At 39.2% G+C, this 576,716-nt stretch overlaps 1 protein-coding gene and 2 pseudogenes across 2 annotated transcripts; 2 read left to right on the forward strand and 1 right to left on the reverse strand.

Moving 5' to 3' along the window:
• Positions 1-90,244: 90,244 nt before the first annotated feature.
• LOC149168705 (UPF0613 protein PB24D3.06c-like) lies at positions 90,245-418,101 on the forward strand. Of its 2 annotated transcripts, XM_089428383.1 has the most exons (9): positions 90,249-90,626; positions 91,275-91,351; positions 133,235-133,340; positions 222,387-222,479; positions 222,573-222,638; positions 243,939-244,084; positions 316,869-316,977; positions 417,578-417,642; positions 417,801-418,101. In XM_089428383.1, exons 1-9 carry the CDS (start codon positions 90,345-90,347, stop codon positions 417,946-417,948), a joined length of 1,092 nt encoding a protein of 363 aa, XP_089284509.1. In that variant the 5' UTR covers positions 90,249-90,344; the 3' UTR covers positions 417,949-418,101. The 2 variants fall into 2 exon arrangements, with proteins under 2 accessions (XP_089284510.1, XP_089284509.1); XM_089428384.1 differs by lacking the exons at positions 222,387-222,479; positions 222,573-222,638 and having other exon boundaries at positions 90,245-90,626.
• Positions 139,010-139,701, forward strand: LOC149168706 (uncharacterized; annotated as a pseudogene).
• LOC149168707 (THO complex subunit 5B-like) lies at positions 273,613-289,093 on the reverse strand (annotated as a pseudogene).
• Positions 418,102-576,716: the final 158,615 nt, after the last annotated feature.

Here is a 576,716-nt window from a genome sequence, read left to right on the forward strand (position 1 = left end):
CTACAACATATTTCAGTCATACGGTTTGCTCCTAACACTCATATGTGTGGGGGCAATCTGTTATCACCAAAAAATGATCACCAAGCCATTTCTAACTAGGTGGATCGAAATACACCATGTGGATTTAATTTTACCATAGTAAAATCACTTTCACTATGGAAAATAATTTAGTAATAATTTAGTAAACCACCTTTATTAAATTATTTTATGATTTAAATAAAAAACCCCATGAGAATAATTAGATAAATTATTATTTATTTAATTTTCTCTAGGAATTATTATTAAATCATTATTCCTTTTCGCATTTGATTGAATTCCTTAGGAATATTTAAATAAATCATTATTTATTTGAATTTCCTTATTTATGTTATTAGAATAATTATTAAATCACTATTTAATAATTATTTTGATTTCAAAATTTTCTTGTTTCTCGCGAAATAATTAATAAATCATTTTATTTGTTAATTATTTCTAAATAAAGGAATTTAACCATTTTAAATTCATTTTCCCTCTCCAATAAATATAATAAAGTATTCCAAGTAGTTAGATCTGAATTTGGTCAATAATATTTTATTATTCTCCATTTTCGAGATTAACTCCATACTTTGCTATATAAAGGAGGGTTTTTCATCCATTCTTCACCATGATCATTATCATCGTCAACACTATCGTCATTTTCTTGAGCTCCCATTTGAGTTCTTCATCCTTGTTTGGGTTTTTTCACACAATTGAGAGAGGGAATTTTATTTCTGAAACATCAATGATATCAAAGGACCCATCCCACGAAAGGGGACTTACAAACCAATCTGTAAATCTCCTTCACTAGGTGTTATCAATAAACATTTATTCATTCAAAATTGTCTTTCCAATTGGGTTATTATTCTGGATACATTATTTTGCTGCTATTTGTTTTGGACCTTGTTTTCTTTTACTGCAGATTTCCCATTTGTATTGCAGATCTAGAATGACAGTAGCCATCAAATTGATGTTCGGGTCACTTGTCACCTAGTGACTTAAATGAGGATTTTTGGTAAACCTTTGAGGAATTTTCACACTAACACTATCATTCATCATTAAATTATGAAACTATCAAATGAAATGATGTGGTGATTCTAAGTTGAAAATGAAGTTGTAATTGTGGAAAAAAATGCAAAGTAAGAAAACGAACACTAATATTTTGATTATATAGTAAATTTTTGAAACTTAATCTGAATTTTTGCAAAGACTAGATTTCACTAGTACGCAACCTGAAGAATATACGTATAATGTCAACTCATTTATAACAACAATTTAGTTGAATGTATAACTTTTAAGCCCATGTGAAGGGTCTTACAATAAACACACTAATACATTAAAAAATGAGCTATCCTAGAGAAATACTCACGCCAAGGAAGAAATCCAACATAAAAATGCATTATCTAGTTAATATCACAATACAAATCTCTAACCACGTTCTCCATATAGAGTTTGTTGTGCTTTTTCATGAGCCAAACAATTACGTTACAGAGGCTCCTTACATATTCAACTTACTTTGTTTTTCTTTCTCACCTTAATCCTTAAGCACAAGGTCACATAGAAAAATCCACTTCATATGTATTTTGAAAATGCATGGATCGTACTCTACCCAAATTATGTTCCCTATGTTTTCCTTGTTAGAAATATGTTGTCATTGGTGGAAATATATGGCAAAAGATGTCAAATATGGAAAAGGAGGATGCAGGTGTTTAGGATCACGCACAAGAAGAAGAATGAAGATCATCACTAGTGGAGAGTGGTGTAGATACTTTTGAAGGAATTTTTAGTGCAAAATATCACTTGAATATCATATGGAACCCAAGTATATGGATAGAGCCCTAAAATATATTTCCGGTGGTATGTGGAAGGCTAGAAATGGCCTCCTGGATCAAAATTTAGAGCTAGTCAAAGCCAAGGGACCCCAAGTCAAATTTTGCAGAGCTAAAGTGGTTGGAGGTCCTTTTGGTGCATGCTAAGTTTGGTAGCATTTCCAAACGTAGTAGAGTCATTAGTGGAGAAAACGAACTAGGGATCGAGCAAATGTAGCAGACAATGTAGCAACGAAGAGCATGCTGATTGGCTCAAGGCGAAGCCCCCATAAAAATTGACCCCGACAGAGACAGCTCGGTTGTTATATCCCGAAGAAACCTTAAGCAACACAAAGGAGGATTGGTGGGATGATGCAAGTAGAGTTTAAACAACGTGCAAGATCATGGGTAGATTAGGTGCCACATGTCCCCTAGAGAAATTACAAGGGATTCAGAGCTCGACCATTAATGTGTAAGGGTGTCGAGCAATGGGTTTTCTTGCCCAGACCATTGATCAACAGATCAACAGCGAAGCTTAACTGCACACCCCCTCTCTAAAACCATAAACATCCTATGGGGGGTGCACAAAAACACAAATGGCTTTTGTGAGCAACTAAATATGTCGTCGGGTGGATGTGGTGAAATGAGTTGTTATTAGCTCACGATGGTGCCCACCTGACAACTCGGCCCCACAATTGTAGCCCGACGATACTACCCTCACAAATTTTAAAGAGTGCAAAAAGGATAAGAGGTAGCGCAGTGTTAAAGAAATGGTCGGTACCAAAAAAAATTTATACAGGAAATCAGTCACAAAACTAAGCCTCAGAACCTTTTCTCTCTACTCTCTGACAACAGACGCGTGGTAGCATATTATTTGTCAAAGATGATGTCAACACTAGGCCAATAAGAGATGGACATGTGGCAGGTGTTTTTGGCCTTTTTAGGGGGCAGAGTGAGCCATTTCTGGTAGACATGTGTCACCAGTCAGATAACAACATGTGGCTTATGTGACATCAGCATGACACCATCCCACTAGCAGGGCCCCGAAGGTTTGAACGGGGCGCACTGAATGTTGAATTTCCATGACCTCAGGTCTAGGTTAGAGTCTTAAAATCACTGACGCTACCAAACCAAGAATCTCAACCATAAAATACTTTACACAGCAGAAATATAAAGCAGTAAATCACATATGCACAGAACATAGACAACTTTTTAATTTTTCAACCCAACTTTTTTATATTAACAACATATAATACAACAGTCTAGGGCTCTCGTACCAGGGATAATGGCCCTCATACATCCACTAGTACAAGACAAGATACTGTTGAAAATAGCAACAAGAAATGATAAAAATAGAATTAGAAGTTCCAATTTTAATTTGTCCTTGAATTAAAATTGTGAATTTAATTCGAATTTAGTCTCACGAGCTGCTTGGAAATAATTAATTAATTCATTATGGATTAATTAGTTGGAGAAATTCAAGCTAGAAGTCTTTTTGAAGTCATGCAACAATTATCCCTTAAATTAAGGAGATTATCCCTTAATTAAGGAGATAAGATTGAGTTATATTTGAGTTGTAATTAGTTAGCTCAGTTACTGAGTTAAGTCCAGTTAAATTAGTTCCAAACTATTTGAGGAACTAATTGTGAGTTATCAGTAAATTGATGCATGCATGCACTTAACCAGTGTACTCCAGATAACTAAAGATTCCCTCATCAGAAACTCATGCATGTCTGTTCTGAGAAAGACCCAGTTGAGCTAAATGTCAAGGACAATTTTCTATCAATTGCATGTGTTTTCCTATAAAGGAAAATCATGCATGTAGTCAAGGTAAGGTTCCTTTAGGATTGCGTAGTTCTGATAGTGCGTTAGAGCAGGGTGTGAGAGCAGTGTTACACTGGGTGAAGGAGATCATCCCAGAGGTAACTGCGCAAGGAAATAGGAGCTTGGAGGGCAGAGAGGAAGGCTTGTGAGAAGCCAGGTTTGCCTGTGAGCATCCAGGAGGATTCTACTGAGAACTGGCTAGTTGTGAGAGCTAAGGCTTTGTATAATTCTGATATATTTCCACCTTGTATGATAAACAGATAGTGGGGTTTTTAGCTGAGGCTTTTCCCTGAGTATTTTATGTGTTTCGTGTGCATTGATTCTTGTTCTTCTGGTTATATGTGTTCAACTTGATCTTGCTCAATATTTTAGCTTCCGCAAAGCAAATTGATAGTAGAAGTAGATTATAGCATTTTGCTTTGGTATATTGCATTATCGGGTTAATCTACAGTCAGATTTTCTACATAGTCTTAGAGTGAGATTTGTAGAGAATTTGTAGAATTTCTACATGTTATCAGAGCTAGCTGATCGATGGAGATATTTCTACATGGTATCAAAGCCAAGTTTATCGGAGCTATGAAAAGTATACGAAGAAGAGAATTCAAAGTTTGAAGTTCGAGGTTGTAGGTGCAAATCGAATTCATATCATACTTCAAGGTTGGCCAATGGCATTCAATGGCTTGAGACTCGAGCATGCCTTGGAAGGTAGCTCGAATTACATAGCATGCAAAGATCACATGGAGGCTCTATTAGAAGACAACGACTTGAAGGATTTCATTGATCAAGATATCCCAAGCCAGGTTCAACTAATGCACAAGAGTTTGTTGAGTGGAAGAAGTGTGTGGCGAGGGTGAGACGGATCATCCTTGAGGGAGTTCGAGACCATATTGTCTCGAGTCTCCACAGGAAGGATACTCCATATTCAATGTGGAAGACATTGAAGGACCTCTACCAAAACAGTAGCGACCAAAGGAAATTGGCGCTCAAGGATAAGCTTCGAAGAATCAAGATGGAGAACGGCGATACTAGTTCCACATATCTAAACAAGCTCACCACTTGCAGAGATGAGCTTGGAAGTGTGGGAATAACTATTGCCGATGATGATATGGTGAGCCTCGCTCTCCTTGGCCTTCCAAAGAGCTGGAATAGCTACCAGGACTCTGTGAATGGAAGGGAAAAACTGTCGGATTGGGAACGACTGTGGTCGAATCTCATGCAAGGGGAGATCAGGAGGAGCACTCGAGATGGTTTTTCATCCAAGAATGATGAAGAAGAAAATCTGGCTTTAGCAAGTAAGGCAAGGAAATGGAAGGGGAAGGCTTCCCATTCCAAATCGAATTCTTCTCATGGAGGGAAGAAGGGTGACAAGTCTAAAGTGATATGCTTTAATTGTCACGAGATGGGTCATTATGCAACTAATTTCCCATCGAAGAAGTCGAAGAACTGATCCTCGAATGGATCGGAAGGTGAGGCATTAGCCTCTCAGTTCGAGACTTTACCCTCATCGCATGCATGGTGTCATCGATGATGGGTTGTGTTTGGTATCTTGATAGTGGAGCTCCTATCACCTTGACAGATGTGAAATTTGTGCCTGGACTAAAGAAGAACTTGGTATCGGTTGCGATGTTGGAGGACAAAGGCTACAATGTTGTCTTCAGTAAAGGAAAGGTGTTTCTTAGACACATCACCATGAGACAGGTGAAACAGATTGCTTCACGAGTCAAGAACCTGTATGCTCTTGACGTTCAAGATGCATGCAAAGCCTTGAGGAGCAAGGCAAATGTTAGAGACTTGGTGGTTGATAGGGAGAGTAAATTACCTCTCAACATGCAATCCCATAAGAAGTCTCAGACGATTGTGGAGGAGCCACAATTGGAGAAGTGGGCAGAGGGATCACATGCAGCCATGCCTCTAGGTGTGAGGTGGGGCGATGTGAAGTGATAGTCTCAGAAGGCTGAAATTGGGCAGGATCCATTGAGATTTTTTATCTCATGGATCGTACCTTGCTACGGGAGCCCAAAGTACATAGTAGTGGGAGGAATTAGTGGGATTGATGTAGTCAGAGATCAAAGTGACAGAGGCTAGAGCAGTCAGATACTGAAGAGCGCGGAGAAGGATTGACAACAATGCAGAAAGGCAGAGTCAACCTAAGCGCAAAGTTTTCAGTTGACAGAAGCAATAGCAGTCAGAGACTTTGATGACAGATGCATCATACTGATTCAGGTTGGATGTTTTTTTGTTTCTAGAGTTGTTTGAGCAACAACACTAGAGAGAAGTGTCGCATGCATAACATTCCAAAGGTTCACAATCGAGATCAAGTTGAATTCCTTTATTGTTGAGAGGGAGTGTTGAAAATAGCAACAAGAAATGATAAAAATAGAATCCAGAAATTCCAATTTTAATTTTTCGTTGAATTAAAATTGTGAATTAAATTCGAATTTAGTCTCACGAGCTGCTTGGAAATAATTAATTAATTCATTATGGATTAATTAGTTGGAGAAATTCAAGTTAGAACTCTTTCTGAAGTCATGCAACAGTTATCCCTTAAATTAAGGAGATTATCCCTTAATTAAGGAGATAAGATTGAGTTATATTTGAGTTGTAATTAGTTAGCTCAGTTTACTGAGTTATGTCTAGTTAAATTAGTTCCATACTATTTGAGGAACTAATTGTGAGTTATCAGTAAGTTGATGCATGCATGCACTCAACGAGTGTACTCCAGATAATTGAAGACTCCCTCATCAGAAACTCATGCATGTATGTTCTAAGAAAGACCCAGTTGAGCTAAATGCCAAGGACAGTGTACTATCAATTGCATGTGTTTTCCTATAAAGGAAAATCATGCATGCAGTCAAGGTAAGGTTCCTTGAGGATTGTGCAATTCTGACAGTGTGTTAGAGCAGTGTGTGAGAGCAGTGTTACACTGGGTGAAGGAGATCATCCCAGAGGTAACTACGCAAGGAAATAGGAGCTTGGAGGGTAGAGAGGAAGGCTTGTGAGAAGCCAAGTTTGCCTGTGAGCATCCAGGAGGATTGTACTGAGAGCTGGATAGCTGTGAGAGCTAAGGCTTTGTATAATTTTGATGTATTTCCACCTTGTATGATAATACAGATAGTGGGGTTTTTAGCTGAGGCTTTCCCCTGAGTATTTTATGTGTTTCATGTGCATTGATTCTTCTTCTTATGGTTATATGTGTTCAGCTTGATCTTGCTCAATCTTTAAGCTTCTACAAAGCAAATTGATAGTAGAAGTAGATTATAGTATTTTTCTTTGGTATATTTCATTATCGGGTTAATCTACAGTCAGATTTTCTACATAGTATTAGAGTGAGATTTGTAGAGAATTTGCAGAATTTCTACATGGTATCAGAGCTAGCTGATCTATAGAGAAATTTCAATAGATACTTTGACCATCTGGCTGTAGAATCTAACAAATCCTCTTGGTCATACCATGTACCTACTCGATCCTTCGGCTCCCAATCTGCAGCTCCTACCTCTATCAATGCTCCATGTCCATATGGCCACTGAATCTTGGCTACCCAATCTGCTCTTTAGTTTTACCTTCGTCCATCAAGGGCACAAATCATCGAGACTCCTGTTGAGTTGTTCACAGCTCCACTTGTGAACAACTCTCAATCTGCCCACTGCTTCTCCTCAGCTACTTAGGGAATTTAACCCACTATGGTCTTCCTGTGTTGCACCGATGACGACCAACATAGGGCACAAACGACTGCCACCTATCATTTCGAGATGTTCATCTCCCACAATGAACATGGGCTAGGAGGATTTTCCATCATCTGCTGCAGAAGTACTTATCCACACGCAAGTCTCGAACTACTCAAACCTACTCCTGGTTTATCAGAACCTTGAGATCATCAACAACTGCTAGGGTAGCAGTCGCCTTTGTCGATCAAGGTGCTGCACTTTTGGCTCGAACATGGACACTAACACACTGTCCTCCGGAAAACCATAAGTGTCCAATCTCGTCCACACTTGTTCTTCTCTCACGTTGCCCTCCAACAGTCAACGAGAGACCAAGTCCACGTTGTAGCATCTGCTCCTAGTTAGGGAATCCCCAAACCTAGGAGACCCTTGCACACGGCTACCCACAAACTTCATCAATCTGCCATGTGTCCTCACCTAGGACACCATCAATCCATCGTACATGAGTCGATCTGCAACAACACTTGTTGTTGTCCTCTTTCCTCTCAATCTAATGTTGCTGCAGTCACCTTGGCTTCTTGGTAGGCCTCCCAACAATCCATGTGGGATCAACCAAACAACTCCTAAGGACTCCTACAAGCATCCCACAAACTTATCCAAGCAATGATCAGTCCATTTACCCAATGCACCTCTTAGCATGTTGTTGCACAAATTTTATTGTGGGATCTATCACTTGGACATCTAATAACCAGATTTGCCCTCTCTATGGACTCCCACAACCTGCCTTTCTCTGATCCAAATCTGGTCAAAGACATGACCCAATACACCTTCTCAAAATTTTGTTGTCCTCCATGTTGCATTGTTGTCACTGCATCACTGGTTAGGGCATCACCCTATTCTCCTCCACACAGTCAACAAAACTGCCCTCTAAAACTGCGGTTATCAAAGGGAGAGGTCCTCCACTCCTACACTGTCCCTTTGTGCATTGTTTCACCAAAACGCAGCACCATAGGATGGCCTTGTTATTGGCTATGGCTTGCGGCCTAGCACAACAAAGGTTGTAACTTTCAGTCTCCTTCCAAACGTTCACCCACAACCCTCAAAACAAAAGTCCCTTGCTCCTTTCAGTTGTGGCCTTCTCTGCCCTACAATTACACCCAAGCCAACCTTTAAACATGCCCTTAGACAGCTCCAAAACTACCTCCCTGTCACCTACATCAAACGACCTTCACCACAGGAATACCCATTATATCTTCAGGTTTCTCCACGTTGTCTTGTGCTCCCTTTTTTTGTGGCTTAGGCTTTTGAAATCCCTACACTGAATCCACACTTGAAACAAGCCCTAAACGGATCTGTCTAACATACAGACCTCCCTTAGAAATACGTTGTCCCTACAACCCTTTTCACGTTGTCTAGGGTAGCCTCATAAACGTTGTTCCAAGCCTTCTTCCCCACGTTGATTTCAAACCCTTCTTAAGATGTATTTCACACAAAATGGATGCTCAAAATGAGATCTCACCTCTCCTATATATAGCCTTTCAAGGCCTCCACGAAAACAACTATAGGCCTACCTGAGCTATGCATTTGTATAGTGAGCCTACCTGGGTATGCTTTTGGTGGGCCTACCTGGGTATGCATTAGGGGGACAGAATCTTCACCAAGTCTTCCCAAGAACCTATAGGGGTGGATTCCTTCATAGTGGTGGGCGGCTCCCATATGTGATGGTTCGTTCCCCATAGATAGTGGAACAAACAAGTCTAATTATGATTTACTTCAAGTTGGCCTACTTGAAAAATCCATAATTACCATGTCAAATTCAAAATTCATTTTCTCCCAAACGCCAACTCGGATTCAGACGATTTTCGATGCGTTGGAATCATATTTCCGAGCACTATCATCCTCATCCATCACATGACATGAAATCATCATGGTTTTGTCCCAAAACACGATGGGTATCAAAACCCCCAAGCTTGGTCCTCAAGCCCACAAGAGCATTTGTGGCGCTTTGACCTCCAACCCCCCAATGCTAGGGCTTGGAGTACCTTCCAAGATACACAAAATATCAACACTCCCTCTTAGCGAGGGAGGTACTTCCAAGACTAGGAAGTAATCCGGAGACAACACTATCCCATGTGGCATCCATCACGGCAGCATACCCTGTTGATGAATATAACAATCTCGGTAGTGCCTCTGCCTCGTCATATCTGAACCTGAAGATCTCGATCCTCCATATGGATTCTCCCTCTAAGGCTAGACTCCCTCTAAGTTCCCATATTTGCAAGCACTCGTCCTCCTGGATCAAATGCCACTCATGCAAATCCTGCCAATCTCAGATATGCAACATCGCGATCCTATGAAGACTCTAGCTTGCCAATATCCAATCCATCACATGAAGCCATCTCGATCAACCCGATCTTGTCGATGCCAAAGAAACCCTCGAGTTGTCCCAAATATCCATGGCACATCAATAGAATCCATGATTAGCAATCTTCCCTAGAACAAACTGTTGTTCACTAGGCTCACCACCAATCCACCAAAACTCCCAGCCAATCTCGCTGCTAAGCCAGTCAAGACCACATCTCCATGTCTTCAACTGGACCCTCTAATCCATGATATAGACACCCACAACTCCCTCTAATTTTCTTCATTGTGCACACTCAGATTCATTGTCCTCCAAAGTAGCTCAGATATGCTCTGATATCATGTTGAATTTCCACAACCTTGGGTCTAGGTTAGAGTCTTAAAATCATTGACGTTACCAAACCAAGAATCTCAACCATAAACTACTTTCCACAACGGAAATATAAAGCAGTAAATCACATATGCATAGAACATAGATAACTTTTTAATTTTTCAACCCAACTTTGTTATATCAACAACATATAATACAATAGTCTAGGGCTCCCGTACTAGGGATAATGGCCCTCATATATCCACTAGTACAAGACAAGATACTCTAACCATTTGGTTGTAGAATTTAACAGCTCTGCACTTTATATTATAACAACGCTCTCTTTGTGCAAACACTTCATCTCTTTCTGTATAGGCCCTCTCTCGCACACCCACTATGGACTTATCCTGTCCGCCTGCTCTCCTCTATCTCCTCCTCTATCAGATTTGTATGACCTCTTATGTGCCCTGATGATGTGGAATTCCTCGAACCCATCCAAATGATAGGTTGTGACTAAGGCAAGCCAAATGGAAAGGTTTTGAAATCCTGTTCCCTACCAACAACCAACATGAAGCTGCTGCATGGACTGCCCCATGGACACTTTAGAGAGTTCAATGCATAGCTTCACTTCCACTCATAAGTTCCTCCTCTTTATTTAAAATAATGTATACAACACAAATTAGAGCTTATTCACTTATAATTTCTTCACTGACACTCAGCAGGAGGGGGACCTAGCTTTACTTACGCTTAGATCCAGTCGTACCATGTACCTGCCCGGTCCTTCGGCTCCCGATCTGCAACTCCTGCCTCTATCAATGCTCCAAGTCCATCTGGTCACTGCATCTTGGCTATCAAAACTGCTCTCTAGTTGTCCCTTCATCCATCAAGGGCACAACTCAACGAGACTCCTGTCGAGTTGTTCACAACTTCACTTGTGAAAAACTCTCAATCTGCCCACTCTTGCTCCTCAACTACTTAGGTATTTCAGCCCATTATGGTCTTCCTGCACTGCACCGATGACGGTCAACATAGGGCACAGAGGACTGCCACATATCACTATGAGATGTCCATCTCCCACAATGAACATAGGCTAGGAGGATTGTCCATCATCTACTGGAGAATTCCTTCTCCACACACAAGTCTCAGACTACTCAACCCTGCTCCTGGTTGATCAAACCCTTGAGCTCATCAACAACTGCCAGGCCAGCAGTCACCTTTGTCCATCAAGGTGTTGCACTTTGAGCTCCAACATGGGGACTAACACATTGTCCTCCGACAGACCATAAGTCTCCAATCTCGTCCACACTTGGTCTTCTCTCACGCTGCCCTCCAACAATCCACGAGAGACCAAGTCTACGTTGTAGCATCTAGCCCTAGTTACAACATCCCCACACTTGGGAGTCCCTTACACACAGCTGCCCACAAACTTCATCAATTTGCCATGTGTCCTCACCTAGGACACCATCAATCCATCGTACATGGGTCGATCTGCAACAACACTTGTTGTTGTCTTCCTGCCTCTCGATCTAATGTAGCTGCAATCACCTTGGCTGCTTGGTAGGCCTCCCAACAGTCCATGTGGGATCCACCAAATAGCTCCTAAGGCCTCCTACAAGCGACCCATAAACTTATCCAAGCAATGATCAATCCTTTGACCCAATGCACCTCTCAGCACGTTGCGGCACAAATGTTGTTGTGGGATCTATCACTAGGGCATCTAATCACTAGATCTGCCCTCTATCTTGACTCCCACAAGCTGATTTTCCCTGATCCAAATATGGTCAAAGACTTGACCCAATACACCTTCAAAATGTTGTTGTCCTCCATGTTGCACTGCTGTCACTGCATCACTGGTTAAGGCATCACCATATTCTCCTCCACATAGTTAACAAAATAGCCCTCTAAAATTGCGGTTATCCAAGGGAGAGGTCCTCCACTCCTACGTTGTCCATTTGTGCATTGTTTCACCCAAACGCAACACCAAAGGATGGCCTTGATGTTGGCTATGGCTTGCGGCCTAGCACAACAACTATTGTAACTTTTAGTCTCCCTCCAAACATTCAACAACAACCCACAAAACAACAGTCCCTTGCTCCTTTCAATTATGGCCTTCTCTGCCCTGCAAACACACCCAAGACAACCCTTAAACATGCCCTTAGATAGCCCCAAAACTACCTCACTCTCACCTACAACAACGACCTCCACCACAAGAATACCCACTCTGTCTTCAGCGTTCTCCATGTTGTCTTGTGCTCCCTTTTACTGCGGCTTAGGCTTCTACAATCCCTGCACTGAATCCACACTTGGAACAGGCCCTAAATGGATCTATCTAACCTACAGACCTCCCTTAGAAATACGTTGTCCCTACATCCCTTTACACGTTGTCAAAAGTAGCCTCATAAACATTGTTCCAAGCCTTCTTCCCCACACTTATTTCAGAGCCCTTCTTAAGATGTATTGCACACAAAATGGATGCTCAAAATGAGACCTCACGTCTCCTGTATATAGCATTTCAAGGCCTCCACTAAAACAACTTGAATGGACACGTCTAATTGTGATTTACTTCAAGTCGGCCTACTTGAAAAATCCATAATTACCATGTCAACTTCAAAATTCATTTTCTCCCAAACAACAACTCGAATTTGGATGATTTTCGATGCGTTGGAATCATATTTCCAAGAACTATTAGCCTCATCCATCACATGCTGTGAAATCATGATGGTTTTGTCCCAAAACATGATGTGTGCCAAAACCCCCAAGCTTGGTCCTCAAGCCCACAAGACCATTTGTGGTGCTTTTACCTCCAACCCTCGAATGCTAGGGCTTGGAGTACATCCCAAGCTACACAAAAAATCAACACTGAAGAAAAGGAAATCTTAATTGGCATCGGGGGGACGTGGTTGTATTAAAGCCAACTCAATCTAGGAAGATTTTTTATTGGTGAGAAGTGCAGCGAATGAACCCCATCAAGACAACTCAAATCATAAGGAAAACCTCGGTGAATTCTAAAGGTTCACAGAAGGAAAGGGTCGGGACAATAAAGTCAGGACACATTGGCACTCACAGCAGGCCGTCACGACCAATGAGAAGCAAAGCGGGCGGAACCCACTTATAACTCATCTCGCTAAATGGAGCCCAAAAAATTTAAGAGGGTGAAAAACAAAAGCATCGGGATTTAGGGCACGTGATAGAGCCGAGAGAAAAAAAAATGGCCAACAATTGATGATTTCATTAAGTCACGAAAAGAATGTTCGAGACATGGTTTTGTGGTGAATTTATGTGTTGTTGAGACTGAGGATGCAAAGGTAGTTTGTAGTGTTAAATTAGACCTGAGGGCTTAAAGCGCAAGGGGTCTCGGAGAGGTGTATTTGGCAGTGTCTTTTTATATATAAAAAAATGTTTGGCTCGCTGAGCATATATGTAGTGTTAAATAAGTCAGAGGCTATGTTTAAAGCCTTTGGACTTGTGGATGAATAAGTCAACAACTTGATTTTTTCATTTAGCGAAACGCTTTGTATTTTACTGGAGCGCTAAAGGCAAAGGCATTTGGGCCATGCTTAATGCTAAAATCATGAAACAAGATGAAAACTTTTTGGAGTTTGGAAGTTAAGCCAAACATAATAGTAGGGCGCAAAATCTTGAAATCAAATGCATGAACGAGTTGGCAATAGTTAAGAGACATATTTATCAGTTTGGATAAATCTAGAGATTCACCAAAAATAGAAAGTCCTAGCTAAAGCTTGTTAAGAGCCAAAACAACCAAATCAATAGAAAAACTCAGAGTTTGAGTTTAGAACAACAAAATTAGAGTCTGAAACTTGAAGAGCACATCTAAAAGACTAAAATTAACAAGACAAAATCAAATATTAGATACTCATGCAAAGGTTATGCTCAAATTGAAGGACTGGATTTTGATCAAACTTTTGCTCATGTTGCAAGATTAGAGGCATTCATAATGTTTTTAACATTTTCCTGTTTTAAGAAATTCAAAACATATCAAATGGATGTCAAATTTGCCTTTCTAAATGGAGAATTACAAGAAGAAGTTTACATAGAACAACTAGATGGTTTTTAGCTCATAGAGAAGCCTGATTATGTTTGCAAGCTTAAGAAGGCCTTTTATAGTCTCAGGCAAGCCCCTAGGGCATGGTACTCCAAGCTAGACAACTACCTGCTCAAGTGTGGATTCAAAAGAGGTGCATATGAAAAAATTTATATGTCAAAGCAAAGGATGGAAAACTCATAGTGGTGGTTATATATGTTGATGACATTATTCTTTCCAGTGACTCTCACTTATTAAGATGCCAATTTGCAACAGATATGAAGGTTGAGTTCGAGATGTCTATGCTTGGATAACTTACATATTTCCTTGGATTGCAGATTGCGCAAACCCCCAAAGGGATTTTCATTTCACGAAGGAAATATCTCAAGGAAGTGTTGAATAAGTTTGGCATGGAGGAATTCTCTTTAGTGAGCACACCAATGGTTACATGCTACAAGCTTAGTAAGACTAATGAATCACCTAAATTTGATCAAAATCTATACAAATCCATTATTTGTAGGCTATTATATTTTACAGCTTCAATAGCAGACATAATTTAGGTCGTCGGTATTGTCGGAAGATTTCAAGCAACCCCCACATAGAGCCATCTACTAGCTTCGAAGAGGATTCTCACTTATCTCAGAGGAACAATGATTTATGGCCTGTGTACCCCAGAGGTAAATATTTTTCACAAAATGTTTATACTAATGTTCGTTGGGTAGGTGATGTAGATGATCAAAAGAGAACTAGTGGTGGTGCTTTCTTTCTCGAAGAATGTCTAGTTTCATGGTTGAGCAACAAAAAATATTCTATCTCTTTATCTACAACTAAAGTAGATTATATTGCAACAAATTCTTGTTGCACTCAAATATTGTGGATAGAGAAAACCTTCCAAGATGTACACGTTTTTTATTATCAACCTACATCAATTATTTGTGACAACAAAGTGCCATCAGCATGTCGGTTCTGATTATATTATGACCCCTTAAACTCCTATATATAGAAAGGAGGTCTTCTCATTTGTATCATCGAAGAATTGTTCATTTGTGTAATGTAAAGGAGGTTGCCCCCCTCGAAGAGGCTTATTTCTAAGGCGTTGATCTATCTTTTCTATCTTTTGTGAGTTGGTTTCATAACATTTGGTATCAGAGCTTTGGATTTTAGGGTTTCGCTGCTCCAAACAGGTCATTGTGGAATTTTCACTATAACCTTTTTTTTTTCTTTTTTTTTGGTGACGTTTTAGAAGCTAAAAAAAACACCCATTTGAGACAAAATCTTGTTGAACCTTGGGTCCAAGTTTCAGATCTTGTATCGCTATATTTTTGGAGATACGATCTGAGAAAGTTAGGGTTTTTGCAAGCCCCAGAATTTCATCTAAAATAGGTCATCGTGGAATTTTCGCTATAACGTTTTCACTACGAAGTTTCAAAAGTTAAAAAAAAAAAACCATTTGAGAAGAAATCAGTCTGAACCTCGGGTCCAAATTTCAGATCTTGTCTCGCTATATTTTCGGATATATGATTTGAGGAAGTTAGGGTTTTTGCAAACTCCCAAATTACATCCTAAACAAGTGACCTTGGGAAAATCGTCATAACTTTCTCTCTGTTCATCAGATTGAAATTTCGTAAGAAGTTACAGAAAGAGGACGGACTGTATTTGGTTGGGGTATAATTTTCAGAACCTAAGGTTGAAATAGTGACACGTGGCATGTCATACAATTTCACTCTACTGAACTAGTCTATAATTAGGTCATCGCGGGAGATTGAGAATAAATCTTTCTTCGGGAATCCAATTGTGATTAGACTTGCAGAGTTAAAAAGAGAACTCAGAGGGCTATTACAAATCGAAGTTTTAGAACTTAAAGATCCTAAATTACAAAGTTACAGTCGTTTCAATATCGAGCTCCTAAATCAAGAAAAAGTGAGATGAGGAAGTTTGATGGCAAGGATCTAGTAAATTGGATGCTATAGATGGAGAAATATTTTGATCTACATGATGTACCACTGTTACAAAAAGTACTTATTGCATCTAATTATTTATAACCAAATCAATTTTCATGGTATAAAGGGCTTTGTTCTCGTAAACCAGTTGTCACGTGGTCAATTTTCACAGAGGAAATGATAGCGCATTATGAAGATACAAAGAGAAACACCTTCTTTAGCCAATTGATAAATCTCAGAAAAAAGGGTTCAATGGAAGAGCACATTGAGGACTTTCAAAAATTGAATACAAGGGTAAATGATATTCTAGAGAAGCAAAAGATAAATGGTTTTATCTATGCCATGGAAGCTGATATCGATGGTACGGAAGCATATTGGAAGAAAGGCATAGAATATTTGAAGAAAGACATTGAAGGTTTGAAGGAAGGTGGGACAAAGCTGCTACAAGAAAGGTCTCTTGATGATGAAAAGGATCAAGAAATGTCAAAAGAAGAGGATTTACACCGGGAATAAACCCTAGAGAAAGAACAAATGAATATGACCATATCTTATACTACGATGGCAGGAATTACCACTCCTCAAACTCTCAAGATAGAAGGACATATCAAGAAGAATAAGGTTCAAGCAGTGAAATATCAGGAAGAAAAGTATCAAGAAACATCAAAAGAAAAGGATACTCAACAAGAACCAACCCCATAGAAAAAAGAAATAAATCCAACCATATCATGTAATGCATTGGTTGGAATTACCACTCCTCAAACTATAAAAATAGAAGGAAATATAAAGAAGAAAAATGTAATAGTATTGATTGATTCGGGTAGTACCCATACTTTTATTCATTGTAAGATAGCCAAGGAATTGAATTGCTTCCTATATCCAGCACCAGAGTGTCAAGTGACGGTTGTAAGTGGAGGAACCATAAATTGCTCTAGAAAGTGCCATAATATCAAGCTATCCATGGGAGAATATGTATTGAATAGCCCAATGCTTTCCATTGCAATGGGTGGTGCTGATGTTGTACTAGGAGTCCAATGGCTACAATCCTTGGGTACAATAGCTTTTAATTTTCATGAAATTTTCTTCGGAAGGAAAAGAAGTTGAATTAAGGGGTATCATAGGGAAATGAGGAAAGATAATCAGTGCTAATGGAATGAAAAATCTTCTAAAGAATGAACAACGAGGCATAATTGCACAATTATGTTCGCTAATGGTTCCCACATCAAAATCATCTATTTCTTCAGATCTCCACAAAGTCTTGGACAATCATTCCAAGGTATTTGAGACTCCCAAAGGTCTCCCACGTATTCGCGATGATGATCATGCTATTCATTTGATTCCAGGAAGTGTTCCTCCAAACATCATGCCTTATAGATATCCATATGCCCAAAGGAGTTAAATTGAACATATGGTTGCAGAAATGGTAGAGGTTGGTATAATTATCCAACCAAATTTGATAAACAAAGCAAGGGATGAATGGAATAATGGCAAAGTAGGGTGGGAACTGATTCAAAAGTTGCCGAAGATCCTAGTTCCAACAATATTTCCAGAACTTGACAAGGAAGGAAAAATCATATTGGAACTTGAAGCATTCACAGAACCGAGGAGTTGACAGCTACGAAATCGATCAATTTCAGAGTATCTCATCAAGTGGAAGAACTTACCGCTAAAGATTCCATAGGGAAGGATGATAATTTTATACAGAAGCATCCATAACTACTCAAGCGTTGAGGACAACACTTTTTGAAGGACAGGGGCATGTTAGGTCCCTATACTACTAGTGTAACCCCTTATTATTATTAGTGCAACCCCCTTATTATATTGTTGTGCCCATGTAGTACCCATATTGCTATTATTGTGCCCCATAGAAGCCCACTATTTTTATTGTTGCACCCTTACATTATTATTTTTATGTCATCTCTGATTGTATTATGACCACTTAGACTCCTATATATAGAAAGGAGGTCTTGTCATTTGTATCATCTAAGAATTGTTCATTTGTGTAATTTAAAGGAGGTTGCCCCCTCGAAGAGGCTTATTTCTAAGGCGTTGATCTATCTTTTCTATCTTTTTGTGAGTTGGTTTCATAACAGAATATTCCAATCAAATATCATTTCTTGAGAGAGCAAGTTTTCAGTCAGATTGTGAAGCTGGAGTATGTCCCTACCAAAGAACAGGTTGTTGGTATTTCACCAAACCTCTCCCTAGAGAACAATTTGAGTACTTGAGGTAAATATTAGGGTTTGTTCCTCTTGCCTCCCTCCACTATATCTTCCTTGAAGAGGAAGAAAGGTAGCTGGTATGCCTTCAACATATTAGATGGAGCTACCAGGTCCACGGGATCAACAAGAGAAGGGAAGATTGTTGACAGGGGGAGTAAGGTTACACGAGTCTTTGCCATTGATTTCAAAGAGGGAGATATCTTAGTGATAAAATAAAAGTAAGGAGAAGTCATGATGCATAATTAACAAAACCATAGCAGCATTAGTACAACACAAGATAAGTGCATCTCAGGGAGGGCAATAGTCAAAGGAGTGATATGCATCCAAAGGCCAGATTTGGAACAATCATAGTTGGTATGTCTTCATGAGGATGCTTTGTTTTATCATAGTGCTGTGATCGATGCCAAAGGGGGGGAATGTTATGTTTTCATTAATAGCAATAGATGGAAAAATATGTCAAGGATGGATAAGGAGGACACAGGTGTTCAGGATCAGGCACAAGAAGAAGAATGAAGATAACCACTAGCTAAGAGTGATGTATATACTTTTGAAGGAATTTCTAGTGTAGCAGATTACTTCAAGAGTAGATGGAACCCAAGTAGATGGATAGAGCTCTAAAATATATTTCCAATGGTATGTGGAAGTCCAAAAATGGCCTCTTAGATCAAAAGTTAGTACTAGTCAAAGCTAAGGGACCCCAAGTCAAAATTTGCAGAGCTAAAGTGGTTGGAGGACCTTTTGGTGCATGTTAAGTTTGGAAGCATTTCTAAGCATGGTGCATTCATTAGCGGAGTAGATAAACTAAGGACTGGGAAAACGTAGCATATAGCGTGGAAGTGGAGAGCACCTTGTTTAGCTCAAGGTGGAGCCCCCATAAGAACTAAGCCCAACGGAGGTAGCCCAACTGTTATACGTTGAAGAAACCTTAAGGAGCACAAAGGAGGATCAACGAGATGACACAAGCAGATTTTAAACAACAACCAAGATCGTGGGTGGATCAGGTGCAAGGTGTCCCCATAGGCACATCAGAGAAACTACGTTGGGGTTCAGAGCTCAACCATTAATGTGTAGGGGGGCCACTGTAACACTCTCCTCCCACACCTACCCAAGATTACAGGTCCATCAGGGTAAATATGTGATGAAGAGTTACTATGATATGATTCCACCTCCTAAATCACCTTAAGGAAGTGGAACCGACTAACCAACACTTTACAGGCCTCCCTTAGGTGCTATAGAAACCCCAGGAGCTAATCAACCACTCTAGGTGCCGAACCCATGAGTTAATTTGGACTCTCACTGAAATAGACCCCTAGTCGCTCCCATGATAATTCGTCCAAGTGATTGTAACCCTCCAGTCACTCCCATAGTAAGGACTCATGTGACTGCAACCTTTTTTAGGTAGTTCTTTGCCAGTAACCCCAAATTTAGAGCCACTTTTTCAAGGCTAGGACTCAGGCCTCTGCCCAGAACTTCATGAAACTTCCAAAAATGATAAATAACATTGAAATAAGGCTACTAATGAAAAAACTTGAACAAGGACTTAACCTGACCCCTTCTAGCCATGATAGGCATTCCGTTAAACAAATCGTAAACATGTAATGTACAAGTCATATAAACACATCTCAACATAGGGACCACATACTTATCTAATATTTTCCAAGAAGGTCTAATTCCCTCTCATAATAGTTGCATTATCATATATTAGGTCATACATTCATTATTCATTCATTTACTAATAAAACCATGATGAGAGCCATGACTAATATTTGTCATAAAACCATGCTTATAACCAGCAAATCAACAATGAAAGTATAACCATTATAACCACATAATAATAAACACATTTACACATAATACACAAGAGGAAAAAAATATCTTATTAAAATATGAAAAATGCAAGTAGGTCAGGGACTTTCACGTACCACTCGACCATAGATTGGGCTAAATCAAATCTTTCTCTCAATCAATCACCCCCGTGCCATATTCTAAGCATGAATGTGGGACTTACAACAAAACAACCATCGCTTCCTTAAGCTTTACCGCAATCCACCAAGGGATTCCTAGGCCCAAGCCCTGATTTATACAACAAGGCTTTACTGCAATCCACCAAGGGATTACTAGGCCCAAGCCATGATTTATACAACAAGGATTTATCGCAATCCCGCCAAGGGGTTCCTAGGCCCAAACAAGAAACATACACTAACAGGATTTACCACAATCCCACCACATATTTGTCCAAGGATCACTAGGCCTATACAAGAATGGATGCCTCTGGATCTCTCCACCTAAACCATGAGGAATTTGTCTGTCTGCACCCTCTATGCTTTACTGTATATCCCGCAATTCACCAGTTGAGGATTCCTAGGCCCAATCAATGTATACACAATCAAGATTTATCGCAATCCCACCACCACCAATCCAGGGATTCCTAGGCCTTGTGTTTCCTCCTGAGACAACCCCACTCAGTTTTGAAACCATCCGATAATCCAACTTAACCAAGTAAGAGAAATCCCATCACACTATGGCTATCAAGAAATGGCAAGGAAAGGAACAAGTTAAAAGAAAGAAGCCTCTCAATAAACAAAATGCAATGACCTCCTCACAGCCTCAAGAGACCAATGAAGCAGCCCCTGTACCTCCAATAAATACTGCCCCTCCAGTTATTACTTCCTCAAATCCATTTGAACCTTTGGGAGAAGACTTGCCCTCTCCAAGATCCCCTCCACCATCCAATGCATTAGCTCTCATCTCCTCCCCCATCCAAATCCCATCCCCTCCTTCACCCTCTATAGACCAAATCCAAACTAGAAACAAAGCAAAAGAAAACACCCAAGTATGGGATCAGCCAAAAAAAGTGGGAAGGAAATCTAATAAAGAAATAAGGGATGAGGCAACAGCAAAGGAAATGGCCATAGGAACACAACAACCAATGGATTCTTTCCTTGGTAAGCAGACGAGAAGCAGCGAAAAATATCAGCACAAAGAAAAGGGAGGGACACACCATAAAAATAGTAAGTAATGATTACGGTCTCTTGGAATAGTAGGGGTCTTGGAACCGCCTTTAAAATCAACGCAGTCAGGGATATAATAAAACAGGAGCAGCCAGACATCTTTATGATCCAAGAGACCAAAGTAAGCAAGCAAGAATTTCAAAAAATGATTCAAAAACAAAAATACTTTGAAGGAACAGCTAAAGATTCTAATGGAGCCTCAGATGGAATATGCACAATGTGGAACAAAAGGAAATGGGATCTGGTCAACCAAAAAATTAGTAATCATTGGGTAAGAATAGATATGAAAAATAACAGTAAAAAGGAGGGGTATTGCATCATAAACATTTACTCCCCCAACCACTACAGAGTCAAAGAACAATGTTGGAAGTCAGTGAAAGAAGTAGCAGCAGAAAGGCAAAGAGGTAAACTAATTTTGGGAGGAGACTTAAATCTAATTAGAAATATAGACGAGAAGCTGGGAGGTAAATACTATAATGATCCATCAAGAGCAGTGCTGGAAGAAATCATTGAAGAACAAAAATTACTTGACATTGCCCCAAGTAATGGAAAGTACACCTGGAGCAACAAAAGAACAGGAAAACACAACATAAAGGAAAGACTAGATAGAATTCTGATTCATGAAAATATAGCAGCTGTTAGCGCTCGAATTTGCCTCAGTCTGAGGAAGGCGAAACTCAAGGCAACATCAAACCAAGCTCAGCCTCCTAGCTAGCCCTACGAGGACAGGAGAGGGCTCTCTCCGGGTCTATCTCGGCAAAAGGTCTTCAAAGGGGCTGAGATGACCGATATGAATACTGATTTTAGGCTAGTAAATTGATAAAGATAGTTTGATTTAAGATTTTTAGGGTTTTGTTGGAAAACAGGGAAAGGCAATTTTGGGTGTGGGGATGTGACACAGTTTTTGCAGAGGTCTTTTTGGGGCAAGGTAGGCAATCGTCCTGATGTCTTTAAAGGAATTGAATGGATAGATATGACTGGTGAGGAGCTAAGGAGAGCGAGAAACTTTCAGGAGTTCTCCTTAAACAGATGAAAACATAGATATTAAACAAACTTAAAGGCAGAGCATACAGATTATGAATTCTACCTCAACACTTCATTTGTTTAATTTTCAGAAGAGAATAGTAGGAAAATTATACACATAAAAAACTTACAAGTACATGAGAGAAACACACCATCAACACAAATAACCACAAGAATCCCAAATAGTGCTGCAAAACCCTGGTCTTTCCTTTGCCAAAATTGCAGAGATACAATGTGTAATACAGTCTAAGCTTATCCCTCCAGAGTCCAACCATGAAAATGACTAAGAAGATACATAATATAGGCAAGCTAACACATTTCCTTGCCTTTAGGGGTCGAGCTCATCATCCTAGGAGCTGTTTCAACTAATTCTAAACAAAGCACTACAATCTAGGCAATCAAAACAACTTGCCTCTATAAGCTAGGAAACCAATTCATTCATTAATTTTTTGCTATTTTATGAATGAATATTCTAGAATAGGTAAATAAGTGTCATGTCAACATGAAAATACATTAATTACATCAAATAGGGTGAAAAATCCCATCAAAAGTCAAAACTGGTCAAATAGCTGCGTTTTCCTGTGCTGAAGATGAAAAACTTAGAAAATACCCTGATGCGTAGTGCGCCAAAACCCTACGCGTAGCGTGCCTTTCAGCTCACTTTTGGGTCACTTCCCGACATGAAAATTGGGCTCAGGTGGGCTTGTTGGAAAGGTATGGATGTCTACTTTCCAACCCAAGTGGAATTTTCCAATTTGGTGCCCATTTGCCCCTCCAAAAATGCATTCTCCCAAGACTGCTACCTGTGTGTCCAAAAAGGGGCAGTGAGGTCATTTTTTGCATGTTTTTTGACCTTTTGGGGACCCAAAACTTGATGAAATGCCTAGGGTATCCAGATCTCAAAAGGAGTCAAAGAGATTAACCACTCCCTCTTTACAGACGACACCCTCCTCATTGGGGGAGCTTCTGACATCATAGCAAAATGTTTTAAAAAAGTTTTAGATGACTTTCTCCATGTTTCAGGAGGACTCCTAAACAACAAAAAATGCGAAATTTACAGCTGGAACGTCTGAATAAACACAATGCAGAGAATATCCCATATAATGGAAATACCGGTACAATTAAAATGGAGCCATTTTATATACCTGGGATTACCATTAGCAAAAGAAGTGGTCAAATCAGAAGTTTGGAATAAGCATGTGGAAAAAATGAGGGGGAAAATTCAGAGTTGGGGAATGATGTGGCTCAACCTTGCAGGAAGAACAATAATGATAAAGGCCCTCCTTTCAGCTCTGCCAATATACCAGTATGCCATAATAATGGCTCCGGCAAGTGCCCACAAACAAATGGAATTAATTATCAGAAGTTTTCTCTGGCAAGGAGGAAAACAAGAAAATAAAAAATTCAACTTAGTTAGATGGGAACATGTAACTCTCCCTTTAGAGAAAGGAGGAATTGCAATCTGGATACCAGGATTGATGAATAGTGCACTTGGGATTAAATTAGTTTGGAGAATGATAAATGGCAAAGAACAGTGGTGGGGAAAAGCTTTGACAAGAAAATATTTAAACTGCCAAAGGACAAAAATCCTCACTGAAATAATTCCAGATTGGCCTTGTACACAGGTTTGGAAATTGGTTAAAAAGATCATTCCACATATAAGAGATCAAATTTCCAAAAGTCCTGGGAATGGAAAAACAATTTCAATATGGGATGATAGAATAATGGGAGAAAATCCACTAAGACAACAACAAAATCTAAGAGGATTAAAAGATTGGATGGAGGAGACAAGCCTAAACACTTTATATTCAATTTCTGAATGGGAACAAAATATCTGGACAAATTGGAGAGTGTCGGCACTACCTCCAAGGTTGAGAAGCCAATGGGAAGAACTGAAAACTCTTTTAGCAGAGCAACGCCTATAAAGAAAGAGGATCAAGATGAGTTTATTTGGGATCCAACTGGAGGAAATTATACAGTGAAATCAGGTTACAATTATCTTCAAAATTACAACAGTCATGAGGATTGGAATCTCTGGACAGCAGTATGGAAAAATGAGTGTTTGCCTAAAATTAAATTCTTTACTTGGTCTCTGCTGAAAGGCAAAATTCTCACTGCGGAAAACTTAAAAAGAAAGGCTTTCAAGGACCCTCCAAATGTGTCATGGGCCAAAGGGAAGAGGAAAATATTTAGCACTTGTTTATGCATTGCACTATGGCAAGAGAATGTTGGAAGTAGTTAATAAGTCCAATCGAATTAAGCATAGACATCACAATGCATCTGTCAATTCTCCACAAAAATTGGGTCCAAAGCTACTACTATACCAAGAAGAAAAAGGCAGTAATAAATAGAATTTTGAAATGTCTTCCCTCTATACTCTGTTGGCAACTATGGCTAGCTAGAAACAAGTGCATCTTTAATGGACAAAAGCCAAGCATAAGGACAATTACATCGAAAACTTGGGGACAAGTTTCGGAAATAATAAGTATAAATGGAGCAATAAGAATCGATCAAAATAGCCCGCAACAAGAAGAAAGAGAATGGTATAGCAAAGCTCTACTTGAAGACAAATATGGAGTTTACAAAAAAAATAAACAAAGGCATGACAAAAAACGGAAACTTCGTCTGAATGACATGGAAATGGCAAAGTGGATCAAAGAACATAAAAAGTACATATTATTTTTTGACGGAGCCTCCAAGAATAATCCAGGCAGAGCAGGGGCAGACAGCCTAATCCTAGACCCAAATGGTAAGAGAATAACAACATACGAATGGGGCCTAGGAAAGATGACAAATAATAGGGCAGAAGCATATAGTTTGCTAATAGGCACTAAGATTTAAAAAAAAAAAAAAAAAAAAAAAAAAAAAAAAAAAAAAAAAGAGAGAGATAAAAGATCCAATAATAATTGGGGACTCTACAATCATCATAGCAGCGATGGAAGCAGAGAAGGAATTCAAAAGTTTAGCATTAAACAAAATAAGACAGAGAATCATATCAAACACAAAAAACATGGGGAAAATAGCTTATAAGCATGTATTAAGAACTCAAAACAAGGATGCAGATTCAATAGCCAACAAGGCAGTGGAAAGACAAGTGGGAAATGTGAAAGAAAACAACAAAATCTATGAAGAAAACATCCCTTAATTTGTTCTCCTTTGAGGACTGGTTCGAAAATCATATAAGGACACATAACATCAAATCATTAAGCAGAGAGAAGGAAGCTAGCAGCAATGAGCAGGAGATTCCCTTACAGTTGTCAGTTTATATAATCAAGTATTATCCTTCTCGTTCAAAGATGAGGATCCAAATAATTCCCAAAAGGACTCATCGTGATCTGAATCAAGCCAACAATTGTCCTCGTGCGCTGAATAAAGTAGGTAAAGGTCATATCGGGCACAATCAAAACAAAGGAAGCATCGATTGCCATCCTCATTGGGTAGTGGACATCTGTGCTGTTATGGGGGAAAAAATCGTGAAGGAAACCCACAGTAATAGGTTTATGCATTGCACAAACAGTTATAAATTGAAGTATCAGCAAAGGCATTCTCAGCACTTGGGAAATCAGTGGGAGAGTGTCATAGTAGGAAACATAAGAGATAATAGAATAGAGTGCAGAAGTAGAGAGTTTCACGAGTCTAAGCGAAACAGAGTCCAGCGAAGCCTTGCAGTCGGAGATCCTAGAGCAAATTGCGAGTTGGGCAAAAGCAATAATAGCCAAACTCAGACCCAAGGTAACAACATTGTATTATTTCTCAGTTGTCATTCACAGCATCATCTTCATTTTGGTTTTAGAACTGATAAAAGTTTTAGTGTTGTCTTGTTGCATGATAATCAGTATTATAGACTCCTCCTAAGCTGCATTCCGATTTCATCTGATCCCCTCCATCTTCACATCATCCTCAGCATCAAAATCCAGCTCTTAGACCCTGAGATCAAAATCCTCTCCCCACTAAGTTTACATAAGCAGAATCAGTTTCAAGGTAATAACATCATTTTATGTCTCTGTTATCATACACAGCTCCATCCTCTTTCCAACTTTAGGATTGATAAAAATTATAATGTTGTATCGTTGCTTGACTATCGGCCTCATAGACTCCATTTGAGCCTCATTCCGACTCCATTTGATTCCATCCATCCTCGCTTCACCCTCAACAACAAAACTCAGCTCTTAGATCCAGAGTCCATAATCCTCTCTCCTCTAATTTTACATAAGCAGAACAACAATTCACTCTGTAATTGTAAGTGGGAGTTGCAATATAAGCAGCACTACAGGACCAACAAAGATTCCAAGTAGATAGTTCAAAGAGTTCATACAGAAGCCAAAAGAAGCAGAAACAAAAGAAGTAACCAACTCAAGCACAAAGATCCTTCTCCAAGCAAAAGCAATCCAGTTGAAAGACCACACCAGAAAGGAAATATGTCTTTCAATCCGCTTGAAAAAGTTGAAAAGAACGAGAGTTGTCCGATGTGTCGGGCTAATATATTTATGATAGGTCGCTTCATCCAAACTCTAAAAGATCTGCGATCCGAGATGAATATTATAAATGTCAACAAGAAAAGTGAAATAGACAAGAAAAGAGAAGAAATAGAAGAACTGAAGGATAAGTGTAAGCACTTGGAAGAGAATCAAAGTCAACAGGGAGAGACTTCCTCAAGGTACAACAAGAAAAGAGGTCAGCAGCCAGAAGAGTCAGTGAACCAATTTTGGTGAACATCATGCAATCATCTAACTATGCTTTGTAAATTCTATTTGTTACTTGGTCAGTTTGTTAGACAATATGTTTTCATAAATCTCCAGAATCTTAGAATCAAGGTCTCAAAGGTTGAGGTAGGGACTATGCTCCCATTTTGCGCCTCTTGAGAACCAGTTGTTCCCAGAATGTAATAGGACTTAGCTCCTTTCTTTTTTGTAATACAAAAGTAATTGAACTTGTTAAAAAAAAGAAATGGCAAGGAAAGGTTGAAAACCATTGTCACACCTGACAAAACCCATGCCAATGACAATAAGAGAACCAAATGCACACATGCATATACCATGCATGCCAAAACTAGCAAGAAGATCTTACATTCAACTCGAACCCTGCAAGTAATCTCATTGTAGTTGCTTGATCCAACTCTTCCTTGCTCGATCTTTGCTTCCCTTTGCCTTCTTTGTCCTTCCTTAGCTCCCTTCCTCCAATGTTAGAGTGCTTCAAGAATGCACTAAGTGTGCAAAATTATGAGAGAGTAGAGAGAATAGAGAGAGAGCTCCAAATCTGAATTGACAAAAGGTTGTGAACTAATCCTCATAAGCCCTTTTATTATTGAGGCTCGCAGCCTATATTTTCTTCAATTCACATTATTTTTCATTCATTTTCCTCCTCACACGAAACTTGTGACCTTTCACCTTCCTTTTCTCCTAATTTCCTTTATTTTCATAAATAAAATGTCAATTAATGCCTTTTTTCCTTTCCAAAGACTTTGCCATTGCCTTTACCAATTTCCTTTAGCCATAATAAACCAAATGAACACCCACTAGGATGTTTTGCCCAACATTCAGCTTGGAATATGTGTCCCATGACCTTGGTCTTATTTTTCCTTTATTAACTTTATCACATGGGATTTTAACCTGGGGTTGTTACAGCTGCACAATGGGTTGTTTTGCCCAAACCGTCGATCAAAAGATCAATAGTGGAGGTTAACTATGCACTCCCCCCCCCCTCTAAAACCACAAACAACCTAAGGGGGGCGTGCAAAACCACAAATGGTTTTTGTGAGCAATGAAAAAGGTGGTCAAGAAGATGTGACCCGATAACAACAGTGGAAAGACTTTTTATTGGCTCACGACGGAGCCCACTTGACATCTCAGCCTAACGGTTGTATCCCAGTGGTAGTACCCTAACAAATTTCAAAGAGCGCAAAAAGGATGAGAGTCGGGCTACGTGGCAAGGCAACGCAGTGTTAAAGAAATGGTCGAGACCCAAATTTTTTATAAAGCAAAGCAGTTGCAAAACCAAGCCTTTGGACCTTTTCTCTCTCCTCTCTAACAACAAATAGGTGGCAGCATATTATTCATCATAGATGACATCAACACCACCTAATAAGAGGTGGACATGTCGTAAGTGTTTTTGGCCTTTTTTTGGGGTCGAGTGGGCCATTTTAAATAAGTCAAAGGTGATGTTTAAAGCCTTTGGGATTATGGATGAATGAGTTGGCAACTTGATTTTGTCGTTTAGTGGAACACTTTGTCATTTAACGAAGCGCTAAAGACAAAGGCGTTTGGGCGATGCTTAATGCTAAAAGCATGAAATGAGTCAGAAACTTCTGGAGTTTGGTAGTTAAGCCAAACATAACCGCATAGCACTAAAGCTTGAAATCAAATGCATGAATGATTTGGCAGTAGTTAAGACACAAATTTAGTAGTTTGGATAAATTTAGAGATTCGCCAAAAATAGAAAGTCCCAGCTAAATCATGTTAAGAGATAGAATAGTCGAATCAGCGGAATAACTTAGAGTTTGAAACTTGGAGACCACATCTAGAAGACTAAAATGAACAAGACAAAAGCAAAAAATAGAGACTCATGAAAAGATTCAAAGTGAATTTAACTAAAATTTGATGGCAAAAATATCAATCCAAATTCTTTACAAGAAAAATTGATTGAAGACTTTCGACAAGAGTTTGGGTTCAAGACTTGGTGGTGAAGTGAGGTGTTGGTGTATTTCTCAGTAATCGCTGATTGTTGAAGGTGGTGTTGGACAAATTGTTTATTTTGTAAGTAGAGGTGGCATTCATGATTCTACTTTGAAAATGGATGAAAGATGAACCATTGATGTCAAGTAAGTTGTAGCTTATAGATTAGGGGTTGGTGCTCCTTCCAGTAGGTGCTGGTAATTATTCGAGGATGTATCTCCATTCAGTTGTAGCTTCCTGCTAGTTGTAGCTAGAGAAATTTGTAACAACAAGTTGTAGCTTGCCTTGTGGAGGAATTGAAAAGCATTTTGAAGATTTTGTTTGTTCTTTGTGTTACTGATATTATTTCATGAAGTGCTCATGTGAATGAATTGTTTATGGTGTTCTAATATCATTGCATAAGTGAAAGAAAGTTTTTAAATTGTTAAAATTTCTACAATATTGATTCAACCCCCCCCCCCCCCCCCCCCCACCACCAGTATTGTCCTTGTTTCCAACATTCCTCACTTATATTGTAATGTGATTTAGATAATTGACCAAGTATGTTCAACAATATCAACTCCTTAAAAACCTTGTTTATTAAAGCTATTAAGGATTTAGAATAATGTTTTCCTCGAAAGTAGAATTTACACTAAATTTCCTTAATTTACTCTAGAAAGAAGAACTAAAGCCCTATTTCAATAGTGTTTTGAGATGATAAAAACATTGATCACTCAATGCTAACACAGATTCCAATTGATGCTAGAGTGGTCCTTCTACCCATGGGGCATCCAATTAAGCTATAATGGTGCTATTATATATGTTATTCTACATATTCCATTTGTGTTGGGGAAGACACCTATATATGTAACTCACTATGTATCTCTCTCTCACACACACACGTACACATACAAACACACACACACACACACATTTAATAAGCCATAAATTCCTCATGCATACTCCATTTCATACTTATTTAGCTCACTAGAAATATATTGACAAGAACTAATCCTTTGTGTATTCAATTATGTTGACCAATGATTCATTAAGGGAAAATAATCTAATTTGTGTTACTGTTAGGATTATTTATCTTCAAAACAATAAGGTCAGTCCTTTGGATCAAATGCTAAGTTTGGTTAAATAATAAATAAAAGATGAAATTGTTAAGTACTAGTCCACATACTTGTAATGTGTGTAGCTCCAAGCTAAGTCATGTCATGAATTTTTTGGTCTTTAATACTAACTAAACGTACCCAAATCACGGTGTACATCAAGAACTCATGTTCTTAAACAAATATTTGAATTCTAATATTGTTTACACGGTTCAAGAAGCATGCAACAAAAAAAGGCTCTTTCAACCCACAAGAAAACAAATATGCCTTAACAAGGACCACATTCATTGCTAGTGCATAAAAATCATATATATAACACATTAAATGGTAAATAAGCATAGAGTAAAGAGAGCATGAATATAATTAACATATAACGCTTATCTTTGCCAAATATTCCACTTGACCATAGACTATTTTGCTTTAAATTTCTTAGCAATAAGACACTTGCAAGTTGAGGTTATGAATCCATGAGGATGGGCACCTAGGATTACTCTACTCTCACACAAGCAATCAACAATTTGATTCTATCATAGTTTACAAAACACACGATAATTTCATTTTATCACATTTTACTCAACCAATCAAATGGCCACCTCAACTTCTATATCTCTTTCCCCTTCAATCTAAACAACCAAAGGAAATAAATTCCCTTCTCTACGAAGTAGTCCCTTAGTCTATTCCATTTCCCTGCAGGGTTCCAGTGCTATCGGTTAGGAAATCTCATTGTTGGAAGCTCCAAATATTCTCAACCATGGACAATTTCCTCAACAATGTCAATGTATCAATGCACTCAGGCATCCTCACATGCTAGACAACAACTAATCTTAGCACTTAGCCAATTGATAATTACTCTCTTCTATAGAATTATTCTCTCCAATAATCAATGGAAATAATGAATGAGTAATTCCCCTGACCATCCCAAACTAGGACTAATCTATGAATGCTCCCAATGTGCCATATGGCATCCCCAATAAGAAGATCATGTAACTCATTTTATCAACTATTTCAAATACAGGTTTAATAAAATATGATAAACTTTGGCCTAACCTTTCTAGCTACTCCCCTCTCTCCTATAATCATAACCCCCTGTAACTCTTGTTCTTGTCTATAGGTATATGATCTTGTAATTTTATTAATAATAATCACAAACTATTACTTTTCTAGGTTATCTAGCCTTTCATCATATACAAGCATACATTAATCATTTAGGGATCAAAACTAGGGTTTATATTCCCTTCCCTCTTATTTTGGCATTATCCTTAGTGCACATCAACATGCAAGTGTACATATACATTTTTTTTATAAAAAAAATTCAAAAATAATTGTGGGTATGCCTCTCGCATTGCATCTTCCAACTCCCATGTTGCTTTTTTAGCGATGTAGCTAGTCCAATGGACTTTTATTCACGCAATGGTTTTGTTCCAAAGCACCATGACCTTCCTATCCAATACAAAGACTAGGTATACCCAGAATTTTCTTTCTAGCTCCACATAAATCAAAGTCCAATCATTTACATGGTTAGAATCATGCACATTTTTTTTCAACAAAGACACACAAAGCACATTACGCACATTCATGGAAGCAGGTGTAAGCATGTATGCAAATGGTCCTATCCTATACAATTTTTTAAATGGACCACAAAATATGGTTGCTAGTTTAATACAACTACCTAGGTTCAATGAGCCTTTTTTTGCTTCACTTTCAAAAATACATGCTCTCCCTATTTAAATTGCCTATATGTCATGTTGTTATCTAGATATATTTTCTATCTATTTTCTATAGCCTTTAAATTGTTTAATTTTAACTATGTACTCTTCCATCTCCTTGATCAATTCTAGCCCAACTACTACTATATTTGTTGGATTGTTCCCACTCACTCGAGTATTACATTTTTTGCCATACAAAGCTTCAAATAGGTTCATCTTTAGCAATGCTTGATACCCATTGTTCTAGGAAAACTCAACCAAATACAGATAATATTTCCACTCGGGTGGCTTATCCATCACATACATTCTTAACATGTCCTTAATAACTTGGTTGACTCTTTTTGTTTACCCATTTGTTTGTAGATGGTATGTTGTTTTAAAATTCATATTTGTATTGAATCTCTTAAACAATCCTCTCCCAAAGTTTGAAGTAAACTTTAGATCTCTCTCTGAAATAATTGCCTTAGGTATTCCATGCAACCTAGCCATTTCCTTCATGTATATTTATGAATTATTAGTTGCATTATAACATAGTTTCATTAGAATAAAATGGGCAACATTTTTCAATTTATCGACCACCACCATTATTGAATCATGTTACCCTATTGTCATAAAAAACATAATAATAAAATCAATGGCTACCACTTTCCATTTCCACATAAAAATTGGCAATGGCTAAAGTGTCTATTTTCCACCTTCATTCTTTAAAATTCCATACACCTAACAATATAATCAACTACATCATTTTTCATCTCTAGCCAATAATATTGACTTCTTATTACTCCAATGGTTTTCCAATGACCTAGATATCACACATATAGAATGATATGCATTTCCTTTAACATTAGCTTCCTCAAATTTTTGGAATTAGAAACATACACTTTATTTTTATACATAAGTATTCCATCCTCTTTCAACTAGTACGCTTTAAATTTCTAGTGTACAATTTCCGAGTGTAAGTTATCTTTTACTTGTAGATAATGTTGATTTGTAACAATGGCCTCTAAATTCTTCCCAACCGCCAATTGTAGTGAGTCCTCAAAATACGACGAAAGCAATCACTATATATCTGCAGAGAGATGATGTCACCATGAAAAGCAGCACTTCAACATACAAGCTCCATTTTTTTTCATCAAGCTCATGGAATTTGCAAACCAATTCCATCCATTGCAATAGAATAGAGTTGCCCTAGCCCTATCTTTATTATCTACGTCACCTTGAAGATGGGAATATATTATCAATTTTGTCGGGTCCACGGCCTTGAAAGATTTGGTGTTTCACCCTTTGGGTGTGCAGCCTCCTCGCCTATGTCGGTCCTTACCAATATCTATCTATTCATTAAATTAGTTGGTTTTCTTGCCAATGCCTGAAATGGCTTCAATGGCCATTTGAATGTGATTTTACATCACCTTTCCAATTGTCAATGTGTCTATTATCAGTGATCGTAGGCCATGGCCAAGAGTTGCAAAAGGATTTTTACATGAGATGAACTAAGACAAACTTAGTCGCTATTTCCGCCGAGGGTTTTGGGAGATGGGAATGGGGTTTCAACTCTGAGATTGTGATTGTGGCGAGCTTGACTAGAGCAGTGACAATTTTGCATTGTTTCCATATCTAAAGGAATTTCTAAGCATAATTTTTGGTTAAATTTAAGTTTATAATTTTAAAGTTTTTGGAGATACAACATTGTGTTTTTAATGTGCAAATAGGTTACCCAACTTAATATTAAAATATTTTTTATATTTTAGTTTCGAGAATATATATATATATATATATATATAAATAATATGTTATTAATGAATTATAAATAATATAATTATTTTATATTAATTTAGATTCATTTTAACTTCGGATCTATCAAACACCGCGAGGGATCAAATTTCTCGAGGTGCAAACTTTTCCTCAAGTTCTACACTCAAAAAAAGAGATTTGCGCCTTGAGAGATTTGATCCCTCTCGATGCTTGATAAATCCAGAGTTAAAATGGATCTAGGCTAGTATTTTAGTTTTTTATTTTATTTTATTTTTAATTTATATAATTTTTTACTGAGTCAAAATGTTTACATTACACAACACAACCTTACAACATCTTGTTCATATTGGGTTAGAGAATGCCCCTAAGAAAAATAAGATTTAATGTAAATAGGTAAATATGTTGTTTTTATATTCTTATTTAATTTATAGCTTAAATAAATAAATAAATTCAAATTCAATTATTTATTATTTTATTTGGTATCCCAGAGAAACATAGTAGCATGTGTGACAGGTGGCTACCAATAAACCTCTGGGGTCTACGGCCTATCCTCCTCTTCGTAAATGGGATCACAATTAGGGGGATTTGAACCTTGAATCTCTTAGTTTTCTCATGACTCACATTACTTTGATCACCAATTAAGCTGCTCTGCTAGCACCAAAATCAATTATTTATCATCCAAAAAAAATAAAATCCAAAATTTATAATCAAACAATATTTTTTGCGCAGAGAAGTGCATTCTACAGCCCAGTATAAGAGCAATGTGTGATACCGTCTATGTTGAACGTCGAGTTGACACGTGTCCCACTTAAAATAAAAATAAAATATAATTTAAATAAAAAACAATGCCGAATATAATAAAACAACAAAAATAAATATGCATGTTTAGTTAGTTTTAATTAAAACCATTATAAAACATCAATAATCTCAACCTAAGTATGGTCACTAGATTTGTTCTTGATATTACAACCCAATGTGGTAAAAATATTTCACTCGCTCTTAGTCATAAATAAAATGTTTTGATGTCCACATGACGTAATATAATTTCATATCAACTTTAAAAAAAGAGAAGCAAAAAAATGTGTGAGTAAGATATTTAAGTCTTATATTTTTGAAAGATATTTCAACGCAGAATTTAAACAAGGGCTAAATAGTAGCTATTACATGTCCCTTAACTTAAATATAACTTAATAAAACAAAAAATAACAAAGACAAAAATTTAGTCTAAAAAATAAAACAACTAATAAAATATTGTATTGTTGAATGCCATCACCAAAAATTAAGAAATATGATTAACTAATATTGTTTATATTAAAATAAATATATTTATATGTGTGTGTGTTTTATTTTTATTATATATATATATATATATATATATAATTGTCTATAATTAAATTTATTAAAATATATTTTTAATATAATAACAAGTCAATATAAATTGAAAATATGGTGAAAAAATATAATTCATGAAAATAGAAATAATAGAAAAATAAAAATAAAAAATAAAAAAGTCAAATAAAAATTAAATAAAACAAAAAATTAGTAACTAATAGAAATGGAAGTTACTAAACAATCCATAATAAGACCTCAACCAATCACCTTACAAATAAATAAATTTAATAATAACAAAAATTGAATTTTTAATGTTAAACTATGGATAAATGTCATAAATTTTTGGTCAAAGGCAAAACTGAAAGATCTATGTTAAGTAATTTATGTCATAATCAACTTCATATATATATATATATATATATATATTTGTTGTATATAATAAAATATCCAAGATTCAAAGAAAAAATAATTAAAAGTTAAATATATATATATATATATATATAAAGAATAATAAGAGGGAGATGTGTAATTAGAGTCAAAATTTTAGTATGTCCAACAAAATCTCCCATAGGGCAAATTTTTTTTGACTCCAGAAAATTGTAATACCTTCAAAATGACACTAGAGAGGCTCTTTGAGAAGGAGAAAATCACAATTCACGGCCTTCATAGTCATGAATTAACACATTCAATTCAACACACACTTGCAGAGTGCAAAAGAGCAAAAATTAAGAACTCTAAAACAAATTGTTTTCTGGTTAACGCTTGGTTTGACGAGGAATGCACAAAGGCAAGGAGAATATGGAAAGAGTCAAAAAACGATAACATAAATCTCAAAGCTTACAAGTAGTTATTAAGCAAGAAAAAAGTTGATTTCATAGTTTCAAGGAGCGAAAAACTAATCTTCCTTAGGAAAAATAATCTCAAATTATTTTGGAATGAGCTCCAACCGAGAAACATACAAACTAGAAATAGTATTACAGCTTCTAAATGGTTTAACTATGCAAGACAACTCTATGAGCAGGATCCCAAGGTTGACCCTCCCCCCTTGGTCAACACTGATACTGAACTCTTCACGGTGCAAGAGGTAGAGATGGGTATCAAGAAGTTGGGTGTTGGAAAAGCAAAAAACTTAGCTGAACTCCAAGCAAAATATGTAAAGTGGGGCTCAAAGATCCTTACACCTCACATTACAAAAAATTTCAACAACATCATACAACAGGGGCTCCCCACAGATTGGACAACTAGTCTCGCAATACCTCTTTTCAAGAGCGGTGACATCATTAATCCCTCCAATTATAGGACCATCAAGATAAACCCTTTGTTTGCAAAGCTATTTGGAAGCATGCTAGAAAATAAAATTAGCAAGTGAGCAGAAGAAAGAGATAAGCGTGCTAAAGGGAAAGCAGGTTTTAGACCTAAACATTCCACAGTTGATGATTGTATAAATTTAAGGCACATCATTGAAAAAGTTTGGGAGAGAAAGGAAGAAATCTTTTGTTGCTTTGTTGATTTCAGAAAAGCGTTAGACATGGTTCCTAGGGATAAGCTTTGGCACGGAATGGAGGAACTTGGGGTTCCTAAACATTTGAGAGTAGTTGTGCATAGGCTGTATGAAGAAGTGAAAGTCAAAATTAGAACTTCAACAGTCATTTCTGAAAGTTTTGGAAGCGATATCGGGGTCAAGCAAGGTTGCCTACTATCTCCTACGCTTTTTGGTTTATATGTCGACAAGCTTGAGGAGTGGTTAAATTCGCAAGGGAGTGATGGTATTTATTTGAGAAAGTTTGTTATAAGGCTTCTTTTGTATGCAAATGACCTTATTTTGATTGCTAAATTGACTCTTGGTTTGCAAGAGCACTTACTATTTCTTGAGCATTTTTGTAGTAGTGTGGGGATGCAAGTCGATATCAACAAAACCAAAGTAGTGGTTTTCTCTAAAAAAATAAATCATAACTAGCATAAGTTCTACTTTTAAGGCAACATTTTGGAAGAAGTTGTGGATTACAAATACCTCGGAATTGACTTCAACAAAAATTTAAGTTGGGATGGTTGTAGAAAGAAAAGAACTTTGGGGGTTTGGAAATCATTTTATGCTTTTCAAAATAGGTGTAGAGAGGCAGAGTTATGGGACTGGAAAACCACTCAAACTCTTTTTGGGCTTTTATTAATTATGGTGATTCTCTATGGTTGTGAACTATGGGCCAATAGTACATCCGACATGTAGTGGAGACAAATTGAGAAAATTCAGAAGCGTTTGGTTACAAATAAATTCAAGATTAAAAGTGCAGTTCTTTATGTTATCTTGTTAAGTGAAACAGGGGTTGCTCCTATTGAAGCAATTGTTATGGTGCGAGTCATAAGGTATTTTAAAAAAATTGAGCAAATAGAAGATGGTAGATGGCCTAAGGTTGTCTTTAATTAAAAAATTGGATGCGGCAAAATAACAAATGGTTTAGTAAATTGGGTATTTGTTTGAACATGTGTCCCATAAACAACAAAGAGATAAAATCTTTTGTTATGGATAAGTTCCACCAACGTACTTGGGATAAGGAGCTAGGAGGAAAGAAAAAGTATTATATTGAAATGTTTAATCTAACTCATAGTCATCAACCAAAAGCATACATAGAGGTCAATATCTCTTGGAGAGCCAAAATTCGTATTGGTCAGTTAAGGACTAATTCTCATCAACTCTGTTCTGAAACAAAACGCTGGAAAAGGCCAAAAGAAGTGTGGGAGGAAAGAGTATGCATTTTTTGTTCTTCTGGAAAAGTGGAAACAAAAAAGCATTTCATTTTAGAATGTGAGGCCTTCAAAGACAATAAGGAAAGTTACACATATATGCTGGCAGCTAGCTCTTGGGATAATCTATTTAGCGAGGGGTTTATCGAGAAGATAGAAGCATTTATTGTGAAGCTTCATAGAAAATGGATTGAATACATCAAGTAGATGAAGAAGCAATCTGTCCTAGGCTATCTTTAGCCTCGTGGACGTCAAAATAATTTCTTTATTTATTTCTTTCAATTCTTAATATAAAATTAATATGTGCACACTAAAAATATTTATAATAATAACAAATTTAAGCTTTATGCTTTTCAAAAATATTTCAACACAAGATTTAAATAAATTATTTGAAGGTCTATGTTAACAAATTTATGTTGATATCAACTTCATATATATTTATATATAAAAGGAAAATGTTAAAAAAAAAAAATATTATATATAATGAAATATTCAATGTCCAAAGAAAATAATAATTGAAAGTTAAAAAAGTAAAATATGAAATATGAAATACTCCCCAATAAAAATAATAAGAGGGAGATGTGTAATCATTCAATTCTTAATATAAAATTAATATATGACATTTAAAAATATTCATAATAATAAAAATTTCAATGGGGATCATCAATAAAATATTTTAATATGCAAGATTAAGTAGAGTTGACATATACTTAAAATATATTAATAACAAAAAAAAAACAATTTTAATGTGGATAATGAGTCCATGCATAAAATGTCTCAATGCACATGTTATGTTAAATATTATAATGTCAACTATGTTTTTTTATATATTATTTATTATTATTATTTTTTGTATATATCACATTAATATATGGTTAAAACATTTAAAGTAGTCTCACTATTTTACATTTTGGTCCTTTTTTAGGTATATTTTTTTTTGTCAATTTTCCCTCAAATCCAACAAATATCTTTTGGACTTACAAATTTAAGCTATGTACTCTATATAACATTCAGAATTACAATTTAAATAATGAAAAATTACATATCAGGATATTTGATCCCTCTCGGCATTTGATATATCTGCGATTAAGATGGATCTATATTGGTCTATATATAGAAAGAGAAAACCACTACAAATTTAATTGGGATATATCAAGGGATGGGAGGGATGCATTTTTTATTTTCAAAATTTGCAATCTAAAAGAGGTTTGTACCTTAAGAAATTTGATCCCTCTGGGCACATGTTAGATCTGTGCTTAAGATGGATATATAATGGTTCTAAATGAATCATCGTATAACATGATTTACAAAATATGTTTTCCAGTAGTATTCATTTGCATCCATGGGGATGGTTTTCTATTCACTATGTGACATTCTCAATAATATTCTCGGGGGTACTTCCCAACAGGCAGCCTAAGTAAGTGTTCCTTCTAGGGTCTCGGAAGATGTCATGACTTAAATATATATTTGCTACTAGTAAGGTGATTTCATGGAATTGATTTAATCTAGTGATGTGAAGGATTCGTGGGCACTGACCCACCATTGTTATAATTCACATCATGTATCACACACACACACAAATATATATATATATATATATATATAATTTAGGAAACCATAACATAAATTATTTTACTTCCATTAAGAGGTCCTAGGGTCAATCCCTATTAGAAAAATGTGACTTTTACTTTGTCACTATGTAAAGGGGTGGTGGAGAGTGCCTTCCTCCTTCTTCACATGTTTGTCATTGCTCCAAAGTCATCATATTCATAACTTCATTAGTTTAGGGAATCTAGTGTGACATACAATTTAGTTGAATGACTACTTTTTGCTTATTATTTTTTCAACTTTGCCTACAACATATACCTAGTCTCTAATGGGAAGTATTCACACCAACACAAGCAAAAGCACATGTAAATTACAATTGACAAACCATACAAATGGAGATTTTAACAATTTTGTTCTAACCATCACCTATCTATCTTTCTACCTCTGTGTTTACTTATCAATCTTTTGATCCCCTCACCAACACACTACACAACTTCGATGATTTATATGAAGAAATCTGCCATTAATGCAATGCTTGCTTGTCGTTGGCAAAAGTTAATTCTAGATGTCAATGGCCTTTTCCATGTCATGGCGAAAGAAAAGGAAGCTAGAGCCTTTTACTTCAAATCCATGGTTAAGATTACCAATCACCCCTCATCATCCTACACCTGTCCTCTGCTCTTTTTGGTTTTATTTTTTTGTTCTTTCAAGCATTTTTATACTTTTCAATATTGATCTCTATCCTACAACCACCATAGCTTTTAAGCTTTTCCCCTCTTAGGGGTCAAAGTTCTCATCCTCATCTCTTTAAAACACATGCCATATAGGTAGATAAAACCACATAGCACAATAATAATGGATCTTTAAACTCACCATAACTTAGCTTCGTTTCTTCCATTTCCTCAATCATACACAACATTTTGATCCATGCATAAATTCCTATTAGGCACTATGCATAATTTTTCATCATCTACTTTCTACTTTAAGACATTACTTCTAATGTGGTATTACTTTAGAGGCAAAAGAGTCCATCTTATTTTTATGTAATCATTTGTTTTTGTAGAATGAATAACTATACCACTAATCAACTTGGGAATTTTGGTTCGACCCATGTTTTTAGAGTGCCTACAAAGTTGATTGTCAATTCCTCATCTTAGTGTTATTTGTATCTTATCATGGTTGGTTTAGGTCCACTGCAATGGTGAGTTCCAAGTATTGAGTGCATTTTAGGGGTTTATCTCTTAAAGATTTTTTATAAGACCTGGTTGTTGTTGCTAATATTATAGACTTAAACTTCCTCGGATGCAGGTGCTTATACTGCTAATTAAGGTGATGGGACAGGGGTGCGGCAAGGCTGGACGACACCTGCCTGCCCAGCACCACCTGGTTTATAGCCGGACGCGACTTCAACAGAGGTATGGGAGTTCAATTAGTTTCACGTCTTGGGGCGCTGATATGCATAGCCTGTACTCTGATCTTTCCATCACTTCCGCATGCTTTGGCCCGAGCTGGGCATCGGCTCTATTCAATGCTAGAGTAATGGCGGGGGCAATCCAAGGAAAGGCGGTTGATGTTAAATTTAGGCACAGCTATGGACTCGTTTGGAAGCCCCTGGTGCATAGCTGGTCTGGCAAAGTTGTGTTATGGTATGCTGCTTGGTTATGCTTGGCTAATTCTGCGTCGTGCCCTCCGCCTGCTCCCAATTTGCTTTTCTTTCCCCCCTCAGATTACCCTGGTGCTCTCTTTGTTTCTCATCCCATCATGGTTCGACAACGTTTGATTAGTAGAAGGGGCGGCTCATGGGGTGGGAGCTCTCGGCATCAGGTCAGGAGGCGAAGCACCTCGGGCTCTCCGTCTTCCTTGGCGGAAAATCCCCGCTATCCCAATACTAGAAGCGGTCGTGGTAGAGCAGGCCTTCACTCTGCTCCCTTCCCTCTGCCCCTTCATCACACCCCCCATACCACGCAATTCCACTTCAGAAGCACTCTCAATAAACCGATCATCACCGCTACCATTTCCATCTCCTTTTCTGAGGAAGCGGAGCAGAGTATCCCGATGACCTTCCCCGTGGACGAGATGCACAGAGCTGGACCGAGTCAAAACAAAGTTGGACCGAGTCGGAACAGAGATAAGGAAGACGAGCATGAAGGGCACGGTGGGCGGCCCAAACGGAATGGGAAGGCCGTTGTTGGGAGCCTGCAAGAGGATTCAGAACCATAGCATGCCATGCAAGCCATGGAGGGGCACATGATGGACGGGTCAGACCCGCAGCTAGACGCAGGTAGCAGAGAAGGCGAGCAACAGGACAGGGGCCAAACTAAGCCAGACAACCCAGATGATTGGGGTTGCCCGATAGTGGAGGAACCTGCCATGGAGGATTTCATCACCAGAGTCACCAATGCTAGGTGGCACTTCATCTAACTTTTGGTTTTTCTTCCTCTTTTTTGTCCACGTAGGAGCTCCAAGGAGGATGAATTGTTGGTTTTATGTGGGTTTATTGGCACTCTTCAGAAAACTATGGAAAATTTTCAGTGATGTCTTCTTTTTTGTATCTCCCTCACTATCAGACTGGTTTCCCCTCTGTTGGGGCAGTCCTAGATCTAGTTCTTCGGCAAGCTGAGATAGGTTGTATTCCTTCACAGCGAGAACCCCTCTGTAAATATCTTTTTATTTTCTTTTAATATATTAAACTTACTTAGCAAAAAAATATATTATAGACTTAAACTATTTCTTTTAAAATCCAACATGTGCGGATTGATTGGTGAATTTATTGTAATTTTAGTTGTAGAATAATATGTTATAATATTTTGGTTGGAATGTGGTTTAGGGATAGCTCAGGTTTGATTTTTAGGAGATTCACACAGATCTACTGGAGAAAAAGGAGAGTTTCTACCAAGAAAATGTATGGATAAGATTGTAAAAGATCAAGTCCTTTAACATTATGGTATGTCTTATTGGAACCTCTCTGTTTATTTCATTCTAGTTAGGAACTCTTATGAAGAATGAGATGTTAATTTTTGTAGTATTTAGTTTATGGGAATTGTTATGTTATACAATAGTTTTTTTTCAATTGTTCACATGATGACTTGTTCTTGTCTAGAGGGGTGGCTTAATTAAAGAGAATATGTAGTATGCTTGACTTGCAGAAAAGATCAAAAGTGTGAATAATGCCAGAGATACCACATAAAATAGCACGATGAGATGATAGAAAATGAAAATATTATATTAAGATCTGCAGTAATATTGTTCACTTGCCTCTTCGATGGGGAAACCTCTAGTAGAGCATAGCTCAATTACACAACACAAGACAAGATTTCCCTTATGATCTTACACTATAGATAGTTTCATGAGATCCAAAACCCTAACTACTCATGGTCCCTTCAATAATGCGGGTTAACCACTTTATTTATTAGCTATGGCCCGTTATAACTAATTGTGGTCCTTTTTTTTTATAATGTGTGTTGAAAATAACAACAAGAAATGTTAAAAATAACATCAAGAAAAATCCTAATTTAATTTGTCCTTGAATTAAATTCGGAATTAAATTGTAATTCTATTCGCATAGCAACTTGTAGCAATTAACTATGTTAAGTAATTTATGTCATTATCAACTTCATATATATATATATATATATATGTGTGTGTGTGTGTGTGTTGCATATAATAAAATATCCAAGTTTCATTTAAAAAAAAAAAATTAAACATTGAAAAATAAAATGAAAAGTAATATAAAAATAATAATAAGAGGGAGATATGTAATTCATTCAATTCTTAATATAAAATTAATATGAGAAATTTAAAACTATTTATAATAATAACAAATTTAAGTTTTATACTTTTCAAAAATATTTCAACACAAGATTTAAATAATTATTTGAAAATCAATGTTAACAAATTTATGTTGATATCAACTTCATATATATTTATATATATAAGGAAAATGTTAAAATAATATATTTTAATATTATATATAATGAAATATTCAATGTCCAAAGAAAAAAAATTGAAGTTAAAAAAATAAAATAAAAAAATATGAAGTACTCCCTAATAAAAATAATAAGAGGGAGATGTTTAATCATTCAATTCTTAACATAAAATTAATATATGATATTTAAAATTATTCATAATAATAAAATTTTCAATGTGGATCATCAATAGAATATTTTAATATGCAGGTTTAAGTAACATTGACATATACTTAAAAATATATTAATAACAAAAAAAAACAATTTTAATGTGGATAATGTCTCAATGCACATGATATGTCAAATATTTTAATGTCAACTATGTATATATTATTTATTAATTTTTTTTGTATATATCATATAAAAAATTTGAAAAAAAAAGTTTTATGATTAAAACATTTAAAGTAGTTCACTATTTTACATTTTGGTCATTTTTTAAATATATTTTTTTTTGTCAATTTTCCCTCAAATCCAACAAATATTTTTTGGACTTACAAGTTTAAGTTATGTACTCTATATAACATTCAAAATTACAATTTAAATAATGAAAAATTACAGATCGAGATATTTGATCCCTTTCGGCACTTGGTAAATTTGCGATTAAGATGGATCTATATTGGTATCTATATAGAAAGAGAGAACCACTACAAAATTAATTGGGATATATCAAGGGATGGGAGGGATGCAATTTTTATTTTTAAATTTTGCAATCTAAAAGAGGTTTGCACATGAAGAGATTTGATCCCTCTCGGCGCATGTTAGATTTGTACTTAAGATGGATCTATACTGGTTCTAAATGAATCATCATATAACATAATTTATGAAATATGTTTTCCAATAGTATTCATCTGCATCCATGGGGATGGTTTTCTTTTCACTATGTGACATTCTCAATAATATTCTCGAGGGTAGTTCCCAACAAGTGGCCTAAGCAAGTGTTCCTCCTAATGTCTCGAAAGATGCCATGACTTAAATATATCTTTGCTACTAGTAAGGTGATTTCATGGAATTAGTTTAATCTAGTGATGTGAAGGATTCGTGGGCCCTGACCCACCATTGTTAAATTCACATCATGTATCTCTCTCTCTCACACACACACACACACACACATATATATATATATTATTTAGGAAACCATAACATAAATTATTTTACTGCCATTAAGAGGTCCTAGGGTCAATCCCTATTATAAAAAAGTGAGTTTTGTTTTGTCACTATGTAAAGGGGTGGTGGAGAGTGCCTTCCTCCTTCTTTACATGTTTGTCATTGCTCCAAAGTCATCATCTTCATAACTTCATTATTTTGGGGGATCCAGTGTGACATGCAATTTATTTGAATGACTACTTTTTTCTTATTATTTTTTCAAATTTACTTACAACATATACCTAGTCTCTAATGGTAAGTATTCACACCAACACAAGCAAAAGCACATGTAAATTACAATTGAAAAACCATATAAATGGAGATTTTAACAACTTTGTTCTAACGATCACCTATCTATATTTCTACCTCTATGTTTACTTATCAATCTTTTGATCCCCTCACCAACCCACTACACAACTTCGACGATTTATATGAAGAAATATGTCATTAATGCAATGCTTGCTTGTAGTTGGAAAAAGTTAATTCTAGATGTCAATGGCCTTTTCCATGTCGTGGCGAAAGAAAAGGAAGCTAGAGCCTTTTATTTCAAATCCATGGTTAAGATTACCAATCACCCCTCATTATCCTACACATGTCCTCTGCTCTTTTTGGTTTTCATTTTTTGTTCTTTCAAGCATTTTTATACTTTTCAATATTGATCTCTATCCTACAACCACCATAGCTTTTAAGCTTTTCCCCTCTTAGTGGTCAAAGTTCTCATCCTCATCTCTTTAAAACACATGCCATATAGGTAGATAAAACCACATAGCACAATAATAATGGATCTTTAAACTCACCATAACTTAGCTTCACTTCTTCCATTTCCTCAATCATACACAACATTTTGATCCATGCATAAATTCCTATTAGGCACTATGCATAATTTTTCATCATCTACTTTCTACTTTAAGACATTACTTCTAATGTGGTATTAAGAGTCCATCTTATTTTTATGTAATCATTTGTTTTTGTAGAATGAATAACTATACCACTAATCAACTTGGGAATTTTGGTTTGGCCCTTGTTTTTGGAGTACCTACTAAGTTGATTGGCAATTCCTCATCTTGGTGTTATTTGTATCTTGTCATGGTTGGTTTAGTCCCACTGCAATGGTGAGTTCCAAGTATTGAGTGCATTTTAGGGGTTTATCTCTTAAAGCTTTTTAATAAGACCTAGTTATTAATGCATGTTGTTGCTAATATTATAGACTTAAACTATTTCTTTTAAAATCCAGCATGTGCGGATTGATAGGTGAATTTATTGTAATTTTAGTTGTAGCATAATATGTTATAATATTTTGGTTGGAATGTGGTTTAGGGATAGCTCAGGTTTGATTTTTAGGAGATTCGCACAGCTCTACTGGAAAAAAAGGAGAGTTTCTGCCAAGAAAATGTATGGATAAGATTGTAAAAGATCAAGTCCTTTAACATTATGGTATGTCTTATTGGAACCTTTCTGTTTATTTCATTCTAGTTAGGAACTCTTATGGAGAATGAGATGTTAATTTTTTTATTGTAGTATTTAGTTTATGGGAATTGTTATGTTATACAATAGTTTTTATTCAATTGTTCACATGATGACTTGTTCTTATCTAGAGGGGTGGCTTATTTAAAGAGAATATGTAGTATGCTGGACTTGCAGAAAAGATCAAAAGTGTGAATAATGCCAGAGAAACCACATAAAATAACACGATGAGATGATAGAAAATGAAAATATTATATTAAGATCTACAGTAATATTGTTCACGTGCCTCTTCGATGGGGCAACCTCTAGTAGAGCATAGCTCAATTATGCAACACAAGACAAGATTTCCCTTACGATTTTACATTATAGATAATTTCATGAGATCCAAAACCCTAACTACTCATGGTCCCTTGAATAATGCGGGTTAACCACTTTATTTATTAGCTATGGCCCGTTATAACTAATTGTGGTCCCTTTTTTATAATGTGTGTTGAAAATAGCAAAAAAAAATGTTAAAAATAACATCAAGAAAAATCCTACTTTAATTTGTCCTTGAATTAAAGTGTAATTCTATTTGCATAGCAGCTTGTAGCAATTAACTATGTTAAGTAATTTATGTCATTATTAACTTCATATATATATATATATATATATATATATATATATATATATATATATATGTTGTATGTAATAAAATATCCAAGTTAAAAAAAAATAAAAATAAAAAAAATAAAAAAATAAAAAATAAAAATAAATAAACGTTGAAAAATAAAATGAAAAGTAATATAGAAATAATAGTAAGAGGGAGGTGTGTAATTCATTCAATTCTTAATATAAAATTAATATGTGAAATTTAAAAATATCTATAATAATAACAAATTTAAGCTTTATACTTTTCAAAAATATTTTAACACAAGATTTAAATAATTATTTGAAGATCAATGTTAATAAATTTATGTTGATATCAACTTCATATATATTTATATATAAAAGGAAAATGTTAAAATAATATATTTTAATATTATATATAATGAAATATTCAATGTCCAAAGAAGAAGAAAAAAATTGAAGTTAAAAATAAAAAATAAAAGAAAAAATATGAAGTACTCCATAATAAAAACAATAAGAGGGAGATGTGTAATCATTCAATTCTTAACATAAAATTAATATATGATATTTAAAATTATTCATAATAATAAAAATTTCAATGTGGATCATCAATAAAATATTTTAATATGCAGGTTTAAGTAACATTGGCATATACTTAAAAATATATTAATAACAAAAAATGCAATTTTAATGTGAATAGTGTAGTCCATGGATAAAATGTCTCAATGCACATATTATGTGAAATATTTTAATGTCAACTGTGTATATGTTATTTATTATTTATATTTTTTTGTATATATCATATAAAAAAATTGAAAAAAAAAAGTTTTATAATTAAAACATTTAAAGTAGTCTCACTATTTTACATTTTGGTCATTTTTTAGGTATAATTTTTTTTGTCAATTTTCCCTCAAATCCAACAAATATTTTTTGGACTTACAAGTTTAAGTTATGTACTCTATATAACATTCAAAATTACAATTTAAATAATGAAAAATTACATATCTAGATATTTGATCTCTCTCGCCACTTGGTAAATTTGCGATTAAGATGGATCTATATTGGTATATATATAGAAAGAGAGAACCACTACAAAATTAATTGGGATATATCAAGCGATGGGAGGGATGCATTTTTTATTTTCAAAATTTGCAATCTAAAAGAGGTTTGCACGTGAAGAGATTTGATCCCTCTCGGCGCATGTTAGATTTGTACTTAAAATGCATCTATATTGGTTCTAAATGAATCTTCATATAACATAATTTATGAAATATGTTTTCCAATAGTATTCATTTGCATCCATGGGGATGGTTTTCTTTTCACTATGTGACATTCTCAATAATATTCTCGAGGGTAGTTCCCAACAAGTGGCCTAAGCAAGTGTTCCTCCTAAGGTCTCGGAAGATGCCATGACTTAAATATATCTTTGCTACTAGTAAGGTGATTTCATGGAATTGGTTTAATCTAGTGATGTGAAGGATTCGTGGGCCCCGACCCACCATTGTTATAATTCACATCATGTATCTCACACACACACACATATATATATATATATTATTTAGGAAACCATAACATAAATTATTTTACTGCCATTAAGAGGTCCTAGGGTCAATCCCTATTAGAAAAATGTGAGTTTTGTTTTGTCACTATGTAAAGGGGTGGTGGAGAGTGCCTTCCTCCTTCTTTACATGTTTGTCATTGCTCCAAAGTCATCATCTTCATAACTTCATTATTTTGGGGGATCCAATGTGATATACAATTTAGTTGAATGACTACTTTTTTCTTATTATTTTTCAAATCTACTTACAACATATACCTAGTCTCTAATGGTAAGTATTCACACCAACACAAGCAAAAGCATATGTAAATTACAATTGACAAACCCTACAAATGGAGATTTTAACAACTTTTTTCTAACCATGACCTATCTATCTTTCTACCTTTGTGTTTACTTATCAATCTTTTGATCCCCTCACCAACCCACTACACAACTTCGACAATTTCTATGAAGAACTCTGTTGAGCTAATTTATGTTCTTAAATTAACACAAGTATTTAATATCAATCCGGGTTGTTTTATTCTTGGAGGCAAACCACTATTTGTGAAGATCTAATATAATCAATGCTTGAAAGATAAATGATTACAAACTAAGAAGAACTATATCTTAAAAACTCTTGATTCAATCAGCTTAAAAGAGGTAACATTGGAAGAGTTCTTGACTCAAGAAATCTACTTCCACCTCAAGTATTACTTCAATGAATTAGAGATTACAATCAAAGACTCAAGATGCATAAATCATACATGAAAAAGGCTCTTAACTTAAGAGACACTCAAAGCTTTCCATAGTAACTCATTCATCTCAAGATATAAATCTAAATGAAAACAAACCACTTGCATGTAAATGAAAGAGACTAATTCTAATTCACCATTTCATAGAGAGAATGCCCAACTTGAACATTTGTTTCCCAACTCAATTAGATGATGAATAAACCATTAACAAATGAAATCAATCACTATTCATAACCATGATACAATCTGAAATAAGACTTTGAAAAACTAAAGCTATCATCAACCAGATTTGCAATGAAATAAAACTAGTCTAACTTGGAAGTGTACTTAGCTTGGAGTGGGGGCCCTCCACCCTTGCCTTGCACACTTATGATGAAGATATCAGAAGCTTTAGATCAGCAAAACATCCATGTATTGATCAGCAAAATGAAAGTAACACAAGTCTCCAACTTAAGTCTTCAAACCAAAAATATTACAGCATAAAAGTATCATATGTCAAGTGTGTTGAGCCATCAAAGTGTGGCTCTTAAATAAGGAGTTCATGAAACCAACTGATCTAAAATCACTCTAACAATCATATCTACTTTAGTCCACCTATCCAAGTCGAATCCACCTTCCTCATCCCAAGAAATATGACTAATATCTTGGAATCCCAAAACAGCCCTATTTAGATGGGATTTCTGGATGACTAGTCATGATTGACTAGCTCCAAAAAGGCATAATAAAGCTCGATCTGGTTGAACCAAGCATAGGTGGCTTGGTCCTAGTTCCCAAGCTTCCATTCATGCATCCCATTCGTGCTAAGGTGGCCTGCATCCATATCAACCATAAAGTGATTACGGGAATTTCTGAAATTGCCAAAATTGCACTTAAAATCAAACTTTTATAAAAACTCTAGAAATTGACAAATTAAAGTTAAATACCTGATTATACTTCAAATATTCATTAAAATGAGATGGATGAAGTGAAAATGAAGGATAAATGGATAGTTAGATAAGTTTCTCAAAGCAAAATAAGATCAAAACTGAAGCCCAACATCTCTCCCATGCTTATGATCAAGCATGTCCCCATGCTTGCTTGCTCCTCTTGGACCTTCTGCCCTCTGAAGTAGATGTTGTACCTGTATCTGTTTCCCTGTTCACACAATCAAATTCTGATTCCTGTTTGGCCTTTAACATTGCTGCTTTAACCTTCTGCTTTTCATATTTAGCTTTCCACATGTTTTTATCTTTTAACCATTGGAATGCCTGTTTGGAAAGCAATTCATTTCCTTTTTCAACCTGCTTATCTCTTCTTGTAATTGTTCATTTGTTTTCATTAACTTTGCATTATCCTTTTTCTGTGCCTTATTCTCTGATTTTAATTGCCTCTCAACAATTTTGCTTATTTCTAGCTCATCTGATAAGTCTTGGATCTTGGCCAAATTAAGTTCCTTTTCAAAATCCTGGGTGGTTTTCATCAATGATTCTCCTGCATCATTATCAAATATGGAATCTCTTTCAAGGGGTTCTTGTGCTATATCCTGTTCTTCTGGTTTTCTAGGAGAATAAGCCTCTACTTCTTTAACCTCTGCTGTCTTTCCTCTGCACAAACTCTGTTTCAATTCCCTGTTTAAGGCAAACAACACCTGAATATCTTCTATCAATACATTGTTCTCTGTTTGTTTTTGAAAATTAAATACACATGCAGCAATAACCATGTTTCCTTGACTCAAATTAACATGTGTTACTGTGTATTTAAAAAAACTTGAAAATTTTTGCTCTCGGCTTCTCAACAAATTCTTCAAAAACATTCTCTGCCTATTCACAATGGAAAAAAATGATTGTGTATTGCACAAATTGCTTTCGGCCTCTCAAGAAATTCTCAACACATTCTCGGCCTCATCCTTCTCATCATTTTTTTATAAAAATATGACTGTATAATGTGCAAAGAGTTATAAGCCTAGAGGACTAATCACATGCGCTCTGTCAATTTTTTTTTAAATTCAGACTATAAAACTCTCGGCCTCAAGACACAACAATGCAAATTTTGGCATTCAACTCAGTTCTGCAGTCAATATAGCATATATGCAGGCAATCCCACGCATTTCAATGGCACAAATATATTAAAATTTTAATACATAGGCACACAGTGAAGCATGAATACATTTGACTTGTTTTGAATATGCACCCTACAGCATTCCTATGTTTTTATTTGACAATCCTCTCGGCATATACCAATGCGCACTCGGTTTACAGCCCATACACATATAACAGCACTTCAACAATCTGATTTAATGCATTTCACAACACATATGACAACACTCGGCACTTTAATGCGTCCTCTGTTCTGAGCAAACATGTATCCATATGCATATAACAAACATTCCATGATTTATGCGTTCTATGTTGGCAGCCAATGACAGTTGCGCACAGCAAACTCGTATTAACCATGCACATGACAGAGACTTGGCTCGCGGCAAACAAATAAATGCAACAATGGTTTAACATACAGTGCTCATAAATATATCAACCCTCGTGCTCAGCATTCAAACTACCTCTCCGCGTTGGATGCATTAGATTCCTTATTTTCCTCTATCGTGTTATGCATGCAACATGTAACTTTAAATGCTGGCCGATTACCAGAAACTTATCTAGGGAAATTTTTATGTGAATGAAATGAAATGGAATATGAATAGGGAATGTAGGGTATATACTGGGAATGAATATCAATGAATATTTGCAGATCCTAACTTCAATTAAATCAAAACTAGAAGTTTCTAAAAAAAAATTGAATTTCAAGCACAAAATGGCTATGAATATACTCCCTTGAATGCTGTTTGTACAGGTGGAATGTTGAATGTTGTTTGTTCAGGTGGAATGGAATCCAAAATGTTGTGGATAGTAGACTTTTATTACTGCTCCTTGTTCACTATGCTCTGCTTCTTGAATTGTTCAGGTCCCTTTGAATAATGTTTTCATTTCAGGTCCCTCTGCAATGCTTCTGGTATATTGTGTCGGTTCTGTTCTAGTTCTGCTGCAACAAGTTTGCTTCAGGTCCCACTGCAATATTATTTTATCTCAGGTCCCTCTGCAAATGCTTCTGGAATAATTTGATCTGCTGCAACTAAGTTTGCTTCAGGTCCAAAGTGATCAACATAATACCTTAGCTGTGACAGCTAAAAGCTTGCTACAAGACTCTCCCTTGTTGAATGTTTGACTTGTCCTCAAGTCAATTGTGGAAAGGTCCTGCATTGAAATGATGTGAGAATAGTAAAACAAGAATAGTGAATTCATAGAGTCCAGGTTTCCCTGGTTTTCCCCTATGAATTCAAGTTTGCATGGTGCCAGTTGCCTGGTTTTCACCAGCAAACCAATTATTTTTTATGTTTTGTTTTTTTTCATATATGTTTTTCTCCCTTTTTTTATGTTTTTTTTTTTTTTTTTATATATTTTTTTATTTTTCCGAACTGGAAGATGGCAGAGCCATAATTTCCAGTCCTGATTCTTCTACCAGTTGTTTCATGAATGTCTCTTTACTAATAGGCTGATGATAAACTTTCAGCCTATGACCATTTACAACACATGAGGTGGGGTGTAATGGAGTTGGGAAGTATGAAAAGCTTATGGAAATAGGTTATATTGAAGTCATAATGTAGTAGTCAGGTTGGACTTCAACATGCTTGGTCATGGAGCTTAACATACAATATGGATGATGAACAAATCATGAACAATATGAATTCAATATGAAAGGCTTCTTGGAGATTGATGTGACTTGACATGGTACTAAACTTGACTGCTTCTTCTAATGATTGTCTTCATGTCTTTTTGCTTTGATCTCGATCATTTTGTAGGGTTTGTTGATGTTGTTGGTCAATATTGAAGAGCAAGCTTCAAGAGTTTGAGTTTCATTCAACATCAGGTGAATTTTCACTTTGCTTTGACTTGAACATTTGTATTCATATTCTGGAATATGAATTTGACTTTGAAAATTACTTCATCCATGGAGTTCACTCCTTCATTCTTTCTATGACCTGCAAAACATAGCACTTGCCTGCAATTCAACATTAGATGATGGAGGAAGAGAGGTGTATAGTCTCTCTTCTTCCAGTAAACATGTAAATCATTACAAGCATTGCTTAGAAAACAAGTCCAAATATGATAGACAAACATAATGCATTTATTTACCGCTTTGAGGAATGGTGGCCAGCCTAGACCTCCTATCGGTATTTTGTTTACAAAATATTTGTTTGATATCCAATTAGAGTGATTCCAAAGCCAAGTTGAAGTGAATTCATATGGCTACCTCCTGTATAAACAGGTTTTCAAAATTGTTTAAAATGATATGGTAAATATTATAAGGAGTGCCATGTTTGATAGAGCTGCTTGTTAATTTTTAACTAGACCAACAGTCACTATTTGAAGCGTAACTTCTTCGATAAAGATCAGATCAATGTGATTCCACTTGGAGATTAATTTAAATTCATTTTTGTATTTCCAGTAGAAACAGGTTTTAAAAATTCTTAGGCTTTTATCACAAAATTGGTGACGAACAGGCCTAGGAGGCAGAGTTTTACTATGTTGGTGTGAAGACATACAGTCACTAAATGTGGCATAACGTTTTCATTTCACCTCCAAATGGGATGATTCAAATTGTGTCTTAAACTAGACTTGAAGATATATCTCCCATATAAACAGGTTTTGAAAAGAAGATGATTTGGTATGTCAAATATGCCAATGAACAGTCAAGACTTAGAATTGTCACCATGCAGATTTTTCGACAAGCAGTTAGTATTTCAAGAATAACTTTTTCATATGATACCTGATTGAAGTGATTCAAATTGATTTGGAAACTAGATTCAAAGGGCTATCATACCTATGAATTTCAGATAAAAATGTTTCCATTAGACACTTCAAATATAGGCTGTACTAACTCTGTTTTCAACATTTCACTTGAGACTTAGTTTTGATTTTGATCACATTTTTATTTATGATATGAATTGAGAACTTCAAAATGGATTTCAAAACTATATTTCAAGAGATATGTAAATAAACCATGATTTCAAAATGAGCCTATATGGTTACCCAAAATAGGCTTGGTCTTACTGCATTTTGCCATGTAGTCCTTTCAAATGAATATTGAACAATGATTTGAAGAAATTGTTTGAAACAAATTTATTATGGAAGTCTTATTGCGAATTTATTCCACTTGTTTCTTTATTCTATTCTATCATATTCTATTTTAGAAAACTAATTCATTCTCTCAAGTATAAGAGAATTTCCAGTGCATCCATTTTCGTAACAAGATCATAAGTAAATTCATATCCAAATTTGAAAAATATACTTTAGTGAAATTTTGGACATGAAAATTTATTTGATCATAAAGATTTGATGAGAAAGAATGTTCAAGAATGGAGTAGTGTTGTAGCCTATTCTTTAACATCATCTTTTAGATCTTGTTGTTGAAAATGGATTTTATAGTTATTTTTTTTTTTTTTTTTTTTGATTTTATGTTTTTGTTGGGGGTTTTTTTTGATAAATCTACCTTGAGGATCTCTAACTCTAGGCATAAAGAAACATAATTAAAGAAATGAAATGTAACTAATGTTTTTGTGTATTTTGGATTTTATCTCCCTATTGACTATGCCGATATTTGCCTCCCCGGCAACGGCGCCAAAATGTTGAGCTAATTTATGTTCTTAAATTAACACAAGTATTTAATATCAATCCGGGTTGTTTTATTCTTGGAGGCAAACCACTATTTGTGAAGATCTAATATAATCAATGCTTGAAAGATAAATGATTACAAACTAAGAAGAACTATATCTTAAAAACTCTTGATTCAATCAGCTTAAAAGAGGTAACATTGGAAGAGTTCTTGACTCAAGAAATCTACTTCCACCTCAAGTATTACTTCAATGAATTAGAGATTACAATCAAAGACTCAAGATGCATAAATCATACATGAAAAAGGCTCTTAACTTAAGAGACACTCAAAGCTTTCCATAGTAACTCATTCATCTCAAGATATAAATCTAAATGAAAACAAACCACTTGCATGTAAATGAAAGAGACTAATTCTAATTCACCATTTCATAGAGAGAATGCCCAACTTGAACATTTGTTTCCCAACTCAATTAGATGATGAATAAACCATTAACAAATGAAATCAATCACTATTCATAACCATGATACAATCTGAAATAAGACTTTGAAAAACTAAAGCTATCATCAACCAGATTTGCAATGAAATAAAACTAGTCTAACTTGGAAGTGTACTTAGCTTGGAGTGGGGGCCCTCCACCCTTGCCTTGCACACTTATGATGAAGATATCAGAAGCTTTAGATCAGCAAAACATCCATGTATTGATCAGCAAAATGAAAGTAACACAAGTCTCCAACTTAAGTCTTCAAACCAAAAATATTACAGCATAAAAGTATCATATGTCAAGTGTGTTGAGCCATCAAAGTGTGGCTCTTAAATAAGGAGTTCATGAAACCAACTGATCTAAAATCACTCTAACAATCATATCTACTTTAGTCCACCTATCCAAGTCGAATCCACCTTCCTCATCCCAAGAAATATGACTAATATCTTGGAATCCCAAAACAGCCCTATTTAGATGGGATTTCTGGATGACTAGTCATGATTGACTAGCTCCAAAAAGGCATAATAAAGCTCGATCTGGTTGAACCAAGCATAGGTGGCTTGGTCCTAGTTCCCAAGCTTTCCATTCATGCATCCCATTCGTGCTAAGGTGGCCTGCATCCATATCAACCATAAAGTGATTACGGGAATTTCTGAAATTGCCAAAATTGCACTTAAAATCAAACTTTTATAAAAACTCTAGAAATTGACAAATTAAAGTTAAATACCTGATTATACTTCAAATATTCATTAAAATGAGATGGATGAAGTGAAAATGAAGGATAAATGGATAGTTAGATAAGTTTCTCAAAGCAAAATAAGATCAAAACTGAAGCCCAACAAACTCTGCCATTAATGCAATGGCTTCTTTTAGTTGGCAAAAGTTAATTCTAGATGTCAATGGCCTTTTTCATGCCATGGAGAAAGAAAAAGGAAGCTATAGCCTTTTATTTCAAACCCATGGTTAAGATTACCAAGCACCCCTCATCATCCTACACATGCCCTCTACTCTTTTTGGTTTTATTTTCTTGTTCTTTCAAGTGTTTTTATACTTTTCAATATTGATCTCTATCCTACAACCACCATATCTTTTAAGCTTTTTCCCTCATGCCTTAGGGATCAAAGTGCTTATCCTCACCTCTTTAAAACCCATGTGATATAGGTAGAGAAAACCACATAGCACAACAAGAATGGATCTTTAAACTCACCACAACTTAACTTCACTTCTTCCATTTCCTCAATCATACGCAACATTTTGATCCGTGCATAAATTCCTATTCGGCACTATGCATAATTTTTCATCATCTACTTTCTACTTTAAGACATTATTTCTAATGTTGTATTACATTAGGGACAAAAGGTTCCATCTTATTTTTATGTAATCATTTGTTTTTGTAGAATGAATAACGATAACACTAATCAACTTGGGAATTTTGGTCCGGCCCATTTTTTTGGAGTGCCTACTAAGTTGATTGGAAATTCCTCATCTATTGGTGTTATTTGTATCTTGTCATGGTTGGTTTAGGCCCACTATAATGGTGAGTTCCAAATAGTGAGTGTATTTTAGGGGTTTATCTCTTAAAGCTATTTTGTAAGACATGCTTATTAATGTATGTTGTTACTAATATTGTAGACTTAAACTATTTCTTTTAAAATTCAACATGTGTGGATTGAGAGGTGCATTTATATTAATTTTAGTTGTAGCATAATATGTTATAATATTTTGGTTGGAGTTTGGTTTAGGGATAACTCAGGTTTGATTTTTAAGAGATTCACTCGTCTCTACTAAAAAAAAGATCTACTAAGAAAAGGTATGGATAAGATTGTAAAAGATCAAGTCCTTTAACATTTTGGTATATCTTATTGGAACCTTTATGTTTATTTCATTCTAGTTAGGAACTCTTGTGGAGAATGAGATGTTAATATTTTATTGTAGTATTTAGTTTATGGTAATTGTTATGTTATACAATAGTTTTTATTCAATTGTTCACATGATGGTTTGTTCTTGTCTAGAGGGGTGGCTTAATTAAAGAGAATATGTAGTATGCTTGACCTGCAGAAAATATCAAAAGTGTGAAATATGCCAGAGATTCCACAAAAAATAACATGATGAGATGATAGAAAATGAAAATATTATATTAAGACCTGCAGTAATATTTTTCACTTGCCTCTTCGATGAGGCAACCTCCAGTAGAGCATAGCTCAATTACACAACACAAGACAAGATTTCCCTTACGATCTTACACTATATATAGTTTCATGAGATCCAAAACCCTAACTACTCATGGTCCCTTGAATAATGCGGTCTAACCACTTTATTTACTAGCTATGGCCCGTTATAACTAATTGTGGTCCCTTTTTTATAACGTGTGTTGAAAATAGCAACAAGAAAAGTTAAAAATAACATAAAGAAAAATCCTAATTTAATTTGTCCTTTAATTAAATTGTAATTCTATTCTCATAGCAACTTGTAGAAGTTAACTAAGTTATGTTGACTTAGTTGGCTCAGTAAATTTGAGTTGGAAGTCTATCTAGTGTCATGTAGAGTGATCCCTAAATTTTCGGGGCCGAGGTTGAGTTCTTATTGAGTTGTAATTATTTAATTCAGTTTAACTGAGATAAATTCAGTTAAACAAGTTCTAACTGTTGGAGGAACTAGTGAGTGGTCAAGCGAATTAAATTGGATTTAATTCAAATGTTGTGATCAATCAGATAACTGATAATTCACTTATAAATAACTCATGCATGTCAGTTTTAAGAAAGGACTAGTTGAGATTAGAGTTCAGGGACAATGTACTATGAGTTGTATAATTTTCCGAGTTGTACAGATGGTGCATGTAATCAATATAAGGGCTATGATGGATTACACAGTTGTGGTGAGGTATTTTCCCAATTAAATATGGGTTAATTCCCTTAGGGATGCGCAAGGAAAGGGGCTTGACAGGTAACAGATTTGGCGAAGTGTTGGCTTGAGTTGGTTTGTGAAGCAGTGAGATAGTTTGTACTTGTGTAGAGATTGTTCGGGTTGAAAAAGCATTGTTTTTTATTTCAGATATTCTGGTTAATGCAATATAGATAGTTGAGGTTATGAGCAGTTGCTTTCCCCTGAAAAAAATACTATGTTATGTGCGATTGAAATTTTTCCTTTTCTGCTTCGTGATTTCATCGATCAATTTTTGTTTTCGCTAATGAGTAGAGTAGATTCATGTCTTTTGTTTTAGCATATCCCTTAAGAAGTTTGAATCTACAGTAAAAATCTACATGGTATCAGAGAAGGAATTTTTTGGGCGGCGAGTTTGCGGAACATATATGATTTTTTTGTGAATTTTTTTCTTTCAAGAAAAAAATAGACTATCTGGATTCCTTGCGAAAAAATACCCAAATTCAAAAAAAAAATTGCTTGAATCAGAGTTCGGATGAGGGAGATATCACCAATTTAAAATCGGCTTTTTTTTCATAAAATTTTGTGACGGCGACACAATTAAAGCACGGATATGAGTTTCCAGAGTGCTCAGAGGATGTGATATTTAACAAAGGGAAGGTTTTCCTTAGACACATTGTCATGATATAGATGAAACAAATCAGTGTGCGAGTCAAGAACCATATGCTCTCGAGGTCGAAGATGCATGCAAAGCTTTGAGGAGCAAGGCAAAGGTTGGAGACTTGGTCGTTGAGAGGAAGCATGAATTACCTCTCAACATGCAACCTCAGAAGCGGGCTCAACAAGTTGTGGATCAACCAAAATTGTAGAAGTAGAGAGGAGACCGAGTGTAGACATCCACGTGAGCAGAAAACTCCAATGGGGGGAATTTTGTGCCAAGTGGGCAAAGGGAGAACATGCAACCATACCTCCAAGTGTGAGGTGGGGCGATATGAAACCTTAGCCTAAGAGTTTCAAACAATGGGCAGGATCTATTGATGTGTTTTTTTTATCTCATGGATCATTACCTTACCACGGGGCCCCATAGTATTCAATAGCAGGAGGATCAATGTCAGTTAGATATTGAGGAGTGCAAAGCAGTGTTGACAACAAAGCAGGAGGCTTAGTAGCAAAGTCAACAGCAACACAGTTTTCTGAGTAGACATTTGCAGACACAATTGATTCAGTTTATTTTGTTTAGATGCTTTTTGTTGTAGATGTTGCAGTAGCAACAACAATAGTGACAAGTGTTGCATGCAAAACATTCCAAAGGTACCAGATCGAGATAGAGTTGAATTCCTTTCTTGTTGAGAGGGAGTGTTGAAAATAACAACAAGAAATGTTAAAAATTACATCAAAAAAGTCCTAATTTAATTTATCCTTGAATTAAATTAGGAATTAAATTGTAATTCTATTTTGTCATGTCCCTTCTCAAACACATTTGTAATAGGGTGTCTCTACACATTTTTGCACATTTTTGGCTAAGGAAAAGGACCCAACACTTTCGACTTAGGGACTAAGAAGAAATTTCGGTTTAATTTGGTTGCTAGTGGAAGGTGGGGGCCACCCATGTGGGAATTCGAACTAGGCCATTCGAATGGCTTGGAGGGAATTCGAAAGGTTGAATGGAGGGGCCCACAGGAGGCAAGGAAGGCCCATGAAGACAAAAGGAGGAGGAGGCTCTCATTTTCATTATTCATTCACCTTGCAAATCAGATTTACTTGATTGTTCGCTTAGCTGCTTAGCTGAGTCAACTAGTTGTTCAACCACGAATCTCTCAAGCGAGAGATTCAACCTTACCTTTGGGGGATCTTGAGTGCCCGCCCTAGGAAGGCAATTTCATCAGCGTTTTCAGGAGATTCGGGAGTTTTCTACAGCACCATCATTCAGCCACACATAGGAAATGCGTATTTCTAGGCCACTAAGAGAATATGCAGAAGGAGATTGGTCCACAGTAGATCAGCCATTTGCCAGGAGAGCCAAGGAATCTAATGGACAACATTAGGACAACATTTCTTGAGATTTTTAGAGCCAAAGAAGTCAGCAACCCAGCAGTTCGAATTCCAGGCCTGGGAGATAGTGCAGAGGGCTAGTCCAGCAATTTTGTGGGACTTGGGGGTAAGTGCTACAGCTCGGAAACTCATCTGGGAAGTCAGGAGAATTGTATGAGGGATCAACCCAGTATTTTTGGATGCTTCCCAGGATGTTTTACAGTCAGAATCCAGTAGACCGAGTTTTGCAATTGCAGCTGAAGTTGGGCTCCTTGGGGGTTGAATTTCAGAAGTTTGAACCAGCTAAATTCCTTTGTGGGTTTTTTTGGGTTTATGCCAAGGAGTCAGGAACTCGAATCTCATAATTTTCTGAGCACGGGAAGTGGTGTTTCCAGCCATTCGAAGTAAGAAAAAATAGTAGTTTTTTGGGCAACGCATTGTAGATTGGTGCAGCAGCTGTAGCAGCCTTCATTTCAGCTATTGCTCACCTGGGTTTGGTCATGCTTGTCCATTGAGACAAGCCCAGGTGCACCATTCTATTTACTATTGTATTTTTCTCTTTTAGAAGTAATAAAATGGCTTAGCAATTCCTTATTTCTAGCATTTCCATGGGTGTTTAATGTCTATTTCGTTTTTCTATTTGCTGAACTAATTGTATGCTCATATATCACTTGTATTCCTACTTACAAAATTTACTATGGTATCAGATCCTAGTTCTTTCCTCAACTATGGAAATTTTCTCCTATGAGAGAAGTGGGCCAACAGAGTATCACATACATAAGGCAGAGGTACCATAGTGAAGAAAGAGAGCTAGAGATTACTCCAGACACAGAGGATAGAGGGAAAGTAATGGTATAAGAGGAGGACATGGTGGAACCCAAGAGCAGGGAAGAGATGGCTTTCAACAATCTCCTGAGGACTTTGAATGACTTAGCCAAAGGCGAGAAAGAGATGTTGGAGGAGATAAAGCTACACAACAGAGAGAGGACCACTCCTAGAGTGTTTCTATTTGGGGAAACTTCTGGAGCCTCCCAGCCATTCGATCACCCCTCACTAGCAGCACAACACCCATCGGCTAGTGGGCCCACTCGAGCCACACTGCCCTCTTTCGTACCAGTGGCACAAATCAAACCAGCATGGGGTGAAGACCCCACATAGATGGGAGATCATTTCAGAGTGTGGAAATCTATGGATGCATACTTCAGGGAAGCACTCTCTTTCAGATATTTCTGCAAGCTCAAGCAGAGTGAGAAGAGTAAGGGCTACGGAGGACAGGGTACACAGAACTATGAGATGCAGAGGACCATAGGGAGAATGTACTTCCCTACATTTGGTGGCACTGCCAAGTCCTCTGCTAGGGCTTGGGTTGAGAAGATAGACACCTACTTCTAGCTCAACTGGATGACAAAACAAGAAGCCATCAAGATGGCCACATTGCACATGGAGGGGGAATCCCATGACTGGTGGTTTCGTGGCTTGGCCACCCTAGGGCATGTGAATGTGGCTTCTTATGAGGATTTCACCAGGAGGGTGGTGGAACGTTTTGACCAGAGGGATTTGGATGCCCATTTTAGGGAGTTGACCTAACTGCACCAGACAGGAAATCCAAAGTAGTACATTTCAGAGTTTTTGCAAGTGCCAGTGGTGGTTCCAGATCTATCATAGGCTAGAAGGGTATACACCTTCATTGAGGGCTTACTTGAGCCCCTGCATGGACTGGTGAAGTCACGCAGACACTCCACGCTAGAGGAGGCAGTTTTGTGCACCAGAGATCTACAAGGGGCCATCCCCAAGACTAGAGCGCCATTTCCTGCACGAACCCCTTTTCCATAGAAGGGGATTGACACTAGACCTCCACCTCAGAGGACCACACAGGGGCAGGGGCAGCTGGATGATAAGACATGGAAGTACCTCATGAGGAGGAAGTTGTGCTTCACATGCACGGAGCCCTAGGCACCAGCAATGCACCACCCGCAAAACACATTATATTGAGGTATTTTGAGACAATGACCAGGAGGATGAGTTGGAGCAGGAGTGTGGTGTGGGAAATGGTGACAGTTTGGAAGATAGGTGGTCGCCACCACCACCTCCACATGGAGGGGCACCCTTTGCCCCATCCAAGGGAGTCCTTGCTTCTTTATGCGGGGTCCCCAAATTCTTGACATTAAGGATCAGAGGCACCATACAAGGGCAGCAGGTGGCAACCCTAGTTGACAGTGGGGCTGCCCACAACTTCATAGATGCCTAGTTGGTTTAGAGGATGGGCCTCACCACGACTGAGTTTGAGGGCTTTTCAGTCCTAGTACCAGGTGACCGTACCATGAAGTGCACTTGGTATGTGTTTGCTTCAATAGTAGTTATGGGGAACTACTCGACGATAGATCACTTCTTTGTGGTTGATGTGCTAGACACCAACATAGTGATGGGTGTCCAGTGGTTGTACTCCCTTGGGCGAGTCACTACGGACTGGAAGAAACTAGAGATGGAGTTTACCGGGCCGGATGGCAAACCAATAATTCTTAGAGGCATGCATTCCTATCCACCTCAGACAATCTCAACCCATAGGATGGAGGCAGATCTGCGACATGGGGACATCGCATGGGCAATGGAGCTAAGGATTTCGGAGGTTGGGGGACAGGCCCAACCACCACCACTAGACATACATGCCTTGTTGGACATATACACAATGGTGTTTGGGGACATTCCACCAGGGTAGCCGCTAGACAGGGGATTCGAGCACACTATTGAGTTGGATCCAGGTGTGCAGGAAGTGATCACTACCCCTAATAGGCATCATAACGCCTATAAGTATGAGATTGAGAGGGCCATTCAGAAGCTGTTGGCATTGGGCCATATCAGGCCAAGTTCCAGTCCCTTCACTTCTTCAGTAGTACTGGTGAAGAAGAAGGAGGGGACCTTACCATGTACGTTGACTACTGGGCCCTCAACCGGAAAATGCTGAAGAATAGGTACCCCGTCCCCTACATAGATGAGTTAATGGATGATCTTAGAGGAGCTAAGTACTTCTCTAAGATCGATCTGAGTTTGGGGTACCACCAAATCAGGGTGAGGGATCAAGACATACCTAAGACAACTTTCCGATGCCACTGTGGTCACTTTGAGTTCATGGTCATGCCATTTGGGCCGACTAATGCTCCGACTACCTTCCAATCATGCATGAACCATGTCTTTTAGAGACAGTTGAGGAGGTTTTTGTTGGTTTTATCCAATGATATTTTGATTTATAGTCGGACATGAGAGGAGCATCTCCATCACTTGGAGGAGGTGTTGTGTATTCTGGAGGAGCATGAGTTTTATGCCAAACTATCCAAGTGCGAGTTTGACTTGACAAATATGCTCTACTTAGGGCATATCATTGATGTTGATGGGGTGAAGGTCCATGAGGAGAAGATACGGGCTATCCCTAACTGGCCGGTGCCCCAAGATGTGACAACGTAAGGGGTTTCTTAGGAATCTAAACCTATTACAAGAAGTTTGTCAAGGGGTTTTCACAGCTTGCAACACCCTTCACATATTTGACCAAGAGAGGGGCTTTCACATGGACTGATGGAGCATAGGTAGCCTTTGATTGCCTCAAGGAGGTGATGAGCAGTTGCCAAGTCTTGGCACTTCCAGATTTTTCCCAGACCTTCACTGTCGAGTGTGATGCATCTAGGGAGGGAGTTGGAGCAGTTCTATCACAAAATGGGCATCCCATTACTTTCGAGAGTCGGAAGCTCCTACCACATGAGCAGTCATATTCCATATATGACAAATAGATGTTGGCCATCATGCATGCATTGGCCAAATTTCAACAGTACTTGGTAGGTAATAGGTTTAGGGTGAAGACTGATCACAATAGTCTTCGTCACTTCATGGGGTAGCATGGCCTCAATGACAGGCAACAGAGATGGGTCAATAAGGTGCAGGCCTATGAATTCGATATAGAGTATGTGCAGGGAAAGCACAATGTGGTAATTGATGCTCTATCTTGGAGACCTATTGGTCTATCACTCATGAGCATATGCCATGATTGGAAGGCTTAACTACTGGTGGAGTACTCCAAGGATAGGAGGGCATGCAAGATCTTGGAGGATACCCACACAGATGCGCGCTACCGAGTGATGGATGAGGTCATCTATTACAAGGGGTGCATTTTTCTGGTGCCCAACTCACAGTTGAGGGAGAGAGTGCTCCAAACAACACATGACTTGCCACTATCCGAGCACCAGGTGTTCCAGAAGACATATATGGCAGTTAGGGAGAGATTCACATGGAAGGGCCTCAAGGGGGACGTGATGAAGCACGTACAGGAGTGTGAGGCATGTCAACAAAACAAGGGGGAGGTGATTCACCCTTCAGGATTTCTACAATTGCTTCTCATCCCCAAGGGGAAATGGGAAAGCATATCTATGGATTTCATCACAAGGCTCCCCACAGTGCAGGGCAAGGACTGCATTTATGTAGTGGTTGACCGGTTGACCAAATATGCCCACTTTTTCACCATCCCCACTAGGTATTCAACTGCAAAGGTTGTAGATTTGTTCTTAGGGAGATCTTCCGGTTGCACGGGATTCCTAAGAACATTGTGAGTGACAAGGACAACAGGTTCATGGAAGGTTTTTGGCAGGAGCTTTTCAGATTGGTCAGTACCGAGCTCACTCCTAGCATGAGCTACCACCCCCAAACAGATGGCTTGACAGAGAGAGTGAATCAGTGGCTGGAGGGGTATTTGAGGAACTACGTGACAGGAACATAGAGGGCTTGGATCTAGTGGCTTCATTTGGGCGAGTACTGCTACAACACCACCCACCACATGTCCATTGGTATGACTCATTTCCATGCTTTATATGGATATGATGTAGTATCTTTTGTTGATGTTGTTTTTGGAGGCAGTCGGGCCCCAAAGGCTAAATATTGGATCCAAGAGAGCCAATACATCCTCAAGGCTCTCAAGGATAACTTGGTGACAACACAGAACTAGCAGAAGGTGTATGCAGACCGGCACCAGATAGAGAGGCATTTCAAGGAGGGGGACTTGGTGTATCTCCGGATACAACCGTACATTCAGTCCACACTGAAGCAGAAGGGGGCCGAGAAGCTACAACCACACTTCTATGGGCCATACCAGGTGATCAGACGAGTTGGGGAGGTAGCCTATGAGCTGGAGCTGCCTCCGGGGAGCAAGATTCACAATCTATTTCATGTCTCGTGCCTTAAGAAGGTGTTGGGGCAATAGGTGATAGCAACATCAGAGTTACCCCCACTGGACGATGAGGGACACTTGTTTTTGGAGCCTAAGACCATCTTGGAGAGGAGGTAGAGGAAGTTGAGGAGCAAGACCATCAGGGAGGTCTTGGTATGCTGGAAGAACTTGCTGGATGAGGATGCCACCGAGGACGATGAGCACATTTTGGACATCCAGCTCTGAGGTTGCTTGAGGGAAAGAAACACTGAGAGGGGAGGATTGTCATGTCCATTCTCAAATGCATTTTTAACAGGGTGTCTCTACACATTTTTTCACATTTTTGGCTAAGGAAAAGGACCCAACAGTTTCGACTTAGGGACTTGGGAGAAATTTCGGTTTAATTTGGTTGCTAGTGGAAGGTGGGGGCCACCCATGTGGAATTAGAACTAGGCCATTCAAATGGATTGGAGGGAATTCGAAAGGTTAAGTGGAGGGGCCCACACGAGGCAAGGAAGGCCCATGAAGACAAAAGGAGGATGAGGCTCTCATTTGCATCATTCATTCACCTTGCAAATTGAATTTACTTGATTGTTCGCTCAGTTGCTTAATCAAGTCAACTGGTTGTTTAGCCACAAATCTCTCAAGAGGGAGATCCAACCTTACCTTCGGGGGACCTTGAGTGCCTACCCTAGGAAGGCAGTTCCATCAACATTTTCAGGAGATCCGGGAGTTTGCTACAGCACCATCATTTAACCACACACAGGAAAGGCATATTTCTGGGCCACCAAGAGAATATGCAGAAGGAGATTGAGCCACAATAGATCAGCCATTTGCCAGGAGAGCCAAGGAATCTGAAGGACAACATTAAGCCAACATTTCGTGAGAGTATAGGAGCCAAAGAAGCCAGCAACCCAACAGTTCGAATTTCAGGCCTGGGAGACAACGCAAAGGGCTAGTCTAGCAATTTCGTGGGACTTGGGGGCAAGTCTTACAGCTCAGAAACTCATCCGAGAAGTCAAGAGAACTGTAGGAGGGACCAGCCTAGCATTTTTGGACACTTTCCAGGATATTTGACAATCACAATCCAGTAGGTCGAGTTTTGCAGTTGCAGCTAAAGTTGGGCTCCTTGGGGGTCGAATTTCAGAAGTTTAAACTAGCTAAATTCTTTTGTGGGTTTTTCTGGGTTTATGCAAAGGAGTTAGGAGATCGAATCTCATAATTTCCTGAGCAAGAGAACCGGTGTTTCTAGCCATTCGAAGTCAGCAAAAAGAGCAGTTTTCTGGGCAGCGTAGAGCAGATTAGTGCAACAGTTGTAGCAGCCTTCAGTTCAACTATTGCTCACCTGGGTTTGGTCATGCTTGTCCCTTGAGACAAGCCTAGGTGCAATATTGTATTTTGATCTTCTAGATGTAATAGAATGGCTCAGAAGTTCCTTATTTCCAGCATTTCCATGGGTTTTTAATGTCTATTTCATTTTTATATTTGTTGAATTGATTGTATGCTCATATATCACTTATATTCCTACATATGAACATTACATATTCTCATAGCAGCTTGTAGCAGTTAACTAAGTTTGACTTAGTTGGCTCAGTAAATTCGAGTTGGAAGCCTATATAGAGTCATGTAGAGTGATCCCTAAATTTTAGGGGCCTAGGTTGAGTTCTTATTGAGTTGTAATTATTTAATTCAGTTTAACTGAGTTAAATTTAGTTAAACTAGTTCTAACTGTTGGAGGAACTAGTGAGTGATCAAGTGAGTTAAATTGGATTTAATTCACATGCAGTGATCAACCAGATAACTCATAATTCACTCATAAATAACTCATGCATGTCAATTTTGAGAAAGACCTAGCTGAGATTAGAGTTCAGGGACAATGTACTATCATTTGTATAATTTTCCGAGTTGTACAGATGGTACATGCAATCGATAGAAGGCCTATGATGGTTTGCATAGTTGGGGTGAGGTATTTTCCCAATTAAATGTGGGTTAATTCCCTTTGGGATTGCGCAAGGAAGCAGAGGCTTTGCAGGCAGCAAATTTGTCTAAGTGTTGGCTTGAGCTGGTTTGTGAAGCAGTGCGATAGTTTGTACTTGTGCAGAGATTGTTCAAGTTGAACAAGCATTGTGTTTTCTTCTCAAATCTTCTGGTTAATGCAATATAGATAGTTGGGGTTTGAGCAATTTCTTTCCCCCAAAAAAATAAAAAATAACAAAAATAAATAAATAAATATAAAATATAAATAAATAAAATAAAATAAAAAATATTGTGTTATGTGCGATTGAAATTCTTCCTTTTCTGCTTCGCGATTTCATTGATCAAAATTTGTTTCTGCTGATGAGTAGAGTAAATTCATGTATTTTGTTTTAGTATATCACAATAAGCAGATTGAATCTACAGTAAAAATCTACAATGTGGGTCAACAACTTACAATCATCATTAATGCAGTTAACCTCTTAAGGGATTTAATTATTAAAATAACTAATCATGACTCTTACGAGGCCTATTAAATTAATAAAGGGGTTAGGGTCGGACCCTAACATGCCCTCCCACTTCAAAAGTGGCATTGTCCTCAAGGTTGGAGTTGCGGAAATTTTTGGAGAATAGTTGTTGGTTCCCATGTCGCATCTTCTAGTAAGGTGTATTTCCACTGGATGAGGACTTCCTTGATAGTGTGAAAATAAAGATGTAATTCCCATGAATCCAGGACTCGTTCTGATTAGAGCTAAATATAACCTTCCTCATCCAATTCAAGCAGTATGGTATGGACCTTGCAATTATTCTTCGTGACTTTCTTGGGATAAGAGACATGGAAGATGGGGTGGATTTTTGAAGTGACCAACAGGGCCAATTTGTAGATAATGAAGCTAATACATTGAATCACCTGATAAGGCCCATAAAATTTTGGAGCTAATTTTTGGAAGCCTTTTTATTTGAGAGACGTTTGCTTATAAGGATGGATTCAAAGAAACACTTCGTCACCCACTTGAAAAGACCTTTCTGAGCAATGTTGGTCAGCATGTTGCTTCATCCAGATTTGCGCTTGATGGAGTTGATCCTTTAGAAGAGCAAGAGTGGCAACTCAGTTCAGAAGCATCTTATCAACTGCCCGTGCTTTGGAAGATAAGTTGGCGTAGGTGAGAGTTGGCCATACACCACCTCATACGGTGTCATATTGGTTGCCTCATGATAATTAGTATTTTACCACCATTCTGCTAAAGGTAACCACTGCACCCATTGATGTTGTATGTCTTAAACAAAGCACCGCGGGTAGGTTTCCAAAAATTTGTTGACCGCTTCCGTTTGACCATCAATCTGCAGGTGATATGTTGTACTCATTTGCAGTTGCGTGCCATGTAGCTTGAACAACTCTTGCCAAAAAAAATTAGTGAAGGTGGGATCACAATCAGACACAATAGAAGTAGGCATGCCATGCGGTTTGAAAATTTGATCCATGAAAACTCAAGCCACCAAAGCGGGAGTGAACGGGTGTGATAAGGCACAAAAATGGCCAAATTTGAAGAGTCAATCCACCATCACCATGATGGCTGACTTTTTTCCTGATTTAGGGAGACCTGTAATGAAATCCATGGAGACATTTGTCCATATAGAAGCAGGTAGAAACAAGGGTTGTAAGGTTCTTGGTGTCTTCATTGTTTCCCTTTTGTTGTGTTGGTAGACGTCACATTGACCTACAAATATAAGAATGTCCTATTTCACCTCTTCCCAAAAGAAAGAGTGACATGCATGAGCATAAGTCTTCTAAAAGCTTGAATGTCCTGTGATGGGTGAGGAGTGTAGCTTCGCTAGGATGTGTGGTTTGAGAGTGGAGTTAGGGGAGAGAACCACATGATCCTTATATCGAATAATATCTTCTTGCCAAGTGTAACCTGCTAGGGGGTTAGGATCCACTTGTAACCTTTGGATTAGTTGGGAAATAGATGGATGGGAAAACCATTCATTCTGTGCTCCTTGATCCAAGATGGTATGGGCAAGGATAGGGATAAGAGGGTGTCATCCTCCTCAAATTGTCATGACAAGGCATCGACCACAACATTTTCTCGACCCTTCTTATATAATATCTCATAGCCATAACCTAACATTTCGGTAAGCCATTTATTTTGTTGCAGAGAGGATAAGTGTTGCTCCAAAAAATACCCCAGACTATGATGGTAATTTCAGATATGGAAACGTTGTCCAAGCAAGAATGGTCACCGAGTGTCTATTGCATGTACGATGGCCACCATTTATTTCTCATAAGTAGATTGACCCAAATTCTTGTCACTTAATTATTGGCCTGTGAAATCTATTCGTCAACCTTCTTGCATTAATATTTCTCCAATGTCGGTCCCTGAGGCATCACATTCGATCGCAAAGGGTTTAGTAAAATATAGGAGGGCCAAAACCAAGGTGTAATACATGGCTTGTTTGAGATCCAAGAAGCCTTGTTGAGCTGCTTTTGTCCAGAGGAATGCATTTTTCTTAATAATATTCATCAAGAGTCTCGCAATTCTTCTATAATTTCTCACAAATTTGCAATAGTATTCTGAGAGGCCCAAAACCCCCACAAACTTTTCAAAGTTTGAGGTTGTGGCAAATATTGTATTGCTTGAATATTTTTTGGATCCACCCATACTCCTTTGCGGCCCACAATGTGTTCGAAGTACTCCAACTCTTCCATTCCAAAAGAACACTTGGACAATTTGACAAATAATTTAGTATCGTTCAAAAGTTGCAATACTTGGTCAACATGTTGAATATGTATTTCCCATGTTTTGTTGTAGATGAGTATATCATAAAAAAGACCAAGACAAAATTTATGAGATATGGCTTGAGAAGGTGATTCATGAGACTTTTAAAGGTGGATGAGGCATTACGACCAAAGGGCATAACAAACAAATCATAGTGACCTTCATGGGTTCCGAAAGCTATCTTGGGAATGTTTGGTACTTTCATTTTGATTTGGTGATATCCCGAACACAAATCCAATTTGGTAAAGAATTGGGCGGCATGGAGTTCATCAAGGATATCATCGACTACTAGAATAGGAAACTTATCCTTGATTGTGAGCTTGTTGAAGGCCCTGAAGTTGGGACACATGTGTCAATGATAACCTTTGTTTAAGACCATGACCAATGGGTATGAATAAGGGCTAATGTTGGGATGAATAATGCCTACTTCCCATAGCTCCCTAATAATCTTTTCAATCTCATTCATTTGTGCGAATGGATACCTATAGGTGCAAACATTTGGCAATTGGTTACCCGAAATCAAAGGGATGCTATGATCATGCTCACCCTGAGAACGTGGTAGCTCCTTAGGTTTTTCAAACACCAGTTGGTAGTCAATCAACACCTTTTTCAGATCTGAATGGATTTTGGCAGGGCATGGTTCAATGGCTTTGATTGCATTGAATTGAGAAACTACCCTATGGTGTTCCTTTTTTAAAAGCTTCTCCATTCTATGCGAGCTAATAATAGTAGGAGCACCTGCCTGGAGCCCTCGGAGTGTAAGTGTGTCCATTATGTTTGAAGATCATATGTAGCTCTTGGAGGTCCATGGTAATGGGGCCTAGTGTTCAAATCCATTATGCTCTGCGGATGATGTCACAACCTCCCATTTCAATGGAAAACATGTGTGTTTTAAGGTGACCGCCCCCCATATAGAGCTTTATGTTCTCGCAACGTCCTTCGCATTCCATGGTCCCCAAATCAGCTCTAAGGACCTAAAAATTGGATATTGCCCTCACAAAAAAATACACGGCCTCAACAACCGTTTATGGATGAAATTATTCATGTTTCCAATATTAATCGACACCATGACATGGAGATGAATAAAGCATTAATAAAGCATGCCATTGTGAAATTATTCATGCTACCATTGATCGATGCTTAATAAAGCCTCTTACTTTAAGCATTGGTGGAGATGAAATGCCCGCTAATGCATGGAGTGAGATATTGGGTTCATCAGTTGTTGTTGTTGTAATATCTATTGGAGTATCTCAGGGTTTCGCTGCGTCCTCCCCAGATAATTTAGTGGGTTGGGCCTCACCATCTGGGCTATTTTCAACTACGTCAATCTAAAAGAACTTTGGTTCCTTGCATTTGTGGCCTGGTGATTTTTTTCATCACAATAGTAACACAGTGCTTGTCTTCTCCTTTCGGCCATTTCCATTTGTGACACCTTTTTCACCTTAAGGATTTCGATGCAGCCACTAGTGGAACATTCCTTTGATGTGAATGAAGGTCGTCTGGATTGGGAAATAATAATAGTTTATGCATCTAAAGCTTTGTGGCAAGCTTCCAACCAAGTAGTCGACTGATGCATTCTAACATTTTCCTAGACGGCTTCCTTGAGGCCATTGATGAAACATGCTATATAGAAGGCATCCCTTAGGCCCTCGATCTAAATGGCCATTTATTCAAATGTCATGATGTAGTCTCGTACTATACCCATTTGTTTGATATTCATGAGGTGACCCTGAAAGTGAAAGTCCCTTTCAAAATGGGCACAAATAGCTTTAGAGAACATATTCAAAGTTAGCATTCATGCGTAGCATTTTTTATGCCATTGCCACCACTACCAACGTTCTTGGTCCAAGTAAAGAGCTTCCACATGTAGTTTGGTTTCATCATCCTAAATATTGTTGAGTTGAAAATATTGTTCCCATTTGTGCTACCCATATTGTCGGATTAGAACAGTTAAATTTGTGCATGTAAATCTTGGATGTTTTATTGCTAGAATATTGGTAACCCCCATGGAAATGATGATACCCCTCATATCGATGGTGGATAGATTCTCATTCCATGTGAGCATTGATATGGTTCCCCTCCCCCATGGGGTCTTTATCCTTGATGAGTTAATGTATGGGTTCCAGGGCCTTTGCAATTTCATCTACGACTTTGGTAGTGATGCTTGCTTCTAGGTCTTACACTTTTTTCTCGAGGTTTTCCATAGCTTGGGCCTTATTAGTTACCATACAATTGTCCAGGTTAGAATTTTGGGTTACTTAAAATTATTACAGCTACAATGGTTGCGAGATAAAGAGTTTACTGATGTAGATCACTTAAAAGCACTTCGGAAAAAATTGCGACCACGGGAAAAATGTAAGCTTACTGGGGGATGGTATCACTACGATCATCTCATCATCATGAATCCTATGGGCTAAGTCTCTTGCAAGAAGAATTTTGGGACCACAATAGCTTTTTCTTTTCTTACTTTGATAGGAGTATTACTCCTAGCTTATCATTACTACGGCGAACGAAATACCAAAATCTCGATATTGCAAAATGTGTAGGAATTTAGTGGTCCCAACTAATCAATATTGTGGCGACAGAAACTCTGACTACTGGAAAATGCAAAATGTGTAAGAATTTGGTTGCCCCAACTGATTAATATTGCGATAGAAAAAACCCCAACTTCCGAATACTTTAAAATGTGACAACGAATAACAAGAAGTAAAGGAACTATAGCAGTAAGGAGTGTTAGGTGCAACAAATCATGATATACAGTAGGGATCCAATAATAGTACTCGACCAAATATTTTAGAGCGCTAATTAAGGAAGATCGACCATGCCCTTAACGTACTATCTGACTACCCTTGGTACGTGCAAGTAATATCCCCGAGTGTTGTTCTCGGTGTACTATAGTAGCAAAATGGTTGATAGTTTATCTAAGTTTGGTTTCAGGGTAACCTTAGGGGAATTTCGATATACTAGAGGCATGTGGAAAAGCAATCTGTGTACATGAGTTATCTAATGCACTACTACTTGAAGGGGTACCAACAAGGGTCACAAGGGAGTCAAACAGATGTGACCACCTCTTGTAGTTCCTATGTGTATGCTTTCCCAACCACATGTTGATGTGTGTAACAATAAAGCTCTATAGTTTAAAGACGTTGGAGCGCGTCTCAAGCCTAAATTATTTTTTGCTAAAATGGGTGGTGCGACTGGCCCGAGAAAGTGTTATGATACCACTTGTAGTATGCTTGACCTGCATAAAATATCATAAGCGTGAAATATGCTATAGATACCACGGAAAATAACATGATGAGATGATAGAAAATAGAAATATTCTATTAAGATCTATAAAAATATTGTTCACTTGCATGTTTAAGGGGGCAACCTCCAGTAGAGCAAAGCTCAATTACACAACACAAGACAAGACTTCCCTTACTACCTTCGAGTATATAGTTTCATAAAATACAAAACCCTTACTACTCGTGGTTCCTTGCATAATTTAGGTTAACCATTTTATTTGTTAGCTATGGCCCATTATAACTAATTATGGTCCATTTTTTTATAATGTGGATCAGCCACTTACAATAATCATTAATGTGGTTAACCGGTTACGAACTTTATTTATTAAACTAATTAATCATGACTCTTACAGGGCCTATTACATTAATAAATGGGTTAGGGTTGGACCCTAACAAAATACTTGTTTATGGCTTAAGTTAATGCTAATGTTTTTAGTGAAAAAAAGAAGAAGCTTTCAATAGTATACTTGCAGTTTCTACTTAGCTACAAAACATAAAAGCAAAAATATATATGACCTCATATTTGAATAAATAGACTTGAGAAATTAAATGAGTTATATATTGTTTTTGCAAAAACAATGATATTGATTAAGGTTTTATTGTTTAAAATATATTCAATGTAAATGAAAAACTAAGAAAATATGAACACTATCGGACATCATTTAAACAAGAGGTGATATGATATTATCATAGAAATTGTTTTTTATTGCTTGTAAAATTGACATGTATATTGTATCAAAATGAAAGAGTTATGCTACAAATCTAAATGGTAAACAAAGATTTCATCCTATCCCAAAATATCTTGTCCACTCCGCAATTTTAATTTTCAATAAAATTAAAAAGAAAAAACCAAATACAAAAAGACAAAAGAGGTAGAACTAGGTTGAATGAACATTTGGTGTCTCATATGAAGTATGTAATATGGCAAAAACTAAGTGGTGTATTATAGGCAATCTCTTTTTGTTAAACAAATAGTATTATAGTATTGTCTACTAAGCCTCGATGATGAAAAGAGACTTGACATATGAATAGGTTGTTTTAGTTTCCCTAGGGTCATAAGTTAATATTTGTTTTCAAGTTAGTTATGTAAAATGTGTATTTTAAGAGACTAATCAACATAATTTTTGTCACTCAAGAACAATTGACATTTACCATCTTTAATTGGAAATCCCCTTCCATTTATATGTTCGAAAATGTAACTAGTTTCGGTCTTCATAATTGTCATTGTACTCATGTCATAATGTATATATTATGTTACAAGCAAAAGAAGAAAGAAACATATTATTTTTAAGCATGGGTTTCATGCTTCATTTTGTTGGTCCACTAGGTCAAGCATGCATTTCATCCTCCTAGGGTTTGTCAAGTCAAAATAATATTTTTCTAAAGTCAAGAAGTCTTTATCATTTGTATAAGACCCTATTGGGCAATTTGTAACATGTGAAATATACTATGTTTGAGTCTAGAAAGTCAATAGTTACCTTTAAGACCAAGTCAACCTTGCCAGAGAAAGTCAATCCAGTTTGAAGCTATTCAACCTCCACAAAAACATATATATAGAAGTTGTTTGACCTCATTTGGACACACTTCTGTAGTTGAATCTCAAGCAAGAAAGAAGAAGAAGAAGAAGCGAAGTGTTGAAAAATTGTAAATAGGTTTAGTCTTCATTATGATATAATTGTAATAATGACATTGCATATTCTTTATAAAGAAAGAGAAATTATATTTTATTTTGAATATGGGTTTCATACTCAAGTTTGAGTAAAAAGCATGTTCTTCGTGCTTTTAGGTCTTCTAGGTCTTTCTAGACCTTTATAGGATAAAAAATAATCATAGCCCCATTTGGACTCCTTGTAATGAAGAAAAATATTTATTTTTTCATGTAAAATCCATGGATAATCCCAAGACCAAGTCGGCCCAAGAGCAAGGACAAGTTGGCCTAAGGGAGGGCTATTTGACCCTCAAGAAAGGTTATAAATAGAAGGGAGCTCAAGCTAATTTGCAAACTCATCTCAAGCTAGTTCAATCTGCAATAGAGAAGGTGAAGAAGATTCGTTGGAGAACAAAGAAGATGTGCAAAAGTCGAAGTTTTTCAAGGGTTATCTTTATCTCTCTATCTCGCTGGAGTTTGTGAAGCTGCTAGCTACAAGAAGCCGAAATTCTGAAGTAGTTGCAAGTGGCCGAAGTTATAGGGCCGAAATTCTGTAGGTGGGGTCAAAGTTGCAGTCGCAGCATCAAAGTACTGGACGCTATCTCCAGGAAGATCTTACTGGGGGCTGACTTGGGTCTTGGAGGGTTTGTTGTCTTGGGTCTTTGGGTCTTGGAAGTCTGTTTTGTAAGCACATTCTAAAAAAGAAGAGAAGTATTTTCTAGGTTTTCCCCTTGGAGGGGTTTTGCCCTGGTTTGGAGCCTATATCTTGTGTACTCTGTCTCTTTGTGATCTTCTTGTTTTTTTTTAATTGCTTGATGAATAGAATTAAACAAGTAATAAGAGATCATCTAACATAATAAGTAATAATCAAGCTAAAGAAAACAAGTTATAATATGCAAGCCTCCAAATTTTCCGACATGGTATCAGAGCTAAGGTACAAGAAGGAGACTGAAGATCACATCTTTGTTGGTACTATGAAAAGGGTTATAAGGAAGGGTTTTAGGATTGTTGAAAATATTTCTATCTCTATGAAGAATAACATATCGAATATCATCTCCAAACTTGCAAAAGAAGTAACAGATGGAAGCTTGTTCTGCACTTTATCCAACACATTCAAGGACGAGAATGTATGGGTTATTGACAGTGGTGCCTCCAGACATATGACGAGAGAATGCAATCAACTCCAAACCCTATCTAAGGGAATATCATCTCACTCTATCGAACTTGGAGATGACAAGTGTTATCCAGTGAAAGGCATTGGGCCTACATTGCTAGAGCTCGAGTCAGGTGGAAACCCTCACCTCAACAACATCTTATATGTTCCAGGTTTGAAAAAAAATATAATTTCTATTTCTTGTCTAGAGGATAAGGGTAATAGAGTTGCTTTTGTTGATGGCAAGGTTTTGGTTTGGGATAAGAGCTCTAGTATTAATGAATCAAGGGTGATTTGGGTTCATGATGGAACATTATATAGACTCTATACAGCTCTAGCTCAAGCTCGGTTCACCTAGAAGTGAGTCCTTTTGAACTATGACATAGAAGGTATGGGCACCTTTGTTATAAGATTTTTCAAACTATGAGTCAAATGGTCAATGGAATCCCCGAAATAAAGGATGATCATGAAGGAACCTGTAAGGGATGTGCTCTATGCAAGAATGTGAAGAAACCATTTGCAAGTAGTGGAACCAGATCTAAAGAAATTTTGGACCTCATACACTTAGATGTATGTAGACCTATGGCAGTAAAGTCTCTTGGTAGGCCTCTGTATTATGTAACCTTCATTCAATGATTGCTCAAGAAAGACTTGGCTATACCTTCTCAAGAACAAGGATAAGGTATTTGATAAGTTTAAGGAATTCAAGAATGAAGCAGAAAATCTAACCGAGAGAAAGATCAAAATTCTAAGGTCATATAATGGTGGAGAATACACCTCCAAAGAATTAATAGCTTTTTGCAAGGAAGCATGAATCAAGAGGGAGCTCATTGTTCCCTATAATCTTGAACATAATGGTGTGGCAGAAAGGAAGAATTGTACTATTGAAGAATGTGTCAAAGCTATGTTGCACGATTAGGATATTCCTTAATTCCTATGGGGTGAGGCATGTATGGAAATTGTTTACTCGCAGAATCAAAGTCCTCACAGGATCCTCAACAACATGACTTTGAAAGAAGCATTTATAATAAATAAGCCAAGTTTGGATCATCTCTGTATATTTGGGTATCCTATTTATATTCATGTACCCAAGGATAAAAGGAAGAACTTATATCCTACTAATCTAAGGGGCATCTTTGTTGGGTATAATGATTCATCTAAAGCATACATAATCTATATTAAGGAGGATCATCGAATTGAGGTAAGTAGAGATGCCATCTTTGATGAAAACATAACTTACATGAAATTGAAGGATGTTCCAATTGACTCTGATGAAGAAGAAGTTCCTACCTTTGAGGATGTCTCTAGGGACAATGATGGTCAAGAACCGAGAACTACTCAAGAAGATGTTGAAGGTCCTTGTAAGCCTATACAACAAGTATTTTTTCTAGAAAATCGGAAGAGGCATGTTTGGTTGAAAACTACTCTTCAAGAGGCAGAAGAACATACAACATCAAGGACATCTAGGGAAATAAAGAGACCAAACAAGTATTATGGATACGCTGCATACATGAAAATTTTGATTGAGGTAGAACCTCCTCCTATGAGGATGCAACTAAGCATCAAGGATGGAGGAACGCAATGTAGGAAGAATAGCAGTCCATAATGAATAACTATGTATGGGAGATTGTCCCTAGGCCTAGTGACAAATCAATAGTCACTTCAAAATGTGTTTATAAGATAAAGAACTTTGCTGATGGGATCATAAAAAAATACAAAGCAAGGTTTGTAGCAAGGGGCTTCTCACATAAATAAGGGATTGATTATGAGAAAACCTTTACTCCCACAACTCAGTATACAACAATAAGATCACTTATTTCATTGGTTGCTTCTATGGGTTGGGACATTCATCAAATGGATGTCAAGACAACTTTCACGAATGGGACCATTGATGAGGAGGTCTACATTAAGCAACCTTAAGGATTTAAAATAAACCATAGGGAAATTCATGTTTGTAGGTTGAAGAAGGCTTTATATGGCTTAAATAAATGACCAAGAGCATGGTAGGCAAGAATGGATGCATAGCTCTTGAGACTTGGATTTACGAAGAGTACCGTAGATCCTAACCTATGTATCAAGGTGGTCTAGGATGAGCTAGTTATAATACTCTTGTATGTGGATGATCTACTAGTTACAGGTGTAGAGAATCATATTCTGGAATGCAAGAAGCAATTAGAAACATAATTCAATATGAAGGACCTTGGGATTATGCACTATTATTTGGGAATAGAAGTATGGAAAAAACCAGGAGAGATATATCTTGTCAAGGTAAGTATGTGATCGAGATGATTTAAAAATATGGCATGATGGATTACAAGCCCATGATGACTCCTATGATTTCAAATTTGAAAATGTTAAGGAGTTCACAATCTAGTCTGGTAGATCTGACTTGCTACAGACAATTGATTGGGTCCTTGATGTACTTGGTGAATACCAGGTTGAACATTTGTTTTGCAGTAAATGTCCTCAATTAGTTTTAAATGTAGCCAAAACATGATCATTGGATTGCAACTAAGCATATCCTAAGGTACTTGCATGGGACTATACATCACTGCCTAAGGTATACTCGGAATGAAATCCAACTTATAGGATATACAAATTCAGATTGGGGTGGCAGTGAGACAGATAGAAGAAGCACAACAAGAGGATGTTTCAACCTTGGATCTTCCATGGTTTCATGGGTGAGCGTAAATAAGGATATGGTTTCTTTGAGTAGTGATGGAGCTTAATATGTTACTGCAAGTAAGGTCTGTCGGGAAGCAGTTTGGCTCAAGAAGTTACTATTAGTCTTATTTGAAGGTTCGATTAGCCTTAGATGGATACATTGTGATAATTAGATTTTCACAAGACTGACGAATGACCTGGTGTTACATGCAAAGACAAAACATATAAGCAACAAGTACCACTACATCAAAATCTTTGTACAAGATGGGCTCGTAGAGCTACATTATCTACCTATAGATGAATAGGTAACTGACATATTTACCAAAGTGTTACCAAAAAAGAAGCTTGAGTACTTGAGAGGCAAGCTTGGTTTGGTGGATATCTCTTTCCTGGTTGAGAGAGAGTGGTATCGGATAATTATTATCTTTATGGGTCAGGCACTAGACTAGGACTAATAGTCGTAAGTCTTAGTGAAGGCCATAAAGAGAGAATGGAGTTCGAAGGATTGGGTAAGCATCTAGATTGAAACTTCTTATGGACTGGGGAATTTACTTTGAGGATGAGGTATGGAACCCAAGATAAGAGCAGTTGAAGATACCAATATTCTTTGAGGATCCAAGTTTGGGAATCCAAGATAAGGATAGTCCTAAAAGGACATACCTTGTGGACATACAAATGGGGTATGTACCTTGGGAGGTAGTGTGGCAGCTCACATAAAGCCACCCAACATAATGCTCATAATTAAAGATGATCTTGTCTAGTGAAGGCCTTCAAGGAAAATGTTGGTTATGATATGAAGATGCTTGAAAAAAGATGGCTTATCAATCCGACTCTTCTTATGAGAATGATTCAAGATTGAGATTCATTGTACCATGAATACCTTCCTAGTTAAAAGGGAGTGTTGAAAAATTGTAACTAGGTTCAGTCATCATTATGTTGTAATTGTAATCATGACATTGTATATTCTTTATAAAGAAAGAAAAATGAAAGAAAGAGAAATTATATTTTATTTTGAGTATGGGTTTCATACTCAAGTTTGATTCAAAAGCATGTTCTTCATGCTTTTAGGTATTCTAAGCCTTTCTAGGATAAAGTATAATATTGTTCATGTGTCATAGTCCCGTTTGGACACATTGTAATGAAGAAAACTATTTATTTTTTCATGTAAAAGCCATGGATAATCCCAAGACCAAGTTGTCATAAACTAATTAACGGAGCAATGAAATACACAAAATATTACAGAAAGATAAATACAAAAAAGCACAGAACACGAGAGACATATGTATACGTAGTTAACCCAATTTGGGCTACGTCCACAGAGAAACAACCAGTCCTTCCTTTTTATATTATCCAACAAAATGAAGAGATACAACCTAAAATAGATCCGTCGTAATTTCCTCTTCGCTCTCATACAGTCTCCTCTCTCTTTCTCACTCATAATAATAATACACATCCACAATACAATTCCCTCATATAAACCGAGGGGTTTCCTTCTAGGGAAAAAAAACCTAAATTAAACATAACTTCTACTATCAGATCATCTGCCTAATGAACTGTCTAGATTGACTACGAAATTACAATATTTTACAAGGCAATTTTCCATCTATTTTTAGCTTTGGGGGTGCTTCCCTTGAATCCTTGCCAAAGGGGGGGCTCCCAACATGCAACCACCCCCCTAGACCCCCCAGGAAACAATAGTGGGGGGGCAAGCCCCCCCACACCCCCCCTTTGGTGATTGGGATCCAAACATGACTAAAAGAAAACCTATGAATCAAGAAGATAATCAGACTCCACATCCAACACAAGTCAGCCCAAGAGAAAGGACAATTCGCCCTAAGGGAGGGTTATTCGACCCTCAAGAAAGGTTGTAAATAGAAGGGAGATCAACCTCATCTAAGCACTCATCTCAAGCTAGTTCAATTTGCAATAATGAAGGTGAAGAAGAGTAGCTGGAGGAAGAAGAAGATAAGCAAGAGTTGACGATTGTCAAGGGTTATCTTTCTCTCTCTATCTTGGTCGGGTTTGTGAAGTTGTCAGCTACAAGAAGCCGAAATTATGAAGCAGTTGCAGGGGGCCAAAGTTGCAGGGCTGAAATTTTGTAGCTAGGGTCGAAGTTGTAGTAGCAGTGTAGTAGTATTGAAGTACTAGAAGTTGTCTCAAGGAAGATCTTGTTGGGGGTTGAGTTGGGTCTTGGAGGGTTTGTTGGCTTAGGTATTTGGGTCTTGGAAATCTATTTTTTTAAGAAAATTCTAAAAATGAAGAGAAGCATTTTCTAGGTTTTCCCCTTGGAGGGGTTTTTCCCTGGCTTGGAGCCTATGTCTTGTGTACTCTTTCTCTTTGTGATCTTGTTTTTGTTAATTGCTTGATGAACAAAATTGAAGAAGTAATAAGAGAACATCTAACATCACAAATAATTATCAAGCTAAGGAAAATAAGCTATAATATGCAAGTCTCCAAAATTTCCAACACAAAGATAAAAGAGAAGAAGGCATCTAAAGAAGAAACCGAACTTCTGATTTTTGTACATATTTATGTTCACATGTGCGAGGAAATCTAGGGCTTCTGCAATTGCAAGGGGCTGAAGTTGCAGGTTCAAATTTCATAAATGAAGTAGAGGATCGAAATATGTGATTAGAGAGGTTTGAAGAAGGTTTGACTTTCGTTGACTTGCTTGAGGGAAGATCTATTTGAAGGTTGACATGTACAAAAGGCTAGCATTTATGTTGTTTCTAAATGTCAAACTTGTAGATCTGAAGTAGAAGACCGAAATTTTGAAGTAGAGCATATTGGAAGAGGTTTGACCTTTGTTCACTTGGTCAATCTTTGACTTGCATAAAAGTGATTCTTGGAGGGCTAAATTGGTGGTTGGAGGAGGTCTTGACTTTCATCTTGGGGGCTCGGATTTTAATTTGAATTAATTATATAAGAAGAGAAGAGATTCATTTTGGGTTTTCCCCTTGGAGGGGATTTGTTGTGGCTTGGAGCTTACTTCTTTTTTTCCACTGGAAAAATCCGTAAAATTTCATTAATATGAAAAATTACATATGTAGATGCTTTTGCGCATATGCCATGTTCACTGTATATCTATACATTTTACAAAAAGTTGCCAAAATTGCATGTTATGATGTTCGGTTATACCGCACAGAGTGTTTCTATAATGCCTTTCAGGCATCCTTCAGTCTGTTATCAAAAAAGAATTGTACAAAACACTGTCATGTATAAAGCTGCTGCCATATTCCTGTATAATTAAGTAGGGTGTAGACCCGCTGTGGGGTAACCCGGGTCTATATAAGGGCGATGATAAAAATTTTTGTTCCTGTTGGTCTAGAGTCTCGGTGATCTCCCATACTCCTCGTTCCATCAGCGCGGCCTCCTTGGACAATTTATCAGCTTCCTTGTTATGTTCCCTGTAGATGTGTGAAACAGAGATATGATTAAATGCCTCCTTGAGCTGAAGAACTTCATCAAGAATGTTTCTGAGTGTGTGCATGTGACATGTAGATATATCATTGAACCAATTTATAATAATCTGTGAGTCCCCGAATATGTTGATGCTGGTGCATTGATGACTTAATGCAAAGTGTAGTAGGTGGCGCAATGTAATGAGTTCAGCGAAGTTGTTTGTTCCAGCACCCAGACCCGCTTTTATTTGATAAGAGTGTTTATCAGTTAAGTGCAGAATGAAACCACCCCCGCAGCTTTGTACATTGGCAGCTCCGTCAAAATAAGCCCAAGGTGTACCCTGGTCAATGTTGGGGGGAGGATTTGGCCTTCGGTTTTTTGGGGGAGGCGGATCCGGAAGCTCTTTAAATGCAGAGATAATACCAGCCTCGATGAGAGGCCATTGGATTTCCTTGTCTTCGAAAATCACACAATTTCTAGCTTTCCAAATGGACCAATTTACTATGATGGGCAAGTTTGCAGCCTTCGAGCCCTTGTGTCTCTTGTCCCATTCGATCCAAGCGTTTAATGGGTCAGTTCCGCTCCAATCCCCTGAATAGTGAATAAAAGATTTTAAGTTATTCCACACGAGCTGTACAGTACTACATCGCAGGAAAAGGTGCTCTGTGGATTCGGTATCGGCTTTGCACAGTGCACATCTCGTCGGTCCATATTGAGCTCGACGCATGAGATGTTCCTTGGAGCTTACTTCTTGTGCCTATTGTCTTTGTTGTTTATGCTCTTGATAATTGTTTGATGAAAAGATATAATAAATAACAATAAGAAGATAACTAAATTTCACAAACAACTATTAAGGATAAGGATAATTGGAATAAATAGCTTCCCTACTAGATTCTTGAACATGGTTTCAGAGCTAAGGTTAAGAAATAAAAGGCAACTTGAATATCATCTTGTTGACATAAGAAGGGATTGCTTGTCAAGGGGAATGTAAAAAGACACAAGGAAATAATAAGAAGACCTATTAACCTATAAGGAAGATCAATACATCAAGCTTTCATTGAAGACCTCATTTTTGCAGAAATTCCTTGTAGATTCAAACTGCTAATTGTAATTTACTAAAACAACAGACTTGAATCTAATCTACTCATTAGTGGAAACAATTAAACGATCGCAAAATCACAAAGAATACAAGAGCAATAATTAAATCAACACATTACATAATGATTTCCTTAGGAAATCCATAGCTAAAAACACTCGCTATATGTATATTGCATTAGTAAAAAATAATGAGAAGATTACAATGCTTTACTCAAGCCCGAGCAACCTCTACACTACCTCTATCTGTCTCACAACTTCGTAGACAAGCTCTGGTCAATATTTAACCAAATTTTAGCTTTCCCGAGTCCCTATTTCCTTGCGTTTTATCCTTGGGAATTAGCCCCTATTAATTAGGTAAATTCCTCAATATGAATTGCGCAATCCTCAAGGCCTTCCTTTGACTGTATGCACCACCTGTATAATTCAAATGATTATACAATTGATAGTACATTGTCCCTGAAATCCAATCTCAATTGGGTAACTCTCAGATATGACATGCAGGAGTTATTTATGACTGAATCACCAGTTAACTGGTTAAACACATGAAGCGGCACCCCACTGTTTGACCTCCTACTAGTTTCTCCATCAGTTGGAACTAGTTTAACTGACTTTAACTCAGTTAGGTTGAATTAATTAATTACAACTCAAAATAAAATCAACCAGGGCTCCTATAAAGTAGGAGACACTCTACATGACTCAAGTTAGACCTTCAACTCGAATTAACTGAGCCAACTAAGTCAAATTAACTTAGTTAACTTGTACAAATTGTCTTGTGATGTGGAATTACAATTTTATTCCTATAATTCAAGGACAAAATTAAATTAGGATTTTATTGTTGCATTTTCAATAATCATATGAAGAAGGATCAAGCTCTCATTGAAGGAAGGAAGAATAATCTCTTGTTGAAGGCTCTCTAGTACACTCCATCATCTTGAAGAAAAGGAAGCATCAAATAATATTGGGATCATCATCCACTCTTTGAAGTTGTTTGAAGACACTATTGTTGAAGGCATCCTAGAAGTCATCATTATAGGGCACCTTTGAAGTCTCTTTGAAGGCCTTGAAAGCACCAAGATAGTCAGAGACAAATGACTACATTTTGCAAGGAAATCAACTAGCTAATTGGGTCCACAAACTTCCTAACATGGAAGAAGAGGATTGATTTGGTGCTCACAAAAATTGAGGTCATGGAATATGTTCTTGGTGAAGTAACTCAACCAAACAAGGAGAAGACTCAAGAATTAGCAAGATACAAGAAGGGAGAAGTTAGGGCACAAAGGATTCTTATTTAATCCATAAAATATCAGCGCATTCCCTTTGTTGTTGATTTGAAGTCATCTAAAGCAATCTATGATAGATTGGTGAGGTTGTACTTTATAAGTACATCAAGTCAAAATATATCCTTGAGGAATCAACTATATAGAATAAGCAAGTCAAAGGATGAATACATGACCACTTATCTTATGAAGATCTCACAAATAAGGGACCAGTTGCAAGGGTTTCTGGAAGTAGTTTCCGATTCAAAAATGAATACTTGTGTATTAAATGCTTTACCACCTGATTGGAACAATTTTGCAACCAATGTCTACTCAAGAAAGGATACTACTCCTTTTGATGAACTATGGGCTCAATGTGTCTTGGAAGAAACAATATTGAAGGCAAATGATGACACCGGATCAATTGAGAAGTCTCAAGCCTTTGTTGTAAAATCCAAGAAGAAGAAGAAATGGAAGTTTGGAAAGTCCAAAGGAAAATAAGATATGTCCAATATTTAATGCTTTAGATCCAATGAGTGTGTACATTTTAAGAGGGATTGTCCAAATAAGAAAAACAACTAAAGAAAGGAAAGGAGTGAAGCTCATATAATGAAAGAAAAGGGAGAACTTGAGAAGAAGCTGAAAGGAGAAGATCCCAAGGATCTTTACTATTGAAGGGAGCTCCATCTCTATCAGGTTCATTTGTAATTTGTCTTTCTTTTATTAGAAAGTAGAAAGTAGAGTAGCATACACCATTGCATTCTCTAGAAGAGTCTTGGTTTTTGTAAAGCATGACATCATAGAAAGAAGCATATGATAGTAGAGGAATTAGAATCTACACGATCAAATTGATTTGAAAGGAATCATCTAGCTTACAAGAATGAAAATATTGACCATATTGCACATTATAGTTCATTCAGCATTTTCTAACATAATGTTAGAGGTAGTCATCTTGCAAAGAAGGATCATCAAGATACTCCAATAAGAACCGTCATTTAGGAAGGTTCTTGGAAGAAGCATTATGACTGGTATATATTCCATCTAGTATGGAAACAATAATCTTGTAGGATGAAAGTATGTAGATGGTCGAGTTGCAGTTTGAAAGCATAATTAAGTCCTTCTCCTCTTAAAGGAAAGCTTATTTTCAATAAGATTGGAAGTAAGCTCATTCAAAGAAAGTATGGCTAAATGGTTGTATGGAAAAAAAGGTATGAATGTTTTTAAGTAACTCTTATCTAAGGTAGAGTTCATATTTACAAACATCTTGCAAAAGGAGTTGGTTATAAAAACGTGCTCAGTACGTCTTCCATATGGTCACTCGATGCTTGGAAGTAGAAGTGTGGCATACTTTGGAATCGTTAAGGATCAAGACTCTTCCACAAGATGACATGACTTAGACATGATGATATTGATCAACATTGAATATGGTTTCATGAAGAAAGAAAGAGAACTCCAAGGAAGAAGAAAAAGTAGCTTATTGGCTAGTTTGTTCCATGGGCACTTTGATCACAAGTGATTAGCATGGAGAAGGATCTTTGGTAAAAGATGAAGATAGACCATGTGAAAGGATGTTTATCTTGGAAGTAAGAAGAATTTGAAGAGGCCATCATATTGAGGTAATTTTGATACTGATGTCTTGGTTTTGGTTGTCTGGTCAATATATGTTTTGCTACTTGGAAGGAAATTGTAAAAAAGAATAATTGCAATTGAGATAAATATATCTACAACTGTTCATTTTGAATTGAATTCAATCAATACATGGATTGAGTGGATGGTTTTGGTAATCCTTGAAGGATTGTATGGTCAAGATGTTTACATCACCTTGGGAATAATATGTAGCGGTACAAAGAGATAACCCAATGTTCATATGAACGATGAAGATCACATTCATGCATGAAGGAAGCTATGGTTAAGTTCTACTTTGATTGGCTAAGTATAATGCCTTTGACGATGACTAGAGGAAAGTGATATGAAAGGTTGATGACCCGAATCCTGTCACAGTTTGGCTCCAGTACATTCAGGAAGATGAAAGCTCAATTTCATGAAGATACGAAGAAGAGGAGGAGCCATGTAGCTACTTAAAGATATCCATGAAGGACTAGTAGCTGATATATTGATGAAGACACACTAGAAAAATTCCCAATTGAAAGGAAGTAAAAGAATCTCCTCTATGCTTTAGAGGGAGTAAGGATCTATTTCCCAATCGAGAGGGAATCAGGATCTCCTCTCTAGGTTGAGAGGGAGTGATGTTAAAGACATCATATTCTCCTTGTGTCATGCACTAGACTAGGACTAACAACTACAAGTCTTAGTGAAGGCACTAGGAAGGAGAACAGAGGATTGGATAAGCATCTAAGATTGATACTCCTTAAGGATAGGGAATCTGAGATGGGAAGTAGACTGACACTCTTTGAGGATTGAACAGGTATCCAAGACAAGAATAGTCAAAGAGGACCGATATTCTTTGAGGATTGGGAATCGAAGACAAGAATAGTCCTAGAAGGACATACCTAGTGAACATCCAGATGTGGTATGTACCTTAAGAAGTAGTGTGGTGTCTCACGTAAAGCCTCCCAACATTATGCTCTAATATAAATAAAGCTTGTCAAGTTAAGGCTTTACTATGTTGACAATGTTGGTTAAGATGTTGATGCTTAAAGATGGATTACCAATCCATCTCTTCTTATGAAAACTCTTTAATTTGAGAAAATCCTTGTACCGATGGTACAATTATGAATACCTCCCTAGTTAAGAGGGAGTGTTGGAAAATGTAACTAGTTTCGGTCTTCATAATTGTCATTGTACTCATGTCATAATGTATATTTTATGTTACAAGCAAAAGAAGAAAGACAAATATTATTTTTAAGCATTGGTTTCATGCTTCATTTTGTTGGTCAACTAGGTTAAGCATGCATTTCATGCTCCTCGGGCTTGTCAAGTTAAAAGAATATTTTTCTAGAGTAAATAGAGTCTTTATCATTTGTATAAGACTCGATTGGGAAATTTGTAACATGTAAAAGATATTATGTTTGAGTCTAGAAAGTCAAAAGTGACCTCCAATACCAAGTCGACCTTGCCAGGGAAAGTCAGCTTGGTTTGAGGCTATTCGACCTCCACAAAAGCATATATATAGAAGATGCTTGACCTCATTTGGATGCACTTCTTTAGTTTGATCTCAAGCAATAAAGAAGAAGAAGATGGAGCAAAGATCCAGGAGAAGAAGGCACCTTAAGAAGAAACTAGAATTTTGATTTTTGTACATATTTATGCTCACACGTGCGAGAAAATCTAGGTTTATGCAATTGCAAGGGGCCATAGTTGTAGGTTCGAATTTCAAACTTGAAGTAGAGGACTGACATATGCGATTAGAGAAGTTTGAAGAAGGTTTGAATTTCGTTGACTTTGAATACCTTGACTTGCTTGAGGGAAGATCTCTTGGAAGTTTGAAACATACAAAAGGCTAGGGTTTCTATTGTTTCTAAGGGCTAAAGTTGCAGATATGAAGTAGAAGGCCAAAATTCTGAAGTAGAGAAGATTATAAGAGATTTGACCTTTGTTGACTTGGTCAATATTTGATTTGCATAAGATTTATTCTTGGAGGGTTGAATTAGTGGTTGGAGGAGGTCGTGACTTTGGTCTCAGGGTCTTAGAATTCTCATTTGAACTGATTCTATAAGAAGAGAAGAAATTCTTTCCGGGTTTTCTCCTTGGATGGGTTTTGCCCTGGCTTGGAGCTTACTTCTTGTGTCTATTGTTTTTATTGTTTATGCTCTTGATAATTGTTTGATGAAAATATATAATAAAGAACAATAAGAAGATAACTAAAGTTCACAAGCAATTATTAGGGATAAGGAGAATTGGAATAAATAGCTCGCCTACTAGCTTCTCCAACATTATACATACTTGCCTACCTTCCTATCTCTACACATGATTCCTCTCTAACGAAAGACTTTCTTGCCTTTGTCCATTGACTTATTGTAGTGGGTTGTAACTCCAATTTTGGGAGATTATAAAACATCAATATGATATTAATTTTTCCAAGGTTTGATTTTGAACATTAATAAAAATCCCATGCATGTACTACTACTACCCACAAAATTACTATATATATATATATATATATATATATATATGAAGTCTCACTAATCATAACCTTGGTACTTTCCTATTCTCATAACTAATGGATCGACATTGATGACTATGTGCACCAAGGCCATTCGATTAATTAAAATATTCCACAACATATGATTTCTTCTTGCTTGGTTAGGTTAGTCATCTATGTTCACATTTTATCTTTGAGCAACTAACTAGATGACACGTGACTTGTTGAGTTTCCCCAACAATGTCAATCAACAAGTTCATTTACAACATCAAATGTTAATTTTGCACCCATAATTATATCAATGCTAAATGCAAACCCTTTGAGACTTTTCCCATTATTTTATTTGTTTCTTCAATGTGTTTTTTAAGACTTACTATATTAAAGATCATATATTAGATGTGGGAAATATTAGACATGAACTCAATATTTGCGAATCATTCTCAATCAATTCATCTCAAGTGTGTAGAGGCTCTTCAACAATCTAAACTACTTGGAAATATATCTTTATGAAATGTATAACGACAAACACATCCATGTTAAAATAGAATGAAATGGAATGATGGGAAGACAACTTAACAAAATGAAACTAAAGAGTACTTTACATTGTATATTTCTTAAATGATTTTTTTTTGATAACTTGGCCATGGATACACAGATGTAGATAGAGCAAGTTTGATATTTTCATGCTATCAATATTTTACACATTAGAAGATTGGCTTTAAAATGATGTAGATTGTTGCTTTATGGCCTTAGGATTAGTCGAAGATGCTTAGACGCTATCTTACATTGAAGAGTTCGAGTATTAAATTATATTTAATTGGAGGGGAATCCTCTAACAATCACATCAATATTAAATGAATTTTAGTGTGAACATAATTTTTTATGTCAATTCAAACTTGAGGTATTATAGCACTGTCATTAAATTTTTACAAGTAATGTTATTGTGCTTGTGGCTTCTGGAGAGGTTAATTTGTCATTCAAGACAGGACAACTCAAACGACCATTAATTATAGCACATGTTCGGGTGAGCAACATTTTCTTTGATTTTTGTGTACTCTAGCCTATTGATCCCACCTCACCATTTTTGTGCACTCTCCAATTGAGTTGCAGTGGTCACCCATTAAAATATCCCAATACAAAACAATCACCCTCAATTCCCTTTTAATTCAATATGTCTCCCAAAATACATCCATTTATGATTAACATATTGAATCCTATTTTTTAAGGTACTAGACATAAGAAACAAATGGAGACATGGAACGGATCCATTATTGCTTGTTCTTAATTGTTCACCAATCATCCAAATAAACACCTTTTATCTTTAAGCATTGTGATCACAAAAATAATTCGGCATTTTCTTTCCCTCGCTTTAATGTATGCTAGTTTAAAAAATATGTTATAATTTTATTTTATTTAATTAATTAATTTATTTTTTAAAATCTCAGCAATGTGAGATGTATAATGAAATATGTGTTTTGATGCTTATCATAGATTGATACCTATCAACATTATTAGCTATTTAATTTATATGACTTTGCTAGTTATCTCTCACAATGTAAAGTTCAACATATCACTAATCCAATTGATGCTACAACTAGCCTAGATCCATCTTAAATTTGGATCTACCAAGTGCCGAGAAAGATCAAGTTTGGAGTTAAGATGGATTTAGGCTAGTATTATTGCATTCCATAATGAATTTCCTCAAACTTTTAAATATCATTCGTCATAACAAATACCATGAACTTGTAAAACATGATAATTTTATAGTTAAAATTATTATTATTATTTTATAATTTTAATTATCTGTATCTATATATTAATTATTATTTTTTTAAAAATTTAACCAAATTAAAATGTTTATATTGACATTACAATATCCCTATTACATTGAAACACTTATCGGCACAATGATCATTGCTACCATTACACTTCCACTTGTACAATGGCAATGATCATTGCTACCATTACACTTCCACTTGTACAATGGTAATGGCTTAGTTTTGTTTTTTGAGTTTAATAGAATACTTTTGGTTACTTTTATAATTGTGCAAACTAATAACACACTTTAGCCTGACTTAATTTGAGTGGAGTAAGTGGAGTCATGAACCTTTGGTGCCTAAAACATTAGTTGCAGCTCATACAATTTCGTATCCGGCTCCTTTCACCAAGTTGTAACAATGTAGAAATGGACAATTTCTCAAATTTTGATTAAAAGACATATACTGAGACGAGGATGTTGAGTACCGGTTGCTGTACATTGCTCCCGAATTCAATTCCCCGGACGAATAGCACATTAGAGCAACTATCCACACCCATTCCAACTCGCTATATTCGCGTTAAGAAGAATAGTTGGGGTGGTTGGTGGATCTCAAACCTTCGGACACAAAGCGGAAGCAATCACAGGACTGCGTTCAAGACAAAGAACAGCAGCAGTGGAAGGATGCGTCCCCCTTCCTCTCAACCCGCCCTGCGCCTCAGCGGCATACTTTTCAAGTATGGCACAAAGTCTGCCCAGGTACGTCCCAGTCTGCTAAGATCTGGAGCTTTCGGATCCCGATTGACGATTGATATTCACTATTACCATCAATATAACCTACGCCTTATTACAAATTACAATAAAGCGAAAACCTATGCCTGCTATCTGCCTACTAAACGGCTTATAATTCATCGTAAGTTGTTCAGTCCACTCTATTATCAGATTTTGACTGACAGTTAAATCAATTAGAAAATGACTCACTCTGATAGGCCATTTCCAATCAGAGGGGAATTTGAAGAATAAATGAATTTCAAGGATATTTATTCTTTTGAGGAAGATGCACCGTGAATGAAAGTGAATTATTTTCGGTTCCTTCAACATCTTGTTATATTTACGCTTTTGCATTGATTCTTGCCTAAAAAGTTGCAAGATGAATACTACACTGAAGAATCGCCTGACCCCCTAGCCTTATTTTTCATCTCGATATATGTTTGGTTGATATCCCAACGTTTATACTATTGTTATGTTGAGACTCACTGTTAAGTTTTGAAAAGATTGAATGTATGTTTTCTTTGGAGTGGATTGATGTTAACTTAACTGTACCATTGATTAATCTATGGTCAGTAAAATTCATGTATGGTCAAGTAATTTCAGGGAAGGTTAACACAATAATTTGACTGTGTGCAGGTTGCTTTCAGAACTGGTGATTTCAAGCAGCAAGTCATTTTTATTGGGGGTCTCACTGATGGCCTTTTGGCAACAGAGTATGTCGTTCATTCATTCGTACATGCATGCATGCATTTATTTTCTAATAAATGCTTGACACACGTACTTCTGGTGTGTTTCTTTGCATCCAATCCTTTCCTTCTTGGTTCTCTTTTGAGATTGTAATGTGTTGTGTGCACACTAAGAATCCCATCGATCATAAACAACTACTGAGGATTGGGAAAACGTTGAGAACAAAGAAATGAGGTATAATGAATGAGCGGCAATCTAGTGTTCAAGAATTTTGGTAACAGGCAGCCCTCAGCTTGCACGACCTGGTAGCTTCCTCTTCAGTGCCAGCATGCCACAACGTGCCAAATACGCAAAGTGATGAAACTAAGGGAATGAAGATCTCGACTGAATGAAATCGGCTGCCACTTACTGTTGTATAACCCCTATCTACACTTATTTAATCTAAACTGAAATCTCATTAATTTACAAAAACTGTACGACACCCTGGGCAGCTGGATCATCCTTTTTGGCCAGTTATATTCGAGTTCACAGTGTATAGTGACCTATCTACATTACCCAAAGTTTCAAATTTATCCTTTTCATTACTGATGCATACCAAAATTAAAACCATTTTCTTTGAATCTGGGGAGGTACTGTGTGCTGAACAAGGTTTTTCCATCTACCACAGCAGAGGAGTACCAGTTTACCTAAAAAAAAATCCCCCAAACTGCACATGCTAACAAAGTTCGAAAATAGGGAAATTGCTCTCCTATTACCGCTAAGTGCAAAGTATGCTTAGTTGGGGCTGAGACTGTTTCCACTGGGTCAAACTGCAAGTCAATCTTCATCATCACTACCAATATTAAGGTCGTCTTCTTTATTAGTGCCATCACTGCTGTTCATCACCAGTGAGTCCTCCGTGGACTCAATGGATCTCCCACAAGTATTGCACAATTGATATACATGGTAGTCGGGTATTGCCTCATCTTCTGAATCCCTTCCATTCCATTCTTTCGAACTTGTAAAAACTAGCCTGTTTGCCAACTCAGCTGTTCGGGTGGTTATCAGACTTGCCATGGACTCATGTGGGGAGTGGATCTCCAAATGCAGGCCCTCCGTCTGGTCCAAGCACCTGCTGAATTGGTGGAAAACAGCTAAAGCCTCTTCTTTTGTGGGGTTGACAACATAGAGTGAGTGTCTTCATGGAGGCATGCTTAAAAGAATTGTCTGAAGGAAGTGACAACGAAGGCGCTGAGGAGGAATGAGCAGAGAGTTTGAGTCAGACGCCATGAAGAGGAGGGACGAGGAAGAAATAAATGAGTTGCATCATTGTGGGTAGCTAAGAGATTGATGAGGCTTAGTCTAGTGAACATGTGTTAACATGTATTATATTTGTACTTTTCTGTTTTGTACTTAGTCCTATCTCTTTTGGGTAACTTAATCTAAATTGATCAGTCATCCACTTTATTGTATTTTATTGGAGACATGGTCAAATTTGATCACTCTGCCACAATTTTGTACTTATATATATAGTACTAGTACTACAAATGAGTGTACAGCATGTGTATGGTTCTGACAATCTCCTTTAATACTCTCTGATATTCTCTTGTGTGCGAGTATTAGCATTATTGGCATTGTGCTCATATCGAGACTGATGTAAAGGAGAAATTCACTATTACCCAAAATAATTCAAATCTCCTTTTGGAGATTTGCCCCAGCATTAGCTAGAGAGTTTGCTTCAGCATTGAACTTTTGAAGGCCCTCAAAACACAATGGAAAGAGATCCTTCCAAAAGACAAGGCCAATTTTTCAGCTTTGGAAATAATCCTGGAGAGTTTGATTCTCCACAGAGCTAAATCCCCCAACCATTATGTTGATGATTGGCTTTGAATCACTGTTCATTTATATCTATTTTATGTCCAATAAAAATGCCAACTCTAGGCACTTGTAAAGCCTGCACTTTTCTGTGTTATTGATAGTGCTGTGCCCCTATCCTAGGAAAATTGGACTTTGATTTCTCCATCAGGGTTTTAGACAAACCCCTTGCCATGGACTTTGGATTCCTCTTTTCTGTCTTGTTACCCACCAAAATCAGTAATCCCATAGGAGAGCTTTTCTCCTACATTTGACAGTGTTGGTTGATGTATCTTGGATAGGTGTTCTAGCCTTAGGTGGTGTTAGTGAGGCTAGGAACACAAGAACAGAAAATGTCTCCAAGCCCAAGTTATTCTTTTGAACGATAATGTCTTAATTAAATTAATTAATAAGTTTTAATTAATTTCCTTAGTTTTAACTTAGGGAAATAGATTAATTAATTAGTAATAATTGAGACATGGTTAATTTTCCTTTAGAGACTTTTAGAAATTTTTTTAAGTGATCTTAGCCATCAATTAGATCATTTCAGATCTAGATCTTGGCCGTTGATTTCTCAACGAGAGATTATAAAGGAAATTGATGGGCAACCTTGGAGATCAATGATCATGGTTATTGAGGTTTGACACCAGCGAGGGTTTCAACAGTAGTTGAAGCAACGAATATTTTCCAGGGTTTTCGTTCATTAGTATTTTTCCAGTTTTCGATTTCCAAAGGAGGATTTTTCCTAGATTTCTTTTGTAGACACGAAGGCCGAGTTATTGAGGCCATGAGGATTCTAGGAGGGCCGTGTTTTCTTTGAGGCGGGCCGATATTTCTTGTAGAGGCCTATTTTCCAGGAGGAGGCCGTACGAGATTGTCAGGAGGAGGTCGCACAAAATTGCTAGGAGGGTTGTACAAGTTGCTAGAAGAGCCGAGAGGTTGATTCCGTCTAGGTCTTGAGCATCAGAGGGTCCAAGAGCTGCACATGTGGGGCCCTACAAGCCGTATTTGCTAGTGTGAGGCTGTGTCGGGTTGCAGATACAGGCCGTGAGCCTTCCATGGGTTACAACAACTTGTGGAGGTGAAGAAATATTTTGCCAAAGCTTTGTCGAGGTTTGGTAAGCAATATTGTAATATTTATCAATTGCAGAATTTGCCGAAGATAATAATAAAAGCATCAGATCTGAAGAACTGGTTTTCCCTTCGGGTCCCCAGGGATGTTTTGCCAAAGATATTGGTTTCCATTTTGTGATTGGTTTTCTCAAAGTTATTGCAGTTTATTTTTGGTGAATATTGCAATTGTGTTTTTATTCAATATTCGAGTAAAATAATTTTGCTTATAATTGAATACATTGGATAATTATTGATTGATTGCAATAAGTGATATTTTTATCGATTTTTCACATGCTATCAGATTTGAAGAACTAAGGTTTACTGAAGTAGATCAATGCAGGTGTGTGGAAGAGGAAAGCTAAGGGTTTAATACCTAGATCAATTTCTTTAGTTTGATCCAAATTTACTTGGAAAGAATTTTACCAGTGTTATTTTCTGTAGGAGAGGCCAAGATTTTCAGTTACACAGGGAGGTTTCTGAAGGGTTGTGTTGCCTAGATCTAGCTACGCGTGTGGGGTGTTGAGGGCCAAAATACTCTAGGAGGTTCGAGGGAGGAGGTTGAGTCATTTTAAGGCCGAGACTTCTAGAGGCAAGGTCGTGAGGCCACTTTGCCAGCCAAAGGCCACACTTGAGGACCGTATTGTTTTCCAGAAGAGCTGAAAATTCTTAGAGAAGCTGAGATCACTTGCAGAGGGAGGCTGTGAGGTTTTCCAGGTACTTTTGTTAGCTGGTAAAACTTAAAAGAGATATTTACTTTTCTTTCTAGGGCTTTAGTAATGGCTTTAATAGGATTAAGGGGTCATGATAGGTTGGATGGCACATCTAACTTTGGTGTCTAAAAAATCCGGTGCCTTCTTATTTTGGAAGAGCATGGGCTGAAGGAGTTTTCTATCGCACATATTATTGTACCAACAAATCCTATCGTGTTGCATGAGTATCAGAAAGATGATGCCAAGGCTAGGTGTATTATTCTAGATGGGGTCAAGGACCACATTGTTCCACATTTGACAGAAGAATATACATCCAAGAAGATGTGGGATGCCATCAACAAACTTTTTCAAGATAAAATATGAATTGGAAAATGATCCTAAGAGAGAAGCTCATAAGCACCAAGCAAAATAAGGGAGAGAACGTTGTTAGTTATTTCACCCGCATCAAGAGTGTCAGAGATGAGCTAGTAGCCATTGGAGAGAAGGTCGATGATGAAGAGCTTGTGAGAACAACCCTAAATGGGTTTCAGAAGTAGTGGGATGTTTTCGTGCAAGTGGTTAGTGGAAGATTTGATTTTCCTAGTTGGGACTGCTTATGGAATGACTTCACACAGGAGGAGCTTCGACTGAGCCTTGTGAAAGGCAACAATGGTACTAGCAGCAGTTTCAAGCAAAAGGGAGATGAAAATGAGAATGTTTCTCTTGTGAGCAAGGGAAAAGCGAAGAAGGGATCTAGTAAAGGATCCAACTCCAAGGAGGAAAAGAAGGACATGTCGAAGATCAAGTGTTATGGTTGTCATGAGTTTGGCCATTATCGCAACAATTGCTCGCATAAGAAGAAAGGTGATAAGAAGGGCGAGAAGCAGACGGTGACAGTCGTAGATGAACTTTCTAGACAGATAGAGGATGAGTTTGCACTCATCGCTTGCAGCAACAGTCTGGGAGAGTTGTGGCACCATGAAATGGGCCATAGGGTACTCAAGGTGACAGGTGTTCTAGATGTGAGCATAGAGCATGATGGTGTACAACATTGAACACCTTCCTTGCTAAGAGGGAGTGTTGGTTGATGCAGCTCGAATGAGTGTTCTAGCCTTAGGTGGTGTCAGTGACACTAGGAACACAAGAGCATAAAATATATCCAAGCCCAAGTTATTCTTTTGAACGATAATGTCTTATTTAAATTATTAATCAGTTTAATTATTTTCCTAAGTTTTAACTTAGGGAAATAGATAAATTAATAGTAATAATTGAGACATGGTCGATTTTCCTTTAGAGACTTCTGGAAAAGTCTCTAAGTGATCTTAGCCATCGATTAGATCATTTCAGATTAGATCTTGGCTGTTGATTTCTCAACGAGAGATTATAAAGGAAATTGATCGACAACCTTGAAGATCAATGATCATGGTTATTGAGGTTTGACACTAGCGAGGGTTTCAACAACAGTTGAAGCAGTGAATATTTTCCGGGGTTTTCTTTCATTAATATTTTTCCATTTATGTCTTAGTGAATCACGCGCTCAACAGCCGAACCCGAGCTTGCGCTGACCTAGCCGCCGCTGCCGCTGTAGATCCATCTCTCGGCAGCCTCTTGCTGTTGATGCCAACCAGACCATGCAACCCTCTGAGGAGGGAGATCCTCACTCTTCCACGCAGACAGGGAATGAAGAAAATGCAGAAGCTTTCGCATCTTTAATCGCAGAGAATGGAGCTCCAAGGAACAGGCCATCAGTCAATAAATTTGTCAAGAAACTTGAAAGTATCCCAGAGATTTCCCTCCCTCCAGCACTTCCAAGAAGAGCAACCATCTCTTTGGCAGAACACGGACTTGTTGGGCAGTTCACAGGGCTATGCCCTTCACCCAAATCAGTGCAAAAATGGGTGGAAAGAAACTGGAATGCAACCACACAGGGGAAGATAGCAATACGATTCTATGGAAGGGGTTACTATACCTTTCTCTTTGAAACAAAGGAGGACAGAGATCTGATATTTAGAAACGGACCTTACTTCATGGACTCCAGAGGTTTATACCTGAACAGGTGGACACCAGATTTTGATCCGGAGATGGATGTCCCAAACGCAGTGCCTGTGTGGGTCAGGCTCCCACATCTTCCTCTTCATTGTTGGGGAGACGAATCTGTAAAGGCTATAGGAAACGCAGTGGGCAAATATATTGACAGATGTGAGCCAAAAGACAACATGCACGCGTGCGCAAGAATTTGTGTGGAAGTAGGTCTCAGGAAAGGCCTCCCAGAGGCAATAAAGATCAAGGTCGACCAGTGGACACACATTTAGTAGCTGGACTACGAGAAAATACCATTTAAATGCAAGGTATGTCACGAGTATGGTCATTTTGCAAATAGGTGTCTTAAAAAAATAGAAAATGAAAATGTAGAAGAGCAAGAACCTACATGGGAACAAGTGAAAAGGAAAAAACCTACCAATAAGTAGACTGCGTCAAACACTTATCAGTCCCAGACTCCCATGAAGCAAATGAAACAACCTCCCAGCCTCCAACAAAGGTTACTCCTCCTGATCACACAACTCCGAATCCTTTTGAGCCATTAGAAGACTCCTTTGATCTGCCTTCTCCCAGATCCTTACCCTCTCCCAGATCCCCACCCTCAAACCCTATAGCTATCATAACCATCCCCAACCCAATATCCTCCCCTCCTCCTCCCTCAGTGGACCGCATTCTAATTAGAAACAAAGCCAAAGAAATCCCCCAAGCCTGGGATCAGCAAAAAAAAGTGGGAAGGAAATCCAATAAAGAAATCAGAGATGAGGCAGTAGCTAAAGAAATGGCCCTAGGAACGCAACAGCCAATGGATTCATTCCTTGGGAAACAAACAGGAAGTCATGAAAAAACTCAGCAAAGAGGAAAGGGAGGACCACACCAACACAACAATAAATAATGATAGTGGTCTCTTGGAATTGTCGCGGCCTTGGCACCTCCTTTAAAATCAATGTAGCTAGAGACATTTTAGCCAAGGAACAACCAGATATATATATGATCCAAGAGACCAAACTAAACAAGCAAGAAAGTCAAAAAATGATTCAAAAACTAAAAAATTATGAAGAAGTAGCGTTAGAAGCCACATGAGCATCAGGAGGAATCAACACCATTTGGGACAAAAGAAAATGGGAATTAATGACCCACAAAACCAGTAGACACTGGATTCGAACAGAGTTGAAGAATCTCAATACAAAAGAACAATATAGCATTATAAATGTGTACTCTCCAAATCACTATAGAGAGAAAGAACAATGCTGGAAATCAATTAAAGAAGAAATAGCAGAGAGACAAAGTGGGCACTTAATCCTGGGAGGGGATTTAAATCTGATAAGGAACACAAAAGAAAAATTTGGCGGAACCTTCCACAATGATCCGTCAAGAGAAGCTCTTGAAGGAATAATAGAAGATTACAAATTAATAGACATTCCGCCAAGCAATGGCAAATACACTTGGAACAACAAAAGAATTGGAAAAAACAACATAAAAGAAAGGTTGGACAGAATTCTTATTCATGAAAGCATAGCAGTTGCTTACACTCTTGTGAAAAGTAAAATTGTTCACAACTCAGCTTCAGATCACAAGCTGGTGGTGCTAACATTGGGAAAGCTGGAAAATCAAGGACCCCTTCCCTTCAGATATAATCCAATTTGGGATAGCAAGGAAGATTTTGGCAAACAAATAAAGGACAGCTGGAAAAAAAGTGTCACAGGATCTCCCCAATATGTTTGGGAAACTAAGCTAAAGAATCTAAGGTTGCACTTAAAAAACTGGGCAAGAGAAAATGATCTCCGAGACAAAGCTAGGAAGATCGAATTGCAAAAAAAGATGGATAGTCTTTGCAAGGAAAAAGAGAACAAGGAAGAAAGTAAGGAAGAACAAATACAAGATAAGGAAATATATAAGCAAAATAAGCAACAAGAAGAGGAAAGCAGACTAAAATCAAGATGTCTCTGGCTAAATTCCGGAGACAAAAATACAACCTTGTTCCACAATACAATGAAAATAAGGAGGTCAAAAAATCAGATAGAATAGATTCAAGTAAATGGTCAAGAAATAAAAGGAGTAGAAGCAGTAAAAAACACAGCACATAAACACTTCAAAGAACTCCTCTCAACAAGTGACCAGCAGGCAGCTAATGAAGAAATTTTGTAGCATATAAAAAAAAAGTGATTAGCAAAACTGGGAATTAGATAAAGAAATTACTGAGGAAGAAGTCAGAGAAGCTGTGTGGAATCTCCACCCTGATAAGGCACCAGGTCCAGATGGGTTTACAATAGCCTTTTACAGACAACATTGGGAAATTATCAAAAAAGACCTAATGAGAATGCTCAAAAATGCTTTCCAAAAAAAAAGATTGGAGGAAATACAAAATCCTCCTTCCTAGCCCTCATTCCCAAAGAACCCAATCCTACAACTTTTAACAGATATAGGCCAATCTCCCTGTGCAACTCGTCTTATAAGATTCTTACCAAAATTCTAGCAAACAGAATGAAGAAATTACTTCCGGAAATAATCTCAGAAAACCAAGGAGGATTTGTCCCCAAGAGGCAAATCACAGACAATGTGATAATTGTACAGGAGGCTATCCACAACAGTATCCAAAGAAAAGAGAGAGGAATGATTGTTAAGTTAGATATGGCTAATGCTTTTGATAGAGTTAACCATAACTTTCTTGCAGCAGCTCTCAAAAGGTTTGGCTTCTCAACAAACTTCATAGAGATTATCCAGGCATGTATATCAAATCCTTGGATAGCTCCTTTAATCAATGGTTGGCCCAGTAAATTTTTCCAAAGCACTCGAGGGCTGAGGCAAGGTTGTCCGCTTTCTCCATTCTTGTACATCATCATGGTTGAATCGCTGAGTGCTATGCTGGAAAATCAGAGAAAAGAGAAAAAAATAACAGGGATCCAAATATTGAGAGGAGTCAAAGATATAAACCATTCTCTCTTTGCAGATGATACCCTTCTCATAGGCGGGGCATCCTGCATTATAGCAAAACGATTCAAAAAAGTCTTGGATGAATTTCTTCTAGCTTCAGGAGGAATCTTAAACAACTCCAAATGCAGAATATACTGCTGGAACACCCCAACAAAAACAATGCAACGTATCTCACAAATACTGGAAATACCTTTACAAATAAATTGGAGCCACTTCAATTATCTTGGGATGCCCTTAGCAAAGGAAGTGGTAAAATCAGAAGTCTGGAACAAGCAAGTAGAGAAAATTAAGGGAAAAATTCAGAATTGGGGAGTGACGTGGCTCAACCTGGCAGGAAGAGTGACACTGATTAAAGCACTTCTCTCGGCCTTGCCTATATATCAGTATGCCATCATTATGGCTTCGGCAAGCGCCCACAAGCAAATGGAACTGATAATTAGAAGCTTTTAAGGAATTTAGACTTCTGTGATCCATAACATTGTATAGATAATCTTCGGCAAAATCACATAACCAATCTTTTGTCGACGCGTTTCGAACCAACCAGTGTGGTTCATCGTCAGGACAAGTTGAAGAACCAATCCGGATTAGCTGATTAAATAGAGTGTGCAGAGACTCCAACGGCTATATTCCAACAGCTAATTTGACCTAAGGATCCCGGTCAAACCACTAATTTAACTAATAACATTTCTATAAATAGCTAAAACAGTTAAATTTGTTAATTAAATCTAAGATTAAAATCATTTAATAATATGAGTATTGAATAATATCCATGTTTATTATTTAAATATAATGGTCATATATTTATTAGATGCTTATCTATACAATTAGAAGCTTTCTCTGGCAAGGAGGAAAGCAAGATAATAAAAAATTCAGCCTTGTTAAATGGGAGCAAGTTACTCTTCCCTATGAAAAAGGAGGTATAGCAATACGTCTGCCAGGACTAATGAACATTGCTCTAGGGACAAAAATTATCTGGAGAATGATAAATGGGAATGGCCACTGGTGGTCAAAAGTACTAACAATGAAATACTTAAATTGTCATAGAACAAAGCTGCTCACTGAAACTATTCCAGACAGGCCATGCACCCAAATCTGGAAATTGGTAAAAAGGATAATTCCTCTCATTAGAGATCAAATATCCAAAAATCCAGGGAATGGCAAAACAATTTCTATCTGGGAGGATAGAATAATGGGGAAAAATCCCTTAAATCAACAACAAAACTTAAGGGGACTTCAGAGATGGATGGAAGAGCAAAGTTTTAACACTCTTTATTCTATCTCGGATTGGGATCAGAATAACTGGGTAAGATGGAAAAAGCTGGCAACACCACCAAGACTAAAAAGTAAGTGGGAAATTTTAAAAGCCCATCTGGCAGGGGCCGCCCCCATCAACATAGAAGAGCAGGATGACTTTGTTTGGGATCCAAATGGAGGGGATTACACAGTGAAATCGGGGTACAACCTCCTCCAAAAACTCCACAATCAAAATGACTGGAGCCTTTGGAAGGCAGCTTGGAATTCAGAGAGTCTGCCCAAAATTAAAGTCTTCACATGGACACTTCTCAAAGGTAAAATTCTTACCTCTGAAAATTTAAAAAAAAAAGGAATACAAGGGCCCTCAAAATGTGTCATGTGTCAAAAGGAGGAAGAATCAATCCAACACCTCTTCATTAACTGTATGGTGGCGAGAGAGTGCTGGAAATAGGCAACAAGTCCTTTGGAAATAAACATAAATCCAACAATTCAGTTGACAACTCTTCATAAAAATTGGGATAAAAGCTACCCATATACAAAGGAAAAAAAGGCAACAATAAATAGGATATGGAAATGCCTCCAGGGAAAAATCCCGCCAAGGGGAAAACTTAGAAAAATGCTTCTCTTCTTACATAGAATTTGCTCACAAAGAGACTTCCAAGACCCAAAGACCAAAACCAACAAACCTTCCAAGCCCAAAGTCAACCCCTAGTAAGATCTCCTTTCAGGGAACTTCTAGAACTTCGAGACTGCAACATTGACCCCTGCAACTGCTTCACAGAAATTTGGCCCTGCAACTTTGACCTCTTGCGACTCGCAGCTTCACTTGACAACTTCACAAACCCTAGAAAAGAGAAAGAAAGATTATCTTCAAACTTCAACTTCTGCTCCTCTCCTTGGTCCTCCCAGCGACTCTTCTTCACCTTCGCTATTGCAGATCGAACTTGTGCTTGATGAGTGTCCAAATGGGTCAAACTTCTCTCCTTTATATAACCTTTCTTGAGGGTCGAATTCCCCTCCTTTAGGCCGACTTGATCTGCTCCTTGGGTCGACTTGGTCTTGGGCTTATAAGTGGATTTTTCTTGATAAAATAAATATTTTCCTTCATTACAACGAGTCCAAATGGGACTATGTCACATGAAAAAATTGATTCTTTATCCTAGAAAGACCTAGAAAACTCGAAGGCATGAAGAACACGCTTTTGACTCAAACTTTAGTATGAAACCCATGCTCATTATTACAATTAGGTCATTATGAAGACCAAACCTAGTTACAATTTTCAACACTCCCTCTTAACTAGGGAGGTATTCATAATCTATTAGTATACATGGTACAAGGAATCTCAATCTTGAAGCATTCTCATAAGAGTCGGATTGATAAGCCATCTTTGTCAACCATTTATATCATAACCAACATTATCCTTGAAGGCCTTAACTAGACAAACTCATCCTTATTCGAGAGCATTGTGCTGGGACGCTTTATGTGAGTTGCCACAATACTTCTAAGGCACATACCCCATTTGGATGTCCACAAGGTATGTCTTTTTAGGACTATTCTTATCTTGGATTCCCAACCCTGGATCCTCAAATAATATTGGTCCTCTTCGATTACTCTTATCTTGGATGCCCTACCTCATCATCAAAGAGTATCGGTCAATAACTTCTTTTTTTGGATTCTACAATCCATAAGAAGTTCCAATCTAAGATGCTTATCCAATCCTTCAGAGTTCATTCTTTCTTTATGGCCTTCACCAAGACTTATGGATGTTAGTCCTAGTCTAGTGCCTGACCCATAAAGACAAGAACTGTACAAAATCACTCCCTCTCAATTAGGGAAGAGATGTCTACCAAACCAAGCTTGTTTCTCAGATACTCTAGCTTCTTCCTTGGTAATGTTGTTGTAAGTAAATCTGCTACCTATTCATCAGTAGGTATATAGTGCATCTCTACGATCCCGTCTCGTACCAGGCTTCTGATGTAGTGGTACTTGTTGTTTATATGCTTCGTCCTAGAATGAAACACTGGGTCTTCTGTCAATCTGATACAACTTTCATTGTCACAGTGTATATGTGTAGCGTTAATTGGTCCTTCAAACAGATCTGATAATAACTTCTCGATCCAAACAACTTCCCGACAGACTTCACTTGCAACAACATACTCGACTTCAACACTACTTAAAGCAACTGTGTCCTGCTTTTTGCTCATCCATGAGACCATGGAGGATCCAAGGCTGAAGCATCCACCTGTCTCACTGCCACTCCAATTCAAATCTGTATATCCCACAAGTTGGATTTCATTCCCTTTATACCGAAGGCAGTGATGTATAGTTCCACGCAAATATCTTAGGATATGCTTGGCTGCTATCCAATGATCATGATTTGGCTCCATTTGAAACTGACTGAGGACATTTACTGCAAAACAAATGTTTGGTCTTGTATTTACTAGATACATCAAGGACCCAATCAATTGTTTGTAGCAAGTAGGATCCACTAGACTAGATTCTGAACTCCTCAACTTCTTTAAATTGGTAATCATAGGAGTCATCATAGGCTTGCTATCCATCATGCCAAACTTTTGAAGAATCTTGATCACATATTTACCTTGACCAATATATATCTCACCTGGCTTTTGCCAAACTTCCAGTCCCAAGTAATAATGCATAATTCCAAAATCTTTCATATCGAACTCGGCTACTAATTGCCATAGTTTTAAAACTCAAATTCGAATTTGGAATCGGCTGAGGGTCGACTTGGAATTGGACTGGGTATCGACTTGACCTAGTTGATTTCAATTATTCGATCTTTGTAAAAAATACATGAATTTATTTATTTATTTTTTTTTTTTTTTTATGAAAAAATATATTTTTAAAGATTTTCATTCATGTTTCCAAACTCAAAGCATTAGAATATAGAGAGAAGACCATATGATCAAAGTATGCTCATGAATATATCTATTATATCAAAATGGCACCCAGTGCACTGTCCAATACGTGTAATATATAGAGATCAGAACAAAAGCACATAACCAAGGAGGCTCTAAATGGCCTCTACAACAAAACATCACTAGTCACTACTGCTAGAGAAGCGAACATCATCTAGCTCAGACTCTGAATCGGAGTTAGACGGGGAAACCCATGGCTCCTCCTCTTCATCAGGATCTCCAAATGTAACTGTAGAAGTAATAGCACTAGCAGTAGTGAGAAAACCAACTCCAACTCTTCAAAAACACCTCACAAATGCTCATACAAATGCAATGAGATAACTGTGATGAAATGTGAGGGGGTTGGTGTGAAAATTTCAAATTGGAATCCTATTGTAGCAATTGGTATTATTTCTTCTAATGGTTAATTAATTTAACAATTTATCTGCTACGACATATATCAAAATAAACACACTGCAACCTTCACAAATAAAATTTTGCGGAAAAATAAAACGCTGGAAGCTTAGAAATGATAGCACACATAATATTAACACAATTATTTTTGGACAAAAGTCCCTGGAAAAACCCAACTTGGGAAAACCGGTGCAACAACTGAGGGTTTTATTATTAAGCAGCAGTGAGAAGTTCTGAGTACAACTGGATGTCGAAAATTTGGCAATCCTACAGAGAAAAATACTGGCAAAAATCTAGTGAAGAATTTCCTCACCCCCTAGGCAAACCTCGACACAACTTTCCTTCAGAAACTCGACCCTCTGACCCTCTGTGTCAGCCTTTGTGTTGCTCTGCGTAGTCTACTTGACGTCAAGCCTCTCACTGGTCTCTGATGAAGTCGTTCTTCCCTTTGTTGACTGGAAAAATGCTACTCCGACACTCTGGGATTCCTTCCCAACTTTTTGGAACTGAAGACGTCTTTCCCTCTCAGCAAATTGAACTTGCCTCTAGAAGCCACTACGTAGCCCTTGCATCAGCTTCTTTGTGGCTTTTCTGCCTCTTTGCAAATGCACTCACTAGATTTGGAATATTTCCCCCAGCCTTACTGTCTCTGCCCCTCACACACTGCTTCAATCTCTAGCTCTCTCCGGCAACTAACTGCTGCTACTCTAGAAATCAATCTGCCAAGAAATTGAACTGCACAAGTGTCTTCTCCAACACCACATCGACCTCGTCTTATAATCCTCTGTTGGAGCACCAACGACTAAGATTAAAACATAATCGATGGCTAGGATCATCTTTAGATCGATCCGTGTGAGTTTCTAGATGATTCTTGCCTTGAATTAATTACTACTGATTAATTAACAATATTCCCTAAGTTTAGACTTAGGAAATATTTAAAAACTGGTTAATAATCTAATTAAGTCATTTCTAGGTGGAATTTCCAAAAATGAATTTTGGGTTTTGGAGATCTCATGTATTCTAGACTCTCTACCAAATTTCGTGGCTAGAACACATTCGATGCTACAAAAACTAACACTCCCTCTTAGCGAGAAATGTGTTCTAGTGCTGCACCCCCTGCCACAACACCCTGTTTCTGCATCATCTCTTGTCACGCTGTTGATGTCTGGCCATACTTCCCCCCAACCACTGCGCAACTCTAATATATGTTGCATATGTGTTGCTGCTGACCTTGTTGTACTGCTGACAACACTGCAACTCGCTCTCCTTTGTTGCTGCTGCAACTGCAACATCTGCAACTGAAAAGCATCCAAAATACTGAATCAATTGCGTTTAGTATGATGCATCTGTGTCCCGAGTCTTTGATTGGAGATAGCCTTTGCACTATCTCTGAAGAATCTTTGTTGCTGCTGAGTTTGCACTATGCCAACTGCACTGCTGCCAACTCTGCATTGCGCTCCCCAACATCTAACTGCTACTAGTTTCTGCAATTGTCACTCGGTCTCTGACTGCATCAACTGCCACTGATCCATCCTGCTACTAAATACTGTGGGCCCTCATAGCCAGGTAATGATCCATGAGGTGGAATCCTCAAGGATCCTGCCCAACTGTAGCACTCTAGGGCTACAACACCAAGTCACCCCACCTCACTCCTGGAGGTATATTGACAAACATAGCGAAGTCTTCCTCCAGCGTGGAGGAAATCCTATTGATCTCTGCTGAAGCTGCCTGCTGGTCTTGCTTCTCCTCCTTGTCCTTCTTCCTGAGAGGACATTGGGTACTGTAGTGACTGAGCTCACCACACCTGAAGCACTTGACCTTTGACAAGTCCTTCTTCTTTCTCTGCTCCCCCTGACCCTGACTAGGACCATTTGATGAGAGGGCCACATTCTCCTCCTCCTTAACCGTCTTCGATCCGCTGATGCTGCCACTGATGAAGCTCTTTAACAAAGCTCGTCTCGACTCTCAACTTCTCTTGCTGCAAATCGACCCACATTATCTCCCAGTCTGGTAGCCTATCTCTGCCCAATATGCTTTGGACAAAAACCTGCCAATCCTTTGAGACACTATTTTGTGCCAATCGCACTAGCTCCGAGGATTGAGGTGCTACCCCAACAGTTGACAACTGGTCTCAAACCTCTTGAATTCTGGTAAAGTAGGGGTCTATGCCTTCCCCTTTCGTCATCCGGACGAGTCTCAACTTCTCCTCTAGGTACATATTCCGTTGCTCAGAAGGACGTTGGCATAATGTGGAGAGAGCATCCCACATCTGTTTGGCAGTAATCTTTGCCAACTGTATGTGAGACAATATAATTCCGGATTCCAAGTTAACCGCTTCGCTCGCGCCATCTCTTTCTTATATTCTTTCTGCTGATCTGCATCCTGAGGAACCGGCACTACAACATCAATGTAGGCTTTAAGGCCATATTCATTTAGAAGGAAGGACACCCTTGCCTTCCAGATGATGTAGTTGGAAGCTCCATCCAACCTGTCCTGATTGTGAAGCCCTGCAGTAGCCATCTCAATGAACTGTCGAAAACTTCCTCTTTCCTTTTGCTTAGCTGTTGTTCTGCTACTTGCACTCCCTTCTAGAGTGAGAATATTTGCTTACAACTACTGTCGATCTGCAAGGAATATCGAACTTCTTGAGGCTAGAAGTTCCTGGAGGAAAATTTTCCCTCTGTGTGGTATTCTCTCTTCCACCTCGACGCTGGTTTTGCTTCAGCGTACTGCTGCAAAAACCCCTGCGTCCAGCTAGATATCTGCCCAACGAAAGCACTGAGCTGCTCCCTCTGCCTCTAGAATCACTCGATCTGGAAGGATCGAATTTTTCTGCCCCTCACTTAGAAAAAACGAACCTCCTCAAGCAACTTGGCCTCCTGGCAAAAATACTGCGCTGCCCTTGGGAATTTCGGCCTGCTACCCTTGCTAAGCAACGAAATTCCTTTCCTTCATTTCTGAGCTCTCCAGCTGATCAACTGTGCTTTGATACCATGTGAAAATTCCAAACTGGAATCCTATTGCAGCAACTGGTATTATTTCTCCTAATTGTTAATTAATTTAACAATTTATCTGCTATGACAAATATCAAAGTAAAAACACTGCAACCTTCACAAATAAAATTCAGCGGAAAATTAAAACGCAGGAAGCTGAGAAATGCTAGCGCACACATAAAATTAACACAATTATTTTTGGACAAAAGTCCCTGGAAAAACCCAACTCGGGAAAACCGGTGCAGCAACTGAGGGTTTTATTATTAAGCAACAGTGAGAAATTTTGAGTACAACTGGATGCCAAAATCTGGCAATCCTACAGAGAAAAATACTAGCAAAAATCTAGTGAGAAATTTCCTCAACCCACAGGCAAACCCCGACACAACTTACCTTCAGAAACTCGACCCTCTGACCCTCTGCGTTGCTCTACATAGTCTGCTTGACATCAAGCCTCTGACTAGTCTCTGATGAAGTCGCTCTGCCCTCTGCTGACTGGAAAAATGCTTCTCCGACACTCTGGGACTCCTTCCCGGCCTCTGGAATTGAAAACATCTTTCCCTCTCAGCAAATCAAACTTGTCTCTAGAAGCTACTCGCAACCCTTGCGTTAGCTTCTCAGTGGCTCTTCTGCCTCTCTACAAATGCACTCACTGGATCTGGAATACTTCCTTCGGCCTCACTGTCTCTGCCCCTCACACATTGGTTCGATCTCTAACTCTCTCCGACAACTCACTGCTGCTACTCTGGAAATCGATCTACCAAGAAATCGAATTGCTTAAGTGTCTTCTCCATCACCGCATTGACCTCTTCGTATAATCCTCTGTTGGAGCACCAACGGCCAAGATTAAAACATAATCGATGGCTAGGATCATCTTTGGATCGATCCGTGTGAGTTTCTAGATGATTCTCTCTTTGACTTAATTAATACTGATTAATTAACCATATTCCCTAAGTTTAGACATAGGAAATATTTTAAAAATTAGTTAATAATCTAATTAAGTGATTTCTAGGCAGAATTTCCAGAAACGATTTTTGGGTTTTGGAGATCTCATGTATTCTAGCCTCTCCACCAAATTTCGTGGATAGAACACATCTGATGCTACAAAAACTAACAGTTGGGTCACTTTTATTGGCTTGGGGGAGGGGTAGAGGCAGTTAGAAAAAGAAAAACCAAGAAAAAACTCAATTTGAAGTCCACTTTGTTGCCCTTTTTCCCCGTGGCCCAGGTTGGCCGGTCCGTTACCACACCGGTGGAGTCGGTCACGTGTCGGTGACCGGCTTGGCTGGTTCGGTGACAGATCGACTGCTTGGCCGTTTTTTCTACTGAGCTAGCCCGGGCAGGGGTATGACTCGGTCAACCAGGCCGATTCTGATTTGGACTAGCTTGGTTTTAAAACTATGCTAACTGCTTCTTGCATTCCTGAATTCGATGCTCTACTCCTATAACAAGCAGATCATCCACATACAAGAGTATGATAACTAGTTCACGTTGGACCTCCCTGATGTATAAGTTAGGATCTGCAGTACTCTTGGTAAAACCAAATCTCAATAGGTATGCATCCATTCTTGCATACCAAGCTCTAGGTGCTTGCTTTAGGCCATATAGAGCTTTCTTCAACCTGCAAACATGAGTCTCTCTCTGATTTATTTCAAATCCTTGAGGCTGCTCAATGTAAACCTCCTCATCAATAGTCCCATTCAGAAACATTGTCTTAACATCCATTAGATGAATGTTCCATCCCATAGTAGCAACCAAAGAAAAACAATCTTATTGTTGTATATCTTGCTATGGGAGTAAAGGTTTCTTCATAATCAATTCCTTCTTTATGTGAGAAGCCTCTTGCTACAAACCTTGCTTTGTATTTATCAATACTCCCATCCGCTGTGTGCTTTATCTTGTAAATCCACTTTGAAGTGACTATAGATTTGTCACTTGGCCTAGGGACAATTTCCCAGACATTGTTCTTCATGATTCACTGGTATTCTTCCTGCATAGCATTCCTCCATTCTTGATGCTTAGCTACATCTTCATAGGAGGAAGGTTTTGCTTCAATAAGCTTTGTCATGTATGCAACATACCCTAAATACCTTTTTGGTCTTTTACTTTCTCTGGAGGTCCCTGATGCTGTATGTCCTTCTGCTTCTTGAAGAGTAGTCTTCAACCAAGTAGGCCTCTTCCAATTTTTTGGAATAATTACTTGTTGTATAGGTTCACAAGGACCTTCAACATTCTCTTGAGTAGATGCTTGAACTTGACCACTATTGTCCCTAGAGATATCCTCAAAGATAGGTAACTTTTCTTCATCAGAGTCAACCAGAACATCCTTTAATTTCTTGTAAGCTATGCTTTCATCAAAGATGACATCCTTGCTTACTTCAATTCAACGATCCTCCTTAATATAGATTCTATATGCCTTTGATGAAGCACTATACCCGACAAAGATGCCCTTTAGACTGGTAGGATCTAAATTCTTTCTCTTGTCCTTGGGTATATGAATATACATAGGACACTTAAATATTCGAAGATAATCCACACTCGGCTTCTTTCCTGTAAACGCTTCTTTTGGAGTTACGTTGTTAAGAATTCTATGAGGACTTCAGTTCTGCAAGTAAACAACTGTCATACATGCCTCTCCCCATAGAAATTGAGGGAGATCTTGATCATGTAGCTGGGCCTTTACACATTCTTCAATTGTTCTATTCTTCCTTTCAGCCATGCCATTCTGTTAAGGATTATAGGGAACAATAAGACCCCTCTTAATCCCCGCTTCCTTGCATAAAGCTATTAGTTCTTTGGAGGTGTATTCTCCACCATTATCTGACCTCAGAGTTTTGATCTTTCTCTCGGTTAGGTTCTCTACTTCATTCTTGAACTCTTGAAACTTTTCAAATACCTCGTCCTTATTCTTGAGGAGGTATAGCCAAGTCTTCCTTGAGAAATCATCAATGAAAGTTATATAATACTGATACCCACCAAGAGACTTGACTACCATAGGTCCACATACATCTGAGTGTATGAGATCTAAAACTTCCTTAGATCTAGTATCACATCTTGCAAATTGTTTCTTTACGTTCTTTCCTAGAGCACACCCCTTACAGGTCCCTTCATGTTCCTCCTTCAATTCGGGGATGCCATTGACCATTTGACTTAGAGATGGTAAAATCTTATAATGAAGGTGTCCATACCTTCTATGCCTTAGTTCGAAAGGACTCACATCCAAGTCGACTAGGGCTTGAGATAGAGGTGTAAAGAGTGTACAATGCTTCCTCACGAATCCCAGTCACCCTAGCTTTGTTGATACTAGAGCCCTTACCCCAAACCAAAACTTTGCCATCAACAAAAGCAATTCTATCACCCTTATCCTCTAGACAAGAAATAGAAAGTAAGTTTTTCCTCAAACCTGGAACGTATAGAATATTATTGAGGTGAATGCTTCCACTAGACTCGAGCTCCAACGAAGTAGATTTAATGCCTTTCACTAGATAACTTTTGTTGTCTCCAAGTTCGATTGAGTGAGGGGAGTTTCCCTTAGATAGGGTTTGGAGTTGACTGCATTCTCCTGTTATGTGTTTGGAGGCACCACTGTTAGTGACCCATACATTCTCGTCCTTGAAAGTGTCGGATAAAGCAGAGAACAAACTTCTATCTACTACTTCCTTCACAATCTTGGAGATGATCTTGAACATGTAATCTTTGATAGATGTAGAGAGATTCTAAGAAACTTGAAACGCTTCTTCAAGACCCTTGTCATGATGCCAACTATAATGTGATCTTCAGTCTCCTTCTTGAACCTTAGCTCTGATACCATGTTGGAAAATCTGGAGACTTGTAGATTATAATGTATTTTCCTTATCTTGATAATTACTTGTGATGTTAGTTGGCCTTTTATTACTTCTTTAGTTATGTTCATCAAGCAATTACCAAAAGCAATGAAAATCACAAAGAGACAAAGTACACAGGATATAGGCTCCAATCCAAGGGAAAACCCAAAAAAATGCTTCTCTTCTTATATAGAATCTACTTACAAAGAGACTCCCAAGTCCCAAAGACCAAAACCAACAAACCCTCCAAGCCCCAAGTCAGCCCCCAACAAGATTTCCTTTCAGGCAGCTTCCAAAACTTCAAGACTGCAACTACTTCACAAAAATTCGGCCATGCAACTTCAGCCTCCTGCAACTGGCAACTTCACTTGACAACTTCATAAACCCTAGAAATGAGACAAAGAAAGATTACCTTCAAACTTTGACTTTTGCTTCTCTCCTTCGTCCTCCCAACTACTCTTCTTCACCTTCACTTTTATAGATCGAATTTGTGCTTGATGAGTGTCCAAATGGGTCGAACTTCACTCCTTTATATAACCTTTCTTGAGTTTAGAATTCCCCTCCTTTAGGCCGACTTGATCTGCTCCTTGGGCCAACTTGGTCTTAGGCTTATAAGTGGCTTTTTCTTGATAAAATAAATATTTTCCTTTATTACAATGAGTCCGGATGGTACTAAGACACAAGCCAAAAGTTATTCTTTATCCTAAAAAGAATTAGAAAACCTAAAAGCATGAAGAACATGATTTTGACTCAAACTTGAGTATGAAACCCATACTCCAAAAATAAAATATATATTTTTTTCTTTCTTTATAAAGAATATACAATGTCATGATTACAATTAGGTCATTATGAAGACCGAACCTAGTTCAATTTTCAACACCCTTTCGTCTCTTTTCTTCTCCTAAAATTTTCGGCCCCTCTCCTTTAGACGACTAGCTAGGGCATCCTGCAAATTGCACTAGAGGAGGAATTTTGGGAATTTGCTTCGATGGGACTCTTCCTTTGTGTTTTCTCTAGAGGATATCAAAATTTGGTTGAGTTCCCATGGTGGATTCTTCATAAATCTTGATGCCCTGAGTGTGCCCCAGAAGAGTAACCTAACTTGAATCTATTGGATTCTTGGCTTTCTTGAGGGTCATGTGAACAACCCTAAGAGACCCTTTCCTATGTCTTGCCTTGACCTACTAAATACTTTGGAGGAATTTCCTCCCACATATATCCGAAAACCCTAGGTCTAATGTAAGCCCTAAATTAAGTCTCTCAAGGATAACGAAAGCCTATTTAAGGTGTCCAATAATCTTACGAAGCTTCTTGAGAGGTCCTATATCATCTTGGAAGTCTTCACCTTACGCATACTCATCACCATTGAAAAATCTCAAATCTCTTAGGGTTTAGTGGAATAAAACGTAAGAGACCCTTTCCTCTGTCTTGCATCGACCTAGTAAATACTTTGGAGGAATTTCCTCCCACGTATATCCGAAAACCCTAGGTCTAGCGTAAGCCCTAAATTAAATCTCTCAAGGATAACAAAAGCCTATTTAAGATGTCCAATCATCTTACGAAGCTTCTTGAGAGGTCCTGTATCATCTTGGAAGTCTTCACCTTAGGCATACACATCACCATTGAAAATTCTCAAACCCTAAGTCTAGATTTTCCTCTTAGGTCTTTCTTGGAGAGCCTTTAGCTTCATTGAAGCATTGGGCCATTATTGAGTCTCTCCTTGAATGGGCCTTGGGAATCACTTCATACCTTGTCATTAACCATATGATCACAAGTGATTTCCTTCATAACGAGACTCCTCCCATCGGTGAAAATCTGTAAAGGGAAGGGGCCATTAACTAAGGCGATAGTGGGTCTTTGTCCCATTGTTGTCACTTGGTCTAGAAAGTGCCCCTTAGGTTTCTCTTCCTAAGGGCCCTGCTAGATTGTGTGGCAATAATACCAAAATAAGATATTTGTCGAGTCATAAGTCCTGATAGGATGATACAAAATCACATCAAAACAAAATTAAGTTTTTATCATGAGATTAGTCATGGCAATGAAAACAATGGGTTTCCCCTTGTTTGCTTGATGGGAAATGGTCATAGTATCCTTAGAGCTCAATCCCCTTAGTAATTATTGCAAAATGAGGTTAAAAAACCTAAGAAAATATTTTAAGGTTGTTGGATCTTAGCAAGGCAATTATTTCTGCCTTCTTGCAATAAATAAGGAAGTTATTGTGATAATTTAAAAAATTGAATTTATTGTGATAAATACTGATGATATTATCGTTGAGTTGGATTTAGTGTAACACTGAATAAATATCCATAAAATAACAACCATATGGTCAAATACACAAGCATCCAAGGCATCCTCTCCAAGAAGCCAACCAAACTCATGGGAACATGTGCCAAAAGAGGTTTATAACTGTTTTGTCTGAGGGAGACCTCGAACCATGGGCTAGGGTGTATATCCATGTGCATGCAACTCCAAGTCATCAGCGAACCCCATAGAATAATGTGGGTGCTCTAGTAAAGTGTGCAATAAGGGTAACATTTCTCACATCTAGATCTCATTGGAGGTGCGACCTAGTATCAAGTGCATAGGTGATGGCCCAAAATCCCAAGATAATCATAACGCCTCCTCAAGCTGTTAAGAACAAAGTTTGTATACACTCTGATACCAATGTTATGAACAAAATTCATAAACGCAGTAGAATACTTTAGAAGATTTGAAATATATAAATATCCATGATAGGAATATACTATATAAGAATGTATAGAAGATATGAGATGATATGATTACAACTGAGAGTCTCATTTATATACTTAGGTAGGTACCTATTAATGAATGGTCATGTCCTTAGAGACATGATTCTTCAATACTAATTATTAGTTAATTAATCATTATTCATTATTATTATTTATATCATTTATATTATTTTTATATATTTTTTGTTCATAACATTGCCTTTCTCTTTGAAAAGCTTTGCCCTCAAAGCTTATTGCTGACAAGGCATGTCATCTGTTTCTTGTCTTGTAATTTGTTCGCGTCTTTTACTAATTCTTGGAGTTGTCATCTTTGTTGATACAAAATGTTAGGATCCTTTGAGTGATAAATAAAATTGTCGAATTGAAAAGGGATTTGACTATCCTAAATGAATCTGTTGCGGAATCTTGCGATTGCTGGAAAATTGTGATGAATTATTATTGTTATTACAGGATTGGATTGTGCAAACTTCAGTATTCTTTGGAGCATAAATTTGTTGTTTATGTTTTGAGTGAGACAAATTTGTAGATTGATTGTGATATCTGTTCTTGTGATTCAGATGTAGATAAGGAATTCTTTTGGTTTGTCTTTCCTTTATCATGTGTGTGGCAATATTCCGATTTACTTCAGGTACTGATGTTGTTGAGTTGGTTACAAAATCTTCACTTGGAATTTTCATCATCTGAACTTCAACAACTAAGTGTGTTCTTTTTCAACTGGCTTGTCTTCTTCTTGAGTTGTGATATTCACTGGATCGGTATTCATTCCTTTCTCTTCAACTTGAATTTCTACATTTGAAGATTTCAATGCTTCCTTCTCAATAAGGTGTTGTACCTTGTTTTCCAATGACTTCTTGTCCTTCTTAAGCTTCTTAATTTGCGTTAGTAATTTTTCACTAGTCTTTAATCTGAGAAACTTCTTTATTTTTGTCAGCGGTGATTTTGTCGACTTCTCTTTGCATATTTTGTAATGCTTTTTTACCTTCTTGAAAAATTACTTTTGAAATATCTTGTATGATACTTGCCTAAGCGCTTCTGAATTCATCCAATTGGTATAGGGCAAGTAGGGAAACACATCCATAAGTAAGGTAGAAGGAAGGGGTTGTTTAATGCCATCAATGCTATGCCATTCATTCTAGCTGTAACACCGTACCTTGCTTTCCTAACGTCAAGCAAGCAATAAATTCATTTGACTTATTGGGTGGGGGGGCGTTGGTCGAGCCGATGGCGGCCAGTCGAGCATGCTTACGCATCCTACCGGTTCAATTTACTTATTTGGTGGCCCCTCTCAAATAAGTAACTAAAGAGCAACTAAAGTTTCAATTTACTTATTGGGCTCTCAAATAAGTCAAAAAAAGGGCCCTTACTTCTTAGGGGTCACTCACTATTCATATGGTGAGGGCCTGCTTACGCATCCTCTCCTCTCCTCTCCCTCTCCTCTCCTTATCAGTCGAGCCCCCTAAAGGGTCCTCTCCCTATGGTCGAGCCTGCTTACGCATCCTTAACAGTCGAGTACCTAAAGGTCCTTGGGGTCGAGTACCTAAAGGTCCTCTCCTCTCCCTAATGGTCGAGCCCCCTAAAGGGTCCTCTCCCTATGGTCGAGCCTGCTTACGCATCCTTAACAGTCGAGCCTGCTTACGCATCCTTATTAGTCGAGCCCCCTAAAGGGTGCGTTAGCACACTCGACTGTCAAGGCCGCCATCGCCCTATATTATTTAGGGGCGGAGCCACTCACTATTCCGATGGTGAGGCCCGGAGGGGCTCGACTGTTAAGGAGAGGGGTCACTCACTATTCATATGGTGAGGGTCCTCTCCCTTTTGGTCGAGTCTGCTTACGCATCCTTAACAGTCGAGCACCTAAAGGTGATGGCGGCCTTAACAGTCGAGCCTGCTTACGCATCCTCTCCCTATGGTCGAGCACCTAAAGGTCCTCTCCCTATGGTCGAGCCTGCTTACGCATCCTTAACAGTCAAGCTGCTTACGCATCCTCTCCCTCTCCCTCTCCTTAACAATCGAGCACCTAAAGGTCCTTATGGTCGAGTACCTAAAGGTCCTATGGTCGAGCACCTCTCCTCTCCCTTGGGGTCGAGTACCTAAAGGTGATGGCGGCCTTAACAGTCGAGCCTGCTTACGCATCCTCTCCCTCTTGGTCGAGCACCTAAAGGTCCTTATGGTCGAGTACCTAAAGGTCCTCGACCATAGGTCAAGAGTTCGACAGGCTCACCCTCATCCATATGATGGATGAGCGATAAATCCCTCACCCTGCCGGGGGCATCCTACTCATTTTGCCCCACGAGGAGGCGGAGGTTTCCCTCACCCATATGAATTCATTCGTCCCTCTCCTCTCCTTATCAGTCGAGCCCCCTAAAGGGTCCTTATAGTCGAGCGTTCGTTCCTCTCCTTATCAGTCGAGTCACTAACGTACCTGTTGATGCGGGCAGTAGCGGAAGGAAGGGCGGGTTGGTAGCGCTCAATGACTAGGCTCCTAAGACTCCTCCCCGATCTCTTCTTGGAAGCAAGGCTCTTTCTTTCTGTCAACCAGGGCTTCAATCTTTCTTTCTTTCTTTCTTTCTTTACATAGACGGAAACTTCATCACGGAATTACATATATAATGAATGAATGCATAATGACATATATAATTCAATGTAGACCGATTCACTTACTCGATCTATCTCTCTTTTCTTTCGGTAACTAGGCAGCCTTGAGCAATATATAAATCCCCCCAAAGAAATCAATATCATTATATATGTCATTAGGCTTCAATGTAACATCTTGTAGTGTTATTTTTTTTTTCTTTTTGTGTGAAAATGTCAAAAACTTCTTCGTATTTAAGATGAAGGACCCTAGAGTTTCCATCTAGGATGAACTCAAAATAATGTCACCTTGATAGCTCCATAGGGATCGAACTGAGAATTCCATATAAATGTATAATCCCCAATGTTTAATTGTAAATTGGTTATGTCATATTGTTTTTTATCCCAACTATCTAATTTTTTGATTACATTTGACTCGAGAATCATCAATTGGTTAGTAAGGTTAGGGTTTATATAATTTTTTTCTTTGGCGGGAGAGATAGAAATAGTAATATCTTTTCCTAAAAGAGTTCCCTTAATTCTAAACAACATTGGAGAATATATGGATGAGGTTTCTAAAAATCTTCCACTGTTAATCTCCATTTTACTTTTTTGGGTATGAGCTTAGGGTTTAATAATAATCCTTTTAATCCCTTGCTTTTTCCTGGCTTCTTTGTTAGAGTTCACTTTTTTTTAATCACTCTTTCATATCTTTATTCAACCTCTTTTATTTTAATCTAAGTGACATGACACGAGGACATGAGACACGAAGGACATGTAAATACGAGTATTCAACACGAGACGCAACGACCTCGAAAACAGGACACAAGGGACATATTCTATATATATATATATATATATATTAGAAAAATATTGAAATATCGTGCCTGATCCATATTTTTTAGAAATTAGAACATCTATAGAGATGAATCATGATGATATCTATTTAGTATTTAGTAATTTACTAGTTAGTTTATTAATTTACTACATCAGTGATATTCACAGTTCAATGTTCATTGTTCATGTTATTAACAATTGTTCAAGCACATAAGAAACTACTAACTAGAAATTTAGAGATATCATGATTGATAAAATAAAACTAGAAATTTAGAAGAACTTGTGAACTGCGCTCTCAATGTGAAGTTGTGAGCACTGAGCTCGAATCCGACGAAATTCCTCACACTGCATAGCAAATTCGATTTCGGTGACAAAGGATGACAAGAAACCCAAAAATAAATCGTGTCGCGGGTTTTAAATGTCACTTTTCATGGGACACGTGTCATAACAGCCAAAAACGTTAGGGCATGTTTTCTCCATGTCCAAAACACGTGTCTTGATTGGAAGACACGAAAAAAATGTCTTCGACATGTTTTAGGGCACGTTTCGTGTTTGACATGTGAAATACGGGACACGAGACCTTGAGGGACGTGTCCTGTGACTTAGATATTAATCAATAATAAGATCTTTAAACTTTTTTTTTAATATATATATATATATATATATATATATATATATTGTATTCTCATAAACTAAAGGACACGACTTTGTGAAATGCTATGTGAGAGAAATGAAGACTAACAAAAAGAAATGCGTCCGTAGAGTAGAAGGGAGCAACAATAGTATCAGGTTACAAAGATATGGAAAAATCTTTATTTCCTCTCTTAGTATAATGCTCGATTGCTGCTAACGAATGGAAAGGAATCATGGCAGTAGGCATTATGAATTGCGAACGTCATGGAACAAAAGAGTGAGAGCAAATTTAGCGCAGAGGAAGGTGATAGGTTTAGCGTGAAGGAAGATTTGTTGATCGACCATGGCTGTAGTGACCTGTCCGAGGCAGTGACTGTGAAAATTTCAAGTATGAAATCCTATTGCAACAACTGGAATTAATTCTTCTAATTGTTAATTAATTTAACAATTTATTTTCTACGACAAATATCAAATAAATCACATTGCAACCTTCACAAATAAAACTGCCGAAAAAAATAGCATTGGAAACTGAGAAAAGCTAGCACACACACAAAAAAAAAAATTAACACAGTTATTTTTGGACAAATATCCCCGGAAAAACCCAACGTGGGAAAATTGGTGCAACAACTTAGGGTTTTATATTATTAAGCAACAGTGAAATCTAAGTACATTCTATGGATGCCCAACTGGCAATCCAAACAACAAGTATCTGATAGAAAATAATTAGAGAGAAAATTCTCTCCTCCACAAGCAGTCCCAACGCTGCCTCACACGTGTGGCTCAATTTTGGCCTCTTAGCAAGCTGTCTTGCTTGTCTCTACTGCTGGAAGTGACTCTCCGTCCCTCTGGAAGGCTTTCTTCACCCTGGAAGCTGAATCGACTTCCTCCACAACCAAATCAAATTGCTTTGCTTAAGCAATTGCGCAGTCCTTGCACTACTTTTTCGTGGATTACTTTTGTCACTTGTTGCTGCCTCTCTGGATCTAGAAAACTTCCTCCAAATCACTGTCCCTGCCCCTCACTGTCTCTTCTTCTATCTCTGGCTCTCTGGAAACTATGACTGCTCTCTGGAAATAGATCTGCCAAGGAAATCGAACTGCTCAATTGTCTTCTTCAAGTGCCCATCGACGACTTCTTATAATCTTTTGTTGGAGCACCAACAACCAAGATTAGTTCTTAATCAAGGGCCCAAATTAATTCCTAATCGATCTGTGTGAGTTTCTATAGAATTCTCACCTTGACTTAATTAATTCTGATTAATTAACCATTTTTCCTAAGTTTAGACTTAAGAAACATTAAAAAATAGGTTAATAATCTAACTAAGTCATCTATAGGTGGAATTTCCTAAAACAATTTATGGGTTATGGAGATCTCATTGTATTCTAGCCTCTACACCAAGTTTCGTGACTAGAACACATCCGATGCTACAAAAACTAACACTCCCTCTTAGCGAGGACTATGTTCTAGTGTTGCACACCTTGCCACAACAATCTGTCTTTGTACCATCCTCTATCATGCTGCTGATGTCTGGCCACTGTGATTGCCTGCCACTGTGATTGCCTGCCACTGCCCACCAACCATTGCGCAACTTTGATGCTGTATCTGTGCTGCTGCTAACCTTGCTGTACTGTTGCCAACACTACATCTGCACTACAACTCCCTCTCATTTGTTGTTGCTGCAACTGCAACAACCGCAACTGAGAAGTATCCAAAATATGGAATCAACTGTGTTTAGTATGATGCATCCGTTTCTCGAGTTCTGATTGCTACTAGTTTCTGCACTGCCATTGAAGAATCTGCGTTGCTGTTGACTCTACACTGTTGCCAACTTTGCACTGTGCTCCTCAGTATCTGACTGCTACTAGTCTGCAACTGTCAATTGCCACTAATCCATCCTGCTACTGAATACTATTGGCCCTCGTAGCTAGGTAATGACCCATGAGGTGGACTCCTCAAGGACCCTACCCATCTCTATAGCTCTCTGGGGCTACAACACCAAATCACACCACCTCACTCCTGGAGGTATATCTGCGAACATAGCAAACTCTTCCTCTAACCTAGAGGAAAGCTTGTCTATTTTTGCGGATGCTGTTGCCTGGTCCCGCTTCTCCAACTTGTCCTTCCTTAGAGGACACTACGTAATGTAGTGACTGAGCTCACCACATTTGAAGCACTTGACCTTTGACAAATCCTTCTTCTTCTTCTTCTTCTCCCCCTGCCCCTGACTGGGACCTTTAGATGCTAGGGCTACATTCTCCTCCTCACTCTTCGGCCCCTTGCTGCTACTGCTACTGATGGTACTCTTTAACAAAGCCCACCTCAACTCCTCCTGCTGCAAATTGGCCCACATTCTGTCCCATCTTGGCAAAGTGTCTCTGCCCTATATGCTTTGGACAAACACTTTCCAGTCCTCCGAGAAACTATTTAGTGCCAATCGTACAAGCTGTGTGGGTTGGGGCACCTCCCCAAAGGTTGTTAGCTGATCTCGAACCTCCTGAATCCTTGTGAGGAAGGGATCTATGCCTTCACCCTTCTGCATCTTGATGCTCCTGAGCTTCTCATGGAGAAACATCTTTCGCTGCTCGGAAGAACCCTAATATAGTGTGGAGAGAGCATCCCACATCTCTTTGGCAATACCTTTGCCAGCTATGTGTGAGACTATATGATCTCGGACTCCATCCAAGATCAACCGCTTCGCCTTTGTCATTTATTTTCTGTACTCCTTGAGCTGATTGACATCCTGGGGAACTTCCACCACATTATCTATGTAGGCTTTCATGCCATATTCATCTAGAAGGAAGGACATCCTAGCCTTCCAGATGACATAGTTGGAAGCTCCATCCAACCTATATTGATCTCTAAGCCCAACTCTAGCCATCTCTGGTCAAGTCGAAAACTCCCTCTTTCCCTCTGCTTGGCTGTTGCTCTGCTACTCACACTCCCTTCAGGAATGCGCAGATCAGCTAACTTCTACTGCCAATCTGCCTCGAAAAATCGAACTTCTAAAACTCGAAGTTCCCTGAGAGAAATTTTCCTTTGCCGTGTGTGCTTTTCTCTTCCACCTGACGCTGGTTTTGTTGTTGCAAAAACCCTCTGCGTCCAACCAAGGGATCTGCTTAGCGTAAATCTAAGTTGCTGCTGCTCCCTCTAACTGCTAGAGTCACTATTCTGGGCAACTCGACCTCTCTGCAATCCTGTAACTGAAAAATCCAACTGTTGCCCAACAATTCGATCTATTTGTCTGAATATTGTGTAGTACCAAAGAATTTCGGCTTGTTGCTTCCACTAAACAACGAAATTCCCTTCTTCGCTTCTGACCTTCCTGGATGATCACTCATGCTCTGATACCATGTGAGAATTTCTTCTATCACAACAAATGGAAATTATTTTCCTAAGTGTTAATTTAATTAACAATTTATTTGCAATTTGCTACGACAAATACCAAATAATTCACACTGTTATTTTCACAAATAAAACTGTGTGTAGTGGCCGTATTAAATTAAGAGCCATTACTGAACTGTGAAACTGTAAAGATTGCTGAAACTGTCTGAAATGGTATTAATAGATTTGACGAAGTACTTACCTGGTCTGCTACGGCTGTTGCGATGAGGATGCTGCAGAACTTCTCCAGCGCTCTCGTTACCGAATGACCAAAAACCACCCAGCCAAACCGAGTATACCTAGATACTCAATCCAGTATGCTTCTCAACCGATGCATACCGTTCCCCCGTGCCCAGAGACTTCGAAACAAGTAAGGCTCAATAGTTCTGAATTATAAGCAGTATGGATAAATTTCCTCTCCTTCTTCCTTCAACAACACTCTCCTTCTTCCTTCAATAGCACCCGGTTCAGTTTTTCCCACTTACAGCAAATACAACCTTCCCCATCCACAGGCAAAGAACACCCAGTCCCCCTTTGAAATCCTCCTTCCTCCCTTTAAATAGCAGAGGTCCCTCCCTCTCTACGCATCTGTTCACCGCCTTTATGAAAGGATAAGATTTTTGTTAGGCGGTGATTGCTTTGTCATGATTTTTGCTTTTAATTGAATCAGATCCTCACAACATCGAATGGTGTCACTTTAATTATGACAGTTGGTACTTTAATTTTTTAAATAGTATAAGACCATGATGATTTTAAATATTACATATTATTTTATGTTTTATAAAATATCAAGTTTAATCATAAGGTTTATGGGTTTAGTTTTATTAGTATACATTTTGGGTTATATGTAAACATATGAATAAACTCAACTATATTTCTTACTGAGTGTATATTTCTTCTATTTACGAGAATTAGGTATTTAATTAACACCTTTGATAATTAATTCATTTATCTTATATTTAGACATTCTCCATGAATAGTCGATATATATATACTAGTGCAATGTATATGATGCATGCATATGTAGCTATCATATGTATGCCTCACATGCATGCTAATATTGCTATGTTGTTCGTGATTTGAGATGGGTTGTTACATACACCCCTCCTTCAAAAGAATTTCGTCCCGAAGTTAAGGGTTTATAAAGTATATTGATAATTCCTTTAGGGTATGTAAGGATTGTATTATGTGATTGAATTTTCATTTATGATCGTGAGGACACTTTAAAATTTGTGATTTTGAACGTTGATAGATTTCTAATTTTAATGGTCATGCCTTGCCCAAACCCGGTTCCCAAGCTATTCTAAAATCATCCTATCCTTCCTAATCTCTTCCGCTCCCATCCTATCCGTCCTCTACTGGAGTATGCCATGGCGTCAGCTATACTGACCTAACCATGCATAAACTCTAAGGATGGCAGCGTCGACTATATCGACCTGATTTCCCAGTAGGCATCCGGCAATCATCATCACACGTCTAGGGGAGCGTGACTCGCACAATCCTCCCATGACTCCAGGTTTTAGAGGATAAACGGTGGGCAACACCTCCACCCCTCCCAGTAGAATTAGGGTTAATACCCCATCATGGAATCTCTTTGAGCCTTAATTGTTTTGAAGTTTCTGTCATCACGTGGTCATTTTGGTAACGGATTTTATCTGCAATCATAAACACTTGTCCATGCATTTATAACATGTGCATTAATATTTTCAAAACACGTAGCTTATGTATATTTCATACATGTCATCTAAAGTATAACATACTTTGCCATAATCTATTCATGTCATTAGCTTTCATATTAAAATATAATCATTCTTTCGTGTATTGTTTGTGCATAAAACTCATGACTTTAGATTGCTAACTAACACTTGATATTTGATCTTACGAGCACATATCGTTATGTTTCAAACATTCATTGATCTGTATGTGTTTGCTCCAGTAACAACTAGCTGGGTTATTGTCTTACTTGGTAACAAAATGCATCATATGGATAGTTATTAGCAAAGACAAATCTCAATTCCTTCCTTTTAACAATAATGTCATTTGTTGTGCTCTTTTATATATAAATTGTTTGAAATACCTAGCTCAAAGTATGGTATGCAACACATTTGGGGAACATATTTTGTACTCAACATTTCCTTTAACAATAATACACCGAACACTGCTCTATGTTTAAATGGTAGTACTCTTTCAATACCTTAGCCCTATAGGTTGAATTGATGCTCATGGAACCTTTGCTTAGGTTGTATTCATCACTTATAAGAATTGCTAAATTAGGTCTGAATGTTGCGTAGCATCCGTTCCTATTGACTGTTTCACTACCAAGGAGTTGATATTCATGCCAAGTGAACTACTGTTTCCAGATCTTTTGCCAGCGCACATTCCAGGGTCCGAACTTAAGTTCTATGCATTATACCAGTTATTTATATGCCTCTATATGAATGAGTTAATGGCTGTTTGCAATTCTGAGTTAGTTCCTCATCACATGGTGTTTAATAGCAGTGTATTCCTTGTTGAATAATTGTGAATGGTATATATAACCGCTTGAGCTCAATTGTCTGGTTCTGTTATCATTTAACTGGAAATATAGTGGAAAAACTGTTCACCTACAGCTAACAGATAACAACTGATGTGCAAAAAGGGATCACTGTAACCTTCACACAAACTCAGAAATTTATCAGAAATTAAGAGAATATACAGGAGGGAATCCTACATCTTTTACTGTGGTATTGTGATAATAATATGGCTAAATTATGTATAACAGCTGGGGTAATTTTTGAGTAAGGAAGATATTATATGTGACTCTTTAGAGGTCTCATTTGAATGTTATTTGTCCACTGTATATATATATTTTCTGAAGTAAAAACTATTAAGAAAACACCTACAGAAGTTTTCATACAAACTTGAAGAAAGGTCTCATAGAAGAACTTTATACAAACTCAATTATCAAAGAGGAATATCTACGTGGTTGACAGGTACAGAGGAGTGAGTCCCCTAGTAATTATAAAGGAGGATGACTAAACATTTAAAATGAATATCTAGAAGATTGTAAGAATATAAACATCATTACCAATTGTTTGTTATAGGAGCATAAATAATAATAAAAACGAATCCATCCAAGCAAAATTTACAATTACAAGAGACTAATAATAATTAAAAGCATAATATCAAAATATTCAAGAAAGTACTTATCTCTAGAGAATACGTCAACTCCTTTTCGTTCAACTCTTCAAGGAGTTAATCTCGTCCATATTATCATCAGCAGGAAGCCCATATCATCAAGGAATTCACAACATCAAGGAGTCCATATCATTATCGACCTTGTCCACATCATTCAAAATGCAAGATACTTATCTTTTGAGCTCCTTCTTAACCTTTAGATTTCTTACATCCAACAGTTATAGGGATCTTTTTTTTTTGTTGCTGTTAGAAGGCATGACTTCATCAAATTCCACGAAAACAGATGATAGTTTCAACATTTAGCTTAACACACCTATGTGAAGGCTTCTCATTTTAAGATATATACCAAACTTGCAACCTTGACCATTTTTCAATGTCTTTTAAAGACTTTAAGATGGAGTTGTCTATAATGCAACTTTTTGAAGATTCCGGTGACGGAATCCGGCGGAAGAAATTAAGGTCAAATCTTGATTTCTTGCAGTTAAAATGGTTTTTTAACTGCATATTTGGATTCAGCACTCTGAAAAACCCCTGGGACGCATTCATTGTGCAGAAATTAGCTATCAAACTTGCGATTCCAATAATTCCGGCCGGATTTCGACCGGAAAAATCCGCCGGAAAAGCTTTCAAAAAGTCGCGTTATAGACAACTGCCTTTAAGATTATGTGTCTCAGACTTGTAGCTAGCTTACTGTGGCAGACTTAAATATCTTGCAACTTTTGTCCTTCCATAGAAATAACACAGGGACTTGGCCTTTCTCTTCTTTGAAGTCGAGACTCTTGCCAGTGATGTTCTTCTTTCCGAATAGGTCATTTATTATTTACTTACATCTCAAACCTTAAGGATTATCCATATTTATGTCTACAATAACATATAGAAGTCTTTCATTAAGATCTAAGATTATCAAGGGTTAATACAACCTCAATTTTTATCAAATCTGTGGAACCTCAATGTTCATCAAATCTGTGGACCAATCCTTCCTCCACAATAGAGTCTTGACATCGGATATACTTTTGAGAGAATTCAGTTCCCATATTTGGTTCAATCTTAGTATTGACCATCCATAGTTCTTCAAATATCTTTACAGCTTGAAACATAAGCCTCTTCCTCATTCCTTTGGTCAGCTCCTTGCAGTGCATCCAAAAGATTTAGTGGATATATCAGTCCATGACATAATATCTTTCAAAGTTCTGAAAGAAAAATGTTAGATGTTTCGTTTATAATGTACATCGGTAACATACCTGTCATACTTCAACCTGACTATTACATTTAAGGGGGGGTCATATGTATCTATATCCCGAATATATTACTTGGATATGGATTAAATCCATAAAAGAAGGGTTGTTTTGGTTGCTGGACAGATGTGCTGTGCTATCTAAGAAGAAATGTGAGTTCTCACCAAAATTCCTTTCCTTGGTTGAATAATGTTGCAGAAACACAGATCAAACACAAAACTTGCCATGCCCAAGAATGCGGGAGCTAGCAGAGTCCGTCCTGACACTCTGAGAAAAGCACAGTCTGATGTTAGGAAGGGACACACTTCAGTACCTGGGCCAGCAAGGCAAGGCCCCTCCAACATACCTGTATGTCCAGGTGATCCACAAAAGATTGAAGATGGAGATAAAGATGTCTTTGATTATAAGGCTTATGTCTGATAACAAGCACTCAGAACATAAGGTGCATGAACAGAGTTATGAAGTCCCAGAGGAGAACCAATTACTAGAGCATTCTGTTAATTCAGCAGGTAATTCTTTGGAGAATGCACAACTAAAAGATACGACAGCTTTAAGACACCATGTTTCAGACAGTTGTATGGGAGGCTTCTCCATTGTTAACCATGAATCAGAGGTTTTAAATCAGTCAATTTTAGGTTCACCCTTCACTCAGGTTCCAAAATTTAAATGGGGAATCTGGATGAATATGAGTTGGAACAAACTCAGACCATGGGAACAGACAGTCAACCACATAAGCCTCAAAATTCAGAAGATAGGCCTATAACTGAGGATAATATGCCTTTAGCTAGGAGTGCTGTCTGTGTTATTAACAAGGATAATAGTTCAGTTATGCAGGGTAATTCAAGAGTTACTGACGATAAGCAAGAATTTGAGATTAGTGATGCACCTTCTAGTGATTCAGAAATATCCAAAAGATTCAAAAGAAGATGATTTCACAGTATTTTCAGCCAACATAATTGGAGGATCTGAAAGTTGTGTAAAACAGCTCGATCATAAATCTAGTAATGTTGAAGATTTTTGTAAGGTACAAGAGGAGGGTTCTATAGATAATGCATCAGTAAAACGTGAGGGGTGTGGGAACCAATTATTGATCCTGGATGAAGCTGAAGGAACCCCTATTCAGGAGACCTCTCTTAGCTGCATACAAAATCATCATAATTCTTTGGAACAACTATGCCAAACAAGGTGTTTATTGCAGGTGAATATATTCAAGAATCTGGTTCTTCTATAGATAATTGTGAAGGTAAGGAATATTCTTCTGAAAAATCATGTAGAACAGAGTTTATTACTGTTACAAGAGATACTGCACAATCAAAGGAGGAGCTAGAAGTGATTGAAAGTATAACTGGTGAGAGGTTTAATAAGGATATGAGGATGGCTGCAAAACATGTTGATAAATGCATATGAGAAAGAAGAGGCAGGAGAAAGCAAAGAAAGATTCAGGCGACGGCTTTGGTGCTTTCTTTTGAAAATTTGAATAGAGCCATCGATGAAGTTTATTTCTAGAGTATGCAGATGTAGTCTACTCCCATTGAATACAGATCCTGCACTTATGTTCGCAAAACTCAAAAATCCTTGAACAAATTCATTTAATGGGGATGATGGTTGGCTCTTCGCTTTGTAGAACATCTGGCGCCCTAGTGGGCGGGGCTGAGACACGTGTGGAGCCTTCTCTTCCAGGTGATGCTCGGCGAAGCAGCTGGCCATTCTCACAGTGATGCACCTTCTATATTACATTATATCAAATGATTTTATAAGTTTGCCAATTGCATGTATACCTATTCAGAATAGGCTTGGCTTTATATTTATGACCGATTCATGTCCTTGATAAAGCAATATAACATCCAGATTCCTATGAATGAATTAAGAATGAGACTCTAGAAAATAATCATATATATATTTCCGTATGTTGGAAAATATCATGGGAAGAAATATCATACTTACTTGATAGCGTGATCTGGCCACCCCTTAAACAGTTGTTTTCTATCACCAAACCAAGGCTCCTCATACGAAATAAGAAAAATAAAAATTTGGACACCCAAATAATATGTCAACTTCCACATGGATTCCGTGTATTTTGTAATCTTCAGTTGCTTAATTTTCGTCAGCTTTAGCGTCAAAGTTTCCCTACGTAAAACCTTCCCATCTCCAAATCGCCTCCATCGAACACCACTAGAAGAAGCTCTGCCTCACTGAATTACCATCTCTTATCTATCCCTTGTATTGCCAACTCTCTGTGCTGGTAAGAATTGCTTGAAACGCAAACACATTTCCCATTTGAAACCCTCGAAAGTGTTAATACCACATCGCCGATGGATTCTGATCGGTGAAAATTCCTGAGCGAAGATTGAATTAGGGCCTGCAGTGCGCAGATACAGGGCGGGGCGTATATCTTAAAACGCGCGACATTAAAACTCACAATGCTGTTTGTTGAAATCGATTAATAGGATAATCTGGGATGCAATTGAGAACATCAATTAAGTTATTTCTATAACGACCTGGATTCCTCTACCATCGCATTGACGCAAAGATTGCGCGAATGGATTCAAACAGATATGGCTGCAATTAAATCCATTCTTTTCCCCTTTTGGCGTATATCCCGCGGTATGAACGAAAATGTTAAGTTTGAGAATGCGTACAAACGGGGCTTGGAGCACGATCTTGATCCGGGCAGTACGTCGACATTTCCAACTACGCCCTCAGATTTGACTGAGCGTTCGCCATGGCCGGTCGGAAGTCGGGAAGGTTATTAATAATCATCCGCTAAATATATGCATCGTGCAGCGGTGGCAGGGATTTGGATCCCCAGTTCTACCTCGAAATCGGTGAAAGCAATAAACAAAACAATAGTACCTATCTTATCCTTTAGAAACATTGCTCGACAACAACACAATATCACAGGGATCGGTTTCGGGGATTTTTGAATTAGGCGGAATTACAGGGATTCCACTGGCATAAGGGTCTGTTTTGGGCATTCGTTTTGTTCTCCGCGTGAAGCGTTCGGAACCACTGTAAAACGCCGTAGAGGCTCACGCGTCTAGGGTTTTGTGGTAACACACAGCGCTGGTAAAGATTGCTGGTCCAAGAACGCATTAAATCACAGCAGAATTGAATCACAAGGTGTACAAAAGCGTAGGGCCTGGGAGGTCCCGAAGGGTTTGAACACACGCTCTGATACCATATGTACTGGCCGTATTAAATTAAGAGCCATTACTGAACTGTGAAACTGTAAAGATTGCTGAAACTGTCTGAAATGGTATTAATAGATTTGACGAAGTACTTACCTGGTCTGCTACGGCTGTTGCGATGAGGATGCTGCAGAACTTCTCCAGCGCTCTCGTTACCGAATGACCAAAAACCACCCAGCCAAACCGAGTATACCTAGATACTCAATCTAGTATGCTTCTCAACCGATGCATACCGTTCCCCCGTGCCCAGAGACTTCGAAACAAGTAAGGCTCAATAGTTCCGAATTATAAGCAGTATGGATAAATTTCCTCTCCTTCTTCCTTCAACAGCACTCTCCTTCTTCCTTCAACAACACCCGGTTCAGTTTTTCCCACTTACAGCAAATACAACCTTCCCCATCCACAGGCAAAGAACACCCAGCCCCCCTTTGAAATCCTCCTTCCTCCCTTTAAATAGCAGAGGTCCCTCCCTCTCTACGCATCTGTTCACCGCCTTTATGAAAGGATAAGATTTTTGTTAGGCGGTGATTGCTTTGTCATGATTTTTGCTTTTAATTGAATCAGATCCTCACAACATCGAATGGTGTCACTTTAATTATGACAGTTGGTACTTTAATTTTTTAAATAGTATAAGACCATGATGATTTTAAATATTACATATTATTTTATGTTTTATAAAATATCAAGTTTAATCATAAGGTTTATGGGTTTAGTTTTATTAGTATACATTTTGGGTTATATGTAAACATATGAATAAACTCAACTATATTTCTTACTGAGTGTATATTTCTTCTATTTACGAGAATTAGGTATTTAATTAACACCTTTGATAATTAATTCATTTATCTTATATTTAGACATTCTCCATGAATAGTCGATATATAGTCGATATATATATACTAGTGCAATGTATATGATGCATGCATATGTAGCTATCATATGTATGCCTCACATGCATGCTAATATTGCTATGTTGTTCGTGATTTGAGATGGGTTGTTACACTGTGCAAGAAAATAGCATTGGAAACTAAGAAAATCTAGCACACACAAAAAAAAATAACACAGTTATTTTTGGACAAATGTCCTCGGAAAAACCTAACTTAAGAAAATTGGTGCAACAGTTGAGGGTTTTATATTATTAAGCAACAATAAAATCTGAGTACATTCTATGGATTCTCAACTGGCAATCCAAACAACGAGTATTTGATAGAAAATAATTAGAGAGAAAATTCTCTCCTCCACAAGCAATCTTGACACTGGCTCCTCCAGAAAAAATTGGCTGTCCAAACCCCTGCATAGGCCCTTTGCGCAGTTCGGCCGCTGCCTCTCACATGTGTGGCTCAGTTTCAGCCTCTGAGCAAGCCATCTTGCCTGTCTCTACTGCTGGAAGTGACTATCCAACCCTCTGGAAGACTTTCCTGGCCTCTAGAAGTTGAATCGACTTCCTAAACCAAATCGAACTGCTCTGCTTCAGCTACTGCTCAGTCCTTGCGAAGCTTCTGCGTGGATTACTTCTATCACTTGCTGTTGCCTCTCCGGATTTGGAAAACTTCCTCCGGATCACTGCTCCTGTCCCTGCCCCTCACTTTCTCTGCTTCTATCTCTAGCTCTCCGACAACTGCTGCTGCTCTCTGGAAATAGATCTGCCAAGGAAATTGATCTACTCAATTGTCTTCTACAAGTGCCCATCGACTTCTTCTTATAATATTTTGTTGGAGCACCAACGACCAAGATTAGATCTTAATCAAGGGTCCAGATTAATTCCCAGTCGATCCGTGTGAGTTTCTAGATAATTCTCACATTGGCTTAACTAATTCTAATTAATTAACCAATTGTCCTAAGTTTAGACTTAGGAAACATTAAAAAATAGGTTAATAATTTAATTAAGTCATCTCTAGGTGGAATTTCCAGAAATGATTTATGGGTTATGGAGATCTCATGTATTCTTGCCTCTCCACCAAGTTTCGTGACTAGAACGTATCCGATGCTACAAAAACTAACAGTGGCTGGATCGTTGGTGGCAGCTGCAGGCGGAATTGGGCGCTGTGGATTGCAACTGTGGCTGCAGAAAGGCTGTTTGTGCAACTGAGAGCGTAATAGAGGGCAACGACGACGGCTACAACGGAAGGGTATCGACGACTGCGGGCAGTTGGACCCTGTTTGATGTGCGTGTCGTTGTTTTTTTTATTGTTTGTAACTTTGTTGTTTTATTATTATTTATTTATTTATTAATGTTTTTTTTTCAAATTTTTACCCCTTTTTTTAATATAATTGTTTTAAATATTATATATATTTAATAATATTTATTTTTGTGTTTTTTTTCAAATATGTTTTTTTTTTCTATATATAATATTTCTTTTTTTTCAATTTTTTTTAATATATATTTCTCCCTTTTTAAAAATATTTTTTATCACTTTCTTTTAACTCTTTTTTTTTTATAATTTTTTTTTCCAATATTTTTTACGTTTTTATTTTTTTTATAATTTTGTGGCCAAAGCGTGACAGAGAATTGGAGAACCTTTAATTACTTGTATGGCTAAAAGCCTTAATCACTTGATAACGAACTGGACAAATACTTGATGGCCAAAGGCCAGATCAGACTGGCTTTGTATAGCGGGTGAGTGGCCAGAGGATCGAACAACCTTGATACTAATGTTACGAACAAAGTTTGTATATGCTCTGATACCAATGTTATGAACAAAGTTCATAAATGCAATAGAATACTTTAGAAGATCTGAAATATATTAATATCCATGATAGGAATATATTATATAAGAATGTATAGAAGATATGAGATGATATGATTACAACCGAGGGTCCCATTTATATACATAGGTAGGTAACCATTCGCGGATGGTTATGTCCTTAGAGACATGACTCTTCAATACTAATTATTAGTTAATTAATCATTATTTATTATTTTTCTTTATATCATTTGCATTATTTTTATATATTTTTTGTTCATAACACAAGCCATGAAGCATCGCATGAACCAATGTGCAAATACCATTGACATGTAACAAAACCATGGGTGCCCAGGTGGAACAACCTAGAACAATGTGCAATGTAAAATCCCCATGTCTCGAAATATGTAGAAGATGTCAAGCAAGATGGGCGCTCCACCTCCTGAAGAGGTCAACCTCTAGGAGAATGCCAAGTCATCATCAAAATATCAATACTTTCTAGGGCTCTAATATACCAAGCCAAAGTAACATGCCACATCGTCACTCTAGCCACTGGAATAGCCGCCCTCCTATGAACGTGTGCACAAGAGGGAGTGCTCTATCGAATAATAAGTAAAGCAAGTAAAAATGGACGACTCTCCTAAATACACCTTAGTGCCCACTGAAGTCGTCAACAAATAAACTGTCACAACGGAAATGTTGAGAATGTGTGCACAAGCAAATGCCCCTTAGTAAGCTAATAATGCTCTATCTAACAATGCTGCTTCTGTCTGTCATATGCAAGGATAAATGCCAATTGAATAAACACCAATATCTGTGCCATCAAATAGCAAGACATGACCCAAAGCCATCATACTCCAGCACTGCCTGCTTAGGCAGGGTCCTCAATCTAGATCAAAATCCTCATGCTATATGAGTGGTAACGCTCATGGTTTTGTAATAATTTTATATTTGTAAAAATGCCACTTTAATATCATAAGGGCCTAATGAGTTTATAAGTGACTTAAGTCTTCTGTGAGGGTTTTTGCATCATTATTGTTATAAACAGGGGTTTCCCCCAATCATATATTTCTCAGATCTCGCTATCAATACAATCAGCCAAGGTATTGCTTTGGATTTATAGGTGCAATCCATCAGTGGGTTTCTGTTTTTGTTTCAGTTTTTCCTTTAGTTGTAGTTTTAGTTCAATACCAGGTATTGGATCTCTATAAAGGGCCCTTTGGTCAAATATACAATCTATCATTTTATTGATTGCATATGGTAAACAGCAAATCTCATAGAGCTACTGTGACCACTGAATTTTCAAATCTACAGTTTTTTATTTGGTTTTAATGTTTTAGTCAAGCCATTCCTTTCTTGTGTGATAATTAGGCATCACGTCTAATTTGTTTATATTTTAATAGTTGATTATTCCTAAATGGTGGATGGGTGTTTTTCCATATTGTAGGTATCTGCAGCCTTTATCAATGGCATTAGAGGCTGAGAAATGGTCCTTAGTACAGCCTTTGTTATCATCATCTTATTCAGGATATGGCACCTCAAGTCTGAAACAAGTATAGTTCTCTTTTTCCTTCAGTCCACTTAAGAATGAGAGGTTGGGCTCGTGATGGCCAGTTAATTGTGTACAATATAAAGAATTTTACTTTGTTTTGTGGACATGTGGTGATGCTTGTAGCAATTTGCTGATAGAATGGTGTTTGGTTTTATTAGTTGGCTAATACGTTCTTGAGATAACAATGATTTCTAATGTTTTATTTGATTTTGTTAAGATACCCTTGTAACTAGTGTTTTGGAGTCCAGATCAGTGTTGCACACATCGCGATCGGGATTTAATCGGCGCCGGGAAAAAAGCGGAAAAAATCGTTAAAATCGGGAAAAAATCGGAAAAAAGCGGGAAAAAATCGTTTGGCACAAAAATATTCATTTTTTTTCAATTTTTTTCAATTTTTTTAATATCTAAACCATCTACAACATAAAATAAATACATTGACACATAAATATGATAAAAAAACTAATATATAAGATGTTTAATATCATTTCTAGCGCTAAAATCACACATAACATTGAATCATGTCCTGAATAGTAAGTCCTGAGTCCCAAGTCCAACTCAGCCTCAAAATATCAACAAAAAATATGATAATGTATCTCATCATGTCATAATGTCATATACAATAAAATGAAAGTCTAATCCTATTGATTTCCTCTGCCCCTCTTGCAAGAAAATGGCACAACTTTCTCTTTCCCTCTAGATGTAGAAGCTGGTGCCTGTGGTGGTGGAAATGGCAGTGGAGTCTGACGTGCTCTAGAAGCTGAAGAACTAGTAGTAGCAGCTATAGGAGGCTGAGGTGGACGGAGACCACGTCCTCTACTGGTGGTAGTGGTAGCCCGGGTAGCCCGGGTAGGCGGTGTCACCTCCTCCTCCTGCTCCTCCAACTCCTCCTCCTCCTGCTCCTGCTCCTCCTGCTCCTCCTCCTCCTCCTCCCCCCCTCCTCCTCCCCCTCATCCTGCACTAACCAATCCTCAGTGGGATCCATGAGAGGCCTCTCGGTCTCAACCCTCCATTCAGCAGTGGTGTCAATCCCATCCAATGAGATGGCTTCCGTATCAGGTGTCTTCTCTAGTTGTTTCACCCACAATCGAAGATTGTAGTAGACATAGACCATGTCATTAAGTCTATGGGACTCCAACCTGTACAAAGTTCATGAAATAATAAATTAATAATTAATAATTAATATTATAAAAAAAATATTGTTTAAAACTTTAATGAATTCAAAAATTTATTTGGAAATTTGCAATATTTTAAATGTTTAAGTGTTAACCTATTGCGCTTCTTGTTGTGTATTTTTTCAAATACACTCCAATTGCGCTCACATCCCGAGGAGCTGCATGTTTGGCTGAGGATGCGTATGGCAAGATTTTGCAAAAGGGTACTCTGCCACCATACATCTTCCACCATGCGTCTACAACAAAATTACAAATAAAATTTTAAATAAACATAAGAAAAAAATGGAATTTGAAGAAACAATGAAATTTGAAACAAAGTTACAAAGTACATACTACAAACTAAAAAATACCTGGCATTTTAACCGTCCTATCAATGACAGCCATATCAAAGCCAAATAAGCCACCTGACAACTTATATTGCTCAATTTGTCTAGAGATCTCCATACGTTCTTCTGAAGATCTCACCATCTTCTGGACACAGGTTAATAATCCTTCCACGACCTCAACATCAAAATTAAACCCACATGCATAAGAAAATGCAGGGTTCAGGAAAAGCCCAGCAGCATGAATGGGACGATGGAGTGTGTTGTTCCATCGCTCATCAATGACCTTCCATAGAAGGAGTTGTCTCTGGAACCCATCATCTCCCTTGTCATCATAGTAGGACCGAATGGCTTCTTTGGCCCTGTCCATGGCTTCATACAAATAGCCCATTGCGGGCTTCTCACCATCTACCAACCGAAGAACCTTTACCAAAGGTTCAGTGACAGCGCACACCTCCTGCACTCCCGCCCAGAAGTCTTCTTGGTATGAAACAAGTCTGCAGACGGCCTCTCCTTCTGGTTTGCGGCTCATTGGCGAAGAACGCCACTCCTCTGAAACAAACATTCTCTTCAAATCCCACATAGAATTCAAGAGGGATTGAAGAGATATGAAACTCGTCGCAAACCGTGTAATGGCGGGGCGCACCAACTCTTTGTTGTTGGTGCATTTTCTCATCAAGCTAAGCACAGATGTGTGATTGTAAATAAATTTTGTGATGGTTTTTGATGAGTCAACAGCCTCTTTGACAAAGGGAATTTTCCCTATGTCCTCTAACATCAAATCAATACAATGGGCAGCACAAGGTGTCCAAAATAAAGTAGGATGCCTGTCCATAAGCATTCTACCAGCAGCAACATAATTTGCAGCGTTGTCCGTTATGACTTGGACAACATTTTCTGCACCCACCTCCAAAATAAACACATCCAGCAAATCACATAAATTTTTTGCATCTTTGATTTGATGAGTTGCATCAACAGATTTGATAAACATAGTCCCCAAGGGACAACTAACCAAGAAGTTTATAAGGTTCTCCCCTTTTGGTCAGTCCAACCATCTGACATAACAGTGCATCCTGTTTGTGCCCATGATGCCCTAAAATCCTCCAATCTTTGGGTGCAGTCACGCTTTTCATCTTGAAGAAGCCGGCCTCTGAAATCATGAAGAGAAGGGAGTTTGTACCCCGGGCCAACACTGGCAACAGCATCAAGAGTAGGTTGGAAAAATGGATTATTCCTTATAATGCTGAAAGGAATATCACTCCAGAGGAGAAATTTTGTCATCAACTTGTCAGCTTTTTCTTTTTCAGTTCTTTTCATCATTGAACCGATAGTTGGTTGTGAACCAGGTGTGGTTCGAGGAACAAAATATGATGATGCAGCAAACGGATTGACTGACGCTGCAGTAGAACCTGTGCCACTTGGCCCACTTCCTTCAACTGACCTTTTTAGTTGCCTTTTGAGTTCTTCTTTGGCGTCTCTAGTGTGCTCTAATTCTCCCAATGCTCTCATGGCTTTTTGGATAATTTCAGCATTTGTCTTTAGACAGGGCCCCACATCACGTCCAGGGATTTGTGCAAGGTGGAACTTCAACCTGTACACCCCCCCGAATATTTCCTTTCCACACAACTTGCAATACAAGTTTTGTCTATCATTCGGAGTTTTAGGGTCACCATATTCCCAGAAAGGATCCAATTTCCTTGGCATGTTTGTTTTTGAATTTTGAATTTGCAAACCTATGGAAAAATAAGGATTAGGAAATAGGAATTTAGGATTACATAAATGATAATAGTAAATACAAATTACAATTTAGCATTTGCAAAATTACAAGCTAATTATTTCCAAAATCCCAATTTCTAAACCCAAGTCACCCAACCAAATGCCAAAAAACAATGAAAAATAAAAAAAAATAAACAATGTTTAAAGAAAATGAGAAAATAAAAATCAAAAATTGGTTCTCATAGTCATAACAAATAACCCATCCCAAATCAATGAAAAATTTCCAAAAATTCTTTAAAAACAATGAAAAACAAAGTTTTTATTGAACCAAAACAAAAAAAAATTAATCTACATACCTGGTTTATGGACAAATTGGCGATCTTGGCTTGGATTCCTCCTAAAATCGCTTCGATTCGCTCCCACAACCGACGGCAACCCTCTCCCTCCCTTCTTCTCCTTCTCCTCCGCGGCGGACTGCTGAATGAATAAAAAAAAAATCGTTTTTTCCATATAAAACCCCGCTGCCCGCGCCCCCCGCGATTTTAACCGAAAAAATCGCGATTTTATCGAAAAAATCGCTATAAAAAAAAATGGGCGATTTTTTCGATAAAAATCGCGCTTTGAATCGGCAAATTTAAAAAATCGCGATTTTCCGATTTTATCGCGATGTGTGCAACACTGGTCCAGATGCCCAAAGCATAGGACCTCTGTTTTCTCGTAAAACCTTTAGCAGTCAAAGTTGTGATAAGTCCAACAAGGAAATTTCTATAAAGTAGAGATCACCATGAGTTACCTTTTGGAGTTATTCACTTGGATCCAATAATATCTTGAATCCGACGCATCTATGCTTGACCCTGATCTTGATTAAGTGGAGACCTTTTATTATTCTGATGTAGTAACTTGATATTGCGATCTTCAATATTTTTTTCTCTGCTTATTTAGGACATTTTTAATCTTATAGTATATTCGCTAGATAGGTGTCCATAAGCACAATAGTAAAAGTCAATCTAACTCGAGTCTTTTATCATGCATGTTTTCTTTTTTGGGTTACATTAAATTCCAACTAGCCATGGAATATAGTTTGTGACTTAATTTTTGTGGATTGTGTTTGAAACATAATCCTTTGGGGTTATGTGAATTTGGCACATTCACTTGAGTGGAAGGAAAAAAGCCTGAAGTGAAGGCCAACAATCATAGAAGTCCAAGAGACCTCTTAGAATATGAAACCAAGGGTCACACAAAATGTATGTATATGTATATTTTATGAATAAGAATGCATTCGACGCTTATCTTAATTTGCCGTCTAGTTTTGTGAGTTTATTTAACAGTGGTATCAGAGCCTGTCAGATCTGCACCTGGGCACTCTGCAATCCCTGTTTGTCAGTGGCAGACTTGCACCAAGCCATTTCATCTGAGTGCTATCTCTGCCATTCTCCAAGCTGAGCATTACCCTAGCGCAAATTCATTTGCTCGTTCATTTGCTCTGCGCAGGCTCCCTCTACTTGTCCCTCCTCTCCTCTGTAGAAATACCTTTTCTCTTGTTTGCAGTCTGTCAGACCCTGTAATGAACAGCATTCCTGCATTATTCCAAGGCATCAGATCTGCTTTGATCCCTGTCTGAGTTGCACCTGATTCATTTGTGCTAGCAGGCCCTCTTTCTTGCTGACTTGTTCTGCTCTAAAGAAAAACCTACACTACTCTCATGGCCATCATGCACATTTGATGGTGGTACTCACCTTTGATAGTGGTGTTCAGGCATTGGTGTGAAGATATTCCGCTCCAAGAAAATACTGTTTACCTTGTGTGTTCACTTGTTGTTGATACCACCCTCGACTATTTCCCTGTTCTTCTGCATCAACACAACAGCCGAGCAATCGAACCAAATTCCTATGGTTCACCAGAGATAGAATCTGGACCTCGTTTAGAACCTATTCAATTCCTTTGATATTACCAAACTTGATAGTCTTAACTGCAATGACCTTGTCATCATTGAGTATTCTTGTGTAAACCTCATAAAAGGCCCTAAAGCCAAGCTGGTGCTGCTGCTCTCGTGTTGCGAAAATCGCGATTTTTTCGGCATGGTGATTTACTCGGTGATTTTTTCATTTTGAAAAAATCGCCAAAAAATCGTAAAAAATGTGAAAAGAACACGATAAAAATCATAAAAATTGCGATAAAATAGTAAGAACCGCCAAAAAATCATAAAAATCGTCAAAAAATCGTGGATGGTTTAGATACTTAAAAAATTGAAAAAACTGATTTTTTGTTTGTTTGTTTTTGTTGTTGTTGTTGTTAATATTGCCGATCTTTTGCCAATTTTTTTCCTGATTTTTACGATTTTTCCCCTTGCCGATTTAATCCCGACCGCGATGTTCGCAACACTGCTCCATTCCATACATGTTGGACAATGACGTTCAAAGGTGGTCCCATAGTGCGGCATGATTAATAATACTGACACTATGGTCCCGCAGACCCATTCCAATGTCCGTCCAAGAGCTTGGCCCAAGAATCTTATAGCATTTTCTCCGCACTGCATGCATATGAGCTTCTTGACAAATTGCAGTTATTTCTGCAACACTAATTTATCAGGCTGAGATATATAGTCTTCCAAGTCTACCTCATTACTGAGGTTCCTATCAAGCCTTCCAAGGGTTAAGCTGCGTGTTTTCAAGCCCACCTTTAGTGTTCCTCTAAAGCTCAAAGAAATGCCAAGTGGAAAGTGGGACAAGGCTAGCACCGTTATTTGAAACTATCATTAGTTCGAGGTGGCCTCTAATCCAAATTTGATTGGGGCAGTAAACCATTATGAGAACATTATTGAGATTGAAAGCTTGCAGAAGCCGTCAGAGCCAAATCTGCCCAATGAAGATAATGGCGAAATTAAGGATCTGAGGTCTCAAGTTATAAAAAATGGCAGTGACTTCGAAGAGGATGATCCGAAATCTGCACTTGGAAAAGGATGGAGGGATGGAGAAACTGCAGCTTTACAAAGCTCAGAACTATGCAGCGTGTTGGTGTTGGTCAATTGATTAAGAAGCATGGAAATGACTACCAGACTATGTCAAGGGACTTGAAACTGAATGCAATGTAACATTCAGTTGCAGCTCTCCAGAAATCGTGCAAAAGAGTTCATGCTTATGAAACACTGTAACATTGCATAAAAGACATGCATATTGGAGCTAAGATGATTGTGGTGATCCATGGTCATTTAGTTGCACATTGGCATTTTCTTTATATGTCAGAAGTTGACATCTCTGTTGGAGAGCAAACACATTTGTTTGAGGTAGACATTGTGCTAACCAGTGATATGCCTTTACACAAGGCACATGACATTGGTGAAGCACTTCAGGGAAATCTGGAATCGCTTCCTGACATAAAACAAGCTTTTGTGTATTTAGACTCCGAATATAGTCAGAGACCTCAGCATAGGAAATGGCTACTCCTATCTCTGTATTTGAGTGTCATTTTATAATAGAAACTTCATAATCTGCTTTTCAGTTCTTCTTTTAGTCTCTGGTTGCTAACATTGTCATCCTAGGATATGGTTGTAAAGCAATATTATGGGACATTTAGAGCTCCTTCCTCCAAACCCTCGATCCTCAAGGCTTGGAGTACCTTCCAAGCTACAAAAATCAAGACTCCCTCTTAGTGAGGGAGGTACTTCCAAGACTAGGAAGTAACCATCATCATCGGCGACATTAACCCATCTGGCATCCATCACTGCAACGTACTTTGTAGAATGAACTTGACAATCTCGGTAGTGCCTCTTCCTCATCACATCTGAACTTGAAGATCCCAAACCTCCATAGGGCTGCTCCCTTTGCTGCTAGACTCCCTCTGAGCCTATACGATCTCCACTGGCTCAGTCCTGCAAACACTCATCCTCCTGGATCAAATACCACTCGTGCAAATCCCTCCAATTTGGGATATGCAACATCACGATCCTATGAAGACACTAGCTTGCCAATCTGTAGTCCATCACATGAAGCAATCTCGATCACGCTAAACTCGTCCATGCCAAAGAAGTTCTCGAGCTGTCCTAACAATCCATGACAAGACATAAGAAGTCCACGATCTGTAAACCTGAACACAACATACTGAAGTGGACCAGGTCCACCACCGAGCCACTAGAACTTCCAGCCTGTTTCACCATGTAGTCTATCGAGACCACTTCTCCATGTCTTCAGTTGAACCCTCTACTCCGTGATCTAGACACCTACAACTCCCTCTGAGTTGCTTCGTTGTGCACACTTTGATTCACTGTCCCTCAAAGTAGCTCAGATACGCTCTGATACCATGTTGAATTTCCACGATCTTGGTGTCTGGGATAGAATCCTAAATCATTGATGCTACCAAACCAAAGATCACAACGAAACTACTTTGCACAGCGGAATATAAACAACAATAAATCTACTAGTGCACGAAATATAGACAATTTTTTACAATTTTCAACCCAACTTCATTATATTAATCAACGTGAATAATACCACAGTCTAGGCCTCCTGTACCTAGGATAATGGCCCTCATACATCCACTAGTACAAGAATACAAAACTGGGGCTTGGTGTCAATCCATTGACCATCAACAAGATATTTTGACCATCTAGTTGTCGCATGCTCTCTCAGCTCCTCTAGGTTGTACCCTGTACCTGTCGTCCTTCGACTCTCGATCTGCTATATTGCCTCTATTAATGATCCAAGTCCATCTGGTCACTGAACCTCAACTATCTAATCTGCTCACTAGTTGTGCATTAGTCCATCAAGGGCACAAGACATCGAGACTCCTGTAGAGCTATTCACAACTCCGTTTGTGAACAACTCACAATCTGCCTACTGTTGCTCCTCAGCTACTCAGGCACTTCAACCCACTATGGTCTTCTTGCGCTGCTCCAATGAAGACCAACATAGGGCACGAAGGGCTGCCACCTATCACTGCAAGATGTCCATCTCCCACAATGAACACGGGCTAGGAGGACTACCCATCATCTTCCATAGATGTCCTTCTCCGCACACAAGTCTAGGGCTACTCAAACTGCTCTTGGCTTATCAAACCCTTGAGCTCTTCTTCTGCTACTTTAACAACCATCTAAGTCCATGAATATGGTGCACACTGGGCTCCAACTTGGACACTATCACGCTGTCCTCCAACATACCATAAATGCCCAATCCACGTTCACACTTGGTCCACTCTCACGCTGCCCTCCAACAGATTAGGAGTGACCAATTGTGCTATAGCATCTGCTCCTTGTTAGGGCATCCAACACTTATGGAGACCCTTCCACATGGCGGCTAACAGGCTCCATACATAGTCCTCTCCTAGGACACCATCTAGCTAGCATCCATCCATCAACAAGGTGACATCTACAACATACTGCTATTGCCTCCATGACCTCGATTTCTGTGCTTCTAGAAGACTTGTTAGGGCACACCACCAGCCCTAACCCATTGCTCCAAACTTGTGTGAACTTCTTCCAAAGGCTGCTCCTTTTCGTTGTCAAATTGTAGGCAATAAACACTGCTCTAGGGTGAGGCTGCTCCTCAACTTACCCTACAACACTTTTTGTACCAACCAACAATAAGAATGTTGCCCTTACATACAGAGACATCCCTTGTACTACTACGCAATCACCTCCAGAAGCTGCGGCCTAAGGGACAAACCTATCTTAGGCCTAACTACCCTCAAAACAGTCCCTTCAACATGCTGCTGTAGCAGCCCTTTTTTGCGACCTTGTAGATAGAGGTGACCCACACACAATCAAGCACATAATACTCTCACAAGACTTAGACCCAATCCTACATCTTCTCTGCCTAGAAGCTGTCCACTTTCTGCTCTCCGAAGGCCTTGAATTTGAGCAAGATCTTCCATGTGGAACTTGACCCTAGTTAGGGCATTCTAGGTTTGCATAAAACTCAGATTCCTCGACTTTACAAGTCTCCTTTCACTGCGCTTTAGCTAGAGATGTTTGCGGCCTAGTTTAGGAAGCCTAGTAGGCTACACGGCCCCCCTAAACAAGCCTTTTTCTTCCCTGCACTTGCAACAAAGATGCATGCCCTGCAACAGAGAAACTTCCCATTGATTTTATGCCTAAAGACTTGCCCCAACTCATTCGGCCTAGAAACTCCTTCCCTCTCTAGCTGCATCTGCTAAAAATTATTCCAAACAGTCACAAGAATGACTACATTCTCTTCTTTATTGGGTCTCCTAGGGATGCGACCTTCCTGAGGTAGAATTTGCCTCCTATTCGCTTCACATGAGAGATAGATTCACTTGCTTGGTCAGTAATGAGGCTCCTCCTCACTCCTTTATATACTTTTCCTTATGCTAACGTCCAACCCTTCTTAGGGGTCTCTACAAGTGAAGCCGAATTGTATTTCTTAGGACTATTAGCCCACATAACCACATATTAACTTCAAAAAATCATAACTACATTTCTACAACTCGGATTTTGATAATTTTTGTTGCATCTGGTTCGTCTCGACGTCCTCTATCATCTCCATCCATCACATATAGAAATATCATCACGGTTTTGGCCCAACAACTTTGGGTGCAAAACCCCAAGCTTGGGTTTCAAGCCCGCAAGGCCACTTGTGAAGCTCCTTCCTCCAAACCCTTGATCCTCAAGGCTTGGAGTACCTCCTAAGCTACAAAAATCAACAATGATAGGGGTAAGGGCAACCAAGGAGACATCCATTTGGGAGAGGGTTCAGGTACCTCACACATCCAAGGACACGTGAACTACCAGGCCACAAACCCACACAATATGCCCCATATCTATAGCGTGCCACCTAAGTCGACTATCCCTACATTTCTAGCATCTGGTACTGGAGGGCAACAGGGGCAGGAGAATGTGCCCATGGGAGACTACTTATTAGAGTACCAGTCATATGGGGTTGATTTTAGAGATGCCATCACCTTCAAATATTTCTGCCAGCTCAAGAATAACAAGAAGAACAAGGGGAACATAACAACACAATCGGTTTTATGTAATAATGGTTATATAATTTGAAAAAGTTTGGAATCAAGGCTTTTGTGGGAGTGGAGATGGAGGTGTACAATGTTTGTGAGAGTTTGAAGCCCGCGATGGTGGTTGATCTGCTCCTTCAGTTTGTTCAAGAGAACAGAGTTGCAATTTATGCCAGATGGAAGAGGGGGGAAACGATGGCGTATGCTAGGGCTTCGATGCTCTCTGCACTCGAGGAGATTGTCGAAAGTGGGAGGCATCCCTCGTCCAGTGTTTCGAAGGTCTGATCCGGAACCATTGCTCTGTGCCGGATGGGTTAGGGCACATTGGGATCTCTCTCCGATTACTTTCGATCATCAAATTTGAACCATCTTTGTTCTGCAAAAGAGACGGGAATTTTTTTCTTTTTATTGATTTACTGTTTTTGGCTAGATCTGCACTAGCAGAATCACGACTACGCTCACACGAATCTTCCTTCAGCGATTTATGTGGGTTGTCTAACACATCTATGAGCATTCACTCCGGAAGCTCCCAACAAATTAATGGGGGTGCTCAGTTTGTCGATGCTGAGGCCCGATTCGCCCAGGCCTTCCGAGAAGGAAAAAAAGCCTAACAGTGTTTATATTTCAATTTGTATTCAAGCTTATGCAATGAACTATGGGGATGGGCATTAGACTTGTATGTAAAACAAACTGAAACTGGGTGGGGCTATAGGACACAATAAATTTTTACAGTTAAAAGGTGAAACAAAGTTGTTGGAAGAAAAGTTAGAACAATTTATAAAGAAGGAAGCACTGAAATCTTCAGATAAAAAAATCCAAGCTAAGGAGAAGGGAATAAATGCAGATCCAATCAACATCATAACTAAAGAAGATGTTGATATAGTTGAAGTAAAAACATATTTGGATGTTGAAGTACAAATAATGGAAATTCTAAGTGAAGATCTAGCAACCAACCAAGCAACATCAATGCATGAAGAAAATCATATACCAAAAGAAAACCAAGAAATCACTGCAAACATGATAAGGGAAAATCATGCTACAAGAACTCCTTATGGACATTCAAATCATAAAAATAGGTATCTTAACTAGTCAATGTATCAATATCACTTAGGGAAAAAACAATTGACTTATCTTCTGAAAAATATTCCGGCCAGTGCAATTAAGTCTTATGGTAACTATTCATCGTGGAAGTGCGATATTTCACTTTTTCAGTAATAAGGAAACACGTTTTTTTAATGATTTTAGGTAACCTTCCGTTTTCTTCATTATGAGACTTCATTTTGCTTTCGTCAAAATTTCGTAGTATTTCACTGAAACTTGGTACTATATAACTTCAATATTATAACACCCTTTATCGATTTAATTGGGCAAGTAAAGACATGCAACAATTAGAGAAGGCTACAGAGGTTGTGGTTTCACACCAACACACATGTTGAATGGCAGTTGCATCTCATATGCAAATCAACCCTTGACGAAGACAAAGCCCCAATTACATGACGCAACGGGTTAAGTCGCATTTGATCATGCTGATTCACAGAGGCGACTTTGATGGATGCCATGCATGGATCAATTTGATGGTGGAAGCATGGAAACTAGAGGTTGGCAGCTGTAGAATAAAGACAATGTTGTCTGTTGTGACAGAGCACACACCCAAACAAATCAAGACAGACCAAGACATTTTGCATCAATGATAGAGAGAAGTTGAGCAATTCAGTGAACACTGAACTCTAATTTGGTGACCATCTCAGATGGTCACCAGAGTTTCCCAACACCATTGTAAAAGTCAGGGAATTCAGTGATTGCATCCCAGTGAACAATAATTTGGTGATTCAATAGACTTAGGAAACTGCATTGAGCATCTATTTCTTTCAACATTGATTTCCCCTACCAGTTTTGCATTTAATTAGCTTGGATGACAGTCTCAACACAGAAGAAAGCCAAACTGTGTCAGATTCATATCTATATGCAGAATTTGAGTTCTCTAGGTACACAATTTCTTTTCATGGTGAAAAATCTCAGATATTTTCTCATAGATAAATGTATTCTAATAATTGAAATTTTAAGTGGATTGCATATTTGCATAAGCATTTCAATATTCTGAATTTAAACATGGACCTCTTTTTCTCTGGAAAAGAAAAAATCATAAGTGGAGTATAACCAGTTCTCAGAAAAATGAAAAGTTTCTTTCTGATACAAATTTGTGGAGTAATAAGGGTTTCTGTTCTATATTGCAGTAGTAAGGTGGCATTTTTCTGGATTTATATTACACTTTTTTTTCGAAGTCTTAAGAAGATTTTTGTTTTTATTTTTACTTTTATTTTGAGTTATAAAAATATCTTTGGTAGAATCAGCAGTGTCGTTCCGGAGGTCTAAGCAGAAATACTTTTTATGATGCTGAAATCTTACAAATTAAATAGGAAAAATTACCTAGCTTGGATGCAGAAAATGGAGCAAATCCTCTCCTATTGTGATTGTTTGTGGATTGTCTTCAGGGCAACTCCAAAACCAGATCCCATGACTAATGACTACAAGAAGACAAATAAAAATGGCGTGCTTCTTCTAACTTTTGCTCTTGCGGGTGCCATTCTTCTTTATATTTGAGCCATTAGTAATGTTATTGAAATATGGCAGAAGTTAAAATGTTTGTATGGAATCTCTAATGAAGTTAGAATTTTATTGTTGCAAAATAATTTCAACCAATAACCAATTTTTTATAAAGGTGGTTGACTCAGATTCAGTAATAGAACATGTCCAGAGATTCCATGAATTGAAGAATGAGTTATTGGTAATTGATACCAAAATTAATGACAATTTATTATCTTTTTGTTCAATAGCTTCCTTGAATTGTATCAGAATTTTATTACATCATTTTGCATATCTTCTCGACATGAAACTTTGGCATTCAAAGTTTTAGGTTTATTGATCGAAGAAGATAAGAGGTGAATGAGAGTGAAGGTCTAGATAGAGCAGTCACAGGAAGGCACAGAGCAAGAGGTTGAGATCAGTGTTGCGAACATCTTGATAACATCCCAATTTTATCTTGAAATTACGATTTTTTGGCCTAGACGATGTTTGCCGATTTTTACTGATATTTTGATGATATCTTAGTTTTGCCGATGTTTGCTGATTTTTACCGATATTTTCCCGATTTTTACAATTTTTTGGTTTTCCGGGCCTTTGCCGATTTTATCCCGATGCCGATGTTCGCAACATTGGTTGAGATAGAGGTCATGGTAGATGCAGGAATAATTGGCAACAAAATTGGACAAATAATTTATAAAGTTTCAAAAGTAATTCTCAACAAGATTTAAATTCTGCAATTAAGGTGGCAGAAATAACCATAATGAAGAATATTGTTTTCTTAAGAAAATATATGAATTTTAAAGGACTAGAAAGAAGAGGAAGAAGGCAGCAAAGCAATTTTGCTGAATGTAATACAATAACTCAAAAAGTTAAAATTGAAATTGATTATCTTTTTATGTTGACACATAAAGATGTTATTGCATCACAATGTGGTTGGTATAATGATTCAGGTGCTCCCAAACACATGATTGGTGAGAGGTTTTTTTAAAGCTTGATAAAAGTAAAAAGAAAGTCATTGTTTTTAGGTGATAATATAAGAAAAGAAAGAAAATTCTTTTAACGTCCACAAGGTTAAAGATAGCCTATGGGAAAATTAAGTGTAAATATGCAAAGCAAAATATACAAAAACACCATGAATCCAAAACAAGTAATCAGACCATGAATTTGCATCCAAAACTGCACTGTGTACTCATTTTATTAATGGAAAGAGGTTTAGAACAAGGTGCTGGAATGAGTGCATCTGGGCTTGCTCTAGTTAGGCTAGCAAAGCCCCAAAATGATCAGTGAATCACCCTCCTCCAATCTGCTGGTAATTCGGCCCAAGTGCTGCGCTGTAGGTGTCTAGAAATGTGCTGTTTCCTGAAATGATCTGCTGCTAGAGCCCTCTCCACTAGTCAGAAAATTTCGGGAAATTAATCCTGACCTCTACTCAAGAAACCCAGAATAACCCACAAAGGGTTTGGCCAAAGCTTAACCTCGGAAATTCGAACCTCTTTGGCTTGACTGGCTCTTTTGTTGGGCAAATTGACCCACCTGAAGATTCTGCTGCTAAATGCTCCAAAAATGTTTGCAAACCTTGTTAGAAGGCTCCCTAGGCCTTCCCTCCAAGTTTCCTCCACAAACTCCCCTCTCTCGTCAACTTCCTAGAGTGCCTCTAGCCAAGATTACACAGTCCCTGCGTTGCTGTAGCTTTCCCCGCTACTGTAACTCGACTCATTGCTGCTGGTATGATTTGGGACTAAGTAGAACTCCCTCCTTGGGCTGGCACTTGAAGTCCACCGAAGCAAGGGCTGAGATTTCCGCTCGAAAACACTTGGTGTGTTGAACAACACATGCAGACTTGGCCTCACTCTTCGAACATGCTATGTCAAAAGACAAATTCTGAAAATGATAGATGATGAGCCAAAATGAGAGCCCTACTTCCTTTTGTTGATTTGCCTCCAAGATGGCCCATGTGGGCCCACATCGAATTCCTCTCACCAGTTTTGCTCCAATGAGAGCGTACTCTCCATGTGGGCTGAAATTCCCTTGTGGTGGCCCCCATTTTCCACCAAAGCCGCAATCTTTCATCGAACTCTAATGTTAGGGTGCCTCTCATGCCAAAAATCGAATATGGGTCCCCTAAGCCCACTTCTCCTAAGTGAAACCACGTAAGATGCCAAAATTGAGCAAAAATTGATGTTTACTTAGTGAAACACTAAGTAGGAATATCACAGTCCTCCCCGTCAAAACATTGATTGTCCTCAAGCAACTGCAATGAAGGATGTTGTAGTATCTGCTCCCCCTCATAGGTGGCATCCTCATCCGGTAGATTCCTCCATCAAATAAAAAACTCTCTGATGACCCTGTTACGTAGATGTCTCTTACTGATATCCAAAATGGCATCTAGTTCCAACACCAAATGCCCCTCATCGTCCATAGGGGGTAGCTCTGTAGCGGCTGTAACCTGTTGTCCCAGTGCCTTCTTCAAGCAAGACACATGAAAAATGTTGTGCACCCGGCTCCCCGGGGGTAGCTCTAGCTCATATGCTACCTCCCCCACCCTTCGAGTGACACGATAAGACCCATAGAAGCGGGGTTTGAGCTTCTCGGCTCCCTTCTGCTTGAGTGTAGACTGCCGGTATGGCTGGAGCCTAAAAAATACCAAGTCCCCTACTTCGAACTGCCTCTCAACTCTGCCCTTGTCTGCATAAAGCTTCTGCTGATTTTGGGCAATTTGCATGTTGTCTTTCAGAGCCCTCAAGATATCTTGGCTCTCCTGTATCCAGTCCTTGGCCCTTGGGGCCCTGTTGTCTCTAAACATAATGTCAGCGAAAGATAATGCATCATAACCATACAAAGCTCAACATGGTGACATCGCTATAGACATGTGGTGCGTAGTGTTGTAACAATATTCACCCAAGTGTAGCCACCGTATCCATGCTTTCTGTTGCCCTATCACATAGTTATGCAAGTAGCCCTCCAACCACTTGTTAACTATTTCAGTTTGCTCGTCTGTCTGAGGGTGGTAACTGGTACTTGGGGTGAACTCAATACCCACCAACTAGAATAGCTCCTACCAAAATCCACCCATGAACCTGTTGTCCGGGTCACTGACAATGGTATTTGGGAGACCATGTAACCAAAACACCTCCCTGAAAACAATTTGTCCACCTATAAGGCCGAGTACTGAGCTGGAATGGCGAAGAAGTGAGCGTACTTCGTCAAGTGGTTCACCACTACATAGATGCAGTCTTTGCCCTGTACTGTGGCCAACCCAGTAATGCAATCCATCGATATGCTCTCCCATTTCTGCTCCGGAATGGGAAGCAACTGCAATAGGTCCGCAGGGTGTGTCTGCTCTCCCTTGTTTCACTAGCATGTGTCAGACTCCCGGATATGCCTCAGAACATCATCCTTGAGGCCCTTCCACACAAAGCGCTCCTTGATGGCCCGATATGTCTTTGTGAACCCCTGGTACCCTGCTAATGGCGAATCGTGAGCAGCCTATAGGATCTTCTCCCTTAGTGGGGAGTTGGGTATCAAGTAGATTCGGTCTTGATAGTAGATCACCTCGTTCATCACTTGATACCGATCATCTGTCACCAACCCATCAAGGACCTATTGTAGTGTCCAACATCCCCCATTTACCTCGCACGCAACCCTGTACTTGGAGTACTCCACTAATAACTGCGCCCTCCAATCTGGGGCAATGCTCGTCAAGGAAAGAGTGGCTGGCCTCCTGGACAATGCATCAGCCACTACGTTGTGCTTCCTTTTGACATACTCAATGTCAAAGTCATAGGCTTGGAGCTTGCTCACCCACTTCTACTGCCTCTCTTGCAACTGTTTATGCTCCATGAAGAACCTGAGGCTGTTGTGAGCAGTCTTGACTTTAAACCTGTTCCCCACCAAACACTGCCTGAACTTGGCCAAAGCATGCATAATGGCCAGCATCTCCTTGTCATAGATGGAGTACAGTAGCTCATGGAGCATTAACTTCCGACTCTCAAACATTATGGGGTTCCCCCCTGCATCAACACGATCCCCACACCCACTCCTGATGCATCATACTCCAACACGAAAGGTTGAGTGAAGTCAGGAAGTGCCAGCACCGAACAACTACTCATGACCTCCTTGAGGCGATCAAATGCCTCCTGTGCTGTAGTGGTCCACTCAAAGGTCCCCTTCTTCGTCAAGTTTGTGAGGGGTGCGGCTAACTGGGAGAAGCCCTTCATGAACTTCCTGTAATAAGTGCAAATGCCCACGAAACCCCTCAGCTCGCTCACATTTCGGGGCTCTGGCCAATCTTGGATGGCCCTGATCTTCTCCTCATGTACTCTGACATCCTCCTCCCCAATGGTGTGCCCTAAGTAGAGCATCTCAGTCAGCACAAACTCGCACTTGGATAGTTTGTCATAGAATTGCAGCTCCTCCAGAATGAGCTGTATTGTCTCAAGGTGCTGTAAATGCTTAGCCCAAGTCCGGCTATAAATCAATATGTCATCAAAGAATACCAGTACGAACTTCCTCAACTGCCCACGAAACACGTGGTTCATGCATAACTGGAATGTAGCTGGTGCGTTGGTCAGCCCGAAGGGCATAACCAGGAACTCGAAGTGCCCATAATGGCACCGAAATGTTGTCTTCGGGACATCTTGGTCCCTCACCCAGATCTGATGGTACCCCGATCGTAAATCAATCTTTGAGAAGAACTTAGCTCCCCTCAACTCATCCATCAACTCATCTATATTTGGAATGGGGTAGCGGTTCTTCAGTGTCTTCTTGTTGAGGGCCCTGTAATCGATGCACATCCGTAAGGACCCGCCCTTCTTCTTCACCAGCACAACTGATGAGGCAAAAGGGCTAGAGCTGGACCTGATGTGCCCAAGTGTTAATAGCTCATGGATGGCCCTCTCGATCTCATCCCGATATGCCTTGGGATGTCAATAAGGAGTGGTGATAACAACCTACACTCCTGGCTCCAACTCGATAGTGTGCTCAAACCTCGAGTCAGGGGTTGACCCGGTGGTATGTCCCCAAATACAACTAGATACCTGTTAAGAATAGCCCGTATGTCTGGATGTGGTGGCTTGGGATTTCCCCCAGCCGTTGAGATCCTCAACTGCACAACCCACTCAATGTCTCCATGTCTCAAGTTAGCCTCCATCCTGTGGGCCGAAATAGTTTGTGGTGGGTATGAGTGCGTCCCCCAAAGCAACACGACCTTGCCATGTGGCCCTACAAACTCCATCTCCAACTTCCTCCGGTCTGTTTTGACTCTGCCAAACGTATAGAGCCACTGGATTCCCAACAACACGTTGGTGTCTGGTACATTTACCACAAAGAAATGATCTGTCATGGACTAGTTCCCCATGGTCACTGTCAAGGCTGACACATAATGAGTGCATTGCATGGTTCTGTCCCCAGGCACAAGAGTTGAGAATCCCTCAAACTCCTCAGTTGTGATGCCCCTCCTCTGAACCAACTGAGCATTAATGAAATTGTGGGTAGCCCCACTGTCCACTAGAACTGATACATGTTTCCCCTGAACAATGCCTCTAATTGTCATAGTCAAAAATTTGGGTACCCCACACAGTGATGCAAGGACCCCTCTAGTAGGTGCAAAGGAAACTCCCCCTGGTGGTGGTGGTCCTCCCCCTTGAGGTGCTGTGTTGTCCTCTCTACCCATCTCAAAATAGGTCTCATCCTCTGCATCGCTATCAGAGAAGACATCGATATAGTGGGCCTTGCCCGCTGCACAATTATGGCCTGGTGCCCATAGCTCCTGACAAGTGAAGCACAATTTCCTCCTATTGAGGTCTCTCCATATCTCCTCATCCAGCTGTCCACGCCCTTGATTGGCCCTCGGTGGTGGAGCCCTAGTGTCCTTCCCCCTCTGCTGGAAACCTTGTCTAGGGGGTAATGGTGCCCGTGCCCTAGGTAGGGCATCCTGTAAATCTCGGGCTCTCCCTACCGCATCCTGTAATGTAGTGGGCCTATTGGACCTCACTAACCCACATAATGGCTCTGTTAGCCCATCCACAAACATGAAGATCCTCCTATACTCTGACAAGTCAAGCACCATCATAGACAATCGCAGAATCTCTGAGATGTAGGCTTCTGCACTCCCAGTCTGCTTGAGCCTTGTCAGCTCCCCAAAATACTCCTTCGGATCCTTCCTCTCAAACAACTCCAACACCCTTCTGGTAAAATCATCATAGGCAGTTACTTCTGCATGTCCCAACGTGGTCAATTTGTGGAACCACCAGTCATGGGCTTCACCTTCTAGATGCAATGTGACAATCTTGATTGCCTCTCCTTCTGTCATTGGTTCAGCTAGAAATAAACATCCAACTTTTCGACCCATGTCTTGGCCGAGCTCTTGGAGGACCCATCGAAGGTTGGGAGAAATAGCCTCCCCACAGTGCGTTGCAAATCTGTCCCCTGCATGTAACATCCTCCACTATGTCCCTTGGGCTTATTGTCGCCCTTAAACTGACATCAATATTTGAAAGTAATGGTCCTCCCAAAATTAGGCCCATACGACTGATACTCCAGGAAATAGTCCCCATAAGGTGCCTCCTCCTGCTCCGACTGCCCACTTGCTCCAGATTGTAGGAATGTAGGAATGGTGGATCTAGGGGGTGTGTTCTGAATGAATGGCATGTTGGCATGGAGAGAGGCATGGTGTTGTGAGGTGCCAGATCTTTTTCCATAGTGGAAATCCCCTTGGACTCCCTTGCCCTTGTTGCCATTGCCATTTCGCTCGCCCATTCCTCTAATGTTTCGAGATAAATCCTACATTGCCTTCAGTAGGAGTTGGGAAAACTCCTTTTCCTCATCCATTTTGTCTCCTTCATTGTCCCTGATGTTGGTTTCTTCTACCTTCGGTTCTGTAGTCACAGGATCAGGGGTGATCTCTAACTGTTGTTCCTTGCTTCTATACCTTTGCCTCTAGTATGTCATGTTCTGCCTATCCTCCGGTGTCATAAACTGTGCTGCTCCCACAAGCTGTGCCAAGTCTACAAGCTCTGATACCACTGTAATATCCCTAAGGGAAAATTAATGGTAAATATGCAAAGCAAAATAGACAAAAACAACATGAAACCAAAACAAGTAATCAAACCATGAATTTGCATCCAAAATTGTACTGTGTACTCATTTTATTAATGGAAAGAGGTGTACAATAAGGTGCTGGAATGAGTGCACCTGGGCTTGCTCTAGGCAAGCTAGCAAAGCCCCAAAATGATGAGTGAATTACCCTCCTCTAATCTGTTGGTAATTCGACCCAAGTGCTGCGCTTTAGGTGTCTAGAAATGTGCTGCTCCCTGAAATGATCTGCTGTTAGAGCCCTCTCCACTGCTCAGAAAATTCCAGGAAATTAATCCCGACCTCTACTCAAGAAACCCAGAATAACCCACGAAGGGTTTGGCCAAAGCTTGACCCTGGAAATTTGACCCTCTTTGGCTTCACTGGCTCTTCTGTTGGGCAAATCGACCCACCTGAAGATTTTGCTGCTAAATGCTCCAAAAATGTCTGCAAACCCTATTAGAAGGCTCCCCAAGCCTTCCCTCCAAGTTTTCTCCACAAACTCCCCTCTCCTCAACTTCCCGGAGTGCCTCTAGCCAAGACTACGCAGTCCTTGTGCTGCTGTAGCTTTGCCCGCTGCTGTAACTTGACTCACTGCTACTGGTACAATTTGGAACTAAGTAGAACTCCCTCCTTGGGCTGGCACTCGAAGTCCACCGAAGCAAGGGTTAGGATTTCTGCTGAGAAACACTTGGTTTGCTGAACAACACATGCAGACTTGGCTCATTGCTCAATCGTGCTATGTCAAAAGACAAATTCTGAAAATTATAGATGATGAGCCAAACTGAGAGCCCCTCCTTCCTTTCGTTGATTTGCCTCCAAGATTGCCCATATGGGCCCACATCGAATTCCTCTCACCAATTTTGCTCCAATGAGAGCGTACTCTCCATGTGGGCCGAAATTCCCTTATGGTGGCCCCCACGTTCCACCAAAGCCGCAATCTTTCCATCAAACTCTAATGTTGGGGTGCCTCTCATGCCAAAAATCGAATGTGGGTCCCCTCAGCCCACTTCTCCTAAGTGAAACCATTTAATACACCAAAATTGAGCAAAAAATGATATTTACTTAATGAAACACTTAGTAGGAATATCACATAATAGTATACATGTAGTACAAGGTAGAAGAGAAATACCTAAGCTATTTTTAGGAGATGGTGTCAAAAACATATAGATTTCATGGACAAGTAAGAAGTTGACTAAAATGGCCCTTTCATCAACAAAAGCATATTACAAGCAATTGTTGAAGCAACTTGTGAGGTAGTGTGTTTAGGTGGATTTTATGTGATTTGAATCTTTAATAGATGCAACCAATAATTTTACAGGCGACAATAAGAGTGTAATCAAGATGACAAATAATTTAGATTTCTATTAAAAAACAAAACATGTAGAAGTTCATCATCACTAGATCAGAGAACAGGTTTCAAACAAAGAGATATAGAACTGGTTTTTTGCAAATCACAGGATTAGGTAGCGAATATTTTCTTTAAGGTGCTCACCAAGGATGCGTTTGAGAAGTTTTGAGACTTGTTAGGAGTCATGGAAAACGAAATAAACATTAAGGGGGAATGGAGGTAGTAAGACTTCATAATGCTTATTTAGTAAGTGATGTAATAAAGTTTGAATATAATGTTAAGTTGTACACGTGAGCTAATGGAGTATTAAGACAATAGATTCTAGAACATTGTTGTAAATTGTAATAGAGAGATTAGATGTGTGGTTCCTAACGAGAATAACAAAACTTGCTTGATATATATACAACACCTAGTTGATTTTTGGGTAGCTGCGATTGGTATTCCCTAGCTACATATGTTGGTCCTTGAAAGAAAAAGAAATTTAAATTTAAATTATAAATTTTGGATCACATGTAGGTCCCAAAATGACAGGTTGGCCCCACCATGCGAATGGGTGTGACCCTTGGTCAAATGCACCTCTTTTGACCACTATGTATACCAATTAGGCCTTCCTCATTTGGACAAATTCAGATCACACAGAAATCATTTGTTCTTTTGTTTATATGTGCGAAGGAGAGAGAGAAGAAGATTGAAGTTTGACCGAACTCTTTTGGAGTCTGTTGACCAATGTTGACTTGATCTGTTTGATTGAGTTCTAGGTAGAGTTTGACCGAATTTTCTAAGTAGTTTGATTGAATTTTGAGTAGTCAGTTTGAACTTAGTTTGACCCAGATTTTGATTTGTTTGACCCAGTGTATTCTGGGTAGTTTGATCACAGTTTGATCGAGCTTTATGGCAGCAATAGGAGGCCGAAATTATGCCTGTTTGACTTAGGGTTGACCGAATTTGTGGGCAGCTGCATGTTGAAAACGTAGTGAGTAAAGGTCTTCTAGCTTGTGCCTTAGCTAGTGAAGACCTTGATTTGTCTTTATCTCAGTAGGAGTGTGAGCTCATGAGTTAGACTTCAGTTAGGATGAGATTATTTCCAGTTTACTGGAATGATCATCAAGATGGCATGCATAGAGTTGGAGCTTCAGTTAATTGGAGTCTTCATCAGTTTGACTACAACATGAGGTGGTAGTTGCAAGTTTAGTTACAACGAGTTAGACTTCAGTCTTGATTGACGGAAGAATGAGTTAAGACTCCAAGTGTTGATTGGAGAGAGAAAGAGTATCTCTCTCAATTAACTTGCTATTAGAACTCGAGCTTCTAAATTGAGCTAGGCCACTTGCATGCTCAAATTGGGTCTATAAAGAGGAGGACAAAGGCACAGGAATACACAAGTTTGTGAGATCTTCTTTGATTGTGGAGAGCGCAGAATTGAGAGCTTGTGTCCTAAGAAATAGGAGATCACAAGTGTGCAAGGATTTAGGAGATTGTGCACAGATTTGAGGAGCTTGTGTCCTAAGAAATAGAAAGTCACAAGTGCACAAGACAGAGTTGCGGGGGAGTGCTCCACCCCCCGGAACCCGCTCCCAATCCGCGATCCAGGCGGGAGCGCGCTCCCGATAAAAAAATTTGCACTCCCTGCCAAAATCAGGAGTGATATTGGGAGCGTCGCTCCTGGAGCAAAAATTACAGCTCAGGAGCGATCGCTCCCGAGCGTTAAAATTTCGCTCTAGGAGCGTTCCACGGGGAAAAAAAATAGCGGACACGAAAAAAATTTAATTTAAAAAAAAAATGTTTTAAAATCACTTTGGGACAAAAAAAATTTCATTATCACTTGAATGAGTTGAGTTTAGCTGGAGAGCAAGAGCAAAAGAGCGAGGAGAAGCGAGGAGCAAGGGCTGAGGAGCAAGGAGCAAGCCTGCAAAGAGGTTAGTAACTTAGTAATTTAGTATTTTAAACCTTAGTTAGGTAGTAATTTAGTTTAGTTTAGTTAGTTTAATTTAGTTTAGTTTAGTTTATTAACTTTATTTAGTAAAAAATAATGTTAATAGATTAAATTAATTAATCTAAATAAATTAAATTAATTTTCATATTCCCATTCCCATTCCCATTCCCATTAAATTTTGCAGATTCAGAAGCCTACAAATATCAAACATCATGGACCTGGCTATATTTCTTGGCATTTTCCTCTTCTTGGTCCCTTTTATGGTTATTATGGTGCTGGAGAGTAGGAAACGGAGGGGCCAAAATGAAGAGGGCGATGAAGAAGCTGGAGAAAGTGGATTTGATGAAAACCTCGGTGAGGAGGAGCTAGAGGAGGGTGAACATGACTCTCAAAAAACTAAACAAGACCAAACCCCATTGTGGAAATATGTTAACAGGCCTGAAGTAGGGAGAGGGGGTGGAACCACTAAATTTCATTGCCCCCATTACAATAATAATTATACAGGTTCATACACCCGTGCCAGAAAACACCTTTGCGGGAAAAGGCCATGGGATGGAGATAAGCAAATAGGAATCAAAACTTGTCCAACGGTGTCAGCAGCGGATAGAGCCAAATACATAAGGGAAGAGGAGGAAGCCCAATACAAATCTAAAAAATTAAGGGGTTTCTTTGAACCAAGCTCACAATCACAAGCACAAAGAACTCCTTTAGCATCTTCCCAAGGCAGTGGATATGGAGGCACAGGGTCATCAGCTTTAAGGCGTAGAACCATATCAGATTTCCTTGATGAGGGGTGTAGGAATGATGTGGATTCAAAGGTTTACGGGTTTCTCTATGCATGTGGGATACCATTCAATGTTCTTCGCTCACCTTATTGGTACGAAATGGTTTCTGCCATAAATGATGCCCCTAAAGGATACAAGAGCCTTGGGTATGACAACGCAAGAACCGTTGGACTTGATCATGAAAAAGCAAAAATATCACATTCTTTGAATAGAATGACAAGTTCTTGGACTGACCATGGGGTGTCCATTGTATCTGAAGGATGGACAAATGTAAAAGGCAAGCCATTGATAAGTGTTCTTGCTGTGTCTGTTAGTGGTGCCGTCTTTCTAACTGCACATGATTACTCAGACAAGTTTAGGACCGCCATCAACATTGCAGAAGCATTACTTGAAACAATTGACCGTATTGGGCCATACAATGTCATCCAAGTCATCACTGATAATGCTCCTAATTGTAAGGCAGCGGGAGAAATTATTGAGGATAAATACCCCAACATATTTTGGTCTGGATGTTTGGTTCACACATTGAACCTTCTGATGCATGACGTTGTCAAGAACAAAAATGCACAATACAAATGGATTGGTGACTTGTACAAGAAAGGCAAACAAATGATAAAATTTATTATAAATCATAGCCATACCCATGGCCTTTTCCACAGTCACTCGAGATTGGAGTTGTTGAAGATTGCGAAGACCAGATTTGGTAGCTCTTACCTCACCTTCAGGCACCTTTTGAAGGTAAGAGAGTCATTGGCTAGCATGGTATCAAGTCCACATTGGCAGGTATTAAAGGAAAGGGCTACAAATGCAGCTGACAGGCGAGGTTTTGAACTGGTGGAGGAGGCCGCTCTTGATGGTCAGTTTTGGACAAGTGTGAGGCAAGTATTGGATTTCACCAAGCCCATTTATCACATGATTCAGTTTGCAGATACAGACAAACCAGTGATTGGCGAGGTGTATGAGCAGATGGATACCATGTTGGGGCAAATAAAAGATATCGTTCATAACAGAGATCCCGACTTGTACAAACTGATTCACGATTGTGTGTGTGAATGGTGGAATAGACTTAATCTTCCACTACATTGCTTGGCGTGTATCCTTACGCCAAAATACTACTCTACATCTTGGTTGGGCCAACTTGCACTAGGGGGTGGGATTAGGACCAAACCCCATTTAGATGCACTAGTGGATATTTGCAAGCATCAGAAAATTTGATACCTGACAGGGAGGAATGTGCAGCTGTGCGCCTTGAAATAGGCAAATACTTCAGTGGCACTGGTTTGTTTGGTACGTTCCATGAAATGGAAGACAGAGACAGATTTGATGCTCTCACATGGTGGGAAACATATGTCGGCCATGGACTTTTGCCAAAATTGGCAAAAAAAGTTCCATCACAGGTTGTAAATACTTCTTTTGCAGAGAGGTGTTGGAGCACCTACAATTTCATACATAATGTGAAAAGAAATAGACTCAATGAAAATCGAGCAGAAAGCTTGGTTTATGTGCACTACAACTTGAGGTTGTTGAGTCATTACTGTGATCGGGCTTATGAGGATCCCACATATAAAATTTGGGACAATCACCAAGAGGATGACAATTTGGAGGATGGTATAGTGCATCTTGAAGCATTGGAAGAGGAACTTATAAGGGATGAAGATGAAGCAGCTGGAGCAGCCATGCCACCTCCACCTCCACCATCCAGTAGCAGTGCTCGAGTTCTGAGTCTTGTTCCTTTGCTGTCGCCACCTCCATCTACACCCTCACGTGGAGGGCATGTGCCTTCTAGTTCTGGTCGTCGGTTTGTGCGGGAGACTCCTAGAAGACCACCACGACCTACTTATACTCCTGGAGACTCTCGTGGCAAGGGCCACATGTAGATTTACAGTTTACTTGTCTTTTCTAGTTTCTATTAGTTTTCATAACTGTTGAGTCTTGAGTCCTTGACTCTTGACTTATGAAAGATCTTGAGTCCTTGACTCTTGACTCTTGACTCTTTCATATCATAATGATATTTTTTGTAAACAATATATGACTGTGACAATGAAAATTTGAAGTTTGAAGTTGGCAATTATAACTCATTGGTAATGATTGTGAATTATGAATATGATGCTTCGTGAAAGACTAAAGTTGTTTCATTTCATTTCATTATTCATGTTTCATTGTATAACATTTCATTTCATGTTAACAGTTAGAAGTTAGGACTTAGAAATATCTAAGATATTATTTCTTGTAATGGTTAAACTTAGCTTACAAGTACAACTTTGGTGATCAATGATGATAAATGTTATATATTGAATTTTCAATTTTGAAAGCTTGAAGTTGAAACTTTAAGATTGAATTTGATGAATCATGATTCATGAGACTCAACATGTTGCAGTTGTAATATGTATTTTACTAACTTGTGGACATGGTTGATGAACATTATAACTTCTAGATGATTGATGTGATATGGTTCAATGATCAATTTATGTTTTTTTATGTTTTTTTATATCTAATTCATCATTCTACATGTTTTTGTTGACATATATGTATCAAAAATTAAAATATATAAAAAATATATATATTTTTAAAAAATCGCTCCGGGATTCGCTCCCAAACCGGGAGCTTCTGAAAATGTCGCTCCCGCTCCCAAGTAACATTGGCGCAAGAGAATAGGCGCCACAAGTGCGCTAAGAAATAGGAGATTTGTGCAAGAGAATAGGGGCTCATGTGCGCTAGGAAATAGGGACCTAGTGCGCAAGGATTAAGGAGTTTCTAGTGCACAAAGATCAAGGAGTAGGATCCGGGGATTTGTAAGCAAGTCAAGGCTATTCAGTAGGGGAACAATTGCATGCTAGAGGGCAGAGATCAAGCAGTGATCAAGGCAGGCTGAGATCAATTGTATTAGCTGAGATTAGTGAGAAGAATCATAACGTTTTCTCAGAGACAGTTTGCTTTGTAATAGATTCAATTTCTCAAGAACAATCAATAAAATACCACAAGAAAGCAGCTTTTCCCTTTTGGGTTTCCTAGGTAAAAAAGAGTGTCAATTTGTGTGATGTGTTTTCACCTCTGGTGTTTTATTCCGCTACTTATAAATTGTTAAGAAACTTTGTATCATAGTGAAAGTAAATTGGGTTTCAAGTTTCAGTTGCCTTGTTTTCAGTTATTCATCTAAGTAGTTGCAGAGTTTCATCGAAAATTAACACTGCAGGAGGCCGAATTTAGGCCTGTTTGACTAGGTTTGACCTGTGCTAGATTGTTGGTCTATGTTGGCAAAGCTTCGACTGAAAATTCAGATTGTTCTTTTGCTGAATTGAGTTATTTCTCCTAGAAAACATTGCTGGGTTTTCTCCCAAGTTTAGGTTTCCCGGGTGAAAATTTTTGGTGTTTACTATGCATGGTTTTTGACTATGATCTTTGCTATTTCCATTGCATCTACTGTTGAATTTTCTGAGTGTAATTGCTTAATGATGTTCTGAAATATGCTAAAGTAAGACTGCATATCATTGGAAGTAATTATTAGTGGCCAAAAATTGTGCTTGTGTAAATTAGTGCTAGAAAATCAACATTGTTTTAGAGCTTTGGTGAAGAAAGGTCAGTAAAGATCACCCCTTGAAGACACCTATTCTGCAATCTGATCTGTGATTAGACTCTTGATTAGATGGTTCCTTCTATCAATAGGCTTGAAGGTGCAACAAACACAAATGATGAGGATTATTTTTTCTTTTCTGTCCTTATAGATACTATTGCAGATCATAGTGATATTTGGTTAGTGGACAGTGGTGCCTCCAGACATATGACAGGTAACCCTGATAGTCTCACAGAATTGGCAGATAGGTAATCATGACAATCTCACAGAATTGGTAGATAGGTAACCACAGTCTCATAGAATTGGCAGAAACGAAGTCAACACAAAAAGTGGAACTTGGTGACAATACCAAGTATGCAGTCAAAGGTGTTGGGTCAACATCTTTTCAATTGTAGTTTGGAGGAACTATTCATATATATGATGTGTTGTATGAACCTAGTTTGAAAAAGAACTTGATCTCTACTTTATCCTTGGAAGATAGAGGGTATAGAGTTGTATTTGTTGATGGACAAGTCCTTGTATGGAAAAAGGGCTCAAGCATAGATTCTACAAAGGTGATTGGTGTTCGAGAGGGAGGCTTGTACAGACTCCTGGGACGATCAGCTCAAGCATTGGTACATGAGAACACCAATCTATGTGAGTTATGGCATCGAATATTTGTTCACATTCATTACAAAGCATTGCTGGCATTGAGGAATATGGTTACAGTTCTTCCAAAGCTCCAGGTAGAGCATGAAGGAGTTTGCAAGGGTTGTGCTCTTGGCAAGAATGTCAAAAGATCATTTTCAAGCAGTGACAATAGGTCCAAGGAGATCTTGGATCTAATACATTTAGATGTATGTGGACTGATGACAAAATCATCATTGGTTGGTTTCGTGTACTATGTACCATTCATTGATGATTTCTCTCAAAAAACATGGATCTAATTCATGAAGACCAAGGATGAGGTCTTCAGCAAGTTCCAAGAGTTTAAGGCTCAGGTAGAGAACTTGATAGGGAAGAAGATCAAGGTTTTGAGGTCAGATAATGGAGGAGAGTATACTTCCAAGGACCTCATTGCCTTCTACAAGGAAGCAGGGATTAAGAGGGAGTTGATAGTTCCTTACAACCCTCAGTAGAATGGGGTTGCTGAAAGGAAGAACAGGTCCATTGTGGAGGCTACTAAGGCTATGATTCATGATCAAGATTTACCCAAGTTCTTATGGGGGGAGGCATCCAAAACGACAATTTATGTTCAAAACATAAGTCCTCACCAGATTTTGGGGAATAAGACTCCTGAAGAAGCTTTCACAGGTGAGAAACCAGAGGTTGGGCATTTAAGGATCTTTGGTTGTCCAATCTACATTCATGTACCCAAGGAGAAGAGGATGAAGTTGGAGCCTTCTGGGAGGAAGGGAACATTTGTTGGATATAGTGAGACATTGAAGGCTTATAGGATTTATGTTCTAGAATAGCAAAATGTTGAGATTAGCCAGGATGTTACCTTTGATGAGGATGCAGCCTATTGGAGATCCACAAGATCTCATATGGATATTGATGATAAGGAGTAGGAGGCTCCCAAGGATGTGGGTTTAGGTCCTTCTGCACCTGTGGAACATCCTTCAGGTCATCAGGAAGAGCTAGAAGGGCCCATTGAGCTAGTGGACCCACCTAGTGTCATTGTTCTAGAATCTAAGAAGAGATCGACATGGCTTCGAAGTACATTGCAGGATGCAGAGGGACATGTAGCTCCTCGTGGCACTTTCAGGGAAATCAAATGTCTCAAGAACTACTTAGGATATGCAACACTGATGAGTCACACCATTGATTCTGAGCCATCCAACTATGAGGAGGCAGCGGGCCAATAAGTTTGGAAGGATTCCATGATGGAGGAATATCAGTTCATCATGAAGAATGATGTGTGGGAAATTGTGCTGAGACCTCAGGGGAAGCTAGTGGTGACTTCCAAGTGGATCTACAAGATCAAGCATGTGGTAGATGGCAACATAAAGAAGTACAAAGCGATATTCGTGGCAAGAGAGTTCTCCTAAAAAGAGGGAGAGGACTATGAAGAGACATTTGCTTTAGTTTCCAGTCATACTTCTATTAGAACTATTATTTATATTGCTTCTATTATGCGTTGGAAATTGCATCAGATGGATGTGAGACCACTTTCCTCAATGGAGTGATTGAGGAAGAAGCGTAAATAGAACAACCTAAGGGATTTGAGGTACATGTGAGGGAATCTCATGTTTGCAGAGTTAAGAAGGCTTTGTACAAACCCAAGCAGGCACCTCGGGCTTGGTATTCTCGGATTGATGGATACCTGATGAGTCTTGGTTTCACCAAGAGTGATGTCGATCCCAACCTTTACTACAAGGTTGTTAGAGGTGAGCCTGTGATCATATTGTTATATGTTGATGACTTGTTTCTGACAAAAGCAGAAAATCGCATTGATTGGTGTAAGGAGTTGACCTCTGAATTCGAAATGAAGGATCTAGCCTTGATGCATTACTACTTGGGATTAGAAGTGTAGTAGAAGTTGGGTGAGATCTTCCTTGGTCAAAGGAAGTATATAATTACAATCCTTCAGAGATTGGGGATGATGGACTACAAGTCCATGGCCACTCCCATGGTGGCCAATCTGAAGAAGCTAAGAGACTTTGATTCAAATTTGGTGGATTCCTCTATGTATTGACAATTGATAGGTTCATTGATGTATCTAGGCCTGGTTTCATTGATGTATCTAGTTAATACCAAACCTGATATTTGCTTTGCAACAAACACTCTGAGCTAGTTCATGGTGGAACTGAGGCATGCACACTAGATTTCAACAAAGAATGTGTTGAGATAGCTGCCTAGTATAGTCAATTGTGGATTTATATGTCTCAAATGGTGAAGTACAACTATAGGGATACACAGATTCTGATTGGGTTGGGAGTGCCGAAGACAAGATTTTGCTTCAGTTTGGGTTCTACTATGATATCCTGGATGAGCAGGAAATAAATATCTATTGTACTCAACACTCTACAGGCTGAGTATATTGCAACTAGTTTGGCGAGTTGCGAAGCAATGTGGCTTCGGAAGCTACTCGCAAGATTGTTTGATCAGGTGCTAGAGATGACTGTGATATATTGTGACAATCAAAGTTGTGTAAAGCTTTTAGAAAATCCAGTTTTCCATGGCAGGTCGGAGCACATTGAGATTAAGTACCACTACATTTGAGACATGGTACATAAGGGAGTAGTGAGGCTCCAATACATTTCTACAGACGAGTAGGTTGCTGGCATTCTCACAAAGCCCATGTCCCATATGAAGTTTGTCTACTTTAGGGACAAGCTTGGAGTGGTTGAGAATGACTCCCTCATTGAGAGGGAGTGTTGATGTTGTAGCATCAGGGGCTGACATTCTCCCTAGGTCAAGGCTATTTTCCGTAAGCCATGTAATGTGGGTAGGGAGAATGGTCTAGAGAGCATCAGGGTCCGAAGTGCTCCCCTAGTCATAAGGTTCTGACCATATTTCCAAGGGTTACTTGGCTAGTGGGTAGAGTGAGTACCCCATGGCATCGGGTAAGTGCTTTTACCATTCGGTATGATGTGACAACATGAGGGAATGGTAAATTGGCCCAGGGTTTCACCATTGGTTAGGGATACTTACCTGCTTCCAAGTGATGACTTGGATAGTTGGTAATCCAGGACTAGTCTTATGTTTACTGCGATCAAGGGGTACTTGTCCACATCGTCAAAGGGTATTTGACTAGTGGATAACTAGATCCTTTGCATGATGTTGACGCATGATGGTTTCCACATGGTTCTAGGATAGAACATGAAGTGGATAGATACATTAACATAGCAGGTTCATTCAATCGTTTCTTGGGATGGAGAAATTGTTCAGTAAAGAGGACATCTGAGGAAGGCCATGTGAATAACTCCCTAGCTAAGATGGAGTGTTGATTTTTGGGTAGCTGCAGTTGGTATTCCCTAGATACATATGTCGACCCTTGAAAGAGATTTAAATTTAAATTATACTTTTGGAGCACATGTAGGTCCAAAAATGACAGGTCGACCCCACCATGTGAATGGGTGTGACCCTTGGTCAAACCCACGTCTTTTGACCACTATATATACCAATTCGGCCTCCCTCATTTGGACAAATTTGGATCACACACAAATCATTTGTTCTTCTATTCACACATGTGAAGGGAAGAGAGAAGAAGATTGAAGTTTGACCAAGATCTTTTGGAGTCTATTGACTAGCGTTGACTCGATCTATTTGTTTGAGTTCTAAGTAGAGTTTGAGCTAGATTTTTTGGGTAGTTTGACCGAATTTTGAGTAGTCTATTTTACCTTAGTTTGACCGAGTATATTCTGGGCAGTTTCACGAGGCAACTTGATTGAATCTCTGGGCAATTTGATCAAGCTTCTAGGTTGCAACAAGAGGTTGAAATTTGGCTTGTTTGACTCAGGGTTGATCGAATTTTTGGGCAGTTGCAAGAGGTCGAATTTAGGTCTGTTTGACCAAGTTTGGCCTGTGCTAGATTGTTGGTCTAGGTTGACAAAACTTTGACTGAAAAATCAGATTCTACTTTTGCTGAACTGAATTATTTCCCCCATTAAAGATTGCTGGCTTTCTCTTGAGTTTGGGTTTCCCAGGTGAAATTTTTTGTGTCTACTGTGCATGGTTTTTCTACTTTGATCTTTACTGTTTCTGTTGCATCTACTGTTGAATTTTCTGAGTGTAATTGCTTAATGATGTTCTGAAATATGCTATAGTGTGACTGTATATCATTGGAAGTAATTATTTGTGGCATAAAATTGTGCTTGTCTAAATTAACACTAGAAAATTAACACACCTTTGTATGAAACAATGCCTTTGAATGATATGATACTATAGTTAATTTTGATATCTTTGTCTATTCTCCATTTTTTGTTTAATAGATTTAAATGGTTTACTTTCTCTTTTCGTTCCTTAAATTCTCAAAAAATATGTGGTTGATTGAAGGAAAGAGCCAAACACTTCTACTAATAACTTATCGAATTTAGCTTTAACTTGCCCCTTGAGATGATGACATGATCGCTTTAGGTGTTGCGTTATAGGCTTAGCATCCTCTTGAATTTCAATACTTAACAAACCCAATTCTTTACAAATGCTCTTATATCTCTAGGCACTAGGCAAACATCTATAAATTTTGAAATTTCTGGCTACCTAAAAAGTGCTTTTAACCCAAATAATTATTTCCTATTACTTGTTCACAACAAATTAATTCTTTTGTTGGAAGTAATGAATAATAACATAAACAACACCATTCACAAAATAAATTACCATGAACAAATACAAGAAACCAAACACAAAATTAACACAAGTAGTTTTGGACAAATGTCCCTGGGAAAACCACAATGTCGGGAAAACTAGTTTTCATCTCTAAGGGTTTATATTATTATTACCTTTAGCAAAAGCTGCTAGTGAGAAATTACAACTACTTGCCTGACACTGGCTCCAACAAGACTTTATCTTCACCTTTGCTAATCAAATCAATTTGGAAAATTCCACAGCTTCCCTTTCTGCAATTCACACTGCTTCCAACAACTCACACTGGCACTCTAGCAATTAGCATTGGCTCTTCCCGACAATTCGCACTGTCTCTCGACAATTCGCACTGCCCTATGAAAACTTGATCAACCTCTTAGAAAACTCGATTTTCTCTCCTGGCAATTCGCACCTTCTTCGACAAACTCACGCTAGCCTTTGGAAGACTTGCATTGCCTCTCGGAAATAGCCTTGACCTCTACTCCTGCAAATTTAATGGGTAATTCGGCGTCCTCCTAATGCTCATAGTCTCACTTGAAAAACTCGGCCTCTGGAAGAAAATAACTAATAGCAAAAACCTCTCGAAATTCTTCTCCCAATCACTGCTGCTGAAACCCTCGTGGCATCTCACTGAAAATAACTCACTCAATGTGTCTCCAAAGCTGCCCATCGATTGTTGAAAATAAGATGTTCCATGCTGTAACAATCACTTATGACAAAACTTCTTTATGCTGCGATATTAGTGAAACAATTGTAGATAGAACATAAACCAAATGCACCATTGAAGACAATCAAGAACAAGATAAGACACAGATAATTTAGGTTCAATGACTAGGGCAAAACCCACAGGGGGAAAACCCAACCAGATCCTTCTTCTATTAGATATCATTTGTTCAGCATAGATACAAAGTATAATGAGAGATCAAGAGAATGAGTAAGTTCACCCAAATATGAACAAATTGTAGCGTGAAACTGTTTGGTAGCAACATTTGATGCAAACACTGAAAGTTCTACTCTTACTCTCCAACTCTCTCTCTCTCACAATCTTCTTCAAGTCTCTCCAACTCTCTCTCTCAAGCTTGAATCCTTCTTTCACAATGCACAAGTAGTGAGAATGAGATGATATGAGATACATATATATAGGAGAAGCAACAAATTTATGTCATAAAGGAGGAGCATGCCTTAGAGTAACTCGTATGCCAAAAAGGGAAGAGTAACTTAAGCCATTATGGAGAGAGACGACACATGCCTTCAATGGAGGAATCTTGCATGCCTATGTTGAGAAATCTAGGGGCAACAAGTGTACAAGATTTCTCTTTCTTGATAACTGCTTAGGATACATTTTTACCTTCATTAGCTTCTTCTTGTACTTGATTATTATTAGTGTTCCTTTTCATCAAACCACTACCAAAACATAAAGAACAATAAGACAAAGGACACAAGATATATGCGATTAGCCAGGGCCAAAACCTCTGTAATCTTGAGAGGAAAACCCACAAAATTCTTCTTCTTATAGAATCTTCAATTGACAAATTTCAAGACCTAGACGCTTGACCAAGAACTTTTCCACGACCAAGTCAACTTGTGGCGGACTTAGGGTAATTTCAATCTTTTTCCTCCTTCGCTTGACTAGAGTTTGTCTTCCTGTGATTTCGGCTTGAAAGATAGATGTTTTTCTTGTCTTGATTCAAATTCCTAAAGGTCCGCAATTCAACCTTTCTACAATAGTTGGATGCTCTAATCCTCCTTCGCATGTGTGACAGATTCAAGCCCTAAAACAGACGCTGCCCCTATTTTGGTCACTTCTTCTTACTTAGATCAAACTCTTTTATGATGAATGAATGCCTCCTTAAGTGAGGTTGAGTCCTCTTATATATAGACTCTTCTTCCATGCTTTTAGGCAGCCTTGAAGTTGTCTTTAGGCCGACTTGATGCTTGAGAAGGTCGACTTGTTCTTTTGCATTATGACTTGGTCTTTGGAGAGTTCTTTGACTTGACTTGACTTACATAAATCCTTTTACAATATGTAACATGCCCAAATGGGTCTTTTATACATTACAATGAACTTAATGACTTGTAGACTCAATTTAACAAGCCGTAAGAGCTCACCATGGGAGCTTTACTTACGAAATAAAATTCCTTGAGCATAAAACCCATGCTTCAAGCATAACAAAATAATTTTATTTTTCTTCTTTACATCAATTGCATAAACATCATGATTACATATGTCATTACGAAGATCGAACCTAGTTACATATTTCAACAGCCTTGAGGAGTGTAACTCATGCCCTTTTAGGAAGTGTAACTCATGCCATTAAAGGAGAGAATGTAACATATGCATTAAAGAGTGTGTAAGAGGAATATGTCATGCTTTTAATGAGTGCGTAAGAGAGAGTGTAACACATCCATTAAGTGAGTGAGAGAGTAACATATGCATTAATTGAGGGGAGTTACATAGACATGATTGAGTCACATGATTGACTTGAATTTCTTTTTAATAATAATATAATAATATCATAGAGAGGATAAGAGTAATAATAATAGTAATAATATTGATGATTAAGTCAAGATTGAACTATTAAGATTGATTAATGATAAATTAAATGATTTTCCATCAACTATACTTGATTACTAATTGATGCAAGGTGATTTACTATTTTTGGAAAGTCATACTTGAAATGATAGACACAACTTTTGTATTTTTGGAAAGTCACTCTAGAATTGTTAAAAATGAGATTTTATGCAAGGAAATTCATCCCTTAGGTGCCAATTTTCAACAGTGATTCCCATTATAATTTCTCATTCACAAACGAATGGCCATGATTAGAAGCTCACTTGATCCAATCGATGGCTAAGATCTTCTTACAAACTTTCTACAAGCTACTAGAGGTTAATCGATCTTATCCCAACTAATGTCAATTAATTATCCACTTTCCCTAAGTTTTATCTTAGGAAATATTTAAAAATCACTAATTGACTTGATTAAGATATTTTCCCTAGGTGAAACTTAGGAAAAATTGTGTGGGCTTGGAGATAATTAATTCCACTGTGTTCCTAGTCTTAATGACACCTCTCAACGCTAGAACACCCGTATGAGTTACAATATTTAACACTCCCTCTTAGCGAGGAAGGCATTCTCCACCACATCCAACTTATCCCTAAAGAAAACAAACTTACCTTTATTCAAGGCCTTCGTCAGAATGTGTTAAAAATATGCAACTGCGGTCAAATTCCACTTTGGACAACTCCCTTGATGGAGATAATGATTGCATTGAATTCCTCTTTTCGAGAGGACCAAAATTGACCTAAAGATCACTCAAATTGGATAAGGGAAAGTGTACTTATGAAGAAAAGCCCACATGTGCATATTTGATAAGGTCGACCCTAAAGCAAAGTGGACCACCTTGGAAGGCTATAAATACAAGTGACCTCTACCTCATTTAGACATAATGATGAGACACTCTTCTATCTTGTTTTTGGCTCGCACAGGTCTGAGGCTCATCCGCAGAGGATCAGGTTCGCTTATGGTGAAATTGTAGGGTCCGAAGCTTGCATTTCAGATCTAGCGTTTTGGGCCACAATCACAGGCACAACACAGAAGGATCTCAACCACAGTCGCTCTCACAGAGGCTCATCTGTGAGACTGGAGCCTTCCAGTTGCACGGACAACTCACTATGCATGTGACTGGGGGTTAGGGTTTCCACAGTCCAGATCTGACCCCAGTCGCTCACTTGCCAGGCTTAAGGGAGCGACTGGGCAGCCATAGTCGCTCGCATATCTCCTCCTCCATGCGACCAGGAACTAAAAGATGAAATCTCAGTCTTTCGAAGATTCACTTAGTGCCTGTAAGGTTTGGCTGTTGACTGCAGACAGTGACAATTCATTACAAACTTCAAAATCAGATTTTGAGTATAAGCATTATTGGGTTCAATTCATGGATGTTGTAGTTGTTTTGTTGGATAGTTGCATAGATGAAGATATGGATCATTGTACTCTCTTTTGCTGAATCATTTGATGACAATCTAAGAAGAAGAATTTGGAAGGGTTTTCCCCATAGTGGGTTTTTCCCCAGTCTCCGACCAATCCTGGTGTCTCTATGTGTGAATGCTTTTCTTCTATTGTTCCTATATGTTCCGCTGCATTGATATTGATGATATTGTTCTTTCTACATAGTTGCATATGTTGCTAAATAATGTTATGATGGTATGGGGTGAACTTAATGTGTTAATGAAGAAATGAAATTATCAAAGCAAAGAACAATATAGCCCTATGAAAAATTAACATGGTATCAGAGCTGGGTTGAAGAAAAGTCATGGAGATCACCCCCATGGAGACACCTTTGATGGAAGCAAGAGAAGATGGAGGAGACCTAAAAGAATTCTAGGGTTTGAAGAAAACCTTAGGCAATTTGTGTATTAGGGTTTGATGGATATTATGAGGTTAGGGTTTGAGAGAAACCCTGGTTTATGGCAAAGATTTGAGATATGAAACCTTGCATGGTCAATGTGAAGATGTTCAAGCATTTATGATAGATTTGATGAAGCCCTAGATGCGATAGTCTCTAGTAGGGATAAAGTTGATTGAAGGCAACATTGTTATATGGACAATGGACAGTGATGGCTCTTGAAGGTTGGTTCAAGAGGGAGAGGATCACCTCTCATTGAAGATAAGTATTTCTTGACTTATGATGCTCCTTTATGTCTTTACTTTTGTTTAGACTTATAGATCTGATTATTGTTTTGATCATTACTTATACTTCTTGCATGTATATTTGAGTATTTGGATGTTTCTAACCTCCTTGATGAGATGTAATAATAGGATCCTTCTTGAGGATCATTTGAGATGCAGGAAAGAAAAGCTAGAGATGGAAATACTTGTCAATACTTCCATTTGCTTGGAGGAGGTCTTGGTCTTGAAGTTTGGGTATTGGATTCCTCATTTGAATTGATTCTATAAGAAGAGAAAAAGTTCTTTCTGGGTTTTCCCCTTAGAGGGGTTTTTCCTTGGCTTAGAGCCTACATTTTGTGTTCATTGTCTTCTATGATCTTCATGGTTTATGCTCTTGATAATAGTTTGATGAAAAGAATCTAATAAAGAACAATAATAAACTAGTATAAGTTCATAAGCAATTATTAAGGAAAAGGAAATTGTTTAAATAGTTTCCATACTATATTCTCCAACAGATCTGAGACACTTATCTCTGTGACAAGCGAGCTTCTCTAGCAAGCAAATCTCTTGCACCTCGTCTCTGTGGCATCCCATGCAAGTTTTGTAGCACTACACTTCTATAACTTAGGCCGAGTTCTGTGGTGGTTCATGCGAGCTACCTATGGCATTATATCTCTTTTATACGTGCAATCCTGAGATACCCCATTCTCTGTGAACCCTTGCGGGCCTGAGGCCATGGATATGAAGCACATTACATTGAAAGTCTGAGCCTAATCAAGTCTGAGCTATGAACCTGTGGATCAAAGTAATTATGATGTTCAAAACAAAGTTTATGAATCTACAAATCCATGGCATCCAAACTCTTTGAGGTAAGTGTTGAACTCTTTGTGGTATTATTGTTATACAAAATCAGTCTAGTAAATATGCAAAGTCTGGGCATATGAGTCCCATACTCTGTGGAAAGATTAGTGATCCAAAATTGAAGAAGAATCTGAGTTACATTACCCTTTGTAAAATTTAAGTTATGGCATGCAAGTTGCATCCATGGACTGAAAGTCATAGTGGTATGGTTGTATCTATGAGTTTTTGACAAGTATCCAAACTAAATAATGATTACTGAGGCCTAGAAGCAATTTACGCTGCTTGAGTCCAAGTTTGTTCGAGTTAGTATATTTTTGTGAGAAGAAACTAGGTCGAACCTATTCTTCTTTAAGAAAATGTAACAAGGTTGAGGTTTGTTCAAAATCACTATTGAAGAAGACCTTTGTGCATAAGTATATGGTGACATATGAAAACTAAGAAGATTGAGTTCGTCTCTATGACCTGTATTTCAGCCCATTACTATGACATAAGTTCGTGGAAGATTCAGGTCTATAATGTGACAATGACTGCTTGAAGGAGACTCTATTCTATACATAAAGAAAGGAGGATATAAGAAGTCGACATTAACTTTGACCTTTGTGAAATATTATCATCCAAAAACTGTTGTTCTCCTGAAGTGAAGGGATTGTCTGATATTGTTATGGAATTATATCCCCGAAGCATGATTTGAACCGAGAGTGTTGGCTTGTTGGGGCCTGACCCAAGTTCAAAGTTAGTTAGCCAAACAAATCCCGGTACTACTGGCCCTTTTGGCAACAGTCCGTGGAGCGCGGACTGAGGTCTCACCCGAAGTAGTATGGGAGGGTGCTAGAACTAGGTTTCCGCACCCTGGAGATGTCTGATGAGTTTGACTGGTCCGCGGTTTCTCCTTGCGCATAGGTTGCTTCGCGCACCTTCCCATTCCTTGCGACCTGATACACTGCCTTCGCGCAGCCCTATCCAGGGGTTGTGCCACGTTTTGCACTATTACCCAAGACCTTGCTTATATTCCAATGTTAGTTAATTATCTTTGTCTACTTGAGTGCTTTGAGTTATACTTAACAACATAAAACATTCATACAGGTGCGTGCAGTAAATAAACAATATATTTACAAGTTATAACAATCATGTATTAACCCAAGAACAGAGACATAGAATTATAACCAAACTTCTCTTTATTGATTCTTTCCACGGTTACAGACTTGACTCTCCCTGCGCACTTAGTTGTAGGTGTCCACGCACTCAGCTACAGACTACTAGGCCTCTGCGCACTCAGCTGCACAACCTTCTCCTACCTTACGACCCAAAAACACACTTCACACTGCGACTCACTTAGACTTCTCATGCTCACCCTTTATTCACTATTCTGTCTATTTCCTCTTTACACTTAGAGCCTCGCTCTATTTATACAATCCCATGGTCCGCGAACCATGGGTAGGTCTATCTAGCCGACATTACATTATAAAACTACGACGGACAACCCTGTGACTCTATCATATTTTCGCGCCCCGTGCCTGCAATTCGCGGAGCTTTACAACAAGATTCGGTCAAAACTTGGGATTTGAGCCTCAAAACATGCCTTGGGGGGATTCCATGCCCAACAGGCCCCAACATAAACATCGTGACTTGCCCTCGAGTCACTCTGTCGGCGCGGTGATCTTTGTGCGGAGTCCTTCCAACTGTTCTCGAACTGCACGGAGGTCAGCGGCGCACTGAGCTGCTGCTTGCTGGATCTGCTGCATACGCTGTTCCGAGATTTCTGTATCCGAACTGCTTCTCTGCATCTGTGCCGGTATCCCTTGCATTTGTTTATAGTCCTGCGCGGTTGTCCGGATCCTTGGAGTGCGAACACTTTGCTTCTGTCAGCTAGTCAGATAGCCGGGCCACTCGTGTAGGGCTTTAAGCAGCTGCCATTCACTTTGCCTGGGAAAGGATCTCCATTTAGTTTGACTAGCTGTACCGCGCCTCCATCTGTGACCTCCTTAACAACGTATGGTCCCAGCCAATGCATTCTGAACTTTCCCGGGAATTTTTCAAACTTACTGTCATACAACAACACTAAATCATTTACTTTGAAGGTGCGTAACTTAATATGGTGATCGTGCCAAGCCTTCTCACGCTGCTTTTGCACCTGTTGATGAAAGCCAGCCAGAAACCGTTCCTCCTCGAGTTCCTCCAACTGCGTAAGTCTTTCTTCCAGGGCTTCGCGGTCCGTCATACCTGTGAGCGTTGCTATGCACAGACTAGGGACAATATACTCCATTGGCATGACAACTTCCACGCCATAAACTAGCCGGAAAGGTGTCTGTCCCGTCAGTTTCTTGCATGTTGTCCTATAAGCCCATAGTACTGTAGGTACGCGCAGGTCCCAATCGCTCCGTTGCACGTTGCATACTTTGGTTAGCACAATCTCCAATATTTTGTTGAATGCTTCTACTGTCCCATTGGCTTGTGGGTGATACTGTGTGCTTTTTTGATGATACACCTGGAACTCTTCTATTAGCGCGCTGATGGTTTTGTTCAGGAAATGTGTACCGCGATCACTCATTAAGATTTTCGGACAGCCAAATCGAGTCAACACGTGTTCAAACAAAAACTTCACAGTCGTGGCGGCTGTGTAGTCTTTGACCGGCTGCGCTTCTGCCCAACGAGTCAGGTACTCTGTCGCGGTGATAATGTATCGCACGCCCGTTTTTCCCTGAGGTTTGATAGGTCCTACAAAGTCGATTGCCCATTTTTCAAAGGGCTGCAACGTCATTTGTGGATTCAAAGGCATCTTGTCCTTTTGCGATGGTTTTCCGGTCCTTTGACATATATCGTAGGCCTTACAGTGTGCTTTTGAATCCTGATGAAGGGTTGGGCACCACAACCCTGCGCGGAGAATCTTTTGTGCGGTCACTCGTCTTGCATAGTGTCTTCCTGCAGCGCCCCCATGTGCTTCCGCGAGGATCTGACTTCGTTCAAATTTCAGTACGTACCTTCGTAGTGTCTCATCATTTCCCATTTTGTATAGGTGCCTCGCGACGACAGAAAAATCCGCCGCACGCACCACCAATTCCTTCTTCAGTTGGACGGAGTATTCCTTCGGCACAGTCCCTGTTGTTAGAAAGTGGATTATATCTTCAAAGTGTCCGTCCGAGATGCGCACAGCAAAGCGCTGTGTGTCAGGGAATCCTTCCTCCAAACTAGTAGGTTCCTCACTTGTCTTAATGCGCGACAAGTGATCCGGTCCTGTGTTCAGACATCTGGGCTATAAAACGACCTCAAAATCATATTCTTGGAACAATAAGAGCCACCTGCATATGTGCCCCCCCAACACAGTATTATTGACCAAGTATTTTAGCGCGGAATGGTCTGTATACATCTTGAAATGTCCTCCTAGCAAATAGTGCCGGTATTTTTGGAGCGCGTATACCATAGCCAACCCCTCGCGCTTGGTTGTGGAGTAGTTCTTTTCTGCTTTGGACAGCCTACGACTTGCAAACGCGATAGGGTGATCCAAGCCTTCTCTGCCCTCTTGTGTGAGCACCGCTCCCAGCGCTATACATGACGCATCAACATGGACATGAAACTCCACATCCCATTTTGGGAAGACCAGGATTGGAGTGGAGGCCAATTTCTCTTTTAGTACATCCAGGCTCTTCATACAATCATCATTCCAGCAGAACGTGACATCTTTTTTCAATAGTTTCTCCATTGGCGCGGTGATCTGGGCGTAGCTCTTGATGAACTTCCTGTAGTACCCTGTATGTCCCAAGGTAGCGTGCAACTGTTTAACACTTCGCGGTGCTTCCAAATTCAGAATTACTGCAATTTTCGCGGGGTCTACCATTAGTCCTTGTTTACAGACCACATGTCCCAGTAGGTTTCCAAAGGGAACGAGGAACATACACTTCTTAAGGTTCACCGCAATTTGGTGTCATCGACAAGTACCCAGCATCAAGCGTAATCTCGTTACGTGGTGCTTAACCAATCCAAATACAGTCCAATCATCCAGATAGACCTCCAGGAATTTGTGGATATACTCTTTGAATGCTGCAACAACTATGCGCGAAAAGATGGCTGGTGCGTTTTTTAACCCAAACGGCATAAGGTGTATTGAAATCAGCCCCACTCAATCGCGAAGGTGGTCTTGCTCCTATCTTCCAGCGCGATTTTGATCTGGTGGTACCTTGAGAACCCATCAGTAAACGAATAGGCTTCTTGCCTACCGACATTTTCCAATACTTCGTCTGTGAATGGAGTCGGGAATGGGTCATGCACATAGGCGTCATTCGATTTCCTAAGGTCCACACATATTCTTATCTCGCCCTTATGCTTCTTCTCCTGTACTACCATAGGGCTTACCCAACCGGATTCTTCCATTGGCTCAATGATTCCGGCTGCGAGAATTTTGTCTAGTTCTACGTGGACCTTTTCCTTTTACTTCGGATTCAAGCGGTAAGGCCTCTGCTTAACCGGCTTCGCGTCGGCGGGTTTTAGGGTGATCTTCATCATCCCTAAATTGGCAACGATCCCCTTTAAGTCCATGATCTTCGTTGGGAAGAAGTCTTGGTACTCGCGGAGTAACTCAGCAACTTTATCCACTGTGGCATCATCCCAGTAGTTGCCAAGTGTTGCATACTTCGGTTCCGCCTCCATACCAATGTTTACCTGCTTTGTTTTTACCAGCGCGGTAATGTCAGGGTCTTCAATCAATGGCCCTTGAACCTCGCGATAACCTTTAGTTTCTGGAATGTTAACTTTGTGTGGATCTTCGTTGTCTTCCACAATGTTTACATTGTAACACTCCAACGTGCAGCTCAGTTGGGTCGCCCATTTAGGCTGAAGCACTTCCATTGGCTCCTGAGGTATTTTAAAGATAGCTGCTTTTACTGCTTGCAGCGCATCATCAACAGTATCCCACCAACGATCTTCAAACGTGAAGGTTAACAAGAATCCTTCGTGCAAGATATCCCATTCGTTCGTGCCATGGCGGAGGTCTGTTTCTATGTACTAATTCACGGGTATAATATCCAGGGTATGATAGAACATGTGCACCCACTCAGGTTGGGGTTCTTCCCCATAGACATTTGTGCACTTCGCGAGGTGTGCTCGTGGATCATCTCGTCCGTCATACTTGTCTTTTAACCTCATCTGAGGCTTCCCAAATTGTAGGCGCATCATCCTTCTGCATTCGCGCCAGTCCTCAAAACTTTGCTGGTGCGTACCCCACCACTTGCGGGCGTAGCGCGCAATACCCATTTGAGAGCGTCAAAAACGCTGTTGTTCCGGCACTTCTTTTTCAAATTTGTTCAGGAACTCCTCCACCTCGCTTAACCCGTCATACGTAGGTAGGTCTCTTGTCTCTGTTGCTACGCAGCGTAGTGACCTTACCATCATGTTACAGTTGAGCATGGTTACCTCGTGTAACCGTTTCTACCATCGTTCTATCTCCTCATCAGAATCTGATGTGCAGGAGCTTTTGTGCTCCCAAGAGATTCGGCCATCTGTAGTGGGATTTACCCAGTCTTGCTCTCGCGCGGTTATCTTATAGATGCAGTTCAGATCGTCGTTGCTGTCATTGTCGCACACTGTTCTGTGCAGCGCGACCCTTCTGCAGGGTCTAAAGGTACCACTACGCGCAATGACTTTTTCTCAAAAATCATCTTGCGCTTATTTAGATTTATCACTCCATTCATGTCAGTGGCCCAATCTATTCCCAGTAACGCGGGATAGGGATTGTTTTTTGTTGTCGCACATAGTGTCTAGGCAGCGTGACAACGCTTAGAGTAAGGGGGGTAGTCCCTAGGTAAATGGATGAGGATAGCCTATGAAGAATAGACTCTAGGAGATTTTAATGATGGACAACTTGATGAATGAATCCCGATTAATTTCAGATAAATAGATTAAACGCCAATGTAAACAAGACACAACCACAAGATAAAACCAATTATAGACTAGTGCCTTTGATATTTGAATTAACCATCAATAAAACAAGTTATCCAGAATGATTTTCAATATGTGACAAAAAATGACAATAATCCATATAGATGCCCAACGTTGTAGCATGCAAGAAAATTCCAGATTTAAAATGATCACTGTTAATGACAAGATCTAGAACAACCAATATGTTTTATCGCGCCTTTACCATAGAAAAATGATGAGAAATGTATTTAATAACACTAAGGAACTTTAAATTTAAATTTAAATTATTCCTTAGGCAATAATGTTTAATGGTAACTAAATTTTTTTTTTAATGCGACGGAAAAATGAAAGGACCTAAAATAAAAAAATTTAATGGGCCATAGGCCACATTTAAATTTTCATAATGTTAAAGCACAAACCCTCTTTATTTTATTTCAAAATCCTTAGTCACCAAAGTTTTAATTTTTTTTTATGATTTTTTAAATGTTTAGGATTTTTATAAATTTTTAGATCTCTTAATTTTGAAAATTTAAATTTTTTTTAGGATTTTTAAAGTTTTTTAAATTTTTAATGATTTTTTAAATTTAATGATTTTTTATTTAAATAAAAATAAAAATAAAATGAATCTAAATCTAAATAAAACAAATAAAACTCAAATCTAGAACAAATAAAAATCTAACTTTTGGATTTTTTTATTAAATGCCATAAGCTAACCTCACTATAAACTAAATTAAATGAAAATCAAATAAACTGAAAAGAAATTAGTGTATTTTTTTATTTTTTTTATGTTTTAGATTTTTTTAAGAAAATTTAAAGTATAAAAATAAAAATAAACCAAATCAAAATTTTTAGAAGTCCTAAGTTAAAAATTAACAATTTATACACATCCTAACTAAAACTAAAACAACGCATATATTATAAAAAAAAGAAAAAGAAAAAAATGAACTATGCTAACCCTAATGTATATACAATGCAAACCCAAAAGAAATAGAAAACGGAAGTTGATTTTTGTTTTGTGAATGCAGGCCAAAGATTGAGCGATGGAGAACAGCTCACAGGAAACGAAGGCTGAGGGTGAGTTGAGATGGCGGAGGGAAAGGAATAACGCAGTGAAATGAAGCTGCGTTTGAGGGGTGAGCTGAAGAAATCGATGGGGGTTTGCTGTAGGTAAGAAGCTGACAGAGAATCCGGGTTAGAAAGCGCAAGGAAAAAGTGATGAAATGGCTGCGTGAATCAAGGGTTTGCTTGATTTTGCAGGTATGCAGATAATGAGGAGGGGAAAGGATTGATCGCAGAGGGAGACTGAGGAAGGAGTAGCAATGAGGGTAACACGCATGATGGTATGTTGGCAGCGTGCAACAAGGCTTTGAAATGACGCAGGATGAGATGTAGCTGCTCGGTCGGAGCAGCAAAAGCTTTGACGGAATGAGCAAGGCGTTTGCACCGTTTGAGGATGAGACTGCGTGGAAATGGAGGGATGGCAGCATGCTGGTTATGGTAGCGTTGGAGCTGCGTGAGGGAGAGGTTTTGCGTGATAGGGAAGATGTGAGGGTATGGCAAAAGAAACGCAGGTGATAGAAGAAAATGGACAATGGATAGGAGAGAAAGGAACCGCAGAAGGTTTGCTGCATAGGCCAATGATTGAAGAAATGGATTGGGTACAGTGTTTGAGAGTCGCGAGGGTTTCAAATAAATTGCCCAAACAAAAATGAAGACCCCAGGCAACAGAGAGAGAAAGAAACAGTGCCCAACAAAACTCACAAATTCCCAGATCTAAAATGCTGTGTTCTACTTCGAATTTATCAATTAGACCCTTATATAAAATAAAATTTCCAGATTTTAAAAATTTTTCAAACCCTTGGACAATAGAGCCGTACACCTGCAAAAAACTGGTTCTGAGGCCAGATCTTACCCTCCAAGGCCTAGATCTGGCTTCAAGATTGAACTTCACCTTCAGATCTGCAACCTGCAATGACAAAACAAAACACCCATAAACAATATATACAACAATGAAATTAAAAAACTTCAAAAAACCTTAGCTAAATGATTACAATAATTACAAGCTGAAGGCTCTAAGTAGCCAGATTTATCATTACGCTACACATATATTTTTTTTAAAATTTATGATTCAAAATAAGGTGCTTTAAAGAAAACTCTTCATGCATCAACAATGAAATTTCTAATGATAAGCCCGGGATTCAATCAAGCTGGGCTCTTCAGAAAATGCAAATCGGGAGTTGGCTGGTCCAACTGAAAACTTCCCCAAATGCCCGATGATTACAAAATCAAGGATTCCTTGCACAACTCAATTCAACAATTAATGTAGAGAGAGAAAACGACAACAAAATTCAGATTTAATGGAGACACCTGCCATTATAATTCAGAATTTAAACTACCATTCAAACCCCATTGATCAAGCAAGATACCTGTGCTTAAACCACTATTTAAAAAAACAGCTATCATCAATGGTTGAAAAGGAAATCTATGCATGGAAATAAAACATCTTATAGCATTCACACGAAAAGTAACACCAGCAGAGATTAAACCCAAAGTCTTTCTTTATTGCTCAAGGAAAAGTTTACAAGAGAGCTTTCACTTAGCACACGACTCAAAGATCGAATGATCTCAACTGAAAACTGACCTCCTATTTAAAGACAAATCTTCCAACGGCTAGTTCGAGTGATCCTTGTCAAAGAGATCTCGACCGTTGATGACATCAAAATTTCTTTTAATCTCATCTGTCGAAATTTCAAATTATTGAGGAAATTCGAAATTATCAATTAAATGCATTTTAATTAATTCAAAAATTCAATTTTTGAATTAATTTCCTCCAAATTTTGACTTTGACTTAACCCTAGGGACCAAGGGCATAAAATTTTAGCGAAATAATCAATTAACCTTAGTCCTTGGACCATTTAAAATTTATTTTTTTAAAGGACCCTCGAATTTAGCCTTTGGAAAATTTAAAATTACCTAGGACCTAGGACTTGAGAGGGGATGAATTATTTTTCTAACCGTCAAAACATTTTACATCATGATTTTTACGTTTTTACATCTCAAGTGGGAAAACCCATTTGATCAAGACCCTCACAGACTACCCAGTTCTGTGACACAAATATAATCTAGCAGATCAAACAATTTGTAATAAAATAACCTAACCAAATAGTTAGGAATATTCCCAAATCACTTTTACATAGACTCGATCTAGAACACTAGGACTCCTCTAAGATTCTAGTGACAAAATCCATTCCGGCTTTGGGGTAGGCTGAAGGAAAACTTTGCCGACCATTAAAAAATGGATCGGTGAGACAAAAAACTTCCCGGAATGTAGATCGCTACCAGAAAACTAGGTTTACCTAGGTGATTACATATACGACACGGATTTGCTAAGATTATTTACATTATACACATGCAGATTGGGTTTACATCATAAGATAATGATCAAGTTGATGATGATAGCTGGACGACACGAACACATCGATCAGGCGCTATCCCCTTTGCAGAAAAAAAGGGGGTGTACTGCTACGGGTAGTTGACACGTAGTGGTCAACATCTGGCTCTACTTGGGGACATGTTGCTGCACTGGAGGAATGTGAGAATCCAGAATCTGCATCCACGCAACACACAACAAAACATAAGTAGCGTCCATCGAAAAATCGTCATATAACATTAAGCACAAGAAATATATAAGCTCTTCATTTATTAACTAGTCTAACAACATGAAAAACACAAATCTAACTACAAAATGAAATACTAAAATAACAGGACATAAGGTTAGAAATACAATACAAATATGCCCCATGGCATCGATGCATTCAATATAGTGCATACTGAGCATTTGCCTGCTTTTAGGCAAATCTGTCGGCTGTTTCTCGGATGTGCCATGTCCAATTCTGCATACAGTAGGACTTTTTTCTATCCGAAAATCAAGCTGCTTACGGCTATCTGATGCATCAAATCGCTTTCTCGTTCTCTTTCTCTTGCATCTTTTCTTTGTGGTAGGGTGTATCACTGATGAAATGGAACATTCTGCTTCAAAACTCTCAGATGAAGTATGTAAGATATGCGTGACATGTCTTTCTTCATTTTGCATCTGATTTTTATCGTTTTCAATTTTATCTGGGTCACCTTCAATTAACCACTTTTCAATGGAACAAATGACCTCCTCATAATAAGATGGAGCTTGTTGCAGCAGATAAGGAGGCTTCTGATCTGTCGACGTCTCCTTGTTTCTTTCATCCTCTGACCGCTGTTGAAATTTTTGTACCTGTATTGTTATGGCATCCATCTGGCTAGAGTGTTCAACCTTCATAGCACTGACTTCCTTGGCATGGTCTTCCTCCATGCTCAATAACTTATTCTGAAGACATATTTGAGTAGCTTCCATATTTTTTATTGCTTTGTCATTCTTTGCTTTCATGCCCATGAAACAATTTTGCATATAGTTTATCTCTTTCTTATGATTTGCCTGCATGGTAGCCAACTGATTATTATAATCGAATGTCATGATGGTCATTTCTTCATCCATAGTTAATAACTTGTTTTGCATAGAATTAATTTCCCTGTCATGATTAGTTTTCATGGTTTCCATCTCCTTATCTCGCTTTTCCAGGTGGGTGTATAAAGTTTTCATATCCTTGATGTAATCAGTTACAAATTTTTCTTGATTAAGCTCCATATTTTTTACCAGTCGCATTAGTTCTTCTATAATTTGCTTCTCATTTTCCCCTTCATTGTTGACACTGATTTGATAACTTGTTCCTGCTTTTCCACTATCATGGATTTGATCTGCAATGGTACAGGTGGATGGCACATTCTGATATGGAGAATTGTCTTGAAATCTTTCATTGACAGCTCGATCATTCACAAGATCACTTTCATTCTGTTGCATAATTTTAGGGGCACAAGGCGAGCTATCTTGATAACCATATCTATCTTTAAAAGCATTGACGATGTCTTGTAAAGAAGCGAAAGAATCTTCAGAACAATTATTAAACCAGTTTAAAGCAACACCTGTTAGGATATTCTGACACATAGGAAATAGTTAAGTACAACTTGGTCTAGTATAGAGTTAGGTATAGAGTTAGGTAAAGTGTGTTTCTTTACCTTGTACATTTTGTAACTTACAATCCGACGGTCACGATATGTAGAGATCCGATGGTTCATTTTCTCCTCGGTATTACCGACACTTGATCCGTGGCTTGACACCCGATTGGTCCATGATTTCTATTTAAAGCGCATGGAGGGTCATTTGTAGGGTAATCCGTCTATGAGAGAAGCTTATGTAAATTTTCATTCTTTTATTAATAAATTGCCTGAAGCGGCCGCGTTGGCTCAGGCCGTGGACTGTTTCCCTCTTTGAGGGTTTTAACCAGGTCAAAAATACTGGTGTATTGATCTACGATCTTGTTGTGAGCGGTGTCCTTTGGTGTTCTGTCTCAGGAACTTACCCTGTAAATTCCTACATGGTATCGGAGCTATTTGAGGGCCGCGTTCGTTGGTGATCCAAATCTGAAGCCGGTAGAACTGCATCCGACTGTTGTTTCCCAGATCTACTGTTTCTGACTACTTTCGGGCCGAGAGGACTGCTCTATTGTGTTGGGAGCATCTGTTCCAGTGAGGAACCCCTTTCGTTTCACACGAAAAGGTTTCCGGTAGCCCTAGCTGCGTCATTTTTAAGATCTGGAGGTATACAGTGTTTATTTGCAGTTTATAGTTATTTTCTTTCTGTTTATTTCGGTTTCGGTTTATTTAGCCTTTTTTTATTATTACCGGATCTATACCTTTCATTTCTGCGTATGCTCTTTGCCCTGCGACTCTGTGCGATCTGGGCAAATCAGAAACAGAAAGGAAGGATTTTTCTCATGCGTATGCTCTTTTCCCTGTGCCTTAGTGTGATCTCGGAAAATCAGAAACATTGAGGAAAATATTTAGTTTCCGGCTAAAGCTAACTTTGAGCTGCAAGGTTCATTTTTGAAAATATTTAGTTTTTCGGCTAAAGCTAACTTCGAGCCATAAGGTTCGGTTTCTTTGCATATCCGTGTTGGGTTTTGTGTTTTTTATTTTGTAGGGAAGAAGAGCTTTCTCAAAGCAAGCACGCAACCTAAAGCACCCCCCTCCCCTCTCTCTCTCTCAAATTTTTTGTATAACTCAATTGGTACAAAGCTATTTTAAGAGAGTAGAGGTCTTGGGTTCAAGTCTCCATTTTGTGGGGGCGGACTTTTTCATTTCCGCACATTCCCGCACTTCGTCGGCAACTTCATCAACTTTTTTTCAAAAAACCATAACTTCTTCATCCGGAAGCCGTTTTCAGAGCCGTTTTTTTTAAACCAGCCTAATTTTTCGAGATCTATCCATTGGAACACTTAGTTCTCTTCCAAGGCCCGTGGAGGCATCAGTTCCGCATCAGTTTCACCCAGTTGAAAAGCTCTTAGTAGCATATTTAGCTTCAGTTTCCGTTGAAATGGAAAGTCAATACCAAGTTACCCTTGACAGCACCAACTACTTCCAATGGTTGTCCTACATTGAGGATTTACTTAGAAGTAAAGGTCTCTACAGAATAGCCTCAGGCCAAGAAAAGAAATCGAAGGATGAAGATAAGGCTGCTAAATGGGAAAATAGGCAAGATCAAGCACGTGGATTGATAGGGATGTCTATTTCTCCAGATCTTAGATTCCATATTGCAGAACTTGATACTCCTGATGAAGCAATAAAACAAATCAATAAAGTTTTTGGGATTAAAAATGAACTTAAAGCCCATCAACTTGAAAATGAGTTGCTTACATTGGACCCTAATAATTTTTCTTGCATTGAAGATTTCTTGTCCAAGTTCAAGACCCTTAGATATCTCTTGGAAGGTGTTAAAGTTAAGAAAGAAGATAGTAACCTTATCTATTCCATTCTTACTAAGTTGGGACCAGCCTACTCTGTGTTTGTTTCCACCTTCCATTCTACAAGAGAAGCCTTCATTTCTCAAGGAACAGACTACAAGTCCCCTTCCTTTGACTCTTTTTGTGATTATTTAATAAGAGAACAAGAAAAACTCTTACACCTTGGTCTTCTTAATCTTGGAAACTCTTCCAAGAAAGCGTTAGCCGCCCAGCAGCAACCAAATTCAAAGAATCCTAAGAAGTCATATCCTAAAAAGAATGGTCCTAAACCAAACAAGGGTCCTAAGAAATCTCAACCTCAAAATGAAAAATCATTTCAACAAAATGATAAGACAAATAAAAACAAATGGAAGAAGACTGATAGACATTGCAACTTTTGTAATCGAGATGGCCACTTAGAATCCAAATGCTTTAAGAAGATGGAAGCCTTGGAAACAGCGATGAAGAAACATAACATCCATTTGGAGCATTCTTCAACTTCAACTTCATCTTCAGGAATGGCACTTTCTGCATGTGGTTGTCAATCATCTCGGTCTGGTTATGCATTAAATGTATCTTCTTCTTCTCATTCTCATGAGTGGCTCATTGATTCTGGAGCTTCTTATCACATGGCCAAAAACAAAGCCATGTTTTCTTCTTTAAATGATTGTAACACCAAAAATATATATGTTGGTGATGATAGATCTCTTAGTGTTGTAGGAACTGGAACTGTTCATCTAGACAATGGTCAGTTTAATGATGTATTATGTGTTCCAACCTTATCCTGCAACCTTTTATCTGTATATCAGATAACTCATTCAGGTGAAGGTAAAATCGTTGAATTTTCACCTCATGATGTTGTAATCAAGGACCTAAGAGATCCTAAATAGATTTTAGCTACTGGTATTGCTGATGACTCTACAAGGTTGTATAAGTTTCACAACTTTGGGTCATCAAATCTTCCCTTAGTATTTGTTGCTCATAACGATGAAGTGAGCAAACTTTGGCATGAGCGATTTGGTCACTTAAACTATCGCTCCCTTCAGCATCTATGTAAAGAAAATATGGTGATAGGTCTTCCTATGGTATCTTGCAGAGATGGTGTTTGTTCCGGATGTGTACTCGGAAAACATCATTGGGACAGTTTTGAAAAACGTGCCTCTTGGCACGCCTCAGCCCCTTTACAGCTTGTGCATAGTGATTTATGTGGTCCACTTCCAGTTGTTTCATTCTCTGGCTGCAGTATTTCTTAACTTTCATTGATGATTTCTCCAGACGCACTTGGGTATACTTTTTTTTTTTTTTTTTTTTTTTCAATGTGGTTCATGGGGCACTCAATGAGTGGCCGCTATGTCCACGTAGAGAAGCGGGGCAGTTCCACCCGAAGGGATCTGCCGGTCGGCCATATCAGGCCTAACCCCGAGGGCGTCGAGGAGATTTGACCCCGTGACCTCCCAACTGGGAAAGTGCTTAGCAACGGGAACTCGACCATTTGAGCTATCCCTTGGGGCTACTTGGGTATACTTCTTATGTAAAGTTTTGTAGATGTTCTATGCTAAGAGCAATTTCACTTTTCTCACAACAATCATACAAGTAGATAAGCAAAATGCAGATAGAACATATAAGCAGATCTTACAGAAGACAAATCAGAAACAAGAAAAATGTATGTGTTTGTTTCGGCGGTCAACAGGATGCTTCAACCAGCAAAGTCTCCTTTGGTCAGCCAGCCCAGCATGTGTCACAACAACCCTCCAACCAGTAGATGAGTCAACCCAAGTCAGTTCTACAAAAGTCAACGCTGTCCTGAAAAGTCAACGCAGGGGCAGCAAGCTAAAAGTCAACGCAGCAGCAAAACGGTCAACCCTTTGACCTCGATTTTTGTGCCAGGTAGTATGGCCTTCAAAAATCGAACCTCCCACAAGTTTTCAGCTTGTTTGGACCAAGCGTTGACCAAAGTCAACGCTGGTCAAACTTCTGCGAAACCCTAGCAGCAGAAAAATCTTCTTCGTCCTTCCCACGTGTGGCTGAAATTCGTCCTCCAGGTAGCTCGTACTTTTTAGGATGAGAGAGGAAGATGTGAGTTGTTTTTTTTGTGTTCCAATTCTCTCCAACTTTTCCTGTATATATATATCCATCAATGAGGGTGTGTGACACATCTGTTGGGCATGTGAGCCTACATTACAAAACTGGCTGACCTTTGCACATATAATTTATTAAGAATAATAAATTCAAAATATAAGTTCTGCTCATCGGATTAAGACTATTTTTATATGGATTTTACACCTCTCAGAAAGAGGAATCCAACAAAAATATTAGCCTCTTAATCTGAGCATCAGAACATGGAGTTTGGACCTAGTTGTCCAAATTTAACACTCCCTCTCAACTAGGGAGAACTCCATCTATTAGTGCAATTAACATCGTGAGTCATCCCGCCGAAACTTGCTTTGCTGGCTTCTTTATTTCAGAACAGAAGTGGGTCAGTCACAAAGACATCATTCCCCGACTGACATAATCAGTCCAGAGGTCCCAGACCTCACAAATCTTGATCCCAGATCAAGTGGTTGGACCATGCCATCCTAGATAGAGAGTACGACAATCTCTGATGCGTCCATCAGTCTTTGCTAATAGTCTCTAGCTTTTCCACACCTCATTGGCCAAATGAGAGGTAGTTCCCATGAGCCCTGAACTCAATGGGTAGGATGCATATGGGGCACAAATTAAATGAGTGGCGAACCAGCTCAATAATCACAAGGGTGGGGCAGAAGCATTATGAGTGCTTATAGCTCCGAGAAGCTATCCCCAAAGCCCCCCAGAGCTCCCAGAGCTCATTGTCCAACAAGACCCACATCATAGGGTCTTTCCACGACACCAAGACTCTCACGGAAGGTTAGGAACTTGACCTTCCCCAGGGGCTTAGTGAGAATATCCGCGACCTGCTCATCAGTTCCTATATGATCGAGCCTTACGGCGCCTCGCTGTACCATATCCCGGATAAAGTGGTACCTGATATCAATATGCTTGGATCGGTCGTGGAACACAGGATTCTCAGTCATACGAATCCCACTCTGATTATCACAGAGTATTACAGTGGTATCTAGCACATGTTGGAACAGCTCACTAAAGAGCTTCCTCAACCAAACTGCTTCACAACAGGCCATACTAGCAGCAATGTATTCGGCCTCTGCGGTGCTCAAAGCCACCGACTTCTGCTTCCTGCTCATCCATGAGATCGAAGCAGAACCAAGATTGAAACAGCATCCAGATGTGCTCTTACGATCCACCACACTGCCAGCCCAATCGGCATCAGTATATCCCCGGAGTATCACACTCCCGGCAGTGTATCTCAACCCATGGTTTATCGTGCCCCGAAGATATCTCAAAAGATTCTTGGCACCAACCCAGTGAAAATGATGAGGCTCAACCATCTGTTGACTCAAAGTATTCACTGCAAAACATATGTCCGGACGGGTGTTCACTAAGAACATCAAAGCTCCTATGAGTTGACGATACTCAGTAGGATTGGCCAAGATAGGCCCTGCAGCGCTGCCACTCAACTTCTTAAAGTTGAGTTCCATTGGTGTCGACACGGACTTACAGTGCACCATCCCAAATCTTTCCCGAAGCTTCACAATATACTTTCCTTGAGAAAGGAAAATCTCTCCAGATCTCTGCCAGACCTCCAGGCCTAGGAAATAGTGCATCAGTCCTAGGTCTTTCATCTCGAACTCAGCAGCAAGCTCCCTCTTACATTGATGAATGAGAGGGTCATCACCTGTCAGGAAGAGGTCGTCCACATACAACACTAGAATGAGAGGCTTTCCTTCCTCAACCTTAAAGTAAAGGTTTGGATCAGCATTGCTTCGAGTGAAGCCCAGCTTCATCAAGTAACTATCCATCCTCTCATACCAAGCTCTGGGTGCTTGCTTTAACCCATAGAGGGCTTTCTTCAACCTGCAGACATAAGTGTCTCGATCTTGAACTTCAAATCCCAGAGGTTGTTCTACATACACCTCTTCCTTTATTGCACCATGCAGAAAAGCAGTCTTGTCATCCATCTGATGAAGACTCCATCCTTGCGTAGCAGCAAGGGCTATGATGGATCGAATGGTGGTATATCGAGCCACAGGTGCAAATATATCGTCATAGTCAATTCCTTCCTTTTGAGAGAAGCCACGGGCAACAAATCTTGCCTTAAAACTTTTCAGCACTCCCATCAGATCCATGTTTAATCTTGTAGAGCCATTTAGCGGTGACAACAGATTTGTCCTTCGGTCTCGGGACCACATCCCAGACATCATTCTTCATAATAGCCTCATATTCTTCATGCATAGCATCCTTCCAGACTTGATGCTTGATGGCTTCTTCAAAAGATCCAGGTTCAGATTGTATAATAGTACTCATGGCAGCTAGATACCCTTGGTATCTACACGGCTTCTTGCTTTCTCGGAATGTTCCCCTTGGGGCAGCATGACCCTCAGCATCTTCGAGGGTGTCCCTGAGCCATGATGGCCTCTTTCCTAGAGAAGGGGAAGGATCAATAGGGTCCATTGGCTCTTCAACATCAGGCATAGTCTCATCCTGGGGTTCTTCCAGATTTCCAGGTCTTTCTTCATGGTTTTCTTCAGATCTAGGAAGATCTACTACTTTCTTCAGGGAAGCATCTTCGTCAAAAGTGACATCATGGCTTATCTCTACTTCCCTTTGACCAGGTACATAGACTCTATATGCCTTAGAAGTCTCACTGTAGCCCACAAACATTCCTTTCTTCCCAGTAGCGTCCAGCTTACTTCTCTTTTCTTTCGGCACATGAAAATAGACAGGACATCCAAAAATTCTAAAATGTGAGACATCAGGTTTCTTACCAGAGAAAACCTCTTCGGGAGTTTGGGAGTCCAAAGCGGAATGAGGGCATCGGTTTTGAATGTACACAGCAGTGTTTGCAGCTTCTCCCCACAGAAACTTTGGAAGACCCTGGTCACATAGCATGGCACGGGCAGCTTCCACAATAGTCCTATTCTTGCGTTCAACAACACTATTATGCTCAGGAGTATATGCAGTGGTAGTCTCCCTCTTAATGCCAGCTTCTCTGCAAAAGTCTTTGAACTCATTTGACTCATATTCAGTGCCATTGTCAGTCCTCAAAATCTTGATCTTCTTTCCGGTCATATTTTCCACCAAGGCTTTGAAGGTACGGAACCACATGAAAGCCTCATCCTTCTTCTTCAAGAAGTATATCCAGGTTTTGCGAGAGAAGTCATCAGTAAATGTCATATAGTAAGAACATCCCCCCAGGGATGTTACAGGCAACATACCGGAAAGATCAGAATGGACCAGTTGCAATATCTCAGATGTCTTTGTGACACTTGAGGGGAAAGGTCCCCTTGTATGTTTTCCTTCAGCACAGCCCTTACATACACCTTTATGATTATTTCCAAAATCAGGCATCCCTGTCACCACCTTCCTTGCTTCGGGAAGAGCCTTGTAATGAAGGTGTCCAAATCTTCGGTGCCATAGTTCGGTTTGACGGATAGTATCACAAGTCATAGCTCCCAACGGACTCCCTCCAACCTGGTAGAGTGTACCAACTCTAAAACCAATTGAGATAGCTTCCTTGAAGCTCTTCTTCCACATGAGTACCTTTCCATCAGAGAAAGTTACATTGAATCCTTTGTCTTTCATGGCAGATACAGACACAAGGTTCTTCTTCAATTTGGGTACATAGAGTACATCTTGTAGATGGAGGACTTGTCCTTGAGACAAGTGGAGGGTCACAGTCCCGGTCCCTTTCACAAGATAAGTGGCATTATCCCCAAGGGTAATTTCTAGATTAGTATCCCTTTCAACCATGTCAGAAAGTGCTTCCTTGAATCCGGTGATGTGTCTTGAGGCACCACTATCGATTAGCCAGACATCCATAGTGTCGGGCGGAGATGCAGCTGAGAGAGCAGATATTAGAATATACTCATTTCTTTTATCAACAACATTAGACTCCTCATACCTGGTATTTCTGGTCCTTTTAGAAGGTGGATGGTTTCCTTCAAAGTGAGCCTTCCTCTTTCCTTTGGATTTGTCATTTCTTTGATTCCCATTCCTTCGGTTGTTGTTGTTGTCGTCACTATCGGGAGAATTCTTCTGGAAGGGGCATTCTCTAGCATAGTGTCCAGTCCTATGGCAGGTGAAACATTTACCCTTCTTCTTTTGAGTCTTAGTCCTTCCTTTGTCCTTGGAACCACCAGAGTTCTTCTTTCGGGAATGAGCAACATAGGCAGCATTTCTTTCATTATCAAATTCCTTCATCCTTGTTTCTTCTTGCATACATCTAGACAGAAGCTCATCAAAGTTAGGGATGGTATTATTGTTGAGAATGGTAGTTGTGAATACTTGCCATTCATATGGAAGTCCTCCAAGTGCGGTGAGAACCATCTCACGATCAGCTATTGTCTCCAATAGCTAGCAGATTGTTCCTGGTTTCGGTCAACTTCATAAAGAAAGTTTGAATAGACTCGTCTCGGCCCTTCTTCATATTCTTCAACTTGTTCTTGAGGAATAGCACTTGGTTCACATTGTTTACTCGGAACATAAGTATCAGTTTGTCATACATCTCCTTGGATGTGCCTAGTTCAGATATGTAGGCAACCAGACTCTTATTTATGGATTCCCTGATCAGCAGTTTTGCTCTGATTTCTCCCTTCTTATACTTGTGTTTAACAGCAGCAGAGGCATTTGATGGAGGTTCTTGAATCTTCCCTGTCACATGATCTAGGAGATCATGATCTTCTAATTTGAGATCTAATAACATCTTCCAGGCATGGAAGTCATCACTTCCAGTCAGCTTGTCATTCTCCCTGAATTCAAGCTTAGAGGAATCCATTTCCTTCGATGATGATTGCTATAGATAGAGTTTGTCTTCACCTCAGCTCCGATACCATGTAAAGTTTTGTAGATGTTCTATGCTAAGAGCAATTTCACTTTTCTCACAACAATCATACAAGTAGATAAGCAAAATGCAGATAGAACATATAAGCAGATCTTACAGAAGACAAATCAGAAACAAGAAAAATGTATGTGTTTGTTTCGGCGGTCAACAGGATGCTTCAACCAACAAAGTCTCCTTTGGTCAGCCAGCCCAGCATGTGTCACAACAACCCTCCAACCAGTAGATGAGTCAACCCAAGTCAGTTCTACAAAAGTCAACGCTGTCCTGAAAAGTCAACGCAGGGGCAGCAAGCTAAAAGTCAACGCAGCAGCAAAACGGTCAACCCTTTGACCTCGATTTTTGTGCCAGGTAGTATGGCCTTCAAAAATCGAACCTCCCACAAGTTTTCAGCTTGTTTGGACCAAGCGTTGACCAAAGTCAACGCTGGTCAAACTTCTGCGAAACCCTAGCAGCAGAAACCCTAGCAGCAGAAAAATCTTCTTCGTCCTTCCCACGTGTGGCTGAAATTCGTCCTCCAGGTAGCTCGTACTTTTTAGGATGAGAGAGGAAGATGTGAGTTGTTTTTTTTGTGTTCCAATTCTCTCCAACTTTTCCTGTATATATATATCCATCAATGAGGGTGTGTGACACATCTGTTGGGCATGTGAGCCTACATTACAAAACTGGCTGACCTTTGCACATATAATTTATTAAGAATAATAAATTCAAAATATAAGTTCTGCTCATCGGATTAAGACTATTTTTATATGGATTTTACACCTCTCAGAAAGAGGAATCCAACAAAAATATTAGCCTCTTAATCTGAGCATCAGAACATGGAGTTTGGACCTAGTTGTCCAAATTTAACATCTTAAAACTCAAGAGTGAAGTATTTAACACATTTTTGGCCTTCAAGGCCTTTGTTGAAAAACAATCTGGACATCAAATTCTTAAGCTAAGATCTGATAATGGCGGAGAATATGTTAAAAACACATTCATCAACTTTTGCACTGAGAATGGAATTCAAATGCAACATACTGTTCCATATACTCCACAGCAAAATGGTGTAGCTGAAAGGAAGAATCGCACCTTAAAGGAAATGTCTAATTGTATGCTACAATCTAAAGGACTTGGTCTTAGTTTTTGGGCAGAAGCAATTAACTGTGCAAATTACATAATAAATCGCACTCCTACTAAGGCTTTAAAGAATATCACTCCAGAAGAAGCATGGAGCTCAATCAAACCAGATGTAAGTCACTTTCGTGTTTTTGGAAGTGAAGCGTGGGCCCATATTCCAGATGAAAAGCATAAAGCTTTAGAACCTAAGAGTGAAAAATGTACTTTTGTTGGATATTCTAAAGATGTCAAAGGCTATAGACTTATTCCATTTAAGTCCAAAAATGTTATCATTAGAAGAGATGTAAAATTTGATGAAAATATATCGGCCTGCGAGCCTAGTCCGGCGGATGTGCCACCTCTCCCTATCTCTTCTACTTTTGAAAACATTTATTCTTCAGATGATGAAAGTGAGGATGACAACCCTCCCCCACCATCTCAGGATCCTCCTTCAGCTCCTCAACTTCCAAAATGGGTTCGTGCTACTCGAGATGCAGCAGGTGATCTTGCCGGTGATCCTACAGATCAGCGACGCACACGTTCTCAGTTTGATAGAGCCTCTTCTTTACTGGCTCAAGCTCCAGAAATTATGATCCTGACACCTTTGCAGAAGCTTCAGGGCATCCAGATTGGGAAGCAGCTATGAATGAAGAATATCATTCATTATTGGCAAATGATACATGGGATCTTGTTCCTCTACCAAAGGGACGAAAACTTGTTAGATGCAAATGGGTTTATAGAACCAAGAATGGACCAGATGGGAAAGTTGATAAACATAAAGCTCGTCTTGTTGCTAAGGGTTTTTCACAAGTTGAAGGCATTGACTATACTGAAACCTTCTCCCCTGTTGCCAAAATGAACTCTATCCGCCTTGTTCTTTCCCTTGCTGCCTCTTTCAAATGGGAAGTCCATCAGATGGATGTTAATCCGCCTTCTTGCATGGGGACTTGCATGAAGAAATCTATATGGAACAACCTATTGGCTTTATACAAACAGACTCCAGCCTTGTATGTCGGCTTAAGAAATCCCTTTATGGTCTCAAGCAAGCTCCTCGAGCTTGGTATGCCAAAATGGATAACTTTCTTTTAGAATCTGGCTTCTCTAGGTGTCATTCTGACAATATTGTCTACACCAAGAAAGTGGGCAAGTCTCTTATCATTCTTGTTCTTTATGTTGATTATCTTATCCTGACTGGTAGTGATCCCAACCTTATAACCATGTGAAGTCTAGCCTTAAAAGGAAGTTTGAAATGACAGACTTAGGACACTTACATTATTTTCTCGGTCTTCAAGTCTTGCAATCCAAGGAAGGTATTTCCCTTTCTCAGTCCAAGTATGCCTGTGATATTCTATGCCACTTTCACATGGAAGACTGTAAGCCAGCCCCTTCTCCCCTTCAGTCTGGAGTCAAACTTTCAGTCACTTGTACTTCTCCTGAAGTTGATGCTACCTTATACCGTCAACTTGTAGGAAAACTTTTGTATCTAACCCATACTCGTCTTGACCTTTCCTTTGCTGTTGGCCTTGTTGCTCGGTTTATGCAAAACCCACGTGAAAGTCATTGGAAAGCAGCTAAAAGAATACTTCGTTATGTTCGAGGTACAGTTCAGTTGGGGATTCATTACAGTGCCGAAGCAGCTCCTCTATTGGTTGGTTTCACTGATTCTGATTGGGCTGGTGACCCTGATGATTGGAAGTCTACTGCTGGTTATGTGTTCACTCTTGGTTCAGGACCTATTACATGGGCTTGCAAGAAACAAGGTGCCATTTCTCTTTCATCAGTAGAAGCAGAGTATCGTGGTGCCGTAGAAGCTAGTAAGGAAGTGTTGTGGCTTCGTCAGATCCTGTCAGAGTTTGGCTTTCAGCAGCAGCATCCGACTACACTTTGGTGTGATAATCAAAGTGCCATTCAACTATGCAAAGATCCAGTCCAACATCAGCGCAACAAACACATTGAACTGCACATGCACTTCATCAGAAAGCTCATTCACGACCATGTTCTTGAAGTGCAATATTGTTCAACAGATGATCAAGTTGCAGACATCTTCACAAAGGCTCTCATAGAGGCGAAGTTCACTAAACTTCGATTTATGGTTGGAGTTCAGGAAGTTGTCACTAAGGGGGGATAGGCTCTAGTGCCTCCTTCCTTCTCCTATTGTGTCATATTTGTAAATCCTTCAATCCTATCCCAAGTTGTTCTTAAGGGGGGATGTTAGGATATTCCGACACATAGGAAATAGTTAAGTACAACTTGGTCTAGTATAGAGTTAGGTATAGAGTTACGTAAAGTGTGTTTCTTTACCTTGTACATTTTATAACTTACAATCCGACGGTCACGATATGTAGTGATCCGACGGTTCATTCTCTCCTCGGTATTACCGACACTTGATCCGTGGCTTGACACTCGATTGGTCCATGATTTCTATTTAAAGCGCATGGAGGGTCATTTGTAGGGTAATCTGTCTATGAGAGAAGCTTATGTAAATTTTCATTCTTTTATTAATAAATTGCCTGAAGTGGCCGCGTTGGCTCAGGCCGTGGACTGTTTCCCTCTTTGAGGGTTTTAACCACGTCAAAAATACTGGTGTATTGATCTGCGATCTGGTTGTGAGCGGTGTCCTTTGGTGTTCTGTTTGAGGAACTTACCCTGTACTCTAAAGAAAAGGCAAACAGACGCATTTTGACATCTTCATGATCATACTAGGGAGAACTACAATATATGAGCATTATACGAGAAAGCCTGCATAGATGCTTTCTAATAGCGACTAAATCACCACCCGAGAACAAAGACAATTTATGCGTGGCGATTTTCGGAATATCATGGAGAACATCAGTAAAACAACACGGGGTAAACGAATAATCCATGATGAATAATGAGGGAACAAATGGATGATAGAGAGAGACCTCTACTCAAGAAAATTCAAGAGATCCACAAGAAAGGAGCTTCTAGTAGAAATTCTTGTAGAAATGAAAGAAGTGGAGTCGCCACTTGAACATGAATCTAACTCTATGATCCAAAAGGCAACAAACAACTGGACATGAGGGAGGGCTTCTTGTCTGAGATAAAATAAATGAAAAGAAATGGAGTCGCCACCCAAACAAGAAACGAACCGAGATGTCCAGGTGCTAAAGGTCCAAATGAAACGATTAACAAGATGACGAAAGATACGGTGATGAAAAGATCAAATGATGCTAGGAAATGTTGGTCGTTTGATAGGTTAATGGATGGAGGAAAAGATGAGATGATTGAAAAGATGAATGTCGTGACGACCAAGGACAGAAAAACTCTATCCCCGTCAATGGTGCCAAAAAATGTTGTCGCACATAGTGTCTAGGTAGCACGACAACACTTAGAGTAAGGGTTGTCACTCTTGATCCTTACTCCGTTTAGATTCTCTCCTAGACAAGTCAAGGGGGGTAGTCCCTAGGTAAATGGATGAGGATAGCTTGTGAAAAACAAACTCTAGGAGATTTTAATGATGGACAACTTGATGAATGAATCCCGATTAATTTCAGATAAATAGATTACACGCCAATGTAAACAAGACACGACCACAAGATAAAACCAATTATAGACCAGTGCCTTTGATATTTGAATTAATCATCAATAAAACAAGTTATCCAGAATGATTTTCAATATGTGACGAAAAATGACAATAATCCATATAGATGCCCAACGTTTTTGCATGCAAGAGAATTCCAGATTTAAAATGATTACTGTTAATGACAAGATCTAGAACAACCAATATGATTTATCGCGCTTTTACCATAGAAAAATCATGAGAAATGTATTTAATAACACTAAGGAACTTTAAATTTTAATTTTAATTATTCCTTAGGCAATAATGTTTAATGGTAACTGAAAAAATCTTTTAATGCGACGAAAATATGAAAGGACCTAAAATAAAAAAAATTTAATGGGCCATAGGCCACATTTAAATTTTCTTAACGTTAAAGCACAAACCCTTTTTATTTTATTTCAAAATCCTTAGTCATCAAAGTTTTAATTTTTTTTTTTATGATTTTTTAAATGTTAAAGATTTTTATAAATTTTTAGATTTTTTAATTTTGAAAATTTAATATTTTTTAAGATTTTTAAAGTTTTTTAAATTTTTAATGATTTTTTTTTTTAAATTTCTTTTAAAATAAAAATAAAAATAAAATAAATCTAAATCTAAATAAAACAAATAAAACTCAAATCTAGAACAAAATCTAACTTTTGGATATTTTTATTAAATGCCATAAGCTAACCTAACTATAAACTAAATTAAATGAAAATCAAATAAACTGAAAAGAAATCAATTTTATTATTATTATTATTATTTTTTTATGTTTTAGATTTTTTTAAGAAAAATTAAAGTATAAAAATAAAAATAAACCAAATAAAAATTTTTATTTTTTGTTGAAGTCCTATGTGAAAAATTAACAAATTATACACATCCTAACTAAAACAACGCATATATTATTAAAAAAAGAAAAATAAAATAAAAATAAACTATTCTAACCCTAATGTATATACAATGCAACCGCAAAAGAAATAGAAAACGGAAGTTGATTTTTGTTTTGTGAATGCAGGCCAGAGATGCAGCGACAGAGAGCAGCTCACGGGAAACGAAGGCCGAGGGTGAGTTGAGATGGCAGAGGGAAAGGAATAACGCAGTGAAATGAAGCTGCGTTTGAGGGGTGAGCTGAAGAAATCGATGGGGGTTTGCTACAGGTAAGAAGTTGACAGAGAATCCGGGTTAGAAGGTGTAAGGAAAAAGTGATGAAATGGCTGCGTGGATCAAGGGTTTGCTTGATTTTGCAGGTATGCAGATAATGAGGAGGGGAAAGGATTGATTGCAGAGGGAGAGTGAGGAAGGAGCAGCAATGAGGGTAACACGCAGGATGGTATGTTGACAGCGTGCAACAAGGCTTTGAAATGACGCAGGGTGAGATGTAGCTACTTGGTCGGAGCAGCAAAAGCTTTGACGGAATGAGCAAAGCGTTTGCAGCGTTTGAGGATGAGATTGTGTGGAAATGGAGGGATGGCAGCATGCTGGTTATGGCAGCATTGGAGTTGTGTGAGGGAGAGGTTTTGCATGATAGGGAAGATGTGAGGGTATGGCAGCACGCTGGTTATGGCAGCAGTGGAGTTGTGTGAGGGAGAGGTTTTGCGTGATAGGGAAGATGTGAGGGTATGGCAAAAGAAACGCAGGTGATAGAAGAAAATGGACAGGGGATAGGAGAGAAAGGAATCGCAGAAGGTTTGCTGCATAGGCCAATGATTGAAGAAATGGATTGGGTACAGTGTTTGAGAGCCACAAGGGTTTCAAATAAATTGCCCAAACAAAAATGAAGACCCCAGGCAGCAGACAGAGAAAGAAACATTGCCCAACAAATCTCAGAAATTCCCAGATCTAAAACGCTGTGTTCTACTTTCCATATTTTAAAAAAATTTCAAACCCTTGGACAACAGAACCGTACATCTGCAAAAAACTGGTTTTGAGGCTAGATCTTACCCTCCAGGGCCTAGATCTGGCTTCAATATTGAACTTCACCTTCAGATCTGCAACTTGCAATGACAAAAACAAAACACACAGAAACAATATATACAATGATGAAATTAAAAAACTTCAAAAAACCCTCGCTAAATAATTACAGTAATTACAAACTGAAGGCTCTAAGTAGCCAGATTTATCATTATGCCACACATATTTTTTTAAATTTATGATTTAAAATCAGGTGCTTCAGAGAAAACCCTTCATGCATCAACAATGAAATTTTTAATGATAAGCCCGGGATTCAATCAAGCTGGGCTCTTCAGAAAATGCAAATCGGGAGTTGGCTGGTCCAACTGAAAACTTCCCTGAATGCCTGATGATCTCAAAATCAAGGATTCCCTACACAACTCAATTCAACCATTAACGTAGAGAGAGAAAACGACAATAAAATTCAGATTTAATGGAGATACTTGCCATTATAATTCAGAATTTAAACTACCATTCAAACCCCAGTGATCATGCAAGATACCTGTGCTTAAACCACTCTTTAAAAAAAAAGCTATCATCAATGGCTGAAAGGAAAATCTATGCATGAAAATAAAACATCTTACAGAATTTCCTCGAAGAGTAACACTAGCAGAGATTAACCCCAAAGTCTTTCTTTATTGCTCAAAAAAAAGTTTACAAGAGAGCTTTCACTTAGCACACGACTCAAAGATCGAATGATCTCAACTGAAAACTGACCTCCTATTTAAAGACAAATTTTCCAATGGTTAGTTCGAGTGATCCTTGTCAAAGTGATCTCGACCGTTGATGAGATCAACATTTCTTTTAATCTCATCCGTCGAAATTTTAAATTATTGAAAAAATTCAAAATTATTAATTAAATGCATTTTAATTAATTCAAAAATTCAATTTTTGAATTAATTTCCTCAAAATTTTGACTTTGACTTAACACTAGGGACCAAGGGCATAAAATTTTAGCGAAATAATCAATTAACCTTAGTCCCTGGACCATTTAAAATTTAATTTTTTAAAGGACCCTCGAATTTAGCCTTTGGAAAATTTAAAATTACCTAGGAATGTAGATCGTTACCAGTAAACTAGGTTTACCTAGGTGATTACATACACGACACAAATCTGCTATGATTATTTACATTATACACATGCAGATTGGGTTTACATTATAAGATAATGATCAAGCTGATGATGATAGATGGACGGCACGAACACATCGATCAGGCGCTATCCCTTTTGTGAAAAAAAGGGGGTGTACTGCTATGGGTAGTTGACACGTAGTGGTCAACACTGTCATCAACAATCTCTATCACTTCGAAATTTGCTAGCGCGCTCGCTCCTTCGATGTCTACTGTAATTCCCTGCAATCTTCCCATTGGTATGATCTTTTGCTGGTTCTCCATTCGCAGTTGGATAGGAGACCATTGCAGCGCAGACCTGCCCATGTGCTCCCATGTCTGCTTTGGTAGGACGTTCACGTCCGATCCTAGATCCAAAATCACTTGATCCATCTCATATTCCCTGATCTGTGCGGTCAATCTCATCTCCCTTCCTGTTCGCGTTGTGTGATTCCTGAGCTTTCGAACTATGCGCGGTTCTCCTGGCGCGGTCCCAGCACATCTAGTTATGAGTTCTTGCAGCCCCTTCACAGCCTCGCTGTCGCGCAACAGCTTCATGCATGTACCTAAGAAGGTAGTGAGCATCGATGGGTCCATTTCCGGTTCTAGGCTGTCTTTACTTCTTGAAGTGGAGGCATCCAGAAGCTCCTCTTAGCTTCCATGAATGTCTCTTTAGCGCGCTCTCGATCAAATTCAGGTTCCTTCGTCGGATCCTTGCGAACCTAGGTACTTTCTTCGGGCTGCTTGACCTTGTCATCCCCCGTCGTAATACCGCTTCGGAGCACGATATTTACATTATGTTCTTCCTCGCGCAGCTCAGATCTCATCATTTGTAGGTTTTGAGTCGGGGGAGGTTGGAGTGCTCCTTTATCGTGCAGCCTCGCTATCAGTGTTGGACAATCCTCTGTCTCATGATTGAACAATGTACAATACAAGCACGATGGTCGCGTTGGATTCGTACAGTTGCGGGCATAATGTCCTAACCCCCGCAATTGTAACATATCAGTTGGCCGCGACCTCTTCCTGGTCCCATTCCTCCTCGGCCTCGTCCGCGCCCCTGAAATCTGGTGTATGCCATTCCTGTGTTTTGATCAAGGGCCCGTGTTTCGGCCTGAACTCTGTAGGTAGGAGTCCGATCCATCATCAGTTCATAACTTCTACAGGTGCGCTCATCATGGCCTACTGACCTGCAGAAATTGCAGAACAACTGCTGGGAATTCTGCGTATACTTTTGTAATAGATGGTAGTTATCTGTAGCATGCTTCCCTCCTATCTGACAAATCGCGCACCACAATGTAGGCGCCGTGCTTGGTCCTACTTGTGCCTCTGGTCTCAATGGCATTGGTCCTCCTCCCGCAAGGTAATTCACGAACACGGGCAGTGGTCCTTGTCGTGCCCTTGGCCCTTGCATTTTACGCACCATACCTCGTTGTGCACTTCTGGACGAGTCGTCTTGTCTTGTTTCAAACTTTGCATCTCAAGGCACAAGTTTTTCAGTTGCGCGTGAATCTGCTAGACTCCCAGGTTTGGATCTTGTATCGGAGTCTCGTGCAATCTCATCGCGACCTCCAAAGCTTCAGCTTGAGTTGTTAGCCTTTGTTGCGACAACGCGTTCTGTAAATGCGGTGTTAATGATGCTACAAACCATTCACGATGTTGCCCATCTGTTAGTGTCATGTTTGCTTCGCGAATTGTGCACTTCAATCTTTGATCCAACTCCCACGGGGTTTCTCCTGGTAGCATTGTGATTTCCTTGAATCCAATGATCGACTGTGCCTCCGATTTTGGTCTGCTAAATTCCTTGTTTAGCGCAGCTTGGATATCCGCTATCCCCACATTTAGATTGTCATTAGAATGCTTAATGTACTAGGTCAGCGCGCGATCCTGCAGAGCGCTGACCAACGTTGCCTTCTTTATATTGTCGTCCGTGACACCTTGTGCTTCCCATACTGCTTTTACCACGAACCAAAATTGGTCCAGATCTTCATTCCCTACTCCCTTGAACACTGGTAGCTTTATCGCACTGGCCATACTGCTTCGCGGTGGTGGCGGAGGTGGTATGGGCGAAGTTGGGGGTGAAGATGGTGAAACTAGTGGTGGTGTGGGTGGGGGTGGTATGCGCGGAATTCTTTGCTTTATCAGATTGATCGCACTTCTTGGTGAAACCTTCGCGAGTTCTTCTTCGCCTCCGCGCGGAGGTGAAATCAAGGGGCTAGTTTCTAGTTCTATGCTTTCTTCGTTTCTATAGATCCTCTCACTCACGTACCCCCAAACATCAATCTATTCGCATAACCCGCTTTTCACACAGTAGCATTTTAATCCAGGTGTTCAAAGATTTAACGTACTTACCTCGCGGTCCCTTGAGGAAGCGTCATTTTGCCTCGCTATAGCTGACTGAAGTATCTACCGCGAATTCGGTGATGAATCCTCCGATGATTCGATCCAGCCAGTGATCGACAGCGCGCGCGATCCTATCTTCCAATGCTTCCAATCTGCGCACCAACTCTGGAGTCCACACAATAGGTTTGTTGAGTTTACACCTTCCTTGGCTATCTGCTAGCTTCGCGATCCACTCGTACAACTCAGTGGGGAAGGATGCAAAGAAAATTTTGTGGATCTCCGTATACAAGTAGCAATCTAACCACTCTTCCTTTGATAATCGCGGATTCCTGTTTTCCTGCGCCGCGAACTCGTGAATCTTTTTGTCCAACCACTCCTCAATTCCTTTCTTTGTCGGATTCCAGTGGTACGACATCAGACATCTTTATGCAGATCCCGGTCCCGGCAACGGAACCATTTGTTGGCTTGTTGGGGCCTGACCCAGGTTCAGAGTTAGTTAGCCAAACAAATCCCGGTACTACTGGCCCTTTCGGCAACAGTCCGCGGAGCGCGGACTGAGGTCTCACCCAAAGTAGTATGGGAGGGTGCTAGAACCAGGTTTTCGCACCTTGGAGATGTTTGATGAGTTTGACTGGTTTGCGGTTTCTCCTTGTGCGCAGGTTGCTTCGTGCACCTTCCCGTTCCTCGCGACCTGATACACTGCCTTCGCGTAGCCCTATCCAGGGCCTGTGCTGCATTTTGCACTATTACCCAAGACCTTGCTTATATTCCAATGTTAGTTAATTATCTTTGTCTACTTGAGTGCTTTAAGTTATACTTAACAACATAAAACATTCATACAGGTGCGCGCAGTAAATAAACAATATATTTGCAAGTTATAACAATCATGTATTAACCCAAGAATAGATACACAGAATTATAACCAAACTTCTCTTTATTGATTCTTTCTAAGTTACAGACTCGACTCGCCCTGCACACTCAACTGCAGACTGCTAGGCCTCTGCGCACTCAGTTGCAGAGCCTTCTCCTATCCTACGACCCAAAGACACACTTCACACTGTGACTTAATCACTTAGACTTCTCATGCTCATCCTTTATTCCCTATTCTGTCTATTTCTTCTTTATACTTAGAGCCTCGCTCTATTTATACAATCCCATGGTCCGCGGACCATTGGTAGGTCTATCCAACCGACATTACATTATAAAAATAGGGCAGACAACCCTGTGACTCTATCATACTTTCGTGCCCCGCGCCCGCAATTCACGGAGCTTTACAACAAGATTCGGTCAAAACTTGGGCTTTGAGCCTCAAAACATGCCTTGGGGGAATTCCATGCCCAACAAAGAGAAAAATCTGAGTTTGCATTGAAGGATTGATCTTTTGTTGAACTCCTAGGATTGATAGCGAGAATGATGAAGTTGGGAAAGGAATGCAAGGATGAATGTTACTCAAAACGCTAGGACTTATTATTCATAATGTTGATATCGAAAAAAGAATGTTGAAAATAAGCGTTACTCATCTAGGGTTTGTAAACCCTAGTCTAAACTTGAAAGATCGTTAGGAGTTGGAGTTAAAAGCCTAGCCAAACATTTGTTAACCCTATATAGAGAAAAGGGTTGGAGAAGAAAGCCTTGGGCTTATGGATTGATTGCTTTCCCTTGAAAGAAGAAACCCTAGCTCCTCAAAGAAATTACATCTTGATGATGAGGTTGATTTGCAAGGTGGATGCACGAAGTCTAACTTTAGAGGGAGCTGGCATATTCTCAAAGGGATAAGGACTTTCTTGATTATTTCTATTGTTGCTTTTATTAACAATCTCTTATCTTGCTTAGTTGTATTTGTTCTTCCATGACCTTCTAGCGAGGATTGCAGGTACATAATAAATATTGCCAGGATGTGGCAATCATTGAAAAGATGGAAGAACAAAGTGAGAGAGTAGACAAGATCAACCTGATTGAAGCATGTTTTGATCTATGATGAAAAGGTGTCAATTGTGACTTCCAGGATGAAGTTGGCTAGCTGTCTTGAAAAATGATGCTGATCCAAATCTGTTGAAGATGAGCTTGTGATTTTTCTGCTATGTATTAATAATATGTTTTTGACAAGGGCTGAGGACTTTTGTGTCTTATGTAAGAGGGAGCTCTTTTCGTAAAGGCACGTCCCTGGTGAAATCCTTGTTGTGTTTTGACATAATGGACTGCAAGTCCATGGACATCTCCATGATGAAAAAGTTGAAGAAGTTGAAGGACTTTGTTGCTAACCTAGTTGATTCTTTGATTGACTCATTGATCTATTTGCGGCATATTTTAATGATTTCTTTTGCGAGAAGCTACGACTAAAATTGAATATATAGTTGGCTATTTAGCCTATTGTTGTCTGTTGGAATGATTGATCAAGTGCTAAAATCCACCATGTTTACTTTTTTGCTATTGAGTAGGATGCTGATGTTTGCTTTTGTGAGAAGCCTAGAATGGCTAAGAACCCCTCTTAGAGAGGGAGCACTGATTGATAACATCATGAGAATCTTAGGCATTAGCCGAGAGACCATGGTTACGATCGGGAAGATTGTCAGTCCCTTAGGTTAGTTGACTAGTAGGCTAGTGTGTCTGGTCAGGGAGTTTGATTCCGAGGCTTGAAGTGATCCCTTAGGTTTTTACGGGGCGACTAGTTTGGTTGGGTACACTAATTTTTGATCTCTCCCTTAGGCAGTTGCCGAGAAACCTATGGGTTGGTCAGGGAGATTAATCTTGAGTTCCCTTCCTTGGGTCATTGACTGAGAGGCCAATGAGTTTGGTCGAGAAGGATGAGTTCTCTCCCTTAGGCTGTTCACCGAGAGAATGTATAATCAGGGATTGAGATAGGGATTCCTCCCTTGGGTCATGGACTGAGAGACCTTGTTTATGGTTGGGGAGATGGACTCTGTGTAACCATTGCATATGGTTGGAAAGTTAGGCCTCATGAATAATATTGATTAATGGAATGTGTTTGATGCTATGTATCTTTCCTTGTGATGAGACTTCTGATCTCTCCATGGGCAGTTGTTGAGAGACCTATGGATTGGTCGAAAATATTGATCTTGATAGAGAGAGAGACTTGGACATCTGATCTCTCCTTTAGGTGTTCACTGGGAGACCTATGGTTTGGTTGGGTAGATTGATCTTGAGAGGTAATGAAAGGTACTGTGAAAATTCTATCACTGCAACATCTGATTTACTTTTCCTACTTATTCTTTAATAAGTTTTTTTTAGCTGTGGTTCACAGACACCCTGGTCATAGGGTGGCCGCCACGTCCACGGAAAAATCTGGGCTGATCGACCCCGAAAGGAATCTAGCCCCGCGGCCAATAACTAGGCCTAACCCTAAGGGCTTCGGGGAGAATGGACCCTGTGACCTCCCGATTGGCGAGGCACTGATTTGACTGATTGAGTTGACCCTTGGGGCTTATTCTTCAATAAGTTATTTATGAAATTCCTTCAATAAACATTAAAATAAATTCTGTTGCAGATATCACACCGTAATACAAAAACAAACACATGTACAAGAATCAACACATTGACATAGATATTTTGGACAATAGTCCCTGGAAAATCCCAATGTGGGAAAACCAGTGCAGCAAGGGAGGATTTTATTATTTAGCAATTCTTTCAGTACAACAGGGTGCCAAACTGGCTTACCCATAGAGAAAAATTCTCCAGCACTTCTCCTAGTCTCGGCGTCAGCTTGGCTGACCTCTGCGTGGCTCCCAGACACTCTGCGTCAGCCCTTGCTTGACTGCGTAAGCCCTGGTCCTCTTTGTGTCACCCACATAGGTCCTCTAGTGACTGCGCAGTCTCCTGCTGCCTCTACGTCTTCCTGAAATGCCCTGCGTCTGCCTCTCCTGCCTCAGTGCTGATCTCCCGTGGTTGATCCCTTCTCCCCATTCCGTACTTGCTGCCTCCTGACTGCTCACTAGACCACTAGTTCGAATTTCTCAGCTAACCCCGCTCCAGAAATTGAACTGATTTATCTCCTTCAGTGTATCTCCCAAGTGACCCTCAAGCCTCCTCTCATACTTTTCTCATTGACAAATCAACGGTCGAGATTAAGTCCCGAATCAATGGCTAAGATTAACTCTGGCTTGATCCATGACTTTTGGACCCTTCTAACACAATTTTATATTAATTTACATTAATATTTTATTTTCCTTAAGTTTAGACTTGGGGACTCCATTAAAAATATTAATTATTTTAATATCTCCCAAACTGTTTAGAATCTGCCCAAACCATTTATGGGTATTGGAGATCTCATGTGCTATAGCCTTTCCACCAATTTTCGTGGCTAGAGGACATCCGATGCTACCCCAAATCAACACTCCCTCTTAGAGAGGACTGTGCTCTAGTAATACTCTTCACTGAGTATCACCCTGATCATTCGACATTGGTCCCTGTGCTGATGCTAAGCCTCCCCGCCCAACATCCTTTGCATTGCTACATCCTGTACTGCTGCCCATGGCTCTGCTACTGCCATTGCTACATCTGTACGACAACTCTCTTTGCATCCGTGCTGCTACTGGTCCTTTCTCCCAACACTGCATCTGCACTGCAACTACCTCTGCATCCGTGTTGTTATCACTCCCATTTTTGCTACTGAAACAGGTTCTTTACCATCCCCATCTTTTTCCTGAAGTAGTCGAGCTTTGTTTGGATGTCCACCACCTATTCTCCTGTAGGAGTGTAGCTCAACTGTACAACTCGTTGGACACAGTCCTTGACAAAGTGACACCGGATATCAATATGCTTCGACCTGTGATGAAACACTGGATTCTCAGAGAGCTTGATGCAACTCTGATTATTGCACATGATCTTGGTCGCCTCCATATTCTTTCTGAATATGTTCACAAGCAGTTTTCTAAGCCATATGGCCTCACACGACGCTGTGCTTGCCACCATATATTCTACCTCAGATGAGCTCAGAGCCACGAACTTCTGTTTCCTACTGCACCAGGAGGTCATTCCTGATCCAATGTTGAAACAGTACCCAGATGTACTTTTCCGATCCATTGAACTTCCTGCCCAATCTGCATTAGTAAATCCACTCAATCTGATATCCTTACTCCTGGTGTACAAGAGTCCATAATCGATTTTTCCCTGTAAATACCTGAGAACATGTTTGGCTGCTGCCCAGTGCGCCCTCTTAGGTTCCACCATGAACTCACTGAGGGTGTTGACAGCGTAGCAAATGTTTGGCCTGGTATTGACCAGATACATCAGGGACCCTATGAGGTGCTTGTATAAGGTGGGATCGACGTCCTTGTCTTCTGATGCATCAATCTTCTTCTAGTTGGTGATCATTGGAGTAGCTATGGGTTTATAGTCCTCCATCCTGAATCTCTTTAGGATTTCTGTAGCATATCTCCCTTGCCCAAGGAAGATCTCTCCCTTTTGCTGCCAAACTTCCTACCCTAAAAAATAATGCATTCGTCCCAAATCCTTCATATCGAATTCTGTGGCTAGATTCTTCTTGCAGAGCCCAATGAGGCTAGATGATCCTGTCAAAAAGAGATCATCCACATACAATACTAAGATTAGCAGCTCATTCTCTACAACCAGATAATAGAGATTTGGATCTGCATCACTCTTAACAAATCCCATCTTCTGCAAGTAGCCATCAATTCGACCATACCATGCTCTAGGTGCTTGTTTCAGCCCATACAAGGTTTTCTTCAACCTGCATACATGAGACTTCTTCTCACGTGTCTCAAAGCCCTCTAGTTGTTCAATGTATATCTCTTCTTCTATTACCCTGTTTAGAAAAGCAGTTTTGACATCCATCTGATGAATCTCTCATCCCATCTGAGCTGCAAGAGATATCACGGTCCTCATAGACGTATACCTGGCTATCAGGGGGAAGGTCTCTTCGTAGTCAATTCCTTCCTTTTGAGCATATCCCTTAGCCACAAACCTGACCTTGTATTTCTCAACATTGCTGTCTGCAGCGTATTTGATCTTGTAGATCCATCTCGAACCTACCATTGATCTGTCTTGAGGCCTTGGCACTACCTCCCAGACATCGTTCACCATTATGGAGTTGTACTCCTCTACCATCGCGTCTAGCCAAACCTGATGTTGAGCTGCCTCCTTGAAACTGGCAGGCTCCCCATCCTGAGCTACTAATGCCTAATATCTATCTGGTTGTTTTCGCTCCCTCTTATTGTTTCTTGGCACACCGATGAAGTCCTCTGCATCTCGCAGAATCTGATGAAGTTCCCTGCTAGTTCTTCCTCTGCCAGCAAGTGCTTCTGTTAGTGCCTCCTCCTCATCCTGAGAATCTTCCTGACCCGAGGAAGAATTTTTTACTTCCGTTGGTTGAAGAGGCTTACCCAGCGACTCCTCTTTTGACTACTCCTTGGAAGCCATCTCACGAGATTTACTGAAAGCCCTGTCCTCCATGAACTTTACATCTTGTCGAACTACTACCTTCCTGCTCCTTGGAAGGTAGATTTTGTATGCCGTAGCATTCTCGCTATATCCCACCAGATATCCCTTTTCCGCAGTTTGATCTAGCTTCTTCCTCTTTTCCTTTGGTATGCGGCAATATGTTAAACTCCCGAATATCTTGAAATCACTGACTTCAGGTGTCTTCCTTGTGAAAACTTTCTCGAGTAATCTTTCCCAATGCCCGATGAAGAGTCCTGTTCTGAACATAGACAACTATGTTGCATGCTTCCACCCACATATCCTGATCATACATCATGGCCCTAACTGCTTCTACAATAGTCCTGTTCTTTCTTTCTGCTACTTCATTTTGCGCCAGATTGTAGGGAGCTGTCCACTCTCTTCTGATGCCCTCCTTAGCACAAAAATTAGTGAATTCCTTATTGACATACTCTCCACCATTATCTGAGTGCAAAACTTTTATTTTCTTCCTAGTCAGATTCTCCACCAGAGCCTTGAACTCTTTGAATCGACAGAAAACCTCGTCCTTGGTTTTCAGAAAATAAATCCAAGTTTTCCTTGAGTGGTCATCAATGAAGGTAAGGAAATACTCGACACCACTGAGAGCTTTGACGGACATAGGTCCGTAGATATCTGAGTGTATCAATCCTAGTACACTCTTGGCCCTGTGTTTGCTCCTAGGAAATGCTACCTTGGCATACTTTCCTAGAGCGCATCCTCTACATACATCATCTCGTTCTGTACTCAGATCCGGAACTCCTGTTACAGTGCTCTTGAGAATTCTCAGAGCTCCATGGTGCAAATGACCCATTCTTTTGTGCCATAGTTCATTCAAGTCCTTGTCTCCATGACTGCCTATTAGTGCCATTGGTGATTCTAGTTGTAATCTATACAACCTGTTACGTTGGATCCTGATCTACACTTTCTTTTTCCAGCTCAGGTGTTTGACGTATACCTCCTTGATGAAGTAGACGTCATAGCCCTTGCCTTGAAGTTGCGACACGGAAAGTAAGTTCATCCCCAATCCTGGTACATGCAACAAGTTCTCCTGATTCTGTTTGGAAAACTATGGTACCCTTCCCTGCTAGAGTACAATTTTCCTTGTTCCCCATGGTGATCTGAAAGTTCATCTTCTCTTCTCGATATTCTAAGAAACATTCCTTGATTCCCATCATATGCCACGAGGCTCCTTTGTCTATATACCACATTTTTGATGATGCAGAACTAGTCATACAAGCCACTTCCAGCCTGGAAGCCAACATAGAGAAATCGAAGTCTCTTTCTCTTGTGCAATCTTCTGAAAATCTGTGCGAATCCCCTGACATGGATGCCTCTGCATCGTGGTCTCAACCCATAACTGATTTTCCCTTCCTGTCTTTAATTACTTGCTCTGATACCATGTGAAAATTCTATCACTGCAACATCTGATTTACTTTTCCTACTTATTCTTCAATAAGTTATTTATGAAATTCCTTCAATAAACTTTAAAAAAAATTCTGCTACAGATATCACACCGTAATACAAAAACAAACACATGTACAAGAATCAACACATTGACACAGATATTTTGGAAAATAGTCCCTGGAAAAACCCAATGTGGGAAAACTGGTGCAGCAAGGGAGGATTTTATTATTCAGCAATTCTTTAGTACAACAGGGTGCCAAACTGGCTTACCCACAGAGAGAAAAATTCTCCAGCACTTCTAGTCCCAGCGTTAGCTTGGCTGACCTCTGCATGGCTCCCAGGCACTCTGCGTCAGCCCTGGGCCTCTTTGCATCACCCACATAGGCCCTCTTGTGACTACAAAGTCTCCTACTGCCTCTGCGTCTGCCTGAAATGCCCTACGTCTGCCTCTCTTCTCTCAGCGCTGATATCCAGTGGCTGATCCCTTCTCTCTGTTCCGTACTCGCTGCCTCTTGACTGCTCACCAGACCACTAGTTCGAATTTCTCAGCTAACCCTGCTCCAGAAATTGAACTGACTGTTCCCCCTCATTGTATCCCCCAGGTGATCCTCAAGCCTCCTCTTATACTTTTCTCATTGACAAATCAACGACCGAGATTAAGTCCCTAATCAACGGTTAAGATTAACTCTGGCTTGATCCATGACTTTTGGACCCTTCTAACACAGTTTTATATTAATTTACATTAATATTTTATTTTCCCTAAGTTTAGACTCCATTAAAAATATTAATTATTTTAATATCTCGCAAACTGTTTAGAATTTGCCCAAACCATTTCTGGGTATTGGAGATCTCATGCGCTTTAGCCTCTCTACCAATTTTCGTGGCTAGAGAACATTCGATGCTACCCCAAATCAACAGGTACCTCCCTGGCTAAGAGGGAGTGTTGGGAATATGGTAGCCATGGTCAGTGTTTTCATCATGTGAAGAAATAGAAAATAATGAATTTATATTATGCCTCCTAAATTGCTTATGTCACCTTCTATTATTAAAGTCGGCTAGGCCCCTTGAAGGCACTTATTCGATCCCCTTGCAAAGTCTATAAAGAAGAGACCTCTCCTCCTCATTTGGAGATTGACTTGTGATGTGATTATCTCTACTCCAGCGAAGAAGAAGGAGAAAGAGGGGGGAAAATTTTAGAAGGAAGGAGGAGAGGCTTGGAATCTTTTGTTTCTGGTTAGATGTTATCTTGATGTTTTGGTTTTGGATGTATTGTTAAACTTTGAACTCTCTCTCTCACAAGGAAAGATTTATGGGTTTTCCCCTTGTGGGTTTTGCCTTAGCCTCAATCCTAATTTATGTGTCTCTTGTCTCTTTGTCTCATGGTTATTTTCTATTGCTCTTTCATGTTTATTGGTTGAAATTTTCTTTTGTATAATTGCTTAATGATATTGGATGTTATATATGTAATTAATGCTAACTAATCATTGGAAGTAGTTATCTGTTGAAGAAAATTGCTCTAGCTTGTTTGCCCTAGAAAGATCAATAACAGTTTCTCTAGGCAACTTAAGTGCTCCATGATGGATATGACCCATCCTCCTATGCCATAGTTCTCCCATATATTTGCTACTACTAATGCTAACTAGTGCCTTTCGAGCGTCCAACTGCAACCTGTACAACTTTTTGCTTCTCACTCCGATTTCCTTTACTGACTTCCAATTTTGGTGCTTCAAATACACCTTTTGTCCTCGAAATTATATGTCATACCACTTATCTTGAAGAGTAGAAACTAAAATCAAGTTCATTCCCAAACTGGCACGTGCGACACATCTGTAACATGGATATTTTTTCCCGACTCCCTTTGAAATGTGACTCTTCCTCTCCCAACTGTAATGCACTTGGACTTGTTACCTATTTGTATCTCGAAGGCTATCTCCTTTGCTTTATAGCTAGAAAAATACTCTCTAAAACCTGTCATGTGACATGATGATGCCCCACTATCAATATACCAGAGTCTTGTGGTGGTTGAGCTAGATAGGCAAGTTATAAGAGCGAACTCGTCTTCTAGTCTTGAAGATAGTTCATCAATATCCATTGAAGTTGCTTTCTACTACTTCTTCTTCTTATCACCCTTCTTTTTGTTCGGACCATGGCTGACATACTGCCCATGTTGATTGCATCCAAAACACTTGATTTTACTCAAGTCTTTATTTTTCTTCTCTCCCTTGGAGTTAGGCCCTTTGCTTGAGCCTTTCTTGGCTTTACCCTTTCCTGCAAGAGCAACGTTTTCATCATTCTCACGCTTTTGGCTTTTATTGCTGTTGTCACTGACAAGGCTCAACCTAACCTCTTCCTGAGTGAAATCACTCCAAAGAAGATCTTCGTTAGGTAGGTCTTGTCATCCATTAGTCACTTGGATGAAGACGTACCACTACTTTGAGAACCCATAAGAGCATTTCTTACAAGCTCATCATTTTTTTTCTATCCGACAACTGTTAACTCATCCTTGACAAGTCTGATCCTGGTGAGATAACTGACTACACCTTCTCCTTTGTTATGTATGGTGTTTTTTAGCTTCTCTCTAAGGATCAAATTCCTGTTTATAGTAGCATTCTGGAACAACTTCAGGATTGCATCCCCTTCTTCTTACATGTATCCAATTGTGTAATATGGGGAACAATGTGATCCTTAACCCCCTCTTGGATTATATGCATATCCTCGGCATCCTCCTTGCAGTAGGTCACTAATTGTGTCGGATTTTTCGGTATGGCAACAATTGTCGTAGCATACTCCTCTAGTCCAAGTTTCTCCAACAATAATAAAATTGTGGATTTCTAGATACCAAGGTTCAATGCACTATCAAGTCTATCGTGATCCCTCAATCCAGTTGAAGCCATTTTTGAAACCCTTGAACAATAAACTCAAATAGATCTAAAGAGATATGTCTGTGTGAAAACCTTTGATTTCTCCTCCGCAACGCTTGTGCTCAAATCACCAATAACCTCGGTGCTTCAGTGCTTTGATACCATCTGAAATTTCTGGCTACCTAGAAGGTGCCATTAACCTAGTTAATTATTTCTTATTATTTGTTCACAACAAATTAATTCTTCTGTTGGAAGTAATGAATAATTATTAATAACATAAACAATGCCATTCGCAAAATATACAAGAAACCAATCACACAATTGGCACAAGTATTTTTGGACAAATGTCCTTGGAAAAGCCCTAATGTGGGGAAAACCTGTTTTAAGCTCTGATGGTTTATATTATTATTATCTTCAACAAAAACTACTATTGAGAAATTACAACTACTTGCCTGACACTAACAAAGCTTCGACAATATTTTGTCTTTACTCCTGCTAATCAAATCAACTTGGAAAACCCCACGGTTTCCCTTTCTGCAATTCGCACTGCCTCTAGCAACTCGCACTGACACTCTGGCAATTCGTACTAGCTCTTCTCGACAATTAGCGTTGTCGCCCGATAATTTGCACTGCCCTATGGAAACTCGATTTGCCTCCTGGAAAACTCTATTTGCTCTTCTGGCAATTCGCATCTCATCTGGAAAACTTGCATTGGCCTGGAAGACTCGCACTGCCTCTTAGAAATAACCTCGACCTCTACTCCTATGAATTTACTGAGTAATTCGGCCTTCTCTTGAAGCTCATGACCTCACTGGAAAAACTTGGCCTCTTCTAGAAAATAAGTTAGAGAAAAAACCTCCAAAAATTTGTCTTCCAATCACTGCCGCCAGAATCCTCCTGGTGTCTCACTGGAAATCACCCACTCGATGTGTCTCCAAAGCTTCCCATTGATTCCCTTTATAATCTCTCATTCACAAATGAATGGCCATGATTAGAAGTTCACTTGATCCAATCAAGGCTATGATCATATTAATTTTTTTTTACAAGATTCTAGAGGTAAATCGATCTTATCCCAACTAATGTAAATTAATTATCCACTTTCCCTAAGTTTTAACTTAGGTAATATTTAAAAATCACTAATTGACTTAATTCAGATATTTTACCTAGGTGAAACTTAGGAAAAATTACATGGGCTTCGAGATAATTAATTCCAAAGTTCCTAGCCTCAATAACACCTCTCAAGGCTAGAACACCTATTTGAGCTACAATATTTAACACATTCTTGAATTAGGGCTCAAGCTTGGTCATTGTCTTAGTGTCCCAACAATGAACAATTTTCACAAAGTTTCCTTCACCTTTTACATAATCTCTCTTTTAATGGTGCTAGGTTGGGCCAAGGCACCCATAATTGTTTTAACTTTTCACTAGTATCAGAAAACTTGAACTCAGGAATGAATTGACTGGGGTCCCAAATGAATACTTGGGAAAATATTGGGAAGAATTAGCCAACTCAGTGAAAAGCTACAAACATTGAAAATATGAAGAAATATGGAAGTTTGTCAGATAAAAATTAAAAGATTCTTTGCCATGGAGTAAACACTACATTTCTCCTCTAACAACATGATGAAATGAAGTTCTTGGAGATGGGACTCAACAGTGAAAACAAGAAGCAGATGCACGTGAAAAACCTTTGAAATCACTTTTTATATATCGATATTTCTTGCAGGACGAGTTTCTTGAAAATATTATGAATGAGTTGTCTACTGCATGAGTTTTTGAAACAAACCCCGAGTTATGCAAGTTTTTTCTAAAAGTGGCAATTTTTTCTTGCCAAGTATTTGTGATGAATGACTCTGTGATTAATCTGTGAGTTCTAAAACACTAGCTTTCACAATGTGGCAAATGTCATAATGATCTTTTGTGGTATCTTTTGTGAGAATTGGTTTGCTATTCAAACTCAGTATGGTGGCTATGTTTTGGAATTTGGATAATCATTCACAGTCATGATAAAATAACTATGTGCCTTAGGTGAGTTGCAATACATTAAAGTATCACCAACAATTTACCATTCATCGGTCATTACCAAGCTCCTCAGCTTTAAAAGCCTGTCATAACCTCTTCAAGTATTGTTTCTTATGTTGTCACTCTTGCTATGTGTACTAGTGAAGGGAGGTCCTCATCACGAGGAAGCACAAAATATACATATATAATTGTCACATGTCTCAAACCTATTCCTTGGACAATAATGCACAATCTTGATCAATTGGTTCAATGAAGCTTCAGTGAGGAGTTTAGATTGAGCTTTATATTTATTTTCTTCCTTGGGTTTTAAATTGATACAAAGATGTGGCTCTTATTGTGGTCGAAGAGCCATCTTTTCCTGCAAAATGAGATTAAAGCCATTGATAACATTTTCCTCCAATGATACTTAAAAATAATTAGCCTTAGCGTCATATATAAATTCCTCATCATTTTTCAAATCTTTGCTTATGTAATTAAAGACTCTTTCTTTGGTGAAGTAGTCTTTGACATTGTCTTAAAAAATATGCAATGATTATTTTGAAACTTTTTGGAGCTCATAGTACTCTTTTTGACAGTCCAGAAATCAGGGCACTTAGATCTAACAATCCATCATCTTGCTTCACATGGTACCTATTGTCGCACAGAATGTCTAGGCACTACGACAACGGCTCAGCTCGAGGGCTGTCACCCTGATCCCCAATCTCTCTATTTAAGCTGTCTCCCTACAGCAGGCTAAGGGGGGTAGACCGAAGAACTAGTTGGGAACCAACCAGTTCGGGAGACACAGTGAGGCGATCAAGTACTTGATTAAGATTTAGCAAGACTTAGGATTTGATTAGATTTTAAATGATTGATACCAGTGCCTTACGGAGTCAACAATCTTGCTAGGGAAATGAAGACCAAGTAAGCGTTTAACAACTGCTACTTAGATGAATGACTATCTTATATGAAATGCAGATTCTAAAACTAATGTGAGATGCAAGAATCTTGGTTAATTTTAGTTAAATGCCTATTTAAATGTGAATCCTTCAATCCTTTCTGTGTTGAGCTTGATTTCGTAGTAATTGGCAGAGGGAAGATAAAGAGAAGCACACTAAGGTGTGATTAACGATACCTCTCCTGAAATTCTAACATACCTGGTGCCTCTGGCGTTGTAGAGAGCTGTGGCTTTGACGATTGCAAGGTCACCATTTTAAGTACTATTAAAATAGACTTCTCAAGGAAAGATTGATGGATACCTATCTCTCTATTGACCAAGCTTATGCTTGGAAGTAAATTTTATCATGCAAAGCTAACTTATATGTAAATGCACCAGAAGATGAGATAAAGCTAGACTCGAGGAAGGGAAAACACTTGTGTCGCAAAAGCTCTCAATTACCGAAATGAAATGTTCGCCTTATGGATGAAGACTTAAAAATAAACTCTTGAAACACAAGCTTCTTTCAAATCTTTCTGATACAATTATAGCTCAAAGAGAACAGAAAAACTTCTTTGCAATTTAATATCAATGTCAACAGATTTTCAAAACTACTCAGCTTAGGAAATAGAGATATGCAATTTATTATAATTCCACGAAATGTCTAACATGTAACGAGCATTAAATAATTCAAGCAATGACGATTAATTGCAATAGATGCACAATGTTCTAGCAATTAAATTTCAAGAGATCCAAATACTTTAAACGACCACGAAATTTAAATGCTAACCAGTTTCGTTCCTAGAATTGAAAGATTTATGCTTAGTGACCCGAATCTAGGAAAATTTACCACTTTCCTATAGTTAACCTTTAGATATAAAGTTTTAAGCATGTTTAACTAAGGAAGATAAAAAATGTTGATACCACAAAAGTTTTCTTTTATATTTTATCCTTGCACAAAAAGACACCAAGAAGGAATTTTAAATTGACAACTTAATTATTCCTTCGGAGAATTTTTTCAATGTGTCAAGACTCAAGTTTTATGAAGCTAGACTTAAAGTGGTAAATGATTGATCAAGGTCTTTTTTTTTTTTAATGTGACCAAAACAAATCCAAGCGACTTAATAATTTTTAAAATTTTTTAATAGGCCAGAGGCCACATAAAAAAATTTAAAATCTTCTAATGTGAAAAATTGCCTTTGGTTTAAGTTTTTAGATGGTCTCGAAATCAAAATGAAACCCCTTCTTTTATTTTTTTGTTTTTTAGGATTTTTCAAAATTTTATGGTTTTTGAATTTTGAAAAAAAAATGAAAAGTAAAAAATAAAAATTTAAGATCAAATGTCACAAAGGAAAAAGAAACCTTTTTTAATTGATTTTTAAATATTTTAGATTTTTAAGTATTTTAGATTTTTTGAGTAAAAAATAAGTCATAAATTACAAAAAAAAAAAATGAAATGAAAAAGAATCAAGTCAAAATCTAAAAAAGATCAAAACAAAATCGAATTGAAATAAGGAAATAAAAATAATAGAAAGAAATCCAAAACGAAAGAATAAAATCAAACCTAAGTTAAAATTTAATGAAACTAAAAAATGTACATATGTTAACCCTAATCCTACGCATACATAGCAAATAAAAAAAAAGAATGCTTGCTGTTGTGAATGCAGGTTTGTAGGAAGCTTGGACAGCGACGACAGAGGAATGGAGTTCGAGGGAGAGCAAACGCAGTGAATGTTTTAGCGTTTTGTTTGATGTCTCTGCATGTGAGATGGAGGTGAGAGCAGTGACGACAGAGGAGGGAGCTGTAGTGAAGGATGCAGGTTATCGAGCAGTGACAAATGCGATTTGGAGGACATAGGAAGAGGAAGGCGAGCGAGGAAAGGACTGCGTGAGGATGGAAGGGATTAATGAGTTTCGAGGGGTTTCTCTTTTCTTGCAGGTATTGAGAGCAGTGTGACGAGTTTGGGTAGGTAGCAATGAGGGACGAAAATGAGGGTTATTGCAGGCTGGACGTAATGAGGGAAAAACACAGTGGAAATGGGAATATCGTGCATCAAAAAAAAATCGATGGATTTGAGGCAGCGTGCATGAAATGAAGGCAAATGAGCAGCGAAAAGGCTGGATGGAATGCAAATCGGGTGAATGGGACTATTGGATATGCAGAAGAATGGTAGCGAACAACCAAGAGAGAGAGCAGATAGGAGTTTAATGGCTGAGAGGGTAAAAAAAAAAATTCGAATTTGCACAATGAAACCCAAAAACCAGGCAACAAATCCCAGAAACCCTTTGAAAGTTTTCTGGAAATTTTAATTAAAATTTTAAATCCACCTGCTTCGGATCTAACCCTGAAACCCTCACGAAATTTCCAGATCTTATAAAATTTTTCAGATATAAAACTCTTTAAGCCCTTAGATTGTAAAATTAATTGAATAATCTCCCTGCAAAATTATGCTGATGAACCCCGAAGATCCAGATCTTACCCTCTAGGGCTTAGATCTGGACTCTACATAGTTTTCTCCTTCAAATCTGTAGCTGCAAGACAACAAGAAACACCCAAACGATATATACAATGACCCAAAACAACTAAAACCTAGAAAACCCAGGTCCAAAAACTGAAAAGAATTATAGATCTATGTACATGAATGGCAGATCTATCAAATCTAGGGAGTGTGAGTCCAACTCCACTCCAAGATCTAATAATCTGAGGCTCTCAACAGCCAGATCTATCGATTTAGCACATTTTTTTTTTTTGAATTTTAAAGGAGGTGCTGAGCTCAAAACCCTTCATGCATCATCCATAAAAAATATCTTATGATAAGCCCGAGATCAAATTAAGTTGGACTCTTCAAAAAACACGGACCGGGAGTTCACTGGTCCAACTGAAAACTTCCCCGAACGCCCGATGATCTAAAAATCAAGACTTTCTGGCAAAACTCAATTCAACCATCAACATAGAGCAAGAAAACAATAATAAAATTCAGATAAATAGAGATACCTGCTATTATATTCAAAACTTAAATTATCATTCAAACCCCAGTGACTGAACAAGATATCTGTACTCAAATCACTCTTCAGAAAGCTATTATCAATGGCTAAAAAGAAATCTATGCATGAAAATGACACATCTTACAATATTTCCACGAAGAGTAACACCAACAGAAATTAACCCCAAAGTCTTTGTTTATTTCTCATAAAAAAATTACAAGAGAGCTTTTCGCTTAGTACACGATCAAAAGATCGGATGGGCTGATTGACAAATGACCTATTTAAAGATAAATCCTCCAACGGCTAGTTCGAGTGATCCTCGTCAAAGCAATTTCGACCGTTGATGAGGATCAAAATTTATTTTAATCTCATCTGTCGAAATTTCAAATTCTTGAGGAAATTCGAATTTTTCAACTAAATGCATTTTAATTAATTCAAAATTAAATTTTTGAATTAATTTCCTCAAAATTTTGACTTTGACTTAACCCCAGGGACTGAAGGCTTAAAATTTAGCAAAATAATCAATTTACCTTAGTCTCTGGACCTCTTAAAATTTAATTTTTAAGGACCAACGAATTTTTCCTTCGGAGAATTTAAATTTACCTAGGACCTAGAATTAATTAAATTTATGGCTTAGGATTTTAATTAATTTTGGCCAGAAAATTTAATTAATTAACCTATGAGGGGATAAATTATTTTTCCAATCCTCAAGACACTTTACATCATGATTTTTACATTTTTTACATCACAAGGGGGAAAACCCATTTGCAAAAGACCCTCACAAACTACCCAATTCTGTGATACGAATATATTCTAGCAGACCAAGCAATTTGTAATGAAATAACCTAACCAAATAGTTAGGATTATTCCCAAATCACTTTTATATGGACTCGATCTAGAACATTAGGACTCCCCTAAGATCCCAGTGACAAAATCCATTCCGGTTTTGGGGTAAGACTAAAGGAAAACTCTGCCGACCATCAAAGAATGGATCGATGAGACAAAAACCTCTCAGAATGTAGATCGTCACTAGAAAAATAGGTTTACCTAAGCAATTACACACACGACATGGATTTGCTGAGATTATTTACGTTATACATATGCAGAAAGGGTTTACATAACATCTTAAAAGTGACGTTGATGATGATAGTTGTACAGCACGGACACGTCGATCAGGCGCTATTCCTTTTGCGAAAAAAGGAGGTGTACTGCTATGGGTCGTTGACACGTAGTGGTGAACAGTACCAATGTAGAGGCCATACAATTCTTTACTATTAGTTGAATGAATTGATTGGGATTGCAGATCATCCACTCAGGGAAATCTTGGTGAAAAATCAACCGACTCATTAAAAACGACAAACATAAATAATATGTATAATTTAAATTTTTTCTTATTAAAAGATTCGTTGCCACAGATTAAATACTGCCTTTTCCTTCTAACAACATGTTAGATTGAAGTTCTCAGAGGTGTGATTGAAAGCAACAAGCAGATGTGAGTAAAAAGACCCCTGAAATCACTTTTCATAAACCAATTTTCGCTTGCAAAATGAATTTCTTATAAAACTTGTGAATGAGTTGTTTAACTGAGTTTCTCAAAAAGATTAAAAATTTAGGTGAGTTGTGTCAATTTTTTTCTCGTTGAGTACATGTGATGGATGAGTCCCAGGTTAAGTTGTTACTCCTGCGGTACTAATTTTGACAATATGGCAATTGTCCTATTTTTCTTTTGTAATAGCTTTTGTTAGAACAAGTTCCTTTTGAAACTCGATGTGGTTATTCTATTTTGGATAATCATTCACCATGATGTTAAAACAACTATGTGCCTTAGATGGTTGCACTGTAATCCATTAAGGTATTGCCAATAAATACTATTTGTTGGTAATTGTTTGCCAGAATCTTCTTTTAAAGCTTTTCATAGCCCCTTCTAGTATTGTTTCATTTGTTCTTTCTCTTGCTATATGTACCAAGAGAGGTTCTCATTATGAGGACAAGTAAACTATACACATACAATTGTCGCATGCCCCTCAAGGCTCAAATCTATTCCTTGAATAACAATGCATGATCTTTAATCGACTAGCACAATTTATTTGATCAAGCTCCATATTTATTTTCTTCCATGGGTTGTAAATTGCTACAAAAATTTGGCTTTCACTGTGTTCCAAGTGCAATCTTTTCTATAAAATGAGATTTAAACCATTTAGAACTTTCTCTTGCCAAGGTATTTCAGAATTATTAGCCTTGGACTCATTAAGGTTTGGTATTGGGAGTTGATGTTTGAACTTTGATTTATCATTGCGCATCCACTACATTATATATTTGTGTTTTTTCCATATTTATGTGTCATTATGTTTATGTAATTTTTGTGTAGTGCCCTAGTTAGACTAGATGCCTATGCATGTTGACTCCTAGCCTTGGTTAAGGGTGCATATCTCTTGGAGGATGGATGCTTGCATGATTAAGTTCATTTCTAGTAGAGGTGCACTTTACTTGGCTCATCTATCCATGTAGGGAAAGCACACTAGGATTAGGAGTTAAAACCTTTAGTTTTGGCATTGTTATGCATGTCCAAATTCATTGTACCTTCTAGTAATGGCTAATAATGAACCCAGTGCATTAGGGAAACCAGTGCAAAGATGGTTTCAATCCTGAAGGGGAGGGCTACAAACTTGCATGAATAATGGACCAGGGAACCGTCCTCTTGCATTTGATGATATGGTGGAGCATGTGGACTTCAACTTTCTTTGTCATGGCCCAATCCAATTCAAGTAAACTAGGTCTCTAAACCTCAGAGCTGTAAAGAACCATGGGTTGGATAAGGTTGTCCACGAGGTCCATCTTGGATGGAATGTTCTGAAAATGGTTTTGATTCACAGAGAAAATTTTAGGGGCTAATATTCGTAGGTGGGCTAATTTTCCATGCTTTTCCCACAAAAAAGATTCGTTAATTTCCATTTTTTTTAAGAAAAGTTTTGCCCAAAATTTATGGTATAAAACTATTTTACCTTAAAATCGCCAAATTTTACATAGAGACTATATAAAATTATTAGAAATTTGAATATCTTTACTGCAATATCGCCAAACATATTACAAATTTCATATCATGAACTAGTGAGATTCGCCAAGGTTTTTAAACTTTAAGATAAATTTTCGTCCTTTAAATTTTCCTTGGTTTTGAAAGCATTGACACCTGATGAGCCTGAAGCAACCATAGCTCTTAATAATTCAGGGCTGGAGGACTTTCCTGAAACCAAATCTAGGCTTGGAAAATTGAACGCTCAAGTATGTGTTAGCTGTGGTAATCTCAATCTCCACACCCCAAAAGTAGAAGTGATACTTTGAGAGGACGTTCTTTGATCCGTTGAACATCATAACCCTGGTTTTGCCAAGGTGATCAACTATTTAGGAGCTTTGTTGGAGCTCTTGATTGAAAGAGGTGTTGGAGAAGCAAACTTCTAGCTCCAATATCCCTATTCTATTGTATTAACGTAACCACATAATGTAACACTTAATGAAATGTAGTTACATGATTTCACTGTCTTAGGGTTCTATATATGACATATGTAAGATGAATGTTATGTAGTTAGATGATTTCACTGTCTTAGGGTTCTATATACGACAGATGTAAGATGATATACATGAGAGACTGGAATTTGTGTATATTGGGCAACCCACCTTGGACAAGGACTCTCTTGTTGTATTGCTGGAGCATACTATTTGATGAATGACATTTATTATTCTCTCCATGTCTTATTTGTTTTTATCTGCTCATTTCTTGGCATATTTGATCCTAAAAATCAAACAATATTGAAAATTCACTGCTAAAGTTAAAAGGGCTCATTGCAGAAAATCAATTTGGAATTTAAAACCAATTTAAAAACCAATCTCAGGATTTGTGGCTGTAGTAAATGTTTTGTTCCTTTGATTGTTTCTGTACGCATTAGCTTTGGGATTCATTTCATATTTCATTGCATTGGGCTTTGTGTCTATCAACATATTTGTTAGCAATTTGTGCCTCAAAATTTGGGCCCAGATTCTACTGTTGATAAATCTGCCAATTAGATGTGTGTGCTGATATTCTTCCTAGCCTAGAGTCTACCTCAGGATGCATGTGAAAATTTTGTGACGCCAAGAATATGCCTTCAGATGCATGCCCATATTCTGTTGTGCCCATAATCCACCTTGGGATGCATGACTAGTCTCATTGTGCTAGAATCTACCTTGGGATGCATGGGTTGAAATTTCGTGTGCTACACCTTGAAATCTGTGTGTTTCTCGTATGATTATGAAAATATGTTTTTTATTTTTATAAAATTACCACTAAATTTGATTGCTAACTAGTTTTATCACTCTGTCTTTTCATTTTGTTTTTGAAAGGATGCTTTGGAACTTGACCAACTTATCAGCTACCTTATTAACAAAGAAGGATCAGAGGGTGTAGTGTTGCTTGGTCATAGTACAGGTTGTCAGGTAACTTGATATCCTTGCCAGGCTGGTCGTAGAAAAAAATTCTAAATGTTGATTATCAAAGCATTTATTTGTGGTGAACTGTTTATTCTTCAGGATATCGCGCACTACATGCGGTCAAATACTGCTTGTTCAAAAGCTGTGCGGGCTGCAATTTTACAGGTGCCGCTGAGTTCAATTTCGTTGTGCAACTTATGGCTTCTTTCCATGGCAATGATCATGTATGGTAGCATGCAGTATTACCGCAGTTTGTGTTATGGTTGTCAATATCAGGGACATAAAGTGAAAAAGCCCCTCTACGTGTCATATTATCCTACTTTGGAGAATTACCCCTGAATTCCTTTTTCTGAAAGAAACATGATGGTAGTAATTGTTTGGTAAATTGATTTTGTTAATTCCTAATTATTATACTTCATACTACACATCACGAGTTTTGCAAGATGGCCCAACAAGTTTATATGATTGAGAGGAGCGGGTCATATTTTAGGGCATTTTTAATATAAAGAATAAAATAGATAGTTGTAAACCCACATTTCTAAAAGATAATGAATATGTAGGTAGGATTGGTGGAATCTTGAGTTTTCTCTTGATTGAGGATTTTTATTAGAACACTGGAAAGCTGGGCGGATGGGCTTGTTATTCCTTGATGGTAATTAGTTTGGAATTGATACGATTGTGTACAAAAACAATTGCGATTCTACTGCAAATTGAGGTCCAATGTGTGCCAAGAATCCTTTTACTGTGCCAGCTCTACAAGAATGCAAGAATGCTGAGATGAAAAAAAGGGAGTCTAAAAGAAAATACGATCTAGGACGAGATGTTACATATAGTTTTTTTTTGACTCTGAAAAAAATGATTACTTGGATGTGGAAATATGAGAGGTTGATGCTCTCTCAGTAAAAAGTCAAAGAAATTTGTGTGCACCCTGTACTTATTGAGTGCAAATATGTTGTGACTACTGAAAATGCATCAAAGATTGGTAGCCCCAATTCTGATGTAAAAGAGCCTTTTTGGTCTTTTTCAATCTTCAGCGCGTCTATCTTTATCGACATTCAAATAACAGAACATACCTTCGAAGTTATAAATTTATGTTAGGAAGTCATGATTAGGTCGTAATCAGAAGGTCCTAATATGGAAGCCATGATTAGGATGTCACAGGATTCGTCGAATTCGAAGTTCGAAATTTGACTAATGTCAAGGAAAATATAAAATTCGTTGAAATTCTGCAATAAAATTTGCTGGTGGAAATTGAGTGCCCTTTTACGAATTCGTTGGATGAGTAACAGAAATCCTTTAATTTTTGGTTTTTGGAAAACTCGAACGAAATACCACCAGTTTTGTTATACGTTTGCCGGCTGAAAAATAAAAGCCCGAAAGAAAATACATCAGAGTTTTGTTGACCTAATTCGCCGAATGAAAAACGAATTTCGTTGCCCTGCAATTTCGCTTCAATAAGACAGAAAACCTGGAAGTATCACTGGTAGCGAGCGACTGCACCAGCGAGTATACCGATGATGATTCAACTATTTCTGGTTAATATGCCAATGAATAGTGGGTGAGTCGTGATAGTGTAATATGTTTTTTCATAGTGTGTACGACCGGTAAATTTTAAATTAAACTAAATATTTATTAAGTATATAGCTTAATATTCTATATAATAATTTTATAAAATATTTTCTATATTATATAGAAAAAATAAATTATTTTAATGTTTACTAGGTTAAAGATAACTTATGGGACAGATTGTTTCTTCATCTGGTTGATGTATTTGATATTTTCCCTATTAAGCTTCACAATAAACACTCTTAGCTTTTCGACAAACACTTTGCTAAATATAATGAGATAAGTATCTTGTAAGATACATTACAAAATATGGCTGCCCTCATTGCTAGTTTGACAACTGAGTTATGATAAGTTTTCCCACTTAAATGAAATGAAATGATTTTTTAAGGTTCATGAAACTAAAAATAGTTTATTTTCCATTAGTTCCCTGTTTTTCGCTTTTTGCAATTCAATCCTTTTCCGATTCAAATTGACGATGAGCTGGCCCAACCTTCCAATAATCCCCTCGCTAAAAAGACAATGCCAAGAAACTGAGGCTAACATGTTCTCATAATTTCCTCTGATGTCTTTGAATGCATCATATTCCAAAATGAAATGTTTTTCTGATTCCACTACCCCAGATGTGCAAAATGTACACACCCGTTCTTCCCAAGCTTCTTTAGGCCTTTTCCTCTGTTTTGTTTCACACCGAAGTTGATGCGAGTTGGTCCTTAATTGAGCAATAAGAACCTTTGCCCTCCACGAAATGCTAGCTCCAATGAACTCTTTTTGTTGTAGATCACACACAGGGTTGAATTCCTCAATGTAGTACTTCTTCTTTCTACCCAACTCTTTTCCCCATACTTTTTTACAAAACTTCTCCATAACAAAATCCTTTAGCGCCTTTCTATTTGTGGAACAAACATTGAGGTAGATATTCCATTTTTGCATTCATGTGTATTTTTGTTTCATCCATGTTTTCTTTCTTTCACTCATGTCTTCATTGAAGATGACATTAAGCCATCTACCTACTCTTATTTGCTCAATTCTTTTTAGATATCTTATGAGCCGCACCATAGCAATTGTTTCGATGGGAGTTGTTCCTGTTTCACTCAACATTATCTCATAAGGTACTAAACTTTTTATTTTGAATTTGCTCATGATCAAGCGTTTTTGGATTTTCTCAATTTGTTTCCATTTTGAGATGGGGGTGCTATTAGCCCACAATTCACACCCATATAGCATCACTAGACAAACTAGGAATCCAAAAAGCACTTCAATCGTTTTCCAATCCCATAACTCTGCCTCTTTACATCTGTTTTGAAGAGCATATAATGCTTTCCACCCTTCTAAAATTCTCTTCTTTTTGCGGTCCTCCCAATTGAGTTTGTTGTTGAAATCAATCCCGAGGTACTTGTACTCATTTACTTCTTCAAGAATGTTTTCTTTAAAGAAGAAAGTACGCTGGCTCTGCTTCTTTTTATTAGAGAAAATCATTATTTTGGTCTTGCTAGTATTGACTTGCATCCCCACTACTCCACAAAAATTCTCAAGGGCATATAAGTGCATTTGCAATCCGTGAGCCGATTTAGAAATCAATACAATATCATCAGCATATAGAAGAAGCTTTATCACAAACTCCCCCAACCGAACACCATCTCCACCTTGCAGATTTAACCACTCTTCCAATTTATCAATATATAAACCAAAAAGAGTAGGGGATAAAGGGCAACCTTGCTTGATTCTAATGTCACTTCTAAAGCTTTCTAAAATAGTTGCTGAGGTTCTAATCTTGACTTTCATCTCTTCATAAATTCTATGGACAACAACTCTATAATGCACAAGAATTTCAAGTTTTTCCATTCTATGCCACAACTTATCTCTATGCTTTTTTGAAGTCAACAAAGCAGCGAAAAACTACTTCTTTGTCCTCCCACACCTTTTCAACAATGTGTCTCAACGTGATACCATGAGCCACTATAGAATGCTTCGGCCTAAAGCCCGCTTGTCCTCTTGCCCTCTTTTCTTTTACTTCTGTCCACTTACTAATTCTGTTTTCTACCATGCTGCCCAAAAACTTTGCAAACAAAGGATTGTTTATAATTGCTTTATAGTTGAATGAATTATTAATGTCTCCACTTTTAAAAAGGGATATTGCTAGGCTAGTTGTCTAATCTTGTGGAAATCCTCGCTGAATGATGATGTTAAATATTTCCATGACATACAATATAAAAGCGTTCTTTCTCCATTTTAAATACTCTGCTTAAAAAATTACATTACAAAATATTTTATATAATATACATGTTATAAAATATTATATATAAATATATTAAATTAAATTAAATTAAATATTATATATATATATATATATTTTCATATATATATGTATTTCGAAAATATATTATAGATGAATTTAATGGCGAACTAAATTTGAATTTTATTGAAAAATTCAAATTCGAATTGAAAGCTCGAACTCGAACCATTTGGGTCCTAATTAGTAGTCATGATTAATTTAGAGTTAGTACACTTGTCTCCGAGTGATGTGTATGCACCCTGCCTTTAAGTGTCGTGTCTTTTCCTTTTTCAGTATAGTGCAATGTGTATGCATCATTACTAGTATTGTGTTTCATGAGGGGCATTATAATATAAAACATGTGTATTAAAGTTATAATAAACAAGCACATGCACCCGAATTTATTACTTGAATGGGGTGAGCGTAAAGTTCGTAGGCCCTAAAGAAAAGTACATGTCTGGAATTTATTACTTGAATGGGGTGATCGTAAAGTTAGTAGGCCCTAATCAATAGTTTGTGACGTGAGGTCTTACGTAGGAATTTATATATATATATATTTTTATTTATAATAAAAAATTAATGTTTAGATTTTGGATGTGGATGGGGTGTGGGGAAAAGAAAGAAAGAAAAGAAATTATTTTAACGTCCACGAGGTTAAAGAAGTTTATGGGACAGATTGCTTATTCATTTCTTTGATGTATTCGGCCTTTTTTCTGTGAAGCTTCACGATAAATGCTCTCAGCTTCTCGATAAACCCCTTGCTAAATAGATTATCCCAAGAGCTCGCTGCTAGCATATTTGTATAACTTTCCCTGTTGTCTTTGAAGGCCTCACATTCTAAAATGAAATGTTTTTCTGTTTCCACATTTCTGAAAAAACAAAAAATGCATACCCTTTCCTCCCACACTTCCTTTGGCCTTTTCCAGTGCCCTGTTTCACAACAGAGTTGATGAGAATTAGTCCTTAACTGAGCAATAAGAATTTTGGCTCTCCAAGAAATATTGGCCTCTATGTATGCTTTTGGTTGATGATTATGAGCAGTGTTGCACAAATCGACAAAAAATCGCGATAATATCGTATTATCGTGATTTTTTCAAATTAGCGATTAAATCGGGGGTAAAAATTGGGTTTTTTTTGGGCCGATTTTTTCGAAAAAATCGCAATTTTTACTCAAAAAATCGTTGAGGCATTGGGCAGCGCATGTTTATTAGGAAAAACGATTTTGTTTAGTTCATTTCATTAGTAGAGGGCGCGGTGGAGCTTGGAGAGTTGGAGAAATAGAGGCTTGGAGATTTTGGAGCTAAATCACCTACCTGGAGGCTTAAATCGAAGAGTGAGCTAAGGAGGAGAGTCTAAAACCAGTATGGGCACCATAGTTGTGTTTTCATTGTTTTGTAACTTTGTTTTTGTTTTTTTCATGTTTTTGGTTGGGTTTGGAATGGGGTTTTGTCCAATGTAATTTTTTTTTAGTTTTTTTGGTTGGGTTTGGAATGGGCCCATGAGGTTTTTGACATTTGTCCAATATATTTTTTTTTTGTTTTTTTTGGTTGGGTTTGGAATGAGGTTTCTTAAATTGTATCTAATTTTTTTTAGTTTTTGTAAAGTGTAAATAGTAAAATACTAAATTGTATGTTTGTAACTTGTAAATACGAAATTGTAATCTTTATTTTCCCATAGGTTCACCGAAACACCATTCAAGTTTTCAACTTCAAAGTTCAAAATCAAACATGCCAAGGAAATTGGACCCTTTCTGGGAATTTGGTGAACCTGCTGCTCTGAATCATAGAATAAACTTGTCTTGCAAGTTGTGTGGGCACCATATGTCCGGAGGGGTGTACAGATTGAAATATCACTTTGCACAAATCCCTGAATTTGATGTAGGGCCTTGCTCAAATACAAATCCTGAATTCATCCGAAGAGGCATGAAAGCATTGGAAACTTTAGACCACACTAGAGAGGCCAAACAAGAAATGAAGAGGCAACTAAGAAAGTTAGCTAAACAAGGAAGTGGCAGTGGTTCTACTGCATCATCAACCAACCCGGTAGCTGCCTCATCATTTTTTGTTCCTCAAACCACACCTGGTTCACAACGATCTATCAGTTCAATGCTTAAAAAAACTGAAAAAGAACAAGCTGACAAATTGCCGGCAAAATTTCTCCTTTGGAGTGATATTCCTTTCAGCATTGTAAGGAATAATCCATTTTTCCAGCCTGCTCTTAATGCTATTGCAACTGTTGGCCCAGGGTACAAAATCCCTTCTTATAATGACATGAGAGGCCGGATTCTTTAAAATGAAAAGCTTGATTGCACCAAAAGATTGGAGGATTTTAGGGAATCATGGGCACAAACAGGTTGCACTGTGATGTCAGATGGTTGGACTGACCAAAAGGGGAGAACCTTTATAAACTTCTTGGTTAGTTGTCCCAAGGGGACTATGTTTATCAAATCTGTTGATGCATCTGCACAAATCAAAGATGCAAGAACTTTATGTGATTTGCTGGATGTGTTTATTTCGGAGGTAGGTGCAGAAAATGTTGTCCAAGTCATCACGGACAATGCTGCAAATTATGTTGCTACTGGCAGGATGCTTATGGACAGGCATCCTACTTTATTTCAGACACCTTGTGTTGCACACTGTATTGATTTGATGTTGGAGGACATAGGGAAAATTCCCTTTGTCAAAGATATTGTTGAGTCATCCAAAAGCATTACAAAATTTATATATAATCATACTTCTGTGCTTAGCTTGATGAGAAGATTCACCAACAACAAAGAGTTGGTGCGCCCCGCCATTACACGTTTTGCTATCAATTTCATATCTCTTCAATCCCTCTTGAATTCTATGTGGGATGTGAAGAGAATGATTCTTTCAGAGGAGTGGCGTGCTTTGCCAATGAGCCGCAAACCAAAGAGAGAGTCCATATGCAGACTAGTTTCATATCAGGAAGACTTCTGGGCGTGAGTGCAGGACGTGTGCGCCGTCACTGAACCTTTAGTAAAGGTTCTTCGGTTAGTTGATGGTGAGAAGCCCGTAATGGGCTATTTGTATGAGGCCATGGACAAGGTGAAAGAATCCATTCGGGCCTACTATGATGATAAGGGAGATGAGGGGTTTCAGAGACAACTCCTCCTATGGGGAGTGATTGATGAATGATGGAACAACACACTCCATCGTCCCATTCATGCTGCTGGGATTTTCCTGAACCCCGCATTTTCTTACGCATGTGGGTTCGTATTTGATGCTGAGATCATGGATGGATTCTTAACCTGTGTCCAGAGGATGGTGCGATCTCCAGCAGAATGTAAAGAAATCTCTAAAGAAATTGAGACATATAGGATGGTAGGTGACACATTTGGCTTTGAGATCGCTGTGACTGATAGGACGATTAAAATGCCAGGTATTTTTTAGTTTGTTTCAAATTTCATTGTCTCTTCAAATTCCATTTTTTTTCTTATGTTTATTTAAAATTTTATTTGTAATTTTGTTGTAGATGCATGGTGGAGAATGTATGGTGCCAGGGTACCCCTTCTGCAAAAGCTTGCCATTCGGATCTTCAGCCAAACATGTAGCTCCTCAGGATGTGAGCGCAACTGGAGTGTATTTGAAAAAATACACAACAAGAAACGCAATAGGTTAACACTTAAAAATTTCAAATATTGCAAATTTCCAAATAGATTTTTGGATTCATTAAACAATATTTTTTTTATAATTATTAATTTATTATTTCATGATCTTTGTACATGTTGGAGTCCTAGCGACTTAATGACATGGTCTACATCTACTACAATCTTCGATTGTGGGTGAGGCAACTTGAGAGGACACCTGATATGGAGGCCATCTCATTGGATGGGATTGACACCACTGCTGCATGGAGGGTTGAGTCCGAGAGGCCTCTCATGGAGTCTGCTGATGATTGGTTAGTGCAGGATGTAGTGGAGGGGGAGGAGGAGGAGGAGGAGGAGCAGGAAGAGTTGGAGCAACAGGAGGAGGAGGTGACACCACCTGCTTGGGCTACCCCTGCCACCGGTAGAGGACGTGGTCTACCTCCTATAGCTCCTACTCCTAGTTCTTCAGGTTCTAGAGCACAACAAACTCCACTGCCAATTCCACCAGCACTAGCATCTACATCTAGAGGGAAAGGGAACGCTGTGCCATTTTCTCGCAAGAGGGGCAGAGGAAATCAATAATATTAGACTTTAGTTATTTTGTTCATTTCATTGTATATGACATTATGACTCATGATATGAGATACATTATTATATTTTTTGCTGATATTTTGAGGCTGAGTTGGGACTCAGGAGTCAAGACTTATTATTCAGGACATGATTCACTGTTATGTGTGATTTTAGCACTAGAAATGATATTAAACATCTTATATATTAGTTCTTTTATCATATTTATGTGTCAATGTATTTATTTTATGTTGTAGATGGTTTAGATATTAAAAAAATTGAAAAAAAATGAATTTTTTGTACCAAACGATTTTTTCCCCGTGCCGAAATTATCCCAATAACGATTAGTGCAACATTGATTATGAGTGAGATTAAACACTTCAATATATTAATTTTTTTTCTTCCCAGCTCCTTATCCCAAGTACGTTTGTGGAACTTTTCCATAACAAAAGCTTTTATCTCTTCACTGTTTATGGGACACGCGTTCAAGCAAATACCCCATTTACTAAACCAGATTGTTATTTTGCTGCATCCAAGTGTTTTTGTTGTTGCACAATCTATCATTAAAGACAACCTTAGGCCATCTACCCTGTTCCATTTGCTCAATTTTTTTTAAATACCTTATGACTCGCACCATAGCAATTGCTTGAATAAGAGCAGTCCCTGTTTCACTTAACAAGATATCATAAGGAACTACACTTTTAATCTTAAATTTGTTTGTAATCAAACGCTTCTGAATTTTCTCAATTTGTTTCCATTGCATGTCGAAGGACCTGCTAGTCCACAGTTCACAACCATAGAGAATCACCGAATCATTAGAAGCCCAAAAAGAGTTTGAGTGGTCTTCCAGTCCCATAACTCTGCCTCTCTACACCTATTTTGAAAAGCATAAAATGCTTTCCAACCCGCCAAAGTTCTTTTCTTTCTACAACCATTCCAGCTTAGATTTTTGTTGAAGTCAATCCCGAGGTATTTGTAATCCGCAACTTCTTCCAGAATGTTGCCTTCAAAGTATAACTTATGCTAGTTATGTTTTCTTTTCTTAGAGAAGACCACTACTTTCGTTTTGCTGATATTGACTTGTATCCCCACACTTCTACAAAAATGCTCAAGGGATAGTAAGTGCTCTTGCAAACCAAGAGCCGATTTAGCAATCAGAATAAGATCATCTGCATAAAAAAAAAGCCTTATAACGAACTTGCACAAATAGATACCATCACCCCCTTGCGAATTTAACCACTCCTCAAGCTTGTCGATATATAAACCAAAAAGGGTAGGAGACAGTGGGCAACCTTGCTTGACCCCGATATCGCTTCTAAAACTTTCAGAAATGCCTGCTGAAGTTCTAATTTTGACTTTCACATCTTCATACAGCGTATGCACAGCTGCTCTCAAATGTTTAGGAACCCCAAGTTCCTCCATTCTTTGCCAAAGTTTATCCCTAGGAACCGAGTCAAACGCTTTTCTGAAATCAACAAAGCAACAAAAGACTTCTTCCTTTTTCTCCCAAACTTTTTCAATGATGTGCCTTAAAGTTATGCAATGATCAATTGTGGAATGTTTAGGTCTAAAACCTGCTTGCCCTTTAGCATGCTTATTTCTTTCTTCTGCCCACTTGCTAATTTTGTTTTCTAGCATGCTTCCAAATAGCTTTGCAAACAAAGGGTTTATCATGATGGTCCTATAATTAGAGGGATTATTGACGTCACCGCTCTTGAAAAGAGTTATTGCCAGACTAGTTGACCAATCTGTGGGGAGCCCTTGTTGTATGATGTAGTTGAAGATTTTTGTAATGTGAAGTGCAAGAATTTTTGAGCCCCACTTTAGATATTCTGCTTGGAGTTCAGCTAAGTCTTTTTCTTTTCCAACACCCAACTTTTTGATACCCATCTCTACCTCTTGTACCGTGTAGAGTTCAGTATCAGTGTTGACCAAGGGGGAGGGTCAACCTTGGGAACCTGCTCATAGAGTTGTCTTGCATAGTCAAACCATTTAGAAGCTGTAATATTATTTCCAATTTGTATCTTTTTCGGTTGGACCTCCTTCCAAAATAATTTGGGATTATTTTTCTCAAGGAAGATTAGTTTTTCCCTCCTTGAAACCATGAAATCAACCTTTTTCTTGCTTAATCACTGCTTGTACGATTTGAGCTTTATGTTATTCTTGTTTGACTCTTTCCACATTCTCCTTGCCTTTTTGCATTCCTCGTCAATCCAAGCATTAACCGGAAAGCAATTTGTTTCAGACTTCTTAATTTTTGTTTTTTGCACTTTGCAAGTGCGCATTGAATTAAATGTGTTAATTCATGACTATGAAGGCTGTGAATTGTAATTTTCTACTTCTCAAAGAGCCTCTCTAGCATCATTTTGAAGGTATTGCAATTTTCTGGCGTCAAAAGAATTCTGCCCTGTGGGAGATTTTATTGGACATGCTAAATTTTTGACTCTAATTGTTTTTTTCCAATCCAAGAGAAACATAAATAAATTGGCTTGTGATCTGATTTCAAATCCCACAGCTGATCTCCAACCAAAACTTCTTCCATTTTCTCACACAAACCATGCGAGCAAATTACATAATCTACCACACTTGCTCCATTGTAAGTATTGTAAGTGAAATTACCGGACTTTGCCCATCTAGTCAAGCCATTACAAATGACTAAATCAAAGGCCCCACATAGAGTAAGCAATTGTTCACCAAAGAGATTGCAGCCCTTGTCCTCTGAAATTCTTTCGCACTGATGATTAACTTCTTTTGTAAGCCAAATAGGGTCACAATTATCTTTACAACAAAGAATGCTAGCTTGCTCACTTGCAGTCCTAGCATTGAAATCACCCACTATAAGGACTTCACCTAGCTGCCAATATGTTGCAATATCTGCTTTTAAAGCTGCAAATGGATCTTTGTGGTCAAGCCCTCTACCTTTGTAGATTTTTGAAACTTGTGGCGCAAAATAGCACGCTGCAATTCTGATGTGGTTTCCATTTTCTAATATTTTAAACCAAATGAATTGCTTATTTGTGTCTTCTTTTTCTAACTGAATAAGACGATCTTCTTTCTCCCTTACTAAAACCATGATACCCCCGTGCCCTTTGCCATTCCCTACTGCCTTGTTCCACACTGCCATCTTCCAGTATCCTTCAAACAAAGGTGTCTTGCACCCTTCATGCTCATGTGTTTTTATGAGGCAAATTATGTCTCCATTTTCCGCAATAGGCCCTAACCTAGGTCCTCGTCTCCATGGGTAACCTTTGCAGTTCCAACAAACTAATGTTAAGGAAACTTGGGTATGACTTGATTGCTATTTATTTTGACATGCAAGACTCACATTTGAGTCTTTGTTCCTATTTTCCCATACCGACCTTGCTTTCTGATTTCCTGTTGAAGGGTTTGTTGCCTCTTCTTTATTACCATCTTGCTGCTCTGTTCTGGAAGGAGGTCCAAACTGTGCTATCACAACTTTGCCTTTATAAATCCATGCTCTCTTTCCTTCATCTCTTACTGCCCTAACCTTTAAAATTTCCTCCCTTCTTTCCTCTTGTTGTTTTACAGTTAAATCTTCTTCTAGGAAAAAATGAGAACCCCTCAAGAGATGTTTCTTGCTTATAATAATATATTTATCACGCAAGCTAGGCATAATGACTTTTATGGGCCCGGCTCTCTCCCCGTTAAACTTACCCACTCTCCATGCTTGACATATTTGTCCTTGCCATAGCAACTTGTCTTTCAAAAAGTCTCTTGTAAGGTCAAGAGTACATTCATTTTTCCCATAGTCTTTCACCCCTTTAATAATTATGTTTGCTGCCCTATTTTGTCTTTCCTTGCCTTCACTATCTTGTATGTTGTCAACTTGAATATTTGTTTTTCTTTCCTTATTAGCAGAATTGCTAATAACTTGAGCCCAAGTTTTGTAAACTTTGGTGGAATCTCCTTTCGTTTCTTCTCTTGCGTTCTCTTCATGGTTGTTTATTTGGGCAATCATTTTCCCTTTATCCTCGGATGATTTCACATTCACCACCTCTGTACTTTCCACTACAAATTTCTTTATGTTTTGAAAATCTGCCTTCATGCGTTGCCATTCTGTCTTCCCTATCAGGAGAGCTTCCTGTAGCAATGCCACTTGTTCTTTTAAAATTTTATTGCTTTTTGCTAATGCATTGTTCTCAGTTGTTATTATATGAATTTGATGATCTCTTTTCTGCCCTTTAGCTTCTAAAACCTCCAACCTTTGTTTTGCATTTAACAATTCTTTCACATAAAGATCAGATGACCAGGGGAGAGGTGTGGATGTGGGACTATATAAGACAAAATCATCAATGACTTTTCCTTTGGACTTCTTGTTGCCACGTGCTTGTGGAGGAGAGTTGTTTGAGTGCTTTTTGCGAAGGGCTCGATTACATTTCTTTTGAGACCGTTTTTTCCTTGCTTGCTCCCATTTTAGACGGGCTATTCTTCATTTTAAAATGCCCCGATATTGTTTGGCATTGACCCAAACCCACTTCCCAGCTTTGGCGGATAAGACAATTTTCACTTGTCCTAAATCATTTGTCTCCACATGTTTTGAAATTTCTGGTTCCTTTGTTATGTTTGAATGCATTTGCTGCTGCTTGCTCCTTGCTCGATACTTTTGCTGCATAAAAACTCCCTACTCTCACACTGCTCACTGTTCATTGTTCACTGCTCGCTGCTCTCACTGCTGCCCACACTGCTCACATTGCTCTGCTCTGCTCATACTGCTGACCACACTACTTACACTGCTCACCACGCTGCTCACACTGCTCACCATTGCTCACACTGCTCACCACTACTCACCACGCTGAGATGTATAGGGCATAGGGGATGTGTGTGGGTATTTTCAAATTTTTAAAAAATTTAAAGGATGAGAAATGTCAAAGTGTATATATATATATATATATATATATATATATATGAAAGCCTAAATGCATTGTTTTATATATAATTAAATTAAATAATGACATACACTGATTTATACTCATCATTCATATTGATACATACATCATTTATATTGATAGAATCTATATTGATTTAAAAGTTAAATTTATCATTCATTATTCTATATTTAAATTGATTTAAAATTTAAATTCATCATTCATTGTTCTATGATCTAATTAGTACTAAACAAAATAAACTACAATAGATATTGAAGTCTAAAAACACGAATAGTAAATTGATATAATTCGAACTCAAAAATAGTGAATAGTGACAACTTAGAGAATCCATCTAAGGTCATCGATATCTAGAGTCAAGACTCAAAAGTTAAAACTGAAAATTGAAAATGGACAATGAGCATTGAAGGAGCGTCACAGGGGAGGAGAGACAAAAGTTAACTGGTAAGTCATATAACACTGCGGGGTATGCTGAGTAGAGGTAAACTTGGTAAGTCAAATGAGTGAGGGATTACAAATTAGATTAGGTTTTGATATTTTTTTAATGTATTTTTCCTTTTAGTTATAATTTTATTATTATTTTTTTAAATTTTAAGGGTTATTAGACAAAATTGGTCAAAAGGGTTGCTTCTGGGCTTGGTGGTCTTTATTAAATGCTAGTTCTAGACCCTCATACATGATAGAATCCAATGGAAATATTGAAATCCCCCCAATCCTGATATCTTGAAAACTGCTAAGTTTGGGGGATTTGAGTGGGATCTAAAATTCTACTTTCTCTATATGAAATGTGATGAGGTTGTAACCATTCTCAAACACCCTGAGTCATTTCATGGTAATGTTGAAAATTTAACTAAAATGATGAAAATGAAAGATAAATTAATTACATAGCATTAGTAAGGCGTTAGGGTTGAATATTAAGCTTCTCTACTCATAAATTATTGTTTTAATTACATAGCATTAGTAAGGCGTTAGGGTTGAATATTAAGCTTCTCTACTCATAAATTATTGTTTTCAAGCAAAGTTAAGGGGGGGACGCCCACAAACACGCCTTTTGGGGAAACACATCCCCCACACAGGGGAAACATTTCCCCTTGCATCTCCTCGCGTCTCCCCAAAAGGGAGACGTGGATAAACGTTCTCCCTATATATCCCCGGGGGAATGTTCCCCAAGCATTACTGTCCTAGGTTCGTGGGAAGTGTGGAGTGCGTGCACCCCACCCTAGGGAACACGTCCCTGTAGAACACTATAATAAATATTCCTTTTATTATTAAGGTTATGTTCTAGAATGTAACTATCTTTTCCTTCTTATTAAATAGAATTTGTAAAGTTGTAACAAATTCCCAATTGTTGAGGGCCTTATGGTCTATAATGATCCTTGTCCCTGGTAAGTCTTATCCTTGTGAAGATTATTGAATTTTTGTTGAGGTTTTGAAATTACAATTTCTAATGAACATTAATGTCCATTAGGTAACCTAGCTTATGTAAGCTAGAATGGTGTAATTATAATTAAATGTGTAAGTAAGTCTTATGTGAAGATTATTGAATTTTTGTTGAGGTTTTGAAATTACAATTTCTAATGAACATTAATGTCCATTAGGTAACCTAGCTTATGTAAGCTAGAATGGTGTAATTATAATTAAATGTGTAGGTTGGCTTATTAGGATTTAAAGATGAGTTTATAGTATCCCACAGGAAGGGCAACGTTCAACAACTACTTTAAATAATGAAGCACATCTTTGTAGAAAGATTATGCATGGTGTGTATGTAATGGGCAACGTTCAACAACTACTTTAAATAATGAAGCACATCTTTGTAGAAAGATCATGTATGGTGTGTATGTAATGTGTATATTGTGTTGGTCGAATGAGACTAGAGCCTCTCACCAATAAACACGGTGAGAGTTTATCCCTACACTAAAGGGTGTGACTACAATAACCACTGAAATTGCTAACCATGATGAAAGAGTGATCAAGGGGTACCAATTTGGCCCAATAAATCTCTCAAGTTAGGTTTTCATTAAATATTATCACATTTACTCTTAAACATAACTTCGCGGATTTCATTAAATATTATCACATTTACTCTTAAACATAACTTGGCGGATATTTGAAGGTGACATTATCTCAACACCACCCTTTAATCGTTGTTTCTTGCAATGAACATAATTACTACAACATGTCTGGGAATTTTTTTAGAGATATCACATATCCCATTAAACACCATTGGGCTAGGAAATTAACAACCAAAATACTTGACCATTACAAGGTACACGTTCCAACATCACATGGTTCAGGTTAGAGTTTGGGTTTGGCAACAATTAAGTTTGATTTGAACTTTCTGATAAGGTTCAGATGAGGTTTGCCATTAATTTTGACTCTTTGTCTCTTTCTATATATACAAGTATAGATCCATCTTAACTCCAGATCCACTAAGTGCCAAGAGAGATCAAATCTCTCAAGATGCGAACCTCTTTTTGAGTGCAAAATTTGAAGAAAGGTTTGTATTTGACACTTGATAGATTTGGAGTTAAGATGGATTTATGTTGGTTTTTAATAATATTATTTATATTTATATAAATTTCTCATCTCCCTATATAGAAATATTCTTATTCTTGCCATTTTTCTTTAACATGATTTATACTTTTTAATTTAACTTTTTAATGTGATATGAATAGCATTGATTATATGTGTTCGCATGTGTACAAAGAGAAATTTTATCGTAAGTATTAAGGTTTTGTATGCTTGTTAATTAAAATTAAATTTGAAGTTCTGAAATATAATGGTTATGAATAATGAATGAGAAATTTTATTGTAAGTATAAAGGTTTTGTATGCTTATTAATTTAAATTAAATTTGAAGTTTTGAAATATAATGGTTATGAATAATGAATGAGTCGTTTTTTAATTTATATGGTAAAATAGATTTTAATTTATAACTACTATTTTTTTTGAGGAAAGAAATCGACTTTCTTTTGGCCCAAAGGCTAGAGTGAGGTTGTTTGTACCGGGCCAACCCATAAGTATACTCACTTGAGAGTTCAATACAACAATATTCATAGGCACGAAGCCATTACAACAATATTCATAGGCATGAAGTCGTTATAACAATATTTATCAAGACATTATAGCTTATCATGTCACTAGCAGGGATTTGATTCTTTGTGAGGAAGATAACGACCATTCTACCCAACCACCCGAGATAATCCCAATTGACATTGTAGCTACTATTTATTATTTATGTATATTTCACATTGCTATATAGAGATATTTTTATTTCTAATTATATGTTTATTAATTAAATTTGTTACTTTTTTATATGTTTATTAATTATATGTTTTGAAATATTATGGTTACCAATATGAATCATTATTATTTAATTTAATTTTAATGTGATATGTAAATTATAATTTTTTAAATGAAAAAATTGTTTGTAATTTTATTCATAAAAACAAAATTACAGTATAACAAATTGAATTGAATAGATTTATTATTTTTTTACTTGAGTTGACATTATGTTTTATCATTATTATCTTTTGATCTAATGATTATTTTATAGGCACACAACATCTACCCCATTCTAGGTTGTAAAGTGCCTCTCAAAATAATTAAAAAATACAATTAATTTTAATATAAAATTTAATATATAAATCAATATATTAAGTTTTTAAGGTTTACAATACAAATTAAATTTCCCCTTAAATATTATATATTTTTAAAATCATCATTAACATATTAATCAAATTTAATATAATTATACAAATATATTGTTTTTCATATATATATATAAAGCTATGTTGATGAGATTCTCATTAAAAAAACGATAAAGCCTCCGAATGAATGAATGAGATTTTTAACCTCGAGGACACTAAAATATGAATTATTATTTAATTGAATTTTAATGTGATATGTATATTATAATTTTTTTAATGAAAAAATAGTTTGTAATTTTATTAATAAAAACAAAATTACAATATAACAAATTAAATTGAATCTAGTTATTATTTTTATTATTTTTTTACTTGAGTCGATGTTATGTTTTATCTTTATTATCTTTTGATTTAAGGATCATTTTATGTTCTAGGTTGTAAAGCGTCTCTCAAAGTAATTAAAAAATACAATTAATTTTAATATAAAATTTAAATTTAATATATAATCCAATATATTAAGTTTTCAAGGTTTATAATACAAATGAAATTGCCGGTTAAATATTTCTATTATCTATATATATATAGCTATGTTGATGAGATTCTCATTCAAAAACTATAAAGCCTATAAATGAATGATATTTTAACCTTCATGACACTAAAAGTAGCTTATGGGACGACTATTATCCATGGTTTTTGTTGTTTTCTTATTCAAATTGATGATGAGGTGGCTCGTCCTTCTATCATTCCCCGGCTGAAAAGACAATGCCAAGAAACTTTCGCTAACATATTGCCATAATTGTCCCTGATGTAAAATACACCCCTGTTCTTCCATAATTGTCCCTGATGTAAAATACACCCCTGTTCTTCCAAACTTCTTTAAGTCTTTTCCACCATCCCATTTCAGACCATAATTGTCCCTGATGTAAAATACACCCCTGTTCTTCCAAACTTATTTAAGTCTCTTCCACCATCCCATTTCAGACCAAAGTTGATGCGAATTAATTCTTAATTAAACAATAAAAATCTTTACTCTCCATGAAATATTGTTTAACATGCCAAAGCGTCATTCTTCTTTGTGCCAGTTCAGCGCTGTTGACTATCTCTTAACAGACATTTTATGTACAATTGTTAAATGTTGGAGACACGATTGTCCTCTTTCAACATACGTTAGGTGCTTGCACACGTTTTTGTTACAGAAGTAAACTTTGGACATAGATCACCCTATCATACAAAACCTTCACCCTTCACCTGCATGCTGGACGACCATAACCAAATTAGCATGGTGAATTAAATTTAAGTTTAAAAGAGACTTAAAAAATCGAGAGATTCGAACTCCAAAACTGAAATACGGCGGACCTTGTATGGTAAGCTAAGGCAGACAGAAACGCGTGCTTGAATCGAATTTGACCGGACCTTGAAGTTATTTTTGAGTTTCGAACCTCAAAAGTCAAATTCGGTGAACCCGTACAACATAATAGTTACTTCCACAACACACCCACCCAGTTCTTTGCAGAATGTAGTGAAGCAAACTTATGCAACGAGGAATATAATGGAGGGTGCTTTAGAATTGAACCACCGAAACATTTCCTCACATAAAGGTAGAGCATCGAGAGCCCATGCACAAATGCTTAGAATAGGGTTGCCAAAATGTATTGTCAACAATTTTGTTCAAAATCATAGTGCTCCCAAATTATGCAACAAGAGCATCAATCATAGCCAATTGGAGCTGTCAAGATCAACACGAAACAGAAAACCTCTATGGTAAAAAATTCCTTTCGATTTCTTGGTGTGCATTGAGTAGTAGTTCCTTGGTGCATCATTTATTTGAGCAGGCCTCAGATCTTCTTTTGCTTCTTCGACTTCTCCGCACTATCCAATCATCGAGCATCTCTCATGATTTTTTAGACTGGTTGAAAGCATTAGTGAGTTCTCAACAACATCAAGACGGGTTTACAATCTTGCGAACGTCAGCATCGGGATAAAATTGGCAAAGGTCCGGAAAACCAAAAAACCGTAAAAATCGGAAAAATATTGATAAAAATTGGAAGAAATCGGTAAAATCAAGATATTATCAAAATATCTATAAAAATCAGCAAACATCGCCTAGGCCAAAAAATCGTGATTTCGAATAAAATCAAAATGTTATCGAGATATTTGCAACATTGGTTTATACATCCTAACAAGCTCAACAACATTCTCCCTTAAACATAAACACAAGTTGAGGGACCACACCAATGAATAAAGTTCACATGCAAGCCTTCCAATCAAAGGCCTCTCACATGTAAAACTTGCCAACATACTGACAAGACTATTCAACTAAGTAGTCCAGTAAGGACTGTGACATTAATCGATCAATTAGTCAATCAACAAGAATAAAGAGGAGCATTGTACAAATGTACAATTGATGAGACATGTGTGAAGTTGTCAAGTACTTGTTCTAATGCTACCATAACCAGTTATTAGTACAATGATAATCGATCCTGGTAAGTCAGCACTGGTCCAATATTTTGCCCTTTACAGTGTTCTACAAATATCTGTATGCATCATTGCCACCATACTAAGAATTTTGACTCTTGGATGAATTCCTTTGCTCTTTATAAAGAGGATGTTGATGTGGAAAATGGTCCTACTCATGTTACATATAAGGTGCAAGATGTGATTTTTGTTGATTTGGGGTAGCATTAGATGTGCTCTAAGTCTCAAATTTTGCAAGGAGCCTTGGGCACAGGTATTCCAAAGAGCCTAGAAAGCGTTTTTGGGAAATTCCAGCAAGAAGTGATTTTATTAAAATAATTAATATTTTTAATGGGTTTCCTAAGTCTAAACTTAGGAAAATTAAAATATTAATGGGTATTAATCTAATCAGGGGTGAATCTTCTAGAAAAATCTACAGATCAAAGCCAAAACGATCTGAGCCTTTGATTAAGATTTAATCTAGGTCGTTGGTTGCCTAACAAAAAGATATAAGAAGGGGCTTGAGGGTCATTTGGAAAATGCACTAGACAGATACTTAGTTGCCCAAGAGAAATTGATTTTCTCATTGGTCGAAGTTCGACAAGAGAAAATCGATTCAGAGGGAGAGTTGCAGGTGGAGGAGAGACAAAGAGGATTCAACATCAGTCAGGGAGACAGAGATGAAGACACAAAGCAACAAAATGAACAACGTTGGGCAGATTGACGCTGGGAGAGGCAGCACTGGCCTGAGTGACGTAGGCATTACGCAGGCTAGTCCAGAGGCTAGAGAAAGTGACGTTGGGCAAGCCAGATAGACGCAGAGGGTGAAGGGAACCCCTCTCTCAAGTCAGATACTTGTTCAGGAACGTCTGTAAACATTTCTCAGTTCTATATTGCTGGGGAAATTTTGTACATGTTGACTTTTGCTGAAGAATAATAAAACCTTCATCTGCTGCACCTTTTCCACATTGGGTTTTTTCGGGGACAATTGTCCAAAAATAGCTGTCATTGCGTTTGTATATGTGCCGGCATTTTACTTACATTTAATTTCTGCAATGTTTTAATTGTGAAGGCTGCAATAGAATATGTTTCGATATTTGCGTTAAGAATACAATAGATAACTTATCTCTGAAGGAGTAAGTAGAAAAAGTCATATTAATAACTGCAGTAGGATTTCCTTTTTAGAAATTTTCACAATTTCTGCTAATCATGAGAAGAACGCACATTATTAATATCATCCTTTTTACAAACGTCATCACTACTAGCCATATCGTTAGAATTATCACCATAAACATCTTAAGAAGCAACATCGTCATCATTAGACTGCTATGAAAGACATAACCTTGTCATTTGTGAGGTCTTGACGAACCTCTTCATTGAATTCATGTAACTCGTTTATATGATTTGTCCAACTCTCAATAAAGTTATCATACTTTGCGAAAGCTAAGGGTTGTAACTTACTGATGCAGTGTTTCAAAATTAACTTCAGTACCCTTTAACTTGTTGGCTTCTTGCACTAGGTCCTGATTGAGGTCATGCAAATCCTTGATCATCTTGTCCTTATCCACTTGAGAAAGAAGAAGATTATGTCTTCAATTTCTGATATTTGTCAGAGATACCCATGGTATGTGGGCGGGGCACATGAAGAACATGGTCCTTTGTGATGTCCTCTGAAATTTGGGGCATCTCTCCCACCAGCCGGAAGCTCATCATCTCATCCTTGAACCTTGACAAAATATAGGTTTAGTATTTCCTACTAAAGCAAATCTATCTTGTTTAAGAGCATTTTCCTCCAGTTCCAAGTGAGCCAATTGATTCAGATATTAGAAAAATTTATATCATGCAGTTATTCTGCAAAATTCCGAGTGGAATAGAAGTACACATATATGTTGTAATCTCCTATTTATTTTTGATTGAATATCTTTTCAAGATATACCTTCTAGTCTCTACGCATCAGCACTATTTAGTTAATCACCAAACCTGTTGAATGTAAAGCTGGCTTTCTAATCTATATAACTCTCACTCAGCTATGCTATAAAATGTGGCACACTTTTCATCAATTGATACAACTCATATTATATAAAGCTCTTGCATGTTTTTGTTTGTATAGCTCATCCGTCTAGCTTGGATTTTGAGTCTTATAGTTTAAAGGAAATATTCTATTTGTAAATTTTCACGTTTTGTAAATATACATTGCTCCAAGATTAAGACTCTAAATGTTAGATTCGGAAACATTTTCATGTACTCCATGCTTTAAACATGAAATCGAAGAAAACATAGAGATCTCGGTTTTGTATTTAGTTTATGATTTTTCTAGATGGCTTCACCTAGAAAGTAATATTTTTTAAGAATGGTTGTTTTCGTTATCAATGTGCTAATATTGAAGAAGTAGAAATTCTTTTCATAGTTGTCAAAGCAGTGTTAAAGTTATTTTAGCTTTGGTCTGCAGGCACCTGTTAGTGACCGGGAGTACAGAGCCACCCTTCCTGAAACTGCAGATATGATTGACTTGGCAGCAAGCATGATAAAAGAAGATAAAGCAATGCATTTGATGCCTAGAGAAGCCAATCCCGATGCTCCCATAACTGCTTACAGGTTTCTATCAGTCTACAACCATGGCTTTCCATAGTTGCACGACATTGCTATTTAGCATATTTGGTTAAGCTGAAGTATTTGTTTCCAAGTTTTCAGATTTGTCTCTTAATGAAACAATTTCACGAGAGGAAGCCGTATCTGCGTTGCATTTTCTCAAGATTGTATTCTGGGATAGATATGTGTGGGTGATATTTAAGTCTTGCAATGTTTTGCAGTTGATCTTTGGATTTTGTTATTTAATGTAGATATGATTCTTTTATTTATCATGGGTAAACTGAAGCATTTTTTTTTTTACACATATGCCTCTTAATTAATGAAATCATTTCACGAGAGAAATCTGTCTCTAGGTCCCATTTTCTCAAGATTGTATTCCGTGGTAAATATGTATGGAAGATATTTGAAGTCTTGCCGTTGATCTTTGGATTTTGTTATTTAGTGCACATATGATGCTTTTATTTATTCATATAGAACTTTCTGATCCGCAACCCAGTGGGTGAATCAAAATCTCCCAATGGCACTCAAATTAAATATCAATTTAAAACTAACAAATTTCCTTGTGTGATTATGTTGGTCCAGATTTCTTCCTTATTAAGCATTCAACGGGATAAGAATTAGACAATCATACTCTGAACAGTAATACACAAAGATCCAGAAATATGATTGTCAATCATATGATGCTATACAATCAGTACCCTCTCTCTCCCAAAGAGGGATTCTCAACAACTCCAAGTTGTTCTCTAAAATAAGCAAACTTCATCTGGGACAATGGCTTTGTCAAAACATCAGCTATCTGCGCATCAGTGGGGACATATTCGAATTTCACAACTCTGCTTTAGACAATATTCCAGACGTAATGATACTGGATCTCAATGTGCTTCAACCTGTCATGAAAAACTGGGTTCTCAAAAAGCTTCACACAGCTTTGATTATCACAATATACAATGGCCGATTCCAGCACTTGATCAATCAAACCAGCAAACAACTTTTCAAGCCACACAGCTTCACAACAGGCTGAACATGCATCTATATACTCAGATTCAACCGTACTAAGAGCAACAAAGGTTTGCTTCTAACTAGACCATGAAATCATATTAGAGCCCAAGCTAAAACAGAACCTAAAAGTGCTCTTTCTATCATTAGAGCTTCCAGCCCAATCAAGATCAGTGAAACCATGCAACTACCATTTTCCATTAGAAACATATCTCAGACCATAATCAATGGTGCCATACAGAGATCTCAATATATGTTTCACTGGAACCCAGCGCACATGTTGGGTGTTGGGGCTCTGTTAGTTTCTGTAACATCGGATGTGTTCTAGCCACACAATTTGGTGGAGAGGCTAGAATACTTGAGATCTTCAAAACCTAGAAATCGTTTTTGGAAATTCCATCTAGAGATGACTTAATTAGATTATTAACCATTTTTTTAATGTTTCCCAAGTCTAAACTTAAGAAAACTGGTTAATTAATCATAATTAATTAAGTCAAGGTGAGAATTCTCTAGACTCTCACACAGATTGATCCAGAAATGATTTGAGCCATCAATTAAGATTTAATCTTGGTCGTTGGAGTCCCAACAAGAAGATATAAGAAGAGATCGACGTGGTGATGGAGAATACACCAAAGTCACTAGGAGAATTCGATTTTCCAAAGTAGTAGCAGTCAGTGGCTGAGAGTTCGAGCTTAAGTGAGGAAGCAGAGATAGTGAGGGGCAGAGACAATGATCTGGAGGAAGTTTTCCAGATCCGGAGAGGCAACAGCAAGGAGGCCGAGTTATTCCCAGTGAGGCATCGCAGAGGACTACACAGTGGCTTTAGAAAAACAATTCGATTTGGCTGGAGGAAAAATCGATTCAACTTCCAAAGGTCGGGAAAGTCTTCCAGAGGGCCGAAGAATCAATTTCCTTAGCAGAGATAGGCAGAACGACTTCATCATAGGCAGTTTCGGGCTTAGGCATCCAAGGGTCTGCGAAAACACTACACAGAGGTTGATGTAGAGGGTCTAGGAGGACGAATTTTCTGAAGGGAAGTTATTCTGGGGTTGCTCGTGGAAGAAGGGAAATTCCCTTAAGTAATTTTGGCCAAGTTTTCTTGCTGTTTGGATTGCCAGTTGGGCATCCATAGATTGTACTCAGAATTTCACTACTGCATAATAATAAAAACCCTCAACCGGTGCACCAGTTTTCCCAAGTTGGTTTTTTCCGAGGACTTTTGTCCAAAAATAACAGTGTCATTTTTATTGTGTGTGTGCTAGTATTTTCTCAGTTTCCAACGCTATATATTTTCGTAGTTTTATTTGTGAAGGTTGCAATGTGATTAATTTGGTATTTGCTGTAAGAAATAAATTGTTAAATTAATTAACAATTAGAAGAATTATTTCCAGTTGCTGCAATAGAATTTCAGTTTTGAAATTTTCACATGGTATCAGAGGTGAGTGATCAGCTGAGAAGATTAGAAGCGAAAGAGGGAATTTCACTTTTCCGTAGGAGCAACAAGCCGAAATTCCTAGAGGCAGTGCAGTGCATTTCCAGGCAGGTCGAGTTGCTTGGGGAAGTTCGATTTTTTAGTGCAGAGTGGAAAAACATTCAACTTTACAGATTGAGTGATTCCAGCAGGCAGAGGGAGTAGCAACAACTCAGATTTTCGCTGAGCAGATTCCCTGGTTGGATGCAGAGGTTTTTGCAGTAGTAGAACCAACGTCGGGTAGAAGAGAAAAGCACACACAACAAAGAGAAAATTTCTCTCAGGGAACTTCTAGACTCAGAAGTTCGATTTTTCTAGCAACAAATTGGCAGTAGCTAAGTGCAGATTCTCTCACTGCAAAAAGGAGTGCATATAACAGAACTAACAACCAAGCATAAGGAAAGAGGGAGTTTTCGACTTTGATCAGAGACGACCACAACAGGGCTTAGAGATCAAGATAGGTTGGATGGAGCTTCCAACTATGCCATCTGGAAGGCTAGGATGTCCTTCCTTCTAGATGAATATGGCCTGAAAGACTACATAGATAATGTGGTGGCAGTTCCCCAAGATGCGGATCAGTTGAAGGAATACAGGAAGGAGATGGCATGGGCGAAGAGGATGATTTTGGATGGAGTCCGTGATCACATAGTCTCACATATTTCTGGCAATAATATTGCTAGGGAAATGTGGGTAGCTATCTCCACGCTATACCAGGGTACTTCCGAGCAACGAAAGATGTTCCTGGAAAAAAATCTGAGATGCATCAGGATGCAGAAAGGGGAAGGCATAGATCTCTTTTTCACCAAGATTTAGGAGGTCTGAGACCAGCTTGCAGTTGTTGGGGCAACACCTCAACCATCAGAGCTAGTGAGGTTGGCACTAAATAGTGTCTACGAAGATTGGCAAGTCTTTGTCCAAAGTATATTGGGCAGAGATACACTACCAGTATGGGACATAATGTGGGCTGACTTACAGCAGGAGGAGTTGAGGCAAGCTCTTCTAAAGAGCTCCATTAGTAGCAACAGTAGCAACAGATCAAGGGGTGTGAAGGAGGAGGAGAATGTGGCCCTCACATCAAAGGGTCTCAGTCAGGGGCAGGGGGAGCAAAAGAAGAAGAAGAAGGACCTATCTAAGGTCAAGTGCTTCAAGTGTGGCGAGTTTGGCCACTACAGTACCCAGTGTCCTCTCAGGAAGAAGGACAAGCAGGAGAAGCAGGACCAGGTGACAACACATGCTAAGATAGATAGGTTGTCCTCTAGGTTGGAGGAAGACTTCGCGATGATGGCAACCATACCTCCAGGAGTGAGGTGGGGTGACTTGGAGTTGTAGCCCCAGAGAGCTACAGAGATTGGGCAGGGTCCTTGAGGAGTCCACCTCATGGATCATTACTTGGCTATGGGGGTCCACAATATTTAGTAGCAGGATGGATCAGTGGCAGTTGATGCAGTCAGTACTAGAGTGATAGTTTCTGACTAGTATCAGTCAGTTGCTGAGGAGCGCAGTGCAGTATTGACAACAGAGCAGAGTCAACAGCGACACAGATTCTTCAGTGACAGTGCAGATGCTAGTAGCAGTCAGAGACTCGGGAGATAGATGCATCATACTGAACATAGTTGATTCAGTATTTTGGATGCTTCTTAGTTGTAGTTGCAACAACAACAGATGAGAGGGAGTTGCAGTGCAGATGCAGAGTTGGCAATAGTATAGCAGTGTCAGCAGCAGCACAGATGCAACATCAGAGTTTTGCAGTAGTTGGTGGGCAGCAACAACCAAACATCAGTAGCGTAATAGTAGGTGACACAGAAACAGGGTGTTGTGGCAAGATATTCAACACTAGAGAGAATATACTCCTCGCTAAGTGGGAGTGTTAGTTTTTGTAGCATCGGATGTGTTCTAGCCACAAAATTTGGTGGAAAGGCTAGAATACATGAGATCTCCAAAACCCATAAATCGTTTATGGAAATTCCACCTAGAGATGACTTAATTTGATTATTAACCAATTTTTTAATGTTTCCTAAGACTAAACTTAGGAAAATTGGTTAATAAATCAAAATTAATTAAGTCAAGGTGTGAATTCTCCAGAAAATCACACGGATCAATCCAGAAATGATCTGAGCCATCGATTAAGATTTAATCTTAGTCGTTGGAGTCCCAATAGGAAGATATAAGAAGAGATCGATGTGGTGATGGAGAATACACCAGAGTCACTTGGAGATTTCGATTTTCCAGAGTAGCAACAATCAATGGTCAGAGAGTTCGAGCTTAAGTGAGGAAGCAGAGATAGTGAGGGGCAGAGACAGTGACCCGAAGGAAGCTTTCTAGATTCGGAGAGGCAACAACAAGGAGATCTAGTTACTCTTGGTTAGGCAGCGTAGAGGACTGCGCAGTTGCTTTAGAAAAGCAATTCAATTTGGCTGGTGGAAAAACCAATTCAGCTTCCAGAGGCTAGGAAAGTCTTCCAGAGGGTCAGAGAATCAATTTTCTCAGCAAAGACAGGCAAAACGACTTCATCAAAGGTAGTTCCGGGCTTAGACGTCCAAGGGTTTGTGCAAGCACTATGCAAAGGGTCCAGGAGGACGGATTTTCTGAAAGGAAGTTGTTCTAGGGTTGCTTGTGGAGAAGGGAAATTCCCTTAAATAATGTTGGCCAAATTTTCTTGCTATTTGGATTGCCAGTTGGGCATCCATAGATTGTACTCATAATTTCACTGTTGAATAATAATAAAAACCCTCAGCTGCTGCACTGGTTTTTGCAAGTTGGTTTTTTCCTGGGACTCTGTCCAAAAATAACGATGTCATTTTTATTTTGTGTGTTAGTATTTTCTCAGTTTGCAACGCTATTTATTTCTGCAATTTTATTTGTGAAGGTTGTAGTGTGATTAATATGGTATTTTCCGTAGCAAATAAATTGTTAAATTAATTAACAATTAGAAGAATTAATTCCAGTTGCTGCAATAGGATTTCAGTTTTGAAATTTTCACAGGGTCAACTAAGAGTTGGCTCAATTTGTTCACAACATAACAAATATGTTGGAAATAATACTGAGAGGGGGGGTGAATCAGTATTATCTAATTCTTTTAATAAATCTTCCTTATTTGTTCTTTGAATTATTTTTGCATGTCAGTATCATAAAATAATGAGCATGAACAAAGAAAAACAGATAGTCACACCAAAGAACACAAGATGTAAGGTGGAAACCCAATGTGGGTGAAAACCACCTGCTGCAATATGTCTCTATCTTCTTTCAACTTAGAAACTTCTTTTACAATGGTTTTGTACTGGTGCAGTCCTTTACCAGTACGCAGGCTGCAACCTGCAGAGAGCTACAACTCTCTCTCTCTCGTTTTCCAGTCTCTCCTGGAAGGGAGCTACAACCCCCTACTTCTTTTCATAAAGCATCAGATGATTATCAAGTACATAAAAGTTACAGTCCACTACAGTTATCGGATCAGCAATAACAGAACTAACCCAAAACACCTTATCAATAGAAAATTTCAGTCAACAGAACATTTTAATACAGAGACGCAGTTTTCCCTTCTGTGGCCTGCGTCGCGACGCAATTCACCTTCTGCTTTCCTGCGTACACCCGCAGGTATCCTTCTGCTGCACTGCGTGCCCACGCACTGTTCCTTGAACTGCACTGCGTCCTGTTGCTGCAGGGACGCACCTAGAAACACTATCGCGCCGCGTCCTTTTGCTCCAGGGACGCACCTGAACCTCAGTCGCTCTGCGTCCTCATGCAGATCCCCTGTTACTGCACTGCGTCCCGGATGCACCTGAACCCTTTTGCGCCTGCGTCTCGGCGCACCTGAACCCTTCTGCGCCTGCGTACCAACGCACCTGAACCCTTACTGCACCTGCGTACCTCCGGGCATAGATGATTTCAAGACTTCAGAAGTAACCCAGACAGTCAGATCTACAGATCTGAACATGCGCCGAAGAGATCTTGGTCCATCAGTAGATTCGCCTTGTTTAGATCTAGACCAGATCTAGCCCTCATAAGATATTCAACCCAAAACATGCTCAAGCCAAATGATCTCCTTTGCTTTATATAGGAAAGCTCTTCCTTAAAACATGGATCAATACCACGAGCCGACACCATAATAACCCAATACCGTCGGCTAAATACCAAGAGTAAAACATAAGAAACCCCATGTGTGCTTTTCTCTGCCTTGAAATGTGTGCACTGGGGGGACGCACCTCCTGAACGGCTGCCCTGCGTATCTGGACGCAGTCCCTGCATGGTGTACCTGCGGGTACGCACCTTCTGAACTGCTTTCCTGCGTCCTTCTTAATTTTCAACAAATTGAGAGCCTTGCCACGGGAGTTGCCATCAAGTACAACATCTGTAACATATAGCCATACCAGAAACATAATGCCAACAATCTCCCCCTTTGGACTTGATGGCAACCTCACAAACTTCAGCTTCATTCTCCCCCTTTGACATCAAGGGCAAAGGGGTATGCTCCCCCTAAGATCATGCTCCTCCTGAAAATGAACCAGATCTGCAGCAAAGAACCATAATCCACAATGAAAGAGATAGAGACATATTGCAGCTATTTCCAAGATCTCCTTCTGACCATCCTCCATAATGCCAACAATGCATTATATGCTCCCCCTGAACCTGTGCCATCAATCAGAAAAGGTTCAACAATAAGATGATGCATCAACAACCCCCAGCTTTTGCCTGAGGTATTCAAAAGTGTCCCTGGGCAATGGTTTGGTGAGAATATCAGCAACTTGTTCCTTAGAAGGAACATACTCCAACTTGACCTTCTGTTCAAGTACTTGTTCTCGGAGAAAATGGTACTTGATTGGTATGTGCTTGGTTTTTGAATGCATAACAGGATTCTTTGAGATGCTGATTGCACTTGTGTTGTCACATAAGATGGGGATTGGTGGTGTACAAGTGATTTGAAAATCCTGCAAAGTCTGCATCATCCAAAGGAGTTGGGTGCAACAAGATGCAGCAGCAACATATTCTGCTTCAGCTGTAGACAAGGCAATTGAACTTTGTTTCTTGCTGAACCAAGATACCAGTCTGGAACCCATAAAGAACGCACCACCACTTGTGCTTTTCCTGTCATCCACGCTTCCGGCCCAATCTGCATCTGTATAAGCATGAAGTGTAAGATCTGTATCTCTAGGATACCATAAGCCATAATGTTGAGTCCGTTGAAGATATTTGAAAATTTTCTTCACTGCCTGAAGATGAGTCTCCTTCGGATTTGCCTGAAATCTTCCAACTATTCCAACTGCATGCATGATGTCCGGTCGGGTACCTGTCAAATAAAGTAAACTTCCAATCATAGATCTGTAGGTTGGTTGATGTACTGCTGCAGATTCATCATTTGCACTAAGGCTACATCCTGTGACCATGGGTGTACATACTGGTTTTGCATCTTCCATACCATATTTCTTCAAAATCTGTTTGAGATACTTGGTTTGAGATAAAAAGATTCCTCCTTCTTTTTGTTGGATTTGCAAACCAAGGAAATATGTCAGTTCTCCTAGCAAGGACATTTCAAATTCTTTCTGCATGACCGAGGCAAAGTTTTGACTCATAGCTTCTTCATTGCTCCCAAAAATAATGTCATCTACATATACAACAAGTATTAGCAATTTGTCATTTTCAACTTTTATATAAAGATTGCTATCTGCTGATCCTTTTGAAAAGCCTTGTTGATGAAGATATTTGTCCAAACGGTAGTACCAAGCCCTTGGAGCTTGTTTGAGACCATAGAGAGCCTTTTTCAATCTGCATACAAGATTTGGATCATTTCCAAGAATGAACCCATCTGGCTGTTCAATGTACACTTCTTCTTCCAAGTCTCCATTCAGAAAGGCTGATTTCACGTCCATTTGAAATACTTTGAAGTTTTGAAAACTTGAGAGAGCAAGGAACATTCGGATGGCCTCAAGTCTTGCAACAGGAGCAAAGGTTTCTTCAAAGTCTATTCCTTCTTGCTGCGCATACCCTTTACAAACAAGTCTGGCTTTGTTTCTAATTACTTCTCCATTTTCATTCAATTTATTTTTGAAGACCCATTTTGTTCCGATAACATTCTTATCTTTTGGTCTAGGAACCAGCTCCCAAGTGTTGTTCTTTTCGATCTGCTCAAGTTCTTCATCCATTGCTTTCACCCAACATTCATCTTTGCATGCCTCTTTCACATTTTGTGGTTCAGTAGAGGAGAGTAATGCCAAATAGCTTGAAGCTTCTGCAACTGTTCTTCTTGTTTGTACACCTGCTTCTTTCTGCCCCATAATCTGAGATTCTGGATGATTCTTCTGAACATATCTGGATGGAGTCTTTTCTTCTATTCTTGTTTGCTCCTCTGGTTCTTCTTCTTGAGGCTCTTCTTCTTCATCATTCTGTCGTTGGGGGTAGCCTTCATCTTCTTCGATGTCTTCATGATGTACTTGCCTAGGAATGTATCCCTTTTCATCAACCACTACATCAATGCTGTCAACAATTCTGCCAAGTCTTTTATTGTAGCATTTGTATGCTTTGCTATGTGGAGAGTAACCAAGAAGAATGCCTTCATCTGCTCTAGGTTCAAGTTTGCCAAGCTGCTCATCCGTATTCTTGATATAGCATTTGCTCCCAAAGATTTTGAAGTGCTTTACCGAAGGAGTCCTACCACTCCAGAGCTCATGAGGAGTTTGAGTGCTGTTCACCCGGACATTTGTTTTGTTGAGAATAACAACCGCAGCATGTGCAGCTTCACCCCAGAAGGTTGCGGGAGTTCCTGACTCATCAAGCATAGCACGAGCCATTTGTTGGATTGTTCTGTTCATCCTTTCCACAACTCCATTTTGCTGAGGAGTTCTTGCTGTAGAGAATTCTCTTCTTATCCCATGTTCTTCACAGAAATCGAAAAATTCATTTGAAGTAAATTCCCCACCTCTATCAGATCTGAGGCACTTAATTTTGTGACCTGATTGATTTTCAACCAAGGCTTTGAAGGATTTGAATTTTTCGAATGCTTCATCTTTGTGCTTCATAAGTCCTAACCAGACAAACCTGGAGAAATCGTCAATGAATAATATCAAGTATTCTTCTCCTCGAGGTGTTCTTTTCCTGAAAGGACCGCATGTATCTGTATGTACTAGCTCAAGAGGCATGCTAGCTGATCCTTCTTTCTCTGGAAAGTTAGTTCTGGTTTGTTTTCCAAACTGACATGATTTGCATATGGTGTTGTCAGGAATTTTGATATCTGGAAGATCACGAACTGCCTGATATTTGCATGCTTTCCTTATTTGTGAAAAGCTTAGATGTCCCAATCTCCGATGCCATAGCCAGTGCTCATCATCCTTGCTCAGATAGCATTGTTGTTGTCCTTCTTCAAATATGTACAGATTATTTGGAGTTCTTTTGCCTTTGATCACTGTTTTACCTGTATCAAGATCACGAACAAGACATCCATTTGATCTGAATATAACCTCGGTTCTTTGATCACACATCTGGCTGACACTTAGAAGATTATGCTTCAATCCATCAACATACAAAACATTTCCAGCCTTGACCTTTTCTTTTAACTGAGCAATGCCTTTTCCTTTTATAGTTGCAGGAGTATCATTTCCAAAAGAGACTTTCTTTCCCTTTTCTAGAGTAGAATAAGACTCAAGTTTTTCTTTATCACCTGTCATATGCTTCGAACATCCACTGTCAATGTACCATAGATTTTCCTGTCCCTCTGCATAAAATGCTATCCCACATCTTTCTGTTTGAGGTTCCTTTATTCTCCATGTTTTGGTGCTTGAGGCTTGTTCCCTTTTCTGCTGAAACTTGCTCCTGCATTCAGAGTCTTCATGACCAAAGTTATTGCAAATAGAACATTCAACTTCATTTTCAAGAACCGAAAAGTTGTTATAGGTCCTTTTTGTAATCCCCGTCATACTTCTTTGTTTTTGAGCTTCCCTAGTCATGATCGTTTTATATGCAACACATTGAGCTGCTTTGTGACCAAAGTTATGGCAAGAAAAGCATTGTCCATTGAAGAAACTTCTGCGGTTATCGAATCTACCAGCCAATTGATTGTAATTTCTATTGTCATCTATTCTTGAACCAAATTGAGAAGATTTTACCTGTGGCTGGTTGTAGCTTTTGTTCACCCTTAAGATGGATTGCCCTTGATAGTTTCTGTTTGTAATTTGTCCCTGCTTTACCTGATGATCTTCATTGTGCTTTTGCTCATTTCTTCTTGCTGCATCAAGATAACTTTTTGAGGTGGATGCTTGAGAGGTTTCTCCATTATAGCCCAGACCTGTTTTGTTTAGAGGAGACCGCTGCACATTGATAATCTCATCCAAAGTTTCAGATCCTTTGACAAACTTGAGATTAATAGCTTTTGTTTTCTCAATTTCTTTTCTAAGACCAACAATTTCACCTTCTAATTTTTCAAGATGTTTTTCCTTTTCATCAATTTGAAGTTGTAGAGTATCAATGATCATGTTCTTTTCTTCTATACATCTCTTGAGTCTAGTAATTTCATCATAAAGGTTATCCACATCTACAGCATCCATATAATCATCATCTTCAAATGCCATTAACAACTTATATTCATTACCTTGTTCATCTTCATCACTGTTTGATAGACCATCACTATCTTCATGAGTGTAGTAGCTTTTCTTGTTTGCGTTTTGTTTCTTGTTCCATCTAGCAGGTTCCTTTCCTTTATCCTTATAAGGACATTTTGCAGCATAATGACCTACTCTTCCACAAGCAAAGCATTTAAAAGGTAACTTACCTCTGAACCTTCCAGAACCCCTTTGAAGATTTCTGACAAAATTTGATTCTTCTTCCTCTTCTTCTGGGACGTGGCTTGCCTCATAATAATCTCCTTTGCCTGATGCCTTGAAAGCAGCTTCTCTTCTGTCTGATGGACCTCCCTTTCTCATTTCATAAGCAGTTAGAATTCCATGTAGCTGAGACATAGTAAGAATTCGTAGATTTTCCTTTTCTTCTATTGCAGATACTTTAGATTCAAACTTGGGGGACAATGATCTTAGGACCTTTTCAACCACAATAGCCTCTTTTATTTCTTCACCCAAATTTTTCATACAATTAACAACCTCATCTACCCGAAGAAAATAGTTAGCCACACTTTCATCATTATACATTTTGAGAGTCTCATACTGAATTCTGAGAGTTTGAAGTTTAGCACGCTTTACCTGTTCATCTCCTTCATAGCTCGTGACAATTTTGTCCCATATCTCTTTTGCGGATTTATAGTGCATTACCTTCATGAATTCTGATTGAGATATACATCCTAATAGAGTACTGACTGCTTTCGCATTTGTTTCATACTTCTTTTTCTCGGCTGCATCTGTAGGAGTAGCTGAAGGAAAAGCATAGCCTGTCTCTATGATGTCCCAAACTTCTGTACCAAGAGATTGAAGATAGGCAGTAACTCTTACCTTCCAATAATTGAAGTTTGTCCCATCAAAAACCGGTGGCCTGATTGATGCTTCTCTCTCGTAGTTGCTCATGATGAACGATCTACCTTCAAGCGATCAAGCTTCTCTGAAGGACCTGCTCTGATACCAATTGTTGGAAATAATACTGAGAGGGGGGGTGAATCAGTATTATCTAATTCTTTTAATAAATCTTCCTTATTTGTTCTTTGAATTATTTTTGCATGTCAGTATCATAAAATAATGAGCATGAACAAAGAAAAACAGATAGTCACACCAAAGAACACAAGATGTAAGGTGGAAACCCAATGTAGGTGAAAACCACCTGCTGCAATATGTCTCTATCTTCTTTCAACTTAGAAACTTCTTTTACAATGGTTTTGTACTGGTGCAGTCCTTTACCAGTACGCAGGCTGCAACCTGCAGAGAGCTACAACTCTCTCTCTCTCGTTTTCCAGTCTCTCCTGGAAGGGAGCTACAACCCCCTACTTCTTTTCATAAAGCATCAGATGATCATCAAGTACATAAAAGTTACAGTCCACTACAGTTATCAGATCAGCAATAACAGAACTAAACCAGAACACCTTATCAACAGAGAATTTCAGTCAACAGAACATTTTAATACAGAGACGCAGTTTTCCCTTCTGTGGCCTGCGTCGCGACGCAATTCACCTTCTGCTTTCCTGCGTACACCCGCAGGTATCCTTCTGCTGCACTGCGTGCCCACGCACTGTTCCTTGAACTGCACTGCGTCCTGTTGCTGCAGGGACGCACCCAGAAACACTATCGCGCCGCGTCCTTTTGCTCCAGGGACGCACCTGAACCTCAGTCGCTCTGCATCCTCACGCAGATCTCCTGTTACTGCACTGCGTCCCGGACGCACCTGAACCCTTTTGCGCCTGCGTCCCGGCGCACCTGAACCCTTCTGCGCCTGCGTACCGACGCACCTGAACCCTTACTGCACCTGCGTACCTCCGGGCATAGATGATTTCAAGACTTCAGAAGTAACCCAGACAGTCAGATCTACAGATCTGAACATGCGCCGAAGAGATCTTGGTCCATCAATAGATTCGCCTTGTTTAGATCTAGACCAGATCTAGCCCTCATAAGATATTCAACCCAAAACATGCTCAAGCCAAATGATCTCCTTTGCTTTATATAGGAAAGCTCTTCCTTAAAACATGGATCAATACCACGAGCCGACACCATAATAACCCAATACCGTCGGCTAAATACTAAGAGTAAAACATAAGAAACCCCATGTGTGCTTTTCTCTGCCTTGAAATGTGTGCACTGGGGGGACGCACCTCCTGAACGGCTGCCCTGCGTATCTGGACGCAGTCCCTGCATGGTGTACCTGCGGGTACGCACCTTCTGAACTGCTTTCCTGCGTCCTTCTTAATTTTCAACAAATTGAGAGCCTTGCCACGGGAGTTGCCATCAAGTACAACATCTGTAACATATAGCCATACCAGAAACATAATGCCAACAAAATATTAGGTCTAGTGTTCACACGATAGCTCAACGAACCAATCAATTTGTGATACATAGAGGGATCAATCAGATCAGAATCACAATCATGTAGTTCTTCAATTTTTTCACCATTGGAGTGTCCATGAATTTGCAGTCCATCATGCCAAATTTATGAAGGATCCTAATAGTGTACTTTCCTTGTCCAACAAAGATTCCATTGGGATTTTGCCAAATTTCCAATCCCAAATAGTAATGCATAAGACCAAGATCCTTCATCTAAAAATTCTGAAATTAGCTCCCTCTTACACTGGACAAAGAAAATTTCAACCCCTGTCAGAGACAAATCATCTACATACAATGACAAAATCGAGGGCTTTCTTTCAACAAATTTCAAGTACAAATTCGGATCAACATCACTCTTCTTGAAACCAAGGATCAACAAATAACTACCAATGTGGGAGTACCATGCACGAGGAGCCTTCTTAAGCCCATACAAGGCTTTCTTCAATTTGCAAACATGTGTCTCTCTATCATGAATTTCAAAGCCTTGAGGCAGCTCAATATAAACTTCTTCTTCATTCAAAAAGGCAGTTTTGACATCCATTTGATGCAATTTCCAACCTGCAATAGAAGCAAGAGCAATGAAGATCTAATATAAGCATACCTAGCAACGAGAACAAACGTGTCTTCATAATCCTCGCCCTCTTTTTGGGAGAATCCTCGTGCCACAAATCTTTCTTTGTACTTCTCAATTCTTCCATCAGCTACATGCTTGATTTTGTAGATCCATTTGGAAGACACAACAGATTTCCCTTTAGGTCTTGGCATGATTTCCCAAACATCATTCTTCAATATAGGCTGGTACTCTTCAATCATGACATCTTTCCAATTTTGATGCTCAATTGCTTCTTCATAGGTGGATGGCTCAGAAACATTGATCTTTACATATCATTGTTGCATAACTTGAATACTTCTTCATCCTCTTGCTTTCCCTGAAGGTTCCACAAGATGTAACATGTCCTTCAGCTTCCTTTAGTGTTCTTTCAATCTAGGTAGGTCTCTTTGTAGTCTCAGGTACAAAGGCTCTTGGAGAGTCAACAAATTCATGATCATCAGACTCTTCATGAGGATCTTGTTCCATATGTTTAGATTCTTTCGATTTCGATTCCACATACTTTGGAGCCGCCTATATCTCATCATCAGAGTCCAAGTGTGATCCCTTGGACTTCTAGAAAGCAACATCCTCATAAAAAATAACACCCCCGCAAATTTCAATATAACATTGTCCTGGTACATAGACTGTGAAGGCCTTTGAATTTTCACTGTAGCCAACAAAGGTTCCCTTTTTCTTGGAAGGTTCCAACTTCATCCTTTTCTCCTTGGGCACATGAACATAAATAGGACAACCAAAAATTCTTAAGTGTTCAACATTTGGTCTCTCGTCTGCGAAGACTTCTTCAGGAGTCTTGTAATCCAATATTTGGTGAGGGCATCTATTTTGAACATAAATTGTTGTCCTTGAAGCTTCTCCGCATAGAAACATCGACAACACTTGATCATGAAGCAAGGCCTTGGCAACTTCCATAATGGTCCTATTCTTCCTTTCAACAATTCCATTTTGTAGAGGATAGTAGGGAACTATCAACTCCCTCTTAATTCTAGTATCCTTGCAGAAGGCAATCAATTTCTTGGATACATAGACCTTAAAGTCTTGATCCTTCTTCTTGTAGCATTATCAACCTGTGCCTTGAATTCACGAAACTTCTCAAATACTTCATCTTTGCATTTCAGGGAATAAATCCATATTTTACAAGAGTAATCATCAATGAAGGTGACATAGTACAAATGACCACCCAAGGACTTGTCAGACATAGGCCCACAAACTGCAGAATGCACAAGATCCAAGATTACTTTGGATCTACTAAATTGCTAGTACGTCATCCTTTAACATTTTCCCAAGGGCACATCCCTTGCAAACTCCATTATGTTCAATTTTGATCTCAGGTACACCTTTAACAAAATTTTTTATTCTAAACAAGGCTTTATAATGAACATGAGTGTACCTTCGATAGCATAGTTCACAAAGATTAGTGGTGTTGTGTAACAAGGCTTGAATAGATCGACCAACGAGACGACATAGTCTTCCAATTCACACACCAATGACCTTGGAAAATTCGAAGGAGGAGTCCCTATTCCATACTAGAACTTGTCCATCAACGAATGCAATTCTATACACTTTGCCTTCAAGAGATGAAATGGACAACAAATTCTTCTTCAAACTAGGAACATATAAAATATTATTAATATATACATTACCTCCTGATTCCAATTGGAAGGACGATGAGCCAATGCCTTTGACTTTGTATTTTCCATTATCTCCAAGCTCAACCCTTTGAGCTATCTTCTTTTCAACCAATTTAGAGAGGTTTTCACGACTTCCAGTCATGTGCCTAAAGGCACCGCTGTCCACCAAACATATTTCATCATGACTTGCAATGGAACCTGTAACGCATAATAGAATGAGTATTCATCATCAAAATCTCTCTTTCTAGGCCTTCTCTTATGTGAGGGTTCATTAAGATCAAAAACAGAAGCATGGTGCTTCCTTGTACTCTTTCGATCTTCATCCCTTCAAGGATCATTCCTTTGAGGGAAGTTATTTTGATAGTGACCATATGCTTGGCAACGAAAGCATTGAACATTCGTCATGTCTCTTCTTTCTTGAGAGGGATGAGGAGGTCTCCTTTGCGGAGCAGGTCCCCTTCTTGGAGCAGTCTTGGAGCTTGAATTAGGTCTTCTATCTGAATTTCTTTGAAATCTTCCAATATTAGGTCTTCTACTTAAACCTCTGCTACTCTTCGAGTGGGCTGCAAAAGCTTGAGAATCTTCATCTGGATTTAAAATCTTGCATTTGGATAGGAATCTTGATTCTTCTTGAGTGCAGACAGCCCATAGCTTATCAAAAGAAGGTGTGTTTTCTCTGCCACTAATAATCGCTGCAAAAGGATCCCAATATTAAGGCAGAACATCCATTGCCACAACTACCACTTGTTTGTCGGATGCTTCTTCACCGACAACTTTGAGTTGATCTCTTATTTGTGAAATTCTTACAAAGTATGATGCCACCGTGTCATTCTTTGTCATCTTGATTTTATGAAGCTGATCCCTTAGACTTATATATTGATTGGTGTTGTTGGTGTACAATCCAATGAGGGTATCATACATTTCCATGGAAGTTTTGTGATCAACAATGTAGGGAATTAGATGATCCCTAATGGATTCCACAATGATGCTTATAGCCAAGATACCATCTTCTTAAAACTTGTCTTTTCCTGCTTGGTCAGTTGGTTCAGTGACTTTTACCAATACAATACCCAAGACCTTATGCCTTGCAAGCACTAGGTCTATTCAAGCCTTCCATGCCCTGTAATTTATAGCTCCTTCAAGCTTGTTCTCCTTCATGATGAATATGTCCAATCAAAACAAAAAGTAGAATTCCAAAACTCTTCAAAGTGCTTCTCAATGCTCTTCAAGGTGAACTCAATGCTCTTCAAGGTGATCTCAATGGTCTTTCTCTTCACCAAAGCTCTGATTCCATGTTGGTTTTCTAGTGCGATCAAGAATAGTACAATTTTTCAAATTGATAACTACTTCCAATGATACAATTAGTCTTCTTATAGCATTCCAATCATTAAGCAATTATACATGAAAATTTTCAACCATTCACTTTCTTAATATTGCCAAGTCAAACCAGTCAAAGAGAGAGAAAACAATCAACAATGGTCAATGTCAAGTCTACAACAGAAGGGCCGAATTTCGGCCTGAGGTAGCTTTGAACATGAGGGTCGAAATTTGGTCAAAATTTTAGTCAACAATCACAGTCAAAATCTTGGTTAAATCTCAAAGTTGACCTGTGATCAACGAGCTAGAAACAAAAGAAAATTTCTGTTCAATCTTAGACAATGAATCACAAAAAGTTTCATCCTCCAAAACCAATCAAAGTCTCGGTCAAACATAAGCAAATTTTGCTTAGTCAATGCTGGTCAAACAGAAGATGAGAGAGTTAGTTAATGCAAAACATAACTTTTTCTTTCCTCCTTTGTCTGTGTGGATAAGACTTCTTGTTTTAGATCGAGTTGATTTGTGATGATGAGATGCCAAATGTGAGCTCAACAAACTTGTATGTATATGTGACTTAGGAGGAGGCTTTTGACCTTGGGGTCTGTTACCCAACACTTGTGGGTGACCCCTATAGGAGAAATTTTCTCCTAGATTTATCTTCAGTCGACAGCCAACAACCCCTTGCAGCCACTTGATAGCTCAATGTGCTACTATTCTTCGCCACCTGAGCCAGCCATTGTGTGCCCTTGCTCATCTGTCATGATCATATGTTTGAAGGTGGGCCATCCAACCTCGAAGGTATGATTTTTCATTATGTAATTAGGTGTTTATGCTTGCTTTTCTTGGGCACATTTGGGCATGGATTAGTGGGGGGATTCGGCGGAAAGAAAAAACTTCAACTATACTCTTGTTCCCTTACCTCTATTAGGCGGTTAATCTTGTATGCTAGTCCCGTGGGATCTCTTTTATTGGCTACTAGCTTTAGGAGTGGCACTACATGGGAAACCTTGATTTTCGTTGTGTTGTCCCACTTCCCGATACCATATATCTCACTTCCCTCTGCTCGTTACAAGCTCTTTTCACATTTTCCACATTTGTCCATTGGGTCCACAAGGTGTTAGCGTCCCCTCCCCTTGTGCACACCTTGGGTTGGGCCTGGAATGATGCCACAGAGGCTGATGCAACTAAAAAGAAAGATAAAAGCATGTTGGCAAAAACCAAACATGAGCACTATCCCTTATCACTATGGCAATTACCTTGGTTCCTAGAGCCCTTATGAGTGTCCCTTTCATCATTAAGGAACCCATGATTGTCCCAACCCCTAGTGGGCGATGAATTGCCCCACCTTAAGGGTGTAATCACTGCTACATCTTACGCATCATGCTCTCATTCCCTTGAGCCCCAATCGGTAAAATGAAGAAAAATCAATAAAAGACAAAAGACATATGAAGAAGGGTGGCGAAACAAAAGGTGAGGTAACTCATGTACCACGATTGTTCCCTCCTACATTCATACACCCAAGGTGTGGGCCTCCTTCATCATAGTTGCCCTTGTACCATGGCATGTGGCTTGGAGCCTCCCCTCTTGCCCCTAGTCCTTTCCATCACTATTTCACATGACACTTGCCATTTGATGGATGTACCATGGACTTGTCACTCCCTTAGAGGTTGAGACCACCTAATAGGGTCCTTCATTTACCTCTCTTGTCAAGGAAGGTAACATTAGTATGTGTTCAAAGCCCATTTGGAAGGGCATGCCACTATGAAGTGTCCACTTTTGCCCCTGATTAGCAAGATTATTTACTCAATTGCACTAATAGATTATTGTATTGGAAGGTGAGGATACGCATTAGATCTTATACAGGATTGTAGGTGGGTCTTCATCTTGGACTTGGCCTCCCTATACGTGATCCAAGCCTTCCAAAGGGTCATAGTGGCACTTGTAGAGTGAGTGTTGAGACTCAAGAGCCATGGGCCTCTAGCTATGCAGAGCATTGATTGCCACGCCATGGGCTTCTTCAACACCACATTGATTGTTCGTGCCCTAGTTATACAAAGATGATGCACTTGGACCATGTTGCCCAACCAACTATACATTGCACTTGACACTTGGCAGCTGATCCAGGGCCCAGAGGAGGTTGTCTCTCCCAGGGAGACATGGGAGGACATGTGTCATCTTCTAGCCCTCATGGATGGAGCATCGATTTGATTATGAGCCACTTGGAGACCCATGAGACCATTGCTTGTGCCCCAAAGCGACTTGGGAGCACCACATGATGTTTTGCTTGGAGATCAAGGGGCCATCCCCTTTGACCATTATTTGTGGAGGCTTCTTCTTCATTATGGCACTAGAGGACTCAACTCAGCCCTCCAATGATCCTTTGCACCATTATTTTATCATTTCGGCTTCATCCGGGTGGCTTATCTTACACATTTGATCTATTTGGTGGGCTTGTCACCAAAGTTAGTGTTATTTTGCATATTAAAATAAATTTAGAGGCTCATTGGGCTAATTCGAACTTGTAGAGGCTCATATAAATAAAGTAGATCCTCATTTGTATTGGATCATGATCACTTGAACTTGGATATCTCTTCTTGAGAATTTCACACTTTTTCTTGGTTGTTTATTGGAGATCTCTTGATGCATTTCGATATCTTTGGAGCTGAAATTTTGTTCTCTCTTGGAGCCATCTTCTTGATCTTGGATTTGGATATATCTCTTGTTGTCTTGCAAGTAATCTTGTGGAAGATTTTTTACATGAAAAATGTCTAATGTGTGGAAATTTTGTAATTATCTCTTTCTTTGTGCCCTAATTATTGATTATCATTATAAAGGATTGTTAGATTGCAAATTTGCGCATGTTCCTCATTGATAACAAGTAGATGAATGTTCCTGGTGGAGTAGACTTGTTTTCTTTACCTGAAAATCCATAAATATTGGGTGGCTAAATGCTAGAGAATGCTTGCTAGGGCATCATTTTCTAGCCTCCTTGAAGACAATTTCTTCCAAATTTTGAATCACATAGACTCCATAGCCAAAGGACAAGGCACTGATCTGAGTAAATACGGTGATCACTCCTTTCCTTCTCTTTTTCTCCAATTTTTTCAGCCTCCAAACCTAGATGACCTAGCTAGGGCCTCCTACGAAATTCATTAGGGGAGGAATTTTTCACATCCACTTGGATAAAGTACTCGATGGTGTCTCCCTTAGGGTTCCTCAAGGTTTCACGAATTTTCCACGGTTCATTTGCCAGAAACTGGAATCCCTAGCTCTATCCTTGGAAACTCATCTTGAACATTTAGGTGAGTTGGCTTTCTTGAGTGTTTTGGCGTATAGTATTCTGTGGAATAAATCATTCAAACGCTTTCTTTCATCCCACATTGACCTAGTGTATGCATTGAAGAGTCTTCTCCCAAGATTATACATAAACTCTAGATCTTGTGTTGTTAAGTTATGGTATGTTCTATGCTTATAACATTTAACTTTTTTTTCTTATTATATTCCACCGATTAGCAATCACATGTACATAAAGTAAAGTGCAGATAGAACATTAAATGATCGACAGAAAACAAGCCAAGACAAGAGACACAAGATGTGGCGGCTAGCCAGGGACAAACCCCACAATGTGTGGGGAAACCCTTTGATCAAATCTTCTTTTATCTTCAATAATTCAACAGAGAGAAATAGTACAATAAATCTGATTCATATCAGCAGTAGCAAACCCTAGATCAGTAGCATCAGCATTAGCGGCTTCATTATCAAACTAGGGCAGACCATATCTCACAAACCGACAGTCGGATTGACTTCATTCCACCACCAAAAGTTTCGGCTTCCAGAGGAGGTTCAGATGAACCTACAGCGCAGTTCAGATGAGGAGATCTTCTAGGCCACGCAAGTCAATCTTTACTTCTGCAGTTGCTGCTTTAGTTTCTGCAGTTGCTGCTTCAGTTTCAGCAGTTTCCGGCTTCAAACTAGGGCAGTCGATATTTTGCAAACCGTTCGTCGGATTGACTTCATTCCACCACCAAAAGTTGTGGCTTTCAAAGGAGGTTCAGATGAACCTACAACGCAGTTCCAAAGAGGAGATCTTCTAGGCCACGCAAGTCAATCTTTACTTCTGCAGTTGCAGCTTCAAATTCAACAGCTTCCGGCTTCACATGTGTGAGAGATAGAGACCCATTTCATCGCAGTAGAGAAGAGACTCATATCTGCGCAGTAAAGAGAGAGAGATGTGATGAGATGAGTGAGTCCAAATGAGGAAAAGTCCTCTTATATTTATACACAACGTTGGTGGGTGAATAGATGCGACTGTTGCGCTTCTGAGCCTACATGAGTTGTAGGTCGGCTTGATAATAATTCCATAATCAAAATAAATTCATATCTCCATGAATACTTATCGGAATCGGATGATCTTTATATCAATCCTACACCTCTCGATGAGAGGAATCTAATAAAAATATTATCAGCCATGAATAAGATGACCCACATGAAGTTTTGCCCTGGTTGCCAATTTTAACACTCCCTCTCAACCATGGAGAACTTCATCTGCAGTCTGTCTATCAGTCGTTACTATTCATCCATCAAATGCACTGGCCTGTATAGCCTGACCCTTGCCCTGCTCTGCTCTATTCTGCTTGTTCGGCTCTGCACTGATCTGTACTGTTTTGCTCTGTTCTGCTCTGCTCTTGCATTGTTCTGTTCTGCTTTGCTTTTGTCCGAATTATGAAGAAGAAGAAATGATCGAGGATGTGTCATACTGACTCAAAGTCAGTCTCAGAGTATGTACCACTGGTCCCAGACCAGTCTCAACCAACCCAAAGTCAGCGTCATAGTGAGTACAACTCCAATGGTCCCAGACCAATATCATCCTTCACTGACTCAAAGTCAGTCTCAGAGTATGTACCACTGATCCCAGACCAGTCTCAACCGACCCGAAGTCAGCGTCATAGTATGGTACAACTCCTACCACTGGTCCCAGACCAGTATCATTGATCCCAGATCAATGGAGGTCATCCTAGCGTAGGGAGTACAGTAGTTACAACGATGCGTCCATTGGTACTACTATGGTCCCTAACTTCATTTCCCTGCTCATTGATCAGATGAGAGGTACTTCCCATGATTTCCAGACTGCATGGGTAGGATGCCTCGACAGGAGAACTAATCAATCCTGTCCTCACAGGAGAACACATCAATCCTGCTACAATTGCCATGGAGAACACATCAATCCAGGCCTCACAGGAGAACACATCAATCCTGCTACAATTTCCATGGAGAACACATCAATCCAGGCCTCACAGGAGAACACATCAATCCTGCTACAATCGCCGTGGAGAACACATCAATCCAGACTGCCATGGAGAACACATCAATCCAGGCCTCACAGGAGAACTAATCATCCTGCTACACAGGAGAGCGAATCATCCTGTTCCACAAGAGAGCGAATCATCTTGTTCCAGTGTGCACCACCAGGGGAGGGTGAGTCACCCTGTGGTCATATGTTGCTCCAGTAGGAACCGCAAGCCCTCAGAGCTCCCAGAGCTCAATGTATGCAACATGCAGGACCCTTGTACAAGGGTTTCTTGCCGACTCCAAGTCGTTTGGGAAAATCACAGATTAGATCTTTCCTCGGGGCTTTGACAAGGTGTATCAACCTGTACATCATCTTAATGTGATGGAGCTTCCTTGCTCATCGACTTACCATATCCCAGATGATGTCTATCTGCTGGAGCAATTGACGAATACGGGATTCCTCAATAATTGAATCCCACCTCTGGTTGTTACAAAGAATCACAGTGGTATCCAATGTAAATCCAAACAACTCACTGAAGAGCTTTCGCAACCAGACTGCCTCACACGAGGTTATGCTAGCAACAATATATCCTGCTTCGGCGGTGCTCAAAGCCACCGACTTTTGCTTCCTGCTTATCCAGGATATCGAAGCAGATCCCAAGGTGAAACAGTACCTGGAAGTGCTCTTACGGTCCACCACACTGCCTGCCCAATCAACATTAGTATATCCAAGTAGTCTCACATCTCCGGCAGTGTATCTTAATCCATGAGAGATTGTGTCCTGAAGACATCTCAGAAGATTCCTGGCATCAATCCAGTGAGGCTCAACCAAATATGAGCTCACAATGATAACTGCAAAACATATGTTTGGACGGAGGTTCACCAAGAACATCAATGCGAATGAGTTTTTGAAACTCAGAGGCATTTCCCAAGTCTGGTCCGACATCACTACCATATAACTTCTAAAAGTTAAGATCCTCGAGGTAGTCACAGGCTTGCAGTCCATCATACCGAATCTTTCCAATATATTTACCACATATTTTCCTTGAGATAGGAAAATTTCCCTTGGCTTCTGCCACACTTCAAGTCCTTGGTCCTTCATTTCAAATTCAGAAGCCATCTCCCTCTTACATTTGTGAATGAGAGGGTTTGCACCTGTTAGAAACAGGTCATCCACATACAACACCAGTATGAGAGGCTTGTCATCTTCAACCTTAAAGTAAAGGTTAGGATCAGCTTCACTCCTAGTGAATCCCAGCTTCATCAAGTAGCTATCAATCCTCTCATACCATGCTTGGGGTGCTTGCTTCAGCCCATAGAGAGCCTTCTACAACCTGCATACATGAGATTTTCAATCATAAATCTCAAATCCTTCAGGTTGCTCCACATAGACCTCTTCTTTGATCGAGCCATGCAAGAACGCAGTCTTGACATCCATCTGATGTAGGTTCCATCCTTGTGAAGCGGCAAGGGCTATGATCGAGCGGATGGTCGTATATCTAGCAACAGGTGCAAATATCTCATCATAGTCTATACCTTCCTTTTGGGAGAAACCTCGAGCAACAAAACGAGCCTTATACTTTTCCGTGCTTCCATCTGCTGCATGCTTTATCTTGTAAAGCCATTTGGAAGCAACAACAGTCTTGTCTTGGGGTCTGGGAACTACTTCCCAAACATCATTCTTTATGATAGACTCATATTCTTCGGTCATAGCATCCTTCCATACTTGATGCTTGACGACATCTGAGAATGACGAAGGCTCATTTTGTATGATCGTGCTCATGATGGTCAGGTATCCTTGATACCTATTAGGTTTCTTACTTTCACGAAAGGTTCCTCGGGGTGCAGCATGTCCTTCAGCATCATCAAGTAACCCCTTAAGCCATGAAGGCCTCTTCCTAGAAGAGGAAGGTTCATATGGAGGAGGATCAATCGGATCCATGGGTTCTTCTACATCAGGCATTGATTCATCATCCTTTTCTTTCGATTCCCTGGTGTCGGCTTCTTGAGAGCTCCTCAAAGTCGGAAGATTGATCACCTTGCTGAGAACCATATCTTCGTCAAAGGTGACATCATGACTAATTATGACTTCCCTTTGACCGGCTACATAGATTCTATAGCCTTTAGTATTTTCACCATAGCCCACGAAAATTCCCTTCTTTCCAGATGCTCCCAATTTATTTCTTTTCTCTTTCGGCACATGAAAGTATACAGGGCTTCCAAAAAATTTTAAAATGAGAAACATCAGGTTTCTTACCGGTGAATTTTTCTTCAGGAGTCTTGGAACCCAATGCTTGATGAGGGCATCGATTTTGTACATATACGACAGTGTTTGCAGCTTCAGCCCATAGAAACTTAGGAAGACTTTGATCATGTAGCATGGCCTGGACAGCTTCCATAATTGTGCGGTTCTTCCTTCCCACCACACCATTATGCTCAGGAGTATGTGGTGTAGTAGTCTCCCTCTTAATGCCAACCTCAGGTATGCTTGAGTAAGCCAATTGTAACATCCCGGACATACACCTTCTTTCTCTACTTGGAATTCGGGCATCCCTGTTACCATCTGTCTTACATCGGGTAGAGCTTTGTAATGAAGGTGGGCAAACCTCTGATGCCAAAGTTCGGACTGAAGCGTTGTGTCACAAGACATGACTCCTAGCGGACTTCCACTGACTTGATATAAAGAATCAACTCGAAACCCAAGAGTGAAAGCATCTTTAACATTATTTTTCCATATGCGTACCTTACCATCGCTGAAGGTTACCTTATAGCCTTTGTCTTCCATTGCCGAGATGGATACCAGGTTCTTTTTGAGATCAGGTACATATAATACATCTTGTAAGTGAATTGTATTACCTTGATTCAGTTTAAGAGAAACATTGCCTACACCTTTCACTGGGTATTTCATGTCATCTCCAAGGACAATTTCCAGGTTAGTTTCTTTCTCTACCAGATTATAGAGTACTTCTTTGTAACCAGTGAAGTGTCTTGAGGCACCACTATCAATGAGCCAAATTCCCATTGAGTCCGAAGGAGCGGAGGTAGATAGAGCAGCTGATAGATAATATTCAGCCTGCTTATCGTCAACAGTGTTAGATTCATACCTGGAATTTCTAGCCTTCTTGAATGGTTGCCCTCTTCCTTGATTTCCCGCATTCCTTTTTCCTTTGATGTTGAATTTTCCATTCCTTCGATTACCATGAGAGGGATTTTGATCATCGTCACGGTGAGAGTCCTTTCTATCAGGGCATTCCCTTGCATAGTGACCTGCTTTATTGCAAATGAAACATCGTCCTTTTCTTCCACCCTTAAATCCAACCTTTCTTTTCGATTTAGACCCAGAATTATTTCTTTTCTTAGCATGAGAAGAAAAAGCAGCAGGAGGACCTTTAGGCAAGGGCATTTCCTGCTCTTCTACCCTTGTTTGTTCTTGAATGCATCTAGCCATTAATTCCTCGAAACTAGGAATTACATTATTGTTCAAAAGAGTAGTCCTGAACACATACCATTCAGATGGTAATCCTCCGAGAGTTGTGAGTGCCATTTCTCTGTCAGTAATGGTTTCCCCAATAGATAGGAGATCGTTCTTGATCTCGGTGATTCTTAAGAAGTATGCTTGCATACTTTCATCTTTACCCTTCTTGATTTCCCTCAACTTATTTCTAAGAAACAAAACTTGATTTGCATCATTAACTTTAAATAAACTCACCAGTCTGTCGTAGATTTCCTTGGAGGTGTCCAGTTCAGAGATGTAGGCCACCAAGTGCTTGTCGATAGAGTCCCAGATGATCTTCTATTGTTTTCACTTCTCCATTTTTCCATTTGTTCTAGGCAGCAGCGGATGCATTTGATGGAGGCTCAACAATATTGCCTCTCACATGATCCAACACTCCTTGATCTTCAAGGGTTAGATCGATAGACATCTTCCATCCGTGATATTCAGCTTTCTCACGGAGCTTGTCTTCGGCAGGAAAGAGTGTTGAGGACCCCATAGTTCTTTTAGGATAGCCTTGCCAATCTTCTCTTCAATGATTGCTCTTGCTCTTGCTTGGGCTTTGTCTTCACCTCAGCTCTGATACCATGTTAAGTTATGGTATGTTCTATGCTTATAACAGTTTACTTCTTTTTCTTATTATATTCCACCGATTAGCAATCACATGTACATAAAGTAAAGTGCAGATAGAACATTAAACGATCGACAGAAAACAAGCCAAGACAAGAGACACAAGATGTGGCGGCTAGCCAGGGACAAACCCCACAATGTGTGGGGAAACCCTTTGATCAAATCTTCTTTTTTCTTCAATAATTCAGCAGAGAGAAATAGTACAATAAATCTGATTCATATCAGCAGTAGCAAACCCTAGATCAGTAGCATCAGCATTAGCGGCTTCATTATCAAACTAGGGCAGACCATATCTCACAAATCGACAGTCGGATTGACTTCATTCCACCACCAAAAGTTTCGGCTTCCAGAGGAGGTTCAGATGAACCTACAGCGTAGTGCAGATGAGGAGATCTTCTAGGCCACGCAAGTCAATCTTTACTTCTGCAGTTGCAGCTTCAGTTTCAGCAGTTTCCGGCTTCAAACTAGGGCAGTCGATATCTTGCAAACCGTTCGTCGGATTGACTTCATTCCACCACCAAAAGTTGCGGCTTTCAAAGGAGGTTCAGATGAACCTACAGCGCAGTTCCAAAGAGGAGATCTTCTAGGCCACGCAAGTCAATCTTTACTTCTGCAGTTGCAGCTTCAAATTCAACAGCTTCCGGCTTCACATGTGTGTGAGAGAGAGACCCATTTCAGCGCAGTAGAGAAGAGACTCATATCTGCGCAGTAGAGAGAGAGAGATGTGATGAGATGAGTGAGTCCAAATGAGGAAAAGTCCTCTTATATTTATACACAACGTTGGTGGGTGAATAGATGCGACTGTTGGGCTTCTGAGCCTACATGAGTTGTAGGTCGGCTTGATAATAATTCCATAATCAAAATAAATTCATATCTCCATGAATACTTATCAGAATCGGATGATCTTTATATCAATCCTACACCTCTCGACGAGAGCAATCTAATGAAAATATTATCAGCCATGAATAAGATGACCCACATGAAGTTTTGCCCTGGTTGCCAATTTTAACATGTGTGGACCCAATTTAGGTCTCTCAAATAGAAAAAGTCCACTTGAAGGTATATGAATATCTCACAAAGCTACTTGAGAGGTTCTATCTTACATTGAGGATCTTGACCTTAGACATACTCATTGTTGATGAACACCCTTAAACCCTAGGTCTAATCCTCAACCTTAGGTCTTTCTTGGGGAGCAATTATTAAGCTTCATTGAAGCAAGTGAGCCTCATATTGAGCCTCTCCTTTGAATGGGCCTTGGAAATCACATTATACCTAGTTGTTGACCTTACCATTATTAGTGTTTTCTTTCATACCAGGACTCCTCCCATCGGTGAAATTCCGTAAAGAGCAGGGAATTTCAGACTTGTACGAATTGATGAAGAGATGAATGTGTGAGGATGCTCCAAAGTGATGAGACATGTGATCTATTTATATGAGGTGGAGAGACCCAATTTGTCCTTTAGGACAACCTGTACTTTTGTGCACATGTGAGTTTCATATTAAAAATAATATTTTTCCTTGACCAAATTAAATTCTTCCAAGGGCTAGTAAGGGCTTATTTGGATGAGGAAGGCTTCCCAATGGAGGGAATTTCTCCCTGAGCTGCCAAATTTTAACATGAACTTACAACCAATCTCAAAAATTATTGTCTCTTTGCTGCCACAATTTAGATTTGGTTGCCACAGTTCATGCCACAAAAATATTCTGATGCTACAAACACACCTCAGGATCATCCTGCTTCCATAGAACTGCCTTTGCTAATGTCACAGGGGTGATCTGATGCCCATATCAAGCCCTAGACGTGATCTGCCGCCACAGATTTCTTAGGAAAGGGTTACAAAGATGAGCTGCTGCTGCCCAAGCAATACTTCACTATCCAAAACACCCCTCTGCTGTCCAAACCAGACTCCAGGAGGGTTTGCTGCCACACTTGTTAACTCAAATAGATCTGCTGCCCTCAACCAAACTTCAGAAAGGACTTCATTGTCTCAGATTTGTCCTCCAGGCGGAGCCACTACCATAAAGAATTCCCTCAGGGGTAGCCACAACGACAGTAGGGTTTATTAAACCCTTGTCACAGTGGGACCCCTTCAAGGGTGATCACTGTCACAATTAAAGTCCTTGTTGCCCAAGAAACTTTGCTGTCCAGAATTTAGCCTAAGAAAATTAATGCGGTGTCACAAGAAACTGCCCTCAAGATGGGCTGCTACCTCAGGTAGGGTCATGGAAGCCCTTGCTGCCCCAGATTTGATCTAGAGATACTTTGTTGTTTTAGTTCTGGTCTCAAGGAAAGCCTCGCTGCTTCAGTCCTAGACTCAAACCCTTCACTGTCTCATAATAGATGAACGCTACCTTAGAAAATTACCGTAAACAGAGTTGAGAGAAGGGATTTGCTAGGGTGGAATCTTTCACCACTGAAACCAATCAGAGAAAAGAGGTCTTAAAACCCTCCAAAAGCCTCAACTCAAAAATTAAAAAGATCCACATTCCATAATGAGTAAAATGATCCTCCTCTCTCCTTTTTATAGATTTCGTTTGGGGACTTCCAGTTTAAGCCAACCCGATGCAACTTCTAACCTTGACCTCCAGTAATAAAATCAAAAGGTTTTCCTTGTTGCATGAAAAATCCAGGACCCTGAATATGAAGATCAGAAGATTGTGTGCTGGAGGGGTTTTCCTAAATCCCTTTTGTAACCTCAGATTGTATATCATTGAAGGCCATTGGAAGAGATCGGGAATTGTACATAATTTCTAATGGGATTGTTCATCCTGTCCTACCAAACATGTAGCTTTATACCTTTCCTGCACCTTGCATTTATTGAGCTTGTTTAAGAGAATGGGCAAAGTCCATGTTCATCGAAGGCAAATCAAGATGTCTTGACAAGTTGGGATCGTGCATACCATGCAATGATCGACCTTCAATGTTATGATCGTGAAACTCAGCATGCTCAAATAGGTGATGATAAGTTATTTCTGCATTAGATGCTAGGGTGCTTGAAGATTGAAAATTTAATAATTGTGAGTGTTGTGGTTGTGTATTCAATAAATCAAAGGGATGTAGAGTAGGTGCTTTTGTTTGTACAGCCTCACCAAACACATCAATATCCCAAACTCCACTGACATGTCTTTCATCAATAAATTGTCATTGGGATGGTAACAAAAACTGGTTAGTGGATAGCTCAAAATCAAATTCTTTCATCAGTGTGGTGGAAGCATGTGTTCATGATGGGAGCTTCCCATCTTCTCTCATATTCCCTAATTCTGCTTTTAGATAACCACCCTGTCCATCCGAAATAAGTGATGTATCAGTCCTTGGCTCTTCTCTGGCAACAAAAGTTACTGAAATCTAATTATGTCCAACTTTCATTGACAACCATCTGTGCAAACTGCATTTTGAGCTGTACATTGCTTATGGTACATTTTTGAATGTTAAAGGTGGCAACCTGAGTTTTGATAATGAGTCAAGTTGCTCCTTAAGAGCCAACCAAGACTTCTTTTGAGCACGAATCCACTGCAAAATGGTTTGTACACAATGTTGTTGTCTGTATATATTCATCCTTGCCAAAATAGATGCACCGTTTGCAGCTTGAATGTTTCCAGATATGTTATACTTATCAACAAGCAGTGGAGGAGCTTCAGGCAAAAAGTTAATGTGTACCAAGTGCTGAACCCATTTAAATGGCCTTTATACTCTTTTCTCATTATATGCAAAATTGAAACCTGCGGACAATTTAGCTACCTGATGAGGAAGTATTGGAAACGTTTACAAGAAAATTGTTCTCACTGCCTCCTTGCACACCATCAATCCCAACATAAACAACATGCTGCTTTAGCAAGTATTCAAATTTCGGAGTGACCAATTTGCTAGGCTTTGTCCCATTAGTTGGTTCATCATCATAGACATGAACACTGACAGAAAGAGGATGAACTTGATAAAAACCAGTTGAATCCACATTCTCCTTAACCTGCACCCTTTTAGACCTTTTTCTTCATCTCTGGAAATCATCCTCTTCTCCAGATACATCATCATCGAGTTTTCATTCCTCGATGCCTGTAGAAGCACTTGTATCTTTGTTTGCTTGCCGCCGAGCAAACGATCGAGCATCCTTTGTACTTCCCATAATTCCAAGATCAATTGGCTCCTCAGACCTTTGCTAAAACTCATTTGGTAACATTTGAACTAGTGCTGCAAACATCACAATTATATTGCGAAAAAATCCCAAAATCACAATTTTTTGGCCTAGCCGATCATTGCCGATTTTTTACTGATATTTTGGTGGTATCTTGATTTTGCCGATTTTTTGCTTACTTTTACTGATATTTTCATGAGTTTACGATTTTTTGGTTTAGCGGACCCTTGTTGATATTATCCTAATGCCGATTTTTGCGACATTGGTTTGAACATGACTCATCTCTTAGATGTAAGATCTTTTAGACATCTGATATAACCCATTATCAAGATGGATTGAGTGTTCTACCAAAGCACCCTCTGGAATGTTTTGCAACTCTTTTGGCTAAGATTGGATCGGGCTATAATCTTCTACAAAAGGCCCCCCAAGTTGATTTCCAATGATAGGCATCAACTCCTTGCTATTGGGATCTGCTGGGATCAAACTAGAAGATAGGCATGCGATTGTTGGTTGTTCAGAGGTTTTGGCACCTATCTGTTCAATTTTGGCCTCCCTTGCTTGATTTATGTAGGCACCCATTTGATCCTTGTTAGAAGGCGCTAGTAATGTAAAATAATATGGGTGTGCCTTTGCCCATGCTCTAGCCTGTTCTATCCTTTTTGTTAGGTCCTTGTTATGATCGTACTCCTTCCCCAAGGGGGAAACTAATTCCTGCTGCCACATTTTTCAAATAAATCCTCTAGGCTGGCAGGAGAACTAGTTCTGTTACCATTGTAATAGCCCTTGGGGAAAATTATCCTTAGGGTTGAAAGGAGCACATGACAATATCTGTATTCCAACTAGTATCATAATATTCTTTCAATTTTTGCAACGAAAGACAATATTGAATGCAATAAAACAATGAACCAGTATTCAACAACTCATACACATGAAGCCAATCCAGCAATACATAATGTGTTATAAATCCACAATCCTCCCAATTTCACGTGACAGTTTAGATTTACACAATTGCTGTTACATCAACAAACCCTACTACCTAATACTTTAGGTTTGACCTTACAATCAGTCTCAGAAGTTGCTGTCTCTTTGCTACCACTGTATAGACTTTGTTACAATGGTTCATGTAACAAAAATATTTTAATGCTACAAACACTCCTCAGGACAGTCCTGGTGCCATAAACCCGCCTTTTTATGCCCAGATCAAGCCCTATACATGATGTGCCACCACAAATTTATTAAGAAAAGGGTTACAAAGGTGGGTCACTGTTGCCCGAATAGTACTTCACTGTCCAGAACACCACTTTGCTGTCCAAACCAGACTCCAGGAGGGTTTGCTGCCACACTTGTTACCTCAAACAGATCCGCTACCCTCAGTTGAACTTTAGAAAGGACTTAACTGTCTTAGATTTGTCCTCTAGGTTGAGCCACTGCCATAAAGAATCCCCGTAGGGGTAGTCACAGTGACAGTAGGGTCTATTAAATCCTCACTGTCACAATGGGATTCCTTCAAGGGTGACTCACTGTCACAATTCAAGCTCTTGCTACCCAAGAAACTTTGCTGTCCAGAATTTAGCCTCAGAAAATTAATGCCTTGTCACAAGAACCTGCCCACAAGATGGGCTGGTGCCTCATCTAGCATCACAAAAGCTGTTCCTGCCTCATATTTGATCTGGGAATACTTCGCTGTTTCAGTCCTGGCCTTAGGGAAACCCTTGCTGCTTCAGTCCTAGCCTCGTACCCTTCACTGTCTCAAGATAGAGGAATGTTGCCCCAGAAAATTACTTTAAATAGAGTAGAGAGAAGGGATTGGCTAGGGTGGAATCTTTCACCACTGAAACCAGTAAGAGAAAAGGGTTCTTAAAACCCTCCAAGAGCCTCAACTCAAAAATCAGAAAGATCCACAATCCATGATGAGTAAAATGATTCTTCTCTCTCCTTTTTATAGATTCCCTTTTGGGTCTTTCCTCATAATTTTAATTTGAGGGGCTAACAAGTTTCTTACATTTTGACCCAAATTTGGCATTTATCACAAGTTTTCCTCCAATTACCGTAAATTTTCCAATGTTACACCAATAACATCAAATAGTGGGTTTTCCTTTTTACAAATGACTATAGTCTATGGGGTTGGATAGGCTACTTTGTCCTCCCTTGGGAAATTTAGTTAGGAGAGGACATCACAGTTCACCAACTGGATTTTTGAGAAATCCATTTTAGGTGCTAACAAGTGGTTTATATGTTATACATGTTTAAGCTAGGTTTTATGGTCCCTAGAGGGTTGCAAATAAATTATTGTTTATATGTTTTATGTATGAATGCTTTCCTACATTGTTTGAAAAGGATGCATATGGATTATAAATATAATGTTTTTGGTCATCTATGTAATCCAGAATGTAGTAACTAACCATATTATTTATCATTTTCAAAATTTTTACCATTTGCCGTGGGGTGTGTTACAACAAAATGTCAAAATCTAGCTCCATCGAATGATGTAAACTCCTAAGCATCAAGGGGCTAGTTTTATGCACTTAGGAAGGCTACCCATTGTTGCCTCAGTAGCTCTTCTTCACACTTTTTGTTGGCTCTTCTCCAACTCCAGGGGGGCTTCCCTAATGATAGGATTGCTAAGGCAGTGGAGTGGAGGCTCAAAGGTGATTTTGTGAAGAATTAACCTAATTAAAACAAATGGTTGTAGTGAAATGAAAAATGAGTTCTGTGAGAAACAGGTATGAAGGTCGAAATGTAATGTTCCAAACTAGGGAAAATAGTGCTATGCAAAGCAAATAATAAAAACAACACCATAAAATTGAAACATTCAGTGCACACCCATAAAAAGTCCAGGAATATCCAATAGCTGAGCCATTTTATTATAATCTTGGAGAAAAGTGCAATAATGTGGAAGTGGTGCACTTGGGCTTGCCTCAATGGCAAGCGTGATCAAACCCAGGTGGTAATATGTCAAGCCTAGATGGCACAATAACTGCGGCAATGATGCCCTGCGCTGCCCCTGTGAAATTGTGTTGTCTACTGCAAGGATGCTGCTGGAAACCCCATCTCAGGTGCTCAGAAAATTACGGAAAATTACCCCTGGCCTCTCCACCAAATACCCAGAATAACCCACGAAGGAATTGGCCAAATGTTGTCCTCGAAATTTTGGCCCAAATTCCCTGTAGCTCCTCTAGCTGCTGGCTGAGTTGGGACCCCTGTTTGACCCCTTAAATTTGCTCAGAAAATTCTATAAAATTAGGAGTGATCCTTGCCCAAAACCCATAAAAACCCAAAAAGGGTTTCCCTTGGTTCCAAACTTAAAAAATTGACCCTTCACAATTTGGCCCTCCTCCAATTTCGAGTTCCGTCGTTGTGATTGATCCTATCAATCTCTGCTCTCCCAACTCCAACGATCCTCCTCAAATGGTCCTCCAAGTGATCTCTTACTTCTCCCAGCCAGCTCTAGCTCTACAATTCCTTCCTCCAACTCCTATGTGAGCCCGGTGATGGCTCTATGAGTAAGCTCAGGTGACTGTAAATCAAACTGCTCCAGTGTAGAAACCTCTTGCTCCAAAACTCTCCCGAAAGGTTGATCCTCCACTGTAGCTTCAATGCCCAAACTCCCCCAGCAGTTGCTACCTGGATGAGCCCACAAGCAACACCTGCATGTTCCCCTTCTGCGTCCTCCAGAAACACGCACTGGTTGAGACAAATGCTGAATGATATGACTGTGAAACTCCACTGACTCTCCTCCAAGGTAGTACGAATTGCCTTCCTAGGGTGGCACTCGAAGTCCACTGAAGCAAGGGTTGAGATCTCCGCTCAGAGACACTCGTGTGCTAAACAACACAATAACTTGGCTAATCAGCTCGAGCAACTAAGGTTGAGTTCAATATGTCAAAAGATACCAAATGAAGCCGAGCCTCGTCTATTTATAATTTGTGGGCCTCTTTTCCCATGTGGGCCCCCTCCAACTAGAAATTCAACTTTCCTTCCTTAGTCATTCGAACTTCCCTCTAAGGTGGTGCATATTTCCTCATGTGGGTGGCCCCCACACTATACCAACAAAACATTTCGGCCCCTTTTTTCTTCCTAAGTCTTTTCCAAAAATCACATGGGTTAGGATGGCCTCCAAAATTGTCAGAATTGTAGAATAAATAAACCTGTAACAGTTTAATTTCAGAAGGGACATTACAGTCCTCCCCTCCCAAATGTTGCTTGTCCCCAAGCAACTTCAACACCGGATGCTCACATATGTGTTCACCCTCCCAGGTGGCATCCTCATCCGGCAGATTCCTCCAATGCACCAAAAATCGTTTGTCCTCCAGCAATGCCTAAACAAGCGCCTCCTCTGTTTGCTGATCACCCCAATCATCATCAGTAATACCGGGGTCCAAACGTGCCACTGAGTCATCCTAGGTCCCTGCACTGTCCTGACATGAAGGAATCCTTCAATACCAGGATCCCAATCCATCCTGTCCCACCTGAAGCTCCCCTCGCTCCTCTCACTATCATGTTCGGTATAAATACCAAAAGTCCCCCATGCCATCGGTGACTTGCCAAGGCGTAAAGGAAGACTTGAGTGACCTCCCCCTGTTGTAGCCGGTTGACCCCTCATGGTCGCTGAGCTATCTAGTACTGTGATGTCTGGGTCCCTTGCTAGCCATAGAAGGGTGCCACCATGTTGTCGCTACACCACTCTGGCTCTGGCTGACTGCCCATCGTGCGTACACTGTATCCTCCTCTCTTGGAACTCGATGGTGGAATACTGATAGAGGCGAGACACATCCTGCCTCGACATCTCCATGACGCCAAAGTCTACCCATCTAGATCTAACTCTGAACTGGTGCAACCACAAAGAAAGCCTGCCTCGCCCTCTGATGAAGGTCACTGTGTACCCCCATGTGCCAATCCCAGATTGAACTAGACCACTCGCTGCCATGACTCCTGACCATCACGAGATAGAGTGATCTATCAATTAACTGAATCCTTGCATCCCCTAGTTGGACCTGCTACAACATAGCTCTAACAACTACAGGAATCCATCCATGCCTCATCTCTAGTCCTTGCATGTGATCAATATATAGGCTCCATATATCGTGGGCTAATCTGATGCATGTTAATCTTCCCTGTGCCTGCCACTGTGTAGTACCGATGATCGCTGGAAGACATGTGTGCCAAAGAGCTACACCTTGAATGCAACCAAAAGATGGGTATCCGATACTCGTAATCGACTAAGGGTATGTGGATTCCTCCAGTCCTTGCCAATCATCACCCATCGGTTTGCCATCTGCCATCTTGATAATGTGCCAATATAAGGTCTGGAGCTCGGAAAAATACTGGGAAACTACCTCAGTCGTACTCGATCTCCTCTGCTCATGCTTGGTCCCGACATGCCCTGAGAAAAGAGTGACACATGTCTCCCTGGGGACTAACTCCCTAGATGTAGGCTCGATGATGAATGATATGCCACCCTTGCAGATGATCACCTCATCCCCCAACCTGTGGCTGTCAATTGACGCACCAATCCAATGCCACTATCGAAAAGTCTCCCCCCTAGTGCGCTAAGTGTCACCCAAATATCTCGGGTGAGCTCCTCGTCCTCGCTGCTCATGCCCAGAGTGTAGAAAGTTGACAACAAAATCGACTACACTCATGAGGGATGTAGAGGATGTTGATTTTTGGTAGCATCGAATGTGCTCTGGCCATGAAAATTGGTGGAGAGGCTAAGGCACATGAGATCTCCAGGACCCAAAAATCATTTTGGGAAATTCCACCCGGATGAGGAGTTATTAAAATAATTAATATTTTTAATGGGTTCCTAAGTCTAAACTTAGGAAAATAAAAATATTAATGGGCATTAATAAAGATAAGGGTGAGAAGCTTCTAAGAGACGAGGATCAAGTCTGTTTTAATCTTAGTCGTTGATTAGATACTTAATCTCGGCTATTGATTCATCAACTGGAAAAGTATAAAAGAAGACTTGAGGACCGTTTGGGGACACACCGAAAGATACATAGTATCTTAAGGAAAATCGACTCTCAAGAGAGGAGATCGATTTTAGAGGGAGAGTTGCAGGGTGGAGGAAGAGGAGGGCATCAACAACAGGTTGTGTCTGAGGAGGAGGTGACGCATGGACAATGAGAGACAACATAGGGAGAGACGCAGTCCAGCGGAGAGACGGAGCCCTCATGCAGAATGATGCAGAGGGACGTAGAGATACTCAGAGCCACGCTGAGCCACACAGAGTGACGCAGAGGTGACGTAGGAGTGGGAGCAGGGTCTCCAAAGTGTCAGAAAGTTGCAAAGGGACAGTCTCAAGTGTTTTCTTTCAATTTCTCTGTAAAATCATTCCTTGTAAAAGAAATTACTGCTGAAGATTAATAAAACCCTCATCTGTTGCACCGGTTTTCCCGCATTGTGTTTTTTCGGGGACAATTTTCCAAAAACAACTGTGTTGATGTGATTGGTTCTTGTGCATGTATTTTTCTCTGTGTAATTATGTGATAACTGCAATAGAATTTATTTTAATATTTGCTGAAGGGATTTCGTAAATAATTTATTGTGAAGAATGAGTAGGTGAAATAAATCAGTTGCTGTAGTAGACTTTCAGCTTAGAAATTTTCACATGGTATCAGAGCAGAAATCCGACAACAGGAGAGAAAAATCTACTATGAGTCAAGAGCATGATGCAGAGGCATCAACTCAAAGGGACTCACACAGATTTCTAGAAGAATGCACGAGGGACATGAATCACAATTATTCTATGTTAGCTTCCAGATTGGAAGAAGAAGTTGCTTGCCTAGCAAGCTCTGCCTCCTCGGAGGTTTGGTACATAGATAGTGGAGCTTCATGGCATGTGACAGAAATTCGAGAATTTTTTTCAGATTATCAGGAAGAAAGAATGAATTTTCAGATTAACAATGGGAAATAAGGCAAAGTGTACCCCAATAGGAAGAGGTACTGTAGTCTTTCAAACTGAAGCAGGAGAGAGGTTTCGAGAAACCAATGTGCTGCATGTGCCAGGGTTGGGGATGAATTTACTCTCCGTATCTCAACTTCAAAACAAGGGCTATGATGTTTTCTTCATTAAGGAGAAAGTATATGTCAAACACCTGAGTTGGAAACGGAAGGCCCAGATTGGAATCATAAGTAACAGGCTGTACATATTACAGCTAGAATCACCAATGGCATTGATAGGCAGCAATCGAGACAAAGATTTGAATGAACTATGGCACAGGAGGATGGGACACTTACACCATGGGGTTCGGAGAATTCTCAGGAAAACAGTATCAGGAGTTCCAAAACTAAGTACCGAATGAGTTGATGTATGCAGAGGGTGCACTCTGGGCAAGTATGCCAAAGTAGCGTTATCTAGAAGTAACAATAGAGCTAAGAGTGTGTTAGGATTGATACACTCGGACATCTGCGGACCGATGTCAACAAAAGCTCTTGGTGGTGCCGAATACTTCGTCACCTTCATTGATGACCATTCTAGGAAGACTTGGATCTACTTTTTGAAAACCAAGGATGAGGTTTTTGGTCGATTCAAAGAGTTCAAGGTTCTAGTGGAGAATCTGACAGGAAAGAAGATAAAAGTGTTGCGCCCAGACAATGGTGGAGAGTATGTTGACAAGGACTTCACTAATTTTCCCACTGAGGAAGGCATCAGAAGGGAGTGGACAACTCCCTATAATCTGGAGCAGAATGGGGTAGCAAAAAGGAAAAATAGGACTATTGTGGAAGCAGCTAGGGTAGTGTTGTATGATCAGGATATGCCCAAATTCCTATGGGTTGAAGCATGCAGCATGACAGTTTATGTCCAGAACAGGACTCCAAACAGGGAATTGGGCAAAATCACTCCGGAAAGGGTCTTCACTGGGAAGACACCTGAAGTCAGTCATTTCAGGATATTTGGGAGTTTAGCAAATTGCCGTATACCTGAGGAAAAGAGAAAGAAATTAGATCAAACTGCCGAGAAAGGATATCTGGTGGGGTATAGCGAGAATGCTAAGGTGTATAGAATCTATCTTCCAGGGACTAGGAAGGTAGTAGTTCGACGGGATGTAAAGTTCATGGAGGACAGAGCTTTCAGGAAATCCTGAGAAATGCCTTCCGAGGAGCAGTCGAAAGACGAGCTGTTTGTCCAACCAATTCGACCAGCAGAAACTAGTGCTAGAAATTCTCCTGAAGAAAAAGCTTCAGAACAGGAGGAATCTTAGGAAGAGGAAGAGCAGATAGATGTGCCCACTACTAGTGGAAGAACGAGCCGGGAACTCCGACAGATTCTACGGGATGCAGAGGACTTCATTGGTGCACCCAGGAATAATAAAAGGGAGCGAAGACAACCAGATAGATACCAGGCCTTAGTAGCTCAGGTTGGGGAACCTTCTAGTTTTCAGGAGGCTGTTCAACATCGAGTATGGGTAGATGCTATGGTGGAGGAGTGCAACTCTATAATGGTCAATGATGTCTAGGAAGTGGTACCTAGGCCTCAGGACAGGTTAGTGGTAGGTTTGAGATGGATCTACAAGATCAAATATGATGCAGATGGAAGTGTGGAGAAATACAAAGCCGGGTTTGTGGCTAAGGGGTATGCTCAGAATGAAGGTATAAACTACGAAGAAACCTTAGCCCTAGTAGCTAGGTATACTTCTATTAGAACTGTGATATATCTTGCAACATAGATGGGGTGGGAGTTTCATCAGATGGATGTCAAGACGACATTCTTGAACAGGGTAATAGAAGAGGGAGTATACATTGAACATCCAGAGGATTTTGAGACACATGAGAGGAAATCTCATGTATGCAGATTAAAGAAAGCCTTGTATGGGCTTAAACAAGCACCTAGAGCATGGTATGGTCGAATTGATGGCTACTTGCAGAAGGTGGGGTTCGTCAAGAGTGACGCAGATCCTAATCTCTACTATCTTGTCGTAGAGAATGAGCCTCTAATCTTGGTGTTATATGTGGATGATCTTTTCCTGATAGGATCATCCAGGCTCATCAAAGACTGCAAGAAGAACTTAGCTATGTAATTCGACATGAAGGATTTGGGACAAATGCATTATTTCCTGGGGTTGGAAGTTTGGCAGCAGAAGGGTGAGATCTTGCTTGGACAAGGGAGATATGCTACAAAGATCTTGAAGAGATTCAGGATCCAGGACTATAGGCCTATGGCTACTCCAATGATCACCAACTGGAAGAAGATTGATGCATCAGAAGATAAAGGCGTTGATCCCACCTTGTACAGGCATCTTATAGGTCCCTGATGTATCTGGTCAATACTAGGCTAGACATTTGTTACGCTGTCAATACCCTCAGTCAGTTCATGGTGGAACCCAAGAGGGCGCACTGGGCAACAACCAAACATGTTCTCAGGTATATACAGGGAACATTTGAGCATGGACTATTGTACACCCAAGGCAATGACATCAGGTTGAGTGGGTTCACTGACACAGATTAGGCTAGATGTTTAGTAGATTGGAAAAGTACATCTGGGAACTGTTTCAACATTGGATCAGGAATGACCTCTTGGTGTAGTAGGAAACTGAAATCCATGGCTCAGAGCTTAGTTGACGTAGAATATATGGCAGCTAGCACAGCTTCGTGCGAAGTCATATGGCTTAAGAAACTGCTTGTGAATCTATTCAGGAGAAGAGCGACCGCGATCTTGTGTGGTAATCAGAGTTGCATCAAGCTCTCTAAGAATCCAACATTTCATGATCGGTCGAAGCACATTGATATTAGGTGTCACTTTGTCAGAGACTGTGTCCACTGAGGAGCAGTACAGTTGAGGTACAGGAGTACAAGTGGTAGACATCCTCACCAAGGCTCTAGTAAGAACAAAGTTTGTTTATTTTAGAGAGAAGATGGGGATGGTGAAGAATTCATTTTAGTAGCAGAAATGGATAAGTGTTGGGAGCTGCAGTGCAGCAGTTAACAGTGGCAGGGCTATGCGCAGCATGATGCAACATGCTGAAAGGGAGCTGTAGTACAAATGTGGCAGTGGCAGTGGCAGTGTCATGGGAAGCAGTACAGGAAGCAACAGTGCAGGGGATGTAAGGCAGCAGGCCAAGCATCAACATAGGTACCAATGCGGAAGATCAGTGTGATGTTTCTATGATGAAGCATTACTAGAACACATTCCTCGCTAAGAGGGAGTGTTGATTTTTGGTAGCATCGGATGTGCTCTAGCCATGAAAATTGGTGGAGAGGCTAAGGCACATGAGATTGTTTTGGGAAATTCCACCCGGATGAGGAGTTATTAAAATAATTAATATTTTTATTGGGTTCCTAAGTCTAAACTTAGGAATTTTTTTTTAATGGGCATTAATAAAGATAAAGGTGAGAAGCTTCTAAGAGACGAGGATCAAGTCTGTTTTAATCTTAGCCATTGATTAGAGACTTAATCTTGGCTGTTGATTCATCAACTAGAATAGTATAAAAGAAGACTTGAGGATCATTTGGGGACACACTGACAGATGCTCAGTATCTCAAGGAAAATCGATTCTCAAGAGAGGAGATCGATTTCAGAGGGAGAGTTGCAGGGTGGAGGAAGAGGAGGGCATCAACAACAGGCTCTGTTTGAGGAGGAGGTGATGCAGGGACAGTGAGAGACAACGCAGGGAGAGACGCAGTCCAGAGGAGAGACGAAGCCCTCACACAGAATGACGTAGAGGGATGTAGAGCTACTCAGAGCCACGCAGAGTGATGCAGAGGTGACGCAGGAGTGGGAGAAGGGTCTCCAAATTGTTAGAAAGTTGCAAAGGGAAAGTCTTAGGTTTTTTCTTTCAGTTTCTCTGTAAAATCATTCCTTGTAAAAGCAATTACTGCTGAAGATTAGTAAAACCCTCATCTGTTGCATCGGTTTTCCCGCATTGGGTTTTTCGGGGGCAATCATCCAAAAACAACTGTGTTGATGTGATTGGTTCTTGTGCATGTATTTTTCTCTATGTAATTATGTGATAACTGCAGTAGAATTTATTTTAATATTTGTTGAAGGGATTTCCTAAATAACTTATTGTGCAGAATAAGTAGGTGAAATAAATCAGTTGCTGCAATAGAATTTCAGCTCAGAAATTTTCACAGAAGAGGGTCAAGCGTGTGAGTCCCCGCGGATACCATCAAGTATCGCTCATCTATGTCCTCGTCGATCCTGGGTGAACTATGCCCAAAGGTAAGCTCGGTGTTTCCGTCCAAGGGTCTCCCTGGAGGCAACAATCCAAGACTTTGCTGTGCACTACTATACACTCCTGCATACCACCGATCATCCTAGTACTCCTGGACATGCCACTGTACATCGTGGCCTACTCCTGTACTTCGCTAGATACCCTCAGCTACGAATATATCATCCTGTACCATCCTGTGTCTCGCCTGTGTCACTATACCTGTCGCTCCCCACATGTACTGAATGCGATGTGAGGCAATCCCACTCCACAACGCAGTCCAACATACTACGACACACCCCCATGCATCTTCATGCCCATTTGTAGACCACTGCTCCACGCTAGATGCTCCTACCCATTCTTGAATGAGATGGCCTAAAGTTGTGTCCATATGTGTCGGCCCGCATCCAACCCGGATCATCACCTCGATTGTCGCATCACCATGCTGTCCAATGAGGGGACGTCCCCTCCAAGTCCTCCCTAAGGGACCCAAGAAGTGAATCTCCCCGGGTGTCAGCAACGATGCCACCACTGCTCTTATCCTCAGTGTCTCACACAAACACGAAGAATCCCCAGCTCCATACAAGGCACTGTTTGGTGGCCTGCCAATGCCACCTCCTCCGACAAACTCCTGCTGGAGTGTGCTAATCATCCTGAGACCCCGTGTACAATTGTCATACCAAGACAACCCAAGGAGTCTGCCCAAAAACTGTTTGGTCACTGGTGCTGACCGAAACTCTCTTAGCGGAGGTGCACGCTCGACTGCTAGGTCAATTATACCCTCTAGGTCATAGTCAATCGGTATACCCAGGAAATGATAGGTGGTCCCTCCCGGATCCCAATGCTAGTTGGGGCTTCCAGCTTCCCCAGTGCCTGGAAACTCCTTCTAAGCTCCACCTGGGACCACTTACCATCTCCATAGCCCACTCCACTGGGTACCAACTCAGAATCTCTCGCTACCCAACCCCAAGAGAGGGATTGAATGCACGAACTCTCGCACATAGAACAACCCCAACATGCGGGTGCTGCACCCTGTGCAACTCAGGTCGTCTCATCTCGCTATCCTGGTCAATACATGAAATCTGACTAGGTAGCTCTGCCTCTCTCTGTCCAATGGGCCAAGGTAACCTAACAGTGCTGCCAGCCCTGTCTATGTATGCCCGAAGAGGGTTGCTCCCACACTCTAACGCGCACTCTAGCTGCACCAATAGGGAATCCAACTGCTTCCCAACGTGAGTAAATTTGGCCGTGGACTTGACACAAACCGCTCTCATGCCCTCCAGCTCCTCGTTCTGCTGCAAAATAGCCTCACGCACTAATGCGAGCTTCCTTTTTAATGCTAGAAGGTCAGCCTAAAATTGGTGGAACTGCTGTGGGCATCTATCGCTTGTGAACTTGGTCACAACTCCAGATACCTTAACAACTGTTGGCATCTCGTCCATGGATGGCTCCTCCTCAATAAATGGCTCTATGTGTGTAGGCTCTATCTTCTCCACCAAGGTGTCAACTGGGGCTATCAAAGAGGTCTCTAATAAAAGTGACTCGTGTGCCACACTAGGCATATCGATGTGTTCCTCACCATCCTGTGGGCTCTCAGCATCATGCTCAACCTCCTCCTCGGGCTCCTGATATTTGAAGCCAGGTCTCCACCAACAAAAGCGCCCCCTGGTCTCACCCTCTAACTGTCTCTATCCTTCCTACTCCCTTTCAAGAGATCTGATGCCCTGATCTGGTCGACTTTCCCCACATGATGTAGATGGCTGCACCCCCATGGTCTGCACACCTCTCACGTCTTTGCTGTAAGGGTGAGGATGGGTTTGGTTTGTCGCCCTCCTCAACTGGGCCAACCTCTCATTGTCCCAATGAATTCTACCCCAAAATTTCTGCATACTGTGTTTCCCTTGAGCCATGGGTTTGTCTCCGTTTCCTCCGTCACTGTGCACTCATACCCAAAACTTCCATGATCTTCTGGCTAGTTTCCCACAGCTGGGCCAAGATCATGCCTTGATACCACTATAATTTTCCAAACTAGGGAAAATAGTGCTATGCAAAGAAAATAATAAAAACAACACCATAAAATTGAAACATTCAGTACACCCATAAAAAGTCCAGGAATATCCAATAGTTAGCCATTCTATTGTAATCTGGGAGAAATGTACAATAATGTGGAAGTGGTGCACCTGGGCTTGCTTCAATGGTAAGCGTGATCAAACCTAGGTGGTGATATGTCAAGCCCAGATGGCACAATAAATACGGCAATGATGCCCCGCGCTGCCCCTGTGAAATTGTGTTGTCTGCTGCAAGGATGCTGCTGGAAACCCCACCTCCCGTGCTCAGAAAATTACCCTCAACCTCTCCACCAAATACCCATAATAACCCATGAAGGAATTGGCCAAATGTTGACCTCAGAATTTTGGCCCAAATTTCCCTTTGCTCCTCTAGCTACTGACTGAGTTGGGACCCTTGTTTGACCCCTTAGATTTGCCCAGAAAATTCTATAAAATTAGGAGTGTGATCCTTGCCCAAAACCCAGAAAGGGTTTCCCTTGGTTCCAACCTAGGTGGTAATATGTCAAGCTCAAATGGCACAATAACTGTGACAATGATGCCCTGCGCTGCCCTTGTGAAACTGTGCTGTCTGCTACAAGGACGCTGCTAGAAACCCCACCTCCGGTGCTTAGAAAATTACTAAAAACTACCTCCGGCCTCTCCACCAAATACCTAGAATAACACACAAAGGAATTGGCCAAATGTTGACCTTAGTATTTTGGCCCAAATTCCCCTTAGCTCCTCTAGCTGCTGGCTGAGTTGGGACCCCTGTTTGACCCCTTAGATCTACCCAGAAAATTCTATAAAATTAGGAGTGTGATCCTTGCCCAAAACAGAAAAACCCAGAAAGGGTTTCCCTTGGTTCCAACCTTAAAAAATTGACCCTTCACAACTTGGCCCTCCAATTTTGAATTCTGTTGTTGTGACTGATCCTGTCAATCTATGCTCTCCCAACTCCAACAATCCTCCTCAAATGGCCCTCCAAGTGATCTCCTACTTCTCCCGGCCAGTTCCAGCTCGACAATTCCTTCCTCCAACTCCCACATGAGCCCAGTGATGGCTCTTTGCGCAGGCCCAGGTGACTGTAAATCGAACTGCTCCAATGCAACAACCTCCTGCTTCAAAACTCTCCCGGAAGGTTGATCCTCCACTGTAGCTTCAATGCCCAAACTCCCCTTGTAGTTGCTACCTAGATGAGCCCACAAGCAACACCAGCGTGTTCTCCTTCTACGTCCTCCAGAAACACGCATTGGCTGAGACACACGCTGAATGATATTACTGTGAAACTCCATCGACTCTCCTCGAAGGTAGTATGAATTGCCTTCCTAGGGTGGCACTCGAAGTCCACCGAAGCAAGGGTTGAGATCTTCGCTTGGAGACACTCGTGTGCTAAACAACAAAGTAACCCAACTAAGTAGCTCGAGCAACTAAGGTTGAGTTCAATATGTCAAAAGATACCAAATGAGGCCGAGCCTCATCTATTTATAATTTGTGGGCCTCTTTTCCCATGTGGGCCCCCTCCAACTAGCAATTCGACTTTCCCTCCTTAGTCATTCGAACTTCCCTTTAAGGTGGTGCATGTTTCCTCATGTGGGTGGCCCCCGCGCTATGCCAACAAAACACTTCGGCCCCTTTTTCCTTCCTAAGTCTTTTCCAAAAGTCACATCGGTTCCATGGCCTCCAAAATTGTCAGAATTGTAGAATAAATAAGCCTGTAACAATTTAATTTCGGAAGGGACATTACAAGAAACCATAGGATCAAGTATCTTAGACATGATGAAATCAGAAGTCATGAATCTAAGTGGGATAATACATGAAAGTACAAGGCAAATAAAAGATGCCACACATGCTATAAATCAGTGATAGCTTGCTGTAAATGGTCCTTAGAGAGCCTTGGATGCTATTCTAAAACAAACCCATGAAGGTGATGATGGTAGATACACCATTAGAAGGTTTTCATGACTAGTTACAAGGGTTTTCAACAAAACAAACTTCATGTGAAGTAATTGTATTTTTCCCTCAAAGAAGTAATAAAATGACTCAGTAGTAGATACATTATCCAGATGGTAGATACACCATTACAAGGTTTTCATGACTAGTTACAACGGTTTTCAACGAAACAAACTTCATGTGAAGTAATTGTATAAATAAAGTAAACAACATGTGAAATAATTGCATAAATAAAGCTTCATATATGATAGATGCAATACTTGCAATCTTCCATTGAGCTTGCAAAATGATGTACAATGTAGCCCAAGTGGAGAGCACATCAACCCCCAAATTCTTCACCATCACAATGGAGAAAGTGCTTCTTTTTATCTAGAGTGAGTCTTTTCTTTCATACAAATAAAATATTATTGTGTTCTAACTCCATGATAAATCCAACAAATGTTTTACTAATGGAGTATTAAGATATCTCCTAAATCCATGGTTGACCATGTTACATGAGGTGGAAATTACCCTGTCAAAGGCAATTCACCCTCATCCAAAAATAGTAGTAGTATGCACCAAATAATTCTCGTGATGAGGTTGGACAACCAAAAATCGGCATCAAACCAAGTCAAATGCCAAGTGTCCACATGGAATGCACCCTTCAAGAAAGTGCATGCATATACTTACTCCACATATGTGAATTCCAAGGTAACCATCTCCAGGGATGAATATGCAAGATTCCAAGTGGATGGAGCTCCATAAGAAAAGATGTAGTCAAAAACCCAAAATAACAAATGGACAATATACACCAAGCAAATCCAAGGAGATAAGGGCGAATTAGGGATTTGGCCATGCCAAAACTTCATGAAATGATAAGATATATATCTCCAAGAATAGCAAGAAATGTCTCCACAAGTGCACCACCCAAGAATATCCAAAATTATGAAGAATAAACCTTTCTCTCAAAAATTAGAAAGGAGGTCAATTTCAAGAGCCACCTCAAATAAAATATTATATACATGCCAAGTCGAAAAGATGAGCGCACTCTCCAATGAAGGTCAAAGATGTCAAGTGTAGCCGAAATGTCCATGGAATAAGGACAAGAGAACACCTAGGAGATATTCTCCATCTGAAGTGTGCCCTAAGAGAATGTGCCAATGTTGTTAGAATTCATCAATAGAATACTCCTCCATATGCCATGGAATAAAGACGAGAGAACACCTAGGAGATATTCTCCATTTGAAGTGTGCCAATGTCGTTAGAATTCATCAATAGAATACTCCTTGATATGCCATGTCATAAGGTGTCCAACCAACACAAGAGAGTGGACCTTGGAGAATGTTGAAGAATCTAGGGCAAATGTAGTTAATGTGATTCTTCTAGCATGATAACTACTTGTGAGGTATTTTAATTTTTCTTCTTAGCACAATCTTCACTTGTTCTTATTAGAGTGTGTCTTCTTATATTCATCAAATAGTTACCAAAAACAAAGAGACAAGAACACAAGATATTGGCTTTCTGCCAGGGCCAAAACCTCTCCATCTTGGGAAGAAAACCCACACAAAATTCTTCTTATAGAGATTCCAACTGACGAATACCAAGACCATGACCCTTGAACTAATTATGCCACTCCAAGACCAAGACACTGTAATGTTCCTAGGTAGGAATACAAGTGATATAAAGCATATACTCTGTTCAGCAAATATAAAAACGAAATATATATTAAGCACCCATGGAAATGCTGGAAATAATGAACTACTGAGCCATTTTATTACTTCTTTGAGGGCAAAATACAATAGATAATAGAGTGGTGCACCTAGGCTTGTCTCGAGGGACAAGCATGACCAAACCCAGGTGAGAAATGGATGAACTGATGGCTGCCCCAACTGCTGCACCAATCTGCACCGCGCTGCCCAGAAAACTGCCCTTTTTGCTGACTTCGAATGGCTAGAAACACCACTTCCCGTGACCCTAAGGAGCCCAACTTCAGCTGCAACTGCAAAACTTGGCCCGCTGGATTCTGCTTGTAAATCCACCTGAAAAATGTCCCAAAGTGCTGGGCTGATCCCTACTGCAAATCCCCTGACTTCCCGGATGAGCGTAGATTGACCCTTTGCACTGTCCCCAGGTCCAAGAATTCGCACTGTTGGGTCGCTGGCTCTGTTGGCTCCAAAACTCTCAAGAAATGCTAGCCTACTGCTGCTCTCCAATTACTCTAACTCTCCCGACAAATGACTGATCAATGGTGGCTCAAACTCCTCCTATGTATTCTTCTGGTGGCCCAGAAATACTCATTCCTTGTGAGTGATTGAGTGGTAGTGCTGTTACAAACTCCCGGAACTCCTGAAACGCTGATGGAATTGCCTTCCTAGGGCGGGCACTCAAGGTCCCACATGGTAAGGTTGAATCTCCCGCTTGAGGGATTCGTGGGTAAACAACCACTTGACTCGGCTAAACAACAAAGCGAACAATCAAGTAATTTTGATTTGCAAGGTGAATGAATGAATCCAAATGAGAGCTTTCTCCTCCTTTTATTTTCGTGGTCGTTCCTTGCCTCATGTGGGCCCCTCCATCCAGCACTTCGAATTCCCTCCATGCCATTCAAATGGCCTAGTTCGAATTCCCACGTGGGTGGTCCCCACATTCCACTAGCAACCAAATAAAGTCGAATTTCTTCCTATGCCCCTAAGTCGAAAATGCTGGGTTCTTTTCCTTAGCCAAAATTGTGCAAGAATGTGTAAAAACACCCTGTTACAAATGTGTTTGGGAAGGGACATGACAGTCCTCCCCTCCCAAATGTTGCTTGCCCTCAAGCAACCTCAAAGATGGGTGCTCCAAAATGTGGTCACCCTCCCAGGTGGCATCCTCATCCGAAAAGTTCTTCCAGCACACCAAGAACTCCCTATTGGCGTTGCTCCTCAGTTTCCTCTCCCTCCTCTCTAAGATGGCCTCAGGCTCCAAAACCAAGTGGCCCTCATCATCCAGTGGGGGTAACTCTGCTGTTGCTGTCACCTGTTGCCCAACACCTCTTTAAATCATGAGACTTGAAATACATTGTGGATCCTGCTCCCCAGAGGCAACTCCAACTCATAGGCCACCTCTCGAACTCGTTTGATCACCCGGTAGGGCCCATAGAAGCGGGGTTGTAGCTTCTCGACCCCCTTCTACTTCAGCGTAGACTGCCTATAAGGTTGTAGGCGGAGGTACACCAAGTCCCCATCCTCGAAATGCCTCTCTGTCATGTGCCGGTTTGCGTACACCTTCTGCTAGTTTTGTGCTGTCACCAAGTTATCCTTGAGAGCCTTGAGGATGTCTTGGCTCTCTTGGATCCAATCTTTGGCCTTTGGGGCCCGACTATCTCCAAAAACAACATCAACAAAAGATAATGCATCATATCCATACAAAGCACGGAAAGGAGTCATACCAATGGACATGTGGTGAGTGGTGTTGTAGCAGTACTCGCCCAAATGCAGCCATCGGATCCAAGCCCTATGTTGTCCCATCAAGTAGTTCCTCAAATACCCCTCTGGCCACTGAGTAACTCGCTTTGTCTAGCCATCTGTCGGGGGGTGGTAGCTCGTGCTAGGAGTGAGCTCGGTCCTGACCAATCTAAAAAGCTCCTGCCAAAAACCTCCCATGAACCTGCTGTCACTGTCACTCACAATGTTCTTAGGGAGCCCGTGCAACCAAAAGATCTCCCAAAAGAACAATTCTACGACCTGCATAGCCGTGTACCTGGTGGGGATGGCGAAAAAGTGGGCATATTTGGTCACCCTGTCGACCACTACATAAATGCAATCCTTCCCCTGCACTGTGGGGAGCCTTGTGATGAAATCCATAGATATACTTTCCCATTTCCCCTTGGGGATTGGAAGCGGCTGTAGCAATCCTGCAGGGTGAATCAACTCCCCCTTGTTCCGCTGACATGCGTCACACTCCTGTACGTGCTTCCGCACGTACCCCTTGAGGCCCTTCCATGTGAATCTCTCCTTGACTGCCATATATGTCTTCCAGAACCCCTGGTGGCTGGATAATTGCTAGTCATGTGCTGCCTGGAGCACTCTCTCTCTTAACTGTGAGTTGGGTACCAGGAAAATGTGCCCCTTGTAATAGATGACCTTATCCATCACTCGGTAGTGCTTATCTGTGTGGCTGCCCTCCAAGATCTCGCACACCCTCTTGTCCTTGGAGTACTCCACCAATAGCTGAGCCTTCCAATCATGGCAGATGCTCATGAGTGATAGACCAGCTGGTCTCCGAGATACAGCATCGGCCACCACATTGTGCTTTCCCCGCACATACTCTATATCGAAGTCATAGACTTGCACCTTGCCGACCCATCTCTGTTGCTTGTCATTGAGGCCCTATTGCCCCATGAAATGGCGAAGACTGTTGTGATCAGTCTTCACCTAAAACTTGTTGCCTACCAAGTACTGTCGAAACTTGGCCAATGCATGCATGATGGCCAACATCTCTTTGTCATATATGGAATATGACAACTCATGTGGTAGGAGCTTCCAACTCTCGAAAGCAATGGGATGCCCATCCTGTGACAAAACTACTCCAACTCCCACCTCAGATGCATCACACTCCATGGTGAAGGGCTGGGAAAAATATGGAAGTGCCAGGACCGAGCAATTGCTCATCACCTCCTTGAGGCGATCAAAGGCAACCTGTACTCCATCAGTCCATGCGAAAGCCCCTCTCTTGGTCAAATCGGTCAAGGGTGCTGCCAGCTGTGAAAACCCCTTGACAAACTTCCTGTAGTAGGTACAAATGCCCAAGAAACCCCTCAGCGCAGTCACATCCTGTGGTATCAGCCAGTCCTAGATGGCCTGAATCTTCTCCTCATGGACCTTCACCCCATCAACACCGATGATATGTCCTAGGTAGAGCATTTCTATCAAGCCAAACTCGCACTTGGATAGTTTGGCATAAAACTACTACTCCTCCAGGATGCGTAGTACCTCCTCCAAGTGCTGGAGATGCTCCTCCCATGTTCGGTTGTAAATCAAAATGTCATCAAAGAAAACTAGCACAAACCTCCTTAACTGCCCCCGAAAGACATGGTTCATGCATGACTGGAAAGTGGTCGGAGCGTTGGTCAGCCCAAGTGGCATGACCAGGAACTTGAAGTGCCCATAGTGGTACCTAAAAGCTATCTTAGGGATGTCCTGATCCCTCACCCTGATCTGGTGGTACCCCAAACGCAGATCAATCTTAGAGAAGTACTTGGCTCCTCTAAGCTCATCCATCAACTCATCTATGAGGGGGATGAGGTACCTGTTCTTCAATGTCTTCTGATTGAGGGCCCGGTAGTCAATGCACATGTGTAAGGTTCCATCCTTCTTCCTCACCAGTACTACTAAAGAAGCGAAGGGACTGGAACTTAGCCTGATATGGTCCAATGCCAACAACTCCTGAATGGCCCTCTCTATCTCATCCTTATAGGCCTTAGGATGCTTATAAGGGGTAGTGATCATTGCCTGCACACCTGGCTCCAACTCAATAGTGTGCTCAAATCCCCTGTCTGGCGGTTGCCCTGGTGGAATGTCCCCAAACACCACTGTGTATCTGTCCACCAAGGCCTATATGTCTGGTGGTGGTGGATGGGCCTGTCCCCCAACCTCTGAAATCCTTAGCTCCACTGCCCATGCAATGTCCTCATGTCGTAGATCTGCCTCCATCGAGTGGGCTGAGACTATCTGAGGTGGATAGGAATGCATGCCTCTTGGAACTACTGGTTTGCCATCCTACCCAGTAAACTCCATCTCCAGCTTCTTCCAATCTGTAGTGACTCGCCCAAGGGAGTACAACCACTAGACACCCATCACTACGTTGGTGTTTGGCACATCGACCACAAAGAAGTGGTTTGTCATCGAGTAGTTCCCCATAACTACTATCAAAGCAGGCACATACCGAGTGCACTGCATGGTACAATCACCTCGCACTAGGACTGAAAAGCCCTCAAACTCTGTCGTGGTGAGGCCCCTCCTCGAAACCAATTGGGCATCTATGAAGTTGCGGGTAGCCCCGCTGTCAACTAGGACTGACACCCGCTGACCCTGTATGGTGTCTATGATCCTCAATGTCAAGAATTTGGGAACCCAGCATAAGGAAGCAAGGACTCCCCCGGATGGGGCAAAGGATGCCCCTCCTTGTCGAGGTGGTGGTGGTGGCCCTCTATCAGTTGGACTCTCACCATATCACATACCACACTCTTGCTCCATCTCGTCCTCTTGGTCACTATATGAAAAGACCTTAATATAGTGTGCTTTACCGGCATTGCAGCGATGGCCTGGTGCCCAAGGCTCCCTGCATGTGAAGCACAACTTCCTCCTCCGGAGGTCCTTTCGTGTCTCATCATCTAGCTGCCCCTGCCCCTATGTGGTCCTCTGAGGTGGAGGTCTAGTCTCATGCGCCTTCTTTGGAAAAGGGGTTCATGGAGGAAAAGGCGCTCTAGTCTTGGGTATGGCCCCCTATAGATCTTTAGTGCACAAAACTGCCTCCTACAGCGTGGAGGGTCTATGTGACTTCCGTAGTCCACGCTGGGGCTCAAGTAAGCCCTCAATGAAGGTGTATACCCTCCTAGCCTCTGATAGATCCAGAACCATCACTGATACTCGTAGAAACTCTGAGATGTACTGCTCCGGGTTGCCTATCTGGCGCAGTTGGGTTAGCTCTCTAAAATGGGCCTCTGGATCTCTCTGGTCAAAACGCTTCACCACCCTCCTGGTGAAATCCTCATAAGAAGCCACATTGGCATGCCCTAGGGTGGCCAAGCCATGAAACCACCAGTCATGGGCTTCCCCCTCCATGTGTAACGTGGCCATCTTGATGGCTTCCTGTTCTGTCATCCGGTTGAGCTGGAAGTAGGTGTCCATCTTCTCAACCCAAGCCCTAGCAGTGCACTTGGCAGTGCCATTGAAAGTAGGGAAGTACATCCTCCCTATGGTCCTTTGTAGCTCATAGCTTTATGTCCCCTGTCCTCCATAACCATTGTTCTTCTCACTCTGCTTGAGCTTGCAAAAATCTTTGAAAGAGAGTGCTTCCCTGAAGTCTGCATCCATAGATTGCCATTCTCTGAAATGATCTCTCATCTCAATGGGGTCTTCACCCTTTGCTGGTTCGATTTGTGCCACTAGTACGAAAGAGGGCAGTGTGGCTCGATTGGTCCACTAGCCGATGGGTGTTGTGCTGCTGGTGAGGGGTGATCGAATGGATGAGAGGCTCCAGAAGTTTCCCCAAATAAAAACCCTCTAGGAGTGGTCCTCTTTCTATTCTGCAACTTTATTTCCTCCAACATCTCTTTCTAGCCCTTGGCTAAGTCATTTAAGGCCCTCAGGAGACTGTCGAAAGCCATCTCTTCCTTGCTCTTAGGTTCCACCATGTCCTCCTCTTCTACCACTGCTTTCCCTCTGTCCTTCTTGTCTGGTAATCTCTAGCTCTCTTTCTCTGCTCCGGTACCTCTTCCTTCTGTATGTGATGTTCTGCTGGTCCCCTTCTCTCATAGGAGAAAATTCCCACAACTGAGCCAAGAACTAGGCTCTAATACCATTGTAATGTTCCTAGGTAGGAATACAAGTGATATAAAGCATACTATCAGACCAGGAGGTAACTCTTCAAATCAAAACTTATCTTATTCATTCAGGTTGTTCATTATTATATACAAGAGGGAGTGACTGTTCGGTTCATCTCCCGATGACTCTCTATCTTCTCTATTATTTATTTACACTAATTACAGCTGCACACCCAATCCCTTTGATTAGGTGTCAACATTCCCCCCCTTAATCTGAAGGGATGTTGGTGAGTCCAAGCACCGTTCTGAATCTTTCAAGCTTTTCTCTTCCAAGTGCTTTGGTGAAGATGTCTGCGATTTTCTCATTAGTGGAACAATGGCAAAGATGGATTGTTTTGGCCTCAAGATGATGTCGAATCAGATGATATTTAGTATTGATGTGCTTTGTTTGATCATGGAACTTTGGGTTCTTAGCCAACTATATTGTAGAGGTATTGTCAATCATGAGTGGAGTTGATTGTACTTGTTTTACCTGCAAATCTTCAAGAATTTTCCTGAGCCACACAATTTCTTTTGTTGCCTCAGCTGCTGCCACATATTCTGCCTTTGTTGTGGAATTTGCTGGAATTGATTGTTTGCGTGATCTCCAGGAGACAACTCCTAATCCAAGACTCATAGCATAACCTGAAGTAGATACCCCAGTTTCTTTGTCTCCATCGAAGTTTGAATCAGAGTATCCAATCAAGCTGAAGTCGCCCACCTGTGTATACTTGATTCCAAAGTCTTGAGTTCCCTTCAAGTACTTTAGAACTCTTTTTGTAGCAGACCAATGTCCCTTACAAGGCTTTTGCATAAATCTGGAGAGGATTCCAACAACAAACGAAATGTCTGGTCTGGCAGTAGTTAGGTAGTTGAGACTTCCTACACGCTGTCTATACTTTGTTGCATCCTCAAATTCTTTTCCTTCAATGAATGTGAGCTTTAAGTTTTGTTCCATTGGAGTAGTCAGAGGATTGCATTTAGTCATGCCAAACCTGTTCAACAGATCTCCAATGTACTTCTTTTGAGAAATTAATATGGACTTTGGATGTTGAGTTACTTCAATACCAACATAGTAATGAACATAGCCCAAATCAATGATTTCAAAACCTTTTTTTAATTCCTTCTTTATGGATGCAATGTAGCTTTCATTGTTCCATGTCATCAAAAGGTCATCTACATATACCACAAGATATACAACTATTTTGCCAACTTTCTTGACAAACAAAGTTGCATCATCAAGATCATAATGTTTGAAATTGAGTTTCAGAAGATGCTCAGTCAGTTTTTCGTACCAGGCTTGTGGTGCTTGTTTGAGGCCATACAAGGATTTCACAAGTTTGCATACTTTATGTTCATGTCCTTTCACAGCAGATCCTTCAGGTTGGGACATAAAAACATTTTCTTTTAGATCTCCATTCAAGAAAGCAATTTTTACGTCCATTTGATGGACTTTCCAACCGTTTCGAGCTCCTAGGGCAAAGAGTGTCTGGATGGTACCCCATTTTGCTATGGGGGCAAAAGTTTCCTTATCTGTGCAAAACCTTTTGCCACAAGCCTGACTTTGTGCTTGTCAAGTGAGCCATCAACTTTATACTTGTTCTTGTAGACCCACTTGCAGCCAATTGGTTTGGTTCCCAATGGAGGATCAACTAGCTTCCAAGTGCCATTCTTTATCAAGGCATCATACTACTTTTGCATTGCTTCTCTCCATTCATCATGAGAAGCAGCTTCTTTGAAGAAAGTTGGTTCAAAATCTGTAGACAAATTGAATTCACAATCATAAGAAACATCCGTATCAATAGGTGAATCAGAGTCATCTACATTACCTCCATTTTTCCAGTTTGAATTTCTAGTTCCTGTCTTTCCAACCTCATCAGGGTGAACACTTTCAAGTGCCTTTGTCAGCCACTTTGGGGGACCTTTCTAAGATGGTCCACGCTGCTCTGTTGATTGAGTTGGGACTGAATCAAGATTGAGTCTCCCAATTCTACCAATCACATCACTCAAAGTATCATCCATTGTTGGAGTTTCATGTAGGGGAGAGAGTGCTTCAAAAGCAGATTCCATAGGTTGATCTAGTATAGGAATCCCCCCTTCAAGATGTGGAATCTGATTATCAAATTCTTGAAATGATTTTGCATTTGTGAATCTATCCAAGCAATCAAGTTGCCTTTCAACAACATTGCCAGTTTTGGATGATTAAAAAAAGTTTACATCTCTAGATACAACAAACTTTTTGTTGACTTCATCATAGAGACGGTATGCTTTGGAGGTGTTTGAATACCCCAGGAAGATACACTTACGACTTCTTGCACCAAGTTTGTTTCTATGTACCTTTGGTATCAAGGCATAACAGGTGGAACCAAAGACCCTGAGATACTTTACCGAAGGAATGTGCCCATACCACATTTCATAAGGAGTCTTGTTTCTGATAGCATTAGATGGACATCTATTCTTTATATATACAACACATAGAACTGCATCAGCCCAAAACATTATTTTTAGTTTTTTGAAGAACAACATGGAGCGTACCATATTTAAGATTATCCTATTCATTCTTTCATCTACACCGTTCTGTTGGGGATTATAAGGCACAGTTGTTTGATGTTTGATCCCATGTTGGCGAAGATAGTTTTCAAATTCATTTGAAGTGTATTCTTTTCCATTATCAGTGCGAATAGAGCCAATATGAGATTGTGCATCATTTTCAATCCATGTATGAAAGTTCTTGAATGTTTGAAAAGCATAAGATTTGTTCTTCAATAAATAAACCCAACACATTCTGGTGTAGTCATCAATAAATGTCATCATATACTTATTTCCATTTGTAGAAGGAACAGGCATTGGGCCACATAAATCTGAATGAATGAGTTCAAGTTTTCTATGTGCTCTGGAGTGTGAATCATGAAAGGACTGTTTGCTATGCTTTCCTAGAATGCAAGCATCACATTGCTTAAGTTTCCTAGGAATTGTAGGCAAACCAGTAACACCATTTTTCTTCAACAAGCGGAGGCTGTCATAGTTCAAATGTCCAAATATAGCATGCCATAATAAACTTGATGGAAGTGTACCTTCTTCATAATGATAATTATATGAGAAATGTTGTGCACGAGCAGAGGTACCCTACAGCTTGAGAAGCCTTTCTTCTTCTATCCCCCTCATGACAAGTGAGTGGTCAGATGCTTTTCTCACCTCAAGCTTGCCATCAAACATATGAATGGAGTGACCTTGTTGGCGGATGTGGACCAAGGACAACAAATTTCTCCTTAGCTGTGGGAGATATAGAACATGATGCAGAAGAAAGTCTGGAAGACCAGGGAATTTAAGCTTGATTGTGCCAAGCCCTGATGGCTTGAGTTTTGATTGGTCTGCAAAGTATACTGCTCCATCAACATTGTCAGTAAATTCTTCAAAAAATCTTTTCTATGAGTCATGTGGCAAGTTGCTCCTGAATCAAGCAACCAACCATTTTTCCAAGAAGCAAGTGAAGCATTAAATAAGTCTTCATTTACTCTAATATTACATTGAGCCACAACATAATGAGCGGATTCAGGTGCTTTCCCTTTGTCTGTGTCATTAGTTTTACCTTTGGGTTGGTTTCTTTGCTGCTCAATTTTGTCTCAAGGTAACTTGCATGCGGAGGCATCATGTGATCCATTTCTTTTGCAGCGTATGCAGTGCAAATCTGACTTTTCTTCTTGAGAGTGTCTGCCCCCCTGCCTTTGAAATATCTTCCTCTTCCTCTTCGACCACCTCTTCCCCTGGAAGAATCTTGGGCAAGATTCTTTTCTTTATGAGCAAGGCACACAATCTCTTCAGAAGATTCAGGGGCTGTCTTCTTTCCAAAAGATTTCTCTCTTTCAGCAAATTTTTTCACAAGAGAGTCAAAGTTAATATCTTTGAGATTTCCATTTGCTTGCAATGACTCAAGATAATTGGAGTAAGTAGGATAAAATGCCTTGAGAAAAGCGATCAGAGGAATATCCAATTCAACCTTAGTGACTTTGATATAATGCATTATAGATTTTACTTCGGATGCAAGAGCAAGAGGATCATTATTTTGTAATTCAAGGGTGAAGAGTTTAATCATAAGTTGAACAACTTCAAGTGCAGAGTGTGAGTCATAGAGTTCTTTCAGCTTTTGTAAGGATTCGAATGCATTTGAAAATGGCGAAATGTGTCGACTGACCTCTTCACTTACTGATGTTGCAATCAATGCATAGGCTTTGCTGTTCTTATTTTCCCAATTGGCGAGCTCCTTGTCTGAGGTAGGCTGGATTGGCGCTTTGTCTCCTTCTCCAACACACACTCCTTTCCATAGCTCATTAAAAATGAGAGTGTGTTGGATTTTCCGCGACCATTCAGGATAATTCTCCTTTCCATTGAGAACTACTCCCATAATAGATATAAATGAATGCATATTGTTATATCAACAACGTTATACCAACAACGTTCAACTTAACAACCTTCAACATTCACCCGAATATCAGAGTCTGACTGTAGCTGTAGTTTTTTTGATGCATTGGATGGTAGAGATGAATGGCGGAGATGAGTGGAGGAGATGAACGGAGGAGGGCCGTTGATGGTAAGCGATCAACGGTTATCGCAAGCAAAACAAGTCGGGGCGATAACCACGGCTAAAGGCGGATTTCGAGTTACAAGCGGGATTTCGGGCAGATAAAAACGGTAAGTGGTATTGAGAGGGGAGCGCCCGATTCCACTAAGCGATGGACACGTAGTGACTAGGGGAGAGAGAAAAACCGCTCGTATCGGGCGGGTAACTCTCGTGCAACTAATGCACCCGAAATCGCTATAAACCATTGGATTTGGAGGTGATGATCAACGGTGGAGATTAAAAGGCACTTTTCGGGTGGGTAACCGCTGTGCAAGTGGTCCCCCCCGAAATCAATGTCAGCCGTCGGATCTTGAGATTGAGATCAACGGTGGAGAACGAGCTTGATAAAGTGAAACCTCGGGAACTGTGTCCGAGCAGGTTACGTCATCACCATTGGTAGTTTATATGAAAAAGGATATGCGGTGAATAAGAAAATGTATGCAGAGCTTCAAATACGAGAGGGTTAATGAAGGGTATGATCACATCGCAAACATGCAGCGATATTGATCGGGGCAAAGAGACTAGTGATATGCGATTAAAAGAAGACCCGACGATATTTATATATGCGGGTTCATGACATTTAAGATCCGGCCCAAGGGAGGAAATCCAAGTTACTACAGCACCTTTGGCTTCAATGCGCCATTCGACGCAACAACAATGAATGAGATTTCGCAGGGTTTTGACAGAGATGTCAGCCTGCAAAAGATGCAAAACAAAGGCAAAACAGAATAGGAGTTACAAATTAAAAAGGAAGCCAAAAAATGGCGCCTGCTCTGATACCATGTCAGACCAGGAGGTAACTCCTCAAATCAAAACTTATCTTATTCATTCAGGTTGTTCATTATTATATACAAGAGGGAGTGACTGTTCGGTTCATCTCCCGATGACTCTCTATCTTCTCTATTATTTATTTACATTAATTACAGTTGTACACCCAATCCCTCTGATTAGGTGTCAACACATACAATTTGTTCAGCAAATATAAAAGCGAAATATATATTAAGCACCCATGGAAATGCTGGAAATAATGAACTGCTGAGCCATTTTATTACTTCTTTGAGGGAAAAATACAGTAGATAATAGAGTGGTGCACATGGGCTTGTCTCAAGGGACAAGCATGACCAAACCCAGGTGATAAATGGCTGAACCAATGGATGCCCCAATTGCTGCACCAATCTGCACTGTGCTGCCCAGAAAACTGCCCTTTTTGCTTACTTCGAATGGCTGGAAAGACCACTTCCCTTATTCATAAAATTATAAATTTTGAGCTCATGACTCGTTGGCCTAAACCCAACAAAACCCACGAAGGAATTTAGTTGGTTTAGGCTTCTGAAATTTGACCCCCAAGGAATCCAACTTCAGCTGTAACTGCAAAACTCAGCCTGTAAATCCACCTGGAAAATGTCCCAAAGTGCTGGGTTGATCCCCACTGCAAATCCCCTGACTTCCCGGATGAGCTTCCGGGCTGTAGCACTTGTTCCTAAGCCCCACGAAAACGCTGGACTGGCCCTCTCCACTGTCCCTAGGTCCAAGAATTCGAATTGTTGGGTTGTTGGCTCTGCTGGCTCCAAAACTCTCAAGAAATGCTGGCCTACTGCTGCTCTCCAAATCCTCTAACTCTCCCGACAAATGACTAATCAATGGTGGCTCAAACTCCTCCTGCGTATTCTTCTGGTGGCCCAGAAATACGCATTCCCTGTGAGTGACTGAGTGGTAGTGCTATGAAAAACTCCCAGATCTCCTGAAATGCTGATGGAACTGCCTTCCTAGGGCAGGCACTCAAGGTCCCCCAAAGGTAAGGTTGAATCTCTCGCTTAAGAGATTTGTGGCTAAACAACCAGTTGACTCGGCTAAATAGCAGAGCGAACAATCAAGTAATTTTGATTTGCAAGGTGAATGAATGAATCCAAATGAGAGATTTCTCCTTCTTTTATCTTCGTGGGCCTTCCTTGCCTCATGTGGGCCCCTCCATCTAGCACTTCGAATTCCCTCCAAGCCATGCGAATGGCCTAGTTCAAATTCTCATGTGGGTGTTCCCCACATTCCACTAGCAACCAAATAAAGTTGAATTTCCTCCTAAGTCCCTAAGTCGAAAATGTTGGGTTCTTTTCCTTAACCAAAATTGTGCAAAACTATGTAGAAACACCCTGTTACAAATGTGTTTGGGAAGGGACATGACAAACACCAATCCTCTTCTTTGTCATTGCTGAGATCATCATCATTGTTGCACCATCACCGAGGTCTTCATCAATGAGATCTCCATATTGAGATATGTATAGGAGAGTTGCATGTAGATCCACCGATATCATGACTGTCTTATCATAACTGTACCTTCACTGAGATCATAACCTTTGTGACTATGTCTCCATCAAGAACGAGATCATGACTGTAATAGTATCATGACTGCACCTTAATGTATGTCGAGATAAAGTGTGTCACTATGAGATCCTTCCATCATAATTATGCCGAGACTGTGTGTGCTATTGTAGGATTCCTGTGATCATCCTTGTCACCAAGATTATGACTGCACTGAGATCTTCACCGAGGATGTGACTGTGTTCTCTTTGCACCTAGTCACTGCTATGCTGAGAATACATCATTGTAATACCCATCCGAAAACCATAGTGATCCCTCTCCATCCGAAGTACTGAACTACTGCCTTGATTCGAGTTTCTTATACCACTGTACCTTGTCCGAGATTTCAGAGATATATGTGAAGATGTCATTGTAATTACCATCGAGATTTCAAAGGTATGTCGAGATCATTGTACCATCCGAAATTCTGTACCTCTGTCCTCATCCGAAGTTGTAGAGAAGTCCGAGTTTTTTTGTCTCTTTGTGGTGACTCTAGCTGCGTGTTGTCGCACAGAATGTCTAGGCACTGCGACAATGGCTCAGATCGGGGGCTGTCACCCTGATCCCCAATCTCTCTGTTTAAGCTGTCTCCCTACAACAGGCTAAGGGGGGTAGACCCTATGGAAAAGTGGAATGAAGAAGAACTAGTTGGGAACCAACCAGTTCGGGAGACACAGTGAAGTGATCAAGTACTTGATTAAGATTTAGCAAGACTTATAGGATTTGATTAGATTTTAAACGATTGATACCAGTGCCTTATGGAGTCAACGATCTTGCTAGGGAAATTAAGACCAAGTAATCGATTAGCAACTGCTGCTTAGATGAATGACTATTTTATATGAAATGCAGATCCTAAAACTAATGTGAGATGCAAGAATTTTGGTTAATTTTAGTTAAATGCCTATTTAAATGTGAACCATTCGATCTCTTCTGTGTTGAGCCTGATTTTGTAGTAATTGGCAGATAGAAGATTAGGGGAAGCACACTAAGGTGTGATTAACGATACCTCTCCTGAAATTGTAACCTACTCAGTGCCTCCGGTGCTACAGAGAACTGTGGCTCTGACGACTGCAAGGTCACCGTTTTAAGTACTATTAAAATAGGCTCCTGAAGAAAAGACGGATGGAGATCTTTCTGTCTATCGATCAAGCTTATGCTTGGAAGTAAATTTTATCTATGTAAAATTAACTTATATGCAAATGCACCGGAAGATGAGATGAAGTTAGACTTGAGAATGGGAAAACACTTATGCCGCAAAAGCCCTCAATAACCCAAATGAAATGCTCGCCTTTTTTTAGATGAAGACTTAAAAAATAAACTCTTGAAGATACTATAGTTAAAACACCAGCTTATTTCAAATCTTCTTGATACAATTTAGCTCAAAGAGGACAAAAACAACTTTGCAATTCGATATCAATGTCAATAGATGCTAAAAAAGAATACTCAGTTTATGAAACAAAGGATATGCATTTTATCACAATTCCATGACAGAGTACTTAATTTTCAAAAATTAATTTTTAGGACAATAGTAAGAAAAACTTTATGACAGTAGCAATATGACAATGAAAATAGTAAGCTATTAATGATATCTTTATGCCAAAAATTTATCGAAATTTTTCCAAACTTGCCCATATGAATTATAAAAAAAAATTTCCAGTCTGTTATGATGTGATTTCCAGAATTATATAAGATCTGATATACTTATTATAGACAGCAATTAAAACATGAAATAAGCCTAATGATGAATTCCCAACTCAAGAAATTAATTCCTTAATGTATTAGACAACTTAGGAACTGATTTTAGGCTAACCCACATGAAATTTTACCACTGTTATATTTCAGACTTCAGAAACAGAATTATTCAGATATAACAGTGACCCAAAATGTAGATCTAGGCCAAATTTTTGATACACATTAAATATAAATGATTTATTAATGTATTTAGCAAATTTTTTAATTAATTTCAAACCACTTAGATGTGTTTTTCACCACTATTAGAAAGGTATATGACTATTGTAGCAAACAGTGAGGAAAAAGATGGTTTAGAGATCAAACCCTTAGGCGCTAGGCCTTGAAGATCACTTGCCCAAGTTGCAAAAAAAAATTCAATATTTAAAACACAAATTTTTACTAAATTTTCTGCAAAATCCCACCAATGATTAGCTTCAGAAAATCAAATATTCAAATCAGAAATGGAGGAAGGAAATCTAGGGCCAATGAGAGCTAGCACTAGGCTAGGAGAAGGCAGATCTGGGCTTAGGAGTGCCAAAACTTGAAATCTTTGCTCTGAAAAAATTATTTTTCTTCAGATCTTTAGATTTATTGCAAAATCTTTAACGGCTAGCCTTGCAAAAATATTTGGGACAAGATATTGCCTTCCAAGGCCTAGATCTATCTCAAAACCCCCAAATCTGCTTGAAAAATCTCAGATCTGAAGATTTTCTTGGCTGGTTTCTCAGATCTGAAGATTTTCTTGGCTGGTTTCTTAGATCTATTCCTGCACACAATCTTTGAGCCCAAATCTTGCCCTCGAAAGTCTAGATCTAGCTCAAATATGAAGATTTTCTTGGCTGATTTCTTAGATCTATTCCTGCGCAAGTGAAAAGAGAAAAACCCAATACCCAATATGTACAAAAATAGAGAAAATCCCAGAAAACCCAAGTGTTAAAATTCAAAATTATGTTACAAAATTTCTGATCTACACAAGTAAATAACGGATCTATACAAATAATTTACAGATCTATCAGATCTGAGGAGTATGAGTCCAACTCCGCTCCCAGATCTGATAATTTAAGGCTCTTAATAGCCAGATCTATCAAAATTTCCACAAAATATTTAAAATTTTTTGAAATTTTAGAGAGGTGCTAGGCCAAAAACAGCCTGTAGAAAAAAGATTATCGTTAGATAAATCCCGAGGTTTATATGAAGTAGGTTGTTCAAAAAATATGTGTTAAGAGTTGGTTGGTCCAACCGAGAACTATCCCCAAACGCTCAATGAGAACCTGAGAGATCTTCTGCAAACACTAGATCAACTGTCAAATCAAGTAGAGAAATAGAACAACATTAAAATTATGAAGAAATAGAGATGCTACTTCAATCAAAATTAAAAATGTTACCCTAGATCTAACAAACTGAATAAGATACCTGTATTCAGATTATTCTAAGAGAGCTATTGATTGATAGTTTTCACATAATATTAAGCAGAAATTAAAACAATGTTACCATAAATTCATGAAGAGGAACACTACAACACGTTGAAACCCTAAGGACTTTTGCATTTATTCCATAAAAGTTTACAAGAGGGCTTGAGAGCTTAGTACACGATCCATAGATCGGATGATACTGACTGACAAATGACCTCCTATTTAAAGATAAATCCTCCAATGGCTAGTTCGAGTGATCCTTGTCAAAGCAATCTTGACCGTTGATGAGGATCAAAATTTCTTTTAATATCATCCGTCGAAATTTTAAATATTGAGGAAATTTTGAATTTTTCGATTAAATGCATTTTAATTAATTCAAAAATTAAATTTTTGAATTAATTTCCTCAAAATTTTGACTTTGACTTAACCCGAGGGACCAAAAGCATAAAATTTAGCAAAATAATCAATTAACCTTAGTCCCTGGACCTCTTAAATTTTTTTTTTAAAGGACCCACGAATTTTTCCTTTGGAAAATTTAAATTTACCTAGGACCTATAATTATTTAAATTTCTGGCTTAGGTTTTTAATTAATTTTGTCTAGAAAATTTAATTAATTAACCTATGAGGGGATAAATTATTTTTTCTAAACCTCAAGACACTTTATATCATGATTTTTACATTTTTTACATCTTAAGGGGGAAAACCTATCTGAAATAGACCTTCACAGACTACCCAGTTCTGCGACACAAATATAATCTAGTAGAGCAAACAATTTGTAATAAAATAACCTAACCAAATAGTTAGGATTATTCCCAAATCACTTTTACATAGACTCGAGCTAGAATACTAGGACTCCCCTAAGATCCCAGTGACAAAATCCATTCTGGCTTTGGCGTAAGGCTGAAGGAAAACTCTGCCGACCATTTGAGAATGGATTGGTGAGACAAAAAACCTCCCAGAATGTAGATCGTTGCCAGAAAAGTAGGTTTACCTAGGTGATTACATACACGACATGAATCTGCTGAGATTATTTACATTATACATATGTAGACTAGGTTTACATTATAAGACGATCCTCAGGCTGATGATGATAGCTGGATGGCGAGAACACATCAATCAGGAGCTATCGCTTTTGCGAAAAAGGGGGTGTACTGCTATGGGTCGTTGACACGTAGTGGTCAACATCTGGCTCTACTTGGGGACACGTTGCTGCACTCGAGGAATGTGAGAATCCAGAATTTGCATCCACGCAACACACAACAAAACATAAGTAGCGTCCATCCAAAAATACGTTAAGCACAGGAAAGATATAAGCTCTTCATTTATTAACTAGTCTAACAACATGAAAAACCAAATCTAACTACAAAATGAAATACTGAAATAACAGGGCATAAGGTTAGAAATACAATACAAAGATGCCCCATGGCATCAGATGCGTTCAATATAGTGCATACTGAGCATTTGCCTGCTTTCAGGCAAATTTGTTGGCTATTTCTCAAATGTGCCATGTCCAATTTTGCACACTGTAGGACTTTTTCCTATCCGAAAATCAAGCTGCTTGCGGCCATCTGATGCATCAAATCGCTTTCTCATTCTCTTTCTCTTGCGTTTTTTCTTTGTGGCAGGCTGTAACACTGATAATGTGGAACATTTTGCTTCAAAACTCTCAGACGAAGTATGTAAAATATGCATGACATGTCTTTCTTCATTTTTCATCTTCTCTGTCAAGAATGATGGATCAGTCTCACAGGTGTCATGAGTTATAATTTGATCTTTTATGACCGGTGGATCAGACATGCAAGCATCAATCTGATTCTTATAAATTTCCAATTTATTCAAGTCACTTTCAATTAGCCACTTTTCAATGGAACAAAGGACCTCATAATAAGATTGAGCTTGCTGCAACAGATAAGGAGGCTTCTGATTTGTTGACGTTTCCTTGTTTCTTTCATCCTCTGACTGATGCTGAAGTTTCTGTACCTGTATTGTTATATCACCCATTTGGTTAGAGTGTTCAACCTTCATAGCATTGACTTCCTTGGCATGGTCTTCCTCCATGCTCAATAACTTATTCTGAAGACATATTTGATTAGCTTCTATATCTTTTATTACTTTGTCATTATCTGCTTTTATGATCATCAAGCAATGTTGCATAGAGTTTATCCCTTTCTCATGATTTGCTTGTATGATAGCTAACTGATTATTATAATCGAATCTCATGATGGTCATTTCTTCATCCATATTTGACAGCTTGTTCTTAATCGCACTTATTTCTTTCTGATAACTTGTTTCCATGGCAGTCACTTGATTTGAATGATTGAATTCCATGATCGTCATATTTTCCTCGAGGGATAATAACTTGTTTTGCATAAAATTAATTTCCCTGTCATGATTAGCTTTCATGGTTTCCATTTCCTTAGCACGCTGACTTTGCATGTCGGTGTATAAAGTTCTCATATCCCTGACGTAATTGGTTACAAATTTTTCTTGATAAAGCTCCATATTTTTTACTAGCTGCGTTTGATTGAACTGCGTGTCTTTAATCAACTGCTTTAGTTTTTCTATAATTTGCTTATATTTTCCCTTTCATTGTCGACACTGATTTGACAACTTGTCCGTGTTTTCCCACTGTCATGGATTTGATTTGCAATGGTACAAGTGGATGACACATTATGATATGGAGAATTGTCTTGAAATCTTTCATCGATAGCTGGATCCTTCACAAGATCACTTTCATTCTGTTGCATAATTTTAGGGGCACTAGGCGAGCTATCTTGATAACCATATCTATCATTAAAAGCATTGACGATGTCTTGTAAAGAAGCGAAAGAATCTTCAGGACAATTATTAAACCAATTCAAAGCATCACCCTCTAAAGAAAAGACAAATAGACGCATTTTGACATCTTCATGATCATACTGGGGAGAACTACAATATCTGAGTATTGTATGAGTAAACCGACATAGATGCGTTCTAACAGCGACTGAATCACCACCCGAGAACAAAGACAATTTATGAATGGCCACTTCCGGAATATCATGGAGAACATCAGTAAATTGACATGGGGTAAACGAATCATCCATGATGAATTGCTTGAAGGAATAATGAGGGACCAAATGGATGATAGAGAGAGACCCCTACTCAAAAAAATCAAGGGATCTACAGGAAGTGAGCTTCTAGTAGAAATTCTTGTAAGAAATGAAAGAAGTGGAGTTGCCACTTGAACATGAGTCTAGCTCTAGAAAAGGCAAAAACAACTGGATATAGGGGAGGGCTTCTTGTCTGAGAAATAATAAATGAAAGAAGTGGAGTTGCCACCCAAACAAGAAACGAACTGAAATGTCCAGGTGCTAAAGGTGCAGATGAAACGATTAATGAGATGACGAAAGATAGGGCGATGAAAATATCAAATGACACCAGGAAATGTTGTGCCGCTTGACAGGCTAATGAATGGCAGAAAATATGAGATGATTAAAACGATGTCGAAGAAACCAAGGACATAAAAAACTCTGTCCTCGATGGGAATGCCAAGGAGTGTTGGCTTTGCCGGCGCGAATGAGAGATGAGAAAGATGAAAGATGAATGATGAGGAAATGTCGTTGAAACACTGAGAATAAAATGTCCCTGGCAATGGTGCCAAAAAATGTTGTCGCACAGAATGTCTAGGCACCACGACAACGGCTCAGATCGGGGGCTGTCACCTTGATCCCCAATTTCTTCATTTAAGCTGTCTCCCTACAGCAGGCTAAGGGGGGTAGACCCTATGGAAAAGTGGAATGAAGAAGAACTTGTTGGGAACCAACCAGTTCGGGAGACACGGTGAAGCGATAAAGCACTTGATTAAGATTTAGCAAGACTTATAGGATTTGATTAGATTTTAAACGATTGATACCGGTGCCTTATGGAGTCAACGATCTTGCTAGGGAAATTAAGACCAAGTAATCGATTAGCAACTGCTGCTTAGATGAACGACTATTTTATATGAAATGAAGATCTTAAAACTAATGTGAGATGCAAGAATCTTGGTTAATTTTAGTTAAATGCCTATTTAAATGTGAACCATTCAATCCTTTCTGTGTTGAGCCTGATTTCGTAGTAATTGGCAGATAGAAGATCAAGAGAAGCACACTAAGGTGTGATTAACGATACCTCTCCTGAAATTCTAACCTACCTGGTGCCTCTGGCGCTACAGAGAACTGTGGCTCTAACGACTGCAAGGTCACTGTTTTAAGTACTATTAAAATAGGCTTCTCAAGAAAAGACGGATGGAGATCTTTCTGTCTATCGACCAAGCTTATGCTTGGAAGTAAATTTTATCTATGCAAAATTAACTTATATGCAAATGCACCGGAAGATGAGATGAAGTTAGACTCGAGAACGAAAAAACACTTATGCCGCAAAAGCGCTCAATTACCCAAATGAAATTCTCACCTTTTTTTAGATGAAGACTTAGAAAATAAACTCTTGAAGATACTATAGTTAAAATACCAGCTTATTTCAATTCTTTTTGATACAATTTAGCTCAAAGAGAACAAAAACAACTTTGCAATTCGATATCAATGTCAACAGATGCTAAAAAAAAATACTCAGTTTATGAAACAAAGGATATGCATTTTATTACAATTCCATGACAGAGTACTTAATTTTCAGAAATTAATTTTTAGGACAACAGTAAGAAAAACTTTATGACATCAGCAATATGACAATGAAAATAGTAACCTATTAATGATATCTTTGTGCCAAAAATTTACCGAAATTTTTCCAAACTTGCCCACATGAATTATAAGAAAAAATTTCAGCCTGTTATGATGTGATTTCCGGAAATATATCAGATCATGAAATTTTGCCACTGTTATATTTCAGACTTCAGAAACAACATTATTCAGATATAACAATCACCCAAAATGTAGATCTAGGCCAAATTTTTGATACACATCAAACATAAATGATTTATTAATGTATTTAGCAAATTTTTTAGTTAATTTCAAACCACTTAGATGTGTTTTTCACCACTATTAGAAAGGTATATGGCTACTATAGAAAACAGTGAGGAAAAAGATGGTTTAGAGATCAAACCCTTAGGCCTTAGGCCTTGAAGATCACTTACCCAAGTTGCCAAAAAAAATTCAATATCTGAAACACAAATTTTTATCAATTTTTTTGCAAAAACCCACCAATGATTAGCTTCAGAAAATCAAATATTCAAATCAGAAACAGAGGAAGGGAATCTAGGGGCAATGAGAGCTAGCACTAGGCTAGGAGAAGGCATATCTGGGCTTAGGAGCCCCAAAACTTTAAACCTTTGCTCTGGAAAAATTATTTTTCTTCAGATCTTGAGATTTATTGCAAAATCTTAACGACTGGCCTTGCAAAAATATTTGGGACAAGATATTGCCCTCCAGGGCCTAGATCTATTTCAAAATCCCCAGATTTGCTTGAAAAATCTCAGATCTAAAGATTTTCTTGGCTGGTTTGTCAGATCTATTCCTGCACACAATCTTTGAGCCCAGATCTTGCCCTCCAAAGTCTAGATGTAGCTCAGATCTGAAAATTTTCTTGGTTGATTTCTCAGATCTATTCCTGCACAAGTGAAAAGAGAAAAACCCAATACCCAATATGTACAAAAATAGAGAAAATTCCAAAAAACCCAAATGTTAAAATTCAAAATTATTTTACAAAATTTTAGATCTACACAAGTAAATAATAGATCTATACAAATAATTTACAGATCTATACAAATAATTTACAAATCTATCAGATCTTAGGAGTATGAGTCCAACTCCGCTCCGAGGGCTTGAGAGCTTAGTACACGATCCAAAGATCGGATGATACTGACTGACAAATGACCTCCTATTTAAAGATAAATCCTCCAACGGTTAGTTCGAGTGATCCTTGTCAAAGCAATCTTGACCGTTGATGAGAATCAAAATTTCTTTTAATATCATCTGTTGAAATTTTAAATATTGAGGAAATTTCGAATTTTTCAATTAAATGCATTTTAATTAATTCAAAAATTAAAATTTTGAATTAATTTCCTCAAAATTTTGACTTTGACTTAATCTCATGGACCAAAAGCATAAAATTTAGCAAAATAATCAATTAATCTTAGTCCCTAGACCTCTTAAAATTTAATTTTTTAAAGGACCCACGAATTTTGCTTTTGGAAAATTTAAATTTACCTAGGACCTATAATTATTTAAATTTCTGGCTTAGGCTTTTAATTAATTTTGTCCAGAAAATTTAATTAATTAACCTATGAGGGGATAAATTATTTTTCTAACCCTCAAGACACTTTACATCATGATTTTTACATTTTTTACATCTCAAGGGGGAAAACCCATCTGAAATAGACCCTCACAGACTACTCAGTTCTGCAACACAAATATAATATAGCAGATCATGCAATTTGTAATAAAATAACATAACCAAATAGTTAGGATTATTCCCAAATCACTCTTACATAGACTCGATATAGAACACTAGGACTCCCCTAAGATCCCAGTGACAAAATCCATTCCGACTTTGGGAAAAGGTTGAAGGAAAACTTTGCCGACCATCCGAGAATGGATCAATGAGACAAAAAACCTCTCGAAATGTAGATCGTCGCCAAAGAAATAGGTTTACCTAGGTGATTACCTACACGACATGGATCTGCTAAGATTATTTACATTATACATATGTAGACTGGGTTTACATTATAAGACGATCCTCAGGCTGATGATGATAGTTGGATGGCAGGAACACATCAATCAGGGGCTATCCCTTTTGTGAAAAAGGGGGTGTATTGCTATGGGTCGTTGACACGTAGTGGTCAACACTGCGTATATATAGTTGTTTGTCCATGTATTCAAGCCGACATGAACAAGTGAACCGTCGTGTCTCCATATTTGAACTTACTGATATTTATATACATTTTGAGGCCGACATAATTGCTTTCTTCATCTTTTTGCTTGCTGCCTTCTTCAAGAGGATTGTGCTTGTCTTGGAGGGCTGATCTAGACACTAGGTTGACTCATTTACATTACATATATGCTCAAGAAGAGCTCTTTAACATTTTCTTTGACTCTTTGACTTTCCTATAGCACTTCAACATGTGCTGGACCTATGTAATGAGCAAGAAACTCATTTTATAATTTACAAAAATAATATTTCTTTTCTTTTACAAGTACAAAGATCAAAATTACATTTATGAAGACCAAACCTAGTTACACTTTCTTCAACAGAGAAGTGTGCCAACCTTTTTAAGAAACCAATAACATGCCTTGAAAATTGTACCCAAGAAAGGCGACACACCACTAGAAAGCTTCAACTAAGTCCAAATAGTCATACCAAGTGTGAAGAGGAAGCATATAAAATAGGGTGCCCAAGTTATTATCCTTAATTTGGACAAATAAGATTAATTTAACCTTTAAATAGTTAAATCAACTTCAACCATGTGCACAAAGGTTAATGCTCAAATATAACCATGGTTCTCCTCCCAGTTAGTTATCAGCAAATTCAATCACCATGGACATGTGTGCCAATGAATAAAGTGTTGTATCATGTAAAAAAAAGATGTTGTCCCTAGCAAAACCCACCCCTCCATGATAATAACAGAACATAAATTCCAACCTAATGTGCACCACTGCCAAAGGATATTACCTCAAAATTACGATCTAACTTTAGGAAAAGGTTAGATCACCATTAGTTCATAATGTAATACCTCCTCTCTAACTCAAACTTAGGAAATAATATATCAATGAGGGAATAAATCATGTAACACCTCCCTCCTAGATAATGTCTATGATTGTGACATTATAAAGTTAAATCTCCTAGGAAAATCCCACAACAGTAACATGAATCATCCCACCAAAGGGCATCTGAATGAATATCCTCCCTAGTAAGTACTTTGGCTGATGACTTTGCAGCATCATAAGCGAAAGGGACATAACAAAAAGACCAACCCATCCAACTGTCAAGTGTGTCCCCATCACACATCCAACATATAAAGAACACCCCTCTTAGTGCCACCAAATAATACATCATCATCATGCAAGCACGACTGGGAAACTTCAACAATCACGAAACATATATCTCCTAACCATCTTCATCTAACCTATTGGAGGGTGAGAACTATCATCCACATCCAAAGTAACTATATATACTAAAACACCATAATGAGCTAATATGCTGCACATTCATCGAAAGTGCAACCAAGTGGTGATCAACCAAGCAAGCACATGCAAAAAGACCACCAAGCAGTGAGCACAATCAGCACCCAACCAACGAGAAATGAGACTCTTCCAACTAAATATCTCCATCAAATGATCAAATGCAATGAAGAAAAGGGACTCCATGAAGATATATCTCCATAAGTCGGTCCAATGCTCCAAGAGTACCACCAGCAAATCTCCATCCATGTGATGAAAATCACAAAGTGGGATGTCATATAGTGTAAATTACATGGTGAATGTTATGTAGAAAAGGTGTTGTTTGTGGTGGATCTGAAGCATATGAAAGCATGAATATTGAATGTGTGGAAGCTAGATAGCGAATGGATATGTAAATACTAAATATGCATATCTAAATGAAAACTTTGCTCCTCGTAATGAAGACTAGCCTAGGGAAAAATGTATTATGAAGCAAAATATCTGGAAAATGGCCCAATGGAAATGTACTATCTCCCTTCAATCCTTTAGAGCAAAATGTGGTAAAAGGAAAAGCCATGCTGTGGACAGACGGCAGTGTCGGTGGCAATCATGGCCATGGCAATGTTGCCTTTGGTTGATGAGGGTTTGTCTTTGTAAACTTCAATGGTATTCCTATTGGGAAGGGGACTAGATTTGTTTGACTAGGACTCTTATGTACTCTTCTTATAGGGTATTACGAGGATATTTGGAGAGGGAGGTATTTGGCTTCATTTAGAAAAATACCCTTAGCAGCATGATTCTTCAATGCAAACTGACTTAATAAGTCTCAGCCAACACACCCCCCGACCCCTGCAACCCAAGGTGTAGAAGGGATGCAATCCCGTGTTATGGTTCTAGATTAGGAATTCGGGAGATCCATACCTATGGTATGTGTTGTTTATCAGGATATAGGCGCCTTTTGGGTTGTGTTTAATGGGTATTAAATCAAAGCTATTTTACAAATATCATGTATCCAATCTTGGATTATAAATATCATGAATACATTTAAGAATAGGACCATGGAGATTTGTTATAGGGTTTTAAGTTTTAAGTGCTGCAATTGCATAATGCCTAGTGGCAATAGTAGAACCTGGAATTAAAATTACATTTCACATGATTTATGTGTTTACCAATATATTTATTATTACTTTTTCCTTTGTTGATTAACACTAATTTTAAGTTCATTGTGTATCTATTAAAACAACTTTTACTTGCAGCAATTTCTTATTAATACTTGCTTTTTGGTTCTATGGATATGATTTCATTGATTAGAAATATTTGTTTTCATTGAAGGTACTATTCTCTTTGTGCATATATGGGCGATGATGATATGTTTAGTTCTGACCTTAGTGATGATCAACTACGACAGAGGCTGGGCCATATGTCAAATACACCATGCCAGGTATATTTATATTATTTTTTCAATTTTCGGCATCAAAACTTCTGACTTAGTATTCCTCTGTAAGCTTGCTGAAAAATCACTGTTATAACATATTTCTTCATCCTTATAATATTTTCATCATATTGACATGAAACCAAAGCTTATCTTATTAAACATCATCAAAATTGTGTGATGAAGACATGTTTAAAATATGAAAATTTATTTTTCTTTTCTGCAACAACTTTGGTTTCGAGTTTGTTAACTCGCATATGCCTATCTATTTTCTAAGAGTTCAGATGTTGCACATCCAGCAAGCTGAATCGCCTTCTTTGCTAGGAGTCTTCTTTTAAGTAGTTGAGTAACCACGTTTTAGTATTTACCATGCAACATATTGTCATACTGTGCATTAATTTGGAAGAATTGCTTGAATACAACAAACAAAGAGGGAATAAATGTTAGGGTTCTACCCTAACCCATTTATTTAGATACTTTATTAATGTATAAAGCAACCTTTATTGAATAAGGCCCATTAAATAGTTAGTTAATAGTCACTCCACAATAAGGGTACTATTTGTTAATAAGACCCAAATTAGCTAGTACGCTCTCAGTATAAGTGGGCCCATAGGTAGCTAAGATTTTCTATGGATAGGTATATATAGTATATAGAGTAGAAGCTTATGTGTTTTGTTAAGAATTGTTATTGTGTTTGGAGCACTGCTGATGTCCCCTTGAAGAGGCAAGTGAACATATTTCTCTAATTTTTTATTATCAAAGAGATCTTTCTTAGGGTTTATCTGTCTTTTTTCTTGTGTTATTGGGTTTTGCATTATATTTTATATGAATTGCACTACAATGAAATTAGTAAAAAAGTCACATTGACAACCTCTTGTTTGACCATTGACTCATCAGCCAGAAGAGAGTTAATATTGGTTGAAGAATTAAGCCCTCTACCATTGATGTAGAGACTGGTCTATCATAAAAGTACACCTCTTCTACACCTTGGTAGTACAGCAAATTACAAATTAAAATTCCTGCCCTATTTTGTTGTAGAAGCGTCTTTACCTTCACCTGCGCTAAGGGCTTTCTTTGAAACATCTTTTCCATCGACAAATTAGGCAATATAAACAAATTGATTACCTTCTCTTTTGTTTCCCTCTTGGCTATTCCATTCTTGTTTGAAGACAGCTGAAACTCCTTCCCATAATTCGGGTTGATTAAGACCAGGGCTTGGCAAAGGCTTGAAAGCATTCTTTGCTTCTTCACTTCATTTCAGATCATGTTTCTTCTTCAACTTAGTAGATATGGGCCTAATGTGTTGAAGAAAGTGTAACTAGGTTCGGTCTTCATAAATATGAAATGTACTTTTGATTCTTGTATTTTGTAAAAGAAAGAAAAATGATTATTATTATTATTGAGCTTGGGTTTCTTGCCCAAGAAATTTGTTTTATAGGTCAAGCACTAATTGAAAGTGCTTCTAGGGTTGTCCTAGGTCAAGAAGTCAAATAGGGACATTGTCATAATATGAAGACCCCATCGGGCATCTTGTAAATTGTAAAAAGAATTATTTTTGTATTTTACTGAGCCTTCCAAGACCAAGTTGGCTTGCCAACCTATCAAGTCGGCCTAGAAGCTAGAATTCGTACCCCTGGAAGACCTATATATAGGAGACAGTTTGACCTCACTTGGACACATTCATTCCTCTCTCTCTTATACAAAGGAAGAAGCAGAAAAGGGTAGCGAAGAAGGTAGAAGAAGGAGAATAAGTGTCTTGAGTTCCTCTCTCTCTCTTTCTCTCCACACGTGTGAAGACAAAGGTTGAAATTCTGCAGCTTTTCGTTAGGGTTTCTGCTACCGGGCTAGGGTTTCGTTGTGGAGGTTCGATCTAGTGAAAAAGATCTTAAGGAAGGGCCAACAAATCCCCCTTCTAGATCCAGAAGTCAAAGTAGGTCAAGTGAGGCAGCTGGAGGCAAAGAAGAAGCAGTTCTAGTCCACACGTGTGAAGTAGCAGCTGCTGTCGGGGGGTTGAAGTTGCAGATCTGCAGGGAGGATTGAAAAGTTGTGATTGGAGGTCGAAGTAGTGTTGCCGGAAGAGATTCTGTTGGGTTTGGAAAGTAGTGAAGCAAGCATATTCTTGAGAAGCTGATCTTGGTCTTGGAAGGGCTTTAGTGTTGGTCAAGGGTCTTGGTATTCATTAATAAAGAATATATAAGAAGAGATTGAAGGGTTTTCCTCTCAAGAGGAGAGGTTTTGCCCTGGCTTGGAGCCTACATCTTGTGTACTTGTATCTTGTTGATCTTCTTGTTTTGGTAGCTATTTGATGATTGAAGAACACACTTTAATAATAATAATAAGAAGAAGATAATCCTAATAAGTAAAAAGACATCACAAGCAATTATCATAGTTAGAAGAATCATTAATGTCATCTTGCCTTAGATTCTTCAACATAATGTTGTTTGCAAAGCTAGGTATGAATCATGATTAATGTGGCTAAAGAAGCATTAAATCACTTGCTTTGTTTTGGGCAGTGTGCTTTCATGAATCCCTTTTACTCCTTTTAAGTCCATCGTTATGTAATTTTTTGTGATTATGTTTCTCAATAGCTTTCCCTTGAATACCCTAAAGATTGACTTCTCCAGATTGACAGATATGCTAGGAGACCTATATCCATGAGAGATTTTTTTGTAAGTGTCCAATATGATCATTCCTATGTTTAGTAAAAAAAATAGTAAGATCACCCTAATATATTACAACGAACTTACTCAAAATATTATCAAATGCATAATCCATTGCTTGTTGGAATGATTCCGATGTTCATTATTTCAGAAGGCATCTTCACACATTCATATATTCCCTATGGGGTAGTGAAAGCGACTTTATACCTGTCATCCTTGGCCGCCAAACCTGATTGTAGCAAGAGAATCCATCTAGCATAAACACCATCTTTGATGTTGTTACTGTTTGAAGCACATGATTCATATTGGGCATAAAGTAATCGTCCTTAAAAGAGGATAAATTAAGATTTTGGAAATCAACACATATTTGGATCTCAACATTCTTTTTCTGCACTGGAACAACATTTGCCACCCAATTGGTGTAGCTAATAGGAGTGGTGATATGAACTACGAGCAATGACTGACATAGTTATTAGAATTTCACTGTTCATTGAACTGATAGGCCCTAGAAATGTGAACCAGACAGGAACTAGAAAAAAAATGAACCAAAAAAGTAGTCGACCAAAAAGTACATAAAATATTTCAAATTTTGAAGAAGAAACATATCTATTCATGCGCATCCATATGAATCCAAACCATTATACAAAAATATGCAAAATTTCATTTATATATAGCAAGGGCGCATACGACCAAAATAAGATCGAGTGCAATCCATCTATGAACCAAAAAACATCAATAAAGAGGCTCTAAATGAGTTGTAGAGTTGAAAAAAATCATGCTACAACAAATAGCTACATATTGGGATCCTCATCATCAATATCACCCTCTAAGCATTAAAATAAGATATAAAAAGCTTAACATGCCAAATTAGTGATTGTTCTTGAGTGAAGGGCACATTTTTACTAGGGTCACCACAGAGGAGTTCAACAATTAGTGCCACCAACATCGAGGTACATAGATGCTATGGTGCTTTTTATTAAATGCTAGTTCCATACCTTCATACATGAAAAAATCAAATGGAAACATTGCAGTCTTTCCAATCTTTCTCGAAAACTATTAGTTTGCTGTAGTGTCCCCATTTTCAGTTTCCTCTATAGTATAGCTAGGATGGATTTCTAGGGAACGTGATGGTCAGGTCACAGGAGTTGGATTACATCATCAAAGGTCCCAGAGGGGCTTTGAGAAGTTTTATGGGGTTTGATGGAATTCACTGTTCAAAATCAGATGCTCTATGTTGTTGCAATCACTTAAATTCTGAACTTCTTTATGCTGCAATATAAGTTAACTAATTGTAGATGGAACATAAGTCGTATAAACCATATGCACAATAGAAGACAACCAAGAACTCAATGGGACACAGAGAAGTTAGGTCAATGACCTCGGCAAAACCCACAAGGGGAACGTTAGAAAATCAGAAAGGCAGAAATATTTTCTTATGTAGATAATTATTTGTGATTCTTTTATCTTTTAGTTCATCAAGAAATTACCAAAACAATAGCACAAAGACATTAGATGTAGGTTGATAGCTAGGGCAAAACCCCTATCTAGGGGAAAACCTAGTCACCAATTCTTCCTTCAATAGTTTCACGGGATAATCCAAGACTCTTCACCTAGACAAAGAATTCCTCCACACCAAGTCAACCCTCCTTGCAGATGATAACCCTTCTATAGTAACTTTGACCTAGTAGCAACAACTTGCAATAGCAGTTTTGACCCAACAACTGGAAGCAACAATAGCAGCAAAAACTTCGACCTGACAATAGAGACTTCGATCTCCTAGAGGAATCCACAAGAGAGAGATGGAGACAACCCAAAATTTTGATTTTCCTTTTTTCTTCTTCTTTCTCAAACTTCGCACTCCTTGTTGTCTTCCTTTCTTACTTCTCACTTCCCAGCACTTTCTTCTGGATATCGAACTCAGAAAGGCAGAAATATTTTCTTATGTAGATAATTATTTGTGATTCTTTTATCTTTTAGTTCATCAAGAAATTACCAAAACAATAGCACAAAGACATTAGATGTAGGTTGATAGCTAGGGCAAAACCCCTATCTAGGGGAAAACCTAGTCACCAATTCTTCCTTCAATAGTTTCACGGGATAATCCAAGACTCTTCACCTAGACAAAGAATTCCTCCACACCAAGTCAACCCTCCTTGCAGATGATAACCCTTCTATAGTAACTTTGACCTAGTAGCAACAACTTGCAGTAGCAGTTTTGACCCAACAACTGGAAGCAACAATAGCAGCAAAAACTTCGACCTGACAATAGAGACTTCGATCTCCTAGAGGAATCCACAAGAGAGAGATTGAGACAACCCAAAATTTTGATTTTCCTTTTTTCTTCTTCTTTCTCAAACTTCGCACTCCTTGTTGTCTTCCTTTCTTACTTCTCACTTCCCAGCACTTTCTTCTGGATATCGAACTCATGAGAGAGAGAGAGTGAATACTCCAAATGAATTCTAACTGCTTGTATATATAGGCTTTTGGTGAGGTCGAATTACCTAGATTGAGGCCGACTTGTGTGGAGGGGAGAAATAGCCTATTTGACTCAATATTAATTCTTTTTACATGATTCAAAAGCCTAAGAAGGGTCTCTTTAAATGGACAAAGACTCTGATGACTCAAAATAAATCCTAGAAGTCCACAATGGGGACTTTGACCTAAAACATGATGACCCAAGCATGAAACCCATACTTTAATAAGCAATAATAATAATAAAAAAAATATTTGCTTCTTTCTTTTGATAAATACATTTCATTGTGACTCAAATACATTTATGAAGACTGAACCTAGTTACATATTTCAACACTCCCTCTTAACTAGGGAGGTATTCATAATAACAAGTACAAGGAAGATCTCAAAACACATGAACCATGAAAAATTTAGTTACGACAATGCCATGGACTAGATTCTTGACCAGGGCAACCTATCCAAGGTCCTTCAATAGTTTAGACCAGTGATGATAATATCGGCAAGATATCGCCGATAATATTAGCTCCCGAAAATATCGCGATATTTCCGAGATATCGCCGATATTTCGGCAAAATATCGCGCGACGATAGAAAATATCGTTGGGCAAGCTAGGCCACGGCTAGAAAATGGGAAATTTGTCTTTTTTTTTCTTCATTCCCGTTTTTGAGTGTTGGAGAAGGAAGGGGAAGAGTTTTGTGGTGGTTTTCAAGGAGGACTTAAGGATCAAACAACGATTGTCACCGTCAACTGAGATTTTTTTGTAGATCAAAGATTGAAGAACAATGAGACAAACTTCATTTCTTCCATTAATAGGTATGTTCTTAAAATCCCCTATGTTAATGATTTTTTCATAGATTTAGGGTTATGCTTGCTTGCCTCTTTGCCTACTAACAATTTGTTTCTTTGTTTTTTTACCATTTGCTATGATTTTCATGCCCGTGAGCCAATGCAAGGGTTTTCTCCATATTTGGGCAACAAGCTTCATTTTTTTTTTCAACTTTCTTATGCACCTTCTTATTCCCATTTTTCATTCACATTGCAAAATGCAAATAATGTAGTAATTTTTTTAAATGAGGTGGTTATTACTTATTATTTTTTGTGTTGGGGGGTTTAATGCCAATTTTTTGTTTCTTTGTGCCCTAGGTTTGAATTAGTTCACTACAAATGTCAAATATGCTAAAAGCCTTGGACCCATTTTGGGAGTATGGGGAGCCTGTTGGTGGGGCAAATCGGGCATATATATCATGCAAATTGTGTGGGACCAAGATGTCAGGAGGGGTTACGCGATTGAAATACCATATGGCTAGACTCCCTACACATGATGCAGATGTAATGCCTTGTATGGTTTCTATTGCAGAGGTTATACAAAAAGCTCTTGAAGCAATTGCTGAACAAAACAAAAAGATAGCTGCTAGGGAGAGGGCACTGGTCTCAGATAGATAGCTGCTAGTTTGATTTGTTTTGCTACATATAAGTTTATAACTCATGATGATGAGATACTTTTATATATATGATGTTATTTTGTTTGAGTCCTTGATTGTACAATTATCAGGGATCAACAGGATATGTGATGTTATTTTGTTTGAGTCCTTGATTGTACAATTATCAGGGATCAGCAGGATATGTGATGTTATTTTGTTTGAGTCCTTGATTGGACAATTATCAAGGATCAACAGGATTTGGTATTGCCTTTGAAGTTTGATGTATCATTTCTATTTGACATCATATATATCAGTGATTTCTTCATATTTATGTGCCAATGTGTTTAGTTCATGTTATTGCTTTATATGTTTAAAAATATGAAAAAAATGAATATATTATGCATTTTTTATGCTTGCCGATATTTTCGCCGATATTGCCGATAGATGTTTTCTGGACCCTTGCCGATATTGCCGATAAGATGTTTTCTGGACCCTCGCCGATATTTTTCTGATATTGATATTATCAACACTAGTTTAGACACTCACGGTGCCATAGACTAGATTCCTAACCAGGGCAATCTATCTGGGTGGGACTAAGATGGACTAAACTTTCAACCAGTCTAGGTACCATCAGGCTTACTTGCTAACCATCAACCCAAGGATCTAGGTGTGTATCCGAGGTCAGAGCTCTATGACCAACGTCACTCTCCCTACTTTGGGATTTAGACATCAACACAAAGTGCCGACTAGATGTCCTCCCAGGGAATGTGTCTTACACACAAATCATCAACACTCCCGATTATTCTAATCGTTAACAAATCCTCCCTAATCAAACAGATCGGTAACAAATCTCTCTCGTGTCACCAACATGCTATCAAACCTCTGCGAGATTTACTTGTACAAACACAACTCCAATTAGCAACAAAATTTCAAATGTACATAAGTAAACACAAACCTCCAGGGTCTTTCAAACAACTAGATCTTGCTTCTCAATTTATCACAGTAGGGCTTTTAAACGAATCTTGACAGAAGATTCCTCAATCATACATCTTCCGTTCCTACTTCTCATGTAGCAACATATCAAATCCTGCTTTACTCATCTCAACAACTCCTCAATATGTATTCTCCAATTTCTTCTTTCAAGGTGTCCATTATGACTATGACATGCCCTCCCTCTTAACTAGGGAGATTTCTTTTATCCAGGCTCCCTCTTAACTTAGGGAGATCAACTTCTTCTTATGACATTGGAGAATCTTTCATGGCTTCCATCCTTCTTATTAGAGTTATCATGACCATCATCATTCATATAACTTTCTTCATCATTCTTATCATATCAACTTTATTTACGAACATCTTCACCGTCTTGAAGATGATGTACCTGCACAACTTAGATAACAAGTACAACCAAATCTATAGAAACATGAAATTAACCATATCAGAATCATATAATAATGGAAGCATTTGACATTAGACATCAAATACCTAAACTTAGTTAGGTTCACAACAAGAAACACATACTTTTATACTTCAACTATATGTCAGGGTTTTGTCATAAACCCTAGATTCCATCATCAAGTCTTTGAGCACCTCAATCAAGATAACAACCTTCATTATATCTAAGGTTTCAATATTTCTTCAAGAGGTATGACATACCCTATTACAAAATATTGCAAACCCTATAAGCAATTCAAACAAATGTTGTTCTACAATGCATCTAACAACTTTAGAACTCATATGTTAGACTTTCACTAAGATTTAGTGCAAGATCCTAGATTTCATACATGAGCCATTAAGCTTCACCAATCAAAATCAATCACAACTCAATTTCAGATTTCAACAATCTTTCATAAATCTCAGATTATCACACTTGTCATCTCGTAATAGAGAATTGAACTTCTACTAAGGTTTAGCTACAAAACCCTAAAATTCACAAACACTATCATCCTAGAGAATAGTTCGACTAAGGCTTAGTTCCAAACCCTAGGACTTATGACCATCAACAATTAGGTCAACACATATATCTAGGATTCCATCATCATGCACAAGTATATCATAACATTTGTTAGTCAAACCCAAAGACACAAATATCAAATATTAACGTTAGACATATAACGAACTTGATCAGACTAGGGTTTGATTGGACAAGCACACATATACCAGGGATTTCATTTCTAAGACATTATAAGGGTCTTGCTTATACACCCTACTAAACCCTGATGATCTAGGGTTTCAATACATAACATAGCAAACCCTAATACTTCAAAGGTTTGGGATTTCAGACATCACCATTCAACCCTAACAAGTTAGGGTTTTCATAACCACCCCAAACATGACATTATTAAAAACTTCAAATAACATTCTTTTAGACTTTACCAATAACCCTAAGGAGGCTAGGGTTTCATACATTGTTATCGACATACCCTTAAGTTAGGGTTTTACAAAGAATCTTTCTAGGGTTCCACAAGAGTAATCAAAGATATGAGGACGACAAATTTATCTAATGATGAATCACCCAAATGATTCAAGAGAGCTAGACACAATAATGTTAGTAATGTAGAATAGTTTATCAAGAATGAATAAAGAGAGCAAAACTTGTTGTTTAAGGCATACCTGTTGTTTCTTAACAAACCTTGTAACTCCAATGCTTTGTCTTTGTGAGGCCTCCTTCTATAATCCTTGAGTATTCAACAATATTTTCCTAAACAAGGAAAATATGAATAGAACTGTGATTAGTATTTAATGCAAACAAACTTAGATAAGTAAGGAAAACTAAAAATGAAAAGGTAATAAGATACTTATCTTTGGAGGTTTGTGAGGTCTCCCTCCAAGCTTGAGGGATACCTATAACCTTATAAAAACAAATCAAAAATGTTTTTCCAAAATATGTTAAACCTACAAATACTAGAAATAAAAAATGAAATAACTAAAGCTTAGAGCAAAAGACTTAGTAGTGTAAGTCCCTTATATCTAGTTCTTCAACTTTATTCTTCTTTGGAGATCCTTCTTCAACAACATTAGCTTGGTCCCTATTCCTTTTCTTATTCTTCGGATTGTCAGGACAATCACTTCTATAGTGACCCATTTTATGACATTGGTAGCATTCTATTTTGGACATATCTACCTTCCTTCTTGGCCCTTTTGACTTCTTGAAGTTTCCTTTCTTGTGAGAAGCAGAGTATGCATTTGAAACTTTCTCTTCTTCATTGTTGGATACTAATGAGATTCTCATCTCTTCTTGGCTGCAGGCATTCCATAATTGTTCAAATGATGGAGTTTCTTTCCAGTTGTTGAGTCCTGAAGAAAAAACACTCCATGTAGGTGGCAATCCCAATAATGCAGTAATCACTAGCTCTTTTTCCGGTACAATCTCATCAATGGCTAGAAGGTCATCTCTAATTCTAGCTATCCTTACAAAGAAGGAAGCCACAATGTCATCGTTTTTCATTTTTGTGGTCCTTAATTCATTCTCTAGACTTGCGACTTGACCGAGGTTTTTGATAGTGAATAATTTTGATAAGGCTTCATACATTCCTTGAGCATGGTCTATGTTGGAAAATGTATGGGACAAGATTTTCCTTTATGCTTTCTACCATTAGTGTCATAGCCAATATTTCCAACTCTCTAAACTTCACTTTATCTGCATCACTAGATCCTTCGGTAGGTTTCTTCACTTTTCCTTTAACCAAATCCAAGACTTTGTTCTTTTCAAGAATGAGGTCAATTCTCTTCTTCCATGACCTGTAATTTGATGCTCCTTCCAATTTGTTCTCTCCCTTTATTGTGTCAGGCATTGTCTTTGAAGGTAGTAAGCTTCTTCCCCTATAAGATCTCCTTATATGATCCCTTGCTCAATCCTTTTGAGGTTTCTTAGACTCCTTTCAATAGATACTCACATTGCCTTTTTCCTTCTTTATCTTAGCTCTGATTCCATGTTAGGAAATCATAAAGGCAGAAACTTTTACTTATATAGATAATTACTTGTGATTCTTTTATCTTTATGCTCTTCTTTTATCTTTTAATTCATCAAGCAATTACCAAAACAATAGCACAAAGACACCAGATGTAGGCGGACAACCAGGGCAAAATCCTTATCTAGGGGAAAACCTAGTCAACAATTCTTCTTTTAATAGTTTCACAAGATAATCCAAGACTCTTGACCTAGACAAAGACTTCTTCCGCACAAAATCAACCCTCATTTCCTTCTTGCAGATGATAACCCTTCGATAGTAACTTCGACCTAGCAGTAGCAACTTGCAGTAGCAGCTTCGACCCAACAACTTGAAGCAGTAGTAGCAACGGAAATTTCAACCTGACAAGAGAGACTTCGATCTCCTAGAGGAATCCACCTGAGAGAGAGAGAGAGAGAGAGATAGCCCAGAATTTTGATTTTCCATTTTGCTTCTTCTTTCTCCAACTTCACACTCCTTTTTGTCTTCCTTTCTTACTTCACACTTCCCAACACTTTGTTCTGGATATCGAACTTATGAGAGACAGAGTGAATACTCCAAATGAATTCGAACTGCTTGTATATATAGGCATCTGGTGAGGTCGAATTATCCAGATTGAGGCTGACTTGATCTCCTTGAGGCCGACTTGGTGTGGAGGGGACACAGAGCCTATTTGACTCAATATTTTTTTTTTACATGATTCAAAAGCCCAAGAAGGGTCTCTTTAAATGAACAATGACTCTAATGACTTAGAATAAATCCTAGAAGTCCACAATGGGGACTTTGACATAAAACATGATGACCCAAGCATGAAACCCATGCTTTAACAAGTCATAATAATAATAATAAAAATATTTTCTTCATTCTTTTGATAAATACATTTCATTGTGGCTCAAATATATTTATGAAGACCGAAGTTAGTTACATATTTCAACAGGGAAAGCCCAACTAGACTCTTCTTCTATTAGAAATCAATTGTTCAACAAAGATACAAATTACAATGAAAGAGTGAATAAGTTCACCCAAATGTGAAGAAGATATCTGATAGCAGTAGCTAATGCAAACACTGAATTGCTTTGGCTCTCCAAGATCTGCTCCTACTCTTCAAGACTCTCTCTCTCTCTCTCAATCTTTTAGACTCTTCAACTCTCTCTCTCAAGTTTGAATTCTCCTTTCACAAGCATACGTGTGTCAAGTGAGGATGAGAGACAAAAATATATAGAAAGAACAAGGAAGTCAAATTCATGAGGGAGTAACTCCTATGCCTTGAGGAGGAGTTGCACATGCCAAAATAGGAGTGTAACTTATGCCATAAAGAAGAGAAGTGTAACTTATGCATTTAGGAGAGAAGTGTAACTTATGCATTAAGGAGAGAAGTGTAACTTATGCATTAAAGAGGTGTAAGAGGAATATTTTTATGACGAGTCATTAAAATGTGTAAGAGAGTGTAAGAGGTGCATAAGAGCATTAAAGCGAGAGAAATGAATCCATTAGAGAGAGAGAGAGAGAGAGAGAGAGAGAGAGAGAGAGAGAGATGCATTAATTGAGGAGCGTTACATTTGACATGATTGAGTCCCATGATTGAGAGACTTGAATTTCTTTCTAATAATAATAATATAGTAATCTCATAAAGTGGATAATTGTTATAATAATAGTAATATTGATGATTAGGTTAAAAATTAAACAATTTAAATTGATTAAGGACAAGTTAAGTGATTTTCCATCATATATATATATGATTACGAATTGATGGAAGGTGATTTAGTATTTTTGGAAAGTCATGGTTGCAAAGATAGACATGACTTTCTATTTTTTGAAAGTCACTCTAGAAAGGTCATAAATGAAATTTTATTCAAAGAATTCATCCCATAGCTGCCAATTTTCAACACTCCCTCTCAGCTAGGGAGGAATTTGTTCCTGATACAAGGATCTCTACTATCTCTACGTTGGAACAATGATGTTACAATCTAATGAAGAAGAATCATCGTAGGGGAGATACATCCATCACCCTATACACACTTAGGAGGATCCACTTGTTAACGCATGACAAGGATCGCACACATCCAAGGCTCATGACTATCCACTTGTCAACACATGACAAGGATTTCGATCATCCAAGGCTCATCACTGTTGATTTTTGTAGCATCCGATATGTTCTAGCCACGAAATTTTGCGGAGAGGCTAGAATACATGTATTCTCCTAAACCTAGAAATCGTTTCTGGAAATTCCACCTAGAGATGATTTAGTAAAAATAATTGACTTTTTTAAATGGTTCCCTAAGTCTAAACTTAGGAAATCTGGTTAATTAAAGCGTATTAATTAAATCAGGTGTGAATCTTCTAGAAGAAGACGAGGATCAACTCTAAGTTAATCTTAGTCGTCGATTATATTTTAATCCTGGTTGTTGGAGCTCTAACGAGAGATTATAAGGAGTTCGATGTGGTTGGAGAAAGACAATTGAGCAGTTTGATTTTGCTAGAGAATTGATTTCCTGAGTAGCAGCTGTGAGTTGCCAGAAGTGATTCAGTAAAGTCGAAGCAGTGAGAGAGGGGCAGGGATAGTAGACCAGAGGAAGTTTTCCAGATCTGGGGAGTGCAAGGCAGAGAAGACAGAGAGAGGTTCAGAGAGGCAGCGCAGTGCCACGCAGAGTAATGGCTGCTATCTCAGCAAACCACAATGATGTTACATGCTCTCTCAGCAAACTACAGTGCTGCTACAGACTCTCTCAACAAATTATAGTACTGTTACAGGAGGAACAACAAATCCTTGCTCTCACAGCAAACTACAGTGCTGTTACAGGTTCTCTCAGCAAACTACAGTGCTGTTACAGGCTCTCTCAGCAAAATGCAGTGCTGTTATAGGAGGAACAACGAATTGTTTTTTTTTTTTCCAACCATGCAGTCTGTAAAAACACAGTTTAAAGATCCTTTTCGTAACTCCCAAACCAAGGATATTTTTGGGAAATCGTTTGCAAGTTACCAAATAGACCCTGCTCTGCGCAAAACCCAGATGCCGGAATTTCAAATTTCATCTTCTTTTGATCAGAAATTGACTTGTAAAATTGATGACGATTTTCCTTTACGAATTTTCTTTCTATTGTTTGCTTGATACAGAGTTCTCTGTATTCTCGAATCTGTAATGTAAAATGACTCTTTCCAATACACAATCTTGGATGCAAAAGTATTGGATTAGAAGATTAACTGAATTATGATTCTCCAGGTTCTCATTTAAATGTAAATAACAGAGAAAATACAGTGCAATAATTCCTCATTCAACACAACAATTTAAAGACCAAATCAATTTCAATCTCCAGATATTAATATTATGGTTCACAAACCTCACAAACACATATGCAAAGAACTGTCTCACACATACTTACAGATTTGATTTGCTGATACAAAAAACCACTGGTCTATGAAATGTTGTTCAATAAACTTCAATCTCACACCAAAACTTCTAGCACCCAAAATGTTCCTCCTCCCTCCTTCAAAACTAAAAGCAATTGTCCAAGAAAATGAGTTCATGGATGTGAACCAATTTTCCTTAGCCCTAACTACCTACTAGCTATTAAATCATTTCTTTTAATTAGATATTCCTAACTAATCTTAACTGATATCAAATTTTTTTCACAAATAAACTTTAAAATGTTCTAGCCTTGACATGTGATCAATCCATCACATTGCTAGGCTCTTGGTCTGACTTTAAAAACTTATCATTTTTATGTGTTTAGCCTAATGCACTTGCATCAAACTCCCCAAGAAAAATTTTTTTATGAGCTCCTGCTCATAAGATCTTCTATAGAATGACCTGCTTTCTATAGTGTTGCTTCATCTATCCAAGTAGAATCCTCCATCGAATGGTCTTTGCACTCAAAAGATATTCCAAGTATTCTTTCCTTCTAGTCTTCTTGGCAACACGTGTATCCAAAATCTGTTCGGCCTCTAAACTCTTTGCCACATGCATTTGCTTCAGCCACTGTTGTTTCTTTCCTTCATCCTGGTCAAAATTCCCAGAAGCTTGATCCGCATCACGAGCTGTGTAGGGATACAAATCTGCTACATTAAAAATGGGTGAAATGCCAATTCTTGGAGGTAACTCCAGCTCATAAGCATTCACTGAAAACTTGCGGAGGACCTTACAAGGTCCTATCTTCTTCATTTTCAATTTGTTATATTCTCCCCTTGGAAACCTCTCTTTTCTTAGGTGAGCTAGGACCATATCTCCCACTTCAAAGTTTACCTCTTTCCTGTGTACATTTGCTCGTTGCTTGTAGCTGTTGCTTGTATCTTGTAATCTTTGTTTTAGTTGCTCATGCAAATCACTCATGGCTGTTGCAAAATCCTCTCCATCAACACTTCTATGCTCAAGCTTTCCCAAGTCTCTTAGCTCACAAATTCCCCTCAGATGCATGTCATACAAGATCTGAAATGGACTTTTTCCCATGCTCCTATTTGGTGAGTCATTATATGCAAACTCAGCCTGGGCTAGCACATGATTCCACTGCTTTGGTCGGTCACCTACTAAACTCCTCAACAAATTACCCAAACTCCTGTTTACAACCTCTGTTTGCCCATCAGATTGTGGATGATAGGCTGAGCTAAAATTTAGCTTAGTGCCAAGTTTCTTCCACAAGGTTCTCCAGAAATGTTCGGTGAATCTTGTGTCTCTGTCAGAGATTATACTTTTTGGCAAACCATGCAACCGAACAATCTCATCGAAAAACAAACTAGCCACACAGGTAGCTCACTAGTTTTGAAACACGAAATAAAATGATCCATCTTAGTAAATCTATCCACAAGGATTGAATCATTACCTCGTTGAGTTCTCTAAACCCAGAACAAAGTCCATAGTCATCGAATCCCAAGGTCTATTAGGAATGGGTAGTGTAATGTATAGTCCGATAGTCTGACTTCTCCTTTTCACATGTTGACATACCCTGCACTTATTCACGTACCTTTGTACATCTGCCTTCATCTTAGGCCAAAAATAGAAATGACTCAGCTTCCCAAGTGTTTTCTCAACACCAAAGTGTCTAGCCAACCTGCCATTATGCTTTTCTTGGACCAAGTTTTCCCGCATTGAGCAATTGAGAATACATAGCTGATTGTCCTTGAACAATAGCCCATCTTGCAACATAAACTCTTTCCATAGACTACTGTCCCTATTCACTGGATTTTTACACGCTGCAAAAGCTTCTTTAAAATCAACATTAATGTCATATAAGTCTTTCAAATAATCAAAGCCTAAAATTTGTATTTGACTTTCCTGCATGATTAAGTATCTCCTACTCAAGGCATCGACAACCTTATTTGCCTTCCCACTAATGTGCTTCAAAACAAAAGTGAAATTTTGAAGGAACTCCACCCACTTTACATGTTTATGATTTAACTTATGTTGCTGCATAATGTATTGTAAGGCAGAATTATCCGTGTATAGAACAAACTCGTTAGGCATCAAGTAATGCCTCCAATGCTTCAAAGCTTGAACCACCGCATAAAATTCTTTGTTTTAGGAAGAGTATTTCTGTTTTGACTCATTTAACTTTTCGCTGAAATATGCAATGGGCTTATCTTCTTGGCTCAGTACAACTCCAATGGCTGTCCCACTAGCATCACATCTCACTTGAAAGGGCTGATTGAAGTCTGACAACTTCAACACCAGCTTCTCAGTGATCTTCTTCTTCAATAGTTGATTTTTTTTTTCTTTCTCTGCTGCTGCTATCCAATAAAATGGCTGCCTATTCTTCTTGATGGTGTCAATGATAGGTGCACAAATGCCACTAAAATTCCTGATAAATTTTCTGTAGAAGCTAGCTAAGCTATGAAAACTTCTCACCTCAAAAATATTCTTAAGTGAGGGCCAATTTACAATTGCCTCTTATCTTTTCCGGATCCATTTCCAAGAGATCCTTAGAAATGACAAAACCCAAGTATACAAGTTCACTCTTCATAAAAGAACACTTCTTCATGCTAATCAATAGCTTTTCTTACTGCGATCTCTCTAAAACATACTTCAAATGTCTTAAGTGATCTTCTTTAGTTTGACTGAAAATTAAAATGTCATCCGAGTAAACAATGACAAACTTACCAATGAACTCCTTCAAGACTTCATTCATCAACCGCATAAAGGTATTGGGTGCACTTGACAAGCCAAATGGCATGACCATCCACTCATACATGCCTTCATTGGTCTTGAAAGCTGTGTTGCACTCGTCTTCTTCTCTAATCCGAATTTGATGATAACCACTTTTCAGGTCAATCTTTGAGAAGTAAGTTGCTCCACCCAAGCAATCCATCATATCATCCATCCGTGGCAATGGAAACCTGTAACGAATGGTGATCTTGTTGATTGCTCTAGAGTCAGTGCACATTCTCCACCCTTCTTTGGACTTAGTACTGTAGGTACGACACACAGATTCGAACTTTCTCTTATCAGTCCTTTGTCCAACAATTCTTGGACTTGCTTCCTCACTTCCTCATTCTCTTTGGTGTCATTCTATATGCAGCCTTGTTAGGAAGACTTGCTCCAGGTATCAGGTCTATGTGATGACTAATGCTTCTTTTGGGTGGCAACTCACTTGGCAATTCATCAACTACAATATCATGAAACTCATGCAACAATCCTGAACTTCAATAGGTAAATCTACAATTTCAGTGTGCAGAAGTAGTACCTTTGGCTTGCAAATCACTGCTCAACTTACCTCTTCTTCTTCCATTTGTTGTAGAAATTCCTTTCCACTAAGTAGCAGTGCTTTTGGGTTGCTTGTTTCAACTGTACCTTCCTCTTTCAATGGTACAAGAGTGTGCTTGAGCCATCCTTTTCAAACTTATAACAATTTCTGTCTCCATCATGTGCCACCTTCCTATCAAATTGCCATGGGCGACCCAAAAGAATGTGACAAGCATCCATTGGCATTACGTCGCAGAGCACCTTGTCATTATACCTGCCTATCTGAAACTCAACTTCACTTTATTCATGCACCAACAATTGGTGTCCTTTTTGCAACCACAATACCTTATAAGGTGTGGGGTGCTTAATCTCTTCCAATCCTAATTTTTCCACCATTTCTTGGGAAACTAGATTGTCTGTACTTCCACTGTCAATCACCATTTTGCAGCATTTGCCTTTTTCCTTACACATTGTCTTGAATAAGGATTTCCTTTGGACTGGTTCAACAGTCTCCTTTGCTGGTTTTAACAGGACTTTGTGCATCATCAACACCTCTCCAGTCTCTGGCACATTCTCTACCTCAGGTACTTGTGCCTCTATTGCTTCGATTTGAGCTATGTATGCACCTCATTGTCCTGTATTGTCATTCTCAGGACATTCAAAAGATCGATGACCCAATTTTTTACATCTGTAACACTGGTAGACAGTCTCTCTGCCTCTTCCTCTACCTCTACCTCTTTGGTAAGGTCTTCCTCCTCTGCTGCCACCTTCTTTCTCTGATTGCCCTTGCTGATTTGAGTTGCCTTCATCATTCTTTTGTGCAGGAAACTTTCCTCTTCCATTTGTCTGTCCTTTCCCTTTGGAAAAACCACGTCCTCTGCCAGAGCTTTGCTTCCTAGCTATCTTTTCTTCTGCCTTCAAAGCGCACTGGTATGCTTCCTCTATTGTCCTTAGAGAAAGTATGCTGATTTCATCTTGAATATCTAGCCTCAAACCATTGATATACCTTGCTATATTTTCCGGGGTATCTACATAGCTTGCTCTCAAATTCACCTTGTAAAACTCTTCGGTGTATTCTCTCATTGTCATTATCTTTTGTTTAAGATTTTGCATCTGTTTGTAAAGAGTTAGCTGGTAATCCTTTGGCAAGAACTTACTCTTCATCTTTGCCACCATTCTATCCTAGCTCTTGATCAATGGTTTGTCCTTCTTCCTTCTTTCAGCTTGTACATTGTCCCACCATAGTGCAACATGGCCTTTCAACCTTGTCACAACAAACTTGACTCTCTTATCCTCATCAATTTCCTCGTACTCAAAATACTTGTCCATCTCACTGATCCAATCTAGTAGATTCTCATCTTTCAAACTGCCATCATAAATAGAGATTTCAGGCTTTGGCCTTGAACTTGAGCCCAATATTGCTCTCAACAACTTAATCTCAGCAGCTTCTTCAACAGCTGCTGCTCCTTCAAGTTCCTTTTCAGCCTCACTAACATCTCCACCTTCAGGATCCCGTTGTCTCCCTACTTCCATGGCTTCTAACCGAATTTGCAGTCTCCTTATCTCTTCCCGGAGTTCTGCATTTCCCGCGGGTCTGCCTCCTTGACCTCGTGCCCTTCCTGCACGCCTATTCATCTCTCTATATTGTAGAGATCAACAACGTTAAGGCTCTGATACCACAAATTGATGGTTGCTATCTCAGCAAACCACAATGCTGTTACAGGCTCTCTCAACAAACTACAATGTTGTTGTAGACTCTCTCAACAACTACAATGCTGTTACAAGAGGAACAACAAATCCTTGCTCTCACAGTAAATTGTAGTGCTGTTACAGGCTCTCTCAACAAACTACAATGTTGTTACAGGTTCTATTAGCAAACTACAGTGTTGTTACAGGAGGAACAACAAATTGTTTTTTTTTTCCAACCACGTAGTCTATAAAAACATAGTTTAAAGATCCCTTCGTAACTCCCCAACCAAGGATCTTTTTGGGAAACCGCTCGTTAGTTACCAAATAGACCGTGTTCTGCACAAAACCTAGATGCCAGAATTTCGAATTTCGTCTTCCTTTGATCAGAAATTGATCCGCAAAATTGATGACAATTTTCCTTTACGAATTTTCTTTCTTCTGTTTGCTTGATACAGAGTTCTCTGTATTCTCGAATCTGTAATGTAAAATGACTCTTTCCAATACACAATCTTGGATGCAAAAGTACTGGATTAGAAGATTAACTGAATTATGATTCTCCAGGTTCTCATTTAAATGTAAATAATAGAGAAAATACAGTGCAAGAATTCCTCATTCAACACAACAATTTAAAGACCAAATCAATTTCAATCTCCAGATATTAATATTATGGTTCACAAACCTCACAAACACATATGCAAATAACTGTCTCACACACACTTACAGATTCGATTTGCTGATACAAAAAACCATTGGTCTAAGAAATGCTGTTCAATTAACTTCAATCTCACACCAAAAATTCCAACACCCAAAATTTTCCTCGTCCCTCCTTCAAAACTAAAAGCAACTGTCCAAGAAAATGAGTTCATGGATGTGAACCAATTTTTGTTTTGTAGATGTAAAGTTTTGTAGATGTTCTATGCTAAGAGCAATTTCACTTTTCTCACAGCAATCATACAAGTAGTTAAGCAAAATGCAGATAGAACATATAAGCAGATCTTACAGAAGACAAATCAGAAACAAGAAAAATGTGTGTATTCGTTTCGGCGGTCAACAGGATGCTTCAACCAGCAAAGTCTCCTTTGGTCAGCCAGCCCAGATGTGTCACAAGATCCCTCCAACTAGTAGATGAGTCAACCCAAGTCAATTCTACAAAAAGTCAATGCTGTCCTGAAAAGTCAACGCAGGGGCAGCAAGCTAAAAGTCAACGCAGCAGCAAAACGGTCAACCCTTTGACCTCGATTTTTGTGCCAGATAGTACGGCCTTCAAAAATCGAACTTTCCACCAATTTTCAGCTTGATTGGACCAAGCGTTGACCAAAGTCAACGCTGGTCAAACTTTCTGCGAAACCCTAGCAGCAGAAAATCCCTACGGTCTGTCCTCTTTGTCCTTCCCACGTGTGGCTGAAATTCGTCCTCCAGGTAGCGTACTCTCTAAGATGAGAGAGGAAGATGTGAGTTGAGTTGTGATAAAATTCTCTCCAACTTTTCCTGTATATATATCCATCAATGAGGGTGTGTGACACATCTGTTGGGCATGTGAGCCTACATTACAAAACTGGCTGACCTTGCACATATAATTTATTAAGAATAATAAATTCACAATATAAGTTCTGCTCATCGGATTAAGACTATTTTTATATGGATTTTACACCTCTCAGAAAGAGGAATCCAACAAAAATATTAGCCTCTTAATCTGAGCATCAGAACATGGAGTTTGGACCTAGTTGTCCAAATTTAACACTCCCTCTCAACTAGGGAGAACTCCATTTATTAGTGCAATCAACATCGTGAGTCATCCCGCCGAAACTTGCTTTGCTGGCTTCTTTATTTCAGAACAGAAGTGGGTCAGTCACAAAGACATCATTCCCCGACTGACATAATCAGTCCAGAGGTCCCAGACCTCACAAATCTTGATCCCAGATCAAGAGGTTGGACCATGCCATCCTAGATAGAGAGTACGGCAATCTCTGATGCGTCCATCAGTCTTTGCTAATAGTCTCTAGCTTTTCCACACCTCATTGGCCAAATGAGAGGTACTTCCCATGAGCCCTGAACTCAATGGGTAGGATGCATACGGGGCACAGATTAAATGAGTGGCGAACCAGCTCAATAATCACAAGGGTGGGGCAGAAGCATTATGAGTGCTTATAGCTTCGAGAAGCTATCCCCAAAGCCCCCCAGAGCTCCCAGAGCTCATCGTCCAACAGGACCCACATCATAGGGTCTTTCCACGACACCAAGACTCTCACGGAAGGTTAGGAACTTGACCTTCCCCAGGGGCTTAGTGAGAATATTCGCGACCTGCTCATCAGTTCCTATATGATCGAGCCTTACGACGCCTCGCTGTACCATATCCCGGATAAAGTGGTACCTGATATCAATATGCTTGGATCGGTCGTGGAACACAGGATTCTCAGTCATACGAATCTCACTCTGATTATCACAGAGTATTACAGTGGTATCTAGCACATGTTGGAACAGCTCACTAAAGAGCTTCCTCAACCAAACTGCTTCACAACAGGCCATACTAGCAGCAATGTATTCGGCCTCCGCGGTGCTCAAAGCCACCGACTTCTGCTTCCTGCTCATCCATGAGATCGAAGCAGAACCAAGATTGAAACAGCATCCAGATGTGCTCTTACGATCCACCACACTGCCAGCCCAATCGGCATCAGTATATCCCGGAGTATCACACTCCCGGCAGTGTATCTCAGCCCATGGTTTATCGTGCCCTGAAGATATCTCAAAAGATTCTTGGCACCAACCCAGTGAAAATGATGAGGCTCAACCATCTGTTGGCTCAAAGTATTCACTGCAAAACATATGTCCGGACGGGTGTTCACTAAGAACATCAAAGCTCCTATGAGTTGACGATACTCAATAGGATTGGCCAAGATAGGCCCTGCAGCGCTGCCACTCAACTTCTTAAAGTTGAGTTCCATTGGTGTCGACACGGACTTACAGTCCACCATCCCAAATCTTTCCAGAAGCTTCACAATATACATTCCTTGAGAAAGGAAAATCTCTCCAGGTCTCTGCCAGACCTCTAGGCCTAGGAAATAGAGCATCAGTCCTAGGTCTTTCATCTCGAACTCAGCAGCAAGCTCCCTCTTACATTGATGAATGAGAGGGTCACCACCTGTCAGGAAGAGGTCGTCCACATACAGCACTAGAATGAGAGGCTTTCCTTCCACAACCTTAATGTAAAGGTTTGGATCAGCATTGCTTCGAGTGAAGCCCAGCTTCATCAAGTAACTATCCATCCTTTCATACCAAGCTCTGGGTGCTTGCTTTAACCCATAGAGGGCTTTCTTCAACCTGCAGACATAAGTGTCTCGATCTTGAACTTCAAATCCCAGAGGTTGTTCTACATACACCTCTTCCTTTATTGCACCATGCAGAAAAGCGGTCTTGACATCCATCTGATGAAGACTCCATCCTTGCGTAGCAGCAAGGGTTATGATGGATCGGATGGTGGTATATCGAGCCACAGGTGCAAATATATCGTCATAGTCAATTCTCAATCATCATGGATCTGCACCTCAATGACTGTAATGTTGCTCTCATTATACAGCATCACATTGCTAAATCAACAAGAATGACAGATCTGGTCTTTTTATTGTAATATACTCCTAGTGGAGATTCATATCTTCTTTGCTGTCTATGCATCATCACACTGCATGCTACCCATGCTGCCTTTGCATCATCACGTTGCAACACTACAACACAGTCATATCTGCACTAATTGAGGCTTACGATCACCCAATCAAGCCTCCAAATTTGCTCCCACAGGTTGCCCAACCATCTGATCCAAAACTGATCAAATTCCTTGACCCAACACAAGGCATAAATTGTTGTTCCAATCTGTTTTCGCTGCTGCTCCTAATTGTGACTGGTTAGGGCATCCATATGCTGCAACAACCCTTAACCAAGTCACCAAACAGCCTTCAAAAACTACGTGCTACCCTTGTATAAGTCCTCTGCATCCACGCTGTTGATTAGGGCTCAATCTAGCCCCAAAACAGTCCCACGCAATGCCTTTTCAGTGGGGTAAGGGCCTGCGGCCTACCACAGGTGGCTTCTTGTACCCACGGCCTGCTGAAACAGAGTTTCCAGCCCGCACATAATATTCAAATCAACCCAGAATTTTGTCTCCTTTATTGAGGCCTTTCTGCTGGTTAATTTTCACTCCAAAACAGTCATAGGAGTGACCTAAACGTCCCCTCTTCCTTCACTGGAAATGCCCTTACCTGCACCCAATAAAACAGAGATTTAGGGCCCAATATACTGCAGATTTAGGGCTCCTATTCTTAGCGTGTAAGGGCCTCTTGGGACAGCGTATGAGGGCTCTTTAGAACTGCGGATTCTCCTCTAGATCTCTCTGTCCACAAAACCCAAACACGTGGAGAGAGTGCAGTGGTAGTCTCCCTCTTAATGCCAGCTTCTCTGCAGAAGTCTTTGAACTCATTTGACTCATATTCAGTGCCATTGTCAGTCCTCAAAATCTTGATCTTCTTTCCGGTCATATTTTCCACCAAGGCTTTGAAGGTACGGAACCACATGAAAGCCTCATCCTTCTTTTTCAAGAAGTATATCCAGGTTTTGCGAGAGAAGTCATCAGTAAATGTCATATAGTAAGAACATCCCCCCAGGGATGTTACAGGCAACATACCAGAAAGATCAGAATGGACTAGTTGCAATATCTCAGATGTCTTTGTGACACTTGAGGGGAAAGGTCCCCTTGTATGTTTTCCTTCAGCCCTTACATACACCTTTATGATTATTTCCAAAATCAGGTAGCCCTTCATGTTCATGATCTTATAATGCTGCCTATGCATCATCATCATGCTGTCCTATATATCATTGTCACATCACAGCCATATAAATCACTGTCATACAAGAATCACTTCCATACATCAAGAAACATTGTCCAAATATCACTAAAGTTGCTGCCCAAACATTATTGTCATAGGAACAAATATCTCTTCCATATATCATCTCCATTTGTCAAGAGAACAATATCACTGCTATGCATAACTGTTATAAGAGTAAGTGACACTACAATGAGTGCAGAAGATCACTGTCAAAAACTCTGTCATATTGTCATATTTCACTGTCATACGTACAAAAGATGGGGTCTTATAATAAGCTCACTTGACTACCCTTAAGCTCTTCCATATATCCATTTTTAAGACTCCAAATCATCTACCTTCTAACAGCCCTTGTTGTCCTTCTCAAGGGACTATACTTGGAGCTTTACCAAGCATCTTCTTACAGCCCATTATACCAGAATTGCAAACTGTCTAATCTGGACCATAGTATCTGGCAAATTCATCATTATAAAAGACAAGCACATACCTGTGATAGACGTCATATTTCTGTCCACAACTACATTTTGACCAATGCACAGGACCCTGAAATTTCGGCCCTGGTTAGGGCTTTCTGTGGCTTCTACGACAGCCCACTATACAGCCTTCAAACCTCTTTAATTGCTACGTTGATGGTCAAGGGTACTGCGGCCTTCTTCCTGCTCCTTGCTGGGCCTCTCGGCCCTCTTAAAACAGACTTTTGTCCCATTGTAAAACTCAAAATCACTCAACGGCCTGTGCATAGAGAATAACCCTTGCATTTATGCTCAGAACTCCTCTTTACAAGCTCAGCTAGCCTCCTTCCTTACTTGGCCAATCAGATCATAAACAAAAGACACAGAAATACTCCTCTTCGCACTTTGGCCAGAGCCTTAAGCCTGCAGATACCTCTTCATCACTATGACTTGACTCTTCATGACTGCAGCCTCATGTCCTTATGACTGCGGCTTCCTTTACTGCCTAAACATATCCTCTACAGCTGTGCTGTATATCTTTCCGTTACAACGTATATCATTGATAGCGTATATAATCCTCTATGTACAGCGACACAAAGGCATCCATTGACTTCGATTAGGGCATGATTATTTCGATGATGATTGCTATAGATAGAGTTTGTCTTCACCTCAGCTCTGATACCATGTAAAGTTTTGTAGATGTTCTATGCTAAGAGCAATTTCACTTTTCTCACAGCAATCATACAAGTAGTTAAGCAAAATGCAGATAGAACATATAAGCAGATCTTACAGAAGACAAATCAGAAACAAGAAAAATGTGTGTATTCGTTTCGGCGGTCAACAGGATGCTTCAACCAGCAAAGTCTCCTTTGGTCAGCCAGCCCAGATGTGTCACAAGATCCCTCCAACTAGTAGATGAGTCAACCCAAGTCAATTCTACAAAAAGTCAATGCTGTCCTGAAAAGTCAACGCAGGGGCAGCAAGCTAAAAGTCAACGCAGCAGCAAAACGGTCAACCCTTTGACCTCGATTTTTGTGCCAGATAGTACGGCCTTCAAAAATCGAACTTTCCACCAATTTTCAACTTGATTGGACCAAGCGTTGACCAAAGTCAACGCTGGTCAAACTTTCTGCGAAACCCTAGCAGCAGAAAATCCGTATGGTCTGTCCTCTTCGTCCTTCCCACGTGTGGCTGAAATTCGTCCTCCAGGTAGCGTACTCTCTAAGATGAGAGAGGAAGATGTGAGTTGAGTTGTGATAAAATTCTCTCCAACTTTTCCTGTATATATATCCATCAATGAGGGTGTGTGACACATCTGTTGGGCATGTGAGCCTACATTACAAAACTGGCTGACCTTGCACATATAATTTATTAAGAATAATAAATTCACAATATAAGTTCTGCTCATCGGATTAAGACTATTTTTATATGGATTTTACACCTCTCAGAAAGAGGAATCCAACAAAAATATTAGCCTCTTAATCTGAGCATCAGAACATGGAGTTTGGACCTAGTTGTCCAAATTTAACACTCCCTCTCAACTAGGGAGAACTCCATTTATTAGTGCAATCAACATCGTGAGTCATCCCGCCGAAACTTGCTTTGCTGGCTTCTTTATTTCAGAACAGAAGTGGGTCAGTCACAAAGACATCATTCCCCGACTGACATAATCAGTCCAGAGGTCCCAGACCTCACAAATCTTGATCCCAGATCAAGAGGTTGGACCATGCCATCCTAGATAGAGAGTACGGCAATCTCTGATGCGTCCATCAGTCTTTGCTAATAGTCTCTAGCTTTTCCACACCTCATTGGCCAAATGAGAGGTACTTCCCATGAGCCCTGAACTCAATGGGTAGGATGCATACGGGGCACAGATTAAATGAGTGGCGAACCAGCTCAATAATCACAAGGGTGGGGCAGAAGCATTATGAGTGCTTATAGCTTCGAGAAGCTATCCCCAAAGCCCCCCAGAGCTCCCAGAGCTCATCGTCCAACAGGACCCACATCATAGGGTCTTTCCACGACACCAAGACTCTCACGGAAGGTTAGGAACTTGACCTTCCCCAGGGGCTTAGTGAGAATATTTGCGACCTGCTCATCAGTTCCTATATGATCGAGCCTTACGGCGCCTCGCTGTACCATATCCCGGATAAAGTGGTACCTGATATCAATATGCTTGGATCGGTCGTGGAACACAGGATTCTCAGTCATACGAATCTCACTCTGATTATCACAGAGTATTACAGTGGTATCTAGCACATGTTGGAACAGCTCACTAAAGAGCTTCCTCAACCAAACTGCTTCACAACAGGCCATACTAGCAGCAATGTATTCGGCCTTCGCGGTGCTCAAAGCCACCGACTTCTGCTTCCTGCTCATCCATGAGATCGAAGCAGAACCAAGATTGAAACAACATCCAGATGTGCTCTTACGATCCACCACACTGCCAGCCCAATCGACATCAGTATATCCCGGAGTATCACACTCCCGGCAGTGTATCTCAGCCCATGGTTTATCGTGCCCTGAAGATATCTCAAAAGATTCTTAGCACCAACCCAGTGAAAATGATGAGGCTCAACCATCTGTTGGCTCAAAGTATTCACTGCAAAACATATGTCCGGACGGGTGTTCACTAAGAACATCAAAGCTCCTATGAGTTGACGATACTCAGTAGGATTGGCCAAGATAGGCCCTGCAGCGCTGCCACTCAACTTCTTAAAGTTGAGTTCCATTGGTGTCGACACGGACTTACAGTCCACCATCCCAAATCTTTCCAGAAGCTTCACAATATACTTTCCTTGAGAAAGGAAAATCTCTCCAGGTCTCTGCCAGGCCTCTAGGCCTAGGAAATAGAGCATCAGTCCTAGGTCTTTCATCTCGAACTCAGCAGCAAGCTCCCTCTTACATTGATGAATGAGAGGGTCACCACCTGTGAGGAAGAGGTTGTCCACATACAGCACTAGAATGAGAGGCTTTCCTTCCACAACCTTAAAGTAAAGGTTTGGATCAGCATTGCTTCGAGTGAAGCCCAGCTTCATCAAGTAACTATCCATCCTTTCATACCAAGCTCTGGGTGCTTGCTTTAACCCATAGAGGGCTTTCTTCAACCTGCAGACATAAGTGTCTCGATCTTGAACTTCAAATCCCAGAGGTTGTTCTACATACACCTCTTCCTTTATTGCACCATGCAGAAAAGCGGTCTTGACATCCATCTGATGAAGACTCCATCCTTGCGTAGCAGCAAGGGTTATGATGGATCGGATGGTGGTATATCGAGCCACAGGTGCAAATATATCGTCATAGTCAATTCTCAATCATCATGGATCTGCACCTCAATGACTGTAATGTTGCTCTCATTATACAGCATCACATTGCTAAATCAACAAGAATGACAGATCTGGTCTTTTTATTGTAATATACTCCTAGTGGAGATTCATATCTTCTTTGCTGTCTATGCATCATCACGCTGCATGCTACCCATGCTGCCTTTGCATCATCACGTTGCAACACTACAACACAGTCAGATCTGCACTAATTGAGGCTTACGATCACCCAATCAAGCCTCCAAATTTGCTCCCACAGGTTGCCCAACCATCTGATCCAAAACTGATCAAATTCCTTGACCCAACACAAGGCATAAATTGTTGTTCCAATATGTTTTCGCGGCTGCTCCTAATTGTGACTGGTTAGGGCATCCATATGCTGCAACAGCCCTTAACCAAGTCACCAAACAGCCTTCAAAAACTACGTGCTACCCTTGTATAAGTCCTCTGCATCCACGCTGTTGATTAGGGCTCAATCTAGCCCCAAAACAGTCCCACGCAATGCCTTTTCAGTGGGGTAAGGGCCTGCGGCCTACCACAGGTGGCTTCGTGTACCCACGGCCTGCTGAAACAGAGTTTCCAGCCCGCACATAATATTCAAATCAACCCAGAATTTTGTCTCCTTTATTGAGGCCTTTCTGCTGGTTAATTTTCACTCCAAAACAGTCATAGGAGTGACCTAAACGTCCCCTCTTCCTTCACTGGAAATGCCATTACCTGCACCCAATAAAACAGAGATTTAGGGCCCAATATACTGCAGATTTAGGGCTCCTATTCTTAGCGTGTAAGGGCCTCTTGGGACAGCGTATGAGGGCTCTTTAGAACTGCGGATTCTCCTCTAGATCTCTCTGTCCACAAAACCCAAACACGTGGAGAGAGTGCAGTGGTAGTCTCCCTCTTAATGCCAGCTTCTCTGCAGAAGTCTTTGAACTCATTTGACTCATATTCAGTGCCATTGTCAGTCCTCAAAATCTTGATCTTCTTTCCGGTCATATTTTCCACCAAGGCTTTGAAGGTATGGAACCACATGAAAGCCTCATCCTTCTTTTTCAAGAAGTATATCCAGGTTTTGCGAGAGAAGTCATCAGTAAATGTCATATAGTAAGAACATCCCCCCAGGGATGTTACAGGCAACATACCAGAAAGATCAGAATGGACTAGTTGCAATATCTCAGATGTCTTTGTGACACTTGAGGGGAAAGGTCCCCTTGTATGTTTTCCTTCAGCCCTTACATACACCTTTATGATTATTTCCAAAATCAGGCAGCCCTTCATGTTCATGATCTTATAATGCTGCCTATGCATCATCATCATGCTGTCCTATATATCATTGTCACATCACAGCCATATAAATCACTGTCATACAAGAATCACTTCCATACATCAAGAAACATTGTCCAAATATCACTAAAGTTGCTGCCCAAACATTATTGTCATAGGAACAAATATCTCTTCCATATATCATCTCCATTTGTCAAGAGAACAATATCACTGCTATGCATAACTGTTATAAGAGTAAGTGACACTACAATGAGTGCAGAAGATCACTGTCAAAAACTCTGTCATATTGTCATATTTCACTGTCATACGTACAGAAGATGGGGTCTGATAATAAGCTCACTTGACTACCCTTAAGCTCTTCCATATATCCATTTTTAAGACTCCAAATCATCTACCTTCTAACAGCCCTTGTTGTCCTTCTCAAGGGACTATACTTGGAGCTTTACCAAGCATCTTCTTACAGCCCATTATACCAGAATTGCAAACTGTCTAATCTGGACCATAGTATCTGGCAAATTCATCATTATAAAAGACAAGCACATACCTGTGATAGACGTCATATTTCTGTCCACAACTACATTTTGACCAATGCACAGGACCCTGAAATTTCGGCCCTGGTTAGGGCTTTCTGTGGCTTCTACGACAGCCCACTATACAGCCTTCAAACCTCTTTAATTCCTACGTTGATGGTCAAGGGTACTGCGGCCTTCTTCCTGCTCCTTGCTGGGCCTCTCGGCCCTCTTAAAACAGACTTTTGTCCCATTATAAAACTCAAAATCACTCAACGGCCTGTGCATAGAGAATAACCCTTGCATTTATGCTCAGAACTCCTCTTTACAAGCTCAGTTAGCCTCCTTCCTTACTTGGCCAATCAGATCATAAACAAAAGACACAGAAATACTCCTCTTCGCACTTTGGCCAGAGCCTTAAGCCTGCAGATACCTCTTCATCACTATGACTTGACTCTTCATGACTGCAGCCTCATGTCCTTATGACTGCGGCTTCCTTTACTGCCTAAACATATCCTCTACAGCTGCGCTGTATATCTTTCCGTTACAACGTATATCATTGATAGCGTATATAATACTCTATGTACAGCGACACAAAGGCATCCATTGACTTCGATTAGGGCATGATTATTTTGATGATGATTGCTATAGATAGAGTTTGTCTTCACCTCAGCTCTGATACCATGTAAAGTTTTGTAGATGTTCTATGCTAAGAGCAATTTCACTTTTCTCACAGCAATCATACAAGTAGTTAAGCAAAATGCAGATAGAACATATAAGCAGATCTTACAGAAGACAAATCAGAAACAAGAAAAATGTGTGTATTCGTTTCGGCGGTCAACAGGATGCTTCAACCAGCAAAGTCTCCTTTGGTCAGCCAGCCCAGATGTGTCACAAGATCCCTCCAACTAGTAGATGAGTCAACCCAAGTCAATTCTACAAAAAGTCAATGCTGTCCTGAAAAGTCAACGCAGGGGCAGCAAGCTAAAAGTCAACGCAGCAGCAAAACGGTCAACCCTTTGACCTCGATTTTTGTGCCAGATAGTACGGCCTTCAAAAATCGAACTTTCCACCAATTTTCAGCTTGATTGGACCAAGCGTTGACCAAAGTCAACGCTGGTCAAACTTTCTGCGAAACCCTAGCAGCAGAAAATCCGTACGGTCTGTCCTCTTCGTCCTTCCCACGTGTGGCTGAAATTCGTCCTCCAGGTAGCGTACTCTCTAAGATGAGAGAGGAAGATGTGAGTTGAGTTGTGATAAAATTCTCTCCAACTTTTCCTGTATATATATCCATCAATGAGGGTGTGTGACACATCTGTTGGGCATGTGAGCCTACATTACAAAACTGGCTGACCTTGCACATATAATTTATTAAGAATAATAAATTCACAATATAAGTTCTGCTCATCGGATTAAGACTATTTTTATATGGATTTTACACCTCTCAGAAAGAGGAATCCAACAAAAATATTAGCCTCTTAATCTGAGCATCAGAACATGGAGTTTGGACCTAGTTGTCCAAATTTAACAATTATGGTTCACAAACCTCACAAACACATATGCAAATAACTGTCTCACACACACTTACAGATTCGATTTGCTGATACAAAAAACCATTGGTCTAAGAAATGCTGTTCAATTAACTTCAATCTCACACCAAAAATTCCAACACCCAAAATTTTCCTCCTCCCTCCTTCAAAACTAAAAGCAACTGTCCAAGAAAATGAGTTCATGGATGTGAACCAATTTTCCTTAGCCCTAACTACCTACTAGCTATTAAATCATTTCTTTTAATTAGATATTCCTAACTAATCTTAACTGAATATCAATTTTTTTTTCACAAATAAACTTTAAAATGTTCTATCCTTGACATGTGATCAATCCATCACATTGCTAGGCTCTTGGTCTGACTTTAATAACTTATAATTTTTATGTGCTCGGCCTAATGCACCTGCATCACAGAGGCAACACAGAGCTTCAGAGGGAGTCTAAGATTCAGCTGGGAAGTCAAATTCCAGGGCCAGAAGCTGGGGTGTGAGACTGGAGGACTAGAGGAGCGAAGTTCCAGAAATCAGAAGATTCTAGGAAGGAGGTGATGTAGACCTCAGAGAGGTTGATGCAGATCTGCACAGGTTGACACAGAGGCTACGTAGAGACAGCGTGAGGCTAATTATCCAAGGCTTGGGATTAGATTTGGATCACTAGACAATGTGAGATTTTTCTGACTATCTCCTTGTCAATTTTTCTCTGTATCAGATAGGTAGTTTGTGCATCCAATGATTTGTACTTAGAAATTACTGCATAATAATAAAACCCTCAGTTGCTGCACCGATTTTCTGGAGTTTGGTTTTTCTGGGGACATTGTCCAAAAACAACAGTGTATATGTGTGTGTTTATTTCCCTCTAGTGTAGTTATTAGTTTCTGCAGTATTTTATTTTGTGTAAGCTGCAGTGTATGTATTTCAATATTTGCCATAGAAAACTGCAAGTAACTTGTTCAAGTAAATTAACAAGTAGGAGAAATATTATCAGTTTGCAGCAGTAGGAATCGGGTAATAGATTTTTCACAATCACTGCTTGGGGGGATCCACTTGTCAACACATGACAAGGATCTCACATGTCCAAGTCTCATCATTGCTTGGGGGGATCCACTTGTCAACACATGATTAGGATCTTGCTCATCCAAGGCTCATCGTCCATGGCTGTCGTCTCTAGGAAGGGTCACCTTTGTCAGTCTAGGCTGTTCTCTGAAAACGAAGAACTTCCCTTTCGGTAAAGGCTTGGTAAGAATGTAAGCAATCTAATCATTAATCGCTATATGATGGAGTCTCACTGCTCCTCTTTGCACCATATCTCAGATATAGTGATATTTGATCTCAATGTGTTTGGACTTGTTATGGAACAATTTTTTTTCAGCAAGTCAAATCCCACTCTTATTGTCATAGTAAATTACTGTAGTATCCAATACTTGCTCAAACAACTCCCCAAGGAACTTCCTTAGCCATACTACGTCACAACTAGTGATGCTAGCAGTAATGTATTATGCTTCAGTCGTGCTAAGGGAAACAAACTTTTGCTTTCTGCCTATCCATGATATCATGGAAAATCCTAAGCTGAAGCGACACCCTGATGTGCTCTTTCTATCAATAGAGTTACTGGCCCAATCAACATCAGAGTATCCATGTAGCCTTACATCATCGACAATATATCTCAATCCAAGAATGATTGTCCCATGCAGGTACCTCAACACATGCTTTGCAAGAACCCAGTGTGCATGAGTAGACTTAATCATGTATTGACTCACAGTATTGACAACAAAGCATATATTTGGCCTAGTGTTCACTAAGAACATCAGTGCCCCAATCAATTGACGGTACTCAGAAGGATTAGCTAAATCAGGTCTTACAGCTTTACCATAAATCTTCTTGAAATTCATTTCCATTGGAGTATTCATGGACTTACACTCAGTCATGCTAAACGTTTCTAGTAGTTTGACAACATATTTTCCTTGAGAAAGAAAAATTTCAGCAGATTTCTGCCATACCTCCAAGCCCAGAAAGTAGTGCATCAAACCAAGATCTTTCATTTCAAATTTAGAAGCTAACTCCCTCTTACACTGCAGAATAAGAGGTTCTCTACCAGTCATAAATAAATCATCAACACATAATACTAAATTGAAGGGCATACCTTCTACTGTCTTGAACTAAAGATTTGGATCAACGTTACATCTAGTAAAACCAAGTTTGATCAAGAAACTATCAATGTAGGCATACTTAGCTCTTGGAGCTTGCTTCAAGCCATAGATAGCTTTCTTTAGTCTACACACATGAGTTTTCTGGTCATGTACTTCGAAGCCTTGTGGTTGCTCCACAAATGCTTCTTCCTTGAGAAAGCCATGCAGAAAAGCAGTCTTCACATCCATTTGGTGAAGAGACCATCCTTGGCTTGCAGCTAGAGCCACAATGGGTCGGATGGTTGTATAACGAGCAACCGATGCAAAGATCTCATCATAGCCTATTCCCTCTTTCTGAGAGAAACCTCTAGCCTCAAATTTAGCTTTATATTTTTCAATACTGCCATCAGCACCATGTTTTATTTTATACAACCATTGAGAAGACACAATAGATTTACCTTGGGGACTTGGAACCACTTCCCATACTTCATTATGAATGATGGACTCATATTCTTCAACCATTACATCTTTCCACACTTGAACCTTCACAACTTCTTCAAAAGTGCATAGCTTGGCTTGAATAATGTTACTCATGGCTACAACATATCCTTGAAACCGACATGGTTTCTTGCTTTCTCTGAAGGTTCATCTGGGAGCAACGTGTTTATCAACATCATGAAGGGTGTCACGAAGCCATAAAGATCTTCTTTTAGCAGGAGGATCATACGGAGGAGAATCCAAAGGATCCATGGGTTCCATAGGTTCATCAACAAGATCAGATTTAGGCTCAGGATTTTCTTGTATCTCAAAAACATCATCTTGAATATTAACATCAACAGGAGGAAGAGGAGTGTCTCTTGTCTTTCCAAGAGCTGCATCTTCATCAAATGTTACATCCTTGCTAAACTCTATATTTCTTTTTCCTGGAACATATATTTTATAAGCTTTAGAATTCTCACAATAACCAACAAATGTACTTTTCTTACCTGACGCTTCCAGCTTGTTCTTCTTCTCTTTTGAGACATGGAAGTAGACAGGGCAACCAACGATCCTTTGATGCCCAACTTCGGGCTTTTCTCCGGTGAAGACTTCTTCAAGAGTCTTGTTGTTTAGAGCATGGTGAGGAGATCTATTTTGAAGATAGGCAATTGTGTTTGCAACTTCTCCCCATAGAAACTTTGGCAGTGTCTGATTATGCAACATAGCTTTGACTGCTTCCATGACAGTTCTATTCTTTCTCTTAGCCACACCATTTTGTTCAGGGTTATATGGAACAATGGTCTCTTTTCTAATTCCAACTTCTTTGCAGAAGTCAATGAAATCATTGGAAGTGAACTCTCCTCCATTGTCAGATCTGAAGATTTTGATTTGCTTTCCAGTTTGTTTTTCTACTAGAGCTTTGTAATCTTTAAACATGTTAAATGCTTGACTTTTATTTTTCAGAAAATAAATCCATGTCATGTGAGAAAAATCAATCACAAAGATTATATAATACAAGTAACCACCAAGAGAAGTTATAGGCATTGGTCCACATAAATCAGAATGTACAAGATGCAATACCTAACTGGTTCTGCTTTTGCTTGAAGGGAATGGTCCTCGTTACCACTCAAACTAGCAGGGGTCTTAAAAGGGGATCCTTGAAGGGCTACTACTAGGTTAAGGGAAACAATGGAGCAATAGCCCAATGTCACCTCAGCTAATGCTCCTTGCTCTTTTCGAACTTTCACTGATGGGAGGAGACCTGTTATGATGAAGATCACGAAATGGATAGCCCAATGATAGAGTGAGGGGCGATCTTGGAAGTCTATTCACAAGAGGCTCAAATATGTGGCTTGCTTGCTTTGGAAAGCAAGGTTGCAAGCTCTTCAGGAAGGGCTTAAAGGGAATTTCAAGGTTTAGGTTTAGGGTATGTTTCTATAATGGAGATCCCTAAGCCTTAAAATTCTTGTGACAACGTGGATTTGAAGTGATCCTTGAGGAATTACCTTTAATCTAAGTCACATGACACGAGGACGCGAGACATGGAGGACACATAAATACGATTATTCGACATGAGACACAACGACCTTGGAAACAAGACACGAGGGACACGTTATATATATCTATATATATGTTAAAAAAATACTAAAAGATAGTGTTTGATCCATATAGATATGAATCATGATGATATCTATTTAGTATACACTATTTACTATTTATTTATTTACTACATCAATGATGTTCATAGTTCAATGTTCATTGTTCATGTTATAACTTCTGTTAATAACTTCAAACAGGTTCGATCATGTTCAAACTTCACATAAGGTAGTTTATAAATTATAAATTTATATTTGTTCAAACTTCACTATTGACCAGAGCATTAATCGAGCTTTCCCTCCCTTTAGACCTCGAAGGTGTTGTGAGGAGTGAGCACATGACAGGGAGTTGGGATTTTTATTTCAACACACGATCTATATGTGGTCACTGGTCATAAAATGTGGTCACTAGTGTATAATAAAGTTAAGTTCCATAGGCTATAACACAACTTACAGGAAATTTAAGTGCTCCAAACTCTCAGCAAAGCACACGAACTAGCATCTCCTGCATCTCCGGGTCTAGGTAGATGTGAAGTTGTGAACTATGCTCTTAATGTGAAGTTGTGAACGTTGCGCTCGAATTTGATGGAAATCCTCACACTGCACAACAAATTTGATTTCGACAATGAGCAAACTCGACTTCAGTGGCGAACAATGACAAAAATAAACCCAAAAATAAATCATGTTGCAGGTTTTAAATGTCACTTTTCATGGGACACGTGTCCTAAGAGCCAAAAACTTTAGGGCACGTTTTCATTACGTCCAAAATGTCTCGATTGGAGGACACGAAGAAAAATATTTTTGACACGTTTTAGGGCACGTTTCGTGTCGGACACGTGAAATACGGGACACGAGACCCTGACAAATGTGTCTTGTTAATTAGCCTTTAATAGTGTATGGGACCACACGGGACCAAGCGGACTCGGGTTAGGTCAAGAGGGTAGGGTTTAGCAACCAATGATATGCTTGACCTATTCCGGAGGGAGAAACGGACCAAAGAAAGAATTCTCAATGCAAGACAATGTGAGGGTCCCATTGAGGTTTCTAACCTAAGGAAACCAAGGGCAAGATCCAATCTCGAGGGTAGGGCCTGAGATATCTCAAAATCCGATTGTCAGAATTTCTTCAAAATTGGAGGGCACCTAGGAGACACACCAGTGCAGTAGGAGCCAAGAGATCGAATTTTTTTTATGAGTGGTTTGCAAGATAGATGATGCCCTAGGAGACCTAATGCGCTAGGCCTAGAAAAGAAGAGGGAGTAGAATGAATAAGGTTTAAGGTGACCACCCTTTGGTGGACCAATGTTTAATCCTTTGGGGAGATTGGAGTTAGGTAGAATTATGACTATGGACTTTTAGATTTTCTCGGTCAAGGAGGCCTCAAAGACACCTTCACTTAGCATTAGGGCAGCAACAAAAACAACTTCAAAGACTTTATACTTCGTTTTGTAAGGTAGGTGGCTTATCAAGATGAATTTCGATAATGAAACATCCCTAGGAACATTCATTCATTATATATGGCCCATACATGAAGCATTCACTATCTAGAAACAAAATTTCCACAACTTCGCATAAAAAGATGCAACAAGTAAGCCTTAGTATAGAAAAATCCCAATAACAATGTATGAGACAAAATAAGAGAGAAAGAATAACATTAAATTGTACTTACATGTATAAGAATATATCCAACCATCTGAAATCTTGCCATTCAAGAAACTACAAGACATGAGAAGATAATCCAAACATCAAAATTCATTCCATGCTCCAAAAATTCGTCTTCCAAGAAGGATAGCGAAAATCTCTAGAGAGATACAAGTTCCAAATCCAAGTGATGATCCTAAAGTGAATCCTCATCACTTCTATTTATACACCTCTAATGAGTTCGATTTAGCTAATTAGGCCTTCATTAGCCCCTAAAATAAAATAATGTGCAAAATAACTAGCTTTCGGTGACAAGCCCACCAAACTAGCTCATAAACAAAGAATAAGCCTCTTAAGAGGTCAAATGATCAACAATACATTTCGTTGAGCCTTGTAAGAAGCCTGGTGAAGTCCATAAGTGCCATAATGATGAATAGGACTCCCAAAAGTAGTGGGCAAGGGGTTGGCCCCTTGTTGTCCAAATAATAAATCTGTGGTGCTCCCATTGGGTGTGGGGCAACACAAATAACCTCATGGGTCTCCAAGTAGATCAAAGATACCTGTAGACCATTTGTAAGGGCTCAGATGCTAATGTAAGTGATGCCACATCGACATAAAAGTCCTGGGTCATCTGCCAAGTGCATGATACCACTGTGGGGCTAGTTGGGCATGGTGAACTACGTGCATCTTCCTCGTCCAATAGATGAAACTTGAGCAATCTCTGAACATATCTGGGGATCCATGGAATGTTGTCTACTAGTATGGAGGCCCATGGCTCTCGTGACGCACCCTACATGTGCCAATGTAGCCCTCTGTAGGGTTAGAACCCCGTATAGGGAGACCAAACCTAAAATATAGACCATTTGTAATCTTGCATAAGATCCAATGCGACCCCTTGCCTTACAGTACAAAAATTCATTTAAACAGATCGAGTTAAAGAGCTTACAAACCATGGACAACAAGTGGGCACTTCATAATGGCATGCCTTTCCATAGTGGGCTTTGGCATGTGCTATTGTCTCCAAGTTCCAAGGGGGGTTAACCAAGTGCCCTATTAGGTGGTTTCTACTTTTAAAGGGGATGATATGTCCAAGGTACATTCTTCAAATGGTGGTAGCATGGGATAAAGTGATGTTACATAGTAGGGGATGGAAGGGGCAATCCTGGGTCACATGCCAAGGTACAAGGGTAGCTAATAAAGGGGAAGCCCACACTTGGGTATATAATGTATAGGAGGGAGCAATCATGGTACATGAGTCACCTCGACCTTGATTTTTCCACCCTTCTTCATTTTCCTTTTGCCTTTTATGATTTTTCTTTGGTTAACTGCTCGGGGCTCAAGGAGTAAGAGCATGATATGTAAAGCATAGTAGTGGATAACCCTTTTGAGGTGGGTTGGTTCATTGCCCACTAGGGGTTGGGATAATCATGGGTTCCTGAATGATAAAACAGGCTCATCTAGGGCCTATAGAAACCAGGGTGATGGCCATGAGAATGGGGTAGAGCTCATGCATTGGCTTTTGCCCACGTGCTAAATGTGTTTGTCCTGGCCATCTTTTGCATTTTGTGGTACATTTTCCTGTTGAATGTGGCCAATTATGCTTTTACTTTTCTTTTCAGCTGCATCAACCTCTGGGGCATTGTTCCAGGCTCGACACAAGGTGTGGGCAAGGGGAAGGGGAGGCTAACCCCTTGTGGACCTAGTGGAGGCATGTGGACCCAGGTGGGAGAAATAATGAATGGGGTTATAAGGAGCAGGGGGGTGATGTATGTGGATGAGGGAGCGAGACCGCACAACCAAAATTGAGGTTTCCCATGAAGTACCATCTCGAGAGCCCAAAGGTCAGTGAAAGAGATCCCATGGGACTAGGTTGCAAGGGTAACATCCAAAAGAGGTCTAGGGGACAAGAGCACAGACTTAGCTCACTCTTTCCACCGAATCCCCCCATTAATTCATGCCCAAAAGTCTCCATGATAAGTAAACTACAATACTCAATTACCAAACCACAAGGCATACCTTTAGCTTTGGGAGGCCCACCTTCAAACATACGATCATGACAGATGGATGAGGGACCACATGGCTGGCTCAAGTGGCAGAGAAGTGGCACAACGAGCTAGTTGGTTGTTGCAAGGGGCTGCTGGCTACCGGTTGAGGTCCATCTTGGAGAAATTTTTTCTCCTAGGGATATCACCCACAAAATGGTGGGTAATAGTCCCTTCACTTGCTTCCCACTTGCGCACCCATGACAAACTCCATAATGATAAGATCTAATCTCAGACATTCCAGAAACTATCTTTCTCACATGAGGTAATGCTTTATAGTGCAAATGAGTGAACCTTTGGTGCCAAAGTTCACTTTGATATTTGCTGTCATGGATCGATGCATGAATAGGTCTTCCACTGACTTTATACAGACCTTCACATCTTGATCCCAGAGTGAAGGCATCTCTCATGCTGGATCTCATCGGCCAAGTGAGAACTTTACCATTTATAAAAGCAACCTTCATTCCTTTATCTTCTAAAGCAAAAATAGAAACAAGATTCTTTTTCAGACCAGGTACATACAAAACTTCTTGAAGAGATAAGGTTTTACCATGATCCAGATGGAAGGAAACAAAACCAAATCCCTTTATAGGATATGTAGAGTTGTCTCCAAGAATGATTTTCAAATTAGTCTCCCTCTCATCCATATTAGAGAGCACTTCTTTATAGCCAGTAAAGTGCCTTGAGGCACCACTATCAACCAACCACCTGTCACAAGAAACTGCAAGAGAGGAACTAGACAGAGCAGAAACAAGAAAGTATTCTGATTGTGTTTCCGCTGCATTGTTATCATATCCATTAATTGAGAGAGAGAGTAACACATGCATTAATTGAGGAGAGTTACATTTGACATGATTGAGAGACTTGAATTTCTTTTTAATAATAATATAATAATATCATAAAGAGGATAATAGTAATAATAATAATATTGATGATTAAGTTAAAAATTAAACAATTTAAATTGATTAAGGACAAGTTAAGCGATTTTCCATCATATATATATATATATATAATTACGAATTAATGGAAGGTGATTTACTATTTTTGGAAAGTCATGGTTGCAACGATAGACATGACTTTCTATTTTTAGAAAGTCAATCTAGAAAGGTTAGAAATGAAAATTTATTCAAGGAAATTCATCCCATAACTACCAATTTTCCAGATTCACTTGACATATTCTATCATTAGGGTTAGTTTCGCAAAAAACTTGCTTTTGGTTACGTTACATTCCGATATTTCCTATAAAACACGGTTATTATTGAGCCTAAATTAATTACACTTAAGGTGGCATTCTGGGAGGAAAATTTGATGGAACACCTTAGTGTAATAGCTCATTGGAACCAGAATGAGAAGATCTACTTGATAAGATGATGAGAAGTGACTTCCAGCGGCTAGAGAAAGTATGGTGGGCGATCTACCATTTTCCCGTATTAAAAGTGACTTTAATTAGTCATTTAATTAAATAAAAGGAGGGGAAAATGATTAATTGAAGGAAAAAGACCAAAAGTGACTTAAGTGAAAATAAAATAAAATTAAAAGTCACTTAGATGAAGTCAAGGGTGAGCTTTTAGAATAATACTAAAACAATCAACATAAAATACTTTTAGAAAATTAGAGATCTATCTATTGAGCCTTTATGAGGAGGGTGAGATCATTTGGTGTGAAAATTCGATTACCCAAATCACCATTGCAACAACTGATTAAGTTCCTTCTCTTTTTTAATTACTGAACAAATTATTTACTGTTTCCTACAGTAAACACCAAAACTAATACACTGCAGTCTTCACCAATTAAATTATAAGCGTAAACAAGAAACTGAGCAAGAAAGAAATACACAACACATTACACTGTTGTTTTTGGACAAAAGTCCTTGGAAAAACCCAATGCGGCAAAATCTGTGCAACAACTGAGTGTTTGTATTATTAAGCAGTGGTTTCTGAATACAATCCCTGGATGCCTTGCTGGCTATCTAGTACAAAGAATATTACTCACAGAGGAATAGTGAGAAGTACCTCACACTATCACAGGCGATCCGACTGATCCAACCACAGAATGGCTTGCTCCTTGCTGCCTTTGCACTATCACTGTGTCAACCTAGTGTCACAACGTCTAGGGACAACGTCACTCCCTCTGCTGATCGATTTGCCTCCTAGGAACTTCGATTTCCACCTCCCAGTCTTACACCCCGACTTTCGACTTTAGAAATCAATTCCTCCAGCAAAAATACTAACCTCCTTAAGGCTCTGCGTTGCCTTTGCGTCAGCTTATGCTGGCTAGCTTAGCCTCTGTGCTGTCTCTCCCGGATTTCTCTTTGCCTCCTCTACTGAGTATTCCTGGATCAAGAGAAATCTCCAACGGAAACTATCCCTGCCCCTCATTACAAAAGATCACTTCGAATTCTCTTCCCGGCAACTACTGTGCTTCAGAAATTCGATCTTCTAATCTTCACTCGATGTGTCTTCCAAATGCCCATCAGGGCTCCTCCTATAATCCTTTTGTTGAGAACCAACCAATGTTGCAGGAAGTGGGGACGAAACGTGGGTGTTTTTTGGAAGCGGGGATGCGGAAGCGTCATTTTCCAAAAATCTAGGAAGTGAAGCGTCTACTATATATATATTTTTATATTCTTTTTGCATTTATATTCAAAACAAACATCCCAAATACCAAATTAGTTGTAGAAGACATGAAAACATGCATATTTTTACATAAATCAAGATAGATATGGCATCCATGATTCCATTGTACATCAATGATTAGTTATTCGAGCATCAACCTTTTATATTCTAGCAATTACAAACATACATCAAATTTTTAAGCATATTATAAAACATAAAACATTTAAGCATATTATAAAACATAAAACATAGAGCATATTATGATTTATCTAGCAAGTGAGGAACTGTCAACATTTGTCATGTCTAAAATTCAAATAATAATGTTTACAAAATAGGTCACTTGGTCACCGCCAAGACAAAAAGGTTCAAATTCACAACAAGCCTACAAATCTAATGATTTATCTATGACAAAAGTAGTAAATTGTGAATATATCTACTAATCTCTCCTACCACGAAGAGAATGTGGCGGTGGGCCTCCATGTGGTGACAATGAAGAAGATGGTGCCTATGGAATTTGTGGCACTGAAATTGATGAAGACGAACCCCTTGTTGTTGGTGTTGAACCATGGAACCTGGGAACCAAGGGACCAGATGGGGGTGGCATCCTAACTCGATCATCATCATCCTGGAATCGCTCAAAAAATTCATACCAAAAAAACCACTAGCCAACAAAAAAATTTAAAAACAGGAATTAGATAAATGCTTTATAAGCAAAATTCATACCACAATGGACATACCTAGATAAGAGCATCCTCTAATTTCTCTAATCGCAACACTCCATCCTCCAAATTGGGCTCCTTTGGATTCCTGTCCCAAACCTTAAGGTCTTTATTAGTCTTTGCATCGTCACAGTAATGGGACAACAATCGCAAGTTGTAATGAACATAAACCAAGCTCTCTTCCCGGTCTAAACTCAACCTGTTCCTTTTAACACTGTGGATGAAAGAATAAGAGCTCAAACAACTCTCTGCAGAAGAAGTGTTTACCACCTGTGATAGCACCCGCAATGCCAAAGTTTGTAGAAGTCGAGTAGCACCTCCATGCATGTTTCACCACTCAAGAGAAGAAAGTCTCGATCTCTAATTGCATGCATGCTCCCAAATGGACTAGTGTTAAGCGTATAGTTGCTCAACTGTCTCCGTACCATGGTAGCCTCCTCCTCATCAGGGACTAATTTACTCAATGCAATCATATATTTTTTGTGAACCTCTTGATCTTGGTGTGGTTTTCTCCTGCTCCCCCCCCAGGTGCTGTTGTTGAAAGCCATGATGGATGATAGTATTTAGGTGTCAAAACATATGCTAATGCATGCAATGGAACATTTAGCATTTCCCATCGGTTTTCCACCTCTGCACGAATATAATTGTACAAGTAGGCTCAACAATGTCTTTAATCTGCCCCAACATGCTATCCATTTGCTCATACACCTCCCCAATTATTGGTCGATCTGAATCTGCAAACTTGATCATGTAATAAATTGGTTTGGTGAATTGCAAAACATATATAACCTGTGACCAAAAATACATGTCAAGAATAGTGTACTTTGGCTACATTAGCACCATCTCTATCAGTGTTAATTTCCTCCCATGATTCAGCGTACATCATATTAGTTAAAGCTTGTTTCACTTTCACTAGCTGCCTAAAGGTGAGGTAATAACTAGCGAATCTTGTTTTTGCAAGTTTAAGCAACTGCAACTTGGAGAAAGTGCCATAGAAGTAGTTTAACCTTGCATGCCCTATGATGAATTTAATGAGTTGCTTCCCTCTCCTGTAAAGCTCATTAATCCACCCACATTCTTTATGCTTCACAACATCATGCATCAAAAGGTTCAATGTGTGAACTAGGCACCCAGACCAAAATATGTGTGGATGAGTATGCTCAATCCTGCTGCCTTACAATTTGCTGCATTATCTGTGATCACTTGAACCACATTATTCAAACCAACATCTCTGATTGATTGCAATAGGAGATCTGCAATGTTTTGGGAAGATGCACTGATGGAGGAGTCATGATATGTAATAAATACTGCACCACTAGCAGAAACACCAAGAACATTTATCAAATGTTGGTTTCTAATATTTGTCCACCCATCTGATACAATGGATACCCCAGAATCTACCCCCTCATTTGTAAAACGTGTCATTTGAACTTTTGCAATTTCTCTTTCTAATAACACTGTCCAAGCTTTCTCATAGGTGGGGGACTTGTATCCTTTTGGGGCTTCATTGATGGCCTTTACCTTTGGGACTTGTATCAGACTATCTTTCCATCGACATCACCCCTCCCAACAACATTTAGGAAATCCCCTATTGTTCTTTTACCTCCAGAACTTGCAGAAGTACCATGAGGAGATGAGCTACCAAATCTAGAGGTTGCACTTGATTCAAAATGAGTTTTTTGTTTCTTTTTTTTCGTTGTGCAACCTTCTCTATTTGGATGTATTTTCTTCTTTGTTCAGCTGAAATGTTTGGGCAAATTTGTATCTGTTAAAATTGGCAACTGGGGCCAAACTCCATGTGGATCACCTTATTTATGGCTTTTGATATTTTTCCTAGATTCCTCTCATCGAGAGGTGTAGGTTTGATCTAAAGATCATCCGATTCCGATAAGTATTTATGGAGATATGAATTTATTTTGATTATGGATAAATTGTCAAGTTTGGCCAGCAAACTTATGTAGGCTCAGAAGCCCAACAGTCATGTCTATTCAACCTCAACGTTTGCATATAAATACAAGGAGCATTCTCCTCATTTGGACAATTCAATTCACTCATCTTCTCTCTCTCTCTCCTATGCATAAAAGGAGCCTCTCTCTCTCTCACACGTGTGGTTGAAAGGAAGACGTCCTAGGGCAAGGAAGACACAGAAAGAAGGATGCTAGGGCAGCAGGTCATCTCTTTGACCAGCATTGACCAAGCGTTGACCTTCCAAGAGTGCGGATTGGGTGTGGTTGCCTCTCCTAGGCAGGCCACAATTTTTGGCACGAAAATCGAGGTGATCTGACCTCTGGTTTGACCGGTGTTGACTGCCCTAGTTTAGGGCTGCAAGTTGACTTCATAAATCTGCAAATTGACTAAACTTTTGGGGCTGTTCAAGGGCTGTTTCTTCAGGCTGTTCGAGGACAAGTTGAGCGAAAATTGACCAAGTATTTTAGAGGTCAATTTCAGCTAGTTTGACCAAGTTTGACTTTACTGATGTAGGGTTTGCTGCTGTTGATATAAAATTACAGAATTCAGATTTTGTACTATTTCTCTTTGCTGAACTATTGAAGATAAAAGAAGATTTGGTCAAAGGGATTCCCCGCATTGGGGTTTGTCCCTGGCTATCCGCCACATCTTGTGTCTCTTGTCTTGGCTTATTTTCTGTTGATCATTTAATGTTCTATTTGCACTTTACTTAATGTATATGTGATTGCTAATCTGTGGCTAATAAGAAGAAAAATAAGTAAACTGCTCTAAGCATAGAACATACCATAATTTAACATGGGATCAGAGCTGAGGTGAAAACAACGCCCAAGCAAGAGCAAGAGCAATCACCGAAGAGAAGGTTGGCAAGGCTATCTTAAAGAAATCATGGGGTCCTCAACGCACTTCCCCGCTGAAGACAAACTCCGTGAGAAGTCTGACTATCACAGATGGAAGATGTCACTCGATCTAACATTAGAAGAGCAAAAAGTGTTGGACCATGTGAGAGGCGGGATTGTTGAGCCTCCATCAAATGCATCCACTGCTGCTAGGAACAAATGGACAAAGGGAGAAGTCAAAGCAAGGAAGATCATTCGGGACTCTATCGACAAACGCTTGGTGGCCTATGTTTCTGAGCTGAACACCTCCAAGGAAATCTACGATAGACTGGTGAGTTTATTTAAAGTTAATGATGCAAATCAAGTCTTGTTTCTTAGAAATAAGCTGAAGGAAATTAAGAAGGGCAAAGATGAGAGTTTGCAAGCATATTTCTTAAGGATCACGAGATCAAGAACGATCTCCTATATATTGGGGAAGTAATTCTTGACAGGGAAATGACACTCACAACTCTTGGAGGACTGCCATCTGAATGGTATATATTCAGGACTACTCTTCTCAACAATAACGTAATTCCTGGATTTGAGGAATTAATGGCCAAATGCATTCAAGAAGAAACGAGGATGGAAGAGCAAGAAATGCCCATACCTAAAGGTCATCCCTCTGCCTTTTCTTCTCATACTAAAAGAAGAAACAATTTCGGGGCTAAATTCAAAGGAAAGGCTGGACCAAAGGGTGGAAGAAAAGGACGATGTTACAATTGCAATAAAACGGGTCACTATGCTAGGGAGTGCCCTGATAAAAGGGACTCACACTGGGACGATGATCAAAATCCCTCTCAAGGCAATCAAAGGAATGGCATGTCAAATGGCAGAGGTAAAAGAAGTGCCGAAAATCAAGGAAGAGGACAACCATTAAAAAAGGCAAGAAATTCCAGGTATGAATTTAACACTGTTAACAATAAGCAAGATGAATATTATCTACCAGCAGCTCTATCTACGACTGCTCCCCCGAACTCGCTAGGAAATTGGCTTATTGATAGTGGTGCCTCAAGGCACTTCACTGGTTACAAAGAAGCTCTCTATAATCTGATAGAGAAGGAAACCAACCTGGAAATTGTTCTTGGAGATAATTCAAAATATCCTGTGAAAGGCGTAGGAATTGTCACTCTTCAATTGAATCAGGGTAATACCATCCACTTACAAGATGTATTATATGTACCTGATCTCAAAAAGAACCTGGTGTCCATTTCGGCAATGGAGGACAAAGGCTACAAGGTGGCCTTCAGCGATGGCAAGGTACGTGTATGGAAAAAGAACTTTAAATATGCTTTTACTCTTGGGTTTTGAGTTGATTCATTACATCAGGTCGGTGGAACTCCGCTGGGTGTCATGTCTTGTGACACATCTCTTCAGTCCGAACTATGGCATCAGAGGTTTGCTCACCTTCATTATAAAGCTCTACCCGATGTAAGAAAAATGGTGACTAGGATGCTCGAGTTCAGATTAGAGCAAGAAGGTGTATGTCCAGGATGTGCCGAAGGGAAGCTCAAAAGGGGACCATTCCCCTCAAGCCAAAGCAAGACCTTGATATATTGCAATTGATTCACTTAGACATATTCGGTATGATGCTTGTGAACTCCTTGGGAGGATATTTATATTACCTCACTTTTACAGATGATTATTCTTACAAGACTTGGATATACTTCTTGAAAAAGAAGGATGAAGTGTTCTCTTGGTTTCGACACTTGAAAGCCTTGATCGAGAATCAAACCGAAAAGAAGATCAAGATCTTAAGGATTGATAATGGGACTAAATATGAATCCAATGAGTTTCATGACTTTTGCAAAGAGGCTGGCATTAAGAGGGAGACTACTACACCATATACTCCTGAACAGAATGGTGTGGCGGAAAGGAAGAATTGTACAATTGTGGAAGCTGTCCGTGCTATGCTCCATGATCAAAGACTTCCGAAGTTTCTATGGGCCGAAGCTGCAAATACCGCCATATATGTACAAAACTGATGCCCTCATCAAGCATTGGGTTCCAAGACTCCCGAAGAAATGTTCACCGGTAAGAAACCTGACGTATCTCATTTTAGAATTTTTGGAAGCCCTGTATATTTTCATGTGCCTAAAGAAAAAAGGAATAAATTGGGTGCATCTGGAAAGAAAGGAATCTTCGTGGGCTATAGCGAAAATACTAAGGGCTATAGAATCTATGTAGCTGGTCAAAGGGAAGTCGAGATTAGTCATGATGTCACCTTTGACGAAGATATGGCTCTTAGCAAGGTAGACAATCTTCCTACTTTAAGGGGATCTAAAGAAGCTGACACCGAGGAACCGAAGGAAAAAGAAGATGAGACGATGCCCGATGTGGAAGAACCTATGGATCCTATTGATCCTCCTCCGCAAGAGCCTTCCTCTTCTAGGAAGAGGCCTTCATGGCTTAGGGGGACACTTGATGATGCTGAAGGACACATTGCACCTCGAGGAACCTTCCGTGAAAGTAAGAAGCCGAACAGGTATCAGGGATACCTGACCATCATGAGCACGATCATCCAAAATGAGCCTTCGTCATTCATAGATGCCGTCAAGCATCAAGTATGGAAGGATGCTATGACCGAAGAATATGAGTCCATTAAGAAAAACGATGTTTGGGATGTGGTCCCCAGACCCCAGTACAAAGCAGTTATCACTTCAAAATGGCTTTACAAGATAAAGCATGCAGTTGATGGAAGTGCGGAAAAGTATGAGTCTCGTTTTGTTGCTTGTGGCTTCTCCCAGAAGGAAGGTATAGACTATGACGAGATATTTGCACCTGTTGCCCGATATACCAACATCCGCTCGATCATAGCCCTTGCTCCTTCGCAAGGATGGAACCTACATCAGATGGATGTCAAGATTGTGTTCTTACATGGTTCGATCAAAGAGGAGGTCTATGTGTAGAAACCCGAAGGATTTGAGATTTATGATCGAGAATCTCATGTGTGCAGGTTGAAGAAGGCCCTCTATGGGCTAAAGCAAGCACCCCGGGCATGGTATGAGAGGATCGATAGCTACTTGATGAAGCTGGGATTCACTAGGAGTGAAGTTGACCCTAACCTTTACTTTAAGGTTATAGATGACAAGCCTCTCATACTGGTGCTATATGTTGACGACCTCTTTCTAACAGGTGTAGACCCTCTCATTCACGAATGTAAGAGGGAGCTGGCCTCTGGGTTCGAGATGAAAGACCTAGGAATTATGCACTATTTCCTAGGACTGGAAGTCTGGCAGAACCCAGGGGAGATTTTCCTATCTCAAGGAAAATATGTGGTGAAGATATTGGAAAGATTCGGCATGGTGGACTGCAAGCCCGTAACTACCCCGATGGAGCTTGAATTCAAGAAGTTAAGCGGTAGTGCTGCCGGACCTGTTTTATGAAATGCTACCGAGTATCATCAACTCGTCAGAGCATTAATTTTCTTGGTGAACTCCCGTCCGGATATATGCTTTGCAGTCAACACATTGAGTCAACATATGGTTGAGCCTCACCACTCACATTGGATTGGTGCCAAGAATCTGTTGAGATATCTTTGTGCCATGATCACTCATGGGTTGAGATACACTGCCGAAGATGTGAGACTACTTGGGTATATTGATGTTGATTGCGCAGGCTGTGTGGTGGACCGAAAGAGCACTTCTAGGTGTTGTTTCTCTTTGGGATCTGCCTCGATATCCTGGATGAGCAGGAAGCAGAAGTCAGTGGCTTTGAGCACCGTCGAGGCATAGTACATTGCTGCTAGCATGGCCTCCTGTGAGGCAGTTTGGTTGCGAAAGCTCTTCAGTGCGCTGTTTGGATTTACATTGGATACCACCGTGATTCTGTATGACAAACAAAGCGGGATCCGTTTATCAGAGAATCCTGTATTTCATGATCGCTCCAAGCATATCGATATCAGGTACCACTATATTCGAGATATGGTGCAGCGAGGAGCAATAAGGCTCCAGCATATCGGTACAGATGAATAGGTTGTCGACATTTTGATAAAGCCCCTAGGAAAGGTTAAATTCCTGACTTTCCGAGAATGACTTAGTGTCGTTCAAAGACCCTCTTATGAGGGTTGAGTATGATGTATTGATCTCTGGGAGCTCCAGGGGGGCATGGGGTACTTCTTGGAGCTACATGTGACCACATGGCGACTCACCATCCCTTGGTGGTGCACTATGTACAGGGTAAAGGTTCAACCTTCCCCTGTGACACCTCGTGGCGACTGTGGAACAGGATGATTAGTTCTCCTGTGGGTCAGGATGATTCGTTCTCCGTGGTGACTGTGGAGCAGGATGATTAGTTCTCCTGTAGGCCAGGATGATTAGTTCTCCGTGGCATCCACCAGACAGGATGATTCGTTCTCCTATGGACAGGATGATTAGTTCTCCTGTCGAGGCATCCTACCCATGCAGTTTGGGACTCATGGGAAGTACCTCTCATCTGATCAATGAGCAGGGAAATGAGGATAGGGACCATAGTAGTACTATCGATGGATGCATTGCTGTATCTACTGTACTCCCTATGCTAGGATGACCTCCATTGATCTGGGATCAATGACACTGATCTAGATCAGTAAGAGTGGTTCACACTCTGAGATTGACTTCGGGTCAGTGGAGGATGGTATGATACATCCTCAATCATTTCTTCTTCTTCATAGTTCGAGCAAAGCAGAGCAGAGTGGGGTCAAGCTATACATCACAGTGCATTTGATGGATGGATAGCAGCGATGGTCTGATCGATTGCAGATGAAGTTCTCCCTAGTTGAGAGGGATTGTTAAAATTGGCAACTAGGACCAAACTCCATGTGGATCACCTTATTTATGGCTTCTGATATTTTTCCTAGATTCCTCTCATCGAGAGGTGTAGGATTGATCGAAAGATCATCCAATTCCAATTATGGATAAATTGTCAAGGTCGGCCAGCAAACTTATGTAGGCTCAGAAACCCAACAGTCACGTCTATTCAACCTCAATGTTTGCATATAAATACAAGGAGCATTCTTCTCATTTGGACGATTCAATTCACTCATCTTCTCTCTCTCTCTCTCTCTCTCCTACGCATAAAAGGAGCTCTCTCTCTCTCTCACACGTGTGGCTGAAAGGAAGATGTCCTAGGGCAAGGAAGACGCAGAAAGAAGGACGCTAGGGCAGCAGGTCATCTCTTTGACCAGCGTTGACCAAGCGTTGACCTTCCAAGAGTGCAGATTGGTTGTGGTTGCCTTTCCTAGGCAGGTCGCAATTTATGGCACAAAAATCGAGGTGATCTGACCTCTGGTTTGACCGGTTTTGACTCCCCTAGTTTAGCGCTGCAAGTTGACTTCAGAAATCTGCAAATTGACTGAACTTTTGGGGCTGTTCAAGGGTTGTTTCTTCAGGCTGTTCGAGGACAAGTTGACCGGAAATTGACCAAGTATTTTAGAGGTCAATTTCAGCTAGTTTGACCAAGTTTGACTTTACTGATCTAGGGTTTGCTGCTGTTGATATAAAATTACAGAATTCAGATTTTGTACTATTTCTCTCTACTGAACTATTGAAGATAAAAGAAGATTTGATCAAAGGGTTTCCCCGCATCGGGGTTTGTCCCTGGCTATCCGCTACATCTTGTGTCTCTTGTCTTGGCTTGTTTTTTGTTGATCATTTAATGCTCTATCTGCACTTTACTTAATGTATATGTGATTGCTAATCTGTGGCTAATAAGAAGAAAAATAAGTAAACTGCTCTAAGAATAGAACATACCATAATTTAACAGTATCCCCACAACACCCTTTTTATCATCACTGTCGATCACCCCACAAAGATGCCTCCTCACACAGGTATATTGAACCATTAAATGGTTTTCCTCCATGACAACCATGAGGGCACAAAAATTTGTAGCTTCCACCACCTTTTGCCCCTTCAAGTTTGGTCACATAGTTCTACAAGGGTGTTAATGCAGCTTTCCCCTCTAGTGTTTCAGTGTTCCCTGCAGGTTCATCCCCTTCCTCTTCAAAAGCTTCCTCCTCATCATACATTGGGGCACTCATATGGGGTCCACTATCCTCTTATTCTTCTTCCCTTCTATTCCTACTCCCCCTTGCCATCATTAAAACCAAAAGTGGAATGATACATAGAAGCCAAAAGAACACCATCTTGGAATATGGATATAGGTGGTGGACAACCTGCAATTAAATGAGCAAGTAGAAAGAATGGGAAAGAGTAGGAGAGGGAGGAGAAAAATACAAAAAACAATGTCAAAAAAATGAGGGAGTTTGGGGTTTGCACTTACCTCTTTAGCTCTTGTAGATGGAAGTCCTCCAAGCTCCTCCTCCTTCTCCTAGCTCTTCCTCCTTCACTCCTCCAAGCTCTCCTCTCTTTCTCCTCTCTTCTCCAAGCTCTCATAAAATAAAAGTGAGCAAATGAGAGATGAAAGGGTCTTTAATCCCTTCACTCCTCACCCTAACCTAAGGTGGACCCAACCCCAACAAAGAAAAACAAAAAAAAGGAAAATGAAAATAAAAATGCGCCACTTTGTGGCCTGCGCGACGCAAACGGCCGCTTACCCGGCGAAGCGGTCACGATCTGTATGGATCCGACCCGGAAACGTCGTGGATCATACGGTCGATCCGCCGTACGAAACGTGTTTCGGAAAAACCGAAACGCGGATTGGGCCATACGGTTCCGAAATAGCAGGAACCATATTTTTTAGCCTGATCTGTGTTTTGGAGGGCGGATCGCCCACAGATCCGTACGGATTGCGTTTCGGGCTATTGATCTGGCTGGGGGGGGGACGTTTCCTGCAACACTGGAACCAACGACTCAGATTAGATCCTAATCAATGGCTCAGATCATTTTGGCTTGATCCTCGTCTTCTTCTAGAAGTTTCAACCACAGTTAGATTAATATCCTTTAATTATTTTAATTTCCTAAGTTTAGACTTAGGCACCCATTAAAAATAATTAATTATTTTAATAAAACTGATTCTGAGTGGAATTTCCCAAATCGGTTTCTAGGTATTGTGGAATACATGTGTCCAAGCCCCAAAAATTCGGGCTACAAGACCAAAAAATTTCGATTTATTGAGCCTTTCGATTTATTGACCAAAATTTGGGCTACAAGCCCCAAAAATTTCGATTTATTGACCGAGATCTGCCTAAGGGATGTCTGATGTCGGAACACTGGAACCCTACGAAGAAAGAAATTGAAGATTGGTTGGATCAGAAGCTTCAAGAGTTCGTGACACAGGAAAACATAACTCCGCAGATATCCGAGAAGAGGTGGCTAGATCACGACGTGTATACGGAAATCCACGAGATCTTCTTCACGTCCTTCTCTTCTGAACTGTACGAGTGGATTGCGAGGCTAGCTGACAGCCAGGGAAGGTATAAGCTTGATCAACCAATAGTGTGGACTCCGGTGTTAATACGCAGACTAGAGGCATCAGAAGATAAGATTGTGCTGACCGTGGACCATTGGCTCGACCGGATAATAGGGGGTTTATCATTGTGTTCGCGATAGACACGACTATGAGCTATAGCGAAACAGAACGACGTTTTCTCAAGGGACCGCGAGGTAGGTACATCAAATCCGTGAATACTTGGATTAAGATGCTGTTATGTGAAAAGCGGGTTATGCGAATACATTAATGATTGGAATGACGCGGAGCGGAAGTATCTACAAAGGGATCGAAGGGTTAGGGAACAGTCCTCTAATTTCACCTCTACGAGCAAGCGAGGAAGAGCGCGTTCGGGTTTCCCCGAGAAGTGCGGTTAGTTTGATAAGGCAGCGCATTCTGCAGTTATCACCTCCACTTACACCTTCACCCGCTTCACCTAATTCACGTCCATCTTTACCCACTCCACCTCCACCAACCCCACAGTTCAACATGGCAAGCGCGATCAAGCTACCTGTATTCAGAGGAGTAGGGAATGAGGATCCATACCAGTTCTAGTTCGTGGTAAGAGCAGTGTGGGAAGCACAAGGAGTCACAGATGACAACATTAAGAAGGCCACATTGGTGAGCGCGCTGCAGGATCGCGCGTTGACATGGTATATCAAGCACTCGAATGATCACCCAAATGCAGGAATAGCGGAGATCCAGAATGCGCTGAACAGAGAATTTAGTCGGTCGAAATCAGAGACACAGTCGATCATCGGATTTAAAGAGATCGCAATGCTTCCAGGCGAGACCCCCTGGGATTTGGATCAGAGACTGAAGAGTACGATCTGCGAGGCTAATATGATGCTAACGGATGCGCAGCATTGCGCGTGGTTTGTGGCGTCTTTGACACCACACTTGAGGACGACGCTGTCACAACAGAAGCTTTCGACCCAGGCAGAAGCATTGGAAATGGCAATGAGGCTGCATGAAACACCGATATAGGATCCGAGATTGGGAGTCCAACAGATCCATGCGCAACTGCAGAACCTATGCTTGGAGATGCAGAGTTTGAAGCAGGATAGGGCGCCACGGCCAGAGGTGCACGAAGAAATGTGCATAAAATGTAAAGGCCAGGGCCACAACAAGGATCACTGTTCGGTATTTGCGAACTGCTTGGCAGGAGGGGGACCAATGCCATTGAGACCAGAGGCACAGGCAAGACCAAGTGCGGCACCCGCGCTCTGGTGCGCGATCTATTAGGTGGGAGGAAAGCACATGACGGACAACTGTCATTTGTTACAAAAGTATACATAGACTCCCCAACAGTTGTTTTGCAATTTTTGTAGATCGGTGGGCCACGATGAGTGTACTTGTCGCAACTATGAGTTAATGATGGAGCAGACCCCAACATATAGAATGCAGACGGAAACGCAAGGTCTTGACCCTGACGCAGGGATGGCGCGCGCTCGATTCCAAGGGCGAGATCGAGGACGAGGAGGAATGGGGCCAGGAAGGGGTCGTGGACAATTAATCTGTTACAATTGCAGAGGACCAGGGCACTATGCTTGCGATTGTACCAACCCTACAAGACTATCTTGTTCATACTGTGCTTAATTCGATCATGAAGTAGTAGATTGTCCTACGTTGATCGCACAAATGTAAGAGAAAAGGATACTTCAGCCTACTTCGACGCAGAATATTCAAATGATGAGGTCTGAACCACGCGAAGAAGACCAAAATGTGAATATGGTGCTCAGAAGTGGTGCGACCACAGGGGAAGATGAGGGAAAGCAGCTCGAGGAAGATACATGGGTTTGCAAGGCTCCTACAAAGGAACATGAGTTTGACTTGGAACGCGCAAAGGAGACGTTTATGGAAGCTAAGAAGAGCTTTGCGGAGGTCTCTACTTCAGGTTGTAAGGATCAAGTAGAGCCAGGAATGGATCCTTCTATGCTTAGTACCTTTTTAGAGACATGCATGAAACTGCTGCGCGATAATAAGGTGGTTAAAGGACTACAGGAGTTGATAACTAGGTGCGCAGGGTCAGGGGAACCGCAGGTAGTCCGGAAACTAGGAAAGCATACATTGCGCACCGGGAGGGAGATGAGATTAATGGTGCAGATTGGCGAATATGAAATGGATCAGATAATCCTAGACCTAGGGCCGGACGCGAATGTGTTACCAAAGCAGATATGGGAAAACATGGGCAGGCCCGCATTACAGTGGTCCCCTATTCAATCACGGATGGCGAACCAACAGAAGATCTTGCCCATGGGAAGGTTGCAAGGGGTAACAATGGATATCGAAGGCGCGAGCATGCAGACGAACTTTGAAGTGATAGAGATTGTTGATGACAACAATCCTTATCTCGCGTTGCTAGGAATAGACTAGGCCACTGATATGAATGGAGTTATCAACCTAAAGAAGCGGAAGATGATATTCGAGAAAAAGTCCCTTCGCGTAATAGTTCTGCTAGATCCAGCCAAAAGAGCACGCTACACTGAGCCTGTGCGCGACAATGATAGTGACGATGAGTTAGATTGCATTTACCAGATAACGACACAAGACCAAGATCGGGTGAACCCGACAGCAGATGGGAGAATCTCATGGGAGCGCGACAGTTCCTGTACTTCGGATTCAGATGAAGAAATAGAACGCTGGTAGAATCGGTTGCACGAAGTAACAACGCTGAATTGCAACATGATGATTAGATCACTGCAGTGCGTGACGACCGAAGCAAGGGAACTGCCAACATATGAGGGGGTAACAAGAGTGGATGAATTCTTAGACAAATTTGAAAGTGCAGTACCAGAATAGCAGCGGTACGGTGCGATGGAATGGGCGTTGCGCACGACACCCGCGCGATGGTGGAGTACACATCAGAAGACAATGGGGAACTGGCGCAACTGTAGAAGATGGATGCGCTTACGGTTTGGAAGTCCCCAGTGTCGAACGAGAGCCGGGGAACTAGGACGAAGCAGTTTGCGCGCCCACCTGTGTCGATGGGTGTAGACGTGTGCTGTGCAAACACTTCCTAGACTAAGGATTGGAAATCAGAACCCGACGCGACAGCAGGGAAGGCGACACACTCCACAAACATTCTGCGATGGAGCATTCAAAAAGCTATGTGGAGTTATGAACAGAGTCCACTAGACGAAACGAACCAACTGGGACCTGCGCGTACTAGTGGTTCGATGGGCTTATAGGACCATAAGTAAAAACCGGAGTGCGGAAATGACCCCAACATTGACAAGAAGAGATGAAACCATGAGGACAGAGAAGAACCCCTAGACCACAGCTCCCGCAGTTGGGATAGGACGCAAGGACCTGGGTAAAGGAATTAGGTAGTTGCAAGAAGCCATTCGGCGAGGGAGCTTGAAACTTCGTGAACTCGATGAAGAGTGGGCACGACTGAGAAAGAAAAGCGTGACATTGGACGAAGAAATTAGCGAACTGGAAATCGAAGTCGCACAAGCGGGCCGCGAGAAACTAAGCATGATGGGACCAAGTCTAGCCGGCCCTACTACTGCATTAGAAAGAGTTGCGACCATGCTATCATGGCTGCGACTGCACCTTACTAAACAGGGGAGCATACCATACAAAGAAGAACGCAATGCACTACCGGACGCAAGGGTATTTGAAGGGTGCCCGCAGCCCAGGCTAGCAGGAAAATTGAAGCCTCGCACCGGGGGTGCAACCACCTGACTATCTGTAGGAAGCACAGTCTCAGTGCTCCAAGCAGTTGAAAGCATAGTTTTAAAACTCCGACTCCGACTCCGACTCGGTCGAGGATCGACTCCGACTCTGACTTCGAAACGGTAATGACTCGGCCGACTCGATTTCAATGACTTGGTCGTTGTAAAAAATACATTAAATATTTATTTTTTTTATAAAAAAACATAATTTTAAAGATTTTAAACATAATTTTAAAGATTTTAAACATAATTTTAAAGATTTTCATTCATGTTTCCAAACACACAGCATTATAATATAGATGGAAGACAACATATGATCAAAGTAGGCTCATGAACCAATCCATTATATCAAAATGGTACCCAATGGCAATACATAGTCAACTGTAATACATGATCAAAGACTCAAAACAAAAAACACATAACCAAGGAGGCTAGAAATGGCCTCTACAACAAAAGTAAACTGTGACCAGACTCCAGTACTAGTACTACAGCGACTGGCTAGTAGCTACTGCCAGAGGAGCCAAGATCATGTCGATCAATCTCTGGATCATCATCAGAGTCAGACAGGAGGCCCCATGGCTCCACCTCCTCATCATCATCTCCAACTGCAGCTGCAGAAGTGGTACCACTAGCAGGCTGTGCAACTGCAGCAGATGCAAGCTGAGATAGAGTAGATATGCGGCTGCGCTTCTGTCGTGGCTGAGCAGAGGAAGCACCTACAACTGGAGTCCTTGCTGGCTGTGAGACTGAGGCTGGTGGATTGGGATCTGCATTCAACTGAACAACATGTTCAAGTTCAACTAATGTCTCGATATTTAAATCTAAATCAAGATCCTCATCAGGATCAAATTCTGCTGGACGACTTTCCACTACCCAATCTGATGTTGGATCAATGTCTTCCAACACAATGGGATCTGAATCAGGTCTTTTGTTCAGCAAATTGTTTCATCTGAGCCAGAGGTTGTATTGGACATAAACTAGATCATTTAACCGTTTTTGATCCAAATGGTTTCTCTTCTTTGGGTTACTTGGTTGCAGGAGCGAAAACGGGAGCAGGAGCGACATTTTCAGAAGCTCCTGGTTTGGGAGCGAATCCCAAAGGAGTTCGACAACCAATGTCACTAACATCAAGGTACATATAGGGATTGGTGCTCTTGATTAAATACAAGTTCCATACCCTAATACATGACAAAATTCAATGGAAACATTGCAATCCTCCAATCCTGAAATCCTGAAAAATTGATAAGTTTGCTGGATTTTGAATGAAATCTAAAATTCTACTTTCTCCATATGAAATCCAATGAGGCCGAAACCACTCTCAAACATCCTGAGTCATTTCATGGTAATGTTAAAAATTTAAGTAAAAGGATGAAAATGAAGATTAAGGAGAATGTCACTTTTACTTTAAGAATTTAACATTACCATGAAATTTGAATAGCATATCAATAGTAGAGAGCATTTGAGTGTGTTAAATAGGGTTTGGGAGGGGGAAATGGACCCCAAATAACATTTAGCTAATTCATAAAACACCTTGAAGTCCAAACCAATCAGCAAACCCCTTAAAATTTCATTAAAATAATGTTAAATCGCTGTTTTAGTGGGTTACGGGCCCCTGTTTGTGACTCGGCCGAGTCAGTACGGGAAACGGCTGAGTTGGCTGAGTCAGCCATGACTCGGCCAACCGAGCCGTTTTTGTACCGAGTCACTCCGGAGGGCAACAGAACGGACCAACTCGGCCGTTTCCGTTTCGAAACGGCCATTTTTTAAAACTATGGTTGAAAGAAGGCGCGAGACTATAAACGAGTCTGCAGGAGAGCTACGCGGGAAGGAGGTTCCTCGCAGGGCCAGTATATCACAGGGATCGCGGTTGCGCATAAGGGGCTGCGCTACTGCGCGGGTAGGCTGGGAGGTGACCATTGATGTCACTATTCATGACAAGAGGTCTAATTTAAGGTAGAAAGGAGCGGGCGGCAGGCCATTAAGACAGGAATTAAGAGCTAGATTCGGGATGATCTGCTGCCAAGAAGGTATTAATGACTCAGAAGTGGAGGGAATGGGCGAATTCAAATTCAAACGTTACTATAAAATCCCTTGGGGTAGCCTCGAGGCAACACTTGGTTGTTTGAGATTTGAGCCAGTACAGAGCATTGAGCACCAAGCTACCTTGCCACTCGTGAGTACGCGACCGAACGAATCTAGTGTAGAAACAATGACGGCTGCGAGAACTAGAGTGCGATTCGCGGAAGTAACCCTAGAGCCCCGTGTGACCCAGGAGGAGCCTGGAGAGGCAGCAGTTGCACCAGAGGTTCCCAAGTCCCCATGCACACCGTGACCACAGAAAAACAAGTAGCCAATGGGGCCAGTCCGGGTATCACCACAGAACCCACAAGTTAGTAAATTGTTAATGACAGAGAAGGGCAAAGCTGTCACCGTTGAAACAGAGGAGGAGGAGGAAGATTTGCAAGCCCTGATCGCCCAAATTGAGGCACAGGACGATGAGGTGAAGAATGTTTCCCAAATACCTTCAGCAATAAAGTTACCCCCCTACATCCCCCGTGGAAAGGGACAACCAAGATACCAAACGACTTAGAGGCCATGAAGAGTGCGCTCCAGACCCTGCTTCTTCCGCATGAAATAAGATTTGACGGTCCGCCGCTGGGACGGGTGCTTAATATAAAGTTCAAAGACTGGGACCTCGCGGACAGCAAGAAGTTCCCACAGCTGGCTGCGGAGCAACTATTGCAGCAAAAATGGTTACGCAAGGTGGAGAAGGCTGGGTTACTACATCTGCGGTGGATACCCCACTACCACTGCGCGCCCATCACAATTTTTGTCATCCGGCAGCTACTGTGTCTAGTACATGATGGGTATCTCTGGCTGGAGGAGTCGATTCCCATCACAACCGACTTAATTCACCGGATTTCTTGGTTGCCCATCAAAGGAAACAATCCCGTAGCCATAGTAGGAAAGGGCGACGACTTGGCCCTCGTAGAAGCGATGAAGGCCAAATATAAGCTGGAGAAGAGGAAGCGAGGGTATGTAATAGCAAGCATCAAGGACAAAGGGGTGCGCGTAGCCACCCAGCTGCTGGCCGGCAAGCTAATGAGGAAATGCCGCGCAGACGAGGTGCCAGCATCTGTAATTGCATTGGCAGAGCAATGCGCAGAGGGGGTCCAGTTCAACTGGGTGCAGTTTCTCTGCGATGAATTTTTGACGAATTGTAGGGAAGCCCAGGAGCAGGGTAAGACCTTCCACTACGCGTGGTTGCTCTTATCCATCCTGTTGGTTGCTGGGGAGTTGCCGGCAGACAGCCAGTTTCCCACCATTGAGAGGAACCTACCCGAGGCTGTGAGGTACACCTCGCTCTGGGCAACGAAAGACGCGACGAGGATTCGCGAGATAAAAGTGTTTTGGGCATTCGTAGAGGTGAGCTTACGAACATGGATCAACCGCAGGCTGTGCTTGTCCCCAATAGTATATAATAGTTTACAAAGCACGACAAAATTCAAGGCAGATATGCATAACTTGTATATCTGGGCGCACAAGGATCCAACCCGAGCATGGGTACATTGCCACAGATGATGCAATCTTTGAAGTGATGGCATCATGGTCTTCAGAGTGGCGCGCCCCAGACTTGGCAGAATTGGAAAAGATCGCAGCACAGCAGAGGAAGAGGGAGACCAAGCTGCGCATCACGAAGCTGGCGGAGAGAAAGCGTCAGGAACAGGAAGTGGCCACGCAGCGGAAGGCGGCTGAGGCAGCAGCAATAGAGCAGACGGCAGAAACCACAACCGCACCCACTGAAGAGACCGAGGAAGGTCAAGAAATGTCCATGGAGCAGGACATACAGGGGGAGGTTGAGACACAGGAATGCCCAGACCTTACAACAAAATTGACCCAACTCAAGAGGCCGCACGTCTAGGAGAAGCCAACCGCACGTCTAGGAGAAGCCAACCGCACGCAAAAAGACAAAGACAACAAAGACCGTGGAGGGACACCTTGTTGATAGTAGCGAACCAATTCGCGCTGTCACTAAGGATGCTCTAGAAGAGTTGATGACGAAGCAGACCACTATGTCAGGGGCGCTCAGAGCGCAGTTGCAGGCATTACAGGTGCGACCCCCAGGAGTGATGACACCGCACCTTGTGGAAGGTGCAGCCGAAGCTGAGCAGATGTTGCGTGCCTGCACAACGAACACTTTGGTGTTACCAGAAGGCGTCGTCTTAGCAGAAGTCGAAGGTGACATGAGGGGCTAGGGGTTGAATTTGGCCGCCCTTCCCAGAGAAACCCTATACCAACTGCAGGATGGGGTAACTGCTGAGCTTTGCGCCAGGGAGGGCCGCGCTCTCCAAGTCTTGAGCGAGTAGAAGGTAAATTTAGAACAGCTCAGCCTGCAGCGTGACAACCTGGTCGCCTAAAACCAGGGATTAGAACAGGCAGTGGAGGAGGCCTGTAGTAGCATTCCGGAGTTGGCCGTGCTGGCGGCACTCCCCATTGCGGAAAAAGTTCACCATTTGGCAGATGGAGTCCGCAGGACTCAGGAGGAGGCCGCAAAGGTTCAGTTGGAGCTGAACTTGCAGATCGCGGAGCTGCGACTAAAGGCGCAACCCTCTACACCCTCGGAAGTCAGAGAGCAACGCCACCACGCCATTCAATCGGGGTTGAAAGAGATAGAGCACACTGTATAGGACTGCACGGGATTGTTGGATCAGTCCCTCTTCATGCTCACTTCACTGCAGGAGGACCCAACACTACAACAGTTAGAGACAAAAGTGCGGGAATTGCAGCAAGCCTATGACAATGTCTGGGGGACCGCGCAGATGGTCGCCCTTACTCAACAATTGGCCAAGATGAGGGAGGCCTAGGCTTTGAAAGAACAGGTGGACGCCGCATGCCAGAAAGAAGCAGGGCTTAAAGCATGCATCTAGCCTTGGCTCGAGGAAGCGTTCACGGTCACCGCCACGATCGAGGGGAAGCTGGCCCAGATGCAGGACACATATGCGCAAAGGCAAGAGGGTGCCTCTGACAACGATGCATCAGAGAGTCGCGCACAATTGATACAACAGACAGTGGAGGAATGTGTGGCAGACGTCCGCGAAGCGCAGAAGTTGTTGGATGGACTCCGAGCAAAGATCGCCACACCAGCCAAGTGACTCGGGACGAGTCACGATGATTGTGTTGGGGGCTTGTTGGGCAGCGGATCCCCCCATAGCGAATTTTTGGGGCTTGTAGCCCGAATTTTGGTCAAATGTAATGTAAGACCTCGCAAGATGTGGGCGCGGAGCGCGAGAGTCTAGGGTTGTTCGCCCTAAAATATTGTAATCTAATATAGAATGTGTCGGCCTACCCATGGTCCGCGGACCATGGAAATGTATAAATAGAGCGAGGCTCTAAGTGTAGAAGTTAGTTTTTGGTTAAGTCTTGATCTGAAGTGATATGGGTTTTTGAATGCGATATTCGCTCTGAGTCTGTAAGTCCGAGTCTTGGGTCGTAGTAGTAGAAAGAGGCTCTGCAGCTAAGTGCGCAGAGGCCTGGAAGAGTCCGCAGCTGTGTGCGCAGAACCCTGCAGCGAAGTGCGCAGGGCGGAGTTGGGATTGTAACAGAACAAAAGTCTAATAAAAGCTAAGTTGATTCAGAAATATAGTGCATCTATTCGTAGATCTGTTTGTTTATGCTTTTGTTATATGTTTATGCATCTCCTTACAGTTTGTGATTACGCGCACTTGTTATGAATGTTGAACGATTGATAAGAATATTGGACCCACAAAATTAAGTTAAGATCTATACTAATAACACAGTAAGATTACCGGATCTAGACTGCGCCTCTTCGCGCTCTTTATAGAGCTACGTGAAGGTCAGACAGCCGCGCAGAGCCGTGCGAGTACGCAGGATTGGTTCACGAACTTCCCAGACTACATCACGACATCCCTAGGGTGCGGAAACCTGGTTCCAACACCCTCCCATACTACCTCGGGTGAGATCTCAGTCCGCGTACCGCGGACTGTTGCCGAAACGGCTGGTAGTTTCAGGATTTGTTTGGCTAAATCACTTCTGAACCTGGGTCAGGTCCCAACAAGGCAACACCCTGTTGTCGTATAGAGTGTCTAGGCACCGCAACAACGCTCAGAGTAAGGGCTGTCACTCTCGATCCTTACTCACTCCCTTTAGACTCTCTCCTAGACAAGTCAAGGGGGGTAGTTCGTAAGGTAAATGGATGAGAAAGCCTATGGATCACGAGCTCTAGGAGATTTTAATGATGGACAACTTGATGAATCTAAATGAATCTCGATTAATTCAGATGAATAGATTAAATGCTAATGTAACCAAGACATGACCACAAGATATAAATAATTATAGACCAGTGCCTTTAATATTTGAATTAACCATCAACTAAATAAAACAAGTTATCCAAAATGATTTTCAATATGTGACGAATAATGACAATCATGAATAATCAATATAAATGCCCAAAACTGTATCAAGCAAGATATTCCAGATTTAAGGTGATTATTGTTAATGACCAAGATCTAGAATTAATTAATTTTCTCCAACAGTCAATATAACTTAAAACAATTGTTGCACCTCGACCATAGAAAAACATGCATTGAAGATTTAGTATTTAGCATTAGAAACACCAAGGAATTTAAAATTAGCATTTCAATCATTCCTTAGGAAATTAAATTAAATGCAGCAAATGAAGAAATCAAAATTTCTTCAATAACAAAGTGAATCAAAAGGCTCAATAAATCGAAATTTTAATGGGCCATAGGCCACATTAAAATTTTCAATGTGAAAATGCAAGTCCTTTAATTTATTTCGCTAGCCACCAAAATTAGATTTTTTATGATTTCTTAAAGTTTTAAATTTTTTAGAATTTTTTAGTGTTTTTCAAAAAAAAATGTTATGATTTTTTTAGATTTTTTTTTTTTTTTGTAACTTTTAGAAATTTTTTTAAATTTTTAAAGATTTTTAAAATGTTTTAGATATTTTTTATTAAAAGATGTCAAATGAAACTAAAAGAAAAAATGCACATAAGCCTAACTATATACAAACTAAATGAAATGAAAGTAAAATAAAAAAAAATGTAAGATGAAAATCGAATTAAAGTGGGACCAACCCAACTTCGAAAGTCAAATGAGACCTAAAAAAAAGAAAGTGAATACGTTAAACCTTAACCAAACCCATACAAAAAGGAGAAAAGTCGAAATGCTTTGTTGTTGTGCGTATGTGCAGGTGTGAGCTTGACAACGGAAAGGAGAGCTAGGGTAAGAGTACGCAGGTTTGGATGCGAGGGACAACAGACGAATGGAGGGGTTGGCCAGCGGAACGAAGATGGTAGAAGGGAGCTGCTAGGATGGGTGTGGAGTGAAGGAGAGGTCTGCGAGAAGGGACGGATGTGGCAGCGAGGAGGGAAGAGGGTTTACGCAGGATTTTTTTTGCAGGTCGACGGATGGAAGAAGCTCGACGACGGAGAGGGAAAGCATGAGGAGGCTGAGGGAGCTGGAACTTGCAGGCTTGGTAACGTAGAGTAGGCAGCACACTGAGGGTTAGCGGGATGAAGGAAGGAGCGATATGAAGTGTGATGAAAGGAGCTGCAAGGGTCAAGGAGAGGGTAGTGTGAGAAGATCTGCGGGGTTAAAAGAGCAGACATCGTATGGATTGATGGGATTGGAGAGTGAGGATGATGGACGTGGAGCTGGGATAGGAAGTTTAAGGTAGCGTAGGAAGGTAAGCCGTAGGAGAAAGGGGTTGACAACGATGAGGAGACTGAGGGTGATGAGGGCTGCTCGTCGGACAACAGACAAAACAACGGCTATGGGGAGCCAGATGAGGCTTATTTGCGAGCTTGAGCAGAGAAATGTGGATCTGTTGCAGGTTTTAGGCAGCAGGAATGAAGAAAAACTCAACAGCAGAGACAGAAAACAATAGTAAAAACAAATTCGAAATCTTCTGCCCAGAAAACCCCAGGCAGCAGATAAACTGTAGCCCAAGAAACTGAAGAAAAATTCACAGATTGTAATGTTATACTTATGCCTAAAATTTATCAATGAAACCCTTCTGAAAATTCTCCAGATTTAATTAAAATATTAAATCCACTTGCTTCAGATTTGACCTTGAAACCCTCACGGAATCTCCAGATCTGAATTTAAATTTAAACCTTTGGACTGCAAAATCTGGATATGATCCTTGCCAAAATGATACTGATGGACCCCTAGAGATCCAGATCTTACCCTCCAGGGCCTAGATCTGGACTTTGCACAGCGTTCAGCTTTAGATCTACAGCTACAGGACAACACTAAACACCTAAACGATATATACAATGACTCAAAAAACTAAAACCCAAAAAACCCAAGTCAGAAAACTGAAGAAAATTACAGATCTATGTACATAAATGGTAGATCTATCAGATTTAGGGAGTGTGAGTTCGACTCCGCTCCCAGATTTGATGATTTGAGGCCCTCAACAACCACATGTAATGATTTAGCACAAAAAAAAATATTTTTTTTGAATTTAAAGGAGGTACTGAGCTCAAAACCCTTCATGCATCACCCATAAAAAAATCTTATGATAAGCTCGGAATCAAATTTAAGTTGGGCGCTTCAGAAAACACGGATTGGGAGTTGGCTGGTTCAACCGAGAACTTCCTCGAACGCCCAATGATCTAATAATCAAGGATTTCCTACAAAACACAATTTAACCATCAACATAGAGCAAGAAAACGATAATAAAATTCAGATAAATACAGATACCTGCTATTATATTCAAAACTTAAACTATCATTCAAACCCTAGCGATTAAGTAAGATACCTGTACTCAAATTGCTCTTCAGAAAGCTATCATCAATGGCTAAAAAGAAATCTATGCATGAAAATGGCATATCTTACAGTATTTCCACGAAGAGTAACACCAACAGAGATTAACCCCAAAGTCTTTCTTTATTGCTGATAAAAAGATTACAAGAGAGCTTTTCGTTTAGTACACGATCAAAAGATCGGATGAACTGACTGACAAATGACCTCCTATTTAAAGATAAATCCTCCAACGGCTAGTTTGAGTGATCCTCGTCAAAGCAATCTCGACCATTGATGAGGATTAATTTTTTTTTTAATCTCATCCATCGAAATTTTAAATTATTGAGGAAATTCGAAATTTTCGATTAAATGCATTTTAATTAATTCAAAAATTAAATTTTTGAGTTAATTTCCTCAAAATTTTGGCTTTGACTTAACCCCAGGGACCAAAGGCTTAAAATTTAGCAAAATAATTAATTTACCTTAGTCCCTGGACCTCTTAAACTTTAATTTTTTAAGGACCAATGAATTTTGCCTCTGGAGAATTTAAATTTACCTAAGACCTAGAATTAATCAAATTTCTGGCTTAGGATTTTAATTAATTTTGGCCAGAAAATTTAATTAATTAACCTATGAGGGGATAAATTATTTTTCTAACCCTCAAGACACTTTACATCATGATTTTTACATTCTTTACATCTCAAGGGGAAAACCCATTTGCAAAAGACCCTCACAAACTACCCAGTTCTGCGACACAAAATATAATCTAGTAGATCAAGCAATTTGTAATAAAATAGCCTAACCAAATAGTTAGGATTATTCCCAAATCACTTTTACATAGACTCGATCTAGAACACTAGGACTCCCCTAAGATCCCTGTGACAAAATCCATTCCGTCTTTGGGGTAACGCTGAAAGAAAACTTTGCCGACCATCCGAGAATGGATCGGTGAGACAAAAAACCTCCCGGAATGTAGATTGTCACCAAAAAATTAGGTTTACTTAGGAAATTACATACATGACACGGATCTGCTAAGATTATTTACAATTTACACATGCAGAAAGGGTTTACAATATAACATGATGATCAGGCTGATGATGATAGTTGAACGACACGGACACGTGATTCAGGTGCTATCCCTTTTGCGAAAAAAGGGGGTGTACTGCTATGGGTCGTTGACACGTAGTGGTCAACAGGCCCCATCATTTCTTTGTTATGGTTTGCAAACACAAATAAGCCCATGTTAGAAGATATTTATGGGGGATGAGATTTCATGATTGATCTCTGAAGGCCATTATTTTACAAAATGAGTGCCTAGAGTACAGGGCATTAGAAGAGATTTTATTCACAACCATACATGATATTCTTATCACTAAGTGGGATTAGAATTGCACATTTCTTGGTTGACTTGTTGAATCCCAAATACTACAATAATGGTTGGCTTAATGGTGGGCCTTCACTTAGATTACCTCTCACATGGTTAGAGAGATTTCATTTGGTTTGTGGGGTGTCGGGAGGGGGGGAAGCATTTAGAAGGATATACTAGGTTACAACATCCCTTAATTAGGTGGATGGCTTCATAGAATTTTTGTTAAAATTGGCAACCAGGGCAAAACTTCATGTGGGTCATCTTATTCATGGCTAATAATATATTTATTAGATTCCTCTCGTCGAGAGGTGTAGGATTGATATAAAGATCATCCAATTCCGATAAGTATTCATGGAGATATGAATTTATTTTGATTATGGAATTATTATCAAGCCGACCTACAACTCATGTAGGCTCAGAAGCCCAACAGTCGCATCTATTCACCCACCAACGTTGTGTATAAATATAAGAGGACTTTTCCTCATTTGGACTCACTCATCTCATCACATCTCTCTCTCTCTCTACTGCGCAGATATGAGTCTCTTCTCTACTGCACTGAAATGGATCTCTCTCTCTCACACATGTGAAGCCGGATGCTGTTGAATTTGAAGCTGCAACTGCAGAAGTAAATATTGACTTGCGTGGCCTAGAAGATCTCCTCATCTGAACTGCACTGTAGGTTCATCTGAACCTCCTCTGAAAGCCGCAACTTTTGGTGGTGGAATGAAGTCAATCCGACGAACGGTTTGCAAGATATCGACTGCCCTAGTTTGAAGCCGGAAACTGCTGAAACTAAAGCTGCAACTGCAGAAGTAAAGATTGACTTGCGTGGCCTAGAAGATCTCCTCATCTGAACTGTGCTGTAGGTTCATCTGAACCTCCTCTGGAAGCCGAAACTTTTGGTGGTGGAATGAAGTCAATCCGACGGTCGGTTTGTGAGATATCGTCTGCCCTAGTTTGATAATGAAGCCGCTAATACTGATGCTGCTGATCTAGGGTTTGCTACTGCTGATATGAATCAGATTTATTGTACTATTTCTCTCTGCTGAATTATTGAAGATAAAAGAAGATTTGATCAAAGGGTTTCCCCACACATTGTGGGGTTTGTCCCTGGCTAGCCACCACATCTTGTGTCTCTTGTCTTGGCTTGTTTTCTGTCGATCGTTTAATGTTCTATCTGCACTTTACTTTATGTACATGTGATTGCTAATCGGTGGAATATAATAAGAAAAAGAAGTAAACTGTTATAAGCATAGAACATATCATAACTTAACATGGTATCGGAGCTGAGGTGAAGACAAAGCCCAAGCAAGAGCAACAACAATCATTGAAGAGAAGATTGGCAAGGCTATCCTAAAAGAACTATGGGGTCCTCAACACTCTTTCCTGCCGAAGACAAGTTCCATGAGAAAGCTGACTATCATGGATAGAAGATGTCTATCGATCTAACCCTTGAAGATCAAGGAGTGCTGGACCATGTAAGAGGCAATATTGTTGAGCCTTCATCAAATGCATCTGCTGCTGCCTGGAACAAATGGAAAAATGGAGAAGTTAAAACAAAGAAGATCATCCGGGACTCTATCGACAAGCACTTGGTGGCCTGCATCTCTGATCTAGACACCTCCAAGGAAATCTACGACAGACTGGTGAGTTTATTTAAAGTTAATGATGCAAATCAAGTTTTGTTTCTTAAAAATAAGTTGAGGGAAATCAAGAAGGGTAAAGATGAAAGTATGCAAGCATACTTCTTAAGAATCACCAAGATCAAGAACGATCTCTTATCTATTGGGGAAACCATTACTGACAGAGAAATGGCACTCACAACTCTCGGAGGATTACCATCTGAATGGTATGTGTTCAGGACTACTCTTCTGAACACTAATGTAATTCCTAGTTTCGAGGAATTAATGGCTAGATGCATTCAAGAACAAACAAGGGTAGAAGAGCAGGAAATGCCCTTGCCTAAAGGTCCTCCTGCTGCTTTTTCTTCTCATGCTAAGAAAAGAAATAATTCTGGGTCTAAATCGAAAAGAAAGGCTGGATTTAAGGGTTGAAGAAAAGGACGATGTTTCATTTGCAATAAAGCAGGTCACTATGCAAGGGAATGCCCTGATAGAAAGGACTCACACCGGGACGATGATCAAAATCCCTTTGATGGCAAATAAAAGGAATGACAAATTCAACAACAAAGATAAGAGGAAAGCTGAGGATCGAGGAAGAGGATAACCATTCAAGAAGGCTAGAAAGTCCAGGATGTATTAAATGCACCTGACGTCAAAAAGGAACCTAGTGTCCATCTCGGCAATGGAAGACAAAGGCTACAAGGTAACCTTCAGCAATGGCAAGGTATGTATATGGAAAAATAATGTTAAAGATGCCTTTACTCTTGGGTTTAGTGTTGATTCATTATATCAGGTCGATGGAAGTCCACTAGGTGTCATGTCTTGTGACACAACTCTTCAGTCCGAACTTTGGCATCGGAGGTTTGCCCACCTTCATTACAAAGCTCTACCCGATGTAAGACAGATGGTAACAAGGATGCCCGAATTCCAAGTAGAAGGTGTATGTCCGGGATGTGCCGAAGGAAAGCTCAAAAGGGGACCATTCCCCTCAAGCCAAAGCAAGACCTTCGATATATTACAGTTGGTTCACTCAGGCATATTTGAGGCTGGCATTAAGAGGGAGACTACTACACCACGTACTCCTGAGCAGAATGGTGTGGCGGGAAGGAAGAACCGCACGATTGTGGAAGCTGTCCGGGCCATGCTACATGATCAAAGACTTCCGAAGTTTCTATGGGCTGAAACTACAAACACTGCCATATAGCATTGGGTTCCAAGACTCCTGAAGAAAAGTTCACCGGTATCAGCAAGGTGAACAATCTTCCGACTTTGAGGAGCTCTCAAGAAGCCGACACCAGGGAACCGAAAGAAAAGGATGATGAATCAATGCCTGATGTAGAAGAACCCATGGATTCGATTGATCCTCCTCCACATGAGCCTTCCTCTTCTAGGAAGAGGCCTTCATGGCTTAGGGGGCTACTTGATGATGCTGAAGGACATGCTGCACCCTGAGGAACCTTTCGTGAAAGTAAGAAACCTAATAGGTATCAGGGATACCTGACCATCATGAGCACGATCATACAAAATAAGGCTTCATCATTCTCAGATGCCGTCAAGCATCAAGTATGGAAGGATGCTATGACCAAAAAATATGAGTCTATCATGAAGAATGATGTCTGGGAAGTAGTTCCCAGACCCCAGGACAAGACAGTTGTTACTTCCAAATGGCTTTACAAGATAAAGCATGCAGCAGATGGAAGTACGGAAAAGTATAAGGCTCGTTTTGTTGCTCGTGGTTTCTCCCAGAAGGAAGGTATAGACTATGATGTGATATTTGCACCTATTGCTAGATATACCGCTTCACAGGATGGAACCTACATCAGATGGATGTCAAGACTGCGTTCTTACACGGCTCGATCAAAGAAGAGGTCTATGTGGAGCAACCCGAAGGATTTGAAATTTATGATTGAAAATCTCATGTATGCAGGTTGAAGAAGGCTCTCTATGGGCTGAAGCAAGCACCCCGGGCATGGTATGAGAGGATCGACAGCTACTTGATGAAGCTGGGATTCACTAAGAGTGAAGCTGATCCTAACCTTTACTTTAAGGTTGAAGATGACAAGCCTCTCATACCGGTGTTGTATGTGGATGACCTCTTTCTAACAAGTGCAGACCCTCTCATTCACAAATGTAAGAGGGAGTTGGCTTCTGAATTTGAAATGAAGGACCAAGGACTTGAAGTGTGGCAGAAGCCAAGGGAAATTTTCCTATCTCAAGGAAAATATGTGGTATATATATTGGAAAGATTCGGTATGATGGACTGCAAGCCTGTGACTACCTCGAGGATCTTAACTTTTAGAAGTTATATGGTAGTGATGTCGGACCAGACTTGGGAAATGCCTCTGAGTTTCAAAAACTCATTCGAATTGATGTTCTTGGTGAACCTCTTGCAGTTAGCATTGTGAGCTCATATTTGGTTGAGCCTCACTGGATTGATGCCAGGAATCTTCTAAGATGTCTTCAGGACACAATCTCTCATGGATTAAGATACACTGCCGGAGATGTGAGACTACTTGGATATACTGATGTTGATTGGGCAGGCAGTGTGGTGGACCGTAAGAGCACTTCGGGTACTGTTTCACCTTGGGATCTGCTTCGATATCCTGGATGAGCAGGAAGCAGAAGTCGGTGGCTTTGAGCACCACTGAAGCAGGATATATTGTTGCTAGCATAACCTCGTGTGAGGCAGTCTGGTTGCAAAAGCTCTTCAGTGAGCTGTTTGGATTTACATTGGATGCCACTGTGATTCTCTGTAACAACCAGAGGTGGGATTCGATTATTGAGGAATCCCATATTCGTAAATTGCTCCAGCAGATAGACATCATCTGGGATATGGTAAGTCGATGAGCAAGGAAGCTCCATCACATTAAGATGATGTACGGGTTGATACACCTTGTCAAAGCCCCGAGGAAAGATCTAATCTGTGATTTTCCCAAACGACTTGGAGTCGGCAAGAAACCCTTGTACAAGGGTCCTGCATGTTGCATACATTGAGCTATGGGAGCTCTGAGGGCTTGCGGTTCCTACTGGAGCAACATATGACCACAGGGTGACTCACCCTCCCCTGGTGGTGCACACTGGAACAAGATGATTCGCTCTCTTGTGGGACAAGATGATTCGCTCTCTTGTGGAACAGGATGATTCGCTCTCCTGTGTAGCAGGATGATTAGTTCTCCTGTGAGGCCTGGATTGATGTGTTCTCCATGGCAGCCTGGATTGATGTGTTCTCCACGGCGATTGTAGCAGGATTGATGTGTTCTCCTGTGAGGACAGGATTGATTAGTTCTCCTGTCGAGGCATCCTACCCATGCAGTTTGGGACTCATGGGAAGTACCTCTCATCTGATCAATGAGCAAGGAAATGAAGTTAGGGACCATAGTAGTACCGATGGACGCATCGTTGTAACTACTGTACTCCCTACGCTAGGATGACCTCCATTGATCTGGGATCAATGATACTGGTCTGGGACCAGTGGTAGGAGTTGTACCATACTATAACGCTAACTTCGGGTCAGTTGAGACTGGTCTGGGATCAGTGGCACATACTCTGAGACTGACTTTGAGTCAGTGGAGGATGATATTGGTCTGGGACCATTTGAGTTGTACTCACTATGACGCTGACTTTGGGTTGGTTGAGACTGGTCTGGGACCAGTGGTACATACTCTGAGACTGACTTTGAGTTAGTATGATACATCCTCGATCATTTCTTCTTCTTCATAATTCGGACAAAAGCAGAGCAGAACAGAACAATGCAAGAGCAGAGCAGAACAGAGCAAAACAGTACAGATCAGTGCAGGCAGAACAAGACAAAGCAGAACAGGCAGAATAGAGCAGAGCAGGGTAAGGTTCAGGCTGTACAGGGCAGTGCATTTGATGGATGAATAGTAACGATCGATAGACAGATTGCAGATGAAGTTCTCCATGGTTGAGAGGGAGTGTTAAAATTGGCAACCAGGGCAAAACTTCATGTGGGTCATCTTATTCATGGCTAATAATATATTTATTAGATTCCTCTCGTCGAGAGGTGTAGGATTGATATAAAGATCATCCAATTCCGATAAGTATTCATGGAGATATGAATTTATTTTGATTATGGAATTATTATCAAGCCGACCTACAACTCATGTAGGCTTAGAAGCCCAACAGTCGCATCTATTCACCCACCAACGTTGTGTATAAATATAAGAGGACTTTTCCTTATTTGGACTCACTCATCTCATCACATCTCTCTCTCTCTACTACGCAGATATGAGTCTCTTCTCTACTGCGTTGAAATGGATCTCTCTCTCTCACACATGTGAAGCCGGAAGCTGTTGAATTTGAAGTTGCAACTGCAGAAGTAAAGATTGACTTGCGTGGCCTAGAAGATCTCGTCATTTGAACTGCGCTGTAGGTTCATCTGAACCTCCTATGAAAGCCGCAACTTTTGGTGGTGGAATGAAGTCAATCCGACGAACGGTTTGCAAGATATCGACTGCCCTAGTTTGAAGCCGGAAACTGCTGAAACTGAAGCTACAACTGCAGAAGTAAAGATTGACTTGCGTGGCCTAGAAGATCTCCTCATCTGAACTGCGCTGTAGGTTCATCTGAACCTCCTCTGGAAGCCGAAACTTTTGGTGGTGGAATGAAGTCAATCCAGCGGTCGGTTTGTGAGATATCGTCTGGCCTAGTTTGATAATGAAGCCGCTAATACTGATGCTGCTGATCTAGGGTTTGCTACTGCTGATATGAATCAGATTTATTGTACTATTTCTCTCTGCTGAATTATTGAAGATAAAAGAAGATTTGATCAAAGGGTTTCCCCACACATTGTGGGGTTTGTCCCTGGCTAGCCGCCACATCTTGTGTCTCTTGTCTTGGCTTGTTTTCTGTCGATCGTTTAATGTTCTATCTGCACTTTACTTTATGTACATGTGATTGCTAATCGGTGGAATATAATAAGAAAAAGAAGTAAACTGTTATAAGCATAGAACATACCATAACTTAACAATTTTCCATTGACATTGGGAGATTTGGAGGCTTTGATGTGCTTAGAGGCAGGGGGTTAAAAAGCATTATGCTTGGTAGGCAACTCATGGGGAAAAATGTCCTATTCTACAACATTTAGCTTTGAGGCTCCTATTTGGGTTAATTCATCCTCTTGTTGTGAGAAGAATTGGAGCACATATGGGAATTTGTACAGTTTGAAGAAGAGCATGCTAGAGAAGTCCAAGGCATAGACAATGGTATATGTGCACTCCAACCTTCATCTTATTTATAGGACGAGGGGGGAGTGGTTGAAGGGAAAGACAAAAATGTGCGATGTGTTTCTTGATGATATGGGTTTGGACAACAGTGTTTAGTTGGCATTAGCCATCTTAAATCTTCATGAACCATTGTTAGAGTTAGTCACCTTGATGATGGTGATCCTCTTAAGGGGTCATCCTCTACACCAATAGATGCAAATCTTGGATTGGATATGGATGAGGAGGAGGAGGAGGATGGAGGAGAGGGCAGTGGCATTGGTGGTGATTTTGATGATATTGATATGTGTTGATTTTCTAGTGCAAGCAAGACTAAACAATTGTTCAAACTGATAACTACTTCCAATGATACAATTTGACTTCTTTAGAGCATTCCAATCATTAAGCAATTATACATGAAAATTTTCAACCATTAACTTCTTCAATAGAGAAATAGAGATCATAGTAAACAATGAAACAAGTGACACCAGAATTTGGTCAATGACCAGGGCAAAACCCACAAGGGGAAAATCAAACGAATATATTTCCTTATGAATGTTCAATTTAACCCAATTTGTACATCAGTCAAAATAACATATCTTTGACAACTAATATTGACCAGCAAGATGACCTCCCACAAGTGCCAAGGCAACCCGTCAATATTAATACAAAGATCCCTTCAATTAGGTCTGAAATTCGCTTTAGCCTCAATCACAGATCTTGCATGATCCACAGAAAGATAGTACCATAGAACTTGCATAAGCCATAGATATATGATGCCACATGACTCGCATAAGTGATGCCACAAAATTTGCATAAGTCACAAATATATGGTGTCACAGAACTCGTATAAGTCATAGATATATGGTGCCACATAACTCGCATATATCATAGAGATGTGAAGCCCAAACTTTCACTTATAACCACAAAGATAATGAACAACATATCTTTGCTTATCGACAGAGGTAATGAGCCACAGGTCCACATAGTTCCATAAATATATAATGCCTCAAGATTGCATTATTTCAAAAAAGATATATACCACAGATTCACACTTAACCATAGAAGATATATGCCTTAGATCCAAAGTGTGTCTTGGAGGAGAGTGAATAGGATCTATTTATAGTTGTTGATTCATGCGAATAGGTGTGTCTCTTCGGTAGGCCGACTTGATGTCGGAGGGGTCGACTTGAGCACTTGTGGGGTAATAAACCGATAATTATAAATTAAATTTTCTCTTTTGATTTTGCTAATGAAAATACCGACCGTAGCTACTATTTTTCAACACTCCCTCTTGGCCAAGGAGGTACTTTTCATTCTCTCAAGATCGATCTCCCCAACCAATCCATTGGTCTCTCGATAATGACCTAAAGGGGAGATCACAAAGTTAGATGTACAAGTCTCATCATAAGGAAAGATTCATAACATCAAACTCATCCCATAAGCCAAAACCAATGGCATTAAGGTCAGTACCCAACTAACCATTGGATCAATCAATATTGTTCATGAGGCCAAACTTTCCAACCATATGGAATGGTTTCTCAGTCAATCTTGTTGGACACGTAATCCACTAAGGGTTGGTGTGGAATATGAATAGTCACAACAGTCCACGAGACCACTTGGAATATGGAAACCAAGGGTCATTAAAGAATGTATAAATGTATACCTTTGTGAATAATATGGAATGTCATGTTTTATCTTGCATATTTGGCCTATCTATTTGTGTTGTTTAACATGGTATCGGAGCAGGCGTATACCTACCCTACCTAATTATTGTGAGCCACTGGTTTTGTGGCCCAGTCTAATTTTACATCTCTGTTGGTCTACCATTTTCCATCCCATTAGACCTATCCTTCTTGGGTCTTGTAGTTCTGCCATACTGAACAATTTTGAGCGTTTATTCTTTATTTAGTGCATGTTTCCTTTGTTTAAAGGGCCGCCTCCTATTGCAACCATTGTCAAATTTGTGATACTCATAACCATTGCACTCTGCTGAAATCCTAGTGGGCTTTATATAGGTCTGTCACGTCTTAATCATGCCAACCCTATGTTGTTGGAGCAACGTATTTCTGCCTGTCGCCTATCTACAACCCGTTAAAACTTAAAACCCTTACCTACACTCTATCTATTTTTTAGCTAGTATCGTCTGAGCATATTGATTCTCTGTGGTTGTTTCTCCATTTTCTGTGGAAAATCAAATGATTTATTTCCATAACAGTCACATTTTTTGTGGTCTCCTTGACGTAATTTGTGTGAGGCGGAATTGATAGTGTCCACCCTTTCAATGTACCCATTGTGCACCTAGGTGTAGCTCATCATCGTGTCGTTCCACAACGTTATTCTTAGCCCAGAAAAGGGCCCGTGCGTGATTCACATATTGCTGCTGACGAAGGACATATTGCAGAATGACTGCTTAGTCATCTTTCAAGTCTACTCAGACTCTTTCCATGGTGAATCTTCGCATGTGAAGGTTCGAATTTGTTGAGACGAAGTCATTGCACTCAGACGGATCCAATATTTCTCAACCACTACCTTGCTTCCAGTATGTCGTTGTCCTCCTAGTATGTTGCGTATTTTTATCACCATTAACGCTTTCAACATTGTGCGTAACTTTCACCTTGTTTAGCACAACGGCTTGGATTTCGCACGGACTTGATCTCATGACTTATTTGTGAGGAGTCTAAGAAATTTAGAGCATAGACTTTCTTGGAAAGCATGGTAGTTGTTGCTTTCTTTTTCACTTCAAATAACCTTCTTTCTGCAGTCATTGGTTGGTCATTGTTTCTATTCACCATAAGTTGTGACTCTAGATTTTAAAGTCATGCTTGCGCTAAAGGAGTCTTCACCAACCTTGCATTATAAACAAAGACTCTAGTCCTTCGTTGTTGTGAATTTAAAGGTCGGTCCATTGAATTTCGACCCAAAATTTTATTCCTTGTGTGTTGTATTGAGTATTTGCATTCACACATTGACCATAGCTCCATCATTGTGTAGTTACCTGTTGTATGATATATCTAGTGTCCTGAGAATTATGACCTTGTTTCATGAGAAGAAACACCTTCCACCATTATGGTCAGCTTGCTAGTGCTGACACAACATTTATGTGTGGTCTTTGAGCGCTTTAGTTTCTTGCATGTGCATTGTAACGTTACTTTGTGTGTGAACACACCTTTCTCTCTACAACGGATACCCTATTCATGCTTGATATGGGTTGTATCTCTTCGATCTCTTGCATTGTGCATAATACAACCTAAATAAAGTCTGGTCAATAGGTGTATTTGAAGACGTGAGCTTGAGAAGGAAGCATTACCTTTTGAAAGACTGGTATAGAAAGATTTTTGCCTGTTTCTTTCCTCTATGTTCCCTCTGCATGTTCTCACTTCGTGGGAACTCATCCTTGAAATAAGAGCACAAGTATATGTTTATTCCAATGTGGAAAAAGTCGAAGTCGGGATTAAATCGGCAAAGGGTCCAAAAATTGAAAAACTTGTTAAAGTCGGGAGTCTTTTGAAAATGTCGGCAAAATTAAAAAATACAAAAATATTCATTTTTTTTTAGCATCTAAAGTATCCAAAACATCAAATAAATGCTTTTCAACATAATCATGTAAAGAAAGCTAATATATAATATGTATATGAAGTCTAGTGCTACATCACATATCAAAATAGTGAATCAACTCCTGAATCTTGAGTCCTGTCTCAGTCTCAACTCTCAAAAGTCAAAATATCAACAAAAAATATAATAAATGTATATCATGAGTCATCTACATGTCATAAAGTAATCAGTCACTGAGATCCTCTGCCCCTTTTATGGGAATAGGGAATGGCTTTGCCTTTTCCTCTAGAGGAAGAAGGCTCAGCCCCTGGGGATACAAATGGACTCAATCGTCCTCTAGAAGCCAATAAAAGAGGTGGCCTATGTCCTATGCTACTGCTGCCCATCCTAGATGGTGTCACCTCCTCCGCCTCATCCTCTTCCTGCTCTACCTCTTGACCCTGATGCTGCTCCTCCACCTCTACCTTTGGCTCTCCCTCCCCTGCAACTACTACCTCCTCTGCCGCTAGTGCCTCTGGATCCACATCTAACCAATCAAGGGTTGAGTCCATGGTCGGACTCTCAGTCTCGACCCTCCATGCAGCAGTGGTATCAATATTGTCCAATGAGATGGCTTCCACATCAGGAGTTTTCTGAAGTTGTCTCACCCATAATCAAAGATTGTAGTAGACATAGACCATGTCATTAAGGCGTTAGGACTCCAATCTGTATTAAGGTCATAGATTGTAAATTAGTAATTAGAAAATTTAAATATTAAAAATAATCAAATGCATTCAAAAATTTAATTTGAATTTTTTTTGCATGTTGCGCTTTTTGCTGTGTATTTTGTCAAATACACTCATGTTGCCCTCACACCCAGAGGAACTGCAAGTTTGGCTGAGCACTCAAATGACAAGCTTTTGGAGATGGGGTACTTTGCCACCATAGCTTGTCCACCAAACATCTACAAGTTAAAAGAAAAATGAGAAACATAAAAAACAAGTTAAAACATTGAAATTCTAAACTTGAAAGTTTGAAACAAACTGAAGCTTACATGGCATTTTGGTCATCCTATTCTTAATAGCCATGTTAAAACCAAATGTGCCACCTCCCATCCTATTTACCTCCATTTCTTTAGAAATATTTTCACGTTCTTGCTCAGATGCCACCATCCTCTCAACACAAGTGAAGAATCCATCCATCACCTCGACATCAAATCTAAAACCCCAGGCGTAAGCAAATGCAGGGTTGAGGTAGATACCTGCAGCATGAATGGGGCGATGGAGGGTATTGTTCCATCACTCATCAATCACTCTCCATATGACCTGTTGTTTCTCTAACCCCTTGTCTCCCTTATCTTCATAATAAGCACAAATGGCTTCTTTGGCCCTATCCATGGACTCATACAAGTAGCCCATTGCGAGCTTGTCTCCATCAACCAACCGAAGAACCCTTACCAAAGGTTTTGAAATGGCACACACCTCCTCTACTCTTGCCCAAAAGCACTGATCATATGAAACTAGTCTGCATATGCCCTCTCCCTCTGGTTTGTGGCTAATAGATAAAACACGCCAATCCTGTGAAAGAAACATGCTCTTCACATCCCATATAGAATTTAACAGAGACTAGAAGAGATATGAAAGTAGTGGAAAATTGTGTAATGGCAGGATGCACCAACTCTTTGTTGTTGGTGAATATTCTCAAGCTAAGCACAGATACATGATTATATATAAATTTTGTTATGCTCCTGGATGATTCAACAATATCCCTCACAAGAGGAATCTTACCTATATCCTCCAACATCAAGTCAATACAATGAGCAACACAAAGTGTCCAAAACAAGTTAGGATACCTCTCCATTAACAACTTTCCAGCTGCAACATAATTTGCAGCATTGCCCGTTATGACTTGTACAACATTTCTTGGGTCTATTTCTTGAATGAAGATGTCCATCAACTTACATAATAAATGTGCATCTTTAATGTGTGCAGACGCATCAACAAATTTCATCAACATTGTCCCCTTGGGACAACTAACCAAGAAGTTAAGAAGGGTCCTACCCTTCTGGTCAGTCCAACCATCTGACATGACTGTGAATCCGGTGTGTTCCCATGATGCCCTAAAGTCCTCCAATCTAGAAGTGCAATCAGTGTTTCATCTTGAAGAAGAGGTCCTCTCAATTTTGCAAAGGTGGGGGCTTTGTACCCTGGGCCAACGACAACAACAACATCAAACATAGGTTGGTAGAATGGCTTTGTCTTGGCAATGTTGAAAGGATTATCACTCCATAGAAGACACTTACTAACCAACCTGTTAGCTTCTGCCTTTTCATTTTTTTTAAGCGTTGATTTGATGCCAGGTTGTGCACGAGGTGTGGTTCTAGGAAAAACAAAAACTTGAGAAAGCTGAGGGGTTGGGACATGTGGGTGTGGAAGGTAATGCTGAAGAACCACTCTCACTTTCCCCCACTATTGAGGCCCCTACAAGTTGGATTTTTAGTGCTGCCCTGGTGTCTTTGCCCTCCCCTTTATCCATCAACGATTGAATGCCCTGTCGGATGATTTCTGGAGATGGATTTGGGCAAAGGTCTATGTTTTGCCCCAGAATTTGCCCCAAATAGAATTTTAATCTATTGACACCCCTTGACATATGCTTGCCACACAACTTGCAAGTCAAATACATTCTATTGACCCCCCCAAATTCAGGTATAGTTTCAGGTTCACCATGTTCCCACATAGGGACCAAAAGCCTTGGCATTTTGTTTGAAACTTTGAACTTGAATTTGAACCTGGGCACAAAAACAAAATTGAAAAAATTAAAAATTTCCTAGCACATAAGAAGCAAACACAAATGTAATTTTTGATTTTAGATTTTAAATGCCTCTTCTCACTCACTTGAACACACTCAGATTCACTAAACAAGGCTTTGAATTTTTGTATTTGATTCTTGAAAGTTGAAGTTTTGCTTCAATCTAAATTCTAAACAATGTTTTGATTCAAAATTCTAAGCAAAAATAAGAAAAAGCAAACTAATAGAATTATAAAAAGACTTAAGAAGCCATTTGTGTAACAAAACCTAAGAGAGAAATTAAAATACATACCTGGCAGCAGCTACTCGACACTTTGAATCTCTCACGTTGAGCAGTGGACAAATCTCCAAATCCCCACCACAAAACTAGCAAATCTCCTCCTCTTGGGCATTGGCAAACAACTCCTCTCTCCATAGGGACGAATGGGAGCAAAAATAACAAAAAAGATGAGTTTTTTCCCCTTTTCGGCCACTTATTTGCGACCTGGGAAAGGCGCGGCGACTTTTTGGGTCAGCTCCCGATTAAATCGGGAGTTTTACGATTTAATCCTGATTTTTTCAAGAGTGAAAAAATCAGTAAAAAGTTGGCCGATTTAATCAGCCCGCTGAAAAAAATCGGATTTTTAGGATTTAATCCCGATTTTTCTCGGACATTTTCCACACTTTATTCTTCTATCTGCATCTATTGTCAAGAGACTGAAGTTGAAAATTTCGTTGGGGCAAAGCACTCAAGCTATGAAACACTTGGATCCATAGAACGTGAACCTCCAGTGACCTTGTTTTTAGCAACAACTGTTTGTTGAGAATGATATATACAACACGTTGGTTTCTGTTTGTAGGTGTTGTTTGAGCAACTATTTGGAATTTTTTTTAATGGTAGTTTATTAAAGCTAAAGTGGAACCTTGTGCTCTCTAAAGTCGAAGTAAAGGTGAAGATTGGTTTATATTTACATTGCTTATTCACTGTTGGGCATTCACTGTTGTGTTGAATATGCGTTAATTCATATCATTATTGAAGTCTCTTCATCTTCTTTTGATGCTTATTCGAGGAGTTGAGAGATATTAATCACTATTTTTTTTTAAAACCATAAGACAATGTTGTGCAGATAATAGAGAGTCTATTGTGCGGGTATCACCATTCTTTGTGCGTTGAGTCTATTGCGTTAGCAGTGAGTGTTGAGTGTATTGCATTGTAATGCATGCGAATTGATTTATTTACACATGCAAGTTGGTCTGTGCGTTATATGCTCTCTACTGTTGATTGCCTTTTATTGGAGTTTGGCGTTGACCACTCCCCACCTTATTTATATAACATAGCTGCCAAGATTTCTTTGAAGTTGCTGCCACAGGTTTATATAATAGAGCAGTTGGTGTCTATCTTTTCCTCATTGTTTTACTTTTTTTTGAGATTGATTTGCTGAAAAATGTCTCCAATTGGTGGAATATTAGAGTTACTAAACAATGCGATAATCTCTACTATGGATAAGACAGTAAAAATCAGTAAGAAGTTTCTCATTGATATTCACTATTATTTACAAGATGCACATGAAAAGATCAATTTTTTGCAACTTGAATCATAGATACAAAAAGATGAGCTACAACGTCGTAGACATCATTCCAAACTGGTTGATGTTCAGAATAATCCACATTTTGAGTTTGAGACAGACTCCCATCAACAGCTAGAAAGTGATCAAGTCAGAGAAGTTGTGGTTGATTCAGTGCCCATTTAAAGAGAAGACTTGCTTGCAGACGCAGAAGTTCAGTCTACACTTCCTAAGCCCATCATCAGACCTTAGGAAGAAGTTGTTCCTAACAAGAACATAATAGGTGGTGGATATGATAAGGAGGTGTCCTTTCATACTTTAGACTACTCAAAGGCCATCAAATTTCAGAGTGTTGGATTTCTTAAGGACAAGTCATCTTCACCTGTTCCTCCTGCACATTCACAGTCAAAAATTGTCAGATGCCAACATTATGATAGAGTTGGCCATGTGAAAGATCACTGTTTTGATCTTCATTTGTGTGAGCATTGTGGTCAGCGTTGAAGAAAAGTGTAACTAGGTTCGGTATTTGTCAATGTAATTTTGATCTTTGTACGTATCAAGAAAAAGAAATATTATTTTCATAAAATTATATGAATGAGTTTCTTGCTCATTCCATAGGTCAACGAAAGTCAAAGAGTCAAGATTATGTTAAAGAGCTCTTTATGAGAATTTATGTAATGTACTTGTGTCAACCTAGTGTCAAGAAGCGCTCCAAGACAAGCACCATTCTTCATCAAAGAAGACTACAAGCAAAACGATGAAGGGAACATCACGTCGGTCTGCAACAATGAATTAAACAACTAAAAGATGACATGTCGGCTCATATAAATGACACAATGCTTCACCTGTTCAAGTCGGCTCAATTATGGAGGAAAAACTACTATAAATACCCAACTAGGGTATCCACAAAACTACATAACAAAATTTCAGACATCTCTGAAATTTCGCATGGGGTGTAGGATTGTAATTTCGGATGGGCTCAGGACTGAATTTCAGATGGGTACAGTGGTGCAGGAAGAACAAAACTCGCATTTTTCTGAGATGATTCAAGGATTGTAATCCGAATTACAGGAAGGATGGGATCCTCACAGTTAGGATGACAAACAGTGAAGCAATTACAGATGTATGCCACAAAAGCATAAGTCCCGGCATGGGTGAAAGGAAGAAGGTCTCGGATCTCTGTTTCAGAATACAATCATAATCTCGACATCCCTTATGAACAACTCTCACAAAGATGTACACTATCTCAACATACAAATTGTATTGTGTAATACTCTATCAATATGTTTTACATAGTCATGATCATAAACCCTCCGAAGATAAGGTCATAATGAAGAACGATATGATGACCTTGTAGATACAGTGAAGATCTCTATGGAAATTCAACAATGATGTTCTTAGTAAGTGCAACAGTGATCTAGATGAAGGAGCACTCATGGTGCAGCAGTGATCTAGATGAAGAAGCAATTTTGGTACAACTATGATGATAATCTCAGCAGTGACTTCAAAGAGGATTGGTGTCTTGGTCTTGGAGTGGCATAGTATGTCAAGGGTCAAGGTCTTGGTATTTGTCAATTGGAATCTCTATAAGAAGAATTTTGTGTGGGTTTTCCTCTCCAAGAGGGAGAGGTTTTGGCCTTGGCAGAAAGGCAAACATTTTGTGTTCTTGTCTCTTTGTTTTGGTAGCATTTTGATGAAGGAAACACACACACTAATAATAAGAAGAAGATCAAGCTAAGAAAAATTGTAAAAGCACTTCACAAATTGTTATCAAGTCTAGAAGAATCCTACTAATACTAAATGCCCTAGATTCTTCAATAGTCAGCATACTCATCATTCAAACAAATGCTTCAGAAACAACCTCCCTACAAGAACAAAGATTCACGTTGGATGGATTGCTTCTTGGAAATGGTCTTCAACAACCAAAAAGATATTTCGTTCATACCACATGATTCGTTCTCGAATATTGAAAAGTCTTGTAGTTGAGATCTCTTCATCTTCTCACCTTGTATTTGACAGGGGGAATTGATGGTCATCTACAAGCTTCAAAGATAAATCAAGCGAGCCTGAGCCACAACCTGAACCTACTGCCTGAGCCTAAAGCTAGAGTTAGCCATACCCAGATTCAAAGTTGTAGCCAAAGATGGAGAAGCCCTAAGCATGCCTTTTGGTTGGTGGCCTTAAACCATTGCAGGTTGAGACCTCCCTTTTAAAGTTGAGGTTCTCCCTTTTTACGTAGGTTGAGACCTCCATGTTTACGTAGGTTGAGACCTCCCTTTTTCAAGTTGATGGTCTCCCTTTTCAAAGCATTAGGGACACTTCCTCTAGCAGAAGAATTGCAACTTCTTTCCAGATTTGGAAGAGTTCCGAGAACTACACTAAGCATTCCAGGTTGAGACCCCAATGGTATCCCTTTTCAAAACAATAGGAGCACTTCCTCTAGCATAAGACTTCAGCTTCTTGCTAGATTTGGAAGCGTTCCAGGAACTGCGCTAAGCGTACCAATGTTGGTAATCATCCTTAAACCACCACTGGTTGAGACCTCGAGTTCTCCCACCTTATACCTTCATTTGAGAGAGCACATTCAACCTATTTTCATCGTGCTTTGTTGTATTTTTGTATTATAACTCTCTTCTTGAACTTGTATATATGCCTTCGAATTAAGGGGGGAATGTTGGAAACCTAATTCTCTAAGGGTTGGTGTGGAATATGAAGTCACTGGAGTGTTAGTTTTTGGTAGCATCGGAAGTGCTCTAGCCTTGAAAATTGTTGGGAAGGCTAAGGCACATGAGTTCTAAAGAACCCAGAAACCGTTTGGTGACATTCCACCCAGATTGTATGTTATTAAAATAAATAATATTTTTAATGGAGTTCCTAAGTCTAAACTTAGGGAAATTAAAATATTAATGAGTATTAATCAAAATATGGGTGAGAATGATCTAGAAGGCAGATCAAGTCATGTTTTAATCTTTAGCCGTTGATTAGAGACTTAATCTCAGTTGTTGAAGACTCAACAAGAAAAGTATAAAATGGAGGCTTGGGGTTCATTTGGAAAGAGAGAGAGCGAGAGAATTGATCTATAGTTCTATTTCTAGGGCTAGGAAGATGAGAAATTCGAACTAAGTGATCATTCAACAATAGAGGGGCAGTGAGAATCTGAGAGGACTTTCCGGAGAACACTGACAGAGAGGCGGAGAGAGCTTGCAGAGAGGCAGCGCAATAGCTAGGAGAGCTGACGCTAGGCTAGTCTGGTCCCACGCAATCCTGACGCAGAGCCAGAAGGACCAGCGTAGAGCAGAAAAGCTGCTTGTCACGCAAAATCTAGAACTGCCGGGAACAACTGGAACTGCCGAGATAGCTGACATAGAGGGTAGAAGAGGTGATGCGGAGCTTGAAAGGCTGACGCAGGGCCTACACAGGGCCAACGCATAAATAGTTGGGGTTAGCCAGTCTTGTGCTGGATTAGCCGGAATTTTGCCGAGTGAAGTGAGGTAAAACTCACTCAGATTTTCCGCTAGTATTTTCTCTGTAAAGGATTGCTAGATGAGCATCCTAGATTTGTATTAAGATATTTCTCTTGCATAATAATAAACTCTCAGAATTGTTGCACAAGTTTTACCGCATTGGGTTTTTCCGGGGACTGTTGTGTCCAAAATTAAGTGTGTCCTATGTATCTTGTTCTTTGATCTATTTTCTGTTTCATGAGATAAAATATTTAATTAGTGTTGGCTGCAGAAGTAATTTGATTTAGTATTCAGAAGAATAACTTGATGAATGTAATTTAAAAATCAAGTAGGCGAAGTAGATTCAAATTTGTTGCAGTAGGGGTTCCTTCGAGTCTAGGAATTTTCAATTGGTATCAGAGCATTGATTTTGAGAAGGGAAGAATAGATTTAGTGCTGAGCAGTGAGGCTGAAAGTTGCACTTGGCAGCAATTCGAATCCCCTTGAAGGGATTGTGCAGTCCTTGCCGGGAAGCAGATTTGAGGAAATCTCTCTCTGAGTGAGACGACAAAGGTACGATTTCCAGTTCATGAGCTTGCAAAGGCAGAGGGAGTGACGCAAAGCCTCAGCGCAGTGCTTGAAGGGTGCAGTTTCTGTAGGGGCAGAAATCCACTGGAAAAGAACAAAGACACGTAGAAGAGGAATTTTGTCCTCAGGGAAATTTCCACCAGAAAGTTCGAATTTTTCACTTGTTGAGAAATTGAGCAGTGATTAGAGGATTCAGTTCGATAGTTGGGTGAGATAGCATCGCATGGGCTCAGAGATCAGGACAGGTTGGACAAAGCCTCCAATTATGTCATATGGAAGACTAGAATCTTCGCTGTTCTGGAGGAATATGATCTCGAGGGTTACGTCAATAGTGTTGTAGCTATTCCTACTGACAATGATCAAAAGAAGAAGTACAAGGCCAAGCAAGGGAAGGAAAAGAGGCTCATTCTCAATGGAGTTTGAGATCATGTGGTCTCACACTTGCAGGGCAAGGATATAGCCCGAGAGATGTGGGAAGCCTTGTCTTCTCTGTATGAAGGCTCTTCCGAACAACGAAAGATGTATTTGGAGCAGAAGTTGCAGCGGACTTTGATGCAGAAAGGAGAAGGGGTGAACCTCTATCTTCAGCATCTTCAAGACACTAGAGATCAACTTGCTGTAGTGGGGTTCATTCCTCAGCGAACCACAATGGTGAGGATAGCCCTAAATGGAGTCTCGGATGAATGGCAAGTTTTTGTCCAAAGCATATTGGGCAGAGAAAAACTACCTTCATGGGAGGAGATGTGGGCGACTCTTCAACAGGAGGAGTTAAGGAGGGACCTAGTGAAGGTCAACCTTAATGGCAGCAGTGGGAGTGGCACAAAGACGAAGGAGGAGGAGGAGAACGCAACTTTAGCATCGAAGGGACAGCAAAAGCCGAAGTGAAAGAAGGACATTTCGAAGGTGAAATGTTTCAGTTGTGGCGAGTTGGGCCACTATGCATCCCAGTGTCCTTTGAAGAAAAAGGACAAGGATGAGAAACATGATCCTAAGGCTGCTTCAGCAAAAATTGACGAGGATGAGTTTTCCATGAGTGCCCACTCATCTCCAAGCGGGAGATGGGGCGATATTGAGTTGTAGTCGGGAATACTACATGTGGGCAGGATACTTGAGGAGTCCACCTCTTGGATCAATTCCTTGCTACGGGAGCCCAAGATTTAGCAGTAACGAGATGAACTTAGTGTCGGATGATGCAGTGAAGTGTTTGGAGGATAGATGCAAGGGCTTGGGACCAGAGACTGATCAGCGCAGAGCAAGGTTGGCAACAGTGCAAATGGCACAGTGTAGAAATAAGCAGCAACACAAAAGATTAAGAGGGTCAGCAACAGTCAGACTCCAACATTCATTGTATTATGCTGAACATAGTTAAGTTCAACTAATTTTGGATGTTTTTCAGTTGCTTCTCTCAGTAATTGAGTTGTAGTACAAATGCAGTGTTAGCAGTGGCAGTGCTAGTAGCATAGCAGATGCAACGTTTGAGAGGGCGCTGTAGTACAGATGCAATAGTGGTAGTGTCATGGGCAGCAGTAGAACAGTGTTGGTGGCAACAGCAATGTGGAAAGGAGGTGTTTCAAAGACAGAGCAGCATGCAGTTGGACATTGTTGCTAGAGCACTTTCCTCGCTAAGAGGGAGTGTTAGTTTTTGGTAGCATCAATAGTGTTCTAACCTTGAAAATTGGTGGAGAGGCTAAGGCACATGAGTTCTAAGGAACCCAGAAACTGTTTGGTGAAATTCCACCCAGATTGTATTTTATTAAAATAATTAATATTTTTAATGAAGTTCCTAAGTCTAAACTTAGGGAAATTAAAATATTAATGGGTATTAATCAAAATATGGGTGAGAATGATCTAGAAGGTGGATCAAGTAATGTTTTAATCTCAGTTGTTGATTAGAGACTTAATCTTGGTCGTTGAAGACTCAAAAGGAAAAGTATAAAATGGAGGCTTGGGGTTCATTTGGAAACGCAGAGAGAGAGAGAGAATTGATCTAGAGTTTGATTTCTGGGGTTAGGAAGCTGAGAAATTCGGGGTAGTGAGAATCCGAGAGAAGGACTTTCCAGAGAATACTGACGGAGAGGCGTAAAGAGCTTGCAGAGAGGCAGCGTAGTAGCTGGGAGAGATGATGCTGGGCCAGTCTGGGCCCAGTAGTCCTAACGCAGAGCCAGAAGGACCAATGCAAAGCAGAAAAGCTGCCTGTCACGCAAAATCTAGAACTGCTGGGAACTGTTGGAACAACCGAGATAACTGACGCAGAGGGCAAAAGAGGTGATGCAGGGCTGACGCAGGGCCTACACAGGGCCAGCACAGAAATAGTCGGGGTTGGCCAGTCTTGTGCCGGATCAGCCGTAATTCTGCCAGGTGAAGTGAGGTAAAACTCACTCAGATTTTCCGCCAGTATTTTCTCTGTAAAGGATTACTGGATGAGCATCTTAGATTTGTATTTAAATATTTTTCCTGCATAATAATAAACCCTCAGAACTACTGCATCGGTTTTTCCACATTGGGTTTTTCCAGGGACTATTGTGTCTAAAAATAAGTGTGTCCTATGTATCTTGTTCTTTGCTCGGTTTTTTGTTTCATGAGATCAAATATTTAATTAGTGTACGTTGCAGAAGTAATTTGCTTCAATATTCAAAAGAATAACTTGATGAATGTAATTTAAAAATCAAGTAGGTGAAGTAGATTCAAATTTGCTGCAGTAGGGGTTCCTTCGAGTCTAGGAATTTTCACATGGAGTCCAAGAGACCACTTGGAAGATGGAAACCAACGGTCATTATAGAATGTATAAATGTATACCTTTGTGAATAATGTGGAATGTCACGTTTTATCTTGCATATTTTGCCTATCTATTTGTGTTGTTTAACAAATCTCAATGACCCAAAAGAGTAGTCAAAGTCAAATTCTCCGACCATCCCCCTGGTCTCTCAATAAAAATCAATGACCCAAGCAATGTTGCACAAAGCGGGGATGAAGCAGGGACGTTTTTTGGAAGCGGGGACGAAGAAGCATAATTTTCCAAAAATCTAGGAAGCGAAGTGTTTGCGGAAGCGTCTGCTATATATATATATGTATGTATTTTTATATTTTTTTGCATTTATACTCAAAACAAACATCCCAAATACCAAATTAGTTGTAGAAGACATGAAAACATGCATATTTTTGCATAAATCAAGATAGATATGGCATTCATGATTCCATTGTAGTTACTAGTATGTACATCAACCATCTATATTCTAGCGATTACAAACATACGTCAAATTTTTAAGCATATTATAAAACATAAAACATTTAAGCATATTATAAAACAGAAAACATAGAGCATATTATGATTTATCTAGCAAGTGAGCAACTGTCAACATTTGTCATGTCCAAAATTCAAATAATAATGTTTACAAAATATGTCACTTGGTCACCGCCAAGACAAAGATGGTTCAAAATTCAAATTCACAAGCCTCCAAGTCTAATGAGTAATCTATGACAAAAGTAGTAAATTGTGAATATATCTACTAATCTCTCCTCCTTCCACCACGAAGAGAATGTGGCGGCGGGCCTCCACGTGGTGGCAATGAAGAAGATGGTGCCTGTGGAAGTTGTGGCAGTGGCATTGTAACTGATGAAAAAGAACCCCTTGCTGTTGGTGTTGAACCATGGAACCTAGGAACCAAGGGACCAGATGGGGGTGGGGGTGGCATATCAACATGATCATCATCATCTTGGAATCGCTCAAAAAATTCATGCAAAAAAAAAACACTAGTTAACAAAAAAATTAAAAACATGAATTAGAGAAATGCTTTATAAGGATAATTCATACCACACCACTCAAGAGAAGAAAAAGTCTCTCTATCTCTAATTGCATGCATGCTCCCAAATGGACCAGTGTTAAGCGTATAGTTGCTCAACTGTCTCCGTACCAATGTTGCCTCCTCCTCATCAGGGATTAATTTACTCAATGCAGCCATATATTTTTTGTGAACCTCTTGATCTTGGTGTGGTTTTCTCCTGCTTCCCCTCCCCCCAGGTGCTGGTGTTGAAAGCCATGATGGATGATAGTATTTAGGTGTCAAAACATATGCTAATGCATGCAATGGAACATTTAGCATTTCCCATCAGTTTTCCACCTCTGCACGAATATAATTGTACAAGGTGATATCTCTAGGCTCAACAATGTCTTTAATCTGCCCCAACATGCTATCCATTTGCTCATACACCTCCCCAATTACTGGTCGATTTGAATCTCCAAACTTGATCATGTAATAAATTGGTTTGGTGAATTGCAAAACATATTTAACCTGTGACCAAAAGTAACTGTCAAGAACAGTGTCCTTGACTGGATTAGCACCATCTCTGTCAGTGTTAATTTCATCCCATGATTCAGCGCACCCCAGATTAGTTAAGGCTTGTCTCACCTTCACTAGCCGCCTAAAGGTGAGGTAATAACTGGCAAATCTTGTCTTTGCAAGTTTAAGCAACTGCAACTTGGAGTAAGTGCCATAGAAGTAGTTTACCCTTGTATGCTTTGTGATGAATTTAATGAGTTGCTTCCCTCTCCTGTAAAGCTTAGTAATCCACCCACATTCTTTGTGCTTCACAATATCATGCATCAAAAGGTTCAAGGTGTGAACCAGGCACCTAGACCAAAAAATGTGTGGATGAGTACGCTCAATAATTTTTCCTCATGCCTTACAATTTTCTGCATTATCTGTGATCACTTGAACCACATTATTCGGACCAACATCTTTGATTGATTGCAATAGGAGATCTACAATGTTTTGTGCAGATGCACTAATGGAGGAGGAGTCATGACATGTAATAAATACTGCACCACTAGAAGAAACACCAAGAACATTTACCAAATGTTGGTTTCTAATATTTGTCCACCCATCTGATACAATGGATACCCCAGAATCTGCCCACTCATTTGTAAAACGTGTCAAAGCTCTTTGAACCTTAGCTTTTCCTCTTTCTAATAACATTGTTCTAGCTTTCTCATAGTTCGGGGCCTTGTATCCTTTTGGGGCTTCATTGATGGCCTTTACCATTTCATGCCAATAGGGAGAGCGAAGCACATTGAATGGTACACCGCAAGCACAAAGAAAACGGATTATCTTTCCATCCACATCATCCCTCCCAGCAACATTAAGGAAATCCCCTATTGTTCTTCTACCTCCAGAGTTTGCAGAAGTACCATGAGGAGATGAGCTACCAAATTTAGAGGTTGCACTTGATTCAGAATGAGTTTTTTGTTTCTTGATTTTTTGTTGTGCAGCCTCCTCTATTTGGATGTATTTTCTTCTTTGTTCAGATGAAATGTTTAGGCAAATTTGTACCCCCACAAGACCCTTTTTATCATCACTGTCCAGCGCCCCACAAAGATGCCTCCTCACACGGGTATACGAACCACAATATGGTTTTCCTCCATGACAACCATGAGGGCACACAAATTTGTAAGGTCCACCACCCTTTCGCCCATCAAGTTTGGTCACATAGTTCTACAAGGGTGTTAATGCAGCTTTCCCCTCTAGTGTTTCAGTTTCCCCTTTAGGTTCATCCCCTTCCTCCTCATCATACATTGGGTCACTCATATTGGGACCACTATCCTCTTGTGCTTCTTCCCTTCTATTCCTACTCCCCCTTGCCATCATTAAAACCAAGAGTGGAATGATACATAGAAGCCAAAAGAACACCATCTTGGAATATGGATATAGGTGGTGGACAACCTGCAAGTAAAGGAGCAAGTAGAAAAAATGGGAAAGAGTAGGAGAGGGAGGAGAAAAATACAAAAAAAAAATGTCAAAAAAATAAGGGAGTTTGGGGTTTGAACTTACCTCTTTAGCTCTTGTAGATGAAGTCCTCCAAGCTCTTGCTCCAAGCTCCTCCTCCTTCACTCCTCCAAGCTCTCCTCTCTTCTCTTCTCCTCTCCTCCCTTCTCTTCTCCAACTCTCATAAACTCAAAGTGAGCAAATGAGGAATGAATGGGGGCTTTATTCCCTTCATTCCTCACCCTAACCCAAGGTGGACCCACCCCTTTTATGCCAAGTCAGCTAAAAATAAAAAAAATAAAAAAAAAAATCGCATTTCTTCCCTTCGTGCGGCGCTTTTCCTCAATCGTACGGAACCGTATGGGAAGCGTACGCTTCTCCCTCGGAAGCGCCACACTTCATATGGCCGAAGCGCCGTACAAAGCGCGCTTCGGAGGAAAGTTTCGAAAATTTCCAGGAAGCGTCCAAAACAGGTGGAAGCGCACTTCCGAATTTTGGAATCACGCTTTCGGGGATGCTTCCTGTACGAATCCGCACGGGACGTGCTTCGGGCCTTAGAACCCGGGGGGGGATGCTTCCTGCAACATTGGACCCAAGAGAGAGAACACAACATCAATCTGCTCGACCAACGTACCGGTCTATTAGCCAAACACAATGAATCAAGGAAGTAATCAGGATCAAGCTTTTCGACCTTACCGATGGTCTCCCAATCAAACCCAATGACCTAAGAGAGTACACAGGGTCCATCTCCCCGACCACAAACAAGGGTCTCTCGGTCAAGCTCAATGCCCTAAGGGAGGAATCCTTATCTCAATATCGAACTACTCGACTACATAGTCTCTTGGTGCGCGACCCAAGGGAGGAATCCTGATCTTGGTGTCAAAAGTGTCAATCTCCTCGACCATATGGTCTCTCAATCAAATGCAATGACCCAAGGGAGAGTACTCAAAATCAGTGTTGAAAATATCGATATCGGCAAAATATCGACGAGGGTCTTGAAAACTTCTTATCGACATTATTTTCGAAAATATCGACAAACATAAAAAATCAAATTCTTCATATTTTTAAACATAGCCGACATTTTCAAAATATGGAGATATTTAGCCGATATTTTCAAAATATTGCGATATTTTGTTGTTATTTTGACAGAAACGCAATATTTACTCGGCGATATATCGTTTTGCCGAAAATATCGCTATATTTTCAAATATCGCTGACATATCGGCGATATTATCAACATGGTCAAAATCAATGTCCCCGACCAAACCCATGGGTCTCTTGGTCAAACATAATGACCTAAGGGATTATTGAAAAATTTAGGGCATAGAGATTAAGTGATTTCTCTTTGATTAGTAACTACTTGTGAATGCTTTTTACATTCTTAGATTAGGATCTTCCTTTACTTAGATTGTTATGTTCTTTTTCATCAAAAAACTACCAATGCATAAACCATAAAGAGACGAGACACATAATATAGGCTATCAGCTATGACCAAAACCTCTCCTTCTTGAGAGGAAAACCGAACAAATTCTTCTTCTTATAGAGATTCCAATTGACGAATACCAAGACCAAGACACAAAGCTTCCTTGATGAAGTCCTTCTTCTATGAGTCAGTGATAGTCAACCTTCTGCTTCTTCCTTCTTCTTGGCTTCTCTTTTACTTCAGCTGATTCAGACCTTCACTAGTTTCGGCCTCCTTGAATTAGACCTTCTTTGCATGGTGACTCCTTCTAGCTTGCCTCAACTTCTTCTTAACCTTGCCCTACTTCCAACTTAGTTGCTCATTAGGATTGCAATTCTTTTAGGTTCTTTCTGCTGTGACAAAACTCTTACTTCCTCACATGTGCAGTGGAAAGCAACCCAAAAACAAAATTGAAAAGGAGCTTGGTTGATACACTTCTTTCCTTCGCTTGATAAAAGGCTCCCTTAATGAACTTCACACCTTTTTCTGTTTCAGACCTTCGTTGAAATCATCACTGAAATTTTGTTATGAAATGAAGACGCATTGCACTATATATAGTTGTTGTAGCCTCATAATAAGTCGAGATGATTGCAAGTTGGGCCGATGTGTCATTTAATGGAGATATAATAATCCTTCTGGAAGTCAACTTGAGGAGGAGACTTTACTTGGACTTGGAGGGCCTTCCTGTACATTTAATGACTCGTACAAAAGTGTAACATGCCCAAGAAGGGTCCTTCATACATGACATAGACTCAAATTGACTTTTATGACTAGATGACAAATCCTAAAGGCTCACAATGGGAACCATCACTAAAATAAAATTCCTTGCTCATGAAACCCATGAGACAAGCATTACAATAATTTTATTTTTCTTCTTTTCATCAATTACATAAAATCATAATTACACGTCATTATGAAGACCAAACTTAGTTACACTTTTCAACACTCCCTCTTAACTAGGGAGGTATTCATAATGGTACTTGGTCATTCTCAATCTGAAGAATTTCTCATAAGAAGAGTCGGATTGGTAACCCATCTGTTTAACATCATATCAACCAACATTGTCACATAGCAAGGCCTTGACTAACAACTCTATCTCTCCACGAGATTTGAGCACAATGCTGGCGAGACCAATGATGTATAGACATCCTCATCATTGTCTCTCTTGGAACATACCCCACCCGGTTTCTCAAGGTGAGTTCCACCAGGACTATTCTTATCTTGGATTCTCAGTCTTCAAAGAATATCGATCCTCTACGACTACTCTTATCTTGGATTCCCTAATGCATCCTTAAAGAGCATCAGATGCCAGATGTTTACCCAACTCTCCATTCTGTCTTCCCAAGTGAAGAAAAGAATGATGTGTCTATCTCTCCCTCTTAATTAGGGAGGACATATCTATTCCAATAAAGGAATGTACTGATTCCTACGAAAGGAATGTACCTAAGCTCCCTCTTGGCTTAGGAATTTCCAATTTTCTTCCAAGTAAGAAATTTGTTTCCAGGCTGCTTCTTAATTAGGGACCTACAACAACTCCTCAGGTGGAGATGATGGGACAACCAGCTGCTTGAAGAACTCCTCCTTGCGATGTCATGAACTTCTTTAAGTTATCCGGGAGTCTTCATGTTCAGGACTTCTACATAGGGCATCAACCATCCATCACTTTTATCCATGAGTCAGCCATGTCACCATCGGAAAGTGACAGTCCATATTTGGCCTTCCTTCATGCCATGCTGCCTTCTTCATGCCTTGTTTATTTAAGGATCTTTCATCCTACTACATGTGCATCGATGGTGGAAGACATCCATAGATCTTCCCTTGGCATCCCTGCATAAACCCATCCAGATATTTGTTAAAAAATAAAGGAATCAACATTAAAATCGACATTACCTTTGTGATGGTCTTTCATCATGACATCTTCAAGTTCGCATCAACATCTTGCATACATATCGACACATCTCCCAAAGATATATATTGTCAACAGTCTCTTTCTTTTTCAGACTCCATCAGAGTCTTCATATCTTCCATGAAGATATCCTAGTCAAATCTTCTTGGTCTATGAGATGTTGGTTGCCTTTACCATGGTTGCATATTCCATGATCTCTTCCTTCCTTTCTTCACACAATTCATTCCTAGGTGCTTCCAATCAGAGTTCCTCAATTGTAGTCAGCCACCTCATACTTCATATGAGGACGTATTATTTTGATTTCATCTAGTGAATGTGTGACCCATGCATTCCTGCATCCCCTTGAGGGAGGATATCCTTTCTTTTGATCATGCTCTTAAGATCGAGCATTGGTTAATGATATTTGCTACCATATGACATGACTTTCACAATATCAAATGTAAGCATAAATACCTCATTTTTTCTTTGGATCATCCAGACTTCCTGCAGTAGCTTCCTTGATTGAAAGAGCTTCAATCCCTTGATCTGCTTCACTTTTATGTCATCATACCATCATCCCATGAATTCCACAAGTTTGGAATTCTTGATGAAACACTTGCTTCCCCTCATGATCAATGAACCTTTCAATGAAGATTCCATCAGAGAATCTTGAGGATCTAAAGTATCCCCATCAACAGATGTTTCCTTTTGATAGATGTATGATGAACCTTGTACTAGATGACCTTGCCACTTGTGTTTTCAATGAGATTCCCAAGAGCTATATCCTTGACTTCCATAGATTCTAACCATCTTTCATGCTTCTCTATGATGATGTCCCGAGCTCTTGCTTTCAATGCTTCTATGATGCCTTGATGCATCCCATTATTTTACTTAGTGAATCATGATAGCCATATCTTACAAGAAGACTTAGGAACTTGAAAAGAACTTATGTGAGGAAGACTATCTCAATAGTGGAGATCTCTTACTTCCTCTTTCTTGGACTTCTTCTTTTCAGCTTCCTCCACTTCTTTGGTGATATGGGCTTCTTCTCTATCTCTCTTGTTATTGCCCTTCTTTAACTTGGGACAATCTTTTCTGTAATGCCCATATTCTTTACATCCATAGCATTGAATCTTAGCTATGTTCTTCTTTCCTTTCTGAGGACCAAATTTTCCAAATTTCCCTTTCCTTCCAGCAAATGTTTGAATCTTCTCATTTGATTCTTCAACACTTTTTGCCCTCAACCTGTCTTCTTCTATCTTGCATAGAGACCACAAGTTGTTGAATGGGATAGCTTTCTTGTCCTCATAGGTATTTGATACGAGGTTACCTTGTTCATTAGTTAGTGCATTTAGAACAATGGAGATCATTTCCTTATCCGATATCATCTCTCCCAGATCTTGAAGTTGAGATCTTATTTGAGATGCTTTTGAGAGACATGAGGATATCCCTTCATCCTTTGATACCTTCAATTTGTGTAGATCAAATCTAAGTGATATGATCTCTCTTATGGCACTTTCATAGAATAGTTCTTCTTAACCTTTCCCTTCTGCTACAACAAAACTCTTACTTCCTCACACGTGCTAAGGAAAACAACCCAAAAACAAACTTGAAAAGGAGCTTGGTTGATACTCTTCTTTCCTTCGCTTGATAAAAGTCTCCCTTAATGAACTTCACACCTTTTTCTATTTTATACCTTCACTGAAATCATCACCGAAATTATGTTCTGAAATGACGACGCATTGCACTATATATAGTTGTTGTAGCCTCATAATAAGCCGACATGACTGCAAGTTGGGTCGACGTGTCATTTGATGAGGATATAATTATCGTTCTGGAAGCCGACTTGAGGAGGAGACTTTACTTGGTCTTGGAGGGCCTTCCTGTACATTTAATGACTCATACAAAAGTGTAACATGCCTAGGAAGGGTCCTTCATACATGACATAGACTCCAATTGACTTTTATGACTAGATGACAAATCCTAAAGTCTCACAATGGGAGCCATCACTAAAATAAAATTCCTTGCTCGTGAAACCCATGAGACAAGCATTACAATAATTTTATTTTTCTTCTTTTCATCAATTACATAAAATCATAATTACACGTCATTATGAAGACCGAACCTAGTTACACTTTTCAACAAGGATCACTTTAGGCCTCAGAACCAGCCTACCCAACCACAAGGTTTCGCAGTCAAATTCAATGACCTAAGGGAGTATCCAAAACAATCTTCCCTACCATAAACCATGGTTTCTCAGCCAAGCCCAAGGAAGATTCATGATGTTATACAATCAATGTTCTCTCTCTCCAAGAGGAATTCTTAGCCACTGCAAGCTTATCGCAAAAGCAAACAAACTTCATCCAAAATAGTGACTTTTGTCAAAACATCAACAGTCTGCTCATCAGTAGACATGTATTCGAGCCTCATAGCTCTTCTTTGGACAACATCCTAGATTCAATGTGGTTCGACTTGTCATGAAAAAGGCAAATTCTCAGAAAGCTTCACAAAACTTTGAATATATCATGGTCGATTCCATCACTAGCAAACAACTTTTGAAGCCACAGAACTTCACAATAGGCTATCATCATGTGAAACCTCAAATGAATTCGGAAGAATAGATTTGTAATAAAAAAGATGGCATCGTTTGTGGTAGTTGACAGGTTCAACAAGATGTGCGTTCTCATGCCCTATAAAAGGATCATCAAAGGGAAAGAAACAACAAACTTGTTCTTTGAACAGGTCTGGGTGCACTTTGGGATATCAATGAGCGTCATTTCAAATACGGACACCATATTTCTTAGTGACAAGTGTGTTTTTGACTACATTGTGGGGGAAGATGGACACAAAGTTGAAGAGGTCTACAACATTCCATCCACAAGCAAATGGGGAAAAGAAACGGTCAATAGGAATTTGGTGTATCTTTTGAGGGTTTACAATCAGAACATCCGAAGAACTAGAATGAAAACTTGGTCTATATATGAAACTCTTATAACAGAGTAATTTCACTTGTACTGGTAAACCCCCATTTGAAAGTTGTTTTGGATATTTTCCACCTTCAGCGTTAGATGTTGTATATGGACAACAAGAAGAGAGGGAGGATCTCATAGGGGACGCATTAAGAGTAGATTTTTTTTTAAAAGATGAGGCAGATCCATTTGCAAGTGTAGGAGATGTGAAAGAATTCACAAGAAAAATAGAACGCCAAGCACGATCAACACAAAACAAAGAAGTTATTCATATTGGGAGGCAGAGTATGGTTATAGTTGAACAAGGAAGGACTACAAGGTCATGGTAAGAACAAGGATTTGTGATATGGTTCTTTTGAGATACTGGAAAAGGTGGAAGATAATGCCTATAGACTTAGTCTATCCCCATACATGTGCATTTACTCAATTGTGAATGTAGACAATCTTAAACTCTATGAACCTTCCACGTTGGATTAGGAGGAAGGGCATGTACTGCCTTCTATAGAGAACCTAGCACCAGATGCTCAAGTAGAGTTGGTAGAGGACACAATTTTGCCAAAGAAGTCCAGAACTACAAGACAGGGGCAGCATGAACTTTGGTAGATTGGGTTGAAAGGACAACTTGTAGGCAAAGCAAAATGGTACTCTGAGGAGAAGGTAGTGGAAATTTTTTCTCACATCATCTAATAAAGCTTTTGGGGACTGAAAGCCTCCCAAAATAGGGAGGTATGATCTGGTTTGGATCATTATATTAGTTGTCATCTATCTTGACACTTTCTAAGTGGAAAACCAAAGGAATCAACATGTAGGGTCATTTCTATTGATGTGTCTTAGTTTGGAGAATTGGGGCCTGAAAACTTCAAGGGCCATTTTGAGGCATTAAACGATGTTTCTTGGGGTCAAAACTCTCCTATTTAAGCACCAAATTCTGAGACTTTATTCTACACTTAGAAACCTTTCTAATGGTTTAAGAATCATGTCAATCAGAGTTTGTATACCAAAGTTATGCCTCTTGTAAGTTGACTTATTGTGATTGAGAACCATGGTTAGAGACAATGCCGCATTAGCCCTTGTTACTCATACAAAAGCTAGCCATGTGTGAACTATGAAGAAGACTCTAGAAGGGTCAAAGTTGTAACTCTAGTTGGGAGTTGTACTTAAAACTTGACCCCTAGTTGGCTATCAGACTTCGTTAAAATCGGGCCATTAGGATGGCAAGGGGTTCCATTATATGCATTTGTATCTTGCTCCATAGTAGAGTAGAGCAATTGGGAGTGGGAGTTAGAAGGCATAATAGAGGGGGTTAATGTTCTATAGCAGCCTAGCAGGCCACAGTCTTAAGTAACTGCATAGAGAATGCCTTTCCCTTTGTACTTGCATTATTTCCATACTAGAAAAGAGAGCAGACCAGCCTCACCTTCTAACTGGGTTTTCTTCTGTAAGGGTTTCCTAGAGCAGCTCCTTGTGTTCAATGTAGATGGTGTGTGATTGTATTTGTTGTTCTTTATTTTCTGCATTTTATTTATTTCATGCATAAGCAAGAAATTAGCAATTAAAAACTCTGGAATCTAGAGGAATTTAACCCTCATAGAATAGATTTCAGTTTATTTTATTAGATTTGTTGTGATGAACTGTCTAGTGGAATATCCATGGCAATTTACAGATTAAACTCACTTAAACCCTTAGCTTCACTAGAAGGTATAGTAAGGTGAACAAATAAATAAATCAATCAAGCACTAAAATCATGGATGTTATGCACCTGAACTTCACCTGAGGTAGAGGTTTTCTGACATGGCAGTGATAGGGTATGTGCAATTGTCTGATGTACTAGTATGAAAAGCACATGTGATTCTCAGACATGGCATAGTGGAGGATGATGTCTCCATTACATCATCCTAAGGCCATATGGTGTCAGATCCGACTCAGAATTACATCATTCGGCATTAGCAACAAGGTTAAGGTGCCTAGGTATTTATTCTTTGTACTTGGGAATATTTCACAACAGAATAGCTGACCCGATTGAGGTATTGCTTTATCATGCTATTGATGTATTGCTATCGAGGGATACTCGGCTATTGGGGTATTGCAAATGCGCGGAATAGACCATCATCTCAGGTGACCCAATCTGAACTTGCAAGAGGACACATTGACACTGGTCATGTTGCCACATCATATCTATTGATCTAGCTGGTGGGACCCACATTCTCCTAGCTTAAGCAATAACCCATTGGGCAGTTAAACAGATTAGAGATCCCTGTGTTTTAACTTTTAACTAAGCTAACTAGGTCAATTGACCCGAGGACAGTGAACCTCATTAAATGTTATTAAGGAGATGATGGCAAAAGAAAAGAGACCATCTACATTAATATCTATTACCATGAGCCTACATTGGGATGGTGGTAAGCCATGAATGCCTTAACAGGTGGATCTAACTATGATGCTCTAGAAGAGCTGCAACAGTTAATGAATGAACCCAACTGTGTGAACTTAACAAGATTAGGGATTAAATGACACGAGGAGTACAAACAGAAAAGTACAAATATAGTACATGTGAACACATGTTCACTAGGCCAAGTCTCATCAGTGAAACAGAGAAGAGAACCTGATTGATAGAGGAAATGTGAGGTCACAAGCTTAACCACCTCATTATCATACAAGGCGATTGCATTGATTGTCTTATCTACTGAACAATGCATGTTGGCCAAGTAAACATAGAACATAAATGGTTAGAGCACAAATAAATGTATAGGAGAAATGCTATTTTGCAGATGAACACCATGTATAATACAGAGTATCTTTGGTTTTAAAGAAAATAAGTATTTCTGTGATTTAATCATGTAAGTAGGGTGTTTGGGGTGTGAGCCCTACAAACATCTCTTCATTGGCCAGCAGTAGACAGAATTGCAATAATAGACAGACTAATTCTTACATGCTTCATATTTTATGCATTTGTAATTTCGTTCTTTGTGCATATGTTGGAAGGGAGAATACATGCTCATGGAATGCAAATGTCTTTACATCTTTTTGAGGAAAACAGATCACTCATGAGGACAGTGCCACAAAAAGTGTCCAGACTGTGGGCATCAATGCCTCTTGTCTCCTGCTTATGATTAGTTGCATGGATACCTACTTCTGATGCTTCTCTTCATAATCCATTCTCCTTAATTGGTCTTAGTTCTTGATCCATGCCCTACCCACTCAACTCCTCTTTTATTCCTCTTGACATACCTCTCTGGATCTCCTCTTTGACATTTGATTGTAACTTATACGCATCAGTCATGTATAGATGTCCAATACCTGAGGGACTTATATTTATACTAAACCTTTGGGGTACTATTAGGAGAGTACTGAATTGTTATTGTAGTTGAACAATGAAAACCATGCCACATGCCTCTTTTCTATTCTGTGCCTAGTGCTGTTTCATGGAACATATTATCCATCTCCAGTATGCCTCTGGTATCTAATATATGCTACTGTATGCAATATCATCCCTTATAGCTGGGTAAAACTCAGGTGCTCTATGTTTTGTTCTGTAAATAGCCATAATAATGGCAGGCTCCCATTTTTTGGGTTGCTAAATGCTGATGAAAAGTAGAAAATTGGAAATCCATGCAAAAGCTCAGACAGACTCAAATTCTTATTTGCTTGTGACTGTTCAAAATTATTAGGTGATCTTCTCCATGGGTGATGAGTATGTGCCAGAATATGTTGATAAACGATCTCTTGTCCAAAGGTATGCTTCTGAGGTAGTATTTGCTTTGCTTTATCAGGTTTTTTGGATTTATAGTTTAGTTCTGTGGTACTAATCGAGATGATTTTGTTTACATGTTAAGTTTTGTTGGTCTATGTCAAGATTATGTTATTCAAATTTGTATTCCTATCTTATGGTAGGCTTTGCAATGCAATGGGGGGAGCGGAGAAGGTTGAAATTGAATGGGGCAACCACTCCCTTTCTAATCGAGTCCAAGAAGCAGTAGAAGCTATTGTTGACTTTGTCAAAAGAGAAGGGCCAAAAGGATGGGATGATCCTTGGCATTAGATTTGTGCAAGTTGTTTTAAATCATAAGTTATGTTATTCTTCATGTAACATTCTTTACCAAGTACTTTATTAGTATGAACTAAATGTAAACACTGGGTGTCCTGCTGCTGAATGTTGATGTTTCACTCGCGTAGTAAATAATTCTTTTTATCAGCTAGCTTCTTCATGTTGTGAGTTTTTGATTCAAGGTAGCCAATTTCATAAATTTTTCCTGGTGGTGTCTTGGTATTGTAATTCATAAATGACATGCCATTCAAAAACAGAAAATATAACATCAATAACTGCCTTTCTATTTGCTAAATGGGGTTATATAGGATAACCAGAATGATAAAGTTATGACTTATGTCTTTTTGATGAAGATGTTACAAGTTTTTTTATATTTTCAGTCTGTAGTGTTGAGAAATCTAGGGGCAGCTTAATTAGGTGATTTCTCTTACTTTGATAACTGCTTGTGATGTTCTTTTAACTTAACTTGAGGTGCTTGTTATTAACTTCTTTCACTTGATTATCATTGTATTATCTATCATCAAAACACTACCAAACAATGAAGATCAAAGAGGCAAGAGGACACAAAATGTAGGCTGCTAGCAAGGGCCAAAACCTCTCCTCTTGAGAGGAAAACCCACAAAAATTCTTCTCTTCTTGTAGAATCTTCAAATGACGAATTCCAAGACCTATGATGTAATGTCCCAAACTAGGAAAACAGTGATATGCAAAGCAAATAACAAATACAATACCAGAAATTTCAAACATTCAACAAACACCCATGTAAACTCCAGAAATAAGAACCAGCTGAGCCATTTTATTAATCAATTGGAGCAAGGTACTATAATGTGGAAGGAGTGCACCTAGTCTTGCCTCAATGGCAAGCATGACAAAGCCCAGGTGATAAAATAACAAGCCCAAGTGATAAAATAACAAGCCCAAGTGCTGGAAAAAACTGTTCCAATGATGCCCTGCGCTACCCCAGAAATCTGCACTGTTTGCTGAAAACCCCACCTCCGGTGCTCAGAAAATTCTACAAAATTAATCTCAAGCTCCTCACCAAAAACTCAACAAAACCCAAAAAGGGTTTGGCCTTGTTTTGACCCCTGAAATCCGGCCCCCAAATACCACATCCTCCACCAACTGCTAGAAAATATGGCTTGCCTGTAACTGACAGAAAAAGCTCCCCAAATCACACCAAAAGAATGATATGTGCTTCCCTTAGGTTCTCCTTATTTCCCCGACAATCTCCAGCTCCCCAACTCGTTCCTCAAGCTCCCATGTGTGCCTAGTGAGAGGCTTTTGCGCTGGCCCAGGTAGCTGCAAATCTCGCTGCCCACAAGCAACAATCTCCTACTTTGAAACTCCTCCAAAATTTTGATATTCCACTGAATCTCCAATGCCAAATGTTGGTTTGGGGTAGCATCGATTGTGCTCTAGCCATGAAAATTGGTGGAGAGGCTAAAGCACATGAAATCTCCAGGACTCAGAAATAGTTTGGACAAAACATACCTGGTTTGGAAGATATTAAAATAATTAATATTTTTAATGGAGTTCCTAAGTCTAAACTTAGGAAAAATAAAATATTAATGGGTATTAATGTAAAACTGGGTTAGAAGGCTCCAATAGTCATGGATCAAGCCAAATCTAATCTTAGCCATTGATTAGAGATTTAATCTCGGCCATTGAAGGACCAACAGGAAAATTATAAGAAGGGGCTTGAGGGTTAGTTGGAGAACACACTGAGGGAGACCAGTTAGTTCAATTTTTAGAGTGGCGTTAGTTGAGAAATTCGAACTAGTGGTCTGGAGAGCAGCAAGAGGTAGCGGGTACAGAACAGAGAGTCAGGAACAACACCAGAGGACCAGCTCAGAAGTGAGAGAGGCAGATGCAAAGCCTCTCAAGCAGACGCAGAGACAGCATAACTACGTAGTCACTGGAGGACCTGTGTGGGTGACGCAGAGAGGTAGGAGCTGATGCAGAGGGTCTGGGAGTTGCGCAGAGGTCAACAAGCTTGGCATTGAGACTGGGAGAAGTGCTAGGGAATTTTTTGTCAGTTGGGTAAGCTAGTTTGGCAACCAGTTGTACTGAAGAATTGCTGAATAATAAAATCCTCCTCTGCTGCACCGTCCCGCATTGGGTTTTTTCAGGGACATTTGTCCAAAATATCTGTGTTGATGTGTCTGATTCTTGTGCATGTATGTCTCTGTATTATGGTGTGATATCTGCAGTAGAATTTATTTTAATGTTCGCTGAAGGGGTTTTCGTAAATAACTTATTGGGAAATAAGTAGGTAAAATAAATCAGTTGCTGCAGTGATAGAATTTTCACATGCTGCAGAGCAAGTAATCAGAGACAGGAAGGGAAAATCAATTATGGGTAGAGACCATGATGCAGAGGCATCTACGTCAGGAGACTCGCACAAATTTTTAGAAAATTGTACAAGAGATAGTGATTTCGATTTCTCTATGTTGGCTTCCAGGTTGGAAGAAGAAGTGGCTTGTGTAACCAGTTCTGCATCATTAGAGGTATGGTACATAGACAGTGGAGCCTCTTGGCATATGATGGGAATCTGGGAATGTTTATCAGATTATCAGGAGGAAAGGATGAATTTTCAGATCACCATGGGGAATAAGGCAAAGTGTACTCCAGTAGAGAAGGGTACCATAGTTTTTCAAACAAAAACAGGAAAGTGGTTTCGTGCTACCAATGTGCTGCATGTACCAGGATTGGGGATGAACTTACTTTTTGTGTCGCAACTCCAAGGCAAAGGCTATGACGTTTTCTTCATGAAGGAGAAAGTATACGTCAAACACCCGAGCTGAAAAAAGAAAGTACAGATCGGGATCAGAAGTAACAGGTTGTACAGACTACAACTAGAATCACCAATGGCACTAATAGGCAATCATGGAGACAAGGATTTGATGAAATTTGGCATAGAAGAATGGGACATTTGCACCATGGGGCTCTAGAATTATCAGGAACACTGTAACAGGAGTTCCGGATCTTAGTACAGAACGAGATGATGTATGCAAAGGATGTGCTCTGGGAAAGTATGCCAAAGCAACATTTCCCAAAAGTAAAAACATGGCCAAGAGTGTACTAGGATTGATACACTTAGACATCTGCGGACCTATGTCCACTAAAGCTCTTAGTGGTGCTGAGTACTTCGTTAGCTTCATTGATGACACTCAATGAAAACTTGGATTTATTTTCTGAAAACGAAAGACGAGGTTTTCTGTCGATTCAAAGAGTTCAAGGCTCTGATGGAGAATTTGACTGGGAAGAAAATAAAAATTTTGCGCTCAGATAATGATGGAGAGTATGTCGATAAGGATTTCACTGATTTTTGCGCTAAGGAGGGCATCAAAAGAGAGTGGACAACTCCTTACAATCCAGAGCAGAATGGAGTAGCATAAAGGAAGAATAGGACTATTGTATAAGCAACTAGGGCCATGATGTATGATCAGGATATGCCAAAATTCCTATGGGCAAAAGCATGCAACACGACATCCTATGTTCAAAATATAACTCCTCATTAGGCTTTGGGTAAGATTACTCCAAAGAAAGTCTTCATAGGCAAGATGCCTGAAGTCAGTCATTTCAGGATATTTGGGAGCTTAACATATTGCCGCATACTCGAGGAAAAGAGGAAGAAGTTGGATCAAACTGCAGAGAAATGATATCTAGTGGGATATAGCGAGAACGCTAAGGCATACAAAATCTATCTTCCAGGGAGTAGGAAGGTAGTAGTTCGACGAGATGTGAAGTTCATGGAGGACAGGGATTTCAGAAAATTTTGAGAAATGCCTTCCGAGGAGCAGTCAAAAGAGGATTTGTTGGTCAAACCTCTTCAACCAATGGAAGTAAAGAATTCTTCCTCAGATCAGGAAGAATCATAGGAGGAGGAGGAGCTAATAGAAGCACCCGTTGGCAGAGGAAGAACGAGCAGAGAACTTCGTCAGATTTTGCGAGATGCAAAGGATTTCATCGGTGCACCAAGGAACAATAAGAGGGAGCGAAAACAACCAGATAGATATATGCATTAGTAGCTTAGGATGGGGAGCCTGCTAGTTTTCAAGAGGCTTCTCAACATCAAGTTTGGTTGGATGCGATGGTAGAGGCATACAACTCCATAATGGTGAACGATGTCTGGCAGGTAGTGCCAAAGCCTCAAGATAGATCGGTGGTAGGTTCAAGATGGATCTACAAGATTAAATACGCTGCAGACGACAATGTGGAAAAATACAAAGCCAAGTTTGTGGCTAAGGGGTATGCTCAGAAGGAAGAAATTGACTATGAAGAGACCTTCGCCCCAGTAGCAAGGTATACATCTATTAGAACCGTGATATCTCTTGCGGCACGGATGGGATGGGAGATTCATCAGATGGACGTCAAAACGACATTTCTAAACAGGGTGATAGAAGAAGAGGTATACATTGAACAACAAGAAGGCTTTGAGATACAGGAGAAGAAGTCTCATGTATGTAGATTGAAGAAAGCCTTGTATGGGCTGAAACAGACACCTAGAGTATGGTATGGTCGAATTGATGGCTACTTGCAGAAGATGGGATTTGTCAAGAGTGACACATATTCAAATCTCTATTATCTGGTTGTAGAGAATGAGCCTCTAATCCTAGTATTATATGTGGATAATCTCTTCCTGACAGGATCATCTAGGCTCATCGGGGACTGCAAGAAGAATCTAGCCACATAATTTGACATGAAGGATTTGGGAGAAAAAGGGGGAGATCTTCCTTGGATAAGGGAGATATGCTACAAAAATTCTGAAGAGATTTAGGATGGAGGATTGTAGACCCATGGCTACTCCAATGATCACCAACTGGAAGAAAATTGATGCATCAGAAGACAAGGATGTTGATCCCACCTTATACAAGAAGCTCATAGGGTCCCTGATGTATCTGGTCAATACCAGGCCAGACATTTGTTACGCTGTCAACACCCTCAGTTAGTTCATGGTGGAGCTGAAGAGGGCGCACTGGGAAACAACCAAACATGTTCTTAGGTATATATAGGGAACAATCGATTATGGACTCTTGTACACCAGGAGTAAGGATATCATATTGAATGGATTTACTGATGCAGATTGGGCTGGAAGTTCAGTAGATCGGAAAAGTACCTCTGGGTACTGTTTCAACATTGGATTAGGAATGACCTCTTGGTGCAGTAGGAAACATAAATCCATAGCTCTGAGCTCAGCTGAGGTAGAATATGTGGCTGCGATCACAGCGTCATGCGAGGCCATACGGCGTAGAAAACTGCTTGTAAACCTATTCAGAAGAAATATGGAGGTGACCAGGATCATGTGTAATAATCAGAGTTGCATCAAGCTCTTTGAAAATCCAGTGTTTCATGATTGGTCAGAGCATATTGATATCCGATGTCACTTTGTCAGAGACAGTGTCCAATGAGGAGCTGTACAATTGAGCTACACTCCTACAAGAGAACAGGTGGCAAACATCCTCGCCAAGGCCCTTGGAAAAACAAAGTTTGATTACTTTAGGGAAAAGATGGAGATGATAAAGAATCCATTTCAGTAGCAAAAATGGGGGTGATGTTGCAGTGCAGTAGCAGTCAATAGTAGCACAATGCAGCGTGATGAGAAGAGGTTGCAGTGCAGATGCAGAGTTGGGAAGAAGGACCAACAACAACACAGATGCAGAGGGAGTTGCAGTGTTGGGAGAAAGGACCAGCAACATCACGGATGTAGAGGGAGCTGCCGTACAGATGCAGCAGTGGCAGAGGTAGAACCATGGGCAGCAGTACAGGATGCAACAGTGCAAAGGATGTTGGGCGGGGACGCTTAGCATCAACACAGGTATTGATGCCGTATAGTCAGAGTGATGCTCGCTATGGAGTATTACTAGAGCACAATCCTCGCTAAGAGGGAGTGTTGATTTGGGGTAGCATCGGATGTGCTCTAGCCATGAAAATTGGTGGAGAGGCTAAAGCACATGAGATCTCCAAGACCTAGAAATGGTTTGGACAGATTGTACCAGTTTGGGAGATATTAAAATAATTAATATTTTTAATGGAGTTCTTGAGTCTAAACTTAGGGAAAAAAAAATATTAATGGATATTAATATAAAATTGGGTTAGAAGGTTCCAAAAGTCATGGATCAAGCCAAATCTAATCTTAGCCATTGATTAGAGATTTAATCTTGGTTGTTGGGGGACCAACAAAAAAAGTATAAGAAGAGACTTGAGGGTCAGTTGGAGAACACACTGAGGGAGACTAGTCAGTTCGATTTCTGGAGTGGTGTTAACTGAGAAATTCAAACTAGTGGTTTGGAGAGTAGCAAGAGACAGCGGGTACGGAATAGAGAGTCAGGAACAACACCAGAGGACCAACCCAGAGGTGAGAGAGGCAGACACAGAGCCTCTCAAGTAGACGCAGAGGCAACAAAACTGCACAGTTACTGGAGGGCCTGCGTGGGTGATGCAAAGAGGTCCAGTGCTGACACAGAGGGTCTGGGAGTTGCGCAAAGGCCAGCAAGCCTAACGCTGAGACTGGGAGAAGTGTTGGGGATTTTTTTCTATGTTGGGTAAGCCAGTTTGGCACCCAGTTGTACTGAAGAATTGTTGAATAATAAAATCCTCCTCTGCTGCACTAGTTTTTGCACATTGGGTTTTTTCGGGGACATTTGTCCAAAATATTTGTGTTGATGTGTCTGATTCTTGTGCATGTATTTGTTTCTATATTATGGCATGATATCTGTAGTAGAATTTATTTGAATGTTTACTGAAAGGATTTTCGTAAATAACTTATTGGGAAATAAGTAGGTAAAATAAATCAGTTGCTGCAGTGATAGAAATTTCACACCAAAATTCTCCCGACAAGTGCTACCTGGAAGACCCCTGAAACAACCTTTGTGTGCTCCCTTCCTATGTCCTCCTGGAACATGCACTACTTGAGCAAAGGCTGAAAGATAAGATTTGAAATCCCTCCATCTCTCCTCCAAAGTGGTACGAATTGACCTCCCTAGGGTGGCACTCGAAGTCCCTCGAAGAAAGGGTGAGTTCTCCGCTTGGAAAACTCAGTGTTAAACAACAAGTGACCCGACTAAGAAGCTCGAGCAACAAAAGTGAGTTCAATTGACAAAGGCACTTTGTGAAGATGAACTCTTGCTATTTATAATTTCATGTGACTTCCTTCCCGTGTGTGACCCTCCTCTTTGCCTTTTGACTTCCCTCCAAGGCAATTCGAACTCCTCACTTAGCCAAGTGCGTTTTTCCTATGTGGGTGCCCCCAACATTCCACTAACAAAATAATTTGGCCTTCTTTTCTCCCACAAGTCCTTAAGTCAAAATTGAGTGGGTTCCATGGTCACCAAAATTATCCAAAATTGTGGGAAATTAAACCTGTGACAAAATAATTTAGGAAGGGACATTACAATCCTCCCCTCCCAAATGTTGCTTGTCCTCAAGCAACTTCAATGCTGGATGCTCCAATATAACTCACCCTCCTAGGTGGCATCCTCATATGACAAGTTCTAATGCACCAAAAACTTCCTGATGGTTCTACGCCTTAGCTTCCTTTCCCAAGTCTCCAAAATGACCTCCAGTTCCAAAACTAGATACCCTTCATCATCAAGTGGGGGCAACTCTATAGCTATCATCACTTGTTGTCCCAACACCTTCTTGAGGCACAAAACATGGAAGATGTTGTATCTTTCTCCCCTGGGGAAGCTCTAGTTCGCAGGCACCTCTCCAACAATCCTAACCACTCTATACGGCCAATAGAAACATGGTTGCAGCTTCTTGACTCCTTTATGCTTCAAGGTAAACTGTCTATATGGCTGTAGCCGTAGATACATCAAGTCTCCCTCCTCAAAATTGCTCTCAATCCGATGCCTATCAACATACAACTTTTGTTGATTTTGTGTTGTCAATAAGTTGTCCTTGAGAGCCTTGAGAATGTCTTGGCTTTATAGGATCCAATCTTTGGCCTTTGGGGCCTGACTGTCTGCAAAAACAATATCAGCGAAAGATAATGATTCATAGCCATATAAAACACGAAAAATGTGACATACCAATGGACATGTGATGAGTGGTGTTGTAGCAATACTCGCCCAAGTGCAACCATTGAATCCATGCCCTCTACTGCCCGACCACGTAGTTCCTAAGATAACACTCCAATCACTTGTTAACCCACTCCATCAGATTGTCTCTCTAAGGGTGGTAGCTCATGCTCGGGGTGAGCTCAATACCCACTAATCTGAAGAGCTCCTGCCAAAATCCCCCCATAAACCTACTATCTCTGTTGCTAACTATGTTCTTAGGGAGTTCGTGCAAACAAAAGACCTCCTTGAAGAACTACTCGACCACATGTGAGGCTAAATATCAGATTAGAATGGCGAAGAAATGGGCATATTTGATCAACTGGTCAATAACCACATAGATACAATCCTTTCCCTGCACTGTGGGAAGCCCCATGATGAAATCCATGGAGATACTCTCCCATTTCCCCTAAGGAATGGGAATAGGTTGCAATAATTCGGCTGGATGGGTCAACTCCCCTTTGTTCCTCTAGCATGTCTCATACTCTTGCACGTACCTCAACACACCCCAGTTGAGGTCGTTCCATGTGAAGTGCTCTCTAACTGCCATGTACATCTTCCTGAACCCCTTATGCCCTGTTAATGTGGAATCATGTGTTGCATGGAGTACTCTCTCCTTCAACTGTGAACTCGGTACCAAAAATATGCGCCCCTTGTAATATATGACCTCGGCCATCACCCTGTAGCGCTCATCTATGTGTGTCCCCTCCAAGATCTTGCATGTTCGTCGGTCTTTAGAGTACTCTACCAACAACTGTGCCTTCCAGTCATGGAAAATGCTCATGAGTGAGAGGCTTGTGGGTCTCCTGGATAATGCATTGACCACTACATTGTGCTTTCCCCGCACGTACCCAATATCAAAATCATAGGCCTTCACCATGTTGACCCATTGTTAAAATTGGAAACTAGGGCCAAACTCCATGTGGATCACCTTATTTATTGCTTCTGATATTTTTCCTAGATTCCTCTCATCCAGAGGTGTAGGATTGATCTAAAGATCATCCGATTCCGATAAGTATTTATGGAGATATGAATTTATTTTGATTATGGACAAATTATCAAGGTCGACCAACAAACTTATGTAGGCTCAAAAGCCCAACAATCATGTCTATTCAACCTCAACGTTTGCATATAAATACAAGGAGCATTCTCTTCATTTGGACAATTCAATTCACTCATCTTCTCTCTCTCTCTCCTACGCATAAAAGGAGCCTCTCTCTCTCTCTCACACGTGTGGCTGAAAGGAAGACATCCTAGGGCAAGGATGATGCAGAAAGGACATCATCTGATTTCGATAAGTATTTATGGAGATATGAATTTATTTTGATTATGGACAAATTATCAAGGCCGACCAACAAACTTATGTAGGCTCAGAAGCCCAACAGTCATGTCTATTCAACCTCAACGTTTGCATATAAATACAAGGAGCATTCTCTTCATTTGGACAATTCAATTCACTCATCTTCTCTCTCTCTCTCTCCTACGCATAAAAGGAGCCTCTCTCTCTCTCCTACACATAAAAGGAGCCTCTCTCTCACATGTGTGGTTGAAAGGAAGACATCCTAGGGCAAGGAAGATGCAGAAAGAAGGACGCTAGGGCAGCAGGTCATCTCTTTGACCAACGTTGACCAAGCGTTGACCTTCAGAAGTGTGTATTGGGTGTGGTTGCCTCTCCTAGGCAAGCCACAATTTTTGGCACGAAAATTGAGGTGATCTGACCTCTGGTTTGACCGGTGTTCACTGCCCTACTTTAGGGCTGCAAGTTGACTTCAAAAATCTGCAAATTGACTGAACTTTTGGGGCTGTTCAAGGGCTATTTCTTCAGGCTGTTCGAGGAAAAGTTGATCGGAAACTGACCAAGTATTTTAGAGGGCAATTTCAGCTAGTTTGACCAAGTTTGACTTTGTTGATCTAGGGTTTGCTGCTGCTGATATAAAATTACAGAATTCAGATTTTGTACTGTTTCTCTCTACTGAACTATTGAAGATAAAAGAAGATTTGATTAAAGTGTTTCCCCGCATTGGGGTTTGTCCCTGGCTAGCCGCCACATCTTGTGTCTCTTGTCTTGGCTTGTTTTCTGTTGATCATTTAATGTTCTATCTGCACTTTACTTAATGTATATGTGATTGCTAATCTGTGGCTAATAAGAAGAAAAATAAGTAAACTGCTCTAAGCATAGAACATACCATAATTTAACATGGTATCAGAGCTAAAGTGAAGACAAAGCCCAAGCAAGAGCAAGAGCAAGAGCAATCACCGAAGAGAAGGTTGGCAAGGCTATCTTAGAAACAAATCATGGGGTCCTCAACACACTTCCCTGCTGAAGACAAACTCCGTGAGAAGTCTAACTATCACAGATCGAAAATGTCTCTCGATTTAACATTAGAAGAGTAGGAAGTGTTGGACCATGTGAGAGGCGGGATTGTTGAGCCTCCATCAAATGCATCTGTTGCTGCTAGGAACAGATGGACCAAGGGAGAAGTCATAGCAAGGAAGATCATCCGAGACTCTATCGACAAGCGCTTGGTGGCCTATGTTTCCGAATTGAACACCTCCAAGGAAATCTACGATAGATGGTGAGTTTATTTAAAGCTAATGATGCAAATCAAGTCTTGTTTCTTAGAAATGAGCTGAAGGAAATTAAGAAGGGCAAAGATGAGAGTATGCAAGCATATTTCTTAAGGATCACCGAGATCAAGAACGACCTCCTATCTATTGGGGAAGTAATTCCTGACAGGGAAATGACACTCGCAATTCTTGGAGGACTGCCATCTGAATGGTATATATTCAGGACTACTCTTCTCAACAATAATGTAATTCTTGGATTTGAGGAATTAATGGCTAGATGCATTCAAGAAGAAACGAGGATGGAAGAGCAAGAAATGCCCATACTTAAAAGGTCATCCCTCTGCCTTTTCTTCTCATACTAAAAGAAGAAACAATTCTGGGGCTAAATTCAAAGGAAAGGCTGGACCAAAGGGTGGAAGAAAAGGACGATGTTACAATTGCAATAAAACGGGTCACTATGCAAGGGAGTGCCCTGATAAAAGGGACTCACACTGGGACGATGATTAAAATCCCTCTCAAGGCAATTAAAGGAATGGCAGGTCAAATGGCAGAGGTAAAAGAAGTGTTGGATATCAAGGAAGAGGACAACCATTCAAGAAGGCAAGAAATTCCAGGTATGAATCTAACACTGTTAACAATAAGCAAGATGAATATTATCTGCGAGCAACTCTATCTATTATTGCTCCCCCATACTCGGTGGGAAATTGGCTTATGGATAGTGGTGCCTCAAGGCACTTCACTGGTTACAAATAAGTTCTCATTAATCTGATAGAGAAGGAAACTAACCTGGAAATTGTTCTTGGAGATAATTCAAAATATCCCATGAAAGGCGTAGGAAATGTCACTCTTCAATTGAATCAGGGTAATACCATCCACTTACAAGATGTATTATATGTACCTAATCTCAAAAAGAACCTGGTGTCCATTTCGGCAATGGAAGACAAAGGCTACAAAGTGGCCTTTAGGGATGGCAATGTACGTGTATGGAAAAAGAACTTTAAAGATGCTTTTACTCTTGGGTTTCGAGTTGATTCATTATATCAGGTCGATGGAAGTTCGTTGGGTGTCATGTCTTGTGACACATCTCTTCAGTCCGAACTATGGCATCGGAGGTTTGCTCACCTTCATTATGAAGCTCTACCCGATGTAAGAAAAATGGTGACCGGGATGCCTAAGTTCAGATTAGAGCAAGAAGGTGTATGTCGAAGATGTGTCGAAGGGAAGCTCAAAAGGGACCATTCCCCTCAAGCCAAAGCAAGACCTCCGATATATTACAGTTGGTTCACTCAGACATATCCGGTATGATGCCTGTGAACTTCTTGGGAGGATATTTATATTACCTCACTTTTACAGATGATTATTCTCGCAAGACTTGGATATACTTCTTGAAAAAGAAGGATGAAGTGTTCTCCTGGTTTCGACACTTCAAAGCCCTGATCGAGAATCAAATCAAAAAGAAGATGAAGATCTTAAGGACTGATAATGGGACTGAATATGAATCCAATGAGTTTCATGACTTTTGCAAAGACGCTGGCATTAAGAGGGAGACTACTACACCATACACTACTGAACAGAATGGTGTGGCGGAAAGGAAGAATCGTACAATTGTGGAAGTTGTCTGTGCTATGCTCCATGATCAAAGACTTCTGAAGTTTCTATGGGCCGGAGCTACAATACCGTCGTATATGTACAAAACTGATGCCCTCATCAAGCATTGGGTTCCAAGACTCCCGAAGAAATGTTCACTGGTAAGAAACCTGACGTATCTCATTTTAGAAGTTTTGGAAGCCCTGTATATTTTCATGTGCCTAAAGAAAAAAGGAATAAATTGGGTGCATCTGGAAAGAAAGGAATCTTTGTGGGCTATAGCAAAAATACTAAGAGCTATAGAATCTATGTAGCTAGTCAAAGGGAAGTCGAGATTAGTCATGATGTCACCTTTGATGAAGATATGGCTCTTAGCAAGGTAGACAATCTTTCTACTTTAAGGGGATCTAAAGAAGCTAACAACGGGGAACTAAAGGAAAAAGAAGATGAGATGATGCCCGATGTTGAAGAACTTATGGATCCTATTGATCCTCCTCCGCAAGAGCCTTTCTCTTCTAGGAAGAGGCCTTCATGGCTTAGGGGGACACTTGATGATGCTGAAGGACACATTGCACCCCGAGGAACCTTCTATGGAAGTAAGAAGCCGAACAGGTATCAGGGATACCTGACCATCATGAGCACGATCATCCAAAATGAGCCTTCGTCATTCACGGATGTCGTCAAGCATCAAGTATGGAAGGATGTTGTGACCGAGGAATATGAGTCCATTATAACGATGTTTGGGATGTGGTCCCCAGACCCCAGGACAAAGTATTTGTCACTTCAAAATAGCTTTACAAGATAAAGCATGTAGTTGATGGAAGTGCGGAAAAGTATAAGGTTCGTTTTATCACTCGTGGCTTCTCCCTGTTGTTGGGAAAAGTATCCAATACGGAATGACCCTATCCCACTCTAAGGGTGATAGTACCTCAGCAACAATCAAAGCAAAGCTATTTGAGATTACTTCTTTATGAGATGTAAAAGAGGGGAGAAAGAGATCCACTAACCGATGTCTTTCGCTAATGATTGATCCAATCTTCTCTCTTTGCTGCTTGCTCCCAGCTCCTTGCTCTTTCACTGGCCCAGCTACACCAAGATCCTGCAAAATGGCAAGAGAGGGAAACTACAAGAAGCATACATTCATAATTGATTCAAGGATTAGAATAAATCAAATACACAAGCATAGCAACACATCATTGAGACACATGTATATAGAAGAACCTCAAATGCTTTATTAATGGAAGAAGTAAAGTTCAGGAAGTGATACAACCATAAAAGGCCCAATCCAGCATCACCTCCCAGCAGAAAGAAATCTCCTCTTCACCTCCTTCAAGCAAATCACCCAATAGTTCTATACTCAAACCAACAACACTTCCTTACATTCACAAGATTCCAGCCTCCCTAGACCTCATGAGAGAGCTCTATATATAGGAGTTTTGGAGAAAGGATGAGTCAGCTTGAGGCTGGCATGAAGCTGACTAGTGTCCTCTCCCACTTCAGTTATTCTTCAGTTCTTGAGTCCACTTGGAGGTTCTTGCTTCCACTTGGAGATCTAGACCCTCTTACTCATCACCAGTCGAATTCTCTGATCCAAGTGTCATTTTGGAAGCTTCCTGGGCATTGACACCTTGAGGAATGACTGTGCCACTTGGCCAAACTCGCCCAGCGCAGGTAGCCTTCTTTGCAGTTGACATTCAGCGCAGGTACACAGTGGAGCAGTTGACATTCAGCGCAGATGCTCAGTGGAGCAGTTGACATGATCCAGAATTAGCTTGTTTTTGAGTGTTTTCAGGTGGAGAACTGATATTCAGTGCTGTGGTTTGCTGACCTTGTTCCTCTAGGGGTAGGAACAACATGTTTAGGGACTTTGGATCCCTTAGATTATTGACATTTCATGCTTCATGCTGTAAGGCACAAAAATGTCTATAACAGTTGCCCCCTAAAGTATGAGGTCGTTTATCGGGTGAAATGCTTTATCAGGAGGATCCGAAGTTCATTCAATCGCTGAGAGGTGACCTGTAATAAAATACAATACAATACATTATTTTTCATTCTGCTTTCATGATCTAGCTGAGGCGGGCATTCCCATGCTCAGCTTTATAAATTCATTTTGGTACATAGAACAGACGATCGTCTGATGGTAGACTGATAATTCTCTGCTGAAATTATCATCCTTTGAATAGGATGATAATCTGCTGCAATGATGTACATGTCAAATGTCTTTATATTTCCCGAATATATATCGCAGCCCGGATGGATGAAACTAGATCCGGGGTCTTCAAACTCGTTCGATCTTCACTCTAAGTACAAGTCTATCCATGTGAGAATTGCGCTGAAGTCGAACATGGAAAGACATCGCTTGATTACCGGTCAATGATGTAAACCGTTAACAAGCGCGAGAGGAATCACCGATAATGATAATGACCCTCAAGGTACTGCAGTACAATTCACGTGGTGTGAATAAAGGACTTGGCGTCGAACACCACGCAAAATCTTCTGGTCGAAGGTCATTGATGTATACCTGTCGCCGGAAGTGAGAAACTTGCCATTGAGGCATGCAAGCTTCAAAGTACTGAGGGGGGTGTTCCTAGATCAACTTCTCGGATAATGAGCTGAAGTCGACAAGAAGCGATCCGTCAAAGGAGGGCCTTAATGAATCCCACATCAGTGACACGGAACGGAGCTAATGATTTTAGTGGAGGTGAAAACAATCTGTGACATATGATTCAGGGTGGCGATCATGGGTGGATGAAGGATAATGTATGGCAGTGGATGGGACACGGTTGACTCTTTCTGAACAACATCTCTTGAACATATCACGACACTGATGCGATGGATCGGTAGCATTACCCCAAATGTGGATGGTTTGGCGAGGACCATGGTGATGAGACCGGTGAATGAAACAACCCAACCCAATGTGATACGGAGGAAAAGTGTCATGTTCAAGAGCGACTTGCTACCATTAAAGCTTTGAGGTTCTCCCAATTTTTCCCCAGTCATTTCTGACCAGTACCTCTTTATTTTTGTCAAGCTTGAGGAGGATAACATATGCTTGTTCTATAACCTGCCCTTCGGGCAAGCCCATCGCTATATTTTAACGAGCCTAGCGATAGGGAAACTCGTTCTCGTCTAAAGACAAGTTTGTCGCTATTTAATCATTTTAACGAGTCTAACGACAAGGAAAACTCGATCCTTTTCATTTTTAGAGAGTCTGAAAAGGTACAGAAAGTTAATTCCAAAATTCCTTTTTCGTCATCTAATCCCTTAAGTCCGAAAAAGTATAAAACAATACAGAAGGGATGAGTTTTCGATAATTTTAACGAGCCGAATAAAACAAGCGCTCGACCTTTTTGTGCAATAATCCCTCAGGTCCAAAAAGATTAAAATCTAGAGGAGGGATAGCTCTTCCGGTCATTTTAACGAGCTGGAAGGCCAAAACTCGGCAAACTTTTCATATTTTACGAGTCAGATGAAAAGAGCTCAAAGAAGACTCGTCTTTTGAGGAACGAGTGATAAACAGGGATAGCAGCAGATTCCAGGTACAGGTTGGAATTTTCCAATCACGGCAGTGTCACAAGGATGGCTAGGTGAAATCACTCTTCGCAGCTGTTCCTCAAAATGGGTAAACAATCATATGGAGGTGAACGATCAGCCAAATGGAATGGAGGTGGCAGGTGCAAAACACGACCAAGGCTTTTTATGGCTAATAATTTTACGATCACAAATGGTTATTTACCGGTACTGGGTTCATTTTTTAAAGAGCTCGAATGCGCCAAAACACTGCTCAATCTTATGTTTATTTTTTAACGAGCATGAACTATGTGCTAAAACTGCTCGGATCTCGCTTTTCTATTTTTTAACGAGCATAAATTCCGCGGTAAAACTGCTCGATATACCAGTCATAAGATAAGAAATGTCTCCTGTAAGATCCCATTTTTTATAGAGCTCGCGCCTCACATAAGCTATGCTCCCTCTCATCTTTTCTTTATGCAAGTTCGGAAACGGCTAATCCCAAAAACAGATAAATAACCGCTCTTAGCTTACACTCCAAAAGGTTTGCATGCCCCCAGGTATAAGGTACAATTTCAAGGCTGCCCCTCCTCTCCCCCACCTCTGCTTTTCTTTGGGTGTTCACAGCTACTTGTCGTCTTGCTAGTCTAATGTTAACGATACTTGTCTTCTCGTTATTTTTAACAGGTCTTATGCGGTACTTGTCTTCCCGTCAGCCTAACTTTTGACAGCTCTTTTGCAAGATCGCAAGAGAACAGCTACTTGCGACAAGAGAGCAGCTACTTGCGACAAGAGAAGAACACTACTCAAAGACAAAACATGTGTTATTGAGGGAGGCTTGCCTCTTTCTGGTTACCCAAAGATTGTTTTGTTAACTTCTTCAAACGAAAAGATTTCTTCGGCACTGTCTACCGAAGTAGACAATGGTGAATGACCTTTGTCAAACAAGTGACCTTGACAACAGAATCTTATTCCAGAACAACCCCTCTTCCAACCACGGACGGGGTACGGACTAGTCATATTCTCTCGCGGAAATTCTACCTTCTACCCAAGGTTTCCTCTGCCCGAAGCAGACCAGGATGCATGCCCCCTGGGTTCCAGTCCCATCTTTCCGAATCACTCGCACTCATCGGGAAGGAGGACTGGGGGTGGAGACATTTCTTGATTGAATAGACCATTCAGGGTTGGTATGTGACTATTTGCGATGCGTGATCCCGGAAATGAAAGTTGGTCTACGAGCTTGACCATCCTTCCTTCGTGTGGAAAACACATTACTCTAAAGAGTGAGGAGACTATAGCTCCCATGCAATATATATAGTCTCGTCCAAGGAGTAGGTTATAATCCAAGGGTCCTTGAACGACCATCACGTTCATTTGAACGGTCTTCCCTTTCAATGTAACAGGCACATTGGGGAGGATCCCTAATGGTCGACTGGTTCCTTTATCAAAACCCGAGAGATTTCTTATCTCAGGCAAAAGCGCCGGGGAACCCAGTGCTTTCCAAGCAATAGAGGAAAGGATACTCACAGATGCCCCTTCATCAATGATAGTTCCAGCCATTACCATTCTGTAAATTTGGACTATAATTCTGAATGGTATACTGGCTGGTAACCGGGGTCTGCCTAGTTGGTTCCAATCAAAGGACACAACCAGGTTGCTTGGTGGTGGGACCGAATACACGGCCAGATATGACCCTGACGATGTTCCTTCCTGCGATAAAGGAATGGGCGCATTGCCCTGATGCTCATCAGAGTCGGTGTTGATGAAAAGAATCTGGATGGTGTCATCTTTATTCTCTTCAGTGAGGGTGTCATTTGAAGATGAATCTTCATTGACGGTGTCATTTGAAGATGAAACCTCTGAAGGCAGAACCGGGTCAACTGCCGTTTCGACCTTTAGACTTTCGTCTGGTCTGGATTCAGTAGGTTCATTTTCAATGACTGACGCTTCAGCTGACCACTTGAGCGGGCCAGCTGTATTTTCAACCAACGAAGGACTTGGCACGAGTTTTTTGTATCCAGGAGGAAGTCTCAACGGTGAAACCGGGCGATCTTCCAAAACTCTCTTCGCTTCGTCTAAGAAGGGACAACGGTGGATGGCGTGATCGCCTTCACACAGTCTGCAGGGGGATCTTGCTCCTCCTCTTTGTCTTGAACCTTCACTTTCGCTGGTTGACGATAAGCATTCAACATGGCTATCAGAGGTTGATGCTCCCGAATTGTGCAAACGAGGAGACCAGTCCCTTAGTATCCGGGGAATACAGGGACAATCTCTATGGAAGTGGTCTCCTTTACATATGACACATGGCGATTTAGGCCCGGTCTGTGCTGTGTGTGGATTTTTGTCAGATGTCTTTTGCTTGCCCCCAGTCGCCTTAGGCTCCTTCTTCTTCTTCTCTCTCTTCTTCTTCTCCTTCTTCTCCATGGGAGCTTGGCTTTTGCCGGCTCTACCTTGCGAAGATGAAGGATTGGAGGAAGAGTTATAGGAAGTAGAGGGCTGGTGGGCAGCTCTAGACTGATCTAACTGTTGACTCGACTGTTCAGGAACCATGGTGTTCTGAACTACATTGGTTGAGAATAGCCAAATTGGCAGTCCTGGAAGCGACAATGTGGCCATGTGGGGCGCACCAACTTCTCCCCAAGAGGAGAAAGGACTAGGATTCCCATCATGTGGAATTCCTTGGTTGGGGTGTTCCATGTTCTCAACCTACAGATCAACGCAGGAATAGGAGGTGATTATGTTCCGTTTAAAATAAATTTTATAACGACGCTTTAGACACAACTTTCTTTTTCACTTTTTAAGAGTCGAGAAAAAGCTAAAGATGACTCTAGTCTCCTTCGATGTTTTAACGAGCCCGAAGTGACAAATGCTCGGATGGACTTTTTCAGTTATAGAGTTTGAAAAAGGCCAAAAGAAAGTACTCTGGAGTTCTAGGCAGAGGGTGTGCCAAACTTTTCACAAAACCACAGAATACGTTTTACGGTACGAGTGGTCGATCTTCGTGAATGCTGTGTTCACTGCATTGCGATCAGTAGGGCGGCCGACACGGTTTCCTATGGATAAAGGCTTTGTTCCTATAGGGGTCTCCCAATATATACGCGACGGTACGTGGGAGCACAAGTCCGTATTGATACTTATCGCTTCACCGTGGAGGAATCACCCAACCACTCAACGCTAAGATATCACGTTTAACGACGCCGGAACACGTCTCTAGCTTAGACCTCTATGTGTTTGCGTTATGTTTCAATGCGTTGTTATGTAAATTCAATTTATTTTAAGGTTGATCTTGTTTAGCAGTTTGCCTTTATGGATCACCACGAGATGTATGATAACACTCCTAAATGCAGTCTAAGATGATAAGCAAGCTTTTCAATCTTTCAACTTTGAAAATCTTAACTACTGAGGGAAAAGAAAGACATCATCTTTTCACACAGATCATAGAGCACACACTAATGCACTTTTTCCTAAATCAACATGCAAACTGTCAAAATGCACATGCACAATGCAGGTATTTCTTTTCTCTTTCTTAATGTTGATGTAATACAAAAAGAAAGCTGTTGTATAACTTTGAATTCAATTTCAAGTGAAAGCAAACAAGCTTGTGCAAAATCAAAAGACACCTTAAGATTTACTTGTTTCGACACTAGAAATATATAAATTCAAACCATATGACGAAAGAAAAAGCTCAATCAGCTATGAACAGCAAACAAACTAACTCTTAAGATCAAAACGACACTTATCACAGGTCTAGATCTAAGAGGCCACAGCAAGACTAGTTCACTTTCGTTATGGGAAACTGTAAATGATATAAGAAATACACAAAGAACAAACACAGTTTCTTTATACAACCGAGGCAGAATAGTGGCAAGGAAAGTTGGTTTCAGATAGGTACATTGACTGGTAACAGGCTGCAAAAACAAGGATGAAAACAGGGCAATAAACAGCAGGGAACCCCAGTAGCACTAGGCAAAACTGGTTCAGCGCAGGTAGTACACTGGCAGTTTGACCTTCAGCGCAGGTAGCCCCTTCGGGAACTGCGCTGAAATGCAGACTGCCTTCACAGTGCCTGCACTGAAGAGATAAACTTTCGTTTTTCTCAGTTTCCGGGTCACAGATTGCTAAAAAATTCACAGTTTTTGGCCAAATCAGAAGCTATCAATCAAGTACACACTAAGGGATGAAAAGGAGGATGAAAAGCTATCACTAAGAGCTGTTCAGAGTCCTTGTGGATCAGCTCTTCAAATCATAAACATGCCCAGAAACTGAGCTAGAGTAGCTGCCCTCTACTTTGCATTTGAAAGATCCAAATGCAGTTCGATTCGGTACTCCCTGTGTTTATGAAATGAATAGCAAAAACACAAACAACCAACAAGATACGATCCCCAGCGGTGTCGCCAATTTGTTGTTGGGAAAAGTATCCAATACGGAATGACCCTATCCCACTCTAAGGGTGATAGTACCTCAGCAACAATCAAAGCAAAGCTATTTGAGATTACTTCTTTATGAGATGTAAAAGAGGGGAGAAAGAGATCCACTAACCGATGTCTTTCGCTAATGATTGATCCAATCTTCTCTCTTTGCTGCTTGCTCCCAGCTCCTTGCTCTTTCACTAGCCCAGCTACACCAAGATCCTGCAAAATGGCAAGAGAGGGAAACTACAAGAAGCATACATTCATAATTGATTCAAGGATTAGAATAAATCAAATACACAAGCATAGCAACACATCATTGAGACACATGTATATAGAAGAACCTCAAATGCTTTATTAATGGAAGAAGTAAAGTTCAGGAAGTGATACAACCATAAAAGGCCCAATCCAGCATCACCTCCCAGCAGAAAGAAATCTCCTCTTCACCTCCTTCAAGCAAATCACCCAATAGTTCTATACTCAAACCAACAGCACTTCCTTACATTCACAAGATTCCAGCCTCCCTAGACCTCATGAGAGAGCTCTATATATAGGAGTTTTGGAGAAAGGATGAGTCAGCTTGAGGCTGGCATGAAGCTGACTAGTGTCCTCTCCCACTTCAGTTATTCTTCAGTTCTTGAGTCCACTTGGAGGTTCTTGCTTCCACTTGGAGATCTAGACCCTCTTACTCATCACCAGTCGAATTCTCTGATCCAAGTGTCATTTTGGAAGCTTCCTGGGCATTGACACCTTAAGGAATGATTGTGCCACTTGGCCAAACTCGCCCAGCGCAGGTAGCCTTCTTTGCAGTTGACATTCAGCGCAGGTACACAGTGGAGCAGTTGACATTCAGCGCAGATGCTCAGTGGAGCAGTTGACATGATCCAGAATTAGCTTGTTTTTGAGTGTTTTCAGGTGGAGAACTGATATTCAGTGCTGTGGTTTGCTGACCTTGTTCCTCTAGGGGTAGGAACAACATGTTTAGGGACTTTGGATCCCTTAGATTATTGACATTTCATGCTTCATGCTGTAAGGCACAAAAATGTCTATAACAGTTGCCCCCTAAAGTATGAGGTCGTTTATCGGGTGAAATGCTTTATCAGGAGGATCCGAAGTTCATTCAATCGCTGAGAGGTGACCTGTAATAAAATACAATACAATACATTATTTTTCATTCTGCTTTCATGATCTAGCTGAGGCGGGCATTCCCATGCTCAGCTTTATAAATTCATTTTGGTACATAGAACAGACGATCGTCTGATGGTAGACTGATAATTCTCTGCTGAAATTATCATCCTTTGAGTAGGATGATCATCTGCTGCAATGATGTACATGTCAAATGTCTTTATATTTCCCGAATATATATTGCAGCCCGGATGGATGAAACTAGATCCGGGGTCTTCAAACTCATTCGATCTTCACTCTAAGTACAAGTCTATCCATCTGAGAATTGCGCTGAAGTCGAACATGGAAAGACATCGCTTGATTACCGGTCAATGATGTAAACCGTTAACAAGCGCGAGAGGAATCACCGATAATGATAATGACCCTCAAGGTACTGCAGTACAATTCACGTGGTGTGAATAAAGGACTTGGCGTCGAACACCACGCAAAATCTTCTGGTCGAAGGTCATTGATGTATACCTGTCGCCGAAAGTGAGAAACTTGCCATTGAGGCATGCAAGCTTCAAAGTACTGAGGGGGGTGTTCCTAGATCAACTTCTCGGATAATGAGCTGAAGTCGACAAGAAGCGATCCGTCAAAGGAGGGCCTTAATGAATCCCACATCAGTGACACGGAACGGAGCTAATGATTTTAGTGGAGGTGAAAACAATCTGTGACATATGATTCAGGGTGGCGATCATGGGTGGATGAAGGATAATGTATGGCAGTGGATGGGACACGGTTGACTCTTTCTGAACAACATCTCTTGAACATATAACGACACTGATGCGATGGATCGGTAGCATTACCCCAAATGTGGATGGTTTGGCGAGGACCATGGTGATGAGACCGGTGAATGAAACAACCCAACCCGATGTGATACGGAGGAAAAGTGTCATGTTCAAGAGCGACTTGCTACCATTAAAGCTTTGAGGTTCTCCCAATTTTTCCCCAGTCATTTCTGACCAGTACCTCTTTATTTTTGTCAAGCTTGAGGAGGATAACATATGCTTGTTCTATAACCCGCCCTTCGGGCAAGCCCATCGCTATATTTTAACGAGCCTAGCGATAGGGAAACTCGTTCTCGTCTAAAGACAAGTTTGTCGCTATTTAATCATTTTAACGAGTCTAACGACAAGGAAAACTCGGTCCTTTTCATTTTTAGAGAGTCTGAAAAGGTACAGAAAGTTAACTCCAAAATTCCTTTTTCGGCATCTAATCCCTTAAGTCCGAAAAAGTATAAAACAATACAGAAGGGATGAGTTTTCGATAATTTTAACGAGCCGAATAAAACAAGCGCTCGACCTTTTTGTGCAATAATCCCTCAGGTCCAAAAAGATTAAAATCTAGAGGAGGGATAGCTCTTCCGGTCATTTTAACGAGCTGGAAGGCCAAAACTCGGCAAACTTTTCATATTTTACGAGTCAGATGAAAAGAGCTCAAAGAAGACTCGTCTTTTGAGGAACGAGTGATAAACAGGGATAGCAGCAGATTCCAGGTACAGGTTGGAATTTTCCAATCACGGCAGTGTCACAAGGATGGCTAGGTGAAATCACTCTTCGCAGCTGTTCCTCAAAATGGGTAAACAATCATATGGAGGTGAACGATCGGCCAAATGGAATGGAGGTGGCAGGTGCAAAACACGACCAAGGCTTTTTATGGCTAATAATTTTACGATCACAAATGGTTATTTACCGGTACTGGGTTCATTTTTTAAAGAGCTCGAATGCGCCAAAACACTGCTCAATCTTATGTTTATTTTTTAACGAGCATGAACTATGTGCTAAAACTGCTCGGATCTCGCTTTTTTATTTTTTAACGAGCATAAATTCCGCGGTAAAACTGCTCGATATACCAGTCATAAGATAAGAAATGTCTCCTGTAAGATCCCATTTTTTATAGAGCTCGCGCCTCACATAAGCTATGCTCCCTCTCATCCTTTCTTTATGCAAGTTCGGAAACGGCTAATCCCAAAAACAGATAAATAACCGCTCTTAGCTTACACTCCAAAAGGTTTGCATGCCCCCAGGTATAAGGTACAATTTCAAGGCTGCCCCTCCTCTCCCCCACCTCTGCTTTTCTTTGGGTGTTCACAGCTACTTGTCGTCTTGCTAGTCTAATGTTAACGATACTTGTCTTCTCGTTATTTTTAACAGGTCTTATGCGGTACTTGTCTTCCCGTCAGCCTAACTTTTGACAGCTCTTTTGCAAGATCGCAAGAGAACATCTACTTGCGACAAGAGAGCAGCTACTTGCGACAAGAGAAGAACACTACTCAAAGACAAAACATATGTGTTATTGAGGGAGGCTTGCCTCTTTCTGGTTACCCAAAGATTGTTTTGTTAACTTCTTCAAACGAAAAGATTTCTTCGGCACTGTCTACCGAAGTAGACAATGGTGAATGACCTTTGTCAAACAAGTGACCTTGACAACAGAATCTTATTCCAGAACAACCCCTCTTCCAACCACGGACGGGGTACGGACTAGTCATATTCTCTCGCGGAAATTCTACCTTCTACCCAAGGTTTCCTCTGCCCGAAGCAGACCAGGATGCATGCCCCCTGGGTTCCAGTCCCATCTTTCCAAATCACTCGCACTCATCGGGAAGGAGGACTGGGGGTGGAGACATTTCTTGATTGAATAGACCATTCAGGGTTGGTATGTGACTATTTGCGATGCGTGATCCCGGAAATGAAAGTTGGTCTACGAGCTTGACCATCCTTCCTTCGTGTGGAAAACACATTACTCTAAAGAGTGAGGAGACTATAGCTCCCATGCATGCAATATATAATAGTCCTGAACGTCCATCACGTTCATTTGAACGGTCTTCCCTTTCAATGTAACAGGCACATTGGGGAGGATCCCTAATGGTCGACTGGTTCCTTTATCAAAACCCGAGAGATTTCTTATCTCAGGCAAAAGCGCCGGGGAACCCAGTGCTTTCCAAGCAATAGAGGAAAGGATACTCACAGATGCCCCTTCATCAATGATAGTTCCAGCCATTACCATTCTGTAAATTTGGACTATAATTCTGAATGGTACTGGCTGGTAACCGGGGTCTGCCTAGTTGGTTCCAATCAAAGGACACAACCAAGTTGCTTGGTGGTGGGACCGAATACACCGTCGGATATGACCCTGACGATGTTCCTTCCTGCGATAAAGGAATGGGCGCATTGCCCTGATGCTCATCAGAGTCGGTGTTGATGAAAAGAATCTGGATGGTGTCATCTTTATTCTCTTCAGTGAGGGTGTCATTTGAAGATGAATCTTCATTGACGGTGTCATTTGAAGATGAAACCTCTGAAGGCAGAACCGGGTCAACTGCCGTTTCGACCTTTAGACTTTCGTCTGGTCTGGATTCAGTAGGTTCATTTTCAATGACTGACGCTTCAGCTGACCACTTGAGCGGGCCAGCTGTATTTTCAACCAACGAAGGACTTGGCACGAGTTTTTTGTATCCAGGAGGAAGTCTCAACGGTGAAACCGGGCGATCTTCCAAAACTCTCTTCGCTTCGTCTAAGAAGGGACAACGGTGGATGGCGTGATCGCCTTCACACAGTCTGCAGGGGGATCTTGCTCCTCCTCTTTGTCTTGAACCTTCACTTTCGCTGGTCGACGGTAAGCATTCAACATGGCTATCAGAGGTTGATGCTCCCGAATTGTGCAAACGAGGAGACCAGTCCCTTAGTATCCGGGGAATACAGGGACAATCTCTATGGAAGTGGTCTCCTTTACATATGACACATGGCGATTTAGGCCCGGTCTGTGCTGTGTGTGGATTTTTGTCAGATGTCTTTTGCTTGCCCCCAGTCGCCTTAGGCTCCTTCTTCTTCTTCTCTCTCTTCTTCTTCTCCTTCTTCTCCATGGGAGCTTGGCTTTTGCCGGCTCTACCTTGCGAAGATGAAGGATTGGAGGAAGAGTTATAGGAAGTAGAGGGCTGGTGGGCAGCTCTAGACTGATCTAACTGTTGACTCGACTGTTCAGGAACCATGGTGTTCTGAACTACATTGGTTGAGAATAGCCAAATTGGCAGGCCAATTGTCAGTCCTGGAAGCGACAATGTGGCCATGTGGGGCGCACCAACTTCTCCCCAAGAGGAGAAAGGACTAGGATTCCCATCATGTGGAATTCCTTGGTTGGGGCGTTCCATGTTCTCAACCTACAGATCAACGCAGGAATAGGAGGTGATTATGTTCCGTTTAAAATAAATTTTATAACGACGCTTTAGACACAACTTGCTTTTTCACTTTTTAAGAGTCGAGAAAAAGCTAAAGATGACTCTAGTCTCCTTCGATGTTTTAACGAGCCCGAAGTGACAAATGCTCGGATGGACTTTTTCAGTTATAGAGTTTGAAAAAGGCCAAAAGAAAGTACTCTGGAGTTCTAGGCAGAGGGTGTGCCAAACTTTTCGCAAAACCACAGAATACGTTTTACGGTACGAGTGGTCGATCTTCGTGAATGCTGTGTTCACTGCATTGCGATCAGTAGGGCGGCCGACACGGTTTCCTATGGATAAAGGCTTTGTTCCTATAGGGGTCTCCCAATATATACGCGATGGTACGTGGGAGCACAAGTCCGTATTGATACTTATCGCTTCACCGTGGAGGAATCACCCAACCACTCAACGCTAAGATATCACGTTTAACGACGCTGGAACACGTCTCTAGCTTAGACCTCTATGTGTTTGCGTTATGTTTCAATGCGTTGTTATGTAAATTCAATTTATTTTAAGGTTGATCTTGTTTAGCAGTTTGCCTTTATGGATCACCACGAGATGTATGATAACACTCCTAAATGCAGTCTAAGATGATAAGCAAGCTTTTCAATCTTTCAACTTTGAAAATCTTAACTACTGAGGGAAAAGAAAGACATCATCTTTTCACACAGATCATAGAGCACACACTAATGCACTTTTTCCTAAATCAACATGCAAACTGTCAAAATGCACATGCACAATGCAGGTATTTCTTTTCTCTTTCTTAATGTTGATGTAATACAAAAAGAAAGCTGTTGTATAACTTTGAATTCAATTTCAAGTGAAAGCAAACAAGCTTGTCCAAAATCAAAAGACACCTTAAGATTTACTTGTTTCGACACTAGAAATATATAAATTCAAACCATATGACGAAAGCAAAAGCTCAATCAGCTATGAACAGCAAACAAACTAACTCTTAAGATCAAAACGACACTTATCACAGGTCTAGATCTAAGAGGCCACAGCAAGACTAGTTCACTTTCGTTATGGGAAACTGTAAATGATATAAGAAATACACAAAGAACAAACACAGTTTCTTTATACAACCGAGGCGGAATAGTGGCAAGGAAAGTTGGTTTCAGATAGGTACATTGACTGGTAACAGGCTGCAAAAACAAGGATGAAAACAGGGCAATAAACAGCAGGGAACCCCAGTAGCACTAGGCAAAACTGGTTCAGCGCAGGTAGTACACTGGCAGTTTGACCTTCAGCGCAGGTAGCCCCTTCGGGAACTGCGCTGAAATGCAGACTGCCTTCACAGTGCCTGCACTGAAGAGATAAACTTTCGTTTTTCTCAGTTTCCGGGTCACAGATTGCTAAAAAATTCACAGTTTTTGGCCAAATCAGAAGCTATCAATCAAGTACACACTAAGGGATGAAAAGGAGGATGAAAAGCTATCACTAAGAGCTGTTCAGAGTCCTTGTGGATCAGCTCTTCAAATCATAAACATGCCCAGAAACTGAGCTAGAGTAGCTGCCCTCTACTTTGCATTTGAAAGATCCAAATGCAGTTCGATTCGATACTCCCTATGTTTATGAAATGAATAGAAAAAACACAAACAACCAACAAGATACGATCCCCAGCGGTGTCGCCAATTTGTTGTTGGGAAAAGTATCCAATACGGAATGACCCTATCCCACTCTAAGGGTGATAGTACCTCAGCAACAATCAAAGCAAAGCTATTTGAGATTACTTCTTTATGAGATGTAAAAGAGGGGAGAAAGAGATCCACTAACCGATGTCTTTCGCTAATGATTGATCCAATCTTCTCTCTTTGCTGCTTGCTCCCAGCTCCTTGCTCTTTCACTGGCCCAGCTACACCAAGATCCTGCAAAATGGCAAGAGAGGGAAACTACAAGAAGCATACATTCATAATTGATTCAAGGATTAGAATAAATCAAATACACAAGCATAGCAACACATCATTGAGACACATGTATATAGAAGAACCTCAAATGCTTTATTAATGGAAGAAGTAAAGTTCAGGAAGTGATACAACCATAAAAGGCCCAATCCAGCATCACCTCCCAGCAGAAAGAAATCTCCTCTTCACCTCCTTCAAGCAAATCACCCAATAGTTCTATACTCAAACCAACAACACTTCCTTACATTCACAAGATTCCAGCCTCCCTAGACCTCATGAGAGAGCTCTATATATAGGAGTTTTGGAGAAAGGATGAGTCAGCTTGAGGCTGGCATGAAGCTGACTAGTGTCCTCTCCCACTTCAGTTATTCTTCAGTTCTTGAGTCCACTTGGAGGTTCTTGCTTCCACTTGGAGATCTAGACCCTCTTACTCATCACCAGTCGAATTCTCTGATCCAAGTGTCATTTTGGAAGCTTCCTGGGCATTGACACCTTGAGGAATGACTGTGCCACTTGGCCAAACTCGCCCAGCGCAGGTAGCCTTCTTTGCAGTTGACATTCAGCGCAGGTACACAGTGGAGTAGTTGACATTCAGCGCAGATGCTCAGTGGAGCAGTTGACATGATCCAGAATTAGCTTGTTTTTGAGTGTTTTCAGGTGGAGAACTGATATTCAATGCTGTGGTTTGCTGACCTTGTTCCTCTAGGGGTAGGAACAACATGTTTAGGGTCTTTGGATCCCTTAGATTATTGACATTTCATGCTTCATGCTGTAAGGCACAAAAATGTCTATAACACTCCCAGAAGGAAGGTATAGACTATGACGAGATATTTGCACTTGTTGCTCGATATACCACCATCCGCTCGATCATAGCCCTTGCTGCTTCGCAAGGATGGAACCTACATCAGATGGATGTCAAGACTGCGTTCTTACGTGGTTCGATCAAAGAGGAGCTCTATGTGGAGCAACCCGAAGGATTTGAGATTTATGATCGAGAATCTCATGTGTGCAGGTTGAAGAAGGCCCTTTATGGGCTAAAGAAAGCACCCTGAGCATGGTATGAGAGGATCGATAGCTACTTGATGAAACTGGGATTCACTAGGAGTGAAGCCGACCCTAACCTTTACTTTAAGGTTATAGATGACAAGCCTCACATACTGGTGCTATATGTTGATGACCTCTTTCTAACAGGTGCAGACCCTCTCATTCACGAATGTAAGAGGAAGATGGCTTTTGAGTTTGAGATGAAAGACCTAGGACTTATGCACTATTTCCTAGGACTGGAAGTCTGGCAGAAACTAGGGGATATTTTCCTATCTCAAGGAAAATATGTGGTTAAGATATTGGAGAGATTCAACATGGTGGACTGCAAGCCCGTAACTACCCCGATGGAGCTTGACTTCAAGAAGTTAAGCGGTAGTGCTGCCGGACCTGTTTTACGAAATGCTACCAAGTATCGGCAACTCGTCGGAGCATTAATGTTCTTGGTGAACTCCCGTTCGGATATATGCTTTGCAGTCAACACATATAGTCAACATATGGTTGAGCCTCACCACTCACATTGGATTGGTGCCAAGAATCTGTTGAGATATCTTCATGGCACAATCACTCATGGGTTGAGATACATTGCCGGAGATGTGAGACTACTTGGGTACATTGATGTTATTGGGTAGGCAGTGTGGTGGACCAAAAGAGCACTTCCGGGTGCTGTTTCTCTTTGGGATCTGCCTCGATATCCTGTATGAGCAGGAAGCAGAAGTCAGTGGCTTTGAGCACCGCTGAGGCAGATTACATTGCTGCAAGCATGGCCTCCTGTGAGGCAGTCTGGTTGCGAAAGCTCTTCAGTGAGCTGTTTGGATTTACATTGGATACCACCGTGATTCTGTGTGACAACCAGAGTGGGATCCGTTTATCAGAGAATCCTGTATTTCATGATCGCTCCAAGCATATCGATATCAAGTACCACTATATTCGAGATATGGTGCAGCGGGGAGCAATAAGGCTCCAACATATCGGTACAGATGAACAGGTCTTCGACATTTTGACAAAGCCCCTAGGAAAGGTCAAATTCCTGACTTTCCGAGAACGACTTGGTGTCGTTCAGAGACCCTCTTATGAGGGTCGAGTATGATGTATTGAGCTCTGGGAGCTCCAGGGGGGCGCGGGGTACTTCTTGGAGCGACATGTGACCATAGGGCGACTCACCATCCCCTGGTGGTGCACTATGTACAGGGTAAAGGTTCAACCTTCCCCTGTGACACCTCGTGGTGACTGTGGAACATGATGATTAGTTCTCCTGTGGGCTCGGATGATTCGTTCTCTGTGGCGACTGTGGAGTAGGATGATTAGTTCTCCTGTAGGACAAGATGATTAATTCTCCGTGGCATCCACTGGACATGATGATTCGTTCTGCTGTGGACAGGATGATTAGTTCTCCTGTCGAGGCATCCTACCCATGCAGTCTGGGACTCATGGGAAGTACCTCTCATCTGATCAATGAGCAGGGAAATGAGGATAGGGACCATAGTAGTACTATCGATGGACACATCGTTGTATCTGCTGTACTCCCTATGCTAGGATGACCTCCATTTATCTGGGATTAATGATACTGATCTGGGATCAGTGAGAGTGGTTCACACTCTGAGACTGACTTCGGGTCAGTGGAGGATAGTATGATACATCCTCGATCATTTCTTCTTCTTCATAGTTTGAGCAGAGCAAAGCAGAGAAAAGCAGAGCAGAGCGTAGTGGGGTCAAGCTGTACATGACAGTGCATTTGATGGATGGATAGCAACGACGATCTGACGAATTGTAGATGAAGTTCTCCCTAGTTGAGAGGGAGTGTTAAAATTGGAAACTAGGGCCAAACTCCATGTGGATCACCTTATTTATGGCTTCTGATGTTTTTCCTAGATTCCTCTCATCGAGAGGTGTAGGATTGATCTAAAGATCATCTGATTCCAATAAGTATTTATGGAGATATGAATTTATTTTGATTATGGACAAATTGTCAAGGTCGGCCATCAAACTTATGTACGCTCAGAAGCCCAACAATCATGTCTATTCAACCTCAACGTTTGCATATAAATGCAAGGATCATTCTCCTCATTTGGACAATTCAATTCACTCATCTTCTCTCTCTCTCTCCTACGCATAAAAGGAGTCTCTCTCTCTCTCTCTCTCACGTGTGGCTGAAAGGAAGATGTCCTAGGGCAAGGAAGACACAGAAAGGACGCTAGGGCAGTAGGTCATCTCTTTGACCAGCGTTGACCTTTCAGAAGTGCGTATTGGGTGTGGTTGCCTCTCCTAGGCAAGCCACAATTTTTGGCACGAAAATTGAGGTGATCTGACCTTTGGTTTGATCGATGTTGACTGCCATAGTTTAGCGCTGCAAGTTGACTTCAGAAATCTGCAAATTGACTGAACTTTTGGGGATGTTCAAGGGTTGTTTCTTCAGGTTGTTCGAGGACAATTTGATCGGAAATTGACCAAGTATTTTAGAGGTCAATTTCAGCTAGTTTGACCAAGTTTGACTTTGCTGATCTAGGGTTTCCTGCTGCTGATATAAAATTATAGAATTCAAATTTTGTACTATTTCTCTCTGCTGAACTATTGAAGATAAAAGAAGATTTGACCAAAGGGTTTCCCCGCATTAGGGTTTGTCCTTGGCTAGCCGCCACATCTTGTGTCTCTTGTCTTGGCTTGTTTTCTATTGATCATTTAATGTTCTATCTGCACTTTACTTAATGTATATGTGATTGCTAATTTGTGGCTAATAAGAAGAAAAATAAGTAAATTGCTCTAAGCATAGAACATACCATAATTTAACACCCATCTCTGTTGTCTGTCATTGAGGCCTTGTTGCCCCTTGAAGTGGCGAAGACTATTGTGATATGTCTTCACCCGAAACGATTACCCACTAAGTATTGCCAGAATTTGGCCAACGCATGCATGATGGCCAACATCTCTTTGTTGTATATAGAATACGACCTCTCATGTGGTAGGAGCTTCCGGCTCTCGAAAGCAATGGGATGCCCATCCTGGGATAATACTGCCCCAATCCCCTCTCCTAATGCATCACACTCCACTGTGAATGGTTGAGTGAAATCCGAGAGTGCCAACACCGGGCAACTACTCATCACCTCCTTGAGGTGATCAAAAGCTGACTGGGCTCCATCTGTCCATGCAAAAGCCCCCTTCTTGGCCGAGTCCGTGAGGGGTGCTGCCAACTGCAAAAATACTTTGACAAACTTTTGGTAATAGGTGCAGATGCCGAAAAACCCCTCAACGTTGTCACATCTCTAGGCACCAGCGAATCCCGAATAACACGTATCTTCTCCTCATGCACCTTCACCATGTCTGCGCCAATGATGTGCCCCAAGTAGAGCATCTCAATCAGTCTAAACTCATATTTGGACAATTTTGCATAAAACTATTGTTCCTCCAAAATACGCAACATCACCTCCATGTGCTGTAGATGCTCCTCCCAGGTCCTGCTATAGATCAAGATGTCGTCAAAAAACACTAATACAAACCTCCTCAACCGCCCCTTGAACACATGGTTCATACACGACTGGAAGGTAGCATTTGTGTTGGTCAACCCAAAGGGCATGACCAAAAACTCGAAATGCCCATAATGGCATCATAATGCCGTCTTAGGGATGTCCTGATCCCTCACCCGAGTCTGATGGTACCCCGAGCTCAGATCTATCTTAGAGAAGTACTTGTCTCCTCTAAGCTCATCCATCAACACATCGATGCGCGGGGTGGGGTATTGGTTCTTCAAAGTCTTCTTGTTGAACGCCTTGTAATCAATGCACATGCACAATGTTCTGTCCTTCTTCTTCACCAACACCACTGAAGAAGCAAGGGGACTGGAACTCAGTCCTAATGGGGCCCAACGGAAACAACTCCTTGATGGCCTGTTCAATCTCGTCCTTATAGGCCTTGGGGTGCCTATAAGGGGTGGTAATGACTACCTACACACCTGGCTCCAACTCAATGGTGTGCTCGAATCCCCTGTCTACTGGTTTCTTTTGTGGAATGTCCCCGAACATCACTGAGTATTTGTCTAATAGGGCTTGTATATCCAGGTGTGGTGATTGGGCCTGTCCCCCAGCCTCTGAAATCCTCAGCTCTATGACCCACGCTATGTCTCCATGCATCAAATCCGCGTCCATCTGATGTGCTGAAAGTGTCTGTGGAGGATACGAATGCATGCCCCTAAGGACCACTAGCTTGCCATCTAGCCCAGTGAAATCCATCTCTATCTTCCTCCAATTTATGGTGACTCGTCCAAGGGAGTATAGTCGTTGGACACCCATCATTACATTGGTTTCTGGTACGTCCACTGCTAAGAAATGGTCTGTCATCGAGTAGTTCCCCACGATCACTATAAAATCGGGAACATACCAAGTGCACTGCATTGTCTTGTCCCCCGACACCAGAACGGAAAACCCCTCAAACATTGTTGTGGTGATGCCCCTCCTCTAAACATTTGAGCATCAATGAATTTGTGATTAGCCCTAGTGTCAACTAGGACTGAGACACGTTGCCCTTGCATTGTGCCTCTGATCCTCAGAGTTAGAAATTTGGGGACCCCGCATAAGGAAGCAAGGACTCCCCCAGAGGGTGTAAAATATGCTCTCCCATGTGGTGGTGGTGGTGGTGGTCCCCTCTCTGCCGGACTCTCACTGTCTCCCCCACCATACTCTAACTCCACATCATCCTCCTGATCACTATCCGAAAATACCTCAATATAATGGGCCTTGCTTGTTGTGCACTGATGGCCTGGTGCCCATGTCTCCCGACAAGTAAAGCATAGTTTCCTCCTCCTGAGGTCCCCCCGAGTCTCTTCATCTAGCTACCCACGTCCTTAGGCTTCTCTTTGTGGTGGTGGTCTAGTATCACTTCTGTTTTGATTGTAGGGAGAGCGTGATGGAATAGGTGCTTGGGTCTTGGGGATGGCCCCCTGCAGGTTTCTAGCACATGTCACGACCTCCTGTAATGTAGAGGCCCTGCGTGACTTCAACAGTCCGTGCAGTGGCTCAAGCAAACCCTCTATGAATGTGTACACCCTCCTGACATCCGATAAATACAACACCATGACCGAGACTCTTAGAGACTCCGATATGTACTGCACTGGATGACCGACCTATCTGAGTTGGGTCAGCTCCCTGAAGTGAGCCTCCAGATCCCTCTGATCAAAACGCTCCACCACTCTCCTTGTGAAATCCTCATAGGAAGTCACGTTGGCATGCCCTAGAGTAGACAAGTCATGAAACCACCAGTCATGTGCTTCCCCCTCCAAGTGTAGGGTAACCATTTTAATGGCTTCCACCTCCGTCATCCTGTTGAGATGGAAATAAGTATCCAGCTTCTCCACCCAAGCCCGAGTTGTGCATTTAGTAGTGCCATCATATGTAGGGAAGTACATCCTTCCAATAATGCGCTGCAACTCTGAGCTCTGCGTGCTCTGGCCTCATAATTCCTACCCTTCTCATTTTGCTTGAGCTGGCAATAGTCTCTGAAAGATAGGGTTGCCTTGAAATCTTCCCCCATGGATTTCCATTCCCTGAAATACTCCCCCATGGGCATTTGGTCATCTGGTCCACCCTGCTCCCTAGGTTTCGATGGTAGGCAAAAAGGCAACGTGGTCCTAGTTGGCCCACGTAAGGCTGGTGGGTGAATAGACGGTGAAGGGTGGTCATACTGTTGGGAGGCCCCAGTAGTCTCCCCAAATAGTAAATCTCGATGGATGCTCCGATCCTAGTTTTGTTGTTTGATCTCATCCAACATGTCCTTCTACCCTTTGCTAAATCACTGAGAGCCTTCAAGAGGCTATCAAAGGCCACATCCTCCTTACTCGCGAGTTCCACCATTTCCTCTACTACCACCGCCTTCCTACGCTCCTCAACGTCCGGTGTCATCTCTAACTCCCTCTCCCAAGTCCGGTACCTTTGTCTCCTGTAGGTGATATTCTACCTATCCTCCTCATTCATAGGAAAGTCTCCCACAGCTGAGCGAAAATCTGAGCTCTGATACCATTGTAATGTCTCAAACTAGGAAAACTGTGATATGCAAAGCAAATTACAAATACAACACCAAAAATTTCAAACATTCAACAAACACCCATGTAAACTCTAGAAATAAGAACCCACTGAGCCATTTAATTAATCAATTGGAGCAAGGTAAAATAGTGTGGAAGGAGTGTACCTAGGCTTGCCTCAATGGCAAGCGTGACAAAGCCCAAGTGACAAAATAACAAGCCCAAGTGCTAGAAACAACTGCTCCAATGATGTCCTGCGTTGCCCCAAAAATCTGCACTATCTATTGGAAAGGAATTGCTGGAAACCCTACCTTCGGTGCTCATAAAATTCTACAAAATTAATCTCAAGCTCCTCACCAAAAACCCACCAAAACCCAGAAAGGGTTTGGCTTGGTTTTGACCCCCGAAATTCGGCCCCCAAATACCATGTCCTCCACCAACTGCTGGAAAATACGGTATGCCTGTAACTCACAAAAAAAACTCCCCAAATCACACCAAAAGGCTGAGATGTGCTTCCCCAAGGTTCTCCTTAGTTCCTTTGACAATATCCAGCTCCCCAACTCGTCCCTCGACAAAATAATTTAGGAAGGGATATTACATAAGACCCTTGACAAAGACCCCTCCAAGAACAAGTCAACCTTCCTTCTTGTTGAGCTTTCCTTATACAATTTACAACAACAAACTTTGACCTTCCAGTGACAACTTCGACCCCCACAACTTCTCCAACAACTTCGACCCCAACAACTTTTCCAGAACTTCAACCCCAACAACTTTTCCGGAAACTTCGACTGCCAACAACTTTCCAACAGCGTCTCCTCCAAGAACTTTCCGACAACCTAGCAGCTTCACAATTTTGTTGCACTTAAGAGAGAGAGGAAGAGACCCAAAATCTTCGACTCTAGCTTCCTTCTTCAACTTCGCTTGCCTTGAGACTTCTTCATTTTGAGGATCAAACTCTCTTTCTTGCTTCTTCGTATGCGTTGTGCATTTGCTCCAAATGAGGTAAAATGTCTCTTATATATAGGGTTTCCAGGGGTACAAATTGCCTCCATAAGGCCGCTTGATCTTTCATATAGGCCAAATTGTTGCAGCTCGTTGACAAGGTCTTGATGGGTCTTTTATGACTCAAATAAATTTCTTTTACATAATACGAGATGCCCAAAGGGGTCTTACATGTATGAGAATGACTCTTTTGACTTCATAATTCTATGACAAACCTAGAAGCACTCAATGGGTGTTTGACTTACAAATAAATTTACCTTGAGCATGAAACAAATGCATCAAGAATGAAATAATAAATTTCTTTTTCTTTTTTCATCAAATACATAAAATCATGAGTACAATAGATATTATGAAGACCAAACCTAGTTACACATTTCAACATGTAGTATAGCCATTTTTTATTTTATACTACTTTGTTAGACACTAAAATTGGAGAATAGTTTTTTCTTTGTATATTAATGAAGTTACTAAATTGTAATGGATGTGGAGTGGATCAGTGTTGTATTATAGGAGTTTAAGCCAAGCTTATGGTCAACTTCATTGGCTTGCAGACATATATATATATATATATATATATATATATATATATATATATATATATATATATTTGTGAATTAAGAAGTTCTTTTAACAATCCTTATGGATCTTTTGTTGTCATTTATGTCACCTTGGTATCTATCCTTGACTTTTGGAAGCTACATCAGAATTAATGTTGAAATAGATTTGAATCATAGTTGTGTGCCTCTAGTCAAATAGCAAAATTTTGGTTTTTATTTAACCTTTATAACATCATTCAGCAAAGTGGATCTAGTTAGTGTTAACCAATATTACATTTATCGTTATCGACAATTTATCGTCGGGGATCCAAAATTTAAATTATCGCCAATATTGGGAAAATGTCGAGAAACTTGAAAAAAATACAAAAATAATCATTTTTTTTTTCAAAATTTTATTTTTTAAAGCAACATCAACATCAAACAAACACATTGTCACACAAATCTGAAATTAAAACTAAATATAAAATGTATAAGATGTCAAGTGGTATATCAATCATTGATAATAGACATTGAAATATGATAATGTCCTAAGTCTTGACATTTTTTCAAAATTTTATTCTTTTAAGGAAAACATCAACATAAAACAATTAACAAACACATTGTCACACAAATATGAAAATAAAACTACAATATAAAATGTATAAGATGTAGATACTAAAGTTTGAATTATGATATTTGTCATTTTGTTTTGACTCCTTAGTCATAAGTTTTGAAGAGACAATAGTTAGAACTCAATACAAAATCACATTAAAACAAAAATAAATGTATCTCATGAGATGATCATACTGAGCATGTAGATTCTAGATACTACAACGATAATCCGATAATAATATTGCACTAAGAAGGTGTGGCCAAGGATTAGATTTCTCTTGCCCTTGAGAAGCTTGTGGTTCGCATGAAAATCCTTAGTTTCTCCCTATAATCTCTCTTTCTAGTAGTATCAAGAATTGAGTTCTTTGTAACAAGGACAATGTCTAGGGTAGCTCTAGGTAAAATATGCACATCATGCCTTGGGATTTTGGCAACGTGGTATTTCAAGTGGTGATTCTGCCAAATATTTCCATTCCACAGAGCTTGAACCTCAACTTTGCTTTATTATCATCCTCACATGGCTCACCATACTCCCACATTTGGTCTAATGGCTTTGCCACTTTGTAGAACTCTGATTAAATTTTCAAGTTTTGGACCTACCACACAAAACAAATGTGGAAATTCAAAAGAGGGCAAGAAGAGGTAGGTTCTAAATTTACAGTATATGCTAATCTTGGAAAACAAAGAGAATGAAGGCAATTTTTTTTTACATATCTGGAAAAAATAAATATGGATATGGTATACTAGAGTAAATTTTCACTCCAATAATGCTTAGTTGCTGGCAAAGAAAACTATGGATTTCCCTTGTTTTCTTGATGAAAAATGGTCACAAGACTCACACAACTCTCAAAGCTCAATCTTAGCACAAGAAAAAACAAAAATGACCTGGAAAAATCCCAAATCGCAACTTATATTCATGTTTTTTTCTACCAAGGCAATAATTTCCAATCGTCTTGCAATAATTTCGAAATTATCGCAATAAATTAAGTTGGGCAAATTATCGTGATAACTTCTAATGATAATATCAGTAGCGAGTCTTTCAGTGATAATATCGCAATAATAATGTGCAACTTTGGTGTTAACCATGCTGCTTATATTGGTGATTCCTTGCTTGGAGTTAACTTTTTATTCTCGTATATAAATTTAAGTGAGGTTTGGCTAAACAAGAACTTAAATGTGACTCAACCTAGTGAAATGCCTATAAAAATTCCCAAACACATTGGAACTTCGTCAATGATATTATGAATGGCCTCTAAGCATTGAAATTCCAAAATTAGTGTGTACATATTGACACTTATCATAGAAGACACAACAATACCTAGAAGGTTGGAAAGGGATACCTTGCTTTTATTTCAAGGCACTCATGCATGCTTCTTGCAAGATCATTGAATAATGTATATCTTCTACAATATACCTTTAAAATGTCCATGAATTTGGGATGCTTTGATGGATATAACGATAAAATGTTTTTTTGGTAAAATAATTTATGGGATGAAATGGTAGTAGACACTTGGAAACATAATAACATTTAGCAAAAACTATATTTTCCTTAACATGGAGTAGAATTCTATTACATCCAACACCAAAATTATATGCAGTAAGCATGCCACTGCATATAGAGAAGATGTGGTTGCACTTGAACTATAATTAGGTTGCCATCAAGTTGGAATAGCAACGATGCTACATTGATTGAGAGTATATTGTTCTCTCTAATAGAGACATTCCTATTATTGCAAGTATTCTCGTTTTCTTGCTAGATGACACCTTTATCTATGGACAAAAAGTTGCCCTAGGATTATTCTAATTGATGCTTTGTAGGGTCCTATCATTTAATGTAGCCAAACTTTATTGTTGTAGAGTAACCAACTGGTTCCTGCATATAACGTTTAGTACTACTGTTCCTCCATTTTAGCTTGCATTATGAGGTATACATACAATGCTCTTTATGTAAGCAATTGTCATTATTATACATGATTAATTGCTATTGCATGTAAATAATGCTTCTCTTTACCTATGTCTTGGAAAAAGTGTCAATTAGATTTTAGATAAGGTTTGGGATAGTCTAATGCTCATTTGTGTTGAGAATGAGTTAAGCTTGTAGTTTTTGCCCAAAGTATGCAATTAATAGTTGAGTACATAATTGGTTTTGGGCTACGCAATATGGAAATACAAATCGTTGAATTCAATGAGTGAACGACTCACTAAAGTAGTGGGACAGGTTGACACTTATAGTAAAACACAAGGAGTGTCACTATACTTCTTTTGTTTGACTGAAACTTGATGAGATTCAGAAAATTTCTTGAGTTTGTACTACTGATTCAACTGACAATAGTATAATGAATGATAATTTGTTCCACCATTCTTTTTCATCATGTTTAATGTTATAGAATTGGTGAGGGTTTGTAATTTTCAATGGCTTTCAAGTGCATGTGTGGACCAAAACCCCATGTTTTAAAATTGATTTCCAATAATTTGTAGATAAAAAAAGTCTTCAGAAGTACAGTGGCTTCATTGTAAAACCAAAATTTGGGAAGCCTCTGTAAGGGAGTATAAGGGTGTTTTGATGAATGTTTATTTGGATTTTGGTTGTTATTTCCTTGTAAAATGTTACTGGAAATTAGGATAAATTGTTACACCTTAATTTTTGTCATAAGCTAGTGACGTGGCCCTAAAGCCTAGCTTTCACCTCTCTAAAGCATTTCAAAATGGTTCAAGCATGTAGAATTTTGTTGTGCATATATAAAGAAGAATAACTGGTGAAAGGTGATGCAATTTCACAATAGATCAATATGTAGGGGAATGGATCATCTCATATACTGCCTTGCCAAAATGATTGGTTGTGATTTAAACCATAGTCAAATTGTACATATAGATGCAATTAATCAATGCCAAGTCAATCAAGATGCCAAAGTTGAAAAATGAAGCTAAGAGAGAAAATGAATTATAGGAATTTTCTTCATCTTCCTATTGTTGCAGTTGTTATCATCCCTCATACTACTAATGATGTTACACCACGACCACATTATGTACCCATTCCTATGCCCTCTACTTTGAATGTTGCTAGTACTTTTTTCGCTCATTGTACCAACCTTGGTTCTCAACCTACCTTGGAGAATACAATACAGGGACAAAACCTTAGAGAATACAATACAAGGACAAAACATTCGTGAACAAGCACATAAAGCCATATATACGTTATGTTTTGACTTAGATATGACATTTAATTTTTGCTAGATCCATGTACTCACATGTTACGCTAGATGTTATTGTTGTTTCCAAACTTGGTTTTAAGGCCATTAGTTCCAAGGCTGCGGGGGTTAAAATTTTGATCATGGCTATTGATGTGCAAAAAGTCCTTATTGGCCATTGTGCTTCTTGGGTTAAATATAGGTTGTGTGATTATGTATAATGGATGGATTTATGGAGAGAATATAACCATATAAGATTTCCTTGGTTTTTGTCCTAGAGGCACATTATTCCCTAAATATGCAAGTACTTATATCCAAGTTGAGAGCATTTTGTTGTGCTTGTGGGAGATAATAGGATGTTGATGGGTTATAACTTAGATTAATAATAAATGCTTTCTTATTAAGTGATGGGATATGTAACATTTAAATTAATAATTAATATAGTAGTTAATGGTTAGGCATTGGGAATTACATAATGCATTCCTCTTTTCTAATATGTAATGAGACATTGCATCATTTAATGAATTTGTGTGTGAAAAACGACATGGTATTAGAGCTAGATAGAAACATAGACGTTGTTGGTAAAGGAGCTAAGAAAATGTTGTGACTAAAGAAGGCATTGAGGGATTGCAATCACACATGAGGGCAAAAACAACTTGGAATTTGTTGAGCGATAAGGGAATTTGTGTAAGCAAAGGAAATTTCTCAGGGTAAATCGAGCTCATGCAAAGATAAAGTGTTGTTTTGTTAGCATAAAAGACACGGGGTTGATGAAATGAAGATATAATAGAAGACATGGGGTTAATGAATATGAGTTGTGATGTTGGTTAGTTAGAGTTGTCACTATGCTTTCAATTAAGGAGATAGAGTTGCTATTGTTGGAGATTGTAACTAGTTTTAGTATTCATAATGTAAATTTATCGTTGATGTATTTATTGTATTTATCATATTTTTGTCAAAGCATGTTCTTCATGCTTAGAGTCAAAACGTGTAAGAAGAAAATGTATTTGATTCTATCCCATTTGGATATTTGTAAGAAAAAAGAAATTGAATTTATGTTGAGTCATAAGTCCAAAAGTTGACGAAGACGGCCTAGTCCTCCGAAAGACACATATTCAATCTACCTAGAAAACTATATATAAGAGACAAGTTCGGCCTACTTGGAGCTCATTCATTTTGACCAACAAGAAGAACATCTAAAGCAAGCGAAGGAGTAATAGAAGCTAAGACAAAGAAGAGAGAAGACGAAGTCAAAAGAAGAAGAATATTCCCTCATTTAACCAAATCTTTGACTGCTAGAATTCACACATGTGAAGAGGTCTGATTTCTGTGGAAGAAAGCCAAAATTTCAGAGGTGACCACAGGTCAAATTTTCGCCCCCTTGTTGTAGGTCCGAATTTCAGAACTTTGACTAGTTTTGGAGCAGTTTGGCCAACGTTGACTTTGATGGTTTGAAGGTGACTTGGAGGAGGGTTGGACTTGATATCTTGTTGGCAGCTTGGTCTTGGTCTTTGATATCTCTCATTTGATCTGATACTATAAGAGAAGGATTGTTGGGTTTTTCCCTTGTGGGCTTTTCCCTAGATAACAACCTAATTTTGGTATCTCTTGTCTCTTTGTGATCTCTATATTTTCTTGAAAGATTGAACATTTGTATAATTTCTTGATGAAAAAGACATAAGTAATAAGAATATATCTAACATTCATAAGTAATTATCAAGAAGAGGAAATAAGTATTGAACTATATTGCACTTGATTTTTCCAACATGGTTTCAGAGGTAAGGTGAAAAAGGAAAAGCCTGAAGATCACACTCTTATAGACACCATTGAAGTAGTAACTCTATCTTACTTAAAGACATTCTTGAAAGATATTTTTGTAGCAACTCTCTCTCTCTCACTTTCAAGTAAGTACTCCTCCAAGTCTCTATGTCTAGCACTTCTGATCAAATGGCATCTTTGTGCAAAGAGGGAAACAAGCTTGAAGGTGCATCCAATTTAAAGCTTGGAAGAAGAGAATTGATTTAGTTCTCATTGAAAATGAGGTTATGCAATTCGTTGAAGGAAAAGTTCCAGCACCAGATAAAAATAATGCTCAAGAAGTGGCCAAATATAATAAAGGAGAAGTCAAAGCTCAACGGATTCTCTTTGGATTCATCAAAGATCATCTCATCAGCTTTGTTTGAGAATTATCTACATCAAAAGAAGTTTATGATACTTTGGTGAACTTGTACTCTATCAACACAATGGATATTCTGATATCCTTACAAAATTTACTCTATCAGATAAGGATGACAAAGAATGATAATGTAGCTTCATATTTTATGAAGATATCAAGGATTAGAGCAACTTCAAGGGGTTGGTGAAAATATATCTGATTTAGAAATGATTATTGTTGTAATCAATGCTTTACATGTAAGTGGGATGTTTTTTTTGGATGCATTTATGCTAGAAAGGAAACTCCTACTTTTGAAGAGTTATTGGCATCTTGCACTCTAGAGGAATTAAGACCAAAGGGAATAAGTAATACTCAACCTTTCAATGAAGACTCTCAAGGTTTTGTAGCTAGATCAAATACAAAAATTGGAAAGAAAAAAAACAAAAATGTTAGTAATAGATCTTAAGAGAAAAAATACATGTCCAAAATCCAATGTTATGGCTATGTGCACTACAAGAAAGATTGTCCTAAAAACCCTAATAACAACAAGAGGAAGGAAAAACATGAAGCAACAATAGCTGAAGATGAAGAAGCTCCAAAGAAACTATATGAATAAAATCCCAAGGGTCTCTACTATTGAAGACCATGAAGAATATGGTTGGTATAACTTGCATCCATCCTTACACCAAGTTTTAAGTAAGAGTTTACTTTTTCATTTTTATGAATAGAAGATGATAGTCAAAGTATAATCTAACAAGGATAAGATAAGCTACGAAAACTAGTATATTTGGGATTTGAAGTTTGTCTAGATTGATTCAAGGAGATTAAAATTAAGAGAAAGGATTCAGCCATCTATGAAAAGAATTAATCATTTATAGCCTAATCGAAGAAAACAATTGAATAGTAGAAACTATTGTAAGAAGACAATCTCGTCATGAAGAGTCAAAGGAAGCTAGCATTTCTTTCAAAGAAGTAAGAATTATAGGTACATAATGAAGGAATTCAAGGCTTTGAAAAGGATAAAACAAAGAAAATATATCTAAATCAATGGTCTATTTGTTTTGAAGGAAAGTCAAAATCTAGCTTGCAACAAGATAGAACTCCAAGGAAAAACTTATGAAGATTCTTCTTGCCAGAAGGAATTAATTTTTGATGAGACATCTACTCCAAACTCCGGTAAAGATGATTCAAATTTAAGAGTGAACCATTGATCTCAATATATATATACGTTGACTAATGCATAACATTTTAGATTAAGAGGATGCAGATAATGAGGATTGTAGGGTCTTGACAAAAAATGAAGGAAATGGATGAATGTAGCAAAGATACTTTCTGGAATGAGGGAGGTGCAGGCAATCTAAAATATTCTGTATCCATGAAGACTCAAGATCTAGTATGTACTAGATGACAACATGAAAGTAAAACAATTTTCCCAGTAAGAGGAAGAGGATCATGATAAGATGCTTTTCTTAGTTGGAAGAGTTACCTGTGGATTTTTTAGAGCACCTCATTATTGAAGTATATCTCATAGTTAGAGGTTGGTTGATTAAGAGTTATATTAATAATGAGGTTGGTTGATTAAGAGTTATATTAATAATTTGTTTTCTCATTACAAGAAATCTTGAGGTAGAGGAAAAGTTGTTGCCTTCAGAAGGACCTAGAAGCAAAATTTGATATGAAGGATCTTGGAGTGATGGTCCACTTCTTGGGACCTGAGGTTTTGGCAGAAAAATGATGAAATCTTCCTTGATCAAAGGAAGCTTGTGATTAAGATTCTCCCTAAGTTTGGAATAATGGATTGTAAAATAATCTAAAGATGCTAAGAAGTTATGATCTTGTTACTAGTTGTTGATTTGTTCCTTGATACATTTAATTTAAGGTTTCATTGATTGGGATGACAATGTTGATGACGAGAAAAAGGTACTACTGGTGGTTGTTTCTACTTGGGATTTGGTATGGTTTCTTGTAAGAACATAAAGCAAGATTCTAGTGCACTAAGCACTACAAAGGAAAAAGGTTTGGCAATATGTGCAGTTAGTTGTGAAGTAGTTTTGGCTCCGTAAAATGTTTGGATTGTTTGATGATGTGCTGGATTCAACTACGATATTTTGTAATGATAAAAAAATTGTATGATGATTGTCAAGAACCAAATTTCTATGGAAGGTCGAAGCACTTTATGATTCGATAACATTGTGCAGATAGGAGCCAAGGAAGCTATAATTGATCTCCATGATTAAACTGAAAGTTGATGTAAGGGAAGTGTTGTCACTCACTACTAAATGTTTTTTCAGCTGTGAAAAGGGTGAAAAATAGCAGTGAAGTTTGAAGCCATCTCCGAAGCCACATAAACTCTCAAAGCTAAATCACACCCTCTCCATTGCATAGTGATCGGAACGAGATTTCCAACTGTATATGGAAGTCCGAAAATGGACTTATGGATCAAAAGATATGGCCTGTTGAAGTTCAAGGGTTGCGTTGCCTTTTAAATGAAGGACAAGAGCATATCAGAGGTCCGGGAGCACACAACAAATCTCAATAAGAGTTTTCTAAAGAAGAAGTAAGGGGGGTCCGAACAAACTTGCAATTAGCAATCACTAATATCAGCAATCGACGATCGGAGGTCCTGCAGTATCGACGAGCCCACACATCTGAGGTTTTGTGGCGAAATCAATGATCAGAGATTCCCGATATCACAAATCGACGATCGAGGTTCCATGGCCCACAGTCTATCAGCGAAATAAGGCATCATTCTGTAGTGAAACGTCTAATTGTGATCATGCAATAGAAGGGCTCCAATAAGGGGCTGGCCCATGGTCACATAAAGAATCGAAGAACCAAGGGTTAAGCACTAAAGGGCTATTAGTGATCGGCGATCGGCGATCAATGAAGTTGAAATGTCCCAACTCAAGTTAAAAGTCTCCAGTTGCAAGCCGCCGATAAGAAGCCTCCGATATTGGGCTAAGCACCCTGTCATATGAGAAGAAATGCAGACACGAGCTAAACCAAAAGGGACTAAGGAGCATCAAAACTCGCAGTTCTGCAATGTCTTTAAGAGTAAAAGTCCCGATATGGTGATGCACGATAGTATGGTACAAGGATTTGAAGGCGGATGGGTCGACAGCTGAAGTACTAAATGAAGGAATGGTGTAGCGACAAGTCAATGTAGGGGGACTCAGGAAGATTAATGGCTCAGTATGGGGCTCCACTCAGATACAAAGTGAAGGACTGCCTGGACAAGCTCCGCTTCTACTCTGCAACATGAAACCACGATAAATCACTACGAACTCTAGAGAGTGGTGATGGAAGACAATCAAGGCGAAAGCGACAGGAACCGACTGTGCAACAGGAGAGACAGATTGCGGCAAAGATGTCGCCTGATCAAGGGCCTTCATAGGAATAACAGAGGGACACTTCCTCCATCATCTTTTAGTTTTTCCTTTTTTCTTTTATTCCTATAATTTCTATGTATTTTAAAGTAGGGAATAAAATCTCGATGAAATCATTTTGGGGCAGCAGAGCCTTACACGCCGAGACAACTAGTATGTGAGACAACTAGAGCTTAGGCGAAGATATTTTTGTAAATTGTTGATTCAAATCCCCCCTTCACTGTATAAAGAGGGGGAAGAAATACTTAATAGGGGGTCCAGAACTATACACCCAAGTGGTCCAAATTCTTTGGTTCCATTTTGGTTCTAAAGGTCTTTTCGTGAGGGACTTGAGTTGTATACATGCTGAATGTAATAGACTGGGGATTGGGACTTGAGCATTAATGAAACTATTTTGTTGATTCCTATCAGAGAAATGCGTAGTATGTTTTCCCCTTTGTAATCTCACTCCATATATGTTTTTATGTCTTTAAAATAGTGTGATGAATTTGTCAGTTTCTCCCTTGTTCATGATTGTATATTTGTTAACAAGCAACAATATTACCTGTGTTAGGTACAAATTTACTTAAGTACCTGTAACGTGCACATATTTGTTTGAGATTTTGGATACAAATGTGCCCATGAGTATATGGCCTGAAACCCAGATTAGCGCCCCCATTCTTGCCGCTCTTTCATCTCCTCCCTCTTCCATATTTTTGCTTGAACATCATGGCTTAGGATTCTGCATTGTAATCAACCCTACACACCGATTTTCCTCCTCCCTTTCATCCTCTTCACTTTACTGCAACGTCAATATTAAGTTGCATGTTGTTGTGTATCGGCCACCAAAACTAGGATTTTCTCTTTGAGGTTGGCCCGATTTACCCCCTGAACATTTGGACCCCTGTATTGGCTTGAGTTCACATTCATGAAGGCTGATTGAACCAAGCCCCCTTTTATTCTCTTTTTTAAAACTTCGTGACAATTGGAGTGCACTAAAAGCCCCGCTTGAAAATCTTCCATGCACTCTTCTCTTTAAGATGTCCTAGGCACTGGTCTACAATCAACTGAGAGGCTGTCTCTAGGAAGCTTTCTATGTCTCCTGAAGCACTTGTGCTACGGGTGTCGTTAAAAGCGACAACATCTTTCTGGTGCCATTGCCGGGGAGTAAATTAGAATAGTTTTCCCTGGGTATGACAATTTTTTACATTCCCTCTGTTAGGTGAGAAAGGGAAGTATGGGTTCAATATCTCTCACCTTGGCGACTCCATCCTGGCAACTCCACTGTCGATATCTATATTTTGATCGTCTTGGTTTTCAAGCATCCTCATACTCACTCTGATGCTAAAGCAACCGAAAATTTTCCCTACCTCTGAAACTAAGATCACTCATCTAGGGGGTTTTCAAAATGGCCATTCCATCAATCCTATCCAACAAATTTTTCCCACTGAATTTTTCTTCTATTGCCAGTTATCCCAATCATGTCCCTTTGTTTCATGGATGGAATACCTATTTGCCTAAATTAAGTGGAAACACAGATATAAGGCCGAACCATCACCTTAAGTATTTTCATGAATGCATGGAACAACAGGGTATTATTTTCGAAGATGCGCAAATGAAATTATTCATGTACTCTTTAGAAGACGATTTAGAATTTGGTACAGAACAATAACTCATGGCAAACATATCTTCATTAAAATGTTTTCATATAGCATTCCATAATTATTGCAAAAGATTATATCCCCCAAATTCTCTGTTTGAATCTTGTTGCGCACATTTTAAAGATGAAGACATTCCCGAGGTTGATGACCCTGCTAAAGATGTTTGTGGAGCTCTGCTCCAAGAAAACATCTACTCGCATCAAGAAGCATCACCCGATGAGAAAGAAAGAGAAGAAGGAAACATCATCAAGCTGCAAATAAATCCTCAGAGATCTTATTCAGCCGAGTTTGATGTTTCTCCTTCTTATGATGTATATGACTCTGATGGAGAGTCAAGTGATGCAGAGCCACAACAATCCCAGTCATGGGAAGCTGCACAAGAAGAGGAGGCCCATCAGGAGGTCAACAAAGAGGCTCCAGTTTATAATGCACATCCTTCACCTGGAGAACAAGATCAAGAACCTCCCCCGATTTATGATTCATATCATTCAGAGGAGGATGAGATGGTCAAGGATTGTCAAATGGATCTGTTTACTAGCAAGCGGGGAGCAAGCTTCCAACAACAAGTTTTCCTTGAAAAATCTAAAGCTGAGGAGCTGAACAATGTTTGTGGTTTCCCTAACCAAGAAGATATCGGTTAGTAGACTTTGCATGAAAATAAGGCAGCTACAAATTCTTGTGGTTGGTTCTATGACCTTGTAGCTGATTACTCGAGCACATTCTTCGGTCAACATCAGAGATTGTTTATGGAGTATGCATCAAGATTTTTATTTGTAGATTTTTCATGGTGCATGCTTATTTTAATTTTTAAATTTCAGCAATAGGGAGGCATCAGTTCCAACACCCAAATGTTGGCCTGGCTCCATTGGAGGGTTGGACTCACTTAGATGAATTGAGCCCTGTACGTAGATATGAGTTGTATATAAATAAGCTCAGTAGCTGAGAATTTACTTTCCAGTTGGTGGAATTTATTTTCTGCATTTTAGTATGATTAGGAAAGGACTCCCTGCAAACAAAGTTTCATGGAGCTTTTAAGGTTGCACAAGTTCATTATATTTTTAACTCCACGCCCAATGGTGAAGGCTACTAGTCTACAGGTTCTCATCACCTTGCCAGCAAGACACTGTCCCTAGTTCGAGCCAATGTTGTCACTCACTGCTAAATGTGTTTTCAACTGTGAAAGGGGTGAAAATCGCAGTGAATTTTGAAGCCATGTTCCAAGCCACATAATCTCTCAAAGCTAAATCACACACCCTCCATTGCATAGTGCTCGGAATGAGCTTTCCAATAGTATATGGAAGTCCAAAAATGGACTTCTGGATCAGAAGATATGGCCTGTTGAAGTTCAGGGGTTATGTTTCCTTTGAAATGAAGGAGAAGAGCATATCAGAGATCCGGGAGCACATCATAAATCGCAATTGAAGTTTCCTAAAGCAAAAGAAAGGGGATCAGAACAAACTTGTGATTAGCAATTGCCGATATCGGCAATCAACGTTCGAAGGTCCTACAGTATCAATGGGTTCACACATCAGAGGTTTTGGGGTGAAATCAACGATCAATGATCACCGTATTTCAAATCGACGGTCGGGGTTCCATGGCCCACGGTCTATCGACGACCAGAGGACGACGAAACAAGGCATCATTTTTTAGTGAAACCTCTGATTATGATCATGCGATAGAAGGGCTCCGATAAGGGGGCTGGCCCACGGTCACATAAGGAACTGAAGAAGCAAGGGCTAAGCACTAAAGGGCTATCGACGATTGTCGATCAACAAAGTTGAAATTTTGCAACTCCAAGTTAAAAGTCCTTGATTGCAAGCTGCCGATAAGAAGCCTCCAATATTGGGCTAAGAACCCGGTCATAGCCCCTGGTCACATGAGAAGAAATGCAGATAGGGGCTAAACCAAAGGGGCCAAGGAGCATCGGAACTCATTGTTCTACAACACCTTTAAGAGTAAAATTCTCGATACGACGATGCACAATAGTATGGTATAAGGCTTCGAAGGTGGATGGGTTGGCAGCTGAAGTATTAAATGAAGGCATGGTGTAGCAAAAAATTAGTATGGGGGGAATCAAGAAGATTAGTGGCTCAACATGGGGCTCCACTCAGATACACAACAAAGGACTGCCAGGACAAGCTTCGCTTCTACTCTGGAATAGGGAACCATGATCGATCATTACCAACTCCAGAGAGTGGCGATGACAGATAATCAAGGAGAAAGCAAGAGGAATTGACTGAGCAGCAGGAGAGACACATTGCGATAAAGACGTCGCTTGATCGAGGGCCTTCATAGCAACAACAGAGGGACACTTCCTCCATCGTTTTTTAGTTTTTCCTTTTTTCTTTTATTTTTGTAATTTCTATGTATTTTAAAGAAGGGAATTAAATCTCGATGAAATCATTTTGGGGCAGCAGAGCCTTGCACGCCGAGACAGCTAGTCTGTGAGATAGTTGGAGCTCAAACGAAGATATTTTTTAAACTGTTGATTTAAAGCCCCCTTCTTTGTATAAATAAGGGGAAGAAACACTTAATAGAGGTTCGAAATTCTGCACCTGAGTGGTCCAAATTCTTTGGTTCCATTTTGGTTCTAAAGGTTCGTTCATGAGGGACTTGAGCTATACACATGTTGAATGTAATGGATTGGGGATTGGGACTCGAGGATAATGAAAAAATTGTGTTGATTCCTATCATAGCACTATGTAGTATGTTTTCCCCTCTGTAATCTCACTCCATATATGTTTTTCTGTGTTTAAAATAGTGCAATGAAGCTATCTGTTTCTCCCTTGTTCATGCTTGTATATTTGTTACCAAGCAACAACAGTGCCTGTGTTACCTACAGATTTACTTAAGTACCTGTAACGTGCACATATTTTCTTGAGTTTTTGGATACAAATGTGCCCATGAGTATATGGCCTGAAACCCAGACTAGCGCCACCACTCTTGTTTCTCTTTCATCTCCTCCCTCTTCCATATTTTTGCTGGAACATCGTGGCATATAATTTTGCATTGTAATCAACCTTACACTGATTTTCCTCCCCCCTTTCCTCCTCTTCACTTTACTGCAACGTCAATATTAAGTTGCATGTTGTTGTGTGTTGGCCACTAGAACCAAGATTTTCTCTTTGAGGTTTGCCCGATTTACCCCCTGAACATTTGGACCCATGTATTGGCTTGAGTTCACCTTCATGAAGGCTGATTGAACCAAGCCCCCTTTGATTCTCTTTTTAAAAACTTCGTGACAATTGGAGTGCACCAAAAGCCCCTCTTGAAAATATTCCATGCACTCCACTCTTTAAGATGTCCTAGGCACTAGTCTACAATCAACCCATAAGTTGTCTCTAGGAGGCTTTCTATGTCTCCCGAAGCACTTGTGCTATAGGTGGCATTAAAAGTGACAACAGGAAGTAGAGTATTTCCAAGAAAAGCTTGGGCTTGTGGATTTCTCCTCCCAGGTTGAGGAGTGAGGTTGGACACATAATTATCCTTGTGTCATGTATTGTGACCAAGACTAACAACCATAATTCAAGTACATGGACATGGATAAGGAGAATGGTGGATTGGATAAGCATCTTGGACATATATTATTGAGTCATGTACTATGTTTGATTAGGATTAACACCCTAAGTCAAGTACAGGGACTTGGTTAAAGAATGGCCCCGTAGACTAGGATTTCCTTGAAGGAAATGGTCCTATGGAGGACATTCTTTGGTGAACCTAGGTGGAGTATATTCCTCAGAGAGGCAGTGTGGTGTCCTATTCCTTAGAGAGGCAGTGTGCTGTCCTATGGAATGCCTCCCGACATTGTGCTTTGATATAGTTGAGAGATAGAGCTTACTTCCCAATACTTTGGTAATGTGACAATGTTGGTTATGATGATGTTATCATCATTAATTCTTAATAATCAAGATCCTTTCTTATATGAATATTTCAACTTAATGAGTCATTATGAATACCTCCCTGTTAAGAAGGAGTGTTGGAGATTGTAACCTATTTTGGTCTTCATAATGTAAATTTATCATCGATGTATTTATTGTATTTATCATATTTTTGTCAAAGCATGTTCTTCATGCTTAAAGAGTCAAAATAAAATGTATTTGAGATTGTCCCATTTGGAAATTTGTAAGAAAAAGGAAATTGAATTCGATGTTGAGTCATAAGTCCAAAAGTTGACCAAGTCAACCCTCCTTGGACAAGTCAGCCTAATCCTCCAAAAGACACCTATTCGACCTGCTTGGACAGCTATATATAGGAGACAAGTTCGACCTACTTGGAGCTCTTTCATTTTGACCAACAAGAAGAAAATTTGAAGCAAGTGAAGGAGTAATAGAACCCGAGTTGAAGGAGAGAGGAGACGAAGTAAAAAAGAAGAATAATATTCTCTCATTTGACCGAATCTTTTATTGATAGAATTCACATGTGTGAAGAGGTAAAATTTTTGTGGAAGAAGGCCAAAATTTCTGAGGTGACCACATGCCGAATTTTGGCCCCTTTGTTGTAGGTCTGAATTTCAGAACTTTGACAAGTTTTGGAGTAGTTTGACCAATGTTCACTTCCACTGTTTGAAGGTGACTTGAAGGAGGGTTAGACTTGGTATCTTGGTGGCAGTTTGGTCATAGTCTTGGCCTTGGATATCTCTTATTTGATATGATTCTATAAGAGAAGGATTGTTGGGTTTTCCCCTTGTGGGTATTTCTCTAACTAGCAGCCTAGTTTTGGTGTCTCTTGTCTCTTTGTGATCTCTATATTTTCGTGGAAGATTGAACATTCATATGATTGCTTGATGAAGAAGACATAAGAAGTAATAATAAGATATCTAATATTCACAAGTAATAATCAAGAAGAGGAAGCAAGTATTGAACTATATTGCACTTGATTTTTCCAATAGTTATGAGGTTGTGGTCAAATAAAATTTTAGTTGTCAACAATTGGAGCAACCAAACATGGACAAAGGTGCCATCAAGAAACAATAGAAGGAAAAACAAAATGAGATTAGTAGAGTCTAATGTGTGGAAAGAAAATCAACAGTAAATGTTAAAAATGATAAGGAAACCTCAGGTTTTGAGGAAATAGGAAAGTGGATTTGGGTAAATGAAAAACAATATCATGGTGTTTTAAGGTACATGCTTGTCTGCCTTAAGTGGGAACAAAGAAGAAGAAAATAGTTCCAAAGAAATAAAATAAATAAGAGCAACAAAAATAAAGAAGAGTCAACCATTTACAGTCCCACATCCACACCTCTTACTTAGTCATCAAATCTCTATGTCTCGGAATTGATGAATTCTAGGACAAGGGTGGAAATTTCGGAAGCCAAAGAATAGGAAAGAAATTGCAGAATTTTAGAGATCATACTTGCAAATCGATGTTTCATGGAAGGTATACAATTAAAAAAAAAAATAGGTGACAATGTTACAAGAGGCTCTAGAGACATGAAAACAAGAACTAATAACAACAAATAGGGATGTGATAATTTCTAAAGAAATTCAATTAAATACACTAATATCTCAATAAACAATCCTTTCAGGAATAAAGACAAAAAGGAACAAGATGGAAGACATTCTAAAAGAAATCAAAGCTAGAACTCAGGACACTAATGGTTACATAAAGATGGAGGAAGAAACAAATGTAACTGCTAATAGAACACATGAAAGAGAACACAAAGAAAGAAAATATAGGGAAAAAACTTTATTATTAGGGTAATAAGAGACTATGGGAAGAATGAAAGTACTCTTAATTTAACAAGAGACTTATTAAAAGAGAAAATACATTGGAAAGGAAAATCTGCCAAGGAGGGTGGGTCAAATATGTGAAGATGTTTCCTTGACTCATAAAAGTCATCATGGCAAACGTGCGATACAAACACCATTTCTTAAGCAAAAATAAAATTTTGGAGGGCTTACACTTTTTTCTAGATGAAGATTTAACCAACAAACAAAAAGAGGAGAGAAGGGAAGAAGTGGAGAAAATTAGAGCAACAATAAACATATGGAAAAGAACATGGTTGTATAATGGTAAAGTTGTTATTATAGCTTTTGGGCCCCATAAAGAAAAAAAAGTTAATTCTATAATAGGGAGGAAAACAACAATATCAACATGGATGAAAATGGGTGAACACTCAAGTTTGAGTCTTGTGTGCCAAACCACATAACAATCAAACCCTACCCAAGTCTACCCAAGTCTAGTTTGTTGGAACTGTAGAGGTTACCATTGGAGGAGGGGACTTGGGTTAGGGCATATTGCAAAAGGTAGAGACATAATTTGTCTCAAGAAAACGCATAAACATGATGGTTCCAAAACTCCTATATAGAAATTTCGAACAAGGAAACAAAGAATGACAAAGGGTATGGGGGAATAATAGTTTAAGTGAAAGAAAACGAAGGTTGTCACATTTAGTTAGTGAAAGAAGATACAAATAAATAGTATTTATGGCTCAAAATATTAAAGAATGAGAATGAAATAAGAATTTCAACATGCTATTTTGCGCCTCAAGTATAAAAAACTTACAAAAATAAGGGGCTAGACAAAAAGGATCCATATGTTGCTTTAAAGCAAGATATTGCCACATATTCTCAGTGGGGAGAAGTTCTTTTAGTGGGATATTTCAATGCTAAAACAACAATCAACAAATCAAATCACAATTCTCTTTGGTTCACTGAAGAATAAAATCCCCAATGGTTGATATGTTCAAAAGATGAAAAAGTTAGCAATCATTTTGGGGAGGAGTTACTTATGTCATGTGGTGCTTTCAACTTAATTATTTGTAATGGTCTAGGTAGATGGAAAAGGTATGGGAACTTCACTTGGAATACATACAATGGGGAAAATCTCGTTGACTATGTGATTTATTCACAAAGCTTATTAGAAAGGATAATGAAGTTAAGATTGGGGAGCATATTTGGGAATTAAAATCAAACCATAATATAATTTCTATAAGGTTATCCTGGTTAGAAGAAAGACAACATAGGAGGAAAACTTATTGTTCTCAACAATCACTTTCAAGGGGAAAAATTCTTCTTTCACAAGAAACTTGTACTATCTTCAAGACAACACTAGAGAGGTCAATTACGAAGGAAAAAACTCATTTCCAAAGCCTCAATAGTTAGGTGTTGAGAAATATAATTCAAGGTGCACTTAAGAAGGGAAAAAGAGAAAAAAATAGGAAATCAGAATCAAATTGTTTTTCGGTAAATGCTTTGGTTTGATCGGTTTGACGAGGAATGCAAAATGTCAAGGGTGTTGTGTTGATCAATGGTTGTCATTAATATCAACCCAAGAAGCACGAGGGGCTACCCCAATCTTGCAAGGGAATTTTGACTTGATACCTCACATTAATTTGCGTCAAAGATATTCTCGATGGATTCTACTCGTCGATATGTTTCCGTTGATATATGGTACGTACGCCTCCCATTTCTTCACGGTTTGAGAGTTATTTGCATTTGAAGTCGGAACCCCCCATTAGTTGGATAAAACCCCAAGGGGTTGAGACATCACCTTATTCCCTAACGATTGTCAATATATGACAGTGATTCTAACCATAATCTCACCTCGTATAAGTTGAATAAATTTAAAAATCCAAAGATAGTAAACCAATCACTGACTTCACACTCGGGTAGGAATTATGATCATATGCCCTAAGCCAATCATTGGTTTTCTTGCAATTAACATCAAAATTAAGAAGAATTATTAAGGTTATGTCACTAAAAAAATAAATTAATTTAAGTCAATAAATATTAATGCAAATATTAGGAGGAATATTAAAGTGATCCAATTACCTTAGAACAAAAGATACATATTTTAAAATATTTAACATTCTAAATATATTATGCATTAGTCCGCCAACGTACATTAAGAAGACCCTCCTTAACACCTGACGATCAAATGATAAATATTGTTACTAAAGTATGTGGTGTCTCCTATAATTAAGGAGCCCTATCCAACGTCTAAGTGAGAACCTTATACTATATATATGTTGTGAAACCTTGGCATAGATGAGATGATGAAATGAATGTATAATATTTGAAATTTCGGGACTGCCCTAAAGGAAAATAAACCCAGATCAAATTTTTTTTAGGGTTCAGTTTGTTACAGGTCTATCAAATGTTAGCAGAGTTTTTGGCAAGTTCTATCAAATATTAGTGAAGTATTTGGCAAGGAAGCGAGGTCCTATTTTGTTGCAGGTCTATCAAAGGTTAGCAAGGTAGAAAGGTTTTGTTTTGTTGCAAGTCTATCAAAAGTCTAATCACCAAAATATTAGCGAAGATTTGGGCAAGGTAGTGAAGTATTAGTCCAGGCCTATATCACAGAAGTTCCAAGCATAAGAAATATTGGTTAAGGAGTTACAAGTCTCAATCTAGAAGTTACGGGTCTTGGTCAAGAGTTTCCAAGCAATCATTACTGTCTCAGACTACAAACCCTTGACCAAAGAAAAGTTTCGGACCTGAAATTACAAGTCTTAGATCTCGGTCCAACGATTACCGACTCCATTCAAGATCAAGTGAAGGATCAAGGTCTCGGAACCCCACTAAAATCTACCAAAGACAAGCAAGGAAATATATTGATGATTTGCAATCTCGTTTAAGGATCTCAGCCCTTTTGTTCAACAACAATCCTTGGTCTTTGTTCCTCATTCAAAAACATCACAGGCATGAACAACGTTGAATAACCCTTATATTGTTGTGAAAGGGATGAAAGGTAGACCTGTAATCAAGCAAATATAAAGGCATGTATAATTCAAATTCCCTTCCTGTGTGTTAATAATGTACTTTAATAACTGTTGACTACACTGTACCATGTATTAGGCTAGTTTTCAGTCTTGCATAAAAGCCTTGTCATAATTGTAACTAGAGTTGTGTCCAACTAGGGTAAGTTTTGTCCTATGTATGTCTAAGTCAATATTCATCTCTTGTATAAAATATGGTTTTGTGTCAAGGTTTGGTATGTTTAAGTAGAGTCTAGGTTTCTACTACTGCAACAAGTCAACTACAATCACAAACAACAAACACACTTTGGCTACACATTGTATTCATTTGATTTTTATTTATTTATTATTATGTGCTCACATGTGTGTTTGTAGGCAGAGGTAAGTTAAAGGGTATTTTTTTTTCCTTTTGGGATTGGGTTTCGCTGGGCAAATTTTCATGCAGGTAGAAGAAGATTCAAGGACAGTATCAAGCAAGCATTCAAGAGCTGAAGTATCGAATCAAAGTAAGCATTATAGCGGGACATCCTTTGAAGACATGACAACCATCCGTATATTGTGAAGAAGTATCAAGCCCAAAAGTCATGATTGTAAAGTTTTGAAAGAGTCATTTGTAAAAGTGTCATCATTGGAAGAGTCATTATTGTAAAAGAGTCAATATGCCTAGAGTCGAAAGGGCATTATTGGGAGGTATAGGAGTCTCTGTTGGGATGATGTCATGGTTGGGTTGCAGATCATAGTGTGATTGGGTGTGTGGTAAAAATCATTGTAAATCATATTGTATTGTGGATTGTTGTACCTGGTACGGGAACCCACACTCTTGTCTCATTTCAGTCACTATAGGGTGGTAGGGAGGTGCTAGGGAGGTGCATGAAGTCGCCTACAGGTTGGAGCTTGTGAACACTTCAGGGTGGTAGGTTAGTCTAGGATGTTGGGGCATCCATTCAGTTGACTACTGAAGAAACCATGGCGTTGGGGTGTCCATGCAGTGGGAATTGGAGAAGAATTATTTTCTATAATTATAGGAAGTTGTAACTTTCATTTCAGTTGGGGCTGAAGATTAAAAAATTTATTAGAAAAGCGTTTGGTGGTTTTTGACCCTAAGAGGGTTTTCCACCTACAATTCTTGTGCCTATTGCATTCTATTGTTTATTGTTTTTACTGCATGAACATTAATAGCTATTGAAGACTAACTAATGCGCTAAAAGATTTAAAAGGTGCTAATTAGTTTCAGAGCTTGGTTCCTTCAATAGAAATCTAACAACTGGAAGGAATAGAGTTCCTTTTTTCAATGGAAATAAATATGCACTTTGGAGTGGAAGAATGCAGGTTCATTTGTTGGCGCAAGGATACGAAGTATGGAAAATCATTGACAAAGGCTTCACACCGACCTAGGATGAACAAGGTAAGAAAAATATGGTATATGATGCAAAGGCTAAAGATCTTATTATCTGTGGGCCTATCAAATCTGTTTATCTTAAGGTATTGAGTTGAAAAACTACTAAAGAGTTATGGGGCGAGCTTGAAAATATATATGCAGGTGACTCAAAGGTGAAAGAAGTAAAGCTTCAAATTTTTCAAGGCAAAATTTGAGCAACTCAAAATGAGGGAAGATGAAGATATTGCTACATAATTTCAGTGTGTTGATGAAACAAAAAATACATTGGAAGGTTTGGGAGAACCTGTTGAAATGAAAATTGTTGTTCGATAGATCCTCAGAACCTTGCCAGCAAGATTTAACCCTAAGGTATCTGTCTTGGAATATAGATCAAACCTGACCAATATCAACATAGATGAATTGCATGGGATTATATGAAATGGGGGTTGAAGAAGAGGATGGAACATCTCGGTTAGAAACAACATTTTCCACATCCAAGAAGAATAGTAAGGACAAGCAGACTCCGAAATCAAAAACTTGCAATTGTAAGGATGAGGAAAATGAAGAAGATGAAGAAGAATCCTCAGATAAATATTTTTCATACTTCACACGGAAAATGAGAACAGGTACGGGAAAATTCAAAGATAAACTTCCATTAATATGTTTTCATTATGGTGAGGTTGCGAATGTCCTCACAAAAATGAGGTTGTTACGAAAGGAAAGAAAAGTCCTAGGAAGTTCAGCAAGCAAGGCAAGAAGAAATGGTTTAAGAAAAGTTTCTTCTCCAAAGAAGATAGCTCCTCATTCGAAGAAGACAGTGATAACAAAGAAGAATTCAACAGAAGAGTGTTGTTTATGGCCAAGCACAATAAGCAAGAGGCACTTGATGAAGAAGGAGATGAAGAGGAATAAATTGCTGAGGTTGAATTTCAAAACAAAGTGATCAGGGTTATCAAAGAGCTCAAGGTCGAGAAGAACCATATCAACATTCTTGGAGATGAATTAAGGACATAAAAGGAACAGGTCCTAAATCTTAAAATCAAGGTTGAAGAATAGAAAAGAATTGAAGAATCACTTAGGAAAGAATTAAAGGAAAGAAACAAGGAAAGAGAAGCATTGGAAGCTGAAATTGTTTCTTTACGAAAGGAAGTAAAACTAGAAAAGTTCTTCAAAACTACACCAATAGCTCAAAGACTTTGGAGGAACTCCTCAGCAACCAACGGTCATGCAACGACAAGACTGGTCTTGGTTACAAAGAAATATTTGAAAAGGAGTCAAGTCCCTCTATGACAACTAAAGAAGATGGATATGCAAAATCTACCAAGCAGGTAGATCTCCTAGCTAGATCAAGAGATCAAGACTCGAGGAAGAACCTTGGAAGACAATTCCTCGAAGAATATTTCCTTACATGTATCAAACTATCCTTTATGGTCATTGTTATTGATGCGGAAGGTTTGGACATAGAGCTGTAGAATGTCGCTTGTATATTTGGAATGAATATAATTCCAGGAGATCTCTCAGAAATATATATTCTAGAACTCAGCAAAATATCAACATATTTGATCATTTGAGAGATGATGTCGAATGTTACAAATGTAACAATTTTGGACACTTGGCCAAAGATTACAGAATTAGAAGTTCTTTAAAGGAATTCTTTCAAAATCAGAATGAACAAGTATGGAAAAGTAAGACTCAAAGGTGTGCTCTCACTCTCAAGGATCAAAGCAATAGAAACCTATGGTATGTTGACAATTGTTACTCAACGCATATGATCGGAGATAGAAATAAGTTCATATCCTTGAAAGCAAAGAAGGATCAAACAACGTCTTTTGGAAATGATGGGTCTTCAAATGTCATAGGAGCAGGTATGGTCACTCTTGGAAGCAAGGATGCATTACAAAAGGATGTGTTACTAGTTGAAAATATGAATCACAATATGCTCAGTGTTGGACATGTTATCTCAAAATCAGGCTCTGGAAGGCTGCTAACTAGGAAGACCTTAAGTAACTATTTCAAACCTACTTTAGGTTGAGGCTTAGCCTCCCCAACCTGAGAGGGCTCTCTCAAAGGATTAATGTTTTTTATTATGATTAAGATGACTAACTCTTGTGAAATAAAGATAAAAATGTGAGTAGTGGAAACATAATTAGAAAGTATCCATTGGGCTTATGGAGTCAGGTATGCTTCAGTATTAACAGTAAGGTTAACTCTACATAGAAGTCAGGGCATTTAGAACTCAATGCATGTAGAAAACACCATAAATACAAAGGACCAACACAGTTTACGAATGCATGAAGGAAATTAGAGCATTGTTAGTGATTTCTAAGTAATCACACATTCATACCACTGAATATAATAGGAAGAGAACAATACAAGCCATTCCAAGCATCAAATTCCTTCTGATTCCTGAGAAGAAAAGCCAAAATACTGTATTACTAAAAACAGAGTCTTTACATAAAGCCAAATATCAGAGCTTTTCTCAATAAATTTCCAACCCTAAGTACATTGCTCTTTCTCCTATATATAGAATTCTTTACAAAACTGAGATTCCTCCTCCAGCATGAGGAGAACTCGAATTCTGCTTGCCATGACACCTATTCAAACTTTAACTAACTATTAAATACAACAACTGCTAACTGGAATTTTTTTAGAAACCTAAGACAATTAGGAGTCTAACTCCACATCATGTTGATAATAGCATTTATTATAATAAAAACTCATTCTCTGACAAGTGGTTCCCTTCAGTTTAACTTTGATGGATGTTTAAAGTTCCTTGCTGGCCCTTAATGTCTTATCTCATTTACTACTCCTGCAAAGTAGGAAACTGCCCATGTTTTCCTGCTTTTGGTTTCCTCAAGGATATTTGAGACCAATTAACCATGATGTCTTCATTGATTACACTAAAGTGTGTTGGAGTGCCACGTTCTTGATGTGCTGTAGACCCTTCCCATATACTCGTATGAAGACAAAACTTCTTCAAAGCCGTTTGAAATGTCGTGGACAATACTAGTGGTGATCATTTATATGACAAAATTTATAGTTCATATATCTTTTCCTCCGCTTGTTTTACCTTTGCCGGTTGCTTGCATATTGTAAATGATCCTTTTTGAACTCCCCTTTCAAAAAGTTTCCCCTTGATTACTCAAAATTGTTCGACTGATTTTAATTATGTAGCTACAGCAGTTTCGTAGCGCTCTACGAAATTGCTGTGTAATCACAAAAGACAGCTTCAATACCAACATATGACTGTCTTGAGCCTCTTTTAATTGGAAATGTTCCTTTCAACTGTCCTGAAGCTATTCAAAACTGAGGAAAAACTGCAACAAGGTAAATCATCAAAAAATTTGGATATAACCTTACTTGCTATGTGATTTTCTTAAGGAGATCTTTCCCGCTGGCTTAGTTGTATCTTCAACTCCTCAATTTGTCTCTTTATAACCCTGATCCCAGTTCTCAGTTTCATATTAACTCTTCTGATGAATTTTGCTTCTTTTATTGCGGGAACTGACCATGTGTAGTATTGAGCATTACAGTTGACCACCTCAGGTATTTGAATTGTTTTGTCTTCCCACAGAGCCTCCATTTTGTCAAAATGATCTTCCTTGATTGCATGTTTCCTTGAGTCTTTCTTCAATCTAGCAATTTCCAAGTTTGCTAATTTCAACTTCTTTTGTAACTCTTCAACACTATATTCCTCTTGAGGGATAACTGCCTTACCTTTATATTTTCCTTCATCAGACTGTACTATCTCCTCTGTTTCACTTGCTTTGAGCAGTGTCTCTTGTAATTGTCTTGAATGCTCATTACTGGTCTTCATGGCTTAAAAACAAATTTAGCAATCGGGTCATCGAACTTGAGCTTTTTCAAGGCTTTGATATTTTTGGTTTATCCTTTCCTAATTTTATCAAATCTTCTTGAACCAAGGGAGATTCTTCAATATCAATAGCTTGCAGTAAGTCATTAAGACTTCCCTTTGAAACTGGGCTTTCCTTAGTAACCATTGTCTTGCCTTTTTCTTTGGCTAACTGGCTCCTTGTCATTCTTCTCTGAACTACTTCACCTGTAGATGATTCATGTACACCCTCTCTGATCTGAGTTTTCTCTTTCTGGGACTGTTGGGGTGTGTCTTGGATTATCAGTGGTTTGGCAGGTTCTTTTACCTGCTTCCTAGCCTTCAATTTTACAAATATCCTGGATCTTGTTTCCCCATGATGGCCGGTTGTTGTTGGAGATTCTTTTGCAGCTTGAGGACTGAGACCAATCTCGTTCTTGAAACTTGACATAAACATGAACACAGACCATTCTTTATTTATCTTCTGGAGCTCATGCAGAATTATCAACTTAACTAAGCCGTGATGAAACAACGAGGTCTCACAGGCTTCCTTTTTTAACTGGACCTTATCACACATTTTTCCCAGGCTACGAAACAAGTAGAAGGGTAAATAAATAGAGATCTTTCTAGTGAAATGAAGAAGTAGCTTGAAGTGATAAGGATACACCTTATGATACCTCCCTTCGCAAGTGAAGTACCTCTGTATGCAGGTAAGCAAATTACCGTATGAATCTTTGACAGAGCTTCTGGGCATGGACTTGTTTAAGTCTAAATTGATGAACTCCAGTTTCAGAAATTCCTTGCAGGGGGCCATGTCAAACTTGAAGTTTTTAAACCATTTTTCCTGTCCCCTTGGAATCTCAGTGACTGTCGATATAACTTCTGGAGAGATTGGCAACTCAAGTACCCCAACCTTTGAATTCAATCCTGTGAAATTTAAAGCGAACTCCTTGGTGACTTGTATATGGCCTCCTTGAAGTTTTTCACAAAACCTCCAACAGCCAACCTGTTTGAAGGCTTGTGCAACTTCATCATTATTTAGGATGTTGTCTAAACCCTCAGGTTCATTCCTCAAACATCTGCCTGACCTATGCTCTTTTTTCTCTGCAGATCCCTCCATGAAACTCCAGCAGTATGAAAATTTGAAAAGTTGGCACTGTCTCACACTTTGATCACTGCCTCGCTTGAAAACTGCCTCGCCTGATTTCCAAGGAATTCAAATTGAACACTTGACAATTTATTCCTTACATATGAATCTAACCACAAATCATGATCGTGAGTGCTTGGCTTTTCTTGAAACTTGAAATCTTAGCGTACCAAGGTACCTAACGACTCTAATGATGAAGATAAGCGGTTGGACATGATAGGCGAAGTGTATAAACTGAAAATTAATGATGTAAACATAATGGACCTTGATAGATATGACAGCTGAGCAGGATTTGCTACAGATCTGCACGAATCCCCGATTTCGTAGCGCAGCCAGTGTAAAATCTGGGTTTTGCGCTACGAAAATGCCTAGATTCGTTTCCGCGCTACGAAAACACCTAAACTGCTTTATAACACATAAGAACCTTAAAACAAACTTGATACAAGGAATCTATGCGGGTTGTGGGACCAATGATGAATGAGAACGGATTATTGACCTTTATGTAACCATACCACAAAGATTCTAAAGACCTAGACACTACATTGAACATGGAAAAACTGAACTTGGACTAACACCTAACTTTCACAATCAAACTGATGTGAACAATTTAGTAATCGCTTCTTAAGTGATAACAGGACATATGTGCGATCAAGGACACATGATGTTATTCAACTTGAAGAAATGTGAAATCAGGAAAGGCAATTTTGGTAAAATTGTGGCTACAACAAGCAGAGCTCCAAACAACATATATATTTTGGATGAGACACATAAATGGTGTTTCTTGGCAAAAGTAGACGAGAGTTGGTTATGGCACAAATGAATGGGACATATAAATTTCGACAATTTGTTCAAGATCAAAAAAAAGGAAGCAGTTAGAGAAATGCTGAAAATGTCAAAACCTACCAATACGATATGTGAATCTTGTCGTCACAGCAAAGAGACAAAAGTCGAGTTCAATACAAAGGAACATTTTGCGTCACGTCCATTGGAACTAATGCATACCGATCTATGTGGTACTATGAGAACAAAAGGTTTAGATGGTGAATTATCCTTTATGTTAATGATAGATGATTACACCAGAATGATAGTCATCAGTTTCCTAAAGAAAAAGTATGAGGCATTTGAATGTTTCAAAATCTACAAGGAATTGGTCGAGAATGAAACCGATTTGAAGATCAAATGTCTAAGATCAGATAATGGTGGAGAATTCACGTCCAAAGCATTTCAACAATACTGCGACGAACATGGAATAAAAAGGAAATTCTCAACAGCTAGAACACCATAGCAAAATGGAGTAGCTAAAAGAAAAAACAAAACCGTACAGGAAATGGCTAGAACCATGTTAAAAGACTCAAAATTAGACAATAAATTCTGGGTTCAAGCAATTGATACTATCGTATCATTATAAATAGAGGCTTTCTCAGGAACAATTGTAACATGACTCCGTACGAACTATGGAAAGGAAGACCAGCTAACGTCAAATACCTCAAAATATATGGAAGTAAATGCTACATCAAAAGACAAGACCAAAAATTGGGCAAGTTCGATTCCTGTGAGGACGAAGGTATTTTCGTTGGTTATTCACGCAAAAGAAAGGCTTATAGATGCTACAATATGAGGCAAAAACAAATAGCTGAAAGTATAAATGTTAATTTTGACGAAGACTATGTTCTTAAGGATAAGAATGAGATCTTATCTTCAAGCAAATCTGAGGGGTTTGAGGTAGAACATGTGAAGGATGAAGAAGAAGCTCCATAACAAGATCAATCAAATAGGGAAACACTAGTCAACCAAGAAGAAATAAGAAATGATCAGCAGGATGTACAAGAAGTTTCTCCAAAAGGTTCAAAATAATGGTATCAAAAGAATCATTCGTCAAAACAGATCATTGACAACATAAATGAAGGAATGGGAACCAGAATAAGTTGACAACTTCGTTCATCACAAGCAAGCCCATCTTTCCCTTTTAGTGACTTTTGATCCTAACAATTTTGAGGAAGCTAGTCAAAATGAACACTGGGTAGCAGCTATGAATGAAGAACTGGATCAAATTGAGAAGAACGACACTTGGGAATTGGTTCCACGACCAAAGGATAAAAATTTTATTGGAACTAAATGGGTCTTCAGAAACAAATTGAATGAGGATGGACAGGTTACCAAGAATAAAGCAAGATTAGTCTGCAAAGGATATGCACAAGTTGATGGAATCGATTTTGAAAAAACATTTTCTCCAATTTCCAGTATGGAAGATATCGTGATGTTTCTCACTTATGCAAGCTCAAGAAAAATCAAGGTCTACCAAACAGATGCTAAGCTAGCCTTTCTAAATGGTGAATTGGAAGAAGAAGTTTACATTGAACAGCCCGAAGATTTTCTTCTCACCGACAAAGAAAACTAAGTTTCCATATTAAAGAAGGCACTATATGGTCTCAAGCAAGCTCCTAGGGCTTGGTATGCTCGTCTTTATAGGTATCTACATCAACAAGCATTCAAGAAGGGAAGCGCTGACAACAATCTCTATGTGAAAGTGGATCAAGATAACCTAACTATTATCGAGGTATATGTGGATGATATAATCTTTGTAAGCAATGATGACAGATTAAGTAAAGACTTTGCCACAAAAATGCAAAGTGAGTTTGAAATGTCTATGATTGGCGAGCTAACATACTTTTGGGGGCTTTAGATTTCTCAGCAGGATAAAGAAATATTCATATATCAAACCAAGTACATCAAGGAAATGCTCAAAAAATTCCAGATGGAAGATTGCAAGCTAGTCTTTACCCCCATGATAACAGGTTGCAAGTTAATCTTAGAAGATTCGTGAAAGGATGTGGACCAAAGGTTGTATAGATCCATGATTGGTAGTCTTCTATATGTGATAGCCTCTCAGCCTAATTTGATGTAGGCAGTTGGAAAAGTAGCAAGATTCCAAAAAGCACCAAAAGAATCTCATATTATTGTCATCAAAAGAATTCTTCGGTATCTTAAGGGCACAATAGAATATTGTCTATGGTATCCAAAAGGAAATGATCTGGTTATCCAAGCTTATACAAATGAAGATTGGGCAGGAAGTGTTGATGATCGTAAGAGTACTAGTAGAGAAGCATTCTATCTAGGTGGTTATCTTGTTTCATGGTTAAGTAAAAAGTAGTCTTCAATCTCGTTATCCACAACAGAAGAAGAATATGTTGCGGTAGCAGCTTGTTGGACTCAAGTTCCCTGGATGAGCAAACTTTGCAAGATATTCAAGTCAAGTTTGAAGAGCCTATTCCCATATTTTGCGATAACAACAGCGCCATCAGTATCTCCAAGAATCCTATGATGCATTCCAAAATGAAGCACATTCTGATTAAATATCATTTTGTTAGAGAGCAGGTCATGGAAAAGAACATCAAACTTGAATATGTTAGCACAAAGGAACAAATTACTGACATATTTACCAAACTATTACCTTGTGAAGCATTTGAGTATCTTCGCCAAAATTTTGTGATTCTCCTAAGTTTTCATTAGACTCTTTCTCTTATCTACTCGAGTAGAAAGGGGGAGTGGAGGTGTGTACAGGTCTGTAGGATGTTTGTTTGTCACGGTGAGTTACCCTTTGCCATTGATGACAAAGGGGTAGAGAAGGCAATCAGAAGAGGTTTGATGATCACAGGGGGAGTACTTGTGTTGCCACCAATTCTAAAGGGGGAGATTGTTGATGAGTGGTTGTCATTAATGTGAACCCAAGCAGCACCAGGGGCTACCCAGATATTTCAAGGGAATTTTGACTTGATAAATCATATTATTTTGTGTCAAATATCTTCTCAATGGATTCTACTCGTCGAGATGTTTATGTTGATATATGATATGCCTCCCAGTTCTTCACGGTTTGAGATTTATTTGCCTTTGAAGTCGGAACCCCCCATTAGTGGGCTAAGATACCAGGGGTTGAGACATCACCTTATTCTCCAACGATTGTCAATATATGATACGGATTCTCACCGCAATCTCACCTCGTATACATTGAATAAATTGAAAAATCCAGAGTAGTAAATAAATCATTGACGTCACACTCGGGTAGGAATCCGGATCATATGCCCTAAGGCAATCATTGGTTTGCTTGAAATTAACATCAAAATTAAGAAGAATTATTAAGGGTATGTCACTAAAAAAATAAATTAATTTAAGTCAATAAATATTAATGCAAATATTAGGAGGAATATTAAAGTGATCCAATTACCTTAGAGAAAAAGATACATATTTTAAAATATTTAACATTCTAAATATATTATGCATTAGTCCTCCAATGTACATTAAGAAGCCCCTCCTTAACACTCAACCGTCAAATGATAAATATTGTTACTAAAGTATGTGGTCTCTCCTATAATTAAGGAGCCTTATCCAACGTCTAAGTGAGAAAATTATACTATATATATGTTGTGAAACCTTGGCATAGATCAGATGATGAACTGAACATATAATCTCTTAAATTTCAGGACAACCCTAAAGGAAAATAAACCCAGATCAAAAGTTTTGTTAGGGTTGAATTTGTTATAGGTCTATCAAATGTTAGCGGATTTTTTGGCAAGGTCTATCAAATATTAGTGAAGTATTTGGCAAGGAAGCGAGGTCCTATTTTGTTGTAGATATATCAAACATTTGGAAGGTAGAAAGGTTCTGTTCTGTTGCAAGTCTATCAAAAGTCTAATTACCAAAAGATTAGCGAAGAGTTGGGCAAGGTAGTGAAGTCTTAGTCCAGGCCTATATCACAAAAGTTCCAAGCATCAGAAATATTGGTCAAGGAGTTACAAGTCTCGATCTAGAAGTTACAGGTCTTGGTCAAGAGTTACCAAGCAATCATTACTATCTCAGACTACAAAAAATTGATCACAGAAAAGTTTCGGACCTGAAATTACAAGTCTGAGATCTCGGTCATCTCCATTCAAGATCAAGTGAAGGATCAAGGTCTTAGAACCCCACTCAAATCTACCAAATACAAGTAAGGAAATATCTTGATGATCTGCAATCTTGTTTAAGGATCTCAGCCCTTCCGTTCAACAACAAGACTTGGTCTTCGTTCCCCATTCAAAAAGATCACAGGCATGAACAACGTTGAATAACCCTTAGCTTGTTGTGAAAGGGGTGAAAGGTAGACCTATAATCAAGTAAAGATAAAGGTATGTATAATTCAAATTCCCTTCCTGTGTGTTAATAATGTACTTTAATAACTATTGACTACACTGTAACATGTATTAGGCTAGTTTTTAGTCCTTCTTAACTGCCTTGTCGTAACTGTAAGTAGATTTGTGTCCAACTAGGGTAATTTTTGTGCTATGCATGTCTAAGTCAATATTCATCTCTTTATAGTCTTGTATAAAATATGGGTATGTTTCAGTAAAGTCTAGGTTTCTGTTGCGGCAAAAATTCAACTACAATCTCAAACAACAAGCACACTTCAAGTATGCATTGTATTCATTTGATTTTTATTTATGTATTATTATGTGTTCACATGTGTGTTTGTAGGCAAAGGTGAGTTAAAGGGTATTTTGTTTTTCCTTTTGGGATTGGGTTTTGCTGGGAAAATTTGAATGTAAGTAGAAGAAAATTCAAGGATAACATCAAGCAAGCATTCAAGAGCTGAAGTATCAAATCAAAGGAAGCATTGCAGTGGGACATCCTTTGAAGACATGACATCCATTCGTATATTATGAAGAAGTGTTAAGGCCAAGAGTCATCATTGTAAAGTTTCAAAAGCGTCATTTGTAAAAGTGTCATCATTGGAAGAGTCATTAATGTAAAAGAGTCAATCTGCCTAGAGTCAAAAATTCATTATTGGGAGGTATAGGAGTCTCTGTTGGGATGATGTCATGGATGGGTTGCAGGTCATAGTGTGATGGCGTGTTTGGTCGAAATCATTGTTAATCATAATGTATCGTGGATCGTTGTCCCTGGTACGAGCATCCACACTCTTGTCTCATTTCAGTCATTATAGGGTGGTAGGGAGACGCTAGGCAGTGCATGAAGTTACCTATAGGTTGGAGCATGTGAACACTTCAGGGTGGTAGGTTGGTCTAGGATGTTGGGGCATCCATTCAGTTGACTACTGAAGAAACTAGGGTGTTGGGGCGTCCTTCCAGTGAGAGCTGGAGAAGAATGTTTTTCTAGAACTTTAGGAGTTGTAACTTTCATTTCAGTTGGGGTTGAAGATTAAAGAATTTATTAGAAAAGCGTTGGGTGGTTTTTGACCTAGAGGGGGTTTTCCACCTAAAATTCTTGTGCCTACCGTGTTCTATTGTTTACTGTTTTTACTGAATAAAAATTAATAATAATTGGCTTTAGAGCTTGGTTCCTTCAATAACAATCTAACAACTGGAAGGAGATCATGGAGTATACAAAGAATAGAGTTCCTTTCTTTAATGGAAATAACTATGCACTTTTGTGTGTAAGAATGCAGGTTCATTTGCTAGCACAAGGATACGAAGTATGTGAAATCATTGAAAAAGGCTTCACACCGACCTAGGATGAACAAGGTAAGAAAAATATGGTATATGATGCAAAGGCTAAAGATCTTATTATCAGTGGGCTTATCGAATCTGTTTATCTTAAGGTATTGAGTTATAAAACAACTAAAGAGGTATGGGGCAAGCTTGAAAATATATATGTAGGTGACTCAAAGTTAAAAGAAGCAAAGCTTCAAATTTTCAGGGAAAAATTTGAGCAACTAAAAATGAGGGAAGATGAAGATATTGTTGCATACTTTCATTGTGTTGATACATTGGAAGGTTTGGGAGAACCTGTTGAAATGAAAATTGTTGTTTGAAAAATCCTCAGAACCTTGCCAGCAAGATTTAACCCTAAGGTATCTGTCTTGAAAGATAGATCGAATTTGACCAATCTCAGCATAGATGAATTGCATGTAATTCTTATGGCATATGAAATGAGTATTGAAGAAGAGGATGGCACATCTCACTTAGAAACAACATTTGCCGCATCTAAGAAGAATAGTAAGGACAAGCAGACGCCGAAAACAAAAACTTGCAATTGTAAGGATGAGGAAAAGGAAGAAGATGAAGAATAATTCTCAGATAAAGAGTTTTCCTACTTCACGCAAAAAATGAGAACAAGTAAGGGAAAATTCAAAAGGTAAGCTTCCAGTAATATGTTTTGATTGTGGTGAGGTTGGGCATTTTATAGCCAAATGTCCTCACAAAAATGAGGTTGTTACGAAAGGAAATAAAAGTCCTAGGAAGTTCAACAAGCAAGGCAAGAAGAAATGGTTTAAGAAAATTTTCTTCTCCAAAGTAGATAGCTCCTCATCCGAAGAAGACAGTGATAACGAAGAAGAATTCAACGGAAGAGTATTATTTATGGCCAAGCATAATAAGAAAGAGGCACTTGATGAAGACGGAGGCGAAGAAGAAGAAATGACTGAGGTTGAATTTCAAAACGAGGTGATTATGGTTATCAAAGATCTCAAGGCCGAGAAGAAACACGCCAACACTCTTGAAGACGAATTAAAGATAGAAAGGGAACAGGTTCTAAATCTTAAAATCAAGGTTGAATAATACAAACGAATTGAAGAATTTCTCAGGAAAGAATTAAAGGAAAGAAACAAGGAAAGATAAGCATTGGAAGTTGAAATCATTTCTTTACGAAAGGAAGTAAAAAATGGAAAAACTCTTCAAAACTACGCCAACAACTCAAAGAATTTGGATGAACTCATTAGCAACTAGTGATCATGCAGCAACAAGACTGGTCTTGGTTACAAAGAAAATTTCTAAAAGGAGTCAAGTCCTTCTATGAAAACTAAAGAAGATGGATATGCAAAATTTACCACGCATGTAGATCTCCCATCTAGATCAAGAGATCGAGACTCGCAAGAAGAACCTTGGAAGACAATTCCTCGAAGAATAGTTCCTCCCAGGTATCAACCTATCTTTTATGGTCATTATTATTCATGTGGAAGGTTTGGACATAGAGATGCAAAATATCGCATGTATGTTTGGAATGAATATAATTCCAAGAGATCTCTCAGAAATGGATATTCCAGAACTAAACATAATATAAACATATTTTATCATTTGAGAGATGATGTTGAATGTTACAAATGTAACAATTTTGGACACTTGGCAAAAGATTGCAGAATTGGAAGTTCTTCAAAGGAATTCTCGCAAAATCAGAATGAACAAATATGGAAAAGGAAGATTGAAAGGTGTACTCTCGCTCTCATGGCTCAAAGCAGCATAAACGTATGGTATGTTGACTATGGTTGCTCAATGCATATGACTGGAGATAGAAATAAGTTCATAGCCTTGAAAGAAAAGAAGGATCGAACAATGTCTTTTGGAAATGATGGGTCTTCAAACGTCATAGGAGCAGGTACGGTCACTCTCGAAAGCAATGATGCATTAGCAAAGGATGTGTTGTTGGTTGAAAATATGAATCACAATTCACTCAGTGTTGGACAAATGTGCGATCAAGGACACACGATGTTATTCAACTCGAAGAAATGTGAAATCAAGAAAGGCAAGTTTGGTAAAATTGTGGCTACAACAAGTAGAGCTCCAAATAACATATATATTTTGGATGAGACACCTAAAGGGTGTTTCTTGGCAAAATAAGACGAGAGTTGGTTATAGCACAAATGAATGGGACATATAAATTTCGACAATTTGGTCAAGATCAACAAAAAGGAAGCAGTTAGAAAAATGCAGAAAATGTCAAAACCTACCAATACGATATTTGAATCTTGTTGGAATGGAAAAAAGACAAAAGTTGAGTCCAAGACAAAGGAACATTTTGCGTCATGTCCATTGGAATTAATAAATATTGATCTATGTGGTCCTATGAGAACAAAAGTTTTAGATGGTGTATTATACTTTATGTTAATGATAGATGATTACACCAGAATGACAATCGTCAGTTTCCTGAAGAAAAAATCTAAGGCATTCGAATGTTTCAAAATATACAAGGAATTGTTAGAAAATGAAACCGATTTGATGATCAAATACCTAAGATCAGATGATGGCAGAGAATTCACGTCCAAAGCATTTCAACAATACTATAATGAACATGGAATAAAAAGGTAATTCTCAACATCCAGAACACCACAACAGAATAGAGTAGTTGAAAGAAAAAACAAAATTGTAGAGGAAATGGATATAACCATGTTAAAAGACTCAAACTTAGACGATAAATTCTGGGTTCAAGAAATTGATATTACTGTATTCATTATAAACAAAGGCCTGCTCAGGAACACTTGTAACATGACTCCGTACGAACTATGGAAAGGAAGACCATCTAATGTCAAATACTTCAAAATATTTGGAAGTAAATGCTACATCAAAAGAGAAGACCAAAAATTGGGCAAGTTCGATTCCCGTGTTGATGAAGCTATTTTCAATGGTTATTGACGCAAAAGAAAGGCTTATATATGCTACAATCTGAGGCAAAAACAAATAGTTGAAAGTATAAATGTTACTTTTGACGAAGACTGTGTTCTAAAGGATAAAAATAAGATCATCTCTTTAAGCAAATCTGATGGGTTTGAGGTAGAATCTGTGAAGGATGAAGAAGAAGCTCCAAAACAAGACTAATCAAATAAGGAAACACCAGTCAAAAAAGAAGAAATAAGAAATAATCAGCAAGATGCATAAGAAGTTTCTCCAAAAGGTTCAAAAGAATGGTATCAAAAGAATCATCCGTAAAAACAGATAAGCAACAACATAAATGAAGGAATTGGAACTAGAAGAAGTCAACAACTTCGATCACAACAATCCCATCTTGCCATTTTACCGACTTTTGAGCCTAACAATTTTGAAGCATCTAGTCAAAATGAACACTGGGTAGCAGCTATGAATGAAGAACTCGATCAAATTGAGAAGAACGACACTTGGGAATTGGTTCCACGACCAAAGGAGAAAAATGTTATTGGAACTAAAAGGGTCTTAAGAAACAAATTAAATGAGGACAAACAAGATACGAGGAATAAAGCAGGATTAGTTTGCAAAGGATATGCACAAGTTGAAGGAATCGATTTTGACGAAAAATTTGCACCCATTTCCAAAATGGAAGCTATCAGGATGTTTCTCGCTTATGTGTGCTCGAGAAAAATCAAGGTCTACCAAATGGATTTTAAGTCAACCTTTCTAAATGTTGAATTGGAAGAAGAATTTTATATTGAAAAACCGAAGGTTTTCTACTCACTGACAAAGAAAACTACGTTTCCAGATTAAAGAAGACACTATATGGTCTCAAGCAAGCTCTTAGGGCTTGGTATGCTTGTCTTGATAGGTATATACATCAAAAAGCATTCAAGAAAGGAAGCGATGACAATAATCTCTATGTGAAAGTGGATCAAGATAACCTAACGATTATTGAGGTATATGTGGATGATATAATCTTTGGAAGCAATGATGACAGATTAAATAAAGACTTTGCCACAAAAATGCAGTGAGTTTGAAATGTCTATGCTTGGCAAGCTGACATACTTTTTGGGGCTTCAGATTTCTCAGCAGGATAAAGGAATATTCATATATCAAACCAATTACTTCAAGGAAATGATAAAAAAATTCCAGATGGAAGATTGCAAGCCGGTCCTTACCCCCGTGATAACAAGTTGCAAGTTAAGCTTACAATATTTGTCAAAGGATGTGGACCAAAGGTTGTATAGATCCATGATTGGTAGTATCCTATATGTGACAGCCTCTCGGCCTAATGTGATGCAGGCAGTTGGACAAGTAGCAAGATTCCAAGCAGCACCAAAATAATATCATATTATTTCTGTCAAAATAAATTTTCTGTATCTTAAGGGCACAACGGAATATAGTCCATGGTATCCCAAAGGAAATGATTTGGTTATCCAAGCTTATACAGATGCAGATTGGGAAGGAAGTGTTGAGGATCGTAAGAGTACCAGTGCAAAAGAATTCTATCTAGGTGTTTGTCTTTTTTCATGGTTAACTAAAAATAAGTCTTCAATCTCATTATCCACAACATAAGCTGAATATGTCGCGGTAGCAACATGTTGTTCTCAAGTTCTCTGGATGAAGAAAACTTTGCAAGATCTTCAAGTCTAGTTTGATGAGCCTATTCCCATATTTTGCGATAACACCAACGCCGTCAGTATCTCCAAGAATCCTATGATGCATTCCAAAACAAAGCACATTCAGATTAAATATCATTTCGATAGAGAGAAGGTCACTGAAAAGAATATCAAGCTTGAATATGTTTGCAAAAAGGAACAAATTGTTGACATCTTTACCAAACTATTACCTCATGAAGCATTTGAGTATCTTCGCCAAAAGCTTGGGATTCTTCCAAGTTTTCATTAGACTCTTTCTCTTATCTACTCAAGTAGAAAGGGGGAGTGGAGGTGGGTACAGTTTCGTAGGATGGTTATTTGTCAGGGGGAGTTACCCTTTGCCATTGATGACAAAGGGGGAGAGAAGGCAGTAGGAAGAGGTGTCATTATTGCAGGGGGAGTAATTGTGTTGCCATAAATGCCAAAGGGGGAGATTTTTTATCAATGGTTGTCATTAATGTCAACCCAAGAAACACCAGGGGCTAACCCGATCTTCCAAGGGCATTTTGACTTGATAAATCATACTATATTGTGTCAAATATCTTCTCGATAGATTCCACTCGTTGAGATGTTTCCATTCATATATGGTACGCATCCCACTTCTTGAAGGTTTGAGATTTATTTGTGTTTGAAGTTGGAACCCCCCATTAGTGGGCTAAAACCCCAGGAGTTGAGACATCACCTTATTCTCCAACGATTGTCAATATATGACAGGGATTCTCACCGTAATCTCACCTCGTATAGTTTGAATAAATTGAAAAATCAAAAGATAGTAAACCAATCATTGACTTCACACTCAGGTAGGAATCAGGATCATATGCCCTAAGTCAATCATTGGTTTACTTGTAATTAACATTAAATTTAAGAATAATTATTAAGGGTATGTCAATAAAAAATAATAATTTAAGTCAATAAATATTAATGCAAATATTAGGAGGAATATTAAAGTGATCCAATTACCTTAGAGCAAACGATACATATTTTAAAATATTTAACATTCTAAATATATTATGCATTACTCCTCCAACATACATTAAGAAGCCCCTCCTTAACACCCGACAGTCAAATGATAAATATTGTTACTAAAGTATGTGTTGTCTCCTATAATTAAGGAGCCCTATCCAACGCCTAAGTGAGAACGTTATACTATATATATATGATGTGAAACCTTGGCATAGATGAGATGATGAACTGAACGTATAATCTCTGAAATTTTGGAACTGCCCTAAAGGAAAATAAACCCAGATAAAATTTTTTGTTAGGGCTCAGTTTGTTACAGGTCTATCCAATGTTAGCAGAGTTTTTGGCAAGGTCTATCAAATATTAGCAAAGTATTTGGCAAGGAAGCTAGGTCCGATTTTGTTTCAGGTATATCAAAGGTTAGCAAGGCAACAAGGTTCTGTTCTATTGCAAGTCTATCAAAAGTCTAATCACCAAAAGATTAACGAAGATTTGGGCAAGGTAGTGAAGTCTTAGTCCAGGCCTATATCGCAGAAGCTCCAAGCATCATAAATATTAGACAAGGAGTTACAAGTATTGATCTAGAAGTTACAAGTCTTGGTCAAGAGTTTCCCAGCAATCATTACTGTCTCAGACTACAAAAACTTGATCAAAGAAAAGTTTCGGCCCTGAAATTACAAGTCTGAGATCTTGGTCCAACAATTACAATCTCCATTCAAGATCAAGTGAAGGATCAAGGTCTCAAAACCCCACTCAAATCTACTAAAAACAAGAAAGGAAATATCTTGATGATTTGCAATCTTGTTTAAGGAACTCAACCCTTCTGTTCAACAACAAGCCTTGGTCTTCATTCCTCATTCAAAAAGATCACAGGCCTGAACAACGTTGAATAACCCTTAGCTTGTTGTGAAAGGGTTGAAAGGTAGACCTATAATCAAGCAAAGATAAAGGTATGTATAATTCAAATTCCCTTAGTTTGTGTTAATGATGTACTTTAATACCTGTTCATTGCATTGTACCATGTATTAGGCTAGTTTTCAGTCTTGCATAACTTTCTTGTCATAACTGTAACTAGAGTTGTGTCCAGCTAGGGTAAGTTTTGTCCTATGTATGTCTAAGTCAATATTCATCTCTTGTAGAGTATTGTATAAAATATGGTTTTGTGTCAAGGTTGGGTATGTTTAAGTAGTGTCTAGGTTTTTGTTGCTGCAACAAGTCAACTACAATCACGAACAAAAAGCACACTTCAGGTACGCATTGTATTCATTTGATTTTTATTTATTTATTATTATGTTCTCACATGTGTTTCCAGGCAAAGGTAAGTCAAAGGGTATTTTTTTTTTCCTTTTGGGATTGGGTTTTGCTAGGAAATTTTCATGCAGATAGAAGAAGATTCAAGGATAACATCAAGTGAGCATTCATGAGATGAAGTATCAAATCAAAGGAAGCATTGCAACGAGACATCCTTTGAAGACATGACAACCATCCGTATATTGTGAAGAAGTGTCAAGCCCAAGAGTCATCATTGTAAAGTTGTAAAAGAGTCATTTGTAAAAGTGTCATCATTGGAAGAGTCATTATTGTAAAAGAGTCAGTCTACCTAGAGTCGAAAAGGCATTGTTGGGAGGTATAGGAGTCTTTGATGGGATGATGTCATGGTTGGGTTGCTGGTCATAATGTGATTGGGTGTTCGGTCAAAATCATTTTAAATCATATTGTATCATGGATCGTTGTCCCTGGTATGGGAATCCACACTCTTGTCTCATTTCAATCATTATAGGGGGACAGGGATGTGCTAGGTAGGTGCATGAAGTTGCCTACAGGTTGGAGCTTGTGAACACTTCAGGGTGGTAGGTTTGTCTAGGATGTTGGGGCATCCATTCAGTTGACTACTGAAGAAACCAGGGCATTGGGGCGTCCTTCCAGTGGGATCTGGAGAAGAATGTTTTTCTAGAATTCTAGGAAGTTTTAAATTTCATTTCAGTTGGGGCTAAAGATTAAAGAATTTATTAGAAAAGTGTTTGGTGGTTTTTGACCCAAAGGGGGTTTCCACCTAAAATTCTTGTGCCTACTGTGTTCTATTGTTTACTGTTTTTACTACATAAATATTAATAATAATTGAAGATTAACTAATGCTCTGAAAGATTTAAAAAGTGCTAATTGCTAAGGAATATTGATTCACCCCCTCTCAATATTTCCAACTATTTGTTTCAGAGCTTGTATCCTTCAATAGAAGTCTAACAACTGGAAGGAGATCATGGAGTATACTAAGAATAGAGTTCATTTGTTAAATGTAAATAATTATGCACTTTGGAGTGGAAGAATGCAGGTTCATTTTCTGGCACTAAGATACGAAGTATAAGAAATCATTGACAAAGGCTTCACACCGACCCAGGATGAACAAGGTAAGAAAAATATGGTATATGATTCAAAGGCTAAAGATCTTATTATTAGTGGGCTTATCGAATCTGTTTATCTTAAGGTATTGAGTTGCAAAACTACTAAAGAGTTATGGGGCGCGCTTGAAAATATATATGAAGGTGACTCAAAGGTGAAAGAAGCAAAGCTTCAAATTTTCAGGGCAAAATTTGAGCAACTCAAAATGAGGGAAGATGAAGATATTGTTGCATACTTTCAACGTGTTGATGAAACAAAAAATACATTGGAAGGTTTGGGAGAACCTATTGAAACGGAAATTGTTGACAGAAAGATCCTTAGAACCTTGCCAACAAGATTTAACCCTAAGGTATCTGTCTTGGAAGATAGATCGAATCTTACCAATCTCAGCAGAGATGAATTGCATGGAATTAGTATGCCATATGAAATGAGGATGGCACATCTCACTTAGAAACAACATTTTCCGCATCCAAGAAGAATAGTAAGGACAATCAGACACCGAAAGAAAAAACTTGCAATTGTAAGGACGAGGAAATGGAAGAAGATGAAGAAGAATTCTCAGATAAAGAGTTTTCCTACTTCATGCAAAAAATGAGAACAGGTACGGGAAAATTCAAAGGTAAACTTCCATTAATATGTTTTGATTATGGTAATGTTGGGAATTTTGCAGCCAAATTTCCTCACAAAAATGACGTTGTTATGAAAGGAAAGAAAATTCCTAGGAAGTTCAACAAGTAAGGCAAGAAAAAATGGTTTAAGAAAAATTTCTTCTCCAAAGAAGATAACTCCTCATCTGAAAAAGACAGTGATAACGAAGAAGAATTCAATGGAAGAGAATTGTTTATGGCCAAGCACAATAAGCAAGAGGCACCTGACGAAGAAAGAGGCGAAGAAGAAGAAATGACTGAGGTTGAATGTCAAAACAAAGTGATCAGGGTTATCAAATAGCTCAGGGCCGAGAAGATGCATGTCAACACTCTTGAAGACGAATTAAAAATAGAAAGGGAACAGGTCGTAAATCTTAAAATAAAGGTTGAAGAATACAAACAAATTGAAGAGTCTCTCAGGAAATAATTAAAGGAAAGAAACAAGGAAAGAGAAGCATTGGAAGCTGAAATCATTTCTTTATGAGAGGAAGTAAAAAATGGAAAAATTCTTCAAAACTACACCGACAACTCAAAGAATTTGGATGAATTCATCATCAACCAGCAATCATGTAGCAACAAGACTGGTCTTGGTTACAAAGAAAAATTTGAAAAGGAGTCAAGTCTTTCTATGACAACTAAAGACAACGGATATGCAAAATCTACCAAGCAGGTAGATCTACTAGCTAGATCAAGAGATCAAGACTCGCAAGAAGAACCTTGGAAGACAATTCCTTGAAGAAGATTTCCTCCCATGTATCAACCTATCTTTTAAGGTCATTGCTATTCATGTGGAAGGTTTGGACATAGAGTTGCAGAATGTTGCATGTATGTTTGGAATGAATATAATTCCAGGCGATCTCTCAGAAATGGATATTCCAGAACTCAGCAGAATATCAACATATTTTATCATTTGAGAGATGATGTCGAATGTTACAAATGTAACAATTTTGGACACTTGGCCAGAGATTTCAAACTTGGAAGTTATTCAAAGGAATTCTCACAAAATCAGAATGAACAAGTATGGAAAAGGAAGATTTAAAGGTGTTCTCTCGCTCTCAAGGCTCAAAGCAACAAAAACTTAAGGTATGTTGATAGTGGTTTCTCAACGCATATGACTGGAGATAGAAATAAGTTCATGACCTTGAAAGAAAAGAAGGATAAACAATGTCTTTTGGAAATGATGGGTCTTCAAACCTCATACGAGCAGGTACGGTCACTCTTGGAAGAAAGGATGCATTAGCAAAGGATGTGTTGCTGGTTGAAAATGTGAATCACAATCTGCTCAGTGTTGGACGAATGTGCGATCAAGGACACACAATGTTATTCAACTCGAATAAATGTGAAATCAAGAAAGGAAAGTTTGGTAAAATTATGGCTACAACAAGTAGAGCTCCAAATGACATATATATTTGGGATGAGACACCTAAAGGGTGTTTCTTGGAAAAAGAAGACGATAGATGGTTATGGAAAAAATGAATGGGACATATAAATTTCGACAATTTGGTCAAGATCAACAAAAAGGAAGCAGTAAGATGCCGAAAATCTCAAAACCTACCAATACGATATGTGAATCTTGTTGGCAAGACAAACAGGCAAAAGTCGAGTTCAAGACAAAGGAATATTTTGTGTCACGTTCATTGGAATTAATACATACTTATCTATGTGGTCCTATGAGAACAAAAGGTTTAGACGATGAATTATACTTTATGTTAATGATAGATGATTACCCCAAAATGACAATCGTCAGTTTCCTAAAGAAAAATTCTGAGGCATTTGAATGTTTCAAAATCTACAAGGAATTGGTTGAGAATGAAACTGATTTGAAGATCAAATGCCTAAGATCAGATAAGATGAAGAATTCACGTCTAAAGCATTTCAACAATACTGTGATGAACATGGAATAAAAAGGAAAATCTCAACATCCAAAATACCACAACAGAATGGAGTATATGAAAGAAAAGCCAAAACCGTATAGGAAATGGATAGAACCATGTTAACAGACTCAAACTTATAAGATATATTCTGGGTTCAAGAAATTGATACTGCCATTTTCATTATAATAGAGGCCTGCTCAGGAACAATTGTAACATGACTCCGTACGAACTATGGAAAGGAAGACCAGCTAACGTCAAATACCTCAAAATGCTACATCAAAAGAGAAGACCAAAAATTGGGCAAGTTCGATTCCCGTGTTGACGAATGTATTTTCATTGGTTATTCACGCAAAAGAAAGGCTTATAGATGCTAAAATCTAAGGCAAAAACAAATAGTTGAAAGTATAAATGTTAATTTCGACGAAGACTGTGTTCTAAAGGATAAGAATGAGATTGTCTCTTCAAGCAAATCTGAGGGGATTGAGGTAGAATCTGTGAAGGATGAAGAAGAAGCTCCAGAACAAGACCAATCAAATAAGGAAACACCAATCAACCAAGAAGAAATAATAAATGATCAGCAAGATGTTCAAGAAGTTTCTCCAAAAGGTTCAAAATAATGGTATCAAAAGAATCATCCATCAAAAAAAATCACCAGCAACATAAATGAATGAATTGGAACCAGAAGAAGTCGACAACTTCATTCATCACACCAAGCCCATCTCGCCCTTTTAGCGACTTTTGAGCCTAACAATTTTGAGGAAGCTAGTCAAAATGAACACTGGGTAGTAGCTATGAATGAATAACTGGATCACATTGAGAATAACGACACTTGGGAATTGGTTCCATGACCAAAGGATAAAAATGTTATTGGAACTAAATGGGTCTTCAGAAACAAATTGAATGAGGATGGATAGGTTACCAGGAATAAAGCAATATTACTCTGCAAAGTATCTTCACAAGTTGAAGGAATCGTTTTTGACGAAACATTTTCTCCCATTTCCAGAATGGAAGCTATCAGGATGTTTCTCGTTTATGCATGCTCAAGAAAAATCAAGGTCTACCGAATGGATGTTAAGTTAGCCTTTCTAAATGGTGAATTGGAAGAAGAAGTTTGCATTGAACAACCCGAAGGTTTTCTTCTCACTTACAAAGAAAACTACATTTCCAAATTAAAGAAGGCAATATATGGTCTCAAGCAAGCTCCTCGGGCTTGGTATGCTCGTCTTGATAGGTATTTACATCAACAAGCATTTAAGAAAGGAAGTGCTGACAAAAATCTCTATGTGAAATTGGATCAAGATAAGCTAACGATTATCGAGGTATATGTAGATGATATAATCTTTGGAAGCAATGATGACATATTAAGTAAAGACTTTGCCACAGAAATGCAAAGTGAGTTTGAAATGTCTATGCTTAGCAAGCTGACATACTTTTTGGGGCTTCAGATTTCTCAGCAGGATAAAGGAATATTCATATATCAAACCAAGTACATCAAGGAAATGCTCAAAAAATTCCAGATGGAAGATTGCAAGCCAGTTCTTACCCCCATGATAATAGGTTGCAAGTTAAGCTTAGAATATCTGTCAAAGGATGTGGACCAAAGGTTGTATAGATCCATGATTGGTAGTATCCTATATGTGACAACCTCCCGAGCTAATGTGATGTAGGGAGTTGGACAAGTAGCAATATTCCAAGAAGCACCAAAAGAATCTCATATTATTGTCGTCAAAAGAATTCTTCGGTATCTTAAGGGCATAGTGAAATATGGTCTATGGTATCCCAAAGGAAACGATTTGGTTATCCAAGCTTATACAAATGAATATTGGGCAGGAAGTGTTGATGATCGTAAGGATACCAATGGAGAAGCATTCTATCTAGGTGGTTGTCTCGTTTCATGGTTAAGTGAAAAGTAGTCTTCAATCTCGTTATCCACAATAGAAGTAGAATATGTTGCGGCAACAACTTGTTGTACTCAAGTTCTCTGGATGAAGCAAACTTTGCAAGATCTTCAAGTCAAGTTTGATGAGCCTATTCCCATATTTTGCGATAACACCAGTGCCATCATTATCTCCAAAAATCCTATGATGCATTCCAAAATGAAGCACATTCCGATAAAATATCATTTCGTTAGAGAGTAGGTCGCCGAAAAGAAGATCAAGCTTGAATATGTTGGCACAAAGGAACCAATTGCTGACATCTTCACCAAACTATTACCTTGTGAAGCATGTGAATATCTTCGCTAAAATGTTAGGATTATCCCAAGTTTTCATTAGGCTCTTTCTCTTATCAGCTCGAGTAGAAAGGGGAAGTGGAGGTGTGTACAGGTCCGCAGGATGGCTGTTTGTCAGGGGGAGTTACCCTTTGTCGTTGATGACAAAGGGGGAGAGAAGCGAGTAAGAAGAGGTGTCATGATCGCAGGGGGATTACTTGTGTTGCCATCAATGCCAAAGGGGGAGATTGTTGATGAGTGGTTGTCATTAATGTCAACCCAAGTAGCACCAAGGGCTACCCCCATCTTGCAACGAACTTTTGACTTGATAAATCATATTATTTTGCGTCAAAGATATTCTCGATGGATTCTACTCGTCGAGATGTTTTCGTTGATATATGGTACGCCTACCATTTCTTCATAGTTTGATATTTATTTGCGTTTGAAGTCAGAACCCCCATTATTGGGCTAAAATCCCAGGGGTTGGGAAATCACCTTATTCTCCAACAATTTTCAATATATGATAGGGATTCTCACTGTAATCTCACCTCGTATAAGTTGAATAAATTGAAAAATCAAAAGATACTAAACAATCATTGACGTCACACTTGGCTAGGAATCGGTATCATTTGCCCTAAGCCAATCATTGGTTTGCTTGCAATTAACGTCAAAATTAAGAAGAATTATTAAGGTTATGTCACTAAGTCAATAAATATTAATGCAAATATTAGGAGGAATATTGAAGTGATCCAATTACCTTAGAACAAAAGATACATATCTTAAAATATTTAACATTCTAAATATATTATGCATTACTCCTCCAACGTACATTAAGGAGCCCCTCCTTAACACCCGATGGTCAAATGATAAATATTCTTAATAAAGTATGTGGTGTCTCCTATAATTAAGGATCCCTATCCAACGTCTAAGTGATAACCTTATACTATATATATGTTGTGAAACCTTGGCATAGATGAGATGATGAACTGAACGTATAATCTCTGAAATTTTGGCACTGCCCTAAAGGAAAATAAACCCAAATCAAAAATTTTGTTAGGGATCAGTTTGTTATAGGTCTATCTAATGTTAGCAAAGTTTTTGGCAAGGTCTATAAAATATTAGCAAAGTATTTGGCAAGGAAGCAAGGTCCTATTTTGTTGCAGGTATATCAAAGGTTAGCAAGGTAGCAAGGTTCTGTTTTGTTGCAAGACTATCAAAAGTCTAATCACCAAAAGATTAGCGAAGATTTGGGCAAGGTAGTGAAGTCTTAGTCTAGGCCTATATCGCAGAAGTTCCAAGCATCAGAAATATTGGTCAAGGAGTTACAAGTCTCAATATAGAAGTTACAGGACTTGGTCAATAGTTTCCAAGCAATCATTATTGTCTCACACTACAAAACCTTGATCAAAGAAAAGTTTCAGACCTGAAATTACAAGTCTAACATCTCGGTCCAATGATTATCATCTCCATTCAAGATCAAGTGAAGGATCAAGGTCTCAGAACCCCACTCAAATATACCAAATACAAGCAAGGAAATATCTTGATGATCTGCAATCTCGTTTAGGGATCTCAACCCTTCTGTTCAACAACAAGCTTTGGTCTTCGTTCCTCATTCAAAAACATCATAGACCTAAACAACGTTGAATAACCCTTAACTTGTTGTGAAAGGGATGAAAGGTAGACCTGTAATCAAGTAAAGATAAAGGTATGTATAATTTAAATTCCCTTCCTGTGTGTTAATGATGTACTTTAATCACTGTTAACTGCACTGTACCATGTATTAGGCTAGTTTCCAGTCTTGCATAACTGCCTTGTCATAACTGTAAATAGAGTTGTGTCCAGCTAGGAAAAGTTTTGTTCTATGTATGTCTAAGTCAATATTCATCTCTTGTATAGTCTTGTATAAAATATGGTTTTGTGTCAAGGTTGGGTATGTTTAAGTAGAGCCTAGGTTTCTGCTGCTGCAACAAGTCAACTACAATCACAAACAATAAGCACACTTTCAGGTACACATTGTATTCACTTGATTTTTATTTATTGATTATTATGTGCTCACTTGTGTGTTTGCAAGAAGAGGTAAGTTAAAGGGTATTTTTTTTTTCCTTTTGGGATTGGGTTTCACTGGGCAGATTTGCATGTAGGTAGAAGAAGATCCAAGGACAACATCAAGCGAGCATTCAATAGCTGAAGTATCAAATCAAAGGAAGTATTGCGGTGGGACATCCTTTGAAGACATGACATCCATCCGTATATTGTGAAGAAGTGTCAAGGCTAAGAGTCATCATTGTAAAGTTGCAAGAGTCATTTGTAAAAGTGTCATCATTGGAAGAGTCATTATTGTAAAAGAGTCAATCTGCCTAGAGTCGAAAAGGAATTATTTGGAGGTATAGGAGTTTGTGTTGGGATGATGGCATGGTTGTGTTGTAGGTCATCGTGTGATTGGGTGTTCGGTCAAAATCATTATAAATCATATTGTATCATGGATCGTTGTCCCTAGTACAGGAATCCACACTCTTGTCTCGTTTCAGTCATTATAGGGTGGCGGGGAGGTGTTAGGCAGGTGCATGAAGTCGTCTACAAGTTGGTGCTTGTGAACACTTCAGGGTGGTAGGTTAGTCTAGGATGTGGGGCATCCGTTCAGTTGACTACTGAAGAAACCAAGGCATTGGGGCATCATTCCAGTGGGAGCTGGAGAAGAATGCTTTTCTAAAATTCTAGGAAGTTTAACTTTCATTTCAGTTGGGGCTGAAGATTAAAGAATTTATTATAAAAATGTATGGTGGTTTTTGACCCGAAGGGAGTTTTCCACCTAAAATTCTTGTGCCTATTGTGTTCTATTGTTTACTTTTTTTACTACATAAACATTAATAATAATTGAAGATTAACTAATGCTCTGAAAGATTTAAAAAGTGTTAATTGCTAAGGAATATTGATTCACCCCCTCTCAGTATTTTCAACAAAGGAAAACTTTGAACAAGGTAGGCAAGAAGAAGATGAATGTAAAGGTATATAAATGGTTTTTAAAATTGAAAAAAAAGATGAGTTATGCAAATAAGTCGATGAGAGTTAACATTTCTAGGAAAGAATAACCCAAAGTGTTTTTTGATAGGAACTTCAACCAAGGAAGAAACAAACTGAAAATAATATTACAACCAATCAATGGTTTGACTATGCAAGACAATTTTATGAGAAAGAATAGGAGTTTGAGCCTCCAACCAGGGTCAACACAACTACAAAGATGAATCAGAGTTTCTGCCTTCCCCAGGATCAACACAACTACAAAGCGTATCAGTGGTGAAAGATTCCACCCTAGTTGACATTCTTCTTCTTTTTCTCCGTTTTGGCAGAGGACTACTTCTACAAGAGGACGAAATTTTTTTTGGAGTGATCTCTTGTTTCTAAAGCATAAAATTACTTTTGGGCTAGAGAAATTTTGTGGGTTAAAAACTCTTTGTTTGGCATAGGTTGAAGGGGTTTGGTTCTAAATGAAGAGGCATCAGTTATGGACTCAGAAAGATCATTAGGAAGGAAGCAAAGTTTCTTTATTGCTAGAAGTGGTTCTAGTATAGTAGGAGCTCTAATGCGCTAAAGTGGACAGGTTGAATCAGATTCTAGCCCTGACCGACAATAAGAAATGCCATCCAAAAATATTTTTTGACATTCTCACGTAGATTCTGGGCAAAACTAGGGTTCGAGTTCTGTGAAAGAATTGTGATCTGTGGCCTAAACTCATACTTGAAGGCAAATTTCAAATTTAGACATCTATTGCTTGAAGTCGGAGGGGTCATTGACTACTAAAAAGTCATCGAGTCCTGAGGTTAGGTGAAGGTCTCTCGAATGAAGGTTTTTAATGCCTTGCGATGGACAAGAGCCCTCTATGGCAGAGTGGCAGTCTGCGTCAACCTTGCGATGACTACCGGGTTTCCTTTTGGAGGCTGAAGTATTCTCTAAAGCCCAAAAGGATAATATTCGACTCCATTAGCAGTGCCAAGGCCTACACAAAGGTCCAAAGAGTATGCAAAGTATATATTAGTTCATATGTTACAGTAACATTGTTAGGGTATTTTATGGTGCTAAATTTTATGGTGGATTGTTTCAGGGTTAAGGCATCCCTATACATCAATATGATCTTCACTGTTGGATACAAACTATAATTGCACCAGTGGAAATTATTTAATTGTTGTTTGAATTGCTTGTTCACTGGACTTATTGAATATTGTTTCCAACAAACTATAGTTGCACCAGTGGAAATTATTGAACTATGGTTTGAATTGCTTGGTTATTGGACTTATTAGATATTGTTGAATGTGGCATTATTTACTTTACTTTTTTGACTTTATTGTACTATTAGTAGTAATAACAACTTGAGAAAAACTTTATAAACCTTACTATCGTAACAAATTTAGGGTAAAAATTGATCTAAACCATTACACAAGGTCAAAATAATAATTTTCTCTAATAAAAGGAGGAAGTCTCAGCATGCATTCTTCTTTGAATGCAATACTCTTGAAGAAGTAAATGGGTATAAGAACCTCAAGATTGATTTCAACAAGAAGCTTAAATGGGATGACTGCAGAAAGAAGCGAATTTTAGGAGGGTAGAAAGCATTATATGCTCTTCAAAATAGATGTAGAGAGGAAAAACCATGGAATTGGAAAACATAAGTGCTATTTTGGCTCCAAGTTCATCCAGGGTTACTCTATGGTTCTGAATTGTGGGCTAGCACCACCCTTATTTCAAAATGGAAACAAAATAAGAAAATCCAAAAATGCTTGATCATAAGCAAGTTCAAAATAAAAAGCTCGGTTCCTTATGAGATAATGTTGAGTGAAACAGGGGTAGATCCCATCAAAGTAATTGCTATGGTGTATCTCATGAGATATCTAAAAGGAATTGAGCAAATGGGAGTAGGTAGATGACCTAAAGTTATCTTCAATGAAGGCTCGAGTGAAAAAAGAAAACATGAATGATACAAAACAACAAATGGATCCATAAATGGAATATCTACCTCAATGTTTGTCCCACAAATAACAAGGATCTAAAGAATTTTTTTGTGGAGAAGATTTGCAAGCGCCTATGGGGAAAAGAATTGGGTAGAAAGAAGTATTATGTTGAGGAATTCAACCTTGTAATCTCCAACAAAAGGAGTACATTGGAGCTAACATTCTATGAAGAGAAAATATTCGTATTGCTCAATTAAGAACTAACTCACATCAACTTTGGTGTGAAATGGGACAGTGGAAAAGATCTAAAGAAGATTGGGAAGAACGAGTGTGTATTTTTTCACTTCCGGGACAGTGGAATCAGAAAAACATTTCAATTTGGAATGTGATGTTTTTAGGGATATCGGGGATAGTTATGGAAATAAGTTAGCAATGATTTTTTGGCATTCTATTTTTAGTGAGGGGATTGTTAAACATATGTGCCAACTCATCATCAATTTGAATAAGAAAAAAATTAAATTGTAAAGGGAGAAAAACATAGAGACTAGTAATCCTATAAACTTTTTAGTCTCGTGAATATTAAAATCTCATTTATTCATTATTTATATTTTAAAAATGTGAAATCCCACCATATGAATTATTGAATCAAAACCATAGCCGTACAAATCCAAGAATGGAGTCTTCACATGGAAATTAGAGCCCACCACAATTTAAATAAAACATAAAAGGAAAAACAAAGAGCGACCATATTGTAGAACGAAAACATTCGAAAAGCTACCACACGAGGAAAAAGCCTAAGTCTCTAGAATTGAGCTTTGACAAGAACCGTATGGTCACAATCCCATAGATAAATGAAATTTACAAATTACTACGTCTACATGTTAGCATGTGGAGCATTAATAGGTTCATTTGAAGAAGATTTGAGATAGTCTTTTCTTAGGGATTTTATTTTATGATGGTTGAGTTTGTAATTTAAATTAATTTTAAATAGGTTTTTATTTTTTGTTTTAAATTTTCTAGGCATAGAATAAAGTTATTTTTCCCATCGGAAAAAAGTCTAGGATTTGTATTTGGGTTTATAGGGTGTTTTTATTTAGGATAGTGGTAAGATTGTTAAGGGGAGTTTTAGTAGTAAATTATGTATTATTTGGTGCTTTTAAGTTTTAGAAAAATGGCTCGTTTATCTCATATAGTGTTGGATGATAATTACAAATTAAGTATTATTTAGTGTTTTTAAGTTTTAGAAAAATGGTTTGTTCATCTTATATATTGTTGGATGTAAATTACAAATTTAAGCGTTAATATTTATGTCATGGGTGTTGGCCCTCAGTTTTGGTCTATTTTTGCTTAGGGAAACCTACTTAATCCTTATATTTTCTATCCATTTTCCATCACATCCATCTCATTTTGATGTATTTTATGCATATTCAGGTGTTTAATTTTAATTTTGCAATTTCTAGAAGTTTTTATGAAAATTGAGTTTCAAGTGCAATTTTGGACTGAATCAGAAATTCTCGTAATAGCTATGTGGATGAAATGTTTGTAGGACACTTGGGCTCGAGTTTGATGCATGGATGGACAGCTTGGGAACTAGGACTAAGCTAACTCCACTTGGTTCGGCCAGAACAAGCTTTATTAGGCCCGGTCAAGGCTGGTCAAACATGACTAGTCACCAGAAAATCCCTAGGAAATAGGGCAGTTTTGAGATTTTATGGGATTGACCATATTTCTTGGGATGGATTGGATGAGTTCGACTTAGATAGGTGGATATGAGTAGATATGAGTGTTAGAGATAATATAGATCAGTTTGTTTCAGTAAACCTCTATTTAAAGTCAAGACTTTGATGGCTTTTGGAATGGAATTTGTATGTAACTGTTGTATAATTTGAGTTGGGAGCTAATTTGAAGAACTTGTTTCATTTCAATTTGTTGTTCATGCTTGGTTGATTTACTAAAGTTGTTGTAGCTGAGATTTCTTCAAGTGTGCAAGGCAAGGGTGGAGGGCCCCCACACCAAGCTAAGTACATTTCTTGGTTCAATTTTCATAGTTTTCATAAACTAGTTTTTGTTTCAAATGTATTTAGATGTGTGATGATTGTTGAATGAATATTGGTTTAAATCTAATCTAATATGAAGGGACACAAAGGAATTTAAGTTAAATTCCCCTTCTATTTGATCTTGAACTAAAACTGAATTTCATTCTCCATTTCTCATTTGAAGTTATTTATGCATTTCTGGTTTGAAGCAATGGTGATTGTGACATAGTAGGATTGTGAAGAAGGAAAATTTGGACCTCCTTAGTTAGGAGCATCTTCTTCTACATCTTCTGCATCATAAACCATTGTTAATTAGTGCTCTTAGAGTTATCTTCATGAAAGTAGTATTGTAGGGAAGGACAACCTGGTTCTCCTAAGTTAGGAGGCTCTTCCCTCATATATTACATAAATGAATTAGAAATTGTTAAAATAGGTTTATATTTGTAGTATGTACTTCTTTAAATCTCCAAATCTTATCTTCTAAACTTGATTATATCTGATGTCCATATACAGTGGATTTGCCTCCAAGTTTTACAAACCTGGATTGATAATTAAATACTTGTGTTAATTTAGTCAATAAATTAGCCGAACAATGGGAATCAAGGAAGTTGGTCGTATTTGAATATAGATTTTGGCACAAACTTGTATTGGGAAAGAAATTTATAATGAAATTTATGTATACGCCAATAAAAGTATGATGTGAAGAATTGAAACATTGTAATGTTGATCAAGTTCTTAGTAGTGAATGAGATGGTTTGAGAAGTTCACAATGGTAATGATACATTTGTCATGTGAGAGTCTTAAAAAAAATGCATGAAATTTCATACAAAGGTATAACATTTTTGTTTTTGAAAATTTTTCCTTCTTATGCAAGTTTTTATTTTGAACATTACTTATACTAATAAAGATTTGACGTTTGACCAGTTGAGCACTAATTTATTGCAGTGAGACAAAATGGAAAAAAGTAGTTGGGAAATACTCATGGGAAAGAGCGTTCCAAGGTAGCACTTGACATAAAGTTTAAGAGCATGGGAAATAAACATAGTGAAGAGAATGATGGTAACTCTTCTGAATTAGGTAAAAGTAGAACAAGCATTAAATCGTTTTATTATGGAAAGTTAGGTCTTATAAGTAGAATTTGTGGGAAGCAGTTGTGGGATGAAAAACATATCCCATAGCATTCTTCCAATGTTCAATTTGGAAAGAAACATGCTAATGTGGTTGAAAAAAAGGAACAAAAATATTTACATGTTTTCATGCCCATAAACAAGGTTTCAAAGGGTGGTATGTTTGATTGACATGTTTATTTAGGGGCATCTAGACATTTTACTAACAATATTGATTGATGTGTTGATTTTGTAGAGGATATATCTTAATTTGATTCTGTTGTGTTCAATGACAAGGAAGAATACATGGTTAGAGGAAAGGAAAATGTCCTACTTTAGCTAAAAGGTAAGAATGAAATGATCAAAGATGTCTATTATGCCCCTTGTTTGGATAAAAAATTACTTTCAATAAATAGTATAATGAAGCATAACCCACACTTAAACATAAATTTCAACAATAATAAGTATATTATTGTTGATAAGAGTAAGGAAAATATGGTTTATATGGGTGTGAAAGAGCATGGTTTATTTAGGTTAATAGAAGTTGAGATTGTGGGATTGGTTTAGTAGAAAGGTGGTTGTAATTTCATTGAAAAATCAACCATAATTCCTAGTCTAGAGAGGATTCAGGTGACAAATCTCAAAAAAGAAGTCCTAGATGGTGCTAATAGTGAAACAAGTCAACATTAGTGAGGAAAGTAAGGCAAAAATTACGTATGATATGCATTATCTATTATAATTCATAAGAAGAATACCCTTAGAGAGGGTAAAGAAGAATATCCATAGGGAGTGTTAAGATGAAGTTGTAAAAGGAGATGATGCTTCCTTAGAGAAGAATATACACAATTTTGATGTGGTGGGCCGATAAGATGTGGAGGAGGTAAATTTAGTGAACAAGCCAAGTTCTATGTCAATGGTTGAAAGACTAACTATGTAGCCAACATTCACTCTCATTCAGTTGGCAAGTAAATGTTTAGATGAAAGGATGGTGATGTAAATTGTATTTCATCAACCTTATTGGATATAAAGCACTTTCGGTTGCTATTTTGAAGATCTTAGCTTGTGCACTGAAAACACCTTGACTTATCAAATCTTTTCAAGAGTGTAAAATGACCATTATGGGAGGGTGTTGAAGATAATGGCTATATTTAAAACTAAGATGCATTAGAAACTAGATGAATGTTAAATGCTCATTAATAAAGTGATGTGACAATTGGGCATTTAAGGTAGTAATTAATTTGTAGTTAATTGTTGGGTATTTGGAGCTATCTAATGCACTCCTCTCTCCTACTATGTAGAGACACATTACATCATCTAAAAATGTATTAATCCACTCTTTTCTATTGAAGATAATGGTTATATTTAAAACTAAGATGCATTAGAACTTAGATGAATAACAAATGCTTATCAATAAAGTGATGTGACAATGGGGCATTTAAGTTAGTAATTAATTTGTAGTTAATTGTTGAGTATTGGGAGATATCTAATGTAATCCTCTCTCATACTATGTGGAGAGACATCACATAATCTAAAAATGTATTAATCCACTCTTTTCTATTCTTATGTGTGTATTCTTGTCCATGATTGTGTGTGAAAATATAAAAACTACAATTGTAACCTACTTGAGTTAATTGTATTGGAGGTAGGGATGGATAATTCTTCTTCATTTGTCATAGAATCATTGTCACAAATATTGTTTGTAAGCATATTATAGGGGGTGGATTGTTAATGGATAAGACCCCTTAGGATAAGTACCACCACCAACCCTATCTTTGATTTTTTGGACTCCTTGTGCAAATCATTATTTGGACCTAATGTTGAAGGACATTGGTTGAAACTAAATGGATATATGTGGTTAATTTATGAATTTATTGATTCTTGGGGACATGGTAGATAGAATTTGAGGCCCAAAATGGTTAATATGGGATGGATCTTGAAAATTTCACTAACAAACTAAAACTAAAAATCCTCTATAGTCCAACTCACCATGATTCACCCCATGTGGAGTTAAGAACATATGGGAATCCATAGAAAACTTCTAAAACCATAATAGAGTTGAGATTCTAACTCAAACAACATAATGGTTGTTAAAATCTTGGTCGAAAGGTAGTAAATGGGTTCACCTATTATTGTAGTGGTTTCATGTTCCATTTTAGAGAAACACCCAAGATGAATAGAGAGATAGCCCATTGAAAGAGTAAGACCATTTTGTGTTAATTTGCAGCTCAATGAAAACTTTCAACCATTTCATTAAATTCTTCTTTCCGAGAGGACCAATTTTGACTTTTGAAGCACTCAATTTGGACAAGAAAAAATAAATTTTTTATGCAAAGCCCCCATTAGCACATTTGATCAGGTCGGCCTAAGGGACTAATTAGCCCTACTCCAATGCCTATAAAGCAAGGTCACATCATGCTCATTTGGACACAATTCAACAAACATTATTCTCTCTCTTCTTGGGTTCGACCTATCTAAAATTGTAGGTGCTTCTCTCACACGTGCGAAGGAGAAAGAGGACGAAAATCATAGGTGGCCAAAATCTGAACTTGACTGCAACTTCGACCATCATTGACTAGTGTTGGCTTTGAATTTCTGGGGTGGATTGTTATTCGATCTTTTGGGCAAGTTTCTGATTGGGCAGGACACACATTTTAGCACAAAAACCAAGGAAGTCTGAGCACTTTGACCATAGACCTTTTTCATATTTTGACCACACGCTTCATCATTGTTTTGACCAAATTTGACCACTTAGATTTGGACTATTTTGACTTCTAGTTGAATAGAAAATAAGGTCAAGTTGGAAGAAATTTGACCGAGCTGCTAAAGGGCTATTTTGACCTTTGATTGTTGATTGGTTAGGGCACACGTTGTTGCTATTGAACTGGGCATATTTGCACTAGAGTTGACTTTTGTTGACTCTCTCTCTCTCTCTTGTCTGTATTTTGGATAAACTAATTGGCATATTGACTTGGTTGGATATTGGATAGTAGATATTAGCTAGTCAAATTTTGAATTTGACTACTGGATGATGTACTCTCTGTGTTGAACATTTGAAGAGAATCTAATAGAAGAAGTTTTGCAAAGGGTTTCCCCCTTGTGGGGTATTTATTTGGTCATTGACCAAATGTTGTGTCTCATGTCTCTTGGTTGTCTTTCATTCTGCATTTGTATAATTGTTCTATCTACTATTTCTCTATTGTCATTGGTTAATTGAAGAAATGGAAATTGTAATTTGGATGCTATTGGAAATTGTTGAAGTAATAGTTGCAACATAGAAAAATTCTTGATGAAAAATAAACATAATATTAGAGCCAAGGTGAAGACAAGCCCAAGAGACATAGAGCAAGAGCATCCAAATTCTAGCGGCTGATATTTGGTCTGGTAAAAAATGTCTACCTCATACTTCAAGGATAATGAAAAACTAGTTGATACATCGAACTATGCAACTTGGAAGACTAGGATCAATGTCACCTTAGATGAGTATGATGTCTTGGAATGCGTGGAAGGAAAGATTTCAACACCTCCAGAGAATGCTTCCTAAGCTGTCAAATCCAAGTGCAAGAAAGGTGAGATTAAAGCTAAGAAGATTATTATTGATTCTTTTAGAGATCATCTACTTGTTTATATTTCTTCTTTGAAGACATTCAAGGAAATGTACGATAAGATTATGAGCATGTATGAAGTGAACAATTTGAGCCACATTATGGATTTGAAAAATCAACTCAAGATGTCATGTCCCTTCCCAAAAACATTCGTAACAGGCTGATCTCTACACAATTTTGCACAATTTTCACAAGGAAAAGGACCCGAGTAGTTTTGACTTAGGGACTTAGGGGAAATTTCGGCCAGATTAGTTTGCTGGTGGAAGGTGGGGGCCACCCACATGGGAATTCGAACTAGGAAATTCAAATTGCTTGGAGGGAATTCATATTGTTGTTGAAGGGGCCCACATGAGGCAAAGGGAGGCCCACAAAGTCATAAGGAGAAGGAGCCTCTCACTTGGTCATTCATTCACTCTTGTATATCGAATTTTACTTGATTGTTTTCTTGAGTTACTTAGCCAAGTCAACTGGTTGTTCAACCAAAAGTCTCTCAAGCGGGAGATTCAACCTTACCTTCAGGGGACTTCGAGTGCCACCCTAGGAAGGTAGTTCCACAACACCTTAAGGAGTTCCGGGAAGTATCTACAACACATTCATTCAACTATCTTCAGGGAGTGCATATTTATGGGCCAACAAGTTGAGAATATGATGTAGAGGAAAGAGCTACCTTGGGCCAGCCATTAGCTGGAGAAGCCAGGGAATCTGAAGGACATCATTGGTCCAGCATTCAGGAGGTGTTTTGGGGCAAGAGAGGACAACAAAAAGGCGGTTCGAATTCCAGACTTGGAGGACATCACAAAGAGCTAGTCCAGGCAATTCATGGGTCTTGAGGGGAAGAGCTACAACATAGAATCATAGTTGGGAAGGAAGGATATTCATAGGAGGGATCATTTCAGTGATTTGAGGCAATTTCCAGGAGGTTTTACAGCTTCATTCCATCAGGCCGAGTTTTGCAGTTACAGTTGAGGTTGGGCTCCTTGGGGGTCGAATTTTAGAAGTTTGAATCAGACCAAACCATTCCTGTGTTTTGGTGGGATTTGGCTAAGAAGCATAGAGCTGAAATATTATAATTTTTTTAGCACGAGAATCATTGATTCTAGCCCTTCGATTTCAACAGACTGTGCAGTTTCTGGGCAACGCGGATCAATTTTGGTGCAACAGTTGGGGCAACCTTTAGATCATCATTTTCTCACCTGGGTTTTGTCACACTTGTCCTTAGAGACAAGCCAAGGTGCACCATTCTATTTTATCATTTTATTTTCCCTTGAATAATTAATAAAATGGCTCAACAGTTCTCTATTTCCAGCGTCTTCATGGGTGCTTGATGTGAATTTCGTTTTTCTAATTGCTGAACTATTTGCTTGCTTTGTTTATCACTTAATTTCATGTTTAGGAACATTTCAGTGGTATTGGAGCCTAAGTATTGGCTCAATTGTGGGGATTTTCTCCTATGAGAGAAGGGGACCAACAAAACATTACATACATGAGGTAGAGGTACTAGAGCTAGAAAGAGAGATGGAAATCACTCCAGACACGAAGGACAGGGGGGAAGAAATGGTAGCAGAGGAAGATATGGTAGAGCCCAATATCAGGGAGGAGATGGATTTTGACAGCCTCTTGAAGGCTTTGAATGATTTAGAAAAGGGCCAGAAAGAGATGTTGGAGGAGATAAAAATGTAGAACTCGGAGAGAACCACCCCTAGAGGATTCTTATTTGGGGAAACTTCTGGAGCCTCCCAGCAATTTGATCACCCTTCAATGACAACAAAACCCTCATCAGCTAGTGGGATGACTCAAGCCACATTTCCCTCTTTCACGCCTATGGCACATATTGAACCAACAGGGGGTGAAGACCCCTCACATATGGGGGAAAACTTTAGGAAGTGGAAATCTATGGGTGCAGACTTCAGGGAAGCACTCTCTTTCAAAGATTTTTGCAAGCTCAAGAAGAATGAGAAGAGCAAGGGCTATGGAGAACAGGTTACATAGAGATATGAGCTACAGAGGACCATAGAAAGGATGTACTTCCCTACATTCGATGACACTGCCAAATGCACTGCTCAGACCTGGGTTGAGAAGATGGATATGTATTTCCATCTCAATCGGATGATAGAGCTAGAAGCCATCAAGATGACCACGTTGCACATGGAGGGGGAAGCCCATGATTGGTGGTTTCATGGTTTGGCCACCCTGGGGCATGCCAATATGGCTTCATATGAGTATTTCATCAGGAGGGTGGCAAAACGCTTTGACTAGAGGGATCCGGAGGCCCATTTCAGGGAGCTAACCCAACTTTGCTAGACAGGCAACCTAGAGCAGTACATTTCAGAATTTATGCGAGTTTCGGTGATGGTCTCGAACCTACCATATGCTCGGAGGGTATATACCTTCATAGAGGGATTACTCGAGCCCCTGCGTGGACTGGTGAAGTCACACAGACTCTCCATGGTGCAGGAGGCAGTTATATGCACCTGAGATTTGCAGGGGGGCATCTCCAAGACCAGAGCACATTTTCCTGCATGGATCCCTTTTCCCCAAAAGGGGCATGAAACTAGACCCCCACTTTAGAGAACCACCCAGGGACGGGGGAATCTAGATGATGAGACATGGAAGGATCTCAGGAGGAGGAAGTTGTGCTTCACTTGTTGGGAGCCCTCGGCACTAGGCCATTGGTGCACTACTAGAAAATCACATTATATCGAGGTCTTTTTAGACAATGACCAGGAGGATGAGGAGCAGGAATGTGGTATGGGAGACGGTGAGAGTTCGACAGATATGGGACCACCACCACCACCTCCACAAGGAGGGGAACCCTTTTCCCCATTTAGGGGAGTCCTTGCTTCTTTATGCGGGGTCCCCAAATTATTGACATTGAGGATCAGAAGCACTGTATAGGGACAGAGGGTGTCGATCTAAGTTGATAGTGGGGCTACCCACAACTTCATAGATTCCCAGTTGTTTCAGAGGAGGGGCCTCACCATGATCGAGTTTGAGGGATTTTCAGTCCTAGTACTAGGTGACCGTACCATATAGTGCACTCAGTGTGTGCCCGATTTGACAGTAGTTATGGGGAACTACTCTATGACAGACTATTTATTTGTGTTCAATGTGCCAAACACCAACGTGGTGATGGGTGTCCAATGGTTGTACTCCCCTGCGTGGGTCACTACTGATTGGAAGAAACTAGATATGGAGTTCACCTGGCCGGATGGAAAATCAATGGTCCTTAGAGGGATTCATTCATACCCACCCAAGAAAGTCTCAACACATAGGATGGAGGAAGACTATGACATGGGGACATAGCATGGGCAGTGGAGCTGAGGGATTCAGAGGTTGGAGGACAGGTCTAGCCACCACCTCCACACACACAAGCCTTATTGGATAGGTACACCGTGGTGTTTGGGGATATTCCACCAGGGTAGCCGCTAGGCAGGGGATTCAAGCACACCATTGAGATGGAGTTGTGTGTGCAGGTAGTGGTCACTACCCCTTATAGGCATCCTAAGTCCCATAAGAATGAGATTGAGAGGGCCATCAAAGAGATGTTGGCATTGGGACATATCAAGCCAAGTTCCAGTCCTTTTGCTTCTTCAGTAGTTTTGGTGAAGAAGAAGGATGGAACCTTAAGCATGTGCATTGACTACCGATCCCTCAACAGGAAGACACTAAAGAACTGGTACCCCATCCCCTGCATCGATGAGTTAATGGATGAGCTTAGAGGAGCCGAGTATTTCTATAAGATAGATCTAAGTTTGGGGTACCACCAGATCAGGGTGAGGGATCAAGACATCCCAAAGACATCTTTTTGGTGCCATTATGGGCACTTTGAGTTCCTGGTCATGCCATTTGGGTTGAACAATGCCCCGACTAATTTTAAGTCATGTATCAACCATGTGTTCTGGAGGCAGTTGAGGAGATTTGTGTTGGTTTTCTTCGATAATATCTTGATTTACAACAGGACTTGGGGGGAGCATCTCCAACACTTGGAAGAGGTGCTACATATTTTGGAGGAGCAACAGTTTTATGTCAAACTATCCAAGTGTGAGTTTGGCCTGACAAAAATTCTCTACTTAGGGCATATCATTGGTGCATATGGGGTGAAGGTCCATGAGGAGAAGATACGAGTTATCCGTGATTGGACAGTACCCAAAGATGTTACAACATTGAGGGGCTTCTTGGGCATCTATGCTTATTACAGAAGTTCGTCAAGGGGTTTTCGCAGTTGGCAGCACCCCTTATAGATTTGAACAAGAGAGGGGCTTTCACATGGAATGATGGGGCACATGAAACTTTTGATCGCCTCAAAGAGGTGATGAGAAGTTGTCCAGTTTTAGCACTTATGGACTTTTCCCAACCCTTCACCATGGAGTGTGATGCATTATGGGAGGGAGTTGGAGCAGTAATGTCATAGGATGGGCACCCCATTGCTTTCAAGAGTCGGAAGCTCTTACCCCATGAGTGGTCATATTATATATATGACAAAGAGATGCTAGCCATAATGCATGCATTGGACAAGTTTTGAAATTATTTGGTGGGTAATAGGTTTCAGGCGAAGAATGATCACAATGGTCTTTGTTACTTCATGGGGCAGCAAAGCCTCAATAACAAAAAATAGAGATGGGTCAGCAAGGTGCAGGTCTATGTGCAGGGAAAGAACAATGTGGTGGCTGATGCTCTATCATGAAGACCTACAGGCCTATCAATCATGAGCATCTGCCATGATTGGAAGGCCCAATTATTAGTTGAGTATTCCAGGGACAGGAGGGCATGCTAGATTCTGGAGGGTACCCACGTAGATTAGTGCTACTGGGTGATGGATGAGGTTATCTACTATAGGGGCGCATATTTCTGGTGCCCAGCTCACAGTTGAGGGAGAGAGTGCTCTAGGCAGCACATGACTCACTATTGTCAGGGCATCAAGGGTTCAGGAAAACATACATGGCAGTTAGGGAGTGCTTCACATGGAAGGGCCTCAAGGGGGATGTGTTGAAGCATGTACAAGAGTGTGAGGCATGTCAGAGGAACAAGGGGGAGTTGATTCACCCTGTAGGATTGTTACAACCGCTTCCCATCCCCGAGGGGAAATGGGAAAGTATCTCCATGGATTTCATCACAGGGCTCCCCACAGTACAAGGCAAGGACTACATTTATGTAGTGGTCGATCGGTTGACCAAGTATGCCCACTTTTTTGCCATCCCTACCAGATATTCAGCTTCATATGTTGCATAGTTGTTCTTTAGGGAGATCTTCCAGTTACACGGGCTTCCTAAGAACATCGTGAGTGACAGGGATAGCAGGTTCATGGGAGGCTTCAGGTAGGAGCTTTTCAGGTTGGTTGGTACTGAGCTCACCCCTAGCACGAGCTACAACTCCCAGAAAAATGGCCAAATAGAGCGAGTTAATTAGTGGCTAGAGGGGTATCTTAGGAACTACGTGACTGGGTAGCAGAGGGCTTAGATCTAGTAGTTGTATTTGGGTGAGTATTGCTACAACACCACCCACCACATGTCTATCGGTATGACTCCCTTCCGTGCCTTGTATAGTTATGATACATTATCTTTTGCTGATGTTGTTTTTGGAGACAACCAGGCCCCGAAGGCAAAATATTGGATCCAAGAGAGCCAAGACATCATCAAGGCTCTCAAGGATAACTTAGTGACAACATATAACCAACAGAAGGTGTACACAGATTGGAAACGATCTGAGAGACATTTCGAGGAGGGGGATTTGGTGTACCTTCGGTTACAGCTATACAGGCAGTCCACATTGAAGTAGAAGGGGGCCGAGAAGCTACAGCCCCTTTTTTATGGGCCATACAGGGTGGTCAGGTGAGTTGGGAGGTGGCCTATGAGTTGGAGTTGCCTCCCGAGAGTAGGATTCACAATATATTCCATGTCTCATGCCTTAAAAAGGTGTTGGGGAAACAGGTGACAACAACAGTAGAGTTACCCCCATTGGATGATGAGGGCCACTTGGTTTTGGAGCCTGAGGCCATTTTGGAGAGAAGGGAGAGGAAGATGAGAAGTATGACCATCAGGGAGTTCTTGGTATGCTGGAAAAGCTTGCCAGATGAGGATGCCACCTGGGAGGGTGAGCACATTTTGGAGCACCCAGCTCTGAAGTTGCTTGAGGACAAGCAACATTTGGGAGGGGAGGACTCTCATGTCCCTTCCCAAAAAAATTGTAACAAGCTTATCTATACACAATTTTGCACAATTTTCCCAAGGAAAAGGACCCAAGTAGTTTCGACTTAGGGATTTAGGAGAAATTTCAGCCAGATTAGTTTGCTAGTGGAAGGTGGGGGCCACCCACGTGGGAATTTGAACTAGGCAATTCAAATTTCTTTGTGGGAATTCATATAGCTATTTAAGGGGCCCACATGAGGCAAAGGAATTCCCACAAAGTCATAAGGAGAAGGAGCCTCTCACTTGGTCATTCATTTACTCTTGTATATCGAATTTCACTTCACTCTTTGCTCGAGATGCTTAGCTGAGTCATTTGGCTGTGTTGGAAATATTGAGAGGGGAGTGAATCAATATTTCTTTTCAATTGTTACTTTTACTAGTTAGATCAATTATATTTAGAACACAAAATGAACATGTTGTAGCGGCTACAACCACCCTCCAAAATTTTGGCCTGCACCCAATTTTGGAGCCTCCCTTGAGAGTTTCACTTGATGATTGCACACACTCGGGTTCACTCCGTGAGCTTGTGTGAGTCTTCACACCCACCTTGCTTGATTATTCCACCCAAGTTTGTGCATGTTGATGTCAAAGTCATACTTGTGACCATGTTTTGGTTATACTCAAAGTCTTCACTTCGTGTGTACTTGTTATGTTCACTATGAAAACATCTATCGCACTCACACACGGAGTCACATTCGCTGTTGCGCAAGCGTCATCACGGTCGACCAACAATCAATCACAAGTGTCACGCTTGTTGCTTAGACCATCAATCAGTCATGTTGAGCATGTGTGTCTAGATAGCTTGAGTCGTCTCGTCGTCAACTCATGTAAGTGTGTGTTTGCAAGATCATGTATGCATATTTCACTCGTTCACACACTTAGTCACTTTGTTGAAGTTCTAACGACTGGATTCCCTTCTCACAACTGGACCATCACCCTGCCATCGAATCAATTGACTGTCACTTAGAATAATGCAGAAGCACCCAGCAAGCCATTTCAAGTTGCGTTGTCTGCAAGAATATCAATCAACCTTCATGCTGGTCAACCAGAGAGTTTGGCCTGGAAGCCACCCTAGGACTGACTCCCCTAAAAATTTGCACAGAGGTTGCAGAACTTGCCCGCTCCCCTAACTGAGAAAATTGCGCAGACAAGCCAAACAGACACCCAGTGAAAAATTGTGCATTTTTTCCAGCTAGGCCTCCTGACAGTGGACCAACTGCTCACCCAGAAAATTGCGCAGTTTTCATGAGCAAGTTTGCTGCTACCCAGTAGTCCACTCAGCTCAGAAACTGCATAGAGGTGACCAGCAAGTCAACCTCCCAGCATCAGTGTAGGTTTTCCTACTAGTAGCTCCCAGTAGCTGACTGATAGTTCCCTCTAGGAATTGCACAGTTTTTGCTGCCAAGCTACAACAACTCGCTCGTTCCAGAAATTATGCAGATTTTTCCTGCCCAGCCTTTTCGCAACCCAGACTATTCCTCTAAAAATTGTGCAGTTTTGTCCTCTAGTTGTGCCAAACCCTGCATACAGTCACTGTCGATCTAGATCGCCCATCTTCATAACCCAGTGACTCCTGCGCAGTTTGCATCAGCGGTGCCCAGAGTCTCCATCCCGCCTCACAACCTTGTCACCTCTCCCGGTCACCTGCATCCGAAATGATCATGCATCATGGTAGACTAGGAGCTTTATGGATTTGATGTCTTCTCGTCATGAGTGACTGTAGACACAGGTACACAAACAAACATGGAGCAACGACTGATGGGATGGACAAACAAAGCACATGCACAAGGACAAGTTCACCAATGGATGAATAAATGATGCGTGCAAAGATATGTGCTCGTGAATGGATGATCATGCAAATATGTTTTCGCGGACGGACGAACGAGCAAACATGAAATATGTGTTTACGAATAGATGGATGGTCGAACATACACCTTTTGCGAACGGATGAACTTGTCAAGCTTACCAACATACAAGCAAGGAGAAATGTGTGAATGCAACATCAAGCGAACCAATGACCATCGAAGGCTTCACGCACTTTTCCATGCGTAGGTGAAGCTGTGACACACCATGAGGACATCCATCACCTAGCAGCACTGCATCTCGACATGCACACTAGCAGGAGCACAAATGTACCGACACTGTCATTTCAAGTCATGTCATGAGTCATGTCATCCACATCTCTACTATGGGCCATAATGTCAATCAATGTAATGTAACGTGGAATTCCAAGAGACCCACTTGTTGTACAAAGAGTCATGTATAGTCGAAAAGTTATGTAATTCAAACAGTCGTGAGGGTAGTCGAACATCCACAAGGGTCAGTTTCACCCTTGGCTATAAATACCCCCTCATTTGTACATGCAAAGGAATTTTCACCACAGCTCCTCCTGCATAGCCTTGAGGGTCTGTAATCTTTTCTTTGAGGAGTAAGTAGTGGCTCCAATGCCCCACACGCAGGGTTAGTGATGTATGGTGTAACGATGTGTCTAGAACTTTTGCTTAATTCAAAAGCCTGCTCACAAGACAACATGTTTTCACACATGTATTGTAACTGTTGTAAGACTAATATTTAACACTTGTAATGCATGTTGCTTCAACCCGTGTTTAAAACTTGAACTAATTCACTTGTTGTAAGACATATATGTTAATGAAAATGTGTTGTATATGTTGTTAACGCTGTCTCGCCCGTGTAGACCCATCTCCCAGACATCAGACAAACCTTTCACATAAAACTTGCTATAACAACTGTTGTACTCGTGTAGACTAATCCACTGAGTGTTATGTGTGTTATCTTCCCTTTTGTGTTGTGACTGTCGAATCCTTGTGGACTGTTCCACCGAAATCTATGCACGTCCTGTTGTTGTGTGTTTCTAGCAGAGTTGGGACTTCTCCCAGCTGACTTAGGACTCAATCCCACCCTCTCCCTCTACGGTGAAAGAACCATTGACACAAGAGACACTTACAGTCACCAGGCACGCAAAACTCACTTCTCGGAAGACAAAGCAAACCACTCTCATGTGCTAACAAGCAAGAGTTGAGGAAAATCTTTAAGATAGTGGCAACCAGGCCATCATACCGGATGGGACTCCCACACCAAACAGTTTCAGGTCTAGTTGGGACTTCATACCGGGGTGATCCCATGAATGTTGGTGAGTCCAGCACCATCAACATTTTTAGCACTAGAAGGACGGCTAGATGACAAGCTGAGTCCTCACAGTCTGTTTTGAATCTCTACATATCTATCATGACCAACTATAGAGTTTCTCTTCTGGAGTGTATGTCTTATGGAAATGACTTCGAAATCTTGGAATAGCTCTTAGATAACTTGTCACATAAAACATATGATGGTGGAGGCTATATAGCCTTGGTTAGGCACACGGTCAGCATTGTAGGCTCTTGCGAAAGACATGGAATATTTGAAGAACACATGACCTATGCACTGTTCGTCTACACGCTTCAAGGGCACCCATTGCATTGGTGTGTCACGTTGCCTAAAAAATCTATTCATTCTCTTGTTCATCTGGTCGCAGAGATTGACCGTGATTTCAATCACTTTAACCATAAAGCACTCAATAAAGAAATTACGAAATTACAAAAAGCACTCGATGAATCTGTTTAATAGTTTCACACACGCTTTTGTAATATTTCTTACCAATTTCCTGAAGATGAAATTGATTGGGAATTTCTCGATGGAAGATTTGAGTATCTTCTTCACATATCAAAAAATCTGCAATTCTTGAAATCATTCAAATCCTGCTCAACATACCTCGGTGATGGAGCTGCATAATCACATGCAGGCATAGTTTTTGTCACAAGTGACTGTCTACCTTCACCTCATCAAACAACTCTACCACCGCAAAGTGATGTGCGAGAACATGCACACACATCTGTTGAACTGTCACATCCTCCCACCCCACTTGCTCTTGATATCTGTGCAGATTTGGCTTGCAAGCCTATTGGTTGTCACGTGGATTTTTTCCCTCAATCTCTGCCCCTGTGTTTTTCTGATCCTCCAGATTGTACTGTCTTGTGTTCTTCCATTCCAGACTCCTCACCTGTTGTCAATGATGATCAGGTTGTCGACGGAGTTGGTACTATGTAGCCAACCTGCGACATCATTCATGATGAGTGTGTGTGGGAATCTAAATTAGAACCTGCGATGAAAGATGACTCCCTTCCATCTGCACCTCACCCACTCTATCCTGACATCCCTTGTGATTGTTCCACTATTGATTTCCCTTGTGAAAACTCATTTCCAGATGTTTCTTCTTCTGATTGTTCATAGGACACATCATATGTTAGTCTATCATTATGTTGTGGAGAGGACACATCTTCCTCTAAAAATCCATCCAATATGTCATCTGTCATTTCTGAAAACATAGAGGGTGAACATCCTTGCTTTGTATCTACCCCTTTGCACGATTCATCAAACTAGGAGGATGCCCATTGCCGACAAACATCCTGAATTTTCTAATCTTGGTTGTCGTGATCTCTCTACTTCTTCATCCGATCACGATGTTGATTCAATCATTGTTAATCTATCTAAGACACTGGTATACGATGATCTATCTATCAACGAAGTCGAAATCCCCCAGGTTGTCAAGGCACTTCAGCCTGAGCTGATGGTTATGTCAAGTCCTTGTTGTCCTGAGGTTGGTTTCACTTCCGATCAGGAAATTGTTGAAACTCGCAAGGCTCCTCATCACTCTCTGCTCTGCATTGAAGATCAAACAAACACCCATATTTCACTTCATCCACCCGAACTACACGATCCCATTGCTCATGCATTGGAGGAATCTTACACAGCAAGCACACTTACACAACGTAAGTGGTCTACCTTTCTCACGTTTGCTTGCAAGTCACAGTTAAGAGAATGCATACACTCAACATCTGTACGTAGTGTAGCACAACACCATGGAAATTCCATAAAGTGCATGATATGCACTTTCACTCATTTTTGTTTTGTGGATGCTTGTAATCTCAGAGTGTGTACGTCTTCATCATTATATCTTTCATGCTTGCTGGTTTGCGCAACTGGGATGATCACAAACCATGCTTTCACCAACATGGGTTGACCAATGCGCTGGTGGCTGCATAGGAAGTATCCCTTCACGTGAGACGACCCATGCACTGTTAGCTTAGGAGTAGGAGTAGTATTTTCTTTGAGTTTTTTTATTGCATGCATGTTTGATTCTTTCTTTGTGTGTTTGCTTGTTTTCTTTTTTGTTTGCTTACTTGCTTTTCATATGCATTTTCTTCTGCTCCCTGCTTTTCTTTTTGGTTTGTTTGCTTGTTTATGTCTGTAGGTTAGTTTCGTATGGACGGTGTGTGACTTTTAAAACAAGCTACGTGAAGTAAATGAGGACTTGTATAACTATCAATACTTGGTTATCTGTCACCCTGCCTCTAATGTAAGAACTTGTTTCTTTCAGTCCATGATACATCAATGGAAACTACGTACACAGTCTAGGAGAAGCTTGGACCACACACATATCGTCTGTAATCACTCCACAAGATGGTCGGCAACCTTCCTGTCAATGACCAAGATCTCAAGCATTATTTACAGTAGGCCGGGCCGCGCCCCGTGCCATGTACATAGTCTTCTTGCTTCTTGTTGTTTTCATTTTGTTTGCCTTGCTTACTATATTTGTCCTTATTTGGTTTTTTCTAATTACTAATTTTGTTTAAATTTGTTTTGTTTTTTTGATACCTTACTATTTTTGTTTCCGGAAATAAGTGTTACCAACTATTGCATTCTGGATTTTGAATAGAGTATGTGGCTGAGATTTGAAGAAACTTGTGACACTACAACACTTGGCCAGTCTTGTGTATGTCTTCTTTGTGCTTGGTTATAACCTTTGACTGTGAAGTCTTGATGGAAAATATGAGCCATCTGCGAGGGAAGTTATGGTCCAACCATGAACCTGTGTCCGTACTGGGAAGCCCCATGCCTGCACTCAGCCTTTTGCTTTGTGTGTTCAAGCTCATCCAACTAGTAGAAACAGAGAAGGGGAAATCTAAATGAGCAAACCTATGTCAGAGGTCTTACATGCTTCTTTGAAGGAACAACCTCTTATGCTCTCAATAAGTCGAGATTCCTCTTCTACCCCAAAAATAAATAAGTGCATATGCATAGTCCTCTTGAAAAATACAAAGGCAAAAGAAGAGAAAGGCTTCATGTGCAGAGAGGTGAAGCATGCAACTCCATCGGGGTACTAACTAGGCTTGCTGGCAGTGGAGCAATGCGTGTGTTCCTGCGTGACTCTGTTGGGGTATTTTCCAGGCCTACTGGCAGTGGAGAAACACCAAAGATGAAAACTTATACTCTAAAAATCTTTAACTCGCGAGCTAAACTACCCTTCTTGAATTCAAAACACTGTGATCAAGCTGAACTTTTGATTGTGTTTGAATGAGTTGGCAAAAGGTGAACCATGTATGTCCATGAGGTAAGTGGGGAAGTCGGAGTAACCCGCACAACGATTCAATACTCCCTGAAATACCAAGGACCTGTGCTATCAATGAACCAAAACAGAGAAGTTGGATTTCTACCAGTATGTCGCCAAGTGTTGTAGCGGCTACAACCACCCTCCAAAATTTTGGCCTGCACCCAATTTCAGAGCCTCCCTTGAGAGTTTCACTTGATGATTGCACACACTCGGGTTCACTCCGTGAGATCATGTGAGTCTTTGTACCCACCTTTCTTTATCATTCCACCCTAGTTTTTCGACATTGATGTCGAAGTCATTGTTGCGACCATGTTCTAGTTATACTCAAAGTCTTCGCTTCATGTGTAATTGTTGTGTTCACTATGAAAACATGTGTCACACTCACACATGGAGTCACATTCACTGTCACACAAGCGTCATCACAGTCAACCAACGATCAATCACAAGCGTTGCACTTATCGCTTACACCGTCGGTTAGTCATGTTGAGCATGTGTGTCTGGATGGTTTGAGTTGTTTCATCGTTTAGTCATGTAAGTGTGTGTTTGCAAGATCATGTATGCATCTTTCGCTCATTCACACACTTAGTTACTTTGTTGAAGTTTTGATGATCGGATTTCCCTCTGATAGTCGGACCATCACCCCACCATCAAATCGATCGAATGTCACCTAGAACAACATAGAAGCACCAAGCAATCCATTTAAAGTTGCATTGTTCGCAGGCAAACCAATCAACCTTCATGCTGGTCAACCAGAGAGTTTGACCTGACAACCACCCCAGGACTGAATCCCCTCAAAATTGCATAGAGGATGCAGACCTTTCCTGCTCTGCTAACTGAGAAAATTTTGCAGACAGGCCGGATAGACACCCAGTGCCCATCCCTATCTCCCTCAAAAAATTGTGTAGTTTTTCCAGCCAACCCTCCCAATAGTCGACCAACTGCTCGCCCAGAAAATTGCGTAGTTTTCATGAGCAAGTCTTCTGCTTCCTAGCAGTCTTCTCAACTCAGAAACTGCGCAAAGGTGACCAGCAGGCTAGCCTCCCAACACTAACGGAGTTTTTCCTGCCAGCATCTCTCGGCAGCCGACTGACAGTTCCCTCCAGAAATTGTGCAGTATTTGCTGCCAATCTCTAGTAGTTGATTTCCAATTCCCTCCAGGAATTGCGCAGTTTTTGCTGCCAGTGACCCAACAGCTGATTGTTAGTTCCCCTTAAGAATTTTGCAGTTTTTGCTACTAATCTCCTGCTACTTGCTCATTCCAAAAATTGTGCAGATTTTGCCTGCCCAGCCTTTCCGCAGCCTAGACTATTCATCTCAAAAACTACGTAGTTTTTTCCTCCAGTTGAGCTAGACCCTGCGGACAGTTAGTGTCGATTTGGATCGCCCATCTTCATCACCCAGTGACTCCTGCACAATTTTCATCAGCAGTGCCCAGAGCCTCCATCCTGCCTCGCAACCTTGTCACCTCTCCTAATCACTTGCATTCGAAATGATCATGAATCATGATAGACGCGGATTTTTATGGATTTGATGTCATTTCATCATGAGTGACTGTAGACATAGGTACACAAACAAACATGGAGTGACAATGGATGGGATGAACAAACGGAGCACATGCAGAAAGACAAGTTCACCAACAGACAAACAAACGATGCATGCAAAGAGATGTGCTCGCGAATGGATGACCATGCAAATATGTGTTTGCGGACGGACGAACGAGAAAACATGCAAGATGTGTTCACGAACAGACAGACGGATGAACATGCACCTTTTGCGAACGGATGAACCTGTCAAGCTTACCAACATACAAGCAAGGAGAAATGTGTGAATGCAACATCAAGTGAACCAATGACCATCGAATGCTCCACACACTTCACCATGCGGAGGTGAAGTTGTGGCACACCATGAGGACATCCATCACCAATAACACTGCAGCTTGACATGCACACCAACAACAACACAAATGTACCAGCATAGTCATGTTGAGTCATGTCATGAGTCATGTTGTCCACATCTCTACTGTGGGCCATAATGTTAATCAATGTAATGTAACATGGAAGTCCAAGAGACCCACTTGTTGTACGAAGAGTCATGTAAAGTTGAAAAGTCATGGAAGTCAAATAGTCATGAGGGTAGTTGAACAACCACAAGGGTCAATTTCACCCTTGGCTATAAATACCCCCTCATTTGTACATGCAAAGGACTTTTCACCTCATCTCCTCACGCTTAGCCTTTAGAGTCTGTAATATTTTCTTTGAAGAGTAAGTAGTGGCTCCAACACCCTGCACACGAGGCTAGTGATGTATGGTGTAATGATGTGTCTTGATATTTTCGCTTAATTCAGAAGCCTGCTCATAGGCCAGCACATTTTCACACATGTATTGTAACTGTTGTAAGACTAATATTTAACACTTGTAATGCATGTTTCTTCAACCTTTGTGTAACACTTAAACTAATTCACTTGTTGTAATATGTATATGCTAATGAAAATGTGTTGTATATGCTTTTAACGATGTCTCGCCCATGTAGACTACTCTCCCATAGATCAGACATACCTTTCACATAAAACTTACTATAAAAACCATTGTACTTGTGCAGACTAATCCGCTGAGTGTTATATGTGTTATCTTCCTTTGTGTGTTGTGACTGCCACATCCGTGTGGACTGTTTCGTTGGAAGCTGTGCACGTCCTGTTGTGTTGTATGTTCCTAGCAGGGTTGGGACTTCTCCTAGCTGACTTGGGACTCACTCCCACCCTCTCCCTCTACGGTGAAAGAACCGTTGACACAAGAGACACTTATAATCACCATGCATGTGAAACTCACTTCTCAGAAGACAAAGAAGACCACTCTCCTGTGCTGACAAGAAAGAGTTGTTAGGTCCCTATACTACTAGTGTAACCCCTTATTTTTATTAGTGCAACCCCCTTATTATATTTTTGTGCCCATGTAGTCCCCATATTGTTATTATGGTGCCCCATAGAAGTCCACTATTGTTATTGTTGTGCCCTTACATTATTATTGTTATGTCAGCTCTGATTATTTTATGACTCCTTAGACTCATATATATATAAAGGAGGTCTTGTCATTTGTATCATCCAAGAATTGTTCATTTGTGTAATGTAAAGGAGGTTTCCCCCTTAAAGAGGCTTATTTCTAAGACACTGATCTATCTTTTCTATCTTTTTGTGAGCTGGTTTCATAACAAGAGTTGAGGAAAATCTTTAAGATAATGGCAACCGAGCCATCGTACTGGATGGGACTCCCACACCAAACGGTTTGAGGTCTAGTTGGGACTTCATACTGGGGTGATCCCTTGAATGTTGGCGGGGGGGGTCCAGCACCATTAATAGAAAAATAGGAATAAATGCTTTTATTAATATAATATTTACAATGAATCAAGTACAATATGTATAGGGCTCCAACCCTTGATGAAGACACCTAGGCTCCAACCTGAGATGTGCCAAGCACCTACTTGGACTTTAGTGAGGCTCCGACCTCTAGGGCTTCAACAATACCTTATCTAAGGCCCCAACCTTGAGTTTAGGAGCAACAACTCCAAGTACACCAATCCTTTAGCTTTTCTTTGTCAATATATGTTAGTTTGTTCTTCACCGCTCCCAAAGTCTTCCTGAACAAACCCTGTCAATCTTCAGCTTCACTGTAACATCATCAATGACAACCTTGTCAATGAGAAGGTATTGCCACTACACTTCATTGTACCCAAACAATTTATTCAAGTCACCTCATGATGTATCATGCATCATGGTATTCAATGAGGCCTTCAATCAAATCTTTGAAAGATTGCTTCAGTAAGGAGGTTTATACTAGCTCAACAAGAATTTCTCTTATCAAATTGTCTTCAAACCAGTGCTGCTCCAAGAAATGGCTCCATTATGTTACTCATAAATGAGCTCCAAATCCTTCACTGTGCCCTAAAAGTTACCTTGAATGTATGGTTTCCAATGAATCTTGACACACCTTGAAGCATATACCTTATTGCAACAATCTTAACCTACTATCCAAAAAGGAGATGCCAATTTTTCACACAGTCTGGGATCTTTTGCATGCATGCCTTATGGGATTATGCCACCAAGAAGTAGGAGTGTCACTATTCCACAGTCTGAGTGTCCCTCTCTTGTTCAGCTAGTCCACAATTCCATAGTCCATTGTTCCTCCACTAGACTGCAATACCATAGAGGAATAGACTATCTGTCTACACAGTTATATCAAAAAGCCTAGGTACTCGGAGGTCTGAGCTTCCATTTAATGAACCTAGTCTAAGCCACTGTTTAAGGCACAATCCTTCTACAAATATTTGAGCCTCTCAAATTCTATAGGCCTGGGCTTAGTAGCACCACATATTCAAAAGTACAGATCTTATAACAAAGGCTGAGGTATTGTTTAGAGGGTCCGAAGCTCCCACAGTCCTGCAACCCAATCAAACTGAGATTGTTGTTCTTGTTCTGGTCTAAAATCTGTAATTAATTTGTTGTTTTAGGAATCCAAACTATTATGCCAATGTTCTTCCATCACAGAGTTGCTACAATTAATCTACTATCTAAATTCATGCCCAAAACAATTCTAATTTTCCTCCTTTTATCTCCCTCTTGTAATGTTCACGAGTTGTGAACAATTATCCTTTTTCTTATAAGAATGACCGAAAGTTCTATGTAAGAAATGGGGTTTAAAATCCTTATTTATAGTGGTTTTTGTCACTTGAACGAAAGGATACGTCTCAGGAGGTAGGCCAACTTGAACAGTGATCATAGATCGGATATAAATTAAGTTAAAGATATATAACTTCAAAAATCAATTTCTCTTCAACCACAAGGAGTTTGAGGGAAAGTAAGGGCTCGTTAGAAAGAAGAAAAAATCCTCTTTAAGATGGTGTAGGACTCATTGTGGAAAGATTCCTCCAAGGTCTCCAAAATAATTTTTCTTTGTGACTGCTTTTGAAATTTTTAGTGCAGAACAACAAGGTTATTAGGGCTTCTCCATTGTTTGGGACAACATGGCGTTTTCATGGCTTTGTCATAGGATCATAGATTCATGATGTAGGAGTTTTGTCATCATGATAGTGTAGCATCAGGAATCCAACAAAGTCATCATATATTAGTGCAGTGATATGTTATTAGCCATGATAGTGCAATGATATGTTATTAGCCATGATAGTGTGGTTATATGTTATTAGCCATATGTCATTAGATCATCACAAGTAGAGCTTCTACATCAAGAGTCACTATGAGCATCAATAAGAAGGACTTCTTCATCAAGAGTAAGGACATCATCATGATTTCTAGGGATTCTTCATCAAGAGCAAGGATACAAGAGGTTATAGTGTCCTCATGGTTAGTTTAAGGACATCTAGGACATTATGAACAATAGGAATCTAGGACAAGACTTCTTCTTATAGGATTGACATCTTCATTCATAGTATCCTTGTCAAACAAGAGTCTTGATATCATAATCTAGAACCAGACATATCAAGAATATTGACATATCGATCAATGTCATATTGAAATCAATGACAACCTAGATTAAAAGGTTGTTCAACCATGAATCTCTCAAGCGGGAGATTCAAACTTGCCTTCGGAGGACTTCGAGTGCCACCCTAGGAAGGCAGTTCCACAACACCTTGAGGAGTTTCGAGAAGTATCTACAACACATTCATTCAGCTATCTTCAATGAGTGCGTATTTCTGGGCCAACAATTGAGAATACGCAGTAGAGGAAATAGCTACCTTGGGCCAACCATTAGTCGGAGAAGCTAAGGAATCTGATGGACATCGTTGGGCCAACAGTCAGGAGGAGTTTTGGGTCAAGAGAGGACAACAAATAGGTAGCTCAAATTCTAGACTTGGAGGACAACACAGAGAGCCATTATAGGCAATTCGTGGGTCTTCAGGGTAAGAGCTACAACTCAGGATCATCTCAGTGATTTGGAGCAGTTTCCAAGAGGTTTTACAACTTCATTCCAGCAGGCCGAGTTTTGCAGTTGTAGTTGAGGTTGGGCTCCTTGAGGGTTGAATTTCAGAAGTCTGAACCAGACCAAACCCTTCCTGGGTTTTGGTGGATTTTGGCTAAGAAGCAAGGAGATGAAATCTTATAATTTTCTGAGCATGGGAAGCAGTGATTCCAACCTCGACAATGTAGTTTCTAGGTAGCGTAGATCAATTTTGGTACAATAGTTGGGGCAACCTTCAGATCAACATTTTCTCACCTGGGGTTTGTCACGCTTGTCCTTAGAGACAAGCCCAGGTTCACCATTCTATTTTATCATTGTATTTTCCCTTGAGTAGAGTCAAGGACAATAGGGTAGAGTGTGATCCTTACCTCTGGTAAGTTTATCTCACCTATTGTCAAAGACTTTGGGATAGAGTGTGATCCCTATGCATTGGGGTAGATTGATCTCACCCGTTGTGTTTAGTTTTGGGTGGTAGCTATGGCTCCTTGATGGTGATGGATTCAGGGTGGTAGCTAGAGCTCCCATACAACAATTCTTCTTCTTTAGATTCGAGAGTGTTCAACATAAGACGAGTGGAGACAAGTAGAGATGAGTCGAGATGCACATGACATGATGTCAAGATACTTATGATGTTTACATGGTTATGTTGGAATTTCTCCCTAGCTAAGAGGGAGTGTTAATTTGGAAACTCAGTGACAAATTGCAACATTTGCATTAAATTCCTCTTTCTGAGAGGATTAGTTTTGACTTTTAAAGCACTCAATTTGGACAAGGAAAAATATTTTTTTGATTGAAAGCCCCCATTAGCACATTTGATTAGGTCGACCTAAGAGGTTAATTATCCCTCCTCCAACACCTATAAATAAAGGTCACCTCATGTTCATTTAGACACACTTCAACACACAATATTCTCTCTCTTCTTGGGTTCAACCTATCTGAAATTGTAGGTGCTTCTCTCACACGTGCGAAGGAGAAAGAGGACAAAAATCATAGGTGACCCAATCTGAACTTGATTTCAACTTTGACCAGTGTTGACTTTAACTTTATAGGGTGAATTTTTGTTTGATCTTTTGGGCATCTTTATGATTGGGTAGGCCACACTTTTTTGCATCAAAACTAAGGAAGTCTAGGCATGTTGACCACAAACCTATTGCAAACTTTGACTGAAAGCTTCATCGTTATTTTGACCAAGTTTGACCACTCAGATTTGGACTATTTTGACTTTTGGCTTACAAGTAGAGAAGTTTAAGTTGGAATACCTTTGACTGAGCTTCTAAATGGTTGTTTTGATCTTTGATTGTTGACTGATTAGGGCACACATTATTGTTGTTGACTTGGACAAATTTGCACTAGAGTTGACTTTTGTTGACTCTCTCTCTCTCTCTTGTCTCTATTTTGGATAAACTAATTGGCATATTGACTTGGTTGGATATTGGATATTGTCTATTCAAGGTTTAACTTTGACTCTTGGATGATGTACTCTCTTTGTTGAACATTTGAAGACAATCTAATAAAAGAAGATTTGCAAAGGGTTTTCCCCCTTGTGGGGTTTTTCCCTGGTCATTGACCAAATATTATGTCTATTGTCTCTTGGTTGTCTTTCATTATGCATTTGTATAATTGTTTTATCTACTATTGATCTATTTTCATTGATTAATTAAATAAGTGGAAATTGTTATTTAGATGTTATTGGAAATTGTTGAAGTAATAGTTGCAACATAGAACAATTCTTGACGAAACATTAACATTTTGTATGGCATTGTAGAAAACCATAGTGTCTCATAGGCCGAGAGCAAGCTTAATGATATATGTAATTTTCCTTGTACTCTCAATTGATTAATAAGAAAGACATAGTCCTTGATATTTTTACTAGGATTTCCTACAGTTTCCTAGGGAAAATATTGTGTTTATGGTCTTCCATTGAGTGTCTTTACTATTGTAATTTAGTTATGTTTTCTTAGTAGTTAAATAATTTGTATGTTATGTCCGTTTTCTTGTTGAATCACTAAAAATACAATAATAATAGTCGTGGTCAAGTAAAGGATCATTGTAGTCGTTGTAAGTTAAGATATGTTTTGGAAATTTACCATTAGAATATATAAAGGAAAAATTCAAATCATATTGGCATGAAAATGATACTATTTAGTTTTTTTTGTTGTTTGAGCACAATATAACCTTTAACGACTTAGACATTCTTAATTTGAGTGAGAATTGCACCCATAGATCTTGAGATTGACATGAAAAAGGAAAGGAAGCAATCACAACTCTCATAGATGGAAGATAAGAATAGGGAAAAAATTGGATATGATGAGTGGTAAATATTTACAAAGTTGGAATCTCAAAGTAGTTGACATTTGCAGGGGTACGAGCCTATTGGTTGTTACACTTAAGAAAAACATTGGTCCCGTTTGGAAGTGAACTGACAATCACGGGAAACTAGAAGATCACAATATCCTAAGGGAAGAGTGTTGGAAATAATACTGAGAGGGGGGGGTGAATCAGTATTATCAGATCAATAAAACTTTTCAATACTCAGAAACATACATGCTACTTCAGTTAAGTGAACCAGCGTGTACACGCTACTGTGTCTAAAGCAACCAGCGTATAACCAGAAAACTTATGATTCAGTTAGTTTATCTTCTGTAAAGGCATCAGGACATTATTAACCATATTAAAGATAAACAGATGCAGTATAACAGAACAGATCATCACACAAAAGCCACACACATGAACACCATGATATAAGGTGGAAACCCAATGTGGGTGAAAACCACCTGCTGCAAGTCGTCTCTATCTTTCTTTAATAAGAAACTTCAGTTTACAATCTTTTGTACTGGTGCAGCCTTATACCAGTACACAGGCTACAACCTGCAGAAGGCTACAACCTTCTCTCGTTTTCAAAACTCTCCTGGAAGGGAGCTCCAACCCCCTTTTGCTCTTGTACTAGCTAAGATACTAGTACGTAGGTGCTGGCCTACAATCTTCTTTCCTTCAGGTACCACTTTTCATCAATTTTCAGACTGGATACTCCTGAAGCACAACATTTCAATCTGAATACCATGATTCATTCACTTTTCATAGCAAATCATAGAAGCACAAAACAACCAATACTAGCATCATCAAACTTTGAATCACTGAACCACTGAAACCCTGTCAACACCCAGTCACCAGAACACAGAGCAGACTACAGAACCCTGCAATAACAGACAGACCCAACTGCAACCCAAAAATCAAGCTTCAAAAGATATACGCTACTTCAATGAAACAAACCCGCGTATACACGCGCTTTTTCCGAAGCCAACCTGCGTACAGATCTAAAAATAATTTCTCATAACTTGCAACTGTACCAGTCATCAGTCATACTCAGAACATAACATTGCGTCAGTATGCAGATCTAGAAATATGCGTAATCAACCATATACCGATAGTTCATTTCAAACAATTTGATCCCGATCTATCCTTTCATCAACCGATGTGATCTCTCCTTAGCTCAAATCAAGCAATGTAGCATCAACCCAGAACCTGCATACTAGATCTCTTTCTTCATTAGATATTCAAGATTTTTTCAATGCACTAGCCTAATGATCTTCTTCTCCTTATATAGCATTAGGCCCTCCTCAATACCACAAGCCAAAACCATAGTAATACAATACCATCAACTTCAAAACTCGGGATCAACACGACTGTCAAGATACCTTGGTCCAACAACATAGGCTCAAGTACCGAGGACTAACTACCACGGACCAAAGGGAAGCTTCTCGACATGTACGCTCTTTTCTGTTCATGAAACTGCGTGTATACGCGACTTCGTATATAGAAAACCTGCGTATCCGCGACTTAGTATATAGCGTACCAGCGTGTATACGCATCTTGGGCTTAATGAGCCTGCGTATATGAAATTTCTCTTCATTCTTGTAGTCTGGACTAAGATCTGTTATCAAAGAGAGTTGCCATCAAGGACAACACCTGTACCGTAGAGCCACACCTGTGCCAAAATGCCAACAATCTCCCCCTTTGGACTTGATGGCAACCCCAAGATCCTTAGAATCATTCTCCCCTATGAATGTGCTGATATCTCTGTTCTACTGTGCTGAACGTGCTTCCCCTGACTGTAGGCAAGATCTGCAAAAGAAGTTCTTCAAAAAGAACCAAGCCTTATACAACATAAAGGACCTTCCTATGACCAAAAGACTCAATACATACATCCATACTCCCAACCAAGAGGGGATACATCAGAAATTTACATATAATAGCCAATTATATTACATCATTCATCCCAGGCATAGTGGGGAATCAACAAAGTCGTTACATGACCTTGACACCATAGAAGAGATATCACAAAAAAAGATACATGATATAGAGACGAAAGAACTAGACCAAGACTTATGAAAGTCACCAGCAGCATCTGATAATCATCTTTTTAGATCAGCAACCAAGATTTCCTTTTGTGCTCCTTCTTCAACAATAGTTGTGAACTAGGACCAAAAGCATCTATATGCCAACAATGCTTTATTAGACTTTAAGCTGCTCCCCCTGAAACTGTGCCTGCTGATCCCCCTGAAACTGTGCCTGAAGGACTCTGTCATACCCATCTCAGACCTTCTCCAATCAGAATCTACCCTTGCTGTTCAGAACTCCATATACGCGACTTCACCTGCATCAATCAGTGTATGTACGCGTATATCCCTTATACAACACGCGTATACCAACTTTTCTTTAGAACAGACAAGCTTCAACAGCAGGATGAAGCATCAACTACTCCCAGCTTCTGTCTGAGATATTCAAAAGTTTCCCTGGGCAGTGGTTTTGTGAGAATATCAGCAACTTGTTCTTTAGAAGGAACATACTCCAGCTTGACCTTTTGTTCAAGCACTTGTTCCCGGAGGAAATGATACTTGATTGGTATGTGCTTGGTCTTTGAATGCATGACTGGATTCTTTGAAATGCTGATTGCACTTATATTATCACATAAGATAGAGACAGGTGGAGTGCAAGTGATTTGAAAATCCTGCAAGGTCTGCATCATCCAAAGAAGTTGTGTGCAACAAGATGCCGCAGCCACATATTCTGCTTCAGCTGTAGATAAAGCAATCGAACTCTGTTTCTTACTGAACCAAGATACTAATCTGGAACCCATGAAGAATGCACCACCACTTGTGCTTTTCCTGTCATCCACACTTCCGGCCCAATTTGCATCTGTGTAAGCATGAAGAGTGAGATCTGTATCTCTAGGATACCATAGGCCATAGTTTTGAGTCCCTTGAAGATACTTGAATATTCTTTTGACTGCCTGAAGATGAGTTTCCTTTGGGTTGGCTTGAAATCTTCCAACAATTCCTACTGCATGCATAATGTCTGGTCGGGTACCTGTCAAATAAAGCAAACTCCCAATCATGGATCTATAAGTTGGTTGATGAACTGCTGCTGATTCATCATTTGTACTAAGGCTGCATCTTGTAACCATGGGGGTACATACTGGCTTTGAATCTTCCATGCCATACTTCTTCAAGATCTGCTTGAGGTACTTGGTTTGAGACAAGAAAATACCTCCTTCATTTTGTTGGATTTGCAATCCAAGAAAGTATGTCAATTCTCCAAGTAATGACATTTCAAATTCTTTCTGCATAACCAAGGCAAAGTTTTGACTCATAGCCTCTTCATTGCTGCCAAAGATAATATCATCTACATACACAACAAGTATTAGCAATTTGTTGTTTTCAACTTTCATATAGAGATTGCTATCTGCTGCTCCTTTTGAAAAGCCTTGTTGGTGAAGATATTTGTCCAACCGATAGTACCAAGCCCTTGGAGCTTGTTTGAGACCATAGAGAGCCTTTTTCAATCTGCATACAAGGTTTGGATCATTCCCAAGAATGAAACTATCTGGCTGCTCAACGTATACTTCTTCTTCTAAGTCTCCATTCAGAAAGGCTGATTTCACGTCCATTTGAAATACCTTGAAGTTTTGAAAACTTGAGAGAGCAAGGAACATTCGGATGGCCTCAAGTCTTGCAACAGGAGCAAAGGTCTCTTCAAAATCTATTTCTTCTTGCTGTGCATACCCTTTACAAACAAGTCTGGCCTTGTTTCTAATTACTTCTCCATTTTCATTCAATTTATTTTTGAAGACCCATTTTGTCCCTATGACATTCTTATCTTTTGGTCTAGGAACCAATTCCCAAGTGTTGTTCTTTTCGATCTGCTCAAGCTCTTCATCCATTGCCTTGACCCAACATTCATCTTTGCATGCCTCTTTCACATTTTGTGGTTCAATGGAAGAGAGTAATGCCAAATAGATTGAAGCTTCTGCAATTGTTCTTCTTGTTTGTACTCCTGCTTCTTTTTGTCCCACAATCTGAGATTCTGGATGATTCTTCTGGACATATCTGGATGGAGTCTTCTCTTCTACTCTTGTCTACTCCTCTGGTTCTTCTTGAGGTTCTTCTTCATCATTCTGTCTTTGAGGGTAGCCTTCATCTTCTTCGATGTCTTCATGATGAACTTGCCTAGGAATGTATCCCTTCTCATCAACCACAACATCAATGCTGTCAACAATTCTGCCAAGTCTTTTATTGTAGCATTTATATGCTTTGCTATGTGGAGAATAACCAAGAAGAATGCCTTCGTCTGCTCTTGGTTCAAGTTTGCCAAGTTGCTCATCAGTATTCTTAATATAACATTTGCTCCCAAAGATTTTGAAATGCTTCACCGAAGGAGTCTTACCACACCAGAGCTCATGAGGAGTTTGAGTGCTGTTTACTCGGACATTTGTTTTGTTGAGAATAATAACCGCAGCATGTGCAGCTTCACCCCAGAAAGTTGCGGGAGTACCTGATTCATCAAGCATAGCACGAGCCATTTGTTGGATTGTTCTGTTCATTCTTTCCACAACTCCATTTTGCTGAGGAGTTCTAGCTGTAGAGAATTCTCTTCTTATCCCATGTTCTTCACAGAAATCGAAAAATTCATTTGAGGTAAACTCCCCACCTCTGTCAGATCTGAGGCACTTAATCTTGTGTCCTGATTCATTTTCAGCCAAGGCTTTGAAGGATTTGAATTTTTCGAATGCTTCATCTTTGTTCTTCATAAGTCCTAACCAGACAAACCTGGAGAAATCGTCAATGAATAATATCAAATATTCTTCTCCTCGAGGTGTTCTTTTTCTGAAAGGACCACATGTATCTGTATGTACTAGCTCAAGAGGCATGCTAGCTGATCCTTCCTTCTCAGGAAAATTAGTTCTGGTTTGCTTTCCAAACTGACATGATTTGCATATGTTGTTGTCTGGAATTTTGATATCTGGAAGATCACGAACTGCCTGATATTTGCAAGCTTTCCTTATTTGTGGAAAGCTTAGATGCCCCAACCTCCGATGCCACAGCCAGTGTTCATCATTCTTGCTCAAATAACATTGTTGTTGTCTTTCTTCAAATATGTATAGATTATTTGGAGTCCTTCTTCCTTTGATCACTGTTTCACCTGTATCAAGATCACGAACACAACATCCATTTGATCTAAATATCACCTCTGTTCCTTGATCGCACATCTGATTGACACTCAGAAGATTATGCTTCAATCCATCAACATACAGAACATTTCCTGCTTTGACCTTTTCTTTCAACGGAGCAACGCCTTTTCCTTTTATGGCTGCAGAGATATCGTTTCCAAAAGAAACTTTCTTTCCCTTTTCTAATGCGGTATATGATTCAAGTTTTTCTTTGTCCCCTGTCATATGCTTCGAACATCCGCTGTCAATGTACCATGGACTTTCTTGACCTTTTGCATAAAAGGCTATCCCACATCTTTCTGGTTGCGGTTCCTTTATTCTCCATGTTCTGACATTTGAGGTTTGTTCCTTCTGAGTTGTCTTCCAGAACCTGCTCCTGCATTCAGAGTCTTCATGACCAAAGTTATTACAAATAGGGCATTCAACTTCATTTTCAAGAACCGAAAAGTTGTTATAAGTCCTTTTCATGGTTCCAATCATACTTCTTTGCTTTTGAGCTTCTCTAGCCGTGATTGTTTTGTAGGCAACACATTGAGCTGCTTTGTGACCGAAGTTATGGCAAGAAAAGCATTGGCCATTAAAGAAATTTCTCCGATAATCAGATCTATCATCCAACCGATTGTAGCTTCTATTGACATCCATTCTTGGGGCAAATTGGGAAGATTTTACCTGTGGCTGATTGTAGCTTCTGTTTGTCCTTAAGGCCGCTTGTCCCCGAACTTCTTGATAGTCTTTATTTGTTCTTGAGGTAAACTGTCCCTGATTCACCTGATGACTTTTATTTGGTCTTTGTTCGCTCCTCCTTGCTGCATCAAGATAACTTTTAGAGGTAGAAGCTTGAGATGTTTCTCCATTATATCCCAGACCTGTCTTGATCAGAGGAGAACGCTGCACATTGATAATCTCATTCAAGGTTTCAGATCCTTTAACAAATTTAAGATTAATTGCTTTTGTTTTCTCAATCTCCTTTCGAAGACAAACAATCTCACATTCCAATTTTTCAAGATGTTTTTCCTTTTCTGCCAGTTGACATTGTAGAGAATCAATAATAGAACTTTTCTCTTCTAAGCAAACTTTGAGATTATTCATTTCTTCATAAAAGCCTTCTACATCTATAGCATCCATGTAGTCATCATCTTCAAAGGCCATTAAAAGTTTATATCTATAACCCTGTTCATCTTCGTCACTATTTGAAATACCATCGCTATCTTCATGAGTGTAATAGCTTTTCTTCTTTTCATTCTGTTTCTTATTCCATTTAACAGGTTCCTTTCCATTGTCATTCTTATCTTTGTGAGGACATTTGGCAGCATAATGACCTACTCTTCCACAAGCAAAGCATTTAAAAGGTAACTTACCTCTGAACCTTCCAAAACCCCTTTGAAGATTTCTGACAAAATTTGATTCTTCTTCTTCATCTTCTGGTACGTGACTTGCTTCATAATAATCTTCTTTGCCCGAAGCCTTGAAGGCAGCTTCTCTTCTGTCTGATGGACCTCCTTTTCTCATTTCATAAGCAGTTAGAATTCCGTGAAGCTGAGACATAGTAAGTATTCGTAGATTTTCTTTTTCTTCTATTGCAGACACTTTAGATTCAAATTTGGGGGACAATGATCTTAGAACCTTTTCAACCACAATAGCCTCTTTTATTTCTTCACCCAAGTTTTTCATGCAATTAACAATCTCATCTACCCTAAGGAAATAATTAGCCACACTTTCATCATTATACATTCTGAGAGTCTCATACTTAATCCTAAGAGTTTGAAGTTTAGCACGCTTTACCTGTTCATCTCCTTCATAGCTCATGACAATTTTGTCCCATATTTCTTTTGCGGATTTATAGTGCATTACCTTCATGAATTCCGATTGGGATATACATCCTAATAGGGTACTGACTGCTTTTGCATTTGTTTCATACTTCTTTTTCTCGGCTGCATCTGTAGGAGTAGCTGAAGGAAAAGCGTAGCCTGTCTCTACAATGTCCCAAACTTCTGTACTAAGAGATTGAAGATATGCAGTGACTCTTACCTTCCAATAATTGAAGTTTGTCCCATCAAAAACTGGTGGCCTGATTGATGCTTCTCTCTCGTAGTTGCTCATGATGAACGATCTTCCTTCAAGCGATCAAGCTTCTCTGAAGGACCTGCTCTGATACCAATTGTTGGAAATAATACTGAGAGGGGGGGGGGTGAATCAGTATTATCAGATCAATAAAACTTTTCAATACTCAGAAACATACACGCTACTTCAGTTAAGTGAACCAGCATGTACACGCTACTGTGTCTAAAGCAACCAGCGTATAACCAGAAAACTTATGATTCAGTTAGTTTATCTTCTGTAAAGGCATCAGGACATTATTAACCATATTAAAGATAAACAGATGCAGTATAACAGAACAGATCATCACACAAAAGCCACACACATGAACACCATGATATAAGGTGGAAACCCAATGTGGGTGAAAACCACCTGCTGCAAGTCGTCTCTATCTTTCTTTAATAAGAAACTTTAGTTTACAATCTTTTGTACTAGTGCAGCCTTATACCAGTACACAGGCTACAACCTGCAGAAGGCTACAACCTTCTCTCGTTTTCAAAACTCTCCTGGAAGGGAGCTCCAACCCCCTTTTGCTCTTGTACTAGCTAAGATACTAGTACGTAGGTGCTGGCCTACAATCTTCTTTCCTTCAGGTACCACTTTTCATCAATTTTCAGACTGGATACTCCTGAAGCACAACATTTCAATCTGAAGAGCACGATTCATTCACTTTTCATAGCAAATCATAGAAGCACAAAACAACCAATACTAGCATCATCAAACTTTGAATCATTGAACCACTGAAACCCTGTCAACACCCAGTCACCAGAACACAGAGCAGACTACAGAACCCTGCAATAACAGACAGACCCAACTGCAACCCAAAAATCAAGCTTCAAAAGATATACGCTAATTCAATGAAACAAACCCGCGTATACACGCGCTTTTTCCGAAGCCAACCTGCGTACAGATCTAAAAATAATTTCTCATAACTTGCAACTGTACCAGTCATCAGTCATACTCAGAACATAACATTGCGTCAGTATGCAGATCTAGAAATATGCGTAATCAACCATATACCGATAGTTCATTTCAAACAATTTGATCCCGATCTATCCTTTCATCAACCGATGTGATCTCTCCTTAGCTCAGATCAAGCAATGTAGCATCAACCCAGAACCTGCATACTAGATCTCTTTCTTCATTAGATATTCAATATTTTTTCAATGCACTAGCCTAATGATCTTCTTCTCCTTATATAGCATTAGGCCCTCCTCAATACCACAAGCCAAAACCATAGTAATACAATACCATCAACTTCAAAACTCGGGATCAACACGACTGTCAAGATACCTTGGTCCAACAACATAGGCTCAAGTACCGAGGACTAACTACCACGGACCAAAGGGAAGCTTCTCGACATGTACGCTCTTTTCTATTCATGAAACTCCGTGTATACGCGACTTCGTATATAGCAAACCTGCGTATCCACGACTTAGTATATAGCGTACCAACGTGTATACGCATCTTGGGCTTAATGAACCTGCGTATATGAAATTTCTCTTCATTCTTATAGTCTGGACTGAGATCTGTTATCAAAGAGAGTTGCCATCAAGGAAAACACCTGTACCGTAGAGCCACACCTGTGCCAAAATGCCAACAAAGAGAAGGAAGGGCTAAATTTTGTAAAAGGGAACTCCTGTAACCAATCTAAACTATACATGTTTAAAGTGAAGACAAGGTTGAGATTGACCTCGACAAAGGTGAACTAGATGTAGTGTAGTTTAATTTTTTGTTGCAATTGTTAGAATTCTATTTCGGTGTGCATAAGATATGAGAATAACATAATATTTTTTGCCAAACTCAAGCTAGAAGGACATGCACATATTTTCTGGAAAAGCTACATCAATGCCCTTAGGTGGAGAGATTTTCAAATGATAGTGTGGGGTATTTGAAGAGATCATCAAGTCCTAGTTTACCCTATTGAGTAAGAAGATGAATAAAGGATTTAATGCACTACCATTAACGTAAGAAAGAAAATATTGTATAAGTGTAATTATAGAGTTCCATAAGAAACCATTCATTTGAGAATAATTTCTAATCACCTAGAAGTCATCATCAATTACCTAGGTAGCTTTGATTGTGATACAAGAAGGAAATGTATGCTAGTTAAGACCAAAACCATAAATGAGGTCCATGTGTAAGCTTGTTATTAAAATTTGATAAGAAAAATAGGTGACCAAGGGATTGGGCTAAAACAATAGAGGAGTAAAGGGATCTCTAGTTCTTGTAGTTCTTATGAGATAACGAGAGTATGGTTTTGTGGAATTTGGAAAACATAGTGGTACATGGAGTGCATGATGTGTAGAATATACTAGTAGACTATGTTGTTTTTTGTTATACACTAATGGGATGCAAGTATAAGTAACAATGATTACTTGTGGTGTGTTTGCTAGCTTGTTGTCAATTTTTTTTGGAGTGATTAACATTGGTTGTGTTGATTTTTCTACAAGATACATAGTGGAAACCAATCTTTCGATCTGATAATTACTACGTAATGACCAAAAAATTTATCTAATGCTACTGATATCATTAAGCAATTATGCACAAAATATTTCAATAGTAAATATAGTAGAAACAATAAATATCATAAAGAGACAACCATGCACAACAGAGACAACATATTTTCTTTGGGAAACCCAAACTTGGGAGAAAACCTAGCAAATAATCTTCTAGGAGAAATTATTCTTCAGAAAGGTTTACAATTCCAAATTTTCTAGAAATATGTGCCAAAAATCTAAGTCTAAATTTCATTCAAATTTGTCCTCTATCTACTCCCATGTGTGGTTGTTATAGAAGAGATATGATGATGAGTGAGTGATCAAATGAAGTGTCACATCATGTATATATATACAAGTAGAATGTGTGCATTTACCCCAAGGGACACATCCCTTCATGAGTTGGGTTGACTTGTCCTTTTTGAGTCTACATGAACCTCGATAAAAATTTTAATTTTAATTTTTATTTTCATAAACCTTCTAGGTCGACTTAGGAGGCATATTTTCATGTAGGAATACCTCCCAATGCTACACAAAAATAAACAACCCCTCTTAGTGAGGGAAGTATTCTCCTTGGCTACAACAATATTCCCCTTGGCTAAAATTTGTCCACCATAAGAAACGTTCATGAGCTTTCCATGGTGATGTATGTCTATATATATCTCCATCCTAGATTGGGAAATGTGAGTATCATGGGATTTTTACCTTTGGAAAAAATCCTTTATGGCTCCTCAGGAAAGTATATCAATATCCTCTATTTAAATTCCTTTATGAACTATCAAAGTCCTTCTAGCCTCTTAGGAGAGAATTTTCCCTTGGACCACTCACCTAACCAAAGTCCTTTATGGATTTTCAGGTGAATTACATCTATCTCCTCTAGTCAAAGTCCTTTATGAGCTAGCCAAGTCCTTTTGGCTTCTTAGGAGAAGATTTGTCTAATATTGTAATTTTCCCTTGTAATTACCTTAGGCCATTCACCTTTCTAGTCAACATCCTTTATGAGCTAGCCAAGTCCTTATGGCTTCTTATGTGAATGTATCCATCTCCTCTAATCAATGTCCTTTATGACCCAAACAAAGTCCTTTATGGATTTAGGATATGGTTTTCTCTAATTCTACAAAGATATCAACCCTCCCTCTCAACAAAGGAGGCATTTTGCATCACATTAAGTTTGTCTCTGAAGTATACAAACTTCACTCTAGACCAAGGCTTGGTGATAATGTATGCAATTTTGTAATCTATGTATATGTACTATAGCTCCATTGCTCCTCTATGCACCATGTATCAGATGAAGTGATTTGATCAAAGAGTCCTACAATAAGCTTTCAAAGTCACATTTCCTCATGACTTACAACACATGTTGTGATATACTTTGATCCCGCTATATTGATTGCGACAATAGTCTACTTTCTACTAAGCCAAGGTATCATAGTTGATCCAAACTAAAGTAAAACGTTGATGTGCTCTTTCTGTCCTCTACACTTTTCAACCTAATTTGAATCTGAATATCCTACAACCTCCTTCACCACCTGAGACCCATCTCAAACCATATCTATTGTACCATGCAGGTACCTCAACTATGATTTGTTTCAACCCAATGTACATGCATCAACTAAATAAACTAGCTTAGGGTGTTCACTATAAAGAAAAAAATTAGGCTTTGTATTAACCAAGTACATCAAGGATCTGATCAACTATATGTACATCGTGGGATCCACCAAATATGAATCTAAAGAGGAATCTCTCAAATTCTTCATATTGGAAAGCATAGGTGTAGTCATGGACTTGTAGTCCATCATAAGGATCTCCTCAAAATATGAACAATGAAGATCTCATCTGATCTTAGAGATACCTTTAATCCCAAGAAGTAGTGTATCTGGAAAGAATCCTTTATTTCAATCTCCGAGGCCAACTCCCTCTAACACAAAAGTAGATATTCCTATGGTAATCATGGTTGCTCCCTCTGTCACAGAAGAAAATCATCCTACCACTACTGCTTCCTCCGTCACGTAAGCAAGTCCTTATGTTGTGGCCGCTCCCTTTGTCACATAAGCAATTCCTTTTTCTATTGACATGGTCTCCTCAAAGAAGGCATATTGCTTGTGTAGATTTTCTTCCGGATCCATCGCATTCAATTTCTTTTTAGATCGATGTTTTGAACCAACGACGGTGGTTCATCTTCAGGATGTGAAAGAATTAATTGAAAGACCAGTCTTATTTGTCAAATATATATAGAGATGCATGAGATGTTTAGTCAATAGATCTTTAAATTATTTTTTAATTGTTTTATTTAATTGTATTATTGTTAATTTTATTAGTACTAATTATTTCATGTTTTAATTCTATCTATTTTAATTATATTTGCTTTAATTAATTTTTAATTATATTTATTACTAAATTAATTGTTTCTTTTAATTATTTTAATTTTAATTAATTTATTAATTAAAATTAAAATACATATTCATGTTTATCTATTAATTAATTAAAAATTAAATATGTACATATACATATATATATTAATTAAAATTAAATGTGTATATGTATTTTAATTAATTTATTAATTAAAATATATATATATATATATATATATATATATATATATATATGTGGGGGTTATACTTATATTCATTTCATTATATTTATTTATTTCACTATTTTAATTCATTATTAATTTTAATTGTTATGCTCCTATTTGTTTATGTTTTTTTTAGGATGCATTGTCCTATTTTAATGAATTTTTATTTAATTATTTTTATTTTAATTAATTTATAAATTAAGATTCAAATACATATTCCTATTCTAGTTATGTTAATTAAATCTTTAGTTAATTCAAATTATTTTGATTTTAATTAATTAATTAATTAAAATTAAAATACATGTCCATGTTTGTTTATTAATTACCCCTTTAGTTATTATGTTTGATGAATTATTATTTTAATTATTTTAATCCTAATTAATTTATTAATTAAAATTATTTTAATTCTAATTAATTTATTATTTGAAATTAAAATACATATCCATGTTAATTTATTAATTGAAATTAAATATGTATTTGTACATACACATATTTATTTATTAATTAAAATTAAATATGTATATATATTTTAATTAATTTATTAATTAAAATTAAAATATATATGTAAATATTTATATTTACATATATATTTATTAATTTTAATAAATAAATAAATAAATATGTACATATACATATATATGTACATAAATTAAATTAATAAATATATATGTAAATATAAATATTTACATATATATATTTTTATTTTAATTAATAAATTAATTAAAATACATATACATATTTAATTTTAATTAATAAATTAACATATATGTACTTTTAATTTCAAATAATAAATTAATTAGAATTAAAATAATTTTAATTAATAAATTAATTAGGATTAAAATAATTAAAATAATAATTCATCAACATAATAACTAAATTAATTAATAAATAAAATGGAATGTATTTTAATTTTAATTAATAAATTATTAAAATCAAAATAATTTGAATTATCTAAAGAATTAATTAACATAACTAGAATAGGGATATGTATTTGAATCTTAATTTATAAATGAATTAAAATTAAAATAATTAAATAGTAATTCATTAGAATAGGACAACACATCCTAAGACAAATTAAAAAAAAGAAAGAAAAAAGAAAAAAAGGGAAAAGAATTAAAACATAAACAAATAGGAGCATAACAATTAAAATTAATAATTAGTGAAATAAATAAATATAATGAAATAAATATAAGTATAACCCATATATATAATTTAATTTTAATTAATAAATAAATTAAAATAAAAATAATTAAAAGAAACAATTAATTTAATAATAAATATAATTAAAAATTAATTAAAGCAAATATAATTAAAATAGATAGAATTAAAACATGAAATAATTAGTACTAATAAAATTAACAATAATACAATTAAATAAAACAATTAAAAAATAATTTAAAGATATGTTGGCTAAGCATCTCATGCATCTCTATATATATTTGACAAATAAGACCAGTCTTTCAATTAATTCTTTCACATCCTGAAGATGAACCACCGTCGCTGGTTCGAAACATCGATCTAAAAAGAAATTGAATGCGATGGATCCGGAAGAAAATCTACACAAACATGAGACTCGCAGAAACCTCAAAGACAAAAAGGCATATTGCTCCTAGAGACTTTTTGTCTCTGAGCATCTTAACAATGTCAAACCATCACATCTTTTATGAAAGTTGATCCTTCCACTCCGCTTGATGGTCTGCACCCTCGGAATTGGAAGCTCTTCATATCATCTAACACTATATTGGATGTCCTATCAATTCACACAATTTCTTCCTTTCAAACACCAATAACTATGATGACTTTATGCTCGATCCCTTAGGTCATACAAGAATCTATCCATCAGAGACTGGAGCAAAAGAAATATCCTTGTACTCCCTCTTACTAGGAGAACCCTCTTGCCACAATCTTTGCTTCGTTCTTCCCAATGATACCATCTACTTCCAAAATCATTTCCTTCGAAACCTTCATGATGTACTTGAAAACCTCATTCAATAGGCCATGGAATAAACAATTATAACCAAGAAAAAAAGTAAAAATGGAAGAGGCTCACCAAGGAAAAGTAACAATAATCAAGGGAGAAAGATATGAAGTACGCATCTCTTTATTAAGAAAGAAATTGTTGAGTGTTGTAGGGAATTTTCAAATATCTATTGATCCTTTCCTCATTAATGACGTCAATATCAATATGATCAAGCTTAGATTCCTTTGTTTCTTCATCCTACGAATTAGGCTGAGGAATATATTCATCCAACTATCTAACCACACCAAAGGCTTAACAACAAGCTATCATCAACACAAATTCATTCCACATGCTATCAAGGAGATAAACCAAGTACCAACTCCTCTTGCATTTAACACCCCAAGTCCTTCTCTAGGGTTTCATCCCACAAATCCTAGGACTTTCCAACTCTTGTACCAGGTTGTCCTTTTCACACAGAGATCAACTCCTTTTGATCACTATTAACTTTATACTCATAGGTAGGCTTCTCCTTTAGTCACTTGTACTATGTCAATCATTTTTCTCCTTACTATATAAATCATTGTTTTCCAACTATCATAGTATTGTTGTCAATGCTATCACCAATGAGATAGCTCTCCTCAACACTGCCCCTTTTTACAAAATCACATCATTGCTATCTTTTTCCCATATGCACAATCCAATGTGCCACAAATCTGTCTTGTACTAAACCTTTAGTTGTCTCCATCAAGATCATCACCCTTAGATCACTGCTCGGATGGCATATTTTATGTAATGTTATTGTAGTGCATGAAGGTTGTAAACTTTGTCCAAACTATCAGTATTCAGATCTTGCTACATTCCCTTGAACTTGTCACTGAAAATTATCACTGCTAATTTATTGCAGGCTTGCATTAGGATTTAGTCTACAAGATATGAAGATATAAATTACATAGGCCACGGTTTATACACATGTCAAACTTGTCAAAGGCGATTTTATCTATAGGAAGAAGGCCAAGTCATAACACAACCAAATAAGGTGACACCCACAGAGTTACTTGGCCACAGTTTGTGGGCTCACAAGGTCACATTAGGATAGATCTATACCATATATTGACACTCAAAATATACCATAGTGAAGCATGTGTGATCACACAACAAATATAAAATGACAACATCACAATGAGTATTCAAGATTGCCTCTGTGAATAATAAAATATGTCTTTGGTCTAAGATAAATACAACAATAGTGCAATGAATGTCAAAGATAGATATTCCTTTACTTTACGACAATCATATAACCAATATATGGAACAATACAAAGCACATAACCAATGTACAATAAGATGAAAATACAGAGTATCCTTGGCCTAGGGTCATCCAGTGATAGGGTACCTTCAAACTTTAGAGATAAAAAAACTTAGGATTTTGGACATATCTTATGCTGCTACAGGTGTGAAAATGAGTACCTTGGATTAGATCTAGATCAAAATCAAAATATTAACCAGAAAACCCTAAAATTAGCCTTAAAACAACTCTATACTTTGGTCCTTGGAACATGCTTTATTGGCCTCATATCTCAGCCTTTTGACAACATTGTAACTCAACCTAGAACATAATTCAAACTTGATCTTGACTAACCTTAGAGCTCAGCTTGGAATAGGCCATAATCAATAAAATGTTGACCCTCTAATATGCGCTAGAACATGCCCTCTTGGCCTTAGAAACTCAACTTCATATTAGGCCCTCTACCCTCTCTCACTGGCCCTCGACTACCCTTGATATGTGCTCTGTCCAGGACTGCGACCTGTATCCATGTCTGCGGCCTTCTTCCTATGGCCCAAACTACGACCTAACTCGACGCTCTTCCTAGCAGCCTTGAACTCCATCAAATGACCTCATTCTACTATGTTCCACTCTTTTCTAGCCTAGGTTGTTTTTCCTTAGGCAATTGTCTCTCTCTCTCTCTTGTTGTGGCTATAATTCCTTCTTAAAATCACAGAAACCTCTGCAAATAGACTTCCTCAGCTAGCTGCAACTTCTTTCTCTAGGTTGTGACTTTCCTAGGGAAGATATTATTCCAAAAAATGAGATCCTTTTCACTTGTCTTTAGTCATTACTCTCTCAATAAAGCTCTGGTTTCATGTTGATTTTTCTACAAGATACATAGTGGAAACCAATCTTCTAATCTAATAATTACTACCTAATGACCTTCAGACAGTTTATCTAATGTTACTGATATCATTGAGTAATTATTCATAGAATATTTCAATAGTAAATACATTGTAAGCAATAAATATCATAAAGAGGCAACCATGCACAATAAAAACAACAAATTTTCCCTGAGAAAACCCAATAACTCTTCTAAGAGAAATTATTCTTCAACAAGGTTTATAATTCCAAATTGTCATAAATCTGTGCCAAAAATCCAAGTTCAAACTTTAGTCAAATTTGTCCTCTATCTGCTCCCACGTGTGGGTGTTATAGAAGATAGTTGATGATGAGTGATTGATCAAATGAAGTGTCACATCACGTATATATATACAAGTCGAATGGGTGCATTTCCCCAAGGGACACGTCCCTTCATGAGTTGGGTCGAGTTCTTCTTTTTGAGCCTACATAAAGCCAAATAAAAATATGATTTTTTGTTTCTGTTTCCATAAATCTTCTAGGCTAACTTGGGAGGCATCTTGGCATGCGATAATACCTCACGATGCTACCAAAAATCAACAGGTTGGGAGTGATTTCTAGCTAGGAGTTGGTTGCTAGTGTTTTTTTATTGTTTTCCTCTCTAGGGTTTAGATATCTTGACTCATAATGGCATGTATTAAGTTTTTGGTATGTAATTGTAACTTCATTTTATACATATATATGTATGTCGAATCTTGCTTTGTTGCCCAGATATGGTGTATTAACAAATTTGATTTTCGACATATGTTCTCATGATGTATGATTGGTTTATAGCTTTTCTTATGAATGTTGATTTTACATGATATTGAGTAGATTTTGTTTAGTGACTTAACAAACATGTAGAAGCTAAGGGGGCATATTTAGTAGTATAATAAATTTGTTGTAATAATTATTTTCAGATATGTTATATTCTTGGGAAATAACCTAAGGGTTGAACCGTTGTTTCACTTCGGTACACTTGTTTGGCATTTATTTTCTTGCACTACCCTATGAATGTAATTGAGAAAAAACTAAAGTATATGTTGCAATTTATATTTTGATCCATCCATAAGGTTGAAATTTCAAAAGAAATAGTTTTTCAGAAGCTTAAGGTTGAGGTGAAATTTATGAATTTTCATTAAATGTGATGGAACTAAAATTTCTACAAGATTTTCCATTTAATTCTTTAAAGATGTGCATACAAGTAAAGTTAACAAATCTTTATAGTTATTATTTCACTTATGAATAAGGTGTTCCATTGCAATATTAGGATTCCTCCCCTAACCATCAACCGAATCAACCTCTATCTTTGAGTCCTTGAACATAGACATGTTTGTGATGCCTTTTTTTATTGCCATGTCGATTAAGATAAGTATGAATTTACCTTTAGCCAAGTTATTGTTCCTAAATCTCGATTATTAGGAGAAGGTGAAATAATGGCTCTCTAAAATGTATAAAAATCCCCTAACACCACACAAACTTGAGTCTACATTAATTTTTCATAGGGCTATATTGTTATTTTCTTTGATAAAAATCCCCTAACACCACACAAACTTGAGTTTGTGTTAATTTTTCATAGGGATATATTGTTATTTTCTTTGATAATCATATTTCTTCATTAACACATTACATTCACCCTATAACATCATAACGTTATTTAGATTTACATCATTATTCAACAGCATATGCAACTATGTAGAAAGAAAAATATCATCATCATCAATGTAGCGGAACATAAGGAACAACAAAAGAAAAACATTCACACATCGAGACACCAGGATTGGTCAGAGATTAAGCCAAAATCCACTATGGGGAAAACCCTTGAAAATTATTCTTCTTATAGATTGTCATCAAATGATTCAACAAAAGAGAGTACAATGATCTATATCTTCATCTACGCAGCTAACCAACAAAAACAACTACAACATCCATGAAATAAACCCAACAAAGCCTATACTTAAAATACTGATTCTAAAGTCTGTATTGAACTATCACTGACTACAGTCAACTGTTGAACCCTGTGGCCATTGAGAAAAATATTCGAACAACTGAGATTTCATCTTTTAGTTCTCGGTCGCATGGAGGTGGAGTCATCTAAGTGACTATAGTTGCATGGTCGCTCTCTGAAGCATTGCAAGAAAGTGATTGTGGTTGGATATACCCAGATCTGTCTTTGAGCTTCGGTTAAACCCTTCAATATGTTATGTGAGTGACTTTGGCTTCCTAGTCGCACTCTGAAACATTGTGAGCGAGCTTCTATAACTTCTTGGTCGCTCTCTTAAGCCTAGTTTGCGAGCAACTAGGGTTTGCAACCAGAAATTTGAAACCCTAACTCCCAATAGCATGGATGGATAGTTTTCTGTGGGAATGGAAGGCTCCAGTTGTACATATGAGATTTTGTGCGAGCGGCTATGGTCGGATCCATTCTGTGTTGTGCCTACGACTATGGCCCAAAAATCCTAGATCTAAAAAGTGAGCTTCAAACCCTGCAATTTTACCTTAAAGCGAACCTATTCCTTTGCGGATGAGCCTCAGACCTGTGTGAGCCAAAAACCAAGATAGAAGAGTGTCTCATGATTGTGTCTAAATAAGGTAAAGGTCACTTGTATTTATAGCCTTCCAAGAGGGTCCACTTTGCTTTAGGGCTAACCTTATCAAATATGTACATGTGGGTTTTATTCATAAATACAATTTTTCTTATCCGATTTTAGTGATCTTTAGGTTGATTTTGGTCCTCTCGAAAAGATGAATTAAATGCAAACATTATCTCCATTAAGTGAGCTACCCAAAGTGGAATTTGACCACAGTTGCATATTTTTAACAGTTTGTAATCACCATGATCACCCTATATTAATAAGTAAAGCTCCCGCTACCCCAAGGCTTTCATTAAAATACCTTTCCCATGGTGATCCATAAACTATTGAAGATATTCCACCTGACGTTTTGTCACAACAAATCTACTAAAATATATTAGAAAATAAAAAAATCTACACTTCGAGGGTTTATTTCTCCTTAGATTTTTCAATTTTTTAACTATTGTTTATTGTGAATGCATGCAAATTATAATTTTGGAGAAAATAGAGAACAACAAAATTTAAAATACACAAACCACAATTGACACAAGATATATCTTGGGAAACTCTTTCGGGAGAAAACCTAGCTGGAAAGTGAGACCACTCTACTCTCTTTCTTTGAATAAAAAATGGATGTAAGTACAAAGAAGTAAGGCTTGTGACATATGGGCCACTATTGTGAAAAACTACTCTTTGTGTGCTCTCTCCCTATCCCTCTTAGCTACTTATCTCATATATGAAAGAAAGTGTATTAAAAAATAATCAAACTCATTTTCCTCCTAGTGGCCTGGTTATAACACAACCCAAAATCCTGCCAGTGGTTAGGTTCCCTCAACTCTTAACCAAAGCTACAATATGGAATCTTCAAGAGTCTTTGTCATCATGGTCATGTGGTTAGCCATTTTCCATGAGTAATGGGGGCTAATGAGACATCCTCTCGAATTATGGTGGTCAAAACAAGAAGGTCAACTTTTGAGTGGCATAAATTTTGCATACATACTCCAATTGAGGTGATTCCATTGGAAAGTTATCTATGTGCAGAATAGGAAAAAAGGTGCAACACTAGAGCGACAAAGCTCACCCCTCAAAAAATGTTGTTTGATGCCTCAAAATGCTCCTAGAAGGTTTTAGATCCCAATTTTCTAAATTGGGTCCCGCTGGTAAAAATGGTATTGTGAGATAATTTCTCCACTTTTTCCAATTTGAAAGCATTGAGATGGACAATAACCAATATAATGATCCAATATGCATCATAAGTCCTTTGTATGCACATTATATTTTGAAACAAACTTGTAGGGGAGTAATGTTTACATCTTCAAATATGATGGAATTTTTGGTTCACCAATTAATCCAACACACAATTAAAGGAAATGCTTCATGGTTAGATACCTTTTCATCCTCCCACCATGACTTACATACCTCCAAGTCGTTTCTATTCCACAAAGCAACACCTTTAATTAAATTTTTGGCTATTGCCCATACTTCTAAGGGTAAATGAAAACTAACCAACATATGAAAAATGGTTTCAAATGCACACCTACACATGGGGCACATACCTAGGCCCTCAAATGATCACCTTGATAAGACATCCAATGCTAGCACTTCGTTGGAAAACATCATCCACATAAATAACCTAGCTTTAAGAGGGGATTTTATTCTCCATAAATTGTTCCACAACTATTTTACTTCTTGAATAGACCATCAATGAGCATCATTGAGTATCCTAATCTTGCAATATAAAAACCCCCATCAATATTTTTTGACTAGATAAACAAATCCTTGATATTCCCAAGTTTGATAAAATTTGAGGCCAGCCTATGGCCATTGCTTCCCACTCCTTAACAAGGATTCCAACTAGACAAAAGTACCTTGTTTATTTCCGTCCTCATCTCTAAAATTCACAACTATTGGATCTTTAGCACTAGATATAGAAAACATGTTTTTGTTTCTTAGGTAATTAGGTGGACCATTGGACATCTTATACCCATCTCAATTGCTAATCTAGGGATTGAATCTAAGATGGGCACATGAACTATTTCTAACTTTCCGCATAAGCTATTTAGCCAACAAAGGGAATGTTGGTACTAGGTATTTCCATATCATGGATGCATTTTTACACCCTTTTTTTGGGCTTTTAACTCACTCTTTTATTCATAATGGCTCTATGTACTTTTAAGTCATCACCACATTCCATAATCCTTCTCTAGTTAAAAACTTCAACAACCTTTTTCTAGTAAACACTTTCCAAAGTGAAATAAATTCAATACTTCAACACCTGATCGTGTTTGGCTTGTCCATCTAATCACATCTTAATAGTGCCATTTTTTTCTTCTCATTTTTTCTTTACCATAGCCTAAGTGTAGATATTTCTCATAATTTTTTGAAAAATCCCTTTTAGAGATATATCCTATGGACTATCAATACACTAGTATTACCTCTAACTTTTCCTTTATTAGTGTTAGTATTCCCTCAAGAAAGAGCCATCTAGTATACCATTAGGATATCCCTCCCTTTATTTTTCTATATGGCTATAGCTTGTCCCTAAAACCATATTTTCCTTCAAATGGAGGCCTAGATATTTTGAAGCCCATGTGAAAATTTGTTTCCTTGAAAAGTAATTATGCTAAGAAAATTTTGTTGGCTAGACACAATCTTATGAGACATAATGCATGAATTATTTTTAATAACCTCCATCCCAATTGCTTTATAATAAATCTCTAGATACTAGTGGTAGATTAAAGCATTCCTCATAGAACCATCTCTAAACAACATATTGTCTAGAAACAAAAGGTGGTTAAGACATATGGTACAACCCATATTTGTCCTTTCAATTGGATTTTTCATGAATCAAACATTTTCTTAATCCTTTAGTGTTCAAGATAGAGAAGAATAGAAAGGGGGCACCCCTACCTCAATCCTCTATAGGGATATAAGAAATTAGTGGCTAAGCCATTAATGAACAATGAAAGGAAACAAAATACTAACATCCTTCCACCCATTTAACAAAATCATAATAGAAACAAATGTGTAGTATAATCAATTTTAGATAGGACCAACTTAATTTATCATATACCTTAGATAGATCCAATTAGATGATGACGGTGGGAAAATTTATTACCTTGATTGAATGAAGAACTTCCTAAGCTATACCCATGGCTTCATGGAGTTGCCTACTATTTAGAGACCCAAAGTACTCACCTAATGTTTTTGGGGATAGAAATGATTTTAGTCTTCTTGCTATGAGCTTGCATATGATCTTGTAAACAACTTTCAATAATGGTATTGGTCTAAATTCATCAAAATTCTTAAGTATTTATAACCAATAAAAGTGGGTAACCCATAGGAGAAATTTTTTCTTCTCATTTGATAGCAAACTAACCAACAACCATATAATGGTCTTTAGATAACATTATGCTAGAGTTCTCTGTCTATTTATCTAGTCAGTGCTCTCTCCCATCTAACATTCTTCTTAAAGGAAGGTGGGTCATCTATCGACATGTACTATAACCATTTTAGCAAATTTCATTTAATTTTATGGGAATATTTATGTGAATCATGAGGAAAACTAGATGATTGATCACTTCTGATTGTATCCTTGTTCCCAAGTTGACTTGGAAGGTTAGCCTTTGGATATGATCTAGTGGGACCTCCTTTGAGGCCTTAGGGTTTTTAAGGGCAATATTGGGGTGTTACTAATTGATATAGCTTGTCCATGGTAATCCATACTTACCACCTTCCATCTCTCTTGATTAGTCATATCCAATATTTGTGTTGACTGTGATTGGTCATTAGATTTAGCACCCTATATCCACATCATTGAGTTAGGGCCCATAAACTTACCCCTAGAGGTTGATGCAACTGAAAGAATGATATAAACATATAAATCCACAACAATAAAAATATGTAAAATGAAAAAGATGGTTGGAGATTATTTAGCACGTGATCAAAAGCCTATCATGAGATCTACCCCCTCATTAGCCATCACTCGACTTCTCAAGAATTTAATGCTTCATCTAAAAGAAAGGAACTCTTGAATGTCCCAACCTCTATGAGTGAGAAACTGCTACATCTTAAAGGGTATTGGAAAATTAAAAATGAAGCTTGGGATCCTAAACTACACACCAAAGAAAGATAAATAAGTAAAGTAAAAGGTGCACTGGAGGGGTGGAAAAATCAGGCCAAGGAAAGGGTTAACTCATGCCTCCATGATTACTCCCTTTGTACAACATTATACTCAAGATGTTGGACCTCCATTATTTGGTCTCATGGTTATGGCATATCCATTGAAGTCTTTCCTACTCCATGACCACATTATCACTTACACCTATGGAATGATGGGTTTACCTAAGACATGCCACTTCCCATAGGGTTTGGAAGCACCTAATAGGGTTGTTGATCTAATCATCCCTAACATAAGTGAGGCAACTTATTTATAGATATTGAGATAATTAGACATTTGAAGGTGAGTCTTTTATGAATTATTTATGTGCCCCTATTGTTAGATATGGTCAATTGTGTTGCTTTAATGGTTTTCTGTCCCTAATGATGATGATCTAACTTGACCCTAAAAGGTTCTATTCAAGTGGTGTCACACATATAGTAGATATTGCATGAGGGATAACTTGATTCCTTTCTGAGACCTTCTAAGGGGTATCTCTCCTTGTTTTGAGAGTAGATATAACCTTGTGGCCCTAATGTTTCCCCTCTAGAGATGAGCATTGAGCCTTGAGCAACTTCTACATGATTCTACATCTCTTGATGTGACTTAATATGTTGAAATTACAAAATTGAAAGCTTGAGCATTGGACTATTTGATGATCTGCCAAGATGGACCTAGGACATCCCCAAGTTGGCCTTGACCTTGTTCGATGGATGATGCCTTATTTTAGGTGCAAATGAGGATGGTTGTCACTAAGATGAATTGGGAGTGCTAACACATTCTTCCTTTATGCCAATGATTACCATAGATAGTGCCATACCACTCTTGATGCCTTATATGGGTAACGTAGGCCTCTTTTTGGATGATGTCATGATGGAGGAGGTGCCTTTGGAGATGTACACAGACACTTTGAGGATTTCTTGGAGTGTCGAGCACCCTTGGACCATGTCATCACTTGATGCATTATTGACCATTCTTGGAGGGTGATGTCATGCGAGAGATAATTTATTCCCTCATGTGTGGGTTATTTTTCCATTTTATTATGTTTTAAAGTTCTTGCAAGGTCAACTTGTGAGCTTTGACCTAGTTGAATTCTCAAGTAAACTTGTTGTGGGGATTTTGTTTATAAAATAAGTGAAATGAGACTGGATTTCCCTTATATAAATAGAGGGGAGCCTCATTCACTTATGCATCAACATCATTCATCATGCTTCTCTCTCTTTGGAAGTACACATTGGCTATTGTTTTCATTTCAACTTGACTACAATGTATTTTTAGGGAGAAAATTGTCTTTTGAGGAGGAATTTTGCATGAGGATACTACTTTTGGATTTATTGAATGGATCCTTATGGAATTTTGTAAGTTTATTGTTGATATTTTTCCATTTTTGCATGTTATCCTATATGAATTAGGATTTCTATGTGTGCCATGTTGAAATTTTCATATTTTTCTTGAAATATGGATTCTTCATGGTATGTAAAATTGTTTCCTTGAATCCTTAAAGATAAATTTGATATATGAATCTCTTGAACTTAAAATATCCCATTTAAGGAAGTCGTGAGGGTTTCTAAGTAGATATTTTTTCTCTCTCACCCTCTTCATCAAGGTCGTATTCATAGATTTTTCCCTAAAAGAGTCCATTGCCCAATTAGATTAAGGTAGTAGTCTAGTAGTTGTCGATCAACCCTTTCTATACATATATTTTATGTCTCTTCTCTCTAATTTCTAGGTATCTATGGATAGGGTTAGGTTTTTTCTCTTCAAATTGTGTTTAATAATTTTTTTTTTTGGCGTTACTGTCATTATTAATAGGGATTGCATTTAATAACTTGAAACATATTAAAAAAAACATTTATTGCATGGTAAAATGCTATGATGATATCTAATATCATGTCTATTATTGTTGTTTTATGCATGTTTCAGCCATAAAAAATCACTTTCTTGCCCTAAAACTTTCTTACTTAATTGATATCCTTATTCCTTTATTGATCTATGTTTGAAAGACTATTTCTTCTAGTTGTTTTATGACATTGCATGCCATAATATTGAATATCTTTCAAACCATAACTTGTAACATCTCATTAATCTATCTAAAGGGTCTTAGGAAAGAGTACTTGAACTTTGGTAAATCTTATCTTATAATTTCTAGGCTCCGCCAATACCTTTCCCCAACCACTAGACCTTGCATCACCATAAATATTTCTTTATTAAATATATTTACGGGATGTTTATATAGAATCCTCACTTGTGGGATTTAATTCACCAGTAAACAATTGGAGAAAGGCCACTGAGGTGACAATGGTGGTTGATCTCTTGTTTCCATAAGGTTTATATTTTCCTAGTGGGGCTTTGTGCTAGGCTTTCTATATTTTATGGTAATAGGTACATCTCTTTTGCTAATCATGGCTAAGAAGGTGGTGTTTAAAGCACCTAGGACCTTCGCTTCTTTCCTTGTTTATTCAAAAACTAACAATAACCGCTCCCCACAACTCAACTAATCCAACATAGGATTCAATGGGCCATCCATTGGGACCAATAGTACCCAATACTCATGTCCTTCTAAAAAAATTGAATCACTTCTTCAAGTTCTATAAGATAAAACACATCCTTATGATCCAAAAGTTTCTCAGGATTTACAATACTAGGGAAAAAGGTTATCCATATTCATTATTTCAATGGTGTTTTCTCTTGGAGGTTCCATAAATAACTACATAAATTGGGTAGTTCCTACCTCAAAAATGTTCTCAATATTTGTTCATTTGAAAGGCTCCATATTGTGTGGATATTATTTCCATTCTTGCATAGTTATGTAAGAAACATGTATTCTCATCAACTTAGATGAGACAAAGAGATTGACTCATTTGGCACCATTTAGATTCATCCCACTCTAATAATTCCTTTTGTGGATTCTAAATTCTTAATACTCCTCAATTATTCTTTAGTGAATATATCACTCATATTGGGTATGAAGAAATTTGAAATGTGCTATTTTGTGTTCTAGATTTATTCGCGAGACTCTATAATTTACTTGTTAGGAATCAATTGTTTTCTCCTTGATATTTTTAAGATTGTCACTAAACTGGAACATTGCAAAATTCTCTAGCCAATCATCAAAGTGATTCCATTCGTTCCAAATCAATTCTAAAAATTCTAAACCCTTAAGGAAATGTGAGTTGAACTTAAAGTGACATAGAGGCTTGTCCTCTATGATCCATATATGAAGAAAAATTGCGACATGGTTAGATACTCCACCAATACAAATTAAGTCCTTTATGTTTAAACCAAGACAATCTCAAATAATAGGAACATATCAAGTCTTTTGGTGATACCTCTGGCTCTTATACTATTATTCCTCCATGTATAATTTAGGGTAGGTGGTTCTAAATCACAAAACCTTCAATATTTTGGAGTAAGAAATCAACTAGGGGAGACATTCTCCCAAAATCCATTCATAATTGAATTTTTCTTAAAATTAAATTCATATCCCCTCCCACAATGACATTCTCCCTCTTGACTACAAGATGATAACAAATTCCTTCCCAAAAATCATCCCTTATTTGAACGGGACTATAAATATTGATAACATCATAAGGCTTTAGCTTAGTTTATTAAAACGTAGCACATATCATTGATGGAAGAAAGGATATGTCCTTGGACTAAAGGGACTTGTAAGAGCCTAAAATTAGCCCTTTAGATCTCTTGTTCACACAAATTGCCTCAAAATTCCAACTTAGGAGGGAAACCATCAATGACCCCTTTGCCTTAGCTACCTTAGGTATAGAATCTGGAATCAAAATCATGCCTATTTAGGTACAATAATCATTCTCGTTAGTAAGTTTATCTTACGGGCACTTCCGGTACTCATAATATTTTAAGAGAGATACATTTTTGAACCCTTGGATTGGGATTTATTTGCCCTCATGCCCCTATGAATTTTCATTTGTTTACCTGAAATAACTTCCTTGTTTGCTTGTATTTTATCTAATTGAGTAGATATTTGATGCTAGAAACCCAATGGATACCAATTTGATCCTCATTAGAGAAATTTTGATGTAAAAAGGGGGCCTCAAATTGAAAAATGTGCTATCAACATTAACTCTTAAAGAAGTAACAAATCTTAAGATGATGATGTCAACCATAAGGGTAAATAGTTTTGGAGGGAAAACAATAAAACTATTTTTTTTAATTGTATTTTTAATTGTTCTCTTTATGGTTTTACTGAAATTTCAAGTGTAGCCACTCATTTGATGCAAAATTAAATTTTCCATGAAACAAGTACCCACTTGCATTCTTTTGATATACCTACAATAAAATAACTTGGAAATACATGAAAATTGTGTTTATTGAAAGAAACATGTTTTTATTTCATGTATTTTCAGTTATCACATTATGGGTCTATCAAAGGTATGAAAAATAGGTACTCATTGCGTATACAATTTAATTATTTTCAATGAGTGTCTACACTTGAAATTTGAGTAAACATACAAAGAGAAAAGTCGAGAATACGTTAAAAATAGTTTACCTTATTTCCCTTTGAAATTTTATAATTCTTATTTTATTATTCTAACTCACCCTTATTATTTTCATTAGGAGGTCCATTTTAGAACTCAAATTTTCTCTAATGAACCTAGTCCACTTTCCACACCATAATCCTCCATCTCTATATGTTTTTTCCTTGGAGATCTAAATTGATATTTTTTGTTGCACCTAGGGACATTATACATTGGACAAGCATGTACCATTGATGCTATCATTTATTCAATGCTAGTTATTTTATAAATCCACCTATTGGAAACTTGTGTAACGTTGGTGGTTAATCATACAACATTTTCATACTTTAATTTTCACACCATTAAGGGAACTTGATTGTTTTGTAATCAGATTCATAATCAATATAAAGCAACTAAAGCTTATTCTTTCTACAATGAGTTAGGTTAGATTGACCTTATGAATCCCCCCTAGACTAGGATTTCCTTAGTTTGAAAAGTGGGTAATGGCCATTGAAGCAACAATGGGTGGATTTTTTGAGAGATTCCTTTAGGCTCTCTTATTGAAACTAGGAGTTTTCCTTCTAAGAGAGAGTTCAAGTAGTAACATTTTCCAACACCACCTTATTTTTTACCTTTTCCTTCCCCTCAAGGGTAGTATTTCCAACAACGTGTTAAGAGATATAGTCACCTTCTTGTCATTCTCTCTACCAACCCCCACTTAGGGACATTATTATTCAAGATTGACCAATGAATTTACATCCTTGTGTTTCTTGATATTTTTTAGAGAGGAATCCTCTTAGCCTTTGGTTTTTGAACCTCTACATATCTATGTCGACACGTCCTTCTCCCTTCCAATCAACATCAAATATTTCTCTTCCTAGGAATAGGAGAAGTCTTTGTTGTTTTAATAATATCATGAAGGATATTTTCTACAATAGAGGAATAAGGCTATTTTAATGAAAAATTAGATCTATCTCCTCCTCAAATGGTTTCCTTATTCTTGGGTTCTATAAAACCTTCTTGTCTTAATTTCACTCTTTTATCCTAATTAATTCTCACTCCGACAATCTCGTCCTCAGCTAGAGTTTCCTTCTTTGGAAAAGTTATTTGAAGATTCCATTAGATATGGAAAATGGAACATCTTAAGGCTATCTTCACATAGTAAATTTCATTTCCATAAGACCTCTTCCAAATTTCAATCTTAATTCCATCTTCCATCCCATCATCCAAATTCATTTCCACACATGTCATAGCCATGGATATTTTGTCTGGATACCTCATTTTCCCATCAATATCCATCATCCTCTCTTATGGGGACATGGCTTGATACATCAAAACTTGATCCATAACCACATCTTGTCCCATGATTATTTTCATTCATTCAACACTCAAATTAACACACATTGGCTTGTGCTTTTTCCTTTTGACAGTGGAATCCAAGACCTTCACATGCTTTTGTATTCTCATCTCTCTCCAAAGCCCTAATTTATATGTTTATTACATTTCCTATATAGCTTCCATGGCTCTTCCCATGAGTTTTATTTGTAGTATTAATCCTATTTGTCACCTCCTCTATAAGTATGGCAACATAATTCCCTTTTGTGATCTATAAAATATGTTTATCTCTCCTTTCATTATTATCATTCTCTTCCTCTTGCACTTTGTCTTGTCAATCTTATGGTTATGAAGACCTTCCCTTAGCACCATTGCTATAGATAAGGGTTGTTCCCTTGACCTCCACATTATTTACCCTATCCTAACATGATGTACCTTTCACCACCCACTTCCATGACTTTGAATCATCAATATGTAGAATTCAAAGAGATACTAACATCCTCACCATCATTTGATTATCCCTCACTGTACCAATCTTAGAGCATTGTTAATATCTACATGTATGTGAGGGATTCCATATCATAAGAAGGGAAAATCAATACAAGCAAGTCTAACATGGTAAATATTATACTATCAATGCACATAAAGGGAAACCTAAGATATCTTCAAATATTACTCACTAAGATGCAAGACTAATTAGTTTAAAGGGATGTACTTCTCTTGTGAAAAAACTATAAAGGAATAAAATTAGTGGGCATGAAGACATATCCTTGGAAGGATGTGAAAAATAATAGAAGTAATGAGTAGAAGAAATTTTATAGTATGAATTTGTTTATTTTTTGGGTAGAACTGAGAGAATTTTTGTGTGTGGGGAAGGTGTGCTATGTGATGAGGCTTTGCAACTATAGAACCATGGTATTACCCATGGTATTTTGATGACCCATAGTACTACCCATGGTATTGCACCCTTTGTAGAAGTATAAGTACAAGGGTGAGTGATTCATTCTTTTTGTCTTGCGGCTTGGAAAGAGATCTAATAGGGCTGAGCAGGGCACAAAGATGTGCAGGAGCATGAGACATTGGGAGATGTATTCTCTCAATAAAGTTAGAGATATGCATGAGTAATATTGTAGGGTTGATTTGAGCGAGACACTAAGTTGTGCCATGTGTGAGGAAATAACATGAAGTAGCAATAAAGATCTAGATTATCCAAATAAAGGATGGATTTAGGGCTTGATCTTTTCGATCAAATCTAGGGTAATTGTTGTATAAGTAATTTTCTTGAGGGCCATTTTCCCTTATATAAGAGCCCTAGATTCTTGTTGAAGGACTAATATGAATTGTGTTTCGAGGCTGAAATTTTGTGTTTATTGTACATGATATGATAGTTGGTTTTATGAGTTCCACTATGCAAAACTTATTTTTAGCTAGGCATATCAGTGTGCTTTAGTTAATTTGAGACTATTACCAGATCTAGTGTGTGTGTGTGTGTGCATGCACTAAGTCTAGTGCACAAAATATAACATGGTATTAGAGTGCGGTTTATTAGAAAGACAATTGGATCTAAGATTTGAACAAGTGACAACTCTGAGAGTTGAATATATGACAACTCTAAGAGGGAGCTATAGGAAGATTGTAGGTAGCAGTAGTGCTCTTAAGACCCATGCCAAGAGAGTTGGCTAATTATGGAATATTGTAGCAATAGAATAGGAAGAGTGCAAGTTGATTAGAGAGATTTCAAAGAGGTTGAATTGTTGGAGATTACAGGGCGGAATTGTTGAAACGAGGAGGTCAATTTATTGGAGTGGTCAAATTTCCTATAATAGTTGAGGATGTGTGAGGGGAAGGTGTAGGGTTGAGTTGTTGGTGAAGAGTTGGGCTAAATTCTCCAAGTTGAATTTCTTCATAGGCTCATTTCTAGTGTGTTGAATCCCTAGGGATGAATTCTTCTAATGGTTCCAAGTTACAAATTCTAGTCAATGCATATTTCCTTGGGTAGCTCAGGGCTGTGACATGAGGTCGTGATGCAAATAAATTAGATGTTGGCAAGGCCATGTGCATTGAAGGAGAAAGCAATTGTATGTATGGGTGCCGTAGCGCATAAGATGTAAAGAGGCCATGTTGAGACCACAAGTATGACTACTAACATGACGATATGTGGCAGTCGTCAGGACTAGGGTTTAGAAGTCAAGTCTGGTCACTGGTGCAAGAAATGCCATAGAGTAGTGTGAAGGATTGTGGTGCATGCAAGGTGCCACACTAGGCATGATCGAGTAACTATGGGATGTAGTGGGTAGCAAGGAGTCGTTGGACAGAGGATCTACGACGACAAGTTGTAAGTGTCGAAAATTTCCAATCAATAGAGTATCGTACCAAGGAAAGCACTAACAAATAGAATGATTGGTAGAGGTCAACCCTCAGAGGGAGAGAGGGAGATCATACCAATCCAGCATTTGGAAGTAATGTTAGAGAGACCTAACATCGTGAGCTAAAAGATGGAGAATGAGGCTTGGGATGTTGTGTAAGATCCATAGGGTAAGCTAGTTCCAGGTTGTTCTTCCAAAAGTACCATCCTTGCTAAGAGGGAGTGTTAAAGTTTATAGATTTGGTAGTTATAGTAGAAGGATGAGATAACCATTATAGATCCAAGTCAAAAACTTGCAGTGAAGGTTAAGCAGAGACCTCAAGGGCTAAGAAGATTTGTGATCAATATTGAGCAACCTTAGGAGGGAGTTAGTCTTTAGAGAGAGTTAGCAAAGGAATTAGTAGCTCAAAGGAAGACAATATTCAGGTTTAGGAAGTCATGTTACAAGATGGCCATGCAAGATGCTCAGGAGCGAAGGTTTCTAGGAGTTGGATGACTTCAAAGAGGGGTCGTTGTCATATAATGGGAATTGCTTCCATGTCATATGGATTAGGTGTGGTAACATATCAAGGGTGGAAATGTGTTTCAGGTTCAAAGGTAGAGCCACTTCCAAGTGGTGTTGTGAGAATATATCCCTCACTAAGAGGGAGTGTTAATGTTGTGGGTAGCATTAGGAGTATTCTCATATGTGGGGTAAGTAGGCTTAGTGATGGGGCTTTGCACCTATAGACTCATGGTATTAACCATGGTATTACACCCTTTGGAGAAGTACAAGTACAAGGGTGAGTGATTCATTCTTGTTGTCTTGTGGCTTGGAAAGAGAGTTGAGAGGGATTGAAGGGTTGAGTAGGGCATAGAGACGTGCAGGAGAACATTACATTGAGAGAGAGATTCTCTCAAGTAAGTGAGAGATAAGCATGAGTAATATTTTTGGTTTGATGTGAGTGAGGTACTCAGTTGTGTTAGGTCAAAGGAAAGTGCATGAAGCAAAAAAGGAGATCTAGATTAGCCAGATTGAGGAAAAATTTAGGGCTTGATATGTTAGATTAGATTGAGGGTAATTTTTGCATAAAAAATTTCCTCGAGGGTCATTTCCCCTTGTACGGGAGCCCTAGATTCTTGTTGAAGGACTAATAAGAACTATGTTTTGGGGTTGGAATTTTGTGTTTACTATGCATGATCTAACTGTTGGTTTTATGAGTTCCACCATGCAAAAATTTCTTTTGGTTGGGTAGATCAATGTTTTTCAGTTAATTAGTGAATTTTAGGTTGTTACCAGATCTTGTGTGTGTGTGCGCTAAGTATAATGCACAAAATCTAACATGGTATTAGAGCATGGTATATGAGAAAGGAAGTTGGATCTAAGATTTGAATAGGTGATAGCTTTGAGAGTTGCATAGGTGACAGCTTTGAGAGGGAGCTATAAGAACTGTTGCAAGTAGAAGTAGTGTTATGAAGACACATGCCAAGAGATTTAGATAAGTATAGAAGACTATAGCAACAGAGGAGAAAGAGTGCAAGTTGATTAGAGAGATTTCAAGGAGACTAAATTGTTGGAGATTGTAGGGCCGACTTGCTGAAATGAGAGGTTGATTTATTGGAGCAGCCAATTTTCTAGGTTCAAATCTCCTATAACAGTTCAGATTGTGTGAGGGGAATGTGCAGGGATGCGTTTCTAGTGAAGATGTGGGTTGAATTATCCAAGATGAATTTCTTCAGAGACTGGATTCTAATGTGTTGAATTCCTAGGGACGAATTCTTCCAGTGGGGTTAAGTTACAGGTTCTATTCAATGCATATTTCCTTGGGTAGCTTAAGGCTGTGATAGGAGGTCATGATGCAAATCTAGTATAGGGCGGTAGTGCCATGTGAACTGTAGGAGAAAGTAGTTGTATGCATGGGTGTAGTAGTGCATAGGATATAGAGAGTCCATTTTGAAACCATGACTAAGGCTACTGATAGGGAAACATGTGATAGTTATTGGGACGAGGCTTGGGAATTTAGGTCTAGTCATTGGTGCAAGCAATTCCACAAAATAGTGTGAAGTATTGTGGTGCGGTAAAGCTGCCACATTGGGCATGATGAAGTAATTATGGGATGTAGTGGGAAACAAGGATTCATTAGGCATATGATCTACCATAACAAGTTGTGAGTGTTAGCAAGGTCCAACCAGTAGAGTATGGTATGAAGGCTAGTACTAGAAACTAGTAGGATCGATAGAGATCAACTGTTAGAGGGAGAGAGGAAGACCATACTAGTCGAGAGTTTATAACTAATGTTAGAGATACCTAGCATTGGGAGATACAAAATGGAGAATGAGGCTTGCGATGTTGCATAAGATCTAGAGGGTAAGCTAGATACAAGGGGTTCTTCCAAAAGTACCTTCCCCACTAAAAAGGAGTTTTGTATTTTATAGCTTGGGTAGATCCTTAAGAGGGATGAGATAGCCCTTAGAGATCCAAGTGAGAAACTTGGAGTGAAGGTCAAGAAAAGAACTTGAGGTCTTAGAAGGCCTATGATTAGGCTTCATGGGAAATAAGAAAGCTCATGAGAAATTCAATCTTCAAAGGGAGTTAGCAAAGGATTCAATAATGCAGAGGAAGACAACCTCCTGGTTCAGGAAGTCATGGTACAAGATGGCCATGTAGGATGCTCAAGGGTTTGAGGTTTCTAGGAGCAGTTTGTCTTTGAAGAAAGATCCTTGTCATTATGGGAATTGCTTCCATGTCATATGGAGCAATTATATGTTATAGCTCCAAATATCACCCTTGGTATTTGTGATGCTTGGTTTATGGCCTAGGGCAACCCCTCCTCTAGACTTGGTCCAAATATTTTAAAAATAGTGTTTTACTCCCTATACACTACTTTGCCCTGTGATAAAAGCGTGTACATGTGGGTTAGTCAATACCCAACCCGCGTATATGTGTTAAAACACTTAAAAAAATTAAATTTCCTTAACTATGGGTGGAGTTCACGGGTTTTACCTGTTGATTACCTCCTAGTGCCCATGGCCCAACTGTTTCCCAACTAAAAAACTAATTGGGAGAAGTATAAATAGACTTCTATGGGAAGGCCTTAAGGAGGAGAAGAGATAGAATTACTATACTGAGATTATCCCCTGACTGAGTCTAAAGTATCCCTGTGCTTCAAGCACTTCCCCAAGTTCAGGAAACCCTTGTTTCCTTGAGTGTTGATATTCTCCCACTTGCTTGAGATATCATGGTATTGGTTATGGAAGGAGGCTGTTGAAGACTGGGACTGGACGGATCTGGAGGATAGTTCCACTTGGAGTCGGAAGAAGAAGACTCAGGTGAATTCTCTCCGTGTTGGTTATAGCTTTCTACAATAAAAAGAAACACTGTCTTGTTCCTGAGATTAACTTTGTTTATGCATCAGATGTTGTTGTAATTCATGTATGAATGTCATTTTGATGTGTAATTAATCATCTTTCTTATATGATATAAAGTTTATATCATTAAAATTCTTTATCTGTATGCTGCTATGTATGTTTGGATTGGTTGATTTTCAAATTCGAAGATCATCAGGAATTGCAGAGGTTCTAAACCCTGTTGGAACTACCCAAATTAAGGACATTCGGGTATGATCGCTATCGCATAGTTTGTTTATATAAGCATGTTGCCTGATTTGTATGAGTGTTTCTTATTGTAGTTTTCTCTTGCTCTATTGGGGTTTCAACCCAAAGCCCTAGGGTACTTATTCTCGTAACAGAATTGGTGACTCCACTGGGGATAACAATCTTGTTATTCCTAGTTTGGGTTGTTCAGTGTCAATCAGGGCTCAGTTCTTGGTTTACTTACTGTGACAGTATTGTTTGGTCCAGTGGAATCTCAAATCTTAAGTCTGATCTTTTTGATTTGGCTTCATTTTTTATTTTTCTTGCAAAGCTTTGTATACGCACCTTTGTTTGTTTACAGTAGCGTACACACGCTTGGTTCTGTGAAGTGAACCCACGTATACGTGAGTTTCCCTTGTTAGAAGTGCGTGTACACGCATTTGTTCTTGAACACAGTTGCGTATACCATTTTTTTCATGCTTTTTCAAATCTTTCTGCCCAGAAAGATTTGTTTCTTGGTCTGTTTGGTTTCTCAGTGGTCAATTTCTGTCTTTAGAATTTAATTATTCAGTGAGCTTACTGTTTTGAATTCTCTTCCGCTTTGAAAAGTTTTTGGCCTAGGTTTGCTTTTCAGTGAGTTTTATGATTTTTGTTTGAACACGCAAGAATTTTTACTGAGGTTCTTGATTATTCTGGTCTTCCAGAATAGCAGATTATTTTCAATCTTTGTGTCAAGATTGATTATTGGTCTACTTGCTTTGCTTTCCATCAATTCATGGCCTTACACCTTTTCTTGCTTTTTGAAAGTTTCCAATTGATGAATTTGAAAGTGTTTCTTTCCTGACTCCTTGGTCAGTTTCTCAAAGCTCTTTTGCTGCTTTTGGATCATTTAGTGCAAGTTGAAGCCCTTTTTGTTCAAGTTTTCATTCATGTTGAATTGGTAACTTACAAAGTTTCTTTGTGCTTTGCCTTCGGTCTTTGAGTCTTTGGTGGCATTTTGAGTGCTTTTAAAAAGTTGTTTTCATTGCTTCTTGAAAAAGAAAAGTTCTTAAAAAACATTGTTTTTGCTTTCTTTTTCTGAGTTTGATTTTGGTTTCTTTTGATCTTTTGAAAGTGATTTGTGATCTTTTTTTATTAGTCCTTGTTTGGAGAAGATTTTGTATTCGAAATTTATATTCTTTTCAACACTTAAGTTGGCTTATTAATAAGTTATAAACAATTGCTTTTGTTCTTTTTTAGAGTAATCTAGGATCTTGCATTATCATGTACACCTTGCATTAGGGTAGTTTTGCATTATTAAAGCATCAATAGTCTTTTTAGTTTTTGTGAGTGTGAAGTGTGCTATAAGAAAAGAAAAGGAAAAAGTTTTTTCTTTATAGAAGTTTCTTAGAACCCAAGTAGAAATTTCTTTTCATCGAAGAACAAACAATTGCATTTCATATAAGTTAGTTTTTCATTAATTTATTTTTGCGTCATACAAACACCATCGGTTTCATTTCCATATTGTCCCTTTGAATTAAAAGAACAACCACTTAAAATCAAGAACTTAATAAAATAAACTAAAACTTTTTGTATTGTCATCAGAATACACCAACTAGTTTTAGGTTTATTTAGGGCCTTGGATTAGGCGAGAGGAGAATAAACTCTACAAGGCCATTCTAAATTGTAAAACATAGAAGTATGATTAAAGAGTGAAATCCAATAGTGTCAGGGAGACCAGGAAAGCTCCGTGACTGGGAGTTAAGCACGAGGGTTCGTGAAGATAAGGACAAGAGATACCCCCTCTCTTACTTGTTGGATCTTACCTCACGACTTTTCTGCCCGGCTTCTGATACGAGTTGGTGCCTTTAGTTGCCTATCCTAGGGATCCACATAGGTGGCTGTGGAGGGGAATCCCGTGACACCTGAGGTTGACGTTGCATCACATTCAGTAGTACTTCTGGAGGGCACCCTTGCAAAGCATGGGGCTTGCACCGACAAAGGTTGTTGTCTGGAGGTCAACCTAACTACCTTTGATACCTTCGCTAGTAGACCTAGGGCATAATTACCCCAGTCTATTTTCGAAAGGCCCTTATTATTAACTTTCTTGTATTTTGGTGTCTGGTCCTAATCACCCAGAGCGGAAATACTTGGAAGTTGTTTGATTGTTGATCTCTTTAGGGACATTTTTAGTGTGTGTTCTGTGCTCCTAGTTAGCCTAGCTTTTAATTTTCTTGAGTCTTTAAGTAGATCTTATAAAAATAATTCAAAGTGGCTGACCGACCATTACGACGGTCCCAGAGACTTTGTGGGATTTCACCTACGAGTCCAGAGCCTTCTCCTAGAAGGCATATGAGTGATTTTGACAATGGTTTTCCACCAGTGGCAGCAGGCGCATCGTAGATTGATCCTCCACTTGGGGGAATTAGTTTACAAGATAGACCTGGTATTACTACAGAGTTAGAGAGGAACACACCAGTTCTTTCTCAAGTATTCTTCCAGTCGGAAGATAGTATTGAAGTAGAAGAGCTTTCAGAGTCGGTTGTGGCTCTGAATTCTCCTCTCCCTCCAGATCATCTAGAAATATTGTTATACGTGAGAACTCCAACTCACAGGCCTTCAAGCCTAGGTCCACACACATCTATCCCTTCGATGACCACTGCTGGAAGCATGGCATCCACCACAAGTGTTGCGAGCATGCAGACTCCCATATCTGTGTAAGGGGAGGAACTATTTCCATCCCTTCTAACACTCCCAAAACATATTTATTTGGGTCTACTTCCATTCTATCAACAAGTGGAAACTATCAAGCTAATACATCTAGTTTTGGATTTTTCCCTTTTGGAATGCCCTCTCAAGGTATTCCTTCAGTTCCGTTGAATATACCATCAACCGCCTCCACATCCATGATGAGTGGATCAACTTCTTTTCAGGGTTTCCCATTTGGAAATGGTCATATATCACATTCCAATTCGACAATAGGGTCTATGACTTTTCCTTTCACAAGTCAAGGTGGTAACCACTTTCAGAGTTGGAGAAGCCTTGCGGTTAGTGGGATAAGAGCTGGCAATTGGTTTTTTGGTCAACAAAGGAATATGTCGTATTCCTCGGTTAATTCATTTCAAAGTTTTTCACCCTTAGATAACACTTGGAACCCTTATCAGGGGCTATCATATCCTTAAAATACTTCATTAGGGGGTAACTTTACCGGTTATGGAGGATTTTCAGTTGGAGTTGGTAAAACTCCGAGTTTTACTGGACCACAAGGATCACCCTTTGGTGTAGTAGGTTCTACAAGTTACTTCAGGCAACCTGGTGCCTTTCAAAATCCAGGTCATTCTTTTCAAACCTATGGGAACCCCGCCCAATCCAGATGGAATCCCCAAGGTCCTCCACGACTTCCTTTGCTGGCCACGCTTAATCTGCGAGACTTGACTAAATTGACGAATGATCCAATTAGGTACAATCTAGCTTGGCCTCCAGTCCCAACTAAACTTCCATCGGATATTTTGAAATTCAAAGGGAAGAATGGTGAAGACTGAAGAGACCATGTGACCACGTTCCATTTATGGTGCTTATCAAACTCCCTGATCGATGATTCAGTCAGATTGAGGTTATTTCAGCGCACCTTAATGGGGAATGTGGCCAAATGGTATATATAGTTTTGAGTGGCACTTTTACTTTTTTCGGTTATTTGGCTAATATTTTCTTAAACCATTTTCAATTGCCTGTCCATTATGAAGCCGGAACTAAACTTCTGGCCAACTTTCATCAAGACACAACAACCCACATTTTGGATCATATCTAGGAATGGAGATGGAGAAAGAAGCTTATCAAAGTTGAAATTCCACCAGAGTTCCGTCTCGAATGGTTTTTAAAATCTTTACAACTTGAAATCTCTACGGATGTTTCTCTTTCCGGTGTATTCGGAAGAGCAGGCTATTTTTCGAGCCCAACAATTAGAATTGATATATTCTCAGTTTGGGACTCTTCAGAAGATCTTAGCTGACGCTTCTAGATCCATGGTTGATTTAGCCAAACCAAAGCCCGACCCTCATGCCGATGGTATAGTTGGATCAATTAACTCAAATACGGTGAACCTTTTGAACCAATTGCAGCAGTTGTCTTTACAAACTGCTTCTTCTAACTAGGTAGCACCGTCTTCACCTTCGCCCTCCCAACCTACCTCCATTAACGCCATCCAGGCTTCTAACCCCAAAGGAAATCAACAATCCGATGGGAAGAAGAAGGGACGAGGTAAGAAGAAGAATCAGGAAGGGAAGGGTAATGCGAACAAGCTCGACAATGGTGCCGGTGAGGGTAGAAAAGAGTCTAAGAAGAAAGTTAAATTTCCATGCAAGTTATGCAATGGAGATCATTTGACTCACCTCTGCCCCAAGATTCAAGATGCTCAACACTTGTTAGTGCAGCAAGGGTCCTCTAGCTCCCAAGTTGTCCTGACTAACCCTTTTCCCCAAGGGCAGCAATTACTTGCTGGCGCAAACTCGAATGCTGGTACCTCCGCAGGGGGCAACCAGGAAGGGGAAAATTCCTCAAATGTGTATATGATGAACTCGCATGTCGATGTTGCCACACGTGCATGTGATTACGGTGAAACGGAAACATCTAAGGCAAAATCTATTCCCGAAACCTCAAAACCACTTCATATTGAGCGACCCTATGTTGAGTCTATACCTCGGATACTGAAAGGTTCTGCTAAGCACTCGACGATTAATCCTAATGCTAGGGCAGCCCAAAACTACTTGATTGTAGAAGATCTAGCTCAAAGTCCATGTATGATGTCTGCGTTGAAGGTACTCCAGTCATGTCCTACTCAAAGAAGTGCTTTGCTTTTGGCAATCGGGGTAGTAGATCCAAAAAATTCTTTAGTGCTCACTTTTGATATGCTCAATGTCAAAAAGAGACTTCCTCATCATATGGCTTTCCAGATAAAGTCTACTTACCAGAAAACCAATATTTTTCGGACAGTTATAGATGAGGGAGCTTCCACATGCATAATGTCTATGTCATGTTGGAAAGCCATTAGATCACCTTCAATGGTTCCTTCACTGACTCTCTTAACAAAATTTGATGGTCATTCTCATAGGCCACACGGAATTATCCCGACTTTTCCTATAAGTGTTGGAGGAAAGGTCATTAATATTGAGGTAGAAATCGTTGATGCCAACTTGGATTACAACCTCCTATTAGGAAGAAATTGGGTTTATGAGATGGACTGCATAGTTTCATCTCTATTTCACATCCTTTGTTTTCCTCACGAGGGGAGAATTGTTAAAATTGATAAATTATATTATTCTCCGGGTGGTTCTCGTGCAACTTCGGATTCTACCGTTCCATTGGTGGATAATCCTCGTCAACCTATAGAGAATTTAGGAGTAGGGATGTACTCTTCCTTGATGGGTATATTTGATCTTCCCCCTCCTACAGCTAGAATCAATGCAATTTCATCCTCCAAGGGGCCTTCACAGAAATAGTTCTTTTGAACTCATTATTTTTTGGACCCTTGGACCTTACCTTCATCTACGACCACATTAGATGGAGGCCAGGTTGGTGGAATGGCATTCCCCATGTCTGTAGCAGAGCTTAGTTATCAATATATCGTTAACTTTGTAGAAAACAATCCCACTCCTTTTTCAGAAGAGGAGTTAGATGGTGATCTAGCTCCAGCTTGGACCCTTGACTCTACTTCTGCTTTGGATTGCTTAGACACAGTTTTACCATCTGACAAAGCAATTTTAGAAGCGATGACGGGTATAGATCGACCTTGGGAAGATTTACATCATTGATCATATTTTCTTCCACCATTGCAGGAAGTCGAATCCATGTTCTCCAATCTGTTTACTAGTGATGTTTGTATAGTGTCAAACCCTTTGGCTCCAACACATTTATTTGCCGAAGGTAATATGTATATTATCTCAAAAATTGTACCTATAAACATCTCTAGGAATCTTGACGTTATAGAAAATGTCTTCATCAGAGTTGATTGTTCCCCTGAAGAGATTCAAATTTACACCGACCTCTTTAAAGAGTTTAGAGATGTGTTTGCTTGGTCTTATGAGGAAATGCCTGGTATTGATCCATCTATAGTTCAGCATGAGATCAAGACATATGAGAACGCCACGCTGATTCATCAGAATCTTCGGCCGGTCAATCCTAGGAAAGTAGCATTATTCGATCTGCCCATAAGACATATATTAAAGACTTATGCCAATTTTTATGATTTTGGTCAATGGTTCACTTAATGATTCTAATTAAGTTCTTACTTGTAGATTCAGCTAACCCATTCCCTTGTGGGTAATAATTGGTAGATTATTTAAGCTTGAAACCCCTTTTGAGTGCAAATTTAGTCATTACATTACCAGAAAAATATGATGCATTATCAGACATTAAAGTGGAAGGCAACCCAAACTTGGTGATTATGAACTGATCTATGAACTCGATGATATTTTTAGCATTATTCATCTTGAGTGGAATTGCTTCTACCCATTTAGCAAAGTAATCTATTGTTGTAAGGATATATCTATGTTGTTTAGAAGAGTGAGGAATGATCTCACCTATTACATCCAATCCCCACTAATCGAAAGGCTGTTCAATGTTAACTGGTTTCAGTGGCAAGGATGGTTTCTTTTGTCTCCCAGTAGTGGTTTGATAGACTTGACATTTCCTCACGTAATTATGTGCGTCTTTGAATAATGTGGGCTAGTAATAGACTGCACGTAAAATTTTATGAGAATTAGCGTCTCTAGCGTAGTGTCCGCCTGCTGGCCCATCGTGGAGTTTTTGCAAGACTTTTTCAGCTTCAAATTTCTAAAGACATCGAAGGAGAACAGAATCATAGTTTATTCTAAAAAGAACATCATTCACGAGTTGATATTGTTTGGCTTTTAACCTCAGAGCTCTTTTCTTGGTATGATCGAGGTTTGAAGGAGCATATCCATTCTTTAGATAATAAATAATATCAGCGTATAATGAATCAACATTGTTTAGGCTTACCTCGTACACTTGTACCTTTGCAGATGGATTTTCGGACATTAGCGATGCTCCAGCCAGCATTTTGCAAAAGCCTTGACCTTTTACAATACTTGCTGGTTTGATTTCTATGTCATATTCCTGTAAGGCAGTAATCCAATTGGCCATTTTCTCACCCACATCCTTCTGTACTAGAAGATTTCTTACCGCTGGAAATGGTACTATGATTTTGGTATGTGTTTTGAGTAAAAAAGGTCTGAAATATTTAATTGCTTTGAAAACAGCATAAGCTTGTTTCTCCACATCTGAATAATTCAACTCAGCTCCTTGTAAATTGGAACTGAAAAAAGCAATTGGGGCTTCTGCCTTTTCTTTATTTGCTTGAGTGAGTATCGTAGCATATGATCTATCCGAGGAAAATGTATACAAAATAAAAGGGTCGGAAAAATTTGGAGTTGCTAAAGATGGAGCATTAATAATTGCTTGTTTGATCAGATTGAATGCCTCATGTTCGTCTTGGCCCCATTTAAAATTTGCGTTCTTTTTAATCATTGCTTGTAAAGGAGACACGATTCTTGAAAAGTCTGGAACAAATCTCTTTACAAAGTTAATCTGACCAAGGAAAGATTGCATGGCTTTCTTGTTGTGAGGTAGGGGTGCTGCGGAAATTTCCTTGATTCTATCAGGATCAATGTGAATTCCAGATTTTGACACTATGAATCCAAGAAGTTTTCCTTCACTTAATGCGAAAAAGGATTTTTTCAGGTTGAGTGAAATCCCATACCTTAAACAACATTGGAAGATTTATTTTAAATCTCTGAGATGGTTGTTTCGTTTCTTGGAATACACAGTTATATCATCCAAATAGATTACCACTGATTTATTAACTAACCCCTTGAATGCAATGTCCATGCCTCTCTGAAATGTGGCACCCGCATTAATTAAACCAAATGGCATCTTTTGATATGCATATGTGCCCCATTTAGTTTTGAATGTAGTTTCTAATTGATCATCGGGATGTACCAACACTTGATTTTATCTTGAGAATCCATCCAAGAATGACATTAATTCTGAGCCCGCAACTGCCTGTAGTATTTGTTCCATGGGGGGCAAAGGAAAATTATCCTTTTGGCAGGCCTTGTTAAAATTTCGAAAGTCAATGCAGATTCTAATATCTCTGTTTTTCTTTCTAACAGGTACCATATTGGAAACCCATTTAGAATGTCTAACGGGAAAAAATATTTTGGCTTTCAATAACTTATTGAGTTCAGTTTTGATCTGGTTTTCTAAATGGGATGGATCTTTCTCAACTTTTATTGGACAGTTTTTTCATTATCGATCATTGGAATAGTATATTGGATGATGGAGGTGTCATATGTTTTGAGTTCATTGTACTTCCAAGCAAAGACACTTTTGTATTGTCTCAAGAGACGGATATACACTAATTTTTCTTCAGGGGCTAGGCCAAGGCCTAGGTTGATATTCTGCGGTTTGGCATCAGTTCCTAGATTTACTAATTCATAATTCAAAGCTGAACTTTGGAGTTTTGAATTGGTAGACCTTTTGAATCGATCTTTCAAATCATAAAGGTCTTCTAATTTTACTACTGATTTAGGTATAGCATTGTTAGTACTATCCTATTGCAATTGTTGGTCATGTTGGTCTTCATCAATTATTTGATTGGTGTAGGATCCTTCAGATGTGAGGAAACTCACGATATCAGGATCGTCGTTGAAAATCCTCCAATTGGTAATGTTATCAGGAATAGATGATCTAAAAATTAACTCAATTGAAAATCGGTCAGGGCTAAAATCTTCTGAAGGAATGAGCTTGGAAGCTACGTTGGCTAAGAGGTCTGCGCTAGCATTCTGGAGTCTAGGAATTGATGAAATATTAAATGCTATAAAGTGTTCAGTCAGATCTTGAACTAAAGATTGGTAATGTTTTAAATGACTTGATAAACAGTGTATAGTATTACGTACCTATCTGATTACAATTTCAGAATCTCCGAAAACATGCAGGTATTTGATGTCTAGTTCGATTACTTTGTATAACCCTTGGATTAAAGCCTTGTATTCTGTGGTATTGTTGGTGCACTCAAATTCGAGTCTGCAAGTTAGCATAGTTTTATCTCCCTTTGGGCTTATTAACACGCATCCTACTCCTGCTCTTTCGTTAGACTTAGAACCATCAAAAAATAACTTCCAAAACAAAGATTTATTTACAGGACTATCTATAAAATTAATACATTTAGAGCTATATGTTTGAGATAAATTTCTACTTGAGATAAAACAGAATGTTCTAAGTAAGGTGAAGTATGAGCATTAAAATTTCCTAGGAAAGAATCTACTGAATAGTTTCCAATGATGTTAGAATTATATGCTACTGGTTCATTTTCCCCCTCGAGTTCTATTACTATGTATTTCTGATGTCGTTCGCGCTCAACTTTTATTTGGTTTGGTTTACCATTATAAGGGAGCCACAGGTGGGACTAGTTAGTTGCAAAGTATCCATGAAGTTTTTCTGACCAATCTCTACTAAGGATTAAGCCATAAAACTCTGGAATATCAGAAACTAAAATGTCGATAACTTGACATACCTTTGGGTTGGATGACAGCCTTATGGTAACCTGATCTAATTCTCCAATCACTTCGACTTGCGATCGATCTAGCTGGACTATGCGCACAGCAAATTCTGTGGTTGAACGTTCAATTTTGCACATATTGATATTGGTAAAATATTCGATGAAGCTCCAGAATCCACTAAGCAATTATGCACATTTTTATTAAAAATTTCATAAGTAAGGAGAAACGGAGGAGTATGAGATCTCGATCTTCCTCCAAATAAGGCGATATCGTTTGGATCAACCTTATTCATCGTATTAGTTGGAGGTCTTCCCATGTCATGGGAAGCTTGAGATATTACAATGGCTGGAAAAGGTGCAACTGGTACAGCATGTAATTCTTTCAAAAGTACCTTTTGCTGGTGTTTTAACTTACTCAATTCAAAAAAAGTAA

Source organism: Pinus tabuliformis, chromosome 4_2 (assembly GCF_031772625.1).
Source record: "Pinus tabuliformis cultivar Carrire ecotype Pingquan chromosome 4_2, CPIR1, whole genome shotgun sequence".
Lineage (NCBI taxonomy): Eukaryota > Viridiplantae > Streptophyta > Pinopsida > Pinales > Pinaceae > Pinus > Pinus tabuliformis.

Excerpts from the sequence above, each read along its gene's own strand:
- LOC149168705 (XM_089428383.1), top strand. The coding sequence starts at position 90,345 with ATGTTGAGTACCGGTTGCTGTACATTGCTCCCGAATTCAATTCCCCGG. Across the intron at positions 91,352-133,234 it reads GATGGCCTTTTGGCAACAGA|GTATCTGCAGCCTTTATCAA; the intron begins GTATGTCGTTCA and ends TCCATATTGTAG. Across the intron at positions 244,085-316,868 it reads GCTCCCATAACTGCTTACAG|GTACTATTCTCTTTGTGCAT; the intron begins GTTTCTATCAGT and ends TTTTCATTGAAG.